The following is a 576,716-nucleotide window of genomic DNA, read 5'->3' on the forward strand; positions in this document are numbered from 1 at the left end:
ATGAAGATGGCAGCTTGCTTGTCTCTAAGCACAATGTCCTGATTATGTATTTATTTAGTTATGTTTCTGGGCTCATTGCCTTTATGGATGGAATACAATTACGGATATGTTGAAGATTAAAATGTTTCTGTGGTGTCATAATTGAACGTAATATTAACCTTGAAGTTAACGCCGATGAATAAGAAAATGAGAAAAAGCCAGTTGATCAGAGAGGTCGGCGACCCCCGTTGCAGAATGAACACGGCTCCCAGAGGAACCTCGGTTCTCCACGTTGCTCTGGTTCCATGCAGTCCGTGTGAACCCCTTTGACACCCACACGCTGAAAGTGGGACGCTGTCCTGTTCCAGTCGGCTGAAGCAAAGCGTACAACGTATTTCTAGTTGTTTAACCCTTTTCATTCCAGCTGAGCCCTCTTTTTTTATTTAGTGTGGCTTACTTTGTGAGCTGCAGGTGACAACAATCCTCAGAGGTAGTTCAAAGTAATCGAGCATTGATTGCGCTCAGAGAGCCAGAGAGGGCCCGGCGTGCCGCGCCCACAGCAAGCGGCCAGCGGGTATGAAAGCCGCGCGCGGCAGGAACCAGTTCATGTTAAGCACAGGCTCACAATGCGGGGATCCATCTCAGGCTCGCAGCTGCGTCCATTACAAGCAGCGTGACTTCCGACTAAAAACTAATTGAATAGGAATTGGAAATATTTGTGTAATAATAATGGAATGGTGTGAATTATAAAACATAATATGATGTGTGTGTGCGAATGAGAGAAAGGCAGATGGTTTCAGCCACTTATCGTTTGACTTCATTTCTACAAAACATATTTTTCTTTTTCACTGATATCTGTTACACCATAATAAAACAGAGATGTAAATGAACTGTATTGATATTTAATGGCATCGTTGACAACAATACAGTTTGGACCATGAACCTCTGGGATGGAGCCATTTTACTATAATGGCTGCTTTGATTTAACTACCACACAAAGCAGCAAATAAAAGCCATGCTTTTATGTTTTTATCTTAAAAACATAAACGCATTGTGTTGACTGGAGGTGATCTATCTATGTATCTATGTATCTATCTCTCTATCACGCACACTATACAGCTAGCTTAGTTTGATTTTAATTATATGTCTACTTTCTTTTGGCAATAGAATGTTTGAGTGATTGTCAGTGATATTTCTGTGGTCACATGACAGTCCTTCTCCCAGCAGGCATTGCGACTTAGGAAAAGCTCAGGCGTTACAATGATGTAATGATGGTTCCGTTTTAGTCAGTTGCTCCAGCAATACCACGTCTGAAACTGAAGCAGCTAAATAGATTGAATAATGAACACCAAAGCTTTTGCTGCTGTCAAGTGTCAGAACATCTTCCATGAAAAAGGGAGATTGATGTTAATGTCAGCTGGTGAAGCCCTTTTTGAAGAACACATCTTATTGAAGGAACTTCAATAACTTTGTAACTTCAGGTCCACTTCTGATAGTTCAAAACATTCTCCGGACATGACATGACTGGCTGCTTCCCCCAGTAACTCTTAAACACATCCACGGCGCCGTAGGCCAGATACAGCTCCCGTGTGATCGGAAAGGCTTCCTTGCTGCAAGCGTTCCGAGCAGCAGCCATTTCGCTGGCTCTCAAAGTGTTTCCAGACCGAGTTGCTAATGTTGTGATCACTGCCTGCTGTGCCTGAAGCTCGCCCCTTTTCCTTTGGAGATATTCACTTGGCCTCCCAACACATCCCAGGAGCTCTGTGCTTAAGTGTCTCTGGAGCTTCGCTGGCTTCAGCGCCTCATTTGATTTCATCACGTTCAACACACTGCGATGTCGGTTTAGAATCTCTGCTGCCATTATGAATCTAAATTGAATGTATTCAGGGTCATATTTCCTCACCACACGCCTTGGAGCTCTACTGGCTCAGGGTTGTCTTGTCTCAAACACGATTAGTTTTGTGTCACTGCATCTGAGAGAACGTTAGCTAGCTATGAGTGTGTGATTGCTACGGGGATTTCAAACTGGTCAGCAGCCACTAGAGGCCATTACAAGGATAATGGTAAAGGCCCTCTTAGAGTAACACGAGTAAAAGAGTCAGAAAACGGACTGCATGCATGGATGGATTACTGAAAGGACGACAAAGAAACACAAATAGACTGCAAAGAGACCAAAACAACCACAAAGAGATGCAAAGTGACATAAATGGACGCAATATGACCATGAAAATGGAAAAAAAAGTCAGAAAGGGACACACAGTAATCGCAAAAAGACTCAAAATGACCACAAAGACCAACAAAACAACCGCAGAGACACAAAGCAATTACAAAGAGATCCAAAGAGACATCAAATTAACACAATATACAACAAAACAATGAAAAAGAGACAAAGTACATACAAATATACACTAAAAAGACACATAAAGTAATTACAAACAAACATAAAACAACTAAAAAGAGACATAACGTCATTACAAATATACACAAAACCACTTTTTGAACCACCGATGTGAAGTCTCGGGACAGAGGATGTCTTACGTGCACATAAAATAAATTGAATTGGATTGAATGGAACTAAAAAAAGACATAAAGTAAATACAAATATATATACACAAAACAACTACAAAGAGACAAAACAACAAATAAAAAAGTATAACGTCTGTGTGTCTTTCTCCTGCACCCAGGGGCCCGTTGACTCATAATCGGTCCATGACTCTGTAACGTCAGTTCACACAAAATGGGCTTTCAGCCTCCAGCAGCTCTCTATACTACATTGTGTGTGTGTGTGTGTGTGTGTGTGTGTGTGTGTGTGTGTGTGCGTGTACATGGACGTGTTCCTCACTAGAGCAGTTGACATGCTTGTTGTTGACATGAGCACCGCAAAATATTCAGATAATCAGCTCTGCAGTTTGAATTGTTCTGAAGCACAACCTTCTGCGTGTGTCTTCTATTGCTTATGAATATACCTTTCATTAAGAGAAGGAACGTGACGGGCCGGCTTTCATGCTGATTGCTTTGCCTGAATTAGTTTGCTTGGAGTTAGTTGTTTTTTTATCCGAGGATCATTCTTTTTATTCGGTTTTATTTGTATTACAAATGTGGACAACGTTATGTCAAATACACAATTAGTTGATCACTGGAATGTAATCAGCTAATATTTTCATGATGTATTTTTATCTTTTAAATCATGAAAAACATTCTGGTTCCAGCTTCTCAAATTAGTATTTTGGCTGGTTTTCTTGGTATTTGTAAATAAAGTCAACTGTGTTCGACGTGTTTCACTATTTTACTTCGTCGCAGCACTATAACAGATGTGTTTAGGTTATTAATTTCAAGAGTAATGTTGAACAATTTCTGGGGAATTTGCATTACAGGAATATAATTGTTATGCGACATGAATAAATGTCAAACAACAACAATAACTCGCACTGTACCAGAGGCTCAGTTACAAACTCCGGAGCAGCAGATATGATTCCTAAAAGTTGTTTTGTTGTCGTTTTCTTTTCATGAGGCTATATTTGATGCAGATGTGAATCATCAGCTGTTTGACGGGCTCTTGATGCAGATGCAAATCGCGTAGTTGCATCCCCCCCCTCCCCCCTCCCCCTCCCTCCTCTCCCCCATAGGACTCTCGTGTCTACCGGGGGTCCGCCGAGCAGTTACACTGCAGCTTAGCGGCTACGATGCCACCGTGAAGCGAGGCGCGCGCTCCTTTGGCTCCTCGTGGTAGAGACTTGGTGAAATAAGACCAGCAGCGGACCAGGACCAGGACCAGGACCAGGACCAGGACCGGGTTCTTGTTTCCTCCTCCCGGTCTTCATAAAGAAGCCCGCAGTAAAACAGCGGATGCGTTCCGGTGCAGTCCGATAGGGACGCGTGTCTCCTCCCCTGCTGCACACCGCGGCTACCCGATCTGGATTAACACTAATGAACTGGGGGGTAAATAATCTCCACGGGACCGTTGCCACTGACTCCGCTGTGGGATCTTTCTTTTTCTTTCCCCCCTCTCGCTCTCGGTGTGAAGACGATGTCTGTCCCGGGATACTTTGTGGCTCTTTCCAAATGCGCCCTGCTTCTCTCTCTGAGGATGCTGCTTCTTGTGCCCGCAGGGTTGCCGGTCCGCAGCCAGGGGGATTCTCACTCCGACAACAAAGTGATGGACAACATCACCGTGCGGCAAGGAGAGACGGTCTTTCTCAGGTGAGTCGCTGCTGCTTTGACTGTTTATGGTATTCACATTATTATATTATGCAGCCCCTTGAAGTTGGACGTTACAGTGTTTGGTGGCTGAAGTGTGTCTGCTTCATCATGCACCCGCTGTTGGGAAACAAGTGTGTGCGTGTGTGTGTGCGTGTGTGTGTGTGTGTGTGTGTGAGGGGGTGGGGGTGGGGGGGGGGGGTGGGGGGGATTATCTGTGGAAAACAGTCCAAAAGCGATACTTTAGCAGCTGTTCACGAGGGACTTGGCGGTTTGAGTTGTTGTGTGTGTGTGTGTGTGTGTGTGTGTGTGTGGGGGGGGGGGGGGGGGGGGAATCACACATACAATAAATACTGCAGGCCTAGAGACGGATTGACTATTCCTCGGGACGGGAGATTGTCTGCGGTGACCTTTCCCCTCCTCCGCGCCCTCAGAGGCTTACTGGACACAGAAGGATTTATGCTGCTTTCAAGTGCTGTCGGGAAATGTACAGCAATAATCACAACGTCCAAAAAGCAGGTTGTGTTTGTTGTACGTGTTGGTGAGATGTGACGTGTGGGAGGCAGGAGGCCTCTTCTGCCCTCACACTGTGGCCACGGGTGAGCCTGAAGGAACGAGTTTAAAGGAAGTGACAGGAAGTGTGTTGGAGGCTGCCTCCACGTGCTTCCGTTTTCAACAGGCTTTTCCTGGTGACAGTCTTTTCACTTTAGGTTGGACTCAAATGATGCAGGCTAAGGGTACTATGGCACTGTGATGCCACAAAATAACATAATTAGTACATTTACAACAACTAGATTACACAATCAGAAAGGTGCATTCAGTAGTGCAGATCTCCGCCAGGTGTGCCTGCAACCACTGCTGTGTGTGTGTGTGTGTGTGTGCGTGTATGTGTGTGTGTGAATGAACACAAGCCACAGTTGGCTAACCCCGCTTTTATACCCAAAGTGTATTAGACGTGGTTTTCACTCGTACAACTCTATTTTAATTCATGCAGAGGCCTGCACCGTGTACATGAATCTGCTCCGTCTCGGGGGCGTAACCACGGTTTCAAGTTTATTCAGGCTTCAAAAAAATAATACATGTATTTTTATAGAGCGCTTTTCAAAATTCTCAAAGACACTTTACAAACAATAAAATCATGATAAAAGAGCTATACACTAAAAACATAAAACACACATTAGTCACTTATTAAAAGCAGTTCTGAAAAGGTGGGTTTTGATTTGTAATTTGAATACAGAAAGGTCAGTGCAGTCTCGGATGTGTTTGGATACACCTGTAAATGTGAGGTTGGTGATAACTGTGTGTGTGCACTCAGCTGTGTGCGTTCTGTGAGCTGTTAGCCAAACAGACCCCACATTATAAGAGGAGGTACACTTTTTCCCCCATAGGAATACAGTGTGGTCTTCCACTACTCTGTCTCTGGACAGCAGGGGGTCTGAGACTCACTTGGCCGTGTTATCAGTGGGGGACAGTGTGCGGTCAATGGCAGCATAAAACAGGCAGTAAACAGTGTTTTGAGGACGTGTGACCCACGAGAGGTCCTTGAGCATGCAGCCATGAGTGGACAACCGACATATTACGCAGTTTGCTGCAGCAGAATGGCAGATTAGCAGTGGACAGACACAGGCGCACACATACTCACTCACGAATGCGCGCACACATGCGAGTAATCTCGTAATTCTCCTGGCGGGGATATCATTTTATTTATGATCATTTCTTTATAATAATAATAAAAAAAGGTGAATCAAGTATTAGCTAGTGAACCAAATTGATGATCAATTACATTTCTGCTTGCAAAAATAGAAATGTTGAAAGCTACTCTTGATTCCAGTTCTTATTTTACATAATTTCCCCCTGTTCGATGATAATATAATGTTGTATGTTGAAGGTAGGCATTTGGACTTGCTGTGTCGTGGCATTGCTTTGTCATCAGGGTTCTTTGTTCTCCAGCGTTGCCATCAGCAAGGTGAGGAGGAGCTCAAGTGGCTGTAGCTTCATTCACTGTGAGCTCACTCGGTGAGGAGAGGAGACAGGAGACAGGGGAGGAGACAGGAGACATCTTAGGATTCCAACAACAGGACAGCAGTAAACCACACGGCGGTCAATATTGTGCTCATCTGGGTTCTTTTATATATAATATATGTGTCAGTTTTACAAGTGCCATTAATTGCAGCACTTTTCACTGGAAACATTGTTATGGGCCCACTGGTAAGAAAACTCATTTATAGGACGTTTGGTGGCTAATAATTTCACATGTCCTCCTAAAAGAAAACATAGAATTTTTCAACCAGTCCCTATTTTATCAGTTGTTTGTGTCTAACTGACTAATGTTTTTTTAAAATTGGTCCAGCATTGAGCCAACGGGCTGCAACAATATCCTCTGGGGTAATTCTGCATCGTTAATGTACATCCACTGAAAGTGCTTTATTTCCACTGATAGGCTCAGATTGTCATTATAAGTGTTGAACAGCATTATGGAAAGAACCCATTCGTGGAAAAATAATGGTTTCTCTTGATCTAGTCTGTTTATTATTATTGTGTTCAACGAAGTCTCGCTCGGGGCGACGTCACAATCTCAAATCTCACAAGAGGTGACTTGTTGCTGGACAACAAAGGAGGAAACGTGAGTGAGAGCTGCAGAGAGGAGTGTTGTTTTGGAGGACAGAAAGCGTAGCTTATCCATCCATCCATTATCACCTCTTATCCGGGGTCGGGTCGCGGTGGCAGCAGGTTCAGCAGGCCGACCCAGGCCTCCCTCTCACCCGCAACACTTTCCAGCTCATTCTGGGGGATCCCGAGGCGTTCCAAGGCCAGCCGGGAGATATAATCCCTCCAGCTTGTCCTCGGTCTTCCCCGGGGCCTCCTACCAGTTGGACGTGCCCGGAAAACCTCTAATGGGAGGCGTCCAGGAGGCATCCTGACTAGATGAACCACCTCAGCTGACTCCTTTGGACACGAAGGAGCAGCGACTCGACTCCAAGCTCCCCCCTGATGTCCGAGCTCCTTACCCTATCTCTAAGGCTGAGCCCGGCCACCCTACGGAGGAAGCGTAGCTTAGGGTTACCTTAATATTGTCAATGGCATGGCTGAATATGTAGCTGATGTGGATGAGTCCTAACCCTCTTAAGAGATTTCAGAATGAGACTTAAATACTAGAAAACTGTTCAATTTCATTCAGTTTATTTTGTATAGCCCAAAATAACAAATTACAATTATCCTCAGAGGGCTTTACAATCTGTACACATACAACATCCCTGACCTCTGACCTCACATCGGATCAGGAAAAACTCCCCCAAAAATGTAAGAAACCTTCAGGAGAGCAACAGAGGAGGATCCCTCTCCCCGGATGGACAGATGCAATAGATGTCATGTGTACAGAAGGAACAGCGTTACAGAGTCACAACACATTCAATGAATATTACAGAAATGTATGAATAATTAGTAGTAGGCATGGACCACGATCCAGACCTCCACAATCCATGAAACAGAAGGAGAAAGAGAGAGGGAGGCCGGCCGGCCGGCCCACCAGGCAGGAGGCATCACGAAAGAGGCGGGGTCAATGAGGCATGAGGCCAGGCCCTTGAGGCAGGAGGCACCTGATTCAGCCCTAACTATAAGCACTATTAAAGAGGAAAGTCTTAAGTCTACTCTTAAATGAGGTGACTGTCTGCCTCCAGGACTGAAAGTGGAAGCTGGTTCCATAAAAGAGGAGCTTGATAACTGAAGGCTCTGGCTCCCATCCTACTTTTTAGGACTCTAGGAACCACAAGTAGCCCCGCATTTAGTGAGCACAGCTCTCTAGTGGGGCAATATGGTACTACAAGCTCCTTAAGATATGATGGTGCATCACCAATCAAGGCTTTGTAGGTGAGGAGAAGAATTTTAAATGTGATTCTTGATTTTACAGGGAGCCAGTGCAGAGCAGCTAATACAGGAGTCATGTGATCTCTTTTCTTAGTTTTTGTGAACTGCAGCATTCTGGATCAACTGGAGGGTCTTAAGAGACTTATTGTTCTCGTTAGTCACTTAGACTGATGAACGTGGAGAAATAGGGATCAGATTGCATAACACAGAATGTATCCTCTAAGATTCATCCTTTTGGATGAGTATGTGTGTAATCTACACGCATCTATCATCTCAAGCAAGACTTTACATTTCTTATGAACTCATAATGAATAGAAATACGCACATGTTGTATTCTAAGCACACTAGGAACCATAGCAGCAGACTCCTGTTGAAGTAATTGACAGCTCCAGTCAAGTACTGTGCTGTCCTATCTTTCATACTTTACTGCTGTTATGGAGAGCATACTGCCGTCCTCCTTCAGGACCATGGAGAGCATACTGCTGTCCTCCTTCAGGACCATGGAGAGCATACTGCTGTCCTCCTTCAGGACAATGGAGAACATACTGCCGTCCTCCTTCAGGACAATGGAGAGCATACTGCTGTCCTCCTTCAGAACAATGGAGAGCATACTGCTGTCCTCCTTTAGGGCCATGGAGAGCATACTGCCGTCCTCCTTCAGGACCATGGAGAGCATACTGCTGTCCTCCTTCAGGACAATGGAGAGCATACTGCCGTCCTCCTTCAGGACCATGGAGAGCATACTGCTGTGCTCCTTCAGGACCATGGAGAGCATACTGCTGTCCTCCTTCAGAACAATGGAGAGCATACTGCTGTCCTCCTTCAGAACAATGGAGAGCATACTGCTGTGCTCCTTCAGGACCATGGAGAGCATACTGCTGTGCTCCTTCAGGACCATGGAGAGCATACTGCTGTCCTCCTTCAGGACAATGGAGAGCATACTGCTGTCCTCCTTCAGAACAATGGAGAGCATACTGCTGTGCTCCTTCAGAACAATGGAGAGCATACTGCTGTCCTCCTTTAGGGCCATGGAGAGCATACTGCTGTCCTCCTTCAGAACAATGGAGAGCATACTGCCGTCCTCCTTCAGGACAATGGAGAGCATACTGCTGTCCTCCTTCAGAACAATGGAGAGCATACTGCCGTCCTCCTTCAGGACAATGGAGAGCATACTGCTGTCCTCCTTCAGAACAATGGAGAGCATACTGCTGTCTTCCTTCAGGCCCATGGAGAGCATACTGCTGTCCTCCTTCAGGACAATGGAGAGCATACTGCCGTCCTCCTTCAGGACAATGGAGAGCATACTGCTGTCCTCCTTCAGAACAATGGAGAGCATACTGCTGTCCTCCTTCAGAACAATGGAGAGCATACTGCCGTCCTCCTTCAGGCCCATGGAGAGCATACTGCCATCCTCCTTCAGGACAATGGAGAGCATACTGCCATCCTCCTTCAGGACAATGGAGAGCATACTGCTGTCTTCCTTCAGGCCCATGGAGAGCATACTGCCGTCCTCCTTCAGGACAATGGAGAGCATACTGCTGTCTTCCTTCAGGCCCATGGAGAGCATACTGCCGTCCTCCTTCAGGCCCATGGAGAGCATACTGCCGTCCTCCTTCAGGACAATGGAGAGCATACTGCTGTCCTCCTTCAGAACAATGGAGAGCATACTGCTGTCCTCCTTCAGAACAATGGAGAGCATACTGCCGTCCTCCTTCAGGCCCATGGAGAGCATACTGCCATCCTCCTTCAGGACAATGGAGAGCATACTGCCATCCTCCTTCAGGACAATGGAGAGCATACTGCCATCCTCCTTCAGGACCATGGAGAGCATACTGCTGTCCTCCTTCAGGCCCATGGAGAGCATACTGCTGTCCTCCTTCAGGCCCATGGAGAGCATACTGCCATCCTCCTTCAGAACAATGGAGAGCATACTGCCGTCCTCCTTCAGGACCATGGAGAGCATACTGCCATCCTCCTTCAGAACAATGGAGAGCATACTGCCGTCCTCCTTTAGGGCCATGGAGAGCATACTGCTGTCCTCCTTCAGAACAATAGAGAGCATACTGCCGTCCTCCTTCAGGACCATGGAGAGCATACTGCTGTCCTCCTTCAGAACAATGGAGAGCATACTGCTGTCCTCCTTCAGAACAATGGAGAACATACTGCCATCCTCCTTCAGAACAATGGAGAGCATACTGCCATCCTCCTTCAGAACAATGGAGAGCATACTGCCGTCCTCCTTCAGGACAATGGAGAGCATACTGCCGTCCTCCTTTAGGACCATGGAGAGCATACTGCTGTGCTCCTTCAGGACAATGGAGAGCATACTGCTGTGCTCCTTCAGGACAATGGAGAGCATACTGCTGTGCTCCTTCAGGACAATGGAGAGCATACTGCCGTCCTCCTTCAGGACAATGGAGAGCATACTGCCGTCCTCCTTCAGGTCCATGGAGAGCATACTGCCGTCCTCCTTCAGGACATTGGAGAGCATACTGCCATCCTCCTTCAGGCCCATGGAGAGCATACTGCCGTCCTCCTTCAGGCCCATGGAGAGCATACTGCCGTCCTCCTTCAGGTCCCTGCTTTAGGACCATGGAGAGCATACTCTTGTCCTCCTTTAGGACCATGGAGAGCATACTCTTGTCCTCCTTTAGGACCATGGAGAGCATACTGCTGTCCCGTCCTCCTTCAGGACCCTTGACAGTCCATAGCAGTGTACTGTAAGCTGTCACATAGAACAAATCAGCAACAGTCCCATGTGTCTGCTGTATATTACACTGCCAAAGCTCATTATTTCCTCTGATCAGTTCCATATTACTGCTGTGCATGTGAGCCGGCCTGCGCCACAGAGCTTGCATTGTTGATGCATTTTTTCATTCCAGTTTTGCTCCTATTACTATTGGCATGCACTGTTCAGCCGTACTCAGGTCAGCGGGACTGGCTGGTCTGCACATCAAGCCTCCAGGCTGAGTAGTAATGGCCGTTTCAGGCCTACATTGATGCTTGTACTTTGCTTTAATCTTTTTGGTGAGCGCCCCACTCATACCATCACAGGGGGTAGAAAAGGCGTTTGAATCTGAAGTGCATGCTGTTATAAGGCTGCATGCTCAACTTGTAATGCCGTCCAGCTGTCGAGTTGCCCATAAAGTCAGTCTTTCACTCATCTTGACAATGGATAACAACTGCAGTTGTTGCGTTAGGAGGAGATTTACTTGTCTGAACTGTCTTTGTCTTCAGTAATCGTATGGATCATGTTTGTATGGTCCACAGGTGATGTTACGGTTGTTTAATCCATGAGACTATCGGCCGGTTGTGGAGGTCCATACATTCTGTCATATTCAGTAAATGTGTTTATGTAACTATGTTCATCTGTACACATGACATCTATTGCTTCTGTCCATCCAGGGAGAGGGATCCTCCTCTGTTGCTCTCCTGAAGGTTTCTTCACTTTTTCAGCTTGAAAGGTTTTTTTTCTATTTCCGATGTGAGGTCAAAGGTCAGGGATGTTGTATGTGTACAGATTGTAAAGCCCTCTGAAGGGAGTTTGTTATTTGTGATTTTGGGCTATACAAAATAAACAGAATTGGAAATAAACAGAATAAAGTCAGCCGACATCCTGAGTGATGTCCACAATGACCTCTAAGTCAGCTGTACTTAGTGCACACACAACTGGGAGTGGCCTTCTCCAGCTCAGTGGGGAGACAGTGCATGACAGTCCAGCAGCACATGTGGAGCACATGGAATACATGGGCCGGGTGAAAAGCCAAACATATTAGCAGCAGCATACATGATGCAGGTACAGTCCACCCTCCCTCATCTGGCTGAGACAATGTGTATTACCTTCATAGTCCCTGGATAATTAGGATGTATTGCCTTCCTCTGTCACACACAGTGTTATCAACGTGAGTGTCAGCCCTCCTGCTGGGCTCTGTGCTAACAAGCTCAGAGTTGCTCCCTTTTTGACAAACTGACAAAACTGAGGGTGGTATCACGTTCTGAGCCAAGGAGAGACAGAGCTCCCTGTTTTTCTTCCTGCGTTGTTTTTCAGGTTCCGTGGCCTAATTTGTGTTGAGTTGATGAATAAATATCACTAATTATCACTTTATCTCGATATGATCTGAGCTCTCACTCCCCAAGCGGATCCCCTGATAAAACCTCCTGTGGAGAGATTATAGCACAACAACATGGGCACATATTGCACATATACAGGGGGCCATATTTGTTGGGGGCTGGGTGTTCCCCGTTGCCCCCCCCCCCCATCTAATCTATATATCCCTGCCTCTGGTGAATTGTTTTCACCCTCCCCTCCACCTCATCGTTATTAATGTTACTTCATCAATAGACCACATACAATTCCTAAAACAAAAGATATTTTTGAAATATATCTAAATAAAGTGCGGCATCGTGAAAAAAGTTGCACACTATATCCATATGAATACAAATAGGAATTGTAGGCATTATAAAGATGGAAGTTTGTTGTGTCATTTTCTGACAACATGTTGTTGATTAGCAGAGCGTGTCTGGAGAAGAGGATTTCTTAACTGCGATGCCATTTGATTGCACCCAGAACGAGACGATGGGAGTGTTTCTGTCCGACTGATTGAGCTGAGCTCGCTTCACAGAGACCACACCGCCATCGCCAAAGCAAATTGTGAACTATTTTTTAAGTAAAGACTGTAAATCTCCATCCGTAATAAATTGTGTACAAAAAAACCACACCGCGCCGTGCTTGATATTAACAGACTCTAACTGGATTCAATGAGAAGCACATTAATTTCCCAAGGATGTGTGTCCATTCAAATGGATTTTTTTTTTTTTAAATGAGACACGCTGCCTCTTTAGACTGTGATTAATGAATGTCGCCACGGTGGCCGAGGTGAGCCGCCAAACCTTCCGAGACGCTTATCTACCTGAGCAGACTGCGGCGGTTTCAGAACCACATCGTGTTCACATTCATTCCTTTCGCTCCTCGTCGCCCGATGAACGCATCAAAGATTCAGGTTAAATGTCTCAGGAGCGAGGCTTTGTTCCAAACGGGGACGCACAAATAGTTTCCTGACGCATGTGTGAATGTGTGTTCTTATACTTATACTTCTAGCTTGTTGCATGAGAATACATGTATCGGTGTTGTGAAGTTTAAGCCGCTCTCTAGGGGACGTTCATTTAATTCTTCGAATGCCACGGGCCAAGATTGGAAAGCTGATAATTTGATTTCACAGAGGGATGCTAACGATTCTCTTTGTAATTCCATTTTCTTTCACCTTGCATCGTCTAGCCAGGCTTTTTTTTCCATCAGCCCCACGTTTTCACTTATTGTTTTCACATTACTATCCCAGAAAGGGCTTTTCACCGTCAAAATAAAAAGCCTCCGATAGCAAGATTAGGACCACTGTACCAAGTCATCAGTTATAAGGTCCTTTCTAATTGAGTTGTAATATAGCTGAAAGCATTTTTCTCATTGGTAGATGTGATTTTTCTTTTTTCTGCTTAGTGTATATCACTTATTCTTTAGTCTGAAAATCATACATTTCTATGTAGCACAATGCATTGTGGTCCTTCTCCGGTTTGTTACAGCATGGGAATTCACTATAATTTAGGTGTGCTACATTATAGACATATTTTGATATCTTTTACCTCTTTTCTTGCTTATGTCATCAGCAAAATGGCACAGATCTATTATGAAATGCAGAATGCACAGATGCAGATGGCTTACATGTCAGTCACAAACATACAGGGCATTCACTAGAATTAATAAGAATATAAGTAAGTAGAACCTTAACTTTAAAATGCATTTTTGCCCACTCGTGAGAAGCAGAAACAAATTGTTAACACAACCATTTTTAAAGGAGCAGTTTGTACTATTAAGTGACAAATAGTTGTGAAGTTGCAACTAACTGACTAAGAAAGTCAACATGAGTTCATTTGTCACGTAAATTATGTACTTTTAAGTAACACCACTGGCAAAGTTATTTTTCATGCCAAACCACGATGTGTTCCCTAAATCTAACCGAGTAATGTTGTCGCCTAAACCGAACCAAGTGGTTTCCTGTGAAGATGGAACTTTTATTTGTAAAGACCGTAATGAGTGTACGTGTACACGTTTGGCTGGACTTTAGCTGTAGTGTATGTTTTAGAGTAAATAGCAGGTGGCTTAATATTGATCCCTGTGGGACACCTGAAACAAACATCTGAGGATTTGATTTGAAAACAGGACGAGATATTGGTTTGTCCTTTAATTATTCTTTATATGCAGTCGTGTAGAAAAGGGTTAGTTGTTCAATGGATGTAAATAGACTGTACTTGTATATCTGTTTTCTAGTCTTCTGACCACTGAAAGCACATTAACACTACACCATTCACCTGTTCACACAGTGATGACGGGGACTACCATGCATCAGGACTAACTAATCATTAATACAGTGATGACGGGGACTACCATGCATCAGGACTAACTAATCATTAATACAGTGATGACGGGGACTACCATGCATCAGGACTAACTAATCATTCACACAGTGATGACGGGGACTACCATGCATCAGGACTAACTAATCATTCACACAGTGATGACGGGGACTACCATGCATCAGGACTAACTAATCATTCATACAGTGATGACGGGGACTACCATGCATCAGGACTAACTAATCATTAATACAGTGATGACGGGGACTACCATGCATCAGGACTAACTAATCATTAATACAGTGATGACGGGGACTACCATGCATCAGGACTAACTAATCATTCACACAGTGATGACGGGGACTACCATGCATCAGGACTAACTAATCATTCACACAGTGATGACGGGGACTACCATGCATCAGGACTAACTAATCATTCACACAGTGATGACGGGGACTACCATGCATCAGGACTAACTAATCATTCACACAGTGATGACGGGGACTACCATGCATCAGGACTAACTAATCATTCACACAGTGATGACAGGGACTACCATGCATCAGGACTAACTAATCATTCACACAGTGATGACGGGGACTACCATGCATCAGGACTAACTAATCATTCACACAGTGATGACAGGGACTACCATGCATCAGGACTAACTAATCATTAATACAGTGATGACGGGGACTACCATGCATCAGGACTAACTAATCATTCATACACATTCATAAGTGATGACGGGGACTACCATGCATCAGGACTAACTAATCATTCATACAGTGATGACGGGGACTACCATGCATCAGGACTAACTAATCATTCATACACATTCATAAGTGATGACGGGGACTACCATGCATCAGGACTAACCCTCACACTTGATGAGGGTTACAGTAAGACTGCCATAGTGTACATTTTATACATATTTAGAGATGGTTTATAACTGCACCATATTTCAAGATACAGTTTTATTACTTAAGCAGGTTAAATGAGTGTGAAACCCGTTAAAAAGGCCAATCATTACAATGAGATTTGAAGTACCAAATAAGACTCGGATAATTAATCCGCTATCTAAAAGGCAGTTATGTCATATGCTGCAATCGCACGTTTCATCTACAAATCTTAATCAGAAAGACCGTGGAGTTGTCTGGTGTTGTATTTCGTGACAGATACTCTGGGAAAGAGCTTGGCCTACATGTTCCAGCTCTGCATATTGTTGAGGAGAATAATCCCATATCTCCAGTGGATTACAGTGTGAGGACTTTCTGAACTGTGGAACAGTGGCGGTTCATTTTTAGTCATTTCTGGAAGATATTTTTCTCATTTTTCTCTCTGTGTCCCCTCTCACACTTGTCTTGCTTTGATGTGATTTATTCTGCCTTGAATACTGTCCAGGAAATTACAAAGCGTCTGTAATGAAGTGTGTCTGATTGGACAAGTGCCCTTGTGTGAACATTCATTTTTTCGGCTATCCAGGAAGTTTGAAATGAGTGCTGGGAAGGTTGGATTGCGCAGATTGATTTTCATAGCCTAAATGCCCAGCAATTTGAAGCTTTCTGGTACCCATTCTGGTAAGTTGATAATCCTCTGATAGGGCTGTTGCTCAAATAACCAAGACGTTCCAGTCTTTTCAAACAGCTCGCGCTTAATGGTGCCACAAATACACTGCTCAGTCGAGTTAGAGCTGTCATCTCCAGTGTTATCAGCCATTGTGGATGGAGCCCCAAAGTATGTACTATTAAATGTAGGGAGAGTGAGAATATACATCATAAAAGAATATCAAAAAAGAATCATTGTAGTACTTTTTTTACAATGTTTAAAAAATGTCATTATTAAAAAATAAATTAAAAAATAACTCATTTTCATTTCACCAGATTATTATTTCTTTCACTTCAAAATATCCTTTTTCAAAAAACAAAATGTTTTTTTCAATTAAACTTTCATTTCATGTATTCCAATTTATAAAATAATGAATATCCCCTATTACGTAATTATGTTGTTTTTCATGACAGTGGAGTGGTCATCAGTGTCCGCCCCCTCAACTATCAGCCAATCACATGCGCTCTCTACCTCACAGCGGGCCAGTAAACCGCCGTTAGCTCCTGTTAGCTGTAAACAAGCCAAAGTGATATTGGATGAACCAGCTGAGGCTGTAATGACTTTCCTCTTTAATTTACTCTACGAGGGTCGGCTACCTTTTTGATGTGAAGGGACATTTTTTAATTCCCTTGTTAGGTAGTGTGCTGCATCCACTTTCCGGTTAACATTAAGTTGAATTATGATACAACATATACAGCCCTTCCGGATCTGTAATTATATTGCATCCACATTGGTAACGCGCACACAGCCTGAATAGAAAAAAAGGTTCTACCATAGTCAGGTTTCTTTATGCAAGATGGCTTCCATCCATATGAAAACATCCACATCTGAGTTGAAATGGTTAACCCGATCGACCATCTTTTTCTTTGGTTGTTGTAGCAAACATTCAATTCAATTATTGTTAACATGAGCTGCTTCACACAGAATCGCACAGCATATTGTTTTTACCAGAGATGTGCTCTACATCTATTGGAGAAAATAGCATGAAAAAAAATATTTTTTTAAAGACTACTCTGCAAAATAAATCTTAGTCTACTAAAACCAAAATGGCTGATAGTCAATTAGTATATGAATGTCAAATATTTGACTGAATAAGATTTCATAATTTTGAACATATTTATATAGATTTGACTTATTCTAGTTATATATCAAAATGATCAATTTGATCTTCTTTTAATATGGAACATATTGGGGCTCCTGCTCGTGGTTAAACTCCTCCTCCTCCTCTTGGTGTGTGATTGTAGTCAACCGACTGACCCGTAGGCAGCATGAGCACAGCTGCTGCAGCATGCCGTCGATTTCAGGTAAAGAGCTCCAGTCCTGTCTGGGTGTTAGAGGAGGAGATGTGTGGAGAGCCCGGGATTATGTGCTTAAGAGCTTCACACACACACACATACACACACACACACACACACACGCACACACACACACACACACACACACACACGCACACACACACACACACACACACACACACACACACGCACACACACACACACACTGTTTACCAGGGGTGTATTAGTTATGGACATACCTCACCATTGCTGAGGCGGATCAGACACAGGCACAGTGCAATATACAGAGCTCCCATAGAGGTCAGACAATCTGCAAAGGTATGAACAAAAAATCAATGTCCTTTTTAAAGTATGAACAGACTAAGTTTGTTAGGGAAAAGGTAGTATAGAGTTCCATCTATAACACAAAATGCACCAGGGACACAACGATAAGTAATGCTATCACTTTCCAACACAAACGACATGTATGACAAACTTTTATAATAAAGTATTCATCTTAAAGTATTTATTTAATGTCAGCTGGTCTGGATTTTCATCTTTTCTTTGTCTTTACAGATAGAACTTAAATAAAAGTAAATACACCTTACTTACTTTAATATGTGAAGAAATCACCTTTAGCTCTAAGAAGTTGTAACTTGCATGTTCACTGTTTTTGGTCAAAGGGGCCAAAAGGTCAATCGACTCAATCAATTGATTGATCAATAACATGATCAGGATATCAACAGAGACAATAAGAGTTTGTTGTTGGCCAAATACAGTTTTTAGGACGTAAACTATGCATGTAAAACACATACGGATCATCAGGCATGATGTCAAATCAGATCCATTCTCACATATTATATTAATTAATCATAATCATATTAATAATTATTATGAGCAAATGTTTGACTTAATTCTATTCACTTTAGGCCACGTTATATTTTACAATTTATTTGGGCAATGATTTGTTTCTCGAATAATTTTGAATTTCTTATAAGTGATATTTATCAGTACTGGAACTCGGGTGTCTGTTTCCTATACCATTAACATACATTAAGGAGCCTTAATTCCAGTCCACCAAACCAGCAAAACAAAGGTCCCGTGGCCCCATGAAGGGGTACCAGACACACACCACTGTATGAATACAGCAGATGCATGGCCCACTGCGTGATATTAAATGTTGCCTTAAATACTAGAGGGAGTGTTTTAAATCAGAATAAAAATGTAATTACATTCATGGTAAAACAAGGAAAGAAAGATGTCCCTTTGGTTCCTCGATGAGGCCCTTTGGAGTGTGACCCATTTTATATCTACATACACATGCAGTCGTACTATGTTAACCTGGCTGACTTTCACGCATGGTTCAGGCTTGCATAAACCAGGGTTTGATGCCAAAAGTAATGTAAGTTCAGAAAATGGAAAGTCTGGCAGACACACTGTAAAGAAAAAAGAAAGAAAGATAAGGTTGCTCTTCCAGATGCATATGTCCTTGCATCTGTGAGGGGTTCCATAAAATGTGTCATTGGATGATATACTCCAGCATCAGCAGTAAACATACACTGTAGCTGCAGGATATGGCATCGCTGTCCCATGAGCGACTGGTAAGAAGAAATGAGCGATCGAATGGGCTCATCCGATCAATGGGAACACCTTACCTTGTTTCCACTCAAAAGCCAGCTGGCGTTTAGGTGGGAAACAAACAGCTTTATTTATTTCCAGCCATAATTGTGCCCAAGAAACTTCTCCTGTGGCTAAAATAAGTTTTTACTGACTTTACACTTCAAAGTGAAGAGACGGCAGAGTGCAGTTAGAACAGGCAGGGCTCCGGGCTACAACTCCAACACACCCTTCATGGCTGATCAGAGACGGCCTTCCTGTCTGTTAGTGTGTGTGTGTGTGAGTGTGCGTGTGTGTGCGTGTGTGTGTGTGCTGATGGTTATTTGTGCTCACACAGAAAAATGTCCCCACAAGGATACACAAGAGAGGAAATTCAGCAGAATGACAACATTTAGCTTGACCTCGCTGCTCGAAGTGGTAGTTACAGTTGGAGATTGAGATGTGTGTGTGTGTGTAACTGTGAATATTAGAGTTAGAAGTCTATTTTAAAGCTATGGTTGGAAGTCGTATGAAGATGAACAGGTACAACTGAAAGTATTCTGGCATGTTGGTTCAAAGCTACGGGGATTATTTACTATGATATTTGGTGATGATAATTCAGGATAGTGTACTGGTGGAGTACGCAGGCAAGCGCATTTGATCTTAAACGGTTAGTATGTAGCATTTTGGGGATCTCTTAGCAGAAATAAAATATATTATTAAAAACTATGTTTTTATAACCACCATAAATTAAGAATTGTTGTGCAAAACCGTGGTATAGCCATAGTCACTGCATATAAGAATTGGACGTAGTCGTGATGACGTCTCCAATTGGTTTGTAGACTGCTGATTGGCTAATGCCATCTGTAAGGTCTATTTGACTCAAACATGTAGAGTTAATTTAGTAAATGATGGACTGTGACAAGCTTGAGTCCTGGGCGGGCACAAAAGAGGGCAACACGCACACGAACTTGAGGGCAATAACAGTTTATATTACAGTGGAGTTACAGTGAGCTAACCTCACTGTAACTCCACTTCATGTTTCTGACCATTTCTTCATCTCTTACTCTCTCCCACTCTTTGGAACTGACAACCCTCCCACAACGGACTCTGCACCTGTCCGTCGCAACATCCGCACCCTCTCACCCTCCTCTCTGGCCTCCTCTGTTCTGTCAGCCCTCCCCTCAACCGATTCTTTCGCACTTATGCAGCCTAACTTCGCCACTGACACTCTTCTCTCTACGCTGTCGTCCTCTCTTGATTCTCTCTGTCCTCTTACGACTCGAAAGGTCCGCAAGTCCTCTCCGGCTCCGTGGCTATCCGAACCGGTGCGCGCCGAGAGAGCCACTATGCGAGCAGCGGAAAGGAAATGGCGAAAATCCAAACACGCCAGCGACCTGCTTGCCTATCAATCTCTTCTCTCCTCCTTCTCTGCGTCCATCACTGCAGCCAAAAGTTTGTTCTATCAATCCAGAATCAAATCCTCTTTATCTAACCCTAAAAAGCTCTTCTCAATTTTTTCCAACCTCCTTGACCCCCCTGTTCCCCCCCCTCCCTCCACCCTTCTACCAAGCCACTTTGTTGACTACTTTACAAAAAAGATAGACGACATTCGCTCTTCATTTACTAATCCATCTTCCTCAACTACACCTCCAGTAACTTCACCTTCTTCCCCCTTGTTTTCCTCTTTTATCCCCCTGTCTCCCAATCAAGTTCTTACCTTGGTAACCTCTGCCCGCCCAACCACCTGCCCCCTTGACCCCATCCCTTCTCACCTTCTCCAGTCCATTGCTCCGGACCTTCTTCCCTTTCTCACCCATCTCATTAACACCTCCCTCTCAACCGGCTGTTTCCCTAACTCTCTGAAGGAGGCAAGAGTCAACCCTCTCCTGAAGAAACCCACTCTCGACCCATCTGAAGTCAACAACTACAGACCTGTCTCTCTCCTTCCCTTCCTCTCCAAAACTCAAGAGCGAGCTATCTTTAACCAAGTCTCCTCCTTTCTTCACAGTAACAACCTTCTAGACCCCCACCAGTCTGGATTCAAGACAGGCCACTCAACAGAGACTGCCCTCCTTGCTGTCTCTGAGCAGCTTCACACTGCTAGAGCAGCCTCTCTCTCCTCTGTCCTCATCCTTCTAGACCTTTCCGCTGCCTTTGACACAGTGAACCACCAGATCCTCTTGTCCTCCCTCCAGGACCTGGGTATCTCAGGCACCGCACTCTCACTCTTCTCATCCTACCTCACCGACCGCTCTTACCAGGTAACCTGGAGAGGATCTGTGTCTGAGCCTTGTCCTCTGACTACTGGGGTCCCTCAGGGCTCAGTCCTTGGTCCTCTTCTCTTCTCTCTGTACACCAACTCTCTCGGCTCTGTCATTCGCTCGCATGGCTTCACCTACCACAGCTACGCTGACGACACCCAACTGATCCTCTCGTTTCCCCAATCTGAAACACGGGTAGCAGCACGAATCTCTGCCTGTGTGACTGACATCTCTCAGTGGATGTCCGCACACCACCTGAAAATTAACCCGGACAAGACTGAACTTCTCCTCCTTCCAGGAAAAGGCTCTCCCACCCACGACCTTACTATTAACTTCAACAACTCAGTGTTGGTTCCAACTCCGACTGCCAGGAACCTCGGAGTGACGCTCGACAGTCAACTCTCCCTGACTGCCAACATTACCACAACAACACGCTCCTGTAGGTACATGCTGTACAACATCAGGAGAATACGACCCCTTCTCACTCAGAAGGCGGGACAGGTTCTGGTCCAGGCTCTGGTCATCTCACGGCTGGACTATTGCAACTCCCTCCTGGCAGGTCTACCTGCTAATGCCATTCGACCTCTACAGCTCATCCAGAATGCAGCTGCTCGACTGGTCTTCAACCGACCGAAATTTACCCACACTACTCCACTCCTCCGCGACCTTCACTGGTTACCGGTGGCCGCCCGCATCCGCTTCAAAACATTGGTACTTGCGTACCGTGCTGCGAACAGATCGGGTCCAGTCTACATCCAGGACATGGTCAAACCGTACACCCCAGCCCGTTCACTTCGCTCGGCTTCTGCCAATCTGCTTGTAGCTCCTTCACTTCGAGCTAAATCACGACTGTTTGCTGTGCTGGCTCCTCATTGGTGGAACGAGCTTCCCATTGACATCAGGACAGCAGAAAGTCTCTACATCTTCCGGCGCAAACTAAAAACACATCTTTTTCGACTATACCTTGAATAGGTAGCACTTAAATGCCGTAGTAGCACTTAAATGTCCCTTACCGATAGCACTTTAGTAGCACTTAAATGGCACTTACGGATAGTACTTTGTAGTTTAACTTTATTGAAGAAATTGTACTTGCTTGATTCTTGTTGTTCTGAGTTTGGACTCACGGTTTAATGCACTTATTGTAAGTCGCTTTGGATAAAAGCGTCAGCTAAATGACATGTAATGTAATGTAATGTAATTTTAGTCCCGTCTCTGCAGTCGAACGCTCCAGGCATCTGCTACCCGCTCTCCTCCCCCGTTCTCCAGCTACTCCTATGTAGCTTCCTATGGAAGACAAACACACACAATTCATCCCAGCTGAAGCTGATTTACACATCACGGCACCGTCATTTCTATAGACTTCTATACAACCAGAGGAGTCGCCCCCTGGTGGTCAGTAGAGAGAAGGCAGCTTCATCACATGAAGCATAGACTTCTATACAACCAGAGGAGTCACCCCCTGGTGGTCAGTAGAGAGAATGCAGCTTTAACACATGAAGCATAGACTTCTATACAACCAGAGGAGTCACACCCTGGTGGTCAGTAGAGAGAATGCAGCGTTAACACATGAAGCATAGACTTCTATACAACCAGAGTAGTCACCTCCTGGTGGTCAGTAGAGATAATGCAGCTTTAACAAATGAAGCATATACTTCTATACAACTAGAGGAGTCGCCCCCTGGTGGTCAGTAGAGAGAATGCAGCATTAACACATGAAGCATAGACTTCTATACAACCAGAGGAGTCGCCCCCTGGTGGTCAGTAGAGAGAATGCAGCTTTAACACATGAAGCATAGACTTCTATACAACCAGAGGAGTCGCCCCCTGGTGGCCAGTAGAGAGGATGCAGCTTAAAGACACTTTTCAGAACTGGAGGTTTCCGCCTGAATACTGCTAGTCGGCGTCTGGCATTCGTTGCTCCGACAGTCCTTTTCACCTCTGAGCGAGGCTCCAAGATGCCACCAAATCCAAGACAAAAGAATATTCATTTATTTATAGTCATCATGTCCACTCATACATATTCTTCCAGGGAGGAACCTCAATGTCTGATGGCCATTTGTAAGAGAAGAAATGTGACACAAAAGTGTCCTTTCTGTGTGAGTGCATCCTGTTTAATTTAACTATAAGGTCAATGGAGAAATTGGATGTGATGAATGCACACTCTGTCGAGGGTTATGGGTGATGGGAAGAGTGGATAGGAGTCTGTGTTGGGGGGCAGGGAAGCAAGGTCAACAACAGGCACCAAGTTGTATTTACATTATAAAACAGCAAGATTTATTTGACAGGCAATTTAACTACGGGATAGATATGTATGTCCTAAATCATACTTATTCAGGTATGGGGTGAAGGCTGGAGGATGTAGTTGTGAGGGTTTTACCCCGTCAGAGGAGTGTTTTTACACTCCTTGTGTTAGGGCGAACAGAGAGCACACAAACACAATGGTTTATCTAGCCTCTTAATGTTGCTTTCAAAGTGCAACAGCCTACAAAATGTAGGGTCAGTATTCCTGCATTTTTTCATATTACAAAAAAATATAAATCTTTCAAACAGCAGTGTGTGCTTATTTTCCGTCTGCATTTTTCTGAATTTAACCGAGGTGAAGATGAGAATGTCATGTTTGTTGAAATCGACTGTTAATGTGTTAGGGAAATGGAAATATATAGTTTCTACCCGTTTCTCAGCTGACATGTGACTGAATGAAAATGACTCTGATTCTGTTGATAGTTGAGACGTGTCTCCTCTACCTGTCTCTTTTATTAGTAATGGGTCACACTGCCTCGCCAAATGATGCGTCTCTCATGCTGCTGCCGATGCTTTCTACATAGTCTTTCCTTTAAAAATGATGTTTAATTAATCTCAATATAAATATAATTTATATTTATTTTAGACAATAAAATAAGCGCATGCTCATTTGTAAATTATTATTACAATCCAAAATGAAAAGCTTATGGAGCCGTGCAACTCACTGCATTTGTCCTGTAAATATTTCAGAATAAAAGACTTTTTGTTTACAAATGAAGGGATTCTGTCCAAAGAAAGATGCTAGAAGCTTTTATTTGGAAAACAGAAACAGGAAGTGTAGAGGTAAACAGAGGCTGAATAGGAGACATGTAATGTCATGAAAAAAAACAAAAAATAAACACATATGAAGGTTGTTAATGTTTGCCCGTTTCCTTTTCAGTGTCCATGTTAATCTTCATCAATTTACGAAGCATATTTCTTTTTTTGCTCTTGTATCACGTATGCTTTCCAGCTGGAGTCTAGAATTCCACATGAATAGCTTGTGTTATTTGTGTTGGTATACAGCTGTGGTGTTGTAGCTGCAGCAGAGACACATCAGCTGTAGCTTCTAACAACCAGATCTCCTGTAAAGCTTCATGTCTTTCTGCTCGTGTGTCTCCGCTCCTCAAAGATGCCTCCTCCATCCTTGCTCCTCGGAGCAGGATTAGGAGCCTTCATTATGGTGTGCAAGATACCCAATTTCCAGGTCAAGCGAGGAGCCGGGGGCTGATCAAACAGGGGAGTGGGCATGTAACCATGGATACTCATGGTCACCTTTCCTCTCAGGCCATCTTCGGACCGTACAAGAAGGCACATAATGAGCACAACAGTCCACATGCTTTCCTCTTGCTCTGAGGAATATCCCATACACAAGATTATGATTGTGCCATTACAGTTGCTGATTGAGCTTGTAACGTATCTATTTACATATTTGCTGTAGTGCAAAACATTTGTCTTTGCTTTGTTTTGTTGATTCAACACAGTTACTGTGGTCTAATGCACATTACACAAACAGTATGCACGCTTTTTCATTATATGTAAAGTGTGCCTTGTCTATGATTAGACAATATTATTATAATGTCCCTGAAAGGTCAAACATGTTTTGTAGTTTTCAACATTTTGACAAAACCCTTTTTTACCGTGTGTTTTTTAGTCATTTGCTCCTCTCATATTAGTTGTATTTGTTCCTGTTTTGCTTCAAATATGAGTAGTATATTCCATAAATACCAGATGACGTTGTAGTAGGAAGAGAAGGAGCGTGAGTGCAGTATTACTCAATGCTAAGTGAAAAATGGCCGTCCTTTTTTAAAAATGAATGGTTCCCGAATGCCAATCTTGTTGCAGATGTATCCATGCACACACACATCCTTCTATTAACAATGCCCTGGTGCCTTATTACATTTAGGGCAGTTCATAAGTTGATGATTTGTTTCCAAGCTGCGAGTCGCTCTGCAACTAGAATACCTTCTATTGCTCCTGGGCATCGCTGCTCCATTAACCACTGAGAGAGGACCTGCTAGGTCTCTTCCTGAGGATAATGGGAAATCAGGTGGTATTCAAAGCAGATTATCACCCCTCGAGCAGCTGTTCACCTCACGTACCTAAAGCGCTCATGTCTGATTCCATAGTGGGTGGAATCTACTGTACCAGAGATTAGGGAATTCTTTGGCCTCAATGCACCGGGGAGCCTTAAAGAGGAGGAAAGGCAGGGATGCTCCTGCCCTCCACAGCATCTCTTCACAGACTACACAATACAGAGCTGCAGCAGCTTTGGATTCCATCCTGGTGTCTCCATTCAGCCCTGTAATACAGGATGAAATGAAATACAGGGAGTGTAGAGGGCAGCATTTAGTTCAGCTTGCTTCCTTAAAAAGTATCTTCCTTCCTTTTTTTGTTGAAAAAGCAATGAACAAGAGTATAGTTCCCTGAACATAATCTAAAATGGGTTATGGGTCAACATGACTTCAAACACTACTGGTTTGTTATCAAATCAGTTAAATACAATTAAATGAAATAGTTCAATAACAGCTAAGACATAGAAGGACTTACGACTACTATTAATTCTACAACTAACAATAAAAATGATAATACATTTTCTTTTCATAGTACTCACTTTACATAAATTCTCAGATGTCGGCCATGTTTATTTTGTATAGCCCTTGAATTCTCCTCAGAGGGCTTTACAATCTGTACACATACGACGTCCCTGACCTTTGACCTCACATCGGATCAGGAAAACTTCCAAGAAATAGAAAAAAAAACCTTTCACAGGGAAAAAAGGGAAGAAACCTTCAGGAGATCAAGAGAGGAGGATCCCTCTCCCCGGATGGACAGATGAATAGATGTCATGTGTACACAATGAACAGAGTTAAAGAGTTACATAAACACATTATATGAATATGACAGAATGTGATTTCCAGAGGGAGGGGGCAGCTATGGAGAAGGCTCCGGTGCTTGCTCCTGACTGGTGGAGAATGGAGGTGGGCCTCAGAGGAGAGGAGGAGGAGTGTGGTGGAGCGGGTCGGTGAGGCATAGGGGGCCTGGTTATAGGGGCCTTTGTGAGTGAGGGGAAGGACTTTGAATTGGATATGTTGTGGGACAGGAAACCAGTGGCTCAGGGGTGATGTGATCACAGGAGGGCGGGCGGGGTGGAGCAGACCAGCAGCACAGTTCTTAATGCACTGGAGTCTATTTTAGGTCTTTGGAGGATGTGCCATAAAGAATGCTGTGGCTGCAGAAGTCGTCCTGGGTGTGATGAAGGCATGGATCAAGCTGCAGAGAGGTGGGCGGAGGCGAGCAATGTTTTAAAGAAGGAGAAAGGCGGTCCTGGAGATTTGATTGATGAGGTGTTTGAAGGAGCGGTTGCTGATTAAAATGACTCAGAGGTTGTGAGGAGGGAGACAGAGTGGAGCATCCATGGGGAGGTTGAAGTTGTGAGTGGTTTTGGTGAGGGATACTACTTTTATCTATACTACTATTGCTTCCCATTGTGTTCATGTTTCACGGTGGCTGTGTCCCGTTTAATGTGTAGCCTACAGCGAGGGCTGCAAAATAACTATTATTTTCATTATATATTTCTCAGATGATTATTCTCTGCTTTAATCAATGCATATTTGTGTCTAGACTCCCGGCCTCCTTATATGTCTTGTTTTGTGCAGCCAACAATCCAAAACTCAAAGATATTCAGTTTGCAAAGCCATACATCGATGAAGGATTCATCTAATTTCCATCTATTGTTTAAGCTATCTGCTGTATCTGTCAGTGTGTCCTAGCACCTTCATATTCTCACAATGCCATCTGTCTGTTGCTGTAGAACAAAAAAGAAACTCTTGCACCGGGCTCTCATTAGAGTTGGGAACACCGTCTTTGGCTCATCAGTTTTCTATCTGTCAAGCCACCAAGGCCCCAGACTTCAGTATCTGAGTGGATGGAGCGAGTCGTCCAGGTTTCACAAGGTTGGCAGTACGATCCCCAGCTCCTCCTGTGACGTGTACTTGAGCAAGACACTGAAGCACCTTGCAAGGTGCTGGCCTAACCATTGGGCTCACTGACATCAATGTGTGTTAATGCGCTTTGGATGAAGTCAGATCAAGAGGTGAAGATGCATCTGGTCGGTCCTGATGCTGCCACAGCAACCTGTCTTTAGTTGTCAGTGCTTCAACAACTAAGTTGAGGGAACAAATTAAGTAATGTGTGTTCATGAGCTGTGGATTATACCCAAACACCCCCGATTACTTCTCAGCTCTGTAGCTTTGATAGATCTTCTGGCACAAAAGGTGCCTGTAATTCAGATCTTCGTGCGGGAAACAGACGTGAAATGCAAAGTCAAGGAATGATGCATGTTGGTAGAGGCACTGGGGCATGCACTTCTTCCTTTTTCTAATTAATATTAATAATTGATAACGTCCACAGAGTAGATCAGGGACCAGCTGAGTGTCTCAGTCAGTGTTGTCTCCCATAATGCATTCTGATTCACCACTTTTGCATGCTGGGCCAGCAAAGTGTGTCCTCTCAGACCCAGTCCTCAGTTTGACAAGCTGTCAATGTCAATGGAGTGGAGGCATGTCTCCGATGCTTGGGATGGCTGTGCCTGTCAGAGAGTGTGTGTGTGTGTGTGTGTGTGTGTGTGTGTGTGTGTGTGTGTGTGTGTGTGATGGAGAGACATTAAAAGCCTAAGAAAAGCTGACTTTGAAATGTTGTTTCTTGTGTTTTTCCCCGTGCTCCTATTTGAATGCCACTCGTATTTTTACATTTTAAGACAGGATTTTTTTTCCAGTCAGGTTTGCACTTGTTTTGCAAATGCTTTGTAATCAGCCAGAATAGCAGGGTTTTTTATTTTAGGATTCTAGATCAAGTCAACACTTTCTTTTTTTGAGAGGGTGATTTTCATTGTCTCATGGAAACAGTCACTTTAGAGGAAGGAGAACAAAAGTGTTAAATGTTCTATGAATATATTTCCAATAACTTTCCAATGTAAAGAAGGCATACATATTTTAAATATAACATTTTAAGTGACTTTGCTTTCTTGATCAAACCTAAACATGGCATACAACCTGTTATATTACTGACAATCTTGGGGAGTAAAGGTGTTGCCGGAAGTACTGCAGTCCAGCAACTGGACCATTTGACTGCATCATCCGCAGACCAGTTTGCCCAGCAGTCAAACAGGAAGGGGTCCTGGGATGTGTTTCAGGTTGTCAGTCCAGCTCTCTGACTTTCCTCTCCAGCCACATCTTCTATTCCAGGCCCCTTCATTGCCATTTTTCACCCATGGACCAGGTGACTTTCTCCATCATCTGATGCACCACCCATCTATCTACACACCTGTTCCCACACCCCACTTCACATTACCTTGACTGGTGGTGCCGGCTATTATTAAGATTCCTCCTCACCTTTACCCGATAGCTCCGGTACGGATTAGAACCCTGGAAGATAGAGTGAAGCTTCTGGGATGTGCTCACCGAACCAGGTTTCAGTGAAGCACGCAGATCTGGAAAAAGTGTTTTTATTTGCCTGAGAGGAAACATTGGACAGATTTTGCAGTTTTATATCTCTCATATGTTTACACAGCACTTTGGTGCATTTCCCCCACCATCTCATGCAAATCTCATAGAGAACTTCTCTAACTGAAATCGCTGCAACACGTTCTGGTCGTCTGAAAAGCAATGTCCCCAAAAGCAATGTCCCCAAAAGCAATGTCACCAATGTCGAAAGTGTAATGTAATCGGACAGCTGAAAACTGAACAAATAAAAACAATCTAATTAATGTTCCATAGAGGCTGCCCACCGAGACAATCAAACATGGTGTCAGTAGGCCAGGCTCCTATTGGCTGGTCAGAGCTGGGGGCGGGATAGGGAGGCAGCAATTCATGGTGCTTCAGAAACGCTGTACCTAACGAAACTGCAGTTACTGCTAGCGGTTGCTCTGTGTGGTTGGCCCACATTTAGCCAATCTGGGCAATTGTCTAGATTGCCTTTATGGACACATATTTGCAGTACAATCGAAGAATGTGTGGACGTTAAACTGACATACGTTGATTGTAAATTAGTGTCAGATAGCTTTACTGTATATCTTTCATTTATATCACTCTGATTAATGCAACACCTCGTGCTTGTGGAATATTTGATTGAATGTCAAGCGCTGTACAGTTTCACGAAAGTCTGCAAAGTTGGTGAAGAGCGAGGACACTTCAGATTGACTCAATGATCTCCAACACAATTGGTTAAGAACATCTTTATCACACTCAGCTCTCAGCGCTGTGCACGTCTTGTGTTGAGTCAAGCATCTCTCAAGAAGGCACCAGAGAACAGGGAGAGTTGACAAGTGAAAACTAATTGAAATAAATGGAAATCTAGGCATTTCCAAATCACAGAAGCTCTCGAGACAGGAACTTAACATGATGAAGCTGATGATGATGGCCCCAGCAGAATGCCTCTCATCATGGAGAAGCATTCTGTCCTGTTCCTCATTACCTTGTGATAAAAGGCCGTCTTTGTTCATCGGTGTCAGGATATCTCACTTCTCTTTCTCATGCGCTGCATTAACTATTAATTACTCAAGTGGTCCAACATACACACTTTTTCTGAGGAAATGCATCAAAAGCAATCTGTTGGCCCTCCAGTATGTTACTTTTGAGTTTGATATCACTGATGTTTTAATGGAGTTAAGGGGTCGGCGCACGAGAGTGGTCCCAGCCAGAGGGGCCAGCCACAATGTACACTCACCTACATCATGTTCAGTTTCTGTTGATATTGTCAGAAATATGTAAATTGACCTCTATGTTTATTAACAAGGTCATAGTTAAAGGTGGCGTTGTACTGTACTACATCATATTGAAGAGTTTCTATAATTTTGTCCTCCCTGTTTACCAACATGAAGGGTTCAGAAGATGAGAAACACCTCTCAATATAATGTAGTCCAATAAAACACCATAGGGCTGTCAAAAATAAAGATTTTACAATACACACTGTATATAGATTCTGAATCTTTGTATTCTGTTGAGGAAGGCCAGCCATGGGGGTCGTTGTTGTTCTGTAACTACTCCTCCGTTCTCTGCATGTTCCATTATCTAAATATGCTCCTTATATTATTTGGTACAACCAGAGGGGCTTAGCGCTCACCTCTGCGTTCTACCCCTATTTAAATGAGAGAATATTTGTTTCTCCCTCTGCTTCACCGAGGTTCAGCTTGCAGTTCCTCCAACCACTCATCCTCTGTGGAGGAGCGGAGGATCCCCGGCTCCGCTGGTGTCTGCTGGGTATGAATAGTATGTTGGATAGTCCCGATGAGCAGGTAGCCCCTGCCATCACTGGATGAATGGGTGTGAATGGGTGAATGATGATGACATTAACCATTGAGAGACACCAGCTGTAAAAACTGGTTCAAACCTCTCTGGATGTCCATACGCTCTGGAGCTTCCACAGAGTTAGTTATAGCTGTGGAAGCTAATACGCCTGATTAATACATAGAACATGAATGAATTTAATGAACAATAATTTTAAAAATAACACAAACTAATTATTTCATCCGTGACATAAATATATCAGTGAGGATGTACAGACCCTACGGTGGTCAACCTAACACTGAGGAATACAGAAGCCTGTGATAATTTAGTCTCACACATTTACACTGACAAGGTGTCTTTACCTTTGAAAGGCCCATGATATATGGTTTCTCCTCTCCGGGTTCCCTGAGATGAATTCATTAATAGATCCATCAGTGTCCACTGACGCTGGGTCTCAATGGGTTTGTAACAGCTACTTTGAGCGGCTACTTCCAGATGTCAGATTCCAGAAGAGACCACTCACCAGTGAAGGTGACCACAGATGAAAATATCATTTATCATATATCTGGAGAAGCTGGGAAACATGAAAGAACACTGAACAGGTCGTCATTTCTTAAGGCTGCCAGAATGACCAGTGGGTTGCTCATTGTGACATGTGGAGCCTGCAGCTCATCCCGCGTGGTGTTAGGCTGACCTGTCAGCCGCCCAGCAGCTCTACCACCAATGTTCCAAAAGCTTTATCTTCCCTCCTGGGAAATGTTTCGAGTGGTACGTCGTTATGCTACTTCCACTTTCTGGATCTGTGGGTAGAAGGCTGCATTTACTCCTAATCATTTGAATGTGGGTGGTGGTTTTAACCTGCGATGATTGGGTCCACTTTTTTCTGCTGATGCTTTAAGTTCAATTTTTTGTAGGTTTGACATTTTAAAATATTTCACTCATGCAATTGCTATAATTTATTTTACTTTGTCTTTATTTTGCTTTAGTCCGCCATATAGTATTCATTCATTTTTTGATTTTTTTACATGCAATATTACATTTCAATTTCATAGCAATATTGTTTTTTTATTAATGTATGTGCACACGACCACACGCGACAAGCAGTTCTGAAGAGGTGGGTTTTGATTTGTGATTTGAACATGGAAAGGTCAGTAGAGTCTCATATGAGTTTGGGGAGAGTCATGTCCCGTCATGTGATGATCAATCATCCAACTGAACGCTGCTCCTGCTTTCACACACTGACGTATTTTTATCAAGCACATTAACACATTTATGACATCATCATGTTTTTTGCAACATGTATTATACTCTGTTCTCTTTTCTATCTTGTGTGTACATATTTGCTGATGTCTTTTATATTCTGTGCTGCTGTATTAATGCATATTGACGTAATTAAAAAACGTTTCTATTCGGTGTTGCATTTAATAAGGGCATGGGCAATATGGCCAAAATACAAAATGTAAAAGTTGTTGAACCTCATAGATTATGCGATATGTCACATGTGTACCGTCTGTGAGTGAATGTGCGCTTCTCTGTCTGTCCGTGGTTCATCCCATATTCTGGTGCAGAAAACTGCATAATATTGTGGGTGTCCAGTTATGGCTGCAAGGAGCTCAAGTCCTCCTGCATTAAAATATCTTCGAAAATCAAAAAGTGACCCTCAAAAGTATTTCTCCTACATAATTCCCTCTTTTTTTGTATTTCTTCATTAAAGCTTAAATGTTGAAGGGGTTACACAAATCAGGGGTTCATTTATTTTTACTTAAGAAAAGTGAGGAACAAAGTCCATTTTATTCACATAGCACCAAATCATAACAGAGGTTATCTCATGACACTAACAGAGCAGGTCCAGAAGGTACTGTCCAATTCACAGAGAACCAATATTGCCCCCGAACAACCACTAGTACGACAGAGCGTGTCGCATGCTGTGATATTGTCCTAGAGAAATCAAATTGACTTGACTTGAAAGATTCCTCTGAGCAACAGTTCAATAGGAATAATAACTTGTCATTGGTAAAAGAAAAACCTGAATATTCTTTGAATCTATTCTGAACATCCTTATCTGTCTCCAAGAGATCCAACATATGCAGTGCTCTTGTACATCACAGACTTGAATGTGTGCACAGATTATAAGTTGCACAATGACATCCAGATGCATTTATTTGTTGCCTCCTGTGTATCCGTGAGCCAGGGGCCTTGGTAGCTACTGATAATGATAATGTGTCTTTGATGGCTTCTATTCATCTGCTGTGTCACCTTTTTGTTGCTGATGGAAATCTCATCATTGCCGTGGCTATCGAGTATTGAGCTCCCGGTAGAATGGATGGCGTGGCCGTTCCACATTGCAGTAGCGTTCCACTGGGGCCACAACTGTAATGAAAGGGAAGCTTCAGTTCTGAAGACAACCGTTGGAAATGATCACCATTGTTTTGTAAAGCCAAATTGAACACATTCGAAATGCTCTAAATCTTCACCCCTCCAATTTGTGTTTGCCAAACACGTATTGTCATATTCTCAGAATGCTGTACACTCCCACGACCACGTGTGAATTTGATTCGCCATGAGGCGTGGACGTGACAAAAAGAGACCCCATTCATGGATGATTATCTTTGAATAAGAGCGCTGAGTCTGACTCATCAGTTCTCCTCTCTTCGTTTGGGAAGTCATTTCAGTTGACATGTTGGAATAGAGAATGCTTTATTGCTCGGGTTGTCTCGTAGGAGCCGTCGTTAGCTGGAGCAGGCATCGACTAAATGAGGAATTAACTTAGCGTTATTCCGTGATGTGTTTGTCTTCCCTTTGAAGTTATTTAGGGCCTCTGCATGTGTGTATTCAAAGCTGTAAGCTGACATCAGGTTCAGGGATTCTCCTGTCATCCTATTGTCGCCTCGGTAGCATTCTTCTTGAATTACCTTAAAGATTACTCATTTTCCTAAGCTTTGTCTACTTGTAAGTAACGCTGTAACAATTATTGAAAATTCTTATTTACAAATGTCAAGTTTAAAAATGGTCTGATGAAATGTTTAATAATCTAATTTAGCCTGGAGGCAGAAGTCCTAATTAGTTCTTCAAGTTAGATGAGACACTTTGTCAAAGAATTAGCTTTATAAATATGAGCATCATGAACAGTATTCAAAGGTCCCTTGTGCCTCACTGAGTAATAACGTGCTTAGTTGGTTCTTGTGGATGTGTTAAGATAAGTCTAAATCTTAAACCACATAATGGTTTCCATCGCTGTCCTCATGAGAGGACAAAGGGATTCATTTTGAGACATTACGATTGAGATGGTGGAGCAGTGTGCGCACATGAAAAGAAAAGGTGTGAGAATAAAGACGATGGAGCAGCAAACCAACGTTTATCATATTTAGTAACAGGTAAATCAGTAATCAAATAAATTATGATAAATGATGTGGAATAGAAAACCATTGAATTACTACATTATTATAAGATATGTTCAATCACAACCCACTGTACTGTATTGCTATTTTGGTACTAAACATTTGTGAATGACAGAATATTGGTAAAAAAAACGGGCAGAGCACAGTAGTTTTTTCAATAAGCAGGATTGGCTTTTGATGATCACTGTTGTTGAACTATACCTATGATGACCTCATGGTTTAGTGGTAGAGCCGGTTCTCCAGCAGATCATCTGTTCCGTCCACCCGGTTCCTCCAGTCTGCACGTCCTTGAGCAAGATAGCAAACCTCAAACTGCCTCCTGAATTGTGCCATTTGTGTGTGAATGTGCGAGACGGAGCAGTTTAGTTTAGATGTGTGAATGAGCGTTTTAATTCACATCCTGGTCCTGGGCAGGCAGCAGCTTGTGTCTAAATGTGGATGTGAATTGGTGAAACTTTTTGTAATCGAAAGACCAGAATAATATATAAATATATGTGCTATTTATAAATGTGATATAAATGCAGGCTATTTACCATTGACCGTGCATGACTACCTTCATCATGTTGTGCCACTGTAGAACAAGCAAGCTAAACTAATAAACCAGTAAACCAATGGAGACACTCCGATGTAAGGGCTGAAGGACGGAGGGAGTGTATGCTCTACAGATTGTGAAGCCCCCTGACACATAGTTAGTGATATTGGGTTATATAAGTGATGTCACATTTCATGCTCACAGAAAACTGGCATATGGACCTACCTCCATCTGTGTGTCACTCTCACATCTGCTCTGGGGTCAGGTGAACTGTGAATCAAATGTGTTGACTAAGTTGCCTAGATTCTCCTTCCTCTTCCTCCTTCCTCTTTTTTTATGAAAGAGAAAAACGAGAAATGCAACACCTTTTAGTAAGACAATCAATTTTATTATGCGAGTCATGTAAATCTATCACACCCACTGTCAAGATAATATAGTGCACCTAATCGTGCACTCATTACACAAAACCATGCCGTTGTCACCTTTTAGAAAGACTGCAATATTGAACGGGTCAAACAGTAGCTTGCCCTTCCTGATGCGCTCACATCTGGACTACAGCAGTGCTCTTTTAACTTTACTACCATGAAACTCTGGACAGGCCTCAGTTGATACAAAACACAGCTCAGTTTAACACAAGCAAGTAAAAGAGCAACATCTCTTTTAGAATTACACGGTTCTGTGTATAGCACCTCCAAACCAGGTATGTATGGAGAGGCTGCCTTCTCTTATTATGGATCAAACGTGTGGAACAGTCTGTCCATAAATATCTGCAATGCAACTTGTGTCAATTACTCAAAAAAGGTCTTCAAACTTACCTGTTTTATTTTGCAGTGTAATTACATGTAATTGTATTCTTCTCTATTTTATGTATTGCAATGTTTTATTACCTTCCCCATTCAACACCCTAGCTGTCATAAAGCACCTACATCAATCAATATTAAGTAAATCAAGTTGCCAGAGCAACTGTGGCTCAGAAAGTAGAGCGGGTCGTCCCTCAATCAGAACATCAGCAGTTCGATCCCCCGGTTCCTCTAGTCCATGTCGATGTGTCCTTGGGCAAGACACTTAACCCCAAATTGCTTCCGTGGGTTGTGTCATCGCTGTGTGAATGATGGGCAGGTGGCACCTTGCATGGTAGCCCCTGTCATCAGTGTATGAATGATGGGGAGGTGGCACCTTGCATGGTAGCCCCTGTCATCAGTGTATGAATGATGGGGAGGTGGCACCTTGCATGGTAGCCCCTGTCATCAGTGTATGAATGATGGGGAGGTGGCACCTTGCATGGTAGCCCCTGTCATCAGTGTATGAATGATGGGGAGGTGGCACCTTGCATGGTAGCCCCTGTCATCAGTGTATGAATGATGGGGAGGTGGCACCTTGCATGGTAGCCCCTGTCATCAGTGTATGAATGATGGGGAGGTGGCACCTTGCATGGTAGCCCCTGTCATCAGTGTATGAATGATGGGCAGGTGGCACCTTGCATGGTAGCCCCTTTCATCAGTGTATGAATGGGTGAATGATGACAAATGGTGTCAAAGAGCTTTGAGTGGTTGGAAGACTAGAAAAGATCTATACAGTCAAATGTTTTTTTTTACAGTACACACAGTGTCTTTTATTTTAACAGCATATTACTCGATATTGGACCACAGGGAGTGCTTTTTTAGTTTATTTCAGCATGTTACTGTTTATTGCAAGTTTAAAAAAAAGTAGAAAACACTAGAACACACAACAATACAATATTGCTGTTGTTTATTTCAAGTCCTTAATAATGTGTGCAGCTGAAATGGAAAACATAATATTTCGAACATTTCTATTACAAAACTGACAAGGTACAGCAAGTTTGCATCAAAATTATTGACAGGCTTTACTGAATTCATTACATTAACCTCAGACGCAAGAACAGTGTCACAGTCTGAAACAGAACTACATCCCATTTAATAAAATATATTAACTCCTTAATTATTAATACAGCTGAATTCATTCACATTCACAAGCATTCATTTTTATTACAAAACTGACAAGGTACCGCATTACCGTGTTTAAAAGGCTTAGCTGAACTCATAACTCATAACCTCAGATTCTGAATCAAGAACTGCTCCACAGTCTAGTGTGAAAACAAGTAGATGTGGACACCATGAACTTTATGACATTACAAGTGAAAAGGGAGACAAAATAAAACAATTGTGCAACACAACGTCGATGGTAAAATATGAAACCAGAGCAATAAAGTGAGTTCAGGGATAAAAAGTACCACAAAAAGAACAGTAAGGAAAGGAGAGAAGGTGGCTAGTTGTTAGCTAACGTTTAGGGAGTGGGCTAAATCAGTTGGTTGGTGGCATGAGGAGTCTGTTGGAAGCTCAGCAGAGCTCGTGGGAGGAACAGTATCAACGTGTGTGTTAGCTTCACCTTGAAAAGTAGATTGTTTATGTATTTCAAGCACTACTTCAGGCAGTTGAAGTAGTTGAACTAGCTGAAGCAGTACTTCATGTATTTTAGGAAGTTTTAGAAGCAATGCTCTGATAAAATAAAGTGAAATCAGAAGCAGTGTATCCTAATGCAGAAGATTTGGAGCGCTTTTTATTTTTAATTCTCCTCCGTTTGAAGAGCACAGTGATGTAGCCCGTACCAGTTTGAGCCTTATTTGATCAACAATTTAAATATGTATTGAACCGTTTTCAAGCCACTGACTATGATCGTACCAGTTTGTATTTCTTAACCTATTGTTTTAGAGTGGCTGTTCTTCATTCTCTGCAGCTGATTACATCAAGATATCGGAAACGGGTGCAGATAATTTCATCCGGTTCTAAACATTGATCAGAGTAACTGTTCATTATAATTGATAAGGGTATCATTCAAGCTGCTCTCTATCAGTTGTTTAAGGAATTTAAGCCGTAGTTGAAATCTGTGAGGGAGTTGCTTAAATAGATAGAAAGCAGTACTTAAAGTAGCTGAATCAACAGCTGGAGGTATTTGAAGCAATATGAACAGTAGTTCAATTCAATATATTTTGTATAGCCCAAAATAACAAATTAGCCTCAGAGGGCTATAGTTTAAGCCTACTTTCCTTTAGTAATTAAACAATAGACAAGACTGTGGAAATGTCGTTCTAAAATAGTACTTGTACAAGTAAAATTATCAGTAGGTGGTAGCAGGATATTTAAATATTAGTACTGCAATTAATTCAAGCGTACTTGAGTGAAAACTTCAAATACTACTATCACGGTGGATGCTAGGTGTGCTAGGTGGTTGGCTTGAGTGTTTATGATGGTTCCCCATGTGGTCCCTATGTGTTGCTATGGTGTTCTCAGATGGTGCTTTGGCAAGCACACTATTGGAACATTTATTTGCATAAAAGAGTGTTACGCCTGCTGTTTTACTGGAGCTGAAGCAAGCGCAGAACAGTGCCAAGACAGCTGTGACCTAGCGAGAGAAATTCCCACTCCAAGTCAAGGACGGTCTTCAATAGTGAGGGAACCTGTTTGTTGGCACTCTTCCGAACCACCTTCACAGACCCTCTTGAAAATAACGTTTCCATGGGTGGTATTGCAAACGCTTTTAAAATGTATACAGAGTAAACATCTTGACAATGACAGAAAAAGAAAGAATATGATAAAAGGCACAAAATACAGAACTTTTCTAGATCTGCAAACGATCGAGAGGACTCTGTTGCTCAACATGAGCATAGCTGCACAGAAGCAAAAAGGTGTGGCCATTTTATTCTATGTTCCTCAATGGAGGATGATGGCAGTTGATTTATGTGGGTATATGGAAGACTGTATGTAGTCTCCACGAGATGTATCACCTCTGTCCCCCATTCAAGCTCTGCTGCTTGTAAATGTTTCCCCTTCCGTACCTTTTCTCTTCCAACGTGTCAGCAGCCTCTTCTGATATCTGGTACAGGCTGATATCTGGTGCAGCCAGAAGTATCATTGAGCCCACACTGCAGTCCAGCTCCCCTGCTGCATCACACCGAGTCCCGCCGATATAGTTCCAGTTGATGTCCTCAATCCAAGTTTTTACTTGCTGAAGAAGTGCAGTCTACAGCAATAAGGACTCCTTATATGGTCCTGTCGGCAGGACCTTTTAAATTCTGCATAACGATGCTCTGACAAACTGTGCTGCAGTGGGAGTGACTTTGGTTTGCGTCACATATTCTAATTTAATCTATCAGCACTTGTGACACCTGGGTCCGATTTGTAATGGATGAAACTATTTCCTGGGGCATTTTGTCCCATGGCACCTTGAAGCAATACTTTTTTGTGGAGAAACACCGCTGGCCCCTCTTGGTAGTAGCTGTGGTGATGAGCTGAAGGAGGTGGTGGAGCTGGTGAGGGAGGACAAAGTGGATTGGACTCAGGAGCTATGGAGTGATGGTCTTTTTTCTAAAAAAACAAAAACATAAATGAATGTTAAAGATGAAAATCACCATTCTCAATAGTTATTATTATGGATCTTAAACAGAAAATTATTTCACTTTGCTGAATGAAAATACATGCGTATGGCTGGAGTATTAATGACCTAATAACTTTATAACAGACAACAGGCTCTTGATGTCCTCCTGTTGGGCACATTTCATTGTGGGGAAAATCTGTAAGTGATAGAGAATGGGCAAAGTGCATGGTTTTCAGTAAAGAGATTATTCTACGAGGTTGGAATGGCATGATGCAGAATTAAGAGAGACATTCCCCAAACAGTGTATTCTGTCAATGGATAATGTAATAAACACCACATGTAGGCAGACGCACAGATTGGTACTGTTCATTAATGGCAAAAACACATAGACCCTTATGAATAAGAGCTTGTTTAATTCCCCCAACAATAAAGCCATCATTGTTATGAGCTATCACAACATTTTTTTTCTGTATTCAGTCTCTTTTCCTGACACATCATGAGGTTTTAGAGGATCAACATTGTAAAAAATGTTTGTCTATTCAATTCAATCCAATTTATTTCGTAAAGCCTAACATCTCATATTACATATTTGCTTCAGAGGGTTTTACAATCTGTACACATACGACATCCTCTGTCCCGGGACCTCACATCGGATCAGGAACCCCTCCACCAAAAACCTTTTAACAGGGAAAAAAAGAAAGAAGGAAGATCCCTCTATCAGGATGGACAGAAGTACAATAGATGTCATGTGTACAGAATGAACAACATAACAACACATTCAATGAATATTCATAATATGTAGTAGCATGAAGAAAAATAACAGCAGCAGTCGATATACTAGAATAACAATGATAATAAAAGCAGTAATGGTATTGGCAATACTAATAGGCGGTTTGGATAATGGAAACCAGGAGTTTGCATTTCGTGACTATTTCACAAACTGTAGTGAGACTGTCGGAACATCAGTAACACCCGCAGCCGCTTTTCATACTATAAGTAAATAAGAGGTTAAAAATCAGCAGAATATTTTACATTCATTTAAATTCATTCAATAATGTTAAATAGTGACTGTATTTCAAGTAAAACATAGAACTAGAGGAGTCAAAGTTAACTGTTGTGCGTGTTGCAGAAATGGCCGACCGACTAACACATGCCAAAGCAATTTTCACACGAGCAAACACGCCTCCAATAACATTCTGAGGATTCTTTTCCAACTGGTATAAACAGGACCTCATTACAGGCACCTGATAGATACCCACTAAACTCCCAGGCACAGTGTTTATTTTGGAATATTTATTTTTTGGTAGCGCTGTGCTGGTAACTCAACTTGTGTGCTTCTGGAGTAATGCTCACACGCCGATGCGTTTTCACACGACATGTCATGTCATGTCATGTCGTGTCATTTAGCTGACGCTTTTATCCAAAGCGACTTACAATCATGTTACATTCATACACTGTAGAACAGCTACAGGGAACAATTCAGGGTTAAGTGTCTTGCTCAAGGACACATCGACTAGGGCGGGGATTGAACCGCCAACCCCCTGATTGAAAGACGGACCTGCGGACATGGAAATAATCATCTGTAAATTAAAATAATAAAAATGGATTAATTGCCATTTGCACTTATCCTTATTAAAACATCAAAGACAACTCAATAACCACAATCAAACTTGATAGCGCTTCTAGTTTAATGCATCTTTGACTGACACTTTACATTTCTAAACAGGAAATTAGTATCTCATGTTTTTTTCAGTAGGTTACATGACATCATCTATTCTGGGAGAAAATGGCCCACCCGAAGGCCTTATATTGGTCAAGGATTTACATTAGTGGCTCCTATTACATTTTCTATTAGGTTAATGCAAATTGAATTACGTTATCAGGCACTAATAGGAAATCGTGACATTGTTTGGTGCTTTTCTCCATGTTTCTTCTCAATGCATTTGAAGTGTGTTGCAGACTTTTCAAGTTCATCGTTCTCAAGTGGAGTCTGACAGCAGCAGCTCTTCAATGACTCGCCGCAGAGACAATTCTTGAACTACATTCCCGAGTCACATTGAAGACACTAAAGGCCATTCGAGTATATCGGCTCAAATGCACTGCTATTCAAACGTTAAATCGGAAGGACTCTTGAATCACAATATTTTTAGAGCAATATCATTATTGCACATTGCTTTGCTGTCCTATCTGAATTCCAGCATGTTCTGCTGTAGCAGCTGTGTAAAAGCCCAGTGGTGCATAACAGAGATGAAGCAGCCAGAGAGATAATCAAATAATTATAAATGAGAGACGTTATGCTTCGTTATGCTTCCCTTTGAAAAATGCACTGATTCATTTTTTCCATGACAAATGTAGATTAGATTTTATCCAAGGCTACAGGTTGTTTCATGTATATTTAGCCTTGATTAATACTGTGCTGGGTACGGTACATGAGTTTACAATTCAATTCCCTGCACAGTCATAAGCCTGCCTTTTGATGTGTATTCACACTCTTATTGTACATATTTAACATTTACCCCTGAAACAGAAAAGAACAAGACAAATATCTCAGAATTTTAATTTCCAACTGAGGATTTGTGTATATTTTAGTGTATAATTTAAGTAGCATAGCCTGCTCTGGAAATAATGTCACTCCTTACTGCACATTATTTCTATTTAACGTAATTCTTATCTGACTCATAGTAAGAATTGTAATACCCCTTTCAATAATAGATATTTACAAAGTGCTTAAAGGAGTAAGCACAAATGATAGCTGTTGACAGGTGAAACACAGGAAAGAAACAAAGCAGTAGGACAACCTCAACAAATCCAATAAAAAAAGATGGAATGAAATATCAAGAAACTACTTTTGTTTCACCAGAGCTATACTTTTTTTGAGGCAGTATTTAGCCTTAAATCAACTTTAAAAAAACGTAAAAACACACGTGTGTGAAATGAATCTGTAGCTCTCAAAAACACCCTGTTGACAATGCACTTTGACCAGGCTAATGCAGCGCTCCCTTGGAGGCGTGGCCGTGCAGAGTGGGCTGATTGCTCGGCCCCTGCAGTGCTGCTTGCAACCTTCTTCAGAGCTTTGCCTCCAGGGATGTGGAGAAGGGCCCTTGAGTCAATGAGCCGTGGCCTTTAATTCCTGCTGCGCAAGGCATGCTCAACTCAACACCCTGTTGCAGCACAGAGCCATATCTCTTGTTTATTTAAAGTGTATTAATAATGAGCGTTTTGCAAGCCCACTTTGCTACTGCACGTCCTTTTGGTCACCAACAATAAATCTGCCAAGAGTGAAGTAGATCGGATGAACCCTTCTGGAGATAAGTGAAGAACCTGTTCTAGTTAGATAACAAGCCAAAAGTGTAATTTTGTATTTTGGCTAAGTCACACAATAAACATTGATGACCTTATAAAATGTGGAAGCAGGAAGCCAGCTAACAGCCTTGATCCTGCGCTTGATTTTATATGGAACAGTGGGTGTGCAGTGAGGTCACAGTGATGGAACATTTGATGTTTTCAGGGCGTCGTGGTAAACTCTGGATCAGACTCCGACAATGATATACAAGTGCACAGTAAATACAGATTATGACCAGAGTCCTGCTGTAAAAATGAGTCTGAAAACTACGATTGAAGAATTTCTTTTCAAATAATATGGTGGTTGACATTTTCCTCAGCCAGAGACAGTGTGCTGCTGGCAGGCTGTGCTGAAAGGCCAATCACAGGGCAGGGTCGAGCTGCTCCTCCTGGTGCACCACTGTGGTAACCTTAGCCACGGTGCAAAGTGATAAAAGCAGAGTGGTGAGAAGGTCACCTGGGACTCAGCTGCATGTCCGGGTCTCCATTATCATACTTTATTAGAAGTGATACCTTCTGCTCTTTCAATTATACAGGGACAAGATTAAGACTTTTTCATTAACCTTCTGTCTCTCTTACATAGAGAAGATGTTTTGGGGCGGTCACACAGAATCACAAAAATTATCCCCGATAGCCGTCTTATTATAGGGCTCAATTGCCTCCGCCAATCATTCCTTCAGGATTCAGAAAAGTGATTAATCCTGATTTAAAGAAACCACTCTCAACACATTCTCACTCCCATCTCATCAAATATGGCAGGTTGGTCAGTGGTCCTGTGACACTCTAAGTACCACTCTAGTGTCAGTTTTGGACGTTCATTACATGCTCATTACTACATGCATAGTGTCTTTTCAGGAAGTTAGGTTTCGGCAACCCAACCTCTTCATTAGGGTTAGGACAGCATCGTGGTACTATTCCAACATATATTAAAATGTTGACTATTTGTTGCCCTAAGTTTAAACTAGGTCAGTTTCTTTGAGCGTCTAATTGTGATGTGGATGTGTTTACATTGGAGTTAGTTGGAAAGCCGGTGGGTGTAGACACTAAAGGGTGCATAGCACTGACCAAGCATCGCCACTTGATAATTGGGAGTGAGCCTTATCTTTGTTTTTTAATGAATGCTTGTCACTGCCACATGCAGGAAATGCACACCCACGCATTACAAAAGATGTTGTCCTTGTTTGCCCTTTTTGTCCCTTTTGTATTTTTCATGCAACACAGCTGTCAGGGTGGAGGCAAAATCCTTACTCTACTTTCATTCAGAAAGGAGTTGGTATAATTGGCTCAAGCTCAGGTATATTGCTGCTACAGAACACTTAAAATAAATGTCACAACTCTAAGACATTGATTTTTCATGCCTGGAATCATTGATTGAAGTAGCTAATATGCCTTTTGGTGGTGTCGATAAGTCTTTTCACGACTCGTCTTTAACATGGCACATGTATATCCACTGAAAATACGCTGACAGCAGCATCCATTATCATCTCATTGTATGGTATGGTGGGTCATTATCACTGGACGACAACATTGTGATAAGGGTGGAAACAACATCACGGTAATCAGATTATTTGATCACCCTTATCTTAATTGGCAGAGTTCTGTGGTCAAACTTCTTTTTTTTTTTACCTGAATCAACTCGTTCTCAGTAATGAGTTGAGAAGAATGGACAAAGAAAAACTTTAAGAAAACTTCTAGCACAGCACAAAAAGTCAAAATAGCCTCAGGAAACGAGGCCATCAAGTAACGATGAAGCATTATCACCATTTAGACAGAACGCACAACTCAGACAAAGTTATCGGTTTTTATAATGTCAAGCTACACAAAATGATAAACATAATGGGAAACAAATTAGCTACATTTTAAACTAAATGATAAGAATACAGAACAAACGTCCCTGCTTAGAGCTTTGCAAAGAATTTAGTGATGTTTAGTGTGAAGTTGGACAATTAACTTCCACAATGCTTACAGTGTATATTTTCAGCTATCAGTCTGGGTATTCTGTACAGTGAGGGGCCATTTAAATGTAATACAGCATAACTGTCTTAACTGTATGTTCCCGTTGTAGTGAAGTTATTTAACCCAAATTCCTTGATTCAGATTTAGTAATATGCTAGTGTTTGCTCTGTTCACAATACTTGTACACTGAGAGCATAATTGAGCTGATACAGTCTGTGTTATACATTCAGTGTGTACTTTTGCTCATGTGGACTTGACTTGGGCCCCTCAGTATGAAACATTGCTGTTGTTATTTGTCGAGCTTGGTGCTTGAAGCTTTGGCTCCAGCTATAGAAGACGGCTACATTTACTTAACAGCTGAATAAAGACACTTTAGAAGATACTTCTCAAAGTCTATTTGTCTCTTTGTAGTCAGAGCACAAGGATCCTCTTGGAAACTAAACAAACCCAATACTTTCATTTCAATTTCAATTTAATTCATTTTAATTCAAACATATATAGTTTATATAAATACCTAATCTGTATTCATTACCAGTATTTGTGAACATAACTACTAAATACTATCTTAATAATAAGTATTACTCTGCTTAATGCTGAAGGGCCTATTTTTTCTATGATTTTTGTATCAATGCAAATATGCAATAATGCATATTAAAAGTAGTAACAGCCGTCAGTTTAACTAGTGTGCCATCTTGGTATTGACCTCTCCTGTTATGTCGTGTTGTGACCATCTGCTGAGCTGGAGTAGAGGAGCTGGAAATGACTATATTGTGATAGGAGGGTCCTGTGAGGCCGCATCACAGCTAGATGTGAAAAGGAGGGACTTGAGAAAAGTTGGGCTCAAACTACCACAGTGCTTTGTACCAATAAAAGAAATGTTAGACCAAATATAACCGTTATTTCTTGTTTGAGGGCCCTTTTCATATACATTTACGTGACTCCTTAACCGGGGTGCATGTAAACTGAACCGTGACCCCTAAACCGGGGTGTGAACTGAACCGTGACCCCTAAACCAGGGTGTGAACTGAACCGTGACCCCTAAACCAGGGTGTGAACTGAACCGTGACCCCTAAACCAGGGTGTGAACTGAACCGTGACCTCTAAACCAGGGTGTGAACTGAACCGTGACCTCTAAACCAGGGTGTGAACTGAACCGTGACCCCTAAACTGTGGTGTGAACTGAACCGTGACCCCTAAACCGGGGTGTGAACTGAACCGTGACCCCTAAACCGTGGTGTGAACTGAACCGTGACCTCTAAACCAGGGTGTGAACTGAACCGTGACCCCTAAACCAGGGTGTGAACTGAACCGTGACCTCTAAACCAGGGTGTGAACTGAACCGTGACCTCTAAACCAGGGTGTGAACTGAACCGTGACCCCTAAACCGTGGTGTGAACTGAACCGTGACCCCTAAACCGTGGTGTGAACTGAACCGTGACCCCTAAACCGGGGTGTGAACTGAACCGTGACCCCTAAACCGTGGTGTGAACTGAACCGTGACCTCTAAACCAGGGTGTGAACTGAACCGTGACCCCTAAACCGTGGTGTGAACTGAACCGTGACCCCTAAACCGGGGTGTGAACTGAACCGTGACCTCTAAACCAGGGTGTGAACTGAACCGTGACCCCTAAACCAGGGTGTGAACTGAACCGTGACCCCTAAACTGGGGTGTGAACTGAACCGTGACCCCTAAACCGGGGTGTGAACTGAACCGTGACCCCTAAACCAGGGTGTGAACAAACTGGGACCCTTAAACCAGGGTGTGAACTGAACCGTGACCCCTAAACCAGGGTGTGAACTGAACCGTGACCCCTAAACCAGGGTGTGAACAAACTGTGACCCTTAAACCAGGGTATGAACTGAACCGTGACCCCTAAACCAGGGTGTGAACAAACTGGGACCCCTAATCTACGGTGTGAACCGAATAGTAATTCCTAAACCAGGGTACAATCCAAATCGTGATTTTTAATCTTGTCTGTGAACGAACAGTGACTCCTAAAACTGGATATGATCCAAACCGTGACTCCTTAACTGGAATGTGACCCAAATTGTGACTCCTAAACAGGGATATGAAGCGAACCGGCACTCCTAAACCAGGGTATGAAAGGGACCAGCTCTCCTGAACTGGGCTGTGAACCGAACTTTGATTCCCAAAACGAAGTGAACTGAACTCTTAAAACAGAGTATAAACCAAACCGTGGCTCCTATTTGTGTTATGAACTGAACCGTGCCTGGTGACAGTGAAACCCCCGTTTAAAAATTAATATGGAATAGAAAATGTGGTGGTATACTGTACAAGGGCAGATGCAGAACCTCTAGTTTGGTTCTCAAATCCACACTATGTGCCTTTATTCCTTCAGCTTTGATACGGCTGTTGTTTGATGTCACACCCTGACTCTTTTTTCTTCACACTGTTGGGCCTTATCATTTCTCCTGTAAAAAGGGGCCAGCATGTGCTGCCGCTTTAATTTCAAGCTTATTAAAAAAGAGTGATGAAACTGAGGGAGAAGTATTAAAGGGTAGAATTAGCATGTGGAGACAATCCACTGTGAAATTACTGCAGACGAGGGCAGCTGAAGTTACCTTCCAACGTGCACGGTGTCAAACAGATTCGCTGTGTTTACCTGTTTCCCCAGAGCCTTAATTAACCCATCACTCACTTCTCACCCCCTTGTAATCATCGCAAAATCAGACAATCCATCAATTTGCATGTGTAATTGTGAAAAAAATCATTTAATTTTTTGGCTTGCTGATTATTCTGCAAATAATTCTCAGGGCAACGTGAGCACTACATCTACCTTATCATATTTCTAAAAAAAGTGATTTTTATAATTTTGAAATACAGAGAAATCTATTCCTCTTCCAAGCTCACACGCATCAAACATCACGCTACCAGCTGTGCTTGCTAATGCACTTGGCAAACTGCTCCCAGAGGAGCTGTGCTTTAGTGTATGCGCTCTACTTTCAGGATGGTGAATGGTAGCCTGGGGGCATGTTGTACACTCACAGTTTTTATTATTCTCGCCCATGTTTGATGCTTTAATGACTCTTCAAATTTCACTTTGCTCAAGTGACTCATTCAGTGATCGTCATTTCAAATTCCAAAGCTTTGCAATCTTTATTGGATATGATATGTTAACGTTTTACACTTGTGACGGACTGTTCCAACAGAGAACCTTGAGTATGAGATGAGGTAAAGTGTAAAGGTGGACTGGCTGCTTAATTTTGGGCAGTCTTGGACCAGCTTGAAGTGATAACTTGAGTATGTTTCCAGACCTGCATACTTGTCTACATTATGACAAGGTCTGATTATTCTGGTATAGGGCACATTGATAACCATAAGAACTTATTCAGCCTTAAAAATTGATTATTAATCTCACGCCAATGTGTGAGGTTCTTAATTTATACCAGCAATGAATTTTATGTATGAAATTAAGGACCACGGCAGGACTTTAAATCATGTATTTAAAATAATACAAATTTCACAGAATAAAAAACAAAACAATGATCTGAAGCTAAAATAAATGAAAGTGGCCGTTTTTGACTTTCGGATCCTCTGCGTCTCGTCTTCACTTCTCAGACCTTATTTCCGTTGGTTTCGGTTGGTTAGCTACTGGAGGCTCTTGTTGTTCTGCTGGTTGTTGTCCTGTAACACAATTAAAGGGCACAGTCAGAGATTATTGCTGAAATCAACAGCGCTCTGGGGAAGATGTTACATCTCCTACTCTAACAGTGGTCTCAAAAGTCCTGAGTTGACATTCAAGATACAATTGCTACTGGTAAGTCTTGTTGAATTTTATATGCGGGAAATACATTATGTTTTAAGTTAAAGTAATGTTATAACTATATATTAATATTGATTAATCTATCTCTCTTTAAACATGAATACATACTTTATATATACTGTGTATATATATATATATATATATATATATATATATATATATATATTTAGATTTTACTGCCTATAAATAACACAGTAGAAACAGATGGAGAGCATTTAGAATGTTCAATCTGTTGCATGTATTATTGTTCTGTTGTTAGTGAATTACAAAAAAATACAAAATAATATATATATATATATCTCATTAGAAATATTTTGTAGATTTTATGTTGGCCTACGCTACAATGTATCCATTCCGATTCATTAGTGTTTTAATCATCTTCATATTTGGATTATAATATATTTTAATAACATTGGATCCTTGCATGTTGAATATGTTGTTATTAAAATTCAAAACATTGCTTCAAATCTCTGAATCAGCTTGTACATTCCAAATCATAAAGTACTGTAAGGCACTCTTTTTATGACTTACTTTTATTGGTTGTCAAATGTAATAACAATACATTTAATACAACTTCGAAGCAGGGTATTTACAGTACAGCGCTCTGATCTTTTTTTGTCAATAATAGAAGAGTTTATTCATATGCTTAAAATATCTTGATCTTGAGCTTGAGCTTAGAGAAAGCCTAGTATTATTGACAAGGAACATCCTGTTGGATTCCATACTACGTCTCAATCCCTTAATTCACATGAGTAGATATCAACCAAGGGGACTTTTATGAGTTTGGACCGTGAAGTATGTGTTGCTGTTTAACTGTATGACTACTTGATTGAATATGATGTTAATCTCATAAAATGCTTTGAAAAATCCCTGAGGGACAATGAGAAAAGCGCTCTGTAGTTCTGTTCATGCTTTGTGCCATTAGAGGACATCAGAAGCTGACAGCCTTGCACTGCCCTCCTCACTTTGACTGTCATTCCACTTTCATCGTTGTCTTATATCTCGTGGAAGCAGAATATCACACTCCTGATAGTTATGGCCATGCATTGTAGATATAAAGTGGGGTTAAGGGCTTATGTGGCCCCACACTAAAGGGTTTTTGGGCAGATTTGGGGTCAGATTTGCCCCTCCCCATCGTTGTCCCTAACTAACCATTCATATGATTCAGACACAGCTTGTAGGAGCAATTTGGGGTTAAGTGTCTTGCCCAAGGACACATTAACATGGACTAGTGGAGTTGGGGATCGAACCGCCGATCCTCTGACTGAATGATGAAGACCCTGCTCTATCACCGATCCACAGTCACCCATATAATGAACAGTCAGCATTACAGCTGAGAAAAAACTACTTCAGGTATTAATTACTTGTATTCTAATGTAATTATCTGCTTCAGGATTGTGCTGGAATGCTTTGAATATATTGGAACAAATTACCCCACAACATTTGTAATCAAATATTGATTGGTTATACATGGTATCGCTATTTCTGTAGTTAAAATATGACTAACAAGAATACAATAAAAAGCATTTACTTTGCAACACAAGTGTCATTTCCAAATGTGATAATTCTCATTTTAATATCTTGCCGCGATACAACTGCCATATTTCCATCAACGTAATTGTATATGCATTTAGAAAAAAAACGGTATGGAAATGGCAAAATCTGATAAAACTTCTTCTTACACATGGTTAATTGTGCAAAAAAGTGTTTACGCTCACTTGAGTGGGTTTTTCACTTTTTGAGAGTCATTAAATGGAATATGGAAAGGCCTACCCAGAATACATTCTGTTGTAGGGAACATTTAACTCACATGACTGATCAGCTATTTCTGCTCTCAGTTGTCCTTAGCATTAGAATCATTGCATTAAATTGGAGCAAATTCCTGAGAACCTTTCATTTTTCATCATACATGGGTTAGATGGGCAAAGAACCTTGTTTGGGTTGGCGGTTCACAACCTCTACTTCTTGTTTACTGACAGTTAGCATATGGCCAACTTCTGAAGAAGCTATGCTTTGCATTTGGTTGGCTGTAGTTCATTGGGATGAGTGGCCGTCCCATAACCACAAGGTACCCGGTTCGATCCCCGCTCTCCCCATAGTTCATGTTGAAGTGTCCTTGAGCAAGGCACTGAACCCCCAGTTGCCACCCCGGGTGCTTCACTTCAGCCCACTGCTCCTTAATAACCAAGATGGTTCAAATGCATAGAAGAATTTACCCACGGGGGTAAATACAGTGTACATTTATTTCAAAGAGTTTATTTGCTCCAACGCTTTTTAGGGCCCGAGACCCGACGTAGTCGGTCGAGGACCTATTGTTTTCGCTATGTTTATTATTATTATTCTTATGCTGGCACTTTGCAAGGGGAAAAGAGGGTCTAGGCCTAAAGTTGAATACTTCAAAATTCCCACACATATCAGGATCGGTGAAAATACTTATCTGATTGGGGTTTCGGAAAAAACACGAAAAAATTAGCTCGGTGGCGCCCCCTTGTGTTGGAAAAGCTAATACTTTTTTCCAGCAATGGCCGATTGACTTGAAATTTTTTACACGTTCACTTGGACCTGCTCTACAAATATGTTCAGGGGGTCCATAAAATGCGCCTAATTAGATTTTCCGCCATTTTGAATTTTGCAAAAAACACGTTTTTTCCATTTTTTTGGTCCGATTTTCACGAAAAGTTCGGAGCTTCATTATAGGTTCAATGTCATCTGAGGTTATGAAAAGATTGTTGATATGACGTTGCGTTCAGAAGATATAGGCCAATTAACATCTAGGGGGCGTGGCCTAATATTTAAAGACCCATAACTTCCAAATAACTTTGTCCATCCTCACCAAATTACTAGCATATGTTCACATTGTATCCCTTAACCTACCCTGATTTTTTCGTAACATTTGAACATTAGGGGGCGCTGCAGTGAATTTCTCAATATCGCCATTTCTAGCCTTTTTTCGCGTTTTTTCACTTTTTTGGACGTCGCAAAACTGCGAGCTCCTCCTAGAGCTTAAACCCGATTCATTCCAAAATCTGGCTATGTGTACAAGAGACCTCGGCAATGAAAAGTTATCAAAGGATTTAAAAAATATAAAACTTTGTGCGTTCGGACATCTTTCAAAGTTACGCCATTTTCCATAAAAATGTAAGTTGTTATAACTCGGCCATACATAATCTAATCTGCTCCATATGTTTTATATGGCATGACATACTGGCCCTGAAGACATCTATATGATAATTTTGAATTCAAGTCATTAAGCGTTTTGACTAAATATGTGCATGATAGTGCCATGTTGATGTAGTTGGACTTGAATGAAAGTTAACAAAACAGTATTGTCATTTGCTTTGACTTTAATTTAGAGTTTGATAGTGCCCTCTACAAATATTAATTTGTAAAAATCAGGAAAAAAAAACTGTAACTCGTGGACGCTTGGTCCGACAGTCAAAGACACTCTGCCGCACGAACCGGCGTCCAGCAAGTACCCTCGACGTGCGTGAATTGTCGAGGGCCCGATCAATGCTGCTCGCAGCTTTAATTTTCATTATTATTTCAAAAGTTTGCTCAAAATGTTAGGGTTTAACAACTCCAACAGCGAGTGATTTTCATCATGGATCATTTATAAAACCTAATTTTTGTCATACTTGAACACTGCTCAAAATGTCTACTAGTAGTTGTCTAAGCACAAATCAAAATCGTGTCTGAAAAGACAACTCGTCTTCTCTCAATCAAAATGTAATTTGAAGTCTGCCCCTGACATCGGGGACAAAGCTCTGGAAACTTTGTGACTGTCAGTTAAGAGTAAGTGCTCATGTGAGCTCTGTTCATAAATCAGTGAGACAGTGAGCATTATGAAACGTGAGCGTTGGATCAGTGAGCCACTCCACAGTGCAGCATCCTGTGAGCCAGAGCTTCTGGCTCACAGGATGCTGCACTGTGGAGTAGTACCATATCACTGGGGGTCACATGGTTGAAATGACAACATATTTAAAGGATTTTACAGCATGAAAAAGCAATTTTCAAATACTTTTTTGGAAAATAAAGACCAACGTGGTAAAATCCCTCAACAGTGTTTGGTTCCTGTGTGTTTTTGCAGAGGTTTGTGAGTTCAGGACACCGGCAAGCATGGCCTAATTATGTCTTGATTGAACCCTACAACGAGGCAATGACAAGTGGGATGTAGCAAAATGGATGCCAGAGCTGCGTTTCTCCACCGGCAAATAAACCATGCACACGACTAGAGGGTAGCGATTCAATTATGACCGTAGTGGGGGAGCCTCTGGATGGGGAAAGCCATTCAGCAGCTCGTAAATGGGACAATTTACAAGCATCAGTTCCATCTTCCTTAATCTTCAACAATTGCCAGGGAAACAGAAAACTCCTCACCTCACACGTCTGTTCATCACCCTTTGCCTGAAATTCAGTATTTGCCAATAGCTCCATTAGCTGAGGAACAGGAGCTGATGATATTTAGTAACAGAGTGTGGTGATGGTTCAGAGAGATAGATATGAGGCTGGCAGTGCTTGGAAGTTAGCACACTCTGTGCATCAAACCCCCTATAATGTACCCAGCTCAGCATTACACATCAATAAGGGCATCAGTAATGCAATATTTTAAGTGCAGGTTGTAAAATATCTTTCTCTGATTGTCTCTACCCTCGAGTTCTCCTCTCCCTCTCTTCATCTTACTTTACAGCTACTGTCAGCTGTCATCTTGTAGTTGCACTAGCACCTCATAAAAAGTAAAGCAGGCTTTTTCTCATATAACCACACTAGCATAGAAATATCAGTAACATTGGCATCCAAGCTGCACACTATTTTCTCTACAGTGAGAGACTGCAGTTTACCTGACATCACACTAAATCAGATGGAATCATCTTGTACTGAGCATTGAGCAGTGCATCACACTTCAATTCTATATTTTAGTTATAATTTCCTACCAGCATATGTTTGCTATGACAATACAGTATTGGACATTAGAAGCTATGATAAAGAAGATGGTTTTGAATTGAAATATGACGGTGGAATCAGGTTGTATATGAGAACCACTAGTTGTAGAATCCCAAAGCTTTGCTTTTAAGGGTAAATGTTGTTCCTTTCCACATTCCACATTCAGACATGTCCACATTCATAAGGAGTTATATGACCTTACACCACCACATTCAATGTTTGTCCTTCATACTACATAACATTTAGGCAGAAGGCAACTCCTCTGGTTGTATAGAAGTCTATGCTTCATGTGTCAAAGCTGCATTCTCTCTACTGACCACCAGGGGGCGACTTCTCTGGTTGTATAGAAGTCTATATAAATGACTCTACTTCTCTCTTGATTTATTCCCTCAGTAAACATTGTAAACATGAGTTTATGGTCTCAATCTCTAGCTTCAAGTCTTCTTCAATACAGCGTGATGTTCATAGGAGTCTAGGAGTTATCTGTGTTTTCGTCTTATAACTTTCACAGTGTGTTTTCACTCCATGAAAGTTAAATACACAAACCAATAGGCGACTTCATGGGGACTACGTCCACTACATTCTACGGTTTAGGCATGCGCATTACTCAGTTAAGATGGTTTAAGATGTGGAATGAGTGCGTCCCGCAGTGAGCTCTGTAACTTTCCCCAGCATTGTCAAATCTTTCTTCAAAGTCCTCATGGTGTTTGTAATGCAACAAAATACAAACAGCACAGTTTCAGAACTCTTTATTTTTGCTGCTGGCAGATATCATGAGTCCTCACACCCCATGTTTATTTTAAATAAGACAGTGGATTGACTGAAAAATGAATGGTTGTCAAGTTGTCAATGCTGCTTATTGCTTATTCTTGAAGAAATGTCATCTGTGGACATACGAGGAGTCCCTCCTGCAGCCGTGAATGTAAATTCACCCTGGCCTTAGAGGATTTAATAACATAATGTAATTCACAGGGGCAGTTGTTTATTATGTTGACATTCAGGATTTTTTAAAGAGCCTCCTCCAGACACAATAAATACTTTGATCAGTGTGGATTGATATCAAATCATAAAAATAAAAAAACACATCACCCCCGTGTGTTTCGACCTTCATTAATTTGTTGTTGTTGTGAACAGCCACTCATTGCACATGGGAGTCCTGGGGAAGACATCTTTATCTTTGTTTCTGTTCATGCTGCTGCTTCACATTTCTTTCCTTCTAAAACAAAAGTTATTCCTAATATTGTCAACTGTCCATTGTTTTCTCTGCTTCAACATAAATCAATGTAAATCTCCTTCAGGGTCTAAGCCCAATCATCCCAAATAAATAGTGATGAAAAGGATCCGTAATGAATGATTCCTCTCCACCAAATGGATGAATCACATTTCTTTACAATGTGGAGACATTTACTTTACTCTCTTGTCTCGCTGTCATACGTTCAACAAGAAGTTACAGTCTGAGGGAGCTGGAAGATGGGAGAATATAGCTGAAAGCAGCAGCTGAAACAAAACAAATCATATCCCGGTGGAATATTCCACGTCGTGAGTTACCTGTAAGTAAGTGAGCCGCATGCTGGTGTGTTTCTGGAAGTGATTGACTGCGATGTGTCAAAAATGCACAGCTTCCTCCTCCACCGTAACAAATGCGTTGTCATTTCTGAGGTGTCGTCGGCCTTTCTGAGAGTCATTTCTCCACTTGCTTTGCATTTAGCAAAGTTAGCTGTCACATGAAGCCGAAGCTGAAGGCGCTTCCTGTCAGCTGCTCCACAGTCAGCCGTCACTGTCTGGGTGGAGCGGAGTGAAGTGAGGAGCCCTTCATCACTCGCTGCAGGATGCAACACAACTACAGCTCAGGAAAACTATTCTGGAGTGACGACTTGGGATGAGCATATGTATTATGAGCATGTCTGAATTATGCTCTTGGCTTCAACAAAATGTTTTTTATTGATTCTGAAACACATGTTTGCGTTGTTCAACGGGGCTCACTGAAACCCCCTCGTGGCTGTAGCCAAAAATACATTTAAGGGATTTAACACATTAATCATTTAATGTAATTATGAATTATATTCAATTTGTTTAGTCTTCTTACTGATATAACTGATATAATGTGTTGTGTTCTTTTCACTTATTTCGAATAACATTGGATGATCTCTGTCCACATAAGAAAAACACGTACCTATCAGACTGGAGACGTAAACAAATGTAGGATGATACCTCCCATCTTCCTACATTTGTACTTTTTAAATAGTATTATTATGTTGTTGTTGTTGTATTCACTATAAATGACATACAATCAGCAGGAAGTAACCTTTTAGACGATCTCTTCAGAATCAGAACTGTTTATTGCTGAATAGTTACACATACAAGGAATTTGACTTGGTGGATGGTGCTTAACACAAACAAAAACATGAGACATCATTTAAAAAATAGAAAAAATATTAAAATGTCAAATCAAAATATGGTAAACAAACAAAAAAATGATATTACTTAGCGATCTCCCTCCAGCCAGCTGCTGCCTTATTTAAGTGTTGTTGGAAAGAGGATATCCATATGATCCCTGCTGGTCAGTGTGCCGTAATCGGGAGGTCCCGTCCAACGCTTTCAACGTGGGCTGCAGGAATGAATTAAAACCTTGCATCCAATAATAGTTGAGATTCAAGCGCTGTGGTGCTGTGCAGCGTTGCATTGCTTGTGGCGAGTTATGACATCCTTGAAGGAAACGATGCAATCAAACAGATGTTATCACGGACGCTCGATGGCGAAGCATTTAGGTCCTAACTTCTGACCAGTGGTGCCTGTTTGCCTCAGACCCTCTGCCAGACCCCCGTACCGGATTCTAGTTTTAGATCTTGTAACCTTTGGAGATCTTGAAGCTCAATGGAAATATTAATAAGAGTAGCTCAACTCCTGTGCATGTGTGAGTGTGGCGAGTCAGCCATTAATATAACAGTGAATGTTCAGCGTGAGATACTTCTTGTTTACCAGCAGTAGAGGGCAGTGACGGGGTTAACCCCAAAGTCACAGGAGTCAGAGTCCTCAGACAGAAGCAGGACCAGTGAGCAGCACGTCGTCATGGCAGCAGTCCAGCTGATGGAATTAACAGAAGCCATGCAGTGTTCTTCTGGTCTATTTGCTGTGTGACTTATTTCAATGGCCAAGAGATGGGAGACGAAGACTAGAAGGCTAAACGTCATAATCCTAAAAAAGATGTAATGAGTCTCACTGCAAGGACTGACAATCGTGTGTTCAGGTGTATTTAGTCACAATGTGTCCTTGATTGTTACCGAGGTAAACGTGACAATAAATAGTGGTACGGATAATGTGACAATCCCTTTTTCATTATACAATTCTGTTATATTCTCTTACTTTAGTTTGAATACTTCTTTAATAAGCATGGGGAAAGGAAACATATGCAGACTGTGATAAGGTTACAGAGAGTAATACATCATTGTCACATCATTTTGAGATATGTCTGTAATTACCATAAACAAACAGGGCCATATCTCAGAGGAGTGGCAGGCTTCATGTGTATTTTATATTGTCTTCCACAAAGTCTGATTTGGCTGGTCCAGGATCAGCGGGATCGGTTTACAGCACAGAATCAATAGCAGGGAGCTGGTTCTTTAGCACAAACAGAGATAAATACGCTAAAGCTTCATCTAATGGGAGATGTTCGTGATAGGAATCACAAAGGTTTATGGGAAATGTCATATTTTGAGAGGCATTGTATATAATAGTTTGCGACAACAATTTTCAACTCTATCATTTGTTTAAAAATGTGCATATTTTTTATAAAAAATCTCTATTTTGTGAAAAATATATAATACAAAAAACAACAACGACATGTAGAATCGATTCTGGACCGTGCATAATATTTAGTCCAGTTATGACATCCTTTTGTCTTTCGACTCCTCACTCTGGTGCACGCTATCATCCGTCTGCACGCGTTGGCCCTCTGGACCGTCCCCGTCTCAATCTCAGTGGCCAGAACAACAGATTTCTCTTCATGGCTGGATCCAATGACCCTGAGGCACCGAGTGTAACCTGCCTCCATATCATAATCTATCCTTCACGGTGAGAGCAGTGCCCCGGGACACGTAGGATATGTTCAGATAAATGTTGGCTTTTACTTAGCAGGGGGACAAAAAACACAATAACAGGCCTCAGTTTCCCACTGACCGGAGTCACTTCTAACTTCTTGTGAATGACGAAGTGTTGATGAAGAAACAGGTAACACGTGAACAGAGAACGTACGGCTCAAAGCCAAACGCCAAATGAGCATCTGGAGTGGCAGATGTGGGAGTAGAATTACATTTTCAATTCAATTCAGTATATTTTATATTGCCCAAAATCACAAATGAGAGAGCTTTACAATCTGTACACATACAACATCCCTGACCTTTGACCTCACATCGGATCAAGAAAAACTCCCAAATAATAGAAAAAACCCTTTCACAAGGGAAAAAAGTGAAGAAACCTTCAGGAGAGCAACAGAGGAGGATCTCTCTATCTATGTCATGTGTAAGGATGAACAGCGTTACGGAGTTACAACACATTCAATGAATATTACAGATATGTATGAATAATTAGTAGTAGGCATGGATCACGACCCAGACCTCCACAATCCATGAAACAGAAGGAGGAAGAGAGGAGGTGATCTCTGAGGTGTTCAGGGCCCAGTAAAATAACTTTGTCTGAGTTTAACATCAGGAAGTTGCAGGTCATCCATGTTTTTATGTCTTTAAGACATTCTTGAATTTTAGCGAGCTGGTTGGTCTCCTCTGGTTTGATCGATAGATATAATTGAGTATCATCTGCATAGCAATGAAAGTTTATGCAGTGTTTCCTGATAATGTTGCCCAAAGGAAGCATATATAAGGTAAATTAAATTGGTCCAATCACAGAACCTTGTGGAACTCCGTGATTAACGTTGGTGGTCATTGAGGCTTCATCGTTTACAAATACAAATTGAGATCGATCTGATAAGAATGTATGCTAACTTGATACAAAAAGGAGAGACACCCAGCCTAAAGGGTAGCTCTTTCTTTTTGTACACGTGTGCACGTCCCACATCAACGGCCGTAGATGAAATGAAGCGACCGTATATGGAAGGGGGACCTGAGCCCTGCTGATGGGACAGTATGGGCGTGTTTAACAGCTTCTCTCGGGGTGTGGAGCCATTTACATATTCTCGGCTGTACTTCAGATGCCTGCCATAAAAAAATTTATGTAATGCTTTAATGGCACTCACAGCATTGAAAGAAGACATTTAGGGAATTGAACAGCAACGGCATCCCTGTTGTTCTCAGCGATCCAAAGAATACACTTTGAACAGCTTTCATAGGGACTATTTAAATGAGATGGTTCAACGCTCTGAGCACCACCTCCTTTGTAATAGGTGTGGAGGCAGAAATATCATATTAAATGTCTTGATAGCAGACGATATTTCTCTGGGGTGATTTGGGCGAATCAATCTTTAATTAAAAAGGCCCAGATTGTTGGTAGTATCAGCCCGCTCCTCCTCATCATTAATTTGGAATGTGGCACATGGATGATGAGGCATCTAAAGCCCGGGCATGATGGCATTACTTACTATTGCGTGCCGCTCGGTTCATTCTGCCATTGCCACAGACGACATGCCTGTATCAATATTTGCCAGATAAAGTAACCGATATACTGAAGTTCTTAAACCACTCGACAGAGCCACCCACTTCTTTTGTGTCCCTGCTTCTGTGGGCTTTCTTTTGATTCTCGTAATAATGAAACTCGCTGACAGATAAACACACACACTCTCTTCCCCAACCTGACATGTTTATTCTTCGGGAGTTTTGTTTACCTGCCCCAGATACCACTGCTCCTCTTCCTCGGCTTTTAGGTCCACTTAACTCTGAATCGATGTTCATCAGCTGGGGCCATGGGTGACTGTAAAGGCCCGACAATTGTGCTTTATTGATTAGCACCCACCCAGACTCATTTAAAATGCATATGGCATTATCAATAGCTGGTACTGACCCAGATTGTGTATTACTATTTAGAGAGCGTCCGTCGGGGGAAGTGGGTTGGTGGAGCAGTGTGTGAGACAGCTGAATGCTGGGTAATTACAACAGAGAGTTTTGGAATCCCTGACGATACCGTTTGCCAACAGCCCTTTTGTTTGTGTGTTTGCTTGTTTGTTTGTCTCTCCCTCCATGGTGGACTTCGGGGTAATGAGGTTGTGATGTAAAACACAAGGATGAATGTGGATCAGCACCATTTTATTATCCTTTCTGTGTTTATAATTAAGTCACCCTCGGGCTTGTCATGAGGTGGTCAATATATGACAAATCATATATAGATTTTGTTGGTTAACCAAACTAGCAATAGGCAGAGCTATTCCTAGTTTGCTGTTATACCATCTATGGTTAATTGAATTGTTGGGAAGGTTGTTTATTGAGATAGTGAAACACCACCCCTGTGTAGGTAGGAAGGTAGGTCGATAGATGAAGGAATGGATGGTCTTTATTGTCCCCAAAGGAAAATATGTTCTGCTCTGGTGAGTAGCGTACTAACATTGATGACATAAAAATACACACTGCAGTAAAAAAAACTGATTATTAAAAGAAAAGCAATGCCTTCTATACTATGTGAGTGTGTGTTTGTGTGTGTGTGTGTGTGTGTGTGTCTGTGTGTGTGTGTACCTGCATGGGGAATGTTAGCACAGTATGTTTACTTCTTCCAGGCAACCGGGTTCCAGGGGCCATGTTTGACTGGGGAAATCATGTGGCCGAGATAGGAGAGGCGGTCTTACATGTTGGTATTTTCACTCTGTATTACACGCTGAGGGGAACGTTGGACTTTGCTGTGTTGTGTTTCTCTGACTTGCTGCTATTTCAAGGCGTGGGGGAGCAGTTTCAGCTCCTTTGCAGGGGCTGTCTGGCTGTTCACTTCAATATTGTGTTTTGTCAGACTTGGACTGTGTTCACCTTGTTGGTTGGCTACCAACAGTGTTTGAGGATATAAGAATGCTCTCACAATATTGTCTGTATGAATGAGTGTCCGAGGGACCGCTCCAGTTTGAACACATGCCAGTCTGTGCAGAACCAGGCCTGCAGGCTCTGGAAGGCCTCTGTGGACCTCAGGTGACCAGTCTGTCTTCCCTGGTTTCAGGTTGTGTGTCGGCAGCAGCTGAGCAGCACAACGGTCTGAGGTGCTTACAGGTTGTTTCTGGAGGGATCTAAATATGAAGTGTGAGTCAGAGCAGAATGCTAGATGGAAATTATCACAGTGAATTCTTAGATCCAAAGGCTCCACATTGCTCATAATCCTCTTTATACGTTCCACTACCACTCATACGGTGGGCCCATTGTGCTTACTTTAATGCCTTTTTTAGTTATCTTTTCTTTCTCGTCTTTCTCAAGTCTTTTAAAGTTGGACATGAATTAGAACAAGGTCACAGAAGTGATATTGACTTCTCCAACCTATAATAACACCTCCTACTATATCAATACCTTTTATGCTACTGTGCCTCTCCATAAATGATATTTTGGCATTAAGAGATGTTTGCATGTATTAAAGGCGAGTGTATAATTCTTCAGCGTTTAATTAAATTGTATGAATGCTTCACATCCACCTTTACACCAGTTCAGTTTGCAGATAATCTAAGCAATACATAACTGAAGAAGTTAGGTCATGAACATTGTATTCTTTTATTCACACATTGTGTTCGATAATTCCAAGAGAGGACAGAAGATCTGAATGTGAATTGTGATTTGTCCAAATAAATCACAGACGGGTGACTGAAAGTTCATATTCCATAGTGTATTTGTGAGAAGAACAGACCTGCACAATCTTACAGTTTTTCTCGATTGCTAAGACACATTTCTTGAAATGGTCTCCCGTATTCTCAATACTGTAAACACAAAACTCATCTTCAAGCACTATTTACAAAACCTCTGAACCCTCTTTTGCCTCAAAACAGATTTACCTGTGCTCAAAATCAAACACTGCTCTCAAATCGTAAACAAAGTGATCAAAATAATATACACTATCAAGCAGTCAGTAAACAATACACCAATAAATAGAAAACACATTGTTCAAAACATATAGTTCTCATATTTCATATGAACGAAAACATGTTCTATTACAGTAGCTCAAAATTGATCAGAAATTACTACTGTGCTTTGCTCTTTGCAATTTCTTTTGTTCTTCCTCCTCCTTGTAGCCCTGATATGAACCTGCAACCAGTCAACATCTATTGAGCAGTCAGTACTGTTACTGTAACAAATAGAAAGCACGATGTTCAAGGCCATACAATGTGTTTATTGTACATTATACAGCCTACAATGCACTGTAGGCCTACTACAGTATACAATACTACAGTAAAAGGGACAAAGGACTCAGCATGTCATCAATGTGCTTCTTCTTGTTAAATCAAGTTATAGTAAATCAATTTTGAGTGATTGTGTTTAATCAATGACATGTTTTCTCTATTTGTATTTGACTGTTGCCACTTGTGTTTACCGGTATGGATGACATGTGCATTAGAGTGCAGAATGTGTTTTGACACTGAGAATGTGTTTAGAGTTTTCCTGAAAAGTCTAAGATCTGCAAATGGTGTTTTACCGTGTGAAATAGTTTACGGTATTGACAACAGACTGCACAAGTAGCTCAATGAGTTCAGGCAACTGAGAACTATGTTCAGCCAATGGGTTTTAGTGTTTTAGCAATTGAGAGAAACTGTAATGAACTCTTGTCAGATTATATCTCTGCTGTCGTTTGAATCCGTTAACATTCTGCTTTCCTCTTTGATTTCCCTTTAAGTTGTTAAACTCATCTTATTCTGCTGCATCTGACAGGATCACATGTACTGCGTTTCTGGTATCATATTACTCCAGCTCTTCATTAAAGCTATATGATGCTATATGACTAGGCAGCATTTTCAAACCAAATAATCCCTTTTTTTTATGGAAACACTCATTAATATTATATCTTTTCCTCAATCTAACTAAGTACTTTTTGCCTAAACCTAACCGAGGTGGTTGCATATGACGCAGACATTGACACGTGTTACTGGACTTGCATTGGAGAGCACACGAAAAATGAGGGAACATTTTTTGGAAAGATATCCTACAAATCGTTGAAGATACGGTGCAGAATTAGTATCCATGGAAACATATTTGAAAATGACTTCATTGGCTGCACCGTTTGTGGCTTAAATGTGTTTACGAAATGTTTGTTTGTTGCGGGGCGACTATGGGTCAGTGGTTAGCATGCCCGTCTTTCAATCAAGAGGTTGGCAGTTCAATCCCCGCCCTAGTCGATGTGTCCTTGAGCAAGACACTTAACCCTGCATTGCTCCCCGTAGCTGTGTCTACGGTGTATAATGTAAAGTGTCTTTGAGTATCTAGAAAAGCACTATATAAATTAAATGGATTATTTCTCCCCTCCCACAGTGCATCAGGAGGTGTACCTTATGCCACTAACTGGACATTGCATAACTTACCGAGTACATGTCAGAGAGAGAGAGAGAGAGAGAGAGAGAGAGAGAGAGAGAGAGAGACCATGTGTCCTTGACAGAACCTTCATATATGAATCTCTTGTGAATCAGACTTTACTCATTACCTCATATCAAATATATCTGGTAGTATGAAGCCACGCTGTAGACATGGTATGAAAATAGAAATGGTAAACCATCGGTCTTAATATCTTTTAATATCACACACACAAATGACTGCCTGCAACAAATGCAGCATGTGACATTATTTAATAAGAAGAATAATGATTTGGCATCAGAAGCCGCTTGAAAGCAGTTATTCATCAAAACAGGCGTCCGCTCTCATATATTGTGTTAGAGCTGCATAATGGAGACGCACTCGTCTCAGAATGCCTTGTGGAGGGGAAAAAATGTAACAGAGAGTTGCATATTTGGTGAAACATTTAGTTTCCTTACAAACACATGTACTAAAAGTGAAAGCAACACCTTGACATATTGATGTGAGAGCAGCACTGTTTCTTCATTATGGACATGACTCTGTACACAACAGGCACCTTTTCTCTATAACTCTAAACCTTGGTTTATACTCGTTGGCTCCGGAGCGGGAGCTCCCGCCGATGGCATGAACAGAGGCGTTTATACTCTATGCGATGGATGCTGCATTATTCCCAGAAGCGCCAGAGGGCAAACACACACAATTAACTGTGAGGAATCAAAGAGACAACGAGTGTAACTCATGGATATGCCCACAGACTGTAGGTGGAACTGGCAAAAAGCCATAAATCAAGCTCCACGATGCCGAGGAGAAATTGTAATTATCTGTAAGCTCATATCTCATATTCATGGGCTACTTTATTACCTTTGTACAAGCCCTGTAAAGAAAGTAGTATAGTATGTCATGCATTATAAAGAAACAAAGGTTGAATATCCTGTCAACTTTTGGATTTGGCTGTGGATTTGTAAGACCTCCTGTTTCTAAAACATTCAAAAATGAATTGCACTTATTCTAAATATGCAACTCTTAAATAAACCAATACGACACAATCGTTGACTTCCATGAATGATATTGTACATGCCTGAATCGAGATTGCAGCCCTATCTAGTCTGAATGGCTGTGGGATATTATGAGCCTCGGTATACACAACTAAATCAACATGAAAGATGTTCATTTGAGCATATTGTTTGTAATTTCTTTGTGGGATAATCATGCTCATAAAGTTCATGCAGTTTTGGAAATGAAGTAGTCAACTTCCTTTTAAATTCTAATTTAAAGTCGTCGTCTCGTCCCCCCCCCAGACAGGGTTCTTGGTACCCTCCAGCGCTACATACTAGACTAGCTCAGTTATGTACAGTCGGTGTCCAGCGGCCAGTTCAGGATGTCAGGTGTGAAAAAGCAATTTAAAGTTTTGCTATGAAAACTGTTTATTGGACTCCATCCATCCATCCATTTTCATCCTCTTATCCGGGGGCCAGGTCGCGGGGGGGTGGGGTGGGGTGAGCAGCCCCAGCTGCATTGTCCGGCCCTTCCAAGGGAACCCCGAGGTGTTCCCAGGCCAGACGAGATATATAACCTCGCACCCAGAACACGTTGATTTTTATTGGACTGAATCCGGTAATTCATAAATACCCCCCCCCCCACACACACACACACTTTTTCCGTAAGTGGATAGCATGTAGTAGGTTATGATTGAGGAACGTAGCAGGCTGCGCTGGAGGAGCACACAGAGAGAGATAGTTACTTAGAGATTGTCTTTTTCATTTCTGACAAAGTTCACACTGAACTCATCTTCAATCCGCCATTGTGTAGCGATGCTTCATCTCTCTGTTATCAGTTTACCAATATGTGCTGGGTTATCGTTACGCCTTTAATTAATATTTGGTTTCATATTTTGCTTCCATTAGCAGACTCGTGGTTACTTGTATTGCTTTTCAAATAATTAATTGCTTCTAACACAATGACAGCAATGAGAGGGTTAAAGGAAACACACTCTGTCCTGCTAAGTATTTTGTGGCATCTTTGATGACCAAGCGTGAACAACAATGATATTTTGTAATATTTATTTGACGTTAAATATTTAATTGAAGTCGTTTCTTTCATCCTCTGTGATGTCTGACACAGATAAGTAGATAAATCATTAATATTCCACTTTCTTTCAGTGTGAAATCTTCCCCGCAGTCACGCCCCGCTGCGCTCGCTCCCCCCACTGTGAAGGACACACACTGTGGTACTTGAGATGAGTACGCAGCCTTTGCCCTTCTGTCTCCTCAACCCCGCTGATTTTCAAATGGAAATCAGCAGACCAGGGATAGATTAGTGAAGGGCCTCTGACCCTGACATCCGACCTGGTTGGACCAAATTAAGATGTCAGATCGGCAAAAAAATCAGTTGAATGAACCGGTTCGATGAAAGTCTGCCGTGAAGGGATTCTTTCCGTGTACCGGGGGCCTGAAACTCTCACGTCAAATGCTTCGCTATGAAAGATGCCAGATTCACGCGGTTGTGAAGTTGAGAAACTTTTCAGCGATTTAGCAGTGGAGTTAGTTAACCTTGTCCAGAGTCAGTCCTTTTTCCCCACTTCCACGCCCGCCTTAAGTGATGGGCCTCTCATAGCAGCCAATTAGGCTGTGTCGTTCCTCGAGGTGCACGGGCCCCGTTTGATAGATCATGCACCACAAGCATGTAGAGGGAGAGGCAGTCGAGCATGCTCTTAGGTCAGCTCCATCCAACATACACCAACCCCCACTATCAGTGAGCCAAGGCTGTGTGATCAATGGGGAGGAAAGTGTGTAGCTATTATTTATAGGATCACCACACCATTAGACCCAACTATCCACTTAGCCTTTGCCACTGACTGTTTCTGTGTGCCAGACTAGAGAGAATTGGAGATTGAGGACGGCTAGCCAGCCCATATTGTTGGAATCCTTCTTTCCATTTATCTCCATCCACACTAAATTTACTCTGGGCTCCGGTGCTCATGATACAGCCAGCACACCTGGATGTGGAGGCAGGCAGGTGCACACCATTTACAACCACACTTTGCACACCCAACATGTTGAGTGCTTTATTTCTTTTAATTTTTTGCAATGCTGTTTGTAAATTGCATCATAATAAGTAAGGTTGGCAAACTTAAGAAATGTGGACTGAAATATACACTGATTACAGCACACTATCTGTTTGTTATACTGTAATACTACAACAGAATAAATACTCTATTCTACTCTACAATAGCAAATTAAATGCGCCAGTCCATTTCTAGAGCATTTGTGAAAAAGCAAAAGGAAAAACAGACAAGCATTCAAATTAAATGTCATCATTAGTACATTGCTGAAGGCTTTTATGAATGAACTTCTACTGACCTACTGAAGCTCTCCTCTCATTTAGGATTTCCACTTGGATTTGGCAAACACAGCGGTCATTTTGTCTTTCATAACATAAAAGAGGAGATTTGATTCCTTTTTCCTATATAATTTCTAAGAATAGGAGAGCTATATCCTTGAGGAGTGAACGCGTTTAAATTGTGACGAAACTGTTAACCCTGAAACCTGATAAATATAGTGTTTCAGAGGTGCAGGTACATTTCTCATCTTATTTCCTTATTACAAATAGAGATGGAGTGCACTTTACTATCTCCTGGAGGGAAGATGAGAGCAATCGAATGTACATAAGCTCTCATGCAGTACATCTAGGTTCTCCAGAGAACAGTATTGCTTGTTGTTAGCAGATGCATTGTCTCCTTTCTTTCTATGTTTCTAAGGGCTCTCTTTTAATTATTTAGGATGATTAAATCTGAGCTGGGGTCTCGACCAGCTCAGACCACCAGAAAGAACCAAATATGTCTTTTGAGTGCAACATGATATTGCATACTGGAATACAGATTGGTTTGGTTTCCTGCTACATCTGTGGAGCCCTGATGATGTGAAGTGAGAGCTGAACAGAACTACCCAACAAATGAGTTGGTGTCAAAGTGCATGTGATGTCAAACCCTGCCTGGACAACACATGCTCTAGATGTCTCGCGTGTCTAGTCGAGTGTACAACTTGTCTTTTTGAAGTGACTTGTGTGATCCAGATCAGACCTCAGCTGTGTCTACGTATGAGCTTACACTCCACGCACTTCAATGTGACCTATCTGATCAGGTAGTGATATATTCTGTGGTCAAAGAAGCGACAGTAAAACGGTGGATGAACACATTCTTCAACATAAAATCCCCCCTGTTCATTTGGATTCTTACTCTTCCTCCATGCTGCATAAGCAGACTTGTACTATTGAAGAATGTCCGCTAACAAAGTTCATTTTATCTACAAATTCTTCGCCATGAAAAAAAAAAACTCCCATTACATTGTTTTATTTTGAAAATGAGGAAATGTTGCGTCTTCATTAGGAGCAAGGTAACATGAGTCAAACATTAAACTCGCTGTCTTCCTCTCTTCTCTTTGATCTCCCGTGTGTGTGAGACGGAGGGGGGTGGGGGGGGGGGGGGGGGTGGGGGGGGATGGAGAGTCCCCATGCTGTCCACACCTCCCTGAGATCTGAACTCAACGGGAGCCAGAGACAACCTCAGCATGTGGTCTGGCTGATGGGATCATGAAGCAAGCAGCATCCGACCTCCCTGCGTACACACTTGTTAGTGTGTCCCGGCATGATGGGACCACGTCTCGTGAAATCACAACTACTGGAGTCAGATAGTCGTAGTCTTTGCATCTCCTGCCCATCAACCTAATGTTGAACATGTGGTCATTCAGTTCCCATGTCATACTGATTAATTTCCATACCATCCGTACATGTTTCCCAATGATAATCTGATGCTGTTGCTGTTCTGTTGTGAGTCATCAGAAGCCGTCACAGTCGAGCTCGACAAATGAGCCGGGCCATGAGGAAGCTTTGGAGGTCTAAAATGCCCCAGCATGACAAGTGAGCTGCACTGTGCTTCATTTTCTTTTTTTCCCAGCCTCACGAGCCTCCTTGAACTGTGTGACTTAAGTTGATGAGAGGCCAGTGGGTATTATTTGCCAAAGGCACCTTCATTTGTATGTGTCTGTGCAGCTGTCCAGAGTCAGGTGATTTAGAGCTAAAGCATTCATCTATTTGGATTCAGACCAGGGCAATTTAGATATGTTTCAATTGACCAGTTTAGTTCTTTCAAGGTTTTAAAGCTGTACATTACATGTACATGTAAAAGTACTTTACATGTTCATGTGTGGCTGCTGTCAACTAGCCCAGTAAAAGAGAGAGAGAGACAGCAGTTTATTTCAACATGTGATTGTAGAAAGCAAGCGTCCTGCTGCCTGGGATAGTTTTAGTGGAAGGGATATTATCTCAGAGAAACAAAAGCTGTGGAACAAACTGTGTATCCTCTGTGTCATTAGTTGTCAATATGGGATGCTGCTCATGTGGCTAGATAAATCAAGAGAAATGGATCATGGCTTCAGTTGCGCCCAGATTATTTGTAGCAACCGTAAACTCAATTGTGGGTATTGGTACAGGACACTCAATGGGTGTTCATTTAGTTTTGTCATCACATCTCCAATTGCTCCTGTGTTGTTCCTTTCCTGAAATCTCATTCTCTTCACTTCCTGGATGGTTTTGGGGCTCTGTGTTTGACAACAGTTTGGCACTGTTTTGTCATATAAAAAAAGGCCTGAATATGGAAAAGTGTCTCCTGTGAAATGTGACTGACAGTCAGTGACCTCATTAGTGATGACAGAAGGCGATGTCCAGACTCCTGGGACGTGTTGGACGGTGCCGGGCTATTACGTGACCAAGCCACGTGCGTGTGGATACAAAACAAACTGGTATTGCATTAAATGCACATTTACATGCACTTAAGTAGCTGTGTTACCGTTGTTTTTCTCCAGTTTGCTGATTTTCTTAAAAGTGATGTAAATAAGAAATCTGGTTAGCATAATCAGGGAAGGGGATTTCTCTGCCATGCACACAGTTTACTGGCTAACTAATCAACTGTTTACAAGTACGCATGTGCAAGACCTCCAACCAAGAAAGTAACCTGGGTCTTCTGAGCCGTGGGCCGTACATTTGTTTGGGTGTTGGGGAAACATCTGTATAATTCAATTACATTTTTTCAATTGCATTTTATTACTTCTGACCAGCATCACACATTTGCATCAGAGGGCTTTACAATCAGTCCGACTTACGACGTCCTCTGTCCCTGCTGCATTCATCCAAAGTCAACATGTCCTCACAACTCAATGAAGCCTGGTGAGTGGCTCTACGCTTCTAGGTTCACTTTGAGCGTCAGCTGTGGACGTGCAATATTCTTATTATAGTGTCAAATAAACTTCCGTCTTCATAGGAAGTCAGAATAATTCAACTAATTCACTCAGTTAGGTTGCGTGGCAAGAGCATTGTCGACGTTAACTTTGACTGACACGACTAGCCAGACTCACGCCAGCCCCCAGGAAGAGCGCCAGGCTTACATTGTGGCCAAAACATGGAATTACAACTGGGTCCGTCATGTGACGCCATGGGGCCCGAAGAGACTTACATTAGGAAAGTGACAACTCTAACTCAACATGTATTTATTTTATAGTAAACACATGAACAGCTCAGGAAATACCCATCCACCATTGTGTCTCATAATGATGCAAGTGGGTTGAAAGCCTGGTGCGTCTCATTCAGACTCCAAAGGATGCCTGGCGAGGGACACTGATTCACATACACCAAGTATTACGATAGCAACCTCTGCCATGTGGTTATGTTGTTTATGTGGTTGTCATGGATTGTATTTCATTATAACACTAATTACAATCCCCAAGTCCCGCAAGAAAAGTGTAAATACACTTCTAGACGTAATGTGCTTCTAAATCTACAGGTTTTCTATAACTTTGGGTTATAATTGATTAATCCTACTATACACACTATAGAAGAGCAAACAAGCAGAAGACAACTGTTGTGTATTCTTCCTCTGATCATAGGCATAGTCAGTACGTATTAGAGAACATGACTTTGTCCCTAAGAACAAAGTCCTCTGATATTATGAAAAGACACAAGTTCCTCCATTGAACGGTTTATTAGAAGTTATAAAATCCTATTGGTCATTGTCGACTGTCCATATATTATGCCTTTCAGCATGTTTTGTTCCGCGATGACATTGTGACTGTTTGCCTCCCGCCTCCATTTGAACGTTGTGTTCCCGTTCACCAGACGAGGCCGAGCTACCCCAGAGATAAGCATCGCGCCCTTTAATGACATTCGGGCCAGAGCGGGCTGATAAATGAACTGAGTGATTTCTGCACATGAGCCCGAGACTGAAAAATGTCTTTGACGTTCCAGCCATTACCGAACTTAATACTTTAAATGAGCCCCTTTAATTTGCTGTAGTTTTGTTACAGAGGGGGGGGGGAGCAGGAGTCTTCCGCTCCGTGGCATCTGATTTATTGCCTTTACTGTACGCTGTGCGAAAGCGTTTATATAAGACGGGAGGAAGTGCTCCGGCAATTTTGGCCTGATGCGTGTTAATATTATTCACAGGGGTGCTTTTATCCCCGGCTTAGCTTTGTGTCCAGCTCAATTAAGCAAAGCTCACACACGGAGCCTCAGCGATGATCACAGGAGCCGCTGGCCACGTCCCACCAGATGGTATCCTCGCTCTCTTTTAGGTTTGTGGAGGTGGTGGTGGTGGTGTGGGGATGGTGTGTGTGTGTGTGTGTGTGTGGGGGGGGGGATATTGGACATTAAATTTGCTCTGTGGCCGCTGAATCTCTTTCTGGGAAAAACATTTTTTTTTCAACAAAAGACATGTCAACAACATCTTACACAACATTAACAAAAGGTAAAAAATAAAAAAAGACCATTTAGAGACCATGTACAGTAATTGCCCACTTACTTTCCTGTAACTGTGACTCCGTTGTTATTATGCTGTCGTCTCCCTCTCTTCTTTTTATATTGACCTTTTTTTCTGTGTAATTGTGAATATGATCTTGTTATGAAAGAGCGTGGGCACTGAGCCGACTCACTCGGTATATAAAAAGGCTTTAAAGTGGAAATTAGCTAAATCTGTATCTGTCAAGAATATGATAACAGACTTGTTCAGCAGCATCATCTGCAATTTAAATAGCATGTCTTTATTTGTTTAAAGGGTAATACCAGAATGTATTTGAGCTCAGGCTCTGCACCAACACTACATGACACTACCAAACAAAGCAGCTTATTTTCTCACGTGCATGCAATATTTGAATATGCAAACAAAAAAAGGAGTGTCAGCAATATGGTGTGACAATCAAAGGCATTTTGTATTATAATCCATTGCATAATGTAGTGATATATAAAAAAAAACAAGATTAATAGTTGGTGGGCCACAGGAAGATGATATTCAGTTGCACTATGAGAGCTTCTGGAGCTTGACCCATAAAAGTTAGACTGCTTATTTATTTATTTCTAAATGTCTTACAAATCCTTCAGCTTCAAGTAAGTCCAACACTTAATTGATAGAGTATTCCTTTAAGGAGTTTTGAAAAATGTGAACTTTTTTCCAAGTGCATACTTACATTATTCAACTTAAAATAGATGCAATCTCCTGACAGACCTGCTAGTTTGACAGCTCAGCTGAATAATGATCTATCACATCGGTCTGCAGATGCAGACGGTGTCCTCACTTCCTTCACTGCTCATAGTTGAACTTGCAAGCTTTTTCATCAGAATATCGATGATCATATCTTTGTGCAAAATGATCCAGGAAAAGTGGGGGGAAACCTCCTATCTGCACTTTGTGTATTTCTTTTGTTATGTTGTTCTTTTGTATTAGGTATCCTTAACAAATATCAAAACGCATTAGCATTATCTCACTCGCTAAGAGCACGCTAGCTCATCCGAGGGTGGACATGAATTTCCAAACCCAAAGTCATGTCAATCCAGCAGAACGTGGTTCTCTCAAAGTTTAAAGAGTCGAGATAATCCATCAGAGTAATACTAATACATATAGTGTGCATCACTAACACCATTACTAACAATTCAATCAGTTTTTAGTGGAATGGAGTTATTCACCCCTCCATAGAGTTCAATTAGGATAACTGACTTGTTTCAATGAAAAATACATTTTAAAACTATTTTTAGGTACATTGGAAACAATATGGATATACATTGCATTAGTCTACCATAACATGTATTTTCTCCTAAATTTTATTTGCATTTTGACTTTTTTTTTGTCATGGGGTCAGCGAGATAAATAGAGATGAGACACCTGTGCTGTTCAGGGTCATATTGACCCGCTCACTCAACATCAAGCCAAATGAGTCATAAGCATTTGTATTGAAAGTAAACTTTATTTATGTTTATTTATAGTGTTAAGATACATTTAATTATATTATAAAAGATGACCAAAGGCCAGCGCTCAGTCGTTCTCTTGGTGCAGTCGTATGTTGCAGAGTGTTGTTGGGAGGACTGCTCAGCAACCCTTTGGGATGTTTCGCCCCTCCTCTGCTAAGTGTGGGCCCAGTTTTTCCCGCGGGGAAAAATAAAGGTTCCCGACAAAATAGTATCTGTATTTCTCGCACAGGTGGGGTCGTTAGAAAGAGAGTGTGTGTGCGTCTGAGATTGTGATGAAAAAGGTTGTGTGTCACTCTCTATTAGTCTATTAGAAATCCTATAGCACCATATTCATTAGGAGAGACATGAAAGAAACCCATACTTTAGTGTTGCATGTCCAATAAAGGTGTTATAGGGGGAGATAAGAAATTGTTTAGTCTGTATAGTGTGGTTCACGTGGGCTGATGGGCACATAGCAGGATAGAGATGGGTTCCCATAACAACCACCTGATTTCTTTGTTTGAAGTTTGAAATGTACAACTTTATATATGGCGCTGTGAACAGGTGTGTGTTGGCGTTTTGGTGTGTTTGTGTGTGTGTGTGCGTGTGTGTGTGTGTGTATGTGTGTGTGTGTGTGTGTGTGTGTGTGTGTGTGTGAGAAATGTGGTGAAACATGGTGGGAGGAAGTAAGAAAGACTGACTCACATTTACAAAGAAAGAAATGGTCTAAACTTGACACTTCTGACCTCTTTTAGCCTCCACTTTCACTGCGGGGTCAAATTGACCCGAACACCATCTCTGTAATATAAACCAGCAGGGGGGGTTGCAAATACATTATATATATATATGTATATATATATATATATATATATATATATATATATATATATATATATATATATATATATATTTTTTTAACCTTTTAAACCCCAACCTATTTTTAGGTTTCTGCTCGAAATATCAAACTAAAAAGGGTGTATCTCTACAAACACAAAGGCTATTTGAATAATGTTGGTGTTATAATAAAGGCAACCCATGTGAGCTTTTGTTAAGATATGTAAATATTATTATATTTGTTACTGGTTAAGAGTAAATAAAGATGAAAGACAGCAAAAGTTGAATTTCCAGGTTCGCCACAAAAACCACAGAGATCATAGCACATTATGTGACCAGTTCTCTGTAAAGTTTGACTTTGAAAAAGTGAAGCAGAACAAAGTTAGAGAGGTTTTAGTACAGATTAATTAGGCAAAATGAGCACTTGAGCAATTTGAATTTTCTCATGTACCAAACCATATATTTAACTTGTTCAATACATCCAAATATAGCAGTCTTTGTTGATTAGAAGAAGAACATTTTTTTATTTTTTTTTAAAAGCCAAAGATAAGCACCGTAAAGCAATAAAGCGATTCATGTGTCTGTGTTCTTTGGCTCATATCTCGGTGATGCTTTGGTGCAGAAGGATTTTGAAAAGACATTTAGAATCTGTGTGGAGTCCTCTTGCTTTTTTTCCTGATAGCACCGGGCTACGGGTTGCTAGTTCCGAAAACGTGCTGAGTGGGCTGACTCCTGACAAAATGATGATTATGATATTTTCATAATTCTTTCAGTTGGTGTTTGGGTTGTGTGGAAATGGCTTACTGATTCTTGTAGCCCAAGTTCTCTTGTTTAATTTGATGTACAACATCAATATATTTGCCCATATTTATTGGGGGCCATGGGGTTTAAAAGGTTAAGTTGATTACACTAAATAAGTTAAGCAGAAGGAGTTTCATACAGAAAAAGTACTTAGAATATTTTTCCTAGATTCTCAAACTTTGAAACGGGTCAATTTGACCTGCAACATAACAGGAGGGTTAAGAGTTTGCACACGTCTCACACTAAGACTAAAATGTTTGGTACAACACAGAAATTCAATAAAGGTTTGTGTTACTTTTTTTAAAAATATATTTTAATAATTTTGCATTGTGAGAAGGGTAAGCCTCTATATTTTCAGCCATGCTATAATCTCTTCTGACACTGATTTATTCTCTACCAGTTTGGGGCTGCTGTTGCTTGTTTGTTTCTTAATTCATCTAAATAAACTCAGACTGAGATCAATAAGACAGAGGAAAGGTTCACCTGATTGTCATTCATCATCCCCTCCATCTTTCTTTCTTTATGAATGTTTCTGGAAGGTGGATCCGATGCCCTCAGTGGGAAACAAAGTGGTCCTCCTTCATTCCCTGAGCTAAAGAGACGGGCGATAAGCCAGCGGAGCTAAAGCAATCTCCTTAATGTATCTCACACTGCGTGTCCTTCACACTGGGTTATGACATAATGCACTGAGGCTGCTTCCTGCTCTACAGTATGTAGGACGTTATCTTATCACAAGGATTCAAGGATCATTTATTGTCATAATGCGGGACAAGCATGCATATAGAAATGAAGCTGGAACCCATCTGCAATACAATAAATACACAACATTAAACAAGCACACACTCACTTCATTGACATGCTCTATTGATTAAATATTGATTTTAAAATGTTGATTAGGTGGTCATACTGGGTCATATGAATTCACACCTCTCAGTACATAATAACCAGCACAGGCAAGGTGAAATAATATTGTATATTTGATAATGTATTTAAATGAGCCCGATGCAGCTGATAACATTTTTAATGACATTGTTATCTATAATGTGCAGGTGCTATGCAGCCATAGACTTATATTCACATTGCATAACCAGAGGCTCATGTAGGGTATTGTGAGGACTAATCACCAGACAGCAGAATGTTATATTTGATTATTTTTTACAATTTATAATGAAATATTAATATTCACTTATCTAAAGATTCTATAGAAACACTTAGACTGACCGATGGAGCCAACTGGTTTCAAGGAGGAGGATCGTAGTGGGAGCACTGGGGGTGTCAGGTGTGACTGTGTGGCAACGGTAATGGTTTACAGGGGTCAGGGGTCAGGACCAACTCACTACACAAGTCTCTGTCCGTCTACATGTTCAGTAGGAGAAAGAGAGCGTGTGCACGTGTCGATAGGTGTCAAGCTGATTCGGGGAGGACCCATTCACCTTTTCAGGGGCTCAGTCCTTCCTGTGAGCCCGTCTCCTGTACCTCTAATAGCCCGCAGGCGATCATTCGTCAGTGTTTCGTGTGATTTGTGGCGTTAACTTTTGCTCCGTGACTTTTAGCCTCTAAGGCACGGCCTCCTTCCAGGAAACACAAGCACCTCCTCAAAATGGCAGCAGGCCTGGAGAGCACCGCTGCTTCAGCAGGGAGCCTGGAGAACATACGCCGTTCAGGTATCATTAGTCCAAAGCCATTCCAGCTGAATACTAAGGAGTTGTGTTCAGCGATTTCTCTTCCCTCCAACTGGTTCCACTAATGACGTTCTCCCATTCACCATCTCACGGCCCGTGATGCATGTCACGGCTCTGTCATAATGTGACGAGCACGTCCCGGTGCTCCGAGATGTAGCGAGCAGATTAATTCCTCCCACATGTTACACGGAGACAAGTATGTTGACACAGAAATGTTTCTCTAATGAATGCATGGATTGGGTTAATTAATGGCCCCATCAGTGTAACTGGCGAGGCCTAATATATCACTGTGATTATGGGGAGACATTAGGCAGCTCAAGTGGCTCTTTTTCCATCGGGTCACGGCGTGCTTGTTTATCCGCTTTGCTCGACACGGAGATGGGGAACATGAATACGTCCTCGTAGCACGCACTTATTAATCTCTGGTGTAAACGTTCATCTGCCGTGTGCAGATTTTTGATCTTCAGATGATCATGAAATGAGTGGATTTGAGTGAGAGCTAACGTTTGCCTATGAGCTATGGAATACTTTTTTTTTTTAAAAAGCGTGAATAGTTTTTTTCGACACCATTATTGCAAAGTGCTTGATGTGACTTGGTGTCAGTTTCTGCTCCACAAAACCTGCTGTGGCATGAACAGAACATGTAGTCATTATCTCGAGAGCTGTGTTGCAGTCACATTTAATTGCACTTCTATTTTTACTGAGCTCCTCCCTTTAAATGCAGACATGAGACTGTGCATTAAACATAATAAGAGGTTTGTTTTAGAGGTAATGTCGACCATTATTTAGGATTTATAGTGCACTGGTTGGTAACCTTTCTCAATTTATGAAGCTTGACTCAAAGCTTTTATAGCTGCATGAATCACAGCAGAACATCAGTCATGTCGAAGGGGATGGATTCATAAACTGAATCCACTCAGATGCTCATTCGTGATATGGAATGTTTGAATTCATGTGTGTCCTCGACCCAGTCTGGACCTTCTCATTCAATTCAGGCTAGCATAGAGGTAAACGTTGCACCTTCCACATTTATGAAATATTCAGACTGGAGCAGTTGCAGTGGTGTAACCCCCATCGATTAATGTCAGCTTTTCTTTCTTTTTGTTTACACTTTCGGAAATAAATGGCTGCCAGAGAATAACCCTGACACGCCGTGTAAAATATGGCAAAACTGCAGCATGGCAACATTTAATACACAGCATACAAAGCAACTCGCATGCAATGGAGTTAAATCCTTTCCGGCTGCTGCAACAATAATTCAGACTATTGTTTCCTATATTCAAATCTGCATTCTATCTTTACATTACATCTTGGGTAAAGTTCAATCATAAAACAGTCAAGAACAAAAACATATATCATCCCTTCACATGTCATTCTCCAATGCTCTAAAACTTCAGCGCGATCTGATGTGCACTGGCGGCTCATTGGAATGGAAACAGCTCTGAGACATCTGACATGTTTCTGGCATCGAGCCCGACGTTTGGGCTTGAGTTGGAGCAGAACCCGTCACTAGATCTGTCCTGGTCCTGGGGACCCAGAGTGGCCCGTGACACTGCGTATTAACAACACGTACACATATTTAGACATCTGATATATACAACATGTGGCTCAGGGTCATCCTTCAATCAGACGATTGGCAGTTCAATTCCCGGCTCCACTAGTCCATGTTGATATAACCTCAAATGTCATCTATCTATCTCTGCATCCATCCATCCATATCTCTATCTCTCCATAAATCTCTCTCTCTCTCTATCTCTCTCTATCCATCTATATCACATGTTGGTGGTGTCAGTTAAAGCACTAAAACATGCAGTTATTGCATAAAGGATAGAGACATTATAGCTGCAAAGTCATTTCTCACCAATTGGAGCTTGAATTCTCACAATTTGTTCTCCAGTGTGTTCTTTGTACATGTCAGTTGTTTCAACGGTGCAGCACATGGGCTTACAGCTTCCTCTACATGTCAATCCTCACTCACTTGAAGCCCGTTTGACAACACGTTGCTATGACAGCGGGCTATATGCATCATCAAATGATGCCATGTGGTCAGTGAGTGTTAAAAGGATGGAGTGTCGCCGCCGGCAACAATCAGGTGCAGAGAAGTGACGCAGAAATCAAGTGTCGAGACATGACGAGCTGTTGACAGCGAGCTCTTTAGATCTCGGTACAGGCCAACATTACATTACATTACATTACATTACATGTCATTTAGCTGACGCTTTTATCCAAAGCGACTTACAATAAGTGCATTAAACCATGAGTCCAAACTCAGAACAACAAGAATCAAGCAAGTACAATTTCTTTAATAACGTTAAACTACAAATTGCTATCAGTAAGGGACATTTAAGTGTTACTAAAGTGCTACTATGGCTCTACCTTCCCTATTCAAGGTATAGTCAAAAAAGATGTGTTTTTAGTTTGCGACGGAAGATGTAGAGACTTTCTGCTGTCCTGATGTCAATGGGGAGCTCGTTCCACCAATGAGGAGCCAGCACAGCAAACAGTCGTGATTTTGTTGAGTGTTTAGCTCGAAGTGAAGGAGCTACAAGCCGATTGGCAGAAGCCGAGCGAAGTGAACGAGGTGGGGTGTACGGTTAGACCATGTCCTGGGTGTGAGGTTAGACCGTGTCCTGGGTGTGAGGTTAGACCATGTCCTGGGTGTGAGGTTTGACCATGTCCTGGATGTAGACCAGACCCGATCTGTTCGCAGCACGGTACGCAAGTACCAATGTTTTGAAGCGGATGCGGGCGGCCACCGGTAACCAGTGAAGGTCGCGGAGGAGCGGAGTAGTGTGGGTAAATTTCGGGAGGTTGAAGACCAGCCGAGCAGCTGCATTCTGGATGAGCTGTAGAGGTCGAATGGCATTAGCAGGTAGACCTGCCAGGAGGGAGTTGCAATAGTCTAGGTGTGAGATGACCAGAGCCTGGACCAGAACCTGTGCCGCCTTCTGAGTGAGAAGGGGTCGTATTCTCCTGATGTTGTACAGCATGGACCTACAGGAGCGTGTTATTGCGGTTGACTGTCGAGTGTCACACCGAGGTTCCTGGCAGTCGGAGTCGGAGCCAACACTGAGTTGTTGAAGTTAATAGTTAGGTCGTGGGTCGGAGAGCATTTTCCTGGAAGGAGGAGAAGTTCAGTCTTGTCCGGGTTAATTTTCAGGTGGTGTGCGGACATCCACTGAGAGATGTCGGTCAGACAGGCAGAGATTCGTGCTGCTACCTGTGTTTCAGATTGGGGAAACGAGAGGATCAGTTGGGTGTCGTCAGCGTAGCTGTGGTAGGTGAAGCCATGCGAGCGAATGACAGAGCTGAGAGAGTTGGTGTACAGAGAGAAGAGAAGAGGACCAAGGACTGAACCCTGAGGGACCCCAGTAGTCAGAGGACAAGGCTCAGACACAGATCCTCTCCAGGTTACCCGGTAAGAGCGGTCGGTGAGGTAGGATGAGAAGAGTGAGAGCGCGGTGCCTGAGATACCCAGGTCCTGGAGGGAGGACAAGAGGATCTGGTGGTTCACTGTGTCAAAGGCAGCGGAAAGGTCTAGAAGGATGAGGACAGAGGAGAGAGAGGCTGCTCTAGCAGTGTGAAGTTGCTCAGAGACAGCAAGGAGGGCAGTCTCTGTTGAGTGGCCTGCCTTGAATCCAGACTGGTGGGGGTCTAGAAGGTTGTTGCCAACAGACTGCAGAACATCAGCCAAGACAGGTGGGATGAAAAGACCCCCTTTGTGTCCCATATATAAAAAAGGTGACATTATGTTTTATCTTCTGCAATTCTCAAAACAGTTTTCATCCCCTTCTTTGTATTTTTTTCAACAGAGTGTAAGATTCGTGTTCAAAGCTCCGGGTCCCGTGGCCGCAGGAAATTCAGGATTCGAGTTAAAGTTTAACAATATTTAATGGCAAAGATAATACTCATGTAGCGTTCACGATCGTGGGGCCAGAAAGGAGGAACTCTCCACAGACGGAGTGCAGCTCCCAGGGAGCCACAGACCGGGGCTGTCTCGAGTCTCCAGACCAGTAGAACCATGTCCCCAGAACAAAAGCTCGGCTATTAGTATGGTCATGCAAATGAATTCACACCTAAAGGTTAGTTCCATTGGTCAGTTCAAAGGATGCCGCCATTCTGTTCGCTACGCCAATTAGTAAACAGGCAAGGTCAAAGCTCACTCTTCCGGTCAAGGACAGGAAGTTCCCCTTCACAATAAAACCCTATTATCCTGCCTTCCGAATAAAAGCAACACATTAGGTTTCAATCGGCATCCATTTTAACTATTGTCTAAACAATAAAACATTCATTCATTCTCATGCATCATACAGTTAATCATTACATTTGTCATTAAAACAGAATAATAAAACAGTGATCCTCTCTTATGTTTCATAATACATTCCTCCAGAATATTCCTCATAATATCCCAAATTAATTATCATATCTTTCTTTATGTATTAATTTAAAACATAAACTTCTCTTATCTACATGTGCAAATATATATAAAATCCACTACAACCTAACAGTCCCTCCTTTTATACTATTCCATAGTATAAACAACTTGTATTGGATTTTATTTCACCGCACTGTAAACATCACTGTAATACAATCTTTATTATCAATACCTGTGGAAGAAAAAACAATATCACTCCCTCCTTTTGACCCTGCTCTGCAAAGTAACTAAAGTCTAGGAGTGTTGTGATCAGATATGTGTCTATCTGTGCATATGTCTATGTGCATCTTCTTCCTCTGCACTCTCATCTTCTTGATGGTCTCCTCTCTCTGCATTCCTCCATTCCTCGATTTCCTCGAGTAAAAGGAAAACAGCAAGTTCAAACACTATATTTATTTTATTATCATCATACTTCTGTGATTTTTTTATAATTTGAATCAATGTGTTAAAGGTGCACGATACTCCTCTGTTGGCAGCACATCTGTTGGTGAGGTCCATCACAGCAGGCAGCCAGGTACACAATGAAGGTCGACGATGGAGAGACGAGTGTAGCTGTGGGAGAGAATTAAAACACACAGAGCGGCTTTCTGCGCTGGCTCTAACTAAAGTTGGATATCTGAAATATACTTGGAAATAATTTCATATTTCCCGAACCAATTCTCCAACATGTCTGAGAAGTAGTCATTCTATTTCTATGTTTTCTTTTAATCTTCTCAAAAATTATTTCTTAAAGAACTGAATTATCCAGGTTCGGACTAGCAATCTCAAACTAAATTATCAAGGATCAGATTAGCAATATCAAACTCAATTATCAAGGATCAGATTAGCAATCTCGAACTCTGTGTGAGGAACAGCTTCTCACCCGTGGGAGGAATCAACTATTAAATGCGCTTCTGTTGTCCAACGGAGTCTTAATTACTCGTCCAATCCCATCTATCTTAAATTATTTATCTCTTAATTTATTTATCTCTGCGGATTATATTAAATGTAATTGATCAACTCTATGTTCTTTTAACTATTTCAAATCCTGCTAGGATCTGATTGCGAGCTGGTATTAGTCTGGCTCTCCTCTCTTGCTCGAACACCTACTGAAAGAGAAAATGAAATCTCTCATTTCTTCTCAAAAATATTTGCAGCTAGGTATTTTGTGCCATGACATATTTCAGCTATCTTTGACTTAATCGTCCGATTAGCCCTCTCGACTATACCCTGTGATTGTGGGTGATAGACTGCTCCGTGTGCATGTGTAATTCCTAGGTGTCTTTCCACCTCTTTTAAGTGTTTGTGTGCAAAGTGTGTGCCGTGGTCAGACCCTATTCTCCTTGGAACTTCATATCTCGGGATGAGTTCCTTCTTCGGCCATTTTAAGACTGTCTTTGAGTCTTCTTTCTTGCGGGGGATCGCTTCCACCCATCTGGTGTATCTGTCGATCATCACAAGTAGGTATCTGAAACCTCTCTTCCTGTTTTCTGCACCCATATCGGTGTAGTCGATGCATATTTCTTTGAATGGAGCATCTGGCACTGGGAACTCTCCTTGTGGACATTTGTATGGTCTTTTCATACTAAAATCATTGCAGGTGGGACATTCATGGTGATGAGTTTCACCATCTCAGTCATATGATGCCACCAGAGGATGGAAACTTCCTCCTCTGTTCTTTTGGGATTCACGTGAGAGGGACCATGTGCCTGTCTGATGAGTCCTTGACACATCCTTGCAGGTGCCACTATGCGTCCATCGTGTGATCTCCAGAGTCCTTTCTTTTGGACGGCTCCATTGTGTCCCACTGATTCTGCTCTGCTCTGCTTCTTTCTGCATGAGCTTGATGTCTTCTATTCCGAGTTTTGGGAGTTCCGGTGCGGCTATGTCTGTCCTTTGTTTCACATAGCCTGCTTCCTTCTTTGCTGCGAGGTCAGCGGCTTCGTTGCCTTCTGCCACTTTTGTCTTTGTGGTCTGGTGTCCTTTACACTTCATCACTGCTACGTGTCGTGGTAGCAGGATGGCTCTCAATAATTGCTTCAATTGACTTTTGTACTTTTGTCAATGCCACTACTTCTGCTAGCTGTGCAGATGCTGGCTGTGCGATGATTTCCGCAGAAATGGTTGAATGTCTTTTCTCTTGTTGCTGCACGACTGAGTATGCGGCAATATTTCCATCTTCACATTAAGTCCATCGGCCATGTCGATTGGCTCGTATGAGACTGTGATATTTAGCTGTTGTAAGACTTTTGAAATCTTATCTTGTCATCGAGAATGCACTTGAGGTCAACTAGGCAAGAACTCCATGTTCTGTGTTGACCTTGAGCTCGAGACACATCACAACATGAGCAGTTTTCTCAATTGCTCTTTTCAGGACTGCCAAGTGTCTTGTGCAACCTGTTTTGACCTTTTTCGATGTGGTCTAACTTCGAGCTGTCGTACATCAGGTCTCTCTCCTCCCTCCTTTTTCTGAAACAAAACAGCGGACACTATCCCGCTTGATTCAGAAACATCAAGATGGAAGGGCCTGTTGTGGTCAGGTGTAGACAGCTTTGAGGCTTAGCCAACTTCTTGTTTGGTCTTTGCGAATGCCTCTTCTGCATCATTTGTCCATGTGAGCAGGGCTTCCATGTTTCGGCTTCCTGCTTCAGTTATGTCTCTGAATGGCTGTGTGAGAGACGTGAAGTCAGGAACGTAGTGTCGACTGTAGCCTGTTAGGCCCAGGAATGACAGCATCTCTTGTACTGTCTTTGGTTTAGCTGCACTCAAAATGGCCGACCTCTGTCCCGCAGACAGAGCGCACGAGTCTCCTGAGATCAGTTGTCCCAGGAATGACACTGCATTTTTGCAATCTGAGTCTTTGAGCGCTTCACCTCATAACCTGCTTTGGTTAACAGCATTAGAAGGTCTTTCGTCACTCTAAGACAAATTGCTGCAGTTGGTGCAGCTAACAGCAGATCATCCATGTACTGTACAAGTACTGTGTCTTCCGGTAATATGAAGTCTTTGAGGTCTTGCTTCAGGGCTGCATTAAACAAACCCGGGCTATCTCTGTAGCATTGTGGCATTACGGGTTTGGCACTTGAATGTTCTGTGCAATTGTGGCTTTGTTGATGGTTCTTAGGTCATGAACCATTCTCCAGCCTCTGTTACCGGATTTTTGGACTGGTAATATCTGTGTATTCCAGTTGGACTCTGCGTCGATGAGTATGCCTGCTTCATACAATCCTTGAATTGTCTTTTGAATGCCATCTCTTTGTTCTAGCTGAAGCGGATATTGATAGCGCCAGACCGTGTCTTGATCTGGTTTCAAAGTCATTACCACATTATGTTGAGTGGTGTGGCCAACATCATAGTCTCCTCTCGACCATATTTGTGGTGGCACTTCCAACATTTCATCAGTGGAGGGATGATTTGAGTGTTCCCTTCCATGATTTCTGTCAAGGTCAAGTTGTCGGAGTTGTCCCTTGGAATACGAGTGTTGCTGTATCCTCCAATAATCACCATTGGGGGTGTGGGACAGATATGGGGATTTGGTTGGAATCCACCTTTCTTTTGAGACTCTCCATCATTGGGCCAAGGTTTCTTGCTTCATGACCTGCTCTGATCAGTAGTGTGATGTGAGGGGCAGAGTCAGGTTGCAGTGCATACCAGTCTCGTTGGTCTGCAGACAGTAAACATTCAGCTGCAACTCCTTCTTTTCCTACAATTATGGCTTCTGTTCTGATGACTTCAGTTTCACCCTCCTTTTCTTCTTAGGCGACGGCGTAGTTGTAGGTGCAACGGTAGGGATCTTCTGGCATGACATATGGATGTTGTGTCATAATCCATGGCATCTATGGCACAGGTGATGATAGGTTCTTGCCCATTTGGAACCATTATTCACTGCGCCGGGCCCTCTGGGCCTCTTCATAGAAGATCCACATAATCTTCATCCTGCACTATTCTTGCAGGCATCTGGTTCTGGTTTGGAATGTGTCGTCCAAATCCTCCTCTTTGTGAGCTTCCTCTGCCTATAGCTGCATCAGAGCGACTGTAACATTCCTCAGCCCTGTGCCCAAGTCTGTCACAGATACGACAAGGTTCTCGCCACCTGTCTCTTCTGGATCCTCTGGACTTGTCTCTGTCTTTTCTCCTCTTCTTTATATTGGTCCAGGGCTTTGCCCACTGCTTCCTGGATCTGGACGACGAGGTTGCTAACAGCAGCCATCTGCTTTCGCGCTTGTGGGCCGTGCTTGGCAGCCTCTGTGTCCTCTTTTGCTATCTGTAGCTTCAGGAGTCTCATTGACAGCTCATCTTTGGTTGCCTTTTCTTCTTCATCATCCTCGTGGTGCTGAGTGATGTGGTGTGTGATGTGTTTCTTCCACACTTCAAAGGTGGCATCTTTATGCCCATCGTATGTTGCTCACGACTCAACTTGGCCGGGAGACCTGCTATTACAGCAGCCTTCCACATGTTCAGGTATGTCAGGTTCCTGTCATGTCTGGTGCCTGTAGCTGATTCCCAGGCGTCAGCTGCTTCCTTCAGGTACACCATGGCTTCTTCATCTGACTTTAGCTTGATGCTGGCTAGGTTGGCCATGTCGGGAGTATCTCTGGGATTATATGGCTTGTATTGAGGTGTGCCATTGCTCAATGTCATGATAGGTGCCTGAATCTGGCATTTCCCTCTTCTTCTTCACAGCACACTGGGCTTGTTGCTGCCACTGACATCTGACTGTCGTGGTGGAGGCTTGTAGCTTATGCCTTCCTTTGCTCTCCTCGGGAGGTGTTGTCGTGATCCCTGGAGGCTGTCTCCTCCTCTGCTGTCTTGGAGGCTGTCTCCTCATCTGCGCCAGTTGCATAGCACAGTTAATTGACCGGAAAGGTCAAGCAGGGCTCCTCTTCTTGTGAGATGGGGGTGGAGGGGGGTGGGGTCTTGATTTGGCTCCTCTTCTCGCTGAGGTGTCGCAGTTAGCCATGCGATTAGAATGGAGGCTCAGAGCTGGAGGTGGGGGCTCTGAGCTGGAGGTGGGGTGCCACCAGGACGCAGTCCATATGCGTCCATCGCCTGTTGTTTGGTTAGGGATGGCGTTAATGAGCGAGGGAGTGGTATCTGGGTGGGACCTATCTCCTATTTGTATCTATTGGGACGCTCTGAATTGGGGAGGTCATGACTTGGCGCCTCTCCTGGGCTTCCTCCTCTGCCTTTCTTAATGGTAATGTGATGGACTGACGTTGTCTTTACCCTGTTCTGACAGCTCTGCTTGTGACAGTTCACCTTCCTCTGCCTTTCTTTCCCTCTCTTTCTTCCACCATAATTCTCGTCTCATTAGGTCCCTGTCTTCCTCCTCTCTTTGCTGACTTTGTCTAGCATCCCTTACTCTGCCCTTTTCTCGGCCAGCTAATGCCCTCTGCAGCTGTGCGACCTTGTTCATCAGGTCTGCGACTGTTCTGCTTTCTGTGGAGTCAAACTCTACACTGCCTCCTAATAGTCTCTCTACTGGGGCCATGGTGTGTGGAGCTTCTCTTTTAAGTGGGCTGTGGGCGTACGGGGGAGGGTATTAACATATGATGGGATAGATGGAAGGGGTGGGAACTGGGGCTGATGGCAGAAGTACAGGGGCTGTCTCCATCGACAGCTCTTTATTCCTGTTTGTTTCTTCTTTGGGGTCTTTCGGGGTGTTGCTTCTTCCTGGCACCTCCGAGCAGTGTTGTCTTCATTCACTGCTATGCCATGTCGTGGCAGTCTTGCCTACACAATGGCTTCATTGGTTCTGGTGACGTCTGCTGATCAGGACGTGAACCAATTTTCCTTTCTGTTTGTCTTTCAGCTTGAGCACTCTAATCAGAGTAACTTCTGGTCCTCTGTGGGCCCCTCCAAGGTTGTTACGTCAAGTAAACCCTCGGCATGACATTGCTGAACATATTTCCTCAGCTTCTTATTCAGTCTTTTGGCTTGAACTATCAGGTTCATAGCAGCATAGAGGATGTCTTCAATCCAAGCGACCTGAGTCTTGATTGAAGTTGGCTCGACATTTTCCGAGAATGGGTACTGACTGGCTTTATATAAGGAAATGTAAATGTAGAAGGAAAAATAAAATTTCAGATTAAAATTTATCCAAAAAATTAAAAATTAATTTTTTTGAATAAATTTAAAAATAAAATATTTTCACACTATGTGTCTAACGTGCAAGTGTGATGCGATTGGGAAAAGACTTCAAGTTAGGAAGGGAAAAAAGTTATACACTGCAATTGGACAATATTCCTTAGACAAAAATGGGAAAAATGTGTTACTTTATGCAAATGGAACAACGATTACGTACAGTCCACACAGCCAAGCACAAAGCAAATGATACAGCCTTCAGCTGTCAAAAATGGGAAAAACTTGTTATTTTATGCTAATGAATCACTAGGGGCCCAATCGGTATAAGTGGGACTCTGTCCAACACTTTATACAGGCTTCTCCTGTGTACTTTTAATAAGCAAATTATTTAACAGGGGCCCATTGGTATAAACGGAACTCTGTTCTACGCTTATACAGGCTTCTCCTGCGTTTCAACCAAATCAATGGGAAAAAACGTTATTTTAAGCAAATTTTTAACAATTACTTTTAACCGCCCAGCATAAACAAGCAAATGATATGATCACAAAAACTGCCAATTATGAGAAAAGCAAACGATAAAACAATTACCTTTAATCAAAGAATCGTCAATAATGAAAAACAAATGGCATGAGAACCAAAACCGCCAATTATGAGAAAAGCAAACGATAAAACAATTACTTTTAATCAAAACCGGTAATAATGAGAAATCAAACAATAAGTCTTAATCAAAATCCGACAATCATGAGTAAAGCAAATAATAAATCAATTACTTTTATTCAAAAAACTGGCAATAACGAGAAAATCAATTGCTGTAATAAACTGGCAATACTTAAATCAAAAAGAATAATGCATCAGTGGTTTACCACTGTCCTTTCACTATTCAACACGATGGTGCCAATAAGGTTAATCCCTAGGGCACTCCATGGGGGGTGGGGGGGGTTCAACCACTAGGTGTCAAACCTGATGGTGAATGGCTTTCACTGGCAAAGACGTGTATTCTAAACACTTGTGACCCACATGTGGTCTTGCAGGGGGAAAAAAAATGGTTATTTTATAACCCTTTGTCTGTGTCCTCTGATCTCCTTTTTCCTCTCTTCTCTCAAAAAGGTTTAACTACTTATTCATCAGGGGCTCAAAATGGTATAAGTGGGATTCTATTCTACCCTTATCCTGTCTTCCCTATGCTTGTCTCTTCTAATTATGGAATATATATATATATTTACAGTATTTACAACAATAGCACGCTGTACTGCATAGAAAACTGTCCCAAACGGTCCCAAGGTAGGTGGGGCTCTTGCTCTCTTCACTCTACAGACCTGTTTGTAACAACTGGTTTATCACGGTAACTTATTTATCTTATTTCTTACAATAATCCATATCAATTCTTGCGCCGGTCTTCGCCGGGGGAATTGAACCCTCCACGCTGCTAATCAGTCGCGTCGCGGAACGATTTATCTATTGTGGACTACTGGACGTTAAATTCAATGTGCGTCCCTAAAGAGTCTAAGGGGAAAATGTTCTTAGCGGACAATAGATTATGGCGAATAGCTTCTACGTAACGCTCACTAACTCCTCACTGTGGGGAGTTTAAATAAATAAACTCCGGCAGGCCGTTCTCACGGACTTCAACTCTTTAGGAACAATGCGGCACTATCTTCGCGTAACCAGTCTCGTTCAATATGCTCGTGCGACTCACAACAGAAATACACACATTTAACAGTACAAAACAAAACAAACATAAAAACACTAAATGAGCATCATCTTCACCACGGACCTAGCTTAGTCCTTATTCTATGTCGTGTTTTCACGCTAAATGTTTTAGCCTGGTCCAACAAGCTCCGCACCAATCCACACGCTAAAGTGTCTATATTAAGCTATGCAGGATTCGATGAAACAGGTTCCAAGCTTACCGATAATGAGTTGGCCATGATGTGGAATGGCGTGGATCTAGCGGGCCCAGTTCCTCAGCCACGAGGCCACAGCAGCTCACGTCGGTGGTCACCAAATTGTAAGATTCGTGTTCAAAGCTCCGGGTCCCGTGGCCGCAGGAAATTCAGGATTCGAGTTAAAGTTTAACAATATTTAATGGCAAAGATAATACTCATGTAGCGTTCACGATCGTGGGGCCAGAAAGGAGGAACTCTCCACAGACGGAGTGCAGCTCCCAGGGAGCCACAGACCGGGGCTGTCTCGAGTCTCCAGACCAGTAGAACCATGTCCCCAGAACAAAAGCTCGGCTATTAGTATGGTCATGCAAATGAATTCACACCTAAAGGTTAGTTCCATTGGTCAGTTCAAAGGATGCCGCCATTCTGTTCGCTACGCCAATTAGTAAACAGGCAAGGTCAAAGCTCACTCTTCCGGTCAAGGACAGGAAGTTCCCCTTCACAATAAAACCCTATTATCCTGCCTTCCGAATAAAAGCAACACATTAGGTTTCAATCGGCATCCATTTTAACTATTGTCTAAACAATAAAACATTCATTCATTCTCATGCATCATACAGTTAATCATTACATTTGTCATTAAAACAGAATAATAAAACAGTGATCCTCTCTTATGTTTCATAATACATTCCTCCAGAATATTCCTCATAATATCCCAAATTAATTATCATATCTTTCTTTATGTATTAATTTAAAACATAAACTTCTCTTATCTACATGTGCAAATATATATAAAATCCACTACAACCTAACAAGAGCCATTAAGGTGTGCATTACATTCCATGTCTTTCAGTGCAGTGTTCAAAAAGCACCTTTTGATGAGCATCTCCAGCTCATGAGTGGCTGATGGTGACGTATCCAGTGACTACAAGAGATGAGGGTTGTACCCCTGGAAGCCAAGCTACCGATGACACAGCTTTACACCTGAACCCAATGGATCCACAGTGTAAACAAAGTCTAATTGTGGAGCAACAGGTGTCATGTTTTTGTAATGGTCCACACATTACTGTCAGGAGGACTGTTTGCTTACGGTTACAGTTCCACCTCCCAATCTCACATCTCCCCTTTCCCTTCCTCCTTTCATGCTTTTGAGAGGGATGACAATTTTATTTGGGATTAAATTTGTGTTTGCCATCTGTGCAGAAGCGATAAGGAGAGAAAATATGGAATGTAAAATAGTTATCCGTTCCTTTTTCTTCTTGCTGCTCTCTAGGGGGATTAAGCTGCTGAGGCATATAGTTTTCATAACAATAAGAGCCAACGTCACAGCGGATATTCTTTTTTGTGAAGTTCTTCAAAAATATATTCAAGAGGATCATTCCAGTTAGACTTCTAGAGATGACCAATCAATTTAAAGGACCAGTGTGTATCATTCGGAGGATTATATGGAAGAAGTGAGATATCATTTGTACAACAATATTTGTATTAGTGTACAATCACCTAAAGGAATAATTATTTTTAGCTGAGAATGAAGGTAACACCTACATAGGAAGCAGATCCTCATCACTGAGTCTACCGCGTTGCACCGCCATGTTTCTACAGAAGCCCAGAATGGACAAACCAAACACTGGCTCTTGAGTGTTTTCATGTTTCCAGGCATCTGGTTTTCAGTCTCACTGCTCACTTCATCCTCATTGATGACTATCAAAGAATAAGCAATTTCAATCTCATAACTTGCAACATACTTTTTCATTGAGCTCAAAATGGCAGCACTCCCACTCACATACCATGACTCATGCGGCATAAACACTGCCAGGAAACCGTCCTCCGTGTCACTGACCCTCTTAAACTGAACACAAACCAATGAAGACTGTTTCCAGAGGAGACACTGACCGTAGCCTCGACCTTGAAGACAGATAAGTGAGCAGGAGGATTACTGAGTTCTCTTAAAGCGACATGATCCGGATGTTGTGTTAGATATTTTTTCATTTAATTCATTCCTAGTTTGTGTTGCACTTTACTGAGTAAAGTCAAACTCTCTCTTTATAACGATGCTTCAGAACACATTTCCACACCTCATGTTTCTCCCATTTTTTATGTTTAAACAAAAAAACACGCTCTCCCCATAGTTTGCATGTCGAAGTGTCCTTGAGCAAGACACTGATAACTAAGGATGGGTCAAAGGCAGAGAAGAATTGTGATGAATAGGTTGGAAAAATTAGCAAGAAAATTAGTTGTGCTCATATAATCTATGAAAAATGAGAATAAACATGCACAAGTATGTGTTCTCAAGAATTAGTCCATTTTCATTTCGTTTAAATTACATTTTTCCCAACTGTACTTTATAAACATTGAGTTTTCCTATTTGATCCTTTTTGTTTTTTCTTCAACAACTTTGTTTTCTTATATAAAACATTGACACATGAATTAGCTGTGCACTTACCACTTAGCTGTGGAGCACTTAGTAACTAACAATAAAATTATCATTACATATAAAGTTGTTGCAACTTACAGTATAGTAGTTACTCCCTTAAAGCTGTTACCATTGAAGAAGACTTGTAGGGGTTAAATCACTCTTTAAAGTCCTATATCCTGATGCTATCAGGCAAACCACAGGTACGTTCATTGTAAATTAATGTTACAAGGAAAGCAGAGTTAGTTGTTAGTCTGTTGTTATTCATAAAGATTACCATTTAACAGTGGGAAATACATGTGCTGTAGCCAGTAGAAATGAAAACCCTACTTTGAATCCCCTTTGTCATATAAATTGATCCTTCGCCATCTCACATACACCGTGATCCATTATTGATTACACACTAGCCATTTTTTTCGTTCTTCTTTTCTCCACCATAACGCCACAAATGCCCCAAGGATGCCACTGACCCTACCGCTCCACTGAAGTGGAAGTGACTGATGCCGTAACGAAAGCTGTGACAGCGTTAATGGAGCCGAGAGTCTCTCGGCTGCAAAGTGTTCTGCTTCCCTAACATTGCGGCCATTTAAACCGTTTCTGTTTGAACGCCCTGCCCTTCTGTAAGGTCGGGAAATTAGGCCACAGAAATCTAAATGAGCCCTGATGATGAACGGGCATTTGGCTGCCAAAAAGCACAGATTGTACAAAGTATGAATTTCGTCTTCCTTTGGCACGCGCCCTATGAGTGAGACTTTTTGTTTTTCCTGCAGCTTTTGTTACGTGTGTGTGTGTGTGTGTGTGTGTGTCTCGTGGCCGTGGCTTCCGGCAACTGCCAATCATCTCCACACCTGCACCTCAACTCCGACACCTGTCTCCAATCACATCATCAAGTCCTCCCTGTTAAAACACCCTGGCTTCCCTCTCTCCAGTTGCCAGATTATTGCACCATTTCCAGTGGTACCTGGACTCTCGGCTTCACTAAGAAACGTACTTTTCTTGTTGCTTGTGATTTCCTGCTAACCCCTGTTCCCTGTGCCCAGGAATCCCGTACCTGCACTTCCGCTCAGCCGCCGCCGCTCACGCCACCTCACCACTCCGTCTACGCTCTCCCGGTTCTATACAATAAACTATTTACCTCCACCCAACCTTGCCTCCCCGTGTCTGCGCTTGGGTCCAGCACAACCGAACCCTCACAGCTTTGTCGTAGATTTCCGGAGGTTTGTCGTAACAGATGTGTTGCTCTGTGGAAACAGTCAAAGATCATGGACCCAGATCTTTGTGACTGCTGAACCCAATCTGTTGTGAGTCTTCCGCTCATTGTCTCGATCACTTGTGAATGTCACAAACCAAGTGGGTGGCAGATTAACAACAGAAACCTGGAGACATTTTGCATTTATGTACAACGGGTTGTTACAAAGCTTTGACAAACAATATCAGAATTCCAAGCAGGCTGTTAAGATAGCTGACATGCTATTAATATTTCCACTTATGTATTTCATTATTCAATATATTTTAATTATATTTGAACTAACTTCAACTAACCAATGTTGTGTTCCTAATCCTAATGAAGACAATTTGGTTCTTGGAAGTAAAAGACAAAAGGCGGTGTGACGCATAAGAAAAGGATTTCAAAAAGAGTTATTGGGAATGTGTCTATATCTACTTATTGCACCTGTTTTATGCAGAGGATCCTCATTCAGAGTAAAGGCTTTTACAGACTGTTGAAGGGACAGATAAATGAGATGGAAAGACGTAATACTTGACTGCTAATATTATATGTCTAGGGCTTTTATTGTGACGGGTCGAAACCGAAGCAGTAGATCTGGTGCCTTTGCCAAGATTAAAAAGGAGTAATATAATGTTCTTCCACAATGTGGTTGGCAGATGCAACCTTGCTAAATCAGAAATTAAGTTTATATTCACGTTCTGTGTAAATTAATTGCGCGACAAAAACAAGATGGTCATTGTGTGTGCAGATTGAGCTGATCCATGCCCTCCTCACTATGATGTCCAGCACGGCGGTTTTAGCCTCGGAGGTTGAAGAGTTGAGAGTTTCAGGTGGAGGACATCTCACCTCAGGAATAGCACACATCCTGAGGCTGTTTGATACTTGAACTCTGACGCACAGGCGCTTGTGGTTGCAGTGGGGGGGGTCACAGCACTAAGCAACGAGCAGCAGAAAGCACTTACGGACTGTGTTTGGTTGAATGTATTAATGCGATGCTTTTATTTTACATATTCTATTAAGAGCTGCCCCTGAGGCACATTTCCATCAACTGTGTTGACATGGCGATCAAGTATTGAATTTAATTGAGCTTTTTGAATATTTTTTTTTAAACCTTTATTTAACCAGGTCAAATCAATTGAGAACCAATTGTCATTTACAATGATGACCTGGCCAAGAGGCAGCAGCACAGCCCAGACAAGTGACACAGACAGCACAGATAAATACAGTGTGACAAACACATGAGAAAATGGCTAAAAACAACATAGATAAATTAATAAACACTACTGGATGTAATTAATGTCTGTTTGATTTTTTTACTTGGCTTGATCGTCAAGTGGGAATACCGGATGTTCATTTCACTTGTTGGTGGATTCAATGAGCACTTCATCCCAAATGAACCGCGCTGCGTGAGATCCTTATTGGTTTCCCATCTCTTCACAGGTGTGCACAGGGGGACGTGGTCACGCACACGGCGTGGCTAAACCGCTCCAGTATCCTGTATGCCGGAGAAGACAAATGGTCGGTGGATCCCAGAGTGAGTCTGGTGACCCTTAATCAAGAGGAGTTTACCATCAAGATTGAAAACGTGGACATGACAGATGAGGGGCAGTATGTGTGTGCAGTCCAGACCAGCAGTCGGCCCAGAACCACCTCAGTGCACATCCTCGTCCAAGGTAACACGTATACACTACTTCTGCAGCTATGCTACTACTAGTATATGACTAAATGATAGTAGCATTAGTAATTCATCAGTGTAACTGAACATATTTCTATAAGAAATATATATATTTTTTTATATATTCAGCAATGAATCTGTATCTTGTTTTAGTTCGGCAGGTGTCTAATGTAAAAAACACATCCCTCTATTGAACGTGTGCATATACACACACGTTTGTTTTTATTTTCCTACACTGTATGATTGATGGTCGTGTTATTCCTGAGCTTCAGCACGTGAGGGCATAAGTGAACAAACCACAGAGTGAAAACAGACGTGTTCTTTTGAATCTCACTTCCTCATTCATTGCTCCACTGGAGCGATTAGGGGCTAAATGCCTTGCTCGAGGAGAGGGAGGGGAGTGTGTTCCTCTTTCACTACGCAAGGTGAGGTTAATGGGGAAGTACCAGATGTTAAGATCCTTCGCCTAAGATGATGTGTGGAGTGTCCACAGTGAGCTGCACACGCAGCATCCTGGTAATGCGGTTGCTATGCAGAGCATCCGCGTGGCAGAGCATGCTGCACGTGAAACTGTCCTCAACTTTACAAGAGAGAACACGGAGCTGAACAAAAGAAATGCCACAATGAGGTCGCGGTTCAACCAACACCACCTGCATTTCTAAACCGCAACGCTAATTGTATTCAGCTGTCTTTTGTTTACAACGTTGTATTGCCTACGGGATGTAGAAAGGACAGAATAACACTCCCTTATGATTTAAGTTTTCTTCAAAGTCTTTCTTCTCATTTAATTTAATTAAATGTGAGCCTGTTAAAAGCATGCTCATTGGCAGTGGCACCCTGTCAGCATCCGGGTGTTTGAAGATTCTTTGCATGGCAACAGCACCTCCTAAGATGTGAGACAACAGAGAAGGTTGTGTTTGTGGTTATCATAGGGCCCACCTAAACTACTCCATATCTGATGACACAATGTTATGTTTCATAGCTCCTTAACAAACAAAATCAAAGCTCGTAAATACAACTGCTGTCAGGAGCATGCGTTTATCACATTCTGTTGCACTGTGCATGATTCACCACATTTGTGACTCATCTGAGCTGTCATCGTGACATAATGCAAAACCAAAACAAGTGACAAACTGTTATTGTCCTTTAAAAAGCTTAAGCAATCTGTGCCTCTGCGATATACAGAAATACAACGACCAACACACACACTGCAATCCAGGTAATGAGGGAAAGGAACTTAGTTTTGGTTCTAGGGCCATGTTAGCCTCCTCCAGTGTTACGCCCATGAAATATGGGGATACATAATCACCATAGTGATGTTTCCTCAGCAAGAACTTGAGTTTATACAACACACAATAATTGGCATGAGGAGAGATCCACAGGAGAGTAGAGATGCATACTTTATTTACATTAAAACAGATATTTCTCACTTTCTGTCATTATACTATGAGGCACAAAATAACTTGTATATCTCAGTACTTTCACAAAAAACTCTTCAAACCTCACTTAAAATACATAAAACATATTATACAGAAACTAAATTAAATATTACTATCCGTGTGCTGGCGGCTACGCTCGACACAGCCACACCGTTGCCATGCAGGAACTCAGCTTAACACTAATATATCTTACATTACACAATAAAGAACAAAGTAAACAATGCAAGAAAGCCATCTTAGTCTTTTAACCACTTATGAACATGTGATGAATTTGAACTATTTCATAAATTCAGTAAATCCTAATTGTTATTTATGGCTGATCTTTTGAACCACTTCACCTATTTTAACATAACAGACCATGCATTTACCATTTTCTCTGACATGTTCCAACATGTCACACCATCAGTGTGTGAATGCGTGAATGACGACATGCTGTTAATGCACTTGCAGGGGTCAGAAGACAATCTCAAGGTCATTTACCGCGCTGTGTTGGTTTAATTGAATCTGAGGACAGATTGAAGTGAAGCAGTAATCAATTGTAAGCACTGACATGACCCTTACCCCACATCAGAGCTTTGTAGTTCTGTTGCACAGCGGGGGTCTGGAGACTGGCCTAAAGAGACCAGCTGGTACTTAGTGGGGTTACCCGTTATCTCCGCTTCTCATTTGATTATTGGTAGTATTTGAACTACCTGCCCTGTCTGTCATTTTCAATAGGATGGAGATTAGAAGTTGCTGTATCTTCAATATGAACACACTGACTGACTGAGAGTCATTCTTAATTCTACTGAAGTCAGTTCAATCAGTTTTCCATGTGTACTCCTTAAAGATTTAATCCATTCACTTGAAATCAGGTTTGAACAGAATCTTTTATTATTGGTATTATTTGTATTTGTCATTGTGTATAAAATGTGACGGTGGGAGGAGAAACGCAAGTTCTGAGGAGCAGGCGACAGGTGACAAGGCGACAGGCGACAGGCGACAGGCGACAGGCGACAGGCGACAGGTGACAAGGCGACAGGCGACAGGCGACAGGTGACAAGGCGACAGGCGGCGTTTAGTGGATTCAGAACGGCGTTTTATTCCACATCCGGGTAAACCGGGTGGATTACAAGCAGAAGACTGCGCTGGAATACGGCACTCTGGGCTTTGGGGGTTTATTTGTCACTGGACTTCGGGACTGTCGGGAGCCGGGGATGGAATTATACTTCGGGAGGGCTTAATTGTTTGTTTGGCATGTTCTGTTAGTGAGGTGCAGTGTATGCCACATTGAATTTGATTTAATGATAACATTTGGTGTTCCCAAATGACGGTTTGGTTTGGTTTATGACTGTTACGCAGTCCGGTGGCAGACTCAATACTCAATATCCATTCCCTCGAAAGAGCGCATGTACTTCTCCCCTTAGGTTTGATGTTACTCAATGAAACCTTCCTGACAGCTGTAAGCTCTGTCAGCCAAGACTGTCCTGTCCACCGGCTGCTAACAGCTAACGGTAACTAGCTCTCCTGCTGCCCATTTCAACACAGATTTGTTGTTCACAATGTAGCGAAACATAAATATTGAGCACTGTTTAACCACATGAAGAAGTAGTTTGCACATGTGCAGTAGCAATCGGGCAGGATGTATGGATCTGGTGTAGTCTGATAAATGAAGTGAAATCAGATCGGTGGACAGACTCACCTGGTCCAGCATCATATGCTGTATGCCTCACATACAGCATATGATGCTGGACCAGGTGAGTCTGTCCACCGATCTCTGGTACTGGTGTCAGTATGGGGACAACTCTCTTTTAGTCATGTCCTCATATATGCACATACATATGCGATGTAGCCGGCAGGTCAGGGCTTTGTGTGTCTTGCCGTTGGAGCATGTTGACTGGTGCAGACACAGGGGTCAATAGTTCAACTGAGGTATCTTGTGACATAGTCTAGCCTTTTCTTTCTTCTTCTGAAAAAACTTTTTCCCATCTTTAGACGTATTAGAAAATGTAACCCGGAAACTGGAGAACCGAAATCTCCATCACAATTGGCACACTCTGAAGCCTCTGCTAAATATGAATGGGAGTCTATATGAAAATGAGTTGCCATGAGTCTCAACGATCAATCTCAGCTTGTGTTCGGACATCGTTTGTGTGACATTAATCAATCAGTAATACAACAACACCCTTGTAATATCCTTTGTGGGGTTGTTTTCATGTGCACCTGAGAAGTTGAGAACAATGTCACGTTCTGACACCTTTCTGTTATCACATGGTAATCAATTCAAAGAATTCACAAGAACAAAACAGTAAAGGTTATTTGTATTTCTTTTGTCGTGTAGGCCAATATGGAATATGATTTGATGGAACTAGATCCCTGTGCGTATGTGTTCGTCTAAAGCCGTGAGCTCACTGTGCTCGATGCTAGTCCTTCTGTTCCTGCACCAGAATGAACATTACACAGCACCTCTAATGGGGTGATCAGTGGAACCGGCTTCATGGGCACACTGGTGTCAAGTTGTCTGAAGGAGATGAGCACTTGTTTGTGGTTTTAAAAGACAGCTCATAATATAGAGCTGGCTCTCCCCCTCCTTTGGCATATTTGATCAGAGGGTCTCGATGGCGGTCACAATAACTGATGGCAAACGGCCGTGTCGGATTCAGATGGCTTCATTGATTATTTACAACACGTATGATCTCAGCAAAGAGTTTTAGCCACAGTAGTTTAGAGAACCTTCAGGTGGAGTGTTTAAAGTCGGGTCACAGATTAGTCCTTAACCTGAGATTCTGGACGATGGAACAATAAACAGAAATCAACGTATTCTAGGACAGTCCTTCTGTTTTGCTCTTATGGGCCTTATTATTTCTGCTGGGCGCCACTTGTGATCGGCCATGTTTGGTGTGTGTGTGTGTGTGTGTGTGCATAATATTTTAAGGGGATAACAGTTTGTGATGGACTGAACTACAAGTACACACACTTGAGTTGTTTCTGTGTTTGGCTGCAATACCTCACATTATGTTGGGATTAATTTAGTATTTGCCAGGATTGTATGTGAGTGTATTGTATAACGACTTCCAGCTGATTGTGTGCATACATCTCTTGTTTTAGAGTTTTATTTGCATACATCACTGGTTGTTAGTTGGCTCACTTGTATTGTTTCGTAGGACTACATGCTACTACCAGTGCCCACAATGCTAGCCATTGCTACCTCTGTGATTTAAATTTTTAATTTTGCAAGATTTTATATCACCTTACTGCTCATTTGTGTCTAGACATTAGGTTAGCCAATTGTAGGTTATATTCAATCACACAATACAGCAGTGGTGGTTGTAGATTATCATTGTGAGTGCACCTTTCTAGTTTATGAATGTGTTTTTTTTCTTTTTTATTGTTTTATTAAAACTGATCAAATAAGATGACAAACCTCTGATTTGTTCATTCCCATGTGCAAACCTGTCAGGGTTGTTCTTATGGAATTCAGTCTTTAGCATAAAGCCCAAATAAGTAAGTAACTAAAGTTTTCTTTTATATCTCACCCTCCCAGATCAGAAGTGAGCATGCGTCACAACATAAGACTAATTAAATAGAACACAACATAGGGACACTATATAAAAGTCATCTATGAAAGTAAATTAATACATTATATGTAATACAAGCACGTTTTAGCTATCAAGGTGTCCATGATGCAACTACACTTGATCTGGTCTAACGCTTTGCAGAAGCATTATGAACCACTTGTAAATAATCCAGTGATGTTTACGCAGTCAGGACAAATTAAAAAAAATTATAGATGAGATGAAATAAAAGCTTAAATAATCGCATTAAACTTGTGTTTTGTAAGATTCGTGTTCAAAGCTCCGGGTCCCGTGGCCGCAGGAAATTCAGGATTCGAGTTAAAGTTTAACAATATTTAATGGCAAAGATAATACTCATGTAGCGTTCACGATCGTGGGGCCAGAAAGGAGGAACTCTCCACAGACGGAGTGCAGCTCCCAAGGAGCCACAGACCGGGGCTGTCTCGAGTCTCCAGACCAGTAGAACCATGTCCCCAGAACAAATGCTCGGCTATTAGTATGGTCATGCAAATGAATTCACACCTAAAGGTTAGTTCCATTGGTCAGTTCAAAGGATGCCGCAGTTCTACTCGCTACGCCAATTAGTAAACAGGCGAGGTCAAAGCTCACTCTTCCGGTCAAGGACAGGAAGTTCCCCTTCACAATAAAACCCTATTATCCTGCCTTCCGAATAAAAGCAACACATTAGGTTTCAATCGGCATCCATTTTAACTATTGTCTAAACAATAAAACATTCATTCATTCTCATGCATCATACAGTTAATCATTACATTTGTCATTAAAACAGAATAATAAAACAGTGATCCTCTCTTATGTTTCATAATACATTCCTCCAGAATATTCCTCATAATATCCCAAATTAATTATCATATCTTTCTTTATGTATTAATTTAAAACATAAACTTCTCTTATCTACATGTGCAAATATATATAAAATCCACTACAACCTAACAGTTTAAAAAATACAAAGTAAAAGACGTTTCTAAAGCATTCTCGTCACATACGGACTCGTGATCAGGACCCCCACGGCATCACTTTTTAACGCACGGGTACCCCTTTGATTTGATTTTTAATTTGGATAAATACAATTAATTTTTTTAAACACGTGAGTTTGATAGGCATAAACATCTGGTTAATGTTTCATTAGGTCATTATTGACTTGCGGCACACAGTGGTCTCCTTGGTGAAAGTCTGTTTGTTTGGCCCAGTCATCCACCCCCCCCCCCCCCCTCCTTCCTCTCTGGGGATTTGTCCCATTTAATACTGTGTCACCTGACCTCCCGCCATCTTAAATACTACGGCCACTAGAGGCAGCCTTCATGACTAAATCGGACACTAGAGGGGTACTTGGAGAGCATCATAGCTTGACGCAGAGGACCACTGCAGCTTTGAGGATGGTTACAGTTTGGTTTCAGGTACGACCCAAGAGCAGACACGCAGGCGGAAGGGTAGGTGAAGGAATGGCTTTTATTTAGAAGACAGCTGGTGATTTGGAGGGCAGGAATCGAACGCAGGCGGGGAGATGTGGTGGCTGAGGGGCGGTGGCTGAGGGGGCGGTGGCTGAGGGGGCGGTGGCTGAGGGGCGGTGGCTGAGGGGGCGGTGGCTGAGGGGGCGGTGGCTGAGCGGCGGTGGCTGAGGGGGCGGTGGCTGAGGGGCGGTGGCTGAGCGGCCCGGTGGCTGAGCGGCGGTGGCTGAGGGGGCGGTGGCTGAGGGGCGGTGGCTGAGGGGCGGTGGCTGAGGGGCGGTGGCTGAGGGGGCGGTGGCTGAGCGGCGGTGGCTGAGGGGGCGGTGGCTGAGCGGCGGTGGCTGAGCGGCGGTGGCTGAGCGGCGGTGGCTGAGGGGGCGGTGGCTGAGGGGCGGTGGCTGAGCGGCGGTGGCTGAGCGGCGGTGGCTGAGCGGCGGTGGCTGAGCGGCGGTGGCTGAGGGGCGGTGGCTGAGCGGCGGTGGCTGAGGGGCGGTGGCTGAGGGGCGGTGGCTGAGGGGCGGTGGCTGAGGGGCGGTGGCTGAGCGGCGGTGGCTGAGCGGCGGTGGCTGAGGGGCGGTGGCTGAGGGGCGGTGGCTGAGGGGCGGTGGCTGAGGCGGCTGCGCCCATGCCACACACACACACACACACACACACGTATACACAGAGGACGGACAGGGGACACTAGAGACACAGGAAGTGGCAGACCCGTGACACTTATTAGAAGAACAACACATTTTGTTGTTCTTCGTCTCACTTTTTTTTAATCTTGCTTTCTGTTTCTCGGCCTCGATGTTGCACAAACCCGAAGAATTTTACCTTCAAACATTTTGGAAACAAGAAACACATTGATTGCAGAATAAGATACGTGTAGCGAGGGTGGATTTGAAAATGTTGTACCTTTTTTTTTTTGTGGTGGCACCAAACCAGCGTGGAGCGCTCTGGCAGTTTGGTGTGTTCTTTAAATAATTTGTGTGGTGTTTAGTTCACAGTGCACAGCTGCTTTTTACTGTAACAAAAGCTTATTCTTTAGTTAACTGTGTTTACCTCGATTGAATCACTGACTGATACAAAACAAGCCCACACTACTCTACAGCCCTCACACTATAACTCAGACTACTAACTCGGAGACGCCCACAGTCTGTGCTTCAGCATTTTTGTGCCATATTTTCAAATTGCATGAAAATGCAGATTTTTTTTTTAATGCACAACAACATATGCGTTGTGGTATTGGGTACATTACCCACCGGAACTATGTGAAGAGGGTCAAAGCTGTTTTTCTTCTCATAAGCATCAGAGGCTTTCGGAGCCAGAGACGGCACATTACTTGTTCGGTTGAATGCTCAGAGAAGTTCGAGGACCCCCGAGTAAACATTTTGCCTCTATGAAGCTTAAAGTTTGAGGGAAACCAAAACTTCAATATCGTCTGAGGTCACTGTTGCCTTGGTGACGGCAAAAGCAGGATAAAAGCAGGTTCATTGAGACAGCCAAGAAATACTCATACATTAAAGGTCAGAATATAATTTGTGGGCTTACTGTATATGTTGCTGCTGCTGCTGCCACTCTCTAGCAAACAACACAGGGGATGAACCTATTTGCCACCTGACTGAAGCCCATCTTCCACTTCTCCAGGAATAGTCTACTACAAGGTTCCTTCTTTATTGTTTTAGAAGCCCACACAGGAAGCTTGTCTATCAAAACCCTCAGTGTATTGTTAGAGTATGGTCTTCAAATAGAGTTTGCCAACAAAAAGTTATGGTGGCAGAGCTTAAGAATAATGATGTTGGTTTAGTTGTTGACAACCAACAAAAGCAGGTTGCCATGTTGCTCAGTCGTTCTACTGGTCTGGTCCACACTGAAATATCAAATATAATATTCCCATACCCTTTGATACAGATAACCACAGGGTCCAGAGAAACAAAGACTGGTTCATTTAGCAAGCCCCCCGATGTTTCCATGTAACGCCACCAGCTGGTCGGAGTTGTTACTTATCCTTTGAAACATATCAACATCTACTCAATAGATTGACATTAATGGTTAAAATGATAAAGGGAAAAGGCTAATGTAATATGGCATTTTGATCTCCAGCTCCGCTAGTCCATGCTTATGTTTCCTTGGACAAGACACGTAACCCCCAAATTCCTCCTGCTGTGCCTACAGAGTGTGAATGGGGATGAATGTTTGTTAGTGCTGATAGAAAGGTGGCAAAAAACCCACTTTGAGCGCTCGGAAGATGAGAAAAGCTCTGTACACAAGTGCAGTCCATGAGCAAAAAACTGATCTCTTGACATTGCCTCATTTGTGTTCTTTGTAAAATGTATTGAAAATTGTCTGATATGCGATATAAATCCTTCACAACAGACTCTCCCCAATTAGACGGTCAGAGAAACTGAGTGAGAGGCGGGCAGGAGGGGCGGATAGATGGGTCAAATAGACACAGGACTTTCACATAGTAAACCACTGTTTGTGTCCCATGTCTTTTACATTACTTTTAAGTAACTTCCGTACTTTACACAACAGTCACGGAACACAATTACTCATTAAATTACTCACACAAATATTTATTATTTTAAACTACAATCTTCTCTGAAGCCTGTTCAAATGGTTTCGAGGCCTGGACATTTCTGCATAGTTTTGTTGCGTAAGTAAACCGAAAATATTATAGATTAAGAGACTGTATGCAACACGGCAATCCCCAACACATCCAACTCTGACACTAGAGGGTAGCCAGAGTGTTATGGTGTTAAGCTTAGGGCCACTGACGGTCTGACCATTTGGGAGTGAGAATGTGTTATTTCCGAGCCATAATCATGGCAAATGTGTCCAATATTTTGGTTTATGACAAAGTTCCACCATCCATCCATGCTGAAACACAAATGACCCTATAGTCAATGACTAAAATGTCCGTTCTGGGCTACTGTAGAAACATGGTGACCGGCTGTGTGATAAGGACCCGCTCTGTATAGGTGATTATTTTCAGGTGATAATACGCTAAAGAAAGCTTTTTGCCAATAGAGCCCCTACATGTTACACACTATCTTGTGCTCAGTACAACTGTATTCAAACAAAATCATTGTTTACATGTTTTCCTTGAGGGCGGCTTTTCTGACCTTGTGAAATGTTGGCGAGTCTCATAAATCCTGTGCATTAATTATACACATTCTAGAAATAAATATCACAGTAAATTACCATCACCCACTCTACATTTCTCGCAGGATCTGCTCTAATTCCAAGTTAAGCAAAACCCACAATATTCTTTACTTTTACTGAATTTCCAATATCCTTGCAGGTTTTAATGTAATTGCCTGATGGCTTCATTAAAATAAAAAGTGTCATGACTGTCTTTACGGTTTGATTTTAGAAGAGCCGGCTTTGTTGATGGTGACACAACACAAACAAATAGTCTCCCTGTGTTCCTTTAGAAAAGTCTGCATTGGATGCACTGTGAAATAATGAGAGGGATATTTGTCCAGTGCATTGATAAATTCTCCTTTCAACCCAGCTACTGTATTCTCATTACTCCTGACGCCAAACATTTTACAGCAGGGTACCACCCGGGCTGTTTGGTTAAACTCTGATCCATGTGGACAGGAGGCATCATTCCCACATTTTAGCTCACCCCGCTGTAGGTCAAAGGTCAGAGTCAACTACAGAGCTGAGTCAGCTCAGCAGGGATTTGAACTCTGGTTATCCAGCTTATCCAGTGACTCGTGTTTAGAGTGGGTGGGCGAAGCTTTCTTCAGGAGCATATGTTGTGTCCTCTGCTTGCAGCATGGCGCTGCAGTGGTCAGCACGGCCTCCCACGCTCCAAAGACATGCACGTTAGGTTAATTGGAGACTCTAAATTGCCTGCAGGTGGTAATGTGAGGGAGAAGGGTCAGACATGGTTGAAGGTGTCCACTCGGATCAAATTTAAATGTGCAATGTACTCAGAGGAAAAAGCTCCCATGGGCATGATGTGAAAGGGGCAGGTGCATGCTGGGAAGTTAGTTATTGTAGTTAGGTCAGCTAATGTGGCCCACTCACCAACACGGTCAGCTGCTGCAGCAGCAGAGGCTGTGACACATCGCTCGTGAGCTACTTTAACACCATTAGAGCCTGATTGCCGTGATATGCGTCACAATTCATATTCCTTCTCAAAAAAATGGACATCGTACACACATTTTTAAATTCAGTGTGACACACACACACACACATGTCATTATCTCATATCAGAAATAGTGTTTTTAAATTTTAACAGGGCAGTCTCAATTGGGTCTGAAGGGTGCCACAGTGTCAGATTTGAAAGACCCCGAAACATACAACACATTAAACCTAAAATCAAAATGACATATTGACTGGCGAAAAACAAAACAGCAACAAAGAAAACTGCTTTTAATTACTGCAAGAAATGTGTTCATCAGAGGCGCTTTACAGCAATTGTGCATGTATTACTGCTCAGCATATTTGTTTTCATCACGCCAACTGATTGCATTACTGCATTATTATTCCAGATATTGCTTCTGATGGATGAAATATGGTAACAATAACCTAGTTATTTGACTTGAAGCTCTGCAATGCTCTCTCAGAGATGATGTGTGATCACACTTTTCTATTAATGTTGTATATGAAACAAGGGCCAGAGAATACTAATATGGCTCACACACACACACACACACTTTTACTCTATTCTATATGCACACAGACATTTTATTGGCAGGTAAAAAGGCCCGACAAAGAAAATGTAAGTTCAAAAGTTCAGTTGTTGTTCTAATTGTGTTGATTGCAGCCGCCCCGCTGAAGCTAATGAAGCACTCACGCGTTATGATGCTCGGCACACTCGTCTTGGTTTTCAATAGCCTCGTTTGACTTAAAACCACCACGCTGTCAGCGCAAACCAGGAGAACACTTCATTCAGAGTGTATTATTATTATTATTATTATTATGAGCAACATCAACCCAAAGAATGTTGAAGAATTTCACAACCTGACAGCTTGTGCTGAATAGATCTGAAACGCCACCTTTTGTTTGGATTCCACAAACTGTGTTTCAGCCTTGGCCTCTCGCTGCAGCGCTAAACAGAAGCAACACTGACACACTCGCTGTGTGCGTTTGTCTTTCACGAAGGGTAAATGGGGATTAAGCTGACATCCAATAAATTATTCATCCAGATTTTGTGTTACAAACAAGTGTGATGTGCCTGAAACCAGTTAAAGCACAAGTGGCGCTCTATTCAAGGGATTGTAGTTGATGATCCTCAAATGTCAAAACAGAGATGTGTCCTTGTTGCTTTGAAATGGAAATGACAAAAAGAGAGCTCGGACTGATCTGGAATACACATGCAAAAAAAAAAGGATGAAACTAAATGTATTCAGGAGAACCAGAATAAGTGTGAGGCATCCAGAAGAAATCATCGCAGTCATATGCAGTCAACTACGTCTTCAGATGTCCTGAGGCGTGTTATTTATCTTTTGAGGCATCATAGATGTCTTCAAATGTGTTTTTATGTTAAGAAAAGTGTCAGTCCACACACAAACAGTCGGATATTGAACATCTATTGTACTAGGACATATTAAATACAGGTTTTGATTAATGGAAGTTTATCAAGAAATTAATAAAATACACAAATATTTGAGATACAAGACTTTTCCCTAAAGATGGGTTCCTTCAGTGACGTGCGGTGAGATTCGTGGCTGGTGAGGCACTGACTCTTTCAGATGTACAAATATATGAACTTAATAGAGGAACTTTTCATATAGATTTTCATATCAGTATTCTTTACACACACACATAGGTAAGGTACATATTTGGTTCCACCAATGTATAGCGGCTCAGAGAAAGAGTGCATGTCCTCTGCACTCTCCGTGTGAAATTCCACAATTCATACTCATTCAATACAAATATAAATATACTATATAGCCTACTGCATGGTCTTACTTTCCCTTGTAAATGAAGTCCATTCGTCCACCCTTCTGGACCTTATCTTCAAGCATGAACCCGACCCGCAGGCTCTCGCACGCCCCCTCCCTTGAGGCAGAGGTACTGTTGGCATCCCCTCTGCTTTTTGTCTGCGGTCTTATGTCAATGAGCAAGAATAAAATAGGTTTACACATATGTTTACACATTTTCTCTAGTCTTAGTTTTAAAAACGTCTTCAACATTGAAAACAAAATCCAAACAAAAAATGTACAAAACTACTTGTCAGGGTTGAGTAAAACCTCACGGTTCTGAAGTATGGTCCTGCGTTTATTTGACCCGATCATCTTCCACGACCTCCTTCATGCACAGACTTCGGCAGATCCATGAAAAACGTATTGTGATACGTCAAAAACGTTTTTTTCGTGAGAAAATGCTTTCCCTCAAAACAAATTGACATCCTCCTTTTGTTGTTTGTGGAAACAATATTTTCAGAAACCAAGCTGGAATGACACATGGCCAAACCTCTGTAAATATTGGAGGGTTCTCCACCTCATGGCAGTGAACATCCAACAGGATCTTTTCCATTGTGTTGCCTAACTTTAAAAGACTTGGATTGCCATAACATGGAACCTTTACCACACTCTAGTTGCCATGCATTGCAGTAATAGAGACTTAAAACTTGGCAAGATAAGATAATTCTTTATTAGTCTCGCGGTGGGGACATTTACAGGATTACAGCAGCAAAGGCATTTGACGGCCAAAAAACCATTACATGTTGAATGTTTACTAAATATAGACACAGGTGAGCGGGGGGGGGGGGGGGAGATGGTGGGAGGGGGGGCAGGAGGGAGGGAGTGACTTGGGGAGGCTGGATGTAGGAGTGATGTGACCGGGACAGGAGAAACAGGACATCTGGTGGACAGGTAGAGGATAGTCCTTAGTGTTTTAGGGAAGTGGATGGAGGCAGAATCATTAATCATCATCATCATTAATATATTCAATGTGGAAAGTTCCGTCATTCACGTAATGCAGGGCTGATTTTTGTTTCTTTTTCTTCAACAACAATCCACATTAAATCAACAGTGTGAATATATGTATAAAAACAATATTTAAAATACCACTGGCAGCATAAACACACTGTGATTGAACAATTTATGTTGTTACCCTGAGGACCTCTGGCGGTACTAAGCAGCTCATTGGTGGGAGGATTTGTTTTCTATATATATATATATATATTTTCATATTCTATTATGTTAAGTGTATTCTGAGCTGTGCACAAGACAACCTTGTTTGTTTTAAACTGCTATGTAACGTCTCCTAACAGCAGAAATCACAATAACTGTTGTATCAGTGGGGACATCATATTCAAAAACATTTTTTTCTGCGAAATGGGGTTGTCTAATTCAGGAGAGCTGTAGGCTGCTGTGTATCCTCATGCCTCAAACCTGTCTAGGTAGTTAGGAGTATTGCAACTTTTAAATATTTCATTATTGCAACTAACGATTGTTCTGCACTACGTCCTCAGTCTTCCATCGTCATGGTTCTTTCTTGATGGACATATAAGTGCCATCTGTGTGGATACTTCTGACTCGAAAAGATAGCTTTTCATCTCTCCATTAGAGCATTTCAATGGTTCTTTTGAGTCATCTTAAAGGTCATAACGAAGGCCGGGCTCCATAACATGCAGGTCTACCCTCCAGATTGTAGAAAAACCTCAGTCTTCACCTTGGGGCAGCTCTCAATGGGGTTGGTCATCTCTTTTCTGAACAGTGCTGTGTATTATAGATGTATGCGGCAATTTGCTCTGTAATCCTTCTAAAATCATCGTGTAAAGTTGAGCATTGAGCTGTTGACGTCATCTACAGTAGCTACTGGAAGTCACTGAGTCCTGTTTCCTCCATTTTTATATATGTCAAATGCTTTCAAAAATGCTTTTCCTTTGGCTCTCTTAGTGCTGCAGGTCAACAACTCTTTTTCTCACTCTCTTCCAAAATACGTCTTACAGATTGGTGAAAGACATCTGCTGTACAGAAGCTCTCTCATGTATACTGTGGGTAGTTGAGAGGATCTGTCCATTAGCTCATTCAGAAGACAGCTTGATGAAGCATCCTGCAGTGTGAGAAAGACTAGTCAACATCACATTATGTACCTGCGGAGAGATCAATACATTGTTGCAGCAGGTAAAATTACAAGGAAAGAAACATTGCTGTTGTTGCTGTATTCCTTGTGTGGTTCTGGATGATAGTTCTCAGAGTCGAATGTTAGCCCTGTGCAGGGTGACATTAAATCTGGGCAAAAGGAAAAGAGCCAGCAGTGCCGTCCATCATGCTCATTCAAGCGAATGAGATATTGTAACCATAAACAAAAGATTTAAAAAGAAGAAGCTTTATCATCACAACCTCTTTTTCTGCTCAAGAATCCCCATTTTTCAAAACTGCTGAGGCAGAATGAGAAATAGCAAGTTCAAGAGGTGCTAGCCCTCAGCAGCATTCAGAAACCAGCTCCTAACTTGAATCCTCCAGCTCGCCCTGTACTTCACACCCAATTTATGTATATATATATATATATATATATATATATATATATATATATATATATATATATATATATATATATATGCACATACATATATATGTGTATGCAGATACATATATATATATATATATATATATATATATATATATATACTTTATGTGTATATTTATATATATATATATATATATATATATATATATATATGTGTATGTGCATATATATATATATATATATATATATGTGTATGTGCATATATATATATATGTATATATATATATATATATGAACGCTGCTGCTCCAGTCCTGACTAGAACCAGGAAATACCACCATATTAGTCCAGTGCTCAGGTCTCTGCACTGGCTTCCTGTTGCTCCGAGAATAGACTTTAAAACAGCTCTGCTTGTGTACAAATGTCTTCATGGTCTAGCACCAAAGTACATGTGTGACATGTTAGAGCCATAGGAACCATCACGGGCTCTGAGAAGCTCAGGGAGTGGTCCACATGTTAGAGCCATAGGAACCATCTCGGGCTCTGAGAAGCTCAGGGAGTGGTCCACATGTTAGAGCCATAGGAACCATCTCGGGCTCTGAGAAGCTCAGGGAGTGGCTCACATGTTAGAGCCATAGGAACCATCTCGGGCTCTGAGAAGCTCAGGGAGTGGTCCACATGTTAGAGCCATAGGAACCATCTCGGGCTCTGAGAAGCTCAGGGAGTGGTCCACATGTTAGAGCCATAGGAACCATCTCGGGCTCTGAGAAGCTCAGGGAGTGGTCCACATGTTAGAGCCATAGGAACCATCTCGGGCTCTGAGAAGATCAGGGAGTGGTTCACATGTTAGAGCCATAGGAACCATCTCGGGCTCTGAGAAGATCAGGGAGTGGTTCACATGTTAGAGCCATAGGAACCATCTCGGGCTCTGAGAAGATCAGGGAGTGGTCCACATGTTAGAGCCATAGGAACCATCTCGGGCTCTGAGAAGATCAGGGAGTGGTCCACATGTTAGAGCCATAGGAACCATCTCGGGCTCTGAGAAGATCAGGGAGTGGTTCACATGTTAGAGCCATAGGAACCATCTCGGGCTCTGAGAAGATCAGGGAGTGGTCCACATGTTAGAGCCATAGGAACCATCTCGGGCTCTGAGGAGCTCAGGGAGTGGTTCACATGTTAGAGCCATATGAACCATCTCGGGCTCTGAGGAGCTCAGGGAGTGGTTCACATGTTAGAGCCATAGGAACCATCTCGGGCTCTGAGAAGCTCAGGGAGTGGTCCACATGTTAGAGCCATATGAACCATCTTGGCTCTGAGAAGCTCAGGGAGTGGTCTCCTGCTGGTCCAGAGTCAGGACTCAACACGGTGAGGCTGCGTTTCACTTTTATGCTAAAATCTGAAACGTTCTTCCAGAAGATGTGAGACAGGCCTCAACTCTGACAATGTTTAAATCCAGGCTGAAAACGGTTCTATTTGACAACTGAAAGTATTTTATATGCACTCTTCGCTTTTAATATAATTAATATATTATTATTTTTTGTGTTTTTATGGAATGATTTTATTTGCCTTTTTGTAATTTTATGTAGCTGTAAAGCACTTTGAATTGCCTTGTGTACGAATTGTGCTCTATAAATAAACTTGCCTTGCCTTGCCTATATTCAATTCAATTCAATTCAGTTTATTTTGTATAGCCCAATATCACAAATTACAAATTTGCCTCAGAGGGCTTTACAATCTGTACATATATATATATATATATATATATATATATATATATATATATATATATATATATATATATGTGTGTGTATATATATATATATATATATATATATGTACATATATACACATATATATGTATATATATGTGTGTATATATGTACATCTCCTCATCATTATCTTTACTGAACGTACACATTAAGCTCCTCCTCATCAGTATCTTTACTGAACGTACACATTAAGCTCCTCCTCATCAGTATCTTTACTGAACGTACACATTAAGCTCCTCCTACATTAAGCTCCTCCTCATCAGTATCTTTACTGAACGTACTCATTAAGCTCCTCCTCATCAGTATCTTTACTGAACGTACACATTAAGCTCCTCCTACATTAAGCTCCTCCTCATCAGTATCTTTACTGAACGTACACATTAAGCTCCTCCTACATTAAGCTCCTCCTCATCAGTATCTTTACTGAACGTACTCATTAAGCTCCTCCTCATCAGTATCTTTACTGAACGTACACATTAAGCTCCTCCTACATTAAGCTCCTCCTCATCAGTATCTTTACTGAACGTACACATTAAGCTCCTCCTACATTAAGCTCTTCCTCATCAGTATCTTTACTGAACGTACACATTAAGCTCCTCCTCATCAGTATCTTTACTGAACGTACACATTAAGCTCCTCCTACATTAAGCTCTTCCTCATCAGTATCTTTACTGAACGTACACATTAAGCTCCTCCTCATCAGTATCTTTACTGAACGTACACATTAAGCTCCTCCTCATCTGTAGACCTTGCCATCATAAATCTACATGTGGTCCATGTTTGTTGTTCACATACGGTGCATGAATTGTACTCACTTATCCATGTTGTATTCATGCTGATGATTTAATCATTTTTACCAGTGATCTTGTGATTGATGAAATTAAATGATTATCGGATGTAATGTCTATGATGAGAAGAAACTTTGGGCCATTCCTAACATGCAGTGCCCCCGCACACAGACACACACACACACACCTCTCCTTCCTTTTGAAGTACCCTATGATGTTTTTTTGTATTGTATCGTCTTATCTGAGTCATGCTGCAAAAGCCAATTGCCCTTTAGGGACAAATAAAAGTTGAAAGTTAAAGAAAGTGTGTGCAAGCCCCTGAGCTTTGAGGAGGCAGTCGGGAATGACGAACTGCCAGCGAACCAGTTTCACGGACTTCCAGTGGAGTCGAGCAGGAAGGAACATATCTCACCCCCTCTGCTTGTTTCCAGCTCAGAAACAAAAAGCTTTACTTGTCCAAGGGGAATAAAACACGTCTGAGACAAAGCACAGGCATTAAACGTGACAATGATTCCATTTGCACATAAACATAATTTCCTTTTATTGATTTGTGTGCCACAAAAGAGGATATTGACTTCAAATAAATCTGTTTTGTCGCAGGGTATGATTCATATCTTTATGTTCAAAAACAACTGCTCTGGTGAAGTGCTTGCATTATTCATCAGAAGCTGTTTTATCAGTTGGAAAAGGAATGGGAGATGTCTCATAAATGAATGTGACTGATGCTTCTTCCTCGTTGTATCAAATGTTAACCGCACAACTAAAATGTGAATCATTCCACCTCTACGCACCACATGCACTCATCAATGATTCTTCATATTTAAACAAACGTTTAGCATATGCAGCAGAATGCAGATTTGAGCTTGTGCTGCATTATCTTTCCCTGAGAAACCAGTCCCTGGATCCTTCAAACTATCCCTCCCCCACCTCTAAAGTACGGTCTAGACCAGCTCGACATCCTCCTCTCGACCCACTAGTAGAGGACTGCATTACATCTGAAGAAAGCATCAACACATGAGATCAAAAATGTAATGTTTAAACTTCTCTAGTTATAAAACAATTTGACATTGAACGATCTGGAATAGAAATAAAGTAATTGGTGCTTTTTGTAATTGCTTAAACATAGCTTGACATAGTCAGACCATATGCAACTGTGAATTAATCTGGAGCCTCTCACTTCATTTTCCATTCCCATGGGGCTCTATCAACAGGTGTAGAACAAAATGCCTCTGGATGCAATCAATAGACCTCCAAACTATGAGCAACAAAACATGTGACATTGCTCTGAGAGGCGGAGAAATGTATCCAGCTGAGATGATCTGTGATGGTGTAGAATCCATATGTCTGTGAACATGTATTACCACCAACGGTAGCTTTCATATCTACCAGGAGCACCTAAGCTAGGCAGCTGGTTCATGACACGATAGCCAACCTGTGCCTCCACTTGCTGTCAGCAGCCGGGACTCCGGACTGCGTCCCCTTAAGAGATGTGCTATCCTGCAGCACAGTTAAGAAATAACCAAATACAACATTTCTTGGATGAGAAAATAATTAAACTTTCATACATGGGATTGTTTTGTTATGTTTCCTTTAACATTCTTCCACTAAAATGTTTTCGATGCATTAAAACAATTTGTATGAAATGTCATAATGAAAAACAGTGACAGCGCATTTAAAGTATTTCATAATATTGGTGAACACCTCTAATACAGAGGAGACAAATACAATAATAATGATTACATTTTTTAGAAGAACAAAACATAAACATAAAATGTTCTCATCTATTCGCTTTTAACCTTCAACATTTGTCATTTGCTTCCACAGTACCACCGAAAATCATCAACCTGTCAAGAGATATTGTGGTAAACGAAGGCTCCAACGTCACCCTGATGTGCCAGGCCAGCGGTAAACCCGAGCCTTCTGTCAGCTGGAAACTCATCTACTCATCAGGTAATGTGTTTGTCCTGTAAATATGTACACTGGCTACACACCGAAGTTCTGCTTCATTCCAACCTTCCTCTCATCTATCGCATTCTCTGTGCTTCCTCTCTGTCCTCCTCTCTTCCCCCCCATCCCTCTCTGTTTATCGCCCAATCTTTGACTTTGTTTGACCCCTGGTGGATTTCTCGCCTCACTTATTACCCATCATTACCTGTTTCCAGATCATCATTACAACGTAATTGTTCGCAGGAAAGTAAACCGACTCGGTTGTTATTGGACTAATTAATTAGGATAATAGGAGGGATGTAAATGTTCTAGAGGCACTTGACGTTATTAATGCCGAGGACATTCCACCGTGTGGGGCATTATTCATTCACAAGCATGCCACGGCAAGTATGTCCAGAATCGTGATAACTGCATTGTGCAGGCTCAATAGCATTTATGCCATAATGCCTCACTGAATAATGAAGGGACCCAACTCTTATTTCTGTATCGCAGTGGGTCACCTAATCAGGCAAGATGTTTGCATTAATAATCAGTTACTTTTGTGCTTTTGTCTGTGCGGTCCTTTGTGTTGATGCTGGGATCTGGGAATTGAAATATAAATATGACACAAGTGTGACTGACCTGTCTGTGAGGAGATAAGCAGGGAGAGGGAACACTGATTGGCATACATTATTGTGCAGGCTGTGTAGAACAGACTGCTGTTGGAATGTTTGGGTCAAATGGTGAAACGCCTGGGGACTTTGATATCTACAACAACTGTGACACCTTTGAACGAGATGTTGCACCGATTGGAGTATCTTCTTGTTGACTGATGTTGACATTGTGTCATTTGAGGCCCATGAGCTCCTCCGTAATCTGTTCAGAATGTATCAGCAACAGAACCTCACTGCCTCGGTATGGAGGCTGAGTCAGTCTCCCATCCACCACAGGAGCATCGGATTTGTATCACACATGTTGTTGTTCATTGTAAATTGACATTGCACACTTTGGTTTGAGCTACCAATAAGCCTGTATGTTTAATGAGTGAATGTTGGAGCACATTGTTCAGCTTGGTCTCTGGGTTCTGGACTTCTGCTGTATTCCGAGTATACTAAGAGAACACAGTACACTTCCTCTGGTATATTACCTTAGGATGGACCTAGTGGGAAGATTTAGCAGAGAGTTCTTGCAGGCCCCAAAGATCCAGCAGCAGAATACATTTTGAAGTGCATCAACTGCTGAGGAAGAAGAACACGTTACATTTGGCCCTCTGTTATATGTAAATGAATCAAGCTTGTTAAATATATTTAATAAATGGCTGGTTGCAAATATATTTTCCTACAACCCAAACACAATTCAATTCAATTCAGTTTATTTTGTATAGCCCAATATCACAAATTACAAATTTGCCTCAGAGGGCTTCTGTACACATATGACATCCCTGACCTTTGACCTCACATCGGATCAGGAAAAACTCCCCAAAAATAACCTTTCACAGGGAAAAAAGGGAAGAACCCTTCAGTAGAGCAACAGAGGAGGATCCCTCTCCCCGGATAGACAGATGAATAGATGTCATGTGTACAGAATGAACAGCATTACAAAGTTACATAAACACATTACATGAATATGGCAATGTATGAATGGAACTCCAATCCATGAAACAGAAGGAGGTAGAGAGGAGGGGGGGCGGGGCATCAGCAGGGCCAACGCGGGAGGCCGGTTCACCAGCATCAGACACCTCCAGGTCCAATGGACCCTATGAGACGTGAAGTCACAACGACTCCGGGGAGGAAGCAGAGTTAATAAGGTGCAATGGAGAGATGTAAATTCATCCATAAGGAGAGAGAGAAGAGGAGATAGGTGCTCAGTGTATCCTAAAACATCCCCCAGCAGCCTATAAGCCTATAGCAGCATATCAAGGGGCTGGACCAGGGCAAACCTGATTCAGCCCTAACTATAAGCACTATTAAAGAGGAAAGTCTTAAGTCTATTCTTGAATGAGGTGACTGTGTCTGCCTCCAGGACTGAAAGTGGAAGCTGGTTCCATAAAAGACGAGCTTGATAACTGAAGGCTCTGGCTCCCATCCTAATTTTTGAACTACTCTCATTTCATCGTGCAAACTAAAGACCACTGTAATGTTTGAGTCACACTAAATGTATTGTTGTCTATCTTCAGTTAGGCCTTCGAACCAATAGATCATTCCAGTTTTTGCCATCACCAAAAGGTGTTTTCCACAGCACCAAATACTGTTTGTTCCTGTTGTTGTTTGTTTTCCCTTCTAGCCAATTGTACTGGAGTCAACACGTCTGTTGGAGCTAGAACCTATAAAGTCAAGGCAGTCCCACTTTAACTTAATTTTTTGGAGGGATCCGGGGCAGCTCAACCCTACTGTCACAACTCACACTGGGAGTGTGGCAGCTTAATGGTTGTGGTGGCAATGCCAACCGGACCTTCGAGTGTGAGTCACTATGTGTATGTGAGCCTGAAAAGTCGAGTCCAGATGAACTCATTATGACATTCTGTCATGTACTCAGCTTTAAGAATGTCTTGATGAAGAGAAGTTTGTGATGTGATGTTTGATGAGTGTTTCCTAGCAAAAGAGTGAGGACTGCTGACTCATTGATAAACGATGATGCGTTAAGTCAACATTAGCTTGTGCATTAGAAACCATTGTTGGAGCCGAGGTGGTCCACATTGCCCCTTTATTATTTGCTTTCAACCTTTTAGAACATCAGTACTTTAAAATGGCATGATAGCCTACTCACCATTGTTAGTGTGCTTGAATGGCATAGCTCACATTTGTACATTGGCCATGTTGTAGCTGATATTATATTTGATGTGGTGTGGTTGTTGTTGTGCATTCTTGATGTTTGTTTCCTGACATTTTGGAGGCTTTTCAAAGGTTTGATTTGGGGGGGAAAAAGCTCAACATTTCAATAAGCTGCTGTCGACCACATAATGCCACTGTGCACCAGGCCGACCAAGGATCTCTCTGTCGTTCAGTTATGGTGTTGGGATCTAATCATGGTCTCCGGTATTGTTTGGAGCATACTGAATAAACAGCTTCACCAAGTCCCCATCCTTTTGTGCAGGAGGCAGCAATCTGTGGTGTCCCAGCTGGTCCTCTGTAATTTTGGATAAGCCTGGCTGTCATCTCTAGGGAGTGCTGCAAGGCCCTAAAGGCATCATTACGCTTCAAAAGAGGTGCTTGTCGGATGGTCGAATAGCATTTGAACCCCCTTTACTACCACACCTCTACAGCGTTGAAATTGAGGGGAACTGCAAACATCAATTTCTCTAACTTTCCGAAACCCACCATCAGACATTCACACCCACTTCATGCAGCAGCCAGGTGTCCGTAGCTGAGAAAGGAGCCAGGGTTTAAACTCTATTTTTATTTCTGTCACTTTCCGCGTGTACAAAGGAGTGCAACACTGTGAATGCCTTTCAGCAAACGCTGAACATGAATTACTTAGAAATGTAATGACTGTCAAACAATGGGAGCCAAGTGGGAGTGGTCCATACCGTTGCCACGGGAGACATCTGACAATACAACAGAACAACCAATTTCTATCTATTTGTATCTATTTGATGGCATGATGTCAAATGGAAATGACACTTAAATGGTTTGACTGATGTTCAATCTCAGTGCTCAGGTAGGTGCTCTAGCTGAGAGTATAAGAAGAGTAAAAAAAGTGCCTGATGAGGAACAGCTGCTCACTTGTTTGTTTAGTCTTACTCTTGAGCAGCCAATCGATAACCTCATTTCAATATGATCATGAACCAAATTGGACGAGCGCACCTGAACAGTCGTTACAGAAGAGTGAGCAGTCTCCTCACCCTTTTGAAACGTTCACTTTAATTAGGCCAATAGTGAATTAGTGAGTCAAGCAGAGGGGAGAGCGGTCTGACAGTGGACGCAGGGTGAGAGGAGCCCACACGTGTTGCCGAGGTGTGGGACTCAACTACTCAGCTATCTCTGGGAACTATGGCTGTGAAATGTCATTAACTGGATCCAACAGCTGGTTTCTTTGCTGCTTTAACTTCTTGGCTCTGATGTGAACAACAGAGCTGTTTTCTCTTTAGACCTCCTCAAGGTGCAATCTATTATAATTGTCTATAAATACATTTTCATGTGGGAGGAGATTGAGGAAGCTGAGTCATCCGTTGGCCATATTACTTTGATTTCACGATGCTGGGCTGGAAACTTTTTGTGTATATATATCTTCATGTTCTGCGTGGGGTTTGTGCACGTTCTCCCTGCGCATGTGTGGGTTCTCTCCAGGTGCTCCAGTTCTCTCCCACGGTCCGAAGTCACGCCGTTTAGCTCAACTAACACTGACTCCACACGGAGGGGTGCATGTGAAGGATCATCCAAGGGGCACCTATCGAAAAAGAGAAAACATAACAACGTCCCTCTTTTGTTAATATGTTTCATAAATGTGGACTACAAGCTGTAATCATAAAGCGCCTGGGCGGCCTACTCACCATTTATTTGTGACATCAGTGGTTTGAAATGAGGTTTCTTTGCATCTTTCATGTTTTTTTTTATGTTGGGTTTTATTACAAAGCCTTAAAACTAATCTTTGACAGAGATCGTTCAGATCTCAAACTCTGATCTCTGCTGTGTATGTGTATGCTGCAAGACAGCTGTGTGTGTGTGTGTGTGTGTGTGTGTGTGTGTGTGTGTGTGTGTGTGTGTGTGTGTGTGTGTGTGTGTGTGTGTGTGTGTGTGTGTGTGTGTGTGTGTGTGTGTGTGTGTGAGAGCGCCATATTGCTGAGCAGCAGGCCCATTTAAAGGTATTCTTTATTTTCTGCTCATCTCAGCACTCTTTATGATCTGAAATGTATGCAGGGACTGGTTGCTTATTTTTAAAATTCATATCTGAGATAGAACATTGATATTCAGATTGAAGAATTCTTTATTGTTTTGCAGGGACCAACAAAACTACAATTCAGGGATGTCTTTTGGCTTTTAGTTTAGTGTGGGATGAAAATGTAAATAGACTTGCGTTAGCTGGAGAAACTGTCGTTTTGATTTTCCTCATGCAAGATAAAAGACAACAGTGATTCAGTCTTTCTTTCATTTTTGTGTTTTGGGTTCTCTCAGATTGTTCACTTCCAATGTGCTGAATTCTAGTTTATTTTTTTCAGCAGCCTTTTTCATATCAATTCCATCTCCAGTATTCGACTGAGGGCCTGATATGCAAGCGTGGCAAAAATACACAGTCGACCCCGCCTCACGCAGACAGCTGCAGAGCAGGAACATGTCTCGGTACTTGCTGAAGTCCAAACTTGTGTTGCAGTATCTCCAAACTGCCCCGGGGCATTCAATGTGAGCCCCGCTACTGCAAGCACTCAAGGGGTTAAAAAGAGTGAATTAAATAAATAAAGATCGTGTGTGTGTGTGTGTGTGTGTGTGTGTGTGTGTGTGTGTAAAGATTGATGATTTCAGGCTGGGTCCGGGTCTCTCACAGCCGTGACCCAGCTCCCCCTCACCTTTGATAGATAGATGGCTTTAGGGGCTTGTGGCGGATCAGAAGTGATCCTCGATATCTCCACCAGACCACACAACCTGACTGCAAAGTGTGTCAGCCAGGCGGCCAGCCGACACCCCGGTGCATTAAGGCGGCCGGAATGAACATGCACACTGAATTTGAATTTGGCCCAGGAGCAGTAAAGGTTTTCTACATTTGCACAGGTCCGGATGCTCGGAAAGATTCATTTGAAGTTGATGGAGTTGGGATTCATAGTAGATTGGTCCCTTTGATGTTATACCATATACAAACCATTTGAGATGTTCATGGCAGCGTTAATTCTAGCACCTTCTTCTTAGCTTTAGTCCTACTTTTTTGATGCAAATGCATTTTTTGTCATTTGATATTTGTAAGGTTTTGTTGTACAGTCTTCCCCGGGAACTTTCATTGAACTTCAGGATTCTGAGGCTGCAGGTAACATATTAACAGAAAAGACAATTCAATTCAATTCAGTTTATTTTGTATAGCCCAATATCACAAATTACAAATTTGCCTCAGAGGGCTTTACAATCTGTACACATACGACATCCCTGACCTTTGACCTCACATCGGATCAGGAAAAACTCCCCAAAAATAACCTTTGACAGGGAAAAAAGGGAAGAAACCTTCAGTAGAGCAACAGAGGAGGATCCCTCTCCCCGGATGGACAGAAGAATAGATGTCATGTGTACAGAATGAACAGCATTTACAAAGTTACATAAACACATCACATGAATATGACAATGTATGAATGGAACTCCAATCCATGAAACAGAAGGAGGTAGAGAGGAGGGGGGGCGGGGCATCAGCAGGGCCAACGCGGAAGGCCGGCTCACCAGCATCAGACACCTCCAGGTCCAATGGACCCTATGAGACGTGAAGTCACAACGACTCCGGGAGGAAGCAGAGTTAATAAGGTGCAATGGAGATATGTAAATTCATCCATAAGGAGAGAGAGAAGAGGAGATAGGTGCTCAGTGTATCCTAAAACATCCCCCAGCAGCCTATAAGCCTATAGCAGCATATCAAGGGGCTGGACCAGGGCAAACCTGATTCAGCCCTAACTATAAGCACTATTAAAGAGGAAAGTCTTAAGTCTATTCTTAAATGAGGTGACTGTGTCTGCCTCCCGGACTGAAAGTGGAAGCTGGTTCCATAAAAGAGGAGCTTTTTACACTGTTTACTTGTTTGTGGACGGCTGGAATGACTCACACATGAGTCAATACAGCCGTCCACAAACAAGTACATTATAAGTACACTAAAACACTCCTTTCTGGTTGTTATTCCTAAACTCTGCAGTTTGAACAATCTGACGTGTCTTTATTGCATCCAAGATTAATTTAGAATATGTCTACTAGACAGTTAGCTTAAGCTTAGCCAATATAACTGTCAGAAAGTAGCTTAAATAACATCTGAAGAAAGATGGTAGTGTGTTACTGGAATTTACTGGTATTTGCACATTGTCAGACATTTTGAGTTATATCAATGTATTTCTAGTATAGAGCTACACTACCTTTTCAGACCATCTACATCAGACAGCTTGTACATCTGAACTTATCCTTTAATTCCTGGGTTGCCAGGTCGGTGTGACAATACCAACAACAACCAATAATAACAACCAATAACACCAGTCTAAAATCAGCCCAATGGCCAATCAAAACTAAGACAAAACCCACCCAATGGCCACTCAAAACCAGCCCCAACAGACAATACAACCAGCCTAAATATCTGAACCATATACACTGCTTTAAGAAGTCCAACAGCATATCTACAAAGTAACATCATAAATGTTTAGTGTGCCAATATTTAAAGCAGTTTTCCTGAAATAGTTATTTCACTGAGGTCCTAAAATGGTCTTGTGTAATTGGATACAGAATATTATCATAAATATGATATAGCTCTATGAACGTGCAGAGCAATTGATCTGTTAACTAAGCTGTTTTGTCTTTTCACTTTTCTTTTTCCTTTTCTCTCTTTCTCTGTCTGGACACCATGCATGTACTGTTTTTACATCAGAAGTGGTTAATGCTTATTTTAACTGAAACATCTTATCATCTTGCTTCACAATATTTAAATCATATACTTAGAACAAATTAAAGTGTAAATAGGGTATGAATTTGCAGTTAGTATTTTTGTTCATTATATTTCAACTAATACAATTTATACATATATCGCTGACAGAATTGAGAGCTGTGGGGGCTGAGAGCATCGTGTGTGTGTGTGTGTGTGTGTATTTGACGCGGCCCATAATGTCCATGTGTATATGTGCTGATATGGAGTCCGTTTGGAAGGATCAGGGTACAAATACATCATTTCATTTAAAAGTTGATTATTATTTATAGATAGTATTCATGTCATTTGCATGCAAAATAGGTCGAGTCAATCAGAGGACAAAATTCAACCCATGGCAACACTTCAAAAGTAGCCACATTCTGCGGCAATACTGCCGACATCTATTGCACGCTTTTACACAGATTTAATGGGAAAAATCATAATGTATAATTTCTCATAGAACATGCTGGAGGATGGCAATACTGCTAATATTAAGGATAACTCCACCATTAAGATTGGTCATTTTATGTAACCTGGTAAATTGTTTCGGGAATAGTTTTTTTTAATATATATATATATATATACATTTCTGTTCAAATTCTCATTTAAAATACTGTGACCCCTTTTAGATGTAGGTTTATAGGATTTAGAAAGGTACTTTCAATCTGCTGACATACACTACCACTTCAAAATAAGTTTCCATATGATCTCGGAATCAACTAATTGTCAACAGTTCTTCTTATTGAACTTATTTCGATTAGTTATCTAGAATATATTTATTGAACTCCACATGGATTAACTTTGCTCAGTTGGTGGTTATTTTTCCCTTTAATGTCGCGTGTGGAAGCAGAAACAGAAGTGTGATTCATCTTTTCACATTCACTTACATATTCTTCATATTTTTAACTCACATGCCTTACACAGCTGCTTCTCCTATACACTAAGTGAGATACAAAAGGACTTGTGGCCTGAGAGATTAAGAGCAGCCACGGTTTTCATTTTTCTTTGTATACTCAAAAATATGTATGCTATTGACGGGTCAAATCTAAACCGTACTGTCACAACAGATTATCTCCGCTGGCAAACCTCTTCAATAGAAGTAAAGCTGCCTTATGGCATTTCAGTAATACATGGAACCCCGCGCTACGATATTTCTATGATTCTTTTTTTGCGCACCCCTTTTATGTTTGTTTCCTTCAAAGGGGATGATGCATCAAAGGCACATTAAGAAATGCCATATGCCAAAGGCTGATAATCAGTGGCAAAATAACTATCTATATATTCACCTCGCTCAGCGGCGGCAACAACAACAACAGTTTTAAGACTGGAGCTGCAGTCAGTCGCTCTCTTCCTTTGTCTTCTCGGACATCTTTTAAATGAACGTTCTGTCTCACTGTTGAGTAACAAAAGCTTTTTTGTTCCTTCTCCGTGAACACATTTCACTCCGACTTCCTTTCCCTCAAGACAACACTGATAACGCATCTAGACTCCCACTCTCTCTTTGGTTTTCCTGTGCTCTTCTGCCTGCCATTCTGCTTCCATTTCCTTTCCTCCCATTGCTTGGATTCATCCATTTAAATCCTGCCTCACCATTTCCCCTTGTCCCCTCTCCTTAAATGCCTATAACCCTTAGGCATCTGCTCTCCTGGTCTTCCCCCTCCCTTCCAAGTTGTTCCCCTTGCCCTGCACACAAATGTCTCTCTTTCCATTTTCTACCCCATTTTCTTCTTTGCCCTTGAGTTTGAGGTTGGCATTTCAGGGACACAGAAAGGGTACATTATCTTCCGCGAGCCTCTCCAGAGACTTCCCGGCTCTTTTTTTCACTTTCTTCTTCCCAACGCCTTCTCCTGCCCAGACTCCCAGATGTCCTGCCATGTCACCTTGATGGCAGTTCCATCTCACTAATGACTTGGTCACAAACCCAGCAGTCCTTTTTGACACGGACTGCGGCATTAGAAAAGGCAGCTCACTTCTAGAGTTCAGGTGGACACTTGAAGAAGCAGTCAAATACCACTTGTCACGCTGTTGTAAATCACATGGCTCTCTGGCGACACATACCCAATGAAATGAAATATAATCACGGTCTGTATGTGTATTTTCAGAGCTTGGGTAGTGCTGTGTAGTGGGGACTGAAGTGTCCAGTGAACAAAGAGTTCCCGGCACTTATTTGTTCTCCGTCATAAAGAGAACCATCATGGTGCCGGTGGTTTTCAATGCCTTCATCCGCACAGTCTGGTGACTGGCGGTCGGACTGAAGAGGCTCACTATGGTGCTACAGGACCCTCATGCTAATAATCACTCGGTATATTGCAGGATCATTTGGCAAACACGTAACATATAAATGAGAGAAGGTGCAGGTGAGATTATGTGAATGAGCTGATGGATTTGGATGCTTAGCCTGGAGGCTGGTGGAGGTGTAGGAGCATTGTGTGGAATGAAAGACAACAGTATGATAATGAGATGTTTGACCACGGGCATGATTTACTACAGATTGGCCTCAGGGAAGAAATATAAGTGAAGGGACTGGTTAAATGATTTTGGAGTGATATTTACTCGTTTGAAAATACATGCGAGATGAGTGCTGAGTATATTGAGTGGATAATGATAAGGCACTGTATAATTGTGAATAGTGATCTTTATATACTATCTTACCATTAATTTGTTTGAAGATTGATTTAAAACATGAATGTTGGGTTGTAGAGTAGGACATTGAAGCATCACATCAATCCTAATTCCCTAATTGAATCAAGTTAAGTAAGACTTTCTATATGTGTAAGTAACCAAAGGTACACACTAATCAATGCTTTAAAGATTGAAGGTCTGGGCACAACTCTTGAGACCGATACAACCTGGAAATGAGATGAGCTGCCGAAGGTTTGAACAGTTCAAATCAAAGAAACACATTGCTATGGTATGCATTATGTTTAACTGAGAGATAGAACTGAAATATTGTGACGTGATTAGCTCGCTCATTTCACAAGAGGAAACTCACCACATCCTACAGCAAGTGAACAGTGGTATTTCTAACAAACAGTCTTTGGATGTTTTGTGGAGTTTAATGTGGCCCTCCTGGGAAGTGTCTCGCCGAGTCAGCGTTAATTAACCATATCTAATCGTTATCGTTTCTGCTGGCAAAATCAACAGACTGTTCCAGATAAAATAAGAAGCCTTTTTATCTGAATGTTTTCCACATTGTTCGTTGCTAATAAAATGGATTAAGGATAGATATCAACATTTTGTATTTGTGAGATATGCGTTTGCCTCAGATCCTAGCTTATGAGCAGGTAATTTTCTACCCTGAAACCAGATCCAGAATGAACGTCGCATCCCACCTGAATATGATTGCTGAAGCTGTTTGTCTACTTTTTAAAGCTTTTACAAACTCACAGGTTTTTATTCTTTGTTGCCCAACTGTGCGAAATGCTGCTCTTATGAGTTACTGCAAAGCTAATGTACAAAAATAATGCCTGCTTGGCAATGAAATCCTGACACATCGCATCTCTTTATCAATTCAGTTATTAGATGACTGAACACTTTAAAGTAGGAACTTTAAAGTGATCAGTCATATATTCTTTAGTTCAAGGACACACTCTGTTTCATGTGAGGAGCTGTTCTTCTATTACAATAAACTGGTATAAAATAGGGTTTTGAACATCAGCAATGATTATTGCAAAGCAGCCGCACACACACGCACAACATTACTATTCATACTAGTAGTATTTATATTCCACACAATACAATAAGTGTAGTCTGTATACAATCTAGTATACAATATGACTGAAAAGACAAGCATAATGCCTATCTTACAATTTAAGCTACCCTTAAGACAAATGAATATAAAAAAGAACTCAAATGTATCTCATTCATAATAGTAACACCCAAAATAGATAATAGAATATAAGCAATTCTTTTGAAAAGTGAAGTACACATTCTAACATTTATTCTTCCATAATTTAACCTCAACAAATCATTTTGTGGCTTTTTGTACGGTAAACTTACAAAAATCATTTCAATCATATTGAAAAAAACCTTTGTAAATAGTCTGACAGTGAGATTGTTTTAGCTCTGAATATTGTTTGTATTATTATTTTATGAGGAATGGATTTGGGTAATTATAGGAATCAGCCTCATTCATAAAAATCGTTGCTCGTTTTTGTAACAAAACAGTTTTCACATATAATCGTTTCATAGGTTGAACAATAAGATATGTACGAAAGAATAAGTAAGCAATACATTATATGCAAGGCCTTATAATTTAGTATATCCCCTAGATTTTTACAGGATCGCAATTGCCTTGTAAATTTGACCATTCATTTATTCAAAATGTAGTCTCAATGTTAATTTATGATCGAAAAAACAAACCCTATGACTTAAAAGCTTTTTTTAATCACAGAATTTTAAATCAATATCCACATCTATTTCTTTTGGATTCTTTTTTCTTTAAATTAAGAGACAATTCCTGAACATCACACTTATAGGCGGCATGTGGGAAGAAAGGCATAGCGTTGTTACGGCTGTGATTGCCCGTTGTTTCTGCGAATGTATTTCTCTGAGAAACATTGATTTCACGTGCCAGTCTGGAGGACAGCTGCTGATGTGAAACCACCTTTTACATGTCATTTATTTTGACATGTGGACTTGGAGAGCGTGCGTCAGCCGGCAGCCTCGTCTTGATTAACTCTCCTCAGAGGATTTTACAGTGTGGCTTTAAGTGACAGTGCGGTCTCCGTTGGCCCATTGTAGCAGGAAAGGAACAGAGTGGAGTGAACACGAGTCCTCCCGGTGCTCCACGTCAGGCGGTCGGCGTGCCGGTGAGAACTTCTCTCCATAACAACCTCCCCAGGTGCAATTCAGTAATGTGCCTCAAGCCAGCAAAGTGAATCTGTGTGTAATGTATTACATCCTGGGAGGAGGCTTGAAGAACATTACGTCTTTTCTTCTCTACGTTAAGCGCTGTATTAAGTGTCTCTGTCAAGCGTGTCAAATTGATACAGGACACATTCCCTCACATCTCATAAGCAGTCCTGGTGTGCTTGCAGGCGTGAGAGACACACAAAAAGGAGTCGAATGTGAAAGTTCTGACAGACAATTGATAATGAGATGGGGCTGAACAAAGCGCTAATCACCAAGTGCTGTAGTCTCCTCAGAAACATGTCAGTGAGGCTCAAGATGTGTTGAAAGAAACAGTGGCGAAGTGGCAGAGACAGAATTGGGCACGTCATCATATGTACTGGTGTAAGTTTGACACACATGTAGCTGTGTGAATGTTGCTGTCATGGAAGATCAGGGAGCTACAAGAATTAACAGGACATGTCGGCGCCCCTGCTGCCGCCTCCGCACTGAGATCTTTGATTTCTGCGTTGGAGTTAGAACTGAACTGTTCTAATACCAAAATAGAATAAAACATTTTTAAACCAGAATAATTCTTAATGCGCTGCGTCTCATTATAAATCCACAATTATCAACAGCTTCCTCCTTCCTGTGTGGAAATCGAGGTCCCAGCGGTTGGCTTGTCACATTAACCGATCTCTAACCTTACCTTCCTCTCTAAGATCCTTGAGAAAGTAGTCACAAATCAGTTGTGTGACTTTCTACATCAGAATAGTTTATTTGAGGAGTTTCAGTCAGGATTTAGAAAACACCACAGCACAGAGACAGCACTGGTGAAAATTACAAATGACCTCCTAATTGCATCAGATAAAGGACTCATCTCCGTACTGGTATTATTAGACCTTAGTGCTGATAAAGGACTCATCTCAGTACTGGTATTATTAGACCTTAGTGCTGCGTTCGACACCATTGATCATGACATCCTATTACAGAGATTGGATCAGTCGATTGGCATTTCAGGTACCACACTAAGTTGGTTTAAATCCTATTTATCAGATCGATATCAATTTGTATTTGTAAACGATGAAGCCTCAATGACCACCAATGTTAATCATGGAGTTCCACAAGGTTCTGTGCTTGGACCAATTTTATTTACCTTATATATGCTTCCTTTGGGCAACATTATCAGGAAACACTCCATAAACTTTCATTGCTATGCAGACGATACTCAATTATATCTATCGATCAAACCAGAGGAGACCAACCAGCTCGCTAAAATTCAAGAATGTCTTAAAGACATAACAACATAGATGACCTGCAACTTCCTGATGTTAAACTCAGACAAAGTTATTTTACTGGGCCCTGAACACCTCAGAGATCACCTCCTCTCTTCCTCCTTCTGTTTCATGGATTGTGGAGGTCTGGGTCGTGATCCATGCCTACTACTAATTATTCATACATATCTGTAATATTCATTGAATGTGTTGTAACTCCGTAACGCTGTTCATCCTTACACATGACATAGATAGAGAGATCCTCCTCTGTTGCTCTCCTGAAACTTTCATTGTTATGCAGATGATACTCAATTATATATATTGATCAAACCATAAGAGACTAAAATTCAAGCATGTCTTAAAGACATAAAAAGTTATTCTACTCGGCCCTGAACACCTTAGAGATCAATTATCTGGTGATGTGGTTTCTGTAGATGGCATTGCCCTGGCATACAACACCACTGTAAAGAATCTAGGCGTTATCTTTGACCGGGACTTGTCCTTTAACTCCCACGTCAAGCAAATCTCAAGGATTGCATTTTTTCACCTACATAATATTTCAAAAATCTGGTTCACGTGTTTCTTTCTCCTAAACTAGATTACTGCAACTCCTTATTATCAGGCTGCTCTAATAAGTCTCTTAAGTCCCTCCAGTTAATCCAGAATGCTGCAGCTCGTGTACTCACAAAAACTAAGAAAAGAGATCACATGACTCCTGTATTAGCTGCTCTGCACTGGCTCCCTGTAAAATCAAGAATCACATTTAAAATTCTTCTCCTCACCTACAAAGCCTTGATTGGTGATGCACCATCATATCTTAAGGAGCTTGTAGTACCATATTGCCCCACTAGAGAGCTAAATGCGGGGCTACTCGTGGTTCCTCCTTCTGTTTCATAGATTGTGGAGGTCTGGATCGTTGTCCATGCCTACTACTAATTATTCATACCTTTCTGTCATATTCATTAAGTGTGTTGTAACTTTGTAATGCTGTTCATTCCGTACACATGACATCTATCTGTCCATATGGGGAGAGGGATCCTCCTCTGTTGCTCTCCTGAAGGTTTCTTCCCTTTTTTCCCTGTGAAAGGTTATTTTTGGAGAGTTTTTACTCATCCGATGTGAGGTCAAAGGTCAGGGATGTTGTATGTGTACAGATTGTAAATACAGATTGTACAATCTGTATTTACAATTTTGGGCTAAACTAAATGAACTGAATTTAATTGAATTTAATTGAAATTAACTCTAAATCTCAATCTCCACTTCCTTCCTCTTTTATAGGAGACCTGGCATCAGAGGATGAGTACCTGGAAATCCCATCTATCTCCAGACAGAGAGCGGGGACGTATGAATGCACAGCCATCAACGATATTGACACAGACGTCCAGACCGTTGACATCACTGTCAACTGTGAGTCCATTGCTCTGGCTTAAGAGTGCTGAAACGATTGGTCAATTTATCAATGAGTCTTTTGGCAGAAAAATAATATTCAATCAATTGGATAATTTATGAAGAAAAAAAGGGATGAATATTTTCAGGTTTCTGCTTCTCCAATATGAACCGTTGCTGCTTTTGTCTGTCTCATATCACTGGTATGATCATTCTCTGCTGATTTTGGTTTCAGCAATTAAATATTGCTGATTTGAACAAAAGGTCTTATCATTGATCAGTGAGAAGGCTCAATTCAGTTTGGCATTGTCTGTATTACCATTCGTGTTGGAAGTTTTGCCACTCAAAAATATTAAATCAAATATACTTTCTGTTGTCAAGAAGAAGTGTGAAGTGCTGCTGATGTTAAAGATTTGTATGTAATAAATAATATTAAGCAGGGATACAACTATTACTTGATTAATCAATTAAACATTTATTTACAAGGATGTTGATATTCAATGTATCATTTGACATATTTTCAAGCAAAAAGGTCTACTATATTAACCCATAAGAACCCGGATCCATTTCTCCTTCAAGGAAAATTATGGGGGACATAAGACCACATAGAACACATTTCTGACATTGATTTCAAAATAGTGTCAAATATCTGAAATATGTTACATACAGTATATGTCACATTGGGCTTTAATGGTAGACTTTTTGTATTAATAATGTAATTAAAATAGCAGGTTTTTTTGGTTAACATTTGTTTTAATGCTTTACATTCAACAATTTAAAATATATTAGCTAAATATCATTGAATCAGCCAAATTAACTGAGCAGATCATAATTCTGTTTCTTATTGTCACATTAGGTTTTTCGTGAAACCTTGTGTGATGTATGTGTCACAACAATATTTATCTGATTTGTTTTATATCAGATTGTTCAAGAAATGAGTTCACAGCATGTTCAATATAATATTCATTATAATTCTTAAATGTGTGAATCTGACCTTTAGCAACAAAAAGCAATCTGTCACATGACCCACCAGGATGTTCCTTGGTGTCACTCAGGGACTTCATGAGTTAAAATCAAGAATTACGTTGTATAAGGAACTTTCCAGAATATGTAAACGACGTGTGACACCTTTGTCACCGTGGGTCCTTATTTTGCAATTAATACAATATAATAATGTGCTACTTATTGAATTTGATAGAAAACTAAATCACTTCGGGCCCAAGCAAAGTAACCATTTAATTGCAACTATGTTCTGACATTTTATAGATGAAACCATTAATTATTAAATCAAGAAAACAATCAGCAGAATAATTGACAGTCGAGACATGACTGCACAGTCACCATTGTTTTGACTCATAGACCATTTACCAAGGCACACAGAGCCCAGAACAAAAAGGTGAGTATTTGGGTTCCGTGAGCTTTAACTGGACCTAAGACCACATTTTGCTCCAACAGTACAATAAAATCGATTTGATAATGTTAAGCTTCTCTGCTGCAGATTAAAACCTGAACAGTTCATTCCATCTCATCATACCCGACACCAAACACCAGAGTAAGAAACGCTGCACATGATTGTGCTCCTACTTCATGCTGCAGGCCATCAACCCGTCTCCCGGTACCCTTGACTCGCCCTGATCGCGGTGCTCTCTTGTTGCTTGCAGATGCTCCAGCTGTGTCGGAGGGCAGAGATGTCGGAGTGACTCTGGGCCAGAGGGGAGAGCTGGAGTGTGAGGCTGATGCCGTGCCCGAGGCCGACTTTGAGTGGTACAAAGATGACAGAAGGTGATTAGTTTGACATTTGAATTGTACGTGTTTTCAGTTATTATTATTTCACAGTTATTGATGGTCATCCATCAGTCAGTCATACAGCCATTAAGATTACCACAAATTAGTTCTAGTCATGAATTACATTACTGTTATTATTGCACTCAGGCCCATTGGTAATTGGCGGAGTGACTAAAAAATAAAAATAAAAGACATATTAGTTGCTCTTACTGTGTACTTTCTCACATGTAGGATCCTCAATGGCTTTGATGGCATGGAGATTATGAATTCTGGATCTCTGTCAAAGCTGACATTTTTTAATGTGACCGACGGAGATTACGGGAACTACACTTGTGTCGCACTCAACAAACTTGGGACCTCGAACACAAGCTTCCTTATGTATGGTGAGTACAGGAATATGCTACATTTATAGTATGAAAGAGAGGCAAGCATGGCTAAAATGCTGTAGTTTATCTGCAAAATCTATGTTTCAATAAAAGTAATAATAATAATAGTATGAATCTGCAATTTTCTGTGCTGCCCTTTTAGCTTCTATCAGTTTGATTCAACCTTTACCCATTTACTGAAAGCTTTTACAATTACTGCTATATGAACATACAAAGAAAGTGATGCATTCATCTGCAGCCAACCACAGGTTGTATAATGATGGAAGATGAAATATAAGTCTACTTCATTTGTTTCAGACCATTAATTAAGATAACTTGATACTGTTCCACATTAATTCTGCTACAACGTTGTCAGATCTCCATGTCTCTGGCCCTGTAGAGTCCTTCTCTGGCTCAGCCAGCTGACTTCCTGCTCTCACTAACCAATGAAAGACATCCACTGCCTGAAGCTGCTGATTAGTCAGTGACAATATTAATCTCTCTGCAAATACAGTGAGGAGCATTACAGTACAACACATCTCGTCAGAAAAGGGCTTCCCTTATGTGTGTACAGTGGATCAGCAAACAATCAGCAGTCTCTATCAACATTAAAATACTGTAGTGTTTCAGCTTTGACATTTTATTCTGCAACCACGTGAACTGATGAATGTCCGTTGGCACTATAACCAGTATGAGCACTGGTTTGCCGCTGTGCAGCCTCCATGCTAAAAGTCCATTCGTGCTTCTCACAAGCGCTGTCGATGATTTGTTGCTGCCCTGTTTCCAATATGTTGCTCTGTTCCATTTGTTTCCCCGGTGTAGTGGTAATTGAACCCACTAGCTCAACCCTATTGCAAGGTTAGTATTCTGCACCAGCATGCACTTCAACTGTTGTGGACGGAAAGTACTAACTGCATGACCAACCGCCATTTTCACAAACTGGAAGTCGCTTTGAGTTGTACACAGTGTCTGACATGAAGAGACAAATGGATTCTGGGCTCTTTGATCTGTTCTCTTCATGAATCGACAGGTTGAAGTACATGTGTGGCGGGCAGCAGGAAAGACAAAGCCAACCGCCACACGAACGCCACATGAATATTTGTGAAAATGGCCATCGCAGCCTGTTTTGCTAACCATGTTTCATCTTCTCCTTTGCAACCCTAACCGCCTCACTTTGTGACACGGCTTCATTTTGATTTGTGCATGCTCTTCTTTCCAATGTAAGTATTCGTCATTTTTCATTATCGTCATTTTGTGCTCGTGCGATTGTTTTCGCCTCCAGTTATGGCATTTCCACTGTACGTCCCACACAGAAAATTGTGCACACCCAGAAATCTGCACAACCTTACGTTAGCTGACATGTTCCTTGTGTCTGCCGAGCAGTGCTTGCAGATTGTAGATATCTGGTGTAGGTGAGCCGTGTGTGCTTTTAGAACCAGCGTGCCTCAGCCATCATGTCATCTAAAGTGTCCTTGTGACTGCTGGTGCAGCATCTTGTAACCAGACCCACTCCATTAACACAACATAATTGTATTAATGGCTTTGATTTTGACGACGAGTGAACGTCATTATTGTAATTAGTCATATGCAGGATTACGGATAATCCACTGTGGCAGGGTAATTGGATAGATGCCCCAAAGGAAGCGGTGGTGAACTCGTGGAAATCCAAGGGAAATGAGTAGTCATTGTGTTCCAAGCTTCAAAGTAAAAAGTTAAAGTGTGTCCTCAATCCTCATACAATGCCTCCATTTAGATGGAACTTGCCTCATCCCTGAAAACAGTATGATGAAAGTATTATGCATTTCAGCTTTTCATCCTGAAATTGTGTTGCTTTTTAACTGTAATACTATAATAATAATAATAATAATACTATAATAATAATAATAATAATAATAATAATAATAATAATAATAATACAGGTGCATTGGATAGTGAAGAATAAAAGTTTACATTTCAATATACGTTAATCAAAAGATTACCTTTTCATTAAATCCAAGGCCAATAGGATGAATAATGTCTCTCCATTCAATTGTTTGATGTTGTAGCCTGGTGAATAAGAATCAGATGGAGATGTTTTATTAGAAATGAGGAGCCCATAATGATCTACTGGTCTTTCTAGTTTCATTTATCTTTCTAAGTGCTGGCACACTCTATGTTCTCCACTTAGTTTACACTATATAATGTATTGAAAATAGTGTACCATAGTAAGAATTAATGCTAATCCAAACCAACTCATGTTGAGATAAGCATCACATCTGCTGACAGACTCCCAGGTACAACTGACCACAGCAAACCTGGAAGTGAAAGCATCATTTGAAATGAATCCTGTGTTTTAAGGAGCTGTTCTCAGAACTAAGAAGTCCCTTGTCAAAGATAGAATGACCTTCTTTAAGCAATAGAAGCTGAGCAGTGGTCAGTGGTAATCCTCATATATATGATATGATCAGCCCACTCAAACACAGGTGCTACCAGCAGCACTAAATGAAGCCTCACTAATGGAAGCTTCACTGTGTCATTGTCATTTATGCTTCCGAACAATAACTGATTTCCGTCTCTGGTTTCCTGCTTCTATCCTCCATTATCATCCAAAGAATTAAAAAATCCATATTCAGACATTTCGGTATTCACAACATAATACTTGTTGAGTATATTCTGACTGTATCACACATGTCTTTAGTTCAGAAAGAGAAAACAGACCAATAAAAGACTGTATGGTTGATATGCTTAAATACAGATCTCTTCAAATTTGGCACAAAAGTCCACTTGGACTGAAAGATGAACTGATTTTGATGGTCAAAGATCAAAGGTCACTATGACCTCTCAAAACACATCCATGGCTATGACTCTAGATTTGGTTACGATGACAATTTCACATGAAGGTTTATGAAAATAGATCAATAAAATTATAAAGTGAGGACATTTTAGACTGACGTGGATTTAAACTGCTCGGTGAAGTCATGTGACCATGATGTAGTTTGATTACAGACTCACGTTAGCTTTTTTCTTCTGCTGAATGCATTTACTCAAAAATCATAAGAAAATATGCAAAGTTTCGGACATTTCTGTTGGCCAGAGAGCTTATTTTCAGCAATAATGTAAAAACCTCCTCAGCTTTTGTCGAGGGAATCAGTGTGATGCTAACTTCTGGGTTTGCCATCTGCGCATTGCCTTTGGTTGAATATTAATAACATTAGGTCGTCTCATGGTTCAGTAATTAGGAATCCAATATTCTCCTAACCTTAACCGTTGGGCCTGCAGTGAGTGTTAAACATTTTGCAACTTCCAGGTATATTAATTAAGAAAAATGTTCTATATATACTGTTATAATGAGGCCTGGATTATTATAAATATACATGTTTTTGCTGTGGCAAATTGTATGTGAATCCAATGTCTAAGAGACAGAGGTAGTTCATCCAGAGAGCTTTCATAGGTTATAGACGAGATTCTCTCAAAGTCTCCACGTTAATATGTCATGTGACTAATAAAACCTTGTAGTCCATACCTCCAATTCCACAATAATTGTAGACAATAGACAGCAATCGCTGTGATAACTAGAATCACTAATGATGTACACTGGTTTTCATAATAACAGGCAAACGTTCACAAACAGAACTAGAGATGTGCACTGTACTCAGCTGGAGGAAAGGACCATCTTTAGTGAAAGAAGAGGAAAAAAGAAAAAGCTTCACTGGTGAAACTTACCCGAGTGTTGTGTTCCCCGTCAGGACCGAGAGCAGTTCAGGACGGCAGCGGCGGCGCGATGGGGGTGCACTCACACGCCGGGCTCCTCTTCTTAGTGCTTCTGCCCTTCCTGCTCAGAATTTGAAGAGGAGTGGATTTGAACACAAGTATTGTGTGTGTGTGTGTGTGTGTGTGTGTGTGTGTGTGTGTGAGTGCGAGTGTATGTTTGTGTGTGTTCTTTTCTTTTTTCTTGTTCAACCAGAACCATAAACTGGTGCACAGTGAGTGCATGAAGTATCCTGCTACATAATGATGTTGACCCACTAAATAAGTACTTAATAAAAAAGTTAATGTTGTTGTTTTTTTTTGTTTGGTTTTTAGATTTCACGGATGTAACAAATGCTTCACATTACATTGAATAATGTTGGAAATGTTCCCTCTAAATTATATTAGTCTGGATTATCTCTTTTTTTACTTCTAGTATGTCTCAGAAAAAAAAATAGATTTTTTAATTGTGGTTTCTCTTATTCAAATGGATTTTTGTCTTCAGTTTTTAACAGCATTGCATATTCATCTCAACTCCAGGAAAAGGAGAGTTCTCAGCAAGTATGACAGGTGAATTTGAAATACCTCAAAGTCAAACTAAGACAGTGAAGCAGGAGAAATGTAGGTTACCCTGAGGCTGAAACCCTGCTATTGTCATATTTTAATGTGTAATGATTATCATTCCGTCTGGTTGTTGGAACAAATTCGTTTTTTGACCTTCAAGTGTTTTTCGTTCTCAGCATTATATAGTCACATACTTTCAGTTGTGTTATGCTAATATTTTAATTATATTTTTTCAGTTATGTTTAGTTTTAAATATTTTTGAGAAGGGAAAATATGAAGTTGTAATTATTTAGGACAAATATCCTTGTTTTATGTCTTTTTTTTCTTCTTTCTTTACCAGTACAGTTGTACACAAAAATGGTGTCAAGAATACGTATGTTATAATTATGGAGTTAAAAATGGAGTTAAAAATGGAGGGAGAGTTTGAGTCGATGTTTGACTCGCGTAATGCAAATGTATTAACGCTGTCGCTACTTGTTTGAACATTATGCCATTTCTACACGACACAGACGATGTTCCACTGGCGGGTCAGAGGCCACTCAGCTCCTCATGTTAATAGGAATTAAATAACATGTGCATGTATTTAGACACCAATAACCCAAAGACTAGCAGCTGACACAGCACCATGCTTCATTGGATTTCTGTTTTCTAATCTCAGCACCAAACGAAACACATTGTCTTTTCACAAAGGAGAGGTTAACACAAGGCTATTGGGAACTCTAAAATGACACACACCTGTGAACCAAAATGTACAGTTTGTGGTATATGACTGTGGAATGCTGACATTCCCAGCTCTCCTGAAAACAAAAGAGATTGCAAGCTTACTGTACAGAAGAAAAAAAAAATAAGACTGCAACTGCTCTTATCGCATCATATGTGGCTGGCGTTGTCAGAGAGGAGAGGATGTGTTCAAAAACAAAGAAATCATATCTGTGTTTTATCATGGAGGAGGATCAGCGAGTATCAGTGGCTTTTTGACAGGCAGCAAACAAAGGAAGAACCTCCGTTACCATATTTAGTTGTGAGGATGTTATGCAACAATCAGAAACCTCTTACAATCAGTAAGAACTAAAAGCTAAAAGGTGATTTGTCTTTTTCAAGTCTCTTGAGTTGGAAAACAACTGTGACAAAAACACGAGATTTTTCTGTAAACGCTAATGTTTTTTGGGGGTTTTTTTGCAACGTGGACGTTTTTTTAGACGCATGTCTCTCTTGCGAAACGCATCGCCGTGTGTGGACGTACAAACACAAGCGTCTACCGACTGCACCGCACGTCACTGGACCGCGTGCAGCACGAGAAGCATCCGCGGGATCCCATTAACACAGCGTCAAACAGGAACAGTGAATTACATCACAATAGTGTGTGTCTGTTTAGTGGCCGGGGCAAATGATGCGCTTCTTATTATCCCTCGGCTCCGATTGAGTGTTTTCACATGTGGTTATTTGTAAATGAACACAGAGTAGAACCAATGATCTCTGCTCACGCTCACCTGTTCCTCCCCCTTTTCCCCCCTGGCTCACCTCAGCTCTGGTGGGGTTGTCGGCCTTCATCCATGTGCGCACACTTCAATGTGTCTTTTTCTACTCATTTAGCCCCATTGTGGCTCTCGGGGACATCAAAGTGTTGTGCTCCTCGACGTGAAAACAGAGCCGAATCAAAACGTCATGAAACAGATAGGAGCATTATTGAAATTGATCGGGGTGATAATCAGCGGAATCTGACGGGCTAATCACGCTTTGTTTTCACACACAAGACAAAGAGAGGGAGAGCGAGAGGGAGACAGACGCCGACGACTATTATTCATCTCCGGCACAGTGATGTTTGGAAATGACATGGTAATTATTCCTCCCGGCTGGAAGGATGGCACCACTGATCCCGCGTCTGTGTTGCCACAAGATTAACCACATTTAAGACAAACTGAAGTCAGATCACCTCCCAAGGAGGTCGGCATTGGGTTTCCTTCAGAGGAGTTGGCATGAAGTGGTTGCTGTCAATATGCACAAACAATCACAGGCTGGCTGCTTGGAGTTGCCTTCGATGGTTGGAAATGGAACCAAATGTGCTCAACAGCTCGCTTAATAGTCTGCCACTCAACACACACACACACACACACACACACACACCTCACTTCTTCTCTCTCTCTCACACACACACACACATGCAACAGATTTGACTGAAGTAAGACAGCTTCTTGTTTATTTCTTTTGTTGGACAGCCCAGCACACGTTGTACAAACTGGTCATCGATTTTTATATTTGTACTACCTCTGAGCAGTTGCTCAGCAAGTTGCCCAAGTATTTAACGACGCAGCAATCGCCACCTTAAAGTAATATTTACACGTGGTCCGTCCTGTTCACGCCACACTGCTGTGCTGTCAGGATCATCACAGGTTTCTGAAAGGACATTCCATTGCTTTGTCCTTAATAGCTGTCATATTGTTTTTTTATCTCATATCAAATACAATTTCTCGAGCCAAGCACATTATCACTGAGGATAAACCCATGTAGGCGCGTACCTTTTAGAGCAGATTTGTATAAACCAGCAGGACTGCTGTCAAAATATATATATTTTTTAATTCAGGTTAATTATCATCATCTAATAATCCACCTAATTATATAAATGCCATATGGTTACTATGGCAGCGATTCAGAGTTTGGGCTACACTGAGAATCACGGACTACCAACTCAAACTGCGCATGTTAATATTCTGATTTAAGATGATCATTAGGAGGAACCCCGGCAGTTTTCAATGTCAAACAAGCATATTGTTTATGAGCTCTGATGAGATACGCGGTCACAGTGAAGCACTGAGCCGAAGAAGCCACATCGAGCCTTAGAGCGGTCTGATCTCTGATCTGAGGATGAGGCGTTCTGCCTTTTCAGAGATGAGAAACAGTCAGCACCTGTCAGATCGCGGCTGGAAACCCCACTAGATCCTATTCCTGAAGTTTTGGCCTTGGCCACATGCGGTACCATCTTCATTTCCTTGTTCTCAAATCCCTGCTGTTCCAAAACGTGTAACAACAGAAGGCGTGTGGAGAAAACCTTCTTTAAAGGCTTCATTTGGATGCTTTTCTGACCCGAGGCCTTTTGCATTACTTTGCACCAGTGTGCTCGTTGCTTTACGGGCACCGGCAGCCTCAAGGTTAGAAGAGCCGGCTTGCAGAGCAGCTACACAAACACAATCACGTTTCAGCGAGTGAGACAGTGGGAAGTTTTGTGTTGCGTAACACAGCTATTTGCTACGTTATGGCTCATATTGTTGAGAAAACACTAATAAGCTCCCCGTTGGCCTTCCTGTTGTCCTGTTAGCTGGACTCATCCTCCATTCTATAAGTCTCACTCAGTGTGAAAACAGTGAAATACAGTTCAAACTACCATTGCTTGTTCCTCCCCGTGCTGTATGCTTCCCACAACTGCATATGACATGCATCAGTCAGGCAAACCGAACGCAGCAGGTGTCGACATACCTGTTTGACAAATGTGCAACATAATTGGGAATCATTTACCATCCCTCTCTTTTGACTGACTGCAGTTTCTTTCTGCATGGCATTAAAACAAAGTCAGCTTTCCTATTAGAGCAAACGCTTCAAACTCCCACCAAGCATGACTTTAAAAAAATGATAAGTCCCGTTTAAGCCAAACTTATAATGATAAAATCGAGCAAAGTTTGCGGATCTTGGACATATTTCTGATCCAACCCCAAAGTTCAGCTCGGAAACTGCACTAAGAAGGCCTGAATACACTTAACTTCTCCTGTTCTGACTCCACTCAGCCAATACTGAATCACAGCCCATGAAGGCTTATATTTTGGCAGTAGCGCTGCATACTAATGGTGATATGACCAATTCCATTGTCTGTTTGAAGACTGCAGGATTCTCCCATGCTCTACCGGCCCATGTTTGCTTGGGCTCAGATGGGGAGGGGGAGGGGGGAGGGGGTATAGGTGTAGATCTTTTCTTTATATCCATATGTGCAAGGCAAGAGAGCAGTCTCTGGAGAACATTTGATACCAGTTAAGAAAAATGACTTGTATTGCACCCATCAGATAGTACTATTCATTGTAGGTGTTTTGTGACATTTGTGTGGTTTGCGTTGGAGTCTGGAAGAGATCACTTTTGGATGTGAACTTTGGTTAGACATGAGAAATCCAACCTTTGCTTCCGCTGCCAAGGGGGATTATCATAGCAGACGCATGAAGTAGTCTCATGATCTGTTGGGGTTTATTTTGAATGATTCACACACAAAAGATTCTGCCCTTTGCCTGGTTACAAGTTCACAGGGCTCTCTTCAGATTGGATGTTTCCAAGTGGTGGGGGACCTCATGCTATTTGACTCCCTGCATTGTAAAGGATTGTTGGTTCATATGTATTTTCTTGATGAAAAGTGTGTGCTCATATTTAAGACTGACAATAATAAAATGTTGTATCTTAAGATCCTGTGTTTTGCATACATTATTCTTGTTTATTTAGCTTTGTAATGCCGACAGTGGCATAAATCCAGAAACGAGACAAACCTATTGATCTTTTGATCCCTCGGCATTCCTGACCTTGGACTGAGCTCATTATGGTCTGTCCGCTATATTACCAACAACTGTTAACTGCAGTTCTCTAAATCACACTAGTGAGTCTTTGAGCCTGAACACAGTGTATTTTTTAAGGGTTCCGGTACATTAATTATGAACATCCGCAGCAGGAGATCTGCCAACTCTGTGACGTTGCCTCTCTTCCTCCACTGTAGCTGCATGCAGAAGCCATTTCCTATTCTAATTCATTCACTGTATAGATGATACATGCAACAAGAATATGGAGGTTTCCACTGTTAATTTTCGATGGTGGGGTTGCTTTTGAAAAATAATTTAAACCATGTCTATTGTATGTAGAGTATTTCAGGTTTTGGACTTTTTATTGCACTTTTTTCCAAGCAGTGACAAAGAAATGTCTTTGCAGTTGGTACCACACTGTTGTACTTCAGCCTCGACTAATATTTAATTCATGCAAACATCTGCTGTCTGCAGCTGAGAGTTGCTCCATACACCAGAGAATGAATACAGTGTTGGAAAGATAAAAGAATGCCTTATGTTAAAGGCCAGTGTCCCTCAAATCAAAGTTAATACTGAAATGCACAATGTCAAGATGATTAATTGTATTTTTGAGGCGGTATTGCTCTGTTCTAATACGAATACTACTAAACACGTTTTGACTTTTTGTTACTAAAGAACAATAAAACTGAGCATTCAATGGAGACAGCTGACCATAAAACGCTGAAACCACCACCATCTGGTAAGAATTGAAGAAAAGAAAGGGTGTGTAATATCTCAAATATGGATGCTGCAAACTAACTAAATGGTAAATGGCCTGTACTTGTATAGCCCTTTTCTAGTCTTCTGACCACTCAAAGCGCTTTAAACACAACTTGTCATCATTCACCCATTCACACCCTTAACAACATTCACACACTGTAGGCACAGCTACTGGAGCGATTTGGGGTTAAGTGTCTTGCCCAAGGACACATCGACATGGGCTAGCAGAGCTGGGGATCGAACCGCCGGTCCCCTGATTGAAGGACGACCCTGATTAACACTGAGCCCGTGCTTGCTCAAACCAGAAAGAGGCACAGCAAAATCTAGTCTTCTCTGAAAAGAAAAATGGAACTTCAAGCTTGGTAACCTATAGCCTCTTGAAGAGGCTTCCGTTGATTGGTGCTACTTTTGTTCAGTCGGGTTACATTAAATGGGATGGTGCAAAACAACTATTCAATTCAATTCAATTCAGTTTATTTTGTATAGCCCAATATCACAAATTACAAATTTGCCTCAGAGGGCTTTACAATCTGTACACATACGACATCCCTGACCTTTGACCTCACATCGGATCAGAAAAAACTCCCCAAAAATAACCTTTGACAGGGAAAAAAGGGAAGAAACCTTCAGGAGAGCAACAGAGGAGGATCCCTCTCCCCGGATGGACAGAAGAATAGATGTCATGTGTACAGAATGAACAGAGTTACAGAATTACATAAACACATTACATGAATATGACAATGTATGAATGGAACTCCAATCCATGAAACAGAAGGAGGTCGAGAGGATGCGCATCAGCAGGGCCAACACGGGAGGCCGGTTCACCAGGCATCAGACACCTCCAGGTCCAATGGACCCTATGAGACGTGAAGTCACAACGTCTCTGGGGAGGAAGCAGAGTTAATTAGGTGCAATAGAGAGATGTAAATTCATCCATAAGGAGAGAGAGAAGATGAGATAGGTACTCAGTGTATCCAAAAACATCCCCCAGCAGCCTATAAGCCTATAGCAGCATATCAAGGGGCTGGACCAGGGCAAACCTGATTCAGCCCTAACTATAAGCACTATTAAAGAGGAAAGTCTTAAGTCTATTCTTGAATGAGGTGACTGTGTCTGCCTCCAGGACTGAAAGTGGAAGCTGGTTCCATAAAAGAGGAGCTTGATAACTGAAGGCTCTTGCTCCCATCCTACTTTTTAGGACTCTATGAACCACAAGTAGCCCCACATTTAGTGAGCAGCTCTCTAGTGGGGCAATATGGTACTACAAGCTCCTTAAGATATGATGGTGCATCACCAATCAAGGCTTTGTAGGTGAGGAGAAGAATTTGAAATGTGATTCTTGATTTTACAGGGAGCCAGTGCAGAGCAGCTAATACAGGAGTCATGTGATCTCTTTTCTTAGTTTTTGTGAGTACACGAGCTGCAGCATTCTGGATCAACTGGAGGGATTTAAGAGACTTATTAGAGCAGCCTGATAATAAGGAGTTGTAGTAATCTAGTGTGGAAGTAACAAACGCGTGAACCAGCTTTTCTGCATCTTTTTGAGACAAGATGTGCCTGATTTTTGAAATGTTACGTAGATGAAAAAATGCAATCCTTGAGATTTGCTTAACGTGGGAGTTAAAGGACAAGTCTCGGTCAAAGATAACGCCTAGATTCTTTACAGTGGTGTTGGATGCCAGGGAAATGCCATCTACAGAAACCACATCACCAGATAATTGATCTCTGAGGTGTTCAGGGCCCAGTAAAATAACTTCAGTTTTGTCTGAGTTTAACATCAGGAAGTTGCAGGTCATGCATGTTTTTATGTCTTTAAGACATTCTTGAATTTTAGCGAGCTGGTTTGGTCTCCTCTGGTTTGATCGACAGATATAATTGAGTATCGTCTGCATAGCAATGAAAGTTTTCCCCACATAGTATGTTAGAGCACTGTCAAAATGTAACTTTGTGAAAGATAAATGCTCTCAGCGAATACACTAATTGGGCAACATCATCGAAATCCGTTGTCTAAAATCTCACAGGACAGAGCCTTGACTTGAGCCTGATTTACAGGTGGCAGGTAAAGTAAACCGAAATTATAATAACAGCAGTGGTGCAGACATTACTTTCATGGAAGCGATGAAGAAACATTTAGAAAATCTATTTGGAGATAGAAACACAAAAGCGTGCATCTCTACCTGTGAGACCTGAGACTTCTGGACCACTTTGATTCTGGCTGAGTACCTTCTTTAAAGAGGTTTCTCTGATATATGACTATTGTAACTGCTGCATTAGATTCTACTGGATTGTTAGTCTGTACTGTCTTTTCCTTATCTAAATTGTTGGAGCTGGGCCCTTGCTTCACTCAAGTGACTGAATGCAAAAGGAAACTAGCTAGGGTAAGAGTGTCTGTTCTCTATTCCAATTTGACTGGGGACTAAGCTCTACTTTAATGTATACCTTTGAGGTAAATAGACCTTTGTCCCTAATCAGTTTTGGCAAGAACAGGAGACTTGTGTTGAACTTCACTGATTAAAGGGAAGACCTGCTATTGTCCTGAGACAGATAGTTTCTATTGGTGGCCATTCCACTGACGAGCTGGGGGCGTGGTCGACACAGCTGTAGCTAATTATCGTCAACTCTGGTGTAAAACCAGGTAGGGGTTTTAACCCTCTGGGGTCAAAGGTCTTTTTCTCGATTTTACATTATTTCTTAAAAGGTACTTGCATTTGATACATACCCATGTTAATACATCAAACAGTGGAGAACAATCTCAGCTATCAATATAATGAAGCACCATTGTCTTTAGGCACAGTGTAAAGAGGTAATGTGGCTATAAAGCTGAAACGTTTATCACATTTCTTCAAATCTCTTGTGAAAACACACCTGTACTCATGGGACGAACTGTTATGGTGATGGAAATTGGTTTAACAGTCTTAGGTTCTCAAAAATGGTGGAATATATTAATAAAATAGTAGATACCTGTAATAAATGTCTAAAACCACATTTTGTAATATCGTTTTTTGTAAAAGTGTTGTCTGGCACTATTTTCACCAAATGTGAGAGAGACTGAGATGAAATGGGAGAAATTACTTCATACTACAGATCAAGCATCATGGGATGTATGCAAATGAAGAATGAACATTACAACCATTTTTGTTTTCAAACTAAATATTTACTATATATTCTAGTCTAATTAGATTGAAGGGCGGAGCTCGACACAAACGTCACTCAGCTCTTGGCTCGCTGTGTGAATCACGTCCGATCTCGTAAGAAGAAGGTCACGGAAGTAGAACGTCCAGATTACGGCAACATCCAAACCATATTCCTGTGCCGTTTTATCACAGAGATATAAATATAACGGTCGCGTAAACACCGTAGGACGCGCCGGTGCGTCCATGGACTCCAGAGGGTTAAGCGTCAGTGAAAACTGGTCTGGAGTACGAAGATTCTGAGGATAAAGAGATAAGAGTCTTTGGTTGGAGTCTTTCGGGGGTGGCTGAGTATAATATTGTTCCGTGAAAAAATGTGTTTACCTTCCATACCTGTGCGCATATCTACTCGTAGATACTATAGGCCTCGGACTCGTTCACACATTTACCGAAATCCCTCCTCTGTTATCTATGCCACCCGTTCCACAAATACCTCATCACAGGGGGCCTCTAGCTTACCGCAAGGCAGACTTCATTTCAGGCTTTGCTACCAAACAAGTCGCTTGACTTCCTGGCTCTCACTGAGACTTGATCACACCAGTCAACACATCTACCCTTGCTCTGTCCTCTGCTTTCTCCTTCAGCCATACATGCAGGCCCTCTGGTCGGGATGGTGGTACAGGTTTACTCATCTCCCCCAAATGGAGCTTTACTCTACCTCCTTCCGCTTCTCCACTGTCTTTTGAGTTTCATGCTGTGACAATAACTCATCCGGGTCAACTAAACATTGTCGCTCTCTACCGTCCTCCTGGTTCTTTGTTGAGATTTCTTGGAAGAATTAAAAGTCCTCCTGTCAAACTTCTCAGAAAATGTCCCCCTACTCATCTTTCTGGGTGACTTGAGCATCCACACAGAGAAGTCATCTGACCTGTTTCTCTTACTGTCTTCCTTTGCTCTCTCGCTCAGCCCATCCCCTCCTACTCACAAAGCTGGCAACCACCGTGACTATATTTTCACCAGAAATTGCTCTACATCTAACCTCACTGTAACTCCACTTCATGTCTCTGACCTCTTCTTCATCTCGTACTTTCTCTCACTCTCTGGAATGACAACCCTCCCACATCAACAGACTCTGTAGCGGTCAGTCGCAACATTACATTAGCTCTCTCTCTCCTCTCTGGCCTCCTCTGTTTTATCTGCCCTCCCTTCAACTGACTCTCTCTCACTCATGCATCCTAACACTGCCACATATACCCTCCTCTCTACCCTGTCTTCCTCTCTTGATTCTCTCTGTCCTCTTACGACACGACAAGTCTGGAATTCCTCCCCGGCTCCGGTGTTGTCTGACTCGGTGCCCGCCGAGAGAGCCACCATGCAAGCATCAGAAACGAAATAATGAAAATCGAAACATGCCGATGACCTGCTCTCCTATCTCTTCTCTCCTCATTCTCTGCCATTATCTCTTCAACCAAAAGCTTGTTCTACCAATCCAGAATGCAATCCTCTTTCTCTAACCCCAAAAAACTATTGTCTATCTTCTCCAACCTCCTTGACCCCCCCTTGTCCCCCTCCTCCTTCCACCCTTCTACCAAGCCACTTCGTTGGCTATTTTACTAAAAAGATGACATACGCTCCTCATTTATTAATCCATCTTCTATAACTACACTTCAGTTAACTTTGTGTTCTTCCCCGTTGCTTTCCTCTTTCACCTCTTGAGCGAGCTATCTTTAACCAAGTCTCCTCTTATCTCCGCTATAACAACCTTCTTGACCCCCACCAGTCTGACTTCAAGACAGGCCACTCAACAGAGACTGCCCTCCTTGCTGTCTCTGAGCAACTTTACACTGCTAGAGCAGCCTTTCTCTCCTCTGTTCTTATCCTTCTAGACCTTTCTGCTTCATTTGACACAGTGAACGACCAGATCCTTATTTCCTCCCTCCAGGACCTGGGTATCTCAGGCTCTGCTCTCTCTCTCTTCTTATCCTACCATAACGACCACATTTACCGGGTACCTTGGAGAGGATCTGTGTCTGAACCTTGTCCTTTCACTACTGGGGTCCCTCAAGGCTCCGTTCTTGGTCCCCTCCTCTTCTCTCTGTACACCAAGACTCTCGGCTCTGTCATTCGCTTGCATGGCTTTTCCTACCATAGATATGCTGATGACACCCAACTGATCCTCTCGTTTCCCCAATCTGAAACACAGGTAGCAGCACAAATCTCTGACTGACATCTCTCAGTGGATAGCCGCACACCACCTGAAAAAAACAAGACTACTTTTCCTTCTAGGAAAAGGCTCTCCAACCCACGACCTGACTATTACCTTCAACAACTCTCTGTTGGCTCCGACCTCGACTGCCAGGAACCTCGGTGTGACAGTCGACAGTCAGGTCTCCCTGCCTGCCAACATTACTGCAACAACATGTTCCTGTAGGTACATGCAGCACAACATCAGGAGAATACGTCCTCTTCTTACTCAGAAGACGGGACAGGTTCTGGTCCAGGCTCTGGTCATCTCAGCTCCCCATTGACATCAGGACCGTAGAAAGTCTCTACATCTTCTACCGCAAACTAAAAACACATCTTTTCCGACGATACCTTGAATACAGAAAGGAGCACTTTAGTAGCCCCTAGACGGCACTTACTTATAGCACTTTGTAGTTTGGCTTTCTTGAAGAAATTGTTCTTTCTTGATTTTTGTTGTTCTGAGTTTGTACTCATGGTTGATCAAGAATCACATATAAAATCTCCTCACGTTCAAAGCGTGATGCACCATCATATCTGAAGGAGCTCATAGTGATAGTGATATTGGGCTATACAAAATAAACTGAATTGAAATTGAATTGAAGTGAATAGTACCATATTACCCCTCTAGAGAGCTGCGCTCACTAAATGCGGGGCTACTTGTGGTTCCTTGAGTAGGATGGGAGCCAGAGCCTTCAGCTATCGAGCTCCTCTTTTATCGAACCAGCTTCCACTTTCAGTCCGGGGGGGAGACAGTCACCACATTTAAGAGTAGACTTAAGACTTTTCTCTTTAATAGCACTTATAGTTAGGGCTGGCTCAGGTTTGCCCTGGTCCAGCCCCTAGATATGCTTCTATAGGCCTATAGGCTGCTGGGGGACATCTTAGGATACACTGAGCTCTTCCTTCTCTCTCCTTCTGGATGAATTCAAGTCTCTTCATTAAACATTACTAGTTCTACTTCTTTCCCGGAGTCTTTGTGCCCTTTCACCTCACAGGGTCCATTGGACCTGGCTGTGTCTGGAATTGGTCCCGGCTCCTGCTCCCTGCTTCCTTGCCTTGGCCTGGCTTCCTGCCTCATTGGCCCTGGCTCCTTTGCCAGGCCCTTGAGGGAGGACCTCTAGGGCCTGGCCTCCTGCCCCATTGGCCCTGCATCCTTCTTGTGGCCTCCTGCCTCATGGGCTGTCCTCCTGCCTCCGTGGCCCTGCGTCCTGCCATGACCCTGCTGATGCCACTCCTCTCCACCTCCTTCTATTTACATGGATTTTGGTAGTCTGGACTACTCATTATTCAGAATTTCTGTCATATTCATTGCATTGCACATTACATCTATTGCTTCTGTCCATCCGGGGAGAGGGATCCTCCTCTGTTGCTCTCCTGGAGGTTTCTTCCCTTTTTTCCCTGTGAAAGGGTTTTTTCTATTTCTTGGGAGTTTTTCCTGATCTGATGTGAGGTCAAAGGTCAGGGATGTCGTATGTGTACAGATTGTAAAGCCCTCTGAGGCAAATTTGTAATTTGTGATTCTGGGCTATACAAAATAAACTGAATTTAAGTTAATTGAAATTGAATGCACTTATTGTAAGTCACTTTGGATAAAAGTGTCAGCTAAATGAAATGAAATGAAATATAATGTAATTTACCTACTGACATCGTCATCCCAAGAGCCGTGCTGCTGGCATTAAAAACAGACCAATGAAGATATTTGTTATCTCACCCTCCTCTCTGGCCTCCTCTGTTCTGTCAGCCCTCCCTTCAACCGATTCTTTCGCACTTATGCAGCCTAACTTCGCCACTGACACTCTTCTCTCTACGCTGTCGTCCTCTCTTGATTCTCTCTGTCCTCTTACGACTCGAAAGGTCCGCAAGTCCTCTCCGGCTCCGTGGCTATCCGAACCGGTGCGCGCCGAGAGAGCCACTATGCGAGCAGCGGAAAGGAAATGGCGAAAATCCAAACACGCCAGCGACCTGCTTGCCTATCAATCTCTTCTCTCCTCCTTCTCTGCGTCCATCTCTGCAGCCAAAAGTCTGTTCTATCAATCCAGAATCGAATCCTCTCTATCTAACCCTAAAAAGCTCTTCTCAATTTTTTCCAACCTCCTTGACCCCCCTGGTCCCCCCCCTCCCTCCACCCTTCTACCAAGCCACTTTGTTGACTACTTTACAAAAAAGATAGACGACATACGCTCTTCATTTACTAATCCATCTTCCATAACTACACCTCCAGTAACTTCACCTTCTTCCCCCTTGTTTTCCTCTTTTATCCCCCTGTCTCCCAATCAAGTTCTTACCTTGGTAACCTCTGCCCGCCCAACCACCTGCCCCCTTGACCCCATCCCTTCTCACATTCTCCAGTCCATTGCTCTGGACCTTCTTCCCTTTCTCACCCATCTTATTAACACCTCCCTCTCAAGCGGCTGTTTCCCTAACTCTCTGAAGGAGGCAAGAGTCAACCCTATCCTGAAGAAACCCACTCTCGACCCATCTGAAGTCAATAACTACAGACCTGTCTCTCTCCTCCCCTTCCTTTCCAAAACTCTAGAGCGAGCTATCTTTAACCAAGTCTCCTCCTTTCTCCACAGTAACAACCTTCTAGACCCCCACCAGTCTGGATTCAAGACAGGCCACTCAACAGAGACTGCCCTCTTTGCTGTCTCTGAGCAGCTTCACACTGCTAGAGCAGCCTCTCTCTCCTCTGTCCTCATCCTTCTAGACCTTTCCGCTGCCTTTGACACAGTGAACCACCAGATCCTCTTGTCCTCCCTCCAGGACCTGGGTATCTCAGGCACCGCGCTCTCACTCTTCTCATCCTACCTCACCGACCGCTCTTACCGGGTAACCTGGAGAGGATCTGTGTCTGAGCCTTGTCCTCTGACTACTGGGGTCCCTCGGGGCTCAGTCCTTGGTCCTCTTCTCTTCTCTCTGTACACCAACTCTCTCGGCTCTGTCATTCGCTCGCATGGCTTCTCCTACCACAGCTACGCTGACGACACCCAACTGATCCTCTCGTTTCCCCAATCCGAAACACAGGTAGCAGCACGAATCTCTGCCTGTCTGACTGACATCTCTCAGTGGATGTCCGCTCACCACCTGAAAATTAACCCGGACAAGACTGAACTTCTCCTTCTTCCAGGAAAAGGCTCTCCCACCCACGACCTAACTATTAACTTCAACAACTCAGTGCTGGTTCCGACTCCGACTGCCAGGAGCCTCGGTGTGACACTCGACAGTCAACTCTCCCTGACTGCCAACATTACCGCAATAACACGCTCCTGTAGGTCCATGCTGTACAACATCAGGAGAATACGACCCCTTCTCACTCAGAAGGCGGCACAGGTTCTGGTCCAGGCTCTGGTCATCTCACGGCTGGACTATTGCAACTCCCTCCTGGCAGGTCTACCTGCTAATGCCATTTGGCCTCTACAGGTCATCCAGAATGCAGCTGCTCGGCTGGTCTTCAACCTCCCGAAATGTACCCACACTACTCCGCTCCTCCGCGACCTTCACTGGTTACCGGTGGCCGCCCGCATCCGCTTCAAAACATTGGTACTTGCGTACCGTGCTGCGAACAGATCGGGTCCGGTCTACATCCAGGACATGGTCTAACCTCACACCCAGGACATGGTCTAACCTCACACCCAGGACATGGTCAAACCTCACACCCCAGCTCGTTCACTTCGCTCGGCTTCTGCCAATCGGCTTGTAGCTCCTTCACTTCGAGCTAAACACTCAACAAAATCACGACTGTTTGCTGTGCTGGCTCCTCATTGGTGGAACGAGCTCCCCATTGACATCAGGACAGCAGAAAGTCTCTACATCTTCCGTCGCAAACTAAAAACACATCTTTTTCGACTATACCTTGAATAGGTAGCACTTAAATGCCGTAGTAGCACTTAAATGTCCCTTACCGATAGCACTTTGTTGTTTAGCACTTTAGTAGCACTTAAATGGCACTTATGGATAGTACTCTGTAGTTTAACGTTATTGAAGAAATTGTACTTGCTTGATTCTTGTTGTTCTGAGTTTGGACTCATGGTTTAATGCACTTATTGTAAGTCGCTTTGGATAAAAGCGTCAGCTAAATGACATGTAATGTAATGTAATCTCATCTGAACTTTTATTAAAAACTAAAGACTGTGCATAAACATCCGTAATGCTGAAGTGAAGTTAAAGAACTAGAGACTAGCGATTCAACTTTTAACTCTCTTTTCAAAACTCTGTCCAACAAATGAGCTACTTGTGAGTTAAGAAAAATTAACTTTTTTTAACCATAGTTCAGATCAAAGTCAACAATCCTGTAGGCTACTCAGTTTCCAACAGCACCATGTATAAACCCTCCTCAGTTAACAATCTAGGGTCAGCTGGGGGTGAAAGGACGTGTGCCAGCTAGAGGTCATCCTGATTAGGTGGCCCATCTCAAGTTTAAGAGAACATTTCTTTCTTTATTTTTTCACCCATTTTTCCTTGGTTAAAGTTGTTCACAGCTTCTTTTTACTGTATAATTCAAAAATATTTTACAAAGCTATATCCTCCTGAGGCCCAACAGAGGGCACATCTCTTGTACATGGGTCTTTTGGGAGAATAATAAACCTAAGATCAATAGTTGTGTTGCTTGTGCTCCATGGTCAGAAATATTGCCAGTCCAGACAGTTCACTCATAAGTATTTCATTACTTTCATTCAACTCTAAGGGCCGACAGTTGACCGAATAGATTGTCTGCTCACAGTTGGTGGTGGTCTGGACCAAAGCCTGAGGTTGTGGATCTGAGAAATGTGAGTCTTAGTATCTATAGGGCGGCACAGTTAATCAAATATTTATCGCAATCAAAATTTTGCCCTACAACAATTGAACTAACATGATCGACTACAATATTACCATTTAAAATGCGCGTTCCGCTCATATAAACTCTGCTGCATATCACATATAAGCACGTCCTAAACAGTCAACTACCAGGGGGCGAGTGAGGTTTGTTTCGGCTTCACTTTTAGGGAGCTGTCATGCAGGTGCATGTGCACTTGACTGCGACAGAGCATGGAAAAACGTTCCTGAATGTTGAGGCTGCATTGCAGAATTGAATAATAACATACAGTATATTCCTTGTTATTCTGTCTGCTTGTATTCAACACAGAGCAAACAAACACGCAGTGAATTCAGGTAAAGAAGAACCTTATTTAAGCCTTATTGTTGTATGCACTGGAGCACAGCACAGAAGTGGTAGCAGTGCTCTATTGATTTAAATGTGAAAGTGCAGTGAAAATAGGTTGTCTCCTTAACTAACTAATGACTAATAATGATAAATATTTGTGATCTTGATATTGATAATAATCGTGATTATTATATGTTGCTGGGCATGCTACTGATGTCAACATATTGTTGAGCCACTGCAGAGGAAAACATGAATCTGTCACAAAATATCACCAGGACTTAACCAGTAGTGGACTTATAATAAAGCTATAACGGTAATCAAAATATAGAATACATCACAATATTTTAGTTCATGGCAGTCTCAGTTGGCCAGCTGTGGGGGAAAGGTCCCAATAATTGCTAGGACTCATCCAGTGGTGATCCATAACAGACTATCCCTCTATCCAGTTGTTGTTAAGATATATCTGATGTTGAAATTTAATAGCAGAAATACCCTTTGTAACAAAAGTAAAGCCACCCTGACTACAATATGTATCAATCCTGCAAAAGTCAAAAGTATCAACCAAAGCCCATGGTTAATATGGGAAAAATCATAGCTCATGTATTAAAGTAACCTCGACATGAACCTAATCACAGGCAGGATGCAGCAGATGAACTCCGATCTCTGGTGTCAATGTCTTGTCCTGTGTTGCCTCGATCATCCATCTTCCATGAATCACTCATCCAAGGTAACTTCTAATAAATCCTGGATTGAAAAACCAATCTGCCTGTAATCCAGACAGCATCTATGTGTTTGTAGATGGACAATACACAAATGTATTTAGTTGGATTCATTATATGCGTAGATGAACCCACCATGCTGGTCCTGTTAATGCCAACTGTCAGACCGTTGGTACAGTATTCGTGTTGTCTGCAACACCCACTTGAGCCCTTGATGGACATTTAAACACTGGAGAAAAGTCTCGCTGTCTACCTTCTAACTCCCAGTTGAAGCCATATCTTCCCTCTCATGTGGCCCCCCCACATTATATTTCAACCTAATTAATGTCAATTTGTGTGTGTGGGGTGGGGGGGGGGCGGGACGGGACGGGACAATTAAGGATCTGTCTCCTAAAGTTGTTGGATACTCTCTCCACTCCACTCCACTCATCGAGGCGAGCACAAACTCTTAAGGGCTGGTAAACATCCTGTGATTGGCCGGATCGTCTCACAGGACTGTGTGTGTGCTGTAGCTGAGTGGAACGGAGAAGAACTGAGGAGGAAAAGAGCTTCTCCAAACCAAAGACAATAACATCTGTGCTGACAGGAAACCAGACTTCCTCCACTCAAATGCAGATGAAACGGCATTTTCCAGATACACAATTAGATGCATTTATATTTCCACATGTCACTCACCGAGAAAGTGAGCCCTTGTTACCGCGCTGTCAAGCACCAACAACGTTAATGCGGCAGTTAAGCCTGCAATCCGCTCAAGCTAAAATATGAAATGAAGTAAAGGATTGAATGAACTTTGGGGTCATTCAATCAAAGACATTTATGTGTCATTACTTTAGAGAAGTAATTTTCACTTTCAGAAATGTTATTAAAAAGCATACTTTATCCCATTACTCATTTTGAATGAAAAAGAGTAATGAGCTTGTGTATGATTTCAGTGTCTGAGGGAATATTAACGAATTATCTTTTTATATCAAATCATCTACATCATCAAATAATCTACATTGTTGTTAATGTTATGGTTTATTGTTGCACCACCCGCCATGACACATTCCTTGTATGTGAAAACATATTTGGCAATAAAAAGTTCTGACTCATTCTGATCTTTAGCTATGTGAAAGTTTATATTACTAGCTTTCAAGAGAAACCATGGGTGTCTAATTAGGAAGGCATAATTAATGTCATCGATTAGAAATGTTATGTTATGACACCTTGTTATGACACCTTCCCCATAAATTGAAAGCGAGAGTCGTAGCTGTCTGAATCAAGTTTTTAAGTGGGAGAACTTACAACTCATAATGAGATAACATGGTTGTAGGAGTATAATTGCTGCCTGAGAGCCTTTAGCAATTTTAGGAGTTATTGAAGAAAGAAAAATGTCTGCTGCAGGCTGTATGTAACTAAAGTTGATATATATACATCAGTATTATTGTTCTTGGCATGCTGCATGATTACATCATTGCAGGTTTTGGTGTCAGGGAACAGAAGAAAAACTGCAGTGAGAATATAACAGATTTTTACTGTATTTCTTATTGATTTGTATATTCCCTTGGTTATATTGCTGAATACCAGTTATTGGAACATACATGTTGACATATGTGACACAATGAAAAAATATTGAATTTCTAACACTAAAATTATTGATAAAATCGGGGAGAATACTGTGTTTTTGGTTTGCAAATACTATTGCAAAGGTACATCATTTACATGACCTCTTATGAATTTCTATGACTGAATCTTTAAAAATACTAAAATGAGGACATATTCTGTTCTCATTTTAGTATTTCTTTCAACAGAATAAAAACAAAACCACCTAAAACTATACTCATATGATTGTTGCATTTTATTTCATTTATGAATATGACCGTCACAATTGAATAATGTGTCATCAATTTAAATTTAGATAGAAAAACATGACAAGTTTGAAGTTACAAGGACAATATTTTCATATTCTATTGAGTGTTTTTGATCATTCATTGAAGTCGAGTTTTGAATACTAATGTTAACTGGTATTCAAAAAGGCATCATCACACACTGTTGTTGTTGTTGTTGTTGTTGTTGTTGTTGATACGTACATACAAAACATTGGATGTGTGATCCGCATCCTAAAACTACACATTTCTATATTGTATAGGGCAGACAGCCTTACACTTGGAATGTTGGGTATTGGCAGCATCACCTGTTGAATAAATAAAATAAAATAAATTATGAATGAAATGGAAATATTTTTGATATGCATTGTAGTCCATGTGCAGTTCATACGTTGGGCTAGACAGCAGGCACAGTTCTTGCATAGCACCACTGCCTTCCAAGATGTTCAGGTTGTGGGACACATCTTCCTGCTGGCAGACGACTCCAACAGGACATGAAATATCCTGCAGAATGTGAGACGAGAAAGTCAATAACCAAACCAGTTTCACTGGTGAATGTGAAGATGTAAGGCAGGAAGTGGCTCACTGAGCTCCACCTGAGGGAGTCAGAAGCACATTACCCAATGACTGGAAGCCCCTCTGAGACAACAACACAAACGTTCTGTCGCAGGAAGGAGGCAACCGTTGACCAGTGAAACCTTCCTTCTTCAAGATGTTTTTTTTCTTAAAAACATTTGGAACATGCCACAAAAAAGGGTTAATGTGGCTAAAGTTAATAACTACATACATGACCATCATTGTGGTTTGTCATTTAGTCACATTAAATCCATATCAATGTGTATTTCTTTTACTTAATCTTAATTTATTGTCCAACTATTCACAAGTTAAACCAGATCTTACATATCGTACCCTTGGTGCTTGTGCTGACGAGTGTTAGCTAAAGCAAGTTTACAAAGTAAGCTTTTTTCCCTCATCAATAAACCTTGATTGAATATGATGTAACAAAATGCCCAAACTGATCCAACTCTCTGAACCAGCTCTTCACAAGACTGCCACAACCAAAATGTCCAAAGTGACTTTTTAAATTGTAATTGTAATACTGTGATGTAGAGTAATTGCAGTAACTATTCGTTACTGAAGAAAAATAACCACATTAATGTAGCCGTGAGTTACACAGTCTGAGTAGAAGCCCTTTGTCACACAACAGAGGGAAGCAGCTCGATTGCCAAACGCAGGTTTCAGGTTTCAGGTTTCACAAAGCCCAGCAAAGTCCCTTCAGCTGGTTTCATTCCGTCAAGAAGGAGTAAAAAAAATCACACACTGCATCCATCATGACAATGTATGCAGCCGTTCACCACGTGCACACTCAAAGTCATTCTTCTTGGCATTTGGGGACATCTTTTAACAAGTTTGGTGATGTTTGGACGAACACTCATTGACCTTAGTTCCCTATTCAATTCAATTCAGTTTATTTTGTATAGCCCAATATCACAAATTACAAATTTGCCTCAGAGGGCTTTACAATCTGTACACATACGACATCCCTGACCTTTGACCTCACATCGGATGTATCCTAAAACGTCCCCCAGCAGCCTATAAGCCTATAGCAGCATATCTAGGGGCTGGACCAGGGCAAACCTGATTCAGTCATCAACCTCCTGCCGCTGGTTTTTCCTGGGTATTCCTGCGACTGGACATCAGGAGCAGGCGGTGGAGTAGCCCTAAATATAGGTGTCATTCTGTAATAGTGTGGAACCCTGATGGACCTTGAATCTGTGTCGCATCTGGTTTTGGACACCTTTGGTTGCATTGCTGTACCAACCTAGACTACCCAGCTGCTGTGGCAGTGCTACAAAAAAAGATTTATTCACACTGGTTTACTCTGCACACGTGTACATTCATGGCGAGACATGGCGGAACATTGACGCATCTTCCAAGATGACTCTCCGACTGAAAATATGATTAATAAGCTGACAGCCATCAACCTTCACAGTGCTCACTGCTTTCATCCGAGGCCAACAAATGTGCTTTGAGCAACACAATTCAAAGTCTTAGAAACGATGACACTCTAGCAGTGTAACTCTGAAAAGAAATTACAACAGCCAATATTCTGTGCGCTCATGTATTTTTATGATATCAAAGGGAAGAACCGTCTGGCCCAAATATGGTGTAGTTAATTAATTACAAAGCAAAGTACATGTATACAGGAATCAACAAATGCGAAGAAAGCGGTTTGAGGGCTTTTAATTATATATGGTTGAGATTATTTTCTGGGCTTCGTGTGATAAGAAAGTATTACATACAGAATAATTCTGTAAATAATTACTATTTACCATCTGAATTCATGGAACTGTAGGTTCATGGAACTATAGGTTGAATTTTATCCTATGAGTAATTGCATTACATGAGTCTTGGAGGCGAGCTGTATTCCATCCTTCACTGGCTTTTACATTCTGAGAGAGGAGCCTTGAAAATTCAACCTAAAAGAAAATATGAATTTGCTAGACAATATACAAGGTTACCCACTGATTTAAAGAATTAATTAAACCCGCAAACACACTTTATTTAACTGGAATCACGTTCTATTCATCATGTTATAAAAATGCAGATAAAATTCACACCACACCGGCTGTCTTTTATCAGTCCATAATTTAAACACATGCTCACATAAAATGCAAGAGGACTCCATCTCCAGAGAGCGGTGAGTACACTCAGCTATCGGTGTCATGGCTGACAGTGTACCTGACAGAAACCCTTCACTCTGAGACCAGATGTATGCCGTATAGTTAGACTCTTCATTACACACGTTAAACCCAATAAGCTGACATAAGGACACACACCCTACCAGGCCTGCAGTGCATGTTGACCAGTAAGCCATCTAATGGGTGCTGAGTGGGAGCAGACAGAGGGATGGAGGGAGGACAACGCCTCTGCACTGGGCACCGTGTTAGCTTTAGTGAGCACATTCAGATTTGTGAGGAATCACAGTATGCATGCATCAAACTGAGTCTGCCACAGACATTGTGCTCCAACGTCACGTACTTTTGGATGCAAATACAGCCCACCATACTCATCGCATAAAAAGAGACTTACCGAGTGAATATATTTATGAGGGTGAAGATGGGAAACAAAACTGATAATTTGAAGCACTTCATATCATCAGATCATTTATGTTTTATTTGTCCAGATTTTGAGATGTCTTTTTCTGGGATTTCTGCATCCGCCTCGATACTTCTGAGGTGAATGGAAAGGGCCACAGCACTGTGTTAAATGCCCTGCTGTTGTATGTTTGGAAATGATAACAATATTTGTCAAGTCAACCATTTTCCACCCTTTGATTTCATCTGTATTTAATTTGCTGCTGATTTTACTAATTTGTAAAAATGTCAGTTTAATTCAGTTTATTTTGTATAGCCCAATATCACAAATAAAGAATTTGCCTCAGAGGGCTTTACAATCTGTACACATACGACATCCCTGACCTTTGACCTCACATCGGATCAGGAAAAACTCCCCAAAAATATGAAAAAAATTACAAAATATAGTCCAAAGCTTTGACTTTACACCAAACAAGGACATCTTTTGTATTGTGTATATGTTTGGTGTAAATTAGGTCTAACTCTAACGACTTAATACAATCACATGTATAAGCTATTCTCATGAAAAGGTAATAATATCATTATTTGATTTCTTTAAATAAAAGCTATGATTTAGTAAGTTTTCAGTTTGTTGAAGAAATGATCATCTTTGGTGCCACTCACACACACACACCGACAAAGGCTCAGACACACACGCACGCACACACAAACACACACCGAGACACACCTACATGCACGCACACATAGGCACACACACACCGACACACAGGCACACACACACACACACACACAGGCACACACACACACAGGCACACACGCAGATACACACACACCTACACAGACACGCACACACCTACAGACGCACCTACACACACATGCACGCACACACAGGCACACACACAAACACACGCAGACACACACAGGCACACATCGACACGCACACACCGACACACCTACACGTACACACGCATCTACACACGCGTGCACACACACACACACAGACACACCGACACACACCTACATGCACGCACACATAGGCACACACACACCGACACACAGGCACGCACGCAGACATACACGGGCACACACACCCACATGCACGCACTTACACACAGACCTCCCACCGGCCTTGGCGTCACAGAAGGCTCTCCTATGTCTTTGTGGCTCTTTCTCTCTCCTCCTCTGTCTGTTCTTCACAGCCTGTTTATTCAAGCAGCTCCTTGGCGACACCTTCACACCTTCACACCTTCACACCTCCACGGCTCCACGGCTCCACGGCTCCACGGCTCCACGGCTCCACGGCTTCACGGCTCCCTTCTCTACCTCCACTGTTGGACAAGCAGCCCATCCGTGCTGCCCACGCCTGCATGGGACAAGTTTCACATGCACACAGACTCACCAATCAAACCTCCTTTTGCCATCTTAACTTCTCTGCACATGTAACCCTCTGTCGCTCTGTTTGGTACTCGGGCAAACATTATTCATATTCAGATAAAAAGCCTTACATGTAGGATGCAAAAGCTACTTGATCAGTGTTGAGGAAAAAAAAACAATGTTTCGCTTTTTTTTTTTTTAAACCAAAGCAGGACCACGCCATATTGTCAGAGAACATATTCCTGGTTCACAGGACATGCGCCTCTCCTTCTCACCCGGTACATCTGTTGAACAGGAACAGGCTGTTTCTGCTTGCTCAGTGGGAAAAACAAAATATTTAATTAATTAAGAAACATTGGGGAACACTGACAATAAATTGTGGTGAATGTTAACTTCATATAAAAGAAGATCATCATTCTGCTGCAGGAACATTTGGGCTGGTCATGATGAACAATGGGGATCAGGACGGCTCTCGTCATGGCGGTGCAGCCCACAAACCTGCTACTTTTTGTTTTGATTCGTTTCTCTTCAAATACTGTAACAAGTAGGGACACACAGACCTTGAGGCAATGACCCAGCCACACCAGCTGGACCCAGCTGTGGCTCTGTGGTGAGCAGGGTCGTCCTGCAATCCCCTGCTCCGCTAGCCCACGTCGATGTGTCCTTGGGCAAGACACTTAACCCCAGAATGTCTCCCGTAGCTGATCTACTGTGTGTGAATGTTAGTTAGTCCTGATGTGCAGGTGGAACCTTAGCCCCTCCCATCACGTGTGAATGGGTGAATGATGTCATATAGTGTTAAAGCGCTTCGCGTGGTTGGAAGACTAGAAAAGAGATATACAAGTACAGGTCCATTCACTAAATGTCATCTAGAGCGGAGTCCCCCCTGGAGAGCTGAGGTGGGTGCTTAGCTAACCCAATGGAGACCCAGCTATTCCACTACCCGGCTGATGTCCAGCGGTTGGAAAACAAGATGAATGAAAAGGCTTCCGGCCATCCATCGTGGCATCCCAGTCCAAGGTACTGCATTTGACGGCCACAGGACTTTAGTGGGATGAGAAGAGGTTGACATCAATGATGCTCGGTGCTAAAACATAATCAAAGTTGATGAACAATGTTTCTCTGATGTCAACGACGCAATACGTGTCCACCATACCTCGCACCCATCATAGCAGAATTTATACTTGTTCACATACACCATAGCTTCACTGACTCTTGCCCGTTATACTACATCACTTGCTCTGACCAAAAGCAGAAACGTTGTCATTGAATACATTACATTGGTGCTGCTTTTTACATCCCTTCTGATGCCAGTTAAAACATAAACAACAGAATGACACTACAGCTTTGTTTAACTTTATTGTTATCATGGTGCAAATGGGCTACGACTGCGTTTCATTGTGCTACCCTGGAATCCTGTATTTGAATTATCTTTGAGTCTATTTAAGATAAATTACAGCATCAGTCATTTTTTGCAAATGCCTTAAATCAGGCTTAGAAGTTTCTCTCTGAAGTCCAATTAGAACTTTGTTTATTTTGGATGATTTGATGCTATTTTTACAGAGTGACTTTTCTAAGAAACTAACCATTTTATAAATACTCTACTCTTCATCGCTCTCTTACATGTGTTTTATTCTTTTATGATGATTTTACTTTGTATTATTACTATTAAGTTGTATCAAGGCTTGTCGGGTGGTTTCTTACATCACAATCCATATCTATCAGCAACAATAAATAGCAGGCTTCTGGTTGATGACACCCTCTGATGTCTGGTCACTGTTTTTCCTTAAGCCTCTGGAAAGCACTTACTGCATCTGGCTTTAAACACGCTCTATAAATACAACTAGTATCATTACTATGATGTTCAAAGGCATGCTGCAGATTCCCAGGTGTATTTCTCCTGCTTCTCAAAGCAATTATTGTTTTCCATATGGTTTGGAAGTCATTTTTGAAGGCTCATCAGACTCATAGTTACAGTACTGCGGGATATGCATGCACTAACGATTTTCAAATCCATCTGCAATTAAACTGTATTTGGCTTCAAGAGTCTGCTAATATACAGCAGATTAGTAGCTAGTTAGTTCTGTTAAGTATTGTCATGCACGTACAATTGTTCAGCCCTCAATTTGTAACCATAAATACTGTTGCAGGGACACAACAGCAACATATTTTATTAGCCTCCATAGAAACCACAGAGAACTGTTTGACAGATTAAATCTATCAAAATAAAATCATCCGCACGTAGCTTGTCCTTGTCTTTTCATGAGAAGAAGGTATCAGAAAAGGTAAAGCGTAGTCATATAATGACAAATATAATATGCAATAGACTTCATGTTCAATGTTACCTAGATCACATACAATGTCTTTTCTCTGCAGTGCCTGTGCACTGCTCACACAGATCTGTAACTTTAATTCTGCTTCACATATCATTTGGTCTTAAGACGATGTGTTTGTCATTTAGATTTTTACTACAGACCACCTTTCTTTATACATTATGTTCAGTGAAAAGAAGTGTTGTTCCCTAAAGCCTTGATTGATGTGTGACACAGTGTAATCATAGTAACGTCATGCAACAGTTGCCAATAAAGGTTACCAGAGGAAGCAGCTATTGTAGAGACTTGTCAACACATCAAGGTACAGAACACGTCTACTTTGACCAAAGAGCATAAACATATGTATTATTATACATGTTAGGGTGATCATTTTAAATTTAAAACCAACTGAAGTTGAGACAAAGGGTCTGAAATTCAACCACTTCCTGTATTTGTTTCTGCATGTTGCCCCGTCATAGTGGGAAGTCAAAACAGACCGGATTGGTTACAGATCTGCAGTTCACATTTTCCTTCCAGAAGTGAACTAGAAACGAAAAATCAACGTGTGTCGGTCAGCGAGTACTCAGCTTCTCTGCAGTGTCACTCCTAATTGCCTCCAAATTCTTTCGAATGTCCTTGAGATGGCTGACTTACATTCAAAATAATAGACACGAATGAGATGGAAACATATACAGTTAGGGATAGAATTGTGGCGACACACGCCCTCACACACATCTGGGTGTCACTGAGCCAAATTAAAACTGGGAAGGTTTCAGACAAGCGTGTGGAGGTCTTTGGGAGACCCTGGTCTAAGTCTAGACATGAGGATTTATGGAACAGCTCACAAACGCCCCCCACTCCAACTCAATGGAGCTGTGAGGGAAGAATTGGAGAAAATCCCAAATAAGTTTGTGCTATGTTGTTGCACACAAGAAGCCTTGTAGCTGAACTAGCTGCCAGAAATATGTCTTCAAATATCTGTGGTTTTGAAGCCATCTTGTTTTTTGCAATCAGTGAAGTGACCATTTGGACTATGGAGGAGTGACGCTATGTTAGAGGCAGCAAGCTGTCAATCACAGGGTAGCCCTAAAGCATACCCTGTTTTATGGTCTATTTATGGGAACATCATTTACTAAATGAACGCCACGCTGTATTGAAAAAGATCCTAATCTCATGTTGACAATTTTTCCTGAGGTAATTTTCTCATAGTCGCCCCCTGATGGCAATAAGAAAGAATGCAAGTTTTAGGGACTTGTGCATTGGCTTCACTTGTCAGAACCGGAGGTTGCTGCCTTTTTTTTATATCTTTACATTTGTTATTTTTTTCAGCATTTGCCACTTTTAAACTTGCAAAAAGAACAAACAAATGTGAAATGTGCTGTGGAACCAAAAATGTGGAGTGAGTCAGAAACTTTCTGGAGCTGTAACTGAACACTCTGCGGGCGATGGATACCCACAACTCCCCAGAGACACGCCAGATAAATCTACCCAGAGGCATAAATCAATGATCAATCAACAGCAGAGAACAGTGTCACATGGGGACATGATTATTACACTGATGCTGGGGAAGATTCTGCCATTTCAAGCATTTCACATTTATAATAGAGGAAAAGTCTAGATTAACAATGACATCAGCCGAAATCACCATGGATAACTTCTCCTGTCAGGTTGAATATTGACATAGATAATTGTTCATTTAATGTATACAAATTCAAATAAGAACTGATAAAAACTGGTTGGAATGTCTTTGTTTAACCAGTCCGATGGTTAGCTTTAAAAAATATGTATGTATGTATGAATGTATGAATATATATATATATATATATATATATATATATATATATATATATATATATATATATATATATATATATATATATTCATACATACATGTTCTTTCTTTGATAGCTGATGCTGTTCTCTGTGTTGTTGTCACATTGAACGTGTGCAAAACGTCAGCTTGTACCCAACTTTAAATGTTTTAATTGAGTCAAGCAGGTTGAGAGCTGGAAATGTGACTTCATATATACTCGCCTTCAAAATGATATCATTTATATTATCATATTTCTGCCACTTTTCCACAACTGATTGTGAATAAATTGCAGATTGGCGCAAACAACTGTATGGAAAGATCCTTATATAATCAAATAATTTATTTAATTAAGGCTTCTTAAGCTATTTGGGTGAATGTTACAGGCAGTAACATGGATTTCAGGCCTGCCAATCAGCTCCTTCCCCTCTTCAAAACGTCATATTATTCGGTCAGGTAATACAGGTTGTTCATTGGTTGCAGTTACGGACCTATTGGGACATCTGCCTGCCATCGAGTCCAAACACCGAGAGGCTGGTAAAACCTTTAGAGTCGACTCAGAACTCTTTACTAAGGTACCACATTTTAGTTGTATTGCTCTTTGAGTGAAGCAGACAACTCGTTTGGACTTTTACGCTCTCAAGTGTCACATCGGGCATGCAACAAAGGTTTTTATTTATGTGTGTGTGGGTGTGGGGGGGAGGTTTATCCGATTTTGAGTTATATCATAGTAATTCTAACTGAAGGGAGTTATTGTTGCAACTCATGTTATTGTAACAAAAGGAGACTAAATGTGTTTGTGCATATTTTGTAAAAAGGTTGGGTCAAAATCTTTGTTTAGTAATAACAATAATAAAGTTAAACTCTTCAACAATCATTTTCTTTTGTGTAACTTTTTTCCCAAGAACTGCATTAAGATGTCTACGATTCCTCCTTCTTTTTTCCAGTTTCTGAACCTGCTGCTCAGATCACAGCCTGCAGGGCGGAGGCGATCGCTCCGTCCCTGCAGGTAAGGAGGGACACTCAGACAAAGGAATGTGCCGCTGAGCTGCTGGCATTGACTGATGTTGTTGTTCCACCTGAAGACGAGACACCAGTCAAGGGCAGGGATCCGAGAGCATTCATATGACATGTGTGAGCGGATGGTACCTCCGAGGATGAAGGAGGCACTGACCGAGAATGACATCTGTTTTTCACCAGACAGCCCATTTCTGTTGGGCAACATGCTCATTTAAGCATGTTTTTATATATATATACATATATATATATGTATATATATATATATATACATATATATATTAGTGCTGAGCAAAGATGAACAAAATTAATCGATTAATCGCATGATTTTTCTGTGATTAACAGCGATTAACCACATTCTGCACAAAATTCAATAATTAATTAAAAACTAGTGTATTACACGCTTTAATTTTAAAGTAATGTTATCAGAACAATATAACAGGCATTCCAGAACCCAGTTCCTCCTCACCTTTCTATGGTTCTGGTTAGATTCCAAAAGTGACCAACCTCATTCCCACAGCCACACCCAGACTGGGTAACAACTTCACTGTCAGATCTTTCCCAGGTAATCCCATCTGGAAACACATCTCTTTACAACTGTGTCTCTTTCATTTTGTAATATTAATGACGCAATTGCTTTAATTAAGTGTGTTAAATGAACTTTTAAAAGTTTAAATGACCACATGACTTTTATAGTGTTAACAATAATGCGTCATAATTAGTCTTTCACCAGGGAACAGCATGAACAGTCTATGTTCAGTCGTTATGGTCCCTGTTAGAGTGAAGTGGTCTAGCACATGAACAGTCCATGTTCAGTAGTTAGGGTCCCTGTTAGAGTGAAGTGGTCTAGCACATGAACAGTCTATGTTCAGTAGTTAGGGTCCCTGTTAGAGTGAAGTGGTCTAGCACATGAACAGTCTATGTTCAGTAGTTATGGTCCCTGTTAGAGTGAAGTGGTCTAGCACATGAACAGTGTATGTTCAGTAGTTATGGTCCCTGTTAGAGTGAAGTGGTCTAGCACATGAACAGTCTATGTTCAGTAGTTATGGTCCCTGTTAGAGTGAGGTGGTCTAGCACATGAACAGTCTATGTCAGTAGTTAGGGTCCCTGTTAGAGTGAAGTGGTCTAGCACATGAACAGTCTATGTTCAGTAGTTATGGTCCCTGTTAGAGTGAAGTGGTCTAGCACATGAACAGTGTATGTTCAGTAGTTATGGTCCCTGTTAGAGTGAAGTGGTCTAGCACATGAACAGTCTATGTTCAGTAGTTATGGTCCCTGTTAGAGTGAGGTGGTCTAGCACATGAACAGTCTATGTTCAGTAGTTAGGGTCCCTGTTAGAGTGAAGTGGTCTAGCACATGAACAGTCTATGTTCAGTAGTTAGGGTCCCTGTTAGAGTGAAGTGGTCTAGCACATGAACAGTCTATGTTCAGTAGTTAGGGTCCCTGTTAGAGTGAAGTGGTCTAGCACATGAACAGTCTATGTTCAGTAGTTATGGTCCCTGTTAGAGTGAGGTGGTCTAGCACATGAACAGTCTATGTCAGTAGTTAGGGTCCCTGTTAGAGTGAAGTGGTCTAGCACATGAACAGTCTATGTTCAGTAGTTATGGTCCCTGTTAGAGTGAAGTGGTCTAGCACATGAACAGTGTATGTTCAGTAGTTATGGTCCCTGTTAGAGTGAAGTGGTCTAGCACATGAACAGTCTATGTTCAGTAGTTATGGTCCCTGTTAGAGTGAGGTGGTCTAGCACATGAACAGTCTATGTTCAGTAGTTAGGGTCCCTGTTAGAGTGAAGTGGTCTAGCACATGAACAGTCTATGTTCAGTAGTTAGGGTCCCTGTTAGAGTGAAGTGGTCTAGCACATGAACAGTCTATGTTCAGTAGTTAGGGTCCCTGTTAGAGTGAAGTGGTCTAGCACATGAACAGTCTATGTTCAGTAGTTAGGGTCCCTGTTAGAGTGAAGTGGTCTAGCACATGAACAGTCTATGTTCAGTAGTTAGGGTCCCTGTTAGAGTGAAGTGGTCTAGCACATGAACAGTCTATGTTCAGTAGTTATGGTCCCTGTTAGAGTGAAGTGGTCTAGCACATGAACAGTGTATGTTCAGTAGTTATGGTCCCTGTTAGAGTGAAGTGGTCTAGCACATGAACAGTCTATGTTCAGTAGTTATGGTCCCTGTTAGAGTGAGGTGGTCTAGCACATGAACAGTCTATGTCAGTAGTTAGGGTCCCTGTTAGAGTGAAGTGGTCTAGCACATGAACAGTCTATGTTCAGTAGTTATGGTCCCTGTTAGAGTGAAGTGGTCTAGCACATGAACAGTGTATGTTCAGTAGTTATGGTCCCTGTTAGAGTGAAGTGGTCTAGCACATGAACAGTCTATGTTCAGTAGTTATGGTCCCTGTTAGAGTGAGGTGGTCTAGCACATGAACAGTCTATGTTCAGTAGTTAGGGTCCCTGTTAGAGTGAAGTGGTCTAGCACATGAACAGTCTATGTTCAGTAGTTAGGGTCCCTGTTAGAGTGAAGTGGTCTAGCACATGAACAGTCTATGTTCAGTAGTTAGGGTCCCTGTTAGAGTGAAGTGGTCTAGCACATGAACAGTCTATGTTCAGTAGTTAGGGTCCCTGTTAGAGTGAGGTGGTCTAGCACATGAACAGTCTATGTTCAGTAGTTAGGGTCCCTGTTAGAGTGAAGTGGTCTAGCACATGAACAGTCTATGTTCAGTAGTTATGGTCCCTGTTAGAGTGAAGTGGTCTAGCACATGAACAGTCTATGTTCAGTAGTTATGGTCCCTGTTAGAGTGAAGTGGTCTAGCACATGAACAGTCTATGTTCAGTAGTTATGGTCCCTGTTAGAGTGAAGTGGTCTAGCACATGAACAGTCTATGTTCAGTAGTTAGGGTACCTGTTAGAGTGAAGTGGTCTAGCACATGAACAGTGTATGTTCAGCAGTTAGGGTCCCTGTTAGAGTGAGGTGGTCTAGCACATGAACAGTCTATGTTCAGTAGTTATGGTTCCTCTTAGAGTGAGTTTAGGTGGTCTAGCACATGAACAGTCTATGTTCAGTAGTTAGGGTCCCTGTTAGAGTGAGGTGGTCTAGCACATGAACAGTCTATGTTCAGTCGTTATGGTCCCTGTTAGAGTGAAGTGGTCTAGCACATGAACAGTCTATGTTCAGTAGTTAGGGTCCCTGTTAGAGTGAGGTGGTCTAGCACATGAACAGTCTATGTTCAGTAGTTAGGGTCCCTGTTAGAGTGAGGTGGTCTAGCACATGAACCATCTATGTTCAGTCGTTAGGGTCCCTGTTAGATTGAGTTTAGGTGGTATAGCACATGAAAAGTCTATGTTCAGTAGTTAGGGTCCCTGTTAGATTGAGTTTAGGTGGTATAGCACATGAACAGTCTATGTTTAGTTGTTAGGGTCCCTGTTAGAGTGAAGTGGTCTAGCACATAAACAGTGCATGTTCAGTAGTTAGGGTCCCTGTTAGATTGAGTTTAGGTGGTCTAGCACAAAAAAAAGTATACAGCTGGAATTTACTGTGCAGGGACTTTTTAGTCTGTAAAGCCTGTGGATTTCCTTTGGAGAATCTCAGTCAAAGAAAGAAAAATGCAGGATGAGCAGTTACCCAGGGAGTTGAAGTGGCCCACAACCTTTCTGCATTTGTTCAGGAATTTGTTAAACGCACTGCAATCATATTTCATGCACCACTAAGTGTGCTGACTTTATTGTAAACGTTCCACTGCTGTGCAACATGAATAAAATGTTCCGCCAACGTTTCTGCTCCATGTCTGTTTTCTGTTTTCTTGGCAGTCAAAGCACATGAATGCAGCTCCCAGTTCATCAATACAATGAACTGTAACTCTGAGATACCAGTCGTCGCCAGTGAGAGCAACAGTTGGTGCACGTTGTAACCGTCACATGTGTAGTCCGCTCCGTTTCATACAAGTTGTGTATTCTTCTGACGACGGTGCGTCTTGATACGTCTCATACGCGCCGTGCCGTCATTCGTTGCAATTCTAAGGACGCTCCTCAGACCAACATCTTCCACGACAGGAATCGACCTGCAGTCCGTTGCTCTCCACTTGGCCAAGGCATTTGTTTATTTGTCTTATTTATGGACAGTTCTCCCACACACCATCCAAAGTAGTCTGCCAAGGTTTGGGTAGCTCTTGGCTGGCATCAATGCTATGTAACGCCTTTAAGTCATACTTCATGGTCGTAGTACTTCATGGTCGTGGTACTTCATGGTCGTGGTACTTCATGGTCGTGGTACTTCATGGTCGTGGTACTTCATGGTCGTGGTACTTCATGCTCGTAGTACTTCATGCTTGTGGTACTTCATGGTCCTGGTACTTCATGCTCGTAGTACTTCATGCTTGTGGTACTTCATGGTCGTGGTACTTCATGCTCGTAGTACTTCATGCTTGTGGTACTTCATGGTCGTGGTACTTCATGCTCGTAGTACTTCATGCTTGTGGTACTTCATACTCGTAGTCCTCCGGTGATGAGATAACTCCAGTTTGAGTGGTTACAAATAGCTTTGATTTGATCAACTACGCCGTTTGGTAGAGATTTAAAATGAAAATGTCCATTTCAAAGTACCTTTCTCCATGTTCTCGGTTAATGTGTACACCAGCATTAAGGCCCTCGCAGTGCAAAAAAACGCATGATAATATCATTGTCAGCGTTAACGTGCCCAGCCCTAATATGTATAAATCATTTTTATATATATATATATATATATATATATATATATATATATATATATATATATATATATATAAATAATATATATATTTCTTTTTTTAAATTATTTTTCTAATATATATTCTTCAACTTTAGCTTTTAGACAATTCTTATATGTATTTTTAATTGTTGAGAACAATTCGACCACTATCAGACATACACGCCTCCAAAGTAGTACATTTTTTTTACTTTTTCATCAGCAATATTTTCATAAAGAAGCAGAAGATCACAGGGATACATTTTCTACTTGAAATGTCTGAACGTGATCTTTCACTTTAAATTACTAGTTAACCTGACATCATCATGTACGTAATAATTGCATTTATTGGAAAGCACTTCCACCTTTTCCATACAGGGAAGATAAATCTACAGACAGTAGGTGACATTAAAATCTAAATTGGTTACAGCCGCAATGATTGTAGTCATGCTAGGAGAAATATGAAATGATTAACGTTTGTTGGCACTGCACTGTATCTCTTTAAGCCTTCTTAATGGGTTTTGAATACAATAGGGGCCGGTGTCTCTGGAGAGAACAGGAGGAGGAGTATGTTATGAGGATTCGATGTCTTCATGATAAATACGCTCTTAATAAGTTTCAAAGCAGGATGAGGCAGGTTTTAAAGATGGACACCTAGATGCTGGTCACATCGTCATGTCAGCGACAGCAACACCTGAAGCCAAAGTTGGGAGAAAAGTAGAACATAATATTAGAGTGAGTAAAAGCACATTATGGACTGAATGTCTTTGTCCTCGGGCCGTAGTGAAAGACTCTTGGATGGATTCGGGTATGAAGGCAAATCAAAATCCGAGAGCGCAAATGAGAGCCACGCGCAAATCAAACAGCCGCGCGTGGAATTTACATTGACGAGCGTGCAAGCAAAAGTCGGTCGCATATTTTTAACCTGCTCGCTCGTGAATCTGTTAGCTGCTCACTCGCGAGTAGTTTTTCTTTTTGACAGTAAGTGGGCGGAGCTAGTCACCATTATATCTCTACATCTAATTGGTTACAATCCTCGTCTTTGGATTGGCTGGACACCCGACAGCCGTTTCACGGTCTTCTGATGGCGTGGAGTAACCCAAAGAGAGAGATTAAAATGACTTAGTTAACTGTAAAGCAAAGAACATGATACACTGTAGTAACCCAAAGAGAGATATTAAAATGAATTAGTTAACTGTAAAGCAAAGAACATGATAAACTATGTTACGCCAATCACTTACTAAATAGAAGATATACGTTACCTCCTTGCGGTCAGCCATGCCATGGCCGATCGCAAAATAGCTTTATCCCGCCTACTAGCAACTTTAGTCCAATTAGATGTAGGGATACACTGGTGCCTAGCTCCGCCCACTTACTGATAAGCGAGCAGGTTAAAGTTTCGCGAGCGACTAATGCTCGCGCGAGAGTGACTTTTGCTCGCGGAGTGATGTAAAAGCGCTCGTCAAAGTAAATTACATTGATTTGCGCGTGTGGCTCTCATTTGCGCTCTCATTGCCTTCATATTCGGGCCTGCGTGACTTCAACTACTTTCTTGCTCATTTGAGTGGAAAGAGATGGCACAAACCAGATCACAGGCCATCGGTATGTTGGTGTTTCTCTCCTGAAGGTTTCTTCCTTTTTTTTGCCGTGAAAGTTTCTTTTTAAACATTTTTTGGGGAGTTTTTCCTGATCCGATGTGAGGTCAAAGGTCAGGGATGTCGTATGTGTACAGATTGTAAATGTGTGATTCTGGGCTATAAAAAATAAACTGAATTGAATTGATGGAGCAGGATGTATAGCAGTGCAGCTGGGTGCACGCTTCCCTGATATGGAGACGATTTTGTCTCAAACAGGTGGAGCTTAGCCACATGCTTAACTGGGGACCTCAGCACTTGTACCGGCCTCTGATCCAGCTATGGCCTTGACCCGTCTTTGCATTTAAGCCAGCTGCGCCCACACACTTAAAATGATGCACATAAGTCCTTCATCAGAAATCATATTATTGCTCTCTTCACAAATACACTCCTACCTTCATTGGCTCATCTTAGGCATTCAAACATGGATTATTCTGATTAGAAGGCAGCACTGTGATGACGGATAATAAATGTGCCAAAAATATGTGCATTCATAAAGTGTTGACGTGGTAGCTGACGTATGAATGAATGCATATGTTGGGAAAAAAAACAATGACTGTGCAGTGTATTTAAATGAATGTGGCTTATGATGATAATCACCCTTATGTTTGCAGGAAGTCTGGTTGAGCTCATGCTCTCTTTAAGGGGTCTGCGAGTGAAGTTCAGGGTATGTTTTTGGTTATGAAATACAGAAGATATTGTAAATGATGGTGAGGCAAAGGGGCTGCCAACTATTTCCACTTCTTAAAGGCAGATATGTGGGGCGGAACTCAATGACTCAGATGGCTGAAAGATGCTCTTCACTTTTGTCAGCGCTGGCAGAGAGTCAGGATTCTCAGAACAGCTGGCTTCTAATCATGTGGTTGTGGCGCTTGCACAAAGAAAGACCAGAGAGAGGGCCCTGCCGTCCACCAGCCTTCCGCCCTTTCATCACAGGCTGGAGCGGATGTCTTTATTCTTACGATATATTATATTTCTTTCTGCAGTATTCCGTTGACACAATTGTAAAAACCTCTGGTGAATGAAAGCAAAAATCAGACTTTTGAGGGTACTCAAGGGTTATTTTCCTGTGCATAAAGTTTGTGGCTTAAGTTGAACTCTGGTACTTCATGATAATCAGAATAGAATTGTTACACTTGTTTGACAGGAGAACTTTATGTTTGGTATGATAGGAAGACAGAATGGTGGTTATTTTTACTGATGATATATTTTCATAGATGGAATAAGAATGTCAAGAATGCCAAGAATAATGTTGCATGTGCAACATGATCATTACGTCTGCGTCTCAATCAGCTTACAGGGAGGCAGGCCGCTGATACTTTCATAGCTGTTAGCCCTAATTACATCCGTTTACAGCTCCCCTCTTCTCTTTAACTTAAAGACCAAAAGGAATATATGTCTCTGAATGGGTGCTCAGAGAGCGCTTGCATCAATCATTAAGGCCATTTTTAAATAAGTGCGTGAAGTCGTTTTTTTCCCAGCTGGTTAAGCTGATGAGGACGTTTGAAGACGAAGCAGAAAAAGAAAATACATTTGCCCGTGCAAACCATGTCAAATGAAACCCGTCTGCACACAGGAACAGACATTGGATTTGTTATACCTGAAATATTTCCATAACTTTCACATTTGTGACGAAGGAGAATGAAGATTGTGAGAGCGAAAGAATCCAGTTATTTTTTAAACAAGGTTAAGTATTACTGCAAGCTGTAGAAAACACACTAGTTATCATTAACCCTCATGAGAACATTTGTACATGCCTTTGATTGAATATGAGGAGTACTCTGGGTATTATTTTATTATAGGGGTTATATAGGCTGTTACTGATCACCCTCAAAAAAAAAAGAAACAAAATGTCATGGTAGTGTGGGGCTGGACCCAAAAGCAAGGAGCAGGAGTAATACACAATTATATTTAGTACAAAGCCAGCGATGGAAGAGGTGTGGGATCCGTGAGGGCGTCCTCTGCAGGCTGGTGGCCGTTGGGGTGGCCTGGCTTCTCCAGGAGAGTTCAGAGAGGCTGTGGCTGAGAAAGCACAAGTTTACAGACAAGAATATACTGAAACTCTAAGAGACCATAGTAGTCATTCCGGGAGTGTGAACTGACGATCTGGGGAGGAGTTGATGGAGAACTGAGGTAGACATGCTGTGGGGCTTGATAAGGGAACGGGTTCCATGTGTGTGGGTTGATTGGCAGCAGAAGGAGGAAAGGAAGGCCACGCCCGGGCAGACACACACACACAGGACAAACAGGGGAACATGACACAAAATCCCATTTGTTCTATGTTCCCTGCTGACTTTGGTCTGAGATAAAACAAAAAGAACGTTGAGTCTTTCTTCAGAGAAACAAGAGTTATATCTTGTGATTGGAACACTGCTGGTGTTCATCACGCTGAAAGGCCACTGGCAGCTTCGTATATCGGGCTCATCAAGCTGTCAGTTTAAATCAAGAACCTTTACAGAAGACAGAAAACCAAATAAGTTTATTTGACTTCACCTGGATGGAATGAGCTGTCTTGAAACTATCCGGCTGCTGACCTCTTTTAGTATGGACAGAAAACCAAAAGTCCTTCTTACCTTGGAAAGAAGCAGCAGTCATTTAATCACAATAGGTTGTGGAGGTTGTAAGAAAAGTGCTCATGCACACACAACCTCGAGGTAAGGGTTGGTCGTTAGAGTCTCACAGATATGTCAGCGCAGTGCATCTCCTGCCATTCATTCAAAGACACAAAGAGGTAACAGGCAGCTTGACTGACACCACAGGTACCAGACGTGCCCCATTTCTTTGCTCATTTTACAGCTTTGCTCTGATAACAAGGTCCCACTGGAAGGGGCCCATGATCTATCACATGCAGATATTGATGTCATTGTGCTGAGGCTGTTTGAATCCCTATCAGTCCTGACAGTAGTGACATTGAATGTTCCTGTTTATTAAGAAAAGGGAAAAATAGGACACAAATGGTGTGTCACCAGAGTGCAGAGATAGTTTTGACAGAAATTCAGAGCACACAAGTAGTTTTCTTTTTATGGTAAGATTTAATGCAGATTGTAATATATTAGACTAGTTAGGCTAATACAGTTTGATGCAGGTTTGAAAGCGTATGTCTGTTAGCATGTTATATCTCTCTTCCTTATGGATCATCTCAACCATGTAGTATGCATTCAAGGTAAGGTCTTCTAAAGACCTTACCTTGAATGCATACTTGAATATTTTATTATTTTTCATGCACTATACAAAGTACGTTTCCACTGTAGTCTGTTTTCAGAAAATGCAACATCGTTTATCAATATTATGCTGATGACACCACACTCTTCCCCCCTTTTATTGATTTTTATTAATTTTAGGCACCAATTTACATTCCCAATCTCTCCAATCCTTATTTCCAGAACCCAGTTCCTCCTCACCTTTCTATGGTTCTGGTTAGATTCCAAAAGTGACCAACCTCATTCCCACAGCCACACCCAGACTGGGTAACAACTTCACTGTCAGATCTTTCCCAGGTAATCCCATCTGGAAACACATCTCTTTACAACTGTGTCTCTTTCATTTTGTAATATTAATGATGCAATTGCTTTAATTAAGTGTGTTAAATGAACTTTTAAAAGTTTAAATGACCACATGACTTTTATAGTGTTAACAATAATGCGTCGTAATGCGTAAGACCTACGTAAAGACGTAACAGGAAAATATATTATGAGAGTACTTTTTCAATACTCCAGTTGTTTAGACATCTAAGCCAGCTTTATACATGACGTCTGAACATTTTGTAAATGCTAGATCAATAAATATAAAATGTCAGGCAAACAAGGCAAGTGCATTGATGCCTTCCGTCTGTTAAATTCAGCAACATATTTGGTCTTTTCAAAGTGGTCACAAGTATATATATATATATATATATATATATATATATATATATATATATATATATATATATAAATAAACAAATATTGACTACTGCACCTTTAAATAAAAAACAGAAACTAAACAAATGACTTGCAACTTCAATTCACATTAAACCAGTTTATGGAAATTTTTGCAATCTCTCAAATAAATGATACGATGACTATATACCACAATAGTGACTACCTATGTTGAACTTCCAGTAAGGTCAGAAAACAAATCAAACAATGCAGCAGTCAGTGAGATCATACATCGTAAAATCAACTGTTTGAAAAAAGAAAAACACAAAAAGCTAATATCCAAAGTCAAATGAATGACAAGTGAATTTGAATACTGCAAACTTTAAAATGCCCAGAGAATTATGCATTCAGAATAATTATAGATAATTTGAAATGCATAAATCTACAATCTTTAAAACATAAAAAAGGGAAAATAAAGAAAATAAAACACAAATTATATTTTTGTTTATAGCGATATATATGCAAAAATACACCTTAAGTAAATTCCAGTATCAGTTCTCTTTTAATGGGGATTTTAAACAAATTTATTTAAGCTCATTGACATCAATACGTATCAAAGGTAATCTATATGTGATGGAAAGGGTTACAATAACCCTAAACTTTAGTTTTGCAAGCCTTCCTCTGTGTGTGTTTTTGACGCTGCCTAAAGAGTGAAATCCCGTCCCTGTGACATCGTCTGCAGCCTACTGGTTCACCATCATTACAAGCACAGAACTTAACATGTGAGTACAACAAAAGCATTCCCACAAACATCGACCTTGTCCCCGTTTTGTCTTCAACACACTTCTTATTCATATGTATGCACAGGAGTGAACTGGACAATAGCATAACATCACATTATCAATCACTTGTGCTTTAAGTATATTCTCATCACTGGACATTTCTGTCCCAGGCAGACTTAGAAAATGTCCCTTGAAAATGCATCTACTGACAACAGAGCACAACAATCACTTCTGCATTCTTGAGACCAGCGTCTGCTGTTTACCTCGGGGCAAACCAGGTTAAAAGCACACATTCATAACACCTGGAAAAAAGCTTCATAGCAGCTCCACGGGACATTCGCCATCATTCAAGTTGACTCCACTATCTCGTCACTCGTGAAAAAGTCGAGCTTGTGTCTCTTTGTGGCGTGGCTCGCTGTTTAAATTGAAAGAGCTTCTCCATCACATCACGTTGAATTAACTGAGTGATAAACAGAATAACACAGTTGTTTTTGTTGACTGACAGAGCACGTTTGAGTATAAACCTTGATTTGACTGGTTTTAAATATGTGAAGCAGCTGATTAAAGGAATGTACCACTGTTTTTGTTCATCCTAATCCATACAATTTGATGCTTGAGATGCAATCCCAATGCACACTGTTTTTTATTGTTGTCGAGTGGTAACATAAGGCATGCTTTTGATGTGTGTTACCACACATTGATAACTTAACCATAACAATAGAAAAATACTGGTCTTTTAGTGAATAAGACAAAATGCCATGTCATTCTGATTCTTTACTTTAAAGGTACAGTCTAACTCGTCACAACTCAGTGATTATTGCCTCATATTCTGCTACCTGTGTGTTATGTGTGTGAGCGGAAAGATTGGTTTGTTTGAGTGTTGAGTTCAAATACCAGCATTCTTTCTCCAAAACCAGGACTCTAAAGGGGCTCTATGCAGACTTCCGAGCTCTATGTAGACTACCGCGCATATCTATTGCCTCCACACAGCTCTCAACATGGCTGACTGAGATGAGCGGCTAGCAGCTAGCTTTTGCTAACAGCAAGAAGAGTGCTAACAGTAGTGCTAACGCAGCTGACAGAGTGGGGGGGAACCGGAGGTCGACGCTGTGGTTCATGACAGCGTTATCAGCTGTAACCGCCGTATGAGAGCAGAGCGCCGGCCGTGGGCTAACCAGTGGGGCTCGCTCACGTGCACTAACATGGATTAAAAGCCACGCGGCCAACGAAGCAAGGAGATCTGATAACATCACACACCAGGGAGAGCGACTTCATTCTCTGCTCAGGTAGACATTACTCCCCCATATATAGCTTTACATTGCTGCTTTATAAGTGATCTGGATATTATAAAGAGAGCCTTTACGTGAAAGTACTAATTTCACACTGTGAAGAAAAAGTCCTGCATTCAAAACCTTACTTGAGTAAAGGTATGTAAGTGTTATCAGCAGAATGCACTTGAATTTCTTAAAATAAAAGATTAGTCAAATTATTTACTGTCATATATGATGTTTCTGGATACATATTGTATTACTGCTGCATTCATTTGTACGTTGCATTGGAACTCCTGTATATCCTGTTGGCCAGTTTGAACTACATCAATGAATCATATTCTATAAGATGATCATATGTATGTAGCTTCGCTGCCTGGTGAGAACCACGTATCTCTAAAGAAAAACAGCCTGTTTTCATCTTTGTGAAGGTGCATTTTCCAGATGACTCAAAGAGGCTGAAGACGGAGGAGACATAAAGGAACACTTCATCCTTCAGTTAACACATCTGGAGATACGTGGTGTTGACTGGACAGGAAGGGGGTCACACACTGTTATCTGAAAAGCAGCTACAGTAAAGTATAATATTTACCACTGACATGTGGAAGAGGATAATTAATGTGTTGCAGAAAATGGAAATGTTCAAGTAAAGTACAAATACCCCAAATCTGTATTTAGGTACATTACTTGAGTAGATGTACTTAGTTACATTACACCATTGCGAGTCACTGTTTAGACTTTTAATATCGTTCACATATGAGTGAAAAGAGTTAAAAATCTAACAAAAACAGTGGCACGTCTTTCAAGTAGCTCTCCACTCTCACTTATTGACGGTGAGCTCTTACTGACTATTCATTTTCAGAGATATTTGAGAAATATTTTAAAGAGGATTATAAGGTATTAAGTATAAGTATGTCGAAGAAAAAGAGAAGAAAAACTTATGATTTGTGATGATCTGCAACCTGTTGGATCCAAAAGAAAAAAGCCTCAATTGCATAAAAGCCCACTGGGAGCCCACAGGGAACCTTGAGAACCACTGTGGCTGCCTGAGAAACTTAAAGGCTATTTATCAAACATGTTTGTACTTTAGCACATTGTTCAACTCGATAACTCTCCATTAGCATGCATCATGCTAGTTGCAACTTAAAAACAAGACTGTAAAAGCCCCAAAAAAAACATCAGTTGGATGACAATACTTAATTTCAAGAATAAAATGTAGCAGCAGCTGAGAAGTCAGTCGAGTGCCATGCTGCTAATCAGACCACCCGCCGACCTGACAGTTACGATGACGTCATCAGTTTGTCACTAGCGAACGAAGCAACACGCCGACCGACACTTCGGTCCTGAATGACTCTTGGTGTGAATGTCGGACATCTGGGTTCAGTAGAATACGGTGATGGGAATGTGCCGTGAAGCTGCTATGAAGACCACGATTAGGTGTTTCAAAAATGACATCTGATGCCGTGTGTGCCTTTTTAGAAAAAAACAACAGTGCAGGAATATCTGTACACATTTGTACATTTTCTACACACACTACCGTAGGATGGAAATCAAAATGTGGATGCACTATGCTGTAGGACTTTGCCTGAGAAATCATGGTGTAATAATTTTATTCTGAACTGTTTATCATGGAGGATCTGTTACTCTGTTTTGCATACAACTGTAAAAATACAGTAAAATTCAACAATCACGTTGCATTTTTTTTCATTTTTTTGTTGTTTACTTAAAAAAAGCTTAATGGTATTGTACAGATATTGAACAGGACATGACACTATAATAATAATCTGAGTGTACACTTCAATATTGGGCAATAAACAGTCAACTATCAACATTTACATGTATTTTTCTTTTTTTTTTCTCTTCACATACAAAAAAAAGGTGATTTTTTTGGGGGGGGAGGGGGGGCAGGGGTCACAAACGCAGTAGTTCTACCATCATCAAATTAGTGCATGATTTTAATTTTTCCCTTGCTCAGATTGACCCCTCTCTATCTCTCTTGGCGAGCCAACAGAGAACAGACTCTGATGCAAAGCCAGAAAGAAAACTAAGGGTGAGCCACTGGCACTCTTAAATTTCCATTCTCCTCATACAGGACTAATAGTCTGTTCTTGCTGCTCAAAACGAGAAGAAAATGAGAGAAGCTTGAAGGTCGTCACATTTCACATCAGAACTTCAGCAGGTAGAGTGAGGTCACGGTCAGCAGCAGGCATACGGAGGGACGGGGCAACACGGCGGCCCCGTTCACATCGTGCATCGCACCGGGACCTGAAGGGGAAAGACACAATCCAGCCTTAGCGCGTCTTAAATCACTGTGATTAACTGGAATTGCAATCTTCTTGTGGATGTGTCCGCCAAGTGAGAGCTTTGCATCGGTGCTGCCATTGCCATGGAAACTAGTGGTATGATATGCAGCGGGTGACCATGTCCGGATTGCTTGGTTTTGTATACGCGCAGCTGCTTTAGCACGCCAAGAACCAGACACCAAAATCGAAGCTTTGGCCATGATTAACACGTTTGCTCACCTCGGTGTGTTACTTTTACACTCATTGCTGTTCTTACCATAAAGGATTATGCTGGCGTTGGTGATCCCCATGGTGTTCACGGCGACACAGGTGTAGTTTCCGTAGTCTTCTTCCGAGACGTTGAAAAAGACGAGCATCGACTGTTTACCTTGATTCTCGATTTTAACCCCGTTGAGTCCGTTGAAGAGCCTGCAAGAAAGATGGGGAGCGGCGTTCAATGCTTCTGCCGGTGAGCAGTGAAGAAAAGTGCTTTGCAACAGTGCCAATCTCGAGTCGACGTACTTAACATTTAGATCTATGTGAAATTAGAAATACCTTTTACCCCTAAAGGCTGTAAAAGACGTTCATGATTCACAATAGAGCTAAATGTCTGAATGCCTTGCCTTATGGGTGAGCCTTTCCTCGGTTTCACTCCTTGCATTTCCTGTTTCATTGCCCTAATCCATGTGCGCGGACGCCAGTCATTTATTTAATCAGCGACCACCATCTTTTTGTTCTTGAGGACAGATGTTGCCTTTTGGGGACTGACGAGCGATGCTGCTGTCACTGTCAGGGACCATTTAACAGAGTAACATAGCCTGCGTTCGCATCAGCTTACGAGCTCTGGGGCTGCTCATAAACATCTTTCCAGTCTCCAGCCGTCAGTTGGAAAATATGTTATGCTATAATATCCTCTAAACCTTCGAGCCACACACCACACTGACATTACAATGCAGACATAATAATAGTTGCCTTTGGTGTCCATGCCTGCTGTGCAAATGATTTGACTTACAATTTCACATTTTCATTATGTGATTTTTTGGATATAATGCCCATTGAAATAATGATTTCATTCAATCAAAAGCAGTCTTATTTTAACCAACATATGTGTACAGATCTATCAAATATATCTTTTTCTTAGGCCAAAACAAAGATGATGCAGTCTTATTTCAAATAAACAACAGGTGTGTCTGTGTTTTTGCTAATATGGACAATTCCAAGCCCGTAGAAATCACAGAGATCAGAGGATTAACTTGCCTGCGGTCTTCTTTGTACCACTCAAAATCTGCCCTGGGGACGGCGGAGGCTTCGCATTGCAGGATTCCTTTTTGTCCAACCGGAGTACCCGTACTCCTCGCTTTAGAAATGAAGGGAGGATCTACAAAATACAAAGAAAAGATGTGTTCACAATTAGAGAACAGAACTCCATTGATTTGTGTTTTGGCACCTTATTATTTCGAACCTTTTAAAGTTTCTTTAAAAGTGAACTGAAACAACGATGACAAGTGGCGCCCAGAATACAGTAAGTGAGTTTGTTACAATATTGGGGATTATCCAGTTGAACTGTCACTCAAGCTTGATGAACTACATATCTTCTGAAGCCATGTTAGGTTATGACTCTTCGTACCAGGAGTGTATGTGAGACAAACGGTACATTTAAAAGAAAAGAAAATGTAATCCAGCTTTCCTAGAGGATAAATCTGTCCTGACCAATACGTCCATTCTGTTTTCCCCATGACTGAGATCGTTTGGGTCCTTACAGTTGACTGTGACTTGAACCGTCCTGACATCAGGGCTTGAAATGTCATTGGAAGCGATGCATTCATAGGATCCTGACTGCTCTTTGGTGATGGCTGTCAGCGCCAGATGTTCCCCCTCCGTCACAAACTTATGAGTGCCTGTGGAGAAGCAAAGACACAGAGGGAGGAATGCATTAGTGGATGGATGAGTCCTCGCATCGGCAGAGAAGTGACTGGCACTGACCTTGAAATAATTGTATTGAATTACAGCAGCCTCTAAATGACACAAGTTATACAAATGCTTGTCAGATATGGACAGCATGGCTCGAGCTATGGCGGTGTCGGCCACATTGGTCCTGACACAAAAATCCTTCTTTTGGATGGATTGGTATAGAATTTGGTACAGACTTCCATGGACCCCAGAGGGGATACTTTTGATTACAGATAAGTTAGATATGCCTTCTTTTTACATGAATATCTGCAAACGTGCTACACTCTTATCTATATTTACAAAGAAAAATAAATTCAAATCATCAGACCGCAGTTGCAGTCTGCGTTTCCAAATGTCTCCAGACAGCCGATGCCTCGGGGCCATGCACTCATTACACAAAGAAAATAAACTAATTGCATGGAAACAAGCCCACTCGACACCAGCGATGTTAAAAGCATGTTCTAGTGGAAGAGAGACCTTAAGCTATTGCTGCGTGGGTGGATAAATGGATAGGAGCACTAATCCCAATCAGTAGAAATGTCAATCCAGCAATATCTTGACATTAGCATAATACCATTATGTTTTCCAAATCCTCCACTGCAGACACTGTTGCAGCTGGCTGGGGATTCAGTGGAAAGGTTGTGGCTATAGGTGTCATCAGCGTGTTGCATGTAACCAGGGGAACTGCTAGCCCAGGTAATTGAACATTCTCATCACGGATAACTATATTAGGCAGACTGTGGGTGACAACATGCTGAGACTACTTTAACGATGGCCAAGGTTGGAACCACATTAACTGTCATATTTAAAATGTAATTACTTTCTAGTTTGCATGTATTGCATTATTGTTTCTTTCGTACACTATGCCTCAAAAACCTAAAAATGTGATTCTCTCTAAGTTGATGGAATAAAAACTAGTTAATGTCTTAAATTCAGACTCCTTAAACTATTTTGTGGATTCATCATATTCATATATTTTGGAATGTGTCCAGCCAAAAAAAGGTAAAGTGATAACATTTTAATAATCTTTCCAGTACTCCAGTTGGTGTTCTTCCTTAAGCAGCTTGGTGTAAAGTGTTATCTTCTGATATTCTCATTAAATATTTGTCTTTTAATTCATATTAAACACTTTTAAAAACTGATTCAGTCTGCCAAAAGCCTGAGACTGCTATGTTCTGTTACAACAAATGAAGGCATGAACAAGCGTGTGTGTTTTTTTAACAACTTTCTGATTCATACTCAACCCACTGCTGACACTAGATATGTCTTTGTGTGTGTGTGTGTGTGTTCTCATTACGACATTGTTAACAATAACATGTACGTTATTCACACAACAATTTGAGAACTGAGCAGGAGTGAACTGAGTCCAATCAACACACTATTGATTCCTCTTGAGAACAACCAAAACACACAGCAGCGTTGACAAAAAGTGGACATTTACCCAAAAGAAAGTGTAGGATAATAACCAGACATGGTTACAATCCAAATATCACAGCATAAATGTCAATCTAAATTACCCAGATGAATGAATATGAAAAAGTAATAATCATCACATATTACTCTGGATGAATGAATATAAAAACAATCACCATCATCATCAACACCCACATCAGTGGTCTGCAGCGATGGCCATAATTCCAGCGCAACATCAGTGTCAGTACAGCATGACTGGATGACTAATAAGAGAGCCATTAAAGTACCGGCTGGCAGCCGGCACAAATGAGCGTCTAAAAGCACTCGGCGGAGCACCTCGGCAACATCAGCCATTAGCTTAAGGAGCTCTGCTGCTTCGACAACACCATGTGAAGCCTTTGGAGAAAGATTACTTGCAGGCCAATTACAAGTCTTGCAATAGAAAAGTCCAATGATTGCAGAAAGAAAACCCAGACTTGGTACCATGGCAGAAAACAAGCAACAGGTCCTGTTTAGAACAGGTTGTAAAAAAAAGAATTCTATTATAGAAGATAAAGGGCAATTTGTAGGAAAAAAAAGGTGACCTCAAACTGACAAAAGCTGCACCAATTTGAACTTCACAAAGGAAGTCAAGTTAAGGCATTTCATTTTAGTGTTTTAGCATTAAAGTAAAGTATTGGCATACATGGAATATCATATTAGTTAGTTTGTATAATTACCTGTATGTAAGAGCTGTGGTGTTTTTGTTTGATTAGAATGAGCAGTTCATATGTATATGGGGAATGACGTTCCACAGACAAGGCACTAAATTAAAGCACAGCAGTTCGTGCTGGGACTGACATCGTTCTGAGGGCCCATTATTGCGAAACCCCAGAAGTTGTAAAAATGTCTCAATGGACCACAAATAAACAGCTTCTAAAATGTAGCAAACCAAAGCACATGGCTCATTATTATGCAGAAGTACATCATCTAACCTTCCCAACTTGTTTTCCTCCTGGCAAAGGCATGACCAAGCACTCTGCCTCTCATTAGGTTCCTACTTGCTTTTGTTAGTTGGGTTAGTCAGGTTTAGGCATGAGGCGTGAAATTGGTGAAGTGGAGGGTAAGAAAGAGTATCACGTAAACCAATCAGAGACCACATTGACGTCATTTTGCAGAACAATTAACCACAGGCACTGCACTCATCTGCTGTATCATCAGACAGAGAGCAGCCGACACAACCCACATCAACATGGCACACTGACACCTGGTTTTCTTTGACACAAAAACAGAAATAATTCCATTAATATGATGAATTTATCAGAAGTCACAAATAACCAAGAATTATACATAGACAGCATTCTGAAAGTTTCACCGAACTCAACATCTCTACTTTTTAAGGGAGTCTGGGGACTGGCCGAGCCAGAAATATCCAGAAACCCTCCAGTACACAAATCTTGAGGAAAATAATCAAAGTTATGACTGCAGCAGTCAGGCATAATGTTGGTTTAATTTCACATATCTGTAATTATTGTCAGGCCATGTGTATTGCACTGCTATCACACCATCCACTTCCACTTGATGGGAGGGTGTAGCCATGAAAACAATGGAGTATGTGGTTTGAATGTTTCACTCAGTGTTAACAACAAAAAGAGCAGCTGACAGTGACGAGCTGGGACAATGTGAGACATATTTAATATGAACGTCTAGGTCACTGATGTGAGGGTAAAGTCAGCGTTTGTGCTGTTACAAATATCTAGCTTGGTAATAGCTGAAAAACAAAAAGCCTCCAGCTGTGAGGTACCATATTAGAGACTACTACTGTATAACATTTCATCTGCTAACTAATCAAACCCACATTAGCACGTTGGCATGTGAAGGCCTATTTATCCAGAAGGCAAAGACAGAAAAGCAACCCTTGATTACCGTTAATGTCCCTGTGTTTTTGCAGCGGCCTCTAGGTTCCCACTGTTTAGGTCTTTTATGCAAATGATGTGATGACGACAACTGCCGTTTGTGATTGAAGAGTTGGGTCAAATATTGCGCTTAAACAACAGTAAAAAAAACCAAAGAGCTCTCCTTATTGCAAGCAATTGTTATATGGAGCAAAACGATAACAGAATAGTTACTTTGAGAAAGTACTTCAAACTTGGAGTGAAAATCCAGTCCGAGTCATTTACTTCTCAGCGAGGCATTCAGTATTCAGCCAAGGGCATTTAATAACATGCTGCAGCTTAAATTAGTATACTAGTCACCAACAGATGTACAGTAAGAAGGAGTCTGTACATTTTATATCATTACCATTAAAACGTTCATTCAGTGCTCGGTTCTTCATGGCGAGGGAGATAAAGCTTAGACAAGCTGTGGCCAGTAAAGGAACTCCCCCTCACCAGAGTCCATTAATCACACCCTGTTATTGTCAGCATCAATATGGAGCAAACACAGGGAGAAATACAACTAATAAATCTAAAGTGTCAGTTCTGCATACTGTAACTGGTGCCAGAAGAGCTGAATGCAGGGTATGTGTGTGGTTGGGGCCTTTTCATAGAGCATGGATGTGTTACAGGAGGTCACCTCCCCGGAGAACCCTTGATGTGAAGCAGTGTGTCTGTGCTGACAGCAGCCAGCAGGTAATTCTTGAGCGCCATGCTTCCTAAAGCGGTTCAGCGCCCTGTGGTCATTCTCTAAGCTGAATTCTGTACCCAGCACAGACGCTACTTGAAACAGTGCATGGTCCATTTGATGGCTAGACACTCCAGCTGCCCCGTGGAGCACGCCGTCTCCCTCAGGGCCGGTGTCCTGCTGACACCGGCTACTGGCCCTTTTCTCTTCTCCCTCACCTTTGCCGTCACGTCCCACCAACACCTCTGCCTGAGGCGTCGGTCTGGGTGTTGAAGGGCACACTAAAGTTTAGTTGCATCCACCGTCATCTTTATCTTTTTTTGATGACCTTCTCGGGCCACCTTCACACTCCTTCCATTGCTCCCCCTCCCCCGGGAGTGAAAACACTGCTGCAATATGGAAGCCATATCCTGTGGCACTGTTTGGTCTCAAAGGAGGCCGGCAATCCTCTTACAGCCCCTCTCCGCCTGCACAGGAAGCACTTTCCCCCAGATTACACACTAGTTATGTCGCTATTTTTGTCCACCCGTCTTTCCATTCTTTGCTCCAATGGTGTTTGGAGCATTTCTCACACCGAATGTCCAGATAAAGCATACGAATTGGTCATCACAGTCGCAGATGTGACGGTGTCGGGAGGGAAAAAGGCTTTTCAGAGCTTTTCTGGGGCTGAAGACGTTTGGTCAGGAACAAAACTGTTAGAACATTTGAAAATAACTTGAATGTAAAGCTTTATCTCAAAGGAGATAACAACTCGTTTTTTTCCCCCTGGCAGAGCCACATAATTGGCAGCATTGATGTAGAACAGCGGCTTTTGTGGACACGGTGGACGGGATCAGTCCAGGAGGAGGCACAAGATGGCTTCAGGTATACAGATGCTTTATGAAGCCTGTACACTAACTGGAAGCCATTGCTGCTCTGGTATCAGAGGAGTCGCTCCTCTCCCATCGTCCTCTCCGCTGTTTGCAGCACCACAACGTGACTAATGCATCAACAACAGGACTTTCTGAACATCGATGTCCCACCGGGCTCTGACAAATACCACACTGCTGCAGCGCTGCTGTGATAGCACCGTAGGGTGGAGTGCATTACTGCTGTGGACACTTTTACCGTTTACGGTTAATTGTTTCATGTTGCAGCTGAACATTTCTGCAAGTCCGCATTCTTGTGTAAATTCAACTTTAAATCAAACTCACAAAAAGTAAAACTACTTTTCTATGCTTCATCAGGGGCTTAAACACCGCAGCATTTTTAATGCTTTGTGTGAATTCTGGGAACGATATTGGATTAGAGCTTTTGGTAAATAAGAGGATTCCTTGAAACCAACCATTGCTATGGTTTTAATGAACTGCGCTTTGGGGAATTCCATTCTGTTCCAGCCCTGACCTTTATTAGCTGAGCTCAAGATCATTGGAAATAAATCCATGTTGGAAGATTCTGCCCCTCACTATGTATGTCCAGTGCCAGCATTTCGTACACATGCAGGAAGTCGGTGGAGAGGTTGGGGTGGTGGAAGAGTCTGCAGCACAAAGAGAGACTTAAACATCCGTTGCATGAAGCTGTCTACTTTTTAAATGTCTTAAAGAGTAGAGAAACAAAACCCTGACATCTGGAAACACGTATTACCGTGCTGCAGGACACAGTTCGTTCATTACGTTACAGGAAACAGGACATTTTCAACCACAATGCAGTTTTTCAGTCTACTCTTAAAGAGTGACTGATTTCAACACGAGGACCTGATCTGGAAACCAAAAATACTGTAACACTATATTTACTAATGCTTTTTAATCAACAGCAGCATGAAATGCTAAAACATATATTCTTTTACAAAAGATGCGCTCTCTTCTCTCTTATGCTGCTGCTATATTTGTGCCAATGTGCTCTAATTACGCCCAACAGCCTGTCATTTGGGAACAAAACCACTTGGAGTAAAATGTCTAAACAAGAAATGTATTTAATATTAGTTACTCAACCTGTCTGCTTAATTTTAAATTAAACCTGTAATCCATCGTTTTCTTATTTAGGAGCGTTTGCTTAGTTGAATGGTATAACGTGGAAACGTGCCCAAATATCGTTATGATGAGTTTTTAACAAGCTAGCTTCTAGAGAAGAGAGATGCCGCTTGGTAGCAATTACAACAGTACGGTTTGGATGCACATCGATCCATAATGCTCATTTGCATAAGCCATTCAAAGAGCCTTTGACCTGATGCTATCAGGAAATCAATGATTCATTCAGGACTGATGCTTCCACAATCAAATTACGCCTGCACGTTACTGACATGTTGTATTCTGAAAGGACATATCTTTAGAAAGAGCAATATAGTGATTTTCCCCATGGGACAACGTAGAGCATTAACCTGTGTTTCCATCTTTGCTGCTCAACAGATATTTCCTATGATAAACATGTCCTTGATTGATCCTCTTATGCAGCCATAATTACTGACATGGTCTCTTGATCCACAAAGGAGGAGGGTTATTGTTCAAACACACACATGAAACAAATGCATAATCACTTAATTGTCTGAAGCCTAATTGAGGACATTCACACATAATACTACCATATACACATATTTATGTATTTTGTACCCTGACGGTATGAGCATAATGTGCAGAAGGTACATTTCATCTTGAGACCCTTGGTTGTTGTCTGAATGTACAGACTGCAGGACAAAAGTAGGGCATCACATAAAGTAGAGCAGCGTTTAGGTTTTCTCTTATGACTTAAATGATATTTCTATATTGCTGATACCAAGCGAATGCAGTCAAACCATTTGATCTAAATAACATTTTCATGCCAAATTATGTTCTACCAAATTCTGCTCAATGTAAATGTAGCCCTGCACACATATGAATTTGTGTTAATATCTTGCTCCCATGGGTAGACAACATGTTGTGTATTTCAGAGATATCAGACTGCAAGCACGTTATGTAAATATGTAATGTGTACCAGTAACACGTTGTGTGTCAATGAAAGGCAAACTGAGCCAATGTTTCTGTGCGTTTGTGAGGAAGAATTGGGGCCTTTAAATATCAGTATACTCTGATTTAATAGATGCAATACATTTAGATCTTTATCTAATCAACATGTACATATGCAGCCTGCGTAGAGATTGAAGGGAAACACGGGATTAACATTAATATATGAGCCAGTTTTGATGAAATGCTGAAAAAGCACATATACTGACAGTACATGACTCAAATTGTATGTCCCAAGATGTTTACAGTCTAAACATACTATCCACATGTATAACATCGCTCATTAGAAGGAAGCAGGTTAACGAAACGTTGTCTTAAATATTGACGTTTTGTTGAAAGAAATAATTTTTAAGCTGCTATAATTGTAACTCTTCTCGCCATGAGTTGGACATATACTTATAAGTGGCACCCACAGTGACTTGGGACTCATGAGCAATCTTTATTAAATCATTTACTTGTTTGTTTACTTGCCGCAGGTGACAGCTTTATTGTTGAAGGTGTTAGTCGTCACACTGGGTTTGAGAGGCCAGAGGGACGAGTTAAGTGTCATCATTTGTGATGACACAACACACGCTACACTTATGATGCCATGCATTATAATAGAGAAGGGAGTGATGTTTACTCTAAGCAGACCGCTGACAATATGCACACTACAACCATGAGAGACTTGAGACTGGCCCTTCAAAGGCATTGATCACAAGTAACCTAAATCACACGGAGGAGGAGAACACAACGGAGGCTGCTGAGTGGGATCTGTTGAGGAGAGACTTCGGAGGAGCGTACCTGTCCGGGGATACAATTCCAGCTGTGCATCTACAAAACAAATCAATATTGCTGTGCTGAACACTGTTTCCAAAAATCAGCTGGAAGAATAGGCCACTTGGACCAAAAGGGGTGAAGCTCGTTCACAAAGCAATCAAAGTATTGTAGGTCCTATTTCACATCGTTCTACTCCTTTTAAATATATAATCATGCCAAATATGGAATTATAAGTATGGTTGTTGTGTTTTTCCTAACTGCAGATGTACAGCTGCTAGTTGGATAGCAATGAGGCTGGCCTGGTTGGATGGCTGGTTACCCTGGGGTCTTCTTTGTGTTTATTATGTTGGTGATTTATTTAAGACTGTAAGTTATATGGAAAGATTTCATCATTTGCCCTGATATTCTTTATTCTGCCTGATTTTTTATTTTATTCCTGATACCTCCACCACTAAGATGGCAGGTGCAGCCATCATGGCCCCGGGGGGAGAATTCTGAGAAGAAAAAAAAAACAAAAACAGATTTGTCCTTTTGCAAACACGGACAGTGAACTTAATATCGCTGCGACTGCTCTTCAAAGACATCAGCCCCGAGGCATGTTTTGTCTATTTGATCCTGCTTTCTGAGCCACAGATTAAATCTTTGCTTTCTAATCTTTTGTCATATCCTGAACTCTTTATTATATTACATCACACACTTATCTTTTATTTGTTTCACGCCGAGCAAACAGGTGGCATCATGATATTTATATGTGGTATTTAGCGGGCAGATGCAGCATGTACCGGCTGATTTTAAAAAAAAACACACAATCCCCTTCGACATCCATCATAATTACTACATTGAAATGTGTAACTGCAGGCAATAACTTCCCCCTGTACCAGCGTGACAGGCCCCCACTTGATAAACTAATAGTCAGAAAAGTTGCTGCCTTCCCACCAGAACAACGTGCACTGGAATATATTATGCAGAGGCTGTTTAGTCAGCTGGAAGGTAAAGAAGATGTCTGCCTTCTGTTCCTGCTAGCCATTTAATTCCTGTATGACTTGTGCCATATGCCCTTCAAAGCCCGAGTGGTCGTTAAGCATGCACCTAAATATTAACCATCACTCAATTACCATCTGTCTGAGCGTAACGGGACGGCCTCAGTTCTACCTGACTTTGAAAAGTAAAAGTTACGTGATGGAGAGTCGAGGTTGTTATTATAAAAATAAATGAATAGTCAACATTTGTATGACAGGAGGATCCCGCCCATGAATTGATGCAAATGAGTATTAATGTGTAGTGATCTATATTCTACTGTTCTTTCATTTAGGGTAATTTTAAGAAGTGAAATACAGGCAGAGAAACACTAACGAATAACTAATTATGACACTAAATTAAATGAGTGAACCAAAATTAAGAGTAAAAATAACGACTCGCTGAAAGTGTCTTTCTTAATTGCATGTTTAAGGCACTTCATTTACTTGAAATCAACTTTTGTTCGTCCTCGTTCCGTTGAGAGCTCCAGAGTGCTGCACTCGGAGACACAGACGACTCATTTAGGCTTTATTGCTGCTGTTGAATTGTTTTTTTAAAGAAAGAAAGAAGATTACTTGAGAGCAGAACAACAAATCTAAGTGTTCCCCTCTCTGCAGTCACCGACAATAATGAGCTCATAGGAGCACAATCTGTGGAGAACATTAAAACCAGAAGCTGTAGATGTGGAGAAGACTGTTGCTGCACATCATGGGACACCCGGACTCTCGTCTGTCACTCACTGCCGACCCAAACTGCTGTTTTGTGCTCGTCTCAGAGGGAATCCAGTGCGACCTCGCCTGACCTCTCCTGACCTCGCTCACTGAGTAAATTGGTGCTGAAACAAAGCCGTGGCACTTGACTCTCTTTCAGCTCCTCCGTCGGTGTGTGTCCGTGTGTCTCCGTGTCCTCTGCTGAGTGAACAGTGCTGCTCCCCACTGAAGGCTCTTCCTTTTGGGCTGTGAGGGCTCTAATATACAGGTACTAACTTGATTACTTTATTATATACATTCATCTCTGTCTGTCCTGTAAAACGTCACGAGTTTTCCTATAAAGACACAGCACAAGTATGATTCATTCCTTCCTCTGGAAATCATCAGACCCTTCCACGTGTACTACGGATGGTTATATGTCTGCTGAACTCCTCTCCAGGAGTGTGAAGTGAAGCATTTGCTGTGTGCAGCAGGCTGGATTTGAGAGAGAGTTCAGTGAAGAAGACTCATTGTTTGTTGGGAAGTCGCTGTGGGGTCACGGCCTTGTCACTGAACTCGATACCCCTTCACTGTGCATGTTACACCGGGTTAAAGGTCACTGGCAGGGGAAAGGAAAGGAAAGGAAGCCACGGCGGTGAGCGCCAACTTAGATATGACCACCCAAATCAGTTCCACACCGAGTTGTGAACATTACTGCGGGGCAAGACATATTTGGACGCACCTCCATTCCAGCAGATTTCTGCCTGAGGACGATATCTGTTTGAACAATCAAATCCTTTGTTCCAAGTGATGTCACAACTCTGCACTGTTCCAGGTAGCTCGCGGACAAAATGGGGAAACGTCTTATGAATTTGATTTTGCAACAACGAAGAGAAAAGAAACACGACTGCAAGGACAAATATATAGCGTGAGAAGGCCCATGTCTGATTAGTTTATGTATTCTGGAGTTAACATAAGCCCCTTAGAAGGGTTTTGTTGTGTGGAGGACACAGACACTTCATAAAAATAAGGGTAAAGGTGTTGGAGGATAATTCACAACAGACCTGGAGTGTTGTTATGCAAAAAATTGGCATGCAGATTTTCCCTATTGTGGCGTCACGTTTTCACTTTGCACTGGTGAGAAAACGGCTTTTATCAAGATCCCCAGCTGATCTCCAATTGGTTATTAGTGAGGTTTTATTGTGAATTATTCTTCAGGGTTGACCTGAATATGAATATATGTGTTGAACGTGGAGCGACGGCTGAACTCTTCAAATCAGCCGCGTCTTCCCTGTCGCCCGGACAAGTCTATCTTCCAGTTCCTCACAGATCTAACCGGATCGATGAGGAACGCGTGCTATTCCTGTGCGGATGGCATGAGTATAATTCATAAGAGAAAGTTTTCAGGCCTGTGATCTGAAGTCATATCTGTGTGTGAATGTGACATCGAGTCGGATCTTCTCTCTCACACTTCATTGTTAATTAATGCAGACGTGCTACAGGCTAACATTCGAGCAATTATTACATTCCCCGGTGCAAATGATTTCATAACAAACCACTGACCATCATTGCTGGCAACACCTCTAATTGCGATATGAAATGGTCCCTGGACGAGACGCCGGAATAGGAATAGGCTTCCCAATTGTGACTTCTCTGTAAGCAGACTAATTAAGAGACCGCTGACATTTGATAAGAAGGCAGCTACAGTGAAAATAATGGGATGTTTACGGCCCTCATGAGCAGCCGAGGACCTAAACCTCCACGTCGCTGGGTAAAAGCAGACAAATGAGCCTCATCTCTCTGAACGCTTGTGTGACACCTCCACTCCTTTTAGGTGACATCGTGTCATAGAACCTTCACTGGTGATACACACACACACCTTTGCTGTATCATTTGTCAGAAAACAATCGTTTGTTGTCAAACATTATGGAGGCGATATGATTCTCAAAGTGAATTCATTATAAAAAAATCCCTTTTGCCCAAACTGTTCATGTTGAATTATTCCAACATGAAGAGTTGTGTACTGCAATGAAACAACTTCCTGCTGTTCCCTCCATGTTATTATCTATTATGGGCACTGGTAGTGATATGATCCTCCCGCTATCCGTATAAGGTTACTGTAAACCAGCTTTTGTATATTAATATAAATATCTTCTTGAATATCTAATGATATTATTTACTTTGCAGGTTGGTCAAAACATATTTAATTTACATATTCAGCATACAGCATATACACTTAGTTATTCAATAAATAGAAAGTGATGATTTTGAATAATTCTAACCATGTGTGTGAAATATTGACTAATGGGCGTTGCCCCTGGAAAACAAACAAATAAACAAAGGACATCCCACTTTCCCAACGTAAAGAGCTGTTTGCACATCGTTATTTGAAAGCACCAGCGAGCCGGCACCAGGAGCACTGCACATCAAACGCAACATTAAAGAGCAGTTTTGCAATGGATTCTCTTAACAACCAGGGGACAAGATTCATTACTAGTGCCATCAGTAAAACCTCTAAAGAGAGCCGACTTCATTTGGCTCATCCACGCCGGAACCACAGCCCCACCAGCTTAGTGTGTGTGTGTGTTTGTGTGTGTGTGTGTGTGTGTGTTTGTGTGTGTGTGTGTGTGTGTGTGTGTGTGTGTGTGAGAGAGCGCTCTGCTTTGTGACTCACCATCGGCTACTTTTAAAAAAGGTGCCATTATACTACTTCACCTGCTAGTTAGTCATCAACTAAACCATTACTAAGCAGAACGTTCAGCAAATGGCAAATCTTTACTGAGATACCGCTAACAATGTTTTGTAATTTATCATATATTCTTTTTTATTCAGTGTCACAGGATGTCATTTTAGGACAGAATAGCGTAGCATTAGCGCTGCATACAGCAAAGCAAAAGCCAACACTAATCCATCGACACATCGATCAATGTTTACTGAGCAAATAGATATTAATATATCCAATCGTTATCATACTAGGAACACATAAGCATTTGGATTTCACAATGTTCTCATTGTTCACTTGATTCAGTGTGGGATGAACATAAAGGATCGGTAACCTTCATCAGCAGCTTCTCTTCCTCTTTCATCTCCAGCAAATACTCAGATCCACGAGAACAATACGATAACAGAACCATCTTATCACAGACATGAAAAGACTTCACAGAGTATTAAAATACCATCTGCAGTGCAAACATCCACTCATTATTTTATTTATTTTTTAAAGACATCAAGTGTCCATTTTCTCCTTTTCATCTATACAAAACCCTGTGTCCTATGAATAACGTTGCACTGTATATCATAAACATCACGATACAAGATAATGTAAAGGACACACGTGTTTTTTAACACAAGTACTTTCACATAGAACCCATAGAATATTATGTAGAGAATATTATTCAGAACGAGGTCGATCTTTTGTAGCTTTCCCACCGTGGTGCGAACCAAGACGGCAAACTTCACTACTTCTTTCAACCCTGACAAAGACAGAGCAGATCCACTGTGTACCAGAGGGAATTTAAATCACAAAGAGCATTTCATTCCAAATAATCTCAATAACATATCTCACTTATTAGTTTATACAACAGATTATCTCCTACAGACTGACGGACGCTGCTTTCGATCAATAGAATCCTGCTAGCTGGTCCTCTGCCTGCACAAATCTATTCAAACTTGTTATTGGAAAAGTGTTGCAGCTGTTGCAAATTTGCATTGCTGCCCGTATGAATAGTGTTGATGAAAAATAGTCAGCAGAGTCTTTAGCCTTTGAGAAGTGTGCAGGAGGCGCTCGTTAATCTACAATTATTTTAAAGTGAGAGCTATTGGGAAACATTTCTTAATCTTAAGAAAGGTTGTAAAATGGATTCCATAATCACCCTAGACTAAATATGTAGAACTCTATACAAAGAAACAATTTCCTCCTTTATCTCCGAAAACAAATCAGTAAAAATCTATTAATTTATCTCAATCTTTGTTGTACCAAAATGCAGCAGGAGTAAATCCCTTCATTTCCTTCTACCCTGAGGTTTATAAATTCAACACCGCTCTAGAAAAGAAGGGAGGGATTTTGACGCACTATGGACAGTAAACAATTGTATTTATTAATTTTGCTCCAACATCGTTTACATTTTTCTATTTAACACGTTTACTCCGTTTTCCTCATTCCCGCGAATAGGCCAGACGTAATGTGTTTAAAACCTTTTGCCTGTCCCTGACTGCTCACCTCAGTGACAAGCTTCAGCTCCTGAAGCCCGTGGCGCCATGCAAACAAGCTGTGCATTGTACCCGACAAAGAACAACCTGCATAGGATGTGACGCAGGACGCGTCAGCCTCAACTGTTGCATCCATCGAGTGACAGAATCAGGAGAAACTGTGGAAAAAAAGGCCCCCGTCAAGAGAATCACACAGATTTTTTTTTTCCGAGGCCCTTTGGAGCTGACCTGCTACATTTAGGGTCGGCACGCCGTCACTTTGTCACATGCCTTACTGCGTCACTGTCAAAAGACCCGCCTGCCCTTATCACCAGCTGGCACGGAGCGCTAAAAATCTCAAGAAATTCAGTGTGACGCTGGAGTGTGAAATCCCCAAGCCCGTGTTGCATCAGCCCAATAATTCCACCTGATGATAATTAATAACGATCCACCGGCGAAGGCGTTCGTGCACGCCGTCTCAGCTGCACCCCTGTGGCACTTGACACAGCCGGCGAAGGAGACGGCGGTAACACGTGCGTGAGATGAAAGGAAACATGACATGGGAATGGGAATACGCGTTGCAGTCAAGCTTCATCAGGTGTGCGACTGGCTTTATAATATGTCAAAGAATAAAGACTCCATAATGATCTGATAGAGGAGCTTTAGTTGAGAAGGTTTTCGGCGAACTCTCGGGAGAGATCACAAGCCATTAGCCGTCGCTTCAGGGACCAAAGAGCCTGAGTCTACTGAACAGTTCATTAATGTTTTTGCTCCTTGGAAGCCTACAGGAAGAGTAGCTGAAACATGCCCAGGGGCATTACTGAGTGGGTGGGTTGGATCAGGACAAAGGACCTTCAGGCTGAGGTCCAGCAAGACAAGTGACGAGTCTGCAGGTTACGGAAGCGGGCGCCCACTACTTTGGATATCTCTGCACACCGCTGCATTCTGGGTGATGAATTGCTGTCGGGGACTTTGCACCATTACCATCACTCTGAACTAAGGATGGGATGTCACCCGGCGTTAATGATGACGGGCAACTCTCGGCTTCACTCGCCCCAATTTCAATGATGTTTACCTGGACGTAGACTGTTTGCTCTGTGATCACCATTACGGCTTAATTAAACACTGCCTAATTAAAACAGAAATCATTGGGATGAAAAGTGGTGCCAGAAGGCAGCAGGTTTCCACTCCAAACAACGTGGCCTGTGAGCTGAACCTCAGGCGGCCTCCTCCACCTACGTGGATGAGCGACTGTCATCCGGCCTCTTGCAGCCGCTTAGCGTGTAGCGTTCCTCAGCACTCGACGGATGACCTGTCAACCCCGGAAGGTTCCAACAGCAATACCTGTCAGAGGATCTGTCATCAAATCTTCAGCCGAGCAGTGACAGAAAGCACAGAATGATCCACTTTATCAGGGAATAGGGGACCCACTAACAGTGCTAGCTCGTAAGTGAGCTACACAAGCTAAAGCCTCTCTGTGGAAAATTGCTAATGGCTCTTAAGACACATTTTATGCCTTTTAATTTAATTTTATTCAAGTACATTCAGATGCAAAAAAAGAGGCATGGACTCTCATTTATCCATTGACTCACAGCTGACCTCTGAGTTGCTATGGCAATGCCATCCACTGTTAAGCAGGCTCTGTGAGCGATAATGTACTTTTGATACAACTGATACAAAAAACATGTTGTGCAAATTATGTTCATGTTCTACAAATGAGTTTTGCCAATTGCTGCCCAGATTATGTGGAGTGGATTTGTGTTTTCCAGTGAAGGAGATGCGTCAAATCAGGGTGACAGCTCGGGACGCCGTGGACCGGGTTCCTTTGGGTCCCACATGTGATTGGGTTCAGGCAAAATACATCAGGCCGTCTCATACATAATCGGGGCCGCATTAGCTTTCTCTGAAACATATCTGCGAATGAAAACCAACAGTCGTGTTTTGTGACAGGGTTGTATTTAATAAATAAATGAATCACAGTGGAGGTTGATAATGCATCCACTTATGAATTGAATTAGTATGTACCATAATCCAGGTTCAATATCAGTTATGATCTGTCTAACCCGGATGTAGGAGAGAGAAATGCCTTTAGTAGTTATGACTTAATAGTAAGTCATAATTTACATGTAATATATCCAGCTAACTGGAATTTAATCTCCAATAATAACATCAATAGATGTGTGCGGCATGCCTCTCTGACTCCTGGCCTTACTTTACCACAGATAGGCGAGTCGTGCACCGTTACCAGAGTATTGATTCCCGGCTAACCACCACGACGTTTCTTCTCCCCTCGGCCGATTCGTTTTGTTGCCTGTGTAATCGTCGCCTGTGTTTCTGCTCTCAGACGTTATCAGTGCTTAGTAGATTCGGACTGTGTCGTGAGAACCCCCATAGCGCCGTAGTGGGGGTGGGGTGGGGGGGGGCTTCACGGTCAGTGTTTCTGGCTGTACCTGGCTCAGATAAGACCTGCAGGGAAGACGCTCTGAGGCGGCTGAGAATTGCTTCTGTTGGTGTCGTGGAGCCCTGTAGTGAATGTGTGTCTGTTTGCTCCTGGCCTTCTTGTCCATCTCCCTTTATTGTAATGCTGTGTACAAACTGCGATACAAATAAAGTGTAACATGGTATTTATTCTGACCATTATCCAAACCGCTTATCCTGTTCAGGGTCGTGGGGCGCTGGAGCCGATCCCAGCTGACATTGGGGGAAGACGGGGTTCACCTGGACGGGTCACCAGTTTATCTCAGAGCTCAGATAGAGACAGACAACCATCCAGGCTCACATCACACCTACGGTCAGTTAGAGTCTCCAGTTAACCTGCATGTCTTTGGACTGTGGGAGGAAGCCGGAGAACCCGGAGGGAACCCACGCTGCCACGAGGAGAACGTGCAAACTCCACACAGGAGGACCAACTGGCATCGGGGATCGAACCCGGGTCCCTTTTGCTGTGAGCTGATTGATTATAATGCATGGCCTGTACGGTGGGGTAGTGGCTAGCACTAGCCACTACCCCACCATGCAGGCCATGCATTATAATATTTATATATATTATTTTATTATAATTTCCGTTTTTTTTCAATTAAAAGTATTAAACTCGCACCGTTTCACAACGTGTTACAACGTTACCACACACGGACCTTCAGCATGACGTTACCACACAAGAGGTCATCAGCGACGCCGAGACTGAGCAAAGTGACGAGTAGCGACGACATCATGTAGCACTGCAGGCGCTGACCTTAAACGACAGCGTGACAGCCATTTTGTCAGGAAATTCATAACTGCATATATTCAGGTATCACTTACCAGAGGCCCAAAACACCATTAAGCTGGCTTCATTTGGAATGTATCAAAAACCGCTAGAACAAATGAGAGAGATTAATCATCCGGTATCAATTCCGTCCGAGGCTTCCAATTTAAAGTCATGTGGACGGGCTCTCGTTTGCTCGTGACCCACATTCTTCCTGTGCAAAAGGAAAGAAGAAGAAGAAAAAAAATCCATTCACAGCCAAGGAAGTACTTCCACTTTCTTGGTTCGGTTTCTCACGTCTTGACAGAATGGGGACAGTCTAATTTGATATATGGCGATAAAAATTTAGCTTTCTCAGCAGAGCATAGCAAATTATATATTGAAAAATGGTTACACTTTATTTCACAATGCCCTAATTGTGGTGAGATGACGGCTTAATTATGAAAAAAAAAACCCGACTCACTTTGCCAGTATGTAGGCTGTTTAAACATGTGACAAGTAATGAACAAAGAAACACAAGTTGTGTGGAAGGTGAGGAACCCCGAGCACATGAATACACTTTAAAGCTTATGGATACGAAATGTTTTGCCATCGAGCAGTGCTGAGTGTGATATTATTGAACATATGGAGCAAACGTATTGCATATGACTCAGCAACCCACAGGATTATACATGTCTTAAAATACATGTGAAAATGAAGTTCCCACAGTGTCAGTCTTGGTCTCACAGATATTCCATATGTAATAAATGTGGGCCAGGATACGTGGACTATTGGAAACTCCCAAACAGAGAAGAACGATTTGTAAATTCTGGCTCTTATTGCTTGAATGATTTACTTGTATCTGACCGACATCAGCAGCCTAATGAGTGCCATCATGTAGCATATTCACGAGTGAATCACACATTTTAAAAGCACAAAATCTTGACCCTCCCATAACAAAACTATGTTTTATTATAAAGGAAGTGGTGTTGGAGCTATTTATTTTATATTAATATTTAGTTATTTTAGTAATCAATCAGTAGTTAGTAATCAATCAGGTTGTTTGCTTATTTAGGTTAGATGTTTTCATATATTAGAATATATTAGAATAGCTTTTTCTTTTGATAGTTTTTAGTTTATTTTAATTATTTGTTGTTGTCGTCTAGATATATTTAGTCTTTTGTTTGTTCATGTGTTCGTTAATTGGGCACCTGTGGTTACCGTATTTTCCGCACTATAAGGCGCACTGGATTATAAGGCGCACTGTCAATGAATGGTCTATTTTCGATCTTTTTTCATATATAAAGCGCACCTGACTATAAGGCGCATTAAGCGAAACAAAACAGTCAGTCAGTCAAACTTTATTAAACGTGTTCACAATAACTCTCAACATTGTTCAAACATTAATGAGAGTATTCACAATAACTCCCAACCTTGTTCAGTTGTAACACGTAAAAAAAACAGTCTGATACCGTTAAATCAAACGTTAGCGTAACTCTGTGTGGTCTTCTTTACTTTACAGGTCATCTTCTTGCTTCCTCCACTTCCGTACCATTGATTCATTAATGTTGAATTCTCTCTCAGCTGCTCTATTCCCATGTTCTACTGCGTGACTGACAGCCTTGAGTTTGAAGTCCGCGTCGTAAGCGTGTCTCTTGACAGGAGCCATTTTGGGGTCCTTATATACACACACACTGTAATATTATGGCGAAGCACAGTATGTATTACTCCGCTACGCTCCTGACTACGGTAGCCCTAAAGGGGCGTTCACACCAAACGCGTCTGGATTCCATGTAAAGTCAACGCACAGAAGCGTTTGGTTGAAATTCGCCGGACGTTGCGATAGACACGTTTCGCGCGTTGCGAAATTTCGCCAGAGATGAAATATTTCAACTTCCAACGCGAGTTGCAAAAGTTTCGCAACTCGCCAGCCAATCAGCGTTGAGATGCTCCGCCCGTTGGGCTGCTGCTGCTCTCGTAGCGCTGGAAGCGGAAGTTATCGAGACGGAGTCGGTGAAGCTCCCCGAGCTGTGTGAGCTTAGGGATGATGTTATGAACCCAAACACAAGGGCGTTAGATGCTCCCACGTTTATGGGATGTCCACAACAAGTATAAAGCAGAACTAGTGGTTATTTCGACCGTGGTGGATGGAGGAAATTATAACTGTTTTTACCGAGACAAGCCACGGAAATAAGCCACGCCCCCTTTTCGCAACTGGTTGCGAAAGACACAAATGAACACAACTTGACTGGTGAATAAACTGACGCGAGTAAAGCGTTGTGAATATTCGCAACGCGTTTGGTGTGAACGCACCATAATGCTACAAGCGGTGCGGCTTTGTAGTTTACCAAAGTCGTACTATAACATTTTGACAGAGCGCCGTGTACCACACAAAATCGCTTCGAGGTCAGTAAGCACAACCAGAATTAATCCATATACAAGGCGCTCCGGATTATAAAGCGCACTGTCGTTTTTTGAGAAAATTAAAGGCTTTTAAGTGCGCCTTATAGTGCGGACAATACGGTATATGTAAGAGTAGGCAGTTACAGGACCAGCATGCACCTGGGTAGGCCTATGGTTTTTTACCAGCGCAGGAGAGGCAGCGTTAGGAGTTTCTTTGTTCTTTTGTTTGTTTGCTTGTTTTGTTTAGTTAAATAAATTATCAGAAATTCAGAAAGGATTCCTGAATGGACAATGCTTTCTTTTGGCTGTGCAAACCACAAACCCATGGTGCGTCAGTGGCAATTTGATTTATGTTTGTTTTTGATTTATTGGACAAATGGCCACTACAGAAGGTATTATTGAAAATAAAAAAAATACAATAAAAAAAGCTGGCCCTCTCCCTATCATTATGTTGGACAGTGAATCTTGAGTCTGAGACCGCATCCTTCTGACTTCCACTTCCCTTATCGGGGAAAAAGCCCTCACTGTGTCCTCTCCGATTACTCTGCAAGAGTTACCTGTTAAGTAAAATAATGCAAACACATGACAGCCACCATTCAACCTCAAGACCAAGGAAAGTTCATCACACACACACAGACACACACACACACTACAGCAGAGCGTGCACGACAGCAACATCATCAGCATATTGACAAACCTTGCAGCAGTGGCCTGAACAACATCAGTTGTTGTAAGAATATAATTACTTTTTAAATATAATCTTGTGTGCGCATGTTCAAGAGATAAGCGCTAAACGTGGACTCTCCTTTCGGGATTGAAGACTTTGAGACACGTGAGTATCATGGCTGTCCAAGTTTTTCTTTAAAAAATGAAATCAAAAACATATTCAAAATAAATAAAAAATTGAATATAACTGTTTCAAGTTGTATGTTCCTCCTATATTGCCAAAATTAAATTTAAAAAACATAAATGCCACAAATAAGCAGTCCCTGAGGCCCAGTGTGCCTCTTTGTGTCTTTGCAGGCAGGCTTTTCTTTGTTCTATGTGCTCCGTGTGCGTTTGTCTCTTTTCTCCGTGCCATTAGGCGAGGCACAACAGCAGCCTGCAGCCATGATGCCCCCCCCCCCCCACATCCTCCTCCTCCTCCACCTCCACACCACTCGGGCTCCTTTGACAGCAGAATCTTTTTTTTCCTTCTCTTCCTCACACCTTTGATGATGGGTCATGTTATCTCCCCCGGTATGTGCTGTTTATTTCCACTCGAAACCTCCCCAACCTGCCTCCTGCCGCAACATCATATAATTGCTCAGCACCCCACCCCCACCCCCTCCTCGTTTACCTCATTCATTTCAAATGCATGACCTTTCCTGAGCACAATGATCAATCAATAGGTGTTTTCCCTCATCAGGCCCTTTTCAAATTAAAACCACTGACTGAATTAAAAAGGCTTTTGAAACCGAAGTTATGAAGTACACGTGCTGTAACTCAGGCCAGGAAAAGGCCAGTCATCAGAGGTCTTTACAGGAGAGTGATTGGTGGGTGAGCTGCTGTATGGATTGTGTGCTGAGGGTATCAAAAGAAAGACCCCCCCTCCTCTCTACCTCCTTCTGTTTCATGGATTGTAGAGGTCTGGATTGTGGTCCATGCCTACTACTAATTATTCATACATTCGTCAAATTCTGTGTTGTAACTCTGTAACTCTGTTCATTCTGTACACATGACATCTATTGCTTCTGTCCATCCTGATAGAGGGATCCTCCTCTGTTGCTCTCCTGAAGGTTTCTTCACTTTTTTTCCCTGTGAAAGTTTTTTTTCTATTTTTTTGGGAGTTTTTCCTGATCCGATGTGAGGTCAAAGGTCAGGGATGTCGTATGTGTACAGAATGTAAAGCCCTCTGAGGATAATTAGAAATTTGTGATATTGGGCAATATAAAATAAACTGAATTGAATAAAAAAGATCTCTACAAGTATAAGGTCCATTTACCATTTCCCCTTAAAGTCATTGTTGCGAAACAGAAGTCAATGTCGAGGTAGTTTCCATCATTTCCACCAAATTTACAGTACATTTACTAACAAACACTGAGAGACATCTTCCAGCTGGGCTTGAAGAGCATCCTCTGAGGAGCGGCTGCATTATTGATTAGCTCTGTTAAAAACACCTGCTTCTGCATCTGGGACCAGCTGAAGTTCCTACAAAGTGTGGTTAAAGTCTACTGTCTGTTCAACCTCGCCTTCTGCAACCAGGTAGGCAATCTGTCGCCAGTATGTGCTGGCGTGTGTCCTGCCAAATGAGCCAGTTTCACAACTTTGCAACGCCACTTAATGTGTGTAAGCCAGGATTTTCTAGTTTGCAATAAAAAACATGTTTTACTGAGACTGCTGGATTTAAGATTCTCCACATGTGGGGTTTCATTCTTGTAAAAAGTACAAGAGTAAAGAGTTTGACCAAATGAGTAGGCCAGTAAACTCTGAGCATATTGAGCAGGGACTGATCTATTAGCATAACCGAATACTTTGGACTAGTGTATCATAATTATATGTTTGTAAGAAGGTTTCTTAGTGGTTCTATTGTATCTTCTGATGAAGAAGAGGAACTGTCTGCCTTTGTACATTTATGAATGACTAAAAAGTTAATTACTAAGATTTACATTCAAAGATGTCATAGTCAAGGTTAAAAGCTGTCAATGTCAATGATGTAAGAAGATGAAATTATGATCTATTTGATTCTATCTATTTGGCTTTTATTCTTCCATCAATGGTTTGAGCATCTAATGTATCGGCTGAATTACGGCCTTGGTGTCAGAAAGACAGCATTAGCGGATCTGTCCTGGGATTAAAGACACTGTTTTAAAAAAAAATCATTGATGCATTTTGTGGTGGAATATCAACTGTGATTCGTGCATGCCTCACCAAAGAAATTCAAAGCACTGTTGAAGTGAAACTGTAGAGGTGCGCGCAGGCCACCAAAGGCATGGTCTCCTCTGAATTCGAAAGCAGTAGATAACTCTTGATAGTATATGCAGAGCAATAACTCTTGATTAAAAACATATACTGTAACTGTCTTGGTTTCATAAAGAATATTCTGTCCTTCATACCTAAAGGACTTGTTATAAATTCCTGGGTTTTCTTACTTTTCCGATGTTTACAGTTTCCTGAGCAGGAGAGGAACACCTCCAGGGATCATTGGTGGGGAGGTTTCCTAGTGGAAGATTAACATATTGTCCGGGCACTACTGTGAAAGCAAATATAGAAGGAGTCCCATACTTAGTCATGAGGTGCAGAATGGCTAGCGTTTTTTGTTAAATTCACGTTGAAAATGATTGCACGTTTAAAATGTTCAAACGAGTATCCATGTGTCCTTTTTACCTCCTTGAAAGTCTAAGTGGGGCAGGGTCTGTATGAGAGAACCGAAATGCAATGTGATCTTTAATCAGCAAAGCTACCGTTGATGAGCATCTCATTGAAAAGGTCTTCAAACAACCAGAACACTCATTCAAATGAATGACAGCGGATTCCCCCTCCCTCCAGATAAAAGCCCTCTAAAACAAAGGTATTCCACAACTCATTATGATGATGTATGGCAATTAATTAGGAAACAGCATTCCTCCAAACCCTCAGTCACAAGATAAGACGGTGCAAACCGATCCCTCCCCTCTACCACTCTAGGTAAGGGAAACAGGTGTGAGTGGCAATATTCACCGACTATGTGTTATTAATGATTTAGATTCGAGGGGAAATGACTGCCGTTGGTTTTGTGATTAATGATTGAAGACAGGTGAGCAGAAGCCATTCACTTGGAACAGTCTGCACCTGTCTGAGGCGCTCTGACGGCTGCTTGCAAAACGCTGGAGATAAGACACCGCTAAGAGCAAATTGGGAGCTCCTTGGTGCACTAATCTTCCCTTTAGCCGTCTGTGTCCCTCTGTTCCTCAACTCTGTTATTTTCCCTCGCCATCTCTGTTTCACGGACTGGGTGCACTCAGAGCCTCTTCCTTTCTTCTGACCCTCGCCCATTCTCCTCATGAATGCCTCGCGATTCTTTCTCACAGCCTTTTGCTCCTCGTGTGGGCGGCGGGTTGAAACTGAAAGTTGGAGCGAGCCCTACAGGCCCCGCCGCAAAGCCAACACAAACATAAACGCACACCTGCATCAGCATTGCAGTGTGCGAACACAACTAGCGTACTACTTTCACCCACCTCGAACAGCCAAACACAGTCCCACGCTGGGATTTTAGAAGTGCATCTGGCAAATACATTTCAAAAAGGAAGCTCGCTTTGAGATTTCCTAAAGTACAGAGGCCATAGAAAGGGTTATTGGGAATGCTTTCTTCAAATTCTATACGCTATATTTGCACTAGCCAACGCTGTGTTTTGCCTGGCTCACTAACAATCAGCATCTCAAGACGTACACTCAAAGCTAGAGCCTGTCAGATTTATAGTAATTGGCTTACAGTACCAACAGGATATGGTATCCTTCTGTTTCGCAACAATGACTTTAAGGGGAAATGGTAAATGGACCTATACATGTAGAGATCTTTTCTATTCAATTCAATTCAATTCAGTTTATTTTGTATAGCCCAATATCACAAATTGCCTCAGAGGGCTTTACAATCTGTACACATACGACATCCCTGACCTTTGACCTCACATCGGATCAGGAAAAACTCCCCAAAAATAACCTTTGACAGGGAAAAAAGTCACAACGACTCCGGGGAGGAAGCAGAGTTAATAAGGTGCAATGGAGAGATGTAAATTCATCCATAAGGAGAGAGAGAAGAGGAGATAGGTGCTCAGTGTATCCTAAAACATCCCCCAGCAGCCTATAAGCCTATAGCAGCATATCAAGGGGCTGGACCAGGGCAAACTTGATTCAGCCCTAACTATAAGCACTATCAAAGAGGAAAGTCTTAAGTCTACTCTTGAATGAGGTGACTGTGTCTGCCTCCAGGACTGAAAGTGGAAGCTGGTTCCATAAAAGAGGAGCTTGATAACTGAAGGCTCTGGCTCCCATCCTACTTTTTAGGACTCTAGGAACCACGAGTAGCCCCACATTTAGTGAGCAGCTCTCTAGTGGGGCAATATGGTACTACAAGCTCCTTAAGATATGATGGTGCATTACCAATCAAGGCTTTGTAGGTGAGGAGAAGAATTTTAAATGTGATTTTTGATTTTACAGGGAGCCAGTGCAGAGCAGCTAATACAGGAGTAATGTGATCTCTTTTCTTAGTTTTTGTGAGTACACGAGCTGCAGCATTCTGGATCAACTGGAGGGACTTAAGAGACTTATTAGAGCAGCCTGATAATAAGGAGTTGTAGTAATCTAGTCTGGAAGTAACAAACGCGTGAACCAGCTTTTCTGCATCTTTTTGAGACAAGATGTGATCTCTGAGGTGTTCAGGGCCCAGTAAAATAACTTCAGTTTTGTCTGAGTTTAACATCAGGAAGTTGCAGGTCATCCATGTTTTTATGTCTTTAAGACATTCTTGAATTTTAGCGAGCTGGTTGGTCTCCTCTGGTTTGATCGATAGATATAATTGAGTATCATCTGCATAGCAATGAAAGTTTATGGAGTGTTTCCTGATAATATTGCCCAAAGGAAGCATGTATAAAGGTAAATAAAATTGGTCCAAGCACAGAACCTTGTGGAACTCCGTGATTAACGTTGGTGGTCATTGAGGCTTCATCGTTTACAAATACAAATTGAGATCGATCTGATAAATAGGATTTAAACCAACTTAGTGCGGTACCTGAAATGCCAATCGACTGATCCAGTCTCTGTAATAGGATGTCATGATCAATGGTGTCGAACGCAGCACTAAGGTCTAATAATACCAGTACGCAGATGAGTCCTTTATCTGATGCAATTAGGAGGTCATTTGTAATTTTCTAGTCTTCCGATCACTCAAAGCTCTTTCACACTACCTGTCATCATTCACCCATTCACACCCATTCACACACTTATGGGAGGGGCTAAGGTTCCACCTGTCCATCAGGAGTAACTAACTTTCACATACAAATTCATCACGGAACTTCACTTCCACCAGGCAAGAGCTTGGTTTCCACACAGGCGATATAAATATTAATGCCTGGGATGCTCTCTGCCAGAGACACTGCTGTCTAAACCAAAGGCTGGATTTGAAAAAAAAGAAACACCCTCCCTCAGCACTTAAAATGGGTCACACAAAGCGTATTGTATTTTTCCTTGTTTTTGACGATTTAATCCCTGTTGCTGAGGAATAGTAATGCACAATGTGATCCCACACAACAGTGAAAACCTAAAAAAAAGATTTCACTCTGGTCACATACTTTCTCTTGAGATTAAAGTGTCCATCAAAAGTGTGATACATTATGCATTTGTGTCCTCTTGTGTTTATTTTTGGGAGTGTTGTTGAGCTGAGAAGAAGGACATTTCTTCAAACCTGATTTTAAATCCACATACAGGCTCCAGGGAGGCCGGACTGTGGGAGTGAGGGGTGAGAGGGGGGGGTCTGTATTGAAAGCAATGCAGATCCTAACAAGCCACTCAAATCTCATATGCAGAAATACACCAGTGTAAAAAAGAACTCAAATCAACTAATTGTATTTACCATTTTGCTATATACTGTATACCATCCATGATTTACTTTTTATTTTTGTAAAAGTGTCAGTAGAGAAAAACTAAATGATCTGCTTATTCTGCATTAACTATAGAAACAAAAAAAATCAGTTAAAAGAAAAAAAATCAATTAAATGAATAGTTTTGTATTTTCTTTGTTATTTTTTTCATATAGACATGCAATGATGATTGCTGAGTGTTATGTATGTTGAAGTCCAACATCAAATATTTAATGTGACGAGACCACACAATGATGGGTGTGTGCTTTAGTGTGCGCTAGGGCCCGTCATAAATACCTCACGCCACCAGTCGTAGGCCATCATATTACCTATTTGTATCAAAATAATTATCTATAACCTTTAATGTTGCTAAAATGTGACAAGAAAGACGCTATGGAACTGGTGTTAAGGATTCATCTCAAAGGATAAATGATGCGTGAAATGAGGTACCCTTGATGGCCTTAATTCAGTTAAATCAGTAATCGGTGTTTCTGCCATTGCCATCAGTCACAGCTTGACAGAGATGACTGCTCCTCACTCAGACCTGTACATGTTGGATGGCATTACATTCCAAGTTCAGCGAGGTCATGTGGCAGTGGAGATGGGGGGGGGGGGGGCTTGGTCCAGGCATCGTTTTATTTGGTCCTAGAGGTGTTCAATCGGATTAATATCCATGGAAAGGGTGGGCCAATCAGTAAATGGCACCCTGACTTCCTGGACCTAGGGTGTAGTGACGTGTAGTGACTTCAGCCAATAGGGTTTGAGCGTTGGGGTCCATGAAGATGAAGTTGGGGGAGTATTGCTGGTAGTGAGGAATGATGATGGCGGTCTATGATGTCGCTGAGGAATGTTTGGCCTCCACCAACCACCAGTGCGGTGTAAAGTGATGCGGGACTCATCATGAACATGACCGAAGCCCATTGTGGTTGGGTCAAGTTCACATGGTTGCGTGTCCAATGGTGTCTGGCACCTGTATTGGTCGCCTTCCGTTTAACCTGTAGTGGCGGAGGCGATTTCTGGGTGCTCTGCCTGGATAATCTGGTACCCCTGGTGACCCTCAGCTGTGTTGTACTTGTCTGAGGTACCGGTCATCGGCTGGTTGCCTGTTGTTACGAATTAACACATGGAGCCCCAGTAAGTCAGCACCGTCAGGTCATTTCATCCCTCTGCTCCATTGTACTTCTTCAGATATCAATAAATGGATGCCTCTGAATTGTGTACTGTCAAAGGACAAAACAGAGATCATCAGCGAACAGTCTGAAAGACGGATCTTAATGTCATACCTTACTGCCTAGATGGGGATTTAACTTTGGAGGCAATAATAAATATGACCTCTTCACTGGCTGCCTGTGAGCTGTAGAATTGATCTTAAGTTGATCACTCCATGTGGACTTGAAAGGTGGCTGTGAGATGTAGACGTTTAGTCTTTCCCAGAGCACTGGGTAATTGAGAAGTTTATCTTTTGAGCCCACCTAGCTAACTCTCCACAGGCAGCTAGCTAACTATCTTCCTGCAATGTTCTCTGCGTGCCCACAATCTAATAGAACTGTGCCAAGGACAAAGTTTAAATCTATAAAAGTAAGACCAGAAAGACTGCTGAGGTTAAATAAACAAACATTTTATCGTGATTTAATGACAGCTATTGGGCCCATAAATTGTTAACGCTTAAGCTAATGCTAATCATTTACTGCTCCATTAAATACACATATTGCAGCTTTGCATGGAAACTCAAATTAATTTTTTCAAAAAATCCCTAATTATTTTGTCTCATCACATACATACACAATAACATCATTTTTTTGTGTTGTGATGTTGGATTTAATGCATATGCACATAGACTTGAAATACCTCCTCCTAAGACAGCTCTTAAACACCGTGCCTATTTATTGCTTTTTTTTATTGAAGAAAAGCAAATGAAAGCAATAAAAAGTGCCATAAAATGAAAGTTATAGTTTATATTGTCGTCTTAAACATCATCTAGTTATAAGCATGAGGGGAGTTTAAAATGCAACAGAGGTATCTCCAAATCCTCATTTTCAAAGTATGAGATTTCATGTCATGGGGAAGAGGATTTTTTAAAATCATTCCAAGATTGATGTAGCTCTGTTGTGTGAAGCACAGTTGAGTCTGTGCCAATGAATTCTTTATTTGGTGGCAATCAGGTGCCAATTAGTTTGACCCAGTTTTATAAGAGAGAAGCCTCAGTAACCTCATTTTATTTTTTACTTGCTTGCACTGACGCAATGAATTGTGGTAAACAGATTCATGGTGTTAAACTCAGTCCTCTGACACGGTACCCTTTGTCATGATAAAGACCACACTTGCATTGCAAGCAAGCCACAGTGCTCAGTGTTCTCACCGGCTTGTTGATAACCAAAGGGCTTGGAATTAGAAACTGCTAGCATGTACGACACCTGAATGAATCCGGTGCAGTGAATGCTGAAAAATAAGAGGCGCTCTAAAGATCAGTCTTAATCAGATGAGATGGCCTCGGGAGGAAGGAACCTGATCCTTGACACACCAGACACTTCCAGGTGGCTCCAATCAAGAATTGTATTTTGTAAATTAATTGTAAATACTGAAAATGACTAATCAATGGTTAAACAAATGTAGTTATTGTACTTACATAAACGCCGCACAACACTAACATACTGTTCCAGGACTGTCCTCACTTTGTCTCGTTCCAGCACTAACTAAATTAATCTGTCTGTTGTTCTTTCCGTTTGTCTCTCACCACCGATACAAACTGGCTGTAGAGTTTGTGAACAACTCCACGGAGGCTGTCGTTGGGAAAGCATTCTTCGGCGAAGTCAGCTATCATGAGAGTGTATGCCCCACAGGGAACGTGAAGGTTTTCCTCCAGCACTCGGCCTGGCATACTTTATTTTTGCATTTCATCTTTGTTCTCTTATTCTCTGATATGATTGTCCAGAGAGGGTTGGCCTACATCAAGCTCCCCCGGCCTCTTGTGGATAACGGTGGGCAACTGGAATCCTATTGATCGAGGGACTAACACAGCCCAGAATGTGCTCCCTGAGAATGGAGGGTTGGTCCTTGGTGCCATTTCAAATGATAGCTGGCATTTATAGCTGCTGACATCTTGGTTGATGTGCAAAAGTACAGCAACATGCTTGGCTCTGTTTTGTGAGGAATTGCCTCATGAGATACTATGTTGTTCCATAAGTTTTGTCCAAATCATATTTAGTGGCAGTTGTTTAGCTTTATTCCCTTGAAAACAATGTCCTTTCCTCTGCACAGTTTGTGGTAAGCCCAGTAATTCAATTTCTCTCAATATGCTTACAGCTTATTGTGTTCCCCAGCGTCTTGGTAACAGGGAATAAGCTCCACCAAAGCACTGCTAATAAAATCACGTCCTCCTCACTTTTCACAATATGTCTGTTTGTTTGTAGGATTACGGAAAAACTACGGGCCTGATTTTCATGAAACTTTGTGTACCGGTGAAGCCTGAGTCACAGAAGAGGCCATTTGGATTAGGAACGGATCAGAATCACAGGTCAGATACGCATATTAGTATTCACTGTCAATGACATACTGTAGCTACATAAGGCATAGCCTTTGTTTTCAAACATGTCCTCGTACTCTCCAGACTAAGTAGTCCCTTTCCATTCATCTAGTCCATCTGAGTTTCATTCAACTACCACTGTGCTCACAACACGGAGTTCGAATTGTAGATTTGACTGTTGAATAATTCATCTCTAAGAGCTTTCATGGACAGAATAAAAAGGTAAGCTCGCCTCTAATCAAGGACGTAGGATTGCATAGTCCCCCCCCCCCCCCCCCCCCCCCCCCCCCGCATTCACACTGGACACACACGCCACACACACCCAGCAGCAGTGTCACTGGTGTGCTCAGGCCGTAGCCTTCTTTGAGGTCACCGAGTTCCAGATCTCTGTAATTATTTTGTAAAAAGCCTGCCGTCTCTCTGCATCTGAATGACGTGAAACTGACAGCTGTCAATACACCAGCTATCTGTGGCAGTGAGGTGACGGGAGAGGGCAGAGTGTGTGGGGCAACGTAGCGTACAATGATGAGATATATATATATATATATATATATAAAAAATATATATATATATATATATATATATATATATATATATATAGTATATGGACAATACACCAAAATAATGGTGACATTTATGCCTGATCAGAAGTGTTTTCTGTTAGTGTCCGTTTTATTTGGCAGGTAGATTTTTTTATCAAAATATTATGACTTCATTACCGACATCTAGAGACGCATATGTCGGAAATTATTTGTATGTGCAGAAAGTTTTGAACATGAGACGACATCTTGCTGAAAAATATATGAGCTATTTAAGTCCATGGGTTTATAAATTAATTTCTAGGAATCGCTGACATGCATAGGAGCCACATGAACATTTAGCTCAGAGCGACAAGATACAAGAGAATGAATACATATTTGAAAGCAAAACAGAATGTGAGAGCATTACAATATTAGATTCCTTTATGTTGTATATACATAAATAAAGACAATCCACCATATATTGATGGACAAAATATTGCTCAGAATATAGTGAATTCAGGGGTTTTACACTCAAAATCTTCTGAGGGAACTGAGGGTGTGGGGTCCACCTCTAGGGTCGGGTTTAGACTGTTTAAAGTCGTAACATGCATTGTGTCTTCTAAAAATAAACTTCTGTGTTCACAGGAAATTAGGCTTAAGCAACAAAACCACTTAGTTCGGTTTAGGAAGAGAGCGGTTGACCTTAATGGCTCACGTGACTAACAACGGTCAAAATATCAACGTTTACTTTTAGGTTTTCACGGAACAAGAATGGCGTGTCTTGGACAAACGTACTGTGTTTGTTTGACCCGTCCCCATCAGCTGCTCTGAGGGTCTAATAAGGATGAGGTAAGTTTAAGTCAGTTGAAAAGTGTGAACGGTATCAGACGCTCCGGTACACTGACCAAGCGCCGGTATTTGACGAGTTGGAGTTGCCCACTCTTAATGACAACAAGGTCCCAAAACATATCTACGTTATAAAAAATCATTATGCTGATAGTGATTGCTCAATCGAGGTCTGCATTTATATCTATTGAAAAACCAAAATGCTCAAAATAAAACCAGGGAATTCAGTTCATACTATGACGAATGGGACCATTGCTACATCATTTTAAAGGACGCCTGTCGCTCTTCCCCCATGCAGCCTTGAGACTGTCTGATCACTATCTGCTGAAACTCAAGTCTTCTGATCCTGTGGCCAAGACTGAGGACATGGACCAATGGTGGCAAGCTGGAGTTACAGGCATGCTGAGAATGCATTGATTGGAGTGTTTTTGAGGCTGAAGCTACAGATCTATGCAGCTGCAATTTTTGTGAGCCGACTAAAACTGTTTGCACATACAAAAACAAAAACCCCTTATTTACAGCAAAGCTCAGGCAGCATCTCCCAAGACCTAAAGTGGACATCCAACAATCCCAAGGCCGAGCAGAAGATGTACTTCCTGTGTCAATCCTGCCAAAGGAGCTGCTGATCACCCACTCTGTTCTGTGCACGTCCATCACGGCCATCGAACAGGACAGGAACATACTACAATGGACAGTCAGGACTGCAGAGAATATCATTGATGCCAGCCTACCTTCCATTTAGAGTGTATAGACCTCCGGACTCAGGAACCATGACTCCAGACACATCACAACCTGTTACATCCAGAACACTGTACACCAAAACGACTAGACACGAGAATAGTTTCACGCTGAACAGTAAATATCAGTGACACTACACTATATATATATACACATATATATATATATATATATATATATATATATATATATATATATATATATATGTTTTGTGAACAGGACAGGATACATGACAACAAAAACAAACCAGCCAGGAAGGTTTATCCTTCAATGGTTACCTTTTCCCTGCGTGTCAGTACTCATGCTGCTGCCAGGACTGTCCTCTGCCTTCGATTGATGAGTATCAGACTAACTGTCTCGGGACTGTCAATGTGCTTGGAGGAATCTGTGGATTGCTGCATCCAATTGAGCAAAACCGGTTGAAAATAGCTTGTTTTCCACCCAGCCTCCACTGTTAATGTCAGCACGTAACTGAGCTGTTGCAATGTTATCATTGTGGACAGAGTGCAGGAACCCTCCACTGCTTGAATGTCCTTGAAAGTTCTTCTCTGTTAATGTCTTTGGACAAACCTGCCTCCAACACAATGACCTTCTAATCCAATTTATCTATATTATCAATAACGTTTGGAGGAAAACATATTTTCTCCCTGATAATGGTCGCAGTTTAAAACATGCGTTTTAAATATAAACAGAACAAAAAGGCAACAAAACAATAATTAAAATAAGTCAACGCTGACTTTTAGCTTCACGCTGGACACAAACAGCCTGGCTGTCCTATGTTTGACCCAATAATCCACCCCAACCTCCTCCAAACCCAAGCTTCAGCAGACTTTTTAGAAATATAATTTTAATATGTGAAAAACCCACGCAATCTGGGAGAAAATACATTACGTTCGGTATATACTTGAGAATGCAGCTTCGTTGTATGATAACCTAATCTGCAGGAGACCATGCTGCCGTAAGGCGCTACACTAGTATGTTTATGTCCGACTGCTAGAATGAGCAAGGCGTAATAGCATGAGAGGGTCTGCAGAAAAGGTTAAAGTTGATGCACATGAAGGTTCGGAGTTGCCGAGCAAGAGAGGCATTGGAATAGTTGCAAAAACTCACTGGAAATCCCTGCATACATGGAGTTGTCAAGATATTAATATAAGAAGAGAATAACATTCACTTGAAAAAGTGCTTGCACCCTTCTTACAAGCCATGCCATGTTATTCTTCAATTCAATTCAATTCAGTTTATTTTGTATAGCCCAATATCACAAATTACAAATTTGCCTCAGAGGGCTTTACAATCTGTACACATACGACATCCCTGACCTTTGACCTCACATCGGATCAGGAAAAACTCCCCAAAAATAACCTTTGACAGGGAAAAAAGGGAAGAAACCTTCAGGAGAGCAACAGAGGAGGATCCCTCTCCCCGGATGGACAGAAGAATAGATGTCATGTGTACAGATGAACAGAGTTACAGAGTTACATAAACACATTACATGAATATGATAATGTATGAATGGAACTCCAATCCATGAAACAGAAGGAGGTAGAGAGGAGGGGGGGCGGGGCGCATCAGCAGGGCCAACGCGGGAGGCCGGCTCACCAGGCATCAGACACCTCCAGGTCCAATGGACCCTATAAGACGTGAAGTCACAAAGACTCAGGGGAGGAAGCAGAGTTAATAAGGTGCAATGGAGAGATGTAAATTCATCCATAAGGAGAGAGAGAAGATGAGATAGGTGCTCAGTGTATCCTAAAACATCCCCCAGCAGCCTATAAGCCTATAGCAGCATATCAAGGGGCTCAACCAGGGCAAACCTGATTCAGCCATAACTATAAGCACTATTAAAGAGGAAAGTCTTAAGTCTATTCTTGAATGAGGTGACTGTGTCTGCCTCCAGGACTGAAAGTGGAAGCTGGTTCCATAAAAGAGGAGCTTGATAACTGAAGGCTCTTGCTCCCATCCTACTTTTTAGGACTCTAGGAACCACAAGTAGCCCCGCATTTAGTGAGCGCAGCTCTCTAGTGGGGCAATATGGTACTACAAGCTCCTTAAGATATGATGGTGCATTACCAATCAAGGCTTTGTAGGTGAGGAGAAGAATTTTAAATGTGATTCTTGATTTTACAGGGAGCCAGTGCAGAGCAGCTAATACAGGAGTCATGTGATCTCTTTTCTTAGTTTTTGTGAGTACACGAGCTGCAGCATTCTGGATCAACTGGAGGGATTTTATTATTCTTCATTTGGATATTTGCATGAGCTGACTCTGAGGCCCATTAGAGAGGTCAGGTCATGCAAAAGCAAAGGTATATCATCCTGCGTGTCATCGGTCAGCCTCACAAGCTAATCAGCTGTAACTAGCAGGGGAACTGAGAACAAGGGGCTACTGTTTGAAAGATGTTACTTCTCTAAAATATTTTGATCACAAGAAAGAATGTCTCCCAAATGCTAAACCCAATTAAACTAGAAGGGTGCACTCAGTGTACAGATCCCTGCCAGGTGTGTCTGTAGCAACCACGGCTGCTTTGTGTGATTGAATGAATACAACCTACAATTAACCCGTCCGCCATCTAGACACAGACGGGCTGTCAGCCATTGTAAAACACACTTAAACTGAAAAACAAATGGTGATGTAGCCTACGCAGGGAATCGGCTACAAGTTGTCACAGAATACACCTCATACACCCGTGCCAACAAAAAAAATGAAACCCATCAAGCTGTCTTCTCGTTCAGCAGCGATGAGGTTTCAGCAGTGTTTGTACTGGTATTTCTATTCGCAAAACATTAAAAGTGAACTGCTGAGCAACAGCCTAGGGTTAGGGGGTATACAGCTGAGTATGTACTGCTAGTTCTTCTAAATATTAGCTGTTAGCGGTTAGCCTAACATACAGTCCAAAACAATACTATTGAGCTGCTGAGCAGAGTGTGTACTGCTAGTTCTTCTCAATATTAGCTGTTAGCAGTTAGCCTAACATACAGTCCAAAACAATACTATTGAGCTGCTGAGCAGAGTGTGTACTGCTAGTTCTTCTCAATATTAGCTGTTAGCAGTTAGCCTAACATACAGTCCAAAACAATACTATTGAGCTGCTGAGCAGAGTGTGTACTGGTAGTTCCAGTAGTTCTTCCAAAACCCTCTGGGCACCGAGTCACGGTTGGGGTTCGGAGATGCACCCAGCTGTGTTACTAGTGGCCCCTACTTGCCAGGGGTCGGTTAAGAGTAGTGAGTGGAATTAGCGGCCACCCAATGTCAGTATAAAACAAGGTCTATAACCACGCACCAAACATACCTCATTTCCCCGCACAAAGTATCTAACTGTTTTAATCAATACTAAATACAATATTTGATTTCCTAATCATTTCAATTGTGCATGTGTGAAAAAAACACCATATATGACGATAATAAAGCAAAAGGGTGATATCAAAAAAATGTCAGCAATGAGTAAGTCAGCCAGAGACTTTCATTATTTCCTGTGCAAACAAAACACTTTAGGCTATGGCGGTTATTACATCCAGCTCTTTGTTTCTATGTAATGGGGCATGTCATTGTAATGAACAGTTTTGTCAGTAAACCATGCAGAGATGCACCTATTTTCTTGTAAAGGAAGTTATTGCCAGCTCAAATCCAAGATCAGTGGCTTGTATTTATGGATTGATGTTGGGATATTGAAGCTGTCGGTTTGAAACAGACTAGAAATCACTACTCCACCAATTTTGATGAATATTGGAACTTGCAATCAAACGGGCGCCTGTCTTCTATTCCCTATCTAAAGACAGACATCCAATGACAGAATACATGTGAGGTTTTTATTTTTCCAGTGTGGGCGGTGCGTTGTGAAGTCTTGAAATGTTTTTATTTCTAAGGATCATTTCTTCTGCATTTTTCAGTGAGTAACCTGCACTCATGTGTTTTCTTCTCCCAGTAATAACTGCTTCACCAGTGTCAGCAGGCGAGTATTGTGTTCTCAATGGAAGACGACATCGCTGTGAATAGCATGCCATTCATTTCTGCTGTAAAACACTGTGAATGACACTCATCAGGAGACTAATGACACGTCGCTGACAACATCTGTCTGTGCTGCTGTGGTTCTGTCAATCACGCGCGACACTGACAATTTTTCAAACGATTAGCCTTCAGATCTCACAATTTACTTGTCAAGACTCCAAACTGAAAAAAACAATTTTATCCGTGGAAAAAATAGAAATGAAGCCAGTTCTGTAGGAAAAAAACATATTCTGACTTGAAAACATGAACTCTCATCTTGCCAACACAGGTCCCTGCAGACCCCACAGGTATAGGCCTTTTTTTTGTTCTTTAAATTTATCAGTCCATTTTCATGACTTCAATTTGTAATGACTTCATATCATTACTGTAATTAGTGCTTTTTAAATGATCATTTAAAATATCTATGTATTGGGGTCCCAGTCAAAAGCACCCACTTGCAGCCTATGAAGTTTCAATAGATGGATAAGAACAGATAGATGAACATTTAACTTTGGTCCTAATTAAAAGTATGACACATTATGAAACAACGTCAGTCATTCTGAAGGAAAGCATCAGACACACGTTTCCTTGTGTGCTCTTTATATTTTAGTTTGAGATATGTCAATTAATTGTAACTTTCCTAAAATAATATCAATTGCTTCCCCCCCCCCACATCCATCCATCCATCCATCCATCCATTTTCAATACCGCTTATCCTCATTAGGGTCGCGGGGGGCGCTGGAGCCTATCCCAGCTGACATAGGGCGAAGGCAGGGGACACCCTGGACAGGCCGCCAGTCCATCGAGGGCACATGTAGGGACATACAACCATTCACTCTCACATTCACACCTATGGGACATTTAGAGATCAATTAACCTGCAGCATGTCTTTGGACTGTGGGAGGAAGCCGGAGAGCCCGGAGAGAACCCACGCTGCCACGGGGAGAACATGCAAACTCCACACAGAAGGACCGCTCCGACCGGGAATCGAACCCTCGGCCCTCTTGCTGTGAGGCGACAGTGCTAGCCACTACACCACCGTGCAGCCCCCCCCACAGATTACATTAATTATATATTTAATAACGTTTTAGGATTTATTTTTTTTACATTTTGTTATGGTGGTCGTCTCTTACAGGAGTGTCTTCTTCAGTCCTTGTATGTTAAAAGAGTTGGTAGGATGAGGTTTAACAAATGAAATATGTTGTGTTCACATCCTTACACAGTGTGTTGCTAAGGCTAACATGCTAACATGTTTATGCCTATCAGGTTTACCATGCTAACCATCTCAGTTTAGCTCGTCAGCAAATCACAGCTCAGGCTCATGGGAATCTCAATAGTTTTGTAGGATGTTGGTCATAAGATACAATTGAAATGTTGACCTGATAATGGGGCGATTGAAATGTTAGTGGATCATGTTATTACAACATAATTCTGGCAACATTATGCTATCATTATTATTACGCTATTGTGCTATACACAAACATCTTATGTATAAGATACATGATTGATAGAAGAGCATGTATCCCAATAACGTTGAGATCATAGTTGTCACGTAACAGTGTTTGTTGCTTCTGTTTCTAGGCAACTTCACACTGGAACTGAGAGAGCACTCAGTCACAGCACGTCCGAAAGGCGGCACACATTACAGCCATTTATCAAAGTCGCTTGAGAAGGAGAGCCACGAAGTGACATCTGAGAGTGTACGTTCATAACCTATTGACTTTAATGAGTCTTAATGGGTCGAAGGGATCCATATCGCATTGTCCCCAGCATAAACTGTTGTCCCCCAACCATATATCTTCTAATCCTTCTAGTGGCCAGCGGCCAGACATTCGGTGCACACTGCTGAATAATGCATATCTACCCACTGAGTTGAAATGGGGACTGAGTCTCTCAGTGCACACAATAAAGGTGAGCCCTAAACTGACATTAAGTAAACGACCACACAGCTCTCACTTATGTCACCATCTGTGTTGGAGGATGTCTCGGCATCCTTCATTAAACAGTGCAGACACAAGAATCATATTGAACGGTGACGAGGAATATGACAATAACTCAGTTTAGGTTGTGTTAACAAACTTCAGGCTCATATTAGGCTGTGCAATTGTTTCAGGATTTCCATATTTCTTTCATGTTTGCCAATTTTCTCCCGTCACTTGTCATTCTCTCTGTGAAAGGTGAGGCATGTCTGCATCATCAGCTGCCACAGTGCATTTGCTCGTGTTCCCGACGCCATGCCGGTGTGAACATGTTCAGTGATATGCCACGGAAAAAAACACAATTACATCGGGAAGGCAGTTATATTGCAGATTTGAGACTTCCTAGAAATGCGGTTTAGCTCGGGGAGAAGACGGCTCTCTTTTGTGCTGTACTACTAACAGACACAAACACTATCCTCTGAGGGAACAGTCCATTATCGCCAGTGACAAACATGAAAAGCAAACGCTGAGGAGCAAGTCAAGAAAATGCCCCTCTGCAAGAAAAAAATATATTTAAGATTCTGACTGCCAGCGAGAATTTCTTTGGTTCTTATATACAAAGAATCTTCCAACAAAGTTGCTCTTTTTATTAGTGTAACTCAGACAAATGTCAGGGAAGATAAGCCATTATCTTTCCTGCTGACAATAACACTTATATACAAACATAAACGCATCATACCGGGATGCCTATGTATCACTTGATGATTGGTGCTTCTATTGCTTCATGTGCCACCATTCCTGCTTTGCATCAGCTCAGGGTCGGGAGTGAGGAGTGACTTCTTTTCTTTCTGCTACTGGGGGCAATTTCAAACTGCATGAGAACCTATTAACAGATTTCCTATGATTCTCATCTTGTAAAACCAAAACAAAACACTGACCATGTCTATAGTTCCACTTCTTCTTCCTTACTTTGTGAACAAAATCTGAGCTTGTAGGGTTCCAGCATTAAAGGGGCATTGTATTAAGTAGCCTTTACCACCCTTTATTGGCAGCACGTTGATTGCTCGCAGCAGCTTGTATTAGACAGAAATATGATAATATTTTAGGGGGTAATGTTAGCTTTTAAGTGCTAAACTGGTGTCAAATTCTATGTATATCAAAAAACATAACTTGAACTCAGACCTCAAAGGGGTGTTACGAAGTACAAATCAGTGTAAATGGCACCATCTGGCTGAGTTATTAAAGTTGTCCCTTTCCTTTTGAATGCAATTACAATCCCCACTTCAAATAAACGGATATTCAGTAAATATTGGGGAACCAATACATGCTGTGGATGGCTGAGGTGGTGGAGAGCCACTGGGCTGTGCGAAGCAGATTCTGCCAGCTCTAGATTACAGGGTGTAGGAGAGGAAAAGCTGGGCTGTAAGCATTCATGTCATGTTGGAGGCTGAACATCTGATCCTATAGAGAAGCGGCCCATGACTCACAGTGCTGAATGCCCGAGCTGACACAATTAGAACACAGAACACACATGCATGCGCTCACACACTGAGCAGCTTGGCAGCTGCCAGCACCACAGAACAGACCCAAGCAGCTGTGGCTTCCAGCCAAATCATGGTTGATTGGAGCCGGGTCCTGTCAGGCCACAGGTTGAGCAGTTTCAACCTCTGCAATCCACCGAGTTGAAAAGAAAACAAGGCCTCAGACAATAGATTAAAGCCGGGAATTATTCATCGTAAATCCCCTCGTGGCTAGGTTAACACAAAAGCTACAGATTCATATCCCACTGTAGGTAAATGTCTGCTCTGCACGTGGGCGAATATTCATGTGAAGCAAGTGTTTGATGTGTGTAACGTGAGGGAATGTCGACATCAGGCCGTGTGCGTAGGAGTCACCTCAACACCCAGGTAATGCTGTTGCAGCTTTGCCCGACACATGTTGTTTTCATGAAATGTCTGAATTACCTCTGACAGTTTCAAAAGAAATGATTTCTGTAAGAAATGTGCATTACAGGGGTGAGGTATGGATTGTATAGATAGATCAAATAATAATGCTGAAAAAATAACAAATTAGGATCAGTGAAGACTCGTCCTAACAGTGGTTCTGTATCTTCCCATTAAAGCTGCACTCATATTTCTAGCTCGAAATAGTAACCAAAGACTGTTTTTCCTATGCTCAGTAATCCTGTTTCCTGTAACTGCTCACAGATATCTACATTTTACAACGTAATGTTTGGCTCATCTTCATTTTCTACCTGTGTAGACACCTTCTCCATTCAATACATTTGAATAAAACACTGCATCAAGAGCAAGAAAGGTCCAATAGAAATAAATAGCTTTGTGGTTTACCTCTTGGCGAATGATGCTTCCATATGACGTTGGCCTCAGGTCGACCGACCGCCAGGCACATGAGATTGACGTTGCTGCCCTCATTCACTGTGACGTCCTTCGATAGGTTAGTGATCCTGGCGGGTACTGAGGGGAGAAAGAAAATCATGATTGATGCCTTTAGCTTAATTAATGACACGTGAGCAAAGTGCTCGCTGCTCCACGTGATCAGAACAGCGATGAGGGTAAAAATAACCTACGGGTTGGGGACTCAATTAGCATGAAATTAGCTGACAAACCTGACAATTCTCTGGCTTGCCGTGGTGTTATACGTGATTGATTTTCTTCATCGTGTATTTCTGCCACACTGCTCATTAGACAGGCATCAGATTGATTTGGAGTAAGACAGAATTCCATCTCTCTGACTGGACCAGAACGTGTGTGAGTGTGTTTGTCTAGGTTCTTGATTAAAACCTTATGAGCGCCACGTCGCCGTAAAATGGGGGGGTTCAAGTGTTCACATAGTGTTCATGAAGATATACATTTTTATGAATCAATAACGAATATATTGATGCCACATATCATATTAAACAGCAAAGCCTGGGCTAAAACATAACATAATCCATGTATACAAGATCCAAATACACAACTCAACAACCAAAGCCAAATAAAACCAAATGTATACATGAAAAGGACAGAATTAGTCCAGAAATTAAAACTTGTGCCATGTTAGCATAAGGCATTTACGCTAGCTTCATGTTACATGACAACGGCGAACACCAGCGTAAACCTCACAACCTACGGGTTCAGACGTTACCTTCCAATCTCTTCTCAGACAAAGCATCAGCACAAAGACGTCCAGCTAAACAATTCTTTTCCATTGAATGTACAGAAAATAGCATACCTTTCTGTCTAAGTGTGAGTCTAATTTCCTGTTGACCCCTGAACTGTCTTGTGGCCGTTTTTGTCTCAGAGAAACAAAGTTAGGTTGGTTTTGGTCTCAGCCGATCTAATATTACGTGCCACCAAATGTTGAGGCTTGATGATTTTGTGTGGCTAAAAGGGCTGTCAATCTCATATGGAACACTGTCGAAAGCTTATTAGACAGAAAGTTATGGAAGATTATGGGACATGCGCAAATATTTATGATGATTTGAGAGTACAAAAGCATTATTTTGGTTTATGTTACTGCTGTATGTGAATGTATGAACACCATTAGTGACTTAAAATTGAAATAAATAGTGTGTTACATGAGAAAATGGAAATATCACACACAAATCTAAAACGCTCGATTTGGAGATGTCTGTACAAAAGAAATTCTCACAATGTTCTACTTCACTTTATCAAAGTCAAACTGCAAAGAGACTGTTAACATATTGTGCTATGATATGGCAGAGTGAAAGATGACAAATGCTTCATTCTGGAAGTTTTTTTTCTTATTTTTTTCAGTCTTCAATAACACATATACTGCTATATACACACATCTTAACTAATCTCTTTTTTTATTTATTCAAACACTGAAATTATTCAAATAGCACTTGTCCTTGAGGAGATAAACTGGTTTTAGTATGGGTACGAAAAGCTTTGCAATTTTTGCGAAAAAAAAGGGCTTGCCTTAAAGAGGATTATGTACCCTGTGAGATTGTAGCATCCAATCAAGGGTCAGAAACTATCCTTCTTCACTGAGATTTAACTTCAACTCTCAGATATTAGTGCAACAGACAAGACAGGCTGAGGGAAATGCATATATCCTCTTGTGTGTAGTGTGGTGTGTGTAGTGTAGAGTTACACTTCAAAATGATTGATCCTGAGACATGGTAGGGGTGTTACATGAGAAGCAACCAGCCATAATGTTTATGGATTAATGTACATGTTTAGAAAATCAAGGACTCCAACACTGACCATATAAGTTCCTTTTTTTACCACATAGAGAGCTGCAGGGATGACATATGTATGTAGTCCAACAGGAAGTTAGCACCACACCGGTTCCCCCCACAAACAGCCAATGAGATTGTTCTATTGGTTTTGGGATTATTGCGGAAAAAATAAATTCTGTGGCAAATATACCAACACGTTTTGTGCAGAAAGAAAATATTCACAGATGAACACAAGGGTGAATTAGATGGCTAGAAGTAAAAAGCTAACGTTAGGCTATAAGCAAATTACAATCACGATCACAGGACGTCACGTCACCACCACGAGTGTTCTAGTGATGACGTTTAGTCGTCTCATTTAGACACGTGTTGGCAAACGACTCTTTTAAGACATGTACAAGCTTCTAAATGTACCAAAGGGATATTACCTGACGTATTTCATATCGTCGAATAAAACGATAAAAAGCCCACTGACTTTGACTCAAGGGAGCCGGAAGCACAACATGCTAACTCATTTCCAGGTTGTAGGACTCATTCCTGCAGCACTCTATTCGGATGCAGAAGGTAAGATATTGGTCTCCACATGCACAAAATCAGTGAGCACTGCTCTGGCAGGAGCTGAACAGAAAATAAAAGCTCATTATTACATTTGTATATTTGTGGTATGTTTTTTTTTTTACATGGTATGATATTTACCAATATTTAAGGTTAGGCTGTAAGTAACTACCGCTTATACTAAATAATACCAACATCAATGGGACAATACTGCGTGAGAAGGACAATTACAAGCGACACTTATTCCATAAAATGACAAAGCGCAGTGCCGAGTCCAGTCATTGATATTACTGTAATGCCTTTAATGCTGGTTGACTATATTCAGCCTTCATCCCCACAATTAATATCCATGTACTCATAACATGCACACAAATATTGTGTACAGTGTAGGTAGTAGTTTGAATTTATACAAAACCTTTTATTTTGAGCCTGTTGGGAATTGGTTTCTTGTCAAATATGGGTAAAGTTAAAATAAAGAATACATATGTAACATCCTGTGTGCTTCCCATGTGTCTTCCCTGTCCCCTGATTGCCTTCAGCCACTCCTCTGCCTCCCGTGTGTGTGTGTGTGTGTGTGTGTGTGTGTGTGTGTGTGTGTGTGTGTGTGTGTGTGTGTGTGTGTGTGTGTGTGTATGTGTGTGTGTGTGTGTGTGTGTGTGTCTCCTGATTGGTCATTCCCTTCACCTGGCCTCAGCCACTCCTCTGCCTCCCGTGTGTGTGTGTGTGTGTGTGTGTGTGTGTGTGTGTGTGTGTGTGTATGTGTGTGTGTGTGTGTGTGTGTGTGTGTGTGTGTGTCTCCTGATTGGTCATTCCCTTCACCTGGCCTCAGCCACTCCTCTGCCTCCCGTGTGTGTGTGTGTGTGTGTGTGTGTGTGTGTGTGTGTGTGTGTGTATGTCTCCTGATTGGTCATTCCCTTCACCTGTGTTTCCCCCCTGCCAGATTGCCTTTGTCACCCTAATGTGTGCGTCGTGGTTCCCAGTGTCGGGTTTCCCTTGTATTGTGGCGTTGCCTGAGTAAAGGACTTTGCTTTCGCCTCACCTCGACTCTTGTGTATTCCTCTGCTCCCGAGTCTCTGCTACTGCTCTCAGAAACGTGACAACATACAGAAAATGTATAAAATAAAATATTGTCCTCACATTTCTGTGGGCGAGGCCACTTCCCAAACCCATGAAGAGCTACATGAGGTTGCCCTTGATTTTATTTTCAGTAGCTTTAATTTGTATTGAATAAAGCTGAAGGAATACATTCAATACTTCTCATTCTTCAGAAGGGAAGACCAATAATTAATATGTGCTGTAAATAACTGCTTTATACATTTCAATAATACACATAACCCATGTGTGTGTGCTCTCTTCTCCTACTGAACACAGCATGTACACTGAGAGAGACTTACTGTAATGGGGACTACATACAATAATTAGTATAGATCAGTGCAGTCCTCAAGTCATGTGGCCAGCCACCAGTGTTTTATTAATTAATTAATTTATATTTAGGTTGCGTACCTTTTGAACCAGTTTGCTCCATCTGTCAGTCTGAGAATAAGTAGACCTATACAGAACAAAATTAGGTGTACACAAACTTTTTCTTGTATACAATATTGTCTATAGGATCTTCAAAAAAGTGAATATTAACAATGACATTGAATTAGAAATAGGAGAAAATAATCAAAATATAACACTGAGCTGTGGCTCTGCTGTCTGGTAATTAATCTTTACAATATGATACAATGAGGTCTGGCTATACAATATGAACATAAGCCTATAGTTATGGCTGCATAGCTTCTGAATATTACAATGCCATTATTCATGTTATCAGCTGCATCAGGCCCATTCAAACTAGCTCCCGCTCATTTCCTTTTATACATTTTAAAATATGAATATGTTTCGCTACATCCTTTCATTGAAGTTGTAAACACTGACAGGCGTGGGCTTTGCCTAATTTGCCGGCCCCTACATAACTTGCCCAGTGAGCATATGGTGTCACCCTACATATAAGAAAAGACTCATAACAGTTTTTCATAATGTTTTAGGAAAGCAAGAAGAAATGCTTATTTTAGTGATTTTAATAAGTTATGGTGAATATTTTGCTTCAAAATTAAATGTTAAACACAAATCTTTGCTTGTATTTAGGATAAGCATGATTATTGTTGCAGGAAGGCAGCATGCTCTAAACGTCTCAAAGTAGACACCTTTTTCTACATGAACATATATATATATATATATATATATATATATATATATATATATATATTAATTCTTTGGAAAAGAGCAGGGCATTGCTGCTTTTAAGGCAAAATGGTGAAGGTTGACAAAAGTTCAACTATTTGTCGTGTGGAAAAAGAATACACTGAATCCAAAATAATGGGTTAATTCACCGAGCACAGAGGTGTTTATCTGTATATTAAACCTGAACATGTTTCTCATGGTGTATGGCACATTATCTGTCCAGCATTTAGAATATAATCAGATGAGTCTGGACCAGTATAAAGGCTGTCATTATACAAATATTCAGATTTAAAGACAATCATGGCCAGCTCTCGTGATCATTCCGCAAAAGAAAAATAGGAAATGAAGTTTGTTGTGGATACAAAAGCTAAATGCTGAGAGAACAATGCAAAAAGGAAATATGTGTCTTGTCCAAGTTTATTTGAACTGTGTCATTTTCATTTTTTGTGTCATCCACAATCAACAAAGTCCAATCAGTATGTCGGAAAAAATGTTTTTTCAACTTGTTCCTGATAACTACAACACCTAGACCAAAGAGATGTCTTAATCTGCAATCCTCAGTTATTATAAGGCAATTTATCTTCATATTGTTCTTTCAACAAGTAGTCCTTAATAATAGTTGTTGTTTCTTGAACAAGAACATTATTGTTCTCTGAACAAATTATAGTCTGAAGACCAGTTTATTTCTGCAAATATGAAAATATATTGAACCACAAAAGGGTTTCTAAAGCTCTTACAATGCTATCTATATTATATCATAATTTAATGCAACCAACTGGAAACTGAGAGCAGCTGATTTCTGCGGCTATATGTTGAATTGAAGTTACTAATGTAAAGTTAGTGGCTAACAGCTGTTGTGTGAGCAGGGGATTCCAACAGCAATGTTGTATCACATACAAGTATTATGTCCATATGCTGTTGAATATCAGACATCGCCCTCCAGCTATGTGGGTTTGCACCACTAAGATCGAGGACATCAGAGCCGTCTGGGCCCTGACTTGGATGAGGGTTTTTACAATAAGAGGAATTGCAGGTTGCAAGATCTCTAGCGACAGCAGAGAGGTGGTGAGATACATACAGACGTCCATCTTTCAGGACCATGACAGCCAAAAGGTCCACGAATGCCAATTACAAACCACTTTAAACACGATAACAGGAGTAGTGTTGAGTATGTACAAAGTCAAAGCATTCTCTCATATGTTCCACGAACAGGGGGGGGGGCTGTGAAGAGTTCCAATAGATTTCCTGCCAAAGCTGGTGGCAAAATGTAATGAAGAGGCTTCAGCAACCGTCTACTGTTTACAGCAATTAGGCCAACGCCACAGAGCTAATGTGGTAATGATTCATCGAGGGAAAGATGCTACACGTGGCGCCTTTTAAGAGGCTCTAAATGGGTAAAGGGGGGAAGCGCAGCGGTTGGAGGGCGCAGCAGGCAGCGCCTTTTCAGACACACTGACCTCCGGCAGAGACGAATGAACCAGCGTCTGTGTGCAGAGTGGGGGACGGGTCCTCTGGCTTGATAATGCCGTTGGCCAGGTGATTAAAAACACAGCTCCCCTGCCACCGGGGGCTGCTGGTGGATGTGACCAGGCGCCCGGGGACACGTCACTCTTCATGTCGGCACCGCCAAGGTGTTGCTGCCGGTAATTAATAAAAAAATGGAATCAAGAGGCTTCCCAAAGAAGAAAAGGACGCCTTCTCTGGCTGTTTATTTAACCTCAGCTTGACGGATGTGATTGTATTTCTTTTGAAATAATATTTAGATTTGTATCTATTTCCTAATGTCAGCTGGTAAATATGCTCCATTCACAGGTATTGGAGCAGTTGCATTGTCACTGCACACACACTGTTGTATGTTTGAATATGAATTATACATGTATGGCAATTCTCCATTCAGACAGTGAGCAATGGTGACGTGTGTGTGTAGGGGGGGGGGGGGGGGGGGGGGGGGGGGGTCAAGTCAAACCACACAGCCACAGGTGATGGCGCTGTCTGTTAAGCTAAGGTTGCATCACCACTTCAATACAGGTCGTGCCTTTCAAGAACAGGAATTAAAAGTACACGTCGAAAAGATTTTCTTAAGCATAAAAACACAAATGTGATCTACCTTAATGGCCCCTTTCAGAGGGTTATATCAGTATGCATCTACAATGTCAGGTATGTGGTTACTTGCCAATGAAAAAACATTAATATAAATATGTAAAAACTTTTTCACAGGCCGTAACTCTGTTTCCCTGGTAACTCTAAGGCTTTGCTAAGACCTGGAACCACCATTATACCAATATGCAATGGAAATGGTGTTCATTGCTACAGTTTTTAGGATAAGACCAACCTTGTAACAAGATATTTCTAGTTCGCTCAGCTCATAGAACACTTTGGTTCAGCTACGAGACAGAACAAAAAATAACATTGCAAATATAATTTGACAGTATGTTTAACCACACAACTAGACATGGCTTTGTCTCCAAATCTATACATCTTCTGAAACAAATGTGCAGAAGAGGAGTTTGGGCGCGATGAGTAACTGACTTCCTGCTGCTTGTGTGTTAATGTCACCAACTAGGTATTCAGGGAGGACTACACCCATTTTTATAAACAAGATATTCAAAGTATCGTTATCATTTAATCTAGCCAGTGCATACATTTAGAACACTGAACAATGTCACTGGAACTACTTGCTGAGGAAATAATGGACACTATGCAGCCAATCAGAATTGAGTATCCACCCAGACCATGGCAGCCCCGTATTCATTTGACAGCATGTGCTGTTATATACGGCATAAATAGCTTTGGGATGATGGGTGCTATTTTCTATCATGGTATCTCCTAATTGTAGGTGGGAAAGTTGCCTGGTTGATTTTCTGGAAGCTTACAATATTCAGTTGGCTGACTGCTCCCCTTTTTTTCTTCACGCTCCCATTGTTCCCATTGTTCCCATTGTCACCCGGTGGTGTACTCACAAAACAAAACATTTTCATATACACCTCTTTTCTATTCATTCAAGGTAAACAAACGCACAACAATGTGTTTTCCGAGTGCTTTTACAACAACGTTAACAGTATTCAGCAGAACAGTGTGCATCATCGTGGTCAAAATATATCTACCAAATAAAACGTGATTTTAGATATGAATATGCATGTTGAGCTGAAGGAAGAAAAGCAGCTTTGCTCAGGATTGTAGGATGAGCCTGAACCTTTGACACCTCCCATCATCAAAGCCTCAGCAGCATTCACCAGATCTATAATAGATTCTAACTCTTCTTTCATAACTAATTACTATGCGACTCCAACATCAAAGGAATCACTGTCAGCGAGTTCTCCAATGTGCCATCTCATCTCGGAAACAACAGACACCCGTGACAGATATCTCGGTAACCTTCAGTGTTCTTGTCAGTGGTTATAGTTAATTCAGAGGCACAGCCACCTCCAAGAGAAGGAAACAAGAAAGGAATCCAAATGTTACCGTTTGGAAAGGTGTGATGAAGCGCATGGCGGAGGGGTTGTTTTGTGGAGGTGAAAGTAAACTAGGTTAGTTCTCCCTCTGGCTCGTAGAAGGCACACGTGGTGACACCTGCCTTCAAACTTCCAAGTGTTCTCGGTTCAAAGGCAGCTTTTCATATGGGACGCGTCGCATGTTGTGTTCCAGGATGCGGTCCAAAGTAATGACGGCAGCACTGAAGTGAAACCAAGTGGAGGAGCGTAGATGTGTTGCCTTGTGATCAGCAGAGTGGCAGGCTGAGGTAGCTGGGTCTTTAGTTCCTTGTATCTACAACTCCAGACTTTCAGCCATGTGTTAATTGTATTGGTGAACTGACTAATGGTTATTAGCAGTGCTGGCCTCTTGCACCTTTTGTTTCAGTGTTTTATGGCTAATGCATTTTAAAGCTTCGATTGTATATATTGTGTAGATCTATATTTTCTCTTCAACAACCAGCTGATTTAAAACTGACCATTAAAAGACCATCGATTTCACATTTCAGTTACATAGTAGAAAGAATTGAGTCCTGAAACACAGACGCGAGTCAACATTGTTACATTAAAAAAGGCGACAAGTGTCTAATTAGTCTAGTATGTGTACAGATTGTGAAGCCCTCTGAGGCAAATTCATAATTTGTGATATTGGGCTATATAAAATAAACTGAATTGAATTGAATTAATTGAGCACTAGTCCTCCTTTAGCTCAGTGGTGTTGACATGAAGTCATGTCACCGCTTACTTTTGCCGATTTGAATTTAAGCATCAAAAATCATAAAGTAGATTTGTGAAGATTATCTTACTGAAGAAAACCTGTTAGTATCGTAAACGTGTGAGAACGTGACATAATTACATATCCCTCTGCTGTCTATATATATATATATATATATATATATATAAGATAGATGTGCTGACAACATCTCAGTAGTGGAGACATGCATATTGTTCCTTTCTCTATCTTCCTGCACATTCAGCCTTCATACTCGTCCAAGCATGTGAAATCATTTCAACATGTGTCTTTGTGTGAGCCAGACAAATGTATTTGCTGAAAACACCCTTCAGGCAAGAAGAAGTTGAACATTAGAATCTGCCATATAGTGGAGGTCAAGAATCCTGACCTCCATGGACGAACAGCAGTGGTGTAGCTGACCACATGTCCATCCGGGATTCGTGCGGATTAATTACACGACATTAACCTTCACATTGTGAAGTACAGTTTTACTGACGATCGATTCCCGCCCATATTCAGTAAAATATGTGTCATTTTAATTGCGTGTTTTTTATGAAGAAAATATTATACTATAGCTAATAATATAATATAATATAATATTATTCTATATTATAATATTTAGAATTGTTGATGGTTTACTGACTTCAGAGCGATTAAATGATTTTTGGCAAATAGAATGACCTGATCTGTGATACTTGAGTTTTATGATCCGTTGCACCACAGAGAGATTAATGTTGCCTAGTCTTGCTCTAATTGTTCTAGTCTATTTAGATGTCCGATTATTGCTCATTTATATTTGTAGCATTTCTAGGTAAATATCCTAATTCAAAACAGCAAACTTCTGAAGTGATACGAGACTTCTTTCAGAGTCCCACAGAGCGACGGCCCCATGTATGCTTGTGGGCTGAATGAACTGACAGCAGCCATTATTCATTTGGATACCTGTCACATCACAACTTTGTACACGTCAATAATTCCTCCCACAGATCAAATCAGTGCAGAGCAGAGCTCTTTGGACCAGACCGACTCTGTGTTGTGCCTCTGTGTTGTGCTCTGTGTTGGACCATTTCTAAAAGTCGTATCAGAACATTTGAAGCAGCTCTCTTGCTAGCTGGTGCACACTTGTCAGGGCTACTGAACAATTTAACGTTCCTATCACTGTGAATGGATCGGCTGGTAATCACAAACCTTGTTCTGACATTAAACTATTCACAAGAAGGACAACTAGGCAACTCGCCAAAACACTCTAGTTTGATAAATATCAGTACAGTAAAGAAGAAACACGTGTATGTTTGATTTAGGACTGAACTGTCATGTTGCTTGTTTATCCCAAAAGACTCCCTCCATCAGGAGATACATGTGTTGTTGGAAGTCAAAGTCAGAATAGATGCATGTCAGGTGATCAAAAAGGTCAGAGTGACACAAGTATTGGTGTTGTCTTGTTGTTTGACAAACTGAAAGCTTTGATGCCACATGAATCTGATTAAAGGTGCTATACGGGACAACGGGGACAAATGTGTTTGATGGGAAATGCACTACAGTGGGTTCCTGGACGCATCAAAATAAATGTGTATATTCCAATATGGTATTTTTGTCAATCTGTGATCTAATATTATACTTTAAAATGCCATCCAGAAACAATCTGATCTTATCACCGGTGACAGGTGACATCAGGTTGATTCCACATGAAGAGTGAATCTCACGCACCAGCCTACACATTAAATGAGGAGCGATGTAATATGAATGTGCACTTTAGAAATGGAAAGAGGTAACCGCTCTCAAGATATCATTTACTCATCCCTTCCATCCCATAGTCTCCTCCACTCTACATCCTTGTCTGCTGCCTTTTCATGCACACAGTCATTTAACAGATTCTAAAATTTGGGCCAAATTAAAATGCAATGCATCGTACAGTGCATCAATAGGCTATCTTGCAGAGCATTTCAAATATATTCTGCAGTTTCTTCAGGCAAGAGGAGGCATGGTGCAGCAATAGCAATTCAATCAAAACCTTTGATCGGTCTTAAGCACACCCTTTACCTTTGGCATCTGCAGTCTGTGCCACAAACTGAAGTTTAAGTCGGTCGGAAAGGTGTATTCCTGATCCGACCTTGTGCACCTTCAATGTACAATATCTGCCCTCTGTAGGACGGCTGTATCTGAAATGCCTTGGGCAACCGCCTCATGCAAGTCAGTGCAGCAGGTACAATAATTGCACTGCATGGCAGATCTATTGTCCATTACATGTACTATAATGGCCAATTAAAGGAGGACCAGTTTATTGAGTATACCATAAAAACACTAAACTTGTTGGTATTGTTATCTTAACTTTCTCTTTAATTTTAATTGCAGGGTAAAACTGGATAATGCCCACATAATTATGTAGTGTAATTAATGTAGGTTTTTCAGACTAAAAATTGCTTTGAGGTGATGAAATGTACAATCCATTAGTGAAAAACGTTGGTTTGGATGACAGAACACTAATGTCACATGACTCCTTCGACAGGTCTGGACAACACAATGTGTTCGTACACAAGAGAAAAATCAAAATCCAAGAACGCTTCAGTTTTTCCCAAATCACACGTACAAGACACTCAACAACAAATGTGTTTGGACCAGTGTTTCTTAAAGGAGGTCCTTAATTATGGTCATGTTTTCCAAGCTGATGATGATGCTTAACAGCGATTCCTGAATATTGCCTTTCTATCCTTCCCAACAGCAAACACAACTTTAGTAAACCAAATGGAGATACCCACCTCCCTCCCAACTTTAAAGAACTAGAGGTTTTTCTGAAAAAGAAAAAAAGGTCCACAGGCCATTCCCCTTGTTAGGTGTTTGATATCATCAGAGTGTAAGGTGATGCCCTTGTTTTGTTCACTTCCTGTTAGTCTGAGCCTCCGAGCAAAAAGGGCACCAGAAAGACCTGCTCATAATCCCCCATGAGGAGGATGTCACTGACAGGTCACAGACTAAGGGAGACCGGGATCATACAAACATCCAACCCAACAAGACTTTAAAAGAACCTCGGTGTATTCCCAAGATGTATCAGGTTTAAGCCCCATACACGGGATGAGTTTGGATTCACTGATGAGTTTGCTCTTCACAAAGGTCATGCAAATGATCCTTCATGTAATCCAGGCCGCCAATATTAAAAATGCATTTGTTTCAGGCTGTAATAGGAGCTTTACTCTTGGCATGCTAAGTACAACTCAGGGCTCAAACATGGGATAAATCAATGGGATGGGAATAGGACATATCATATAATAATATGTTTGCATTCTGAGCTTGCGAGACAGGCTGTACAACCACATATTTACAGTCAGTGTAATTTATATAATGGATCAACATCCCAAGCAGCCAGAAATAAGAAGTTGTAAATGCCAGGGTCTTAATGCTAAGCCCTTCATGGATAGAAAGTGTCAGATCTGGCCTAAGCAAGCATTCTCCTTGATGGCCCAAGGCAGACTTGAGGCAATAATGTGTGATGTGTCAAAACAGGCTAATGTGGCTCCCAGCTTCAGCTTATGACTCCATTCAATTTCAAAATCACAGCCTGTAAATAAAACTGAAGAATATGTGGGATGTGGAGCCACTTGTGCTGCAATACAATCACGACTCTTCCGAACTGTGTAGGTCTTTAGTGAATTGCTGTGAATAATCTTCGGTTTTTACAGTAACTTTAGACAAAAGAAGAAGAAAAAAAGAAATCTTTTGATATATTTGAATGATGACAGGAAGTCTCAAGACCATTTTAATCTGGTAGATGTTTCAAGTTTCAAGTTTGTATTTGTTCGAGAGGGACAATGTACATTAATGAACACTTTAAATTAAAATGTAAATGTACCCAATTACAGCCGCAAGGCTGATTTCCATTGCCTGTCGCCCTGCCAGAATGTACAGGCTGAGTGTCCTAGAGGAAAGCTGCCAATACACAACAGTAATAGTAATAACAGTAATAAAAAGTTAACATTGGATAAAAAAAGAAGCTCATATATATATATATACATATATATATAAATATATACATACATACACATATAATGTATACACATATACATACATATACACATACAGTACATACTGTATATACACACATATATACATATATACTGTACATACAAACATAAAAGAAGCAAGAGAAGAAAAAAAATCACATTGTAAGGAAGCCATTTCACATTCATCATATTGCACACAGATACATTTCAAGGGCATTAATTAATTTGCACATTTACGGTTTCATTCATTCATATAACATTAATACATCACATATCCTTGACAGTATGAATACTGCTAACCCAGGTTAAACTATCCATGTGGACAAGTTTGGGTGGACAACAGCCATCCCTTCATGTGCTTTTTAAAAGTGCTGAAGGTTGGGCACTCCCTAAAATAGGTTGGTAATGTGTTCCAGAGGATGGTAATGTGTTCCAGAGGGTGGTAATGGTTCCAGAGGTTGGTAATGGTTCCAGAGGTTGGTAATGTGTTCAAGAGGTTGGTAATGGTTCCAGAGATTGGTAATGGTTCCAGAGGTTGGTAATGTGTTCCAGAGGGTGGTAATGGTTCCAGAGATTGGTAATGGTTCCAGAGGTTGGTAATGTGTTCAAGAGGTTGGTAATGGTTCCAGAGATTGGTAATGGTTCCAGAGGTTGGTAATGTGTTCCAGAGGGTGGTAATGGTTCCAGAGGTTGGTAATGGTTCCAGAGGTTGGTAATGTGTTCAAGAGGTTGGTAATGGTTCCAGAGATTGGTAATGGTTCCAGAGGTTGGTAATGTGTTCCAGAGGGTGGTAATGGTTCCAGAGGTTGGTAATGGTTCCAGAGGTTGGTAATGTGTTCAAGAGGTTGGTAATGGTTCCAGAGATTGGTAATGGTTCCAGAGGTTGGTAATGTGTTCCAGAGGGTGGTAATGGTTCCAGAGATTGGTAATGGTTCCAGAGGTTGGTAATGTGTTCAAGAGGTTGGTAATGGTTCCAGAGATTGGTAATGGTTCCAGAGGTTGGTAATGTGTTCCAGAGGGTGGTAATGGTTCCAGAGGTTGGTAATGGTTCCAGAGGGTGGTAATGTGTTCCAGAGGGTGGTAATGGTTCAAGAGGTTGGTAATGGTTCCAGAGGGTGGTAATGGTTCCAGAGGTTGGTAATGGTTCCAGAGGTTGGTAATGTGTTCAAGAGGGTGGTAATGGTTCCAGAGATTGGTAATGGTTCCAGAGGTTGGTAATGTGTTCCAGAGGGTGGTAATGGTTCCAGAGGGTGGTAATGTGTTCCAGAGGGTGGTAATGGTTCCAGAGGTTGGTAATGGTTCCAGAGGTTGGTAATGTGTTCCAGAGGGTATTAATGGTTCCAGAGGGTGGTAATGTGTTCCAGAGGGTGGTAATGGTTTCCAGAGGGTGGTAATGTGTTCCAGAGGGTAAGAATGGTTCCAGAGGTTGGTAATGTGTTCCAGGGGGTGGTAATGTGTTCCAGAGCGGGTAATGGTTCCAGAGGGTGGTAATGTGTTCCAGAGGGTGGTAATGGTTCCAGAGGTTGGTAATGTGTTCCAGGGGGTGGTAATGTGTTCCAGAGGGTGGTAATGTGTTCCAGAGGTTGGTCATGGTTCCAGAGGTTGGTAATGTGTTCCAGAGAGTGGTAATGTGTTCCAGAGGGTGGTAATGTGTTCCAGAGGTTGGTCATGGTTCCAGAGGTTGGTAATGTGTTCCAGAGGGTAGTAATGTGTTCCAGAGGATGGTAATGGTTCCAGAGGTTGGTAATGTGTTCCAGAGGGTGGTAATGTGTTCCAGAGGTTGGTCATGGTTCCAGAGGTTGGTAATGTGTTCCAGAGGGTAGTAATGTGTTCCAGAGGTTGGTAATGTGTTCAAGAGGGTGGTCATGGTTCCAGAGGGTGGTAATGTGTTCCAGAGGGTGGTAATGTGTTCCAGAGGTTGGTCATGGTTCCAGAGGTTGGTAATGTGTTCCAGAGGGTAGTAATGTGTTCCAGAGGGTAGTAATGTGTTCCAGAGGGTGGTAATGGTTCCAGACGGTTGTAATGTGTTCCAGAGGGTGGTAATGGTTCCAGAGGGTGGTAATGTGTTCCAGAGGGTGGTAATGGTTCCAGAGGGTGGTAATGTGTTCCAGAGGATGGTAATGGTTCCAGAGGTTGGTAATGTGTTCCAGAGGGTGGTAATGTGTTCCAGAGGGTGGTAATGGTTCCAGAGGTTGGTAATGTGTTCCAGAGGGTAAGAATGGTTCCAGAGGTTGGTAATGTGTTCCAGGGGGTGGTAATGTGTTCCAGAGCGGGTAATGGTTCCAGAGGGTGGTAATGTGTTCCAGAGGGTGGTAATGGTTCCAGAGGTTGGTAATGTGTTCCAGGGGGTGGTAATGTGTTCCAGAGCGGGTAATGGTTCCAGAGGGTGGTAATGTGTTCCAGAGGGTGGTAATGGTTCCAGAGGTTGGTAATGTGTTCCAGGGGGTGGTAATGTGTTCCAGAGTGGGTAATGGTTCCAGAGGGTAGTAATGTGTTCCAGAGGGTGGCAATGGTTCCAGAGGTTGGTAATGTGTTCCAGAGGGTGGTAATGGTTCCAGAGGTTGGTAATGTGTTCCAGAGGGTGGTAATGGTTCCAGAGGTTGGTAATGTGTTCCAGAGGGTGGTAATGGTTCCAGAGGTTGGTAATGTGTTCCAGAGGGTGGTAATGTGTTCCAGAGGGTGGTAATGGTTCCAGAGGTTGGTAATGTGTTCCAGGGGGTGGTAATGTGTTCCAGAGTGGGTAATGGTTCCAGAGGGTAGTAATGTGTTCCAGAGGGTGGTAATGGTTCCAGAGGTTGGTAATGTGTTCCAGAGGGTGGTAATGGTTCCAGAGGTTGGTAATGTGTTCCAGAGGGTAGTATTGTGTTCCAGAGGGTGGTAATGTGTTCCAGAGGGTAGTAATGTGTTCCAGAGGTTGGTAATGGTTCCAGAGGTTGGTAATGTGTTCCAGAGGGTAGTAATGTGTTCCAGAGCGGGTAATGGTTCCAGAGGGTGGTAATGTGTTCCAGAGGTTGGTAATGTGTTCCAGAGGGTGGTAATGGTTCCAGAGGTTGGTAATGTGTTCCAGAGGGTGGTAATGTGTTCCAGAGCGTGGTAATGTTCCAGAGGTTGGTAATGTGTTCCAGAGGGTGGTAATGGTTCCAGAGGTTGGTAATGTGTTCCAGAGGGTAGTAATGTGTTCCAGAGGGTGGTAATGGTTCCAGACGGTGGTAATGTGTTCCAGAGGGTGGTAATGGTTCCTGAGGTTGGTAATGGTTCCAGAGGTTGGTAATGTGTTCCAGAGGGTGGTAATGTGTTCCAGAGGGTGGTAATGGTTCCAGAGGGTGGTAATGTGTTCCAGAGAGTGGTAATTTGTTCCAGTGGGTGGCAATGGTTCCAGAGCGTGCCGCCTTTGACAGACAGAACAGTCTGACCAAAGGTGGTGCGCCTCTCTGGGATGACACAGTCGCCTCTGTGGAGGCTCTGGTGACTCTAGTCGCTGGGCCGCTGACAGGTCTCTGTTTGATGGACTCGTTCAGTGGAGGAGGTGCCAGACCATTTAGGGCTTTGTAAATGATGCTGGCTTCTTTAAGACTGATAAGGTTGTTAACACTTAAAAATGTATGTTTGTTCAGGATGTGGCCTTGATGATGGGTTTGCGGTTTCTTGTCAAAGACTTTGAGTGCTCTCTTATACAGAGATTCTATGGGTTTGAGTGTTGTTGTGCACGTGAGTGACCAGCTGGACTAAATGTGCGAAGATCATCGAATGTAGGAATGTCCTGGCTGTGTTCTCTGTCAAACTGTTTCTGATGTGCCTGAAGTATAGTAGGTTGAATTTGATGAAGGTCACTACCTTTTTGACATGGCTCTTAAAGGTCAGGGTGGAGTCTAGAATTACCCCGAGGTACTTAAACTTGGTTACTAAGTCTAGACTTGTTCCCTTTACAAATATGTTTGAGTGTGTTATTTTTTGGGCACGTTTGGAGAAAATCATACATACAGTTTTTTTAGCATTTAACAGGAGGCAGGATTTAGTGAGCCAAGCCTGGACATCAGACATAGCGGATGATAGGATGCATAAAGCTTCTTGGTTGTTTTTAGCTGATGTAAAGATTACAGCATCATCCGCGTATATCTGTGTATGTATATTCGGACAGGAGTTGGGTAGTGTGTTAATAAATAGGGGAAAAAAGCGGCCCAAGGACCGGCCCTTGAGGAACACCTATAGGACATTCAAGACAGGGAGACCTAGCACAATCTACAGTAACAGATTGTTTTCTGTTGAAAAAGTATGATTTGAACCAGTTAAGAGCATGGGTCGAAAAGTTGAAATGGGTTCACCTGGACAGTAGGATTTGGTGATCTACAGTGTCGAAAGCTCTTTTTTGAGATCTATAAAGATAACACCGACACATGCATTCCTGTCCAACAGACCCTTGATCTTTTCAATGAGGACACACAGGGCCGTCTCAGTCGAGTGGTGGGCATTAAAACCAAACTGCATGGGATGCAACAGGGGATGGTCTTTGCTGAGATGCTCCACAAGAAGTTGGGCAACACATTTCTCTGCTATTTTTGATATTATCGGTAAGATGCAAATTGGTCTGTAGTTAGACAAGTCAGATTTTTTTCCAGACTTGAAGATTGGGGTTACCACCACCACCTTCCAGGCTGAGGGGACCACTGTATGTTTGAGGGATAGGTTGACCAGATGAGTTACGGGTTGGACCAAAGAGTCCTTATGTTCTTTATAAAAGCTGGCGTTAAAGCCAAATGCATCCTTGGCTTTGGAGCTACCTCTGAGTCAGTTATTTCAGTGATCTTAAAAACAGGTTGGATAGAGTTGACCGGGCTCTCACTGCATTCAGGAGAGGAGAAGAGCTTAGCTAGCTCATCCACGGACTCCAAAAAAAAGTGGTTTAGACTTGTAGCCAGAGTGATGGGATCCCTCACTAGAGAGTTATTTATAGAGAGCTCTAGTTCCTTTTCCTGTTTGCATTTACGGCCAAACAATTTGTTAATGTTTTGCCAGATAATGTTTCTGTTACCTTGTCCATTTGCGATGATTTCCAGGAAAAAGTTGGATTTAGTCTTCGTAACGTCTGAGTAACTTGATTTCTGCTCGTTGTAAATTTCTGTCGGTACCCAGGCCGGTCTTCAGCGACTGTTTCAACAATGTGTCTCTAGCAGACATGAGCACTCTACATTCCTCATTGACCCATGGTAGAGAGTTACCCTTCTTCACCTTATGTCTCCCTCTACTGATGAAAGGGTCCATAATCTCTTTGACTGACCTGTGAAACAGATCACCACCACTCTCAGGTGAGCGACACCCTGCCACAGTATCTGGCCAAGTGTGACTCCTGTGTGAGAAGGGTTAGGGTTATGTATATAAACATATTGTAGTGTCACGGGCTGTCGCTAGGACAGGCTAGCCTGGGGCAGTGCAAAAAGAGAGCTGGACACAGGCACGTCCGAGGGTATTTAACAAAAAGTAAGGTTTATTTCCCATCCCACCAGCAAGGTAACGTCCAAAAACAACAAAGTATCAACAAAGGGTCCAGTTAGATAACACAAAACATCCCGGAGGAGAAAGTGGTTAATTAACCAAACAAAACTCCACACTGGTGAATCCAGGCTACGAGGTCCTCTTCCTTGTCGTCCTCTTCCAGGTGCTTGTGGGTTCACCTTCCGCTTGTGTGTTTTCTCCTTCCCAGGTGCTCTCTCTTAAGTCTCCCAGCCCTGCCTCAATCAGGTGCCTTAAGCAGCTGCAGCTGGGTGAGCGGTGAGGCAGGCTGGGAGATGCAGTTCTTGCACTGGTGGCCATTTTGTAGCACCCCTCCACTACCTGTCCCCTTGTGATGCCACAATATATATATAGAAACAACATTTTGATCTGTGTCCACATGCACAGAGGGATATGCTTGATCAATGTTGTTTCAATATATTTATACATTTTTTAAGGACAATACACATGAATCAACGTTTCTATAACGTTTCTGTTAGTCAACAGGCTAGATGTTCATCATGCATTATAATCTGCTGATAGCAATACATAATTATAGTTAAAAGCACTCAGACATTTAGAATAATGCTTTGTAATAATCATAACACATTATAAAGCATCTTATCATGTGAAAATACATAATTGCTGGATCATGGTGTATTATAATTACCACAGTTGTAATAGATTAATATATTGTTTGTAATGTATGATAATCAGTTAATAATGTATAATGTGATAAATTACTCCATTGTTTGCTTTAGGTAAAACAAAATATGCAAGATGAACACATCATTATCACTTTACATAAGGTAACCAATGACCATTGAGAGTAACTTATAATCACATTGTAATGCATTGCAAATGGAAATGCATTTGCAATGCATTATGTGTGTATAATAAAAGTGGTTCTAACTATGATTATATAGTACTCGAAGCAAATTGTCACACATTGTGTATGTTTATGATGCATTATAGATGTGTGTCATAGAACGTGTTACCCTGCAGTCCTTTGGTAAGATGTTACATTTGATTTTAAATATACATGAACATATGTTCTGTACTTTGCCTTGAATCTGGCTCACATCCTGTCTGCTGCAGTAAGAGCATGCCTGACTAGTTCCACTCTGTTTGGTCTGATGATCTGTACCGTGGTGCTGCCTTTACTCTGAAACCACAGACACCTCTGGACTCGCCTTTGAGGATTTTAGTCCAACAGAACTTTCTGTCTGATGTAATATTTAATTGAGGAGAAAGTACGCCCCCCACTGGACGTGTTGGCAGTCCAGACCTACAGTATGCTAATGCTACAAAAGGTTGCTCAATCCATGTGTACTTGGCTTGGATGGGTCATCGGTTCGAGTCCCCCTATTGAACCAATACAAAATGATGACTGGTAGCTGGAAAGGTGCCAGTTTGGGAGTTGCCTTTGAGCAAGGCTCCAAACGATAGGGGCGCCTCACCATGGGCTCTGACAGACAGCCTCACCATGGGCTCTGACAGACACCTATCTATGAATGCATGAAGGCATTCATAGATAGGTGTATGTGTGTATGTCCAATAAAATTATAATTTCCCTTGGCGAACAATTAAGCACATCTTCTTCTTAAAAAAGTGATCACAATTGCATTTAATGCGATTTTGAATGCAAGATACAGTTGTAGTTAACAAGCAACTAAGTTGGGGCCAATAATCCCCATAGGAGAGCAGAATCTCAGTAATATGGACTTTTAGTAAGAAAGGCTTATTTCCACATCGAACACACAAGGTTTACTGAAGTTACCCACACAAGGCAAAATAAACATGCTTTAGAAGTGATGTTGCTTCTTTGATGGAAAGAGACACAATCACAAAATGTCTGCCGAGTTGAGACAGCAGCTCCTGCGCCTGGAGACTCGCTTTTTGATCGGCACAAACATGACAATGAGGTTTTAAATAAATGATTGATCCCACTTCTTCAGCTGAACATTCTCAAACACCCTCTTGACGTCGTAAAGTTCCACTCTGGTCAGCCGGTAAAGGAGGTTTTAGATTTGTCTCAAATGGGGCTGCAACTGATGGAAGGGCAACTGTGGCTCAAAATCGGCTTTTCAATCAGAGGATCGCGGGTTCAATCCCCGGCTCCGCTAGTCCATGTTGTTGTGTCCTCGGGCAAGACACTTAACCACAAATTGCTCCCACAGGCTGTTCCTGTGGTGTATGAATGTATATGAATGTGTATGAATGGTTAGTTAGTCCTGATGGGCAGGTGGCACCTTGCATGGTAGCTCCTCCCATCAGTGTATGAATGGGTGTGAATGATGACAGGTAGCGTTAAAGAGCTTTGAGTGGTCGGAAGACTAGAAAGGATTGAAACTTACAATAATTTTACAGTTAATCTGACAATTATTTTCTTAATGAATCCATTACAGTAGTCCATACTGTGTCAGAAATTTGTAAACAAAATTCCCATCACAATTTCCCAAAGTTGACATTATTCAAGGTGTTTTAACACATAACTATATGTAAGTCTTATGGAAAAAGCAAGTATTCACATTTGTGAAGCTGGAACCAGAGAATGTTGAAAGAAACTCTATTTCGTACAAAACTCTTATTCAGCAAAGATGGGAATTACCAAGTGTTCCTTTGAACTAGTACGAACATTACTTGTGTAAAAATATGCCTATGGAATAACATATCAATAACAAATCATCCATTTAATCTAGCTCTGAGACAGTTAACAAAGCTTGTTTTATGGCAACCAGTCCTCTTAAAAGTCACCTGCTCGTCAGCAACGATCCTATTTGGCATTCTTTTAGGTAACGAAAAGTATCATACCCAGATTGTGAGGAAGCAATGGTCTTGACAATGACAATATTATTTGGATTCCTTTGATCGGTGGACCCTTTCAGACTGAAGGAATATAAATAATCGATAATAATAATGGTCACATATTTAGATTTCATGACCGCTTCATAGGTAGGGAGTCACCACTTGTTTTGCTTATCATTAGGATTGCATGGAATAGTTTGAAGCTTCAAATTTTCATTCATAACGTTGACACAAAAATGATTATTATTGATATTATTGTTATTATTATTATTATTATTATTATTATTTACTTACCAAAATATTGAGTCCACCTTCTTTCTCGCACATGTAGCGAGCTTCGCAGCGCTTAGTTTTGTTCAGTCCAAAAGTCGAAATTAATTGAAAATAGATGGATGTAATCACTTCTGAAATACATAAATTGTAATTCCTTATTTCTGGCTTTTTGATTTTAAAAGAAATCAATGTCACTGGTCAACAAAATGTTTGCTCTGCAACTTGTGGCACACAAAGTGAGACCAGCAATCTAACAGCACCATCATTTACATCTATATAATTACAATAACACATAATCCCATTTTCCATTTTTCTTTAGGGTGACGACATAATAAAATATATTAAAAAAACCTAAATAGAAGCTTTGAATGTAAAACATGACAATTGGTACTTTCTTATTTAACATGCCGGTAAATCTGAATTTAGTTTATTGGGGGAAATCTAACCAGTCTAATTGTCTCTCAGCTGTTAATTGAGTTTTACGGTAATTCATTATCAAAATAGTTGGAGATTCATTTCAACTAATTGATTAATTAAGTGATGGTTTGAGCACTAGTCTGAAATATTGCAGTGGCAGCTATGTAACAAAAATAATTAGTGAAGTTGTATTACTGTATAATGTATAATGTGTTTCTAAACAGGAACACATATTTTAATCGATTGTCACACTATCTCCAACATAATAACAGCTTATGGCACATAACTGCAGCCCAAAGTGTCTTTTTAGGGTTAAGTCAGTTTTACATGTGGAATACAGCGATGTGACTATGAGAACTTGAGCACTACTAAAACACTTTACAGCTACTTTTCATAACCACAACCTTGAAATGTACATCCACGGACAGCATGGGTGAATAAGTTGACAGTTGTGTACAACATTCGATACTGCATGAGCTCACTATTCGAAAGTTTGTTTTCAATAAGTGCAGTATGTGCTGACGGTTGTATATTTTTCAAATAAACAAGTATTCTGGAAGTCATGTTGTGCACATTTTTGTTGCTCAATGTCTGCTGTTATCTGCAGGATTGCTGCATCTGTAATAACTCGGCAAACCACTTCTTTGAAGTCAGTACAAAATGAACAATAATCACTGTACACTGCATGGTACAGTGGCCAAGGGATGAAAGGACATGTTAAAGCTCTGCAATAGTACATGAATTGCAAATACTGTTTCTTCAATATGCCAAGATTCCAAGATTATTCAAACCTAAGAATGAAATTCAAGAGTATAACAACCTTCAGCCAAATATCTTTCTTGTCTCTCTCTCATGACTGGATGTCAGTGTCCTGAATTTACACCCACCTTATTTCCAACTCACAGTTTTACATTTTGGGAAATGCATGTATTTTCCTTGTTGCAAGGATTGTTTCTAGAAACTAATATTCCTGCCTATCTAATAACAGAATAATCAGTTTGGTACATGCTTTGGAAGATATTCATTATCATAGCATTAAAGAAGCTCCCCAAAATGAAGTTTGTAAAGGAAGTTTCACGCCACAAACGAAAGCTTTGCCAGCTGGTCCGGTGTACCAAATTGGAACAGATGACTTCTGTAAACAACAAAACCTCATCAGTGCATGTCCTTATACTTGGGGTTCAGTTAAATAAGGGAGCTTCACTGCTTGCCACATTCTCTTCAAAAGATTGGATGTGGGTTGAGCCCTTGCGATGGACTGGCTTCCTGTCCAGAGGGGTGTATTGTTAAGCCGCTTCACGCCTAAAACACAGTAGATAATCTCCTTAGCGATGGGTCGCATCAGCTCAAACAGAGCTTACTTTTAAGACCGAAGTCACTGACTACCCGAAAGACGAGTGTCTCATTGTGCAGCTCTGACACTCTTTCATCTAATAAAACTCTCCGTAAAATCAGGTGGAGTGATTTGAAAGCTTACATATCCCAAGATTAGGCCTCAAGGTAACACAAACCGCATGATGGGATGTAAAAGTGTCTCCGAGCAAATCGTTAATAATACAAACGGTGCATATATAACATAATGTATCTGAATGAAAGCCGGTGTAACATCTCTGCATGCGCTCATCATGTGCACAAATGAAAACAGTGCAAATGGCCATCCAGCTCGGTAGGTGAGAAATCGAAAGTGAAATCCGAACCCGCCTCAGGAAAGAAGGAGCACTTTTTAAATGTATTACACAAGCAAGGCTTACAGGCCTTACTCTCCAATTTCAGTTATCCTAATGTTGTGGAATATTTCAAATGCCTCATTACTTGCATTTTGCACTAAAGGGAGAAGCCTCTCTCTACTCTGTAATGAGCTCTGAAGCTTATTAGAACAGCGTGCATTGAACTGAACGGACCGATGCTTTCTCTTCTTCTTCCTTTTATGGCAGAGAAAAACACAGCACCACATCATTACACTTGATGAAACTAAAGAGGATAATCCTGCAGTCTGTCTCGGGTATTTTATAATTTAATTGAATTACTCTTCCAACGCATCACGGTGCACTGGCATTCCGTTCAGGAGATGCCATATATTGTCAAAATCTCAAATGGGTGTCCTAGAACGGACATATGATTAAAAAAGGTTTCCCACTGGTGTGCTGTCCACGCAGAGGCTGCCCACGGCCTGGACCCATGTAGGCAATGTGTTGCAGCACTGTTGATGAGGCTGAACCCAATAACACAGTGTCCATTCAGCTCCTTCATCCTAACTTGAAGTGCAAGCCATATACAGTATTAGTTTGGTCAAAAGTACCAGAACTCTTTGGACCTTTAGAATCATAACTGTCGAACATCTAGAAAAAGAAATCTTAATAATTAGTATTCTTTATTCAAAACGATGACGCAATCCTCAAGCAGTTTCTTTGAGCTCTCTATCCAGCTGCATCAACAGTTCATCATGCGCATTACGACACTAAAAATACAATAAACTGTACAAACACTATACTGTACGTGGCATGCATCATACTTTATATTGCAAGGCCTCAATTTGTAGATGTGTGTGTGTGTGTGTGTGTGTGTGTGCGGTATAGAGGTCTTTCTTCGTTTTTCTTTTGGTACATGAAACACATCTCCAACTCAAGCTGCTCGTGTGGCCAACTGGTTCAAGAAGGACAAAGGGTTGGTAATAGACCCCGCTCCATTCATCTGGATTCCCACTCTTATCTTATTTATTGCAAAGAAACTGCACGACAATGTTCACAATCTGTCAAAATGGACCTAGGTTACAGTGACTCTCAGAACCTTTTCTAGCCTGTATTGTACCGCCAATGGCTGCCTGCGTAGTACCCATTCACTACTTGTAACCGGCCCCGATCAGTAGGGGCCGTTAGTGACAATGCAGCTGAGTGCATCTACGACCCCGAGCCGCTACTCGTCAGGGGGTGGAAACCGTTGGCACAATGCTCACGTAACTACCGTACACACACATATTTTATTTTGCTTGTTTGTACATATGTAATCTTATGTTTTTAGGTTTGTTTCATAACATCTGCCTCTTGGCTAACTCTGGCACATTTACAGAAATGTTTATATTAATGTGCACTGTCCCTTATCAAATACATTTTTTAAAACACTACGGCCGCACGAAAATGATCCGCGCTCGAAATCGGCTTAGCTTTGCGTTTGGTGTGAACACAGCAGAGACAGTGCCAGACTTTAATTTATTGTTCAGCTTGTGGGAAACATGTTCTTCCATTTGATTTTCACATTTTAAATTGGTCTCTTCAATATTTTAGAATCCACTGAGGCATATCCCTGAAGTTTTGACTGTTTGAGGTATGTATGTTAGACCACCAGGTCTCATGGACTCAGTACAAGATCTGTAGCAGCAGTGCACGTCAGACCACAAACACAAAGATAACTTTGCACCGCATTACGAAACATGTGTTTATTGTCACCTGTTGGGCTTTTCTTTTCACTGTATATGCAGTTTATTTCTGATTCCTGCATATCATTACATATGCACGGTTATTTGGCACAGAGAAGAGAGGTACTGTTCACTCTCTGTTCCATTCTGTCAACCCGCGGCTGATGGGGCCCTTCCATGAATGTCATGAATAAATTACATGTACACCAATCAATAACCAATATTAACACCACTTATTCCATAATTGTCTGTCCTACAGCGCATAGAAAGTTTGTCCAGGTATTGCTTTTTAATGACGTACATCCTAAACTTTCCTGTTTGTTGTAACAAGTCAGGAGCTGGCACCAAAACCTTCGGGTTAATGTCATGGCGAGCTTCAGGTCACAAGCCATCTATAGACATTCATCAGCTTCTCCATGAAATCATCAATGCACAGCATGTATCTGCATTGTTTTTACCCGTTAAAACCAAGCGGCATGTTATTACTGGGAATTCCGTCTCAGGAAATGTGGTGGAGCCATGCAGAGATGGACACAAAGGAAGCCTTCCTGGTGTGTCCGTGTGCTAAATGACACACATTTCCCTACAACTAAAGCATCAAAAGGTTCTCAGCCCAACAAAGTCCACCTTCCACCAAAGGGATTCTTCCCTGTAAGCTGCTGAAACCCAGACCAGTCCAGTCTTCCTTCAAAGGGGATTCCATAGAACTATCATGCGTGATATGAGCATGAGCCCAAGGAGCTTACTGGACATAGAGGGGCCGCTACAGTCAGTGAGTAGGCCTACTGTATAGCGTCAGTCCCACCTTTAACCTAATGGAATGATCTGGACTGGTAGGATCAGACCATGTGGATTATGAGCCCAGTCCGGTCCTGTTCAGAACAACAATGGGCATACGAGACATGAAGTGGAGTTCCAAACATGAAGAAATGTCAGAAAATGTTTGAATACTTTTTTCACAAAAAGAAAAGCATATTGGGTGCATATGCACTTCTTCTATTAAGCTAATGGTGAGGCTGATTTGTATCAAGATGTGCAAGTATCAACAAGATGAGATGTGAGATAAGTGTGTGTGAAAAAAATGCATTCCATAAATTCTATGGAGTGAAGCCACGATTGAGTAAATTAATATTTTAATTTCATCAGCATTAAAGTGATTCTGCTGATATTGCTGTAGTATTTTACAGTCAGGCAATGGAAATGCTTTTAGAAATAAATACACATACAGTGATTTAGTTACCATTTTTCTTTTTTTTTTACATTTTATATCTGAAGAAGCTTGCATTAGTTATAATCCATGACTAAGGCATTCCAGTAAACTGTATGAATAGTATCGTATTGTTTATGCCTTTTGGTTTTAATTGTAAATATTAATTGTGGGCAGAGACGAGCAAATTCAGCAGAGTTATTGTTGTGAGAGCTTCATAAATATTTCTTGCTGTCGAGTTGATGTTACTCTGGTTTGAGTGAAATGCGCTTGATTTATCTCTGTTAGAAGGAACACTAATCCCCTATATAACATATATATATATATATATATATAATCTCATTTGTACAAGGGATGCTAGCTAAAATGGTAAATGGACCTGTAATTCTAGAAATCTTTTCTAGTCTTCCAAAAACTCAAACCACTTTAACACTACATTACATCATTCACACATTCATACACTGATGGGAGGAGCTAAGGTTCCACCTGCCAATCAGGAGTAACTAACATTCATACACTAATGGGAGGAGCTATGGTTCCACCTGCCAATCAGGAGTAACTAACATGCATACACTTATGGGAGGAGCTAAGGTTCCACCTGCCAATCAGGAGTAACTAACATTCATACACATGCATACACTGATGGGAGGAGCTAAGGTTCCACCTGCCAATCAGGAGTAACTAACATTCATACACATGCATACACTGATGGGAGGAGCTAAGTAACTAACATTTAGACACAGCTACGGGAGACATTTGGGGTTGAGTGTCTTGCCCAAGGACACATCGACATGGACTAGTGGAGCGATATATTTCATCATTTATCAGCACGGTGTTAGAATGGTAAAAAGCGTGCACTAACGTCTGACCTATAGGAAGTATCTGCCATTCAGCACTGCCCAGTTCTACATGCTGGTAATCCTCACACCTATACTGCATTACTACCTGGTCACAAACCTCACAATCAACTATAATACCCATCATAACACGGTATAATCAGACCATAACAAATATAGACAGACAACCAATGAGGTTGTACCATTGTCAGATATTGGAAGAACACAATATGTTCCGCTTTCCAAGTGGTATAAGTTATCCCATCTTAAAGTTTATTTTGAAATGCATACAGAGTCATGCTCCTTCCCTGCTTGATTCATTTGTTTCAAGACACCAGTACAGTCAACACACAGGCCTCAATAAACAGTAACTGTTGCAGAGCATTGCAGGAAAGTCAAAATACACATTGTAAATATGAGTTTATGGTTCCAATCGTTAGTTTCAAGTCTTCAATACAGTATGGTGTTCATTTAGTAAATTCCAAGTCAAATAGACCATAAAACAGGGTATGCTTTAGGGTGGGACTACAAGGTGATTGACAGGTTGCAACCACAGCGTTGTCTAGACATCCCAGTGGAGAATTCCACAGGTCAGTACAACTAAAGGATAGATGATTAAAGTGGACACTTGCCTTCGCCTTTTTTCTAGAGCCTGTACAATTAAACAATTGATTCCATGACAAAGTACTGACACCCTTGAAAAAAACAACAGCAGCATACTGAACAGTTAGTTATCCAGTTCATTAATGGAAGTCCCAAACTGGGAGCCCCCATGACCAGTGGCATGCTGAGGCGACGCCCAGGTGATTCCCCAGTCTGTGTCGAGGAGCGAAGGCTCAAGAACTCCGTTCAACTGTCTCCACTGATCGCTGTCGACTGAGGCCGAAAGATCACGACTGGCACCAGTGACCTGTGAGTTTTCCCAAAGCAGCTACAAGTGTTCCTTGTAACCATGGTGCAAAAATCAAGCTGTTGCACCGAAAGGATTTTAATTCAACAAATCCATAACTTCATTATCATCACTAATTATAGTATTGTATATCTTGAATTATCTGACTGTGAGTTATTATCGGCAATAAAAATCTCATCATCTCGACTAAAAGTGCAGTGATGCTCTGCTGTTACAACTGAGACAAAGTTTGGGATATTTACTGTTTCTTAACAATGATGATCCATCTTCTAATCAAAAAACGACTTCACTTTCCACTTGTGCTGAAGACAAGACCCCAAACTAAAGGCAGCATGGCGATGCACTGAGCTCAGTGCAAATAATGATCTTCTTTCTGCGCTGACTACTCCATATACTTTGTGTATTTATTACAAATTCCAAAGCATGACTTCCTGTGGAAGCGTGCTGTTTTTTCTGCACAAGGCCCACGTATCCCAGTGGCCCTGCTGTTCTGGTTCTTGTAGACGCACCACACGACTTGCACCATGCGGAATACTGATCGGAGACAATTCATTGCATTCCTCTCAGCAACTCTCAGACCCTGATGTATCTGATTTACCTTTTTAAAAAGATGTGCATCATAGACGGTAGCAGCCAGATCCGCCACTCTCAGCAGGAACATGTTATTGTGCATTAAGCATGACTAATCTGCAGCCGCACTTATAATAACTCCAACATGGCACTTTTATTTAGCGAGACATTGATCCATTTAATAACTGTTGCAATGCAGTTTAGTGAGGTATTCCTTTTAAATGACAGGCACATGATGCCTGCACTTGACATGTGCTGCTACAAATAGAGAGCTGGATTCTGAGAGTAAACAGGAGGGACCACTGAGCCCAAGGGAGGCTGAAACAATACACAAAGACATGAATGCTCCTCTTCAGTAATGAATCTATGGATGCAGTCTGTTGTGTAGATTTACTTTATGTCAAATGAGTGCACTCATCAAATGTTGACTTCTATTCATACATCTATTTATTCAACTGAATTGTTGATATTTGATGGATTATCTGCTATTATCTTTTAGTTGCTGCTGTTTTTTCTTCTAAAAATGAACTACAGAAATGCATGTGCAATGTGCTACAACTGCATTTTGTTATGCAACACTGTGTTGCATAATGACGTCAGATTAATCTTGTATCCTTAAATACGTTTAGAAGTATATTTAGACTCGACTGGTGCAAAAATGTTGGGAGGGTTGAACAATAACGGACACATCGACATCACATATGACATGTATGTTTTGAAGCTAACTGAGGGCGTACACATTTTCCACAGCAGCTTGTATGACTATGTAAAATAGTATTGCGTTTACCACAACACAGCCTGCAGTTGTCTGTGTGTAGACACACAAGTGATTGCTGGGCCAGGCTGCGGGCACGGCACCGCTATGGCCTCAGGGTTGAACACATTGGGACCATAGCATTTTGAAGCGTGCGTGCCTGGAGCCACAATGCACAGACATCTCTGGTACATCCTGGAAACACACAACAACATACCTGGAAATGAAGCAAAACCTCCATTTTGTCCTTTAGTCAAACACCTTTTCGCAGTATTTGATGAGAACCTAAACATCTCCACGCTACCTGACCTGCATGTGAGTAAACTGTCAGATATCACACACGGGTACAGACCTTCTTTTTGCTACAATGCTACGATTGCAAAGCCCTGAGCGAGTCCATCTGTCTCCAACAGTATCAGCTGCTTTCATACTTCCAGATCTACAACTGAAGGGGAAATGCCGGCTCCTTCTCTAGCGGCCGGCTCTGCTTCTCGTCATGAAAAGCTTGACAGCCCGACACAGAGCAGACAGCACTGGGGTCCGCCGTGAAGATGAACGCTCGTTTAGGCTTCAGAATCGGACAAAAACTGAATGCGACATTTACTTACTGCAGTTCAGCCTTTGCTAATATTTTAATGTTCTATATGTAATATTCAGAGCATTAATATAGCAACAAACACCTATTATCTATGTAAATTTATAAAGCAGTAAGGTCTACTTGAGCATGAGTATGAAGTCACTTTCTCCCTTTGTGTGTTGGAATTAGAGCTCCGTGCTTTGTTTTCATAGCACGGACATGCATGCGAGTCCTCGTGTATTGCCGCATTCACATGGAATCATACAGATGGCAAACCGGATATTCAGTTAGTATGGACAGAAAAATTAGGAGAGGTTGATAGAAAATGCCGACAACAGTAACGGTAGATAGCATTGTCGTCCTGAGTTCAAATGTATGACTTATTGTCATCCTCAACGATGGAATTCAAAACCCGATGTTATGAAGCTTGTGTCAGTTTGCAGTGGAATATTAAAAGAAAGCTAAATGTTATAGTTTAATGTTTTACTAGAATAATTACATACAATAGTAGATAACAAATCCTTTCTAATACTTTTTCATCACATGTTCACCATTGCAACATATCATCATGTGGGTTATGTCTTTCATTCTGTTGGACCGTTCGCTGTCCAGAAGGTGTTGTCCGTCTACCGTCTGCCGGATTCCATGTGACTGCCATTGGTAGCCCCCAATGTATCACTTTGGATAGCATGTGATGTTTACTGAACGGCGATCATTGTGGCTAAATGTGGCAGTATAATGACACAATGAAGTAGCCACCATGAGCTAGCGGCCTCACCAGAACATGAACAGGAAGCTGCAGTGGCGAGACCTGTGTGAGTGGCGTGGACTTTTCATTTGTTAGCGGAAGACTACGAAAAAACGTTAGTTGCTTTACGTCAAAAGCTACAGAGAGCAAAGCAGGACCAGCTTCTTCTAAGTGTCCAAGCTCAAGATGCAGTTGCACTGAACAACAAGCTGTTGCTGTGGTGATTCTGGAGGAGTCAATAGGAGGAAAACAGCCAGGCTCTTAAGCTCATTTTAGAAACAGGACCAAAGTCCTTAAAGTTGTTATTAGAGTGTAACTTGATAACTTGACGTCGATGCAAAGTCCTTGGCGGCTTCTCTGCCACTTTCAGTCCTTGGGATACATACACGATGCATTAAGGAGCACTCCAAGATAATATCCGTTCTTGTAGTTGGGCTTAACTGCAGTCAGTCCACTCCCTGTGTGCAGTCACTATGGAGGCAGATGCCCTATTCCTGAGGGTATCAGCTGACAAGGTCACCGGGCTGATTGATGTTACTCCGGAGTCCTTCTCTGTGTGCAGGTTCAACACTAAAGGCCCCACTAGCATCCCCCAGGGACTGTCTGATCTGTCTTTGCCAAAAAGGTGGCAGTATGTATTCTATTCATTCATTTGTACCTCCAGGGTTTGACATGAATCAGAGCCCCCCCCCCCCCACACACACACACAAAACGGGTTCACAACGCAGAACTAAATAAAGTTTAACAAGTGGCAGCAATTGTATGCTGACTGTGTATTCATGTTGTGTACTGGCATGTGTGTAATCAAGCCAAAGCAGCATTGCACCGCTGTGTGGTCCTAAACCAGTGCCAGAGTAGGAGAAACACTGCACCATGCCTGTCTCTCTAGCCAAATAAACAGCAGGGCTGCCTACATAAATATATCAAAGTCTCCATGGCAACTATAATTATGTATTACAGTTGTATACAGAGGCCATACAGAAACACAACAGGCAGTATGAAAGAATTATTAAACAAGGCCTCTCCGTCTTCACCCGTCCGCCCCTCTCCACCATGAAATGTCAGAAAAGCAAAGTAACAAGAACGTGTCGGCAGATCAGTGACAACGTGTTCTTGTGTTGTGCAGAAATCCTATTTCTTTCTGCCCGAGAAGACTCAATCTCAAACCCCATCCAGAGGAGATTCTAATCATGAAAGAGATTTTACATATTACGGATTTGCTTTTGTATTAACAACATCTATATGTACATGATATATATATGAATATGTTATTATTATATAAATATATTATATATATATATATTATATATATGTATACAATATGTATATTATAATATATCATATATATATATATATATATATATATATGTATTATAATATTAATATAAATATATGCTATTCACATTTACGTAGGGCAAACTCCTTGACATGTTGATGTTTCTTGGGTCAACAAGGCAACACTACATGGCCTCTGTAATTACGGACTTCAATGGATCGGTTAATCTTAGTTGATGTTTTTTTCTATTAAATATAAAGTGTCAGGCCTTCCATGTGTCAGAAGACTGAGAACAAGCATTATGGACTTCCTAACGACTGTTATTAATTCTTCTTCATGCTTTGGATATCAATACACGTTTCCTCTGAAAGTGGAATGTAGAAACATTGCAGTGGCCTGGCAAAGTTTCCACAGCAGTAATATACGGTTAGGGGTCCCTGGAACTCACTTGCAATTGTTATTTCTGCTTCATTATCACTTAGTTAAGTACATACTCAGTATGCATGAAGTCTGGGAGCCTATTGCACGGCCATGGTCCATTCTCTCTGAAGGTAGATATGATTATTATTTGAGTTGCAAGACATAGTTGTTGCGTGGTGGTGCAAGTGGTTGTTATTATTAACACTATTAGCCTTGTTGATTGACTTTGCTTCCATGAAATCTTAACCCCTGAATGCTTGAAACAGATATGTCATAGTTAAAATGTTCTGTCATTTGTTGAATATTGACAAAAGGCAAAGTGAATGCATTATTTAGCTATTATAATCTGCAACTATAATGTGTCATTAATTTAGATTACGTGGCCACAGCAGAAGTTTGAGGAATAAAGGTATTAATCAAGAATGAACTGTTAACACAGGTGATAATTAATTAACATGTCCAGCAGGGAGGCACATTTAATGAAATGTGCCTCCCTGCTGGACACGGAGAGCTGTGGCAGAAGTGGGTTTGTGGTTGACAGCTGCCAGCCTCCTTAGCTGTGACATAAAGAGCACCACCATCAGTGTTCTGTTGGCGTCGGACCCTGTGGCTGCTCTTTAGTTTCTAGGAGGAGCTCTCAGAATCCAGGCGGTTGGGTCGTTCAAGGTCGGGGAAAAGGGACAGATAGAAATCCATGGGAATGTATAATTGGAGACGCGTCTGTGCGAGAATATGCTTTGTCTATTGTCTGATTAAAAGCATGGCCTGATGTTAATGAGATACCATCGTGAATTATACAGTGTGAAAAATACTCAATGTTAATTATGACTGCATGAAAGAGAGTTTTTTTTGTCTATTTTCTGAAGATCATATAAACAAGATAAAGATAAGATAAAATGTGCCAGTTCTCAATGTCAAAAGAAAAATGTGAAACATGAAATATCCCCAAAGAAAGTCTTTCCTTGATGCATCATATTGTCTTTGTGATTCTACAAGACGACGACTTCATAGGTTTTGATTATATGTCACTCTAATGGCGTCGGTGCTAATTGTTTGTGGAACCTGATTTGGAGGAAATTGATTTAATCATTAAAGAAAACCAAAGTCTCAACGCCGATAGTTGGTTCAGATGAACTTTGTAATGAAACTTAGCCAGGACACATTTCAACATACTGTGCCCTTAATCAATATCTATCAGCAATCTAAAATTAAATCGAGATTGAATCCAGTTTCATCACCAGCTCTATTGCTCACTGAAATCTACCTAATCACCATCCTAAAACAGGAGGGAGGATTTCTGAGTTCATTTGACTGAAGACTGGAGCTGGTCAAACCCAGACGAGGACAGCTGTCTGGGTTTCAGAGGTGGGGGACATCCACATGGCATTGGATCGCCATATTTGTAACACAAGAACGACAAATATCCATCTCTTGTTATATAAACTATTAATATTGTACAAATACAAATTCAACTTTTTGGTAACAATTGCTTTTATAGTGCACTAGACGGTGCTGAGTTTTCTTCTGGGGCCGTATGGTGGAAGGATTGGCAGGAAGTTAGTCAAAACAAAGATGAAGTTATCGAAGAAGAAAATCTGCAATGCGCCGTCCAAAAGGGAAGACGGGGCAGAAGGACATGGATGTGACAGCTGCAATGAGTGTCGTATGAAAATACAATACGATAGGAATGCTACAAACAGAAGGGTTACCTCACAGGCCACCAGCCAAAGATGGTTCACCTCACAGGCCACACATCAGGAACCCGGGTTCTCAGAGGAGAAGAACACCTCCACACATCAGGAACCCGGGTTCTCAGAGGAGAAGAACACCTCCACACATCAGGAACCCGGGTTCTCAGAGGAGAAGAACACCTCCACACATCAGGAACCCGGGTTCTCAGAGGAGAAGAACACCTCCACACATCAGGAACCCGGGTTCTCAGAGGAGAAGAACACCTCCACACATCAGGAACCCGGGTTCTCAGAGGAGAAGAACACCTCCACACATCAGGAACCCGGGTTCTCAGAGGAGAAGAACACCTCCACACATCAGGAACCCGGGTTGAGAGACAAGGGGCTGCTGAGGCTGTGACCCTTCAGGTAAACAAGCATATTCATATAAATGGTCTAATGTATTCTGACCCACTGAAACAAAATGCTCTGCTCTACCAATAGTCAAGTCATTGTTGAGGTACTTGTAGTGTACTTTACTTGAATATTTCCATTATATTCTCCTCTACGATATTTCAGAGGGAAGTATTGTACTTGTTCTACTCTTTTACATTCTACATTTATTTCACAACTTGTCTTACTGTAGTTTGCAAATTGAGATTATCAAGACAACATACAAATCAACTGATGACTGATGATGTACAATTACAGATTGCACTACACAGCAGTATGCAAAGTGGTTGAAATGAGCTCCACCTCTACCAGCTGCAACATCAAAGTGATGAACACATTAATGCATCACTTTGAATCCAGATGACTCTAAATAATGGCTTATTCTGCATGATGAATACTTTTACCTTGGGGACTTTATTTTAATTTCCGCGAGTAAAGTTTTGAATGCAGGACTTTTACTTGAAGGAAGGAAGGAGTATTTCTGGACTGTGATATCGGTACTTTTATTTAGGTACAAGATCTGACTACCTCTTCCACCACTGTCCTGCTTCACCAAAGAGTGCTTGGCCAGACTTACAGTGACGTTGAAGGTGCTGAAAAGATGGCAGGAGGCCACACCACTGGCTCTCAGAGAAGACTCCCTGAGCTGGTGGAAAACACATGAGACTCCTTTCTACCTTCTGTTTCATGGATCGTGGAGGTCTGGATCGTGGTCCATGCTACGCTCATTATATGAATAATTTCTGTCATATTCATTGAATGTGTTGTAACTTTGTAACTCTGTTCATTCTGTACACATGACATATATTCTTCTGTCCATCCGGGGAGAGGGATCCTCCTCTGTTGCTCTACAGAAGGTTTCTTCACTTTTTTCCCTTTGAAGGTTTTTTTCTATTATTTGGGAGTTATTCCTGATCCGATGTGAGGTCAAAGGTCAGGGATGTCGTATGTTGACTTAAATGAGAAAGTCTGTCCTTTCCTGGCCACGCTGCCCAAAGACACCTCTGCAGTGCAGGTACCATTCATCATTCCTTCACTGTGCAAACCATTTCATTTACTGTTAAATTCCCCAGTTGGTACAAGTAGCATTGTTAAAATATCTGTTATAGTCCAGTAGTCCACACAGGCTTGCATCCAGTTAAGTTGGTTAAGTTCAGTTCGTCAGGTGCATGATGCAACATTCGGTAGGTTTTTATGTTTGTGTTTTATCTGTTTGTATAATAATCCCATTCTACTGCAATAAAAATGACTGAAGTCAGATTACCACATTAAAAAAAACGTTAACTAATTAGACAAAATAGATGTTGATTGAAATGTGCAGTTGAATACATTAAATCCATTGAATATGTCGCAAATGGATAATATAGCAATACTCGGCATATCGCATAATGTGTCAAATCACGATGAGATGAATCATTTACAATTAGCCATCTGTAAGAAAAGAAAAGGAAAACCAGCATCCTGATCCGGACCCCGTTTGATACCTTTGGTTATTAATGCCGACTGGATCTTACCTTGAACGATGAGATGCACTTTAGTGGACTTTGGCTTCTTGTTGGTGAGGATGGAGCAGACGTAGGGCCCTTCGTCGTGGACGTCAACATTCTGGATCTTGATGCTGTACTCTGTGACTGCTGTGTTTTCCATCAGGATGACGCGGGGGTCCAGAGACCACTTCTCACTTCCTGCGAAGAGGATGGTGGTGCGATTGAGCCACGCCACTCGTGAGACTTTGCTGTCCACGTTGCATCTGGGAGGACACAAAAGCACGTCAGAGATTTAGGCTTCCAGAACGATGCTTTTGTCGATGTCAAAAATAAGCCGAGCATTGAGAAAGAACCAAAGCAGTGAATTATGCAGCCGGACAGCTGAACAGTGAGCTCATGCTAAAGCTCAGTAAAGCCAAGAAGAGCTGCAGATTCGGCAGATCGTTCTCACCAGAGACCACTTTCACGTTCTCCGTTCACACATTAGTATCATACAAATATTGGTTATAGCTCCTTTTAAAAAATTGCCAGATATTATTTTAAATATTGCACACGTAAAAGTGGGTTTTAGAAGCAAGACTTTTAATTTAAATGGAATAATCTCGAAGAATAGAAAGGTCATGTCTCAATTTCAAAATAAAACCAAATGGTGATGAGGAAGAAAGCTTTGAGAAGTTGTAATCATCAGACAATTGCATCGGTGACTTGTTTATGACACATCCCTCGTCCTTTAGATCACATCCGACATGAGAGGTCTCTTTCATGATGCACACATGTGACTCCACATCAGAATGTGACACGCAGTACCAGGGATCCAGCTGACAAAAAGATCTCAGACCCCAAAAAGATTAAACGGGCAACAAGTTAACAAATCAACAAAACAAATACAAACTGCACCGTGTCGTGCTCCTCCTGTGTTTCCTGTTCCATCAAAGGGACACACAGCGTGCATGGCACCAACTCATCATGCTGTACACCTTACACCTGCTGAATTAGCAAAGTGTGTTTTAACATGTACCATCTGACATGATGTTCTATTTCACACGTTCCACACAGCTGAGCACATAGCCTCCCTGTACCCTCTGCAGTTAAGACATTTTCCCTGGAGAACCTTGCCATGTTAATTTTGGGATCAGTTCATAACAATATCTCGAGGCTGGTGGGCAGTACGGTGTTTTATCTCACATTCTGTGTCCACAGTTACTAGTGTCTTTAAAATAAATCCTCACCTTTTGCCAACTACGAGCAAAGGACAACAACAGGAATTGTCAAAGTCAAATTGCAATCTGCCCCATTTGGCATCCCGTTTGCTATCCGTTTTCAAGGCCTTGGACATCCTGGTTGTGTTATGCTGCGTTCACACCAAACGTGTTACGAATATTCGCAAAACGTTACTTGCGTCAGTTTACTCGCGTCAGTTTACTCGCAGACAAGTTGTGTTCATTCGCGTCTTTCGCAACCATTCACAAATAGGGGGCGTGGCTTATCTCCGTGGCTTGTCTCCGTTATAATTTCCGCCATCCACCACAGAATAAATAACCAATAGTTCTGCTTTATACTTGTTGTGGACATCCCATAAACGTGGGAACATCTAACGCCCTCGTGTCTGGGTTCATAACATCACCCGTAGGCTCACACAGCTCGGTGACTTTCACCGACTACGTCTCGATAACTTCCCCTTCAGCGCTAATAGAGCTGCAGCAGCCAGGGGGGCGGAGCATCTCAACGCTGATTGGCTTTCGCAACTTTGAGAGTTGCGAGAGTTTCGCCAAAGTTTAAATATATCAACTATTGCGAAAATTTCGCAACACACCATTCGAGTCCTTCGCGCCGCCCAGCGATATTTACAACCATTCGTGTCTGTGCATTGACTTTGCATGGGAGCTACTCGTGCGAAAAATTCACAACGCGTTTGGTGTGACCGCCCCATAAATCCACTCAGGGCTGTGAGCGTGGGGCTATCCCGCATTTCAAACCCTATTTTAAAACTATTCAACTAACAAATACATGAAATTGTAGAATGATGATAATAACGGCAACTCTACACATTATGATCCAAACAATACCTTCTATCACCTAAACTACATCCAGAGGAGTTATGGTGAAAAGATTTCTGACCATGTTATGTCACGCTTGGCTTTTTATTGCATTTTATAACTAAAACGAATTAATTCAAATAAAACAGCAGTATGAATATAGATAAACAATATTGGATATGAGGGTCTTTGCAATAATAGTAGATCATTGGTCGCATTTCTATTCAATAGTCAAGCAAATTTGAAGCAGATTTTTGGAGAAAGAAATACAACTGGGTTGGAGCAAATAAACTCTGCGGCACAAAGCGTAGTTTCGTCAGAAATTGGCGGTAAAGACGACGGATGGCTGGAACCCAGCAGTGAAGTAGAGCTGGGACCAGACGTCTAACCATCTACGAGAGTCAAGGTCAGAGGGGTCATCAGGGTTGAGTTTCAGTTGGGCAACACCTAATGCTTCTTAATGTTAGTGTGGCCATGTTTTATTAGTCAAAGATCAAACAAATAGATGTCAGGGAAGACAGCTGACCAGTCATGTGAGTTAAATGTTTGCAACATCAGAATTATATTTGTACCTTTTATTCACCTTTTGGACACACTGTGTTACTCAAATAGCACTACATGATCCCACAAACATATTTGTTTGCACATTTTGAAGCTAGTTGCTGCATGGCCACTGTACACCTCTATTACCACATTAAAACGTCAGATTTGATTCATTCAGCTGGATTGAATCAGTAACATCAACATTACCTGTATTAGTCCAAATACAACACACACACACACACGCACACACACACACACACACACACACACACACGCACACACACGCACACACACACAGTAAATAGAGCTAAACAAGACATTTCTGGTTCACAGTGTGCAGTCTGTGTGTGGTGCTGCATGCGGGGACAATGAGGGTGAGATTTGCAGGAATGGAAGAAGACTCTCTATCAGTAACCAGAGTGACAGTAAAGAAAGATACAGGGAGCTCGTGAAAGGAGGAGGCCACCAGACTGGAAATGTTAGGAACCAGACTCTACCATGAAGATGAAGAGAATACAAATAATAACACATGTTCAAGCTTGTGAGGTAATTAACTCGTTCCCCTTTTCCCTTATTAGGAAACGTCATCGGGTTATCTTTCAGATAGCATTCACACACTTTGAGAATAACAACACCTTCTTTAGAACGCTGTTTGTTGATGTCAATGCATTTAACACAACCTCCCCCAGGAACCTGATTGGCGAATCTGGGCTTGAGTACCTCACTCTGCAGCTGGTATTTGGACTTCCTCACAAGCAGACCCCAGACGGGCATCAGGCTGTGAGTCATCAACTCCACCTCTTCCTCTGCACTCCGTCGTACAACAAATGACATGGAACCTCCTAATATGTTGCTTTTAAATATTAACTCACTTTTTCTTTTTCTATATACACTATTATTTAAAATGTTTATATTATAATACATGGCCCGTACCCTTTTGTCATGGTATTTGCGTGTGTATATATATTTATTTATTTATATATATATTTATAGAGTATTTATATATATGCTGTATTGTATAATGACAATAATAGATCCTTAACTTTAGATAAAGAAGTAGACATGGAAGAGAAAAAGCATACACACCTGAACATTTCTTCATATATATTCACAGATCAAGTCTCCAATTATTATCGTCAACTAATAGCTGATGTTTGGATGCTCAACAGTAATGGAAAAGCCAACAGCTGTGAACGTGCCCAAAATGTCAGCACCTGTGAAAATGTCCTTTGACCACAAAGCAGCCCAAATGGTAAATAGACTGCACTTGTGGCTCCCCTAGCCCGTCAGGACCCTAGCTAACCATTCATACCCATTCAGTGTTTCCTGATCCGATGTGAGGTCAAAGGTCAGGGATGTCGTATGTGTACAGATTGTAAAGCCCTCTGAGGGGAGTTTGTAATTTGTGATTTTGGGCTATACAAAATAAACTGAATTGAATTGAATTCATACCCCGCAGAAACAGCCTGTGAAGCAATTTGGCAAAGTGTCTTGCCCAAGGACACATCGACATGGGCTGGCGGAGCCGGGGATCGAACGGCCCATCCCCTGATTGAAGGACGACCCGCTCACCACTGAGCCACAGTCTAAATGGTCTCAAAGGGGGAATAACATATTAAAGCTCTAAAAGGTCAGCTTTTGACTTCAGCCTGGAAACAATGCACATTTTAAATAGAATAAATAAATCCTTATTTAGAAAACACACAAGACTAATCACAATTCAAGTTGTTAAACGTGCCTATTGTTGTTGTATTACATAGCTTACAGCTAAAGGTATTAGCATATTATTTACTGGTATTTAAAAATATATATTATAGCAATTTAGGTCAAATAAATCTATTCATGTAAATGTTAAATATGAATGGACACTAAATATAAATTCCATTATAAATCCATTTGATACAATGTGTGTGTTTGTGTGCGTGAGTGTGTGTGTGTGTGTGATACTACAAGAGATTGATGGTGAGTCCACGCCAATGTGGATACTGGTCATTCAAGAAAAAGAAGTCCCTTTGTTAAAATCAAACATATGACTTAGTACAGGATATTACTACCGTATATTATTTATGACTATCTACAGGAACCAATTTTTTTCATAGGGTTTATTCATCTTGGAGAGAAATGTTGCAGTAGCACATCCAGGAAAAACAGAGATAAAGAATATGAAGTTAGCACAACATACTTGAAAAGCCCTGCACACACTGAAAAAGGCTCTCGCTAAGGATTGCCTTCGTACATAAATATATTAGGTGATAAAATATAAATATAAAAAGGTTATCTGCCTCTCCTTGTATTTCCCTGGCAGCTTCTGCCGTGGTGCTGTAGATTTAGCTGAATGCATGCCAAGTGGCTGCAGGTGAAGGTTCAACAGGAGGAAACTTTTTGTATTCATTTTATTCGACTTCCTCTGTAGTTGCTCCGTGAAGACGCTGAGGGATGTTTTGTTGAGAGTCCGTGGTGTGTTCTCCATCATCCTGCTTCATATTCATAATGGTGCACATGTTTAGTTGAGCCAACCCTCTGCTCGTACCGGAGCTACCAGAGGTGAAGTACACAAGAGCACCTTGTCAGCTGCTCTGGAAAGGAAGAGCGTTAATAATCCTTTTTGTGTTTTTCATCCCTTCTGTGAAAAACTGTCATTCCCAGCTGGTGCTGGGATTCAAACCGCTGACCTTTGTGTGTGTCTATGGCCTCCTCATGGCACATTGCTACACATCTCTTCATCCACAAAGCTTTAGTGGGATTTGCCAAAGTGTGGGGATGTCTCCAGGCGACCGGAACAATGGGACTCCTTTTTGATGCTCACAAGCGACAAAAATAACCAGCACCATGATATCCCTACAGATTGCCGTATGGTTGTGTGACTGCTTGTCTCCTGTGCAGAGGCAGAAGCAGTTTGTGGATGCCTTTGGTTAGAAAAAAATAGCAAAATTGTTCACAACGAGGTGTGCAGATCACAGTGAGTAACCATGTGAAGACTTCTGAAACCGGTGGAGCAATGCACGGGGGCGGAGGCAAACATTTCTATAGCAGGCATCTCCAGACCTCAGTAAATCACAGGGGGGGTTCTGGATGGATATACTGTTTATGTGCTTATGATAAAGTGCCCTACATACACATATGGTGTCCTAAACACTTCACACTCCTGGGTCTGCTTAGTTGTTTGTTTGGCTGTGTGGATAAAACAAACACGGACAATGTCTCATCCAGAACATCCCTGCTCAGCTGCATTAGCAGCACTGTTCTACAGGGATACAGGGATACACCAATCACAGAAAAGGAAGAGATCGAATGTGTATGCTCCATGCCTTCCATCATAATCATGATCATAATCCACCGGGGGTTTATGTGTATCTATTGTAGCTGAGTTGTTTTAAGGAAAGCATCACAGAGAATGCTTTGTGTGAGGTATTTAGTTCATAGGTGTGACGGTGTTTTACCCAACCAAGACACCTTGATGACAAGATGGCGCATCGGCTCTCAACCCTTAACATCAGACAGCTTTCAGCTTACTGTGAGCTCCAGTACTTTGGAGTGAGGCCAACAGTGGGCGAGCTGTCAAAAAGTGTCCTTCTGTAACACTCAGCTGACAGTCAGCACACTTTTCTCAATTGTACTTCATGCCCAAAATGGTGAGAGTACAAGTTGTGTCATTGCTCTCTTTGACTGCATCAGTGTGGCAAGGTAGCGTTGTTATTTATTGGCCCTGTGTGGTAACGGTAACAAAAATGATACAACAGATGAGGATAGCCTCGGGTACTGCAGAGCCAACAATATGAAGATTTTTAGAATAAAACACACAACAATATCGACCACACAATTACCCGTCATTTATGTACACCATGTCAATCTAACAATGGCAATATCCCATCTACCAGGATAAGATTATATCTTTATCCAGATTAATGTTAAAACAGTGGGGACACAAAGAGCCACTGCGTAAACATAGATGAAAGTGCAACTTTGCATCATTAACAACCTCATAAATTGTGTTGAAAATTCAAAACACGAGAAATAGGCTGAATGAAGCAAGTTCTCCTCAATCACTCTCACAAGCCCCTTCGGAACAAATCTGTTCCTACGAGGGGTTCTCGAGAGAGGCCCAATCATCTTGACTGTAAGCCATTCCAACTAACTAGCTAACGTAGACGGTTTACCTTCTGATTCAAGAATTTCAACACATAGCATATCAGCATATGCTGTTGAACAATAAAGGTTTTCCTGCACATGTGGTAGGCTGTTTCTTAGCCTTAGGCCCAGGCCCAATGTCCCCCTAAAGCCTCGGACCCTGACCCCTCAGGGACTCACATCAGCTGGTAAATGGTGTGAGAGGCTGTGAGGCTTGAAATGGTGTGAATACAAATAAGAGACAAACATGTACTGCGACGATCACCTTACCATGACAACGTCATCAAATATTATGTACATTTGTGGTTATTTATTTTTAATTGAATGTCGTCCAGGCTCCAGCTCATTTAAAATAATCTATTACTCGTTTTTGTCAAAACGGCTTCAATGGCAAAAACAAATGTTTGATGAATAAATCTGTGACTTAAAATCTCTGCTTGCATTCCTATGATTTCTGTGTTTTTATGTTCCATCTTTAACGCTTAATGTTTTACGAGTAAATGTACCAGGCTAACACACATGTGACGTCCTCATTGTTTACCTTTGTTTAGGTCTCCGTGCTTCCGCTGGTAACCGTGTGTTTAACGTCACATTGCTATGAATTGTGGGTAATTCCCTTGGGCAAAGTCTGCAGAAATACAGACTGTACGGACTTAAAGGGCTCAACATCTCTGCGAGAGACTCAAACACTCGATGATTTGACAGAGGGACAGAACTTCCCGTGGTTTCATAACTGTCTGAGACTAATAAGTTTAGTGCTTTTATTGAACTGAAGCTTTCACAAGCCAACATTAGAGAGCCCACATTTCTGGAGGGTTTTGAAAAAAAATCAGTAGGCTAGGGTTTTTTTGTTTTCTTTATTATTATATTATTAATATTTTTTAAGCTGATGTATATCTTTTGTGGACATTGCACATTAGTTTCTTATATATTGACATTGTCATTTTGAGCATGTTACCATGCTGAAAGAGCCGTATTGACAATTTAAAATGTATTTTTTTGTTTTCTGTGTGCATTCTCAAAAACACTAGAGGGGTATTTTTATTTCACTCTTTCTGCTTGTAGACACTCACACTACTTCAACATCCATATATTATATTTCAGATGCCCACATTTCTCTCTGCAAAAACATGTTCAACTCACCAGCTGATGTTCTCTATCTTCTGATTTCAATGTACACATTGAACACATTTAAACTAGACGTACACAAGTCTCTACTCGTATGCCAAAGATCTATTATTATACCAATTCTCATGCATTGTCATTTATCCAGTTTGTCCAAATTTACTACACAGCCGACTCTAAACCATCAGGTCCTCTTCTGTCCTCCTAAACAGTTGACTTGTTGGGTAAATTGATTCTTATTCTGTTGCACACAAACATAACATGAGTCCAAACACATTCACTCAAATATGTTTGGACTCTACAGAACAGTGGCAGCATTTGCAGGTGGCTTTAAAATCCGGTTTTGTCAGGTAAAAGGAGCCGCGACTGGTGAGAGATTGGTGGATTGTGTCTTGACCAGTCCAACACTGCAACCCGGACCATAGTGCACATTTGGAACTGGAAATGACTACTGGAAAGAAACACACAAACGGCACAGAAGACAGAAACATATAGAACTCACAGGATGTGACGGTGTTCAGAAAAGCTGATTTCCTCAGCTAAACTTTGGGAGCATGGAAGGTAAGTATCAACTGTGAGCTCCAATGACAAAACCCCCACAATGACAATCACATTGCAGGCACTGTGCTTTCTACTATTATTGTTTAAATCTAGAATATTCTTGTTATGTGATATGCCGCAAAGCGCATTAATATTTCAGGTGCCAGACTCAAAAAAAATAGTAACTAGAAGGAACAGGAAGCAGCTGCTTTCTCAGCAGCATTCAATAAATAATGAAATAATACATGTTTACAATATATGCCCAATGCGCTATGAGGACTGTTCTAAAAAATACATTGAAAACAGATACATATGTGAGTCAGCTCCCTCCTGGGCCTACAAGTATAGACTCCCTGCATAAGAAAGGGATAAAAAATACTCAATATGGCTGCTATGGAACTTGGGACTTGTGGCCCCTGCAAACCTAAAAAGTAGAGAAAGTGAAGTGTATTGTCTTATGACGTGTTTTTAAGATATGAGGATTTAATCAAACATTTCAATCCGCAGCGTTCAAAATGATGCTGACCACCAATCAAAAAGCCAACAGCTGCCAAACTCTAAGTGAACGTGCGCCATAAGCGGTCATCACGCAACACATGCCCCAAATGTCAGCACCTGTGAAAATGTCCTTTTACCACAAATCTACACCCGGGCCCAGATTTGCATGTCTTTAGTATTCTCTGCAAAGCAGTTTGGAAAATGTGTCTTAAAAGAAGAAGAGAAAGGTTACGGCGCCGCGAGCTCTCGCCCTGCAGAGTCCCCGAGACAGAGTGGGTGACACGGGATTCATATTAAAGACATATTATTGTTTTCTCACCACACAATGCAATGGACCACACTGGATGAATAGCATTACTCATACTGTCATTTCCTACTGCCACTGCAGGGTCAGAGGAGACAGCCGTATGGGAATCCAGTTTTATCACAGCGCTCCATCAAAGTCGAGACGTGAATCAGAAATGGTGCAGAAACACTCCCCACAGGACACACAAGTGTGACAGACATTTTAAGTAGAGAATATGTTACTGAACCACTGTTGACCTGGAGGATGCTTTTATCTAAGTGTAAAGAAATAGGCTTCCACATTAGTGATAACTGTCTTTTTGTTTACATTCAAAGCTTTTATTGAGATTTTTGAATGAAGCCTCGATTGTTTTGTCATATTTCGTTTCGTTTTTTTTGAGATGCTAAACACCAACAAATATGGATTAAAGCAGAATATTATACAACATTTTTTTGAATGACCTGTTTTTATTCAATACGCTTGACATTTGGGCTGAGGACCAGCTGAGATAATAACAGTCGAGGACCTGAGTGTTTTAGAGAGAGCTAAAGGTAAGAGAAGATAAACTATTGCACAAAATGATTCTGTAAGTAATTAATATTATTTGGAATGTCAACATTATGAATGAAGCTTCAGAACTTCAAACTATTCTGCAAGCAGCACTACACTTTTTAGAATTTGAACATGCCTTTTATTGTATTAGACTGCTTCTTCAATTTAGTTAATTTCCAAGTTATGTCAAATATAAAACGTATGTCAGTTAGTAACATTAACAACCACATTGGCTGTAAAAAACAACAACAAGTCTATTGTAAACTTTAATGCAAAATAAGTTCAGTACATTTCTGGTACAGAACTCTGCTGAGGAGTGTTTCATAGCAGTGCTTCCAACTGTAGAGGAGAAAGATGGTCTGTGTTATTAGTGTTGCACAATCTGTGGAAAATATCAAAATTGTTTTGACCAAATACCTCTTCATTGATTTGACTATTGGTGCTTTTCACTAAATATTAACAATGAGATTTGTGATGAATAATCATCCTTTATATCGATATAATTACAAAGTGGCAAATTATAGAACAGCTCCGACATTCTAGTCAGTTCAGAAAAGGACATCACTTTACTGTAAACCAGCAAAAGACAACACTAATGCCATATTAAGATGTCCAACATCTAAGTTGATATCTAATCTCATATCAATATAATATATATATATATATATATATATATATATATATATATATATATATATATAAATGTATATATATATATATATCGCCCAGCCTTAAGAATCAATGTATAACCTCTACAAGATGCAACATGACATTGAATAGCTTTAAAGGATCAAATAGAACCCCCGTCATTTTATTCTGTAACTAGAATACAAGACATTTAAATATATATGTGTTGGATATTGCTTCTTTGTAACTGTTTGTTAGGTGACATCTACAAGAGTGAAAAGTTACTCAGTACATTTCAGTGTCAGTGTTAGCCCCCGTTTTACTTTTGTTTAACACTTCATTTGGCATGCTTCATGCAACAATAACCTCCATGAGAAAAAATCAACATGATTCCAAAAGCCGCCAATCAGCTCATGAGAAAGTGAACGATTAGCATCTGTCACATTTTATGGAAATTCCATCCAGTTTTAAAGAATGTTCCAGCCACTCTAAGCTAATTATTAGCTGCCACTGAAAGAACATACTGGGTCTGTATGGAGGCACACCTGCAGGTTCTGTCATCTGGTGACACTCATTGTTGTTTGGGATCCAGGTGCGTGTCGGGCACGCTGCCGGTTGGACTCCAATCATGCAGGAGAACTATGCACACTGGGTTAATATATATATATATATATATATATATATATATATATATATATATATATATATATATATATATATATATTCATATTCTTTACTTCCTTTACTTGAACTGGATGTTACTTCGTCACAATGGTACCTGTGACTGACTGCTGTTTGGTGCGCAGCAGGAAGTGTTCAGCTTTCTTTCAGCCAAGTTGCAGCCGGACAGCTAATCAATGAGCTGAAATTCACCATGAAGCTCCGTAAAGCTGAGATAAGCTGCGGATTCTCTGGAGGTTCATCAGCCTCTTTAACATTACACATTGTTTTCACTCTGTCTTTGATACAATGTGATTCTCAAAATACTCCCTGCAGACTCTTTAAAGGGCCAGTGTGCAGGGTTTGGTGGCATCGAGCGGTGAGGTTGCAGATTTCAACTGAAACTTTTGCAGTTCGCCAAGCGTGTAAGAGAACTACAATTCAATTCAGTTTGTATACCCCAAAATGATGAACTCCCCTCAGAGAGCTTTACATTCTGTACACACACAACATCCCTGACCTTTGACCTCACATCGGATCAGGAAAAACTCCCAAAAAATAGAAAAAACCCTTTCAGGGGAAAAAAGTGAAGAAACCTTCAGGAGAGCAACAGAGGAGGATCCCTCTCCCAGGATGGACAGAAGCAATAGATGTCATGTGACCAGAATGAACAGAGTCACAGAGTTACAACACATTCAATGAATAGGACAGAAATTATTCATATAATAAGTAGTAGGCATGATGAAAAAGTTACAGCTACCAAAAATAGCACAAAGGCTCCGGGAAATGGACTCATTCTAAACATTTTTTTTTTTTTTGTTGAGGTGATTATACACAAAAGAAAACATAGTTATTATAGTACTTCCTCCACTACTGTGCTCTGAGTTGATAAGACATGAGAAAAGTCCTTAAAGTGGGAAACATTGCATTTACTTGTGTGATGACAGCCATCTGTTTATTAAGTGCAATAAGCTATTTGCTTCGAGCGTGTGTCCTACACACTTATCGAACAATAAAGCGGTGGCTCTGCAGCACACTGTATGACACTGCACATTAGTTCAAACAACTGAACCACTACACTGCTGTCGTGTCATGCATATTAGCATAGATCACAGCTGACCTTGTTGGTCTTCCTTCCTCTTCCTGGAAAACTTTATCCGATTAAACTCCTCACCAGAACCATGAGGACGGCCACATATGGCGGAAACACTTAAAGTGCTAATGCTCTATGAGCACTAAAGCATTCAACAATACAACAAATGATTACCATACATTATTCATAATTATTCACGCAGTATTCACAGACTCAAGGTCACGGGCACTGTGCTGCTATATTCACCAAATGGATACGACCGCCCTGTCACAATTAATCATGAGAAAGTGATAACTGGTGGGCAGCCTCCGAGCTCATGTCAAGGATTCTTCATTGTTACAATGGTGGGTGTTAGCACAGACAGCTTTAAGTGCATAGTGGCAGTCTGATAATGGCCACTGCATGCAATCATTACACCATTAGAGTCATTTCTGCTGAAAAACAGCTTGAAGCAATGAAAACCAGAAAGATAGAGAACTTGAATGGTTTAAAAAAAACACATTCAACACATACGAAGAGCAGTCAAATGTCACAGACACTCGCGGTCTTACACTAACAAGGAGCTTCTATCTCTGCTTCCTCGAACGCAATACAAGCCGATTCATGAGCAAGCCACTCAGAGGGTGGAATGGCATGAATTTAAGTGGGAGATGAATGACTGTCATTGACCTGTTGTAACATCAGCTGGTGCAGAAGTGAACAGGAACAAAAAGTCTTACATCAGCCACTCAGGGAGGAGGCCAACGTGATAATCTGAATCATCGGTGGTTAGCAGCAGCAAATTGAGATATTTTGTATTAGTAGCGTTAACAATGAGCCAAAACAGGCCATCGCTGCACTGGTGGGTAAAAAAGCTCATCTGAGTGCCAAACTCATCAATTATGCAACATGGATGTGCACAACACAAACAGAACAGCCAGATGCCATGTGCCTTTGGATGGACTGGGTGAAAACAACTACTTCTGCATGTACCACTAGAGAACTGGTTCTCACTGATCCTGGCTCAGGGACTCGACTCGTCTTATGAAGCTTGGCGAGTCCGCGAACGCTCTGCGCGTTGTCCTTTCAAAATAAATTTGACTTTTGGGTTTGGGCAACAAGGGTTAAAAAAAGATCTTGGCTTGAGTTAAATAACTGTTTCTTATGTGAAATATGTCATTGTTTTTATTTAAGTGTTAACAACAACAAAGGGACATGGCTGCCTTAATGATGCTGTCCCTCATAGGGGAAACCACGAGCTAAAGGATTTTTCCCTTCCAGTGGACAGCACATGCATAAACTATAACTACTATTAGATGAAATAAGTCAGAAAGATATGACACAGTTCCCCTGTGCTATTGTTTATTAACATGCAATAGATTCAGAGACAGCATGTTTATGTATATTGCAAATGCTGTTGAAGTTCAACACACCTGGCCACCTCGTGGTTTTCAGGCATATTCTTTTATTTTCTACGATGTCATGTTGAGGTATTTACTTTGCATCAATAACGGAGCTTTAGAAGAGAAATATATCACCTAGAACAACACTCAGACAGACAGATCGAGGCGCATTCTCTGTTGCTCTATGTCACCAATATGTATCTCCACATGTCATACGGGATCACATCTCAATCAGTCATTCAGATAATGTTGCTGAAAGACACTCGGAGGAATATAGAACTAAAAGACGAGGAGGGTTGAAGGCAAATAAAAAGGTAAAACTACATCAAACATTAAATAAAGATGAGCATCTTGGCGGCCAAAGAAGACACTTCCTGTCTGTTCCTCAGAAATACCTGAGGAGATGTAGCTTGTGTGGACGCTGCTGCACTACGTGATCAATAAAAGAGCAACGCTACTGAAAAGCCAATTCACTGAGCAACACTACCGTCACAATACTGAGACGCGTAGTTCTAGTAGTGGCGTTACTAGCTCATCTACATACTACCTTCACTGCCGGCTTAGCACACCGTACTGCAACCAACTACCAACAATCACCTTTTTCATTCCTACGAGTCAAATGACCAAGACAAACAGTTCAATGGCCGTTCTCATTCAATTGTATGGAGGCAGACAAACAACAGATGTTAAATGAATGTTGGAAACTGAACAGTGACTGTTGGCAACGTTCAATGTAAAGAGTGAGATCTCAGCTTCCAGTATGTTGTACGTTGGCTGTAGAAGGATTGCTGCTTCTGGTTCACTCGTCTTGTCTGACTTGCTCTCACAAGTCCTCTCTGATCATCTGGTGGCACTCTGCTAACTGAATTAAAACTAAACCGGGTTAAGTTTAATGCTTCATGTGTCTTTGAGAGAACCTTCCAGAGAATCTGAGACTCATCCCAACTCTGACACCTTTTACATTAGTCTAAAAGCCTTTATGTTCTTCTGTGGGCGTTATCAACATTTCAGGCTACTTAAGATTGCACTTTGCCCATTTCTTTCCTTTTTCGGGATTTTTGATTTCTTCATCTTTTATCTTGTTTTTCTTTATTGCTTTTTTAAACCTTTGAAGCACTTTGAATCAAATGGAATGCATGAATGTTCTGTGTCTTTACTTCCAGCAAGCTGCATTAAATGTGTAATTCGCAGAGGCGGTGGCCCTGTCTTTGTGAGATGGATTCATAGTCCATGCGACAAGTTGTATTTCTGATGGTTGTTAATGGGATATGCTGCTGAATGTTGTCACTGCAGCATTTAGATGGAGATTCTACATAAAAACATGTTCAACGACAAATACCTTTCCGTTATACAGGAACTCTTGTAGCTCTTCCAAAGCCTTTACATCAAATACATACGCAGTATATGTTCACTTACTTATTATTCATATAATTAATATGTATATAATAATAAAGTTAATTAATAAATGTGTCCAAAGCTAATCACTCCCTGAGAGCTCCTTGCATCCATACTTTGGATATTCTTCAAACATCATTCAAACTGTTTTTGTACTCAATATGAGGGAAATGGATTGGATGTCACTCAATCAATTTACAAAAATGGAATAGTCTCATACTTTGGGAAAAAGTGTCTAAGAACAACAGGTCAGACATTAGTTGATTCCAATACTTTACAATCCTTATTAATGCCTTACACTCTGATGCTGCTGAGGGTCACAGGCTAAGAGCAGTGAGACAAATATACTACTTGCTGGATGCGGGATTAGATCACTCTGGATTTCAGCAGGAACTGAACCAGGTGTAAGAAAGGTCTTCACGTCAAGCCAAGAACGGAGTGCTGAAGGTGTTGCAGCAACATACATTAATCAGGGGGAAACCTTTCATTTAATGTAGATGTAGTCCTTAGTAACTACAATAGTAACTAATTAACAGCAGGGCAAGAATACATCAAATTGGGGGTTTGATCCCGGGGGACTAACTCGACCCGGGGGACTAACTCGACCCGGGGACTAACTCGACCCGGGGGACTAACTCAACCCGGGGACTAACTCGACCGGGGGACTAACTCGACCCGGGGGACTAACTCGACCCGGGGACTAACTCGACCCGGGGACTAACTCGACCCGGGGGACTAACTCGACCCGGGGACTAACTCGACCCGGGGATTAACTCGACCCGGGGATTAACTCGACCCGGGGGACTAACTCGACCCGGGGACTAACTCGACCCGGGGACTAACTCGACCCGGGGATTAACTCGACCCGGGGATTAACTCGACCCGGGGGACTAACTCGACCCGGGGGACTAACTCGACCCGGGGACTAACTCGACCCGGGGACTAACTCGACCCGGGGATTAACTCGACCCGGGGGACTAACTCGACCCGGGGATTAACTCGACAGCTCTTTAGACCCAGCGCTCCATCACCCTGCTGTCTAAATGCCGGTTGCCTGCCCTCCTCCCATGGAAGTATTCACCTTGTGGTAGGGAGGTTGTTTTCTTGTTTCTGCCACTTTTAAATCTTTCCACTAAAGAGGTGTTTTAGAGGAGGGCTTCAAGTGCTCTACTCAATCAAAACAACCAAAGAAGCCAGGACACCAATCATCCACAGAGAGTCCAATCCAGCTGGCTATTAGCGAGAGTAATGTAATGTTAATTGATGTCGCTGTGCAGAGGTAGGCCATTTGTACTTCACTCAAATATATTTCCTGTAGCTCTTGATTATAAAGCAGATTTGGTAAGTAGACATTGCTGGGTTGTTAGAGCATACCGTTTTATTTTCAGTGATTTTATTTATCAATTATTTTCACATTTGTAGCTTTATTTCACCAATTGATAGCCATCTAACCAACTCCCTGAAGAGTGAGGGAAATAAATACAGTCTGCATATGTGGGGCAGTGAAAGACAGGGGTCATGTATGCACAGGAGTGGAGCTATGAATTACAAATGAATGTGATCATGTCATGTCATTGAGTGTAATTCTGTGTCAGTCTACACTGCAGATAGGGATCCTCCCTAATGATACCAACCACAGCAGGGGTCTTCACAGGTACACTTGGTTCTGAGGTCCACATTGTACCCAGTCTAATCAGGTCAGGTAGAGTAACTGTGACAACCTGGTCTTGTGCCATCAGTCTCCCACTCTCTCTGTCTCATTCTCCTTTTCTCCTTACACTGTTCATGTTTAAGGTCAGTATTCCTGCCTGAGGAACCTTTGAGAAAACATCACGTTTGTTCCATAATAAGGTTTGTTATTAATGGTTTAATATTTAATATTATCGTGGCCATTCAAATTAAGACAAACTAGAATTCCCACCTCTCAGTTGTATGCCACCAACCGGTTGCAGTTTGCATCCATGTCTGTCCAGCATTCCATAATATATGCAGTGCAGACTTTGAAGGAACTTAATTTTGGGAATAATTTCCAGTTAGAAACGTGGTGTCTTCATCACCGGGTACAACAACAATTACCTCAAGCTCAACATCCGCTCAACCAATGAGCTGGTGGAAGACTCCCAGAGGAACAGGACGCCCTCTGTACCGGTTGTCGTCCAGGGAGAGGAAGTGAAGAGGGTGGCCTCATACAGGTATCTTGGGGTCCAAATGAAACACCCTGCATGGTTGTCTTTAGTGTGCTGTCTCTAGCATAGAATGTATAAAACATGACCGTAGTCTCCTTGATGCCCCTTATAGGTTCAAAAGCCAACATAGATTTTAACATGGGCGGAGGCCATTGCCATCTTGGCCGTGACGACACAACATAACCCCCGGCAAACCAAAAATAGGCAAAGAGGTAGAACGTGGATGCCCCTCCAGTATTTAAGTATGCATAACTTTAAGCCTTAATATAATGCAATTTATAATGAGGCCGTCTTGTCACCCTGGCTTTGATGTAGCCATGACAAAAGTCAATGTTTCAAATATGGATGTTGTTGCAAATAAGCTAGGAATTCTAAAACATGGATGCTTCACACACATGTTCAACCAGCCAGCACAGTAGATCGATGCAATCACTTCACATCCAAGATGGACAACCGAGATTAGTGTCGGCAATTCAGTATCTATTGTGAAATATAGTCGCAATCTAGAGTCATGCCGTTGAATAATGAGCAGAAAAGTGTCCTTGCAGATTCATTATGATGTCACAGTGAAGTTGACCTTTTGGATATAAAATGTCATCACTTCATCATTTGGTCATAATTAGTGTATAAATTGAGTTACGGACAAAAACGTGCATTGAGAGGTCACAGTGATCTTGACCTTTTGACCTTTTACCAACCAATTCTAATCAGTTCATCCTCCAGTTTAGGTGGACAGTTGGACCAGATTTAAAGTTATTCCCTTCATGCATCCTGAGATGTCGTGCTCACGAGAATCGGACTGACGGACGGACAGATGTGGCATGAAATCATGAACGCTGTGCAGCATTTTCATTTAGTGTGACGTATATACTGTTTATTATTACCAAGTAATGCATGCACACTTCTTATGACACACCCCTGCATGACTTGAGGAATTCATGGGCTTATCTAAGAACCGCACCAATGTTGTCTAATAATTAAAAAACACGTTTCATGCGTCTCATTTCCCTCAGTGCATCTGCTTTCTACTTGAGTAAAACGCTGCGGGGCATTCAGAACGTTTCCTCTGTAGCTGTAATCATCCCGCTCGCCGTGCTGCTTGAATGTGAAAAGATTGCGAGTGTTGAGCGTATGCAGCTCTGTAGTGGTGAACACACTGGTGGCGCTGGTAATGGCTGGCTGCCATGTAAACAGTTCCACTTCAATTGCATTGTGGCCAGTGAAGGCTGATTCACGATGTAATTGCTTGTATCCAATGTTGCAGTGCGCCTTCTTTTCACATTTTTCAATTTTTTTTTAAACAACTTGTGTATTTGAAACCACTTTGATAGTATGATAAAAATAAACATAGATAGGGTTGCCAACTTCTGGCTGGTATGGTGTTGTGTGAATAAATACATGTATATTCTTATTCAATTAAAAAGGCTAGAATGTGTTTATGCCATTTAGGATATAGCTAAATCTCCCAATAAACGATCAAAGAAATCACTATTTGGACCCAAGAACAAAGAAACGCTTCAAACATATTCGAGGACAAGAAGACTCAATCATGACTCGGTCTACGTTTTCCACGGTCATGTGTTTGCTGCTCTCGACTCATTCAAACTGTCCTTTGTCCTCTTGCACAGCCGGAGAGAAGTTCTTACATGACAAGTCACAGTTCACAGATATTCTTAGTTCATGCTTTTCCAGTTTCATCATCGTCTTAATAAAACCAGACTCGGACACAGAGATACATCTCACGCACTCTGAAGACATTTCTATTTCCGTTGCAACAGAGAAATACTCAGACTCGGCTTCAGTCTGGGACAGACCATCCAAAATGTCCTGCACAGTCTTTGGTCCTAAAAACATTCATTATAAATTCCAACGTTTCATTGTTCCAAAGTAAATCTTCTGCACAGCATTTGAGTGATGAACCAAGGGTTTCACACAACTGATGCACATGAGGGGCCTGTGATCAAGGGGTCAGGGGTCAATATGGAACAAAGGAGATCCCGTATGGGACAAACCAATTTACATCCTGGCTAATACTGCACAGTTGTCAACCCTCCCTGTAGAGAATATTGAATTAATGATTATGTATTGTGTGTTGCAGCATTGCTAATGTCCCTGCAACACGCGTCCCTAACTTCCTACTCTCCAAAAATACAGATTATGAAATACATCTATTTCACGATGTACATCCCAGACTGTCACCACATTTAACTTGCTAACATGGAACGTACGACATTCTAAAACTCAGTGGCGTTCCCATTCCAGCATCATTACGGTATCTGTGTTCCAATGCTAAGCAGGAGCGACAGAGGCATCAATTTGTGTTGGTGTGCATCAGCCTTAGTCACCAGAAAGAGACTCGTCGTCTATAAATTGATCACACCGTGGCACTTTTAGACGTGTTCCCGGAGCCCCTGTAACCTTTACAAATGTTGTGCGCCTGCAGTGGTTTATTACTCTGGAGGGAAAAATAACACAACACAGATCGGAACAAAATGCGCAAATAGAATGGTAATTTGTCCGTATCAATTTGTGGTATTAGACTATAAATCAAATAAGGCAACGCTGAAGCAGCAGCACTGCTCGTGTTATGAAAGGTAGATAATGCAATCAGCATTGTTTAAGCTCAAACTGACATCCCAGATGGAACAAAGTGAAACGGGTCACACCTCGTGTCCCTGAAGCAGAAAGGGAAAAAGAGTTGCTCATAAGCAACCTTTATTTATCACTATGTGGGTCTCTCTGCTTCCTCTAATGATGCGTTCTTATTTGGGATACAGAAGCACAGATACATTTTTTAAATTCTTAAGTCTTAAAACAATTACAAAATGATGCTTCGTCATAATAAACTTTTCTGGTTTTTAAATGATCACTTATATGACAACCTGGTGAATCAATATCCTGTTTGTTTGTTGTTGAGTCAAGTGGAACTTACAGTCCTTTGTATATTTAGAGGTTGAAGAATACAATAATTATAAACCCACAACATATACAATGAATACAATATTGCATCCTACACATCACATATATGTCACGGTCAAACAACATAGTTTTTGGAAAACAGTAAGAATAATTCCCTTTGAATATAATCAGAGAAATTCACAATAATAATGATTTGCTGGCACAGCATATTGCAATTCCTTAAATGTTAAAATGATATACTTTGCAAGGGCTGTTGGCCCATATTCATTATGCAGAATTGATAATCGATTCATAACTGAGTCCTTAATTTTAATACAATAAGGAAATAAATAATGCATCTGATGAAAGTTTAAAATTTAAATCTGATAGGATTAAACAGATGAACTCCTGACAGTACGGTAAAATACTGATAACTGAAATGGTTGTAGCCACTAGTCCAGTGTTTATGCTTTCTTCATAAGAAACTAAAGCTCTATGTTTTTAACGTTAGACTTTCAACGACTCCAAAAAGTCTTTTCATGACAATCTGCCAACGAGGCATTTTGTTCCGACTGTAGAATCCCCAAAGGTGTTTCATGTTTGCGTTAAGCATCATTTTGTATTTTGTGATATTGTCATGCTCTTTATGTATTTTGGACCAACCAGGATCCTAGTGATCCAGAGCAGAGTCAGCCTGTCCGTCTGAGCTAAACTGTCGTATAGTCCAATGCTCAGTGTGAAGTGGAGTTTTCTCTGGTTAACAGTTATGCAGTTTGTAAAAGGGCTTTTATTGTGAAAGGCCAAAACAGAAGTAGTGGATCTGTGCTGCCTTAGTGAAGGTTGAAAGGAGTAATAAAGTATGGTTCTTCCTACGGCTGCTCTATGTTGTTGTGTCTAATCCAAACAATGTGATTGGTTTATGAAACAATTATGTTGATTTTCTGCTGCGTAATATCCGTGTTCTGTTTGAAAGTGTGCATGTAAAGGTTTTTACAAATGACATAAGTGGTATGTTATGAAGTAATCACAGAAAGAAAAAAAAAAAAAGATGACAGCAACTATGCTATCATCTGCCCTCATTAACCACCAGAATGTCTATGCCCCAATAAAATCACTTCATCAAATATTTTTTTTTATCCTCAGCACATTTAATATTGGGCGAACAACGTAACTAATCTAAACCCTTCCATCACAACCCAGAGCAGCGAAATCAAAATGAGGCATTGTTTTCCATTAGCCTGGAACATAAAACCACGGTGCACTGTTGCAATATTAAGCAGCCACTTTCCTTTAAGTGTGCTCCAGTCATGTGTTACAGGGCAGCTGGCCCATCAAGGTGAGAGTAAACTGGGATGTCACTTGTTGGAAAACACACACTTTTCAAACCACAAGCACACATTATGGCGTTTGTATCACTGTCATATTATTACTGTTTACACCCTCTTGTACCTTAAAACGTTCCCTCATCAACTAATTACTTCTGACATGGACAAAATGCTACACGCAGTGTAAACTACATTCCCACACTAGTAGGTGCTTCAGCTAGTAGGTGGTGTATTTACCACTACACCACCGGGGCAGCCATTCTAAATACACCCAAAGTCTATTTGGTAAATGAACTGTACTTTTTTTTTCTGACCACTCAAAGCGCTTAACTTTTAAAAACCGACCTATTTTCTAGGTTTCTGCTCGAAATATCATACCCAAACTAAAATAATCTAATAAATAAAGATCAAACACACCAAAAATTGAATTTTCAGGTTTGCCTAGGAATAAATAGCACTCTACCATAGCATATTATGTGACCAGTTCTCTGCAAAGTCTGAGTTTGAAAAAGTGAAGCAGAACAAAGTTAGAGATGTTTTAGTACAGATTACTTAGGCAAAATTGGCATTTGGGCACAATATGTGCAATTTGAATTTTCTCATGTACCAAACCATATATTTCACTTGTATATTACTTATGTTGTTCAATACGTCCAAATACAGCAGTCTTTGTTCATTAGAAGAAGAAAAATGATTTTTTTTTAAAAAAGCCAAAGATAAGCACTGTAAAGCAATAAAGCGATTCATGTGTCTGTGTTCTTTGGCTCATATCTCGGTGATGCTTTTGGTGCAGAAAAGACATTTAGAATCTGTGTGGAGTCCTCTTGCTTTTTGCTATCTGGCTTCTCCTGATAGCACCGAGCTACGGGTTGCTAGTTCCGAAAACGTGCTGAGTGGGCTGACTCCTGACAAAATGATGATTATGATATTTTAATCATTCTTTTAGTTGGTGTTTGAGTTGTGTTGAAATGGCTTACTAATTCTTGTAGCCCAAGTTCTGTTGTTTAATGTGATGTATAACATCAATATATTTGCTCATGTTTATTGTAATGTTTTACACAATTTAAACATGTACATTTCACCTCAATTGGGGGACACGGTTTTTTAAAGGTTTAACACTACATGACATCATTCATACACTGATGGGAGGAGCTAAAGTTCCACCTGCCCATCAGCAGTAACTAACATTCACACCTATTCATATACTGATGGGAGGAGCTAAAGTTCCACCTGCCCATCATTATTAACTAACATTCACACCCATTTCATACACTGATGGGAGGAGCTAAGGTTCCACCTGCCCATCAGCAGTAATTAACATTCACACATTCATACACTGATGGGAGGAGCTAAGGTTCCACCTGTCCATCAGCAGTAACTAACATTCACACATTCATACACTGATGGGAGGAGCTAAGGTTCCACCTGCCCATCGGCAGTAACTAACATTCAACAATCATACACCGTAGAACAGCTACAGGAGACATTTAAAATTAAAATAACAGGGCCAAGTCTGTGTAGGACGACGGGACGTCGAGGTGGATAACTGACCCAAAGCGTCACCATGTGTTTGAGTTGTCAAACTTTCATGATCAGCCAATTCAAACTTTTGAAAGGTGAACAACAATCTCTATGAACCCTCTGCATTGCATACTCCTCTAGAACAGATCACCTGTCAAATGCAATCACTTCCAGTTGCATGTACAGTACTTTTGCACTGCATTGTGGGTTATGCTGTCCTCAACCTGTCTCCAGGAGGTTCAACACTGTGCTGTACAACATGCACACCCACATACATAATAACCCTTTAAAGCATTCTTGATACTTGAAGCCATAAAAGTATCAAATAGCACATCAAATAAATTACTAATAGTCTTCATAATAACTTCTGAATCATGTTATTAGAAGAACTAAGTTTAGATGAGATGTCCCGCAAAATATTTCAACAATAAAAACAATCCTTGTAAAATGCAGTTTGTCTCAGGACTGGAACGTGTCGCTACACGTGCTACAAATAAATGGTCCATGAGATGTGTGACACGAGCAGACAGATTGCACCAGCTCCTCTCTGGCAAACGCTGAAAACTGTTTATGTACTGCTGTTTTGAATAACTTACTCTAAATGAAGCTTAAGTCAGGAAGACTCTTCACGCTCCTTTTCATTCATAACCTCTCAGTCTCCATTTCTCCCTGTGATTACTCCATCAGCTGATTGTGATCGTTCACTTTAAATTAACCCATTTCTGCACAGTTTCCTGAAGCCAATCCCACTTTAAAAATGTTCTCCTCTCTGCTGCCGTCAGTTGTCATTTCAGCTCAATTGGGATGTGACCCTCCTCCACCCCAGTCACCTCCAGTCAGCATCACAGTCATGCTCCTCATTCATCATTAGATTGCAGCAACTCTCTTCTTCATCACCACCACCAGTGTGTGGACTCCAGGGGGATTCTGCCTCATCAGACCTCAGCACCACCACCCTTCTATCATCCTACTTTAGGAGGGAGTCCAAAATCCAGGCGGCAGTAGCTGAAGATACCAAATTGCTGAGGCAGTTTCACAAAATAACGATTTCAGTGACAGACAGGTTCATGTTAAAATGTTCACGTTATTAATGAGTTGCGGGCAAGAAGTTTTGTTTTGTTCCGTTTACTTTTGAGAAATGGACCAAACAACTTGATGTAGTTGACCGAATGGAATACAAGACAAGTTTAAAAAGGACAGATTGGTAATATTCTATATATTTTTGAAGAACATTTTTCTTTATTAATTCCCGGGGTGAAATTTCACGCCATGTTATATACAAACACAAACAAAGGCCCAAAATACACACACACAGTACTAAGAGACATGCAGTTTGGAGAGTTGTTACTAAGATATGAGATTAGGAGCATTTCGATAGCTACTCAGAGGCTCTCGACATGTGAACCGTGAGCTGTAGGCTTATGGCTAACAGTGCTAGCAGCACACACACCGGCAACAGTGCTAACAGTGCTAAAGGCACTAGCAGCGCAAACACCGGCAACAGTGCTAACGGCATTAGCAGCGCAAACACCGGCAACAGTGCTGACAGAGCTAACAGTGTTTACCTGAGGGGGAAACAGAGGGCGCTACAGCTCCCCGATGGCGCTGGTCAGGACAACAATATGAGCTGTATCCGCCCGTGAGAGTGAACCATGTGTGTCAGTCCGTCTCTAAATCCTAGCTGACCTCTCTACTCTCTCTCCACTGTTGCTATAAGACAAATCAGACATTTCTATTGGGACAACGAGTATGCATTTTATAACAGAGTGTGACGATATCTTCTCCAAGGCAAAGCCAATGTTGACCTCCATTATAGCCTCAGCTGTTGCTGGAGGTAAACTATAAGACCGTAACAGGCGGAGCTCCGTTGCACAAGGACATCTCGTGACGCATGGGAGACGTGCATTTAAATGCCCACTGGGGTTTTGGAGAAGTAATATACTTTCAAATTTTGTACACAAAGTCTAAGGTTTAATCACCTGCTTCTTCTCTCTTAATACATACAGTGGTAAACACAGATGCTGCAGTCAAAAAATGTGAAGTGTTAATCAGCTCAAGACCGGGGCTACAATTAAACCTACTGTCGGATAAACACTTCCCTCTCCAGCGATCCATGAGCATTTGATTATGCATCTATATATACAAATATGATACCTGCAAGTGAGAGTTGTTGCTCCGTGTGCTTGTTCACCAACGTACAGAGCAGCGAGTGGGAAGCGTGTTTAATTTACGTTGTGCGACAGATACGTTCTGGTGAAGCAGTGGATCAAAAGGAATCGACGACTCACAAAACTCATCTGTGAGTCGGCAGAAAGTTTTTTTTCCGGTTCCATATCTGGGCCTGGAACCTCGTGTCCGTCATGTGACCCCGAAACCAAAAAAGCCTCGCCACATCAAGAGTTCAATTTAGCCCGACATCATTGCGAAAGATTGTGTCATCTCTCCCAGGCTCTAGCATCACAGTAGTGTCCCGCCAGCAATCAGAGTCGAGCCTCCCTGGAGAAGTGGAGTGTTCCTGGCAAGGTTCCTGAAAACAGCCCGGGACCATCCTGTTATCTGTGGGATTCCTGCGCTTTGAGCTAGTCTGAACCCACTTCACCACATATGCTGGGAGGGTTATATCTTCTACAAAGTCAGCTTCCATTCCTGAATGTCACACCACACAAATCGCTTCGAAAGGTCGTTGATACACACTTCAGCTGGAACATTCTGGTTCCTGTCAGTGACCTTTTTCACTGGAGTGAAATAGTTCACCAAATTGTTCCATCCCATTGATCTCACCAGAACGTTATGGATTGGCAAAAGCTGCCCTTTTTCATGCTCATAAAATAAGCTCTTAAATAAAAGCTGATTACCTTAAAGTAGCATTACGACGTGCTCATTGTTGCAATCAATAACAATAAAGAGAAGACACCACAGGTAGAATAGGGTCAACATGTTGAACTAATACATCACCATGAAACATATTAGTTGATAACCTACATTAGGGGCTACATTTTTTGGGAGATTTTCTGATTTAATGAGATTAGGCATTACCTAATGAATTTAGGAGACATCTACAGATGTAAATAGACAGAGTAGTAAAATACTTCTTACCACTTGTCTGAAAGAAGACATGTTATGGAAGAGAAATGGGCCAAAATCTCTAAATTGTACATGAACAATTAAGTTTTTGGCTGGGGTTAGATAACAGCACACACAGAGGGAGATAAATAATAGTCATTTTCAGTTATCAAACCATTCACTTCATTGACCCTGATTGCAGCATTAACATCTTTAGCCAGATGTCCTTTATCAATTAAACATTGTAAATATTCTTCAAAACAGTCCATGTCATGAGGGTCAAGGCCACATTTCTACTCAAATTAGCTCTTAAAACAAATGTTATTTTAGGTACACAGGTAACAGCTGGAACACTCACTCTTCTTACACAGATGTAAAGTGTTCATACAGCTTGTGTAGCATAAACGAAACATGTGTAGAAAATGTGTTTCCCCCTGCGGAATCATATTTCTGCCTCTTTGTACCAAATATAACAGATTTGCTTTTACACTTTGGGGCTGCCATCTTTGGATAGTTGCTTTTGTTAAATGCCATAAGTGATGTCTCATAATGTGTTTCGCTTTACCTTGATGTTTGTTTAGCAGGCAATTTAGAAAAGGTGTCAGTGGTGTATTAACAACCCACACACACACACACACATTCAATAGATTCTGCTGAACCTTCTCGGCCGGTATGACAGCACACAAGTGGATGATTGACTGGCGGGGGCGGGTGTTGGGTGGAGATAAACTTCTGCATCTTCCTTTCACTCATCTTGTTGATGATTGAGAACAAGAAAGAACCTTTCACTGAGAGAACGAGTCGACAAATGATCATAATGCTTCCTTTGTGAAACGGGATGATTTGCCACATCATAGAACATCTCCAATTTTGAAAGAGACCTCGGCGAGATATTTGATTTGTCTGTCTGTGCAAATACCTGCCACTCAAAAACAGCTCGGGGGGGGGGGGGGGGGGGGGGGGGGATCGCAGGTGGGTAGAATGTGAAACAGTTGGTCCCTTCTTCTGCAACACATGGAGGTATGAGCACTATGTCAGCTTCTGGATTATGATGTGATCTGAAGAAAAAGAAATCCATGTCCTTTACAGCACCTCGGCACAGCCGTTTGAAATGCAGATGACGATGGCAAATGAAAAATTCTGGTCTGCTGGGCGTCAGAGGAGCTCCATCCATGTTTTATTCCAAGAAACCTTCGCATAATGCACTCAAAAATGTGAAAATATCCTTATCCGTCAACCAGTTTCTGGCAGTCTTGTACACTGCACACGCCCTGCACAGTTTTTCTATTTCCCCTTTCACATTTTGGAGGTCACTGTCACTTTCACAGCCACAGCCTGCAGTGATGATCCTGCCGTGATTCTTGCTGTTCTCACCCTGAGATATCCGTGTGTGTTTGAACCAATTTCACTGAGAAGACGGAAGGAAGCCTTTTGTTTTCCATCCTGATCACATGTGCAGTGACTGAAGTCAGTTTTAATATTGGTTTTAGGTTATTATCTGGTTTGTCGGTTCGGTGACGGAAGGTTGTTAATAATTCAGAAGCATTCTGTATCTATTCTCGAGAGGCAGGGGAACACTTAACGCCTGTCTTGTCCAGTCTGCAGGGGGAAACATGTTATATCCACAGACATGCGTCTCAGATTAAAGAGAATACGCCATCTGCTGCATTCATCAGCCACGTTAAGCACGCCGGTTTCTCTTACAGCCGTAAGCGGGCAATATAGACGACCAATCAGGTCATCATTTGTGAGACGTTAAGTGAAATCGTTTATGTCCATGAAGTATCCCCATACAGTCCAGCAGCATGCATGTTGATGTATTACTTGTGGCAAAGTATAAAACATCAAACTGCTTCAGTTCAAAGTTTTGAATTGAACCGGCTCTAAAGCAAGCTGCTGATAGTTTGGCCTTGGTGCATTATGAACAATATGGTGGCAAAAATACATTCCTCAGGGGGTACGAGAAGATGAGATGGGAGAGCAGAGATACAACTGCACAATATAATCTGCCACATACATGAAGCTGCTATCTGATTCCACCTGGAGGCCAAGGTTTCATTCTAACCTCGAGCCTGGCGGGGGAAACCGAGGGCAAAAGAGGTCCGACAGCACCGCCGTTCATCATTGCAGTTTACCCAAACAGGAGAAAACATTGCTCCGAAGATTGAAAGAAGAAAGCAATGATGATAAAGATATGATGGATGTTATGGCTGGAAAAAGCCTCATGATCCTTTCTGCCCCATAAGAAAAAAAGTGGAACATTATCTTTCCAAGCTGTCCGTGGTGTAAACTCACACACACACCCCACCAATGACTACCAATATTATGACCCATGGTTGCCCCAACATGACTTGATGTTGTTGTATCTACAGTATATAGAGCAAAGAATGTGTCTGTCCAGCTGTCTGTTGGTATGTGCTTTGCTTGTCTCAAGAACGGTTCACCCAATCTACTTCACACTTGGTGTGCATATTGCTGGGCACCCAAAGGGAGTGCCGACACATTGTTATTGAATTTGAATAAAAAAGCAAAATGCGCTCTGTGCAGCGGTGGGGGGGTTCAGGGCTCTGCAGCAGGGAAAGGCTCATTGACTGCTGTTCACTTCTAACGCTTGATGCTGGATCTACTAACGTTACAACATAACTGTTCTTCACTTCCCCGGCGCCGATGAGTGATAGCAATGGCTTCGCTCTGGACGGCCATGCGTGGCCCGGACGGCCATGCCTCTGATTTTCCCTACCAACCATTCATCTGATCAACTTCCATCTTGAAGGGTGTATTGCCGAAGACCCTAGCAAGCGAGCTCCTGTGAACTGTTGGTGACATATTTATTAGTAGATCATTATGTACACAGTGTATAGGTATTGAGAAAGGATCCCTTCTATAAACCTTTGCACCTTCAAATACCATGCTGGACACACTACAATATGACCACCGCCCGTTAAAATGCTCTTAGGAACAGCTGAAGACAGACAGAGCGGACATCTATGGGACATATTTATTAGTCATTTTCTCTAAAACATTTTAATCGGATTGACTTTACAGGTTGCGGGTGTATTGCTGCGAAGCCAAGGAAGCACAGTGCCATTGTGTGTTGAGTGTGAAATTGTTTGTAATAGCAATTCTCAAGAAAGCTGCAAACAGCAATACTGGAGTTCAAACCCATTCCAAACAGGCACGTTTCCACATTAACAGCCATTGGCAGCAAGTGGCTCATCCACACATGAGTGCCAGATACTTATTATTCATGACCCGTTTCAGCCGATGAGTTCAGATTCGCTTGAATAGACATATACTGTGCAAGCGAGGGTTTAGTAAACAACAATTTATCACAGAGTAAAACACATACGGTGTATGTATGTACACTGAAATCACAGTGATGCATGATACAATAGACGCTATTGTCTGTCAAGTCTTTGTAACGCCCAAATCAACGCTGTCATTCATAGTGTTCCAATAAAAGAAAGATTGAAAAAAAAAGAGAAAAGAAATATTAGGTTGTGAGGATATTGATCGAAGATATTCAGTTGTTAAGTTAAGTCCATTATGACTAAATAACTGCATGACACACATCCACAACCTTGTACTTAGTACACAAATTGGTCCTCACAAAGAGAGCTGTCACTTCAAAACGGTATCGGCTTAATCCTCACCCTGCGGCTGTAAAGAAATACCAAATAATTATGCTTGTGCTGGCATTGAGATGCCAGGGCTGCTTTAAGAAATGGGAACTTGGAATAAAAACTAATAATTCTAATTTCGACCAAAGACAAGAAAAGTGTCTGGAGTCATGCTTGTATCACCTTTGATCGGTTTTAGCATCAGCATCTTACAAAACTAGTGCAGTGGTTTTGCAGGCATATTCATAAGAAGCAGCAGATATTTTTGTTGTTCAGACTTATATCAATTTTGTCGTTTGGTTTGAAATTTCCACATCATTTCACACATATCTCGGCTCGGACGTCGGAGCACTGGGAGTTTCAGGTCTCATTTGACATCTCACTAACATGCGTGACGGAGGCGGAATAACTACCAGAGTCAGAAATAGAAGTCGCTCAGCGCTCACAATTGTCAATTTGGCTGGGTCGGAGATAGACAGATTTATCCGTGATACAGCTGTCCATCATCCCGCACAATCAGTTTCCCTTATCTTTCATCAATCTGGATTGCTACGGACAGCGTCTGGTATCTTTTCAGTAAATCCTAGCCCCGGGGCGTCTGAGGCCCGGGGCCAGACTTTGTGCTACCGTTTTCATTTCCACAATCACTGGGAGAAAGAGAGTGACGGCAGGCGTGATATGTTCTGCAGGTAGATCCATTGCAGGACAGCCACGATCCATCATGTTGGCCAGCACATCTTGTATCTTGGACTGTATACAAGCATGCGGGCGCCGCTATCTGCATACTGCAGAGGCCTTGAACGTTCATCAGACGAGTTATCCTAGATGACTCACCTTAACAGTGGCAAGTGCATCTTTGAACCTTTTTAGACTGGTGACGGGAGATTAAAGATACACTTTTTTTTCTATATGGAGAAAAGCTATTTTTTATTCTCTCGACTGTGCATCAAGCAGCGACATTTGTGCTTTGGTGTAATGAGGGGAGAAGGCAAGATATTTCAGACATACACATGCAGACACAACAACACACCAGGGGATCGGAGGCAGACATCTAATAACCCATCAAAAGAATAACTGCGGCTGCCAAAGCATATGAATTCAAGCAGAGACGACGGACACCAGAAGACCACCGGCTCCAGGCTCCGGGTCGAGACGTCCCGACGCCTCACAACATGACCTCCATTTTGCAGACAAATCAATCTATGAACGACAGGCTAATTGCCAGGAAACTCGCAGCGTGACCCATTAGGCTCCCCGTTCCACCCACACACACACACAGTGACATGACAAGCCAGCGAATGATGTAGAAGAGCTTGCGCTTTGCAGAAATGAGATGAAATGAAAATGACTTGTATTTTTAATTGGCGCTGCTACCAAATTGCACGCAGATTTTCTTCCATTTCACTCATTTTTCCGGCAAAATATCACACCATGATTGAAAACTTCAGACAGAAGAGTATGTTTTTAAGTTTTTATATTAGTCACGTCTCCGAGCCTCAGTATCTGAAGTGTTGTGTTTACAATCTTCGTTAAAGTCAGCAGAGGCTGTGTCCAAATGACTGGGTGAACAAACTGCAATTGACTGACTATAATGGTCTTCTGGGCAAGAGGGGTTCCATTAATGTCTTTACTCTCATAATACTGGACTGGAATTGCTTGATCTAGTTTTAGTTGAGATGACTGTGATAGCAGGGGAAGCATGAAATTCTCTGGCGCCACTAAATGCCGCCCTCCTCCAGCTCTGACCAGAGTCCGACAACTAATCGTCTCTGCTCCGTAGACTCTCATGCAGCGTTTCATTTTTTATTTCTTTTTGTCTGGTGTAAACGTGGTGTAATGGTGATACTCGTTACCTGGAGAGGTTGGAAGGAGATAAACATTTCTAAGACACTATGTTTCTATGTAGAAACCTGTGGAGCTAACATGAGCAGAGTAGGTTAGCGCATCATTAACTAGCGTTAGTACTTCTAAGCTACGTTAGCTAGTGAAGCTATTGTATAAAGTTTACATCTGGAAGAAAATGGCAGCTTTATGCAGGTATCACGAGTAGTTGTCCTGGAGATGAAATTATCAACTAACTAAATTTCTGCAATATATTAAGTTAATAGTACATTGAATAGCCTAATATTGTGTGACAGGATATGTTGCCAATACAATTTATATATAAACTTGATTTATAAAAAGTTTGGTTTTGTCTCCGCTGTCTAATTAGATACACTTTTGCTGAAATTCATGTTGTTGTCCTGGTCCGTTCTGTTAATAATGTCAAGCAACCTAAAAGGGTAGGAATTATTTACATATTTATAGTTCAAATACATATTGTAGTTTCTGCTCATTTATCAAGTCTGAACATCAAGCATAAACACTAACCATATGTTTCATTACATTTCAAATGCTTTTCAAGAATTGGGCAGTAAGCTCACAGGCTGCCAGCTCGTATCTCATGTTGTGTTCTGTAAAGGAAGGCAACATCTTGACAATGCTCGGTTTTACAGTGTAAGACAAATAAGCACAAGTCAGCCGCATTGAGCGAGCTGGCTGTCAAAGCACTCCTCTCCTTTCCCCTCCCCTTATCTCGCCTCCTCTGCACACATACAGACTTTTATCGTAAACGAGTACATGCCACCCCCTCCGACTGCAGCGAGGCACTTTTTAAACACTTGCTGAGAGTCTATCAAACACCTCCTTGATGAAGGACGGCACATTGCATACCTCCAGCTGTGGATGTGCAATGTAAATGCACTCAGCGGGCAAAACAATACGAGTACGGGCATAGCAATCAAATAAAGCCTTCCCTTTTTCACTTTAACCACACAGCTGCACGATGACCTGACTACAGAACACACTTAACATATGTGTGCTTTCTTATGAGAACATAAGACATTGGTTTCAAGGGTAGAATTAGTGAGGGGTTGATTAAACAAAGCAAATCCAGCGTTGTGTCTTGGCTTCCTGTAGATTTCCTTACTAGCTAACACGGAGAGCTCGGAGCTCAATTAAACATGCTGTTATACATTATATATCATGCTATCAGGCATTTGGGTCTGTAGGTAGTACAGTGGTACAGAGCAGACCTGTAGATATTGGTCATGGTGTTATGCCGTTAAAATTATACTTGTGAAGATGTATGACAGAAGAGAACACAAAGGCCCCAAAAACTGAGATCCCATAATTCCATGCTATTCATCCGAAAGAACTTCTGGGGTATTAAAAGTGAAAAGAAATCCTAACTGGAAAGGAAGGTATTTCCCCAAACTGCAGCCTAATGATGACAAAATGTATTGCAAAAATATGCTTTTCACAATCGATCATCAACAAAGACAGAACTACATGACCCGCGGGCTAATTCAAATCCAAACAGTTGGCTGCTCAAAAAACAAACAAAAAACAAGTGCTGCGTTAATATTGATTTGAACAATAAGATTATCATGTAAAAAAGAAGTCCCATCTGCAGCGGGAAATGACTGGACTCAGAACCCAAGAGACACTAAGAGAGCTCCGTTTGCAAACGTGCTCGGAAAGTCGCAGTCGCTCGGCAATGTGACGAATCCCCGACGTGTGCGATCCGTGACGAAGACGCGAGGCCACCCAGCTGTCGGTCTTTCTGCCGGCGCAGGTTGCATGAAGACGGCTCGGTGTCGGCCTCCAAAGGGCAGAGCAGTGACTGAACCAAATGACATTAAGGGAGGGTGTGAAACACTGATGACTGAGAGGTGACCTTTAAAATGTGATGCAAAGCAATGAGTCAACCACAGCGTGAATCGTGAAGATCAGTATCACAGATGCTTCGCCAGCATGAAGCTCACATGACACATGTTTGGGCTTTCAACAATGTTGCTGCTGAAGACCGAAGCTTTGTTCTAAATATTAACGTGCCGAACAAAGTTGGTGTTTTTACGGAGAGTAAGTCATATCTTGTTAAAACTTTAATCTATATTACTCCGTGACTTTTCCTTTCATATGTTACAGTACAAGCACATAGAAAACCAGCCTCTAGTCTAGTCCATCCTTTTATCAGGAAATATTTTTTATAACAATGATCACGAACTAGCTGCAACACTCTCTGCCCCGTCACTTCAAACTCAGGAGTTATGAAACATATTTGGACATCTATTGGCTTCAGATTGGTGTTTGTAATGGGTCTCGAATTGTGTACTTCTGAACTCACATTTGGGAGCTTGAGTGCATAAGTGTGTTCACACTGACAACTATGGCAAAACGCAGTGCACCCGGACCAGATGGTGCACTCCCAATGGCCGACGCCGGACACTTCTCACTCTCAATGGTCGCCATCTCGACCACGATGCATTGGTCAACTGTATTTTACACAAGCATGCTGCGATCAATCAATCATCTGGTAGTCAGTGCTTTCGTAGTCTCTCCAGCACTTGCTGTTATATTTATTTACAAAAGCTCAGGGTTGATTGATTATTGTGGGAGGGGTTTCGGCTTTGTGGGCGGAGTCGTGGCAGATGTTTTCTAATGCCTGGAGAGTTCTTTTAAGATGAGAGGGAAGACTTGTGTTTCCATCTTTAGTCCCGACTTATTTTATGTTCTCTGGCTCTCCGTTCTACTAACAAGAGCGGACATCTTAAGGGCTACACAAGTAATTACCAGGACTGTACCAAATAGTTTAATTCATAATGTGAAATTCAAACTATTATGATGAATAACTTATAGAAACATTGCATGCAGTAGTCCACCAGCATCTACCTTCTCTCCCCTCCTCTCTCTCAAACACACACACGCAGCGCTGTGTCCTCATCTCTATTTATCTCAGTTAAAATGCATTGAAAAAGATTGGTGTAAACTTTACAAAATTCACATGTTTTTTTCATCTAAAGGAAAATTATGCTTCAATCCATTTTGTTGTGTTTTCACTGCAGTCAAGAAGGGCTCTCCTGCCCGGTACTGTAAAACAGCTATGAAGTATGTGTCATTGTGTTTTCATTTCTTTTTCCTCCCCTCGTCTAATTATCTTATTGTTTCTCGTTGGGATATTGCTTCTTTTTTTTTAGATATAAATGTATATATATATGTTTTTTGAATTGTGGCAAGCATATGAAGCTGTCTTTAATTTCAATGTTTGGTGGATTCCCTTCACAAACCCACTGAATGTTATTGAATATGTCTATCCCCTTTGTGTTATTTAATTATGTGCACACATCAAGAACTAAGAAGACTTTGGCAGCCGTCATATGCAAGATGAAGTTAATTTCACATTTGGTTTGGAGCTAAATGTTTTCATATCATTGTGGCTGATTTCAGCTGTTTTGACTTGGAAAGTCCCATCGTCCCTTTTGTTCCAGCGTTGTTGTTTATGAAACCGTTTGATGGTGACAACTTGAAACTCCACGGACATCAACTGAGGCTAAAATGCTCAGTGCTGCTGTCTTGGGGAAAAATGTTGTGAAAAGATATGCACAATGGAGGACGCATTCATAATGGCTTTTTTTTGTGAGCGCCTGTCTGTATTTCATGTCTCTGCACACACACACACACACACACACACACACACACACACAAACATGCAACTCAGTAAAAGCCTTTTTCTCCCGTCTGGCTATTGGAGGAAACCTGGCAGATTCTCTGCACAGCGGATGTGAACACATTGGCTTTCTAGTAGAATTTTCTCCAAAGCAGAACGACTTTGTAATTGTCAGCAGTATTGAGCCAAAAACATAATCAACTTTTGAATACACACTGGCACGGGCTAGCTCTCCCGGTACAACTGGTTTCCTCCCCACAGACTGGACGTAAACATGTGCACAGAAATCCTCTAAACCGCAGGTATGAACACACACACACACACACACGCCGACAATGACTGCACCTGTAAAAGTGCATTTAGGAGGATTTCAGGCAGCCTGACTCTGCAACCCAGTATCGGGTTGGCCTTTAATTACAAGCCAGGCTGTAATAGAGGGATGGAGCAACTATTTCATGTTCCCCGTGGGCAATCTAGGAGGCTACAAATTGAAGATGATTCGTACGTATGGCCTAGATTCTGCCTGCAGTCAAATTCCCCCTCTGCCATGTGTAACAGCTTATCATTGTGCAATAACAATGTCAGAGAAAATAGTGCACCTGACACCTCCTCTCCTCCACAGATTCTTGTCATCATGTTGTGCTCTCTCTCTATCTCTCAAAGCCAAACACCTGATCGGTGGGGTGTGATTTAAAATTCCGTATTGGAAAGAAAATGTTACTCACAGTCTAGAGTTCTACACTTGCATGTACAATGGAGGCTTGATAAAAGGATATGCTTAACCCGCCTTTCAACGACACAATAAGAACTCTGCAGCAAACGTTCACTTCTCAGTAAAAGTCTATTGAGCTGTGCTGTGGGACTTTGGGAGCGCTCCTCTGGGCTCGGTTAAGGTTTGGATTAGGGGGGCTGCTGCTGACTTCGCTATGTGTGAGGCTCAGTCTGTTGAGCATCTGGCTGGAGACTTTCAGCCGCGTTCATTTATATACCAATTCCCTTTTGTTGAGAAAGGAAAAAAAGGAAAAAATATTTATGTCTAATGCTGCATGTACTGCGCTGTGTTGCTGTCTTTTGAGTGATGTACAGTTTACCACAATATGTCAGTTTCCTTGCATGACACGCGCCCTAGTAGTATTCCTTTGGTATGTTGAATACATAGACTGTATATATGAAGTGGACATAGTCACTGTGACGTGTTTGTGGACAAACTTGAGGTTTGCATTTTGGTTTCTGGTCGTCAGAAGTGAGGGTGGAGCTAAGTAGAAATGTACACTGGATAGCAAAATGACCAAAATGTTAGTTAACTTTCATGGACTCAAAACACACTGTGAAAGGGTTAAAGTTTGAAGACAAAAATTGAACAACTCCCAGACCAGACAACACCATGGTAGCAACCTGTCAATCACAATGTAACCCCCTAAAGCATAACCTGCTTTATTTTCTATTTGACCATAATTTACTAAATGAACATCACGCTGTATTGAAGAAGACTTGAAACTAGAGATTGAGACCATAAACTAATGTTTACAATGTTTACTGAGGGAATACATCAAGAGAAGTAGAGTCATTTATATAGACTTCTATACAACCAGAGGAGTCGCCCCCTGGTGGTCAGGAGAGAGAATGCAGCTTTAACACATGAAGCATAGACTTCTATACAACCAGAGGAGTCGCCCCCTGGTGGTCAGTAGAGAGAATGCAGCTTTAACACATGAAGCATAGACTTCTATACAACCAGAGGAGTCACGCCCTGGTGGTCAGGAGAGAGAATGCAGCTTTAACACATGAAGCATAGACTTCTATACAACCAGAGGAGTCGCCCCCTGGTGGTCAGGAGAGATGCAATGTTAAAGCACTTTTCAGAACAGATGTTGCCGCTTGGTATCATAAATCATCCACACGTCTACACCATAAAAGCTTCTTACTGCACAAAGCATGAGCCCACTCTTGGTCTCAGACGCAGTGTCAAGGCAGAATGAAACCGCTCTTAGCCACAGACTTGTAAGCTGTCAACACATTCAAAGCAAAACAACATCAAAGAGGAGCGACAAACCGCAAAATCTGGCGAGGCGGTGAAGCCGAAGCCGAGAAGGGCCATCATCCCCCCTCGCCTGTGTGACCTGCCAGTCTGCATCCGCCGCCTCGCTGACCTCTGGCCAATCAAAGAGCCATCTAACCTCGGAGTATACTGTATGTCCCAGCCCGGGTTCTTAAATCACGCAGGTAGGATTGAGACAGAAAACGTTGTTTATTCTGTCGCTGAGTGGACATCATGCCCGCTGTTCTATTTAAGGTGTCAAGCATCACAGCCTCGAAGCGGGCCCAGCTGGCTCCCCGTGAGCCCTCCACAGTAAGATTGATGAGGGGAAGCCTGGCAGAGTGAGGGCAACACAGGCGAGCCTTTGTGTCCTTCTGTACGTACACATCGTTTTCTCTCATTCCACCCGGAGGATCGGCAGCAGCAGATTAAACGACAGAATGAATTTCCGTCAGAGCGTGCACATTTGTTCAAGTGAATTTGTGTAACCATTCAATGAAACCTGGAATTAATTATGCACGCTTGCGTTCCATCGCTGTAATGCCTTCCTGCTATTGTAGGCGAAAACGTAATTGATATCTCCGTACATTAAAATCATATTTTGTCATATTGTCAGATAGCAAGCATGTTATGTTTTCTATTGTGATTTTGAATATAGCGCAAATTCAATTTGATACGTAAAGGGCAGAAATGCAGCGGAATTAAACAAAAAAAGGCGAAGCAGATTCATTTATTTCTTGCGTTCCCAGCGCAGGAACGTACAACCTCTTCAGAACCTTTATTTTAAAACTTTCATTTCCAAGTTGTTGCAGTTTTCTGCTCATAATCAGAAGAGGTTTTAAATAATTCAACAGCCTGTCTACTACACCTGGCGTGTGTCGGACGGGTTTTTCAGTTGTTTCATGCGCGTCTGACAGAACAGATCGCTTTAACGTTTTAATCAATACAGATGTCTACATGGGCTGTGCAACACTTCACGATGTCTTTTAGGGTGTGACTGCATCTCAGTGTCTTTTCATGCTTTGAATTCTCTGAGTCGCCAACGTCACCAGATCAATAGTTTATTTGGCTGTGGGTGCTGTCTCAAATGTTGTCTGTCTAAAATGTTTGTTGAAGAGGAATTACACTCTCCGCCCAACAATATTCTACTTGATAATGAGTTTATTCTTCTGGTGGCGCTGTGACAAGACTGTGTGTGTCTTTCACAGTCAGCAGCCTATTTCATCTGCTTTATCACTCCGTGATGAAAATGGCTGAGTATGGCGTTAAATTCAACACAGAATTGGGACATCGGACCCAATTATATTGTCCTCATCCACGCGTCCACTCGGTCTGATGCTGACGCCTCCTCGTATTGTGGTGCAGGGTAAACAGAGCTGCATGCATGTCTATTTTTGGATGTAATTTGGCCTTTTACTTTTTACTTATCAAGACCCTGAGCCCGCTGGCCAACACTAACACATTTACAGAGATGTTGAGTAATGTGCAAAGTCCTTCAAAATAAAGACATGAAATGGTTTTATATGTTGGCTGACGTACTGCCTACAAACAAACATCTGGTATGAGATAAATATACATAAGTCTATACATTCTTTTTTTGTTTTTTATACTGGTAAGACTGACAAGAAATACTTGATGACTGTTGTGTCAGACACCATATTAAATTAGTATTTTAATGCCTTGGGCCAGTGTGTAACATTTTGTAGAATCTCTGAGCGGAAATTAAATAGAATAACGTGACTATGTTTTCATCCGTGTATATCCTCTGAAACTATGAATTTGTTTTGTTCTTCGTGACTTCCGTTGCACCTACTGTGGTGTTATTATGGTATGGACAAACAGCGTTACCATGGTTTTGTACTTGGCAGCTCACGTTACCACCGAAAGGAGGGAACAGAGGAGTATTCAGGTGACGGCAATCTGCAAACACAGCGCTAACCGCACTAAATCCTACAATCTAAACTTTGTTTTCCATCCTATTGGACAAGCCACCAGTTGAGTGCTTGTGGTTCATTACATCATTCTGCTGAATCAAGCCTCATCTGTGGCACCAGGCGAGTGCTATTAGACACATTGATGTCTTGTCTTCATGCTGAACACCAGTGAGCTCAGAATCAGAAACACTGTTTTACAATAACAAGATATTCCCCTTGGAGTAATTAGCAGACTCCTGGACTTTGGTGTCATGAGTGATCTCTTTTCCAAATTAAGGAATCATCACTTTGAGTGTCAGCAGACCGTTAATTGAGCTGAAAACAATATTGAAGGAGTTAGCTCACAGAGGAGGGGAATAAATGGTCCCCGACATATTGTATTGTTCTGACAAGCAATAAAAAGCTTTCGGAACAAGATCATACGACATTGATATTGAGCTGAGGCTTCCTGAACTCTTTATTGTAATGAAATTTACAGACACAAAATAATAATAATAATGGAGCAATGGTAATAAAAAAGAAACCTTAACCCTGAAGACATTTATTGCTGACACTGAAGGTAAGTGCATATAGTACATCAACAACAACAGAACATTTTTTCTCTATAAGTTCATTCATGAAATGTTTTGTGCTTTATTGTCATACTGTGCATTGTTCTAACCGTCAATGTCTGGGCAGATTTGTGTTATGTTTTCTGGTTGTTTGGAATAAAGAGAAAAATGGCATCGTCAGCATGAGCAGTGACAGCCACCATAATTGAACATGAAGACTCCCTATAGAGATGTCATTAACTGAAGATCAACTGGAAAAATAAAGCAAAAGCAAAAAAATGTTTGTGTTCTGAGATACTTTCTTGAAGAAAATTAGCAAACTTTGTATTCTTTAGGAAAATTCATTTTTGGCCTGTTCAAAATACAGAATCATAATCAACCCCTTCAAATGGGATTTTTTAACTTTCATGTAAAATAATGCCAGAGTATCTAAGTGTATATAAAGTCCACATACATCACAGCAACAGATGATGTTATGTAGGTGTCACAGATATTACTCAGATGGGTAAGAAGCACATTATGAAACACTGGTCCTGATGGATGAATGTTCTGTATATTTCCACACAGGATCGAAGTCGGAAAAGATCAGTTGACTGACTAATTAGTCACTCACGTCACTCCCAATACCAACGTGTCACGTGACTTGAAACAACTCACACGGCTAGCAACTCACTTGACTCCCAATACCAATTTGGATTCTCTCTCTCCTGCTCACGCTAACGTGCCAACATCTTAGTTATTTCATTTGGCCTCTACATCTCTACAGCCTACATATTCCTTCGGGGCCACTCGTAGGTAAGAAATAATCGCCCCCTCGTTCCATTAACCTGCCGAGAAAAAGAATCTTTCCCTGCCCTCTATGCCTCTACAGTAGGAGGCTTGGGAACCAGTAAAAGCCTTTGATACTGGTGGAAGATGTGGGGGATATACTGTACTTGAGTGCTCATGGAGATGTGTTGAACGCTGGCTGGCTAAGAAAGGGAAGTTATGTAATGCAGAAAGCTGGAGAGTAAATTAGGACTGGCTAAAAGCCATATAGACTAAGTGTCATTGCGGGAAAAAAAATTTCAGTTCAAGGTGCGTTGCTTTAAGGCTGCGTGCCAGCACTGGTATTTTGACCTTGCATCCAATACTGTGTCGTCCCGTCTTCCATCATCCATTCATCTTAGATGCCTCCACATTACAGCCTGTGTATCTCTAGTCAGTGTGTATCTCTAGTCAGTGTGTATCTCTAGTCACTGTAGTCACTGTGTATCTCTAGTCACTGTGTATCTCTAGTCACTGTGTATCTCTAGTCACTGTGTATCTCTAGTCAGTGTGTATCTCTAGTCACTGTGTATCTCTAGTCACTGTGTATCTCTAGTCAGTGTGTATCTCTAGTCACTGTGTATCTCTAGTCACTGTGTATCTCTAGTCAGTGTGAATCTCTAGTCACTGTAGTCACTGTGTATCTCTAGTCACTGTGTATCTCTAGTCAGTGTGTATCTCTAGTCACTGTGTATCTCTAGTCAGTGTGTATCTATAGTCACTGTGTATCTCTAGTCACTGTGTATCTCTAGTCACTGTAGTCACTGTGTATCTCTAGTCACTGTAGTCACTGTGTATCTCTAGTCAGTGTGTATCTCTAGTCAGTGTGTATCTCTAGTCAGTGTGTATCTCTAGTCACTGTAGTCAGTGTGTATCTCTAGTCACTGTGTATTTTTAGTCAGTGTGTATCTCTAGTCACTGTGTATCTATAGTCAGTGTGTATCTCTTTGTCACTGTGTATCTCTAGTCAGTGTGTATCTCTAGTCACTGTGTATCTCTAGTCAGTGTGTATCTCTAGTCAGTGTGTATCTATAGTCACTGTGTATCTCTAGTCACTGTGTATCTCTAGTCACTGTAGTCACTGTGTATCTCTAGTCAGTGTGTATCTCTAGTCAGTGTGTATCTCTAGTCACTGTGTATCTCTAGTCACTGTAGTCACTGTGTATCTCTAGTCACTGTAGTCACTGTGTATCTCTAGTCAGTGTGTATCTCTAGTCAGTGTGTATCTCTAGTCAGTGTGTATCTCTAGTCACTGTAGTCACTGTGTATCTCTAGTCACTGTGTATCTCTAGTCACTGTGTATCTCTAGTCACTGTGTATCTCTAGTCACTGTGTATCTCTTTGTCAGTGTGTATCTCTAGTCAGTGTGTATCTCTAGTCACTGTAGTCACTGTGTATCTCTTTGTCAGTGTGTATCTCTAGTCAGTGTGTATCTCTAGTCACTGTGTATCTCTAGTCACTGTGTATCTCTAGTCACTGTGTATCTCTAGTCAGTGTGTATCTCTAGTCACTGTGTATCTCTTTGTCAGTGTGTATCTCTAGTCACTGTGTATCTCTTTGTCAGTGTGTATCTCTAGTCAGTGTGTATCTCTAGTCAGTGTGTATCTCTAGTCACTGTGTATCTCTAGTCAGTGTGTATCTCTAGTCACTGTGTATCTCTAGTCAGTGTGTATCTCTAGTCACTGTATATCTCTAGTCACTGTGTATCTCTAGTCAGTGTGTATCTCTAGTCAGTGTGTATCTCTAGTCACTGTATATCTCTAGTCACTGTGTATCTCTAGTCACTGTGTATCTCTAGTCACTGTGTATCTCTTTGTCAGTGTGTATCTCTAGTCAGTGTGTATCTCTAGTCAGTGTGTATCTCTTTGTCAGTGTGTATCTCTAGTCACTGTGTATCTCTAGTCAGTGTGTATCTCTAGTCAGTGTGTATCTCTAGTCACTGTGTATCTCTAGTCACTGTGTATCTCTAGTCACTGTGTATCTCTAGTCACTGTGTATCTCTAGTCACTGTGTATCTCTAGTCACTGTGTATCTCTAGTCACTGTGTATCTCTTTGTCAGTGTGTATCTCTAGTCACTGTGTATCTCTAGTCACTGTGTATCTCTAGTCAGTGTGTATCTCTAGTCACTGTGTATCTCTAGTCACTGTGTATCTCTTTGTCAGTGTGTATCTCTAGTCACTGTGTATCTCTTTGTCAGTGTGTATCTCTAGTCACTGTGTATCTCTAGTCAGTGTGTATCTCTAGTCACTGTGTATCTCTAGTCAGTGTGTATCTCTAGTCAGTGTGTATCTCTAGTCACTGTGTATCTCTAGTCACTGTGTATCTCTAGTCAGTGTGTATCTCTAGTCACTGTGTATCTCTAGTCAGTGTGTATCTCTATTCACTGTGTATCTCTAGTCACTGTGTATCTCTAGTCACTGTGTATCTCTAGTTAGTGTGTATCTCTAGTCACTGTGTATCTCTAGTCACTGTGTATCTCTTTGTCAGTGTGTATCTCTAGTCACTGTGTATCTCTTTGTCACTGTGTATCTCTAGTCACTGTGTATCTCTTTGTCAGTGTGTATCTCTAGTCACTGTGTATCTCTAGTCAGTGTGTATCTCTAGTCACTGTGTATCTCTAGTCACTGTGTATCTCTAGTCACTGTGTATCTCTTTGTCAGTGTGTATCTCTAGTCACTGTGTATCTCTAGTCAGTGTGTATCTCTAGTCAGTGTGTATCTCTAGTCACTGTAGTCACTGTGTATCTCTAGTCACTGTGTATCTCTAGTCACTGTGTATCTCTTTGTCAGTGTGTATCTCTAGTCACTGTGTATCTCTTTGTCAGTGTGTATCTCTAGTCACTGTGTATCTCTAGTCACTGTGTATCTCTAGTCAGTGTGTATCTCTAGTCACTGTAGTCACTGTGTATCTCTAGTCACTGTGTATCTCTAGTCACTGTGTATCTCTTTGTCAGTGTGTATCTCTAGTCACTGTGTATCTCTTTGTCAGTGTGTATCTCTAGTCACTGTGTATCTCTAGTCACTGTGTATCTCTTTGTCAGTGTGTATCTCTAGTCAGTGTGTATCTCTTTGTCACTGTGTATCTCTTTGTCAGTGTGTATCTCTAGTCAGTGTGTATCTCTAGTCAGTGTGTATCTCTAGTCAGTGTGTATCTCTGCTTCAGACAAATTGGCCGTATACTGGGGTTCCTCTAATGAGGAGATTTTAACTGAAAGCTGACTGCTTCCCAGTAAATGGCTTCTTAAATAATTCTAGAGCTTGTTAATCTGGAGGATCTACTGTGTGCTCTCAGAGCTCTACATTCTCCACCAAGTGGCATGTATACTAAACATTTCTGCCCAAGGGAAAGAAATCTTTGAGAAAACCTTTTGTTGGATTCCGACGTCATCAATACATAAAAATATAGATACGTCTGCAACAGTAACTGAAAACGATTATTCAATATTTTACTTTGCACTGTGAAATTAATCTTGGTTTCATGTCTCACTCTTTGGTTCTAAAGTTTTAGCCTCAGTTAACCTTCTGAAAGGGCTCCTTTTAAGACATGATTGGGACATTTGAAGTTGTCCCCATATATGTATGTGATCAGAGTATCATTAAAGGAAAACCTTTTTGAGTTTAAAGACCCAGAACAAGATATAAAAGACCCCTCAGGGCATCTGAACGTGGACTCCTATTTGAGCTCTTGTCTATAACATCCTACCTGAAGATCTGAACTACAATATAAAAACTCCACTGTTTTATTATGGTTCATAAGTCATCTTAGCTGTGCAGTGCATAAAGTACAATATAAATAAATGTACATGTTAATTGATCCCTTCTTCTCTGCATTTGACCCATCCTTAGTTATTAAGGAGCAGTGGACTGCAGTGAATCAACTGGGGGTTCAGTGCCTTGCTCAAGGACACTTCGACATGCAACTATGGGGAGAGCGGGGATCGAACCGGGTACCTTGTGGTTACGAGACGACCACTCCCCGATGAGCTACAGCCAACGGTTTTTATTTACACATCATGTACTATTACATTACTGTTCAGCTACTGTAACCCATTCATGCTTTATTAATCTAATATTGGTTTATTAATAAAACGTTGTCTCGATTATGTAGCACTGTCGTGGAATCTTAAGAACATGATACAAGCAAAACATTGACTCATCAACACATTTCAGAGGCCGTTCAGGAGAAAGCACACAAGCACCATGTAATATAAGTCACCTGATTCATCATCAGGCATCATATCAAAACATTTAGCAGAGAAAGATTAAAGGTCTTGAATCAGTTATCTTATTGACTCGTCTCAATAACACTAGTCCTTGCATCCAGTCAAACTAGGGGTGGGCTAATATGGAAAAACAATATATCAAAACAATACCTGTCTGTATCTCCGACTGTAACTTATCTTTAGCTTAACTTTTCTATTCTTTTAGACCATCTTTATCTGGAATCCTCTAATCTAATAACCAAACATCCAATACTCATGTGTAAGCATAGAATATTGTAACATTTTGGCTGTAAACAATAGATTATTCTGTTGGCAATGAGACAAATCACAAACATTCCTGTCAATGTTTCCTTTTGACAAATGGCTGTACTCATAGAACTGAGTTTTATATGATAATATTGGGGTCATACAAATCGAAAGCCTGTGGGAGGAAGAATTCAGCCGAACGACTTCTCTCGTTCTGGTAGATTTATTTGTCTGGTCATCAGTAAAGCACACGCACTGCAAATGCAAAAGCAGGATGGGGTCGAAGCACACCACAAAAACAGGTTTTATCTCCTTGAACTTGGCGTCATTGTCATGGATTTCAATTGGCCCTCTCTGTCAAAAGGGAGTTAACCTCTGCAACACAGTGAGTACAACACCAGCTGTGTCCTTCTATCTAAGTGTTTAACAGAAACATGCATGTGTGTTGAAAAGTGTTGAATGTGTTCCGACTTGACATTCGGATTGAACACAACTTCTGCATCTTATACTTTTGTTCTGACTCTTAACTTTGTCCTTTTGTTGACCCTCGGCTATCCTGACACAGAATATATAGAACAATACACAATCCAAAAAAGAGAATAGATTATCAATAAGCAATAGCATTTTGAGATCAATCGTCATATATTTCAGAACCCCATTCAACTCTGCTGATAACCACTGAACAAATTATGCAAACTGCCTTATAATTTAATTTCATGAATAGAAACATTTTTTAAACTAGCCGGTGCACGAAATTGACTTTAATAGCATGAACCCACACAGTGGGTCAAAGTAGCATAAGCACTATTACATGTGCTATATTGGACCGTTGAAACCCAATAGATTAAAAGGCTATGAGCCATCTGCCACCTTCTGAAGGCTGTACAAAGAGATTGATGATGTTTATCATGTTTCTCTAAAATTCCATAGGTGGCTTCAGAGCCAGCTCATAGCTGGCCTGTGAATCGATATCTGTATGACAGACAAGGCGAAACTGATGGAGGCATGATTTCAGTCCAAATGGGTGGTGTGTTGTACTCTGTGTGTGTGTGTGTGTGTGTGCGTGTGTGTACTTCTGGTATGGTCTGTAAATTGAAGCATCTGCTACCAAGCGCACCATTCCAAGTGTGGAAATGGGATTCAAACAAACCAATAAGTTAGCTGAAAATGTACACGGCAACTGCAGGAACTTTCAAAATAAATTAAGGATGAATCCACATCTTCGCACACTCGGCAGCATAATTCCAGTCACAGCAGGTATTCAAAATATGTATATTATGAGAAACAATGTTGGAGATACTTCTACGAGGTAAAAATCAACACAAACTTTTATTGCATGCATATTGACTCGTCTTGATTGCTTTCATCCTGAATATACTTAGACTCATTCTAATCACTTACAGAACGGTTCTCCCATCATCAGCACACCATTTATCCACATTAAATCTGCACCATATCATGCAGATAAAGGCCTTTAATTGGACTCGCGGTGTATCATTGTTGATTACCTTAAAACCCTGTGTTGCTTCGATAAGAACCACGCTCACCCTCCCAAAATATACATACTATAAATCTTGTCCTTATCCGTTGCTCTTATCTGTCTTATTTATCAAATCTTTATTGATCTTTATCTCCCTTATCCTTTCTTTTTATAAGCTAACACTAATGCACTAATTAATTACATTTTCTCAGCAGCTGCTACAAGACGTATTAGAAGCTGACTACAGACAGAGGACAAACCAAAGCAGTCCAGGATGCTCTTGCTACGTCGCCAATGCTATCTTCAAACATCTGAGCCAATGCTGTGATTGAAAATTGTTTTGTACATGTACCAAATTGTTTTTAATTAAAGATTGGATGATACCAAACAGAAATCAATTTGGAATTGCCAGTTGGTGTACACATGGAAAACAACCTTCAACCTCATCTGAAAATGGAGAAGTAGAACACTGCGTTCCAACCTCATTCCAAGGTAACGTTTTTTTTGTAAGAAAGCAAGAGGTGACTTTGTGTAAATTTGTGTTACTTGTTCGAGCTGCCTAGAACAAGTAACACAAACAGCAGAATGTCATTTTGATTATTCATGTGAACATGCAGAATATCTGTATTAGTTGGAGTGGAATGATCTAATGCTCTTTGATTGAACAAGTTTGGTTCCCTGCATCTTTTGATGGAGAAACAAGAGTAAATCGATGAATAGAAATCGTTGTGGAAGAGAGTGTTCAAGCTCTATTCCGTCAAATTACTATTGAGCATGGTCAATTATGACGTTATTATGATGTGTTCAGACGTAATCTTGTAGAATTAAGTTTCAACAGCAATGGAAAATAGATAGCGGTTAGCAGGTCAGTCTTTCAATCAGAGGATCGGCGGTTCGATCCCACGGCCCGCCCTAGCCGATGTGTCCTTAAGCAAGACACTTGACCCTGAATTACTCCCTGAAGCTGACTACGGTGTATGAGATTGTAAATTGCTTTGGATAAAAGGGTCACCTAAATGAAATGTAATGTAGATATTACTGAGGGAATCAGGACCTGTTTAACTTTCTAACAGTGTTATTTTGTATATTTACTATTGCTCCTTTATGAAGCAAAAGTATTTATTATCCAAGTCCTCGATTAATAAATGGAATAATCAGTAGAGAAGCTGACTATCCAAATAACTGGCATCTGCAGCTTCAATATGTTGTTGAGTACATGAGTTAATGGATTGGATTTAATCTCAGTCTGCTCCACTGTGAGATATCCAGACCAATCAAAAGATATCCAGAAACTGGCCCTCCTCTAAAGGATGAAATACATCCGTTTGATACAGAGATTATGTATATAACATCAGAATGTTCCTCCTCTCAAAGCCCTTGAAGCGACTACTCCAACACTTGTTGAGAGCAAATATCTCGTGCACCCATCAGCCAGACCATGCAGTGATTAGGATTATGCATTACTCTCTTGGGACTTCTGAGGCCTCATGCTTTAAACAAATAGATCTACCTTTTTCAATCTGCAAAGAGCAGTCTGAAGTTAACATGTTCAAAGAATATCAATATACGGTTTCTTTCTAGAGCACATTTCTTTTTATTAAAAAAAATATTATTTTCATGATCTGTTGTTTAAAGAAATGATTACTCGTCATCCAATGACCCTGTCGAGCAAAATGCCTCTTATCACCTTTTTTTTTTAAATGTATACAGAGCAGCATGATCAGACATTAGTCTCATGTCTAAAAATAAAACTAAACCAACATAACTCTCTGTCCTTATAGTCCTCAGATGTAACATCCCAGTAGTTGTGAGGCTGTTTCTGCACCAATCCAAAGCAACACGGCTCATTTCACTTAAGACAGGCGGATGTATTTAGGGCGACGGGTGTCCCACAAAGTGTCACAGTGCACCCAGAGAGACGGACCGCTGTCAAGGCTCACAAAGGTGCCGTTGCCCTTGTTCCGGAGCTAATTTTATCAGATGCACTTCCATGGTCAGGAAGTGTTCTATTTTATTTGCTGGGCCAATGTGCCACCGTGAGGCAGACAAATGAGTGCAATGCACTTTGTGGAGAACAACATCATTGACCCTGCTCCCTCACAGCTATAGATTTTCCTCCAATACGAGCTCTATAGCTACGAGGGCACAAGCAAGACCTTGCCAATGATTAATTCAAGCACTTTTGTACCTGTTTAGCTATTAATCTATTGGGGCACCTTGCCAGAGTGTTTCATGTCAGAAAATGACACGTCTTATTTGTGCCTGCTTTCAAAATTGAGACATTATCTATTATTTATATCATCTTCCAGTTTTATTCCTGTGCGGTTACTGTGTGCAAGAGAACAATATTTCAGAGCAAAATCTGCCTTCTCCCCATTATGTGTGTTCTTCCACTATGTCTTTGGGATTTATTTCTCCAAGATGGGGACACCGTCATGTGACCAAATAAAGCTGAGACGCGACACACAGCCTACGTGGGAGGGGCTGGCTCTGGAAATGGTTCATGCTGACACACACAAGCAGGGGATGGTCACGTTAAACTTCAGCCCCGTGGCAGTTTACTGAATGATGGGGGTCTGCTCGGTTCTGAAAGCTGCTCATTGCTGCTCTCGGGTTCAATAATGCTTCAAACTGCCAGAGAGAAACACAGGAGATTTCCCCCACACTCATGCAAGCTAAGCATGTTTAGTAGAAGCTATATTATATCTAGCTGATGAAAATGTTCTGAATATATGTGCAAAAGGCCGTGACTATTATTCAAAGCTTTGTAGGTCAAACTAAATCAGGTCAAGTTTACACAAATTGACACAAAAACAAAGTCTATGGATTGTGTGTCGGCATGTTCTGAGTGAGAGACAAAAATGAAAGCATTGAAACTCGTCTAATGTGATCCTACCATAAACACCGGTGTTGTCTCTTTTCATTTGACCATGTTTGACCAATATCATTCCAAGATCTGGTCCTATTCGACCCAGATCTGGTCAAATACCAATTAAAGAATTTAAAAAGTAATTTTATTAAGAAACACATAACACGTAACATAACTGTGATTGTAACTATTTAAATAATTATTGTCATTAGGACTGGCGGTGGCATTTTCGAGTTTTTCTGGATTCCAGGATATTCCCTTCAGGTTATTTGTTGTTGTTGGTTTATTATTGTTTGTCAAAAATGATATATTTAGGGGTGTGATGCTCTTAAAATAGCTTTTGTTGCAATTTGCATCAGGTCAATTTACATTCTCACATGGCCATATGTCAACCCCCAAAAAAAGAAGAAAAAAAAATGTTAAAATGTATGTTCTGGAAATTTTTTGAAACTAGCACACTTTCAATTTGATATTTCATAATTTGCACATTCAAACATAAAATTCCAGAACACTTATAATGTCATAAAATATATCTATTAGCTATTCTTATTACCCTTTTCATTTGTATTGTATCGACTATTTTAATAATTAATTAATAAATTCATTTTAATAATTTTTTTGAAGAATTGGGACAAGCAGTCCATACTTCTAGCTTCTCCAATGTGATCCTTTACCATTGTTGAGTGATCGCAGAAAAATGTGAAAGTCTAAAAGTATACTTGCTGAAATATAACCAGTATAGACACTATACATTGCTATATGTTGTATAATCCTTCCTGTATAATGGTTATTATGTAACCTAATAGGATCCTTCAACTCATATTACCGTATAAGGCAAGACAACTCCTGTAATCGACTATAGAAGACAGGATGAATTACAACTGTGCAGATGAGAGGAGGAGTAAGCTATACGTCTGTGGACCGTGTAAGCAGCAGCACAGAGAAGAAGCCCAAAGCTCCCTGAGAGGAGACTGAAAATCCACATTTCTTTCACAAAACTGGATTTAACGGACCTTTACCAGAAGATGAGAAACATCTGATTTCCCCAGCCCTTAGACGTTGGGACAGAGCCCCCGGCTGTAGATTCAGGAAGGAACTTCTGCTATCAGAAGACTTTTTAAATGCGACACTGAGACGGTTTCATTAACTTGAAATTGTTGTATGTGATTGTTGTGTGAACAACTTGAATAAAAACCAGTCAGTAAGGAACTGGGACGACTCTGGTTCTCCATCATAGTCTAACCTTCTTCCCCTGTGCTTAAACAAGTGTAATTCTGAGGTGACCACCGACGCTACCAGAGGAACTTAAGGTAAGGCCCTGGGTGAAGGCTTTGCAGTGTGTCTAAAATGTGAGTGTGTAAAATAGCTAATAGTAACGTATAGACGATGTACATAACTATTCATACTGGGAGTAAGGAGTTACAACCCTAGTGAATGCACCTAGGGCTTATAGCCGTAAAAGACTTTCAGAGAGAAATTAATTCCAAAATCCCAACGATCAAACTACAGGGTGAGATAAAAGGCCGAAGGCTTACACTGATATATGTGAGGGACACTAATCCCTCCGGGATCACTCGGAGACGCCTAAGGAGTGACCACTGTGTTGGGTGTGGATCCTGTGCCCCCTACTCTTACCCCCTTTCTCCCCGGAGCAGGACAACAATATATGTTACACCACGCATTCATTTTACTTTTGTATTTCAATGCTTTTAGTGTCTAGGTTGGTGAACTCTAACTTCATAAGTACACTCTTCTATTGATGCAAAGGCTCTCCTGTTGGACTACACCTTGTAGATTGGCTGGACTAACATTCATTCAGTTTATAAAATGTCTCACAGCAATGAGGCACATTATGTGGGACATACACCAAGGTAACCTTGCTTTGAACCCATATCACTCACTTCTATGCAAGGAGATGTCTACTAAAAGCCCAACAAGGGTCTATATGTATTCCACTCTAACACTCACTCAGTGTTTTTTCAGGGCCTCATTTATCCTGAACATGTTTGTGCTCATTATTCCCAGATACTTCTTAGTAAATAATAATAAATGCATACATATATTAGGAGCTAAATCCATCCAGGATACAGAAAAGTGTTTGGACCCGGCAGATAAACTCACAGTAGCTGGGGAAATGTTTTAAATGATCATTTTACTTCCGGCAGTAAAACACTTGAAGAGGTGAATATCTATGAGATGTTGAGCCTGACCTGCAACCCAGCCATATTTTGCAATATTTTCAAGAGTCAAATTAGCAAGGATAACTAGGGAAATTGCCAGTTTTATGTAACCCATGTGGTGAAGCTGTATACCTTTCAGCATTCCTTCTAACTGAGGATATGATTTAGCTAATAGAGAGGGAGATGAGCTAAACTCAGTGCCTTTAAAAAGCCCAAAAGGTAGGCAGGCCATGTAAGACTTGAAGCTAAATTCTAAGGAAATATGACCTTGTTTAAACACGTCAACAGTAATGTATTAAAGACCTTTGGAAAGTCAAATCATCTGTCAGCGACCTTTTCGACCATTTGTTTTATTTATTTTCAAGAGGCTAGATCTATCAATAACGTTGTGCTCTAGTATTCAATTTAAACATGAACATACTGGTTGTATAGATATGACCGGTGATGACACGGCAGACGGGGTCCTAGTTTAAAGACGTTGTCGACATCGCCGCAGACACACACATGCCCCCAAGAGGGGTCTTAGGTCAGGCACTGGGCTGGGAACCCTGGAAAGTTCTTTCCTTTCACTTCCACCCCGACCTGAGTCAAACACAATGTTAGTGAGCATGCACCTCGATGAAGACAAGCTTTCATATGGATGCAGACGACACCGTTATGAATAGTTCTGCTATTGAGGAATTGTTTTTGCTTTCAATGTTGCTCAGAGAAATCTGAGACTGTTACAGTAAATAATTAAGTAATTGAATGAAGATAGATGTATACATATCTGGCTTTAAACAGCAAATGTTGTGTTTTACAAAGAAAATTAAGGTGAAGTTAGTTTTCTAATATAGAAACAAATGTGTCTTTTCTTTTGGTGCTAGGATGAAATTTAGCAATTGATAATGGTGATATTGTATATATGCATGCAAGTTTGTCTTCTTCAAAAACGTTGCATTCAGTATATCATGCTCCATTACCATTTATCTCTTATTTGCTTGTTGTTTTTAGTCTATCGGTTTTTCAGTTAATTTATTCAAATTAGTTTTGTATTCACTTAAAACAAAAATGTAGGTGTGTTTTTTTGTTAAAATATATGCCATCATCTTGGCCAGGACCCCTTAAAAATGAGATTCAAAATGTCAATGGGATTATACTGACTAAATATAGGTTGAAGAAAAATCAATAAAAATGAAAGTAAAAGTCACTGCATCTTGTATTATTTTCCATTAAACAGTAAATACATATCCTGTATGTCAATTATCACAAAAGTCACTCGATTGCATACCTCCGCGTTGTGGAGATGGACCATTCCCCTTCCAAAACATCACACACTGCACCAGCATGCATGATAGTGTGAACTGGCCAGGTCCCAAGCCCCGTACTTAAATGGCCGTGATAGCGTTGACCCCACAGCAGCGGAGAGTGTCGTCTCCACTTGACAACTTTAAATTTAGTGCAGAGTCAAAGGGGTCACTGTCAACAGTCTGCTTTTCATGGTTCTCATTAATCTCAATGCCGAGTAAGGGACATTGGACAGCCAGTAGAAGGTTAAATGTGCACAGCCTCACTATTCATACCGTGAAGCCCCCATAATGCATTTGGACTCATCCTGTACCAGCCGTGACGCTATATTTGTGCAAGATTGTGGAGAGTGCCGTTCAGACGCTATGACAGACATCTCCTGCCGTTTCATTTTGAACGTTTAACCACGCTGTCTGGGATAAGTGGGCCATGTGTCATCATTAGCCCCTCCTGGTGACTGCACTATTAGTAAGTGTTGCTCTTTACCAAAAAATACATGTTGGAATAATCATTTTGAAGTTTAATTTGATTCTGTCTTCCAATATGTAGTGCTGGGCGGATCGCTTGTTTCTTCAGATGAAAAGCTATGTTAAAAGCGTGGTTTTCCTTAAACATTTGCATCGTGGCCAAGATGTTGGTTTGATTCGCCCTCGCTCTGTACACATGTACACAGGGGCGGCTTTCCTCAGGTGACTCGACAGATGGAAGTCGCTAATTACTGCGTATTCATCTCTTTACCTCTGCATGAAAAAAATCACACGCTGCATACATTACGCTTATATGGTACACTTCAACAAAATGGATGACTATAAACTGCATGATGTGAATAAGATTAAGATAATAATCTAATAATAAGATTATAAAATGTCACAGCACAAGGTGTCACTAGTCATTACTTGTTGATTTGCATATGCATGTACTATTTATTTACTATGCATAGAAAGCATCAAATACCAACACTTGGTCAGTGGGCCTTGATGCCGACACACTAGACACCCTTTAGTGTCTGTCAGAGACACACTGGGTTCACGCCAATGGAAACCTAGTCATGTCATTATTAGACCATTATGGAGAATAAAGGGCGAGTAATGTCAGCTAAGGGCAGGCCGGAGGGCTGGATGGGTCAAACATACACAACCGTTTCATTTAGGAGACTGGTGTTGGTGTTAAACCAAACGCCAACATAACCCATGTAGCTTAAGTTACGCAACAAACCAACATATCCTCATACAACGTAAGATATCTTACCAAAAGTCAACCCTCATTTTTCGTGCATTTTCCTATGAAAGCCAGCAACACATGTCAATTTCTGCTCGTTATATGCCTACAGTCTTTTTCAAAATAAACTTCTGTCTTCACAGGAAACAACTACTTGGTTAAGTGTTGGAATACATTGTGTAATACATAGTAACAACATTACTTTGTTAGCTTTTTTTTTTGTGCTTTAGTTTTGTTTATTTGTAAAGAAGTCTGAACTGCTTGTGTATGATATGGTGCTGTGAAAATAAATAAATAAATAAATCCACACCCACCTCCTCTCCTGCATCTCATTGTCTCATCAGTCACTCACGACAGACGAATATCGGTTCATAGGGATGAGATCACGTTGAAATGTATTGAACCCCATGCCACAATAAAGAAAGATGTATTTACTCATTTGTTTTTTATGGCTGTCATAGTGAAAAAACCTCTGTTTTTATCCATTAGTTGATCTGTTTTAATTTTAATAGCTCTTGCATTTCCTGGTTTTAAATGCAAAATATTTCTTCAAAGAATCACAATTAAATTAATAAAGAACAAAGTGCATACAGGGTTTACAGACGTTTTTTAAGTCCCTGAAACTGAAAGGAACCACACAACAGTGAATAATATTGATTGGCCAATTACTAAAAATTGGCTCAGTAGTTACCATGGATACCGAAGTTGGTGCGCATCTGATAAACAAGCAAAGATGTTTTTCAAGGAGAAACATTGGTGATCACATTGATTGCTTCTGGTGTGTTCAAGTGCTCGGAAAGAAAAATGCTCCACAGCCTTATTGAAAAAGCTCCGATCAGCTGTAAGACCAGCGATGCTGTCACACTGGACTCAAATGTGTGTGTTCTGGACATGTGCCGTGGCCGCTCCAAGGGTCATCTTGTACTCTAATCCAGGAGAATAAAACTAAATGACTCTGGATGACATACGATTTAAATCAACACTTTTGCATGGATTGATGCAGATATTTAACCAGCACTCAAACTTGAACCAAATGTTTTAATTTGGACACGTCAAGTCGAACACGAGTCGAATCTGGAAGGTGGGAAAAGGTGTGCCTTGACATGAAATGACACCCATGGAATGCTCTCGCTGTTCAACAAGCCTGCAAAGTGAAGACACCCAGAATCAGTGTTGTGTGAGGAATTCTAGAATTATAATGCAAATTGAATTTACTCTAGTTATACTCTGGGGTAGCTGTTAATCTCTGGCTGGGAGCCACATGGCAACAGTAAGTCACTTCAGGAGCCGCCCATTATAGTCAGTCCACAGTGTGATACATTTCCATATCCAATACTATTCGCCCCGCTTTCACACCTGTCAATTACAGTTAAAAAGAACATTTGCTGCAAATTGTGCTCAGATTTGTGTCACTGAATATCAACTGTCACCTGCCGCTGTACAGAATCCTTTCTTCCTATTTATCAAGTCAATGAAAAAGTCATTTGGAATAAACTGAAACATTGACATGGCTCAGTTGGTGCATTTAATGGGGCAAAAATAGTCCTGATAGATGTGCTCATATACTCGTACGTACACACACACACACGTCAGTGATTCTGACAGTGGCCCCGGTTCACCTCCTTCAAGCTGCTCTCAAATTAAGTTTGAACTTTTACATCACGGACTTGAAGGTTGTCAGGTGAGTAAAACAAGCCGTGTTCTCCTCGGTGTGAGCCCGCAGGATGTTTCTGTAGTCGTGAGCGAATCAGTGAGCTCCCGTCTTCTCGGTGAGGCTATCTCATGGCCTTCTGCTGGTTCTGGGGGAAGAATCTGGAATCTGTTTTTTCTCTATGTGTTTGGATTTGAGGGAGTTTTTTTTTTTGTCGCTTACCATCAGTATCAGAGATCAGCTCTGGGGAGAAGTCGCCTGAAAGGACCTCTAAAAAGCTGCCACTGTCCGTGTACAGGGCTCTGTTAAAGAACCCTGCTGGGAGGGTGAGCAGGATAAAGTTACATCAGTATAGAATCCAGGAGATGTGTACCTGACTGAAACAAGCAATTAAAAACAGCAGCGTGTCTGTCAATAGAGAAAGGGTTCCCTCCTGAGTAACCTTATGTTCTCTCCCGGTCCTGAGATGAGTAGGTTTTAGGATCCAACGTGAGCCTCGTTGCAAAACGTGGAACTGAACCTTCCGATCAACAACGAAGAACAGAGAAACGGTAATTAAGGGGATGTTTTCTTGAACAGAAAACAAGGCTCTTGAAAAGGCAGAACATCTCGTAGGAAGTTTCATTTCATTAAAAGAGATCAGGCTTTAGATGTGTCCCCTGGAGGTCTCAGCGAGAGGCTAATAAGATGAAAGGTACACGCACATCAGAAAGCCATTTGTTGCTTTGTCTGCATGATTTCATGTTAAACAAGGTGATTCATAGACTTCATGGAGTTTTAGCTGCATGTTCAGTGGCTTTTGTAAACATGGGCGAGATGTGTGCAAGCAGAACAAATTATATTGCATATGTAAAAGAGGTGGATTTATTTGTTCTGTTTACGAGACACTGCTTTAAATACACTGAAACCAACTCTATTATCATAAGGATTTACTTTGGAGATTTTTAAATGAAGGCCTGACAGCCACATGCTGCAACCATAAACTGTAGTCACAGTCACCCATCGGTTTGTGAACCACTGTTTTGAAACCTTGAGTTCAACATTTTTGCCGTTTCTTTGCAACCAAAAAAAGAGTGGGTGTGGCTATGCTGAATAAGACATTTTTTGTAGACCAAAATATTACATTCAACTTCCATGCATGGAAAAACACTGTGAAAGAGTGTAAAACACAAACTGATCAACGTCCAGACTGGACAACGACGTGGCAGCAACCTGTCAATCACAAGGTAGTCCCGCCCTAATGCATAATTCAATTCAATTCAATTTAGTTTATTTTGTATAGCCCAATATCACAAATTACAAATTTGCCTCAGAGGGCTTTACAATCTGTACACATACGACATCCCTGACCTTTGACCTCACATCGGATCAGGAAAAACTCCCCAAAAATAACCTTTGACAGGGAAAAAAGGGAAGAAACCTTCAGGAGAGCAACAGAGGAGGATCCCTCTCCCCGGATGGACAGATGAATAGATGTCATGTGACCAGATGAACAGAGTTACAGAGTTACATAAACACTTTACATGAATATGACAATGTATGAATGGAACTCCAATCCATGAAACAGAAGGAGGTAGAGAGGAGGGGGCGGGGCATCAGCAGGGCCAACACGAGGCCGGCTCACCAGCATCAGACACCTCCAGGTCCAATGGACCCTATGAGACGTGAAGTCACAACGACTCCGGGGAGGAAGCAGAGTTAATAAGGTGCAATGGAGAGATGTAAATTCATCCATAAGGAGAGAGAGAAGAGGAGATAGGTGCTCAGTGTATCCTAAAACATCCCCCAGCAGCCTATATACCCTGCTTTATGGTCTGTTTGACTCTAAATGACCATAATTTATTAAATGAACAACACGCTGTATTAAAGAAGCCTTTAAACTAGACATCGAGACTATAAACTCATGTTTACAATGTTTACTGAGGGAATAAATCAAGAGAAGTAGAGTCATTTATATAGACTTCTATACAACCAGAGGAGTCGCCCCCTGGTGGACAGTAGAGAGAATGCAAGATTAAAGCACTTCAGCAGAGCTTGCTCCAGAAAAGTAATTGCAACAGGGGGCTAAAGTAACTATAATCTCATAATGTACTTTTCGACATTTCAAAGGTGTATAAAGACAACAAAGTCTTAATTTTTATAATTTCTTTCATATGTCTTTCCTTCTGAGATCTAGACATTAAATACCTTCTTTATTCAAAGAATGATCAATGTAACCTTTATGCTTTTTATCACATTGGGGTGACTTAATCTCAATTTCATATCTTCTAGCACTTTTTTACCAAGTAATCATTAAGGTTTACATCTTCCTTACGGCTCGCTGCACTTCAAGCCAACCATTAGGCTTTGGTCTGACTACAGAGACAGCAGGAGTGTGAATGGCAAAGGTTATGAGGTAGCCTACACAGAGAAGTGAATTAGGTCCTGTCAGGTTTATGGGCATATTATTTAGACTTGGTTACCGTTCGCCTCACGCTGAATCTACAAAGGTTAATCACATTGAGATGCAGCCGTACGTGTTGTTTGGCAGAGGGAAATAACAGCAAGCAGGAGAAGAACCGGAGGTATCAGCATCCTGGTGAAAAGTGTCTCGATGTAAAGGCTAATATCCTCAGGTTTTATTTCTTGAAATGGTAGTTGCACTATACTTCATGCATCCTCTAAACATTACATTTCAGAAAGCCTTGAATAAATCCACCAGGAGTCCAATTCCACTTATAACAAACGATGCTTTGGTAATCAGCAATCTGTACAATCTGTACAAACGTATGTTCACCCTTTCAGAGATGTTGATAGTAATACTAACACAGCCCCTCCTGCCAGTTTCTTTAATATGAATAAATATTTTTAAAAATAACACATCTAGCTTTGTAAAGGATCGGTCTGTGCTGCTTTTGTCAACGTTGAAAGCTGTAATTAAGTTTGCCGTCTTGGTTGTTTCTTTAAAAAATATGCAGAACTTAAGCCGCTCCGTGCAGCATGATTGGTTGGTGCCTTTATTCGCAGTTTGAAAGCTCAGAAATCGACTTTGTATCTGAAATAAGGGTGTGGCTTTTTTTGTAGCGCAATATTTAAGTTTTGTTTGAAAATACCCATAACAAAAATAAAAGTTGTAAAAAATATATTGAAGTGCACATGAACCTCACAACCAGGAGAAACCTCCCTGGTATCAGATCAGTCCATGGTATCTGCAGCTACACCGTGTTCAGGTATCTTTGTCATACCATGGTCATACAAGATCTGGGAGTTTAATATTCAATATGATCGTTTAGTTATTATATTAACACTGACTATGATTATTACAGCAATGAAAATGTAACAGTTTTGTAATATATGATGTTACTGCTTCATCTGCATATCAATGCAGTACATTAACGTATTTCATTGGGAACCCATTTGAAAAGACATTTGATGAGATTTCATCCCGTTATCCAGCAGTTAGAAATGATTAGCTGCTTTATGCTTTATGCTTGATGGTACTTCTGATACAACAGCCCGAGCTGCTGATTGGCCAGTGTCAATAGTTAAAGTTACAATTTTCCAAGACTATAAACAACTTCCAACTGTGCCAGTCAAAGAAAGTTGTTTATCTGGACACAGATGGTGGTGAATACCAAAGACAAAAGGCCATAGCTTTTGCTATTATGGGATCATTTTCTTCCAAAAAGGGGGAGACAGAGAGAGAATGGAAAAAAGATGGTTCAGGTAGACCATTTCAGATAAACAAGAGAAGCTTTCTGTTAAATTGGCTTTATTGATTTTGCAAAGTTAAATAGTGTGTGTCAGAAATGTTTTACAACAGCTCCTTGGTTTTCTCTCCTGTCGCACTTCCATTTATTATCCAGGCAACAGCGCCACAGAAATTCTCCCGGTGACAAGGTGGCGATAATCTCAGAAAAGTGTCCGTATGACTAGGCGGTCGCACACGGAGCGGAACAACAGTCCGGAGCTGTTCCTGTGGATCATTTAGCAGCCGTCACCCCAACGCAGTGGACTTTGGGACACACTAAAGAGATGTGTTACTGGTTGGTGACGGTTACTCTGCCAGAAGAGGGACTACTTTACACTTTTCTGAGTGTTTTCTTTGCAGTGCATTCCAACAATGGATGTTATCTTTCCACAATTATTGTATGTGATTTTTATGAACCAAGAAAGCTGGTATAAAAAGCTGCCAGCATTCTCCTCTCCCCAGCACTCACTGTCAATGTGCCCTTGACACGGCTCAGGGGCCGGGGCAGAAGAGGCTCCCAAGTGCCAACCGTGGAACAGTGTGAATGTGAAGCAGGGATGCTCTGGGTGAAACGTTAAAGTGTTTCCCTTTGGATGAAGATAATAACATACACGCTACTTTGGTATCCAACTTTTGAGAACTTAAAATATTCATATGTATTGATTCTGCTGCCCCAGAATACATTATCATTTCACATTAAGCAAAATGGTGAGATATTCCATTTTTGCTAGATCTGTTTTAATGTGAAACAAATACAGTGACTGATGCAAAAGTAAAACTTGGAATTAAGTCCCACTCACTTGATGAGATTATTTAATATTTCACAACTTCAGAAATTCAGAACATGAACATCACTCCCAAATGTGATTAACGGTGGAGAACGAGAGGGGGGGGATCAATGTGAAGCAAATCAATTCATTACAGCCAGTGGTTTCAGCCACTTATTTGTCTAATGTGGTATGACATTCTTCCCAGCTGACTCCATGTCAGTTTTATCCATATTAATGAGCACCATCAGCTGGCAGACTGAGACGAATTCCCTCCTTGCTTCCTGGCCCTCAGACAGTGAAATCTGGTTGCAATAATAAATCAAGGACACTTATTGATTTCAACGAGCCTCAAACAGAAGCACCAAAACTATGTGCATTAAAACCAAATATCAATCAGAAAGGAAAAGTTACATGAAGGCACATTTAGGCTTTAACATATGATAGACATCTGACTGTCTCTTGTCTGTATCTGAAGGCCGATCCAAATGTCTTTTGGCCTCACTTCAATATATCTAAAGAAGAAAGAGTCTGTTTTCATTGATTGATACTGAAGGCAATTGGGGGCTCCACCAATGGTGTTAGAGCAATAAACAAGTTGCTAATCTGAAAATAATCACTGTAATGCACTGCCTGGTACATGATAGACATGTTCAAGGCTCTCACACTGTGATCAGCCCGTAAGCTAAGGCTGGCAGACATATTTACTGCATTCTTCTGCCAATAGTCGACTGTAGCTGATTGGTTCAGTTGAAATGGCTCCGTCAAGATTAGTTAAGTCTCGTCATCGCGTCGCCCTTACAGAGCATTTAAAACACAATATGAGAACAAAGATATTATGTCCACCCAACCCTTGATTCTAAGTATAGCTCATCTGCACTATCCTTGAGGCGGCATTGGCCGGGGAACAGAATCAATGGGAGGCGCTTTTCTCTGCCATATTCCTTCATTAAAGGGATCTGTTTCGTTAGAGGGCCGGCGGCTGGGATCCAGGTCCCAAGGAGAGGCAGGAGAATTAGGGAATGATTTGTCTGGTCGCGGGAGGCCAGTACTTTGTGTTGACAGATGGTTGGAGACGTCTCATTTCTGAAATGAGATCTCGAGTGGAACGGACGATGAGCGCGGCATACGGGATCTCAAGAGCCGTTTTAATGCCCACGAGCAGTACATCAACTCAGATGGCAGGATTTCAATGTGAAAAGCCGGCAGTGATGAAACGTGTTAGCCCCTCGTGGCATAAGGTCCAGCAACAAGGTCCTGAAACGTGGGGAGCTGCAATACTCTCGTGACTCCCGTTTATATGTCTGTGTCCACATTCTACCAGCCGTATTCTGACCTGGAGGTTTCTAGTTGTGCTGCAGGCTGATCCCTGAAACGTAAAGCTCATGCCCCAGGACCTCCATCACCTCTGGACACAATGCCCTACTCTGTTCAGCATATGATTCTGGAAACAAATAACAGCCATTACAACAGGAAACAAGCTCCCTAATGTCTCCCCATAATTACCATGATATATTAAACTGTTTATGCTAGGGAGGTCAGTACTCAGCTAACTTACTCTGCTACACTGTTGAGATGTCAACATACTTATCTTCACATAACACATGGAGAATATTCAAATGAACTTTCAGTCTCAGCCTTAAGGAAGTAGAAATGGAAGAAAATCACTTTTCACTCATTATCTTTCAAATGTATTCAGCTCAGTGCTCCAACATCTAACCAAACTGTCTGCCTCATAACCGAGAACCAATTCAAATCAATATGCTTTATTGGCATGCTTGTAACAAAGGCAATATTGCCAAAGTGTTCATTCATAATGAGATTATAAAGAGAAAGAGAAATTCACTTAATACAGAAAATAGCAGAAAACAATTATGCCTTGCTGGTGGGTGGGTGTGTATGTGTGTGTGTGTGTGTGTGTGTGTGTGTGTGTGTGTGTGTGTGTTCCTCTGACACTTCCTCCTGCCACGTAAGGTGTGTTATGCTTTTAGTGTGTTCTAGTCTGTAAATAGCTAATAGTATGTAAAACCCCACCGACTTTTTAATTATGTGTTATTTATATATACAACTTCAACTTGAGCTTTATCAAGATACACCACCATGTGGGTTACTGTATTTCTTTACTAGAACAATTAATGCAACAATTATTTTAGAGGGGAACATTTTTTGAATGATTTTAAATAAATGTGTAATACAATAAACCAAAAATAACTAAACGTGGGAATTTCCTGAATCAACTCACTTGAGCCTGTCTCATGAGGACTTCCCTTGTCCTTCCAATCAATCCAATTTCTTATACCAAAAACTCTTGCAGTGCTTGTGCATATACATTTGAGTATCTGGCCAACATCAGGAAACATGTGATTCAATTAGCCATTCATATTTGGCTTGCCTTCACGTGCCCTCGTTGAACATTGAAGCATGTAAACATGTTCTAGTAGAAACACAGAATACAAGTATGAACCTCTAAGACGCTCTCATTACAGTACTGATATCAACTCTGCATGGTTTCAGAAGGCCAGGCTCTTTCAGAGAATTGGGGTGGTTGGATGCCAGAGATGTTTGAGGTATGTCTTCGGTTGCAATCTTCAAAAAAACAAGCACATGTAAAAAACGTGACCTTTTTAACTCAATAGATGGAACGAGAGACAGAAACGGTTCACTGTTTGAGTCCACTCTTCTTTTCAACACATGTGCAGTGGATGGGAGTCATGAGTACGATGGGTTAACGTTAGCTGTAATGTTTGCATAAATCATCCATGTTTATTTAGGCATTTAGAATCTTGAAACCTCAAATATCTATCCCAGGAAGAAGACACTGAACTTCCAGACACTAATTTCAGTTCATGTTCAGGGACACACAACACCACACGTGGTCTCTCTATTCTTCTGTTAAGGTCATTGATTCACCAATTGAAGATGAATCAAATGCCTGAAACAGAGCGCTGTGAACAGCAGAATAACGTTGATCTCACACCTCTACTTCCTGAGGAGCACCCGCTGACACACGATGCAAACAGCTCGGCATGTTGCAGTTTTCACGCCTAGCTGACAATAGGAAACGTGGCTCTTGTGACCTATCGCCATGTAGGAAGTGACATCATAGGGTGTGACTGACGTTTTGTTCATAGATCGTATCCTCATTTAAGTTGTATTCCCTTTGACAGGTTACGATCTATTTCCTTTTTACTGAGTTAAGAGCGTTTTGATCTCGGATATTAATATATTCTTACCTGTAGACTCATATTGTCAATTTGATGATGATAGCCTCAATGTGTTTTCCTTTCAATTATCAATAAGCAATAACATGTGCTTCTATGTAGATTGAATGATAGGGAGAAGTAATAATAAAAAGGTCATAAAGACAGAAACAGCCTCTATAGTTGTTAGACCAGGAATCTTCAAAGGGAGATGTGTTAAATTAAAGAACAAGTCTGTCTGAAAATGTAAGACTGCTTAAACTGCTTTATCCAATGATTTGACCAGCAGGTTAAAGAAGTGCAAAGAAAGAGGTATTTATAGAGAACAAGGAATCGGGGTCCTTCGGGCTTCTTCATCCTTTGTACTCTTTTAATTGTTGACATTTTGTCTATTCTTTTACTTATTTTTACTTTATCCATTTTTTGTAACCTTTTATCTTCTTTTTATTGCAAAAAAACAATCTAACTGCTTTGTATTGTGTACAAGTCCAGTCTCTGGGGCTGCCTTTGTAATCTCCTAAAGGCTAGTGATCTATTCCCCTGAGGATAGGCTGACAGGAGTAAATAATTGGACATACATTTTTAATGACATACCTGCTGCAAGCTAAAGTTAAAATGCTGTTGTTCAGTATTATGTGATTTACTAACTTGGTTGGCTCAGATGGTTCTCGATGCTCTGCTTGTGTATCCAGTATGATGTTGCAGTGTGATTGTAGGGCTCAGACATTAGCTACTGTGTTGTTAGTCAAGCAATAGGGTTTAGTTTGGCATCTAAGTTGAGGGTGTTAGGGTCAGGGTCCTGAAGGTTCCTAACCACACGGGGTTCCTCCAGTGGAGGCCCTTTAGAGCGTGTCCATCCTGGAGTACTTCCTGTCATCCTACACCTATTGCTCACATACATAAATACATTGTTATCCAGCTGTTAAGGAGGCCCAATTCTGAGCCAGAAATAAGCGATACGGTCGTGGCTTTACTGTAGTAAGTTATCCTGGCTCTGCTCCCCGAGGAGGCAGGCTCAGGCGTTCCTGCATGTAGATGTTGGGGGTTCATTACCTAGGTCACAGGGTCACTGAACAAGCCGTCTTCCAGTGCCTCACTCACAGGGAGTACGCAGCCAGGCTGCACACCTTTTCACATGATAATAATGTTCATTATGACTCGGAGCTCGAGCATGCAAGCGAAACGGAATTGTAAGGAAAAATGAACGTTGTGTCACGAGGCCACCACTAAAATTCTGCACACATAGTTGCTTGTTCTTGTACAAACCTGGATCAGACACCCTCTCAAACTGTTTGACTTAATTATTTATGCTGCACTTTGTACAAAGAAATTGAGCAAAAGCTTTGCAACAAGGACTTTTAAATCCTGCAGCACTGTCTGGAGGTGATGGAACTTAATTTCTCTCTCCCACTACGCTCACAATCCTGATTGCAAAGAACGTCGGGCAGCTGCTTCACCGGACTGAAACACACTCTTCTTGGTCTGATCCATCATAACGAGATCAGAATGTGTGGCCTGGCTTCATGGCTCTTTTTTGTCCATGTACAGGAGGTGCAGAGGAGGATGAGCTAGAGGGATGAGAATGTGCTCAAGAGAGGAAGAAGAAAGGTAGGTAGGAGAGTGAAGTAGTAGAGCATGAATTGTCTGGCAGAATGTGGCATGAATGGAAGCTGTTGCTGATGAGTATTAATGATTTCAGAAAGGTGCACCCCAATATGCACAGGGAGGGGACAGCGAAGACAGGCAGTAATGGATGTGGCTGGCTCTCATAAGTGGAGGATCTAGTTGGACTGCAGCACGGCGCCCCGGTTCCTGGATATTAAACATTAATGACTATCTCGGTGATTTACGACAACAGAAAGATGCTGAAACCCAACCTGTGTAAGATGGATGTCTAGGGAATGCTAAGAAGACTGATGGTGGACTGCTGGAGAACCCGACCCCCCGTCCTCCGGTAGTTCCTGTGGGTCAACATGGCGGAGCTTCATCACTGCCTCAGTATTGTTGAGAGTCGTACGTCATTTGAACATCGGGCGATTGTCAGTCTGGACAGAAGTGAAGGGCTCTTTTCAGAAAGTCTGAACTCCACAGCCTCCCTGTGATGATTACCCTCACTTCAATGTTCCATTACATTTAACCACGGCACTCAATGCTGGCGCGCTATAAGGCGAGATAGCCTTACAATTGCTCTCCACTTTTGAATACAATGGTGTGTGTATATATATATATATATATATATTTGCCTATTGGGCAATATTTTGGGCATATGTACTGTATAATATATGTATATATTAGCTTACAGTAATTAAAGTTAATTCAGCGATGACGACCAAGCATTAAACTTGACTTTGGTTCGACACACCCTTGACCCCCTTTCTGTTCTCTCTCTCTTTGAAATGCTTTGTAGAATAAGAATAAGAACACCATTTATCATATAAAATGTATGTGATATCATTTCTGACATCCAACAACACAATGCGTTTCAATGTGTAACGTTCGCCCACGTTCTTGCCTTCCCCTGACAGGCTCCTGGTATCTATTGTATCTAACTATCCCACAGGCACATTTAGCTCTGTCAGCACATTTTCTCTAGTTTGTACTGCTATGTGCAGCCAGCTCAGGCATCGCCATGTTGAGAGGCAGTGCACCTCTGAGATTTTATTCACAGTCATGATAATGACAAGTTGGAATCTTTCACCAAATTTCACCATTTTAACCACGGATTTCCACCTTCCAGTCACTTTTTTATTCTTGGGTTCCTTTATATTGTATTAGGCTGTAAATCACTGCGTTGTCTCGAGAGGAAACATCTGGGCTTCTTTTGTTTGTCTGAAAAGTATTGGTTCAAATGATACATCTAGAGCATGAACAAAGAACCACGCTCGGTGTCCATTCCCATCATCGTCCCCTGAGGCTGCCCATGTCTGCAGTCTGGGTGCACTGCCCTGTTTCCCTTCAACAAGTGAAGCACAGGAGCTAACTGGCTGCAACTCCCAGTCATTATCCCAGAAACTTTTCTCAAAATAATGAGTTTTATATATTTGATTCTGCACAATGTCTATCTTTTGGTTGTTGCAGACGATATGCAACTCTCCAGTTGAGATATACAGACTGCGGAAGCCGAGTCAGTGAAAGCAGCAGCTTGCTTTGTGCCTGAATTATTTAATGTGGCTCATCGACTCTAAAACCTTCATCTTCTCAACCCAAAGCTGTAGTGGTAGCGCTGGTCTGGGAGGGGAACCGTACATGAGAGCATCGTGTGTCACCCTGCATGCGTGAGCCAGACGCGTGCATGGATCAATATCTTGACCTTTTTCTTTTCCGTCTGCATGTCAGCTGGGTCTCTTCTGGGTCTTCTGTATTCAAAGTCTCGCCTATTGTTCCGTACGCAAAAATAGAAACGTAAAAATGATCTTTTAACAGTATATTGACATCATACCAGCAACATTACTACGGGTTGGTTGTCTATATCTGGAGAACATTTTGCTGCCATAAAAATATATTTATTTGTAGCTCCATATCAGCAACAAAAGTCCTCCAGCGTCTTTCTGTGGACAGAATCCGTTAATGGGCTTTTTTTCGGAAATATTTGCAGGACATGCGGTGACTTGCACGGCTCCACAAATGAACATAGTAGCAGCTTTTGTTTGTGGCTTGTTATGATTTACAAATGAGCACACGCTTCTATACTTTTTTTTGTCTAAAATAAATACAAATGACAATCATAATGAAATGAAACGTCCTGGCCCTTCTGAAAGGCAAACTCCATGTAGAAAGGTCTGGTGGACCGCACACGCATGAGAGCACTTGAGAAAAAGGCCACAGTAACGGTAGGTCCTTGTTCCCTTGTGTCCTCGTGTCCTTCTGCCTTTGTGTCCTTGTGTCCTTTTGTCCTTATGCCCTCATGTCCTCGTGCCCTTGTGTCCTTGTTCCCTTGTGTCCTCGTGTCCTTGTGCCTTTGTGTCCTTGTGTCCTTATGCCCTCGTGCCCTTGTGTCCTCGTGCCTTTGTGTCCTTGTGTCCTTATGTCCTTATGCCCTTGTGTCCTTGTGTCCTCCTGCCCTCGTGTCCTTGTGCCCTTGTGTCCTCGCGTCCTCATGTCCTTGTGTCCTTGTGTCCTTGTGTCCTTGTGTCCTTGTGCCCTCGTTCCGGTTTCACTGGCCTCATATAAATATATGATATAGCTAGCGTATACAATATTGAAAAGGTCTCACATTTAAAGCAGGACTTCCACTTAACGTCACGTGTTTGTTAGTGAAAGTGAATTATTTCAGCGTGGACCGGCGGAGACTTTCAAATATCACGACATGTTTGATGGGTGCTAAATTATGATAAGCTCCAATGTTACTGGTCTACAAACACACAACACATCAAGAAGAGTCCGACAGCAGAGCGGCCGCAAGGAGAAACAGAAGTGAACCACGAAAGAATAAAACATTTGCTCATAAAAAGCCAATACTTCCTCAATAAACCTGTTCAACAAGCACGCACATGTATACAAAAGCATTGCCTAATTATATAAGTTAACATATTGATAAAATATATCGAGCTACACTTCCCGGTAAACATCTACTCCTTCTTAAAGATCATGTATGACTCATAAACAGACACAAACTCATACCGCTAACATGATTTAACATAATTCAGTAATACCATTATGACCAGTGGTCAGACTTATGGGATATGGCGTGTGAAAGGGGCCCTGATCTGGAACAGAAATCAGAATTCTGTGTCCACATTCAATCAGATTTGTGTCACATTTGTTTGCAGTGTGAACAAAAGATCCCCCAACATGTGCACCTCCATTCAGTGTGAAGCTGACAATACTAGAAGGTTCTCCCCCTGAATGTGCTGCATCAGCGTGTCCTGAGACATGTCACTCAACCCAGAGCTGCATGATCACGTCATAAGAAAAGAAGTGCAGCCACTTCCCACTGCAGAGGAAGCATTTCCACTGGCACCCTCCTTCACCAACGGGGGTGTCACTTCTAGTGGGACTGCACCTTCACTGGCAGCGGCCCGTCATCAGCTGGCGCTCCACACTCTTACAAGGCTAAGTGAGGGTCAGCAGCACATTACCTCAACCACCTCTGGTGCTAATCTGTCCACCTGGGAGAGGATCCACAGGGAGGAGAGTTACAAAGGGCCTGTCAGTGCAGCCGCTGACACTGAGGGGAGGCAGTGGGCTTCGGTCCATGTTTCCAGACCAGCAGTGACTGCTTCTCTTTGGGAGTGTTGGGGGGAGGGGGGGCTAACAGGCAGCCATGCTGTCATTAAGTTTGAGTGGTGGATCTTAAAAGGACAATGGTCATAGAGCAAAGAGATTCGCCACTTGCTCCCTAAAAAAAATGATCGCTGAGGCTGACCCGAATGTTCCGGAGCTTCGCCCGTCGCCATGGTTATCGCCATCCAACAGCCGACATTTTAGCTTTTTTTTTAGTCCATATGCATCACCCAAAAAAATCCCAAATAACCCATTAAATAAAGAATAGTAATCCCACAGTATTCATGATGCATCATCATTCATTATTATGAGTTATAATAAATATATATATTAATATGGCCTACATATGAACACATCTCTCGCTGTAATTTACTGATGTGATGTTGCACACTTTGTGGACGTCTCAGTGTTGTCCTATCCTTCACGAGACGCTAACAGCAGAAGGGAGGAGGAGGAATACAGTTACATTCACAGGGCGTAAAAAGTAATATACAGTATATCACTGCTCTACGCTGAACTGCAGCCGTATCATTGAGGGAGGTTCAATCGGCGGTGGCTGTTAGTTTGGGAAGCGCTTGATATCATATTGGGTCGCAGTTTTCCACGAGCGCCTTTTTGAACGCCAACATCGCGCTCAGTTAATTGTGGGAGGCCAAAACCGTGATTGTGATTAATCATTGTTTAGTTGTGAAGCCCTACTTTCCAACCAATGACACACTGACACAAATACTGGCAACATTCCAGCCAATTAAAAATCAGTTGTTCACCAAGAATCATGGATGTTCAGGTTATGAATTACATCCCAAAATAAAGACAAGCTCAGATCTGGCATCACCTTTGTGTCCCTCTGACTGTTAATCCAGGTTTTTTTCCTTCTTTTTCTAGTGGTCTGCATTTCTGTAAAAATAAAAAAATTAATCAACGTTTTTGCTTTTGAAGCCCTGATGATGATAATTATTCTCCTGCTCACATCTGCTCGAGTTCCTGTTGGCGGTGGCTTTTCTGTATGTGGGAATGATTCTGCTTCGTGTTGCCCTTGACTGTGTTAATAAAACAGCCCCGTAGAAATGAAGTAGCACCTTCAGAACGTTGCCAGCGACCGGAAAACACGGCGATGCAACACATCTTTCATTAAAGCATATTGTCGGGATCGTTGTAGTTTCCCTGGGCCTAAACGCATTGAACCCTCCACGAGCTCTCAGATCATTGTTGGACTCCTGATCTGAGAGAAAAGAGAGAGAAAAGGGAACTGCGCCAAGCTGGAATGAACCCTCTGTTTTGCTCTTTAAATCTCTTTTATTCTGACAGTTTTTAATGTCACAAACCATGTGACATACTAACTTCCGAACCGCATTAATGGCAACACGACATTCATCAGAGCTATGTGTGCATGGCAAATGCAAGTTCCGAACATTCTAACATATTTGGAAATGAGTTGTTTCAGACTGATACAGCGTCTTCCAATTCCGAGCCTGTACCTGTGTACCGGAGGTTAACACCACAGCCCCCACCTCTCAGAGTGCCCACCTAACCAGCTTCCAGGCCTCTGCATCCCTTGTCTCTTCTGGAGATGGGGGAGTGAGAGAGGCTTCCCACAGGCGAGGCAGTGGGGCCCTCACAGCATCCGCCCAGGGGGTGCTCCAGCACCAGCTAGCTGTCAAATGTGCGGACAATGCTAACACATACCAGCTCCACGCCCCCCCCCCCCCCCCCCCCCCCACCCACCCTCCAACCTGCAGAAGCCGGGAAGCCGAATGAGAATGGCGTCCTTTCATTTCTCTGCTGCTTTCAACCGCGTCCAGCCCCTCCTGCTTGGGGAGAAGCTCAAAGCCGGGCATGGTTTCCTTGATTACGGCCCGACTGGCTGCACTGACAGGCAGCGGTTCATCTTCCTCCGGGGCAGTCTATTGGACACACTGAGGAGCAGCACGCCTGTATTGTCGGCCTTTGAGTTCACTCTCCTAACACCTCTCCTTTTAAGATTCAGCTCGGGGTCACGGCAGCTCAGCGAGTTATTTGAAGGCTCCTCTATTGTGCGGTGCATAGGTTAGAGCGAGTCAAGGAGACCGGCCGCTCCAGCTGCAGCGTGACGAAGGAGCAAGAGGTGGAGTTCTCCCCGTCACCGTCCGAGATGTGGCGAGTGAAAGGTCGGCTTCCAGTGGATCCGACCGACTACTGAACAAGTTCCACTAATGAGTGGAGGCCGGCGCACAATTCTAACTGGAGACATGATCACAACACTGTGGCTCTGAGGCTGCACAAGGACATCAACTCCCCCCCCCCCCCCCCCCCCCATCCGTGGCGAGCCGGTGCGGCTATGTTGCATGATCGCCTTCCACCCCGTGGTGCAGAGGCAAGCTGTTCGGCTGCCCCTCCGTGTCAGCAGTCATTAAACTGTGCAATTATTCTTGTCTAAATACCTCATATCTCAGCCGGCTCGGAGCCAGCTGAACTGCACTGACCCGCGCTGACAGCTTGAGGATAATGTGGAACTACATTACCGAGGAGTCATATTCATATCCGTACAAATGTCCGTCTTTTATAGCGCGCGCTTTGTAAATCATACTTAAGTTCGCAGTCAATTAGCATCTGTAGCACCGTACAGATGTGTGCTACTGGTAAGCATATGTTAAAAATCAAGGCGTCACATCGCTTGGGCCTCAGCACCATGCACACGCCTCCATTCTTTACACTGTTAACCTTTCCTGGGTGGGATGCTCATTCTATCTTTTCTTCATACTCTCTACCTGTTGACCTACAGTCTCCTCTTCCCAGCACTCAAAAACAAGCAGGTGAAGCGAGTGGATGTAACAGGTGTTACAGTATATGATGGTTTCTGTCTGTTCTTGATAACTCTTTGTACGTGTGTGTGTGTGTGTGTGTGTGTGTGTGTGTGTGTGTGTGTGTGTGTGTGTGTGTGAGTGTGTGTGTGTGTGAGTGTGTGTGTGGGTGGAGCCCTATCTCGCATCTTTTCAAAGTGATTGTGAAGTTGCAGCACCACACCTGGTCTATTTTTATACAAGGAACTACAGCAAACCTACAGCATGGGTCACAGGCCAAAGCATATCACAGTGAGCAGAGAGAAGACAACACAATCACATGGGATAAAGACACACAGATAAAGACTGTTCAGGAATATATATTTAGATAAATATATATATATATATATATATATATATATATATATATATATGTGTGTGTATATATATGTGTATATATATACATATATGTATATTATATATATATATATATATATATATATATATATATATAGTATATACATATTATATATACAAATGATATTATATATATTCTCATAGGACTTTCATAGAAATAATATAATAATATAGTGATTAGTGATTTTCCATTTATGCTACAAACTGCCAGAAAGAGAGTCTCACCACTTCAGTGTGACTAAAACAAACCAGCCCCGCCATTTAAATCATAATTGCATTTGTATCACACACTTCAATCAATAGTACATAACCCCTCCCAGTGATGAATTATAGCTCGGCTCCGCATCCAACACACCTTAGAGCAACCGGATCAATAACATTCAAGGGCAACGAGGAGAGGCTGCACACCGACTTCTGTACGTTATGCAACTTCCACATGCACGCGCGTGCGGTGCACGCACTTCTATCAGTAGTAACTCATATTAAGAAAGCCCAAACAAAGATGAGCGTTGTTCCGTCGGCTCCGGTGACCTTTAGTAACTCCGGCAGCAGCCCGAGAGGAGAGGAGGAGAGCGGGCACACTTACTTCAAGACGGCGCTGTCCCCCTGTCTCACGGTGATGTTGTCCTTTAATGCAGAGTCCCCGCTCCGGGCTGGAACTCCTGCAGGTACAAGGAATAACAATTTAAGTCCGAGGAGCAGGAGGCATTTCCCCGGCACCGCCAAGCAGCCACAAATCCCCATCATCTGCTGTCACTGCGCAACTTCCAGGACAACTTGAAACCCCCGCTGGTGATATTCCGTGTTTGCGTGTCCGACTCCACACAACGAGATGCGGGGTCGCCTTCTGGAGCCGCTCCAAGTGGACGGACTGTGGCGGAGAAAGCCGGAACACAACGGCGTCTCTCCAGGAAACTGACTTCGGAGGAGAGAAATGGAGAAATGCGCACCGTCTCCTCCGCTTCAAAGTGCCGTGAAATGGATGCTCTCCGAGAGATGCTTCACGGAGACTTGGATGTGCGCGCGCTCTCTCCCTCTCTCTCTCTCTCTCTCTCTCTGTATCTCCCTCTCTGTCTCTCTGTCTCTCTCTCTCTCTCCCTCTCTGTCTCTCTGTCTCTCTCTCTCTCCCTCTCTGTCTCTGTCTCTCTCTCTCTCTCTCTCTGTCTCTGTCTCTCTCTCTCTCTCTCTCTCCTCTCTGTATCTCCCTCTCTGTCTCTCTGTCTCTCTCTCTCTCTCCCTCTCTGTCTCTCTCTCTCTCTCTCTCTCTCTCTCTCTGTCTCTGTCTCTCTCTCCCCCCCTCTGTCTCTCTCTCTCTCTCCCTCTCTGTCTCTCTCTCTCTCTCTCTCTCCTCTCTGTATCTCCCTCTCTGTCTCTCTGTCTCTCTCCCTCTCTCCCTCTCTGTCTCTCTGTCTCTCTCTCTCTCCCTCTCTCCCTCTCTCTCTCTCTCTCTCTCTCTCTCTCTCTCTCTGTCTCTGTCTCTCTCTCCCCCCCCCTCTGTCTCTCTCTCTCTCTCTGTCTCTCTGTCTCTCTCCTCTCTGTCTCTCCCTCTCCCTCTCTGTATTTCCCTCTCTCTCTCTCTCTCTCCTCTCTGTCGCTCCCTCTCTGTCTCTCTCTCTCTCCCTCTCTCTCTCTCCCTCTCTCTCCCTCTCCCTCTCTGTATTTCCCTCTCTCTCTCTCTCTCCCTCTCTGTCTCTGTCTCTCTCTCCCTCTGTATTTCCCTCTCTCTCTCTCTCTCCCTCTCTCTCTCTGTCTCTCTCTCCCTCTCCCTCTCTGTATTTCCCTCTCTCTTTCTCTCTCTCTCCCCCCCTCTCTCTTTCTCTCTCTCCCCCCCCCCCCCCTCTCTCCCTCTCTGTCTCTGTCTCTCTCTCCCTCTCTGTATTTCCCTCTCTCTCTCTCTCTCCCTCTCTGTCTCTGTCTCTCTCTCCCTCTCTGTATTTCCCTCTCTCTCTCTCTCTCCCTCTCTGTCTCTGTCTCTCTCTCCCTCTCTGTATTTCCCTCTCTCTCTCTCTCCCTCTCTGTCTCTGTCTCTCCCTCCCTCTCTGTATTTCCCTCTCTCTCTCTCTCCCTCTCTGTCTCTGTCTCTCTCTCCCTCTCTGTATTTCCCTCTCTCTCTCTCTCTCCCTCTCTGTCTCTGTCTCTCTCTCCCTCTCTGTATTTCCCTCTCTCTCTCTCTCCCTCTCTGTCTCTGTCTCTCTCTCCCTCTCTGTATTTCCCTCTCTCTCTCTCTCTCCCTCTCTGTCTCTCTCTCTCCCCCCCTCTCGCTCTCTCTCTGCGTGTCTCTCTGTCTGTCTCTCTCTCTCCCTCTCTCTCTCTTTGTGTATCTCTATGTCTCTCTCTCTCTCTTCTTTCTGTATGTACACATACAATGCAAAAGGCTCATTTCATCGCTTCAGTATCTTTTTTTATTCGTTAAATAGGCTACATTCTCTCTCTCTCTCTCTCTTTCTCTCTCTCATCACTACCTCCTCCATCCTGAGGACCATATTGTCTGCAGCAGTGTTCTCACATGGGGGGTTAGGGTAGGTGGACCCCGTGGCTGGGGGTCCAGGGACCTCCAGCAGGTCCTTAAGGGTAGTGCTTGATTGACACTTGGATCCCTGTAAGTCGGAACAGGGGGAACAAATGTGGGTGACTTAATAAAAAATGATACACTTGCAATTGTGTTTTTAAAGCTCACTAAGTCCAGCAGTATTAGTTATCATGACTAAGAGTACAGTGAAATATTCCTCTGTTAGTTTAGTAAGGGCAACACTTAGTGAGTGATGCTTAGCCAACAAAACCACATAACTAGGTTAAGGAACAATGTGCGTCTCTGTACACGAACCAATTGCATTGTGTGACGATGTCACGACCGCCATGATACAGGGCGCCGTACTACTGGAAGACCAGATGGCTTTGTTCTGCTTGGACATCATGGCAACACTCGGTAAAAACACAGACTGTGTGCTGGGATAGACATCAGGGGAAAGGCTGTGCATCGACACACACCTCTTATATGATGTAGTGTGAGTCTGGGTGCTTTACATGGAGATGGAGAGACGTCATGTGAGCAGTTAAAAGTGTTCACGTAAGGGATGTAACAGTGACAGTGAGTGCTTATTGTTTATTTGAGAAAGATTCTAATTTGATCAAATTATATTAGTATACAAATTAGAGATATGCGGTATGAAAACCGGAAGATACAGGAATGTGATTAAAGATGAGAGGAAGAAGGTAATTCATGTTATTCTTTATTAAAAAAGATTTAAAGATTTATAGATTTGATCGGTATAGGACATGGAATTGGTTTGCATTTTCTAAATATCTTTTTGAAAGTATGGGAACTGAGGAGAAAAGTAACTTATGATATGTTGTTATATCAATATTTGTTGTTGGTTTTCTCCCAGAGGCTTATTTGTGGGAGATTTGTTGTTGATCTTAATGTGCTTTCTGTTAGATGATGGTGGGTTTACTTGCTGCAATGTTTGGCTTGTTTTTGGATAATAGTTCGGAATAATTCAATGAGGTACTGGTCATGTAATGATCATTCATTCAATCTTTCATTGATATAACAATGACATTACTTCAAATGTGAGTCCAGAATGTATTTATCTGGTTATTATGACATTATAAGGACTTATCATGCTGAATTAGCCTCCATCCTCCTTTAGAATTGTAATTGTTGAATGACACAGACCTAGAATGAACACACCTTGCGTTGGGTCTTTATAATACTAAACAAAAAGGATAAGTGCTGTGGCCTCATAGGGATCTTTTCAGATGTCCTTAAATCCATGGAGGAACACAGCCAAAGCTCGGTTAGCTAGCAGGCAAAGCATGTGCCCGCCCGAGGTCCCTGGAAGCTGGGTTGAGACTGGAATATGTCAACATGTTTCAGGACCTTCTTAAATGGTGTTTTGTGCGAACATGTTTAAGTCTTTGTGTTTGATCGAGTCATAACGCATCAAACCTGGAGCCAGGTTGGATGCCCGAGCTCCCCGAGCCATGCGGGTGCAACTCTGTGCTGTCACTCCAAGCAAAGAAAACCTGATCCTGACCTGACCTCCGAGTAAACAATGACAGGTGTTCTGGCGACGTCCACATCCATGAGGCCCACAGAACGAGCCCACGGATGTTTTTCTTTAAGCCGTCCTCCCAGCTCTCGATCCAGCACCATTCTCTTTCACATGAACAGAGGAAGAAAATAACTCTGCACTCTGGTCCTAACCTTAAGGAAATAGGGGCTCAGATTGTCAAGTTGATTTACTTAAAAAAGAACAAATAGCCGCTGAGTTACTGATGTCTCCTTCCCAATGTTAATCTATGGCAACAAGTCATTTTGGGATCAATGGTATCACCCGATAGGCCCAGAAGTTGTAATTCCACCATTTGGCCACTATGTGAAATTGCAAAGCCCGGTTCTCTTGCTGGGGGCTTTTTATAGATCCCTTTGTCCATCTATGGTTTTCTGAGCCCTAACAAGTTACAGAAAAGTGTTGATGTTAAGAGTTCTAATATGTTGTCCCATTGCTCTCTGGAAACATCTACAGCACCACCTTGTAGACCTGGGAGGTGTTATGTTAGACTAACTCAATAACTCAAAAAGAGATCACCAAACCACATTGACTTTGTTTACTGATGTGTTCCTGCACTGGTTCTCCATATCTGTATGCATGGAAGGGATGCGGGCCACTGAGGAAGCGAGTGGCAATTGGAGCACATCTGACAACAGCACTCAGAACCCCCGATGACATGAGAAGACTGAACAAGATCATTTCTTTACCGTAACATCAATTTGGCACGCTGTTAAGCTATTGGATGGGAGGCAACACATGGAAATCCACGAGGGCTGTGGAGGCCGTCACTGGGAAAGATCCGAGTGGCACACGGCATTGTCCTCGTCGGGTATCAAATGTTTGTGCAACTGTGAAAGCAACTGTTGTGTATATCATCAATCTTGTCCCATGACAATTTACTTCACAATAAAATCATTTATTTTAAAGATGAGCGTACTAAGTGCACTGCACGGTATAGTACCCCCAAGACAATTACATCTGTTTAGCAGGTGTGAGTAAATGTTATTGCCCACTCTCTGGTAGTAGAACACAAAAAAAGTGCTTCACAATGGACTTCCGGGTGTTAATAACAATAAAACATATTATTCTATTGCTTTGGTCCCACCATTCCAATGCAGCAGCTACAAACCATAATTACCCTGACTAAACCCATTCCCAATCCCAACTCGCCAAAAACTCCCACAGGGCATTGCCCCTCGACATCGGATACCAACTCCCTTCGATGTAAACCCACCCACTTCATTATTAGAGCGTCAGAGCAACAGACTTAGTAGTTAAGTAGTAGATAAAGGCTGAGAAGGCGAACGGGTCAAACCAACACAGGACTTTCACCCAGAGGACCTCCGTTTGTTTCCCATGTGAAACTAAAAGTCAACGTTGACTGAATTCGTCATTTCCGTAGCAATTCCTGTTTGAGTCATTAGTCAGTTACGTTAAATTAAACCTAAGTTGTGTTGTTGCCCAAACCAAACTACCTGTGAAGACAGAAGTTTATTTTGAAAATATAGTACGCTCCTAACAATTGGAAACCGACCCTGGCTCCTGTAATATCCAACGCGGATGCTAGGTCACAAAGCGTCATAGTCTGAAGGACCACCGACCAATTGTCAGCATTTGTCGAGTTGGGAGAATGAATTCAATTCAATTCAGTTTATTTTGTATAGCCCAAAATGGCAAATGACAAATTTGCCTCGGAGAAGCTTTACAATCTGTACACATACGACATCCCTGTCCCAGGACCTCACATCGGATCAGGGAAAACTACAAAAAAACTATAAAAAAATGAACATGAGTAGGCATTATGTTAGGCAAAAGCCTGAGGTGCACAGGGTCAATACTTGTAACGTAATGAGCAGCCCATCACATTCACCGAACCAGTTTACTCTCAGGTTGTTATTGAGGAATTATGATGATGTCTCGTGCCAGAGAAATTGAGCTAAGATAAGACTTAATTAAAATGATATCTACCTGGGATGCAACACAAGTCCTGACTATGTGCTCGTCTTAATGGTTTTTAAATTAAAATCCGTCCCTGACCTCAGCAAAATCTAAGATACGTGGTCTTAATTAGAGTCAAGGGTACAAGGAGAGGGGGGGGGGGGGCTGAGCCCTCGTTCACAGAACCCCCCCTCAGTTGATTAAGGCTGCACCGTTTGGTCATGCGATTTCCTGTTAACACCTTGGTGCTATCAATCCACTGTGAGGATAAAGACGGTAATAACACCATCAAGAGAGAGAAGGAAGAGTTGCAGGAATGTGCGGTATTTTCAGCAATCACTTCTGCACAGAGGATAAACTGAGACGGCGAAGCACTTCTCACCATGTCCTGTGCCTTGAGTTTTAAACCCCCATTGTTCTGCCTAACAGCGGGTCAGGTACATCCGGTGACCTTGTGAAGGCTCCACCACGCGCGAGGGTGCCACGCATGCAGAAATGACAAATTAGAATGGCATTGTTTTTTGCACGGCCCACATGAATCACTCCTGATGGAGCGAGGCTCGGGGCAGAGCAAAAAGAAGAAAGCTAAACTATGTGGCTTAGATCAACTACCCATGCTCCAAAATAGGAGGTGGACATATTGATTTTAACATGCCCAAATGAACAAAGCCATTTCACTTAAATCATCGTCGTTTTGATCAGTCGCAGCCGTATGCAGCCCAGCTCCTCCCAGCAGATTGTGTCTCTCATTTATTTCACTTATATATGCAGTGACATTCACATAATTTCCTGCCACGGCGCATTAACACCAGGCCCTGCGTGGTTTATGCAAACAATCCATGCTAATCTTTATTCACATCATGCAAGGATGGGCAGAGCACGCAGACAATAGACCGGCCTCTGACCAAAGCAAGCTAATACCCATGCAAAAACATGGGCCGACTGAATAAAGAGCACTCACTCAATGGATTCAGTCATCTGCAGAAGCTCAGAATCCACTGGCACAAGAACACTAATGTTATGCAACTTATTCATGAGGGCCTGGCATTCAGAGGTCAGTCCAAGTTTTGGGAAATGTTTTGAAATGAGAAAGAGCTTGTTTGCAGCAAGAGCAGGAACCTGACACAAGTTCTTCTGTGTTGGCTGAATGTATTCAGGTAAATGAGCTGGAGTGAGTCACGTTTGGGGTAGGTACACCTACAATGTTGAGTTACAGAATCTAAACCCAATTAGGACAATTTTAACTATATAAAAAAGCACCTTGAATCAGGAGAATCATATAATCTAACAAAAATAAATCAGTTTTTACAATATATTCAACTGCCAATATGTGTTTGATGGCTCAAGAGACATGTCAGGATATCTCATTCAGATGTCGGCATCATCATTAAACTTCCCAGAATATATATTATCTCCTGCTGCAGGAATAAATCTCATGCAACCATTCAAGAACTATATTATTAAATGAAGATCCAGCGGAAGTTCAGACAGGAAGACATTCTTTACACTCTTGTTCATTCATAAGCAGTCTCTTAGTCTTACTCCATCAGCTGATTGGGGGCGTGTACGATGAATGAACCAATCGGAGGCGGAGCAGTTCTGTAAGCCAATCAAAGCATTGTTGGCAAACCTTTAAAACATGTTCTCCTCTCTGCTGCTGTCAGTAGTCATTTCAGCTCAAGCCGATGGACCCTCCTCCTCACCAGGCTCCTCCAATCAGCATCAGTCCTGCGCCTCATTCATCATCATGTTACAGCAACTCTTCTTCTACACCACCACCAGTGTCTGGGCTCCAGGGGGGTTCTGCCTTCACAGATATCAGCATCACTACCCCGTCCAATCGCCAAAGACTTTGCACTATTCAAATATATGCAATTGTAATAAATGATTGTTAAACTCTAAAAACAATTCTCTCCTGATTGAACTGGTTTAGTCCATTTAGACATGTGTAAGTACTGCAGGTCAGTCACAGCAAGGCCAGATGCTCTGGAAGAAGAAGAAGATCTTCTGGATTTTGGTACAATTTTGGTCAATATTCACCAGTTAAATAGAATAATGAAGATGAAACACAAGACCTTTAAGGATATGTTGACATGTCTTTTAAAGGGTATCTTAATACAATACTCAATACAATACAACACAACCCAATACTATTGTATTGGCTTACGACTCACTTTTGGAACCAGGTCTTTTTCTCTAGAGCACCTTCTTAGTTTTAGGCAGGACACTAACTGAATCAGCAAACCAACAGAGAAACTTCACTTTGTACGGCATAGTGTACGCAGTGGGTCCCAGGACGTGTACGGCATAGTGTACGCAGTGGGTCCCAGGACGTGTACGGCATAGTGTACGCAGTTGGTCCCAGGACGTGTACGGCATAGTGTACGCAGTGGGTCCCAGGACGTGTACGGCATAGTGTACGCAGTTGGTCCCAGGACGTGTACGGCATAGTGGGTCCCAGGAAGTGTACGGCATAGTGTACGCAGTTGGTCCCAGGACGTGTACGGCATAGTGTACGCAGTGGGTCCCAGGACGTGTACGGCATAGTGGGTCCCAGGAAGTGTACGGCATAGCGTACGCAGTGGGTCCCAGGACGTGTACGGCATAGTGTACGCAGTTGGTCCCAGGACGTGTATGGCATAGTGTACGCAGTTGGTCCCAGGACGTGTACGGCATAGTGGGTCCCAGGACGTGTACGGCATAGTGTACGCAGTTGGTCCCAGGACGTGTACGGCACGGCATAGTGTACGCAGTGGGTCCCAGGACGTGTACGGCATAGTGGGTCCCAGGAAGTGTACGGCATAGCGTACGCAGTGGGTCCCAGGACGTGTACGGCATAGTGTACGCAGTTGGTCCCAGGACGTGTATGGCATAGTGTACGCAGTTGGTCCCAGGACGTGTACGGCATAGTGGGTCCCAGGACGTGTACGGCATAGTGTACGCAGTTGGTCCCAGGACGGGTACGGCATAGTGTACGCAGTGGGTCCCAGGACGTGTACGGCATAGTGTACGCAGTTGGTCCCAGGATGTGTACGGCATAGTGTACGCAGTTGGTCCCAGGACGTGTACGGCATAGTGGGTCCCAGGACGTGTACGGCATAGTGTACGCAGTTGGTCCCAGGACGTGTACGGCATAGTGTACGCAGTTGGTCCCAGGATGTGTACGGCATAGTGTACGCAGTTGGTCCCAGGACGTGTACGGCATAGTGGGTCCCAGGACGTGTACGGCATAGTGTACGCAGTTGGTCCCAGGACGTGTACGGCATAGTGTACGCAGTTGGTCCCAGGACGTGTATGGCATAGTGTACGCAGTTGGTCCCAGGACGTGTACGGCATAGTTTTGAAGGCAGACATTTTTTAAAATCGGGTTCGAGCAAATAAAAAAATCTGACACTATTGATCTTAGTTTTGCGATCTAAAAACAGTGACTTTGCACTGGATGTGCTGTGTCCTCTTGTGACGATTCTCTCTGACCAATCAGTGGTCTGCAGTGTTTTAACTCCACCCTCTAGCATCAGATCAGCTCCACTGGAGCCTCGACAGACGTGGTACCAAGAATGGAGTGGTTCTATTGGTACCATCCAAACATTTGCTCATGGGAAATGAGCAAATGTAACTTTACTACTTTTGGAATAAAGTAGTAAAGTTAATTCCTTTATATCCTGACAATCCGTATTTGAGCTTCAACAGACAGTGTCAGGGGCGGACTGGGGGAAAAAAGTGGCCCGGGAGTTCCTGCACAGGAAGAAAAATCGAAAAAAATCGAGAGAAAAAATCAAGAACGGAAAAACATTTTATTTTGAAAAGGAAATATGTTTTATTTTGAAAAATTACCGGATACATCCGTCTGTGTGTCTGATTCTCTTAGTCTTGATACATGTCAAGAGGCTACATGATACTCTAACGTCCACAGGAACGACCCGCAGACGTTGGTTTCTTTTATTTGCCGGTTTATTCACACTTCGCTAACAGTAGCTAACCTGAATGCTAACTAGCTCACGTTGCTTCGCTCACATTCGTCATAACAACAACACAGTCACTTCGTCGGTACACCTCCCGCCTACCACCCTACTCCCCCAATCACAGGGCTCAACCCTCCCTACCAGCACGCTGCTTCCCTGTGATTGGCCAGCTAACCTGAACATTTCAAGCAACATCCAAACCGTGAGTGTGAATACAGGTCACCAGGAGCAGTATACATGTCAGTCAGTGATTACTGACTTTAGGTATTAGACTAAATTTAACGTCATCGGGGATACCGGCCCACCTCCCCGGTATCCCCGATGGCCAGTCCGCCCCTGGACAGTGTGTCCTTTCAAACCACCAGCTCTCATAGCCTAGGTGTCAAATGCAGACTTTTTGACTCGTCCCTTAAGAGTCTGGTACCGCCAAGGAGTCTTGACCACGCCTCCTTATGTGTCGGGAAGAACAGGTTGGAGCCACTGCAGAGGCATTGTAAGACTCTTACTTGGAATGCACCATTCCACAGACAAATTTAATTGCCTGAAGTTCAGGACTGACAATGTTTTTTCTTTGAGAACAGACTAATTGCTTCTGTTTTTCAATCAAATTGAAACTTGATCCAGGTCTGCTTTATACTGTGTAGGAGCTTTAGTGCTCCTGGCATGGATACCTGCACATGATTCCCACTTTGATCTCAGATAACTACATCAGTCGCCAGGTATCAGACAGCTTTAATCAGACGCGTCAGCTGCAGTCTCAGCGTGTGGAACAAAAGGTTGTTTACGTCTGTCGCCAGCCTTTAAAATGCACCGTTGGTCTTTTTGTGCTCTCAGCGAGCCGTGCTGGTCTTTGTCACATCTGATCCCGATCCCAGCCCGCCTCCAGTTCTCTCTTTACTAATGCTGGGGGACGTGTCGCAAAGCCCGTCAATGTATACTTGGCGAGAAGGCATGAATTATTTAAGAAGACGGTTTCCTATAACTGATTTGAATGTTCAGACATCCTGTGTTATCAATAGTTGTAATTCTCCCAGCAGGCGCCGTGCTCAGCAGATATGCTGATACACTATCACCGGCTCGCTGACCTCTGCACGACTTTCTGTTGTGCATGTGACAGAATTAAAAGTGTGGGCACAAAGATGAGGCATTGATTTGAAACGCTTTAGTAAAAGTGCGTTTCATTTATGAAACGTCTTTTTTTCCAACCAACATTTATCCCATTTTTAGCAGCTCTATTGACGACAAGCAACGGACGTAAAAGATGGCTGAAAGTCAAAGCTAAATCCTCCTGCATTAGGCATCCATCCTTTATGAGAGCCTTGGAAATATGAAAGGTGCCAGCAAGGTGAGTGTGTGTGTGTGTGTGTGTGTGTGTGTGTGTGTGTGTGTGTGTGTGTTTCCACATGCTAGCATATTTAGCCTCTGAGTTTGAAAGAGAAGAAATTGGATCTTTATTTCTTTGCACCATTACATTGAAACCTGATTTCTATTCCGGTAAAAGAAGGCAGTTGTCGTAGTTTATGTAGCACACATCCGTCTGGATATAATTGAATCCAGGATTGTGGCTCTGTGAATGGTTTGGATAATGATGGCTTTGTGATGGCATTTCAACAGATACCTTGGGGGGGAAAGCCTAATACGTTTTTGGATGCAGAGATAAGACTAATGGAGAGTGGAATGATCCGTCAGTATTTCCTTATTTTTACAACAAAAATACTTTGACAGCTTCTTCAGTAAACAATCACTACTTCTTCCCTTAACAAACAATATTAAAATGCCAACATGATGGGTTATTAAGACAAACGTTCATTAGTAACATTTTCAGCTTCATAATCGGTGGTCCTCCAGAACACGGTTGCCATCTCAACCCGAATGCCAGTCCTATCAGCATTAAATTGTCTTTAACCTAAAAGGTTATAAACAATTTAGACGGTGACAATAACAGTGTCCAATCTGAAGTCAGAGGAGCGGCTCCCAGTAATGCTCATACCAGAGATGGATCCTGCTCACTTCAAGGTGAATGCATCTGAATGAGCAATTTCCATTCAGATATTAGTCAAATGGAACTAATACCTTTGGATAGAACGAATTCAACCACTCGGATCATATTTGACACTGACATATGGTTGGCAGTTTTGGGAAAGTTGGAAAGAAATATCTAAATAATGAGGGAATATTCAAAGAGAAGTTACGCTCAATTTCATCGTCGGGAGTCAATCAGAAAGTGATATCAGTGATGAATTATTTGTCAGTGTCGCTTTAGTGTCCCTAATGGTGGAGAGGGAGGGGTGCAAACAGAGTATATGTATCCCCATGACAATTGGTGTAGTTCTGTTTTCACTGCAGGATTTGGAGGCGTATGAACAATCTGTGATCTTGCAGAAACAAGAGTTTTCTTTGTGTGTTCATTGTAGCCACAGGCAACTAAACCTGCTTATTACATGTTAATGACGGCCCTTATTTGCAATGCACACTGGCCTGAGACACATTCATCTAAAAGTGTGTGAATATTGCTTTACATCTAGCATATATGAGAGTTTTGCTCCAAAATAATACAATATTCTGGATTTGTATAGACTTCCGGTCGAAGATGTACATTAGCTAAATGTTTGTCCACAAAGTATTATCTCAACCCCACCAACCAACTTCTCCCCTGTGTTGACCACATCCTTTAGTATGTCTGGATTATATAATAGCACTTCTCAAACACAGAGTTTTGCTTTTGCATAGCTCAAACATACTTTAGATGGTAGCTTAGTTAGTTTTTTGTATTGGAAAACGCAACAAAATCAAAATGCAGGCACAAACATACGGAGGCTCGCACACTAAAAATAATGCTCAGTTGAACTTAATTATAATTCTATAAAAATTTGAATGCTCATCCATTTAAAGCTATTGTGCATCTCTGTTAGAATCTACATTTTGTCCGTTTCTTTGCTACAATGCTCAGTTATGGTCATCCGTCTTAATTGTCTTTATGCCATAACTCAACCGATTGTTCAAGCTTGAAAAGGATGAAGACTAAAATGAAGAAGACTGTGTAATACGCTTCTGACTGTCTCAGAGGCTGTGTGGGTGAATGCAACTTTCTAAAGCGGAAAGTAATTAAAAGCTATTTGCACACATCAATGCTTCACATGTGGATTTGGGATCTCTTCCAATAGGAATAAAGAACCTGCATCTAGTATATGGATGACACAGATTGTACTATTGAGTTTGCTGACGTTCCAGTCATATATTTAATTCTGTGTCCGATGTTCCTCTCGTTAGTTTGTTACAACCCTTCTTTTAAAGTAGATGTGCTGTCGAGTGTTCATGATGCTGTGGCAGGTGTGTTACTGTTCTTTCAGAGCCCACGCAGTGCAGATCTATTAGCACATTTGACCGGAGACATGCTTTCTTACTTTTTACTCATATTTACAGCTTTTCTTTTCATGTGAGAGCGTTTCAAAGGGCTTTTGTACTAACGTGTGCCATGTGATTTAACCTTGGGCTACAAACAGCTGCGGGCATTCACACAAATGCATGTTAATGATCAGGGCCCCGCACACCAACTTCTTTCTGGACCTTGGATCAACTCTGTGGTGTGTGTGTGGGAGTGTAATACTCATGTTGTGGGGACATACATCTGTGTACACAGTACATGGTGGGGTCTTTCTCTTGGGGGCAAAATGCATATCCCCATAACATAACTTCAATGTGAGACTTACACCTAAGTCTCACAGACAGTGACTTGAGATGTTTACATGTTACATACAATTTGAGAACATCTCTGGGTTTGGGAGGCTAAAGGGATGTGTTGAGTTACAGTAGCTGTCAGTAGTTGGAGAGCAGGTTATCCACTAAGCGTGAGATCGGCGGGTCGATCACGGCTCCTCCTGTCCACATGTCGAACCCCAATTTGCTACTTAATTGTGCCATCGGTGTGTTTGTGTGTGAATGTTCACACGCAGAGTAAAGTGCTTTCATTTGAATGCAAGTACACCAAGTCAAAGACTTGAGACTTGAATTGGACGTGCAACAAATGATCTCTGGTTAAGGTTCAAGTCATGGTTGATGAGGCAAGTGGCAGTTATGGTTAGGACAAGTCCCCAGAATATGAACGTCAATGTAATGTATTTTAAAATGGTGCAAAACGACTGTATGTGTGCATGTGTGATCATAATGACAAAAAGATTGGCCCTGATGATCTGTTGGACGGCCCCTAAAACCAAAACTGTAATACAAAATCTATGTAAAACGTAATGATGCTTTAAACTGATCAAACCAAACTTTAGTCATTCTTTTTTTTTTGGTACTATCTTGATTGTTTGCAAACAACAAGAACGACAGCACAATATTGCACTCACACACAGACAATAGAATTCATTTGTGTGAAGTTAGTGAACGATGTCCACTTTCACTAACTGTTGGTTGACCCTCCCTGAAGTGGCGTTGGGGAGTCACACACATGTGACATTATGAAAGGCAGCAGACGTGCTGACTCATCGCTTGTGATCTCACACAAACTCTTTATCGTACATAACATCCAGTGGAAGAGGACTGTGCAGAGTTGCAATATTAACTTCCTACACGAATAACTGACTTTTACAAAGCTGGCAAATGATGAATTACCACTTACAACGATTAAACAGAGTAAGTCATTTTTTAGAAATGTAGTCTTCCTCTCTCGAGAACTAAGAGATCAGATTCCTGTATTTACTCATTTCCATATTTAATGAACACGCTACTGAGTGAAGGTGATTGCCTCCCTGCGTGCGTCACAACAACACCAGCGAATGGTTCACTGGGGCATTTTGATCTCGACAGTTTCCTTCGGCCAAACTAATTTCTGCGCTCACAGTATAAAAGTCTGGAGGGCACAATTACAACTGGCAATGGAAAAGAAAATGTTGGCTTTGAGAAGAAAAACGAGGGGTAATCTCCCTCATTTTTCTTATCCGCAGAAGTCCAAGAAGCCGGAGAGGGTACAGTATTTCCCCGGATAAAACGACATTCCACCCACACAAACAAGTACACACAAGTACACACAAGTACACACACGTCTTTACTATCTCCACTTGGTTTCCCTGTTGGTTTGTTTTTCGAATCGAGGAGGACCAAAGCATTTCCCTGCCCGAGTCAGGCGCTTTCGGCCTCATTGTTATCGTGATTATCTCCAATATTATGGCATCATCTTCAGCCCTCGTCTCGCAGCAGTAAAAGTACCCACAGATAAGACAGTGCAGGTCCAATGACGGAGGACATTTGCAATGGCATGACTCGATTAATTCCAAACACTAGGTCTTAATTAACTGGCATAACCACACGGATGATTTGTGTGCCGATGGGATTTGGTCAACAGGGATGATTGCATGAAGTAGATATGCTCATTCAATATTGATTATCTCCCTGTTCCATTTTCTCGTGGGGCAGACAGGTCCTTCCCGAGATCAAGATATTTCCCTCAGGTCTTGGGATGCATAAAGACTTGGAGCTTCTTTGTTCAAATTAATTCCACAACAAGGTTGAACTATTAAAAGAATGACAATTACGTTCATGAAATATTTTCTCCCCAGTTGATTTAGCTTAATTTAACCTTCCCTGTGAATCTTACATGCACATTGAGTCGTGCATTTAATACGATGTGTTGTGGTGTTACACAGCGAAGAATGCACTTTCAGTATGTCTGTATGAAAGATGAGTGAAACGGCTCAGAGGGTGGATTCACTATTCTTATCAAAAGCCAAAGAGAAGACAAATATAAACCATTCTTCTGCTTCTGGCTTCGTGGTCCTCACAAAGCCTCGGGGAGCGGCGTAAAGACAGCTGAAATGTGGTGTTTAAAAGAGTGCAGAGGGGAAACACAAAAGCCTAGAATAATATGATCAGGAGCCCAGGACAATAGGCTCTTCTCCAAAACCTGCTATTGTTTCCATTGTATAACTCTCTGGCCCTGAACACCATCACCTCCACTAATCCGCTCTGAACACACAGTTATTCTACTTGTTTGCAGGGTTGAATGGTTGAAAGCAGGCATTCTTAAAAAACATAGAAACAGAGACATATTTGAGTTTGTATATACTCTACACAGCAGTTATGGCAGATTCTTCAAATGAATAAATAATCCCACGACATCACAGTAAAATGCACTTGACCCAACGGACTGTTCGAAAATACGCAAATATTTGGTACCTTTTACTATTACAATAAATTAACTTATCATCTGATCAGTATAAGGCTCCCCAACAGCTCAGAAGTATTACATTTAAATACAATTGATTTAAACAACAAATGAATGAATCACAGATTTGTCTAAAATCCTTTAAACAACGTTTAAGTGATTACAGGTGAACTGTAACCTGCAAACAAGCCTGCACAGTTGAGTAATGGTCAGAATACATATATATATATATATATATATATATATATATGGCTACTAGTATTCTAATTAACAAGATGAGGAATACACAGGCTGTGAACCGTGGACCTTATTATTATTATTATTAATATTATTATTATGCGTATGAAAAGCTGTACCACAGTGTGTGCACATTTTCACTCAGTGGCTGTCGATCTATTTTAGTGGTGCTGGATTCAAAAATAATTAAGATCAATCCTTATGGGACAATGTATGCCCATTTCACATTTCATAACAATCTATACAATAGTTATCAAGATATATCACTGTGTACTAAATGGTGGACGGACCAATCGAAATTGCCTTCACTTGTGTCACACTGCTGGCGTGGCTAAAAATGCATTTTCCAAATTTATTATAAATGGTAGCAAACTAGATTGTTCTAACAATCCCCGTCCTGGACACATTCTCTCCTCCAATTACAAGCATGCATGCAGAAATAAGCATACTATAACAATAGTGATTTTCCTTCTGGCGCGATACACCTGCATATCCTTGTGGTCCTTGACGAACAGAGGGATGTGGTGTTCTGGGTGTTGACTGTCTTTTGGATCCTTGTGGGTAGGCCATGAAACTACCAAGTCCAGTTACGTACTATGGGTTGGCTGGGGCCCCTTACTTCATCATAACGAAGTATGTGAGCTGCGGCCACTAACCGTTAGCTAGTCAGTATCAGTGTGTTGGGTCCATGTTATGTCGTGGCAGGGTGTGCAAACCTGGGACTCCGCCCACATACCCATAGAGTGCAAAGAAGGCGTCTGTCTCAGTTATAATGATCGCTACAATATTGTAACTCGAGAGAACCCTGATAGAACTACGGTTCCAATTGTGTAATGTATGGTAGCTTTCAATAAATATTAGGCTTGCACGTTATGGTAAAGTGGAGAGAATGATCTGATTACTTAATGTGTTAATATCAAAAGATATGCCTCGTGGAGTGTCGAGTCGAGGGAGCTTAGTTACATGTGTTCCAGGATGAGTTGTGCGTCAACCCAAAGAATCTGTGGAGCTTCATCATTCTCTCCTCTGAGCAATGACCGTACGTATCACTTTGTTACAGGAATGTCAGTAAAATATTGAGGCAGTTTGGATGAACTGATTACAGAGGTTGTGTGGACTCATCCAGGCATCTTTGAAAGGGTTACATGGCTCTCCAAATACAACTTGATGGATGACCACAGAGTTGGCTGTCAGTGCTATTTGCTGTAACAGCCAGTGTGCAGTGATTTGAGGTTATAACACTGACTTCATATGATTTAAAAATGTCTGCGGCTCTAAAAATAACTTGGCTGTATCTTAAGACTACTAAGAAACACATCCAGAGAATTTAAGAAGGGAGAGCTAAGATGTGACTCACATTATCACACCTTTAATTACACGTCTATAAAGGCCTCCATCTGGAAGGAGGCTCACTCTTAACACTATTTTGACTAGGCCCTAAACAATCACAAAAGAAATGTGGTATACCTGGTGTGTCCTTGCATATGCTATGTGAAAGATGAAGACAATTTTCTTAAGAATAGCTAGTAGGCTGAGGTTGCAGTAGTCACCTGCACTTCATTTTATTGGCAAGGTGAACTTTAAGAGAGACGACAGCCTGTGAAATTAACTGAAAAGTCAAAATAAATTGTCTCGATCCACCAAGACGACGCTGCCAGAGATCACAGGTCTTTGAAAGTGACATCCAAATTAAATGATGACTTATGATCAAAACAAAAGTGACTTTGCGAAGTGACTTTCTTTCTCTTTCTTTCCCTCTCGACTAAAATCCCAGTAACATCTCACTTTTATATTCATTGGGAAAGGTTGCAATCGACATTCATTCCCTAGACTAAGGACTCACAGGTATTTATGGGCATCAGTACTGATCTCTACCTATGGAAACATGACACCCGAGTTGACTCCTCCCCTTTTCAGGCGCTTGTTTTGCCATCTGGTCCACAAATTCTGTCCATCTCAGGCGCTCAAACATTGTTGCAAATTAGTCAGCACCAAGAGAGACAGATCCAAATGTACCGTAACGTTTTCACTGTTTATTAAAACCAGTTTTCTGGTGGATTTGTGATTTTGAAAACGATACACCCGGAAACAAAAAAGGAAAGGCATTCTCTCCAGCTTTGGGAAGGGAGTCTGCCTTTTTTTAAAGCAGCTGTCCACACTAATTCTGGTGTAAAAAAGATAACACTAATGTCATTGTTGCCGTCTTTCAAACAAACCCAGGCGGCCGCTGTTCATGTCCTCTGTGAAACTTGTTAGTTAACGTTGACTGATATTGTCACATCGGTCGTTGGACACATTGTTAGTCATTCAATCATCACGTGGCTCCTTCAGCACATGGTAGTCACGTAAGTCGTTAGTCAAGTTCAAGTCGATCTTTTACTCACCTAACTTCCTGTGAAGATGGATATTCATTTTGAAAATACACTATGGGTGTAATTAATTTATTTTGGCCTTCCCCGACACATCCAAAACTGACGCTTGAGGGGTACCTGGAGCATCAGAAGCTCAGGGCCACTAACCAAGCCTCGGTATTTGCTAACATGTTGGAATTGGATGATACGGTACAATAAGTTGACAGCTAAATTACAACTTCTCCGACTAATTATTCACTAATCAAACATTTTATGTAATGCAAAAGAGGGTTCCTGTAACAGGCTTTGCATGTTCAGCACCAATGTCTGCAGAATGCCACAAGTTACATTTCAAAAAGGTCAAAATAATTGTCTATTGTATCGTTGACATGTTCTCTGCAAGCTGATGTCAGCACTCTTCAGTTCAGCAGACCACCAGTGTGCTCAGTCTTCTCTTGTGTTAATATCTGCTCAATTGTGTCATGTCAGTTTCAGCAGTCAGAATATATCTGACTTAACACCAGGCTGAAAAGCAATGGCCTCTCTGGTACACAGTTTATGTGTGTAAGTGTTTCACTTCTCACTTGTGCCTCTCCAACAGAGCCCACTACCAACAGGGTCCACTACCAACAGTGTCCACTACCAACCAACAGGGTCCACTACCAACAGGGTCCACTACCAACAGTGTCCACTACCAACCAACAGGGTCCACTATCAACAGGGTCCACTACCAACCAACAGAGTCCTTTACCAACAGGGTCCACTACCAACAGAGTCCTCTACCAACAGGGTCCACTACCAACAGGGTCCACAACTAACAGGGTCCACTACCAACAGAGTCCACTACCAACAGGGTCCACTACCAACAGGGTCCACTACCAACCAACAGGGCCCACTACCAACAGGGTCCACTACTAACAGGTTCCACTACCAACCAACAGGGTCCACTGCCAACCAACAGGGTCCACTACTAACAGGCTCCACTACCAACCAACAGGGTCCACTACCAACCAACAGGGTCCACTACCAACCAACAGGGTCCAATACTAACAGGCTCCACTACCAACCAACAGGGTCCACTACTAACAGGGTCCACTACCAACCAACAGGGTCCACTACTAACAGGCTCCACTACCAACCAACAGGGTCCACTACTAACAGGGTCCACTACCAACCAACAGGGTCCACTACTAACAGGCTCCACTACCAACCAACAGGGTCCACTACCAACCAACAGGTTCCACTACCAACCAACAGGGTCCACTACGGTAGTCCTGGCAACGGGGACGTTGGGGAAACTTAACGCTGCTCCGTCTAGGACTGTTTTTATTTGGGTTTTTGCTACCTTTTTTACAATTTAACATTCATTTGAATTATTTTTAATTTTATTTAACAGTGTAGCTATTCTTCTGACTTAATTATTTTGCAAATCTTGGATTATTTTTTATTTTGTGATTGCCGTTGGCTCCGGCTCTCCACCACTGCGATCTGGTCAACTGGCGTTGGCTGGCTAGCCGACAGTCTCTTGCTGGCCGGCGGCTGCCAACGGGCCAGCCGACTCCCTGCTGGATGCTCTCCACCGCTGCCACCTGGACAATCCTGGACAACTACCGTTGGCTGGCTAGCCAACAGTCTCTTGCTGGCTGGCCGACGGTCTCTTGCTCGCCGGCGGCTGATGGTGGCACGAAATTAGGAACTGTTACAGCTCCCCCACCACCCTCTACTCTTCCTGCTGACTCCACTCCCCAAAACTGGACGGGTACACCTTTTATTACCTCCAAGATGTCGTCCTTTCATGCAGTTCTTTGGTTCCCCTATTTTAGTTTGTCTGTTTTGCTTTATTTTGTATTTGTATTTTTCTATTCCTCTATTGTGTTCATTGCCTATATGGCATTGTCTCCTTTGCCTCATGTATTTTCTGAAATGTTTACTTGTATTGATGTTATGTTTTTACCTTGCTTCTATGTAGAGCACTTTGTAAACCCTGTTTTTAAAGGTGCTATATAAATAAATGTATTATTATTATTATTATTATTATTATTATTATTACTACCAACAGGGTCCACCACCAACAGGGTTGGGGAACATTTTTCACAAGTGGCAACCTGCAGTTCTTAAAAGTGAAGCCAATGCAGAAAATCCACAATGACAAAGGCCAACATGCTGAACTTGAGGCATTAAAAATAAAAGTCCAAAAACCAACGGCTGATGTTATGGTAACTTTGTCCACTTCTTATATACTGTTGATGGTCCTTCAACACGTTGCCTCTCTGTCATAGTATACCTCATATGGCCTCTCATATCAACATATCATGCATATCATTTTCTGTATGTAAAAGCTGTAAACATTAGCCTGTCACTCAAAACTCTCCTCTCTTTGGCTTTTCAGCCAAGCAATAAATGATGAAAGCATCTCAACATAATCCGAGTATCAGTTATTGGGATTTGATAAGATCCGACAGGAATCAGATTCAATAAGCAGCTTTGATATTGGCTTGAGATTTGATCAAATGCTTTAAAACTCCAACCATAAATACTCCAACCATAAATATATTTCCCTTCCCTATCTGTGAGATTAATTTGACATATAGCTATTGTCAAGCCACTATAGCCGAGGACGGAGCTGTATCTCTCACTGCAGCACCAAATTTAGAGTCATGATCATCATAAAGCCTCCTGCTTTAGTCTTGTGATTTATGACAACTTCAGATATAATTTCTTAAACATATATTTCTCTGTCAGCTGAGAGACAGAGTCCTTGACAGTATGTCTGTTGACATGAGTGCAAGAATCCACCAGTCATAAAAAAGTAAGGTCACCAGGATCTAACTCAGCGCTGGTGCTTCCACACACACACACACACACACACTAGCTGCTGGGATGTTTGCTTCCTTAGTCCATAAATATCCCAATCCTCCCTCATTCAACGAGAGTCTCTCAAGTCAGCTGATGATGAATATCCAGTCCAACCCTGAAACGACTGAGCCGGCAATGATGACTAATGTCACAGCAGGAAGGAGTTGTAGACCCACAATCCCTCACTGTCAGGAAGAGGTCCTCCCCTGAATTCTACTACAGTGGTCAGTTTGACTTTTGGTCAGCTTCTTTGTCATTCAACGTTTACAGATTTAAAGAAATATTGTAAATGTTGCTCTTTTTACTTCCATATTGCTTGTCAACTTGGTGGTGAATTAGCAAGAAAGCCCTCTGAGCATCATCCTCTGAACAACACCATTCACAAAGTACTTTCTGCGCCTTTCTAATCTTATATTATTAGTATTTTTCTTTTTCTTTGGGCTTTCTCATTCCTTATTCCAGCCTTGACATATCCAGGCCATACTGTGCCGTACATTAAATTAGTACACGATTTCCGTCCGCTCAAAACAGCTCCAGGACAAGTGGTAAGGTGCTCAACAAGAGATAAGAAACAAAAGATGTGATTTTTTGTTATCATTGCCACATTATTAATAATGCCCGGCATTAATTAGGCGCTGCTGCATATCAATTGGAAGGAATAAACATTTGTGATTTAAATTACAATCTGAGTCACCTGTAATTAGTTCTTCATGTTTCAGATGAGTAAGTACAGAGAGCGGGCTGTCAGGAATAGTTGTCAAATTAGCCCTCATTGACATTAATTGGATGCACTACACCCAGTAGTAATTATTTTCTCTTTTTTCTATCCCCCCGGTGTTTTGCAGAGGTATCTTAAGATGCTTGCTAATCCATTTACATAGATGAGCCATTGATATCAACGGTCCAGTGGAACATTGCAATTGATTTAGAAACAGTGTCGCTTCATAGGACAGAGAGATAAAAGAAAACATTGTTAGCAATTAAAATGCATTGTAAAGCTCGTCACACCTCTTTCAATATGTTTGATCTTCAAACCGCATCTTTTCCTATCAGTGACGGATACTTGTTTTAGTAATGCTTATGAACTGTGGGACCAAATCAAAGGGCAAACACGTCTGGACTGAAAGGAGCCTGAAGACTGAGTAAAAGGTGCTAAACCTCCAACAGTAATGCGGTTGGTGTATCACCAATTCCTCCCTCGGCAAATGCATCGGAGCTTGCTCCGATAAGCGGCTGTCATTTGAAACGCCGCTATCTGCTGACATTTCGTGGGGCTCAGCGAATACAGGGAGCCATGCAGAGGGCGGATTTCCAGTCTCTTATCAACAACCGGACACACTGACGAGTTCCCATGTAAAAAGGTTCGGGGTCAGAGTCAATCAAGCTCAGGCGTCTGCGACCAGCCACTCAAGCATGTTGTCGTTTCATGTAACGTAATAGGTGCTTATGGATCAACACCCATTCCTCTGCAAGGAAATGAGTTGTTAGGCTTTTAATCTGGCAAACACATTTCCAGAACAACATGTCTCTAATGCAGATTTATGTGTCGGAGGATTTTGAAACGGCACTGTTTAGAATCTGTCAACATTAAAATGTGTGTGTATGGTACAATCCCTCTCAACCCACTTTAACAGCCCTGTAGGAACAAAACGGTGACTTTTTATTTGCAGCACTCTCTCGTAGAAACAATATAGAAACTGCTTGTAAACAATTCTCGTTCTTCGAGCGGAGCATATTTGTAAAGCCTGTTATCATTCACCATGTCTGTTATTTCCTCCTCCTAAAGCCAGCCAAAGGGGCCGAGGACTAAGAAGCATATCCTGGGCTCGGTTATGTGGACTGCATAACCAGTGGCAGCGCAGATGGAGTGGGACACAGTGTGATGCCCTGCTAAGCTTCACATTTGACCTCTGTCTTTAGGGAGGCCACAGAGGTCACGCAGATCATGCAGCTCCCTGTTCAGTGAGGCTTTTTTTCTGATAACCTACACAGCATAAGAATGACGATATCTAGACAACCACTGTCATATCTGGACACACTCTAAGATACTGACTACGGTTTTTTACTGTTGAATGTGACATAAAACAACACTTGGAAGAGCATGTCCACTTTGCCCGCTGTATGATTATATTACGATATGATTAGCAGAGAGAACATTGACATGATCCTCTATCATTTTTAAATTGAGCTAATCAGAAATATTTGTTTGTAGTTTTTGTTTCAACTGATGCAGCCTTAGTGACTTTTACAGTTTTAGGACTCCTCCAAAGTAATAACACATTATGATCATACTTTTGAGTTTTTGCTACAAAGATGAACAATGATATCATTTATTATCCCGAGCCAGAAGCAACACTCTGGTTGTTTTGATAAATCATCATCGTAAATTGGTAGTCAGCATGATCTCACGCTTCTTTGAGACATATTTCAAATGTCATGTCAAACGAGTTAAGCTTTTGTGTCATTTAACGTACAAACGCACGGTATTTAAAAAATAAATGACATTGTTTTTATGATGAGGCAACCACTTGGTTATGCTTTGGAAAAGATTATGGTTTCGCAGGAAAAATAGGAATGTTGGTTACGTAAACTGAGTTATGCATATGAGTTAAGTCGTCAACATAAACCGTCTGTTAGTTGCACTTTTAAACATGTGATTGATGTTGTGAATTCAAACAATCATGGATCACGGTTTGGGTTAAAATAAGTCTGTTTTTTATGTAAGATACTACTGTAGGTAAATTAAGTAGTCAACGTAAATAATATTTGATTTCACACAGGACACGACAGCGGTCTCCTGGGTGAAAGTCCAGTGTAGTCCGCCCCATCCGGACCGCCTCCCAACACACACGTTGTCACTTCTCATACTTGATCCCCGGACCTACATCTAATATTACTGCAGCATCAAATAACAAGCAAAAAGCAACAATGGTGTCACGATACTATTATTACTATTACTATTATTAATACCTGATATAGTGAGATATTGGAAGTGCTAGTATTCAAATGTATTCTGAGCAAAAAAGTATTTCATCTTTTAATGTGAGGTGGTCAACTATTACTTAATCTAAACTTGCATGCATAGAAGCAAAACATCCATACTATATGTGATGCAACTGGTTTTAAATGTCGTCAGAGTGTCAAACGCACCTGTGTACATTATGTATAGCTGCATATCATCAGCATACATCGTCAAACATATAAAGAGCTCTGATGAGAGAGATCACTAAACCAGATGATTTACACTTTGGACTACTATGTGATGCATAATATATATTTTACTGATAATAATATTTGGAGTAATTAGCTGGCCACAATAATATGTCCCATCGTGAGTCTGTATACATATTATATTAACACTCGACAGCATATTGTTATAAAGACAAATAGACAGTGAGACCTACAGATGGCCAGCTGATCCTGGTGCTGTGCAGGAGAACAGATCTAATCAGCTGTGCTGTGTCAACAGCGGCAGGAAGTCTCTCTTTCTCTTCCAGCTCTCCTTCACATCGTACGTTCTATCATAAAGATGCTGAGATATTTGCTCAAATGTATGCACAAGGTGACACATTCCAGCTGTGACAGAGAGATCTCAGATATCCAATGTACCTTTAAAAGTCTGTCAAACTGACGTCCAATGTGCACATTGCATTGTTAAATACGCCGCCGGTCACACGGCACTGAACACCTGATGCTGAGGAGAGTCTGCAAGCTCGCTGTCATATTAGTAATTAAAACTGCTGGCTGCTGCTTATTGACCCTGAAGTTCATCCACACACCACGCTCATACATACGAATGTATACAGAGATATGAAATCCCATCTTATTCATGTTCCATGCAAACACAATATAATATGATATTAAGACTCATGACTGGCCTTTGTGTGCACAAATTGAGTCATGAAACTGAGCAAACTCAGTATAGAAATGACATAAATGTTTTGATTAAGGTGTCCAATGTTTCACATGTCATATCTCAGATTCCAGACCTGCCCAGGTTGGCAACCAGGCATCAGAAACTGAATTTATGGTTGTCACTTTATATTTTTTCCATCAATTCAGCTTACCTTGACATCCAAGAATAAAACCTTTTATTACAGTACTGTTTGTAGACTTCATAAAATGTCCTTTTAGTTTCTTGTTCAGGTTCATCTCGTTCTTTGTCGGTTTAATACGTTTTCACATTTGCTTGTGATGTCAACGGGTTAGTTGATGAGTCGTGGGTTTGTGTTGTTTGCCCGTGTCCTTGCCTGCTGTTTCCTGTCTATTCTCTTGGACTCGAGCTTGTAAGCATTTTTTTATAAAATCTATACTATTGTTTCTGCTACGTCCTCATCTTGGTCTGCTAAAAGCAATATTTCAATGTCTCTAATGCAACTAAACACATTTATTTTGGGTTACACGTTTGCCTATTAAAGGGGTTTCCATGGATGGTAACAAAAAGCCAAGACATGATTGCCAATTTCCCTAAATGGTTGCCGATGGTAGATCATGTGTTGTCCATGACACGTTCCAGAACAAAGGTTGAGGGAAGTTGAACTACAACAACTGATGCAAACATGATGCAATCATAAAATCGAATGCAGAGATCAGTCGCATCACTTAATACCTGGCCGATGACACATCAGACCTGTCCCTGCTTATTTCCATTCACACAAGCTGGTAGAAATCCAGGATGCATACACCATGCCCTGGTTCATTATTTTTTATAAAATTATAAAAGGGAATTATAAAAGTAAGGCACATTGTAACTGCACATCCCGCTGTATCTGAACACTGGCGTTAAGCAGAGAACTCGAAAAATGTCATAACATTCATCATACTGATATTACACTAATTGCATGGTACTGGAGAAGGAAATTAAACCCTACACCGACTTCTATGCCCCATTTGTCAGGAAGTGAATGGCACTTAGAGGTTTAGCCAATGCTGATGAATCGTTGCAGTTCGGGTGTGAGACTGACATGCTCTGTCATTTCAATGAAGTCCAAGACAAGCGAAGTAGGTTGCAGATGCAGAGGCGACAAAGCATTTACAACAGAAACAAACACATGAAAGGACAGGCCAGTCCTTAGATGGAGACTGGGGCGTCTCTGGTGGAATGACCTTGGCCAACACAGCCAAGGCCAAAGAATCTGTCTGATCCAATCAGCATCTTGTTCAAAATCAAGGACGTGTGTTTTTCCCTCTCTCCCGGTTATGGCCAAGGTATTGCCACTCCCCGCCTGAGCTACAGTACCGCCTGAGAACTCACACTCATCTCGGGTGAATCCCTCATGAGAGCAATATGAGTGTCCTTGAGAGTAGAAATGAAAAGATTCAATATAGATCTGTTTATTCCAATCCTATAATATATATGATCTTCCACATGCACCCCAACACAGGCGGCACTGCGAGATGCAACAAAAAACAGATTCAAGCGTAATTCTTATGAAGTGGATGGCTCCTTTGGGAATATTAATGTGGTCAAACAAACTGAAATCTTATAGATTACTGACTCCAGGAGACAATAGGGAAAAAACCTATATATATCTAATATATATATATATATATATATATATATATATATATATAGAGAGAGAGAGAGAGAGAGAGAGAGAGAGAGAGAGATATTCTATTCATACATGTATATATATATATATATATATATATATATATTATATATATACTGTATATATAATATATATATACATACATACATACATGCATTAATAACGCGTTAATGTGCCCATCGCTAATATATATATATATATATATATATATATATATATATATATATATATAAAACGTTTGCGGAACATTTTATTCATGTTGCACAGCAGTGGAACGTTTACAATAAAGTCAGCACACTTAGTGGTGCATGAAATATGATTGCAGTGCGTTTGACAAATTCCTGAACAAATGCAGAAAGGTTGTGGGCCACTTCAACTCCCTGGGTAACTGCTCATCCTGCATTTGTCTTTCTTTGACTGAGATTCTCCAAAGGAAATCCACAGGCTTTACAGACTAAAAAGTCCCTGCACAGTAAATTCCAGCTGTATACTTCTTTTTGTGCTAGACCACCTAAACTCAATCTAACAGGGACCCTAACGACTAAACATAGACTGTTCATGTACTAGACCACCTAAACTCAATCTAACAGGGACCCTAACTACTGAACATAGACTGTTTATGTGCTAGACCACTTCACTCTAACAGGGACCATAACTACTGAACATAGACTGTTCATGTGCTAGACCACTTCACTCTAACAGGGACCCTAACTACTGAACATAGACTGTCCATGTGCTAGACCACCTAAACTCAATCTAACAGGGACCATAACTACTGAACATAGACTGTTCATGTGCTAGACCACCTCACTCTAACAGGGACCGTAACTACTGAACATAGACTGTTCATGTGCTAGACCACCTAAACTCACTCTAACAGGGACCCTAACTACTGAACATAGACTGTTCATGTGCTAGACCACCTCACTCTAACAGGGACCGTAACTACTGAACATAGACTGTTCATGTGCTAGACCACCTCACTCTAACAGGGACCATAACTACTGTACATAGACTGTTCATGTGCTAGACCACTTCACTCTAACAGGGACCATAACTACTGAACATAGACTGTTCATGTGCTAGACCACTTCACTCTAACAGTGACCATAACTACTGAACATAGACTGTTCATGTGCTAGACCACTTCACTCTAACAGGGACCATAACTACTGAACATAGACTGTTCATGTGCTAGACCACTTCACTCTAACAGGGACCCTAACTACTGAACATAGACTGTTCATGTGCTAGACCACCTCACTCTAACAGGGACCATAACTACTGAACATAGACTGTTCATGTGCTAGACCACCTCACTCTAACAGGGACCATAACTACTGAACATAGACTGTTCATGTGCTAGACCACTTCACTCTAACAGGGACCATAACTACTGAACATAGACTGTTCATGTGCTAGACCACTTCACTCTAACAGGGACCATAACTACTGAACATAGACTGTTCATGTGCTAGACCACCTCACTCTAACAGGGACCATAACTACTGAACATAGACTGTTCATGTGCTAGACCACTTCACTCTAACAGGGACCCTAACTACTGAACATAGACTGTTCATGTGCTAGACCACTTCACTCTAACAGGGACCCTAACTACTGAACATAGACTGTTCATGTGCTAGACCACCTCACTCTAACAGGGACCATAACTACTGAACATAGACTGTTCATGTGCTAGACCACTTCACTCTAACAGGGACCATAACTACTGAACATAGACTGTTCATGTGCTAGACCACTTCACTCTAACAGGGACCATAACTACTGAACATAGACTGTTCATGTGCTAGACCACTTCACTCTAACAGGGACCATAACTACTGAACATAGACTGTTCATGTGCTAGACCACTTCACTCTAACAGGGACCCTAACTACTGAACATAGACTGTTCATGTGCTAGACCACTTCACTCTAACAGGGACCCTAACTACTGAACATAGACTGTTCATGTGCTAGACCACTTCACTCTAACAGGGACCATAACGACTGAACATAGACTGTTCATGCTGTTCCCTGGTGAAAGACTAATGTTTCTTCTGGTACCTGTTCAGAAAAAAAAGCAAAAAAAATGTATATACTGTGTGTTAACTTGCTGCTGCTCCGAGAGTGCCTGTTATATTTTTCTGATAACATTACTTATAAAATAAAAGCGTGTAATACACTAGTTTTTAATTCATTATTGAACTTTGCGCAGAATGCGGTTAATCGCTGTTAATCACAGAAAAATCATGCGATTAATCGATTAAATGTGTTCATCTTTTCCCAGCACTAATATACATATATACAGTTATTTTTTAAACTTTTTTACTTTACTACTTTTTGATATCAGAACAGACACACAATACAAATCTTTATATAAAAGCAGATGGTGCTGGTTACTGACAAGGAAAGGTTTAGTGGTTCAGTGGTATTTCTTTATTGGCTGTCTTTCCTCAGTGGAGTTGTGAGTATTTTGATGAGTGTAAAGTGAATCATAGCAGAACAACACCTGCAGTCCTATTTAGGCTATTACATAAATAAACTGTGTCCCAGGAAACCGTATTAGAGGTGTCAGTTCTTGAATGTCATTCGACCTGCGATGAACAAAAAATCAATCGGTTTTGCAACCGGGCATAGCATCGCTGCATAGGTTGATAAGGGGGCGGCAGTAACCTAGAGGTAAGAGAAGGAGGCGTGAGAAGGAAAGGTCAATACACTACAGACGGCACTGCAGCTGCTGGTTGCTTCCACCATTCTTGTTCTATATTTAGTGTGCTGAATGTCATAAAATAATGATGAACATATGTTAGAAAAGGTTAAAGGGATGTGCTTATTTCACCTGAAAAACTGCTACAATATATTGGTTTTCAATTCAATTCAATTCAGTTTATTTTGTATAGCCCAATATCACAAATTACAAACTCCCCTTTACAATCTGTACACATACGACATCCCTGACCTTTGACCTCACATCGGATCAGGAAAAACTCCCAAGAAATAGAAAAAAACCTTTCAGAGAGAAAAAAGTGAAGAAACCTTCAGGAGAGGATCCCTCTCCCCGGATGGACAGAAGCAATAGATGTCATGTGTATCTTTGCTGGTTGAATTGTGTTTGAAGCATGTCAAATTGGCTTGGATCCTCTTGTAGACCAGGCTTTGTTGTTTAATTTGTTATGTGCCATCATTATTTTCGTTATTGATTCATGAACACATGAATGTGACCACAGGAACAATATTTGCCCCCTAAATTGAGGGCCTGTAAGCCATTTTTTCTGCCGACCAGGTTGTTAAATTCTTGCCACCTTTATGTATTTCACCCGGTCACTGAGACGAGGAACTGCCCCTCTTCCTATTGTACATTTGTCATAGCAAATTAATCTGATGCACAACTTGATTTCATGAACACAACCTCTTCGCCATTAAGCAATGTGCATCTTCTCCATGTGCAGGATTCTGTATCTGCACAGGTTAAACACATCCACCGTCTTTTAAAGAGGCTGAGAATATGAGACCATCCATCACACTCCTCTCAGCTTTCAGTGTTAATCAGAGAAGGAAACCAAGCATGAACCAAGACGAGACAGCGTGCCTCTCAGCTTTTTGGATTACCCTAATAGTTGATTAACTACTGCATTTCATCGGCCATAATCGGTTTGCTGTTATAGATCCATCGGATATCGTTTGATGCAATTTGCAAGTTTGATTTTTCAAAAGGTGATGATAGGACTTTACTATGACGTGTAGTCTCAGATTGATTTGCTTTGTTTACTCTCCCAGTGGCACCTGCTGCCTTCGTTTCTCCTTTTGCTGATTGGCGTACAGCAGAGAGAACTTATTTATATATTTATATTTATATATATTTTATTTAAATATCCGAAACTTCAAAGTTTGCATTTGATTTTGTCAGGATCTGTAGTGTTGTGTCGTGTTTCCTGTTTTATTTTGAAGTCCTTGTCTCTCGTGTCCTCTGTTTCTCTGTACTTCCTGTCCCTGTGATTGTCTGCTCTGTCCCTGATTGTTTCCTCCTGTGTCCAATCACCTGCACCAGCCCTCTGTATTTAAGTCCTGTTTGTGTCATTCCCCTTTGTCGGTTCGTCTTGTCTAGATCTTGTGTGTAAGACTGTTCTGTATCCTGTTTTGGAATCCTGTTTTTTGAGCAATAAAGTTGCTTTTCCATCGTTGACGGCGTTTGGGTCCAGTGTTTCGAGCTGCACACATAACAGATTTAGCTAAACACACTTTGCTCTTGATCTTTGCCCAATACAAAATGGGAATGTGTCGGTCATACATCTTGTCATACAATACAAAGCATGCACCCATAAAAAGGAAGGAACAGTAAGTGTGTCACCTATTCTCTGAATGTTCCCATCCATGTCAGAACATCTGATTGTCTGCTACAAATATTGTGTTTTTTTCAAGGACCAATATCTACTTGAAGAAACTTCAGGCATTTCTCACGAAGGCCGGAGCAGAAGTGTACTTCTTATTTGCATAAATAAATAAATCCGTCTGCTTCGAAAGCCGCTCCCTCAACAAGAGGAGTGTCTTCTCATTCGCTCATGCATCTTTTATAGCATTATTCAGGGACACATTTGCATGCTTTTATACCTTTTACGACATAAGTCAGGGACAGTGTGCTCAGTCTTGGTGTGATTGTGAACTCTGTGATAAAATCTGTATTTTATGCCGTGTTTGGAAGAAGAACGTGGCGACAGGAGAGGCCCGCTCACTTTAATTAGTCAGACTCATTTTTACTTGGTTCCATGAAGCAAATTCAACATAATTAAAGTTCAGAAACTAAATTGGTTTGGGGCAGACTGACTGAAAGGCTATAATCCAGAGTTCCACTAACACTGACCTGATGGGAAAGCAATCATTTTACCACTGACTCTCAAGTGCTGCCATATTATCTGGTTTTGATTTGCCACTGTCAGTCAACTAAAAGTGTATATGAAATCAACGTAAATAAATGATCAATTAAATGAATTATACAACTAGCAAGGTGCACTCAGTAGAATGCAGACCTCCGCCAGGTGTGCCTGTAACAACCACTTCCTGTAGTGTGTGGTTGAATGAATGCAAGCCACCATTGGCTGACCCCTCTTCTCAGGTACCAGACACATGTTTCACTCATGGTCTCGTGGTCCACACCTCACACAACACATACTTGTTTTTCATTCAGTCAGATGTCCGGCTCTGTGCAGTCTCTGGTCCATCTCACGGGTGTTACCACAACGAACATTTATTCAGTATTCAAGTATATTTCTTCCAACAAAAAGGGAATATATTTAATTTGAGGTTGATGCAACGCCGACCTTTTGTAGGAAATATAATGCTTCAATATCACAAATGAGAGGGAAATGTTTACATTGAACACACTTCAAACTGCTCCTCGCCAGCTGATCCCCCTGAGAGGCTTTCCTCCACATCCTCATCCGTAGACAGCTAAAAGCACACGATTCCTGAAGTGGGCAGAACTCTGCAACGGCAACGTTTTACATCTCAGAGATCTCGGTGACTTCACGCCGTGTCTTCAGAGAAGCAAACGGGGTAAATGGTGAACACAGTGCTGTCAAGGCTTTATGGAATGCTGCTGTATCTACAGAGGACACATAGGGAAGACAGGCTATCTGTATATGAATGTTAATAAGCACAAAGGTCAACGCAATATATTTATTTGTAATTGAAAATGCTTTGAGGAAGAGAGCGATGGCAATATAGCTCACCTCTATGCACGTTTAAGGGTAGACCTGGCAGTCCGCCAGCCATCAGCAGCACTAATTGGGTTTGTAATAACGCTTCATGAGATCGAGTCACACAGAAAATTCTAATTGGTGCTCACATGGTAGTAGTTTTCTTAATATTGCCTAATGTTGACCTAAAACACTTAGTTGTTTGTGTCTTAGTTGACATTGTGTTAAAGTCCAGCAGACTGAATGAAAAAGGTAACAGAAAACAAATAGCATATAGTGATTATCTGTCCGGGTCAAATTGATGATTTCAAGCAGATAATGAACTATTTATCTTGTCCTTATTTCTACTGCAGATGACCATCATATTGCCATTTGTATATTTAATATAAAGTAATGAAACGGACAGTTTAGCTATTTACTGAATGTTTATTAATTCAGCACAATTGTTTCAAAAGCATTTTAAATTACTGTGCAAATTAATTACTGCAATATGTTTAATTCAAATACACTATTACTGTACTATTATATATTTTATAAAACCTAAAACAATGTTGCGCTGACAAATATAGTAATACTAGAAGTGTGAATGGTTGGCATGAAAATAAACTGTAGGTCAGTGTTAGGCTATCATACATATTTTTGTTATATTTTCATATACATAATAACTGCTTGCCCATTGGTGGTGGTGCATATTCCTGCTACGGTCTTTTGGAGTTGACTTTTCGCTAATGAAGGAGTTAGTTAGATGTGACTCTGCTCTGTGAACTCCAGCAGCACAAGCTCCTTGTCACTGTGAAGGCAGCGAAGAGAAAGGCCAAGAAGGCGCACCTGCTGCCTGCTGTCTTTGTATTTCACTTGAATCTACCATTGGAATATGAAGATCAGGCCTGGTAACACTTTAGCTTTGATCATAGTGGCGGCTTATTACAATTACAAGCTCTTTCTTTCTCCCGACAGCTATGTTTGCAGGAAGCCCTCACAGATGTTGACCAGAACACATGCTTGAACAATATGTTTTTATTGATTATAAACCTTATTTTATTCTTTACAGGCTAGATCTATAAAGAATGTTGTGTGCTTGTAAGCTATTTTCTACTTAAGAAAACAATTTCATTACAAAGACTATGGGTATTAAGATATGACAGGTGATGACACTGCAAAGTCACACCCAAAAGCATGGTTATGAAGCCATTTCATCCAAAGCCCTTGACAATAACCCTGTGGTTCACAAACACAGATTGGAACCATGCAGACTGGCCGAACCACCGGGAGTGTTTTGGGTTTCAGTATGTACCTGAACCCTGTGATAAATGGACGATCTGCTCTACCTGCTGAGTCACAGCTGTCTCCATCTCCATAAGCAATCTGTTTAATGGACGGAACATTTCAACGTCACAAATTTGTAACCCTGGTACCGTGTTTGTAAAAGACAACTTTGATGTCCTGTTTAGCCTGTCTGGGCTAATATCCACAATGAGATATCTCCTTGTGAGATCTTTGTGACACCAGAGAAGATCAGAAAATACATCTGGTTTAGTCCACTCCCCTTGATTTGATATTTAACAACAAGCAGTGAGTAATCCATTATGCTACGAGAGGCCACTGTGGCAACGCGATGCAGGATTACTCATGGTTACCATCCCCCGCCTCCCAAGAGGGAGCTCAGCTGTCACACACAATGTTGGCAGTCATAAACTGTCATGACACTTAATTTTGTTCCGTGAGCAATTCCTTGGCACGTTATTGACATGAAAGTCATGGGATGGGGCCTTTTATGAAGAGCTGCCAAAGCTGTGTGTGGATGCGCTGATTACCTCCGAACTGGAATTCTACCCAAAGGAGAAACTGGAATGGGGCAAAGGCAAAACCCCCGCCATATGGCAGATATATGTGCTGTTGATGTGGAACTGTTATAGATGAACTTGGAGAATAAAATACCACGAGAGGGCTCCTTTGAAGGATGGCTCTCTGTTATATTAGGTTGGGAGAATTGGAAAGCACTTGATAGATCCCCTTGATCTCCAGTGACTTTCATCAAAGGTTCTGGACTGCATAGGAAGATAGCCGGATTACTTTGGAGTGTTTGTAGGCTTCGGCGCTGAATTAGTCATGGCTTAAGAACACAGATCGTCTTCTTGCCATTTAAAACTACACCTGTCCAGAATTTACAAAACTGTTGGAGAGGTGCTAATGGATTAAGATGGAGTCAGATCTCTATGTGACCTTCTGATGCAAACTGCATTGGGTTGGTTGGGCCCAGACTTTTGAATCCGACCACTCCACCGAGTTCTAGTTGACGGATATACGTCTGGCACGTGAAACACGGTTTAAAAAGTGATTGAACAACGCCGTGGGTGGGGCATGTATTACCGTTGTCAAGCTGTTGTCTAGCATTGTCAAGCTGTGCACCATGGAGGCCAATATGAATCACCACTTCTAGAATTAAATTCAGTCACTGGATGTAGATTGATTAAAGTTCTCACTTTGAGTCATAATCATGGACTTGTCCTCATACAAATCCAGTTTTCACAACAATCTCCAGCATTAAGCTCATGAATATTTGTTTGGAAGCAGAGAATCAAGCAGGGGCAATCAAGGGTCCTGTTAAGAGAACGGAAATACAGTTGTACGCAGGGTGACACTTTGTTGGTTCTATCTTTTTCTTATTAATCAAGCCACTGATTTGCCCTACAACTGTAATCATCATTAATTAGTAGTTATCTGCAGATACATTCTGCAGAAAGCATTTTGTGTCCAAATGCCAGCTTCCTAAAAAAGTAAGTCACTATTTTATTACACTGAATAAAACCTCTGACTCTTTGTCATGGTGTTTGATGTTCTTTACATGAACACAGATAACGGAGTTGTACACATCTAGTAGTTCCTAATGTCATTCTGGTGTAACGTTACACGCTAGGTAACTAATGAGGTGATTCAAATGTTACCCTGTTTTGTCAAGCATTCATTGACTGTTTAAATAGCAGTTATGAGTTCTTCTTCAAAAGGGTTATGGCTAATGTCTGCTTCCAGTTGGATTAGATTGTGTTATAAACCATTTTCAAAAGTACTCCTTCAGCAAATGTGCTCATGCAAACTGTCAAGATGGTTTCAAAACACAGAGAGTAGCTGTGGGCCGTCGGACCTATTTGAATCACTTTGTCAAAGCGAGAGTGCTGTGAATGAGGCCTTTAAGAGAGTGAGTTCTGACACCTGCATAGTCTGACACCTCATTCTGATAGTAACTGTACCTATGATAACAATAAACACTGGCCCACACGCATCACTTAAGGAGCTCAGAAATATAGCCATCACATGGGGGCTGAATGGAGATTGAATGGAGTAACAGGATATGAGTATATGACAAATATATACTTAAATCTTGAATTTAAGGGTATTGATTTAATTTAAGATCATGTAGTTATTTTGGTTTTACTGCCCATAGACTAAACAAAGGAACCAGGTTTTTCATCCGAGAGTGGATGGAGACCAAAATAGAAAAGATAAGAGCTGAAATTAGATTTAAAAACTTTATTATTCCCGAGTGGGGAAACTCATTTGCTACCAACATCTCATACAGACAACAATAGAGTCATACAGAAGACAATAGACAAAGTCCACAGTGCACAAAATAAAAAATGTACTTATTATATTAACATTTGACTTTGGCTCCCCCATGGCAACATCATAACCCACCACGGTCTCCACTTTCACTGCTACGCCGACGACACACAGCTTTACTTCTCCACCAAATCCATCACACCCACTACCTACTCCACCATCAGCAACTGCCTCACAGATATAAAGACCTGAATGCAAGCCAACTTCCTCAAACTCAACAGAAACAAATCTTCATCCTCATCTTCATCATCGGCCCCAAATCACGAAACAAATCCCACCACAACATCTCCCTCTCCATCGATGGTACCTCTGTTCCTGCTTCCACACACATCTGTAACCTCGGTGTCATCTTTGATCCAACGCTCTTCTTTCAATGGCAAGCACAACACAACAAACTGCCCCCTCATTCTGGAACTCTCTCCCCCATTACCTCAGACATTCTCCACCACTCCCCCTTTTCAAAACAGTAATTAAAACTCATTTTGTGATGATGCGAGTTCAGTTTGTTTTGGTTTTGTTTCTTACTGTTATGTCATCTCTTTTGTGTACATTGTTATTGCTTGTCATGTTCTTTTCGCCATGTAACATTTTTAAAGCGCTATACAAATAAAAAGTGTATTATATATATATGGAATCTTTTTTGTTTGATAATTGAAAATGATTGAAATGTGTACTTCTCAGTTTAGTTTATCTGCTCTGCTTTGGTGTCTCTGCATAACACCGAGGTGAAAGGAAGAGGTGCAAGGCATCTCTGCCCACCCTGCACACCAGGAAACCAACGCACCCTCAACAGTACCAGTCCATCATGTCTGGAGCCATCTGCCAACTCATCAGCTTCTTCCCAAGAGATGTCACAACGCTTAAACAACCTTCTTCTAACCTTCCACAAAACCTGGACATGTTATGTTGTTCTTCAAGGCCCCCACCGATTCTACAGGAGCACTTATTTTAAAATGAGTGGTAAAACGAGTGGTATTTTTGGTATAATAATAATAAAGTATTATTATATTACTTTGTCTACACATAACAAGTTTGCAAACTGCTACCATCCTCTAACTCAATTATTTTCCTGTGATAAGATTGTTCAACGTAGAGCAAACGTGACAATTTGATTTCCGATCCAGTGCACAGTTGAAGGGGTCATGGTAATAACTGCTGTGTTATGTCCTCAATATAACTGAATACATTCTCTGCTGTCTTTGTGAGCATAAAGATGTCACAATGCCTCTTCACTACAGATTCCTGAGAGAGCAGGATTACTTGAGGGACTGCATTATGTGCAAACCATCACCTCAGCACCCATGCAGGGTCCACATAAAGCGGAGAGCCGGCAACTCAAAAGCCACGGATGTGGTGTTACAAAGTTTGATTAAGATATATACTTATTTATTAAATCAATCAGATTAAGGTATATCAAATTCAGGTATATACTTTTTTTTAACACAGGGTCCCGTGTGACAACCAAGCATCCACATCATCTCCAATCGAAGCCGCCCAACATTCGCTGGCTCCTGCAGTCCCGGTTCCTTCACAGGGTAGGCCATATATTCCTCAAATGACAAATATCACTACACAACTCAAACATCTTGCAAGGGAAAAACATAAATCTGATCAGCATAATTTTGACTACCGCAAAGCCGCCTTGGACATATTACAATACAACAGTCGGCTGGATTGGGCCACTCTGGACACAGAGTTACTGATTATGGTTGTCGGTGGCACACAAACACTGGAAAGCGTCAACAGCCTCATTGCCATTAACCATTACCTAATTATCTCTCTGTGAACATCCAATGTTGTGGCTCACTTAAAGATTAAGATGTCGATGCCTTCTAACATGATGCGGTGACTAACAGACTGGCTCATCTTACGACGTCTTTTAGTCACCACGTCTGTTCATACTGTGTTTTAGTCAAATAAACATTTCCGGTTCATGATCTGATCCAAAATATAATAAGACAAAATTCAGTCATGAAAGTGGTGCTCATATTCACACGGCAATGTACCAAGAGACAAAGGACTTGAAGAGACAGACGGTCGATGGACAAAGTTTGTTTTGGTCAAGAGGCACTTTGAAGCAGAGGGAGTAGCACTACACAGAATGTCTGAAAGGCGATAATTATTTAAAAGCACATTTCACGAAACCGAGTTCTCCACCATAACTATCGACTGCTCTGTTTTGGTTCCTCTAAATAAAGAAGGGTTCATTATCTTCCCTGTGAAATCCACTGGGATGTATCGATGGAAGCTCTGTTGTGTTGGCAAGTGAGCAATGCTGTCTCCTCACTGGGCATAAATACAGTATTGATTAGCCATTCTACACGACTTTCACTGTCATTTTTCTACGCCGCTCGCCAAGAAGGATTAGTGGGCAGTAATCACTCTGCATCCTGCAGGCGGGAGCATCCACCATTAGAGACGGGCAAGTAAGGAACCTAATAAATCACACTCACACCAGATCCACCTGTCAGCATGAAGGATTCAGCAAGTAGAGCGTGGAACTATTGCCTTTGTTATTTGTTGCTCTAAAAATCAGGTCAGTTTTTTCTTCCCCAAACTTTTTTCTTTTGATAAAGTGTGATTTTAGGCACTATGGTTCCGCAAGATCTCTCCAACAATGTGTTGTATGATATGATTTTTTTTAATGGATTTCTAATGAGGGCTATAGTTTGCTGTACAGCTCGTAAATGGGGTCTGCATCACAGCTGAAACCAACAGGGACAAGAGACCTCAGCCTGTTCGTACCAACACAGGGACGATAGAACTCACATGAATAAGTTATACAGCAAAGGGCCGTGAAATTGTCTGTTAGGCAATTGTGAGAAGTAGAATCCAAAGCTTTTTTTTCTCATGAATATTGAGAAACATTTAATTATTAAACATATCTGAATACAGATAAATAGTTGATAAATACCTACATGATGAGAGTTTGGAGCAGGCAGCAACCTCCGGGTCTGTCAAGTGAAGCCCTACACTTGCATTCTCTCTACTCGCCAGCCTTTCTTGTATAGAAGTCTATGAGAAAATGTCTTGATTTATTCCCTCAGTAAACATTGTAAACATAAGTTTATGGTCTCAATCTCTAGTTTGAAGTCTTTTTCAATACAGCGTGATGTTCATTTGGTAAATTCTGGTCCAATTAGAGTCAAATAGACCATAAAGTAGGGGATGCTTTAGTGCAGGACTACCTTGTTATTGATAGATGTGTCCAGTCTGGAAGTTCTCTGTGTCTTGATCTTCCAACTTTGACCCTTTCACAATGTGTTTTCACTTCATGAAAGTTAAAAACCTTTTGGTTGCCAAAAAAATATCTTGGCTTTGCTTTTGAATGGAAACATGTTTTTGGCATTTGCTGGAACTGATGCTGTCATTGTTCTCCAGGGAGGACAGTCCTGTTTTTATTGTCTATACCCTGATGAAGACCCCAATCAGTTGAAATATGTCTACTTTTGACACATAAACATACATGACTAAATAAAGGCTGTTATCCCCAGCACATATGTTCACATTTTTAGAAGTACACATGTGGTTGGTTTCAGGTTCTACTCTTTTCATTTTCAAGAGCACGTTGAGGTTCAAGAGCACTTTGAAGTTGCGCTATATAATATATATATATATATATATATATATATATATATATATATATATATATATATATATATATATATATATAAATGCATCACAATGCCAGTCGTGTGTCACACTCACCACCTGATTCATGTATCTGAGTTTTGACATTGTTTTGTTAAATCTGATGTGAGACTTAAACCGTCTTGAAGATGTAAAAAAAAGAAAAATTAAATAATAAGTTAATTTATTTCATAAATTTAAAATGTATCGGTTACTGTGTACTGAATAAAGATATGTTGTTAAGATATACATGGTTAATTACTTATATTTATGTGCTATGTCTTTTGCAAAAACATATGCATTGCCGTAAATATTAGTTAAGGATAGAAATTGTGGTTTATAAAGTTAGGTTGTGGAAATGGCTTAAGAGATATTTCATTTTGTTACACTCGAGCTGTAACCTCAAACTCCCAACCCCGCTCCTCCTTTCATCCTCTGCCACCTCATTTTCTCTGTTGCACTGACAGTAATCTTCATGTCGTCATGTTAGCTGCTGTCCTGGTCAGGCAGGAGATGAGAGGAACACGGGTAACTCCTCTACCTCTCTGATGTGCCACTTCCAACAGCTTGAATCGCCTCACTTGGGATCACCTGAACATATTTGTATTGACTATACATACAGGTTGCTGTTGTGTCATTATTTATTCCAAAACAATAGTTCACTCTTTGGCCAGTTCAGGAGAGCTTTATCCCCAAGCCTTTCTTCAGAAGGGAATACATTGTATTCTTGTTGTTTATCCTCTGACCAGTTGGGACTGGCGATGAAAAGGGTCCCATCAATAACATATTCTTCTTTACTTATTCTGAGTTCCAATGACGTGATGGAGTGTCAACCAATCATGTGTCAACCAATCATGTGTTTCATCAGTTTTGCCTTGTTCTGTTATAATATAAAATTAATTATCAAACAAATGCCTATAATTTCTACTCCGCTGCCAGGAGTCCGATGTATAAAAACATGTGAATGCACAGAAATGTGACGTGGGAGGTTGTGCACATCTGGCTTCAGACCAGCGTACATCGGGTCTGGAGCCAATCGTAACTGGCTTCAGACCAGCATACATCGGGTCTGGAGCCAGTTATAACTGGTGTGATCAAACTAATGAGAGACGGAATGTAAATTGTTTTTTACTGACCTCATGAGGTTTGCCTAGTGATGAGTGGTTGGTCGGTCCACTACTGTTGTCCACACTGAAATAACTCAAAAGCTATTGGATGGATTGCCATAAAATAGATAGACATTCATGGTCCACAGAGCATGAATCCTAATGACCATATTGATTCTGACCTGTTATCCAATACTTTGGTTTATGACTGCAAAACTATTGTCATTGCCATCAGTCTCATCTGTACTTGTTGTTTATTGCTAATGAGCAAATATTAACATCCTAACATTCAAAGTGGTGAACTTGGTACAACCATATACACACATGACTCTGCAGTGGTCGTGTGTATTAAGGATGGACAGGAGGAGGAGTACAGGGCAGTAGTGGAGGACTTTGTGGAGTGGGCCGGCAGAAATCACCTGCTTCTGAACGTGGGCAAGACCAGAGAGATGGTGGTGGACTTCAGGAGGAAGACGACGGCTCCACAACCGCTGAGAGTTCTGGGAGAGGATGTGAACATGGTGGAGGAGGATGTGGACATGGTGGAGGAGGATGTGGACATGGTGGAGGAGGACATGGAGGAGGATGTGGACATGGTGGAGGAGGACATGGAGGAGGATGTGGACATGGTGGAGGAGGACATGGAGGACATGGTGGAGGAGGACATGGAGGAGGATGTGGACATGGTGGAGGAGGATGTGGACATGGTGGAGGAGGACATGGAGGAGGATGTGTACATGGTGGAGGAGGACATGGTGGAGGAGTAGGTGGACATGGTGGAGGAGTAGGTGGACATGGAGGAGGATGACATGGAGGAGGATGTGGACATGGTGGAGGAGGACATGGAGGAGGATGTGGACATGGTGGAGGAGGACATGGAGAAGGATGTGGACATGGTGGAGGAGGACATGGTGGAGGAGTAGGTGGACATGGTGGAGGAGTAGGTGGACATGGAGGAGGAGGACATGGAGGAGGATGTGGACATGGTGGAGGAGGACATGGAGGAGGATGTGGACATGGTGGAGGAGGATGTGGACATGGTGGAGGAGGACATGGAGGAGGATGTGGACATGGTGGAGGAGGACATGGAGGACATGGTGGAGGAGGACATGGAGGAGGATGTGGACATGGTGGAGGAGGATGTGGACATGGTGGAGGAGGACATGGAGGAGGATGTGGACATGGTGGAGGAGGATGTGGACATGGTGGAGGAGGACGTGGACATGGTGGAGGAGTAGGTGGACATGGTGGAGGAGTACAGGTTCCTGGGTGTATCCATCGACAGACTGAACTGGAAGGCCAACATCAACGCTGTGTACAAGAAGGGGAGGAGTCGACTCTTTTTCTTGAGGAAACTTGGATCCTTCAATGTGTGCAGCAAGATGTTTCCTGATCTGATGTGAGGTCAAAGGTCAGGGGTGTTGTATGTGTACAGATTGTAAAGCCCTCTGAGGGGAGTTTGTTATTTGTGATTCTGGCCTATACAAAATAAACTGAATTGAATTAGCTCAGAGCAACTGATGTAGTGTAGGGAGCAAAACCCTGGTTAAAAGGGGGTGGGATGGATAGGTCAAACAACAAGACTCAGGTAACCATCATTAGTGCCACATGTGAAACCTAAAGTTGGCTGATCTTTACTGACGACGTTATGTCGGAACACATTCACTCTCCCAACTCGTCAAATACCTTCGCTTTGTCAGTTCCCCTTGACATGAGAGATTGACAGACTAGGTTATCCTTCTGGGGTTAGTTTGCTATCCTTCTGGGGTTAGTTTGCTATCCTCCTGGGGTTAGTTTGCTATCCTTCTGGGGTTAGTTTGCTATCCTTCTGTGGTTAGTTTGCTATCCTTCTGGGGTTAGTTTGCACGTGCCAGGATGCTGTGTCAATATATACGCTTGTTGCATGCATACTGTTCTTTCATTTCCGTTTTGTTGCCCTAACTAGGGGGTTCATGACGTTGACCATGTGCAAACCCTTCACCATCAAGACACTCAGCAAAAAGCCTCCCCCCCCCCCCCCCCCCCAGCTGCTTCTGCCCAAGCAGCAAAATATGATATGATTGCATAGTGATATGTAAACAGCTGATTTAAGGTTTACATACATTTATGCCCAACTGTGGGAATGAAAATTAGACTTGTGCATGTGCACCCAGTTTCACAATGATTGAGTTAAAACACTGAATAATGCCAAAAATGCCTATACCCATTTCTGTCTTAAGTTTTTTAAATCTTGCGTTTGTAGTAAAGTTCTTGTTATTCTTCTAAATGTATATAAATATATACATACAGCCGTTATGTTAATGTGCCAGCCTAGCTACCATTCATTCACAACATCATTTATTAATTTTTCAGTCGGGTTTGTGAAGGTAAAAATATAAAGTGTGATGCAATACACCTTGTTGTATATTTTTCCTTTCTATGTATGCATTTCCTGTCGTATCTAAATGAAAAACATGTTAAATTGAATTGTTTGCTTTTGATTTCATTATTATTTCATTATATATATACACAGTATATATAATGTATAATAATATATCATGTTTATTATAAAATATAATATACATTTCATATAATATATATTCTTTTAGACATTTTTACTATTATCTAACAAACTGACGTGCTCTAACATACAGTTTGAAGTCATTTTGTCTAAAGATATTAGGTTAAAATCCCATTTTACGGGATAATAATGTGATGCGGTTGTATAACAACTAAATGTGCAGAAAAAGAAGGTTTGGTTGGTTGAATGGGTCAATAAAATGTTGCACTTTGACCCGGGAGACCTGTGGATGCATTTTAGAAACTTAAGACTGGACTAAAAGATGCCTCCCAGTCACTTGAAAATTAAAGATAAGTTTTTTTATCTTCAGGGTTCGTCGTGCTCATTATTGTTTCTCCTGCCCGCACATTTTCTCTTTGTCGATAGACTTTTCATTGGGATGATGTCACACACTTTAATATTGCTTGTCTTGGCTCTGGGAAGTTGTAATATGATAAAACCTTCATGGATTGAAAAGAGGGCTGCATAGGGGTGTAGTGTTTAGTCTCACAGCAAGAGGGACCAGGGTTTGTTTCAGGATGTACAGCCTTCTGTCTGACTTCATGCGATAGTCTGGCACATTTGTAGTGCTGGGCAATATGGTCATTATTATTATTATTATTAACACATAGATATCAAGTATAAATATAAGTTCAATAGACAATATGAAATAATAAGCTCATACGGTCATAATACGCCAATTAATTTGTTATTTGACAAATGAAAAGTGCTGAATATTTTCAGATTTGATTAAGAACTTAAGTTCAAAATAACCATAACAATTCAAGTGAAATTACTGAGAAAAAATAAATAAATAGTTCCAGCTATACACTAATGCATGCCGACAAATACAGAGTTATCTGATTATAACACTAGTTTGATCATATTTTCTGGAAAAAATGTGTATCATGATATCTCAAATTATGATCTCACTACGATATGAATCTTTTCAAAGATTATCATATTGAATCATCGCTCAACTCTACACACATGCTCGGAAGGAGTCTTGACGAGCCTCTGTAGGATCGAACTTGGAAGTATCCGTCCTAACAAGGAAGCATCCTTCACTCTGAGAAACACCCAACTGTCCTCTCTGCTGTTGGTTCTGTTACTGCCCCCGGTTACTGTTCACCATTTGAATGAAGGAGTTACTGATTGTAACACAAACTCACATGAAAACTCATCGCTACCATCTTTCCATCCTGTTCAGGGTCGTGGGGCGCTGGAGCCGATCCCAGCTGACATTGGGGGAAGACGGGGTTCACCTGGACGGGTCACCAGTTTATCTCAGAGCTCAGATAGAGACAGACAACCATCCAGGCTCACATCACACCTACGGTCAGTTAGAGTCTCCAGTTAACATGCATGTCTTTGGACTGTGGGAGGAAGCCGGAGAACCCGGAGGGAACCCACGCTGCCACGAGGAGAACGTGCAAACTCCACACAGGAGGACCAACCGGGATTCGGTCCCTTTTGCTGTGAGGTGGACCACTGAGCAGCCCATCATAACCATCTTGGTAAACTCTTTTCACTGCTCCAACAATCCCCAACTTGAAATAAATCCTTAATTCATTTCAGACTCCATTGAAAAGCAGTTATTTTACCTTGCCAATTGTAACTTCATTAAGAATCGAGAAAAACTAAATAGAACTCATCATAAAACCCACGAATTCCCCTTCATATTAGTTGTTTTCACCCTGTCTGCCTGGTTAATTAACTCTCATGTCATTTCAAAACCTGCCCTTCACACCTGATCATCCCTAATTCCTTCACCTGGTTCTCATGCGCATTTCACCTGTTGCCCATTTCCTCATTAGTCCCTCACTACTTAGGTCCCCTCACTTGCCTTGTGTGTTAGTGCCAAACTCTCCAGCGTACCTTTGACCCATCTACCTGTTCTGACTGTCCCGTCGGCCCTGGATTTGGGTCCTTCTCAGACTTCAACAACTCAGTGCTGGCTCCGACTCCGACTACCAGGAACCTCGGTGTGACACTCGACAGTCAACTCTCCCTGACTGCCAACATTACCGCAATAACACGCTCCTGTAGGTACATGCTGTACAACATCAGGAGAATACGACCCCTTCTCACTCAGAAGGCGGCACAGGTTCTGGTCCAGGTTCTGGTCATCTCACACCTAGACTATTGCAACTCCCTCCTTCAGGTCTACCTGCTAATGCCATTCGGCCTCTACAGCTCATCCAGAATGCAGCTGCTCGGCTGGTCTTCAACCTCCCGAAATTTACCCACAATCCTCCGCTCCTCCGCGACCTTCACTGGTTACCGGTGGCCGCCCGCATCCGCTTCAAAACATTGGTACTTGGGTACCGTGCTGTGAACAGATCGGGTCCGGTCTACATCCAGGACATGGTCTAACCTCACATCCAGGACATGGTCTAACCTCACACCCAGGACATGGTCTAACCTCACACCCAGGACATGGTCAAACCTCACACCCCAGCTCGTTCACTTCGCTCGGCTTCTGCCAATCGGCTTGTAGCTCCTTCACTTCGAGCTAAACACTCAACAAAATCACGACTGTTTGCTGTGCTGGCTCCTCATTGGTGGAACGAGCTCCCCATTGACATCAGGACAGCAGAAAGTCTCTACATCTTCCGTCGCAAACTAAAAACACATCTTTTTCGACTATACCTTGAATAGGGAAGGTAGAGCCGTAGTAGCACTTTAGTAGCACTTAAATGTCCCTTACCAATAGCACTTTGTTGTTTAGCACGTTAGTAGCACTTAAATGTCTCTTACTGATAGTACTCTGTAGTTTAACTTTATTGAACAAATTGTACTTGCTTGATTCTTGTTGTTCTGAGTTTGGACTCATGGTTTAATGCACTTATTGTAAGTCGCTTTGGATAAAAGCGTCAGCTAAATGACATGTAATGTAATGTGTTTGCCTCCCTGTTTTGACCCTGCCTGAAACTGCAGTAAAAGTATTTTCCTTGTCCATCTGCCTCTGAGTCATGCTTGTGAGTTCCAGTACCTGTAACCATAACAATAACTGTCTTGCATTGCCTAGTCTTTGCAGTTTCAACCATCATAAACTCTGATTTGGTCGACATAAAGCCTTAATTCACAGAGTTTTATGTGAAAATATGCTGGCTCCACCCTGCAGTTCTCTCTGCCATTGTCGGCCTCAGTGCTAATAAACCTTGCTGAACAAGTTTGTCGCTGTTCGATGAAAGTCAGAACAAACTTTTAAATTAGTACTTCTAGATATAATATAGGTGAAGTTGTAGCTAATTAATTGGTAATTTCTCACCTCAAATCTATTCAGAAACATTCTGGTGCACTGCAGAGCTGTAATAATTGAACGTTTACTAGCATATTTCCCTTGTTACGAAATCGGGGGGCAGGAAATGCATTGTGGGTGTTGTAGGAGCGTTGTAGGAGGATACACACATGGCATCCTTGAAAATCCTTAGAACAAAGGACTCAGTCTTCAGTAGCGTTTCTAGTCTTCCGACCACTCATCATTCATACACTGATGGCAGGGGCTCCCATGCAAGGTGCCACCATCAGGACTGACTAACATGCACACATCGTAGGCACAGCTACACAAGCAATTTGGGGTTAGGTGTCTTGACCAAGGACACATCGACATGGGCTAGCGGAGCTGGGGATCGAACTGCCGATCCTCACCATTGAGCCACAATTGCAAACAAAGGATTCTTGATAGTCCTTTGGCAAGCATCCACGGTGATGTAGCATTCTTTAAATTGAGTTTCCTTGACCTTGAGAAAAACCTGTGTCTGCAGTCAGAGGTGTCCTGTCAAAAGTCTTGTCTTTCATAATGATCTTTTGAGTTCTTTTTGGGGGATTTGTTTTGTGACAGTACTGTGCTTCCTTACTGGGACGGGTTGGAAACAAGGCTGGGTAGCGGCACCATATCCAGTTCTCTTAATACATCTATGAGGAGATGTCAGTTTGCTTCCTGTTTTGTAATGACACTTAACATCGATTATTGAACCATGCTCTATCCCTGAACCTGACCAAGTCATTATGGGGCCAAAGCTTAACAAACCATAGCTGTGTCCGGTCAAAAAACATTGAAAGGTGTAGTCAAAGACAAACATAATATCTTGTCGTTGATTAATATGAAGGACGGTGGTGGTAAACAAACCAACAGATTAGCCAGATTATCGAAACCGCTTTGTTTTACTGGTAGAGAACTCACCCGAGATGTTAATAATAGGAACGCTTTTCCATGATTTCCTCTTCCAAGTAAGTGTATCTAAGCTGGGAGGTTGTTCCTAACCTGACAGACTGCTTTGTTTCTTGGTCCCGACTTTTGTTTGGGTAATTTTTAGCGATGTCGTTAGCTGCACTTAAATAAAAAAAGAAACAATTACGAAAAGTACTGGACCTTGCACCGTGAACTGAGCTATCTGTGTGTATTTGAACACACTGAAAGGAAACCTTGATTATACAGACTCTGTGAGAATGTTGGAGGCACAATGAAATGGATGATATAAAGTAGCTCAAAGGACCGTGGAATGCAAGCTTTAACCTCGACTGAGTGAATATGTTTCCTTCAACTAGGTGGGCATGCACCTATTTTCATGAAAAGTCTTTTTCATGGCTATTCATTTAACATACCAAGGTACTCTAATGGCCACTGTTGATGAAATGGTTCACATAGAACAAACTTTTAAATTAGTACTTCTAGATATAATATGGGTGAAGTTGTAGCTAATTAATTGGTAATTTCTCACCTCAAATCTATTCAGAAACATTCTGGTGCACTGCAGAGCTGTAATAATTGTTGATGAAATGGTTCACATAGAGCGAAGGACATGTTGGTGGTAGGTATTAACTTTGCATATTTGGAAACTTTCTAACTGATCCGAGACACGTACAGATCTGGAGTGTCAACTGAGCTAAGGTCTGCTTTTATTTAGTGCCTTGGAAAATGACACAGTGGCTATGTCCTTCTTATATACAGTCTATGTGCTGAACACACTTTAGTGCGACAGTGGGAAGATGCAGGGAGTCTTTGTGACATTCCTTGAGTTTCTCCACTGGAAATCTTTTTAAAGTTGTGACCTGGGAGTTTTACAATCCGTATGAGCACACATGCATATGTCTGAGACGTGATGCATGAGAGCAGAAAAGCTTTGCATAACACTGTCCTGTCGCAGTTGCAAGTAAAGGTCAGTTTCACTCAAGTGTGCACAGGTAATTCAAACATAAGCCACTTAACATCCTGAAGCTACAATAAAAGATATAATTAGATGTATTTGTGTCATGCCAGCTCCCAAGCACTGCCTGCTCTTGCATCAAGAGCTTATTCATAACCTTTTGCTTGAGAAAATGCAAATGTTTTCGTATTTGTATGGTGGATTGTACTCTGACAAGGAGGGGCAGAGAGGAGGGCAAACCTCCGCCTGCTGAAATCACACATCTGCAGCTCAGTGCTGCCTGTAAGCCCCAGGTTTGCTGGCATATCCTTGCTCGCTGCCTGGCTGGGAACACAAGCGTTTGCACAAGATAAGTCACGGTTCTCTGTGATTATGTTTCAAACGTCATCATCTCGCATTGCCTTTGACTTCTCGTGGTTCTCAATGCAGTGGACGGCATCCCTCATCCATCTTCTTCATGTAACTTCATAATGATTTCAGTGGATGTGGATAAGACCCTGCCTGGGGTGAGCCAAAAAAAGACTCCTAGAGGTCAAACCTGCCCCCTGAGCACTCACGGCAGGCTGCTGATCTTTATTCAAAGCTACAATAACTGGCCAAAATAAAAACCAGGGCAGTCTATTTAAATATTCACCCTGGATCTTTTACAAATCCTGCTTCATCATGCAGCCAAAACCGAAGCAGAACTATGTGATAGTGGAAAAAAACATTGACTTAAAATGAACCCAAATATGTGCCACCTTGTATTCCTATTCTTTGAGAGTGGAGCCAACGAGTTATCAATCAGGACTGGGACAACATAGTTGATTAATGGCGCTTTTAAGTCACCTAATTACAGCTTTCAAGATAATGAAGGTCATTGCTTGTTGCGTAGGAAACAGAGCATGTCATGTGTGAGTTGGAGAGGAGTTAATTTAACTTGAGACATGCATGAAAGTCTTCCACTTAAGCCCGGTCCCAATAGCTCCCCACTGGTGACCCCAGTGCTGCGCCTAAAGGGCTACAGCTGATCAGGTGGGGAGTATTACAAGCTCTGTTGTCTGTTTGAACACAGCCTTTAACTGGATTCATACTGGACGCAATGGTTTACAGGAGTCTCGCCACAGATACATACAGTTTGAAATGTAGTTCTAATTTCTCCGTTTGAATGTACAGCTGTATTGTGCTTTAATTGTATTCCCAACAATAACTGTTTACATGGTCTCATGCACTGTGAGGTGGGGCATTTCCCCTTTGTGAATATGTCACTGCTGTGTGTGCAGCACATGCTTTCATTCATTGTTGACGTGGCACCAAGCACAAGGTTAGCAGTGGCTCCGGCCTCGCGACAGTAGATGTGGTCCTTTGAAAAGGAGAAGACAAGGTTTTTAATGCTGCTTCTTGTTGTCTTCACTCTGAACCGGGCTCCGAGGCTCGGTGAATATTTAACATACAAGTAATACAGTACTGTAAATGTTCACTTATTACTAAAAACATTATTAGTTATGTAATGTCAGCTGAAGAACAAGATATTATTATTTAAAAATTAGTTAGTCCCATTTTGTGTAATTGTGTAAATTTAAATTAGGACCCATAGCAAACACGTGATCGACCTGTTCGGTTTCATCTATTTAAACTACACATGATGCAGTTGGTGATGACTGGTGTCCCCAATACATTGGAATTAAAAATTAGCATTGAAAAACCATTAATTAAAACACTAATATGAAGTTATTGGGAACAAATTGATTGACAAAGTCATTGAAGAATTGCTATGACAGATACATTAAATCACCTTTACACCTCTGGGGTTGGTGGGATGAGTGGTGAGATCATTCATACATCCAGTAGCTTTGGGGAATGTCTTCTGAGAAACTAATGAACGCCTCAGAAACGACCTTTTCATGTTGTTGGTGTAGTCTGAAGTTATGTCAATATCGGGCAATCGTGGCTCAATCGTGTTGAGTGTCGGTGGGATCACAAAACATAATCGTGACCCATATACATCCAGGGATGAAGCTGAACTAAGCAAGTAAACTAAGTGCGTTGTTTCATATCTTAGTCTGCGAGGCCCACAGTGTCAGACATATACAACCCCTGCTCTCCCACTCTGAACACAAGCAGCCTGTGCTGACCAATCAGAGTTCCTGCTGCCGCCATGGGGTATCTCCATACCCGGTATAGCCCCGGCCTATTGATACATCTTTGAGGAGTTGCACGTCCGCTGCATCAAAGCTTCGGACCATATGCACGGTCAGGTGAAACCCCTTAATACAGAAGAATAAATTCAGCTTAAGGCACAGCCGGGCTTTGATATGAATTAAGCTTAAACAGAGGTTCAGTGAGGGACTCTCTACTCAGTTTCATTGATAATCTCTCCGTCTATCAGCTGATTGTGGGCGTTCATTAAATTAACCAACCAGGTTCTGCACAGTTTCCTGAAGCCAATCCCACTTTAAAAATGTTCTCCTCTCTGCTGCCGTCAGTTGTCATTTCAGCTCAATTGGGATGTGACCCTCCTCCACCCCAGTCACCTCCAGTCAGCATCACAGTCATGCTCCTCATTCATCATTAGATTGCAGCAACTCTCTTCTTCACCTCCACCACCAGTGTGTGGACTCCAGGGGGATTCTGCCTCATCAGACCTCAGCACCACCACCCTTCTATCATCCTACTTTAGGAGGGCGTCTCCAATGTTTATGTATGTGTCATACATTAATGTTCAATTCTAATGAAGTCTCTCCTGATTGAAATGATAACATCAGCATGCTCAAATGCTTACAAAGATGATGCCGACCTGTTGATGTTTATTAGATATAATGTTAACTACATTCACCATCTTAGTTTGCATACTAATATTTGCGAAACAGCGCTAAACACAAACTGCCTGATGGGAATGCCGTCGCTTTGGACAAGAAGTGAAGTACTGGACATTTTGACCTGATGGTGTTAAGTTAAATGTTGACCACAGAAGTCCCAATGCATCATGTGTAGAACATCAACCAAATTCCATCCAATAGTTGTTGAGAGCTTTCAGTTTTGGACTGAAGTTGTGTGCTGACTGAACAGATCAACCACTCCACGTGGCAAAACATGCAGTAAGTAGTACATGATGCAACATAAATGACCCTCTTGCTTCTTATGGTTTGTTTTAGCCCACCTGGATGGCAGATGGCTGTGTTGCACTGCATACAGTTAAAAACAAAAGAAAAAAGCTGTATAGCAACTTTAAGTTTGTATCTTTCTGCGGCGCCTAAATGAATGCTTTATTACAGTAAACCCATCGGGTTTAGTGTTATTCATAGCTTCCCCTGGAGACAAAAGACATATTGGCCGACACCATGACGATACAATTTGCATTGATAGGTTAATAAGTTAATTTGTTTGGAAAAACATGATGGACCTGGTTGTCTAAAAAAGCTACAGAGTGAATTATTTCCATTGGAGCAGTCTGGCTCAAGGCCAGAGTGATGTTTATTGCAGTGCAGCTAAAGAGATGGCTAATAATAAGTATGGCTTTGGCTTTGAACGACGAGGCCCCCGGATGTCTCTTTCTGTTGGACGTTTATATTGGTAACTCAGGCATAATTGCTTGGTTGTTTATAGATATTTATGTTGGTCAAGGAACAACACAGCTTAATTTGCTGCCACAATTATTCTCTGTGATCATGCAGCACTGAGTGCCATGAAAGGATTTGGACAATGAAACAGCCCTCCATGTGTTCCCGTTTCAAGAGGACGGTACAGTATTTAAATAGCCATCACGGTGTTTGCCGTGCCTAACAACGTAATTGCTCGTTAAACAAAAGTGATTGAAAAGCATTCCACTCAAATCTGAAAACACTTTTGTGTCACTTTAAAATTTAAAATAACATTTTTAGAAAGACTTAGCTGGCAGCTGAAGCTTTTATCTGGCCTTTCTTTTTTTTAAATTAGATAGTAATTAACTAGTAATTAACTAGGAGTGAAGACAAAGGCAAGGGGGGAGAAAGAAAAGCAAAGCGAGGAATTATTTTCACGGTGGTGAGTGCAAATATAGCCTCCTTGGTTTAATCATCGGAATATGACAATGCTTATGAGCTTCATTGTTATGGAGGCACCAGTCTTCCATTAGTAAGCTCTTTAAACATCTGCCAGGAGCCAGATGAAGAGTCTATATTGTCTCGGCCTGCTATATATCCAACACTGTCTCTAGCAATTTCCCTCCCCCCTGCTATTCATCTCTTTCTCGCACTATCTTTGCACATTGAATCTCCTACACAACAACCCCCCCCCCACTGTCTCCATCTCCCCCCCGCCACCCCCCTTCTCTCCCTCCATCCATCTCCATCTCAGGCTCTCACTCCTCAGATTAGCTTTAGCTCGGTCCCTCTGCCTCCCGTCTAATTGCCCGGCGGTGGTTGATTGGCATGTGAATCGCAGCAAATTGATCGCTGCCGAAATATTAATTGTGTGTAGGTGTGGGGCCCATATGCGTCTCCTCATACCATGCTGGACTTTCCTTCCTTCTTCTCTTTAGTAAACAGTCTGCCCTGTTTAACACAACAACATATATCCATTTGAGTTTGCATTTACCCACCAGCGTAAGATGGTTCCAGAGGAGGAAAGTGGAGTAAAACGTGCACGGCGTTCAATGCATAGCATGTGTTTCCATTTAGTCTGTCAGCGTACATCAACTGAATTTGTATAGATGATGTCGTCCTCCTCCTCCGATAGCAGACGTCTGGCTGAGCGCTGCATGGACTGCTGGTGGTAAATGAAGTGAATACCAGAGTGGCTGTTGGGCGGCAAAATATTATAAACAAAAAGCCATGATTGAGTGATTCTGATGATTTCTTAATCTTGCCTTACAGTACTGTAGATGCCTCACAGACAGCTCAGGATACAGGCGCAGCATGCCATGGTAGCTGTAGGTCAACTGAGATTTTACTTGAGGGAGCATTCTGGCTTATTGCCTGCACACATACACACACACACATATACACATACGCACACACACACATACGCACACACACACACACACACCTACACACACTTCTATACACATTAGACTTCAGACCACTGTAGCTGCTGCCTCTGTATCAATAGAGGAAGGAGGAAGGAGCTGGTGTTTACTGCTTTGTTTACTGCCTCAGCAGCTCCCAACAATAAGAGTGTGAATTAGGCAACTGGGCGAATGGAATACAATTAATTACATCAGCGGTCATACTTGTGTTTTTTATTAGTTTTTCTTCGATGTAGTCGGCTATGAGGAAATCCACATGTTCCCGAACAACCATGTTTCACCAGCATCATCATTGGTCCATGTTAAAATGTGTAAAGCGTTTTGTGTCATCAAGCGAGCAACACCTGATTACAGACAGACGGGCAGGCTCTGCTTTCATTGGTTTAGAGGTGCGGAGTGAGCTTGGTTAGAGTAAGAGCCCATCAGAGAAAGAGTAGCGTGGGTCATGCCTTCACTATAGTAGGAAGTCAAATATTCCAACCTGGAAAGTCCTGCATCTTCATTCTGCATAATGAGTAACTATTATGTGCTTCTGTCAGTTGCAATTTTGGAGCAAAGGGCGTTTGTTTTAAAAGATAACACACTGTAACAATGGCTTTGCACCGGGTGGGATAGTGACGGGTGGAACATAGGACAGAAGGAACATAGGTGTGAGGGAACACATGACTAAGAGAAAATAGGACTGAGGGAACATAGGGCTAAGGGTAGATACGACTGAGGGGACATAGGACTGAGGGAACATAGGGCTAAGGGTAGATACGACTGAGGGGACATAGGACTGAGGGAACATAGGGCTAAGGGTAGATACGACTGAGGGGACATAGGACTGAGGGAACATAGGGCTAAGGGTAGATACGACTGAGGGGACATAGGACTGAGGGAACATAGGGCTAAGGGTAGATACGACTGAGGGGACATAGGACTGAGGGAACATAGGGCTAAGGGTAGATACGACTGAGGGGACATAGGACTAAGGGTATATACAAATGAGGGGACATAGGACTGAGGGTACATAGGGCTAAGGGTAGATACGACTGAGAGGACATAGGACTGAGGGAACATAGGGCTAAGGGTAGATACGACTGAGGGGACATAGGACTGAGGGAACATAGGGCTAAGGGTAGATACGACTGAGGGGACATAGGACTGAGGGAACATAGGGCTAAGGGTAGATACGACTGAGGGGACATAGGGCTAAGGGAACATAGGGCTAAGGGTAGATACGACAGAGGGGACATAGGACTGAGGGAACATAGGGCTAAGGGTAGATACAACTGAGGGTACATAGGGCTAAGGGTAGATACGACTGAGGGGACATAGGACTGAGGGAACATAGGGCTAAGGGTAGATACGACAGAGGGGACATAGGACTGAGGGAACATAGGGCTAAGGGTAGATACGACTGAGGGGACATAGGACTGAGGGAACATAGGGCTAAGGGTAGATACGACTGAGAGGACATAGGGCTAAGGGAACATAGGGCTAAGGGTAGATACGACAGAGGGGACATAGGACTGAGGGAACATAGGGCTAAGGGTAGATACGACTGAGGGGACATAGGACTGAGGGAACATAGGGCTAAGGGTAGATACGACTGAGGGGACATAGGACTGAGGGAACATAGGGCTAAGGGTAGATACAACTGAGGGGACATAGGACTAAGGGTATATACAACTGAGGGGACATAGGACTGAGGGTACATAGGGCTAAGGGTAGATACGAATGAGGGGACATAGGACTGAGGGAACATAGGGCTAAGGGTAGATACGACTGAGGGGACATAGGACTGAGGGAACATAGGGCTAAGGGTAGATACGACTGAGGGGACATAGGACTGAGGGAACATAGGGCTAAGGGTATATACAACTGAGGGGACATAGGACTGAGGGAACATAGGGCTAAGGGTAGATACGACTGAGGGGACATAGGACTGAGGGAACATAGGGCTAAGGGTATATACAACTGAGGGGACATAGGACTGAGGGGACATAGGGCTAAGGGTAGATACGACTGAGGGGACATAGGACTGAGGGGACATAGGGCTAAGGGTAGATACTAATGAGGGGACATAGGACTGAGGGGACATAGGGCTAAGGGTATATACGACTGAGGGGACATAGGACTGAGGGAACATAGGGCTAAGGGTATATACAACTGAGGGGACATAGGACTGAGGGGACATAGGGCTAAGGGTAGATACGACTGAGGGGACATAGGACTGAGGGGACATAGGGCTAAGGGTAGATACTAATGAGGGGACATAGGACTGAGGGGACATAGGGCTAAGGGTAGATACGACTGAGGGGACATAGGACTGAGGGGACATAGGGCTAAGGGTAGATACGAATGAGGGGACATAGGACTGAGGGAACATAGGTACGCTCCACTCTTTCAAAGTCAGAGGTTGCTGTTGGTCCGGGAAGTCAGCTTGCCTGTGAAATGTCAGGCTGAGCAAGGCAAAGATGACAGTTGGGAAGCTAATCCTCTGAAATTATTTGGTCGGCAGTCTCTGAACTTCCACATTATCTTCCTCTGCATACGGCTGATGATTTAAATGCCTCAGCCCACTTTTGACATGCGAAAATATCCTGAACCCTGCTTTTCTAATGGCAACGCATTATGGACTGCCTCCATGTTTTGGCCTCCAGTTCAAATGTCTTGTATACAGAGGCTGCGTGGGACCTATATTTTGAGGTAAGGAGGCTGAGGGGCCGAGCAGCCAAAGCCACTGAGCTGAAATATGCTTACACACTGGTTTAAGGCCGTGAGTGATGCTGGATGGCATTATTTGCTGGTTCCTTCTTGTTACACAGTGGTACACAGCCCACAACAGATATCTTCATTTAATATGGTCCCTCAAGTATGCTGTTGCTACACCTGCTTGGCACCAGAGAGGAATTGTTTATTGAGTCAAACAAATAAATAAACATGTCACAAAAGCAAACAAGTGAGAATTCATTCCCAAAAGTAATAACACTGCACTCTAAATATGAAAATATTTTTTAAAGTGCTAATATTCCTTAAACTCAATGATAGAATAAACAAGGTTATCTACGGAGTAATACTGTTTAGTCTACAACTTTTACCCTTTCACAGTGTGTTTTCACTTCATGAAAATGAATTTAAAAACATTTTGTTGAACTGAAAAATGTCTTATTCAGCCTTCGGCTGTTCTTAGCTCCAACCTCAGGTGCCACATCTAGTTACAGACGGACAGAAACCAAGATGGCCGCTTCAAAACAGTACTCAACAAACCAATGGGTGAGGTCAAGGTCACTAGCTCCACTTCTTATATACAGTCTGTTGTTAATGATGGGTATGTAGCGACCTGCAGAGGTGGGTTATGTGGGTTCATATAGAAGCAACACCTTTCACACACTGATAGATTGGGATTCATTGTTAATACAGAACATAATGATTACAGCCAGTTTAATGATGTCAGCAGCAGCACGTTAGTTAATCCATTCACACTCTGCCCTTGCTGATATTTCCCTTGCTTTGCCTGTGTGTAATTACTTACACACTCAATGTAAATTGATATGTTTAAGGGTGCCCGTTAAATGCATTAATTGTAAAATGGATTATATTATTTTCTGGTGTCAGGCTTCAAGCCCCCCAGTTGAGGTCCTTTACTCACTTTATACTGGGGCAAATGTACAGTATACATAGGCAGGCTTCTGACTGGGATGGGAGCCAGATAACACTCAATATTCCCCAAGCCGTTGGAGATGCAAGCATCAAATGGCAGACCATCCTTCTTCTTATCACTGATGTGGTCGTGGCAGGATGAACCATTCAGACCGAGAACACATCTGTACCTCAGAAGCTCTCTCATCCTAGCCAGGCATTCTGCACATGTAAGCCAGCAGTACTGACTCTTTTAGTATCTGTACGATTTAAATAAGTTGGTGCAGGTATTTCCGACAGACTGTCTGCAAAGAACATTGTTTGACTCCCAGATATGTTGGTGCGTTGCCATGTGTCATTACAGCAGACACAAGCTCAAACATCAAGGCTGAAAGATTGCAGACCTTTAAAAGCCCCCAAACATCAGGAGCTTTGTGTAGCAAGCAAAGATGCTGTTGCCTGAATCAGACACCACCTCATGCCGTCTGCTTGGCAGCTGCTGTTGCTTTTCTTCTTCTCCTCCTCCTCCTCCTCCTCCCTCCTTCACCCGGACTTGAGCAAAGTAGGCCGAGGCCTTGGGAAGTCCCTCAAGTTACTTATCTCAGCAGTATGGAGAGACACAAGCCTCCCACTTTCCCCCAAATGACTCCAGCTTTATAGCGTTGGGTTCTCTGTAACGTGCTGTGAGTGTGAAAAGTTAAACAGGTTTGGTTTTTTGGCAGAGGCACTATCTACCACACAGCTGAATTATGAATCGCTTACTGATGTTTGGAAATGTATTATTAAAAGGCTCAACACCTCCAGAGTACTTTTTTGGCAGTGTGTTTGTACTGTTCAAACTGCTGGCGTACTCATTTTGTAAATGATCTTTGTTTACACTGTTGGTGTTTGTATTAACATTCAATTTTGCATTAATGAATATGAATGCGGTCGTCCAAGTGTTGCTTGACTCTCACAGTCTTTTCATTAGCGCCTGTGCTGTCAGAGCAGCGAGGAAAGGCCGCTCTCGGCTCATATCTGCACAGTGGAAACGGAGCTTTTAATACAGATTGCACACTTCATCAATTGATTTAGTTCACTTTCTATTTTAATGTGCAATATTAAACTGAACAAAAACAGAACACGTATAATGCAAATTGGATACAGGAAATTATAAGAGAACAAAACATGCATCCTCTGTGTGTTGTTCAGTTTCAGATATGGGCTGAAAAGGTTATTAGTATTATCAATCCTCATATGCAACTATTCTGACTACTATGCATTCCAGTGAAACTTGTATCAAACCTTATGTTAGGGGTTTGGATTCTGGCACCGTGACACGGAGATCCCACTCTGAACCTGGTCCAAGAACAGTTGAACTTTCATATCCTTTCCATATGTTTAAAGTCTTCCCCCGAGTCGATGTCAGCTCATCCCAACTGACATCGCAGAACATGGAGAGCTCTTCATGTCTCTGAACTGTGGGGGGAAGCCAGAGGAACCATAGAGAACCCACACTGCCACATGGTGATGGCCGTAGAGCAAAACCTCCTATCGGAAGAATTCACGTTTTTGAGGATACAAAAAAAAACGTGTTTTCTTTCTGAATGCTATTTATTAAGGATACCCAACACATAATGCAACACACACAAAATATGGTGCAGTTGTCCCCCACCTTTCCTGGATCATTTTGCAGATAGGAGATTTTGCACTTTGGCCATCGATGTAAGAATTTGCAAACTCCACACAGGCCGTCCAGCCCGGGATGGAACCCTGCCCCCCCTTGCTGTGAGGCGGGACTACCAGCCACTACACCAATCTTGTACTAGTGGGGAGTACTTGTGCATCTTTTCCTGATCCTAAATAAAAGCTTCAAGACCCAGTGAAACAGAAGTTGGAGCATCTTTGGCTCATGAACTGTGACGTATTTCATAGTGAAAATGAATATTTGCACAGTGTGAGAGGGATTTAAATAAAATGTGAGGGGGTTAGACGGCTAAAAAGTGGGCTCCTTCACCTGTTGTGAGACCTGTTGTTGGACCAAGAGGAGATGAAAGTGAAACTTTGACGCGCTGCCTTCGCTTTAGTGACAGAGAGATCAGCAAAGTTTCTAAATTAGACCTCGGCCACGTTGTTTTGGACCTGAGAAACGTGGTTCCGCCCACTGATATGCAAACACACAGCGCCTCCTGTCTCTGCGCGTTGCTTTGTTAGTTCAATCCACAAACAGCAGTTTTATATCATCGGTGTGGCTTGCTGGTCGTCTCATCTGATTGGATGATTTTAATTAAAGTGAAGGATGAGTCATGAAACATTTGAAACCGTTTTTACAAAAAGAGAAACTACAGGGATGTAAAAAATAATCTGATACAGATTGTTTAACACGTGTTTGTTTTATTTTGTGGTTTTATTTCCTTTCATACCTAAATTACACATTTTACTTGTAAACCTAATGGCAGAAATGCATGTGCCCTATGAGCATACCTAATGTTTATGTAATGTCTAGTTATTAAATCTGCACAGCAACACTTTCAGATACACCCACCTGATATTCTAGTCAGCCGTAAACACAGCGAGTGAGACCCCAATACATTCCTTATTGAAATCCATATAGAGCCCCTTTAAAGAATCCACACCAATTAGTCACATGTTATATCTATTAGGGGACTATAACATTAAATGTAATCTGTATATTTAATGTGTGCATAGAGTTAGTGGTACTGAGTCTATATATTTTTGTTTATCCACTTTCAGGCTTCCCTCTCTCCAGACTAATATTGTGAGCTATCTTTAAACCAAATGCTGCATAGTGATCACTGAGAGGAAAACATCCCAGTGAGAGGAATACAAAGGTTGGATGTCCTCTACAAAGGGGAGGAAGAAGAAGTAGTGGGAGACAAAGAAGGGCAAGTCTTAATATAGTCCAATCTTTGTATTATTATTTTTTCTGATCCTACCATGGGAAAGCACTTAAGTAAGTAAGTACGTAACCATAGTCACTAATCAGCTTAGTGTTATGACCACATAATGTGTCAGGCTACAAAGACAGTGTAACTTCCAGTAAGCTTTTTAGTCCACACAATATAATATCTACGGTGTATATATAAGGTGTATATATAAAATTAAATGTATTCTTCTAATGTTTTTCTTTTGTGCGGCGGTCTGGTTTTGTGCCTATTTTTATTTTTTTTATTCTCATGAAAATATTTCTTTCATACATATTTCGAGTCGAATTGGTACGCTTTTCTAATGCTGCCACTCAATACAAACAAAAGACAGCCTTGAGTGGTGAGAAAACGGTGATAAGCAGAACAATCGGCCGGTCGGGGAGCGCTAACACGGTGACCACTATTGCAGGTAATAGAGAAAGGATTCACAAAATACTAAATGTTTTTCGTGGGATCAAATTGAGGAGAAAACACATTCTTGTATCTGTCAATAAAAGTAAAGTTCATTCCAATTTTCTCTCACAGAAACGTGTTCAAACTAATACGTGTTTCTTTCTACCCTGGGTTTGATTTCCCCTCGATTGCAGCACTGGATCCCATTTGAATGAACCTCCCCGGGGCTTCACCAGCAGTTACTGGGCACACAGTCAATCGACAGCAGACTGGGAGGGGATGCTCAGCCATCCTCCTGATGCGAACACCCAGACAAGAACAACCGCATCCCCCCCAAAAAACCAAAGGATACATTTCCCCTAGAACACAACTATTTTTAGCCGTTTCCCCCCCACAGTGGGAGCAAAATGCTAATCTTCAGCCGGCATCTCTTTGAAGTATAAGAGGATGTTTGAGGTGGATTATTTATGGCCACGTAGCTGTAGTCTTAAATCTTGTTCAGAAGCCCTGACTGTAAATGTTGGAGGGCTGCTAAATAACTAAGAGTGTGATGCAGTGTGAACACATGACAGTTTACCGAGGCCGATAATCATGAGCTCCGGTCGTCGTGCCTCCCACCGCTCTCCATCTCTCCCTCTCTCCCTCTCTCCCTCTGTCTCTCTCTCTCTCTCTCTCTCTCTCTCTCTCCCTCTGTCTCTGTCTCTCTCCCTCTCTCCCTCTCTCTCTCTCTCTCTCTCTCTCCCTCTCTCCCTCTCCCTCTCTCCCTCTCTCCCTCTCTCTCTCCCTCTCTCCCTCTCTCCCTCTCTCCCTCTCCCTCTCTCTCCCTCTCTCCCTCTCCCTCTCTCCCTCTCTCTCTCCCTCTCTCCCTCTCTCTCTCTGCTAATGACGAGAGAGGCAAATAAATGAGAGTCGTCGCTGCTTGATGTCCACGACTCGTTAATGATATGCCTGGCCTTTGCCGCAGTGACACGGCATCCGGCGTCGCCGATTGATATGCTGATGCTTCATATGTTTATGCTAACATACATCGTTTCCTTTCAAAAGGAGGGGGGAAAACAACAAATGCACAAGACGAGGACAACATTTTTTGAAAAATAGGTCAGTGCTGCACGGTGTTGATAGTGCTACTTTGCCCCCCAGTGGCAGACGAGGAGCGTTTCATTACCACGAGCTTCAGGCTGTGGACTTTCTTCCAGCGAGGAGCAGGGATGTGGATGGGCTGCATGTATGCTCTCCTAAAATATATGGCTATCGTTACTAATAAAAATAAGCATCTGTATTTGACTGCAGTGAACTCAACTTTATACACAGACATTAATTTCTAATGAGCAGACCGATGCATGTTGTGGATAGTGTGGACTAAGTCATGGAACCTTACGACTATATATAAATGTCAATCATACCCTGCACTGCAGAACATAAAGGTGTCTCTTCCCCAGATTAATTTGCGGTTTCACAGGAAACAACAAAAATACTGGTTAGGTTTTTAAAAAAGATCGTAATTTGAGTTAAAAGAACTACAGAAGTGACAAATAAATCAATGTGGACCTCCTTTCACGTGGGGCACTAACGACGGTCTCACGGGTGAAAGATCCGTTTCAGTTTGAACCATGTGGTTCTTTGTGTGTTTATACTTCCTGGTTCATGATTCATGGATTACATACAAATTAAATTGCATATGTATATGTATATATATATATATATATATATATATATATATATATATATATATATATATATATATATACACTTGGGTGTAGTTACCAACACTGTATGAGCCTGATTCCCTTTGTTTGTTCTATTCTATCATATTCATGCCCCACTCTCCAACTAGCATCTTCATTATGAGGTGAATGGAAAGAAGTGACCTTGGAGATCTGCACAGCCTTGTGTTCCTGTGATGAATGCATGAAAGGAGAATCATTTGAAGGATCTCGTGTTCTCGTGTTCAAACACACGCCGATGTTTTATGGAAGTCAGCAGCCGCGCTCATTGATACATTGTGACAAGCAACTTTTGCCTCGGTGCCGGTGTGAAAGCTCAGCGGATTCCTCCGTATCCGGCCCCCTATTGTGCCGACTGTCACGCCGATCCTCTGTGTGATCTACAAAGGGGATGAATGAGGAGGAAGGATACGAGTCGCATACACACACATGCATGCAATGTGTCCATCTCATTACCTCCCACACTGAGTTCTATCTGTCCACACACCAACATGTCAAAGCTGCCTGAGACTCGTCTGGGGACGCTCAGCCTGGAGCCTCAGGGACATCTGCACTTCATGTGGGGGTCGCCATTGACTTCTTACTCGCACTGTATCCACAATGGTACGTCAATACTATTCATAGACCAGATAGAAAGTATCCATACGGCTGCCGAGAGACTTTATCATTCGTCATTTATGAATATATGTATATGATATTGTCTGTGTTCTACCACAGAAATGTATCTTGCTGGAAAGTCTTGTATCAAAATGTTTCAACCGACACATTCAGCAGACAGCAAGTAGCTATTATTGTTAGCATTTACTCCTAAAAGGTTTTTGCACCTAACATTATGGGCAATAATTGGGCCCATAGACGTCTGACATTCTTTGTTACTTATCGGCCAACATTTGTCAATACTAACAGATCTGCAATTGGCTAATGTCGAATGATTTATCTGCCTGAGCGATTTGTCCATCTAACTCAACTAAAAACGCTGTGTGCTCCATCGTGATCTCATGGGGCGGCGTACACATGCACCACGTTAAGTCACGTGTATTGTGTCTTGTACACATTTTAAGCCGTAGCTTTCTCATTACCAAGTCGTTGCATAGCGGTAGTTTTCAACACAATTTAATTTACGTACTTAAAGCAAGTAGTCGACATGAATAACTCACAGGGGACACGGACAGCGGCCTCCTGGGTGAAAGTCGTGGCTCTGTTTGACCCATGCCAGTGACTTGCACAGCTCCATAAAGTTGAAGCTCATAATTATCTATTTTGAATACTTAAACCTACAAAGAATATGGATGATGTTTATAACATTACAAAAGTAAACATTATGGCCACTAAAGCCAAACTCCATGTAAAGGAGCCACAGTCTTTGTAGAGGAACACCTGTCTGCAGCCTTTGCTATATGATGGTAGAGAGTGGCTGTCCACCAACATCAGACCACGATGCTACACCTTAAAAGTACCAACATGGGACCAATAACAGCAGCTGGAGATGACACCCAGGAAAGAGCACCCCCCGCCCCACCCCCCCAAACAGCTTCCGTAAACATTGACCGTCTGTCAGAGTATCTATTCAGCGGACTGCACTCGATGCGCTGAGTGAGGCAAGCAAGCTCGTAGGTGAGATGGTTTGGAGGTGTTGGGCATTGGCTAGTTGTCTCCTTCCAGCTTGGAAAGTATTGCTTTATTTCTTGTAATCAGCCCCCCCCCCCATCTTTACAGACTGTCATGCATATCAAGTGGGAAGTATTTTCATTAAGTGATTCCAATTGTGTCATTCTGAAAAGCCTTTTGCTGAAGGCTTAGAAAACGTAATCCTGCATCTCAATGAGGATGGTTACACCTATCTTAAAAGAATTCCATTCAGAGAATGAATCACTCCAAACACATTTGTACAATGATTTTATTTGGCTTTTCACTTTTCCACAAACTAAACTAAGCTGCCAGCCTGTTTTCATTGGACTATTACAGTCTTCACAGGCAGACGTAAACAGAAAGAAATACAACAATATGACTGAGCACCTCATTAGAAGCAGGAGGAAGGAATCTGGGTCATCCTGATCACAATATCTCAAAGCTGACAAGTCACAATCCCATTTAAGTATCTACAGTCTGGGAGGGTTGCATAGGGAAAAGCCATTACTATGCAATTACGAGGCAGTCTATTGGAATGGATTAGGAGTATATTCAACCAAATAAATATTTCTTGGCATCTATCGTTTCATCTGGGTGCCCAAATTGTAAACAGCGACTGGGATAATTTTGTTTTTGCTGAACCACAAACAAGCAGGGGATTAGTAATCCCTGTTGGAGATTTGTGTCCCCCCCTCCCAAGAGAAGACAGATAGTGGCTGGCACCCGGGGCGAGGGCTTGATTTCTGAACAGTAAACATTGATGTTTTCCTTGCTGGAAGAGCTGTAGTCTGTCTGGACAATATTTCATATTGATAATAGCATTTCAGGGCGCTTGAGTAAATGGAGTTGGATACAGCAGGTGACAGCGTGAGGTGACCTTATCAAACTGTGATAAACTGGAAATGGGAAACTGAAATCAAAATACCATCACGAGAGGGAGGCAGGATTCGTCTGCTGTTCGTTTTCAGGGGCCCGGTGAGACGGGGGGGGGGGGGGGGGGGGGGGGCGGGGGGGCTTGTTCGAAAGGAGATTATACGACATGGTCTCTGGCGACTTGACAGTGCAAGCAGCATGATTCAGTCAGCGGCTCGCGCTCGCTGACTGAATTCATTCTCCACACGGCGGCCAAAAGATCTGAGATGATTCCAGCTGATGTCGATCTAATGGAGCCGCGGTCGCGCCCCCTGAGCAGCCGTTGTTTTAGAGGAGGGGGCTCATCATTATTCAGAGGAGCAACAAACAGCAATTTGGACCTAATTAGGTCCAAATGGCACTTGATTTCTCACATACACAAACATGCAAAAAGCACATGTGCACAAACACACACACACACACACACACACACTCACACACACACAGAAGGGTACGTCTTCTTCTGAGAGCCATGAATATAAACTCAGTCCATCGAAGTCTCTGGGCAACAACTAAGGTCCGGACAAATTGAGAGTCTTTGCAGGAGTGAGTGAATTGTAAATTAGCAAGATGAATATCAACAGAGACAGACTGAGATGGAGGGTGCACCTTCCACCCCCCCCACACACACACACACACACACACACACACACACACAATATGGATTGATTTCCATGAACCTTCGCCTCTGAAAACAGAGAGTTTATTGTACATACCCTTCAGTGATGAAGACACAGAAAAATATCTTACCTAAAAAGAAAGAAAGAGTGCAATTAGTTGGGAGGAAAACAAGAATGCATGATGAGCACAGACTGTGTGGCTGTTTCTTTTGTGTGTCTTTCATTGTCATAAGGCAGTTGCAGCTACTGCAAGTGTAGTGATGTACATCCGTGTCTATGCTGATTGACGGGGCGTCAACATGCTGAGACACATCATACACAAGCGGCTCAGTGGTTCAGATCAACAGCATATTTAGCTGTGTGTGAGTGTCTGATATTTTTTCATCCATTTTAAATAACGTCTCAAGGACAAAAGAGAGGTCATTTCCACATGAGATGGTCAGTATTTGCCCACAGCTTCAACTGTGTTCTTCTCTCACCAGTTACAACATACGGTCCCAGCAGATGTCAGTGTTACTCAGGCTATTCAGAAGGCCTCACGGAGCTGGAAGTGCAGCGAGGCTTCCTGTGCTCAGCTGCCAAAGTTCATTTCCATTGCAAGACGATATTTAAAATGCAGACACATTTGCCGAAAAAGTCAAAATGCTAAGTGTGTACACAGATGTGAATGTACACATTATGGGCAATCATTGTAAAGATGCAAGAGAGAGAGCGATGAGGAACAAGCTGCAGCATGAGAGGCGTTCGCCTGTAGCTCGCTCCACATTCCATCCCTCACAAAGCACAGCAAGCCAATTATGTGAGGTTTGATTTCATAAGTCTAATCAGCTATTTCAGTGAGTGCGTTTGTCTGCTCGTTGAACACTTGAGTGGAATTGGGATTAAATGCTATCCATAATCAACAATGTCATACATTATGAAAGGGATTGTGATTGGAAATCAAAAGCCACAGTGCTTTTCTTTTATGTATCGACATGTGACATTGGCCTCCATGACATGTAGGATATCATGCTTTAAAATAAGCTTCATGGAATGTTGATGAAGAGAGGGAGAGGAAGAGCAGAGCGCTTTCTCAAAGACACCAACAATATATTGCCATTTTATTCATTTCAACGTCACATTATTTCAAATGTATCTGGTTTCATCATCATAAAAATGAACTGATGTCCTGAGTTTAAATACATCTTGAAGCGGTTTGAAGGATCACATCACAAAAGTCAGTCACGCCAAAAGGACATGACGAGACTTTCTTTAGCAGTTAGCTCAAATCCAGCGAGAGCAGACACCTGCACGTCAGGGTCTGATCACTATTACTAATAAGACATCAACAACTGGAATTACAGGAAGGTCATATGAGGTATGTCATTGCAGGAATCATTCACCATAGTTCTAACAAATGGATTTAAAGTGAAACAGCATTTTGTTTGTAATGAGGTCCACGAAGGCAGACGGGTGTTGCAACTCATTCCACTCGCCTGCAGCAGCAAACCAGGCGCCCGTCTCCCTTCTGAGCGACGGGACGTTTTGTCTTTGATGTATGTCGAGGCTCAGTGCAGAGAAAAAGGCATCTGCTCGCTGTGGCGACTGTCCTGAAGAGACTCCAGGGAGACTCTAAATGAATTTTATCTGGAAATAAATGGATGGATGATGTTACAACAGCACGGACATGGATTCTGATGTGAAGGGTTACGCTTTATGGAGCAGAGCTGAGGCCATTAGCAGCAGATGTTTGGTTTCACTCCAATATGACTTTCTGTGACAACCATGAACTTGAAGTGATACCATAGAAATGCAGGGACACAACCGTACGCAACAGTGTATTCACAATGAGGCTATATCTATCACCAAAACTTACTGATTTAAATATTGCCAAATCAGAACTACATTACGTCACTTATTCTTCAACTGAGCCAAGCTCACTGTAAGCAAGTGAGAACAACAACTCAATCATTTCCCAAATGAAATAACCAAAACTATTTTAAAGGACTACTTACCCCTCAAAACTTTGTATTTCCTCAAATTCTTTAGCATTGTTTTTCTGTTTATAAAATCTCACAAAACTTGCGATTTAAAACTCTTCTGCATAAACTGTACTCGGCATCAATGAGTAGCGCACCTGTGCAAGCGTATCAGTGTTATGTGGAAGGGTTTTAAATAGTATGGTTTTAGCATAAATGTACGTTTGGTGAACAAATGCTTGGTTAAGAAAAGATGTTGTTCTTTATAATTGGAGGCATGCAAGAAAAAACAAACGTTTCCTTCACAAATTCAAGGTAACACATGTTTGAAATGCAATAATCATTATGGGTGTGAAGAAATCCTTTGGCTTTGAAAGAAAATACTGTATTCATGTAAAACCACATCACTCAGAGTGGGAAGCAGATTGGAAGGACAACTGGACCTGACAGTTTGCCAGTTATCCTGTAGCCAAAACACTCTAACCAGCTGTTGGGTAAATGATGATATAGAATAGCTTCTTACAGAATGCATTTCAAAAGAACACTGAATCCAGAAAATAGATCGCTGCTGTCTCTGGACTCAAAACTGGAGTGATGCCTGAAAGATTGTGCTTACCACACTAGTGGTACGATAGGACGACACAGTTCTGCCTAACAATGTACTTTCCTCCAGAGAGGAGGACAGTAAGACAACACTATCGCCCACTGTTTATAGTTCTATAATCCATTTTACAGTGGTTGCTATTCAATTGTGCATGCTAAGAGTCATTTTGTGATTCAACCCAAACAGACTTTGTCTGGCGTCAAAGTAGAGCCATTGTTGAGCCACTTTGATACTTTTTTGTGTGTCTTCCTATTCAAGTGCATTTTCCTAAAATCTTTTGAAACCAACTCGGTCCCAATTGGTCGGTGGTGTAATTCAATGGGGTACATTGAGAGCAGTGATGTAGGCCTGTAGCAACACAAAAGGGTTCCAACCAGCCATTAAAAACAACATGGAGCAATCACTCAGTCTTTTAGTATCCATCCTTCCTCTTGCTACAAGATCCACACAGAGCGATGACATCCGTCTGGACCTCTATTCTCTGAATAAAAGTAACTTGACTTTGGTAAAGATTTCGTACAACGCCGAGATTCCCGACTTGCTCATCTGGTCGCCATCATTGCTTGGGTGTGTGTTTGTGTGTGAGGTGACGCGGTGAAGTGCACATCTTTAATCAACTAGGTGGTTCTTTGATTACGTTCACAACTTGAGGAAAACGGACCAGCTACTGGATCCACGTTCAGCATGAATCAGGTAACTTGATGGTTTTTATTCAACTGGTTGTAGTTCATTCCATTAATCCCTGAACAGATATCATCTCAGACATCGTCTGCCAGTAGTTTCCTTGTGTTGACACTAGCAGGGATGACTGCTGGTTAGCCTCTATGTGTTTACTTTCTCTTTACAGATAAACGACTGTCAGTCAAAGCTCAGCTTTAGGACCAGGGTATTTTTTACACCCTGCCATGTTTCCAGATGGCAGCAATTGATGTTATCATGTAGTCCGATTTACAGTTCACCAACACGGTGAGCATTAAATCATCTTGTTAACTTGCGTATGTTGATCATTTTGGTATATTCTCATCACAAAAATGACATTTTAGACGTTAACATTATTCATTTATTGTTTCTGCTCAAGGATAGTCAAACATTAAGTCTTCAATGAGTCTAATTCGGAAAATAAAATCACAGCTTGGTTCTGAGAACACTGAGCCATGAAACTGCACAAGGAAGAATGTTAAAACACCTGCACAGCATTTTAGGGAGAAAGTGAATGATGTCGTCAAGAATAATTTCCTGGATCAGTGAAGTGCTTAACATCTGTTGTACACTTGTCATGTTAGTGGAATGAAAACCTCAAGACAATAAAAACATGAAAGTGTAACTTCAACTCTTCAGTATAGTATTTACACTTAGTTAGGAGACGAGCGTCACTACACACCTCTGACCTGACGCAACATATTAACAACCAAGGTGCATCGGAAGTGAGGACAGCTGTCACACGATGTCTTTCCAATTGTCAGGTCCAGAAGGATGACACAGGTGTAATTGTTTCCATGCAGTGTTTGTTTCCCTGAATCATCCAACCAAGTGAGAACAGATTGCAGGTTTTGGGAAAACACCTGAGACCAACAAGCAGTGACCAAAAGATGCTGCATTGTGCTGACAGCCAGGAGGCTGCCTGACCTTCAGGGAAATGGACAGAGTTTGGCAGACGCTCGAGGTACAATCCATCTTTGGATGGGGAATCATACCGTAGCGGGCGTAAGCATTGCCTCAGTGGATAAATTGCCAATTCATGGGGATGTAATTAATTTTTTGTTTGAGATGAAAGTAATTACCACCCAGGCGTGAAAGTGATACGTATGTAGGAGGTGTTCCTTCAGACAGCTTGCTTCAAGGGAACAGAGTGGCCCCCGGTTTTACATTCATAGACACAACACCATCGCCTGCTATGAAGTAGCTGTGGCTAACATGCTAGCAAATTGAGCGACAATAGCATATATATTTTCAGTCATGTTAAGGTCCCAATATTGATTTTCCTTTAAAAGGGAAATGTGTTAGATCTGGCCAGAATATTAGTTAAAAATATATTTTTTTAATGAATTAACGTTATTAATAGAATGTGAAGAGGTTACATTGAGGAAAATACTTGTGTTGCAAAGATATCTCTTGAAAGGAGCATGCTATCCCCAGCTCTTTCTGTATTTTAATACCCACGGTACCTGGAGAGGTGTTATTAAGTCACTAGGGCGGCCAGTCGGTCCTCAGTCCAACATGAGAGGACGAAGAAGTAGAGCCGCCCCGAGTGGGTGGTCAACAATACACCCATCGTCCGTGAGCATCGGAAAGGCATATAAATAACATTTTAAAGACATTCTGCATATGCATTTTTAGGCTTTTCATGTGTCATTTTATGCCAGGTTTATACCGTCAAACAGCTGCAGTAAGTACGTATATTAAGTAAATGTAAACAACGTAACATAATTATGTAAAACACATCACAAACATCACTTTTGTAACTTATAAATAACTCTGCAATACTTTGGGACACAAAGTTCATTCTGGAACATTCGTCTGCTGGTTGAAAGTTCAGTTGTTATTTCACCCATCAGCCTTGCAGCAACCAAAAGCATCTTTCTCACTTGTCACACCACATTACGTGATCCGAGCGGAGAATATTGCGTTGTTATCACACACTAAATGATCCACCAAATGTCGTGTCATTCTTACACAATTTGGTGAGCTTGGCTGGTTTGATGGTCTCTAAAAAATACACTAATAACTCTTGCTAGTTTGAATGAAATGATAGGTTTGACTAAACAACTGAATTGTGTTGATTCTGAAAACAATTCTTTCAATATGTTCTTCAAAGAGTCTGAACTCATTAGTTGACTATTGTCCAGGCGTCTGATACCAGATGACACCGTGCCCTTCGTCTGAGGGCCACTCGGGGACAAATCACCCCCGCTCTGTTTCTACAAGAAATCACAAGGGATCACAAAGTGACTCAAATGCACCCCAAAGGAAGTGTGTGATGCGTGTCATGACATGGTTGTCATGGTGACAGACATAACAGAAAAGAAGTGGTGAAAATGGGATAATGGAAAGTAATGGTTGTGCAGGTTTGTGGACTGACCGAAGGTTAAACTAGAGTCACTTTCACTCCCCGACATTTTCAGCTCCTCTACTATTCTCATTATCATCATTATATATATATATATATATACCCAGTATACATATGAGATAAACAATAACTAATATTATTTTTGTCCACAAAACAGATGATTAGAAATATGTGTCGAATAGCTTTTTTTCCCATGATTAAAATGAGACAATGACTTCATTAATTATATTGTTGATAATAGTTGAAATAAATCAACACATTAGTACCAATTATTTTAGCCTAAAATCAATTGGCAATTGTATTTGAAAGAAGTTTTATATATTTTTTATTAAATGGTCATTATTTGGGGCCGTGGGTTCAATTCCCGGTCGGAGCGGTCCTTCTGTGTGGAGTTTGCATGTTCTCCCCGTGGCAGCGTGGGTTCTCTCCGGGCTCTCCGGCTTCCTCCCACAGTCCAAAGACATGCTGCAGGTTAATTGATCTCTAAAATGTCCCATAGGTGTGAATGTGAGAGTGAATGGTTGTATGTCCCTACATGTGCCCTCGATGGACTGGCGGCCTGTCCAGGGTGTCCCCTGCCTTCGCCCTATGTCAGCTGGGATAGGCTCCAGCGCCCCCGCGACCCTAATGAGGATAAGCGGTATTGAAAATGGATGGATGGATGGATGGGTCATTATTTGTGTTGACTAAAACTAGATGTAAATGGTTTTCTAGTTCTTGTCAACTTGAAACTGACTAAAAATAGGACAGACAAAATTATTGATTTTTTTAATGTAAAACAAAAGTCAAATGGTGCACATCTTCATCAACTGCTAGTGGCTACACATGGCTGTAATCCACCAACAACTTAAAATGTAAAAACCAACTGATGATTCAGCTGTGTCAAATAAGATTTCTACTTGTATGTGTATGTGTATACTTTTGTTTTATAGTTCTTATTACTTCCGATCGCTTTGTAGGGATCTGCTTTTACTCTCACATTAAAGGATATTTTTCTGATCTGAAATCTACTTTTTGTTCAGTGTAATAATGTCTGTAAACCCAGGGGGTAAGACTTTTTATAGAGGCACTGTACAGTAATAACTCTTCAATTGATATACGGCTTTGATCAATTTCATTGTTTTAAAGTGAACTGTTTCGAGCACTTTCAACCACAGCCTCAACGGAAAATGTAGCAGAAGGATAAGCCTCTGTCCACTGATTGGTCAGGGCAAAACATCATAAACTAGCTCTCCCTCCCAAATAGAAATCAGCAAAAGTCTCCTCTCTACCGGTTAATACTGGAACAACACAAGGCCGCTGTGTCTGTGTCTGGCGTTGTCGTAACTAATCTTCAGAGAGAGGGATGTGTGTGCGCTCTAGGTCATCTGTGCAGTTTTAATTTAAGCCTAACACTGAAAACAAGTTTTAACACACGTTACTATATATGTTGTGGACGCACACAATTAGAAACATTTTATCCACCACATTGGACAAATGATAGTTCAGTGTGATTATCAAGCCAAGCTGAAAGGAGAAATTACACATGGATCACTGTTTTGACATGTTGTATGCATAGTGATAATTTGTCATGCGATGTCACGGGGTGTGGTGAGGCAAGAGCTTATTAATTAAGGAGGCAGAGGAGTGGCTGAGGGCAGTGAAGGGAATGAGTAATTAACAGACACTGGGGAGACAGACACAGAACTAACGGGGTGTCACACAATTGGCCAGCTAAAATTATATATTGTGTTTTAGCTACAGATAAAAGGCAAAAGATGAAACTTATTTAGTTAACGATGGCTGAGTTCCATCAAATGTCACGATAAGCCGTGACCACGAGCCTACATGCGCTACCACGACCCTGGAACAAGCTCCGCCCACAGGAACGCAGTAATAAGTTTCCATTCCATAGCATGCAATGACAATATCAATATTAGGAACACAAATAATGGTAAAGACTATTTAATGGCTAAACCCTGCACTGCTTTGGCCAGTCATCACACAATAACATATTGCTAATGCTTTGCCATAATGCAAACTAAATCTATTCACCTGACACAGCTGTTTCTGTGAAACACTGATTAAAGGTGAGGTTTCAATCCAGGTAGAATTAGGGTAAATATCCAGAGATGCCTCTTCTCCGACATTGTGAGAAGCACTGCAGCAAGAGGAAACTAGCGGTCTATACAGAAATTATTGCCAATTGCTTATGGACTCTTCATTTGCCTTATAATTAGAAAAGCGGAGAGCACCACTTGTCAGTGTTAATATTGACTAAAAAGCTGATACTCCCAATGCTTCAATATGTGCTGCTGATTTGACAGTTTAATTAAAAGGTGGTGATAAAATGATGCAAATGTACAGCACTTTACTCCAACGGGCATCGCTCTTAAATAAAGTGTTTTCTATCCTGACGAGTCGGCAGTGATATTTGTAAATGACATTTTTAACCCCCTGGTGTTTTCAATTGCAAGTAACCCTATTAAAATAAAACCCAAACATCTCTCAGTACACAATCTTCCTAAAATAACTTGATTAAACATATAGTAAATGTGAGGGTGTTCTACATTCCTTTAGTGTGAGAGGAATGAATCCTCACCACCAAAGACAAATGGTGCTGGACTAGATGTTGGGCCGACGCTCTGCTGGACCGCCAACAGTCATTTTGGTTGTGATTGAAATACAAAATATAAAAGGCCTTCAGTGTGGGAGAGAGAGAGAGGAAATGAGTAAAGTAAAAGAAACATTCATCCGGGGCAAGAAATGAGTGAATGAGGAATGTTAGTTCATACCAAAGATTCAGGCCAGAGGGAGAAACTTCCTTTGTGAACACTGGAGTGACTCCCTGCTCACGAGCTTACAGTGTTCAACTTGAACCAAACTAAATGAACACTAAACTACTTTAATAAAGCCAATCTAAATGATGGCTGTGGTTGCTGATACCTTGAGCGTGTTTTCAAGCCTCGAGGCATACCGTACTGTATAAATATACCCGAAAACGCACACTTTCCCAATGCAAACTTTCTTATGCACTGATGAATTGCTGCTATTAGACATGCTACTTCTTTTTTATACCGTTGGGGAAATAACAGGAGATGCTTCAGTCTGATACACAGACTAAACATCCTGTATAAATGCAAACATCGCTGCTGCTTTGTAAAGCGCTGTGCATCTTGCACAGTACGAGTTACATGCCTGGCAGATGGACATCTCAGACATACCTATCTCTAAAATATAGGACATGACAGCACAGCTGTGTCTGTTTCTGCAGGAGGCCGACATAATGTCTGGATGTCAAATTGGGTCAGACAAAATTGGTGATACCTGCTATCAAAACTGCTAACACATTTGCTATAAGCCATTTCCCCAGGGCTGAATGTTTAGACCTCGAGTCGGGGTGCAGCCAGAGAAATGGAAGAAATGAGCCGTTGAAATGGAGCTTTTATGCTTCTGCCGACACGCTTGGAGAAGTTTGAGAGGGGATATGTGTTAGCTTTAGGAAGATCTCTGTGACTCTTCTGACGGAGGCTGGCGACAGAGCTGTGCATGTCAGTGTTTTCTCTGACAAAGACGATGCTCAAGGGGTGGACACCGTCTGTCAATACGATCCAAAGCACTGGATTGAAAGATAGACAGAGCCACACAGCAAAAGGCAAGACCACGTCTTCATGAAAGGAAACCAGTGTGTTCTTCAGTATCTAATAATCACAGAACCCTGATTCCTATACTGTATTGTAATTTACTGAGAGCTATTTTCTATCATTTTGTCCACCCTATTTACACTAGTGAGGGTGTGCTGAATAAGCAAAGCAACTCTGTGTATATTATAAATGTGGATGCTAATGAACTGATGCTCAGTTCAACTCATTTGCCGCTAGAGATGTCCCATTTTTATGGATCTGTAACAGCTGAAATAAACCTGATCACTTTGCTGTCGTCCAGAGGCGCCTGAGCAATGCAGACGACGTTTTCTCATGAACTTCGGACAACGGATAGACAGACAGTGCTGCAGGAATCGTCTATTTTTGTAGGTCAACCCTCGATAAAAAGCTAATGGAATTGTTCTAATGGATTTGAAATGACTGCAGTAAATAAGGTTATCAACAAACGTTTATGGTGTTTCACAGATGAACATTACTTTTAGGATTTTCGAAGTGTGAATGCAATTGCTGGAAGTAAAAAGCTAACATTAGGCTATACATTACTTTACTATTAAACATGACTTCATGTCACCACCACTATTCTAGTGAGGACTGTTAGTCGACTTGATAGTGCAAATTAACTTGAGCTTTATAGTGTAAAAGCAGCTTTATTGGTCATGACTAAAGGCTCTCCTGCAGGAAAAGTGCATCCTAATGTAACCGAACAGAACCTTCTATTTTCTCCTGTCAAGTAAAACACAGATTGGTTGTTTACAATGTAACATCAGAGATCGGCATACATTATATCCTGATGGCATATTTGGCTAAATATCATCAAATAACAAACAGTCAGTAAAACTATATTTCATGCTGTGAAGGGTAAACTGTAATTAATCTGCAGTTCATGCGTGAGCCGGGATCCTACAGATCACCGATCGACAGTGGTCCACCACTGGACCACTACTAATCAGTGCTTGAGGTCTGCAACCCCTCGTAGCCATGACATCTCCTGCTGTTGCATTTTTAAAGAAGTGCATGATAGCTGTAGTGGTTTCTGTGGAGCCTCTCGATTCAAAAAGGGTGAAACCAGCCCCAAGGCTAAAGCAGCCTTCAATTCATGTTCATGTCAAAGAATAAACAAGGGTTGTACTTACACTTTCATGACAGTGATCAGCAAACTAATCAATAACTCATATTCCAGGAGAGGCCACACGTTCCGAACATATTTCTGATGGCTGAGGCCCCATAGGACATGATGTTACAGCACAGTTTCATGCTACATGCACAACTCTTAATAATTATGATATGTTACTTGAATAGTATTAGAATGTATTACTCCAATGCTGCAATCACACCAAAAACTTTACGTGCGTGAGTTTACTCGCTCGACTATTTGTGGTTAATTCGCTTCATTCGTGCCGGGAAGGGGGCGTGGCTTATCTCTGCGGTTTTACTCCGTGAAAACGGTTATAATTTCCGCCATCCTCCATGGAAGGAATAACCACTAGTTCTGCTTTATACTTGTTGTGGACATCCCACAAACATTGGAACATCTAACGCCCTGGTGTTTGGGTTCATAACATTAATATCATATATTTATATTTCTGCATAACATCACCCGTGGGCTCACACAGCTCGGTGACTTTCACCAACTACATCTGAATGACTGCCGCTTCCAGCGCTACTAGAGCAGTAGCAGCCAGTTAGATCCACCAATGGCACGACGTCAGTGATGACGGGCGGAGCATCTCAATGCTGATTGGCGTCGGGCGAATGAGGCAAATCTTTTGCTTTGCCTCATTTGCGCCATAGCCATTTACTTCACGCAGGGGGCGACTCCTCTGGTTGTATAGAAGTCTATGCTTCATGTCTTAAAACTTGAATTATCTCTACTGACGAGCAGGGGGCGACTCCTCTGGTTGTATAGAAGTCAATGCTTCATGTCTTAAAACTTAAATTCTCTCTACTGACCACCAGGGGGCGACTCTTGGTTGTATAGAAGTCTATGCTTCATGTGTTAAAACATGCACTCTCTACTGACCACCAGGGGGCGACTCCTCTGGTTGTATAGAAGTCTATGCTTCATGTGTTAAAACATGCATTCTCTCTACTGACCACCAGGGGGCGACTCCTCTGGTTGTATAGAAGTCTATGCTTCATGTGTTAAAACATGCATTCTCTCTACTGACCACCAGGGGGCGACTCCTCTGGTTGTATAGAAGTCTATGCTTCATCTGAGGCGGGGCCGGCCAAAACATTTTTCATAACATCAGTTCCTAAATGAGTGACATCATGATGACTTCTTATCTACAGTCTCTGGTCTGCACTGAACTGCAGGAGGCTTTCCACGGAGCACCAACCAGTACTTAATAGGGCTGTAGGTCTTTTTTACCCTACATTTAAAGTTTGTATTGAGGATTTTAATTGTAGCTTTGGAGTCTGTCTTCATATTTTATGGACGTGGTCCAAAAAACTAATTCAGCAATTTGAATAGATAATTTGATGAATAATTCATAATAATATTAATGACTTAATATTTTAATATGTTTGAGTTTCCTGTGCTTGCTCTGCGTGTTCCTTTTGCCACGTCTTCCATTGTCCACCTGTCTAGTGTCTCGCCTCGTCAACCCGGCCTTTGTGCTGCCAGTCCTCATTGTCTTGTTACCCAATCATAGTCATTCCCTCTTCATTCAAGTTCCCTGCCGACTCCAGCTGTGCCTCGTCTTGTGGTTGGCTGTGTTCATACCTGTCGTTTCTTTGTCAGTTCATTTGTCACCATTCCCAGTGGGGAGGCCAAATTGTCTTTTTATTTGTATTAAGACACATATAACCTGCTTTCAGCAGGGGTGGTAGGGAAGGGGGGGGGGGCTGCATGGGCAAATGTATTTATTAATTCATTAATTATTACAGATGTTATGTTGTACATTTTCTGAAGTTAACTCAAACTTGCATATTAATGAAATACAACACTTCAGCATAGTGGCTCTAAATTTGTACTCAGCATCATTGCAACAAGAGGTCGCTAGACTGGCGTGGCTGCATGGAACAGAATGCCTTCTAACTCATTCAAACTTTATTACCATGTTTTATTCACACCGACACTACTGAATAATCTGTGGTAAACATTTGAAGCTCCATTAGCAGCCTGTCACAAACCATATCACGGTAACAATAAAAAATAGCTTTGGCACCTGGAATGAAAAGTGAAGCCAATGTGTCTTAAAACTTGAATTCTCTCTAGTGACCACCAGGGACGGACTCTTGGTTGTATAGAAGTCTATGCTTCATGTCTTAAAACTTGAATTCTCTCTACTGACCAACAGGGGCCGACTCCTCTGGTTGTATAGAAATATATGCTTCATGTGTTAAAGCTGCATTCTCTCTCCTGACCACCAGGGCAACTTTCGTTCACCTGTTGCAAAAAGTAGAGATAGGGATGGCGATAATCTGAGACGGGGCGGTCATAAAAATGTTCATAACATCAGTTCCTAAATCAATGAGTGACATCATGATGACTTCTTATCTACAGTCTCTGGTCTGCACTGAACTGCAGGAGGTTTTCCTTTCCACGGAGCACCAACCAGTACTTACTAGGGCCAGGCCTGGACTGGGACAAAAAAATGTTGGTCCAGACTGGCCCACTACAATCCGGGCGCAGATACTGTGCCAACTCGGTCCGTTGATGTACTGTACATATAATCACACAAGCCCTTAATAACAGCACACACACCTGCTATCACCTCCACCGATCTCCTCCTCCCCCTCCTGTACCACCATGGCAGCGGGAGCCTCACTTTCACTGTCCGACGACACCTCCTGAGAGGGACCCGCCGCGCCCGGCGCAGCCAAAGCCCCGGAGCCGGAGGCTACGCCCCCACCGCCGGCCCCCGCAGCAGCAAACATGTTTATTATATTTCTGCATCAGTTGCGAGAGCTTTTTTTTTCTTTTCCCTCGTTTTTTCTCCATTTTTGTTTTCTCTTATCTCTCACAGATTGCTAATGATTAGCTCATCATTAAAGGTGATTAGACGAGGGGGGTCTGTAAAATGCGTGGGCGGGACTAGTCTGGGCCTATCATAGGGCCACTGGGCCTCTTATGCGTCTTTACATGCAAAAAAAAAAAAAGGTCAGCCACTGCCGGCCCATTACTGACTGGCCCACCGGGAAAACTCCCGGTACTCCATATGGCCAATCCACCCCTGACTAGGGCTGTAGGTCTTTCTTACCCTACATTTAAAGTTTGTATTGAGGATTTTAATTGTAGCTTTGGAGTCTGTCTTCATATTTTATGGCCGTTGTCCAAAAAACTAATTCAGCAATTTGATGAATTAATTCATAATAATATAAATTTGATTCAATGAGTTAGTCTATTCTTTTCATGAACATAAATCTATAACAGCAAATATGCAATAAAGCAGAATATTGTGTTAGATATAAACATGTTTTTGAATTAAGAAAAATCTTTACTTTTTTCAATCCATTTTTAGAGTTGTTGGAAATGTGTGCACCACACTAGTTGGACACAATCCTATAAATATAAAATACTAATAATGAGCTGTATCTGCATCTGTGAAAGAATACAGAGTTTAATGAAAAAGCTGCGCTGCATTCAAATGTTGATTTAGAATTTGAATGTTGTAGTTTTGAACTATTCAATATGGAAACAAATGCTCACGGTACAAAAGGACCCCAGTAACAGTGAGAAATTCAGTCATTGGTGGCAAGTTAATTGCATTCTACCCACAATAAGAAGTTTGTTTTCTAATTCCTCTTATTCATTGTTACAGTTGAACGTCATTGAACAGTGAAGGTGCCGATGCAGAGCAAAGAACTTATTTCAAAAGCAAAAGTGTAATTAATAAGAAACTTGTGAGTGTGTAATGAGTTTTTAAATGGGGAAGTCTTCAACTAGAAATGTATTAATATGATGTACAGTAAACAATATTAACGAGAAGATGTTCATCAGATGAAGGGTTTTCTTCTCATACAGACACCAGCTGTCCTCCACTACTCTCTTTGCTATTTCTGATGCTTCTCTTCTGTCTAATATTCAATCAAAACGCTCCCAATTTTCTTTTACTCAACTTTGTGCCTTTCAGTCTGCCTGGTGACATTTAGAAAATGGAAAATTAAATTTAGAAAGAGGAAAAGGGGAGGAAGAAAATTACAACGCTGACAGTAATTCTCTGCTTTGGCTGTTGGCACTAATGCAATAATGAAAAAAGACCAAAAGATCACCAATAGTCATGAATGCAAAGACATGAAAATAAACGTTGTGTAGCAAGCATGCTGGTTATTAAAACAGGCCTGTAATCAGATTAGAATATACACACATTTTGAACCGCTTTAGAAACATACACATGTGCATACTGATCGCACATTTCCCGAGCCTCCCTCCCGTGCTCCATTCTTCCTTGCTTGCCACAAGCTGTTATTCCCAGACAACCCTTTGCCAGAATTATAATGATAAAGTAGCAGAAGTGCAGAAACTGCTGCTCCACAATCACTCTGAGGTATTAGTACCACCAGTGAGCAAGCGCTGTCACCTGCAAATTCCTCCCACAACTGACATCCCATTCCTTCTTGAGACGTTAAAAGGCACTTTAACCAAATCTGCTGAACTGTAAAGGAATATAAATGAAAGTACAACCACAACTCAGGCCTGCTCTTATTTATTTCATCTCCTATTTGGTTTTTTTCTCTGCGTGAATTAATATGCGGGTGAAGAAGCCATTTTCAATTACTGAGAGGGGTTTCTTCTGTAACTGAGTCCAGCCAAATGTAATCAATGTATGCCTCGAGTCCACAATGATGCAGATTGAATATTGTGGTCAGGGAGCTGCAACTGACTCCACAAGGGACGGCCTCATACCACACGTTTGCAAGGGACGGCGTCCATCCCTTACAAACGTGTGGTATGAGGTACAAGGAAGCAATCATTTCTGCTCACACATGTTGGCATTGTTGACTGTTTAAAACAATAAGCATCTGTCAAACTGAAGATTGCAGGACTCAATGTGTCCCTTAAGTCATTAAAGGACAACATTAACTACGTTACTCTCCTCTTGGATTCAGTCCCACTGGCGTCTGCCACTGTATTAAGAGATATTTATAGTAATAGAGCTTCCTCCTCTCCCGGCAGGAGAGTGCTTGGAGCTGCTTCTCTTGGAGATGGAATTGTAGAATTCCGGTGTTATAAGAACATGTACAAACATTAGGATACTGATATTAGTACTCAATATTATCATTACAGTTCTAACAATGACTGAAGAAATGTTTTCATCTTCAACTGATTTTCTTCACTTTCTGAGTGCAACAAATTCAATTTACAACATGACATTCTGACATTTGCTGACATTTTAACATTCAATTCAGTTTATGTAGCCCAAAATTACAAACTCCCCTCAGAGGGCTTTACAATCTGTATACATACGACATCCCTGACCTTTGACCTCACATCGGATCAGGAAAAACTCCCAAAAACTGAAGTGAAATTCCACTTTGTTTTTCCTGATAGAAATAGGGCATAGTTTGCAGCAGGTATGTTAAGAATTAACCAACAATAGTAACGTTGACGAACTCATGCTATCAGTTAAACAGTTAAAATATTCAAAGTAAAAAAAAATGAAAAAGCTGAAAGCTAAACTTGAACCCGAGTTTCAATGAGCATGCAAGACCCAATATCGTTAGGCTTCAGGAGTCGAGTTCACTGGCAAACACAAGCACTGCTACGCAACATTATAAAGATATCATATGAAGTTAACACTTCATATGATATCTTAAGAAAAGATTTCATACAAAGAAAGCCTGTCGTCAATTTCTGCTCCTTACGTGCGTCTTGCCAAAATAAACTTGAGTCTTCACAGGAAATAACTTTTTTAGGTTTAGGAAAAGATCTTGGTTTGGGTTTAAATAAGTACGGTTGGATGACCAATAGATCAACATTGACTTCTTGTTTCACACGGGGAACAAGCAGCAGCCTCTTGGCTCACATGGGTTGTAGGTACAGCTAAGAATGCTGGATGAAAGCAGCCTGAATGAGCACATATGAACATATTCACCGCCACACACACGCTCTCTCTCTCTTGGCAGGACACTCCATAACAGTAGTTTTAGGAGTACGAGCATGTGAGCACAGCATCAGAACACTGCCCATGTTCTGTGGCTTTACTACAGTGCACTCTGCTGACACACAAGCCAAAAGGCATGTTAACCTCTGAAGACAGACTGGACTCGTCACTGTTCCAGAAGCTCTGCGCTCCTCACCTCGTTGAACCTGCTGCCGCATGTGACACCGTCCATCACTACCTCCTCTTGCCTGCCACTCAAGCAGAACCTGAGAAGGTGAAGCAGTTAATGTCCTACTTTGCCAAATGTCCACAGCAGGATTCTTTAGCATGCGGTCTTTCAGTTTTCTTCAGTGTGTGTACAGTTTAGACCGAGCCACTTCTGTTGTACCTTCACACGCAGCGGCCTGGTCCATCTAGGTTCAGTTGCCTTGTTCACAGTACCCACAATCGTCCATAATTAGGTTGAAAAGCACACCTCACACTTGGTTGCCATTGAATGAATGTGTCCTACCATGTGATGCTGAGCTGGAAATGTCTAAATAAACATTATTTGTTTGAATTTTGAATTTCTTTTAGTTTATGCTACATTTTGTAGCAATATCTAACATTATAGACGTCATTTTGCTCTTAGACTCTGAAAACCTGAATAGTGTTGCCTCTGAAGTCAACGTTCAATAGGAAATCCACTCTGTCACTGTGTCTCTCCGTGGGGCTGAAACATTCAAACATCTCAATCCCATCCCAGACAGCACATCATCACCATCATTGGGATCATATTGATAACAATACATTAATTAATTCTATTATTTGGCTTTTTGAAACGCAAAGTGACGGAAGAAAAAGAGCCTCATAGCTCTGAATAAATAATAAGGGCCTTCTGTGAGGATCTGTATACACTAAATGCAGTCCAAGCAGGTGAAGCGGTCTTTATTACATTTGTAATTTTACATACAGACATGCATACAGACATACATACATGAAATTTGGCATTTTAGGATCAGTGGGTGGCTGTGAAGCAAGGTTCAGTGTCTTGCTCAAGGACCCTTCGACATCCTATTGTCTCTAAACAGCTCTCATCATGGCAGTTATGCTGCGTTCACACCAAAAGCGTTGCGGAGTAGATTCTATGCAAAGTCAACGCAGAGGTGAATGGATGCGAATAAAGTTGAAATATTTCAACTTTCAAAGCTTTTGGTGTGAACGCTGCATTACAGGTAGGCCTAATATTGATGGATTCACAGAAACAAATCTCTTCTCTTTAACATGTTACAGAATACAAAGTTTACAGTATTCAAGTGTATATATCAGATCATCTGCATTCACCGTGTGTTTTCTGTGTGAATGACACCAGCCGATTGACAGGGAGTTATCGGCGGTCATCACTTCTAATGCTTCTGATGGACCAAACTGCACCGACCATATTGACAAAGTGAAACGAAACGTTGTGAATTCAAACAAAACATCTTCAGGTTTTGGAAGATATCCTCGTTTGGGTAATGTAAGTAGGATTAGTACATGGCTTGTGTAAATTGTACCTTTCTAGACCATAACTATGGGGCTGATATCCGGGGAGAGGGATCCTCCTCTGTTGCTCTCCTGAAGGTTTCTTCACTTTTTTCCCTGTCAAAGGTTATTTTTGGGGAGTTTTTCCTGATCCGATGTGAGGTCAAAGGTCAGGGATGTCGTATGTGTACAGATTGTAAAGCCCTCTGAGGCAAATTTGTAATTTGTGATTTTGGGCTATACAAAATAAACTGAATTGAATTGAATTGAATAACCGGTGATAACACCAAATCACTTGATATCATTGGAAGCAGGTGGAGAAAAAACACCAAAGCTATTTACCTGAAAACTGCTTGAGGCTGTTTATTTAATCCAAACTTAATTAAAATCAAATGTTCGAAATCTGTGAAACACATTAGCCAATGCTAAGCAAATAAAAGCATGAATCTTTTCCAATGAATTTGGACAGGAAGTCATATAAGTGTCTCCCTTAACAGGAAATATGACCAGGCTCTTAGTCTTTATTATAATTAGGTACCACGGTTGGAGTCCAAGTAAAATTAATTAGTGACTGACTCTGGCTCATGCGGCTTTTGTCTCAGTTATATAAAGCGTTGAGCTGTGACTCCAAGGAGCAATGACATCATTGTCATCATCTTCATCAACACACATACTGAGCTGTAACATTCTGCTTTATGGTGAATATTTGCACTGAAACTCCATCACACTCCTAACATACAATTTGAAATGCAAGATATATATATTTAATTGAATTAGATATGTCAGTATTTGAGTGAAAGAATAACTGCATTACTGCTATTAAAATTGTACCTAATTTTAGTACCACATAAAACTATGGGATATATTTATTGGTGTAAGGCAATCGGTGTAGTGAGCCCAAGAAATATATTCATCATGTCAACTGAATATGTATTAATGGTCCCTTTCTACATGACTGAAAGATATCTAATTGATTGGACGGTTTTGTGATGTCATCTTGTTTTATGAGCATGGACATCATAATTCTGCGAGCATGTCATGCCGCACTTCACCAAACCTGATGTGCTTATTGATGTTCTCTGGTGTCACAAAGAGCTCATGGTTTTGAGAATTATTAGTCGAGACTGCAACTGGACCTTGTGGATGCTGCCTGAGGAAGACTTGAAAGGTGTCTCAACCCGAGGAGCTGCTGATCCTTTTCTGTGCACACAGTACTGTGAATGTGAATCCTTAGAGGGAATACCTTCATCATTACTCATATGCTTACATGAATAAGGCTACGTTCAGGCTGCAGGCCAATATGATGTGTTTCTCAAATCGGAGCTTTCAGACCGACCGTCCACACTGTTATTTGAAGTGATCAGATCAAATGTGTGTGTCCAGACATCGGCAACCTATCGGCGAGGGTTGCTGTGGTAACGGCGGAGGCGGCAGTAACTCGGTAGCTACGGTGGTGGCTTTTCAATGCAGAAGCATTCGCCCTCCTGACAATCCAGCTGTCAAGCTGGGGGGGGGGGGACCGGAGCAGGCTTTGTCTACATTGCGATGTGAAAGAGCCAGCAGACCATTTATTTCTACGTCAGTCCGCAGACTTCCGTTCTCCTCCAAGTAGCAGCATGTATTCTGCTCAGCGCTTCCACACTTTGAAAATCAGATTGGAGCGGCCCGACTGCTTCTGATTGGAAGCCCACTTCAAAGCACCTCCAGCCCTCCAATCGGTTTGGATCTGATTTGCAAAAATTGCTTTTCTCGAATCAATCTGAATACAATTGCGCCTGTCCATGAACAGATTTGTGCTGATAGTCTGAACAAGGCAGAATTATTCTTTTGCATTAACACATATTGTGTAACTGCCAAACAGCAGCAGTGGTGCAACTTAGTCCAGAAATTGTACAAAATAAATAAACAATTCCCCGTCTTACACAGACATCTCATAATGTGATCAAGCACACCTCTATCCATAACAATTTATTGTTAGCAGCTATAGGATACATATAATACAAATAAATCTCACTTATACTGACGTTGACTAGCTGAAAAACCTCTGAGTGGGCGGGTGATTCTGAAAGAAGCATCCTCACACATCTTTGTCTTCTCTACAAAGAAAAGGTCAATGTAGGAGAGGGTGAACCAGCCTCAGACGCTACTCGTCTTCTCCTAGTTCATCGTCTCCGTCGGCCTCTCACATGCCACACTCACACGCTTATGAAATAAGTCTTGTGGAGGAAAGGTGGTCCTGGGATTTGTATTCACAGCATGTGTTCTTTAACCATAAAGCATTTGATCGACATAAATAGAGAAACTAATATCTATGCAGCTTTGGAAACTGTTTTCAGCTGATATTGGAAGAATTAGTTTATTTTTTTCTTTTTACAAAATGATAAAAGTTGCAGTGATGGATGACATCTCAACTTGGTTCAATGTTCAGGCTATTGTATCCACATTTATTAAAGCCCAGAATGTTTGCTGGATTTGTTTTAAAATGAAGACATTTATCTTCAGAGCAATTACAATCAACTATATTAATATTAAACCCCCTGTGTTGGCCCGGTGTCGTGGAAACAGTGAGGCTGTGTATTCTGCTAGTGGGAGGCTGCTGCTTTAACCAGTGATGTGGTGGCAGATTAAAGGGTGGACAGTTATTCTTTGGAGTTAATTTATTGAACTTTCAAAAAAGCATTACTCTGGCCCCTTTTTCCTAAAACGAATAGTCCTCATTCCAACAGGTTATGTTGACTTTGCATTTCATGAAATACAATCCAGATAGTTCGCTTGAATTAAGAGATGCTGAAGGAGTTATCAGATGATAAAACAGTTTGTAATCGCCACAGACAGGATTTAAGAACTATGGAAAGTCATTGCAGTAGCAATTATTTAATATGTTGACCGAAAGGTAAAGTGTGGTATGGAAATGTTTGTGTGTAGCGAAGGTTATGGAGAAATATTTAAAACGAAAACATTAATTTTTGGGGAGTTTTTCCTGATTCGATGTGAGGTCCTGGGACAGGGGTGTCGTATGTGTACAGATTGTAAAGCCCTCTGAGGCAAATTTGTAATTTGTGATATTGGGCTATACAAAATAAACTGAATTGAAGACGAAAGTGGTGATAAAACCCCAAAAGTCTAAATGTTTGCACAAGTACAATCAAGACTTCACTAAGTAGGGCTATGTTAACGGAGGTCACGAGCCAGAGCCCTGTGTGTGTGTGTGTGTGTGTGTGTGTGTGTGTGTAGTTATTGAAAACAAATCAAACTAAGAGTGGATTCAATTAGTTAAACCAATATTCATATTTAATATTTAATGGGCTCTGGGCCACTTTGGCCCCGAGGTCAAAAAGATTAAGAACCCCTGTTTTAAATCACTGGTAAATAAAAAGTTCTCTCTGTGCATGAGGAACAGGAGGTAAGGAAAAGGGAGCTGTCACCACAACACGTGGAGTCTCAACTGATGTCGGCTTTAGAGGGGCTGGGAAACAGAGTATAGGGTGCTTTGATAGATGGCAAAGTATGGATCATTTAGAAGACAGGAACTCGAGGTGTGTAGCCTGCTCTGAGTTGTGCATGCACAACTCATCAGAAATGTCAGTAATGTGTGTTTTTCTCGCTGCTGTTCACTTGGGATTATGCTGGTAAGCACAGGGTGCGCAGTGGCCTGGGTGTTATCAGCACGGGGATACTCAAAGGAAAAGGTAGAGGGCCAGGAGCAGATGTGTGAGTGTAGGATTTCTAACGGATAAGAAAGGTAAGCAGGTCACTGTGACTTAGAGGAAGACGGTTGGCTGGAGGCTGGTGATTAATCAGACACCCAGAGCTGCGTGCCTAATGCAGGAGCCTCGAGGCAGCATGCAGGAACCTTGGTGGATCCAGGGACTGTTAAATCACCCAGACTCAGAGCAAAGGTATAAAGTGTATAAAATGAGTTGATCCCCATGAATTATGATGCAGAAGAACACTTACAAGAAAATGGTAGAAAGTACAAATATAGTAAAGTATGGAAACACTTTGCGATGAACATAAAGAGAGGAACAGCATCATGTTTATATCTGTATGCAGACTCTAGACACGCAGCGTTACCAATTGTTTTAATGTGAGGTCCAGCCAGACCTCACTGGCAACTCCCTGGTCACATCAACTGGAATGCACCATATACTGACATATATATATATATATATATATATATATACATACGCTTATACACTCTTTGAGCGGACCATAGATGTATAAGGGTTGCTGAAATAATCCTGACAATGACTGGGATATTTTAGTTTAAGGCATCCCTCAAATTAAAGATTGTTCAAAGAAAATCACAATATATAATATTGAATCACAATACTCAAAATTGCAATACTTATAGAATAGGCACACAAGTGTCGTGATAATATAGAATCAGGAAATATTCATACATTATTGTCACAGGCCTATAAGCACATATAAAGGACATAAACCAAAATGGTGCTCCCATTGGTCCAGTTGAGGTTGCTTTGCTTGCGTGCTGCAATCACTGGCTGCTTTAATACAGCTGAGGTCCTTAGAGGACGAAATGCTACAAAATATTCATTTGATTGGGAAACGTATCCCATTTATGGCTCCATGTTCTTTAAAAAAACGTCATATTCAACAAAACTCTATTCGACACCTCTGGCAATACCAACTACTGGCATGCATGCTGCCACTGCATTATTTTTCTCCTCTCTTTTGAAAATGTATTCGCTATGATATCTTTTCCATAAACACTGTGTGACAGTGCTGATTTCCCCAGAGTCATATTACATAAGGAGAAATTGGTTCAAAGTCTCCCTGTATTTTGAGCCAATAACTCCTTGGGTGTGCACACAAACACACACATCACCACATTTACACACAAATACACACAATAAACATTACAATGCACACCAAGTAAGGGAGCTTAGTGTGTCTCATTTTCTGCTTTAATTCTCCTAAATAGAAATTTAAAAACACTTAAATCAACTCATGCCTTTTTTGTAAACCATTTTCATAGTCTTTTAAAACAAACTAGCAACATCACATATATATTGTATTCAACCATCAGTTCTTAATATATAAATAAATATACATATATATACACGTGTGTATATGTATATATATATATATATATATATATATATATATATATATCATGCGTTTGTTACTTCCAGACTAGATTACTGCAACTCCTTATTATCAGGCTGCTCTAATAAGTCTCTTAAATCCCTCCAGTTGATCCAGAATGCTGCAGCTCGTGTACTCACAAAAACTAAGAAAAGAGATCACATGACTCCTGTATTAGCTGCTCTGCACTGGCTCCCTGTAAAATCAAGAATGAGTCTTCAAAAGTAGGATGGGAACAAGAGCCTTCAGTTATCAAGCTCCTCTTTTATGGAACCAGCTTCCACTTTCAGTCCTGGAGGCAGACACAGTCACCTCATTTAAGAGTAGACTTAAGACTTTCCTCTTTGATAGTGCTTATAGTTAGGGCTGAATCAGGTTTGCCCTGGTCCAGCCCCTTGATATGCTGCTATAGGCTTATAGGCTGCTGGGGGATGTTTTAGGATACACTGAGCACCTCTCTCCTCTTCTCTCTCTCCTTATGGATACATTTACATCTCTCCATTGCACCTTATTAACTCTGCTTCCTCCCCGGAGTCTTTGTGACTTCACGTCTCATAGGGTCCATTGGACCTGGAGGTGTCTGATGCTGGTGAACCGGCCTCCCGCGTTGGCCCTGCTGATGCGCCCCGCCCCCCCTCTTCTCTACCTCCTTCTGTTTCATGGATTGGAGTTCCATTCATACATTGTCATATTCATGTAATGTGTTTATGTAACTTTGTAAATGCTGTTCATTCTGTACACATGACATCTATTCATCTGTCCATCCGGGGAGAGGGATCCTCCTCTGTTGCTCTCCTGAAGGTTTCTTCCCTTTTTTCCCTGTCAAAGGTTATTTTTGGGGAGTTTTTCCTGATCCGATGTGAGGTCAAAGGTCAGGGATGTCGTATGTGTACAGATTGTAAAGCCCTCTGAGGCAAATTTGTAATTTGTGATATTGGGCTATACAAAATAAACTGAATTGAATTGAATATATATATATATATATATATATATATATATATATATATATATAGCTTCTACAGCAATTAGCAATGCTCCAAACGTTCACATTTTAAACCACTTTAATATATTAAACTACAACAAAGAAATGTTAAATCTCATTCACAGGATGAGAGCCAATCGCTATCGTTTTGATTCTCAAAGAAACAGATTGTTCACCACTCTGCTCCACTTACAGAGTCGGGAGCATTTCCGAGGAGATTGAGGGCTGCAGGAGTTTGCGTGAGAATCGGGGATCACATATCACACTCCATCTTGTCAGGCTTCAAGTCAAATGCGTTTGTGTTCGGTAAACTAAAGCGTGGACCAATCAGCGTCTTGTGAGGAGCTACTGGCAGCTGTGGGCGTGGCTTAGGTGTTTCTGGTACAACGCGAAGAGGCAGCTGTTTTTTCAAAACAACGAAGGAGGTTAGCATGGATGCTGCAATAGCAGTTATAGGATAATTGGAGTGTGTTTTTTTTCATTTAATAAAGAGCAAAACAGGGCTTTGTAAGTTTTCAATGGAAAATGTGTTGTTGCTCTCTTCCTGAAATGCTTCGTTAAGATTTTCAGATTTTCTGAAACTGCCCGCCCTTTTCCAACAGTTTCTAATGACGTCTTTTCAGTGTAACAAACCATCTGGAGGGTCAGGGGAATAGCTTGGGGCGGTAGCAGTGGGTTCAGAGCTTTGTATCAGCACTCGTGGCATGTGTTCAGTTTGTCAGTCCAACACTTTGGTGCAGACTGAAATACAAACAGTTCTATTAAATGGATTATCATGACATGTTGTACACACATTCATGGTGCAAGAGGATCCTACTGACATGGACGCCTTCCTGACCTTATTAGTTATTAGTTATTTCGAGTGAAACATCTCTACAACTATTTGGGTGGATTGCCAATGAACTTGGTAATGGCATTCCTGACATGCTCATAAATTGCAATGACTTTGGATGATTCCCAAACTTTTCATCAAGTGCAGTCCAATACTTGAGTTTATGGTCAAATACCTGCAAAACTACTGGCATTCCGATTAGCCTCAGCTGCAGCGATAAGCAAACAGTAGCATGCTAAACTAGGATTCTGCACACGGTAAACACTAAACCTTCCATCAGCACGTTGGTCTTGTAAGCTCATTAGCATGATGCTGTTAGCATTCAGCTCAGCCTCACAGAGCCGCTAGCATGGCTTAGGACTCATTCATGTGTTTGTCTGTTGATGAGAGCAGCTGTGACTCAGACCTGCAGGACAATAGGACCATAACAAGGAACCCAATGAGGCTGATTAGCTTTTGGTGTCCCCTGTCAACCAACTACTTGAAGGCCTCACTTTACAGTTGACTAAACACCCACTGTAATGTGAATAACCTCTAAACAACATAGTTTTTAGTGTTTGCCCATTAAAACTCTTAATGTGACGATGCTGTTCGTTCTTGTGGTATGGTCGCTGGGTCCCAAATCTATTGAGCCTTCTCACTCACTGATAAGATATCTCACCTTTCACAGCACAGCGAGGCACACATCCAGACTCTGCAGTGTGTTTTTTGACCCTGTCTTTTCTTCAGGCACATACTCTTAAACTAAGCACTCTCAGCTCTCTCTTGGGAACCAGACTGTCAGGAAACCTTTTTTTTATTTTGTGACAAGGCCGCATGGACTGTGTTATAGAGAGACTACTTCCCAGTCCTACATCTCACAAATCAAACTGTCCTGTTTGGAAGCATGTTGCATAATCAAATGTTGGTTAGTCTATTTCTGCTGAACACTTTTGGCCAAAAGTTGACTCATTCTGATTGTGTGATGGAGTATCGTGATCACAACTAATGGTAAATGAACTGTATTTGTGTAGCGCTTTTCTAGTCTTCCAGTCACTCAGAGCTCTTTAACACTACATTACATCATTCCATTCATACACTGATGACCGGCTAATATGGTAAGAAGGTGCCATCTGCCCATCAGGACTATCTAAACATCTATACCCATCACACACCACAGAAACAGCCTGCGGGGGAAATCTGGGTTAGGTATCATTCAGAAACGACACATCAACATGGACTAGCCGGGGATCAAACCGCCGATCCTTTGATTGAAAGATGACCGCGCTCTACCACTAAGTCATAGTTGCTGTCTTTGGTAATGTGTCCGAACAGATTTTGTTGTTGTTGTTGTAATTCCCATCCCAACTGTAGTCAATAAATCAAATGCTCTTCCAAAAAAAGCCTCAGGGCTATCTGACTATCTATCAACCTAGGGGGTTAAGGGTTAACCATTACCCCTAACCTTTTGTTAATAGAGCTGGCCTGATCTTTCCAAATGGATTTATTTTCATTGATTGATTAGATATCTTAAATATGTCTCACTTACATATTCTCATGCTCAATTGTTGATCTATTAATGTATCTATTGTTTGTTTGAGCTGTTTATTGATAGTTGTATTGTTATAAGACGACTCTGTTACCTGTGAGTTGGATCCTTTAGCCAAACTAAACTAATTACTTTAGTAGACTACACATGCACCAGGGCTGTGCTTCATCATGATAACAGGCAATGTTCTCCCACCCTTCTCCAATGCACACATATTCATTTCTACCTGCTCCATCATATGCCTTCAAAGAGAATATGAAAAGTGAACTCAGATCAGTCCAGCCCTCCTCACCCAGAAGCTGAATCATCTTAAGGCTTAATAATGGCCAACAACAAAGACATTATAGGGTTTTGATTGACATGTCAAAAGACAAAACCATTGTTTTCAGCCACAGAGGTAAGAAAAGGAGAAATGAAGATGGCTGACGTTAGTTAAAACATGAAACTGAAAATATAGGTGTGCTTTGAGAAAGGGGGGCGATTGGGGTCATTGCCAGATTTGGCATTGCAGTTGGTTTGATCGAAAGATTTCCATTTTTTTTTTTTTTTTCTATTTCCGGTGAAATGTCTTAACACTGTAAACAAAGACATATGTGCATACATTCACCGTTTCTCATTAAAAAAAACCTTCTGAGTTAGAAACTCACATCTAAGCACAGACACATGATGCACATCGTTTTAGATTCAGGACTTACACTTCACAGATATTACTATTGTGATGTCCGCCACAAATACACTTAAAAAAAGATGACAAAATCCTTTAATGTTAACTTCAACCAAGTTTAAATTGCAGTTACCTGGATTATGTCCGTTTCTAAAGGCCTCACAGCATTAGAATTTTAAAACCCCTCTCTTAGATGATTTGAATCATGAAATTACTTTAAACTTATTTATACTATTGTCATTGGACTAATGACACCACATCCATTGTCCAGAAGCATTCATATCAGAAGGCTTACTTTCCTCCGATGTTGGGAAGTCGTTACCTCAGTAGAGATTCATCGTTAGCTGTAAAATCACAGCAGCTGATGGCTGGTCTCAATCATCACTGTCCATCACCTGTCGTTCAGATGTCCTCAACATCCTTTCCCAACCTCTCTATCCTCAGCAATATTTTCTCTGCAAATGCCTTTTCATACCTGGCAAAAGTTTCCTCTCATCAAACATTAAAGAAAGATAATGGACATTAATCCTCTCTAATGTGCTCCCTTCAAAGCATGGTCTTGATGTTCCAGATGTGATTCCAGCTCACAGCGGAGCGCCATCGGGGTTTTAGACCTCAGGCAAACGGAGGCTTCTCTCCCATGTGGAGTCAAACATGATAAATGGAGCGACTTCCTGACAAGTGTGAGCGTCCAGGTTGACGGCTGATGTCTCCCTTATGATACATCACGTCACTTAAAAGACTTCTGGGCACAAGACAAGGGCATCAGCCTCCCAGGAGGAGACTGTTGCATGTGGTCTAAATATAGGCCCGCTAATCGGCCTGCATTCATTAATTGGGTTTTTGTCTGTAGCTGAGAGGTAGTTATGAACTTGATTGTTGTTATGCAGACAAAGTATGATTACTGTGTCTGTATATCATCAAGTCCATTTTAAGTAAAAAACTAAATAAATAAACTAAATGTAACTAGTCAATATCACCACGAAAATGTTTTCATGTTTATGTACATTTATTTGTGTGAATTTAGGAGAAATCTGGAGACACAAATACACATAAAATATACCCCTAAAGGTCTTCTTGGAATGTTTTATTTCTACTAGTCGGAGAGACGACATGTTATGGAAGCAAAATATCCCCAAATATTAAAATGTGTTCAGTGCAAGGCACCACATGATGGAATGATGGAATAATAGAATAATCAAAGAAGTAATTGACGGATTAATCGATAGAGAAAATCAACAGTTGCAGCATCAAGAAGTAAAATGTTCCCCTCAAAATATATAGTTTTATTTCCAATGAAATTGGTTCACCCAAGAGAATTATGATATTTGAGTAAATTGACCCACTGACTATCCATCCATCCATCCATTTTCAATACCGCTTATCCTCATTAGGGTCGCGGGGGCGCTGGAGCCTATCCCAGCTGACATAGGGCGAAGGCAGGGGACACCCTGGACAGGCCGCCAGTCCATCGAGGGCACATGTAGGGACATACAACCATTCACTCTCACATTCACACCTATGGGACATTTAGAGATCAATTAACCTGCAGCATGTCTTTGGACTGTGGGAGGAAGCCGGAGAGCCCGGAGAGAACCCACGCTGCCACGGGGAGAACATGCAAACTCCACACAGAAGGACCGCTCCGACCGGGAATCGAACCTGCGGCCCTCTTGCTGTGAGGCGACAGTGCTAGCCACTACACCACCGTGCAGCCCCCCCACTGACTAATCATTAGTTATTGAAGAATATTACCATAAAACTATGCTTATGCGCATTATACTATCATTGTGTACGTTTTCACAGTTTATCTTTAGTTTCAAAAATAGCTCTGAAGTTCTGCTACATTCCCTCCACTGATAGTGTGAAATTGAGGATTTTGTAGCAAAAAAAGTTTATTCCATCCAAGTCAGAAGAGAAGATTTTTCATCCCTTCTCAGATTTTTCTAGCAACAGTGTTTCTTATCTTTTCATCCGCACAAAAACTTAAACATACACAAAAATACTAAATATATTACATATCTTGAAAACCTATATCAATTAAAAATGTTCAAGTACCAGTTTTAATATTGCGTGTCCATTCATTTTTAAATCAATCCACTAATTTTAATACTAATTATTTGCTTAAGTCTTTGTCTAAATGCGTGTTGATGCTTCACATGATACTGCAGCTTTGCTTTTTTCAAAATGGGGCAATTCCCTTTGTAAAGAATAATTTAAAAAACGATAGTCACAACATCATATGAACTCTTAAATACATTTTAACACTTTTTTTCTGAGGGAAGTCATTGTTTATTTTTATTTTTAATTGCAACACATATTCTAAAAGGACATTGTTGTTTCTGAGGAGCCCGCAAGCCACTACATGAAAGCAAATGAACAAAATATCTAATACAATGGTCTAATTAGTCAAGAAGGAGCAATCCATGAGCGATGAAAAAGGCATTAACTATGTAAATATGAGTATACACAGTTTAATAACATTGTAAATTGAACATTGTAATTTGGACAAAAACCAGCAATCTGAAGATGTAATTTTGATCTATGCTTTGTGATGAGCATGTGCCACTCGTTTAAGACTAAATGATTAATGTAGTAATTAAAAGATGTAACTGACATATGAATCTGTTGTGAACTAGTGATTGGAGGACATTTTACTGTATTTCGCAGACGAAAGGTGATACAAGGCATTTCTCGTGTTTGCCTTTTAAACATTCAACATTTGCAGAAGTCATTGTGCTGTGAATCATTTTTGACAGATACAAAAATATTGGACTAAATTTGAATCAAAGTAAATATAATAGTTTGATAAAGTGAAAGACATCTCTTTTTATGTAACGATTGTACTTGTTTTTTTTCTAAAATGTTAACAAGAAAAAAATGGTTTATACACTTGTCAAAGAAATTATGTCTGGAAAAGACAACTAGAACTAATACTCGCAGAATTCGTAAATTTGCTTCCGTAGGGCAAAAAGGCAAGAAATCATTTTGAGCGCACCTCATATTTCTACTTTCAAGCAGCGCCTCAAGAAGCACGGCTGTCTCAAGGCTGGAAAAATGCATGCAGATGTCCACAGTCATATTTCACAGCTGTTCAGACATAATGGTATTTAAGCTCCTCAAAGCGCTCAGTGTTTGGGTGTCTGCGCATTAGGAGAACCGACAGCAGAGAAGAAGTTTCCTGCGACGCTCTCGGTCACGAGCATCACTTCCTGTTGGAAGGTCACGACGTAAAGAAGCTGCAGCTGCTGCGAAATGTTTCAGTGTACACACGAGGAACACACGGGAGGTCTCAGCACGGGTCTATGCTGAGTTCACCACCATCAGTCATCGACGTTATCATGGTGACATTGTTTTCACTACTTATTTTACAATATCTCTCATATAAAAATCCCATAATCCTCACATAATGAATATTTCAAATAAATTTGCCATTTTCACAAGGAAAAACAGGAACAAACAAGAGCAATTGCTTTTGGATGTCACCATGAAGCATACTTCAATGCTTGTACCATTATTATTTATATTACAGTTATTTTGCAACCGCTAAAACAACATTTCTGAAACTAGGGCCCTCTTTGTCGAAACAAAAAATATAAAATCTCTCATCTCTTGCAAAAGCTGACGCTTCAAGCAAAACTATATCACTCTTATTAAAAAGCTATTTTTGCAACACAACTTTACACCAAATAAACAGCTCTCTCCACATGCTGACTGCTCACTGATGTGCTGAGTGTAAATCTCTGTTAGTCATCACTATGGTTACGGGTGTTGAGCAAACAACACACAGGCTGTTAGTTTTGAATGATGAGTCTCATGTAGATAACTGTGTGTAGTTATTTTCAAAAAGTGTGTTTTAGGATTTAAAGCTCAGTGTAAAACAGACAAAGTGCGGATGGTTCAGCTGGTCAATAGATGGACTGCATGAGTTATTGCTTTCTATAACACACGTTTTACCAAACAAACAATATGAGGCTATGAAGGGCATTCATATTCCTATCAGCACACAATCTGCAGCACATTTAAATATATATTAAGATGTTGGGACACCTCATGGAACATCTTCCAAACAGGAAATGATTGGCCTGTCAGATGAACACATAATTGCCAAACATATAATATGAAAATAGTCCATTCATACTCATAATTTTACAAGTATGATTGCCACTGTTGGCAGTTAAGAAATTCAACATGATTACAAGTCTGTATTCATAGCACTAGCTCCCTGAAATGAGACATACAGACCAATTATTGAGACTGACACTTAGCTCAAAGTCGCAAACATATAAACACATTTTCTGCTTTGCACCCAATTTGCAAATCACTCTTTGTAACACACTCCACTCATATGACTCAATATGACATAGAGCCACATTTCAAAACACTGCCATTCAAAATGCAACACCCAATTGGCCTCGATTGTCGACTCATCAATCAGGATGTGAGAACTATGAAAAGACCACAGGTGAGTCAGAAAGGCTCCTCACTGAAGGAAATTACCCAGAAGCAGGGTCGCCTCCAATCAGAGGATCAGCAGTTTGATTCCTCGCAATAACCCCAAATTGCTCCTGCGTTGTATGGATGGGTATGAATGATTAGATAGTCTTGATGGAAGGTGGCACCTTGCATGTTAGCTCCTCCCATCAGTGTATGAATGAGTGAATGATGACAGGAAGTGTTAAAGAGCTTTGAGTGGTCAGAAGACTAGAAAAGATCTCTACAGGTCGTCTATTTACCATCTACCATGTTGAATCTACATTATTGCATAGTTGGAAATATTGATAGTTTCATTGATATTGCCAGTTTCTACTGAAGCAGTGTTGATTAAGTGTGACATCAGCAGGAAGGAAGGACCTCCGGTTTCCCTCCCACGAGTGAAGCAGCCCCTCACAGAAGGAGCATTTCATAAAGCCTGCATGTTGTAATATGATAGATTTATTTGGGACACGCTTTAGTTGCACTTTTTGTAGTCCTTCTTTGTTGTAGTTTCGCCATGGCGGAGCTCCTCATGAATTCTCCTTCACATCTTTCCTTGACCTCATGACGTTTTCCATAGGGATCCAGGAAAAGTGCTAAGGAATAGACGTAAGGGGGTCCTTTTTTCAAAATCATGCTTTTGCCATTGTGGAGAACTATACAGTATCTGGGCAAAAAAGAAAGAACTTACATCGTTATTTGTTGCAGTGCAGCATGTTTGGATGACAAAACAGAGTTGCAACTTGGGAAAGAAGTACAATAAATAATATATCCGTATATATATTTTTTAATGTAATAAAATAATTGTATATCAATATTTTGTGTCAAATCACTACCCAGAAGCAGGGTTGTCCTTCAATCAGAGCATCAGCTGTTTGATTCCCCGCACTAACCCCACATTGCTCAGTAAGCTCTGAACATCATCCCTTGCACTAGAACAACATTAACAAAGCTTTAAACTATTACATTTTTAAAGAGAAGAGTCAATGAATAAATGAGGAAACGTTCCTTATCTGGTAATGTCGCCCCTCCTAAAATAAGCCTGAGCGTGTACGTGCACCAAGACCAGTGCCACTTGTCCCAAAGCCTTCAAATCCACGGGTCATCCTGTGTGACTTTGCCTTTGGAAGATGTTCCTCTTTAACGAATATGACCTCACCATCGCCCACAGGAAGTCCGAGCAGCACCAATAGCAGTGGCAGAGCGTTGAGGGGCCGGTGCCTGCGTTGCTAAAGGCGAGATAACACCAAATGAGATGTGACAGCTGAAAGAGGAAACAGGCCCAGCTGATGGGGCTCAGATGAGAACAGAAGGTCCTTCGTGTCATTCGCTTCACTATTTTCACAATTGGAGTACAGAATGACAATAGTGGGTGAATATTTACAAATGATGTAGAATTACTATGAGGTTCATGTAAATCAATAGCATTGAAGTTTGAATTAAAACCATAACTAATGACTCTCTTGCTTGTATAGAAAACTGTATGTGTCCTATTTTCAGTCATTACTGCCCTTCAATGACCTTGTTATTGTGAAGCATGAGAAATAAGCAGACTTCACATTCAGCTCAAGGCTCGTCTGTTAGTAAAAGATCTGAGCTGTCCTGCTGATGAAGGGGGGCTGTGTGTGTGTGTGTGTGTGTGTGTGTGTGTGTGAAATTGTTGTTTCATCAATAAATAATGACAGAACTCTGACGGCCACACAGCGTCTCTGATCTATGATCAAACAGAAAGCACTGTCCTGCTCTCAGACTACAAATACAGCCACACGCCATGTATCAAACACACACACACACACACACACACACACATCCACGGACGCAATGACACACACATTAAGGAATGAGTCAAACACTTCTTGTGATCTTAGCCGTTCGAAAACTTAACAAAAGATCTGAAATGGGGTCATTTCTCCATCACACTGCAAATAGTTCCCATGAGTCCGGTTTGAGCTTTCTCGAATGCTTTGCAGCTTTCTTTGCATCTGCCACTCCGAGCGTCCCATAGACTCAGGTACTCACAAAGCCACTTGTTTCCAGTGGGTAGATTTGAGGGCTCTAGCCAGTTTCCCTGCACTCAGACGCCAAGTGAGTGCTTGAACCTTTTCTTGTCCTGGCTTTACGCCGCACACCCTCTGCTCAGTCAGGAGAACCGGAATATTTTTCACCTTCTTTTCTGATGTGCGGCATTGCTGCTGATCTATTTGCTGCCTCTTTTCATCTTCACTTTTCCTCCCTCATGGATTTGTCAGGCAGATGGCCTTCCAGGTTTTTACCTCAAGAAATGTGGTTTCTAGCATTACTGCCAGTTCTGTTGGTTCCAGCTTGTGTAACCATCTGTATTAGTCCCATACTAAAAAAATAGCATTGACTTATAGTATACAAAGGAGTTATACTGTAGGTTGGTGGTGGTGCACAGACTAAAGGTTTGCTTTTAGGAAAATGGATGATTGATTTCAACCTGGTCTCATTCCCAACTCGTCACATAGGGACTCTTTCAGACTCCATCGGCATGACTTATTAACGCACTGGGTACGCCGTGAGCGTCACTTAGGGTCAGCCAACAACACTGCTTAATTAGGTTCAGTAAAAGGTCGAGGTTTGGGTTGAAACTGAGTAACTTCAATATATCACATAGCCCACATAGTGTCACATGATCTAAATTTAAGAAGATTACATAACACACCCTACTAACGCAACTTGATTCAAATAAGTCAACATCGACTTTTGATTTGACAAGAACATGTACATTTGGGTTCTACAGCCATAGATGCATGGCATATAAAGTACATGACTTTGAAACCAAAGACGGGTTAATTTCCTGTATAAATCAATTAAAATCATAATCTGTCTGCATTCATAACTAAACTCAATGAATCATAGAAACGCTCTCCTAATTGGCTGTGCCTTTCAAACATCAGACTCTTCTCTGATTTGACACTGATGTGGTTGAGGTTCAGTTTAGACCTTGATTAAGCTAAATGGACTGTTGGAAATGGGAAGAGACAGTATCCCGTGTCAAAGAGTCCGAGTTATGCTAACATATACAGGACTTTCACCCAGGAGACCAACACTAAAAGTGTGTATTGACATTTCGTCACGTGAGTCAAGTGAGCTACGAGTATCATTAGTCACAAGAGCCACATGAGTTGCTAGTCATATGACTAGTTTGTGAATCACGAGTCAATAAAGTCATTAATGATGTGTTATTGGTCACAAGCTAATGTCAACCACCCTCTTTTCCTAAACCTAGCTAGGTGGTTTTGTTGCCTGTGAAGACAGAATTGTATTTGAAAAGACACAATGCTAGATGCTAAACTGATGCTAGAGTTGCATCATAGTTTAGAAGAGTCAGAGTGAGAGTGTGTCGCAATCCGGCTGCCATCTTTGAACTTTTCTCACTGCCTCCTGCTGATGGCACTGACTTTTTACATCTCTCTTCCTCTTGCTTGTGCATCTGAATATCAGCATGTAGTGGTACATACGTTAAAAGGCATTGTTTGCTTCTTAGCAAAGCCCAACCAGCTGGCAGAGGAAAATGTTTGCAGTTTCTGAATCAAAAATACATTTCATGAATACGATTCCGATCAGCCTTGCATCACACTTGCGGAAACCCAAATGTTGCTTTCCTTTCTTAATAATCGGTTGCTCAGTACAGTATGTCACTTGCTCTGTGATCTCTGATTGTGTGCAAAAATATTGTCATTCAATTTGCAGAAATGTAAAATAATGACATTATTCCCTTTGCAAAGTACATGACTCTAGAGATGAAGGTGACAGCCTTGTAACGAGCTCATTTCATAAAGACTTAGTTATGTGAACGATATCAGGCCAAGGCCGTTTTTCATCTGCTACTCTAAAGGACTGTGTGGCACCAACCATATGCGACTGAATTCCAGCTCGCATCTGCTCCTCTTTGCTTAACTTATTTTGTTGTTCTCTTTTCTCAAAACTGTGGTCACAACCAGAAGCAAGTTTTTTCAAATTTCTGTTCTGCTCTGGAAAGGTTGATGTTCTTGACCTTTTGGATTCTCACACTCACACAGTCTGCACATGAAGACTAGTCATGCACGTCTTCGGCTGTGTCGCTTCACTGTATCAGTGTGTCTGCTTCAAAGAGAAATCTGAATGTACAGGTACAACTGGGGTTTGGATATAATGTGTATAGAAGGTTTACAAACATTTTCTCCTTTGGTTATAATTAATAAATACTTAAAGTATAGAACTCTTAGAATGAAACAACCATTTCCTTAATAAAAAGAATATAATATATTACATTCATTCTAATAATAAGCACATCTGTTTAACAATCATGTTATTGTTTGTTAACAGACAGTAACGTCCTATTAACCAAAGTTTAAGAAACTATCAATTTCCTATTCATTAATGATGATTAAAAGAAAGTATCACCAACAAGGTTTTATTCCATTCTTATTTATATATTTGAGCTGAGTACTGAGAGCAGAACAAAGCCACACCCTCATTAATACTTAATTAAAACTTATGGTCAACCTCTGGACCTGAACCGGAGATATTGAGGTTCATGATAGGTACTTATCAACCCCACCAACAGACCAGATGATAACCAGGAATTTCAGATCAAATGTGATTATGTTGTTATAAATAAAGTCTATATTTAGAAAAGGTTTGAGATTTAAGTTGAGTGTCCCCTGAGTCATCAATGTTAAAAGCCTCTCATCACAACACGGGTAGTGTACCCTGAGGGAAGCGCAGACAACGGTCACACACACCAATGGTACAGTGCTGAGTTTTACAACTGAATGCAACCTTTGCAGAAAACAAATCAAATATCATTTTAACATTAACTTATTCATTAAAAATAATGATTGCTTTTTCTTATCAGTATACAGTCATTTTGTTCCTGCCGTTTAGGGGACTAGCTTCCAGTACTTTTGTAAACAGTACCATGACCTCGCCGTGACTCCATTCAGAAACACTCTCCTGGAACTTAACTGAAGTGAGTTTCTTTTGAAGGTTGCACAGAGTTCCTTTTGTAGAATGCAGTAGCAGTAGTCAAGTGAGTAGCCCTGTGTTGTTAGGCAAGTCCAACACTCACTGGCCTAGATTCAGTACCAGGCTTTGGACCTGGCAGATTAGTGAGGTCGAATGGCAGGGGGTTGACTTTGTGTTCTACAACTCAGAGAGCTCGATCTTTACAAGCGCGCACGGCCACATACAGACTAATTTATGATTTGCTGCTGGGACAAACTTAAATAGCCTTGCTTTTGATTCAAATGACTATTTTCTGATGATTATGAGATATATTGTAGAGGCATGCTAATGGTTTAAACTGATTAATTCCAAAATGACCAAAACAGTGTGCCAATCTGTTCATAAATCATATGCAATTAAATGAATGCATGTCCTTTAATGGAACATCTCCCTGAACTGGTTCAAAGCTAATCTCCAGACAGCAGAATTGTCCATAGAATCCAGACATGCTAGCAGCCCTCTGAAGCTGTACTCAGGCACAGCAGGGCTTTGGGCTAATTGCTTACATCAGTGCACTAACACGGTCACACTGAAGATACTTAGCAGGCGCTGTTAACCACCACCTTTCACTGTTCTCCATCTTAGTTTAATGTGTTAGCATACAAAGCCTATGTAAAACTGCCCGTTAAAAATAGAAAAATCCAGAAGCAGATAACTAATAATTATGCAGAATGAGGTCATCTGACCTTGCCAGGGGCAATTCTTTTTTCTAGATGGAAAAAGCATGACCCACCTTACTCTGCCTCTGATTGGCTGCCCTGATAATACCCTAAGCCCATGCATATGTCTCGTGGCAATCAATCCATAATGTTGTTGAGATGTCCCTTTGAAACCAAACTTGTAAACCTCATGGTGGCATTAGAGGAAAAGTCAGTAGGATTCATCATCTGGGCTGCATATGCTTTCATGGTAAACCATCCAATAATTGTAAAGACATTTCATTCTGGACTGCCATTGCAATCCATTACAGCTTTCTTCTCACTCGTCTTCCTCCTTACACAGGCGATTGCATTCAAATGTAAGTAGATTTCTCCAGCATAGCACACACTTGATACATTCATAATAATATATTGTAATTTATTAACATTTGGCGTCATGGCTGTGTTTTGTATCGCTCTAACTGTATCTGTTCCATGCCGAACACACCTTAGCTTACCTTACATTAACACTTCTTGTTGCACTAAGGCCTTCATCAGACTGACAAACACAATCAGATTCATAGCATATCAAGATTATGTCCAGATTTATTGTAGAAGTTTGCATCACATCTATAGCTTCATAATACTCTTAGATAAATGTTTCTCTTTGGCTGCCATGTTTTTGAAAATATATATGTGTCACTGGGGACAGTGATCAAAAGAGCTAGTGTAATTTGAGCTTCAATCAGCTATGTGATCTCTTGCAAATAACAGTGTGGATGGTCTGTCTTCAAGATCGGATTTGCAGTCTGAACTTAGCCTCAATCTAAAAGACATACAGTTTAGAGGGGCTTACCCCTGATAACCTGATCTCCATTCTATCCACCAGCTAGTTGCTAACTGCAGTTTGGTGCTGCTGGACCGGAAGTGCACATTGGATATTAAGAGTAATACTATTTTTTTTTACTGAAGACTGCTGCAGTAAGAAACACCCCAGATGAGAACCAAAACAGTAAAGTTGGCTAAAAGAGGCTAAGGAGCTCTGTCGGGCTGATGGAAACTGCAGAGATGGAGATTATACTTTGGGGATTCATCACAATAAACGACCTTGTCATTTGACCCATTCTTCATGTGAACATATTGACTAGTGCAGCTACAGAGACTTAATCAGGTGTATCTCTACTTTAATACACTGACGCCCCTGTGGCTCTTTATAATGCTGTGCAACTGACTGGATCAGTGAACACAAGTACTCCATCAGGCAGACTATTGGAACTAGCCAAAGGCCAAACATTTAAGTAGTTTATTATAGCAATGGATGCTATTTTCAAGCATGGAGTACATAACTGAATCAATAGCAGGAGACAAGAGACTTTGAGTTTGATCTGATGGCCTGCTCAACATCACTGATCTGGGTTCATTCCAACAAAAAGCCACTGCTTTATTATATTAAAACTAAAAGGTATCCCCGTCCAATAATTTAATTTGTCGAATCTGATTGTTTTAATAATTGATTGATCAGAGTGTTGCCATCATATTGTTTTGGTTTCTAGCTCACTGATGCCCTTCTGTTTGAGCTTTATGTATCAATAGAAATGTAGTAAAAACCACAACATCATTGGTCGAGATGCTATTGCTTTGCTGAATTCTGTTTAACAAAAGTGATCTTTCATTTTGAACCAGTAGCCTTATGTTGCTGGTATTCAGCCTCGACGCTGATCCAATGGTCCCTAAAATGGTGATAGTGCAACTTGATCCAAATGGTGACTTAATCATGCACACTATAGAGATTTATTGAAAGCAGTTATTTTTTTTTTAAAATTCTAATAACAGTATTAATAATAGGTTGATATTTATACCAAAATAGTCTATACACCATTTTTTTTCATTTGGATAAACCAAGCGAAGCAGACATTCAGCACCCAATATAGCTTGAATGCTATGATTGTTTGTTTTATAACCACATTCTTATGCGTGTGTTGCGATTAGAACGTGAGAACAAATTGGGTCCACATTTGATTATTTCACTTTTCACTGTCATTCCACATTTCATGACGTCAAATTCCTTGTACGTGTACTTGGCAATAAACAGTTCTGATTGTGGTATTGGCAGACAAATATGGCTCCTTAGCTTGAGTCGTCAATAGACGATTATTTGGGTTTGACCCTGCATTAAACTAAAAAACATTAATGAAATCCCTGACTGACCTGATGGTATTCCTCCTAATAAGAAGGCATTCACATTACAATATTGTGACCACTATCCCACCGCAGCACTGAAACATAGTATTAATGTTCATGTTAAATTAAAAGTATAAATAACGACCATCTTTAAAGTCAAATTAACAAATGTCTACTTCAATTCAGTAAATCCATGGAGTTTGCTGCAGCAGAAAGGAGCCATTGGCCCACTGATTTCCCTGTGCTATGACCATTTGTTTCAGTACATAATGGATAAATGAGTCAATGAAGGTTTGTTCTATATGAAAACAGCCAAAGATTAAACTGAGCACATTTGTATGCAACAGGAATACTGCCACACTGTAGAACCAATACCTTTTAAACCAATTGGATTCTGGCACTATACCCCTGCAGCCTCCTTACACTTGAATGCCTGTTCTTGCTTGTGCCATCCGTCGCCTATTCCTCTATTACTTCCATTCAAAGACTGTGATGCTCTCATTTAGCCACCACCGTTCAGTGAATGCTCGCTGGGGATTGTTCACTGATACCAAGTCACAAATGTATCCACTCCCATGAATGTTAGCCTGCGTTCACGATTATTACAATGCCCTGGCTGTGTGTAAGTAGTGACTCACTCTCAATGGTTGTTTCATTCTAAAGCTTTCGAGACAATACCCCAATGTCCCACATCCCAAGACAATTATGTGTTATCGGACCTAGTTATAGTTTTTAACATTTTGAAAAACTCTCTTGATTTTACATTACATGTCATTGAGCTGACGCTTTTATCCAAAGCGACTTACAATAAGTGCATTAAACCATGAGTCCAAACTCAGAACAACAAGAATCAAGCAAGTACAATTTCTTCAATAAAGTTAAACTACAAAGTGCTATCCGTAAGAGACATTTAAGTGCTACTAAAGTGCTACTACAGCGCTACCTTCCTTTGGTTTGTATTTGTTGATTTGCATTTCAGGTAACCATTATCTGAAGTCCGGGAACAGAAACTACATATAGATTAGGATTTATGATGTAAATTCACATTGTATGTGAGTTTATAAAGTGAAATACTATTTAGGGGCATACTGTCTATCTTGGAACAGGTGCTGGTGCGGTTCGCTGCATCTCAAGAACAAACACTGGCATAAGAAATAGTGCAGGCAGCTTTGCCTTTCATTGGGGTTAACAGCTAAAACGGTTTAACGTTTGATATATTTCTGGAGTTTGAAGAGCTTGGCTCCCTCATACCGACAAAATGTGTTGATGCATAACTGATGTGATCCCTCGGAAGGGAATTAAGGTGATAAATTGTCACACTTGCCATCTCCTTTTCAGACATAAGTTGTGTCAACTGTGAGTATTATGAGGCCATAAAATTTGACATTTCATACATTTCAGTGAAAACAACAGCAGAAAAACTAACTTTGACTGTGCTGCGATTCGAACTGTTTTCAGACAGAGCTCCCTAGAGTTCTTCAGTGTGACGAAGGGCACTACGGTTAGCGTGATTTACAATCCCAATTTAGGATAAGTGAAATTTGATGGCATAAATATTAAGTAGAAGCGGATGCATACACCGATCATCAACAGCTACTAAACTGAAGATTCATTTTCACAACCAATTTGACTTGCATATAATTACAATCCATCATTTTGAGTCTTTGGGATCAATGGGCAGAACCGAGCAGTGATATCGCCTAGTCGGCTGTAGGCGTGTCATTATGATAAATGGCTCAATCAGCTGAAGCTGGGGAGGCTATACCTTACGAGTCACACAGAGATCAGAAAAGTTGAGGGAGTTTTGGCCAGAACTTCACCCATTATCGTGATGCCTCGAGGGAATCATCATGTATTGAGGAGGAATTAAGAGCGAGGAAAAGAGTCTGCCCCAGGCAGCAGATTGTATAAAGGATAAAACTGATGCAAGTATTTAGTTATAAAGCTAAAAGAAGGGTTGAATCACACCAGCATGTTACTGCTAGTGGCGTGCATGTTTTTGGTGAACTAAGGACCGTGATCACGTTTTTCACGGCAACCGAGGATTTAAGGCAACTGGACCCAACATGTCGGCAAGCTGAGTGCAATCAAAGGAGCCACGGTCTAATCCAGTGGTCACCAACCTTTTTAAGCCCAAGATCCCTGACCTCTGCCTTGGTGACAGGCAAGATCTACCTATTGAGGGGTTGAGAGAAAAACACTGTCCAGACTGCACTTACAACTTGAGGCTTTTTATTTGGCCTCATTGTGATTGAATGAAATCAAACACTTTGGTCCAGCTTTCAAATGGATGTGACCAACAACACACTAAAGGACTTCATTTCAGTGTAACATAAAAAGGAAATTATTTGTTACACAATATGAACAAAAACAAACACATTTGCAATGAGTAGGCTGGATGAACTACCAATATTACCTGTTGTATTTATCAACTGAAGCTACAACACAGCCAGTTTGTGAGCTGTCTGTCAGTAAGCCAGCTCCTGGACTTTTCTGAACTCCACTTTTCGGGACAAATTTGGCATTCATGAAAATGTTCTCATATGGGATTTGTTCTGAACTTAGACTTTTGGTGATTACGTTCACATCAACTCTACAGACATTTTCAGATTTAAATAATTATAATAATAATAAATACAAGAATATTTGTATCATTAACAATTACGTTTCACATTCAGTCATGATTCTACGAGGTATCGTGATATCATAAAAACAATAAAAGCACTGCGGATACAGTTCTGTGCACTCGAATCATGTGCATGCACCATTCTTTTTTTCTTTTTTTGTGTAAGACTAATTAACAAATGAATGTGAACTAGCTCATTGTTGGGCTCTATGTGAACTTGACTTTGAGCTGGCTCTTGTGAAGTGCTACACTGATCACACTCTGTTTCATACAGATTTGCCTCAACTCTGGGGGGTGAGAAGCATCTATGTCTCCAAAAACCTTCTTCACCTTCAGTCACTTACAGGGACACAGTGAAACCCTCACTAATGTAATACATCACATTAAAGAGCATAGGCGCATGATGTTCTGTGTAATACCACGGACATGTAATTAATCCTGCTGAACTTAAGAGTAAGGAAAATTTCACCATTATTACTGAACAGGAAATTAAAATGGGGTATTATCCATGTCATAATGGTTACAATATAGCAACCATAGTTTGTTTATTTTTAACACATCCACATCATGTTTACCTTTGGCAAAAATAATGAATATGGAAATCTTCACTAAAACCAACCCAGTCGGCAGAAAACACTTTTGCATTGGGGTTAATGTGCACAATAACACAGGGTTAACGTTGGGAAACAAAACTACTTGGTTAAGATTAGAAAATAGATCATTGTTTGTGTTAAAATAAAAAAAACATAACATGGCGAAACCAACCTAACTACCGCAAATAAATAACAACCGCCTTTTAACATCACATAACAACATAAAGTAATAAAATGATGTAGCGTTGGTTTTTACTTTTGGTTTCATTGGGACACAAACAGCAGTCTTCTAGGTGAAGGTCCTGTGTTTGTTTGACACACCCATACTTAATGGACTTTACTGCTTAATATAATAGTTATTATACCACGTAACTCCCAACAATGGTCGCTCAATATACTACATCACTTACCCTGCACCTTGCTTATTTTACTAGGTCACTTCATCTGACTGAATGCAAAAACATTCAAAATATCCATAGTTTGTAGAAACATATGATGCCACTATTTTGTATTCGCAGTTTGTCTCAGAGTTGTTTTTCATGAATTTTCTAAAACCAGTGAAATATTTGGTAGTTATGATCAGAGTAAGGGATAATCATTCATTCAACCTCAGTTCAGTTAACTGAACTCCATGATGGTAACATAATATGTCCTTTTATATATATATATATATGTATTTTTTTTTTTTCAATTCAATTCAGTTTATTTTGTATAGCCCAATATCACAAATTACAAATTTGCCTCAGGGGGCTTTACAATCTGTACACATACGACATCCCTAACCTTTGACCTCACATCGGATCAGGAAAAACTCCCCAAAAATAACCTTTGTCAGGGAAAAAAGGGAAGAAACCTTCAGGAGAGCAACAGAGGAGGATCCCTCTCCCCGGATGGACAGAAGAATAGATGTCATGTGACCAGATGAACAGAGTTACAGAGTTACATAAACACATTACATGAATATGACAATGTATGAATGGAACTCCAATCCATGAAACAGAAGGAGGTAGAGAGGAGGGGGGGGCGGGGCATCAGCAGGGCCAACGCGGGAGGCCGGCTCACCAGGCATCAGACACCTCCAGGTCCAATGGACCCTATGAGATGTGAAGTCACAAAGACTCAGGGGAGGAAGCAGAGTTAATAAGGTGCAATGGAGAGATGTAAATTCATCCATAAGGAGAGAGAGAAGAGGAGATAGGTGCTCAGTGTATCCTAAAACATCCCCCAGCAGCCTATAAGCCTATAGCAGCATATCAAGGGGCTGGACCAGGGCAAACCTGATTCAGCCCTAACTATAAGCACTATCAAACAGGAAAGTCTTAAGTCTATTCTTGAATGAGGTGACTGTGTCTGCCTCCAGGACTGAAAGTGGAAGCTGGTTCCATAAAAGAGGAGCTTGATAACTGAAGGCTCTGGCTCCCATCCTACTTTTTAGGACTCTAGGAACCACAAGTAGCCCCGCATTTAGTGAGTGCAGCTCTCTAGTGGGGCAATATGGTACTACAAGCTCCTTAAGATATGATGGTGCTGGAGGGACTTAAGAGACTTATTAGAGCAGCCTGATAATAAGGAGTTGCAGTAATCTAGTCTGGAAGTAACAAACGCGTGAACCACTTTTTCTGCATTCAATGCCATCTACAGAAACCACATCACCAGATAATTGATCCCTGAGGTGTTCAGGGCCCAGTAAAATAACTTCAGTTTTGTCTGAGTTTAACATCAGGAAGTTGCATCCATGTTTTTATGTCTTCAACACATTCTTGAATTTTAGCGAGCTGGTTGCACATACACATATATACATATACACATATATATATATACATATATATATATACACACACATATATATATATACACACATATATACTGTATATATATGTGTGTGTACAATATATATATATATATATGTATACACACACACACACATATATACTGTATATATATATATGTGTGTGTACATATATACTGTATATATATATGTGTGTGTACAATATATATATATATATATATATATATATATATATATATATATATACACACACAACAAGGACATATTACGTTACCATCATGGAGTTACATTGAAAATAACTGAATAAAATAAGCCAGCTGATGTTCTTTCTGTTACTCTAGGTGTTATAAAACTACCATATACTGTAAACATACACAATAATGATGAGTGTGTAGGTGTGAATGTCCATTGTGTGCGTATGTGTGGCCTTTAATTGTGCATAATTAAATGCACAGGCATTCAAAACAGGCTTCATTGTTAAAGCTGCTGAGAGGCAAAAAGCTATAGTGAACCTTAATGGTACAAATTATAGGAACATTAGCTGATAAGGCTATTTCATGTGACATTCTTTAGAAATGTGCAGTTCTTTCAAGGTATTTTGTATCAATGGGTGTCAAAACAGACACAATACTCAATAAGTGGACCGACATTAGTGAGCTACTGCTCAGGAATCATCAAGCATCCTCATCATTACACTTTTCTCAGACTAATGAAAAAGATAATTTCTAGTGCTTTTATTTGGATACGCTCACTTAAGAACAATTCATTTGAGAGATTCATTTATTCTTGTGCAAGCCAGAATATGGAATTCATTTTAACATCTAAACGTGCATTTTTTGATTTGCTGATGCAAATGCATATTGTGTAACTTCTACAACCTGCCTGTACTCACACCACATCAGGGTCAGGCACTGCAGACACTGAGCCTGTATAAGCTTTGCTTTCATTTTCAAACTACAAACAGAGTGACAGTCCAATTAATCCCAATAAACAGAAGATAAACAAAACCAACAGCAAGGTGTATGATTCAGAAAGCCATGTCATTCAGCAAATACATCCCGTTTCTGCATTTGTCAACTCACTGCCGGAGGAAAACACACACACACGCACAACCTCATGACTAGATGAATACCGCTTCAAACCTTCAAAGTATTTCTCCTTGCTATCAATGGCTACCGACAAGATGCCCTTGAGCAAGGCAGGTGAGCAGCAGCTGTTCCGTCAGTGGGTGAGATAAACTGCAGTGGTGCCTGGCAGCTCCCAGGTGGGAAGGCATGTACAGAATGTGTATGACTGAAGCTGGGCAGCACTGCAAAAAAAGAACATGCACACTCAGCAAACCCCTCCTTGGAGGAAGAAAAGAGGGGAAAAACATTATAGATAAGGCTTGATATTTGTTGTGCACTATATGTAAAAATTTTCCATTTTACACGAGAACATGTGGAAAACTAATATTGGTTCAACTACCTGACAAGAGCAATACTGCTATAATTATAAAGAAATAGGTTGTTTTTTTTCTGTTGGAATGATGCTTCTTACTAAGAATCACTACCTGACCACTTTCTGCCATCATACATTAGGCGGAAGGAAGAAAGACCGGCAGACAAAAGGAGAGCAGCGTGACTGAGATGAATCCATAAGTTGTGGTGTGAAAATAATATATTTTTTGTGAGCAGAGCAGCACATCACAAATGGCAATGGTCCGTACACAAAGTATAATGTATCTGCCATTGTTCACGTTGTATAAAGAACAATGCCAGTGTTGGGATATTACCTAATCTCATTGGTTGACTTGTGTCAATGCAAATGTATTCTGCTGCATATGAGTTCATAGTTTGATAGTTTCATTTGGAAGACTTATGCTGCATTCACACCGGGCCGGGCGGTGTGAATGGCGCGACGACGCGAATGCCCGATGCTGAGTTAAGAAAGCTGGCAAACTGGCTGCTGCTGCTCTAGTCATCCAGACGTAGTCGGTGAAAGTCACCGAGCTGTGTGAGCCTACGGGTGATGTTATGAACCCAGAACACAACAAGTATAAAGCAGAACTAGTGGTTATTTATTCCGTGGTGGATGGCAACTGTTTCCACGGAGTAAAGCCAGAGATAAGCCACGCCCCCTCTCCGACACAAATGAAACGAATGACGCGAATAAACCACAAATAGTCGGGCGAGTAAACTCACGCGAGTAAATATGCAAATATTTGCATAGCTTTTGGTGTGAACGCAGTATTATTATACAATTATACATATTTCCCAAAATGTCAAACTCTCCCTTCAAGGTTTGCGAAACACTTTGGATGCTGGGAAATGTGTGTCAATCACACCACAAACAGACTCTTTCTAGTTAGGTGATTATTTCTTGTTTTCAGGTGACAACATGGACATACAATGGACACATTTTCTAAGATGTTAATGCTGTAGATGTTGGACTTCTGTGTCTGATAAAGAATCAAACAGGCATCTTTAAGCTTATTGGTGGTAATGACTTCCGTACAGCAGCACCACAAAAGGTCCTGATAGCAACCGATAGCAACTAAAACTAGCATGTGCATGTTCAAAGAACACTGAATAAACGTATTCCCATCACAGTTGGTAAATCACACATATATTACTCACATGCGTGTGCAGTTTGAGGTAAATCCGCAGAGGTCCACATTGGGCAACACATGAACAGGGAGAACTGACAGCAAAACATGCAATATCAAGACATTTCATTCCCCGCTGAACCGCTCCAGATTGTCATTTTCTTATTTTTTTATCTTTGTTTGTCTTCATAATTCGTTCCATACGATTCCCTTTGAGTTCCAGCCAACGTACAGCACATTTGCAATCAGTCTTATGTTCAATTAAATTAAACTCTGGTTTGCCTTGCAGGGCCTATGATCTGCCAAATGACTTTTGCTCATGCCATCTGTTGGGGATTTGATGAGGGTTTCACATTAAATGATGTGGGCTTTTGTGATGTGCGTTTGTTGTCAGGCATTAATAACAAGGCAACAAGATAACCAAAGAGTTTGAGCTTTGCGCAATTATTATGGCTTACAATGCAAAGCCAAGACGAGTAGTGTTACTAATTACTTTTCTCAAGAAGTGATAAGGAAGGTAATTCCAAACTTTTGTTTGGGGAAAAGTTACTTTGTTTCCCAGTCAGAACCCCAACACAGTGCAGGCTCAGTAATGACCGCAACCTGATGAAGACAAGGCCCTTCTGAACACCTTTTCTCAGGTTGATAGACAGGGTGAGGAAAGCCTTTGATCTTTGCCTGATTTAAGGAGGAACTACACTCATTTTCAAAAGCCATGCTTGTTATTCCTGTGGTCTAAAAGACAGTCCAAAAACATTTCGTGAACAACTCTTTTCCAATTCCAAAAAATCATTAGGTATACAATCTGGAACCTCTCCAATTGCAATGAATTGGTGAAGATGTTTTAGACCGTTTCAACAGAATTGGGTCTGTTTACTTCCTGTCGTTCCCATTCCCTGCAACAGGAAATAAAGTGGGACACATTTGCATGTACAACTGTGGTCCATAAATGGCACTGAGAGCACCCAGGGGAATGTGCAGCCACATGTTCTGTTTCACAACTGAGAAGAAGTCAATACAATACAGCTCATTTGGGTATACAAGAACAAGAAAAGAACATTCTGTGTGTCCACAAACTCAGTCTCCCTTTCAGTGTCTATGAAGACCCAGGTGAAAAAATATATACTTTTTTGTATTTAAAATATACGGACATTTTCAATAGTATATTGCAAATATACTATCAAAGAATTGTACTTATATAAGCATATATAAGTATACAAAAGTCACGCTTTCCCCTGTAATGTAACTTTTAACACACTTTAAAATAATTGTACTGTTGTATACTTTCAAGAAATATATTATAAGAAAAATATACTTTAGTGAAAGTTCTGTGCAATTACTTAAATGTACTTTGAACTGACGTTTCAAAATGTATGCTCTGAATTACCATTGAAACAATGTATTTAAAGCACATTTGATGAATACAGATTTTAAACATACCAGATTCTTTGTATATATTAAGTCATATTTGAGTGTAATTAGTAAGTACATTTATTCATGCTGTTTTAATATATTAATGGTATTTTGGAATGTGTTAAAAGGTAGTATTTTGAAAATGCACCAAAAGCACATTTTTTAAATATATATTTTTTAATATCTTGCCATTTTAGTATATCTTATTCATGCTTATATTTCAATACATTGTGTACATTTCTTGAGATTTTGTAAAAATTATTATTGATTATGTGAATTAGAATGATGCACTGACAGCCTCTTTATAACCATTCCAATTGTTTAAATCATCAAAATTGTATAAAGTACACCAAAAGCTACATTATAAAATGTAATTAATGACCTTACTTAAGAAAAAATAGTGAGCTTAACTCATTTCTGCTTACTTTATTGACCATACTTAAAGAGACTTGGAAAAGAACACTTTCTGGTGAGTGAAGTTATTAAACTTATCATCTCAAGTAACCTTTATTTAAAAGAATGGGTGAGGAGAAACTCGTCCGCGCTCGACTGGAATACGCATGCCCAGTTGACCAGTGAAAACGTCCTTTGCGTGAGGCGGAATGGTGAATGTTAAAGCGGGAAGAAAGCGCTCCTCTGTTAAGTTTTTTAAGGTAAGTTTCAGCTTCATAATAACATTTTACCGTTCATCTATTTGGAAAACTTCGTTGTCTTTGTCATATTCTTCATCTGTTAATTATTAGTTGGATGTTACATTTACATCTTTGATTTCGAATGCTAACGTTAGCTAGCGTTTAAGCTAGCTAGACCGTCAAGTTCACCGTGTGAAACCCCTCTAGAAGAGCTTCAGTGTAAATATAACCACAACTTGAGTTTCAGCAAATGCAGTGTGCTTATTAGCGGGTGCAATGATAATTATGTCAATCTTTCAGGGCCACTCTTGAATTCGGTAAGCGTGTCTTCTTTTATTGTTGGTGAACATGGTTTCTCCAATCGTTAACGGTGCAGTAACATGGGAGTCAGGGAAGGGACTTCATTGGGAAACAAGTCAAAATTAGAAATGAGTTTATCCATTTACCAATTTAAAAGTAACGTACAGTGCACTTAATATATAACGGCATGTTTAACTTATTACTTTTGATGAAACCGAAGCATTGTTTTAATGTCATATTGATATAGTTCCTCAATGTTAATACTGATTTACTGTTCAAAAAAATAGTATTGGTTCAACAGGATTTCCTGTGTAGTCAAAATATAAGAACTGCTGTGTGACATCATCTCTTGTCTCTTAACAGATACTGTTATTAATGAATTTCCGCAGACGAGTGCCTCGGACGTGGGAGCAATAATAAGGCGAAAGTCTAACAATGAGCAGTTAAGCCACAACAAAAAAATAACTACATAATATGGATCCTGTTTGATAGTTCATTGTTGTGTTCTGTTTAGTTATACATGTAAACTCAAATTCAATAAAGTGATTTTGATACTATCTGGGAAGCTCATTCAGCCTTTAGAATACAGGTAACACATTTATAATATTGTTATGGACAATAGTATGTAGTGTACAAAGTATATATCATAGTAAGAAAGTGTTCTTTCTTCGTATTTGGAATAAGCCAAAAGTATAATTTTATAATAATCACATATAATCACAATATTAATATATTTATATTGTGGTAATAATATGCCAAAAGTAGAACTATTGGTATAGTTTGACCACAATACTATATTCATAATGTGGTACCATGCTATTAGCACAATATTATTATATTTATAATTTAGTAATAGTATACCAGAAGTATTACCTTTGGTATGATATTACCACAATACAAATATATTAATATTGTGATGTTTACATATTTGTAAAATACTACAGTCATATACTTAAATTGACTAAGTATACTCTAAGTTGTTCCAATTTAGCACAGAAATATAAATACACTTCAAATTGTGCTTAACTACTATTTAATCACAACTCAAATATATTAAATACAAAATAAGTTATTCCAAAATAGCACTCTTTAAGTATACTTATGATTAGTAGGGCTTCAAGTTTCCTAAGATTAAATATGCTTAGCATATTTATTTTTCACCTGGGGAAGCTTCAAACTTAACACCTGACATCACACGTCTGAAACTCTGGTTTCTGGCTTTGAGAGAAAGTAGCTCCCCTGAATGCAACCTGCCAAATTCATCAGCACTGCAACCACTCCGAGGCACCAGAGCCAGTCTGTCATACTCCATCCAGCCCGATGTGAGACTGCTCAGCCATTTGTGTGTGATGCAAGGCCGCCATGGACGTAATGTAGCCAACCCTGTGATGTAAAATCACTAAATGTGTGGCCGACTTTCTCTAATGCAAACTAAATTATATGATGACTAATTGGACATACCATCTTTAAACACTTGATCACATGACATGTATTTAAGTTTTTGAAGGTTAAAGAGAGGCTTACAGGTCCCTCACATAATTGTTTGCAGCACTGCAGAACACAAGGTAAGGTAAATGCATACTCTCATGCCTCACATCCTCCTTCACATAATCTCCTTCACATACTCCCTGTGAGGGGAGACATCTTATTTCTCTCACTTCAGGTGCTTTGGGCACATATTTGCATTTTCAGACGTCGGGCTCATATGAAATTATCTCAGGATATCAGTCTCTGATGTTACATCCTGCCCAGGTCCAGTTGTCCCTGTCAGGAGTGTCTTCCCCTCTGTGTGAGGACGAGCAGCCTAAAGGTTAAAGGGCAACGCTCGCTGTATACATACGCCTCAATACACAATGCTAACACGTCTTGTTTGCTGATACTACTTCATCACGGCCATTCCATTTTATTGATATCTGCTTCACTGTGGCAGCTAGTAAAAACAGATTTTTACATTAATGCCTCATAAATATTGGTTTTATTGACAATACTGAGATTTAGAAAAAGAGAAGATGCTTTAGCTGTGCATGCATTTTTAATCCACTCAAACTAAAGATTGATTTAGTTTTTTCTACAGTTTAATAATACCTTAAAAACTGACAAGGTGTGGTGGAGGGAACTTTTTTCTTTTTTTCTCATTCCTTGTTGGAGACTCCTTGGCAGGACTGAACCAGCACAACAAAGCTTCTCCATGAACTTAAAACACAACTTGTCCTCTTTTACATTTCCCAACCAGCCTCAGAGTCACGCTGACAGATGAATTGTAGACACAGAGCGCAAGAAAGAAAGAAAGAGAGTATATGTCTCAACAGTGCACCACTCTGTGCTAACAGCAGCTGAGGAGCCACAGACAAGATAGAAGAATGTAAACACAGACTCACAAAGAACAGACAGGGGAAAAGAAGAAGTCTTACCTGGGAACACAAGCGCAGCAAACACCCAAGACAGGATGATGAAACATACCGAGTTATACATGCTTCCTAAACACAGCTGATTCTGATCTGCTCGACTGTTTTATACACTGTCTTTTTTTCTATCTTCCTACAACAGGGAGCTTCAGTGAGCTGTCCACTTTGTTGTTTTCTCTCTCTCTCTGCGTTTTTCCTGAATGTCAGTTTGGATTCATCCACCACTTTCTGCGTTGAAGTGAAGATGCTTTAAATCCAGCGCAAGTAATAGTAGCAGCACGCACACACAGAGGCTGACTCCTCACGCAGTATTCGATCTCCCTCTCCTCCACGTACTACAGCACACAGAGGGACCAGCACGCTGCAAGGTTGGGGGGGGGGCAACCAATGCTCTGCCGGCATTGGCTGAAGCTTCCGTCGATCACCCCTGAACAGTCCTAGCTCTGTTTTTTCTCAGGTTTTCTCTTTTTTTCTTTTTGGGCTGCTCTGAATCCACAACCCAGCTTCTCTTTCTCTGCCCTCTGACAGAACTAGAGCAGGATTAACAAAGATGAGGCAGGATTGCTATCCAATGAAGGCTAAACAAATAGAAGCCTCCTAATTAATGCAGAGGGTGATCTGGGATTGGGGCAATTTTCTGAAAATCATTCCTTGATGTGATTTCTTGGTGTCGTCTGACATGTCTCGATTGTGCTTTAATGAGTAATTTTGATGCAGTGTTATGACAGCTGGAAGTGCACTACAGCACATAGATGTGTTCGTTTGTGAAGAACAGAAACACCGCTGGACAGAAAGAAACATAATGAGGTGACACTCAATGTGTGATGAGACTCGCCCTCAAATTCTCACTGCTGCTATTTTGAGTATAGTCAATGGATTTGAGTTGTGATTCATTTTAAAAACCTGGGAGAAATTCACTGCCACAGAAGTGTTATATATGTTTGTGCTCAAAAGTACCACACACTGTGGAGGCTGTAGTTAGAATTCATGCAACATGATCTTTAATTAAAAGAACACATATGAAAAGAAAGTGTTCAGCATTCTGCTCCATATTCATAAGTTTCCAGAACCATCCCAATATTTGCTTGGGAGACAGTCCCAAATGCTCCCCATAGAGTTGTAATAGAATTGTGTTTTCTGCCCTTCATCCACAGGGGGCAGTAATGAGCCAACATTGGATTGGTGCGTCCAAGCTGGGACGCAACGTATATATATTTGAGGCTTTTTTGTGAAAAATGTTAAGTGTGAAGCGGTAATTTGCCGTTGACAATGTGGGAGCAATAAAGAGTTTTCCGTCTTGGTTCAGACTACGGAGCCTCTGTTATTTCATTACATTCATAACCCTGTACGACCCCGTTGGGACGCATACTAAAGTCATGTGATCGAATGCGTCCCTGGCCACATTGTTAATCTACCTGAGTGATGGGCTCATATTCGCTTACTGTTGTATTTAGAGCTGTTGACTTGTGATCCGGTCGTCCCAGAAGCAAATTTATGCCAGGCGTAAACAGGATCATAGTGAGGCTAAGAAGACAACGCACCAAAAGATGCACCAAATCAAAGACTCTGAGACTTCTGTCGATCAGATGTGTTAGTTGTCTTACTGAATGTTTGGAGAAAAGGCTTAAAGAATGAGAACTGGTTGGTTGGCAAATGTACATCTTTAGTCCCTCAATCTCAGAGCACAGCTGCTTCGCTAGCCTTTTCAATGCTAAGCATCTCCCACGCAGCGGATGAGACGGTCCTCGATTGCACTGCAGGATTTGTAACATATTGTATAGGATTTACCTTTTAGGTTATAGTAAAACAGTTGGATCTTTCTTCAATACATTTCTAACTAAGTCAAAAGGTCAGATTGAAAAGCACTGGAACATGTTTCAAACCTCTTAGGAGTGCTGTATTTTCTAGAACAGCACATTTCCTTGACTAGAACTGGACACGCTATCATTAAAGGACTCTCATGCAGGAACTGTTGGATGGGCATTGATGTGGCACAGGAGGAAAAGCACTGCTGAGCCCAAGTATTAATCCTTGATAGTGTCGGTTCCAGCTTGGATGGTGCTTCAGTAAAGACAACTGGACATGTTGGCAGTGGAAGCCAGTCAAGGGTCACGTTTGTGTTGCTGCAATACCGACTTCTACTGGCTGGAGTTGGTTCACATCTCTGGTGAAGCTCCTTGACAGTAGAACAAGTTATTCCATGTGTATTAAATGAAGCATGTGGCTATTGGCTGAATAGATACACTCTATATATATATATATATATATATATATATACAGGGAGAGACAGAGAGAAATGTTCTATTTCATTGGCTTCCCCTCAAGGACTCCTGGAGCTTTCAGAGCAGCCTGGGAACCCCCACCCTAAACACAGCAGCAGAGCACTTCACTCTGTGCACTTTCATTATTGGTAAACTTTAATCTCATCAAACCACAGTGAGAAGGTTTGGCAATAATCAAATGTAAATTTGTTCTGTGACAGGCCCTCAAAAAAAAGTCTCATTATTGCAAAAGATAGTTGTGTAGCGGCTGTGGCTCAGTGGTAGCGCAGGATTGTCCTTCAAGGGTCGGCAGTTCGATCCCCCGGCTCCGCTAGTCAACAGCCCCTAGTACTAAAATCCTACAAATAACTCCTGGTACCTGAAGGCCACCATAGTTTTGCACCTTTCAGTCACTTAATATCAGGATTACTATGGAGTTCTTGACATGGTGTACAGTAAGTTATTATTTAATAAACACACATATCAAATGAAGTTATTTATAAAATATTTTTTGTTGGACTAATTATACAACTAAACTATGTAACATGCTAAATTAATGAATAAATGATAAAAATTAACAAAAAGAATGAATATAATAAATAACAATAAACCAAGTATGAATGAAAAGGAAGACATGTGATGAGGAAGATTTAGTGACTAATATTAATGTTCAATCAGAGTTAGTTTTATTAGATTAAGGCAACTTTTATCACTAGAGTTGAAGGAGCACCAGGGAAGATTGTGAGGCAATTTAGTTCAAATTTAAGGGTGATCATACTTTAGGTTGGTCATAAATTAGTCTAGCATCTAGCAGCCTTTCTGAAGTTAACTTATTACAAACCTTACTTAATCAACTAATGTTTCTTGTTAAAGGAAGTCAAATGTATTTAGGTCTAGTAACATCAAACTCATTCACAATTAAAAATGCATTGTTTTCACTTAACACTTAATTTTGATGGATGGATGGAAATCCGTCGGATAACCAAACAAATACACAGCAAGAATGTAATAAACTCCCTTTGAAGGATTTGTAAAAAAGTTACAAAGAGAATGAAAATGTGTCACACTAAGGAGAGATTAAGAAATGTATATTCAAACAAGGATTAACTGACATGGCAGGGCACAAGGATGTAGAACAAATCTTCATAACTGCGAAATAGAATACATTTCTCTACATTGCAGCAGTAGCATAAGTGCCTCTGTGTATATCAAGTTATGGGTTGTAAAAGCAACAGATAAATGTGAGCAAGTGAAAATCTATCTGGATCTCCCAGTGAAGACGTTCACCTGTCTGAGTGCACAGGAAGGTTGGCAGAGATAACGTCAATATGAGTGGGTTATGTCAGGCATTAATGTGAAAAATACTGTGTTGGGTCGGTCTGCACTGTAAACATTAATATGTAGCATCTACCCCGAGGGGTTATTTCGGCTCACATTCATCACCAGTAAACACAACTAAGATGATTTCAGATTCAAATACTATAGAGATTTACAAAACATTACTTTAAAAAAAAACTTCAGAAACTCTTGCAAAAACCACGTACGTTTTAGTTTGATTACTATCCATATTGTGAAGGTATATCATTCACATCCCAATATATTTTATATTCTATTCCTAAAATCATGGAAGACATTGATTTGTTGTGGCTGTACTACCGACAGTATTTCTTAATTTATTTATGGAGTGGTATAGATTCCTGGACTGACAATATCTGCAACTTAGAACTTATATAATACAATAATACCTTATTTGCACATTTAAATACAACATTTCTGAAAACTTTCAATACAAAAAAATATTCAATTCAATTCAATTCCATTCCATGGTGGTCATTGAGGCTTCATCGTTTACAAATACAAATTGATATCGATCTGATAAATAGGATTTAAACCAACTTAGTGCGGTACCTGAAATGCCAATCGACTGATCCAATCTCTGTAATAGGATGTCATGATCAATGGTGTCGAACGCAGCACTAAGGTCTAATAATACCAGTACGGAGATGAGTCCTTTATCTGATGCAATTAGGAGGTCATTTGTAATTTTCACCAGTGCTGTCTCTGTGCTGTGGTGTTTTCTAAATCCTGACTGAAACTCCTCAAATAAACTATTCTGATGTAGGAAGTCACACAACTGATTTGCGACTACTTTCTCAAGGATCTTAGAGAGGAAGGTAAGGTTAGAGATTGGTCTGTAGTTAGCCAACACCTCTGGATTAAGAGTGGGCTTTTTCAGGAGAGGTTTAATTACAGCTACATTGAAGGAATGTGGTACATGGCCTGTTAGCAAAGACACATTAACAATATCCAGCAGAGAGGTGCCAATTAAAGGCAACACGTCTTTAAGCAGCCTCGTTGGGATGGGGTCTAAGAGACAGGTAGACGGTTTAGAAGTAGAAACCGTTGAAGACAATTGGTCTAGGTTAATGGGAGAAAAGCTATCCAAATATACACCAGGGCATACAGCCGTTTCCAAGGCCACTCCTCTTGATGACAAATCGGCAGTAGTTAAGGGCAAGAGAGCATCAATCTTGCCTCTAATAGTTAAAATCTTTTCATTGAAGGAGTTCATGAAGTCATTACTACTGAGGTCTATAGGAATACACGGCTCCACAGAGCTGTGACTCTCTGTCAGCCTGGCTACAGTGCTAAAGAGAACCCTGGGGTTGTTCTTATTTTTCTCTGTTACTGATGAGTAATAGGCTGCTCTAGCATTACGGAGAGCCTTTTTATATGTTTTAAGGCTGTCTCGCCAAACTAAGCGTGATTCTTCCAGATTGGTGGAACGCCATATACTTTCGAGCTTTCGTGAAGTTTGCTTTAGGTCGCGGGTCTGAGGGTTCTACCAGGGAGCAAACCTCCTTTGCCTCACTGTCTTTTTCTTCAGTGGGGCTATCGAGTCTAGTGTCATTCTCAGTGAGCCTGTAGCACTATCGACAATATTGTGTCAATAATCCACTGGGGAAGTTTCATTGAGATATGTATTAGTTCAATTGTTTTCCCTATTGTGTGTGCTCTCAAACCTTCTTTAATGAGACAGGGAGACATTAAGGGAGTCAATGAGTGCTCACTGATCACCTTATGAAGACCAAATCCTTCAAAGTAGGTGGATTGTTCATTTATGAAATAAAATGAAGGAACTGATCTGATGTCTCAAGCAACATGTCGAGACTTCTGTTTCTTGTTAATAATATCAATAATCATAATTCCAATACGAAAGATCATAGAGACCATGTTGAACCCGATTGATGCGATATATTTAGCAGGTTTTGGCTTCAATTTTTATGTTGTTGTGAGGGAGCAGAGCAAAAGAAAAAGAAAGATGACCTCCTCTGCCCAAAGACTTTGAGTGTCAGAGAGTCATGTCACTGAGAGAAGGCCGAGACAGAGGACGATGATACAGAGTCAAATACATTTAATGGGAAACGGAAGCTTCTCGTCTCTCCACAACCTCCACAGCTGCTGCTTCATCATCATCTCTTTTCCAATGACTTATCCAATTGAAATACCTGTGTTTTTATCCATAACTTATATCCATTAACTCAAAATGTACAGTCGGCCCAGAATGGATGAATGCATTTACATTTTTATTATTGTATGACTGTTCTTATCGCCAATAAAAGATAAAGTAAAGATAGATCCAGTATTGGCAAAGAAAGTGCTCTGTTTAGGTTGAGATTGCTTCCAACTGATTCTCAACATGTATATATATTTATTCTTTTCCAACGCTGCCAACATCCTTAAACCATGACCCCCCCGAACAGTCACACGCCTCCGGAGAACACATTTCTTTGGCACGCTAACTGCAGATATCTGTGAGAAGCAGAAACATTGCATACAACTGTGAAACCAAGTGCTCTCTTTTTAATCTGACAGCAGTGAGTGGCATGAAACATAAGGAGACAAGGGGATGATGTGATTTAAAAAAAAAACTAGAGTTAGTCATTGATGTTATTAAAATGGTGTTTTCACGGCAATCTTTGATCGAGGAGAGTCATGTTTCTGCGTTGGCCTGCGAGATGTTTTGTTTACTCCGGGCTCATAATGCATGCAAATGCACAATTGATCTGCAGCAGAATAGTTGCAGAGCAGTTAGCTATTCCTGTCTAATTTGCCATTAATAGCCTCATTACCATACAATGAAAAATTGCTCTTGATGGCTGGAAAGCAAGATGAATCAGACACAGATGACGCATCACATCCAGATATTAAGAAATGCATTTGATATAAAATTAAGGATTAATTAATGATTGAAATCTTGAAAATCTCTTTTCATTAATGCCTTCCATTGAGGCACTGAATCTCTGATGGACTGTAATGGCCACAGCTTCTTATTTTTACTCATGAATGATTAAGAACATGCTGCTACATAGTCATATTACCATCTGTGAGACTTTGTACACTGGGAGGACAGGAAAGAGGAAGGAAAGAGGGATAGATGGATTATACATCAATCCAAGGAGTAAAATGTACGTAAAAAAGCTGCGCAAAAATGCCAACATCTACATGTAAAACACCAGACATATCATTACAAAACTAATAGTGATACACACAATCTAGTATTGTGCAAATGTTTGCAATTTACAAAAATTAGCAATATACAATAATTAGTAATCCTGTGAGGTTGGCATGATGTTAAATTAAATGAGTGCAGTCAGATAATTTAAAGGGGATGAAAAGGTTGGAATGCTTGATTTAGGGAGAAGCATGAGGCTCCACCTACTGACTCAACGAGTGGTTGTAGGATGAGACGGCAGCTGGCAGGAAGGACTTCCTGGAGAGGTCCTTGGAGCAGGATCTGTCTCTTCCTAAATAAGTGCTCCACTGTTGAGGGGTTTTACATAATGCAGTTTGTCCTTGATGTTGGTTTAAGATGTCCAAGAGGAGTTTCATTTAACAATGATTAGATAAATCAAGTAAATGAATAATTCAGAAATAATAGTACAAATAAAAGCTAGCATGTTTCAAGCAGTCCCTGGATAACAGCCATTTATTGCTATTGATGTGAATTTAAAAACAAAGCATTATTGAATAAGATAAATGTATAAAGCAAAATACTATAGTTCAGATTAGGAAGTGACACGCTTGTTTGGTAAATTAATTTGATCCTCAGTGTCACATCGTCCTTATGTAACAGATTTGTGATGAGTAATTGTCATTAAAAAATGTCTTTGTTGCGGGCTCTGCTGTCTCATGTCCTTTCATCCACCAACACTGAAAGCAAGAGTGCTTCCCACAGAGAATAAACATGCATTTCCCAAGGTGCACTGCTTCCTGTTCTTGCCCTTGGCATAAAACTGATCTAAAAAAACAATCTTTGTTTTTTACAGCATCATTACTAACAAAGAAGTCTAGTGCTCGTGTTCCACTGAAGGTTTAACTGTGGCACGTTTCAGAATGGCACAGTCCAGTTGATCTGTCCACTTTGAGACTCCTGTGGTTTACATTTGTCTTGAGTTCTTTACAGTAACAAATCCTGACAGACAAAAAGCACCTTGTTACTATCAATGTATTTATTTATTTATAATGTGATCATATCAATAATCAATAACTGCAAGTTTTCTGCTTTTCTCCGTCAATTGATTTTATTATTGTGATAAAAACTACATGTCTATATAAAGGTACCACAGTTGACAGTGCATATCAGAGCATAAACCAAGCCATGAAGTTCAAGGAATTATCTGTAGACCTCCGAGACAGAATTGTATCGAGGAACAGAACCATTTCTGTGAAGTTTGGAACCACCAGGACTCTTCCTAGAGTTGGACGCCCAGCCAGACTGAGCGATCGGGGGAGAAGGGCCTTAGTCAGGGAGGTGACCAGGAACCCGATGGTCACTCTGACAGAGCTCCAGTGTTGTTCTATGAAGAGAGGAGAACCTTCCAGAAGGACAACCATCTCTGCAGCACTCCACAAATCAGGCCTGTTTGGTAGAGTGGCCAGACGGAAGCCACTCCTCAGTAAAAAGCACATGACAGCTCACCTGGAGTTTGCAAAAAGGCACCTGAAGGACTCTCAGACCATGAGAAACAACATTCTCTGGTCTGATGAAACAAAGATTGAACTCTTTGGCCTGAATACCAAGTTTCATGTCTGGAGGAAACCAGGCACTGCTCATCACCTGGCCAATACCATCCCTACAGTGAAGCATGGTGGTGGCAGCATCATGCTGTGGGGATGTTTTTCAGCAGGAGGAACTGGGAGACTAGTCAGGATTGAGGGAAAGATGAATGCAGCAATGTACAGAGACATCCTGGATGAAAACATGCTCCAGAGCACTCTGGACCTCAGACTGGGGAGACGGTTCATCTTCCAACAGGACAACGACCTGAAGCACACAGCCAAGATAACAAAGGAGTGGCTTCGGGACAACTCTGTGAATGTCCTTGAGTGGCCCAGCCAGAGCCCTGACTTGAACCCGATTGAACATCTCTGGAGAGATCTCAAAATGGCTGCGCACCGACGCTGCCCATCCAACCTGATGGAACTTGAGAGGTTCTGCAAAGAAGAATGGGAGAAACTGCTCAGAAATAGGTGTGCAAAGCTTGTGGACTCATACCCAAGAAGACTTGAGGCTTGGTATCAAGTCAAACATTGATTTTAGAGAAAAATATATAAAAAATAAGAAAAAGAAATAAAAATAATTGTAGATTAATAAAACAATTAGGGACATGGAGGAACAATCGCAAATCAACCAATAAACAAAGTAATTGTTGAGACACTTAGTGCAAGCTATCCAACAGAGGAAACGGGGCGGAGCTATAAAGACCGGAAGTAACAGCGGGGCGCTTGTAAAAAAGTCAGATCAGATAGAGCGTCAGGTCGGAATGAAAAAGAGACGTCTACCAGCCCGGAGAGGCAGCCGGTAAGAGCGGCTCTACTCACACTGAAAGACTACGTCACTGGTTAGCGCGAGCGCTAGACCCGTCACGGGGCTCCACAGCCTGCTCACGTGTGACGACAGGGAGTTAATTGTTGGTCATGTCGTTGGTGTGGGGGTATCTGGCTTGTTTATGGTGGATTGTGCGGTGTCTTTTATGTTTGCTGGTCGCATGTTGGTGGAGGCACAGCTGGGATGGCTGTATGTGGTGAAATGTATAGTGTGGATGCACTGGTGCATTATCACAGTTTGAGATGGGTGCTTTTGCTTTGTGCAGTTGCATTGAAATGTGTTTTTTCTGTTTAAGGTTTTTCACCTTTCAACTAATGGAGCTTTGCTTCATTTGTCTGGAGAACTAAAATAACTTGGAGACTGAACCTAACAAAATAAAAGGAGGAAAAAAGTACAAGTTGTTGTGTCGTGAGTGAAATCCAGTTTTAAATCTGTGGTAGACGACTCAATCCCTATCAAGTGGGGAAACTGCAAAGGTCCAAAAAGCGGAAACTTGACACTTGGAATAAGGCTGTAACATAACAAAATGTGGAAAAAGTGAAGCGCTGTGAATACTTTCCGGATGCACTGTACATGCAATTGGCAACACACTAATTGAACATGAATTAGTTTGAGCCTAAGCACTACGAACAGACCTCAGGTAAACTCACCTTTTGTAAGAATGTGGCAAACGTGGAGGCAGTCAGAGCGATACGAAGAGGAATAGGTAGAGAGGACAATGATGAGGACATGAAGCAAGGGGACATGACTTGTGATTTAGATGGGCTGATGTGGCAGGAACCGGACAAAAGGTTGAAACCAAACTATCCACCATTCTACCGACTCAGTGGTAGAGCAGGGTCTTTGTGTCCGGTGTGGTTAGGCTCGGCTGCAGAGGGGGTGGAGCGGGGGTGGTTTAGGGAACGGTGCCGGGGTGGCCCTACACCGAATGGATGCTGGGGACGACGCGCAGTACTTCCTCAACTCGTTCGAGGCAACGGCGGAGGCGTGTGGTTGGCCTGCTGCCGAGTGGGCGGTCCGGCTCCTGCCTCTGCTGGCCGGAGAGGCACAGACAGCAGCCCTCGGGCTTCCCCCGGCAGTCAGGCAGAGATACATGAACGTGCCCAAGACCGTGATCGACCGGCTGGGGCTGTCTCCGGAGGACCACCAACGGAGGTTCCGTGAAGCCAGGATTGGGTCTGAGGACCGGCCATTCGCGTTCGCACAGCGACGGAGGGACACCACCAACAGGTGGCTGCAAACGGGGATTCAGGAGCGGCTCAGGCAGTGGTGGAGAAAATGGTCATAGAGCAGTTTGTGGGTGGATTGCCAGCCCGAACGTCAGCGTGTGTCCGCTGCCACCAGCCCTAGAGACCGCTGTCACCTTGGCAGAGGACCACTTTGCTGGGCAGGGGGACAGCGGTCATTTGCCGGCTTCGGCCTGGTCGACATCCCCCCCTCTCACATGGCCAGCTCTACTCCTGGCCATGTGGCAAGGGCCCTTTGTGGTCACACGGCGAGTAGGGGATGTCGACTATGAGGTGGTGCGTTCTGACAGGGGCGGAGCTACACAGATTTACTCAACCTCCTAAAAGCATGGAGGGAGGCGGAGTCTGTTTCTCTGGTGTCTGCTGTATCTGAGAGAGAGGAGCTGGGGTCTGAGGTCCCAAAATCTGTCACAACCGTCACTAGACGGTAGTGCTTTTATTTTTGTTGTCTTGTCACTTCCTGTTTTACTTTGATATCATCCTCCTGTGTCATGTCTGCTGTCTTTACTTCCTCATATGTGATTACCTCTCCCTGCCCTGATGTGTTTCACCTGTGTCTCGTTAACTCCCCTCCCAGTGTGTATATATACTCTGTGCTTCACTTGTCTCGTTGCCAGTTCGTTTTTCTTCACCTGTGAGTCAACTTACCAGCGTTTTTCCTGCCTGATATCCTGTTCTGATTCCGACGTCCCTTCGTTTCCGAGTAAGCCCGATCCCTGCCTGTACCTCTGCCGAGTTTGACTGCCTTCCTGTGAATGACCCTGGACTGTTTACGTTGACGATTCTACTCTCCCCTGAGTGAGACAGCTGCTCTCACCACAGCGGGTCAGAGCCTTGCCGACCGGCCTCAGTCCCTCCCCAGTTACATCGGGAGAACCTTCGGCGGTCCTTCTCCAGAGACTCTATCCTGTTGCAATATTACCTTTATCAATAAAGGAATCCTTGTGAACTTTACTCTCTGCCTCGGGTCGTGCATTTGGGTTCTTTCATTAGTGCTCCGGCGTGACAAAATCCACCAATCCGGTCTCGCTCCTTTCTGAAGACCATCTCTCCGGGACCCAGAGAACAGACATTGCCCAGTTGCAAGAGCGGTTTGCTGACGTGTTCTCTCTCCTGCCATGACACGCAAACCTCATAGCGCACCAGATCGAGACTCCTCCGGGCGTGACGGTGCGGTTACGGCCCTACAGGTTACCTGAAAACAAAAGAAAATTGGTTCAAAGGGAATGGCTTCTATGCTGGATATGGGGGTAATAGAAGAGTCCCACAGTGCCTGGTGTAGCCCCATCGTTCTTGTCTATACGGTTCTGCGTGGACTATATCACAGGGTGAATGACGTGTCATGATTCAATGCTTACCCAATGCCCCGGGTCGACAAACTCCTGGACCGACTGGGCACTGCGCGTTTCTTTACGACCCTGGATTTAACCAAGGGCTACTGGCAGATTCCTCTGTCGCCAGAGTCCAAGGAAAAGATGGCCTTCTCCACTCCGTTTGGTTTATACCAATTTGCCACGCTTCCCTTTGGGTTGTTTGGGGCCCCAGACACTTTTTAACGCCTCATGGACCGGGTGCTGCGTCCACACGCTGCATATGCTGCCGCCTACTTGGATGATGTGATCATCCACAGCACCACCTGGGTGGAGCATGTGCAGCCGGTGGGCGCGGTGCTGGAGTCCCTGAGGCAGGTGGGGCTCACCGCCAACCCAAGTGTGTGGTTGGACGGAGGGAGGTACGGTATCTGGAGTACCACTTGGGAGCTGGGCAGTGCGTCCTCAGGTGGACAAGACTCCGGCCCTAGACAAAAAGAGGTGAGGCAGTTTTTGGGGCTGGCGGGTTACTACAGGCGGTTCATTCCAAATTTTGCAGATTTGTCCAGCCCCTTGACTGACCTGACCCGGAAAAGGTGCCTCAAATCCGGTCCAGTGGACGGAGCAGTGCCAGTTGGTGTTCGAGAAGGTAAAACAGGCTCTCTGTGGGGAACCACTCCTTCACACACCTAACTTTTCTCTTCCTTTTACTCTGCAGACTGATGCGTCGAACAGAGGGCTGGGGGCCGTTTTGTCCCAGCAGGTAGAGGGGGTGACCGCACGGTCCTGTACATCAGCCGGATGGCACCCTGGCCTAAGACGGGCGGTGGAGGTATGTGGCAGCGGAGTGTGGTTCAGTGAACGGTGCCGGGACAGGTCTAATCTAATCTCAGCTGGGGTGAGGGTTAATCGGCCCCAGCTGGGGTTAATCAGTATGTGTGTGTGTGTGTCCGTCTTCCCTCAAAAGGAGCAGTAGCGACAGGGAAGAGAAGGGCGCCGCGGCAAGAGTTCGCAGATACAGCTGTCGTGTGAGACTATGCGAATAAAAAGTTTTGGAAACTACAACCAGCCGTGTCATTGCCTCTATTCTGTCCGAGACTCACGAGACAACTTGTTACAGTCTTCCTTTAATCAGATGATCGGCGGTTTGATCCCCGGCTCTGCTAGTCCATGTTGATGTGTCCTTGGGCAAGACACTGAACCCCACACTGCTCCTGTAGGCTGTTCCTGTGGTGTATGAATGGGTGTGAATGATTACAAGTTGTGTTAAAGTGCTTTGAGTAGTTGGAAGACTAGAAAAGATCCATACAAGTACACCAACATATTGTATTGATTACTGGACTGTAATTCTACTTTTATTTGTGTTTTGTAGGGGACTAAAAGAACCAAATTCACGGGGCCCCTTTAAGAGAAGGGGCGTAACCCTGGTGACAAGGGGGGTTAAAGGGCACCAGGAAGGGAATGTTGGCAATGGTTTTGTGGATGGAAATTAACGGCCACAAGTTGCAGTCAAAGGGAATATATTAACTCTTCGTTATTTCCGTGCTCTTACAGTTTGTTTTAAAAGTATGTAACAAAAATATTGATTGATACACTGATCGAGTAATCAATGAACATGCCACCTAGTCTGGGTTCCATGGTGAGCTTTTTAGACTACTGCTCATTGTAACTGTAGCAATGCCTGTTGGCGTCTGTCTAGCGAGAGTATTCAACGCTGATGGAAAACAGCTGGACCACCATGCACTCCTGATGGCTGAGCTCCGGACAAATGCGGGCTTACGGCCAGCTGACGCCCCAGTAACTTTACATCGCCATTACTGATGATTACTGCTGTACCAGAGATATTGTCTTATTCTATCAGTTTTTTGTTGAATCATTGTAGTCTTTTTGACAGTATGCTGTCTTTCGTCAGGTGTTAAGCTCCACGAGCCTGGTCGGGGCCTATGGGGTCATGGACATAGAGGGGACTCCAGGAGAGCTGTGGAGGCCGATAGTGGCAAAAATGACAACTCCACCAATTAAAAATGATTTGATTTCCATAATTGGAATTAGAATAGAGACGGTAGAGGTTGAGGAGTAAAATCAATGAATATTTTGTTAAACTGTGTACCATTACATTTAAATGCATTTTTTTTTTCCAATAAAGTTTATATAATAACGGTGCATGGTTTGTTTACTGTATTTTTATTTTATCAGATTCTAGTGTTTGTGTTATGTTCCTTAATTTATGAATAAATATTCAAAATTGTCGGCTTTGTTTCAAACGCCTGTTGAAACCCATTAACAACGAATAAGGCTATTATTAGATTGCTATAGATGTTTATTATTGATATGGCTTTTTATTTACATTTAGAGAGTATTTTAATATTAACTTGGATGAAATCATTTACCCCAAAAAAAGTCTATTTTGTGGGTTATATTCAAATTTATACAAACTATAAGTTTAATGATAAACCAAAATGACCAGCTGGTGGCGATGCTAGAGAGGGAACTATTCCCTTTTACGCTCAATTAGCTGCATTTTAATTAAAAAACAAAAAGTGCATCTTCAGGACACAAGGTAATACAACATGCATAACAATTCAGAATCTTCAGCCTTTTTTAAACAGACTCAACAGTGCTTTCATGCACAAACATGACATAAAAACTACTAAGTAGTTTCAAAAGACTCAAATGACCTAACTTTACTGAGAATACTCACTCACTATGACAAAAGTCAGTGTCTTGAGGAGCAGCTTTTCCACAAATTAAAAATAAATTAAAACAAAAAGTGCAATTCAAAATTAACTTTTCTTGTGATTACCTTATCAGTAGATAAATACTGAAAAACAATGTGCTTTACAGAAAGTTTGCAATGGTGTGGGCTTTCTTTCATTTAGCAATGTGATGTGCCATCTGGTAAGATGAGGTCCTCTCAATGGTGTGGGCCTCTTTAATTTTGCAATGTGATGTGCCATCTGGTAAGATGAGGTCCTCTCAATGGTGTGGGCCTCTTGAATTTAGCAATGCGCTGTGCCACCTGGTAAGATGCACGGAGTGCCTGTTCTTGCTTCGAGCACGAAGAAGTAAGACACTTTTGTGATGTCCTCTGGTCTTGAAGTCTTCTTTGAAAGTACTCCACAGCTATATTTGAGAGAAGAGTGCTTCTTTTCCAAATGCTGCTTTAGTTTGGACGGCTTCATGCTTTCTTGTGCCAGAACCTCACTGCACAAAACAGAGTTTTTTGACCTCTTTTGTCCTCAATATAAGACAACTCATCTTGTGAAGTATTAGAAAACTAATTTTGCAGGTCACGGTGTTCTTCTATGCTGTAAAATGGCGGGAGTACGTGAAGATTTAAAAATATATATATTTACAATTAGCATTGATTATTAAAAAAATGGAATATTTATTTAATACATTTTCAATAAAATAAGTGTAAGTTGATAAGCTGAAATTTATATTCAGTAGGCTATTAAATTGCAATATCCTAAAAACCCAGTCTTCCCCCATATCAGGATGGTTTGACCAAACCTGGCACATGCCACCTGTAATCACCTGTCAATCACCGCCGCTTTTAAAATAAAGTGTGAATAGACGACATTCCGCTGCATAAAAAAAAATCCCTTTTAAAATGAAATCACATTAATTTATAGACAAAGGCTTGTGTCCCACTAAAAACGGGTCCGTGACCGACCCACCAGTTGAGAATCACTGCTCTAGACAAATGTGTGAATCTGTGTACAACAAGCACAATAATGCCTAAAGAGTGAGAATTGCATCTATAGTGACGACATACAAATCTTTTTTTCACAAGATCCTGATGCTGCTCTTCACTCTGGCGATGACATCTCAGGTCTAGCCTCCCCCCCTAAAACTAAAACGGTGACAATTTAAAATGTATAAAAGCTATCAAAAAGAGCTGAATTATAAAAAGGTATAGCTAGTCAACATCTTAAAGGTTAAACGGTGTCTTTAGCTGAAAGTATGAACAAGTTTAGATTTCAAATGTACTTCATAAGATCCCATTCATGTTTTATTTCATACTGGTACACCAGCATGCACTTGGACACCAAAATATATTTAGATTGGGCTTTTAGTGAATTCGACAAGTTTTAAGAGCTTATGATTTAGGTAAGGGCTGTTCCAAGTGTTGGATTCGACAAGTTACTTAACAGACATAAGTCAAATTAAAGTCTTCAAGAGTATTGCTTTAAATAAGGTAAATACTATAAATTCCGGCATATAAGCCGCTACTTTTTCCACACGCTTTGAGACTGCGGCTTTTACAATGATGCTGCTAATCTGACCAATTAAATTACTGAACAGGTCACGGTGGAGCAATGAAACTGTTTTTCGGCAAACTACCGGTAACTCATGGGGCGTATTTTTCGCACGAGTAGATCCCATGTAAAGTCAATGCACAGACGCAAATGGTTGCCAATTTCGCTGGGTGTTGCGATAGACGCGAATGGCGCGTTGCGAAAGTTTCCGCCAGAGTTGAAATATTTCTGCTCCCAGCAGAATCCAGTGGTAAGAAGTTCAATTTTCAATTCAATTCAGTTTATTTTGTATAGCCCAATATCACAAATTACAAATTTGCCTCAGAGGGCTTTACAATCTGTACACATACGACATCCCTGACCTTTGACCTCACATCGAATCAGGAAAAACTCCCCAAAAATAACCTTTCACAGGGAAAAAAGGGAAGAAACCTTCAGGAGAGCAACAGAGGAGGATCCCTCTCCCCGGATGGACAGAAGCAATAGATGTCATGTGTACAGAATGAACAGCATTTACAAAGTTACATAAACACATTACATGAATATGACAATGTATGAATGGAACTCCAATCCATGAAACAGAAGGAGGTAGAGAGGAGGGGGCGGGGCATCAGCAGGGCCAAGGTGGGAGGCCGGCTCACCAGGCATCAGACACCTCCAGGTCCAATGGACCCTATGAGACGTGAAGTCACAACGACTCCGGGGAGGAAGCAGAGTTAATAAGGTGCAATGGAGAGATGTAAATGTATCCATAAGGAGAGATAGAAGAGGAGAGAGGTGCTCAGTGTATCCTAAAACATCCCCCAGCAGCCTATAAGCCTATAGCAGCATATCAAGGGGCTGGACCAGGGCAAACCTGATTCAGCCCTAACTATAAGCACTATCAAACAGGAAAGTCTTAAGTCTATTCTTGAATGAGGTGACTGTGTCTGCCTCCAGGACTGAAAGTGGAAGCTGGTTCCATAAAAGAGGAGCTTGATAACTGAAGGCTCTTGCTCCCATCCTACTTTTTAGGACTCTAGGAACCACAAGTAGCCCCGCATTTAGTGAGCGCAGCTCTCTAGTGGGGCAATATGGTACTACAAGCTCCTTAAGATATGATGGTGCATCACCAATCAAGGCTTTGTAGGTGAGGAGAAGAATTTTAAATGTGATTCTTGATTTTACAGGGAGCCAGTGCAGCGCAGCTAATACAGGAGTCATGTGATCTCTTTTCTTAGTTTTTGTGAGTACACGAGTTGCAGCATTCTGGATCAACTGGAGGGATTTAAGAGACTTATTAGGGCAGCCTGATAATAAGGAGTTGCAGTAATCTAGTCTGGAAGTAACAAACGCGTGAACCAGCTTTTCTGCATCTTTTTGAGACAAGATGTGCCTGATTTTTGAAATGTTACGTAGATGAAAAAATGCAATCCTTGAGATTTGCTTAACGTGGGAGTTAAAGGACAAGTCTCGGTCAAAGATAACGCCTAGATTCTTTACAGTGGTGTTGGATGCCAGGGAAATGCCATCTACAGAAACCACATCACCAGATAATTGATCTCTGAGGTGTTCAGGGCCCAGTAAAATAACTTCAGTTTTGTCTGAGTTTAACATCAGGAAGTTGCAGGTCATCCATGTTTTTATGTCTTTAAGACATTCTTGAATTTTAGCGAGCTGGTTGGTCTCCTCTGGTTTGATCGATAGATATAATTGAGTATCGTCTGCATAGCAATGAAAGTTTATGCAGTGTTTCCTGATAATATTGCCCAAAGGAAGCATATATAAGGTAAATAAAATTGGTCCAAGCACAGAACCTTGTGGAACTCCGTGATTAACGTTGGTGGTCATTGAGGCTTCATCGTTTACAAATACAAATTGAGATCGATCTGATAAATAGGATTTAAACCAACTTAGTGCGGTACCTGAAATGCCAATCGACTGATCCAGTCTCTGTAATAGGATGTCATGATCAATGGTGTCGAACGCAGCACTAAGGTCTAATAATACCAGTACGGAGATGAGTCCTTTATCTGATGCAATTAGGAGGTCATTTGTAATTTTCACCAGTGCTGTCTCTGTGCTGTGGTGTTTTCTAAATCCTGACTGAAACTCCTCAAATAAACTATTCTGATGTAGGAAGTCGCACAACTGATTTGCGACTACTTTCTCAAGGATCTTAGAGAGGAAGGGAAGGTTAGAGATTGGTCTGTAGTTAGCCAACACCTCTGGATTAAGAGTGGGCTTTTTCAGGAGAGGTTTAATTACAGCTACTTTGAAGGAATGTGTTACATGGCCTGTTAGCAAAGACGTCCACATTTACTTCCAAAGGAAAAAGGGTGAACAAACTGCCAGTTAAAACCTAAATATAAATGATACTGTGTCTTTTCCAAGACTCTGTAACGACACTTATAATGGACTTGGTGCTAAGCCGAACAAAGTAAAAATGTTGGTATCAATGGAGGATACGTAACATCACCCGGAATAAAGTTGACGAACAGATTTTTACCACCGTCAGAGCCAAATGTGACTGAGTATAACAAACAGAGAGGAAACTATAAAACCATTGTGAACCATGAAGCCAGTGCAAAGCAGCAGATGGATAGAATAACTGTGCCGAATGTCAAGGTCAAAGATACTCTTGTGCTTGGAGACGGAGCCATATCTAATATATAAACAGAACAGCTACTTGCAGCTATCCAAGTGCCACTGTCTCTGATATCACAAAAATACTTACTGAGGAACTGGCAAAACACCAAGGGGTGAAACAGTTGGTTGTGCACGTGGGTTCTGTGGATACCAGAAAGGATCAGTCTGAAATTTAAAAAAAAGACTTTAATAAACTATTTGAGAGTCTTGATGAAGTGGCAATACCCACGTTCATTAGTGGAACTCTCCCAAACGTCGACAACAGGATTAACAAATTCAGCCGGCTGCTTCAGTTGAACACATGGCTGTCCAAAGTATGCGAGTCCAGAGGACTGCACTTCATTGACAACTTCAATTCTTTCTGGCAAAGAGGCAATCTGTTTAAAGGAAAAGGCCAACACCTGAACAGAGGTGGAGTGAGACGACTGACGGATGACCTCCTCCATGCTCTGAGGCATCAGAAAAGTCCTAGACCGGATCCTGTGCTGCCATCGAGAGAAGGGCTCCTGTCTCGCCACCCAAGGCCCCAGTGAGGGATTCGATCTCAGCAACCACAGCGGCTCCTACAGCATCGCCAACCAAGGCCCCAGTGAGGGATTTGATCTCAGCAACTACAGCAGCTCCTGCAGCATCCCAAACACAGGATTCAGATGCAGCAGCTCCTCCATCACCTTCACCACGGCCCTCACCACAGGCCTGGAACCCACCGACTGCATCTACACCCTCCAGAGACTCTTCACTTTTGTTCTTGTCTCCACCGTCACCCATGAAGCTTCCTGATTATCTTGAAAGCTTGGTGAAATCAGGGATTAAAATGGTTCCCCTCACTCCAGACATGGCAAGATCAAGGATTCGTTCCCCAAAAAGGAATCACGCCCCTCTCCCTCCTCAGCCTCCTCCAACAGCCAAGTCCACCCCAGCTCGGCCCCCACCACCGGTGCCCACAGCTGCTATCAACGGCGTCAATGCTGTTGTCTAGGACGCTGAGGGCCTCTGCGTTGCTAAACCCCATATCAACCGGAGGTCCAGGGAGAGAGTGTCTAAAACATTACATTACATTACATGTCATTTAGCTGACGCTTTTATCCAAAGCGACTTACAATAAGTGCATTAAACCATGAGTCCAAACTCAGAACAACAAGAATCAAGCAAGTACAATTTCTTTAATAACGTTAAACTACAGAGTGCTATCGGTAAGAGACATTTAAGTGCTACTAAAGAACCTGTGCCGCCTTCTTAGTGAGAAGGGGTCGTATTCTCCTGATGTTGTACAGCATGTACCTACAGGAGCGTGTTATTGCGGTTGACTGTCGAGTGTCACTCCGAGGTTCCTGGCAGTCAGAGTCGGAGCCAGCACTGAGTTGTTGAAGTTAATAGTTAGGTCGTGGGTGGGAGAGCCTTTTCCTGGAAGGAGGAGAAGTTCAGTCTTGTCCGGGTTAATTTTCAGGTGGTGAGCGGACATCCACTGAGAGATGTCAGTCAGACAGGCAGAGATTCGTGCTGCTACCTGTGTTTCGGATTGGGGAATGTGACCACGAAGTGACATTTGGCAGGAGGGAGATGAGGAGAGACCAGTCTGAGTTTCCCTGTTCATATTGAGATGGGCAATCTAACAAACAAAAGAATTCTTCTTTTTTTTTTAATTGAGCTGTCATTATCATTACGATGCTTGGCCTGCTGTTGCCTATACCTCCATATATTTCTGGTCTAATAATACCTGTATAATTATTAACAATAGCAGGCTGCAGGGAATCTAGAAATTAGATTATTTTTTGGTTTGAGTTTTCTATTTTATTTGATCATCCACTTGATATATTTATTGGAAGATATATGTTTTTGTTTTCTGGATTGACAAAAGATAATGAGTCATACGGCTAGACCATAATTGTAGCTAAAATAACTTTTATGTCTAAAGCTTGGATAATGTGAAAATAATCAAAGATAAATAGGAATGAAACACTTAAATAACTGTTTTGGTGAAACTACATACGATTTAAAAATAATCAGTTTCTTTGATATGTGGTAAACAGGACAACATTCAACCCGATCAGCTTCTAGCCAACTCCAGCATCACTGATCACCAACTCCATACACATGACTCAGATGAAGGGCAAATGGGCATTGACCAAGGTGGAGCTGTCACAGTTCAACAAGTAAGATACTCAATTGGCGACAATCTACTGAAATTGACCATCAGGGATGGACAATAAACCAAATGCTCTACAAAAGTTAAAGTATATTTGCAAAGTTTTCTGATGAACCTTACTAGAAAACTAAAGGCATGCTCAGACTTCGGGGCAGATCTTACCCTGATTCACCCCTCCTGAAAATCGGCACAGAAATTGGGTGTGGGCCCGTACTGATGTTTAGTCTAGATTGTCTGGTAATGTGTGTTTACATATCCAATCTTAAACCTCCCATCTGAGCCTTTCTTACCCTCAGGTTTACATAAACAGATTATATGAACTTATATTAAAAATACAAAAAAGTGAAATTATCGGTATTGGCAATGAGCAAGTGATGATCTGTTATCGTAGCGGCTGGAAAAAATTAATACTGTGCATCCCTATTGACCAAATACTTATAAGTGCTTAGCTATACTTATAGCATTCATTGTTGGTCTTTAAAACCATTTCTTCTGTCACAAACATTATGTTTGTAATGAACTAGTAATGAACCTGCACATTTTAGGATGCTACATTAAATTTCCACTTTTTTTAGGATTTGACAACACATGCCACTGCCTTCGTGATAAATGCCCGAGCCAAGCATCGTCTCTCACAGGTAAGATGTGTTTTTCAGAGCACATAATTTGGTTAGTTACACAGTAATGCACAGCATTTTCAAGAGTTCAATCTTAGTGCTATGTTATCCACATTACCGTTGCAGATCCCTTAAACAAAACTACAAGTACCATGATGGTGTGTTCCATCCTCCAGGTTAGATGACATTTTCTCTCTCTCTCTCATATTTTCGGAAAGGCATGAATGACATTGTTGCTGGGGTACAGCAGTATCAGTCATCACTATTGGACAACCTCAGGAAGCAGATGGAGGGAGTGATAAAGAAGCATTCAGGGAGCACATCAGGTCAATTCGAAAAAGAAACAATGGATATATTTGTCAATTTCATTGACCCTTTTGCTAGCGTTGCAACAACATTTCGGCAGAACAGTGTTATCAAGAAGCAGTTTAGCTGTTTGGACGCAGAGGAAATTCCAATTGCTCGAACCATATGCAGGAAGAAACATGGAGGATCAAAAGACTTTTTCATTAAAGACAAACTGTTTCATTATGTACCATTAGTTAAAAGTCTAGAACAGTTATTATCACAGCAAAGGATTTTGTCTATGATTGAAACGGGACCCCAGAGGTGCAGGGATGGTTTTTTTCATGACATTGTTGATGGTGCTTTTATAAAATCACATCCCTTATTTTCAGAGAAACCAAATGCATTGCAGATTGTTCTGTACACGGATGAAATAGAGATCTGTAATCTACTAGGATCCTTTGCATCAAAAAACAAGTTGTTAATGGTATACTACACCCTAGGAAATATTAATCCAAAATACAGGTCTAAACTGGCTGCTATTAGGCTACTTGCCATGGCTAGATCAGCAGACCTCCGTCAATCTGGTGTAGATGTAATATTGAATAGAATCAAGGAAGACATGGATGCATTGTACAGTGGGGTTAAAATGAAAACTATTAACGGAGAGAAAACCATATATGGTGCTATGGTCTCTCTGGCCATACCCTGGCACAGCATGAACTAGCGGGGTTCAAAGAGGGTGTGGGCTTTGCCTACAGTAAGTGCAGACATTGTGAGTGTTCTTTTGAGGACATGCAGTCACACTTCAATGAGGATGCATATACTAAAAGGACATTGGAGAAACATATCAGACAGTGTGATGAAATAGAAAATGCAAACACAGACTTGGTTCGCAACAGCCTGAGAACAACATACGGGATCAATCGAAGGGGCAAGTTAGTTGAATTCCAAGCCTTTGATATTATACAACAAACTCCACAAGACATTATGCACGTAATTCTGGAGGGCATAGCCCCATTGGAAATTAAATGTGTTTTGAATCATCTTGTTCAATCAGGACAGATAGATCTTGACTCAGTGAATTCTGCCATTCTCGGATTCCCTTATTCCCCTCTAGATGTTAGAGATCGGCCATCCCCAATTGCTGGTACTACATTAATGTCAAGTGACGGTAAACTAAAGCAGTCATCTGGGCAAATGCTTGTCCTGTTGAGGGTATTGCCATTTGTTTTGGAGAGTTTGAAAGTCAACGCATATGTGCAATTGATAATTAAGCTAATAGAGATTGTGCAGATAGTGTTTGCACCTGTTATTTCCATAGCAACTGTGTGTAGATTGAAGTTACTAATTGAAAATCATTTGAAGCTTTGGAAGGAGCTTTTTCCAGACCGCAATGTTACACCTAAACAGCATTATATGATACATTTGCCATCACAGATAAAATCATTGGGTCCAATGGTCAGACATATGTGTATGCGGTTCGAGTCTAAACATTGTTTATTTAAACAATGGGCTACTAAGCTCAATTTTAAAAATATTTGCAAGTCTCTGATTAATCAGAACCAAATATATGAAAGCTGCCAAAATGTTGACCCTTTAATACACCCAATTATTTCAAATGAAAGGGAAATGGGACCTGTATCTGAGGTTAAAGATATCCAGTATTTACGGGGAAAATTGAGAGACTTCCTGGGTGTTAATGAAGTAAACCATGCTGTTTCAGTCAAATGGCTTGTGATGAATGGTAATAAATACATAACTCAGAAGTCCATGATCTTTGCCAAAGTACTGAATGGTAATATGCCAGAATTTGGACTGGTGAAAAACATATTTCTTGTTGATTTTCAGCTTTATTGTTTGGAATATCAACCATTCCAAACTTATGTACAAGTAAAATACCATCTTGGGGATATAATAGAATTGCACAACAGTTCAAATGACTCGTAGTGTGTTCCCCAGATATATTGTGCTCTGTATTTTGTCTATTAAAAACAAAAGGTTGTGCTGTGCTGTGTTTTAAGATTGAGAATAAAACAATAAATTCCATTGAGTCGTTACCTGTTTTTAATTTGTAAAAAGATGGAAAGGAAGCTTGAAATAAGAAATTCTGACTTTGACAAAGCAGTTCTGTACTTGTCAGTGTTGATCAAACTGCCTTATAATTATGCCAATTCTTGTTTCAAGCATTAACTTGCTTAGAACAAGTAATAAAATCTCATTAACAAGTTTTAATACCGTATTAAGATATTTAAGGACTAAAATGCTTGAAACAAGTGAAATGCTCCAAACTAAAAACTGCCTGGTAAGAAGAAATATCTTGTCAGTCAAAAAACAAGCATATATTGTCTTGATTTAAGATATTTCATCTTACTTAGATTTAAATTTTTGCAGTGTGAGAGGGTGTTTTCAGTTGTGGGACTAAATAAAACAAAGACCAGAAATAGCCTGGCATTGGATGGCACCCTGTCCTCCATCATGGCCATAAAGATGGCCGACCTGGAGCCCTGCTTCAGATGGGAGCCCCCCTCAGCGGTCATCAAGGCCTCCAAGAAAGTACAACCTTGCTCTTATCTCTAATACCTCATTTTTTGTTATTTTATTTCTGTGTTGAACCATTGTTTTGGTTAAAAAGGCTACTGTTTAAGCACTTTATTTGTTGCACTTTTTTGTTTCATAATGAATATTTCTCCCTAACTAATCTTGTGTAATGTTTTGCTTTTTTGCTCTTAAGAATACAATTATTAACAATATAGGTTAGGTTTCAGTTAATAATTAGTTGAATACCATTGTAATCAAAATGTCAATCAACCTACCTTGGTCAAATCTTAAACACAGTTCTATTAATTAGGCTATATTGTGGTACATAGACAGTCATTGAGGCACAACAATAGTTTTCTGGTTGAATGTTCAGCTCAAGTCTAGAAGGCCCTGCAAGTCATGAGCAGATGAACATGAATCAGAATAAGTTCAGGTATTGCACATTTTTAGTATACCACCCAAAAATCCACTAGAATGCATGAAATAACATCTACTCAAACCAAAATTTTCTGGAGGCGGACCACCATGTCTTTGCTTCACAGAATGTAACCAATGTTGTCCATCTCCAGTAGGCCGGCCCTATCAACGACTATGGGCCCCACAAACCACCAGAATGCAGGGCACAACGCCAAATTAATTCCAATTTCCTGATATTTGAGCCACCAACGTGTGTGGCTGCGTGCGCGGCAACATTTTGGTCACCCCCGACAAAATCTCACTCCAAGGTTTTTTGAAAAGTTGGCAGCTCTGTGGTCATGTCAACTAATATAGAAGTAATGTCACAGCGTAATGTGAAAATGTATTGGTAGTTAGCTAGCAATGCAAGCTAGCCAACACTAGCTAGTTAGTTAGCAAGCTGAATGTTGGCTAGCAAGATTGCTCTGCATGTGCTTGCTAACCATCATTAATGAATCCAAATTCCAAACAAACTCCCCTAAATGTGGTGAATAACATGGTTTTGGGAAAAGTCTATGAGTGAATATTGGGGGATCAAACATAGTTCTAGTATTTTAAAAGCAAGGTAAAAATGACCTCAACAATTTTAGTGTAAGCTGCTAGCTAGCAAGTTGCTAGCTAGTTAGCAAGATTGCAGTGCTTACTAACTAACGTTGATAAACCCAGGTTTACCACACAGCTACTTACATTTGAGGATAAACTTGCATAAGAAGTTTCACTGTAGATGTCAAGGCTCCCGTGTTGGCTGGGAAATGCATGTATTTGACCCTTCTATTAAGATCGCGAGTAACTTTTCTCGGTTATTATTCCCGAAGTCCACCAATCCGAAACTATACTTTTAAAGTCCATATCACCAGGTTGCCTGCATCAAATTCCAACATCCAATATACCAGCTAGGATGCAAAGCGCATGCTCTACAACATGGGATCATCCATTTCTATCTACAGTAAAAGCTATTCACATGTAAAGGGTTTTTATAAACTCATCTTAATTCTGTGCTCAATAGTTTCATTTTATTACTATTCTACACATCATCCAATAACATTATCCAGGACAACTGTTTCAATTTCCATGTAAGTGTTCACTTTTGCTCAGTTTCCATGACTTTTCCAAACCTGGAAAATGAAAAAATAAATTCCATGTTTTCCAGGTACCGTGGGAACCCTGATAAATAATGTTAAATATTTTTACACGCAGCAGAAGCATCACTGCACATGCCATCTCTAGTTTCATTAACATTACACTGACTTTCTATGATGGTCGGCAGGTAACCTACCGTTAGCTCGCACTAGCTTAAACATGGTTATAATGCCTAATTTATCAGTTTTGTTATTAGGCCTACTTTTATAAATGCAAGACAATCAACGTTACATTACTAACCTGAGCTGCTCTTGTCATCATTCACCACTGTTTTGATACATTTTGTAAAAAGAAAAAAATATGTTTAATAAAATCTTAAGTAAAGAAGTACAAATTAAACACTAAAGTATGGTTTACATGTTGTACTATCTTGTCAATTACAAGTGTCTTTGTCATTTCAAGTGTTGAATGTAAAAATAAATGTTTTATTATTATAGTGTATCAACCTTTTCAGTGTCGCATGGGGGTCGGGAACAGTGCCCATGGACTGGCAGACCGGGGTGGTGGTTCCCATCTTCAAGAAGGGGGACCGGAGAGTGTGCTCGAACTATCGTGGTATCACACTGCTCAGCCTCCCGGGAAAAGCTTATGCCAGGGTGCTGGAGAGGAGGCTCCGACCGCTTGTCGAACCTCAGATTCAGGACGAACAGTGCGGATTCCGTCCCGGTCGTGGAACAGTGGACCAGCTCTTTACCCTCGCAAGATTACTGGAGGGGTCCTGGGAGTTTGCCCAACCAGTTTACATGTGCTTTGTAGACCTGGAGAAGGCTTTTGACCGGGTCCCTAGGGGGTTTTTGTGGGGGGTGCTGCGGGAGTATGGGGTGCCGGACCCGTTGGCACGGGCCATCCGGTCTCTGTATGCCTGCAGTAGGAGCTGTGTTCGTCTCCTCGGTAGTAAGTCAGACACGTTCCCGGTGGGTGTTGGCCTCCGCCAGGGCTGCCCTTTATCACCGGTCCTGTTCGTGACCTTCATGGACAGGATATCTAGGCGCAGCCAGGGGGCGGAGAGGATCCGGTTCGGGAGTCTCGGGATCGCCTCTCTGCTGTTTGCGGATGATGTGGTCCTGTTTGCCTCCTCGGACCGTGACCTCCAGCATTCACTGGGGCGTTTTGCAGCCGAGTGCGAAACGGCAGGGATGAGAGTTAGCACCTCCAAATCTGAGGCCATGGTGCTCTGCCGGAAACCGGCGGATTGCTCCCTCCAGGTGGGGGCAAACTGCCTACCCCAAGCGAAGGAGTTCAAGTATCTCGGGGTCTTGTTCACGAGTGAGGGTAAGGTGGAGCGGGAGATCGATAGGCGGATCGGTGCGGCTGCAGCAGTAAAACAGGCGCTGTACCGGTCCGTCTTAGTGAAGAGGGAGCTGAGCCGGAAGGCAAAGCTCTCCATTTACTGGTCGGTCTACGTTCCAACCCTCACCTATGGTCACGAACTCTGGGTCGTGACCGAAAGAACGAGATCTCGGATACAAGCGGCCGAAATGAGCTTCCTCCGTAGGGTGGCCGGGCTCAGCCTTAGAGATAGGGTAAGGAGCTCGGACATCAGGGGGGAGCTTGGAGTCGAGTCGCTGCTCCTTCGTGTCGAAAGGAGTCAGCTGAGGTGGTTCGGGCATCTAGTTAGGATGCCTCCTGGACGCCTCCCATTAGAGGTTTTCCGGGCACGTCCAACTGGTAGGAGGCCCCGGGGAAGACCGAGGACACGCTGGAGGGATTATATCTCCCGGCTGGCCTTGGAACGCCTCGGGATCCCCCAGAATGAGCTGGAAAGTGCTGCGGGTGAGAGGGAAGCCTGGGTCGGCCTGCTGAACCTGCTGCCACCGCGACCCGACCCCGGATAAGCGGGTGATAATGGATGGATGGATGGATGTATCAACGTTTATATGAGCCGTGAACTCGTGATGTTTGAGAAATGCTCGTTAACTTGTGTTTGGTCTTTTTGCTAACTCTAATTCCCTGACCTGCCTGTCCCTTTAAGAAGAAGGGGTGCACTTTAAAATGTCTCTGGGTGTTTGTTCCTGCTGCATTTACTGTTAGTCAGGTCTAAAGAAGTGAACAGGACTTGTTTCTCTACCTACTGTTCAGACCCGCAATCGCCGCCTGGTTAACCCGCTGAACTCACCTTGTCATACGGCTCCAATGTTGAGGTTTGTTTGGGGGACCGTGTTTAGTGTTGTCGTCAGTTTTGTTCCATCGTTTTAGTTTCAAAATGTTGAAAGTTACTACTGCAATCTTAATGAGAGACAAGTACATGTCTTATCTGACAATTTGAACACCCATGCACCTTTTTATAGAATACGCATTTTCATTTCAACATAAAAGCCCCTCCATGACAACTGCACCGCTCCCACACATAAGTAAAGCAACAGATTTCCACATTTCATCTTAAGTTCAAGGCAAAGCTCCATTGCACATTACTAACTCAACTTCCTCCCCGGAGTCTTTGTGACTTCACGTCTCATAGGGTCCATTGGACCTGGCTGTCTGAAGCTGGTCTTGGGTCCTGACTCCTTGCCCCTGCATCTGCTTTGGCCTCCTTTCCAATGGCCCTGCCTCCTCCTCTGTGCCTCCTGGCACAAAGGCCGAGCTGATTGGTCTGGCCTCTTTCGCGATGCCTCCTGCTTGGTGGGCCGCCCCCTCATCTCTACCTCCTTCTGTTTCATGGATTGTGGACGTCTGGATCATTGTCCATGCCTACTAATTATTCATACATTTCTGTCATACCCAGATAGCAAACTGAGATATTATAAGCTCCGGAACGGATCCACAAAACGGGTCCGGATCTGAGGCTAGATGCACAGCGGGACGGATCAGGAACGGATGCGCATCAAAGAACCAGACCAGATCCGCCCATATTCAATTTGGACCCGTTGATAAAGCGGCTCATTTGGCTCGGATCCTCCATTACTCAAAATAACTACAGAAAAATCTCAGAGCTGACCAACATATATTTAAAAAGCATCAATGGAAAAAAGAAATTATATCAAAAACTGTTTTTTATCAAAGGACAAACAATTATTTTTAGACGTGTACAGATTATGTATCACTCTTGTCAACTGATAATGATTATGAAACAACTAGTACTTGTTTTATGTGAATGTGTTGTAACTCTGTACTTCTGGTCACATGACATCTATTGCTTCTGTCCATCCTGATAGAGGGATCCTCCTCTGTTGCTCTCCTGAAGGTTTCTTCACTTTTTTCTCCCTGAAAGGGTTTTTTTCTATTTTTTGGAGAGTTTTTCCTGATCCGATGTGAGGTCAAAGGTCAGGGATGTTGTATGTGTACAGAATGTAAAGCCCTCTGAGGGGAGTTTGTTATTTGTGATTTTGGGGTATACGACATAAACTGAATTTAATTGAATGAAATATGTTCCTTGAAGTTGATCTTCAGCAGCTTTGCTCATGTTATTTTGCCTTGGGTGAGGTTTCCTGCTGTATCATGTCAACATAATAGTAGATTCTTTCTTAAGTGAGCAGGATTGTTACAGTAGATATATGCAGGGGTATTAATGAAAGTGGGAGATTCAGAGAAGAGAGTCGGTCCCCCTAGGTTGACTGTCAAGCCTATGAGATCATTTAAGAGCCAAATTTCAAATTGAACCCTTTGAACTGTCAATAACAGCTGAACGGAGCCCCTTAGCCGCCTCTCTCCCTGTGACAAGGACACACACAAACCAGCTTCCAATTTTAGACTTGCACTCTCAAAATGGCTTATTTCCTATTGGATGCTGGCGTGAGAAAAATGTGTCTACACACACACACACACACACAGACCCTGGCACAAACAATAATCATTACAAATAAACAGACTTTTTTGCTTTAAGAAAATGGTTGAAAAAGCATCTCAGCAGGAAGCCATATACAGTTGATCTGCAGTTGAATGTTTTTTTCTGTCTGGTCTTTGATTTGTTACACAATAGGTGGGTTTTTTCACTCGATTTGATCAAGTAAATACATGGGAATTATTGTCCCTGTGAGGAGAAAAATTGTGAAACTTCATTTCTATTGTCACACACATACATTGTGACCTCTGTTGTGAGGGTTCGGTTGTGCTGGACCCAAGCGCAGACACGGGGAGGCAAGGTTGGGTGGAGGTAAATAGTTTATTGTATAGAACCGGGAGAGCGTAGACGGAGTGGTGAGGTGGCGTGAGCGGCGGCGGCTGAGCGGAAGTGCAGGTACGGGATTCCTGGGCACAGGGAACAGGGGTTAGCAGGAAATCACAAGCAACAAGAAAAGTACGTTTCTTAGTGAAGCCGAGAGTCCAGGTACCACTGGAAATGGTGCAATAATCTGGCAACTGGAGAGAGGGAAGCCAGGGTGTTTTAACAGGGAGGACTTGATGATGTGATTGGAGACAGGTGTCGGAGTTGAGGTGCAGGTGTGGAGATGATTGGCAGTTGCCGGAAGCCACGCCCACGAGACACACACGTAACAGGGGACAAACAAGGAAAAGAGAGAAAGGGACGAGCCCACCATCATTAGCAGCAGTGGGCTGTTGAAGTGCCCCGCAGAGCAGTCAAGAGCACTTGGCCATGCAGACAGTAGGAGCCAGGGATGAATATGGTATGACCCCCCCCCCCTCAGTAGAGAGCACATTTCTCTCTACTGAGTTCACTTTTTCAGTTTTTTCCCTGACAGCTCAACCCAACAATTAACTAATGCAACTGAAACACTTCACGCTGTTAGGGACGAACGGCCTTCTCCAAGGCGAGTTTCCTCAGCCATGAGGTCCACAACATTGAGCTGAATCGATGGTTACAGTTACAATAAAAAATGATTTATATAAGAAGTACATTGAACACAATTACAAATTGAATCACACTAATAACTACACAAAATATATCCCATGGGACAAAGATCCAGTGCCGCGACCGGCGTAGATCGGTTACCTGCCCGGCAGTCGGCACAAAGAGATCTCCTGATTTTCAGCAAGACCCCCTTCATCCTCTTCCAGTGTCCTTGTTTTACTCACATCACCTAATACATCCCATAATTCTAATTGAAACATTTACATAATAAATACAGTTTCATTCATTTGCATAATCCATACAAAGTTATTTCTTTGTCTTGACCCTCCCAACATGTAAACTCATTATAATACACAACTGCAATCGCTTGCAGCGCTTTTGTCATTGTGGGTACAGCGTGCTTCAAAAGCCTTTTATATTTGGAAAGTGCATTAAATTAAACTTACTTTATTCCAGTAATGCAATACAAAACTATAAACACTTTATATATTTCCGCTCATGGCTGACGCTGGAAAGCGAAAATTGTAAGCCGGTACTTTCCTCCAATAGTCATCTTTTGCGGGGCACTTTACCAGTCCAAAGGATGACGGACAAAAGTGTGAAAAACTCCTCCTTTGTTACGGGTCTCCATCTGAATTTTGTTCCTGCCGCCTTCAGTTTCTGTGCCATCTTATCTTGTTGTTTGTGATCATAGTACGTACCACAGTGATGTTGAAAAAAAAGCTTGAAAAGTTGGAAGGGCGACCAACTCGAATCTCGGGTGATTGTCGGGCCACTTGGATGATGTGGGTGAAAGTTGTGTGGGAGAAGCTGCGTGTCACGGTTTTCCTTCTCAAGCCATTTTACAGTCACCTCTCCTTTGTGTAGTGGGGGTCTGTGCAGGCTTTGCGGATGTTGACTTGAATGGTCATTGGCACTCTTCTCTGACCTGTGCTGTCAGTGGCTTTCCTCTTTGTTTGGAATGTGTGAGTTTGAGTGTTTTCTTTTTAGTGCTGAAGGTGCTGGTCTTCTCTTTGTCCCGGGTGATGGTCGTTGACTGAGCCCAGGTGGTTCATCTGCGTCCTCCTCATCCAGACTGTTAGAAAAGTTTTAGAATGAGTCGGTATCACTACTGTAATAATAATTCTATTCACAAATATATAGCTCCATGCTAATATGAAACGGGACAATTTTATGCAACTACCAATATAAATAATTGTGTCAGCCAGACAGCTAGAAGAGAATTGATAACAAAGCTAAATTTGCATATGCAAACGTACCGCTAACTGTTATTAATACAATGCAGTCAAATTAAAAACTAAGCAAATTGTAAAGTATTCTCAACATATCTTATACCTCAGCTCATTAAAGAAATGCATTCGGTGCAATACCTTGTTGTACCGCCATGATTGTGAATTATGTAATGGATCTCTGTTACTGGATGTATATGAGAGTGGGATAATAGTGAGATGTTGACTGCAGATGCTCATCGGACCAACACAAAGTTTCATGTAGAGAGAATGGAATGTTCTATTCAAATGTTAATCGATGCGACACCTTGAGGGGAAGACAAAGAGACAGGGGTTTCACCTGCCACGAAGTATGGACATGCTGTGCACCAATCAGAAGACACCACTTGAAGAACAACTCCTCCTAAAGTTGTGCTTAACAAAATGGCGCCTGTGACTGGCTGTGCCATGGCTCGTCTCCTGCTGTATAGTTTTTTAATGGTCATCTTTACAACATATGTGATCATATCAGCCCGTATTTCAAATGGATGCGTCTCTGCTTTACGGATCTACGATAGGGACTCTCTGTTTCGTATCAAAGAGTCGATGGAGGGCTTGTTTGATACACGGGGCAGGTACAAACAGGCGTCCCACTTCCCTTTATCGTCGACCCCGACTCACCTGAGTACTTGCTGCTTTGTCGGACCCCGGGCAAAGTCCGCAAGAAATCGAGGAAAAGAGGCTCGCGTTCCGGAGTCCAGGTCAAGCGAAGACGCGCTGCAGCACGCCTGGGCTCTGCCTTCCTCGGCCATGGAGAACGCGCAAGGTCTCTGCACCGGATCCCTCTCCTCAATGTGTGTGACAGCACATCCACGCTGCCGCCTGCTTGGACCACAACGAAAGCCCTGGAGCCTACACAGCGTTGGAGTAGTGGCCAGTGGCCTTCAGCGCCTCCATGCTCTTCCATATTTACACCGGTTTTGCCCACACGGTCCAGCTGGAGCCCACGTGACCGCTGGACATGCCTTCGACAAATCCCGCTCCGCGGACAGTGCCCCCGTGACGTCATCAACTTTGCATATCGGCCTGTTGAATGCCCGGTCCATTGCAAATAAATCCTTCTCTCTGAATGATCTTTTCACAAGAGAAAAGTTGGATTTAATGTGTCTTTCGGAGACATGGCAGAGAGAGGAAGAGTTTATTCATCTAAATGAACTTTGTCTTGCTGGCTGCTCTGCTGTCGGGAAGCCCCGCCCCCTGTCGTCGTGGGGGGGGGGGGTCTGGCTATTGTATACAGGGACAGTTGCACATGCAAAGTGACCCAGACCCAGGAATTCACTTCATTTGAGTCCCAGATGGTCAAGGTGGGTTCTTCAAATCCATTCTACTGTGTGTTAATCTATCGTCCTCCTGGTTCTGCTGCTGTGTTTTTGAAGGATTTTATTGACTTTTTATCCTCCATAATAAAGTTGGATTCTGTTCTAATCCTTGGAGATTTTAACCTTCATGTTGATGACAGCTCATCTTCCTCTGCAAAGGAACTTTTAACTTTGACTGAAGTTTTTAATTTTGAGCAACATGTTTCTGAGCCCACACACCAAAAAGGCCATATTTTAGACTTGGTTTTTACGCTTGGCCTAGACATCTCAAATGTGTCTGTAAAGGACGTCCATTTGAGTGATCATTGTCTTGTTTTGTTTGACCTACACTTCAGCCCTGAGCCTAAGCCCTTAGAAGTTAGGTCTCAGAGGCGTGTTATCTCTGCTAATACTGGAGACAGTTTTTCTGCTATGTTTGACCCTCTTCTGTTCATGGATTGCCTCAATGTGGACAATCTCATTCACTGTTTCACCAATCACTGTGTTAATATTCTGGATCAGGTGGCACCTGTTAAATCGAACTTGTCAATACAGAAAAAAGGGTGCTCTTGGGCAAATGAAGATACCCTGAGTCTGAAGAGTTTATGCCGAAAGACTGAGCGTCTGTGGAAATCCACTAACCTTGAGGTGCACAGACTTTATCTCAGGGATCTTGTGTCCTCATACAATGAGATGGTGGAAAATGCCAGATCTGACTATATTCGTCAACTGGTAGCAGTAAATAAGAAAAACCCTAAAGTGTTGTTTGACACGATCAATTTGCTTGTATGTCCTGCTGCTCCAATTACCCCTGTCTTTTGTGAAGCTGACAGCAATGCATTGTTGAGATTTTTCACTGACAAAATTAGGATGATCAAGGAGAAAATCCCTCCTCTTTTGTGTGGAACCCCTTCTGTCATTGAGCCTGTCTCCAGCTTGTGGTCCTCATTTAAGTCTGTGACTCTTGCTGATATCTCGGCACTGGTGTCCAAGATGAAACCCTCCTCCTGCTCATCCGACGTCCTTCCGTGTAGGCTCTTTGTGAAAGTGTTTGATGTAATTGGCCCCTGGGTTACCAAAATGGTTAACTTCTCTCTTTCTACAGGTGTCTTTCCCAATACATTTAAGCATGCCATAGTGGAGCCGATACTTAAAAAGACAGGATTAGACCCGACTGACCTCAGTAATTTCAGGCCTATTTCAAAGCTTCCACTCTTGTCCAAGATCCTAGAGAAGGTGGTCGCTGAACAGCTGTCATTATTCCTGGATCAAAGTAACATCCATGAGACGTTTCAGTCTGGTTTCCGTAAACATCACTTACTGAAAGTGTCCAGTGACATGATGTCTGCTGATTCGGGAAAGTGCACTGTTCTAGTTCTCTTAGATCTGTCCTCAGCTTTTGACACCATCGACCACCAGATCCTGCTGAGTAGACTGAGGGATGAAGTAGGGCTGTCAGGGTCAGTTTTACATTGGTTCTCGTCATACCTATCTGGGCGTAGCTTTAGTGTCACAGCTAACCAAATAAGGTCTGAGTCAGCAGATCTGTTGTGTGGAGTCCCTCAAGGTTCTGTTTTGGGGCCTGTATTATTCTTGTTATATTTGATCCCCTTGGGAAAAATCATCCAGAGATTTTCTGATGTTTCGTACCACATGTTTGCTGATGATATTCAGCTTTACTGCTCTTTCAAGCCGACTGAGCTTCAGAGGCTAAATTCCTTAGTTCATTGCTTGATGGAGATAAAACAATGGCTAAGTGTTAACACCTTGCAGCTAAATGTGGAAAAAACAGAAACACTGGTTATTGCCCCTGATGACTTAATTCCAGGGATTAACCAGTACCTAGGTGACTTGGGCCAGTCTGTTAAACCGAGCCGAAGAAACCTGGGTGTTATATTGGACAAAGACATGTCATTAGTGCAACACTGCAAACAGCTGACCAAAAATTGTTTTTTCCAGCTGAGGAATAGCTCCAAACTTAGGAAAATGGTGTCACAAAATGATTTGGAGCTGATCATTCATGCATTTGTGTCTTCACGTTTAGACTACTGTAATAGTTTATTTTTATGTCTAAACAAGAAGGAGCTGTCTCGTCTGCAGTCAGTGCAAAACACTGCAGCGAGAATTCTGACCCGCTCAAATAGGAGGACACACATCTCCCCTATTCTTCATTGGCTGCCAGTTTCCTTTAGGATAAATTTTAAAATTCTGGTTTTAACTTTTAGAGCTTTACATGGTCAGGCTCCACCGTATATCAATGATCTGATCCAGCCTTACACCCCAGCTCGGGCTCTGAGGTCTGTGGGTCAGAATCTGCTGATGGCTCCGCGCACCCATTTCCGGACCAGAGGAGACCGATCTTTCCAAGCTGTTGCTCCCAGGCTTTGGAACGATCTTCCGCTCTCCCTGCGCTCAATGGAGTCTGTTGACTCCTTCAAAAAGAAACTTAAGACCCTTTTATTTGTCAAGGCTTTTGTTTAATTGCCTTGGGGCTGCTATGATCGTCATTGAGTTGTCTTGGCCTTTTTTTAAGTTAAATGTGTATGTACTTCTTAATCTGTGTATTGTTTTATTGTAATTATGAAGCGCCTTGTGACCCTGGTCTGCGAAAGGCGCTGTACAAATAAATTTTACTTACTATGCATCAATGTATTGCTGTTTGCTGTACTGCATGTTTGTCTTCTCCTCTCCATGTGTGCTCCCCTCTGCCTTTTATGAGGCTTCCCAGCCCGGCCTCAATTAGGTGCCTTAAGCACCTGCAGCTGGGTGAGTGATGAGGCAGTCTGGGAGATGGAATGGCAGCCATTTTGTGGGGTGGCCGCTGATCCTGGGTGGGAATGTAGCACCCCTCCACTACCTGTCCCCTTGTGATGTCACACTGTCCAGAAGGTCCATATGGTTATTGTAAAAATTCTGGGCTATGACACACCTGAATGTTTCTCTACTTTGGTGACAACAGATACCGTGTTAGGGGAAGACGGGTATCTGCTGAACATTCTGCTAGCAGCTAGTAAAAAGGCTATTATGAAGAGATGACACACGATGGAACCACCATCACAAGATGGTTGAAAATCATGACTGATATATATGTGTGGTGGCTGGGGCGTAGTTAGGCTCAGCTGAGTGGGGGAGTGGCTCAGGGAAGAGGCCTAATTGGCCTCAGCTGCAGCGGGTGTCTCTTCCCTATATGATCGATAGGGATGGAGGCACGAGAGGAGAGCATAGGCATAGTCTGCTGCATAATAAAGGACATTACAAAATATACCCGAGTGTGCTCATCCTTTGGTGCTGTGGGGGATCTTGTTACAATATGATATGGAAGTATTAACTCACAGAATAAGATTTCAATAGGAGCAATGCCGTGAGAAGTTGGAGAAATAGACGATGTTTATGCGTCCACGATAACACAAGATAAGAACACTTGAGTGTCTTTTGAAAGGAGTGGGCGAACCAGACCCCCTTTTTTTCTGCTGTTATTTTCACTTTCTGTATATATGTGTTCTATCTGTGGTGAAAAGACAAAAATTAAAGTGTAAAAAAGTAAATAGAAATAAGTAGTAGGAAGGTCTCACTTGTGGTTAGGTTCGAGCAGTGAGAGGACAAGATCAAAACCACTCTCAGACCATGATGTCTGTTAGCTTAGCATAAAGACTGGAAAAGGGGACACAGCAAACCATGCTCTGTCCAAAGATAACTAAATCCACCTTACTAGAGCTTAAACCAAAAGGTTCAAGGAAGTATTAAAACAGGAAATAAACCAAGAACTACAAGTCCATTTAGACCAGGGGTATTCAACTAATGTTCAACAAGGTCCAATTCGAGAAAATGTCCTCATGCAAAGGTCGGAAGATCACGGTAATGTCTACGTAATGATTTAGGCCCATATGTATTGAAGTAGCCTAGCCGTTCTTTCAACATCTGTATGTGGTCAACAACTGACTGTCAAATCAAATATATAATATAATATATCATATAAAATAAACTGAATTGAATTGGTGACAACCAAAAAAGCCACGATATTATATTATTCTCTTATAAAATGTGTATGCAGGGACTAAATCTGTTATTGAAACCACTTGGTTCAGCTGTATTGTCTATGTTGACATTATTATTGAACAGTGAATGAATGTGTTAGGATTCGGATCATATTGGGCTCTTACATCGTTTATGTTTCTGTTCCTTAATTTCGGATGTGAGTCCGTACCTTTGCTCCAAAGAGTTGTGCTTGGTCTCATAGAAAAGCTATTTTCTCCTTTCTGGGCTTAATCCCTTTATCTGTTACCTTCTTTCCCTCACTCTTTCTTTTCCAGGTAGTCAGGAAGCAGACACCAAAGCCTAAATTTGTTGTGAACGCCCTACTAATACATATTAGAGTACTTCCTTGTTTTGAAACTAAAGTGGTACACAAGTTGAAGAATTAGTGCCTTTGTTTGACCAATCGGTGATGGCCAACCCTACAAAGCCCATTCCTAAAGTTCTTGGACCTTAAGGATGCTGGAACCTACAGGACCTTCATGTAGACCCTGGTGCCTCCGGTTAAAAGACAACTTTAGTTCACCAGGAAAAGTTCCTCCATACTTAACGCTTAACATCTTCTACGTTTAATCCGTACAGAAACTGAACAGTAATGGAGGAGGAACCCTTTTTTTCTCCACCGATTATCTGTTTCATGAACTACTGTCAGTATATGGGGAGTTTGAGCAAATAGGACAAAAAGTAATTTTTATATAGTTATCAATTGTAGTTTTAAGCATGTGAATAATTTGCATTGGCTCATACAATAATCACTCAAATGATCATCTCAGTAAACCTGAACAACCAAATATCTACTCAACCTTTGCACTTAAAATGAGTGCAGTTCCCATTTAATGTACATGTTTTTAAATTGTTTAAATGTGCTATGTTTATATTTTTCAAATGTAATTATGAATGTGAATGTGTTTTTAATTCCCATCCTCAAAAAGTTAAGACTGTAATGCTAAATGTTTTATTTTCATAAATGCTGTTCCCCATGAACTTTTTAAAGGATTGCTGCGATCTTTATTTCTATAAATTGTCCATTTATATCAGGACCATTTTTTATCTCATTCAAGTTTAAAAATGAATATGGAGCCTTTCAAATAATGTGTACAGATTTTTCTCTCCTTCCACATACCCAGCTAGTTTCTGAGGCTCTGTGTGAGATCGGTGAGGAGAAGCACATCCTCACATATGGTGACTTATGTATGAGGTTTTCTTATGGAGGAAGGCTCTGTCCTGACTCCCCATCAGTTAAGTGACCACAGAGAAAGACAGACAGACTTGACCACAATCCTACCATGACTACGAAAAGGCCTTCTGAGATGCATTTGTATGTGGTGGCCGAAGCCACATGCTCTTGATGGCTTCAACACTGGTAACTAACACATTTAAGAGTACTGGTCACTACTACAGACTGATGGCAGCTTTCCTGTAATTGGCCATACAATATTTCTTCCTCAGGCACAAGGCTACTTCAGTAAGAGCACAGATACAATTTGAACCTTTTCAAAATGATTTTGCTTTCTCTGGGGATTTCCTGTCGGATGGCAGGGCTTCGTCCAGCCCTTCCCTGCATTCCTCTTAACTTGCCAGCAACCCATTAGAAGCAAACGGTTTGTCCAAATGAGAAGACCGTTTAAGACTTGGCTTTCCTCACAGGGTTAAGAGTGATGGGTTTTTGATCCCTTGTGTGGAACTATTAGCTCGCCTCTAACCGCATTGCACAGATGGCAGTGCACACTTCACTCTCCATTTGGCCACAAAAGGGGAGGCTGGAGGACAACCAGATAAAGAGGGGAAATTGCAGGCGTGAGAGAAGGAGGCATAAAGAGACTACTTGCCTTCCCCAATCACCTTTGACATGAAATTCCTCCACACTGATACAAACTCCTCCAAGGGAGGACGTTGATTAGTGGGAGCAGAAGCAAAAATATAGGCTGTTGTTAAGAATGGATCCATCATGTCACGGTGCTCTGAGCTTCCCTGCTAGCTTTCCCATCTGTGTGGGATATTCCACTCAAAACGGCAAAGCCACTGCCAGGACTTTAATCAAAACCAAAACCCTGGCTAATTTATGGCATTTAAATATGGTAATTAAGATATATTTGCAACTAACCCAAGCTGCTTAATAGCTGCAGGAAAATGCATAGCAAAAGAAGTGATGGTAAAAAGTAAGTATGTGGAGAGCACAACATAATTTGAAGAAAAAAGAATCCACAATTCAAATCTGTGTCAGATGTTTCTTGTAAATTTGTTCCTATCATTATAGCCAGAAGATTAAAAAAGACCATTATTTTTGCAACATAGGACTTTAATTTCACTGACTAGTATTATTGAAAAGCGATTGCTTTATTCTATATTTTCTCCCCAGACCAGCAACAAGTCTGCAGGCAGCTGGTTGACAGCTGACCGGACTGGATTTTTCGAACCTATCACTAGAGACCAACATATCCTCCTGAATCTGACGACATGTGGAAATGACCATGATGCACTGCCACTATCTTTGCTGGGGTTTTAAGGAGAGTGGAGCGAAGTAAAATCACACTATGCAATGACCGTGACCGCTTAACAGCCAATTACGTGGTGGTGGCACGACATGTATTAACATTACATGTTGGCAGTACGGAAACAATGTAACATTAGGTTCAGACAACAAAACCACTAAGCTCGGAAAAAGGTCATAAATGTAACTTCACAATAACACTTTGGGACACGAACACGGTCTTGTGGTTGAAAGTCCTGTGTTGTGTGACACATCCTCCTTGCCTCGCCCACCGTTAGCATTGCATCTGTGAGGGTTCGGTTGTGCTGGACCCAAGCGCAGACACGGGGAGGCAAGGTTGGGTGGAGGTAAATAGTTTATTGTAGAGAACCGGGAGAGTGTAGATGGGGTGGTGAGGTGGAGTGAGCGGTGGCGGCGGCGGCGGCTGAGCGGAAGTGCAGGTACGGGATTCCTGCCGGAGATGACGTGCACTTTTTTCAGGGTTTATCCGCTAAACCCTGAAAAAAACTTATGCGTGACTCATCTGGGTCGTAGGTGACTGGCTGCTGTTTGAACACCAGAGAGCATTGCAGGAGGAATCGCGTTCCGGAGACCGTTGTAGGGCTCCCGGGCAAGCGGGGCTGGAGCAACAGGCGCAAAGTGGCGCTAGCGGTGCCGCAGAAGACACGCCGGTGTCCGTGGCAGAAAGGGCAGCGAGGCGAGCCTCGACTTGGTCCATTCGGGCAGTGAGGTGAGCCACACTGGAGTTGAGATTCCGTAACTCGGCCCATATTTCTTGGAGTTTTGTCATGATTATTGCACAAAATTGTTTCAGAAGCAGCCTGAGTGCAAGTGCAGGGCAGAAGCTCTACAAGCAACTGAGTACAAGCAAAAAGTTAGAGCAGAAAAAGCAAATTCAAACTCAAGCAGGGGCTATTTGAGCATTACAACATCTCAACGTGAAATCAAAGAGTCATGTTCTCAAATTGACAAACTTGCTTTTGAATGAAGATAAGAAAAAAGCTCCATGGATGCTCAGCTCATTGAAGAGTAAAGACCTGAACTAGTATGAACAGGAATGACAGACAGGGAGACCAATCCACAAGTCTTGGTTAAAATTCCATCTCTGAGACACCATTACAAAAGCTTTTGGAATGTATATGAGCTACAATGAGTCGAGAACACCCTTCTGAAATAACTGATATTTAGATTTATTACATTAGCTTGAAATCATATTGCTTTTGTGCCACTTGAAGTTAGGCACAAGTAATATTTCTCCTCAAGACGAGAATAAAATCCTTGCTCTTCTTACATTAAAAAGTTACACTCAATGACACTCTTACATGATGACGGCAACATCTGAATCAATTCAGTTTATTTTGTATAGCCCAAAATCACAAATTAGCCACATACAACATCCCTGTCCCAGGACCTCACATTGGATCAGGAAAAACTCCCAAAAAAACCTGAAAAACCACTGCACCATGTAATTGACCTTGCCAGCTCAATGAAGTTGGGGACCAATCTCTATGTTGAATGTGGGCAGAAAGAAATGCGTTTGTTGAAGCGCATTTGAGGGGATCCTTACATAATTACATTAGGTTATGTAACCAGTGAAAAGCTATACAAAATCCCAAACTAGAGGTTATTAATTTGGATACGGAACACAGGGCAGATGGAGCGGGTAATTGTACAGAGTCGCTGAGCATACACCAGAGTGTTTAATGGAATTAAAATGAGATTTTACCCTGTAGGCAATACATATTTTGTGTTTTTTACAATATCCCCTTCTAGCAGTTGTGACGCTGCATGTCATGTGTGTACAACTCAGCAACATGTAATGGAACAGTATGCCTTGCCTACGCTAGTAAGAGCTCAGTGGTGTTAACTTATTGAAGCATGTGATGGAGGTATTCTCACTCCCAACTAAAATACCAAGGCTGGTTCAGTGGACTATGAGGGTCTAGGTGAGGGATCGCTTTGTAGCGCACTGCAGTCTGTTTCTGGACCCAGACGCCGTTGTATCCAGACCTAAAACCGCATATATAATTGAGAATTATAACATTTTAACTGACCACTTCTATTTTAACTTGCACAGTTTTTATCACCTTTTGCGGCACTTGTTCAGTGGTCCAGGAAACACAGCGTTCAATTACATGCATTGTAAATCACATCATGTAATGGTACTCATTCAGCCAATCAAATGTGTAGATTCCAATAAGTGTTGACACTTCTTTGGAGTTAGATTTGTGTCTTTATTACGCAAACATTTCTTGTTTGTAAGTTCATTAATTGTTAGTTTTGCTTATGAAACTATAATTTGCTGCTGCAAATCAAAAATCTTTGCTCTCAAAAAAAAACCTTCGCTCTTAAAACAAAAAGCTACGAGTTGAGTTTGGATGTAGTGGGTGGGGCATATGCTACTGAATGAGGAGGTGTTTCTATTGGTGGATTTGGCTCGCTACGCTAACGGTAGGTTATGGTGAAGAGGACATGGAGCCAAGTTGACATATTGCTCTGTTTTGTCAAAAGTATTTTAAATGTAGCAGGACTTCAATTTGTTTCATGTTGTTAGTGCTGTGGAGTCTCTTTTTTTAAAGAACGACATGGAGAGCTGCTGGGTTGACATGCAGCCCCACTTTCTGCATGCATGTTACGTTAGCCCACGTTACATGCAACCTAAGGTTAGATACGCATGTATGACACCATTTAAAATAAACCCTATGAATTGCCACCCCTTAAGTGTCCCCTAATCATCTTTGGATTTGCCTTATCACTCTAACGTAAATTAATGAATATTAACATTACATCGTCTACAGTATGTGAAAAACCGAGGCAATGGATATAATTTTAATTAATGGATGTGTTTGATCCATCTCAGATCGTGCAAGAAGAACACTGGTTGTGGTGATCCAGAGCATGGGATCATTGGAGCAGAGGGGCCCCATGTCAGCTGAAGGTCCAGCTGCAGTAAACCCGAAACCCGAAAGATTGAACCCTAAAAAACCAGCAGGGTCCGATGAGCTGGACCCCTTCCTTTTAAAAACTGCAGCTCCCATCATTGCAGCTCCAATCACAGCTATTTTCAACCTGTCCTTAAACACGGCTGAAATACCTGTTGCCTGGAAATCAGCTGTAGTGCGTCCTCTTTTTAAGGGGGGAGATCAGGCTGATCCAAATTGCTATAGGCCCATTTCTATTCTGCCATGTCTGTCTAAGGTGTTGGAAAGGCTTGTGGGTAGTCAGTTAACAGACTACCTGGAAGCCCACAATATTCTGTCTAGTGCTCAATCAGGCTTCAGAACTGGCTATGGGTGTGTAACAGCAACCCTTAAGATCCTTAATGACATCATTTCTGCCTTGGACTCAAAGATGTGTTGTGCTGCAATTTTTATAGATCTAACCAAAGCCTTTGATTCAGACCCCGTTTACACGATGGGAAAACGCATATATTTTCATGCGTTTTGGCCTTTCATTTACACAAAAACTGAGGTTTTATCACGGAAAACGATCATTTCTAAAAACTCCGGCCAAAGTGGAGATTTCTGAAAACTCTGTTTTTGTGTTTGCGTGTGAACTAGGTCAAACAGAGTTTTAGGTTGTCAAACGTCACAGTATGCGACTAAAAATGCTTCACGTCTTTATCCTTCTCGTTACACTGCCGACTACAGGTTTTGGCATAGTTATGATGGCGCCCGGGGGCGTATTTATGCGGGTTCATATAAACAGAAACTTTTTTGAAAATGACCTTGTGTGTACAACGTTATTTTTGAAAACGGAGGGGCAGAAATATTCGTTTCTGTAAATACCCGGCTATGTGTAAATGTGGCCTCAGTAGATCACTCTGTTCTCATTGACAGGCTTAGTCGTATTGGAGTCACAGGGACCTCCTTGTCTTGGTTCTCTAACTACCTTACAGACAGAGTGCAATGTGTGAGAGCAGAGCAACTTCTCTCGCAGCCTCTCCCGGTCACCAAAGGTGTCCCTCAGGGATCAATTTTTGGCCCTACTCTTTTCTCCATCTATATCAATAATATAGCAAGTTCTGTAGTGGATTCATCCATCCATCTGTACGCAGATGACACAATCCTCTACTCTATTGGCCGCTCTCCAGACGTAGTCCATCAAAAGCTTCAGCAGTTTTAATAAAATCCAACAGGCTATCTCTAGTCTGCACCTACAATTAAATGCCTCTAAGACCAAAGTAATGTGGTTTGGTAAGAAGGGACGTGCACCCTTAATTACCCCTAGCATTTCTACCCTTGATGGGGCTCCTCTAGACCAGGTTACTGAATATAAATATTTAGGAATCTGGCTAGACAATACTCTTTCCTTCTCCATCCACATTGATAAACTGCTGTCCAAAATCAAATCAAAAATTGAGTTCCTCTACAGAATGTGCTCTGCTTTCACCGCCTCTGCTAAAAAAACACTTGTACAAATTACCATCCTTCCCATGTTTGATTATGGGGATGTCGTCTACAGATCAGCATGCAAGGGTTCGCTACAAAAGCTTGACGTTCTCTACAACTCTGCAATCCGGTTTGTAACAAATGCTCCCTTCAGAACACACTCTATATTCATCACTAAACTGGCCATCTTTGTACACGTCGAAAAATTCACTGGTTCTTGTTAATCTATAAAACTCTCCTTGGTTTATCTCCGCCCTACCTGTGTCAGCTGCTGCACATCTCATCCCCTGTTTACAACACTCGCTCTGCTAACCGTATTTTGTTGGATGTCCCTAAGAGTTTCTCTGGACTTGGTTTGTCTTCGTTTAATGTTGCCGCAGCTACAACCTGGAATGAACTACAGAAATACTTGCAACTTCACTCCTACGTCTCCAAGTCGGCCTTTAAAGCCAAGATCACGGACTTGCTGAAAGAAGAATGCAGCTGTTTCTCAGGCTGTTAGCATGTTGCTTTCTCCACTCCTTGGCACTTTTTAAAACTTTTATTTATTTATTTTCCTCTCTTTTCCCTCAAGAGGTTTTCGCCTCTTGTCAGGCCACAGTTGAAAATAAGAATTTGTTCTTAATCTGTTTCGCCTGGCTAAATAAAGGTTTAAAATTTTTTTTTTTTAAAAATCCCACCGTCGATTCCTCTTCTTTTGGAAGGGACATCTATATGCATGTTCTTCAACTGGCATCATTTATTGGATGAAGTTTCTCATTCATATACTTGATGCACATCTCATGTGCACTTTTAACTAATCACAAATAAAGTATGCTAAATAAACATTTGTGTGTTTATTTGGTTCTCACATTATAAGACGGTGGCATACATAATTGTAGTATAAAATGAGTCTCTAGATTGATGAAGCAGATATTGAAACAAGTCCAGATGTCACTTCCTCAACAAACACCAAATCTTCATCCTGAATGTGAAATAGTGCAGGCACGTTTATAACTCTAGTTGTATTAATAAGTCTGTTCAAAAGTTTTCACAACAACTTTTATCAAGGACTAAAGTTCTACTGCTATTTAGTCTTGTGGGTCAATCAGATGGTTAGATATCATTAAAATGCACAGTTCATGTTTGGCAACATATTCATATGATATCCAATAATTTGATGACTGCTTTTAAAGATGATATATTAACCAGAAAAGGTAACTTTTTCCTAAAATTGCAATTTATTTTGATCATCCTGCACTTGCAGGAAGAGGTGTTAGCTCTAGTTCATCTTCATCTTGGAGAGGAACAATATAGAGCATGTTTTTTCCTGCACTTGAAGAACCTCTCAGTATGGACCCACTGTAGCCCTCAGCCTCCAGAGGAACAGCAGAGAGTTTTCTCCTTCCACTTCCACCTGTGAAAACACAAAAAAATAAACATAAAAGATGTTTCAATTTAAGTACAGTAATTATGAACCTGCTGCTTTGTAAAGTAGCCATCTGTCCTTGAGATGTGCCATCTTCGGAAAGTTGTTTTGTAGTAGACTGGACAACTACATTAAAAAAAGTTTTGTCATGTGACAAAATTCCTACTCTTGACAACACATTAGGCATTGTGTCAGGTCAAAAGACTTCCAAATTTTCAAAACCTTTTGCAGGCATTTAAAATACTTTTGACAAAACAGAGTAATATAATGTCAACTTACCTCCATGTCCTCCTCACCGTATCCTCCCGTTAGCATAGCGTGCCAAGAGCCGAATCCACCAATAGAAACTCCTCGCTCATTCAGCAGCATATGCTCCGCCCACTACGTCCAAACTCAACTTGTAGCTTTTAATTTTGAGAGCGAAGATTTTTTTTTTGCAGCAGTCATTTTTTTTTTTAGAGCAAAGTTTTTTGATTTGCAGCAACAAATTATAGTTTCATAAGCAAAACTAACAATGAATTCATTTACAAACAAGAAATGTGCTCTCAAAACCTTTATTTTGTTTGCGTAATAAAGACACAAATCTACCTTCATACACTTCAATGAAATTTACACACAGGAGAGAGACTGATTAGTCGAAGAAGTATAAGTAAGTTAGGGAAGTTATTTCACATGGTGTTCTCCAAGAACAGGAATGTGGACAGTGACTCCAGAGGCTCTAACTAAGAACGGACAGTTCCCTTATAGGTTTATTCTTCCTACTGACAGTTCTAAACCAGTCTCTTATAGGTTCATTCTTCCTACAGACAGTTCTAAACCAGTCTCTTATAGGTTCATTCTTCCTACAGACAGTTCTAAACCAGTCCCTTATAGGTTCATTCTTCCTACAGACAGTTCTAAACCAGTCTCTTATAGGTTCATTCTTCCTACAGACAGTTCTAAACCAGTCTCTTATAGGTTAATTCTTCTTACAGGCAGTTCTAAACCAGTCTCTTATAGGTTCATTCTTCCTACTGGGCAGTTCTAAACCAGTCTCTATAGGTTCATTATTCCCACAGACAGTTCTAAACCAGTCTCTTATAGGTTCATTCTTCCTACAGACAGTTCTAAATCAGTCTATAGGTTCATTCTTTCTACAGACAGTTCTAAACCAGTCTCTTATAGGTTCATTCTTCCTACAGACAGTTCTGAACCAGTCCCTTATAGGTTCATTCTTCCTACAGACAGTTCTAAACAAGTCTCTTATAGGTTCATTCTTCCTACAGACAGTTCTAAACCAGTCCCTTATAGGTTCATTCTTCCTACTGGGCAGTTCTCAACCAGTCTCTTATAGGTTCATTCTTCTTACAGACAGTTCTAAACCAGTTTCTTATAGGTTCATTCTTCCTACTGGGCAGTTCTAAACCAGTCCCTTATAGGTTCATTCTTGCTACAGACAGTTCTTCTTACAGACAGTTCTAAACAAGTCTCTTATAGGTTAATTATTCCTACAGACAGTTCTAAACCAGTCTCTATAGGTTCATTCTTCCCACAGACAGTTCTAAACCAGTCTCTTATAGGTTCATTCTTCCTACAGACAGTTCTAAATCAGTCTATAGGTTCATTCTTCCTACAGACAGTTCTAAACCAGTCTCTTATAGGTTCATTCTTCCTACAGACAGTTCTAAACCAGTCTCTTATAGGTTCATTCTTCCTACAGACAGTTCTCAACCAGTCTCTTATAGGTTCATTCTTCTTACAGACAGTTCTAAACCAGTCTCTTATAGGTTCATTCTTCCTACTGGGCAGTTCTAAACCAGTCCCTTATAGGTTCATTCTTCTTACAGACAGTTCTAAACAAGTCTCTTATAGGTTCATTCTTCCTACAGACATTTCTAAACAAGTCTCTTATAGGTTAATTATTCCTACAGACAGTTCTAAACCAGTCTCTATATGTTCATTCTTCCCACAGACAGTTCTAAACCAGTCTCTTATAGGTTCATTCTTCCTACAGACAGTTCTAAACCAGTCCCTTATAGGTTCATTCTTACTACAGACAGTTCTAAACCAGTCTCTATAGGTTCATTCTTCCTACAGACAGTTCTAAACCAGTCTCTATAGGTTCATTCTTCCTACAGACAGTTCTAAACCAGTCTCTTATAGGTTCATTCTGTCTACTGGACAGTTCTAAACCAGTCTCTTTAGGTTAATTCTTCCTACAGACAGTTCTAAACCAGTCCCTTATAGGTTCATTCTTCCTACTGGGCATTTCTAAACCAGTCTCTTATAGGTTAATTCTTCCTACAGACAGTTCTAAATCAGTCTATAGGTTCATTCTTCCTACAGACAGTTCTAAACCAGTCCCTTATAGGTTCATTCTTACTACAGACAGTTCTAAACCAGTCTCTATAGGTTCATTCTTCCTACAGACAGTTCTAAACCAGTCTCTTATAGGTTCATTCTGTCTACTGGACAGTTCTAAACCAGTCTCTTTAGGTTAATTCTTCCTACAGACAGTTCTAAACCAGTCCCTTATAGGTTCATTCTTCCTACTGGGCATTTCTAAACCAGTCTCTTATAGGTTAATTCTTCCTACAGACAGTTCTAAACCAGTCCCTTATAGGTTTATTCTTCCTACAGACAGTTCTAAACCAGTCCCTTATAGGTTCATTCTTCCTACAGACAGTTCTAAACCAGTCTCTTAAAGATTCATTCTTCCTACAGACAGTTCTAAACCAGTCTCTTATATGTTCATTCTTCCTACAGACAGTTCTAAATCAGTCTATAGGTTCATTCTTCCTACAGACAGTTCTAAACCAGTCCCTTATAGGTTCATTCTTCCTACAGACAGTTCTAAACCAGTCCCTTATAGGTTCATTCTTCCTACTGGGCAGTTCTAAACCAGTCTCTATAGGTTCATTATTCCCACAGACAGTTCTAAACCAGTCTCTTATAGGTTCATTCTTCCTACAGACAGTTCTAAACCAGTCTCTTATAGGTTCATTCTTCCTACAGACAGTTCTAAATCAGTCTATAGGTTCATTCTTCCTACAGACAGTTCTAAACCAGTCTCTTAAAGATTCATTCTTCCTACAGACAGTTCTAAACCAGTCTCTATAGGTTCATTCTTCCTACAGACAGTTCTAAACCAGTCTCTTATAGGTTCATTCTGTCTACTGGACAGTTCTAAACCAGTCTCTATAGGTTAATTCTTCCTACATACAGTTCTAAACCAGTCCCTTATAGGTTCATTCTTCCTACTGGGCATTTCTAAACCAGTCTCTTATAGGTTAATTCTTCCTACAGACAGTTCTAAACCAGTCCCTTATAGGTTCATTCTTCCTACAGACAGTTCTAAACCAGTCTCTTATAGGTTCATTCTTCCTACAGACAGTTCTAAACCAGTCCCTTATAGGTTCATTCTTCCTACAGACCGTTCTAAACCAGTCTCTTATAGGTTCATTCTTCCTACAGACAGTTCTAAATCAGTTTATAGGTTCATTCTTCCTACAGACAGTTCTAAACCAGTCTCTTAAAGATTCATTCTTCCTACAGACAGTTCTAAACCAGTCTCTATAGGTTCATTCTTCCTACAGACGGTTCTAAACCAGTCTCTTATAGGTTCATTCTTCCTACAGACAGTTCTAAACCAGTCTCTATAGGTTCATTCTTCCTACAGACAGTTCTAAACCAGTCTCTTATAGGTTCATTCTTCCCACAGACAGTTCTAAACCAGTCTCTTATAGGTTCATTCTTCCTACAGACAGTTGATGGTAATCCTGAGACATGAATTCACTGATGTGAATAGACAGGAGAATGGAACTGAAACAAGAGCTTTAATAACCAGATATAGTCCCTGCATACAAGTTTATCTTATTAGAAGATGAGAATAATATGGATATCGTGGCTTTTTTGTTTGATAACTTCACACCTGCATTAATTGAATGTAAAGCTGCAGAACAGACAATTCAGTTCAATTCATTATTAAAGTAATTTATTTTAGTACTCGTAGATACTATAGACTGCGGACTCGGTCACACATGCACCAAAATCCTTCCTCTCTTATTTATCCCACCTGCTCCACACAGACCCAGCGCCTCGTCACAGGGGGCCTCTGGAACTGCCAGTCAGCTAACCGCAAGGCGGACTTCATCTCTGGCTTCACTATCAAGCAATCGCTGGACTTCCTGGCTCTCACTAAGACTTGGATGACACCAGACAACACATCGACCCCTGCTGCTCTCTCCTCGGCCTTCTCCTTCAGCCACACACCCAGACCCTCTGGTCGGGGTGGGGGCACAGGTCTACTCATCTCACCCAAATGGAGTTTTGCTCTCTACCCACTTCCATTTACCCCACTGTCTTTTGAATTTCATACAGTGACGGTTACTCATCCGGTTCAACTAACCATTGTTGTTCTCTACTGTCCACCTGGCTCCTTGGAAGAACTAGACGTCCTCCTATCAAACTTCCCAGAAAACGGCCCCCCGCTCATCCTTCTGGGTGACTTTAACATCCAGACAGAGAAGTCATCGGACCTGCTACTCTTACTGTCTTCCTTTGCTCTCTCGCTCAGCCCATCCCCTCCTACTCACAAAGCTGGCAACCACCTTGACTATATTTTCACCAGAAACTGCTCTACATCTAACCTCACTGTAACTCCACTTCATGTCTCTGACCACTTCTTCATCTCTTACTCTCTCCCACTCTTTGGAACTGACAACCCTCCCACAACGGACTCTGCACCTGTCCATCGCAACATCCGCACCCTCTCACCCTCCTCTCTGGCCTTGTCTGTTCTGTCAGCCCTCCCTTCAACTGACTCCTTCTCATTCATGCATCCTAACTCTGCCACTGACAATCTCCTGTGTCAGTGGCAAAAGACAAGACGCTGTCTTCCTCTCTTGATTCTCTCTGTCCTCTTATGACTCGAAAGGTCCGCAAGTCCTCTCCGGCTCTGTGGCTGTCCGAACCAGTGCGCGCCAACACGCCAGCGACCTGCTCGCCTATCAATCTCTTCTCTCCTCCTTCTCTGCGTCTATCTCTGCAGCCAAAAGTCTGTTCTACCAATCCAGAATTGAATCCTCTTTGTATAACCCCAAAAAGCTCTTCTCTATTTTTTCCAACCTCCTTGACCCCCCCTGGCCCCCCCCCCCCTCCCTCCACCCTTCTACCAAGCCACATTGTTGACTACTTTACAAAAAAGATAGACGACATACGCTCCTCATTTACTAATCCATCTTCTATAACTACACCTCCAGTAACTTCATCTTCTTCCCCCTCGTTTTCCTCTTTTATCCCCCTGTCTCCCAATCAAGTTCTTACCTTGGTAACCTCTGCCCGCCCAACCACCTGCCCCCTTGACCCCATCCCGTCTCACATTCTCCAGTCTATTGCTCCAGACCTTCCGTTTCTCACCCATCTTATTAACACCTCCCTCTCAACCGGCTGTTTCCCTAACTCTCTGAAAGGGGCAAGAGTCAACCCTCTCCTGAAGAAACCCACTCTCGACCCATCTGAAGTCAATAACTACAGACCTGTCTCTCTCCTCCCCTTCCTTTCCAAAACTCTAGAGCGAGCTATCTCTAACCAAGTCTCCTCCTATCTCCACAGCAACAACCTTCTAGACCCCCACCAGTCTGGATTCAAGGCAGGCCACTCAACAGAGACTGCCCTCCTTGCTGTCTCTGAGCAGCTTCACACTGCTAGAGCAGCCTCTCTCTCCTCTGTCCTTATCCTTCTAGACCTTTCCGCTGCCTTTGACACGGTGAACCACCAGATCCTTATTTCCTCCCTCCAGGACCTGGGTATCTCAGGCACCGCACTCTCACTCTTCTCATCCTACCTAACCGACCGCACTTACCGGGTAACCTGGAGAGGATCTGTGTCTGAGCCTTGTCCTCTGACTACTGGGGTCCCTCAGGGCTCAGTCCTTGGTCCTCTTCTCTTCTCTCTGTTCACCAACTCTCTCGGCTCTGTCATTCGCTCGCATGGCTTCACCTACCACAGCTATGCTGACGACACCCAACTGATCCTCTCGTTTCCCCAATCTGAAACACAGGTAGCAGCACAAATCTCAGCCTGTCTGACTGACATCTCTCAGTGGATTTCCGCTCACCACCTGAAAATTCAACCTCCCAAAATTTACCCACACTACTCCGCGACCTTCACTGGTTACCGGTGGCCGCCCGCATCCGCTTCAAAACATTGGTACTTGCGTACCGTGCTGCGAACAGATCGGGTCCGGTCTACATCCAGGACATGGTCAAACCGTACACCCAGGACATGGTCTAACCTCACACCCCAGCTTGTTCACTTCGCTGGGCTTCTGCCAATCGGCTTGTAACTCCTTCACTTCGAGCTAAACACTCAACAAAGTCACGACTGTTTGCTGTGCTGGCTCCTCATTGGTGGAACGAGCTCCCCATTGACATCAGGACAGCAGAAAGTCTCTACATCTTCCGTCGCAAACTAAAAACACATCTTTTTCGACTATACCTTGAATAGGGAAGGTAGAGCCGTAGTAGCACTTTAGTAGCACTTAAATGTCTCTTACCGATAGCACTTTGTAGTTCAACACTTTAGTAGCACTTAAATGTCTCTTACTTATAGCACTTTGGAGTTTAACGTTATTGAAGAAATTGTACTTGCTTGAGTTTGGACTTATCAACTTGACTGGCAATGCACTTAGTCGCTTTGGATAAAAGTGTCAGCTAAATGACATGTAATGTAATGTAGTAGATTTAGTCAGATTTTGAAAAACTTTCTATTATGTAATGTATTCTTAAATGCATCCCTTATTTTACTTATTATTAGATCTATTATATATATATATATATATATATATATATATATATATTACTTATTATTAGACTATATCAACTTCTGTGTTTAGAACACCGTACCCACCAGGACTCAAGGAGAAGAAGAGGGTCTTTAGATCTGGCAACAAGGAGGAGCTGAGGACTGTGCAGAGGGAGCTGAGGATGAAGATCAGGGAGGGTAAAGATGTCTACAGGACCAGGATGGAGGACCAGCTGCAGCAGAACAACACCATCAGGGTCTTGAAGGGCCTCAAGGCGATTTCTGGGTTCAAGGGGCTCAACCAACAACCTGAGGGGGACCATAAGTGGGTGAATGATCTGAACTAATTTTTTAACAGATTTGACCAGCTATCCACCCCTCCCCCCACCCATACCTCCCTGCTGCTGCAGGCCCCATCATCTGCACCCCCTGTGGATTACCCTCCCCCTGCACCTCCCCCCTTTCTACAGCACTCAGCTCCCCTTCACACCTCTCATACTCAGCACTCTACGACCGGCAACCCACCCCTACTCCAACACCTCACAGCACCACACCCCCCAGCGTGTCCTGTCACCAGGTGAGGAAGGAACTGAGGAGGATCAAGGTGAGGAAGGCCACGGGTCCAGATGGCATCAGCTCAAGGCTCCTCAAATCCTGCGCAGACCAACTGTGCGGGATAGCGGAGCACATCTTCAACTTGAGCTTGAGGCTGGTGAAAGTACCACAGCTATGGAAGACATCCTGCGTGGTACCGGTACCAAAGACCCTGCGGCCCAAGGACCTCAACAGCTATAGGCCGGTGGCGTTGACATCCCACCTGATGAAGACCCTGGAGAGGCTGGTCCTTGTCCATCTCCGCCCCCTGGTGAGCTCATTACTGGACCCACTTCAGTTCGCCTACCAATCTGGCATCGGGGTGGATGACGCCGTCATCTTCCTGCTGCAGAGATGCCTCTCTCACCTGGAAAAGGCTGGAAGCACTGTGAGAGTCATGTTATATTACTTCTCCAGTGCCTTCAACACCATTCAGCCTTTGCTCCTGAGGGACAAGCTGGAGCAGACCGGGGTGGAACACCACCTCACTGCATGGATCCTGGACTACCTCACCAACCGTCCACAGTATGTGCGGATACGGGAGTGTGAGTCAGATCGGGTGTCCTGCAGCACAGGGGCTCCACAGGGAACCGTTCTGACTCCATTCCTCTTCTCCATCTACATATCGGACTTCAAACACAACTCTGCCACCTGCAAAAGTTCTCTGACGACTCTGCGATCGTCGGCCTCATCTCGGCCGATGATGACAGGGAGTACAGGGAACTGAACCAGGACTTCTTAGGATGGTGCCAGCAAAACCGCCTCCAGATCAACTCCAGCAAGACCAAGGAGCTGGTGGTGGACTTCCGCCTGGGTAAACGCTCTCCTCCAACACCAGTGAGCATCCAGGGACTGGACATTGAGATTGTGAAGTCTTATAAGTACCTGGGTGTTCACTTGAACAATAAACTGGACTGGTCTGACCATGCGCATGCACTCTACAAGAAGGGACAGAGCAGACTCTTTCTGCTGAGGAGACTGAGGTCCTTTGGGGTGCAGGGAGCACTCCTGAAGACCTTCTTCGACTCGGTGGTGGCATCAGCCATCTTTTATGGAGTGGTCTTCTGGTGCAGCGGCATCACAGCAGCTGACAGGAGGAGACTAGACAAACTGGTGGGGAAGGCCAGCAGCGTGCTGGGGTGTCCTCTGGATACTGTGGAGGTGGTGGGGGACAGGATGATGATGGCCAAGCTATTGTCCCTGATGGACCACCCCTCCCACCACATGCAGGGCACTCTGGCAGCGCTGCACAGCTCCTTCAGCCACCGGCTGATTCATCCCAGGTGTCTGCGGGAGAGGTACCGCAGGTCCTTTCTCCCCGCTGCTGTCAGGCTGCACAACAAGCTGAGCTGAGCTCCCAGTAGGCCACAAACACTTCCAACACTTTGGACTTCGCACTGAACAGCACTTTAGCCCACCCACTGGTGCAATACTAATACGTTTAAGTACTTTTTATATTTTATACACTTTTTTCTATTTCTACTCCGTCTGTATATATAATATTCTTCTTGTTTTTACTCTTTTATCTTATTTCTGTTTACTGTTTATTATACTACTTGTTTTTTACTTATTACTGTGAGCAATGCTGCCGTAATCCTGTAATTTCCCCACTGAGGGACTAATAAAGGATTATTGTATCTTATTATTTATAATCCATCCAGTTAAATCTGATAATATATTGTTGAATTATTATTTAATACTCAAGGAGACTTCGACATCGAACTGGGTACCTTGTGGTTACCGGACAACCACTCTCCCCATGTGCCGACCCAGTTTGAGAACAGAGAGGGGTGGACCTCAACTTGACTGACAGTCATGTGACCAGCGACTCACATGAGTCACATGACTAACGCCCCCCAAAATGTCAATATTTTTTTGACATGAACAGCAGTCTCCTGAAGGAAATCCCATCCACCCCGTGTGTGGACTGTGTCACTCTTTATGCTCTAACTGCCTCATAGTGACTCTGGTGGGGTACATTAGTTAGTTGTAAAGCGTCTATAGTTTATGTACAGTGGCGCATTCCTCAGTGAAACTGAATATTTTAGCGATGCAGTTACAAGAGGGATTTAAATCAAATCCTTCACACTTGATTACACCATGAAAAAGTGGGCGGGCACGAGCACGATACAGAGCTATGGAGGACTGGATCCACACACACCTTTCAGTAAAAACTGCAGATTGATGGATATATGTCATAATCTTATTGTTTGAAATAGTTTTTTACTAGTTTATTTGAGCTAGTCACGTTTGCTTTTCAGAATGAAAAGAGTATTGTATTTTCATATATAACATCAAATAAATGTATCCTTTATGACCAGGGATGTGATTTTCAAGGGTTTTAAAAGTATTTTTTTTCTTCTTGACTTTATGTAAAGACAAGTCGTGCTTTGAAGATTGAAATATATCCACTGTGGAACTCATTGAAACACACTTTTTAAAAACATTTTGTATTTTCAATAGCATAACATAATGGATGCTTTTCAGTTTTATAGCTTATTGTGACATTGTCCGTTTTGCAAAACTGTTTGTTTAGTTTCCTGACAGTGTAATACACAAGTGTTTGGAATGTACCTTATTTTTATGATAAAAATACTTCACCAGAGTTACCAGTGGGCGAAATGTTACCTCATCCCTAAAAGGAGTCATTAACACTTTCAGTTTTACTGTTTGTAAAAAATAATTAGCAAGAACCTTATGTTTGTAAAAAATAATTAGCAAGAACCTTATCCTTACATGTTCTTTAACAAGGGTATCAACCGACCTGTGGCTTTTGTGTAAGGTTGCACCCCAACTGTGTACTTCACTTGATATTTCCCAGCAGACTGTCTTCACTGTCTTCAAGAGGATGGCGTCTCCTCTCAGAAAGATGAAATGGGCATCAAGCAGCTCAGAGCGGCACAGCTTCCTTCATCAATATGCGGGGGCCAGCCACCTTAATGTTCTGTATGCTAAACGTTTTCCCGCATAGCTCCGAGGAGTCTTCAGTAGTCAGTGTCTGAGGGAAGAGCTCACTGTAGAATGTATATGAAGACTTAAAGAGTTATGAAAGCAATGCAAGTTTCTGGGCTGTTTTTATACAATCAGCTTTTTTCCACTAACTTTAAGCGCAAAGTGAACTCACTGAACCACAACAAGGAGATTATTCCCAATATAATAATACACAAGTATCATGGCTGTAGACTACAGACTAAAATAACCAAATATGAACATTTCACCACAATTTAACTTTATAATTGAAGGAATAAGTTGTTATTTTTCCAACGGGACTATATTTCCCATGTTTTGGTGCCTAATTGACCAATGGGGACAACTATTTTTTTAATTGGTACATTATTGAGAGGAAAGGCTGCAGCTGCTAAACGCGCTGCGGCATACTCCATCCTGGTAACTCCTCTACGTTGATGTGCGGCCTCAAAAAGTGCTGTTCTTGCCACCGATCAATGCCACAATGGGCTCAGATTGTTATTATAAGTGTTTATAACCATATCATAGAAAGGACCAACAGAGAAATAAAACCTTTGTCTTCATCTTTTACGTGATCCACTGTTTGTGATTGTGTCATGTGACTTTTTGCCGGACGCCATTGGTTAAACGTGAGTGAGAGTTGGAGCGCCGGTGTTGTCAGATTTCGTAGCTTTTTTCAAATTGTGTATATTTAGCTGATTTCTACAATGTGGATACAGAGCAGAATTTGGTGAGAAAGAAAAAAAGGTTTTATTTCTCTGTAGGTTTTCTCTCCATTATTTTGTTATAATAACAATCTGAGCCTGTTAAGTGCAAAAACTAGCACTATTAGTGGGCGTACATTGAGGGTGAGGAGTTGCCCCGAGGGGTTACGTTGCCACCCGTTTACTGGCTGCTGTCTATTGCGTTCCCCCTCATACTGGACCATTTAAAGAAATATTGCTCACTTAGGCACAAAAACATGGTAAAAAAGTCCCCTTTGAGTTGGAGTTCATCAATGCATTCCTGACGGGACCACTAAACTTAAGAGAGAGATCCCATTATGTTCTAGAACTGCTCTAAATAACTGAACGCTGCATGCATACTGTATTAAACTGCCTGAAATGAATTTACATTTGAGTTGAAGATGGAACTCATCAGTTAAAAAAAGGCCATATTCTTTTTATTGGAAGTCTTTTAAGCTGACAGCCACGGGCTCAGCATAATGCATCGGTAACGTGTCCTGCATGAGCACTTTTGGGACAGGACTCAACGCTGAGGAATGCAGCAGCCCGGTGAATATGCTGGAAGAATGAACTGCACACAGCCATCTGCAGTACCTTCATACAAAAAAGAAAACTCACTGAAGATATGTCAACCCACAGGTGCCTCAACTGAAAGATGTTCTAAATGGAGACATCTCAGCCTCGCAATCAGGAAGGACACTGGGGTATATCCAAATGAACACAGCAGCATGTTGACAAAATGCTAATCAGATCTATTTGCTTTGAGGAGGAAAAATAATGATCATCCTCCCCCATCAGATAAATAGAGGCCTACAAATCCAATTAGAGCTGCCTTTTATGATGGATGAAATGCACTCACTGTAATGGTTTGTTAATAATGCGTGCAACTGCCCGTTTGCACAACAATGGTCTAATTAGGGGAGACTGTTGGGAGGTGACCCAATTGTATAACACATCTGCAGCTGCTCACCATCACTGGGATTCACTGGTGTTTGAATTGCCCAAATTGTGACACATCAGTGGAAATTAGTAGCAGAGCCGCCCCAGTACTGAGTGTTCGGCATTGTGGGTAGGAAGTCATGCACGTCCTGTGGGCGTACAAAGTGCCAATATGCCAGTGGTACAATCAAAAGTATGGAGAGAGCTTTGAACTTTCTTTTGCCATCTATCAGCTGCTTTTCAAAACTAAAGTTGGCATGTGGAGTAACAGTGCTGTGGTCTGATTGTGATGCATGGACTTACAGCAGCAATGACAGCAGTGCAAAGAAACCTTTGTAATTTGTTTGAAATTAAGATATTAAAAGTCCCATCACTATTGTAGATATGAATTGATTTACAAATAATTTGGCTCAATGTGACATGCAGTGGCTCAGCAGCTCTCAGTGCTTCTGACCATATCCACTTGTTGATGTTAGCACAAGCACAAGTATGAATATATTCCAGCAACATTCATCATCAAATAATATTTGAGTCCTTTCATACCTCTTTATGTCTGCACTGGTTTCATAAACTGTAGGTAGAATGTAATATTGACACATTTTTGATTCAGCCTAATCTCACAAATACGTATATGTGAAATTCCTCCTGACAGCGGATCCTTTATTAACTTTGGTGTTTCTTTGACTTTTCCTCTGGTGACGCCTTGAAGTTGACATTTGCGATTCAGACTGAAATATCAGTGCTAATGGAAAGCCTGGACTTTAGAACTCTTGAAAAGAGTGCAGGAGGTCAGAAAGGTATGAAGGAGTTCAGGGTTGTGAAGGGCTTTGTATGTGATGAGGAGAATTGAACTGGATTATTTTCTGTATGGGGTGATGTGATCTCTGGTGCAGAAGTGGGAGAGGAGATGGGCAGCTGAATTCTGGATGTATTGTAATTTGTTGATTTTGGTGCATGTGCCGTACAATTCAGTTTATTTTATATAGCCCTATATCACAAATTACGAATTTGCCACATACGACATCCCTGTCCCCATCGGATCAGGAAAAACCCTTTTCACGGGGAAAAAAATGAAGAAACCATCAGGAGAGCAAGGTGAGGATCCCTCTCCCCGGATGAACAGAAGCAATAGATGTCATGTGTACAGAATGAACAGCATTACAAAGTTACATAAACACATTATATGAATATGACAATGTATGAATAATGAGTAGTAGGCATGGACCACGATCCAGACCTCCACAAACCATAAGGATTGCTGTTGCAGTAGTCCAGTCGAGAGGTGATGAAGGTGTGGATGGAGGTTTCTGCGGCTGAAGAGGAGGGGCGTAGACGGGCAATGTTTTTAAGATGAAAGAAAGCATTTTTTGTGATGTCCTTGTTCAAAGGAGAGCGTTGGATCAAAGATGACACCGAGTTTACAGATGTGGAAGCAGGAACAGAGGTGCCAGATAGAGAGGGAGGTGGTGGGATTTGTTTCGTGATTTGGGGCCGATGATGAAGATGAGGATGAAGATTTGTTTCTGTTGAGTTTGAGGAAGTTGGCTTGCATCCAGGTCTTTATATCTGTGAGGCAGTTGCTGATGGTGGAGTAGGTAGTGGGTGTGTTGGATTTGGTGGAGAAGTAAAGCTGTGTGTCGTCGGCGTAGCAGTGAAAGTGGAGACCGTGGTGGCGTATGATGTTGCCAAGTCGAGTACTGAACCTTGGGGCACACCTTGAGGGACTGGGGCTGTCATACTTCGATTTATTGATGATGATGAATTGATGGCGGTCGGAGAGGTCTGACTTGAACCAGGAGAGGGCTGTGCCAGTAATGTGGAAGGAGGACTCAAGACGGGAGAGGAGGATGGAGTAGTTAAAGGTGTCAAAGGCTGCACTGAGGTCCAGTATGATGAGGATGTTGAGGGAGTAGTCATCAGAGGAGAGGAGGTCATTGGTAACTTTGATTAGGACGGTTTCTGTGCTGTGGTGAGATCTGAATCCAGATTGAAATGGTTCATATTGGTTGGATTCCAGGTGGGTTTTGAGTTGGTTGGCAACGGTGCGTTCAAGTATTTTTTGGAGATGGGTCGGTAGTTGTTCAGGATGTCAGGATCCAGGCTGTGAGGATCGGTGTGACTGAGACGAGTTTGAGAGTGCGAGGGGCGGAGGGATGTGGTCCAGATTGAAGGTTGGAGTCTTAATGCTAGATATGGATTTATTACGATCTGAGAAGGAGATTAGTGAGAAGTGATACGGTCAGTTTGTGGGGGATTTGCAGATCCAGGGTCAGGGGTGGCCAGTTGATTGTAGAAGGTGTCAATTTAGTTTTTGTAGAAAGATAGAAAGGAGTGGAGTGTGAGCGGTGGAGTGTGAGCGGTGCAGTGTGAGCGATTGTCCATAGGTTTGAGAAGTTTATTTATCGTGGAGAAGAGAAATTTGGGGTTGGTTTAACCGGAGTGGATGATGATGGATGATGAAGTCGTAGGTGGAACGTGCAGTATTGAGAGCCAGCTTGTTTTGCTATCGTTCTAGTCTGCATTTCTGGGATTTCATGAGGCGGAGTTCAGGTGTGAAGCAGGGAGCAGTGTTGGTGAAAGAGGCAGTTCTGGTTTTGAGAGGGGCAAGCTGATGAAGGCAGGAGGACAGTGTGTTATTGTAGAGGTTGACCAGGTCTGTGGGGGAGGGGCTAAACAAGGGCTGGAAGGTGGAGAGTTATTCAGTGAGACAAGCTGACACAATTCAAATCAGTTTATTTTGTATAGCCCAAAATCACAAATTAAAAATTTGCCTCAGAGGGCTTTACAATTTACAATCTGTACACATACGACATCCCTGACCTTTGACCTCACATCGGATCAGGAAAAACTCCCCAAAAAACCCTTTTACGGGGGAAAAAAGGGAAGAAATCTTGAGGATCCCTCTCCCCTGATGGACAGAAGCAATATATGTCATGTGTACAGAATGAACAGCATTACAAAGTTACATAAACACATTAAATGAATATGACAGAAATGATGAATAATGACCAGTAGGCATGGACCACGATCCAGTTTTCCAAAATCCATGTAAACAGAAGGAGGAAGAGAGGAGAGGGGGGGATCAGCAGGACCATGGCAAGAAGCAGGGCTTCACGAAGGAGGCGGGGCCAATGAGGCATGAGGCTAGGCCCAGATTAGGGTGTAGGGCATACCTGATTCAGCCCTAACTATAAGCACTATCAAACAGGAAAGTCTTAAGTCTATTCTTAAATGAGGTGACTGTGTCTGCCTCCCGGACAGAAAGTGGAAGCTGGTTCCATAAAAGAGGAGCTTGATAACTGAAGGCTCTGGCTCCCATCCTACTTTTTAGGACTCTAGGAACCACAAGTAGCCCCGCATTTAGTGAGCGCAGCTCTCTAGTGGGGCAATATGGTACTACAAGCTCCTTAAGATATGATGGTGCATCACCAATCAAGGCTGTGTAGGTGAGAATGATTTTACAGGGAGCCAGTGCAGAGCAGCTAATACAGGAGTAATGTGATCTTAGTTGTTGTTAGTACACAAGCTGGGGAGATTTAAGGGATGAGGGACAGATGGACTTGATATTACGGAGGGTCATGGTGCGCGTCTGTTTGGGTTCTGAGATGGGGATATCAATGTCCATGATGATGGCTAGGTGGTCAGAGATGGTAAGGTCAGAGTGATTGTTGGTGAGTCCTGTGGAGCAGACCAGGTCCAGGGTGTGGCCGTGGTTGTGGAAATTGATGTGCTGAGTGAAGTTGAAGCATCCAAGCATATGCAGCAATTTTAATTTGGTACAGTTGCAACAAAGGTTTGAATAGATTTGTGCAGGCATAATAGTACTGATAGGGGTGTGTAGCAACGCTTAATTTGGTTTTGATCAGATACTAACTAATACAGAGCCAGAAACAACGATACCTTTTATTGATATTAAATGTGCCTTTTTTACTTTCATGTGCACGACAGCAGTGTTTTGGAATATATGAAATGAATACATCATCAATTGACTCAATCTGAAATAGCTCAACTAACACTGCAATAATGTGTTGGATTAATCTAGCCAGTGTGTGTATAGATCTGCCAACGTCTACCTATTGACCCAGATCAACCTGTCTGAGGTAAACGGTTGTATAGCCTAATGCTGCGTTCACACCAAAAGCGTTGCGAATTTTTCATGCATGTAGATCCCATGTCAAATCAATGCACAAACCCAAATGGTTGCGAATCCCGCGAAATTTGCCGGGCGGCGCAAAATACTTGCCCGACGGTGAGTTGTGAAAGCCAATCAGCGGGTGATGCTATGAACCAAACACGAGGGCGTTAGATGTTACGACGTTTGTAGGAAGTATAAAGCAGTGGTTATTTCTTCCATGGTGGATGGCGGGAATTATAACTGTTTCCACGGAGTAAAGCCACAGAGATAAGCCACGCCCCCTCTTAGGCGCGAATGACGCGAATAAACCACAACTTGTCGGGCGAGTATTCGCAACGCTTTTGGTGTGAACACAGCATAAGGTACTGTAAGATAGCTAATTTAATTTATATTCGTGAATTTGAGTTCCCTCTGGTAAACAGTTACGCATATGTCTTAGGCTTTTATTTTGAAAGTTAAGAATGAAAGGTAATCTGCTATGCGCTGTGAGGCCATAAGCGAAAAGATTGTCTATTTCTATTTAGTTATCCTTAAAGCTCGTCACCGGGTCAGATCTCGCACAAAATCAGATGAAGATTTAGCATATTTACTAGAAACTCCCCCGACAGCGACCAGCCCACCGTGGACAGGCCCAGATCTGGCTTCGCTGCCACCTCTGACTAGTCTATTTTTAGTCAGAGCAACATAGTCTCTGGTGTAATATTTACTTCAACAGAAGTAACAAGCTATACAATGCACCACAACCCAACACACACACACTGAAATACTAAAATTGTTTCCAGCAAAGTTCTTACACTCCCTTGTGCATATGCTGCTGTCATGTTCACTGATCCTGGAATTTAAACATCTGCTGCTTTTAAACTACACGGGGAGATCTGAGTTTGTATATCACACTGGTTGACATGCACCATGTAATGAGGCCTATACTTTGAAAAACTTCCCTGCACAATGGTATGTAAGTCGTGCTTGTTGCTCAAACTGCTCTGAAATGGTGGGTAGGTTTCACCGCAATGTCCTTCACATTAAATATTGAACTTAATAGAGAATATGGGCACAAGTTTGAGCGGCTGCACTTATCTGGCATTGGGTAACTTCAATGTGTTAATTCCCAATTGTATACTCTACTACCGTGTTACTCTACTCCCCTCAGTAAGACGGTCCATCAGAAGTATAACACATGATCATAGGCACCAGGACATAGCATTAAAATAATGAAGTAAAATACATATATCCACAAAGAAATGCCAAGTGAAAACATTTAAGTATATTAATGGCTGCAGATTATGAAACAAAGCTGCTTGTCCTTTGTATTACCTGTCACAAAACATCATCATGCTGTAACAGAGGCATTATTCATAGTCAGCAGAGGGGTAAATGACATGAAAGGACACTGGAGGACAAGTATATCTCCAAGAGAAAGCAATTTCTGCCATTTGGCGTTTTGGTGACATTGTCATCAGCTATGTGTGCACTCCCACCATTCATCTAACTCCTGCCCATATTTCTATCAGGAACTGATTTCTGTCTCATTCACTCTCCATTATAAGCCTCCAGCTGTGCCCGAACGAGATCGCCATGTTTAAAACTGAACAATCTAATGGCTTTAGCAAATAGCAAACAAGCAGCCTGATCTCACAAATACGTATATGTGAAATTCCTCCTGACAGCGGATCCTTTATTAACTTTGGTGTTTCTTTGACTTTTCCTCTGGTGACGCCTTGAAGTTGACATTTGCGATTCAGACTGAAATATCAACGATTGGATCGCTGTGAAATGTGGTGCTGACATTCATGGTCCCTGAAAATGAATAGAAGTAACTCTGATCTTCTTTTTTCCAGTGCCATTGTCAGGTCAAAATTGGTTTATTACCGACTATCTGCACAGCTAACAGCATTCCAATGAGCCTCAGTGGTACTTTGTGTTAAATGGCTGTAGAATGTTACAAAGTAATTTACAGACTCACACGCTGGGACAGCGACAGGCTGCTGAAACATGTTCACCACATGGGGAACAACTTCCTCCTGTGAAGTACGGAAGCTGCATTAGAAAACAACAAAAACAACAACTGCCCAGGCAGAGTATGTTAATTACAGGCTGATCACAACACACCCACCGAGCTACAGGTTTCTGAGGCGGAACACAAATTGTCAGGTTTCAGCATAAAAACAACTTGAATGGAAAGTCAATTTAGGATCCTTCTTCATGGTGGACAGACAAAGTAAATGCATCCAACCGACTATGGAACATGTGACGTACCAAATATTGAGAAACATCACTCACGGTGGGTTGGCCCAACAAACGCAGGATTTCCCACCACCACCACACCGATGTTGGAGTCTGTGGGTCCCAAAGTGCTGTTGTGAGGGATTTGTTTGTGACGGTTTTCAAAAACTCCTGTGGTTTTGTTTCCTCAACCCTAACTGTGTGTAGTTAGTTTGGGCTCCTTTTCTCCACCTAAGTGGTTTATGATGCCAAAAGAAGTCAAGCAGAGCGGCATGAAAAAGAAATGGACAATTCGTGTCGCTCAGCACGAAACCAACAGATTGCACTTCATGACTATTTCAAATGAACACCCCCATCTTACAATGAAATGTGCAGCAACATCAACAGCTGTAAGCACCTTGGTTTGCTGACTAAGACACACAGACCTGTTGATGGATACGACTGCTCAAAGCTGTGTGTGGGGTTTGCCTGACAATGATGTTCCTCTTTACTGGATACATATTGAGAATTTATTTACCCTTGTTGTTTGGAGCAGAGAACGCGGGGATTATTCAAGGTGAACTTCGATAAAGGAGTTCCATTCACGACCAAAATGAATAAGCCTGAAGATGATCAAGATTCCCTTCAGGTACGCAGCTTCAACAAGGAGACTGCTCGCATGTCTAGTGCACGCACTCTACTTCATTTACTTCATCTGTATTGTTCTCCTGTCCAGGCAATTTGAATTCAAGATGCAATTTTGCTTCAGGGAAATAATCTACTCTGGTCCACTCTGCCATCTTATGCCATGCTAATGAGGAATTGTGCTAACAAATACAGATTCACCTGGGTAAGCTGAGATTGGAAGCATGAATAAATAAAAGTGCTGATCCCAAATGACTCTGACCTTTGCCTGTGTGACATGAAATCCTGCTGGGTGATAGCTCACTTGAACTTCAATTTAAAGTACAAGGAGAACCAGCTGAACATGAGCTTCAGCTTCAGCAACAAGGCACATATCTGAATATGTTTGATGTATTTCCATTTAAATTCGTTGGATCTATGTATATACATACAGGTCAAGGAGTGAACTTGCCTCCAGATGATGCCCCTGTTGGGACTAGCTAATGAGTCCTGTACAGCATAGATTAGGTTTAAACGTCAGTCAGGTATTTTACCAGAGTGCTCAGGGGGGAAATAAGACCTAACGTGAGTGGAAAGGCAAATGTTAATTACACACACATAGAGCAGGGTCAACAAGTCATTTAAATCTCATCAAGAAGTTGAATAAGATTATTATACATGATGATATGATTACTGTGTTTTTGCAGATTTAACGCACTTGAGAGTGACTTTGAGGATTCAACACATTCATATGCACAAGGCATAACAATCCATGACATCGACTACATAAAAGGGTCTGTTATTATTATTAATCTTGGCTGAGGCTGAGACCAGGGCTAACACAAATGAAAGTAGAGCTAAACCAATGAACTGGAAAGGCTAATATATCGTCCAATTATTGCAGACATACTGGTTTTGGTGTTAATTTCAGCCAACTGGTCACAATAAATTAATCCAATTTCAGGGATCCATATGAAGACTGTTAGCAAAACTGCTACAGAAGTAACACACACATCAAAAGCTTTATTTGAATTATCACAATATGAACTACTATCAATACCAATCACATATCAAAGGTGATTTCATTGGCATTATTTGAAAACAGTTTTTTTTATTTTAAAGAGAAACCCTTTCAGACTTTATAACAGGAATATTTATAAAAAAAAACAGCATGCACTCTTTGTAAGACAGCTTTCAAAGAGGCTGAGAAGCCACCAATTAAAAAGACAAAGGATGATGTGAGTGCTGTCTGGAAATCAAAGTGTTCAGTCATACGTTTGCTTTCTGCCTGGTGTGAGATGCTAATAATTGCACTTTTACATGTATCAAGCAATACTAAAAACTGCAGTTCCAAAGTGCTTCACAGTAAATAATATAAATGCATAATACAATACAATATTACACAGCATGAAACCATACTATTTATAAAACAAAGACAGATAGTCAACAATAAAAGCAATATAAGAAGCAAAACAGAGTTAAAAGACAAATAAAACCAGAACACATTGCGAGCAACAAAAAACAAAAAATGCCAGATTTTATAAGTTAAAGGTTTTGTTCATATGTAGTCCAGACACAGGCACTCATCTTACCGGATAGTGACGGGGAGGCAATTCCATAGTGTTGGAGCTAAAATGGGATATTTAAGAGCAATTGTTCAGAATATCTATATTGTTTATCAGATCAGAAATATAAGAGGTTGTCATGCCATGAAAGGTTTAGAATGTGTTCAGGGGGATCTTTTGTCCTGTATGAAACAACTGTGTCCTCACTGTTTGGAATTATCATAACCTGATATACTAACTTTGTAGTTGCTGGATTTCTCCCAGCATCCCCAACTCTGACTGACTTCCATCGTCCATCGTCATCACACCTTCTGTGTACAATAGCACAAAGTCTGACAGAGAAAAGCTCTTATTTGCTCCCTCCGAATTTCCCAAATGACGAATCAGCATTGTGGACAGATTGTTCACCTCTCGATTCAAGGCAACCTCTTGCTGAGCCTAACGTACCGTGGTCAACACCCCCGCAGCCGGCCCAGCACACTCCCTCCTGAGATTAGCAAATTGCCTTGGACAGCATTACACCGGAGTCTCCTGAGAGAAAGATTCTCCTATTTCCTTCTCTTTTTAAATCAGGGGCTTGATACACACACACACACACACACACACACACACACGCACACACACGCACACACAGTAATCCTTCAAAACAGACAAACAAGGTTGAACCAAATAATGCACTGGCTTCTGGCTTGCAAGGAGACTAATTCAATTAAACCAAGTAGAGGTGTTGTTTCTTCCTGCGACGTGAACATTATATGATTATAAGAACCTGCCACCTTACATTGTTTATTGTTGCTATCTTCTTTTGATAGCATAACAATGCACGCTTAACCCAATTGAAGAAAGCCTGTGATGCTACAAATGCTCCGTTGTTTTCCATGGCAACAATCTTTGACTTTAACCAACCATTCGCACTAATAAACAATGTTGTCTTGTCCACATGGTTGTCGGATTGAAAACACTCAAACGGGTCATTTTGGAAGGCATTGACAAATGAGCTACTTTGTCATTTAGGTTGAGACACTTGTTAGGATTCTGGACACAGCTGCAGAGTCTGGTAGCGGCTTTTCTAGGAAAAATCGAACGTCAAACACAAAGTGGTTTTTTGATGTTTCCTGTGGGAGAAACCTTTGTTTGTGTATAACATATAAGGGGAAAAAGGTAGAGAGCACAATTGTTGTCACCTTGGCTGAGGAGACAAAGAATTGAACAACACACAAGAGACAACAATAAAGACAGATTTATGAAGTACAAAAGGGACCACATCTGTGCCAAATATGTAAACACTTGTTTTGTTGTCCCAAAGATGTAAAAAACGCTCTAAGATGAGAAGACGTTGCTTCTTTTTTTCTTAATATATAAAATGTCTCTTATCCAGTCCATTTTTTATGTCTTTATTATTACTTATTAATTTGGGCTCCATGTATCTCAATAATTAAATTGTCTTTTCAACCAAATTCAGCAAATTGCATTGGTATGTATCCATACACAACATTCAATTGAGTTTATTTTTTTATAGGCCAAAATTACAAATCACAAACTCCCCTCAGGGGGCTTTACAATCTGTACACAAACGACATCCCTGACCTTCAACCTCACATCAGATAAAAACTCCCAAAAAAAAAAAACTTTCACAGGGAAAAAAGTGAAGAAACCTCCAGGAAAGCAACAGAGGAGGATCCCTCTCCCCGGATGGACAGAAGAATAGATGTCATCTGTACAGAATGAACAGCATTACAGAAATTATGAATAATTAGTAGGCATGGACCACGCTCCAGATTTCCACAAACATGTGAATATGGTTATGAATCCCATTTGTTCATACTTTACTATGACAGACGTTGTTCATTTCTGCAAACCACAGTTCAATGTTGATGTTTTTTGCATTCAGTAAGAGCAAGCGGACGTTATTCAACCTTACGTGCTCTGATAGAATATGGATGAGGACGTGTCAAACGAGTTCAGGGATTTCTCCCAGTAGACTGCTGGTAAAACTAAAAGTATAAGTTGATGTTACGCTTGTTCAGTCCTCTCAGAGCTTTTGTTATGAATATACAATACTTACATTGATACATTACTATTTTAACACAAACCATGTTCCTTTTTCTTGCCTGAACCAACCCAGACGTTGCACAGCGCTGAGCACGTGGCATTGTGTGACACAAGGTTGATAAGATGAGATAAGATGATATTTATGAGACGTGATTTTGGTGCATGAACGTTGACAGCCAGCGTATATCCCCTGGTTTGCCAAAATGTACAATGGCAACATTTCTTCTAGCGACTTGCGTTGAGGATTCAACACATTCATATGCACAATGCATAACAATCCATGACATCGACTACATAAAAGCGTCTGTCAGCTGCTGTGGATTTACAAAGTCCACACAAAGGCAAACAGTCATTTAGCTTTCTGCTGAATTAATATGTGCAATCATCCTGGCTTACATTGTGTTTATCTTTGTCTTTCGTGATATGCCACTGAGCACAATATTTACAAGAGAACACTGATTGTGCGGCCCCGCACAGGCTCACATGTGTGAGGGTTGAGGACTGCAATCTCTTTGTCTGTGTACGGTTTGAGTAGGCAGTCATCTTGGATGCAAATTCAAATATTTGAAAAGAGGAACAGCCTGGAAATGACAACGCCAAGTGATTCTGCCTTCTATAATATTCATATTATGAATGAAACTGCCTTCACCCGTCTGGAGATATTAGCAAATAAAAATGTGCACATTCTTTTGTTAAAAAAAGCACAAAAGTTCTGTAAATCATGCTTATGGTCTATTGATTGAGATTAATGCCTCGGCTTATGGGAATGAGCTCTAAAACAATAAGCCATTATATTGGCTAATTGATGATTTGACAAATATATGGCAATTCTTTCCACATGCAAGAATTATTGTCTCTGTAGTCCATAATTCATTAACTGCAAGGCATACTCGTTGGCATTTTTTCAACTTAAAATGCAAAACCTAGACAATCTTCTGCTGACTTGTTCCATAAAGTCACTGGACATTCCCTGATGTCCCACAAGGCCATTGTGCATATCCATTGCCTCATGGATTGTAATGGCAGTCAATGTCCACTTATGTCAATGTCCAATTTACATCCATAACGGACAAACCTACTTATTTCAAGCAAAACCATAATGTTTACCAAACCGTATCAGGTAGTTCTGTTGCATTCTTGTTTTGCTTTGTTTCAATTTACAACGTTAACGTTAATTAGGGGAGAACATATATTTCTTTTGAAACATAATAGAGAATGCATTTTAATTGTAGGAGAATATAATATTGGTTGGTGAGGGACAATGGTATCCGGGTAAAAGGTAAAACACTTGTGCACAATGTCTTTCAGTATTTCAGAACATATTGAAGTGTAGTTATGAATTGCAGGATCCAAATGACAGAAAGGGTACCTTCTTGATTAAGCTCGACATAAAACACAGGTAATGTCCCTTCCAACCCGAGCCAAGGTCCCTATAATTACAGTATGAGGATGGCGTGCATGATTTGAATCAGTGCCACAGTGGAGGGAACCTATAATCATGTCTCGTCAAAGGTCCTGTACGAACCACTTCGTCATGGACTCGGATGACCTCTCAAGTGTCTGGCAGTTCAGGCAAATGGAACCGCCCAGATTTCTCATTCTCAAGGCAGCAAAACAACTTTCTATTCACTTCCAAAAGGATCAGCACAGTCCAGGAGGATTGAAGGGAGGGAAGCTGGGCTTTCACAGACTCCTGCACATTGGTATATCCAGGATGTCCACACACCATGAGAGCTTCTGAAAATCTGCAAGCACACAACACACTTTAATCATCAGAGGGATATGAAGAAATGCTCCGTATCGACAGTCCCATAACGAGCTGTCAAAGGTTGGATAAGTAAGAATATTAATTATGATTAGAATGCATCTTGCTGGGTTGATGGATAGCTAAAGTTTCTGATGGAGGGGGTTGTTGGATATTGCTATCTTATCCTTGTTGCTGTGTGTGTGTGTGTGTGTGTGTGTGTGTGTGTGTGTGTGTGTGTGTGTGTGTGTGTGTGTGTGTGTGTGTGTGTGTGTGTGGACAAGGGGGCTCTGTCAGTCTCCCTCTGAGAGCTGAGACTGATGTGAAGGACTGCGCAGCAGAGGAACACTAGTCTTGCCAACAGTTCTTGACAACAGCACCAGCAGCCTGCGGGGCTTTGGGGGAACCGGGTGCTGGTACTTGATGTAGCGCCCCAGCAACTGACATCCAAACTGATGGCTCGATTCGGAGGCGCTGAAGTCCAGCAATCCATTTACGAAAAAGACAACTTCTCGGCCGAGTTGACCAGAATGAGAGAGCAGAAGAGAAATCTAACCTTCAAAATAAGTCATTTGCCCTTTCGAAATTGTTTTGTGTATTATTTATATAAATTGGTAACAATGTTCATGTATGTTTTTTACTTATCTTACTTTATATTGTACAAATCAAGCAATGTACTCTCACACCCTCATGGGGCGTTCACACCAAACACATTGCGAACTTTTCGCGTGAGTAGATCCCATGTAATGTCAATGCACAGACGCGAATTGTTGGGAATTTCGACAGGCAGCGCGCCATTGAAATATTCCAATCAGCATTGAGATGCTCTGCCCCCCTGGCTGCTGCTGCTCTAGTAGCGCTGGAAGTGGAAGTTATCGAGACGCAGTGGCGGGCCGTCAGGGCCGTCAAAGCCTTCTCTGAAGGCCTAAACAGAATCACACAATTATAGCTTTTTTATTAATTTTTAATTTTTTTATATATATATAATTAAAAGTTATATCTATTTTATAATGTAATTGTTTTTCACAAATACACTACATTTATTATAATTATTTTTCCCTATTAGATTATTTTCTCATTGCACAGACAGGAGTCTCATGAGGCCTCTGGTATTCCTCTGGCTTGGTAGCTGCTTAACAGCATCGTTATCCAATCACATCGCATGTTAATGGTCACGCGGGCCGTGTGACACGAACAAAGTGTTTACCGGGACATCGGGCAAAATACAAAACGACCTGATCAGTGCTGTAGCTGAAGCGATTGGAGAGGAGATCCGCCGTGAGGTAAATCAAGCGCCCCTTGTCGCTGTTATGGTGGACGAAACAACAGACGTCAATAACACAGCGCAGCTGTCACTGGTGCTCCGCTATGTGACGTTAATTAATACTTCTGATGTTAATAATATTTGAATGCCTCGTTATTTTCAGTGTAAAGTGTTTCAGTCTCCCGTTTTTTTTGTTTTTTTTCGTCATGTTTTGTTATAAATAAATGTGACTGGTTCTTTTAAGAATTTGTTCTTGCCCTTGTGTTAATTACGTTGATGTGACTATGCGTTGTCCGTTAATGACGCAGCGGCCCGTCATGCGCGTATTTATGGGTCTGCACTCTGCAGTTAATGTATTTGTGTTGCGCTTCATGTAACATTTTATTTCACTTGTCAAATATGAGGTGTTCACACAAAACAAATAATAACCTGTTGGTGATTAGGGTGTTTAGCTATAGTCGAGACAGCACAGAAGGCCTGGGTCCGAAATGCACGGCCCGTCACTGTCGAGACGGAGTCGGTGAAAGTCACCGAGCTGTGTGAGCCTACGGGTGATGTTATGAACCCAAACACGAGGGCGTTAGATGTTCCCACGTTTATGGGATGTCCACAACAAGTATAAAGCAGAACTAGAACTAGTGGTGAATGGCGGAAATTATAACTGTTTTTACGGAGACAAGCCACGCCCCCTTTTCGCGAATGGTTGCGAAAGACGCGAATGAACACAACTTGTCTGGTGAATATTCACAACGCGTTTGGTGTGAACGCAGCATCAGCCCTCTGTTACCTCATTCTTTTGATTGATTTAGATTCGTACCTCCCAGATGCCAATCTCACTCCCCAAGCATGGTCACCTAACTGACCCAACCGAGTACTCGTCAGCCTATAAAGTCTTGAATAGTTTAATGAAGTAATATAAAGTCATATTTCTTCATTAAAAACGCGCAGGTCCTTTGAAATAGCCCTAGTGTTAGACTGCAAATAGAATCTTGCAATGCAAATATTATTCATGGTTTTTAATCACAAACCTGCCTGGCTCTTCAATTTGGCTTTAATCTAATGTAATTTAGCGTAAGGGACATCAAGCACCACACAGAGCAGGGGTCCTCTCACAACATATTGTGTCATTATTCTTCAGCATATCTTTACTTTGTAACATCTTAAATTGTACAATAAATATTTAAAATATGTCTTGACTGCCCTGGGCCTTTGTAGCTTCATTATATTCTGTTTATGTTGTACCGTAATCAGCATTTTACTACTATAATTGATGTCATTATGTCACCATTATATGTGACCTTAGTTTTGAATGAATCACTCATCTGAATTTAACAACCAGTGGTCACTAGTTCAGCCACACACAAATTACATTTTCAGTGGCATTGCTATTAAGATTATTGGTTTTCTACTGATCCAAACTAGATGACACACATTGTTAAATCTATTTACTTCAACATTTCTCCAATCAGCTGTCTATCCTGTCAAGAAAGGAACTCAAAGTGCACACAACCTCTGCATAAGTGTCTCTCTGCAACAGAGTGTATTTTGGAAACCACCGTTGTGAGCATCATCGTCCACATTGGGGCTTTAAGAAACAGCTTTGTGTGTCATAACTGGCTCCACATCTAATCCTATCTCTTGTAAGAGTTCAGAGAGTCTCGAGCTACCTTGTGCTTGGAAGAAGAAGCTCCGAAGCCAGAGATATATAATAATCATTATTTAATCATAACAAACAAGAGTCATCTGTATACATACATGGTCCAGGCCCGGACGCGCTCACATGGCTTCGCTTCCACAGTCTCCTGACTTAGCCAACAGTTTCTGTCTGGCGTCACCACGTAAGAGACCAAATTCACGTCTCACAATTAGTTTTATTCGCAGTCCATTCGCTGAGCTAAGCTCCCATTGGTTAGTGGAGGTATTCATGCAAATACCTTTCAGAGACACAGCATGCTACGCTGACCAGCGAATAAGACATAAGGTTCACACCTGAGGGTTAGTTCCATTGGCCACTTCAAAGAATGCCTCAAATCGATAAACTAGCGGGGGTCAAAGCTCACACTTCCGGTCAAGGACAGGAAGTTCCCCTTCAGAATAAAACCCTATTATCCTGCCTACAGAATAAAAGCAACATCACAGGTTTCAATCGGCATCCCTTTAACTACTGTCTAAACAATAAAACGTCCATTCATTCTCATGCATCATACAATGAATCATTACATTTGTTATTAACAAACAGAATAATAAAACAGTGATCCTCTTATGCTTCATAATACATTCCTCAGAATATTCCTCAAATTAATGATCATATCTTTCTTTATGTATTAATTTAAAACATAACCTCTCTTATCTACATGTGCAAGTGTATATAAAATCCACTACAACTCAACAGTCCCTCCTTTTATACTATTCCATAGTATAAACAACTTGTATTGGATTTTATTTCACCGCACTGTAAACATCACTGTAATACAATCTCTATTATCAATACCTGTGGAAGAAAAAACAATATCACTCCCTCCTTTTGACCCTGCTCTGCAAAGTAACTAAAGTCTAGGAGTGTTGTGATCAGATATGTGTCTATCTGTGCATATGTCTATGTGCATCTTCTTTCTCTGCACTCTCATCTTCTTGATGGTCTCCTTTCTCTGCATTCCTCCAATCCTCATGGTGCAGAGCGATGTGGTGTGTGATGTGTTCCTTCCACACCTCATAGGTGGCAGCATTTGTTTACGTGGACCTGTAGTCCTGTAGTTGATGTTGGATCTTACTTGGCTCCTGAGTCTACTTGGCGTGAGGTCAAGGCGGGGGAAGGGTTCCGCTACGGGTAAAGCGGGAGGTGACACAGGATGCTGGGTCTGTGGTGTGACTCCACCACATGGTGATGGAGGTGGGGGTGAGGGGCTGCTATGGCTCTGTCTATATGCACCCATCCCCCGTTCTTCGGTTGGTGTTTCTTCCTCCAGCAGGGTCTTCACCTCTATGCATTTCCGGGCATCGATGGCTTTACTCTGTGAAATTCCATATAGCAGCAGTCTTGCCGACACAATGGCTTTACCAGTTCTGGTGATGTCCGCTGAGCGGGACGTGAACCATCCTTTCCCCTTCTGTTTCTCCCTTGCCACGTCATGCCTCAGCTTGAGCACTGTCATCAGCTGCAACTTCTGGTCTTCTGTGGGCCCCTCCAGGGTTGTTACATCCAGTAAACCCTCGGCATTCCATTTCTGGATATTTCCCATCAGCTTCCTGTGTGTCTTCTCCCTCCTTTCTGGATTCATCATGTCCATGGCGGCATAGCATGCTGCTTCAACCCATGTGAGTGGGGTCGTGGTTGGAGAAGGCTCTGACATTGTTAAAGGAATCAGGTCCTGACTCTGGCGCTATATAAGAAAATGTAAATGTAGGAAAAAAATCCTAAAAGTAAAATAAGTGTCTAGACGTGCAAGTGTGGTGCAATTGGAATAAATTGTTAGTTAGGGGAAAACAGAAAAAGTTACACACTTCACAGACAGTAACTGCACTGCAGTTCCATTGGCATTTATCATACAAATCAATATATTGACAATAAAACTGGAAAAAAAAGTTATGTCATTACTATCATCAACATACTAATGAATACATCAACAACAGTAATGCTCTGGCCAAATGTTCCAGCAGGTCAATGAGTTAGTTGGTTAAAGGCTGCAGCACTCTGGCTGGGGGATTTTCACACCTGGTGGCTATTCAGCACTCCCCACCCCTATTCAAATGAGTGAGTTTTAATGGCTGCAGCACCCTTTGTCTGAAAACTCATTTTCCTCTATTTTAACAAACATTTCTAACGTAGTATTTACAAGACATTAGCACACTGTACTCTATTTACAACGCGTTTGCAGTAATACAGAATGGCAGTTCAGCGACTCCATCTGGCTCTTACTGTGTTATATCAACTGGTTATCCAATATTTAATTGTCCGCAAATTTCGTTGTCTAGCCCGGAGCTTTGGGCCCTCAACCGCAGGCGTCGTCATAAGCAATTTAAATTTCGGTTTCTAGCCATGAATTCCTTGCCTAGTAATTCATGCGTCGTCTTTTCCAGACCATAATTTATCCGTGCATCCAAACAGAACCTGAGAATTAGTATATAGACACAACAGAGCACCCGTCGGTATAACTCAGCGAACTTCCAACCGTTTCCCACTGCAGACCGCTAACATCTTAGCTCCTACAGGCATATCAGACTTCAGTTCTGTTGGAACTCAAAACGCACAAGTGTATGGAAAACCAGTATCTAACATATGGAATATTTTCGCTTCCCAGCGAGGACAACCGGCATGCACAAAACTTCCAGTCAACATATATTCATCCATTCAACAAACAAATATACTGATGACCCCTTCACCTCTTAGGTAATAGTTTAGAATCTATGTCGTGTTTCACGCTAAATTTAAAACCTCGCACAACCAGCTCTGACATCCCCACACCTAAATGTTTCCTGTATAATCTACACAGACTTCGGTCAAACGGGCTCTGCAGACCGTGATTAATCAGCGCTGTGTGTGGGAAAGTTCAGAGAGGCCGTCCGAGAGGCCCAAACAAAGTTCAGCCTTCTCTAAATCATGCTACTCTGTAGCCTCGAGCCACTCCTCAAAACACAAGGCTCACTCGAGCCCCACGTTGGGCTCCAAATTGTAAGAGTTCAGAGAGTCTCGAGCTACCTTGTGCTTGGAAGAAGAAGCTCCGAAGCCAGAGATATATAATAATCATTATTTAATCATAACAAACAAGAGTCATCTGTATACATACATGGTCCAGGCCCGGACGCGCTCACATGGCTTCGCTTCCACAGTCTCCTGACTTAGCCAACAGTTTCTGTCTGGCGTCACCACGTAAGAGACCAAATTCACGTCTCACAATTAGTTTTATTCGCAGTCCATTCGCTGAGCTAAGCTCCCATTGGTTAGTGGAGGTATTCATGCAAATACCTTTCAGAGACACAGCATGCTACGCTGACCAGCGAATAAGACATAAGGTTCACACCTGAGGGTTAGTTCCATTGGCCACTTCAAAGAATGCCTCAAATCGATAAACTAGCGGGGGTCAAAGCTCACACTTCCGGTCAAGGACAGGAAGTTCCCCTTCAGAATAAAACCCTATTATCCTGCCTACAGAATAAAAGCAACATCACAGGTTTCAATCGGCATCCCTTTAACTACTGTCTAAACAATAAAACGTCCATTCATTCTCATGCATCATACAATGAATCATTACATTTGTTATTAACAAACAGAATAATAAAACAGTGATCCTCTTATGCTTCATAATACATTCCTCAGAATATTCCTCAAATTAATGATCATATCTTTCTTTATGTATTAATTTAAAACATAACCTCTCTTATCTACATGTGCAAGTGTATATAAAATCCACTACAACTCAACACTCTGAACTCCAGAACACAATCTGTAAATGCAGCGCACTATTGTCAGTATCATATGGTATTGCACTTCCTATCATGCATAGTGAGAAATGTTTTTAAGTTCATTTATTTTCTTGCAGAAATTAGATGTATGCACTTTCATTACTATGCATTCAGTCGTAGTACTAGTACTTCCATTTACATCTCTGGCAGTTAGTGTAGAAGGCGAGAGCTTTGGTCAGTGTCTCATCAATTAGTGGAAGCAGTTCGTATCCGTCAGTCCTTTTTTCTGAAGAATCTGTCTGTCGTCTCTCACAAGTGGAACGTTCAGTTGGTGGAAAGCAAACACTGAGTAAATCATTCTGGACATCTATAATCCAACAATGACATACTTCTGATGCACTCCAGGCCACTTCAGAGGTTGAAGATGTCTGACCTCCGACTAGAAAAAGGCCGCTCAGAGTTCCTACTTGTGAACTGAAAGTAAATTGCTGCACCCGGACTTTACAAAGGCACAGTTGTTACAGACAACACAACAATGTAAATGGTAAACCATCAACTAAAAGGCAACATGACGTATACTTGCCTGTATTTCATTTAAAATAATACATATTGGGGCGACTGCGTTTCAGTGGTGAGCGGGGTCGTCCTTCAATCAAAGGATCGGCGGTTCGATCCCCGGCTCCACTAGTCCATGTCGATGTGTCCTTGGGCAAGACACTGAACCATAAATGTCTCCTGTAGCTGTTCTACGGTGTATGAATGTTAGTTACTGCTGATGGACAGGTGGAACCTTAGCTCCTCCCATCAGTGTATGAATAGGTGTGAATGTTAGTTACTGCTGATGGACAGGTGGAACCTTAGCCCCTCCCATCAGTGTATGAAAGTGTATAAATGTTAGTTACTCCTGATGGACAGGTGGAACCTTAGCTCCTCCCATCAGTGTATGAATGTTAGTTACTCCTGATGGACAGGTGGAACCTTAGCCCCTCCCATCAGTGTATGAAAGTGTATGAATGTTAGTTACTCCTGATGTGCAGGTGGAACCTTAGCCCCTCCCATCAGTGTATGAATGGGTGTGAATGGGTGAATGATGTCATGCGCTTTAAGTGGTCGGAAGACTAGAAAAGATCTCTACAAGTACAGATCCTTTTACCATATTATTATATAATAAAACTGTTCTGTATGTAAATTGATGTGGCAATATGTCGCCATGTAATTACTCGCTGGTTACGGTAAACCATCTCTAAATGGTATCTTCTCTGCACAAAGGTTGTTCAGTATAACCTGGAAGGCAGCCTTCATCTTGGAGTGCATTCTCTTCATATTTCTTTTCTCAGTGAACACATCCATGATTCAGAAAAAGAGCAAGAAACAGGCGACAGATAGTTGGTAGAGGAGACAGAATGTGGAAAACAGCGCAGGACGAGCAAGATGTTTATCTACGAAACCAGAAGCTGTGTTTGAGAAAGTGCCACACACGGTGTCACTTTGAGGTTTCAGTCAGAGACACCAGGCCTGCCGTTTGCTGTTCAGAGCCACTCCATGAATACTGCTATCAGTAGAACAAGAGAACCACATGACGGAGGCAGGAAGCATCACCTGGAACGCCAACACAAGCATGCTTAATTCCCCAAACCTAACCACTGCCTGACGTGGAAGACTTGCAATGAACATGAGCAGCAATGACACCAAAGACCATGCAGGGTTTGAGGTGTTCTACCTGCCTTGTTGGCAGGAACAGACTTAATCCCCCGGGCCTCAAATAACATCACCTAATCAGTAAAAGTCTGAGAGCAGGTGCGCAAACTGGATGAGCTCCTCAGTTATTTTGGACAGGCAGTGTTCAAGAGGTAAAATGCAGGTTCACCTTGAGCGCCGAGATATAGTGAAACCTTTTATGTAGAGGATATATTGTCCTTTAAAAAGGCGTCCGTTTGACGTCAGCCTTGGTAAAAAAAAAAGAAAGAAAGACAAACTGTGAGTCATATTGATTTTTTAAATATTTTTTTTAAAACAACCATAACCATTACCGTCACCTTCAAAACCATACTAACATTCCAAAGGGCGCTTGAACATCTTTCACAGGCTTAACGTGCAGCATCACTGTAGCCTTTGATGGCTAATCATCCCATTGATGTCCTGAGATAGAGAATACAAGGACATCAATCAGAGCACATCAATACACAGAGCAGCTGCCTGTCCACCACCTCTCTCTCACACACACACACACACACACACACACACAGCTGCATGAATTCTCTAGCTGTGATGCATTTGGACTGTTGACAGATGAAATAGATGCAGATGGGACCACACTGCATATTTATATCAGTCCAGCCTCTCTCACTCCAAACATTTCTCTCTCTCTTAAACAAGTCATCAGTCAACATGGAGCTTTCACTCAGCCACATCAGGTGATAGCATATCTATTGTATTGAGGCGATGTGCAACGAGCTCACATCCTACCCGAGCCACGGTCACGAGCAACCAAACTGATTTAAACCACGACGGCGGAACCTGTGGTGCCAATAAAATCTGCACCGTATCACCTGCACCCGCAAGAGAAAATGAACAGGTCAGAGAGCTTTTCATACAAGCCTCCCTCCTGAGTGGTAAGTGAGGAATAAAATACCACAACAGGAAATGAAAATCCAAATTGGTAAATGCCTTATCTTTTTGTGCAAAAAGCAGAACAGCAACCCGCCCTCCAAGGCGTTCTTATTCTTGTAGCAATTTTCAGTCACAAAGAATACAACACTCACTTTCAGCACAACAAAACCCACAAAGCGATATCGAGCAGGCAGCCATTGGGTGTGTGTTCTGTAGACAATGGGCCAATGGGGTTGGCCGTTGTGTGTTGGACACACTGAAACAAAAGCATCGTCGGGAGAATTCTACACATCGAGAATCAGGGAAACAACAAAGCTTGCTTCAATGAGAATAATAAATATGTATTAGCAACGCCAAGCTGTTTCAAGGTGAAGGCCTTCATCAGGGTTTCTGGAAGAATTAATTGAAAACAGAGTTATATATTCAAACTCAAACATAGGTTCTGCCCCTGACATTGGCACTGTGCTGCATTTTATTGCTGGGAAAATTACCAATGTACGAGATCAAGTCTGCAGAAAATAAATGTTCGGTTTATTTTGTATAGCCCAAAATCACAAATTACAAACTCCCCTCAATCTGTACACTGACATTTGACCTCCCATCAGATCAGGAAAAACTCCCCAAAAATAACCTTTCACAGGGAAAAAAGGGAAGAAACCTTCAGGAGAGACAGAGGAGGATCCCTCTCCCCGGATGGACAGATGAATAGATGTCATGTGACCAGATGAACAGAGTTACATAAACACATTACATGAATATGACAATGTATATGCACATGTCCTTATCTAACAAAATGTCCAATTAATAACGTTTTTTTTAATAGCGCATTTGTCAGCTTCCTACTGGCTGATCGGAAGTCTGCCAATCGCCCTGAAATGGAAGGAGAAAGGGGAATAAAATGTGTATTTGATGTCAAACACAGGGAATCAGTGGCACACACACACTGCTGTGTTTCAGCAGGTTTACTGTGCAACGTGAGTTCTCTGATAAATTGGTTTTGCTCTTTCAGTAACACCACTGGACAACACAACTAATTGAATTTGCCGCTGCAAGGCAGAGGTCAAACTGTTTACGACTGTTCCACTCATGCAAATGAGTTCGGGCCTTTGAAAATCGTCCGACGTCATACTGAACGGAGCTGACACGTTCTCAGGCTCCTGAAGAGCTGCATAACGATGGACCTCATTCAATGAGCACACCGCCGCCATGGACTCGTTTACAAATGAAGCGGGCTCTCTCCGTTGCTCTGACGCCTGGTACAGTCTTGTTCTGTACGTGAGATATATTCGATTCTTGAGAATATAAGTGATGTGAAATGTGGCACATATACATATATACCTTCTTGCACTACAAATCTGTCTCAAGGTCCATCATCGTACACCAAACTGGATATTTTGAATGTTTTGAACAGCTTTTCCCCAGAGGCATTCGTACATAGCGCTAGAGGACCACACACACCATGTCCTGACCTCCTCGTAAAGGCAGTTAAGGAGGAGGTGGTGACCCAGGATGTTTATGCTTGATTACAATTACTACAGACAGGCATAAAGGACTGAGCAATGTGTGTGGTGAATGAAATGCGAATTACTAGCATGTACAAGTAGGATCAAATCACTTGTATCACTGCTGGGTTATGTTTACCCATCAGTTAGTGTGTTCGTTGGCAGGAAATGTCAAGAGCCTGAGAACAGATTTCCAATGAAATCTGGTGGACAGATTGGACCTATTGATTGGATTTTGGTCATCTGGGCGTGGGATTACTGCCATTTAGAGAATTATCATTTTCTGGCCACCATTATGAAACTAACAGAAATAGACTTGATTCCAAATCCCTAAAATATGTTCGGAAAGTCCAAAAAGAAAAATGTCAATGAAGGGTTTGAGTGCGACGGCTGGTTGGAGAACGGTTCAGTGTTGGCAGCTTTGAGCATCTTTAACAGTGTTTGAACTTAAACTCTGTTTTGTACAGATATATTAATCATGTAGAAAACCACAAAGAAATGAACGCATGAAGCAAGATTGGTGTAGTAATACCATTCCACCACCAAAAGTAGGCCTATAAAAGAAAGAAGCACCACCAAAGATCATTCTCACAGTCCCAGCACTTGTTCTCACTAATGTGATGTCAGTTCTGTTCTCAGACAACCAGCTTATTATTTTGGAGTAAGTGGTGTAAATGAATAAATGAGCTGAAATGATACTATCACGCTCACTCAACACTCAGCATTGGTGGAGCAGAGAAGTGATGAAGTCACCTGTCAGGACATGATCCCTGTCAGCAGTTGACAGTACTGACTGAAATACAATGTCAGTCAGCCCCCCCCCAGTCCCATCTCACATCCTTACCTGCTGACAGCTGTTCTTGACTTTGGCACCAGAGGTGGGCAGCTTGCCAGCACGATGAGTCAGCAGTGAAGGGTGGACTGGGGTCACACTGGAGGTCAGACTCGGCCTTATGTTCCGTGAATGCAGTTTCAATCGCATAAAAGGGTCATGTAAGGAAGCATGCTGCAGCTTTTTCACATACATACTTTGTTTTTGTTATGTTAGTTGTAGATGTGAGCCAGATCTATTGAGTAGTACTAAAATGGCATCATTACAATAACAATGTTTAGTTATTCGAAAAGAAAAAGAGAGCTGCCATGTGTAGAAATGGGATCATATATTTTTTAAGGTAAAAAGAGCTGATGAGAGTAGTTTACCAAAACATTGTGTTTAAGTAATAATACTGTTACTTGAAATACATTTTACTCAAGTAAAAGTACTTAAAAATGTAAAAACGTGATCTGATACTCACCTCGTGGTATTTGCATGTTTAAAAGAATCACTGAGTCGAGGTTTCAAATGGGTGAAAGCGGTCTTCTCTGCTGGGGGCGGGTCTACTCTTCAGGCTCTGCATTTGATTAGACATTTTCATGTTTTGGATGTTTTCATCACGCTGTCTGTCGGTGATGGGTTTGTGTTTTTGTTCCGGTGTTCTGATTCCTGCCCGTCCAGCTGCTCTCATCCACGTCTCTTTGAAGCCAGGGCCACAGAGGTTCACTGATCAGCTGGTCTGAGGAGGTCTCTTGGTAAAATCACGTTAGGGGGTTGCAACTCCTCCAGAGGCGTATGTAGACTACTTCCTGTCACTCTAAAACGAACACAGAAGGTAATTTAGACCTGTGGGGAATATACTCATAACTCATGAACCAACAGTCTGATGATGCCGATTTAACTGATATAGCGGCGATGACATTATTCCACCATTTTAGATTCCTTCGGAAACACTTCCTTTTTTTCTCCTTTAGTTTGTTTAGTTTTGTATTTCACCAAACGTGGTACATACCATGTACTTTTGTTGTTTTTGGGGTATCGCACACATCATTTGTACGTACTTAGTTCACCAAACATTTGGAGGCCCGGTCTGATGCACTTTCGGGGGCCGTGACTCTTCATTGCATCGAAAAGCAACCAAATTGAGATTGTTATTAATACAGTCACATTTGTAACGTCTCATACGATTCTACTTGCACAACAGTAATATTAAACTATGCTATTTCTGCAATTGAAACCTGGTAAATTACCCATGAGCATGTAGTACTCACAGCTAACGATAACGACGTATAAAGCACGTGTTTATTTGTGTCCTGAGAAATGTAATAAAGAATAGATCAAAAACTGTCGCAACGTGTATGATTTCTTCTTTTCTACTGTTGGTCAAGATGTTTTACCAAAGAAGTCCTCCAAGAGCCCAGAGGTGCATGAGGCGACGTGGGGCCCCCTGACCCAGACCTGCTGGAGGTCCATCGGTCCTCCGTCTGTGATCCTTCCTGTCGAAGAGAACAGGTTCATGTCATTTGTTCAGACTCACTCGGTTTGAAGGGCAACAGTTCTTGTTTGATAAAAATCATAAAATGTGGGTCCCACCTGCTTTTGCTTCCAAGACTAATTGAGCCTTGTGCACATATATGTTAGTAAGGAACCCCTGTGTTATTATATCATCAGCTCAATATTTGTAGATATTCAAATAATATTCCCTCTCAATGTAATGGGAGAGAGAATATGCAGTGTGTTTTAAATAACATGGTTATTGGATTTCCTGCAGCAGCTACGGTGCTTTGCGTGATAATAAATGACGGAGTACTCAGCATTGTAAATGTTAGCCAACATGGCTGAGCAAAGAAAGAAGGGCCACTCAATTTGAAAAGACACAAAGATGAGTCACTCAGAGGAAGGGAAGCATGCTTCAAAGAAGCCCAAGTCAAATGTGGAGTGAACATTTATTCCTGCTCTCCATGCTGAGAGTGTTCAAGGAGTGCTGCATCAGATTTGGCTCTTTTTTTTCTTTACTCGTTCCTCTAATAAGCCACAGCCTATTATTCAACTAGAACATTTTGCAAGAAATTTAGATGGTATGGCTACTACCGAGAGGTGTTTATATACAAAATGTAACTGTAACTTTAAATGTAACTCGTAATGTAACTTTAATCGTAACTTTAAATGTAACTCATGCGTGGGAACCGTCACGTGCACGCGTGGGAACCGTCACGTGCACGCGTGGGAACCGCCACGTGCACGCGTGGGAACCGTCACGTGCACGCGTGGGAACCGTCACGTGCACGCGCACGTGTGTTTGTGTCTTTATAGAGAGATCAGAGGAGAAACAGCGTCAGAGTTGCTCAGGTCACATTTACATTGATAACAAATATATCAGTGCGTTTGGCTCAGTCTTTCCTCTCTATTGATAATACTATTTTAGTGATTTGATCATGTTTTTTTATACAGGGTTATATATATATATGTATATATATATACATATATATATATATATATATATATATATATATACGTATAATTTATATATATGTATATAAACACCTCTCGGTAGTAGCCACACCATCTAAATTTCTTGCGAAATTTTCTAGTTGAGTATACTGTGTAAAAGCGCTGTGGGCTGCTTCAATTATTCAACATCTTGCTAAAATATATAATAGAATTTGGAACTTCTGGTAAAATATTGGGTAATATCTATTTCTCGTCTTAAAAAAAGATGTCCTATTGTTAAATTGTATGTCCCATTCTAATAATCCCACCCTTCCCTGACAGGCAGCCATGGCCTTTCAAGGCTCCTCTAATCACTTCGACAACAACACAAAAACTGCCTGTGTGTGTTTTTCCTCTCGGCGTGGCCATCACTTGTGATTTAGGGTTATGTCTCCATTTAGTGGCCTTGTGAGCAAGCAGGTGAGCTACTGTAGATCAATTGTGTCATGAACTGGAGGTCACCTCAGCTGTGCTTACTGGTTTACTATCATCTCCTGTCTTGGATGCTGTCACCACTTAAAACTCACTTTAAATTCCTCAAGAATCTGATCTGTGGGCGTCTGACCTTGACTCCTTTACAGCCGGCAATCTAAATGGCAAAACAGGCTATTTGTAAAACCACAACACGGAATAATGTAGCTGTATTTCATCTTAGCTATTACTTGACATGAACTTGGCATCCGTCGTCACTTAAAATGTTCCGTTTCCTCACACATCTGTACTAATTAGATGGTAGTGTGGAGAGCCGCACAGCAACCCAATCCCCTCCACCCACGGCCCTCTTCTCTCAGCAGCCTCTAACACGGAGGTTCAAGGTTCAGCGCTATGTTCATTATGCAATACAATGTGCAATATAGCGTTGCACAATGAAACACAGTTGTAGCCACATCCATACGCACAGATTAGAATAATGTCAGTGCAAACTTATCGGATGTTTTATCCATTCCCAGCAGCTGATTTCTCATGCAGAGTCGAGGGGGAAGTTTAGGGCAGATAGAGTTGTCAAACTGCATCCACTCTGATCCTGCACAGAGAGCGGCATGACTCATGTAAACCCTGCGATGGTATCGGTCTCAGCATTGTTTGGATGTAACAACTCCGTCGCCGTGAGCCGTCCAGGCTGGAATGACGCCGTGGAGCGATCCGAGGGCGCATTTTTGATTTCTCATTTCATTCAATCAAATCCCGTTTCTAAGCATGAGCATTTCTGCCCAACATGTTGGAAAGACGGAGTGCAAACAGTAGACGTTGGTGTCCGGCCTGCTGACGTAGCGGGAACCTGATGAAGATTGCCAGCAGCATGCTCCATTCCAAAAAGGCAGCGCTCCAATCGCAGCAACACCAGCCTCCTCACACTTACTGACTCTGGGAAATTGGCTGCGGCACAGAAGCTTCTCCGGACTCTGGCAGAGGAGTCTGGACCTGCTGAACGCCTGATAAGGCCGATTTGAATGAGACTGCATTCCCTTTTGTTTTGATTACAGGAATTATAAATATCAACACTGACCCCACTTGTGATGCGGCTGTAAATTAATATTTTGCAGCTATCAAATCATTGTGGGCAGTCTGGTTTTCAGCATGACTCAATGATGCCCTCAAGTGGCCAGAGCCAACCAGCTGCTGCACGGCCAACAGCAACGCCATCAGTCAGGAGACAGCTACTCGTCTGTCTTCCTGTTAAGCTCTGCATGAAGTTTACTCTTCAAATTTTACATTTGAAAATATTCATCATCGCCATCTGTCCGCCTTTTTTCTAGCCCTGTGCCAGATGGACGATGGAGGATGGGATCTGACATGCGAGACAGACTTCCTTTAGTTTGAGAGCGGAGCAGCGTGGAAGCCAAACAGTTATTATGACGTCGAGGAACTCTGAGGTTAAAAATGCCTTGGCTCTAAAGTGGCCCATGGATTGTGACTACCAGTTTTAATGATAAAACACAGTACATACTTTTTTAAATTTGCATTGAGCTGAAATTCTGAAAAGAAGACCACACTCCCCATTTGTAATTGGACTTCCAAAGGAGGCACTTGTTCATTACAAGTCTCAGATCTGCATTGCGTTCCTGCTGTCCACCAATGGCCCCAATTACCCACCAGGCAGCTCGCCTGCCTTTGTGTCCCTGACTACATCTAAATATTGCACGCTTTCTCCGTGGATAATTCACTGTTACACATTAGTCATTGGGTTGAACCGTCACACATGGTGGCACAGTTTGCTGCATACACTTCTTTCCCATGGCTGGTTCTTGTAAGAGGCAGCGGTCTCTAAGACCTCTCCTCAGATGACGTTTGATTGCCATGGAGCACACAGCTAAAGGTGGATGCCACACGTTTACTACCTGGTGGTTGCTGTATCATCTGTTTAATTATTAGTTAACATGAATAACAAGCACTTTGATTAATTCCCATCCATCCATTTTCAATACCGCTTATCCTCATTAGGGTCGCGGGGGCGCTGGAGCCTATCCCAGCTGACATAGGGCGAAGGCAGGGGACACCCTGGACAGGCCGCCAGTCCATCGAGGGCACATGTAGGGACATACAACCATTCACTCTCACATTCACACCTATGGGACATTTAGAGATCAATTAACCTGCAGCATGTCTTTGGACTGTGGGAGGAAGCCGGAGAGCCCGGAGAGAACCCACGCTGCCACGGGGAGAACATGCAAACTCCACACAGAAGGACCGCTCCGACTGGGAATCGAACCCGCGGCCCTCTTGCTGTGAGGCGACAGTGCTAGCCACTACACCACCGTGCAGCCCACTTTGATTAAAAACACCTATAATAATATGTGGAAATGCAGACACATAAAACCCACGGCGAATTCAAATGATAAAAATAAAAGCACTACAAAAGGTGAGTGGCTCTTAAATGGATGGTTCAGTTTGACTTGCTGGAGTATGTCATTGGTGGACTGTTCCTACCTTACACATACATTTGACACTTTGCTAATTCACAGACGGATACAACTTTATTTGTTCATGACGTAAATAACAGTAGACAGAAGCAAAAAGGAAAGTGAGTACAACAATGTTCTAAGTTTATGAAGAGCATATTACTGACAGTGGAATCTATCGTTGCTACTGAAAATGTTGTTCTGGCTCTCAGTTACATACATATGTAAACCCTCATAACTTCTCACATTATGATAAATATATTTGGTACATAGTAATACTATGCTCATACTGTGTTCTCTCACCATATTAACCGCCATTTTCATTTACATGCTCCCCTTTGACTTCTCGCTGTCACTGCCCCCCTAAAAAATACCCAAAAGTAAGAGACAGAAAGTCTGTGGCAGCTTCATGCTAGAAAGTAACACATCCAAATCCATTTCTAGCCAGAACAATTTGCCCTGTAATTCTAAAAGAGTTTTTTTGGTTGTTGGTCTTCAGACCACAGAAGCTTCATTGATGTCCACAGCCTTTGTGGATACAGTACTCTATGGTAGAGAGTGTCCCAACCCCCCATTGTTATCACATTGATTGGGTCCATAGGAGGCCTAGTAATGACTAAATGGTGCAGTCTCCTTCAACTCATGGTACCCCTGGTGGTTTGGCTCTGTGAACAGACAGAGAGGGCAGTTAGGGCTAGGAAGTAGCACAGATCTATCTCCTCTACATTAGCCAGTGCTTTTCAAAGACTCTTTTAGAAATATAGGCAGTTCAGTCTGGCATCAAAAACAAGGAAGAGCAGAAGCAACACAATGAAGAGAGAAAGAATACTTAACAATGTTTGTATTTACTTGAATGTGCTTACAGTTGCAAATGTTTCTCAAAGTGCGTTCTCTGGTTCACATGGATACAACCTCATTATGTATTCAGTGTATGTTCACTGAGAACTGCTTGTGCTATCTTGAAATTAAAGCACTTGTTATTCATTTTCAGTAGTCTGGAGGTCACTTAATAATTTTCTGTACATCCCAGATTATGAAGACAAAAATAGCCACTAGCAGAATGCGTTTGAGTGAGTAGATAAGTGTTACGGTACCGAGACTCATATTCTCCTCCACCAGAGGCCTCTTCTCGCTACAGTTCACAACTCGTCCTTGCGCCGCTCCCAGAATAGTCATGATGTCCACTAGGTTGAGCTTCCCTTCCTCCTTGGCCTCCTCCACCTCCTCTGCCAGCTCCATCGCAGCCTCTTCACGCTCTTCCATCTCCTCTTGGTTGAGCATTGCGCTCAATCCCTGCTCTGCGGTGGTGTTGCCCACCTGTGGTGGCGCCAGCGAGCACAGGGCCCTCACCTTCCCATAGGACATCAGGTGAGCTACGTTGGCGCGCAAAAAGAGCAGGAGGACGTTGAGGTCGTTCAACGGGCAGCCGAGTCTACGGCGGTTTAGGAGGTCGAGGGCGGGGAGGACCTCGTAGACGGAGAAGAAGGTGGTGTCCCAGATGAAGAGCCGGATCAGGCTGAAGAGGACGATAGGCGCCAGCAGGACGTAGATGGCACCGTTTGCCACGCTTATCACCTGAAAAACCAACTGGCCAATCATTTTGCACTGAACCAGTTCAGGAACCCAGTTCTGATCACGCAGCATGCCCGTGCGGACAAAGCAGCTGAACTCGTCCTGCAGGAAGGCAGACAGGTGGAAGTAGGCCAGGTAGAGACAGGCGGCTGTCATGAAGGTCAGGAGGAGGAAGCCCCGCAGGAAAAGCATGCTGACAAGGAAATAGGAGTTCTGCTTGCACTGCATGTATCTTTCCAGAAGAGGGTACTCAAAGTATCGCTTCTTCTTGGCCCTGCAAGTAACAAGGAGAAAGAAAGTCAGCACCATGTTCTCCTCCATGTTCATCAATCCCAGCTGGGAGCGTCCCAACCCCCATCCTCTACTTTTGGCAAATAGGAGCTGCCAACAAGATCACTTCTGAATACCCTTTGAGCATTATCTCTCACTAGCAGATATTTTTTATTTGCTACTGCAATGACCCAATTCCTCTACTGGAATCAAGTTTCATTTACTTAAGTTACTGAAAACATGGATGTGGAAAAAAAGATATAAATAGCAATGAATATTCATGCTACAAGACAGCAGTCGCCAGTCTCTTACCTTTGCAGTTCGGCCTGAAATGTGAGGGGGTTCCTGGTGTTCTGGCGCATGTCCAGAATGCTCTGGGCCATTCGGATCGAGCGGTTGTACGACTTGTCCAGTTCGTCAATTATGAAGAGCAGGTCTGAGCCCAGCGTGGGCATGACAAGCTGGCGCCAGATGAGAGCCGGCAGGTACATCAACACTGCCATGGCCAGAAGAGAGTAGGGGAACATCTGGATGGACAATGAGAGTAAAGAGTTGACTCAAGCAGATGAGTCAAATCAACATCCACAACCCCAAAATGTCTGAATACTTTGTAAACGGTTTGAGCAACAAACAAACAAATCTACTTCTCATTAGATGCGGCACACTGACATCTTTTAACTGAGTTACAGCAAAGAGAACAAAGGTTTCAGCAGTTTAACTTCGTCAGCCACTCTCGGTGGGAATGACAAATGGAGTAAGCTGGATCCGAGTCTCTCAACTTACTTTGTGTACCCAGAGTGAGCGCTCCTCAAAGTTCCCATTGCTGTCAAACTCGTGGTGCATGAGAGAGTCCCAGCAGTATGTGTCGACATAGCTGGCCTGCTTCATGGTGAAATTGCTGGGAGGGAAACAGCTGATCTGAGGACCTGCAGAATAAACAAATGTTGATTTGTAACATTATCTTCTAATATGGGGAATTATTTTCTGCTTTATCAAATTGCCACACACACACACACACACACACAATCTAGTACTTATATCCTTGTGAGGACATGTATTGTTGTTCCCCATTCCCTTACACTAACCTGAACCATCACCTCCAAATGCCTGACCCCTAACTTACCTAAAACTAATTCTAACCTGAATCTAAAAAAACATGTCTCAAACAAGCCTTTGAAGGTCCATCCTAAAGTTAGCTGTACAAGTACACACACACACACTGGTCCACTACCAGAAATGTCCATGTGAGCATGCCCTTTTCTTCTCAGTGGAACATCATTTCACTGGAGAAATCATATGTTTCCAAATTGCAACCTGGCATTTAAAACCCTGGGCGACTCCCTTCCCAGTTTGGCGTCCTCCACCTTATATTTAGTTCACCTTGATATAACCACATGTAGTCCAACGACTTGCTCCATGCACCCATCTGTCATTTCCCAAGGGTGCTCCACCCAAAAGCAGAGGGCTAGGGAGGGAACATACCGAGGGTGTGCCCCACCAAATGCAGAGCCATAGAAGAGAAACATGGAGCTTCTATTTGTTCTACAACACCACATCTGCCCAGCGTTCTGAAAGTAGAAACATACGGCAACTCATTTATTATCCCAATGTGATTTATCCTGCCGGTACACCTCATTACAGGCAACCGTTACACAGTCCAGATACACTACGGCGTGTGTATATGCATGTGTGCAATTAAACATATTGATGGGAACACCTACAATATAATTCTGCCAGCTGAGCTTTTAATGGAGGATATTCATTTTGGCCTGAGATAAAGAAGGTGGCAGTTTGTATTTTTAGACTGACACTGAACTCAAACTATTGTGTTTGTTGGTTTTTCATATCGTTAGTCATGTCCCATTTATATTCTTTCACATATTTCAGGTGAAAGCAATATGCTACAGGTCATAAAATACCTCACATTTCACCTTTACTCATCACATGTTTCAAGGCAATGCATTTGCATTCTGGGCCAGCTCGTACGAAAGTGTATTATATCGAAGGCCAGCATAGTGAGGCTGATAGTGGGGACAGAGGGTTGAAGTAGTGAGCACCGTCCATTATTGGCAGCCACATAATGAAATGATGTTCCAGCTTGTAAAGTGGTCCGTCACGTTCTCTTTCCTCAGAGCTTCACAAACCCCTGAAGGCATCATGGCGGAGCAATTCATGTAATGTGTGTGTGTATGTGTGTATGTGTCTATGTGTGTGTATGTGGGCGCATGCATTGACAACTCACCCGAAATAAAAACACAACGACAGCAGATGCCTTCTCATGAAATCTTGTTGAATATCCCGCTCACCCCGAACCCCTCTGAGCCATTTGGCAAAGTGAGGCAACCTACATTTCTCCTATCGCCCACTCCCACTCCCACTCCCCAATTAACACGGGCAGCTCGTGCCCACTTTTGTGCTTTGTGCGCGCACTTAGCTGAGAGTCCAGGTGCAAGTAAACCAGACTCCAGACAGCAGCGCAATCAAGCACTGTAACAAAAGGGAAGAGCCAGCAGATAGACAGCCCGGATCCATCAGTAGAGCACCCCCGCCACCACGCCATGTTCTACGACCCCCCCACTCCCTAATCAACATATCCTCTCATTTGACTCAAATAGCTGCCACGGAAGAAGTTTGCCTTGTAATTACAGCGTGCCAGCGTTAGTGAACGCTGCTCTCAGTCATCGCCATGGCAATTAGCATCAGGAGCATCCGGCTGATTGCAGACCGGCTCTGGAGAGACAACGTTTAGTTCAAAGTCAAGGGAGTCATTCTCCTCGACGATAGTCGTGTACGTATTGCCACGTATACTTTGGATTGTCGGCGGTGCTTTTTGTGTTCCTTGAATGACTGAGACGGACAGCTTGTTGGCGTGTTTCATGTGAACAACCTGTCCAGAACACGTTTTCCCTCTGGTCTGAAGCTCTTTGGGCAGCAGCAGAACATCGATGGACTAGATGAATGGAGTCCGAGGCCATTGAGATTTTGTGTTTTCAGTAATATTGTGTCACATCATTAATGCTGCCATGGTCTATGCGCTGTATGATGCTGAGAAGCTCTTAAAGGGTGACATGGTGTTTTTCAACCTGGACAAAATCTCCCATGTTTTCGTGTCCAAGTGACTAATGAGGACAACAGTTTCTGAAAGCGGTCCAGTATTGAGCGAGAGCGCCGCTTCAGGGGCTGCACATATAATCCTTCTAGGCAGTTGCCCAGCGTCAATGTGCATCCACTAAGAGTGCCTGTTTTTGTTTCCCTTTCATTGAGTTGACTTCCTTTAATGTGAAGTAGTTGTTTTAGTGTATTCTGTGAAGGAAAGTGCCGTCCTTGTTCTTGCTTTTAATATCCGCCAGAAGGAAAGGGGAGGCGCTAGGATTGAGAAGATGTACCTGAGTGAAAAGATGAAAGCCTGCAGGAAGACGTGCTCGCTTGTCATGTTCCAGGACTTTTAACTCAGCTTTGGAATTATAGCACGTTTGGATCACTTCTTCAGTGTTTATGTTGAATTAAATACCATGGGCAACAGAACATGCAAGGATGATATTCCTCCCTCTCAGGAACCAAATGCAGTAAATATAATAAACTCAAGGACAAACGGTACACGATTAGTTAACGGAGGACGGAACACAGAAAATGCAGTAGAGACAGGGAGCGGCTCACCCAGGGAGATCTCCCGGGCGAAGGCCATGGTCACCAGCAACAGAGGAAGGCCGACGGACACAAACTTGATGACCTTGTCCAGAGGAAGCTCCAGCTCCAGGTGGCCGATCCGGTTTAACCCAGGGCTGTCCTGCAGCAGGGCATCAGATAGCATGGCCTTGGCCGCCGCCTGGGCAATGGACATGTTGAACTCCTGCCCAGTGATAAGAAAACGCTTTATTTCCTGACACAGTCGAGTAGGAAGGAAGATGTGGTGTGATCTCAGTAGAAATCAGACTCATGACCTTTGTCACATGCCACTCTAAATACCTATAAATCTGAAGCTAAACATCGAGAGTACTTTTCAAATTCAATTAGAAATGCAATTAACATTATTCCGAGGAAACGTCCTTCACATGATGGAAGCTAAAGCCATCTTACCGTAAGTCTTCCAGCTTTCTTTGGTGATTCAGAAAATGTGTTTGCAGAGCCAAAGCGTTCGTCTAAAGGCCAGCACGGTGTTGGAAAGCGTCTTAAGTATTCAGGGAGGGCCTCTCTAAATGAGAGGTTGGATCTGGGCTGGACCGGGCCAAGCCCGGTTCTGGCTCTAATGACAGGGTAGGACATCTGGGAGCATGGAGGCGCACAGATGGCCTTGACTCTAGCAGACCTCCAGCACTGCAGTCACATTGGGCAATGCAGTCGTGTGTGTGCGTGTGTGTGTGTGTGTGTGTGTGTGTCTGGTCTAGCCCTGCTGTGGCTGTGGCCCACTTCAAACAAGTGAACCATCGCCTGTGGCTTTTTCAGCCTCTGTCATTCTGAGACTATTTTTACTGCTTTACAGCCTCGGGGCGACTGCTGGCTGAGATACTGTAGCATACAACAGGAACGGCCATGTTGCTGTTCACTGCAGTGTATGTGTGAGAGGAAACAGTGTCAGTGTGTACAACATGCATTTGATTAAATGGATCTGACAGGACTGGAGAACTGTAACAAACAAGCGTTTGCATGGGAGCTGTGTTGTAGTTTTTCTGTAAGATCATCTGTGCTGTAAATTGAGGAGAGCCACAGTGCAGTTCAGGGCTACACACGGTTTGTTGAGAGTTTAAAAGAAGAGCAGCTTTTTTTAAATGCTAAAAGTAAGTCTCAGGCTCTATGGACAAAAACAGAGTTTGATTGTTGAAATCACACCTTTTTTATATCTGATTAAGATGTAAGTCATGGGGGACAAAATCTACAGTCATCAGGGGGCGATTCTCTTGGTTGTATAGAAGTCTATGCTTCATGTGTTAAAGCTGCATTCTCTCTACTGACCACCAGGGGGCATCTCTTCTGGTTGTATAGAAGTGTATGCTTCATGTGTTAAAGCTGCATTCTCTCTACTGACCACCAGGGGGCGACTCTTCTGGTTGTATAGAAGTGTATGCTTCATGTGTTAAAGCTGCATTCTCTCTCCTGACCACCAGGGGGGCGACTCCTCTGGTTGTATAGAAGTCTATGCTTCATGTGTTGAAGCTGCTTTCTCTCTACTGACCACCAGGGGGCGATTTGTCTGGTTGTATAGAAGTCTATGCTTCATGTGTTAAAGCTGCATTCTCTCTACTGACCACAAGGGGGCGACTCCTCTGGTTGTATAGAAGTTTCACCGCTAACATTTAAGATCTCGGTCAGATTATATATAATCTTATATATTTACTTTTTAATTCAATTCACAACATGGCATTATGTGCAAAGATTGTTTGGATATCATTTTTATAGTCTTTATATATTTAATTGTGTGAAGCACAATCTGTTTGTCTGAAAAGTTCTATACAAATGAAGTGATTGAGTGATAGATATTATCTATATATCTACAGTATATCTATAGATCTACGTCTATGGCAACATGAAATACAGCAAACGAGTGCTGAATTCAAGAGAATGTTCTGGTTGAGAGAATAATTTAACGACAGCAGGCCGTGGCACTTTTAAACAAAATGTCACCGTTATAGCAGTTGAATTCAAGAGGAAAACATAAGAAATATCAAGGTGAAATGTCAACAGCAGAGGGCACAAGGTTTGCTCATCTTCAATAACTATTAAGATAACGCATGAACCCAAAGGGAACAGTTTCATGAGTAGAGTCCTGCTCCTGGTTAGAACGTAAGCTTCTCTGACATGTCCAGGATGACCCTTCATGACACGCTTCACCCCGCCCCCTATGAAATACCAGTCCCATACGACTCAATTTTCTTTTCTCACGGATTATGGTGGCAGTTTTAATGTTGTAAATTGAAACAAAACAAAAACACAACACTACTTGGTTAGGTTGACTAAAACACCCGTAAAGTAGGTACAGTTGTCATTATTATTTAATATTATCCTGGTTTCACGCAGGACACGATCAGCGGTCTCCTGGGTGAAAGTTCTGTGTGTATTGGGCCAAAGAAAATCCTTTTTTCACATATTCTTATGAAATGTTTGCTGACCATTCCTGCATTATTTAACATTGTATTAATTGAACCTTGAACCCTGCTGGTCCCCCAACTCCATGACTAACGGAAAGAAATGCTAGTAAATGATTCATGAGCAGTTGTGCTGCTGTATGTAAATGAAAACACCTACCTTGTACTGCTGTATGGGATACATAAATATACATTACATTTACATTCTATCCTCCTTTTATCCACCTACTTTCCTCCTGCTGTGCAGGAAGTCATGTGTGGAACAATTCTAATGAGCCCAAACTCTCAAACAAGCGATGTATTAAAATACGATGGTTTCCTCCCACACATCCCTCATGGAGATGTCAAGCCTCCGTTGCTTGTAGCCCCTCGTATATTATGTGGAGCCCAACATGGCCACTGTAATTCAAGTTCCTTTTGCCCCCAAAACATGTCTGAAGGAGGAGAAAAGCAGCAGAGGTAGACAATAACAGATATTTAATAAGTGATGCTGCAATTAAAGAATGACCTTTTTGTAGTGGGGGCAGAAAACAAAGCGAGGATGCCATCATACGCAAGCGTTACAAGCCGTGTGAACAACAATACAACGGGGCTCGCTCAGCAAACACCCACGGGAGTGATGGCCATTTTGGGATCCACATTTCAGAAGCTGGAACCCTGCGGTGGAGAGAGCTCTGTTGGGCTCTGGGAGGAGGGGGGACATTTGGGCGGGCGTCTTCCAGCAAGCTAAAACCACAGTGGGAGGGAGACGACACATGTGACAGGAAAATGAGGGAAGATAAACCAATGTTTAGACTAACTCTATAATCTGGGGATAGGTCATGAGCCTGGCTCTGGTAGGACATGTGCAGCAGGGAGCAATGCTCCTGGTTATGATCTCGGTTTTGTTCTTTGTGTTTTGGTCTGAATACTCTCACCAATCAAACTGGGAATCTATGGCCCTGGATGCGTTTGCTCAGCCTAAAAATATGCAGAACTTCAATATCACAAGTCAACATCAGTACCTTTACATGTTTTAATTATTAAAATTGGTCTATTGAACATACAATAGATTATGACAACCAAGTGTATAACTGAAATAGAAATATTCCCTATTGTCTGTCACTTGCTCTAGAAGATCCATTTTCTTTTAAAAAGCAATTGAGAAAAAGAATATTAATGAGCAACATACTTCACAATGAACAATCATAACATTCAATATAACATGTTTTTTTTTCCTTTTCCATCTTCACATTAGAAACGAGCGTCTCCATCTGTGTGTTTTAGTACAAAACAGAGAGCTGAAATAGTTTCACAGTTTCAAAATCCTTCACATAAAACTGAGTTTTCATTCTCTTCCTCTTTTTCCTCCAAATTGACTTCAGTGAACGACTCCAACGCCCCGGCCTTGTGGAGATGTGGGTGGGACAGTCTGTGGAGTCCTATTGTGTGACAGATTCACCAAAGATCACAACAAAAAATACACAAGCAATTGTCTAAGACTGACTTGAGGGCTGAAGTCAAGTGTGTGCATGGCCGCCTGCTGATACAACAGTCTTGTTCAGAAGGTTTGCAGGGGGCCTGCCACCTACTGGACTCTATCGGTACTACCCCCTTCCAACCACGAGTGTGCCGTTGCCCACTGAGGCCAATCAGGATGTGCCGACTACACCTGCATGTCTTTGAGCTCCTTGATGGGCCGGTGTTCTTTTTAACCGTTGCAGGATTAGGCCACGCCTCTACCCAGTTCAGGTTGACTGGGGCCCACTACTTGCTGTGGCGGCCTTAAAGAACCTTCTAGCCGGTCAGGATCAGAGTGGTTAGTAACCACTCTGCTTGTGATTGGAGGAGAGTATTACCCATAGAGTCCAGCAGAGGGACCCTCCCCCCATTGCTTATAGACCTCCGGTTACAATAACGTAACCCTCGTCTCTGCAGAAGCAACTGCCGTTGCCTCGTTGTTCCTTGAGCTACCATCTGAGGCCACGCAAAAGAAAAACGTAATATGCAAACCTTCAACACCAGAATGCAAACATATGAAAAATCCGATATACATACTATAAGTGTAGTCAGTATACACTAGTTTACTACATTTTTTTTTTTTTTTTATATTTGCACATGAGAGAAGAAAAAAATGAACTAAGATTGTTTAAAAAATCATGCTCTAAAAAGGTTTGCTGGAGCGAGGAGTCAAATGTTTCGCTCATGAGGAAGAAACCCGGCGACCTGAGAACCTCTGGACCGTTAAAAAGGTGTGAAACACATTCAGTCACGACTGAGGATATTTGGACAGCATTACTGCTTTTTAAAATTTCTCTTCACTCTTATTTTAAGAAGAAAAATGACACATGAACTGCAAAGTTGCATGTAGACCGTACTTGTAATTTTACGGTTTTTGGACAAATGATATTCAATTTTAAAAGTAGTTGTTTTTCACATACATACACATACAAATCTCACTGTGCAAAGTATTTTTTGTGTTTTTATGCATATACAACTACTCCAGACTCCTCGTTCTACTGTTCCCTTTTTTTAAAGTTCACAGTAAACTGCATTCAAAACTGCCTTAAAACGTTGTGTTTTTCTGAAAGCTTCTGCAAAGTTATTAAAATGTCTCCATTTAAAACGGACGGCGATATCTTCTGAGTTCCTGTGCCATTTCTGTCCATAAATAACAGGAGCTATAGAGTAAAAAAATGTGCTACTATCCAAATATTTCGGGGAGCTCACTGCATTAGAACATTCATTAGTAAAATGAAACGACGCATATTCATCATCAAAGTCCCGTCCGTCCTCTGTGGTCGTGATGCTCATTGTGTCTGATTAGAGTCGCTCTGCATCAGAGTCTCTGGTGAATTTGAAGAAAACCTAATATGTCCTCACATGCTCTCAAGAGTCACTTAGCATTAGAGCTGTCCTGGTTCAGTGTGAGTGAGGCTGTGCTAAGGGGACACGTGAGGTCAAAGTTCATATGGTCTGTTCCTCCAGTCAACTACTCTAGTTCCTCCCTGTGCTCCATGCGCAGATCTCTCCTTCCTCCTCCTCCTCCTCCTCCTCCTCCCCCGCTGGACATTAGCCTCCCCCTGTCAATTTCCTCCTCGGCATCCTCCTCCTCCTCCTCCTCTTCCTCCTCCATCCCTTCCTCCTCCTCTTCTTCCTCTTCCTCTTCATCCTCCTCCTCGGTGCCGTCCATGGAGTCGTCGGCTCCCAGCATGGCTTGCTGCATGGCCAGGGTGGCCGAGTCCGAGGACAGCGACTGGAGGCTGTCCATACTCAGCGGGTCTGGGGGGAAGCAGGGAAACAGGGAGGGGGGGTCATAAACCCAGTGACAGAACAAATCCACACTCACCCTTCTGTACTCCAGTTGCTTTCAAGCAGCTGAGGAACGGTGGCCTTAGAGGTCTGTGAACATTTGAGTTGTGTACAGATTCTAGAGGTTAAATTAAATCCTTCTCATTTGATTGGACAGCCAAAAGGTGGCCACAATGACACGGAGCTACAGGGGACTGCAGATTGAGGTCTTCCAGGCTCTTCACCAGATCACTGCCTCATCCACTGTGATGGCTACACCTATAAGCCAAGCTTATAAGTCAAGTTCCTTGTAGACCTGTTCCCTCTGCTCCCCCACCCCCCATCCACCTGTGCAACCTCAGCCACATCCCCCTGGTCCATCGTGGTCTCTCAGTGAACCTTCTAAACTCCAGCAGCCTCTTTATTGTCTTACTATCCGGTTCTTCCCCTGCCTGAATGAAACCTCCACTGGAGGAAATCCTCCCTTCCTGCCGCTTCAGTGAAGTGTGCTGCTCTTTGCTTCACTCTTTGCCTCCTACAGCTGCAGTGCAGAGATAGCAGATGATAAATGATGCCCGATGACTCAAATCTATAACCTAAAATGGGCCTTTGATGACTGAAAACTATTTCTTTACCAAACTATTCTCTTGAGGGAGTTGAACACACACTCAGATCTAATTTAAGATTCCCGTAGAACAAATGCGGTTGAATATTGTACTCTTTGTTCTTGACTTTTGCCTTCAGTCTTCTCACGTAAATAAAATAAAAGTCAACAGTGACATCTGGTGGACATTTCAAACACACAGTTTACATTTGAAACGTAAGGGATTTGAAATGTCGGTGTTATCTTACTGTCCGAGTTGTTTCCTGACCGGTGCGACTGCAGAACTCCGGCCACGATGGAGTCGGGCCAGAAGCGCTGAGTGGGGCGGTGCTGGGACTTCATCTTCTTGGCTTTAGGAGCCGGGTCCGGGTTACTGGCGTCCAGCATGGGCTGCAGGATACGCCGCCGAGCATTGATGAACCTGAACAAGAACAGGACGAGGACTTTCCTCATAAACACTTTGCTATGGAACCAGATATATCAATTCTATAACATTACCGTCATCATTTCAAAATATATATTTTTATGAAATACAATATTTACTCCTAGTGGGTACAAGAGAACTGTAAATGATTGGAACGTCAAGATATTTGAACTAGAAAATATCATTTACAAGTAGCATCTTTCATCTCAACCAATCAATGGATGAAAAAGATTTCAAGCACAAATTAGCAAATTATGCACCTCTTTTTTTTCAAATATCTTCCATATCTAAAAAACTAAAAACAATCCTCTTCCATAAGAACATAAATATATCAAAGAGTGACTGACACAAGGAGGGAGGCACAGTTTGGGTAGGAGGTGTACTGGCTATATACGACCAGCAGATGCACTACAGCGCCAACAATGTGCAGTGGAGCTACAGTACGTTCAGGTCCCAGTAAATCCTCCACACATGCTTCTCCTCCAACAACAGGAGGCAGTGCCTTCCAGTCCATGAGGACTTCATGGCAGTGTTCCCGTAGGAGTACAGCAGCTTACCAGTTGTTCACTTGTAAAAGCGTGAGATTAGTTTGTCCCGCGATCTGCCTTTTCTCGTCTTCTGTCGGGTACGGGTGCTGCAAGAAGGAACACACGGCATCTCAGTGGTCAGAGCACTTGTTCTTTAGTTAATAGCATTCGTGTGACGCCCTCTGATTGGCTGTGACTTCTCAGGTGAGAACCCTGCAATGCTCCATCCTCAATCAACCTCCCCCTTCAAGCGGTTTACTGTCCGCATACGTCCCTCACATGCTCCTACGCTGCTCTGCTTCTCACAACCTTTCCCCTCCGACAGGCCCACGTGTACGGCCGTCTCCGACTCTCCGGCCTCACCATGAGATGCTGAAAGAGCCAGGAGCGCATGATGTTGGTGGCGTGTTTGGGCAGGACCCCCCTCTTATTCTTGGACTTCTTGTCTTCGCTGTCCAACAGGGACGACAGGTCCAGGTTTACCTTCACAATGAACACAGGAGGGGAAGCGAAGGGAAGGGAAGAAAAGAAAAGGAGAAAAAAGAAGCGGATGGAAGGTCTTACTTATTGTTGCCACGGAAACAAAGGGAGACTACTAATTACCTATCTTTTTTCTTTTTCTTTTTCAGTGGCAAGGGCAGAAACACCTCCTCAAGAGTCACCATGGAAACTGAATTTGAGTAATGACACTTAAAATATAAAAAAGCAGCGCCCTTGACTGTGGAAACACAAGAGCGTCATTCGTCCTTTTGGAGCCTCGACAAGGTGCATAAAGAGTGGAGGGCCAGGCTTCGATCAGAAGTTTGGGATCTCCCATTGGTGAAGGGCTGGTACCAAGCGTGTGTTGGTCTTTTCTTGGTGTTGACCTAAGTCTGTGTTCAGTGACAAATCATTATTCAGATGTTATTATTTGGAGTGCGAGTGCTGAAGGACGAGATGCTCTCAGAGTATTGACAGTGTTTGACAGCCTGCCGTGCTCATACGGACGTGTGTGAGTCCACGTGTGTGTGGTCTGGCTGAGCCGTACTTGTGAGGACCGGTTTCGAAGTCCACTGTCCTTGTGAGGACATTTAGGGCTGTGATGGTCACACGTAAAGGCTCAGTGAGTTAGTGAATGGTGTGGAGGTTCCAGTTCAGCGTAGATATTAGGTTAGGGTTGGGCAGAGAAGAAAGAAATAATGATCAACAAATCCCATAAAAGAACCAAACCAGCAGTGAATGTATCGACTAAGTATTCATCAAAGCCTGATATCGCTTCTTCCCTCTGTGCCATAGAGCTCCATTAGAGACACATCAATGCCATAGGTGACATGTTCCTTCATCACCATCAACACACACACACACACACACTGCTGAAAATAGTCCGCAAAACATTACATATTTTCTACTATTCGAGAACCTTTTGATTCCATCTACAGTTGGCCAGTTGTTTCCGAAAATTACTGAGTCTCTTTTCAAAATATTAAACAATATATTTCTGAGCCATTAAAAGTGTATGTATTCAATAAGAATCAATGGAATTGGGGCTAAAGTTCAAGAAGCAGGGTAGGAAATTATTATTATTAAGTCATTGTTGGTTTAGGTGTTCTGGTGGGATTTGTTTAAGATTAACAATCCTAAAGGTCCCCAGACTATGTGTGGGGACAACATGCTGCTCCCCCCTGGTTGCGCACTAAAGGGTGAGACACGTCTTAGTTACGGTTAACGGTGAGCCAGAGAAAGAACCAAGATGATGCAATATCCTCCTACGTGACAAAAACAAATGCATGTGTGCGTCTGGATGAAATAACTATTATGTATGCATTTGTTCATTTAATCGTGGGATAAATGTGTGTGTGTGTGTGTGTGTGTGTGTGTGTGAGAGTGTGTGCTCTGAGACAGATAATATGAAAGACAATGGGCCCTCATTCTTCTTTGACACCATTTCTCTCTATACACATGCATCGAGTCACATCGCACACTGTCTTTTTGTACAACTGCATAGTTGTACAAATGTAATATTATAATATGTGACATAACTTTTGAATCCAACATTATAATTGTACCGTGCAGCACCAGTGACTGCGTTTATTTTGATGATTTCTTTAAATGAGGTACCCATTTGTGGAGGCTAAAACACTTCAGAGGGGAGCATACTGTATGGAAAATTTCATATGCATGAGCATAGAGGACAAAAAGCATGAATACATAAAAAATGCAGGTCTTCTAAAGAATATAAAATTGATTAATTTAATGCAGAGCGTAGTTATGGAAAGAATCCCTGCTGTCTTGGAGATAAATAACAGACAAACCTACATAAGGCCCATAAACACACACACACACACACACACACACTCACTCACTCACTCTAACATCCCTGCTTATACTCCCCACACGAAACAACAGTCATTACAGTTGCAGCTGTGTGTCACGTGGATAGCCCTCCTCTCTTACCCCGACCCCCCCAGCCTTGGGAGTGCGTGTGTTGCGGGGAAAAGCGAGGTTGAATTAATTGGCGGCACCGAGCTCGATAGTGTGATTACTCGAGGCTTGTCGGTAAAGTAGCAACGGGGCTGTGTTCAATTCCCAGCCCGCATGTAGCCCTCTGCCTCAGCTGGGTCGGGACTATTCACAGAGGCCTCCTCTGACTGTCAAGCACAGGATTACCTGCCTGAGACCGAGCCGCTCTTCAGGCCCACGGATCCCCGTGTGAACCCTAGTTTTTAGTTCCATCTAGAAGGGAGTGTTGAGGCCGCCGAGTCCAGTCAGAGACCGGCCGCACCGCTGAGCCTTCAATTCACTTAGCATGGGGCTCTTCTGTCAACTCAAAACTCAAAAAGTGCCGTCATTATAAAATCGCATTCTTTAATTCCAACTAAATCTTATCTGTAGTTCTGAATTCTGATGATCTTTTTCATATCTTAGAGTGTCTCATTCAAACTCTCAAACCAGAGTCGGTGATTGTTGAAACAGTGGAAAGACGTGTGGGTTTTATTTAGTTTAAATTAAGTAAAATGACCTTTTCTTTCGATGGACTCTGTTAGCTCTGAGGAGCACATCCTGCTTAACAACTGTTTCTTTCACATCTAATTCTGTAAACAGAGTTTATTCCGACCAAACAGGAGTTGGTAATTGGAACAATGTATTTCGTCAGCGTGGAGTTTGAAAGGAGCGTGTTTCAATGATCAGCGAGTTAAAACGACTGCTGTCTGGTGGCTTTGAGGAGAGCATATGAATTGCCAGTTTTGTACGTTAATAAATTATATTAATTGTCCAAACCCCAGTCGATTCTATTTATTATACATTCACTTCAACGCTGGTCACATTCTGAAAGGGGCATGGATAAATACAAATGTGGTTCCTTATATTAAAACCAGGGTTGAGCCTTGCGGTTGTTTGCCTTTGCCAACCAGCCAAGTTGCAGTTTACATCCATGTCTGTCCAAAATGTCATCACTTCTGAAATTAGAAATTTGTGTGAAATTGTCACAATTAGCATGCAATGTCTCGAGTTATAGCGATCATGTGGTGGGTGACCTTTGACATTTGACCACCAAAATCGAAAGTGATCCACAACACCTGGAGATCCAGGCAGAAGACAAAGACATTGAGGAACAAACTGTTCCTGTGGTCATTCAGTAGCTAGCGTAGCATAGAATGGCTAACACTAGTTAATAATGTGCTAACCTAAGCTGCTAATGTTAGCTACACAGGTATTTATGTAGTCACGTAACCTTTTAGGAGCCTTCCAACCTCCCCGGGTAACGAGTATCACCGTTCCACAACGTTTCAACATGAAGAACATCTGAAACAATCACATGAGCGCCTACGGAGCTGTTGGTCCCTGGAGGAAGTTGGTCGGTGCTACGCTGTGATTGGTTAGCCAGCATTCGATAGCGGGACTTATTAAGAGCCAGTTGATTACTAGGAACAGGTAACAACCAAACACTCACAGAAATGATGTTCTGTATCCTAAAATATCTGCGGAAGCCTTTAGAGTTGGAAATATTAAAACCAAAAATAACATGTTTTAATCCAGGCATTCATATCGATGTGACAGTTCTCAAGTATTTCATAGAGAGGAGATAAAACAGTTGTGGTCATAATATTATTATTCATAATGTCATAATGTATAAAAGGTTGATGGAGTATGAGTGAAACTTTTGTGTTTTTACATCCTGTATCCCGTCATGAAATATATTTAATCTACGGTATGAATAGTCTTGCATGTCCTTACATGACTTTCAACCTGACCGGATCATTTAAGTGCCCTAAACATCGTGGGTTTGAACTATTTCCCTTTTGTGTGGCAGCGGGGGCGCAGCGGGGGGGGCAGTGTTCAGACCGAGACCATGGAAAGGCGCCCAGGGGCTTTGTGAGCGATGTAAAGAGCTCCTTTTGATAATAACACATGGAGAGGTGCTGGCGAGGGCACAGAATATGTCGGCCAGAGCATCATCGCTCAGGCGGCTTTACCTGTGAGTTCTGGATCTGGATGGTTCCCGGCGGCAGCGCCTGCGTTAACACCTGCCCTTGTGATGTCACCATGGCAACCGGCTGGTACAGGGTCCCACCTGAGGGGATAATTTACCATCGTGAGTATCAAGTGGCTTCAGCCGCTATCGGCAGCCACATCTCGCTCTGCCACCAGAGCCGCGTTAGCTCTCGTCAGCCGCGCAGACAACAAGGCAAACAAGGTGCGTTAATGTCTGAAAGAAGAAAGGAGTGAGCTTTTGCTCCAGGCTTAATTAGTCTTGATCAAGAGACTCTTATCAAAGTCTGTTTGAGCTCTTCAGTGTGTAGTGATCAAAGGCAGATATTGATTTATTTTGGGTTAAAAGGGATTTCCGGAGGGCAGGATTAACATTTCACTGCACAGGCTTGACATTATAAGATCGTATCAGCAGAGCACCATGTAAAGGATACTATTATGACTGTCTGATACACACAGTGTACAGTATACATACTGTACACACACAGCTCTGTCACTACAGATGCACATCAACAGAGAATGTTACAATTGTAGCATTTAAATGTTAAAATTCAGTGATAAATTATTTTTTACCTGAAATCAAAAACATGCTAACCAAACTGATTTAGTTGATGCTCATATATATTTGACAATAACAATTATTAATGCAAAATGATGTTGATGTTGCATCGTAGTGAACTACTTGTATTCCATACCTCAAGTTTGTTTTGCATATCACGATAATGTCACCATGCATACAGACAGTAATGGCAAATGCAATTATAAAATCTTGACCATTGGAAAAAGGAAGGGTTTAGATTATAGACAAAATCAAACCAAATTTCATTGTGAGGCTGTTGCAGCACATCCAATAAAAAAAAGAAAGGCTGCGTGAAAGAAGAGATGTGCCAACAAATGGAGCATTTCCTCCACTGACACATAAGCTTTTTGCATTTGTTATATGAAAAAAAAAATGTCATATTATGTCTGTGGAATTTATGTGGAAGCTTCTGTCAAAAAGAAACTGCTGGTCTCGCCAGAACAGCCTAAACCAATCCAGGTCACATGGATCTTCAATATGCAGATTTAAAAATACTCCCCCCTCCCTCAACACTTAAATGTGACATTGCAGAAGGAACACTCCCCTAATACTAATACAAGCCATGAAAGTCGCATGTGAATGTGTCAGTCCTGGTGTTTACCTGTGTGATCACATGCTTACCCGAGACCACTTGAGAGTTGATGGTAGTCATGGCGACATTGCCCTGATGCAGACCCCCGGCGGGCACCAATATCCCTGAAGGGTTAACAGAGCTGGAGATAGAGGTCATGGATGGAGAGGAGGTCTGAATTAGTTCCTGGGGGATCACAGAGAGATATTAGTGAGCAAATGCAAAGACGCAGCTCTATTGTTTGAGACTGAAGAAAATCCCAGAAGCCAAATCTACCTGGTGATAAATGACCAGGTGTATCTTGGGAAGTGCTACTCAGAGAGAGACACCATCAAGGAAGTGTAAGATCCACAGAGAGTCCATGACTGACCTGCTGCACGTTGAGACTGGTGTGTGACGGGGAATAAGGTCCTCCGAGGTCGTTACGGAGGAGGTTGTCGCTATGCATCTTGGTCTTGAGGCAGGTGATGTAACGATTGCAGAAATCTTTACAGAGCTCATTGACCTTCTCTAATTCTAATAGGTGGATTCGCAACACCTGAATGGCCTTTACCATCTGAGGGAAACAGAGACAGACCATAACCAGATCACCTCCACAACATGCTACAAAGCTGATCACTTAAATGAAACACAAACACTTCAAATGTACCAGTTTTTTTTTTTTAAACATTCAGGAATATGTATGCACAGGTGAGGGCGTTAAAAGGGGAACAGCTGTATAATGGCTGTGAGCCATGCTACCAGCTCTGTGGGGCTCTACGGGCTCAATGGGCTCAATGCTACCTTAAATGACATGTAATGTAATGTAATGTAATGTAATGTAATGTAATGTAATGTAAAAATGCTCACAATCACAGCGGTGATGATTACAGTAGCAACAATGTTTCAATGTTAGCCACTTAGTTTAGAGCTGCAGCATGTAGAAGCATTTACTAATGAGCACTGAAGACAAAGCTCAGCTCAGGCTAATGGGAATTAGCTTTCAGGGCATTTGGTCATAAATCTATGAAGTATTGGCTCAAGTGGATTTTTAACCAGTGTGTTTTTTAAACCATTCATTTATCAATTATTTGACAACATTTCAGAGGAATCCTTCACAATGTACAACACACAGACTGTATAGAAGGTCAACTTCCTCCCACTGTACCCAAGTGAAGCCAACACAGTTGGCACAGTCGTGTGTCATGTCGTTTATGTCGTTTATGGCACAAATGAACAAAGCCACCTATGAATTTGCAACTAAATTGAAACATTTTCAGTTGGCGGACAGATTTATTTATATTGAAATGGTCGAAAGATATCCTGCCTTTTATTGTCGAGCATGAGTCAAGCTCCTGGCTCCATTTCCTATCATTTTACCAGATACTGTCTCACTGGTGGCAATTTACGTGTCTATAAAGTCATTGTGGAAGTACCCTCAACATTCTTTCTAATAGCCCATAGGGGTGACCCCTCTGGTTGATAGTCCAATTTACTGTAGAAGTCTATATAAATGACTCTACTTCTCTTGATGTATTCCCTCAGTAAACATTGTAAACATTACTTTTTGGTCTCAATCTCTGGTTTCAAGTCTTCTTCAATACAGCGTGATGTTCATTTAGTAAATTATGGACCATGTAGAGTCAAACAGACCATAAAGCAGGGGAGGCTTTAGAGTCACAAGGTGATTGACAGGTGGTTTCAGTTCATGATAGTTCATTGTAATAGTGTAGATGTCTTAAAATGTCTTCTTCAGCGTTCAGTTGTACTTAGCTCCACCCTCTCGTATCTCTTCTGGTTGCAAAAAGTGAAACCTCAAAGCCGTAGCCCACAAAGCAATAGGTGAGTCCACGTTGACTACGTCCACTTCCTATAAACCGTGTGTGGCCCAGTCCTTTCAAACACAACACCTCCAGTTTGTCCAAACAGCAGCAAGCTCCTCCTCCGCCACAGAAGAGTTATGATGTGAACCTCCTGCCTCCAGCTGCTGGACTGGTCCTTTCAGATACACATTCTGTGATTCCTTTCATTTGGTTCATTTCAAGGTTTAATTCCCTTTATGCAGGAAACCCATTAAAAGCCCTTAACACTGGCTGGTAGACATGGTAAGTCCATGAATTAAACTCTAAGACACTAGATGTGGAACAAGTGAGATGGGGCGATTCCAACCGGCTTCTAAAGGGTGAAATGTGATGACAGGAAGTGACATGCAGCGGCTTCTTTTATTGATGAGCAGAGAGTGACATCCCCTTTTATTATTTATTCCAGAAATGCATATAGATTGCAAGTATGCAGTGGGGGCGGGGAGTCTGTAATCCTTTCATCCTTCACTCTCCTCTAATGTAATGATGACAGGTCAAAGGTGAAGCAGCGCCTCCACTGCCTGCCTGTAGGGCTGCCCTGTGGGCCACAACAAATAGCAACCTCTTGAAGTTGATTTAACATTATTTCTAATGTAAGGTTTGGTCTGATCAATACATTCCTTTTAATTAGCTTCACCAGGACAATCTTTGTCCACTATGTTCTGAATCTAATCTAAATAGTTTTCTCTCCTGTGTTTAGGGTTTAAGAACAGGTCAATGGCTTGTTGCTGTAATACTCATGTTGGCCACAGCATGCTCAGGTGCACTCTGTTCTAAACAGGAATAAAAGTATTTCTTCAAGCACTCTAAACACACGCTAAATATATTGTGTGTTAACAATTGTGTCTTTAAAACTCACCTCACCATTTAGCCCTATTTAGTGGCCAACATTATTGATCCTGAAGAAAAGACACTTTCTTCCACTTCCATCTCTGGACATTTATTTGCAATTAGCCTGGAAAAAGTGAAAGAAAAGCCGAAATAGCGAACAAACAGAGGACAGCATTCAGGCCATCGTGAGCATTCAGCATCTCCACTGAAACACGGACTGAAGCTTCCAGTGCAGCTTTCACACAGCAACGTCCCCGAAGATGTCGAGGAAAAAGATGTCTCCCCACGCCAAACCGGAATTATTGGCCTGCCCGCATAAAACAATTTAAATGATTGCAATAGCGGGGGGTCAGAGAGGAACTTCTGGCATATTAGATACTGATGGACAGATGTCTGATATTTAACAGCCCGTATTATTGGAGTGTTGCTAGGAAACTGCTTGGGCCCACGTTTATTTCCTCACAATGGCCAAGAACATATTGAGAAACTATAAACAGAGATAAGATATGGAGGGTTTGTTTGTAGGGAAGTGGTTGTTTTGAAACAGGAATATTAATGAGCTGACCATCAACAGGGTGGCCTTCCTCCCCTCTGTGCAGCACTCTGTGGTGCACTCCCTCAAAGCCACCACCCAAGGTCAACACGGTGGACAGAAAAGTGCTTGGCAAGGAGGAGATAAATCAGCTAATTAAAGCTCACTTAACGAAGGGACCAGTAACTCTGTGCCCATCGCAGCACGTCAGGCCCAGTGTACCGCTACTGTCCTGTGGAAGAGTTAGTGCCCTCTGGGAGGGATGCCCGTACCCCGTGCCTCATAAAACACACAGATGCAGAGTTAATTGACTGTTCAGCACTTGTCGGCCTGTACACCCGAGTACTGTGATGGCAAGAGTGCACTTTTTTTCTCCTACTCGGGGTCTGTCTTTGTCTCTCTGTCTGCCGTCAACTCCTCCCCCTCTTTTCTCAGGGAACATGATCAGCATCCTCCTTCTCTTAATTAGTAATTACTGCTAGCTGTTGTGCAAGGGGAAGTGCAGGGGGAGGATGAGGAAGATTACATGAAAAAGGGAGGGAATGATTAGGAGTGGTAATGATGGGATATGCTGGAAACAGGCCTTTCTACAGCTTCAATATTATTATTATTTCATCTTCTTTATTTAAGTGGAGCATGCGCCCATAGATGCAATGTGTTCCTGTGTGGCGCTGACTGCAGGTGTCTTACCAAGTTGTCCAGCTCTGGATCCTCACTGAAGAAGGGCTTGTGTTCTCGCTCCTGCTGATGCACAAAGTTCTCAATGTCCACATCGAAGCTGGCTGACGTGATGCATTCAGATCCCTGCGTGGCCTGCTCGCATTTCTCAAACAACAACGCCAGCAGGGGGAACAACGGGTGTCTGGGGAGAAAGAGAGGGAGGGGCACAGTGGGCGTCAGTTTCTATAGGAGGCGCCTATCATTCAGGACATGTTGGTCGTCATCAAGCCGGAACTGTAGCTTTGCAAATCTTCACTTCACTGCATTTAAAGTTCTACTTAGACGGTAATTCATGTATTTTAGGAGGTTCTTGTGTGCGTTGCAGTCAATGACATCCTTTCAGCCACTAGTTCTATCTCAGTTGGAGGTGTCCCACATTTCCCAGAAAGCCTTTCCACAGGCCGAGAGAAGTGGTGCGAGCTCGCAATCAAAGTTGTGCTGACAATAACTGGCCAGCTGTGTGACTGTGCAAAGAAAACAACACAAAACAATCTGCCATTTGCCATTATTGTTTTCCATGCAGCAGATTGTTTTTCCTGCTTAGAAACTCCTTCGGATTAACTTGACGTAGTGTGACATCATCCTGTTTCCATGCCATCCACACACACACACACACACACACTGTGAAAGATGGCATATTGATGCATCTCTACACAAGGCCACTGTTGTGAAAACAGAGACTCCAACCACCAAATCAAATTTTTTTCTGCATATTAAATGCTGGGGGGATTTTTTTTTCAGACTCTGATATGTCAATGATTAGCAACAACATTGATTTTTCTGCATTTTCTTTTTTTTTCTGCAGAAAACCAGGAAGATAGCATGAATTTGCCCCATAGGGCAAACAAGAGAAGATGGCTCAATCTGGTGGAAAATAATAAAAACTACAATTTTGAAGCCAGGGCTCAAGATTTAAAAGCCTGATATAATAGAATGCATGATTTATGTTTTCACTAATATTCTTGCACTTGATTCCTGCTTATATTATATATTCGTGAATGTTGTTTACTTCTGACTTCCAGTTGTTAAATGAAGGAGTAGATTTTAACCACCATGTTCTGTCAGCTGATAGTCTCAATATATCTGGATATCTGGATATGTTCATGTGAGTTCCGATGACTTTACATTTACATTACAAATGACTATAATGATATCACATTTGTATTGACATGTACGCTTTTATGTAAAGCGATTCCTTTGACACATATTTCTTCCCAACCCAAGGGCCCTGAGTGTCTGCTCCACACATACTGATAGAAAACTCCAGGAGAAGCGATATAGACATATGAGGAGCTCTGTACTGGTATTAGTGTGGCAGCTCCATGACATTCCCTAAAGGACATACGGACAAGGTTCGGCTGGAGATAAAAAGAGATCTTTAAGTGGATAGGATATGGTCCAGTGACAGCGAGAGGCTTCCCAGTGTCACCTCCATTGTTACCATCTGCCTTTATAGGGAATGTCACTCACATGAGACCCCCAGAAACACGGTGCAATGGTCCATACTGTGCTGCTAAAGGTAGTACAAGTCAAATTATTGAGCATCTCCACTTGGAGGAGAGCTGCTGCCCTAATGGCCATGGTGACAGAGCACAAGCTTAGACTGAGTGGGAATATATCAATATGTTTTCATAGTGGTGATCTCGGTTCTCTCCATGTTTTCATCCCATCCCTCTTTTTCTGCTCGCCTTCTCTTCCGTCCTCTCACACGCTGTCCTTTGTGTTACCTTTGACTTAAAAGAAACCCCAAAATATCCATCCATCCATCCATTATCACCTCTTATCCGAGGTCGGGTCGCAGTGGCAGCAGGTTCAGCAGGCCGACCCAGGCCTCCCTCTCACCCGCAACACTTTCCAGCTCATTCTGGGGGATCCCGAGGCGTTCCAAGGCCAGCCGGGAGATATAATCCCTCCAGCGTGTCCTCGGTCTTCCCCGGGGCCTCCTACCAGTTGGACGTGCCCGGAAAACCTCTAATGGGAGGCGTCCAGGAGGCATCCTGACTAGATGAACCACCTCAGCTGACTCCTTTGGACACGAAGGAGCAGCGACTCGACTCCAAGCTCCCCCCTGATGTCCGAGCTCCTTACCCTATGTCTAAGGCTGAGCCCGGCCACCCTACGGAGGAAGCTCATTTCGGCCGCTTGTATCCCAGATCTCGTTCTTTCGGTCACGACCCAGAGTTCGTGACCATAGGTGAGGGTTGGAACGTAGACCGACCAGTAAATGGAGAGCTTTGCCTTCCGGCTCAGCTCCCTCTTCACCAAGACGGACCGGTACAGCGCCTGTTTTACTGCTGCAGCCGCAAAGATCCGCCTATCGATCTCCCGCTCCACCTTACCCTCACTCGTGAACAAGACCCCGAGATACTTGAACTCCTTCGCTTGGGGTAGGCAGTTTGCCCCCACCTGGAGGGAGCACTCCGCCGGTTTCCGGCAGAGCACCATGGCCTCAGATTTGGAGGTGCTAACTCTCATCCCTGCCGCTTCGCACTCGGCTGCAAAACGCCCCAGTGAATGCTGGAGGTCACGGTCCGATGAGGCAAACAGGACCACATCATCCGCAAACAGCAGAGAGGCGATCCCGAGACTCCTGAACCGGATCCTCTCCGCCCCCTGGCTGCGCCTAGATATCCTGTCCATGAAGGTCACAAACAGGACCGGTGATAAAGGGCAGCCCTGGCGGAGGCCAACACCCACCGGGAACGTGTCTGACTTACTACCGAGGAGACGAACACAGCTCCTACTGCAGGCGTACAGAGACCGGATGGCCCGTGCCAACGGGTCCGGCACCCCATACTCCCGCAGCACCCCCCACAAAGAACCCAGAGGGACCCGGTCGAAAGCCTTCTCCAGGTCTACAAAGCACATGTAAACTGGTTGGGTAAACTCCCAGGACCCCTCCAGTAATCTTGCGAGGGTAAAGAGCTGGTCCACTGTTCCACGACCAGGACGGAATCCGCACTGTTCGTCTTGAATCTGAGGTTCGACAAACCCCAAAATATGTCCCTGCCAAATTAATTATGATAATTTTGACTCTTTGCAGTATATTATATAACCCCTATAGCTGCTTACTAGTGGCATATTCTATTATTTATTGAGTCTCATATGGCCTACAGGGCGGCAACGTTGATGAGCGATGTTCCCATTTAAAACAGCATAAACAGTGACGGGAGAACTAAATATTCTCATACAGATGGTCATTTCTGGATTTACAATACAAGGCATCCAAACACAGCTCGGTGCTCAAAGGCATATCCCCGACTGCTTCTTCATATTATTTAAAGTATCAAACAATATGCTCTATCGTGATAACCGATATAAGAGTGCTCTCGTTTAGGCCAGCGTGAAAGCTGCCAATCAAACTCTGGTCCAGACAAAACAACCAGACGGAGACTGCCAAAAGGGCAATCTCAGACCACTACCCACACCAAGCAGACTCCACTCACCCCCATTCTGATGAAGTGCTTTGGGAAAGTGGTTCTCCAGCACATCAGAACCCTCAGCAGTTTGCATACAGAGCCAACAGACCCTCAGAGGATGCCGTCTTCACTGTTTTCCACTCATCACATATCTTTAAAGAGCATTCAACACAATGTCCCCATGAAAATGATTGGTAAACTTAGCAGTCCGGACTTCCCAAGGAACCTGACGTGGTCCTCACTGACGTGGTCCTCACTGATCTCCATCCTGGTGAAGAAAGTGCATTAACGGCTGTATTTCTTAAAGAAACTTAAGAAGGCCAAAGTCCCGAGCCGAGTGCTTGTCAACTTTAACAGAGGAGCAATAGAAAGCATCCTGACTGCAAATACACAAATGGGCATGTGCACGACCTGGGACGGGAGGGCTCTACAGCGGGTGATTAGAACCACCCAGAACATCATCGGGAACATCAGAGATGTTGGTGAGAAGGAGCACAAAGGACAACCACAACCCAACCACAGCCTGTTCACCTGCTGCTGTCTGGAAGGAGATACAGAAGTATCTTTAGAGAGTCTTTAGAGCAGCTTCCCTCCTCTGGCTCTGGGGTCGTTTGCTTTTTTAGTGTTTTCCTTTGTAGCAAAAAGCAAACGGCATCTTGTTAAGCAATGACAAAAAGTGCACCTTGTGACCTTGTTTGATGTCGGTCCGTGTGTAGTGAGTGTGACCACAAGCTTCAAAAACTGAATATAATGTATCTACCGCTTGAAACCAAATGAACCAAACTACAAGGGCATCAGGTCTGGTGCATTTCCCACTAGATCTGTCTTTTTGTCTTTGGTTCCAATCAGCACTTGTTCCCGGGACAAATGACTGCAATATTGACAGCTATGGATCTGTTTAATGGTTGGTGATGGAAACATGACCCAGGTAGACGCGCTAACTTTAGCTCCTTTTCCGACCCTTTCTTTGTCATCTCAAGTCTGTCCGTCTCCATCCAAGCAGCGCCATCGAGTTTTAAGAGGGACTAGAAGAGAAGTATGAGATATAAAAACGTAATAACAGCCATAACGTTTTCATATCTATATTGTGGTGAAACAAGGCTTTGTGTGAATGTAGAGGAGGGTATCACTAGAATGAGCAATAAATCTAGACCAATCCATAAAGGTTAAATAAACTGAACACAATGCACATATATAGATTCTATTCTTTCCACATATTGGTGGCCGTTTGCTTAATGATGATTGCCATATTTTTTCACATTTTTTATGTGTGACTGCTGTGGACGTGATGTGAGGTGTTGGTGTGTATGCATGTGTGTTGCAGGGGGCTACACTGACATGGAGGCAGACGGGGCCCCTGCTCAGGCTCTAACCCGTGGCTCTCATTTGCAGCCTTTAATAGTCGTCTATATTATACTCTAATCTGCCTGATCCCAATTTAATGCCGCTCCCTCAGCCAGACGTGGCAGGAATACTAAACAGGAGGGTCACGTGCTGAGCGGAGAGCCTCCGCCTCATCTGTTTAATGTCTGCTGGTGGAGAAGGATCCAGGTGGGGGAGAAACATAGAAGAACGCATCTCAGATATATGCTGTCAAGGAGATGTGGTACTGCAGGGCCTCAGGGCCAAGGGGCATTGTGGGTAGAGCTGCAGAGTACACAACACCTTTATATATAGACTTACTGCCTGTGCATGCAGAATAAAAACACCAATAGCCAAGAATAAAAGTAAACAGATACAACAATTAAAGCTGCATGATAGCAGAATATGGTTCAAACACACACAGATAAAGATATAAAGACAGATATTATTTTGCTACGGATTTCTAGCTTAGAATAAAACAATTAGCTGTGTTTCTCATTATGAGAAGAGTTTCTTTTTTTAATAAAAATATCCGTTGTGTTATTATGGCAAATAGTTGTCATTATTAATATCCAGAGCGCAAAAGAAAGGCCTCTCGACAAGTTATCATTCTGCTATTGGGGAAAGGAAAAATGACTAAATAGTAAATGTACTTCTCTTTTCTAGTTTAACACTTCTTCATCATCAACCCATTCACACCCATTGTGTTTTGTCAGTTGATTTATTTTCTTTTTGGTCAGGATGATTTTTCCTAGTGTTTGTTGTTTAGCCACATTGGGCTCCAGTGCACCATCACCCTATCTTCTCACTCTCTCTCTCTCTCTCTCTCTCTCTCTCTCTCTATATATATATATATATAGGCAATAGGATATATATTATATATATACATTTCTCCCTGCACTTTAAACACAAGGTACATATAGTGATGGGGAGCTCGTTCCACCAATGAGGAGCCAGCACAGCAAACAGTCGTGACTTTGTTGAGTGTTTAGCTCGAAGTGAAGGAGCTACAAGCCGATTGGCAGAAGCCGAGCAAAGTGAGCGAGGTGGGGTGTGAGGTTAGACCATGTCCTGGGTGTGAGGTTAGACCATGTCCTGGGTGTGAGGTTAGACCATGTCCTGGGTGTACGGTTAGACCATGTCCTGGATGTGAGGTTATACCATGTCCTGGGTGTAGACCGGACCCGATCTGTTCACAGCACGGTACCCAAGTACCAATGTTTTGAAGCGGATGCGGGCGGCCACCGGTAACCAGTGAAGGTCGCAGAGGAGCGGAGGATTGTGGGTAAATTTCGGTCGGTTGAAGACCAGTCGAGCAGCTGCATTCTGGATGAGCTGTAGAGGTCGAATGGCATTAGCAGGTAGACCTGCCAGGAGGGAGTTGCAATAGTCCAGCTGTGAGATGACCAGAGCCTGGACCAGAACCTGTGCCGCCTTCTGAGTGAGAAGAGGTCGTATTCTCCTGATGTTGTACAGCATGTACCTACAGGAACATGTTGTTGTGGTAATGTTGGCAGTCAGGGAGAGTTGACTGTCAAGCGTCACTCCGAGGTTCCTGGCAGTCGGAGTCGGAGCCAACACTGAGTTGTTGAAGTTAATAGTAAGGTCGTGGGTGGGAGAGCCTTTTCCTGGAAGGAGGAGAAGTTCAGTCTTGTCCGGGTTAATTTTCAGGTGGTGAGCGGACATCCACTGAGAGATGTCAGTCAGACAGGCAGAGATTCGTGCTGCTAACCGTGTTTCAGATTGGGGAAACGAGAGGATCAGTTGGGTGTCGTCAGCGTAGCTGTGGTAGGTGAAGCCATGCGAGCGAATGACAGAGCCGAGAGAGTTGGTGTACAGAGAGAAGAGAAGAGGACCAAGGACTGAGCCCTGAGGGACCCCAGTAGTCAGAGGACAAGGCTCAGACACAGATCCTCTCCAGGTTACCCGGTAAGTGCGGTCGGTGAGGTAGGATGAGAAGAGTGAGAGCGCGGTGCCTGAGATACCCAGGTCCTGGAGGGAGGACAAGAGGATCTGGTGGTTCACTGTGTCAAAGGCAGCGGAAAGGTCTAGAAGGATGAGGACAGAGGAGAGAGGCTGCTCTAGCAGTGTGAAGCTGCTCAAAAACTCTGTTGAGTGGCCTGCCTTGAATCCAGACTGGTGGGGGTCTAGAAGGTTGTTACTGTGAAGAAAGGAGGAGACTTGGTTAAAGATAGCTCGCTCTAGAGTTTTGGAAAGGAAGGGGAGGAGAGAGACAGGTCTGTAGTTGTTGACTTCAGATGGGTTGAGAGTGGGTTTCTTCAGGAGAGGGTTGACTCCGCCTCCTTCAGAGTTAGGGAAACAGACGGTTGAGAGGGAGGTGTTATAAGATGGGTGAGAAAGGGAAGAAGGTCCGGAGCAATGGACTGGAGAATGTGAGAAGGGATGGGGTCAAGGGGGCAGGTGGTTGGGCGGGCAGAGGTTACCAAGGTAAGAACTTCATTAGGAGACAGGGGGATAAAAGAGGAAAACAAGGGGGAAGAAGGTGGAGTTACTGGAGGTGTAGTTATGGAAGATGGATTAGTAAATGAAGAGCGTATGTCGTCTATCTTTTTTGTGAAGTAGTCAACAAAGTGGCTTGGTAGAAGGGTGGAGGGAGGGGGGGGACCAGGGGGGTCAAGGAGGTTGGAAAATATAGAGAAGAGTTTTTTGGGGTTAGACAAATGACCCCCCCCCCACACCTACTATAAAGAATGATTAATTATTCTACTGATTGTTTTCTATTGTAATTGAATGTGACATTTCTGTGATCTGAGATCTTAGAAGTGATACTTGAATCTATATTTCATCCTAATTGCAGATTGGTACATTCACAACCCTCTCCACCAAACCCAAACGGTTGAATGTGTAGTTTGAAAGAAAGGGAGCCTTCTCATTCCAGCTATGTTCGTACTGTTGCTCCCATTCTTAAACAGAAACCATAAAGCATGTCTTGTTTATTGGCACAGAGTCTAATTAACATTCAGAATCAGTAGAGGACATTAAACCCAGAGTGCATTTGTTCAGCAGACTTTGTTGAGCAGAAATCTGTAAACAACGCGGTAACATACATGGTGAGAGTTTTATCTTGACAACAACAGCTTTGTAAAGGCTTGATGTGGACTCATTTGCATTGAATATTTTATGTTGACAATTTTTCTCTCTCTTGCTGCTGCAATCCAGTTCCTTTCGTTCCTCATTTATAAACTGTCAACAAACATTTCTTAAACATGTTATGTGGAGCCAAAAGTGCTACGAATAAAAGATATTATAAGAAATGGTGACATTTCACTGTTTAACTGTTGCAAAAGAATAATATATATATTTATATATACACGTATAAATATATATATTTATATATATATATATATATATATATATATATATATATATATGTGTAAACAGTATATATGTGTTAAACAGTGAAATGTCACCATTTCGTATAATACGTATATATATATATATATATATATATATACGTATATATATATATGATATATATATATATATATATATTGAAATACTTCCAGCAATAAAGTAAGGAAGAAAGATCTTGATTTGAATGCTGTTCCTTCTTTTCTTGAGGAAATTCGACATATGTTTATGATCATTATTTTTTTTTATAAATGAGATTCATACCTTGGTGTCTTCTACTCTTCCTTGTCATTTGAGCTTTGCGGCTAGCGGCTAAAGCTAGAAATCGGGGTTTGCATGAGGAGACGTGTATCCTTGACAACGCACCATTGTGCACAGTTGGACCCGGCCAACTCGGAGCGAGGTACAAACACTACCTTTCGGCACTTTCTATGACCTTTACACAGATTAAGGTAAATGGGGTGTGAAAAGGCATGCATTTTTATGAACGTGAACGTAGCCGCATGTGTCCGCCCGTGGGTGTGTGGGCGAGTGCACGGTCACGCCATGCGTACCTCCCAGTCTCCCACTACCTCCCGCAACCATCCCGAGCCCCCCATGTCGGCTGCCAGAAGCGGCTGGTTCTATCTGCAGTGCGGCGGAGTGGAGATTGCCGGCTGGGGGATCATTATGAGGGCCATAAAAGAGCGATTTACAGGACGGCCTGTGAGTGGAGTCAGCGCGGTCCACACCCTCCAGCGCTGCACCGTGCTGGGTCACCAATGAAAAAAAAGTCCAAAACGGAGAATCAGAGGCCAGCGGGGGGATGTGATGACTTAAACATGAAGGTGAGAGACGTGGAGGCTCTGGTGGCATCTGCTTGATGGGCGGTGAGTCAGCGGCTGAAGGAGGAAATAAGGCCCCACTCGATTTTCCTTTTCATGTCTGATTAGAGGGGAGTGCACTTTTAAAAGCATGACTCATAGGTAGAAAGGTATTAAAATATTAAAAAGCACACTGTCCAAATTGTATAACGGTTCTGGGGCTGAATAAACCTTTTGGTGAGAATTCTGTATTTGTATACAAGGTCAAGAATCAAATTGCAGCAGTTAGTTGTTTTCCATTTCTATGAATGAAAAAGAAGCTAAAGAGATGATTGCATTATTTATTGGTTATTCACAGGTGATGACTCTTGACCCCCGTGAAAACAGACAGTTTTTAGGATATGATTTGACTGGCCTCTTCATAATTGTACTGTAGCTCTCTTTTCGCGCTCGCTAAGTGCTCCTGTGTGCTGATTGGTGCGGAGCAGGCAGCGAAGACGACGCGATGAGAGCAGTGAGAATCAACCAAGTCAGAGTTTCAGCTCAACAATGAGCTGAAACTCACTATAGAACTCCGTGAAGGTGAGGGGACTCTCTGCAGGTATCAATGATGGTTTAATATCACTCATTGTTTTCACATTGTGGTTTGGTTCTTTGTTATTATAAATATATTGATTATAGCCGTTTAAAGGGCCAGTGTGTAGGATGTGGCGGCATCTAGCGGTGAGTTTGCCGATGGCACCAACTGTGCCAAGCATTCTGAGCCTAGAAAACACAATCATTCTCATTTCAGGTGATTATACACAAAAGAAAACTTACATAACAAATGAAACATTTAAACATCTATTGTACAATCCCATCACATGTCCAACTTCATTGTGCTACACAATCAATAGCTGCTGAATGGCCCATGTTCTGCTAACTACTGTGTAAAAGGTCAATGAACTTCCAATGTCAGCAGGTTTTCTCCTGCCAATGAACAATGTTAAACCTGCAGATGCAGAGCTGTGCATAAAAAACCTGCTCAAATCAAAGCAGCGTAGACGTCATGTTTATCTGCTTCCGTAATAATCTGGCAGGCCACCAAGGCGGTACAGAAAGAGGTGGGGGAGGGGTTTAAAGGTATGTGTTTATGTGGACTGTGTGTGTGTGTTGGAGAGAGAGAGAGACATGGAGGTCTCTCTCTCTCTCTCTCTCTCTCTCTGCTCCCCACTGTTTGCCAGCCTAATCAGGCCTGCTGGAGCCCCGTATATTAGTGGAGGAGTCCTGCTGCGTTTGCTCCCTATAAGGGCCCCGTTTCCCCAGGCCACATGTCTGAAGCACCCCCTGTGTGACACACACACACACACACACACACACACACACACATAAAGAACCCCTGGCATTACCTGAATAAATCTTGTCTCCTTTTTTTGACTTTTAAACTCCCTTTTCATTCTCATGTTTGGTCCTGGACGGTTCTGTTTCTCTGAGGCTTCCTTCCAGTCGGTGTTCTGATGTTAGTACAACACCACCATGACCACAGCAGATGTATTCAGATGTACAGGCACACACACCTGTCACAGAGCCTTTCTTTACCGGCATCCATTGTACTGTACTATGCATTATTGCCATTGCTACAACGTTTCTCTTTTTTTTCTTTCCATATATTAACATATTTTCAAAAAGAAAACATGTCACCGTCCTAAATGTCTGGGGGCGTGGCATGACGACTACAGACAGAGCACAGTGAAGGTGCTGGCCCCCTGGCCCCCCTCCTCCATGGGGGGCTGCACTGAACCTTTGCAAAAGCCATGTTGCCATTATTATTCCATTTGACTACACTGATTCTCCTCTTACGTTTCTCTCTTTTTTCATTTATTCTTTTCCGCTTCCTCTCTGCACCTCCGCACGGTTACATGAATATGCAACACACTTTCATACAGGTGCAGAAAGACATATCGCACTAATCTTGAAATATGTATATGTAGTTCCCCCACTATAAAAAACTAAGAAGAAATCTGTAACAAATTCAAATATTAGTTTGTATGCATTGCTGTGTCGTACTGTTTTGTATTATTGTATGCATATTTTCTTTCATCAATGTTTAATTTGTCACCCTTTTGTACTATTTCACATTGCACTAATACAAACATTCATGTATAGAAAACATAAACCCAGGGGCAGAATCGGGGCTATATACAGACACCATTGCATCAGGTAACCTGTTAGATTATGTTATTGTGCATCTTGCCAACGTTCAAAGGAACAAAGAAATGAAGATAAACTGTTCCTACTTGAAGTCCAAATGGCGTTCCATTCTCTTCTGTGTTTGCTGTGGGACACTCTAGTGCACACTATTGTGGAAGATACCACATGTTACTACTAAGTAAAAAAGAAAAGAAAAAAGAAAATTGTGGACTTCCTTTCTCACCCAAACTCAAGCGGTGAGGAAACTCATAAAAACGTGTATCTGACAGAAACAGCCAATAAAACCACTTGAGCTCTGACACAGTTTCCTGCGTTCGCCAGCACACGCTGACCTGCTAAATGGAGGAGGCACAGCCTGTTTCACGCCAGTCGGGCGGCGAGTCTCCGCGCCGCTGGAAAGAACTCAGCGCGGCGGTCGAGGGTGCATTGAAGCATCGTGGAGGCGAGGATAAACAGACTTTATGGTGCATTACTGAGGCAGGCAAACACACGGGCGGCCACAAATGTGGCCGACGGCATCCTTTGGACGTGGCAAATTAAAACGCACTCCCTCCTGTCGTGTACTACAGGAGAGGTCTTCAAATGTTCACGCCGTTAATGACGAGCGCACATACGAGCATAAACACACCCGAGGCTGGATAAAGTCCCGCTCTGCGACTGTCAGCGTGACGGCATGTTAACCTTCCCTCAAATACACACACAGACCCTTAAATCCAGTCTCAATGCAAAACACCCAGGCTGACCAGCACGAGAGAGGCTTTCAGCAAAGACCCACTATGGAGGGAGTGAATGGTAATATGCACCATACGGGGCTTTGAAACAGTCAACACACGGAATAAATCACATTTCTGATGTGTTACAATGTCTTTAAAGAAGTGTTCAATATGTTTGATAAATAATGCATCCGAAGAACAGATGCTGTCTATGATTGGAGAGTTCAGGTAAAAGACCTACAGTATATAGCTTACTGTTGCGATATTCTTTTAATGATAGTGTATCAATATGTCTGCAACTACTGTCATACATCAAATAAAACCCTGTGTGTGTCAAACAACCTCCTCCGTCGCTCCTGTAACGCTCAATGTCGCTGCCTATTTCCCTCTAAGCTGAGGCCAGTGACCTCCCGGCCTGTCACATGATCCAAAGTCCCAACATGGCGTCTCACCACATGATGGATGGAGCAGTGTAGTGCCCAGGATTCATGAAGAGGTGAAGAAACATGTGTAACATCAATCCCCCTGCAAAGAGAGTATTGTATCATATCATATGGCGATACATCGTGGCCAATGCACAGCCCGAGTGTGTAGACCGTAGTAATGTGCTGAATGTGGCTCTTTCTGGGTCAAATATAAAGGCCTTTGGCCACTGGGGCGTGGATTCATTTGCACGTCATTATATTTGTTCAAACTGTTGTCTTCAGTACTTTCACACAAAACACAGATATTACAGGGCGAAGAAGCTACATGATTTGTTTTGGTCACAAGGATAATTAGTCTTCTGCAACAGGAATAAAAGCATCAGCCAATCGCCTGTGACCGAACAAGTCCAGTTATGCCTATATTCATAAAAACTACAACACGGTGGCTCTGTAGTCCGAACCAAGACGCCGCATCGTGTTCCTCCTTTCAAAGACAAAGATCCTCTCCTTTCCAGTCACCTTCACACCTCAAGCTGCAGGCGTATTCACAGGTGAGTGCTTTGGGTTTCAGTGTGGTTTATTCGTCATGGCGACCACTGGGAAGCACACTGGTCTTACTGGTGAACACGGATCCTGTAAGTTCTCCACATGCAAAGCAAGCGAACAGTTAACTCGAACGGCACAATTCAAAGCGTGACCTTAAAACAGCTCATTCTGTTTCCAAGCATCACAAGGACATTTCTAATAAAAAAAGGACTATTATGACGTCTCTTTCAATTAAGTGCACGTTTCCATCAGCTGAGAACGCCACATTTGCAACCTACAAAAACAAAAATCTCTACCGGCTTTTTAATAAGATGCACAGAATCCAGAAGGATCTTTATTGTAAATGCCACAACTCATTAGGCTAATTACCCCCATCACACATTTACTCCGCTGCTAATAACAAAGTAGGCAGAGAGACGAGAGAGGGAGAGAGGGGAAACCACACATCTCCTCATAAATTTGGCATTCTAGCAATTAGTGAGGAGAAACATTAAAGCCCACACAGACTTCCTGAGCAAAATAATTAAAGAGAAGTGGCAGAGGAGCTGATTCTCCCTGCTTTCCTCTTTTCAAAGTCTCCAGCCCCCATACGAGCCCTATGTAGAGGAACAGATCAGACTTCTATTTAATACAAAAAAAGAGCATTTGTGTGTTTTTGTTGTCGTATTTTGCATAATTTGACTCACTGTGGGAGACGGTGGCTTGTGAAGTCAAATTTAATTGCGATTATAATAAGGTAACAAGGTGCGTTTAGTCATTAGCTCCTTGCATGGGCAAAAAAAAAAACATTCCAAAAGTTCTAACATGCTCGTCCTCCTCCGGGAACGGAACAGCAAGGATTTTCACTTAAGAGCTACAAATAATCATATTTTAACAGCACACGCTGGTGAATCCTCACTGTTGATCACAACATTTTAATTGGCCATCCTACACATTTACAGACTCAGCAGGTTCTCCACGGCGCCATTTAACCGCCAAGCAACTTATTTCATTCGCACCCTATTGTGTCACATAAAGACGCTGATAATAAACAGCTAGATTTGCCTGTAAAAGGAAAGATGACTGTTCAAAGGGATTTGTCCAAGTGCTTATGCTAAATTACTGGTGTAGTATGATAATTAATCGTTTAACTAACTGATCAAAGGGTTCGCTTGAGATCTGACCCACAGCAACCTGCACCTGGATGTATAAATATATATGTAAAGGTTCTAAATGTTATGTATGGGAAAGGTAAACATGTTGTACATGGAGTATATATGTTTATTGTATATATGTATTTATCCAAGAGCTCTTTTAGCACTGTGGGTTTATTTTTTTTACAGAAATAATACAGGAATAATAATGAAATAAGGAATAGTTCAGCACTTTGTGAGTGAGGTGAGAAGATATCAATTGCATGATTGTGTGTTACGTACAGACCTGGAATCAGGATGTGGTTAGCTTAGCTTAGCATTAAGACTGGAAGCAGGGGCAATAGCTAGCCTGGCTCTTTCCAGCACACAGCTTGGTTGGGTCTTGTTTGTTTGGACTGCAGACGAACAGAAATGAAAAAACTATCTGACAGCCTCAATGTGATGAAAAGACGTCCCACAGTGATGTAAACACATAACGCTAATAGAGTTATGGGGCTTTGACTTCATTGGGAAAGAAAGGTGTTGCACTTCAATACCGGATATTCAACTGACAGGGTGTCCACACACACTGCCATAAACCTCAAGGTCACACTACATGACTACATGAAACATCTGGAGCTCCAGCCAATGAGAGCAACAGGAATGTCTTTACTGGATGTGTTGCTTGTTGTTGCACCTTGGAGGACAAAACACAATGACTGATCTACCTAAAGGGAACAGTAAAGACGGGGGAACGAGGCTATTAGGTGGACACGTGAGGCTTCCACAACATCAACATGCCTGGATACCCACGGACATTTCTGCCCTGTGTTTCCATGGAAACACCTTGTTTGGAGGCAAATGGCAGCTTTGTAGTGTGCGACCCCCCTCCCAGTCAGACATGTAGTACCACACGCACAACAACTTCAAACTTTACACGACAGCAAGTTGTGTAGTGTGAAGAGTACAGTGGTCTGACCATGTCTAGTCAAATTAGGCTGTGCCTAAACATTAGTTACTGCTGATGGACAGGTGGAACCTTAGCTCCTCCCATCAGTGTATGAATAGGTGAATGATGTCATGTAGTGTTAAAGAGCTTTGAGTGGTAGAAAAGATCTATATCTAACCCACTTACCATTTCTCTTGAGGGAATATCAAACTCACTGAATGACTGAAATGAATGAGGACATCGGTTTACATTCCTCACCTCACATGGGCGCATTGATTATTATTAGATGATAGGTCATGTTTACTGCCAGAACATGTGTATTAATATGTTTACCCATAAGTGATTTACTTTTGAAATTCACGTCAAAGGTTTTAATGTAAAACCTGGTCATTTCGCCTAACGCTGCCATGCAATCTTATTTTGCATTTCTGCATACGCTAAGTTACACACGTGTGATACATGATCCTCTATTGGGGCCATTTTCCTCCCACTATGCTACGCTAGCTGTGTTGCCCATGCTGTCAGTCTTCATGCTAAGCTAACCGCATCCTGACACACAGACATGAGGTTGATCTCCATCTCACTCTGAAGAAAGAAAGTTCCAGCCCTTTGAACCCACTATATAGACTATATATACTATAAATACTATAAATACACCGCGCTGCAGGCCCATTACTGAGCATGTTTCAAACTGTTTTACATTAATCAACACACCCAAGAAAGGATGCACAGACCCCGGCTCTTATAGAGGCCAATCAAGATGCGAATAAAGCACATGAGCATTATTAACGTTAATGAATTCCCTCTAGAAGACAACAAGAGAAATCATATTTAAATTAACTTATAAATAATAAGGTCTATATCGCCTGAGCACGGGCCCCTGCACCTCCTCTAACAGCAGCGGTGGATACCCGCAGGTGGGGCAGATGGAGCCAACACAGTGTCACCGTCTCAGGACGGGCTGCGCCTCGCGTCTCAGGACGGGCTGCGCCTCGCGTCTCAGGACGGGCTGCGCCAGGCGTCTCAGGACGGGCTGCGCCAGGCGTCTCAGGACGGGCTGCGCCAGGCGTCTCAGGACGGGCTGCGCCAGGCGTCTCAGGACGGGCTGCGCCAGGCGTCTCAGGACGGGCTGCGCCAGGCGTCTCAGGACGGACTGCGCCAGGCGTCTCAGGACGGGCTGCGCCAGGCGTCTCAGGACGGGCTGCGCCAGGCGTCTCAGGACGGGCTGCGCCAGGCGTCTCAGGACGGGCTGCGCCAGGCGTCTCAGGACGGGCTGCGCCAGGCGTCTCAGGACGGGCTGCGCCTCGCGTCTCAGGACGGGCTGCGCCAGGCGTCTCAGGACGGACTGCGCCAGGCGTCTCAGGACGGGCTGCGCCAGGCGTCTCAGGACGGGCTGCGCCAGGCGTCTCAGGACGGGCTGCGCCAGGCGTCTCAGGACGGGCTGCGCCAGGCGTCTCAGGACCGGCTGCGCCTCGCGTCTCAGGACGGGCTGCGCCAGGCGTCTCAGGACCGGCTGCGCCAGGCGTCTCAGGACGGGCTGCGCCAGGCGTCTCAGGACGGGCTGCGCCTCGCGTCTCAGGACGGGCTGCGCCTCGCGTCTCAGGACGGGCTGCGCCAGGCGTCTCAGGACCGGCTGCGCCAGGCGTCTCAGGACCGGCTGCGCCTCGCGTCTCATTCCACTTAACAAATCCGATAAGTTGTTGGTTTGCTGCCGACACCAGCTCGATTAAAAAAAGTCTGTATTTTGAATAATTTGCTTCATAAATAGATAATACATGCTCATTATAGAGGTGCATCAATATTCTAGTGATACGCTGAGAGAGTGATTTTTTCTTTTTGTACTAGAGTTTTGGGTTTCACCCAGCAGTGATGTTCCCCTCCCAACAAGGTGGTGCCTTCCAGGGCTTCTGCATGCTGAATAAAAGAATACAGTTTGGAACTCATGTCTGTGGGCTGATCTGTAAACAACCTAAAATAAGTGTGACAAAAAAGAAGGGAAAAAAAGAGCCAAAAAGCCTATCTACACCTCAGCGTGAAAATTGTCAGATAATATTTCACAATGCTTTTTTACTCAGAGCTGAAAGTTTACACAAAGGAACAGTGTGGTGCACTTCAAGGGGTCTATTAGCAGAAATTGAATTTAGTATTCAAAACTATGTTTTCACAAGTGTATAATGGCCTGAAACTAAGAACATTAACTTGGAACGAGTCAAGAGAGCCTTTAACGTTTTAAAGGCCACCGTAGTACCGACTTCCTTTCCCCTAAAATAGTGTTTCTATGGAGTTATTATGGTGATGCATGACCTCATATTACACCTGGACAGTGAGTGAGAGATGTTCAGTTGTTTGGAATCTGCAACCACACCACTACATGTTCATAAATCATACACACTGTCCCTTGACAAAATAGTTTTCAGAATGAAAATGCATTATTTTCAAATTCCACACTGCCTCCACACAAAGATGGTTCACATGTATTGATTTGACACATGAAATCTTTTTTTCACAAAAGTGCATTGGCCCCACTCCCTATGGTTCATATCTATATTTGGACTTAGACCAAAAAGTCTTAGCAAACTAGGAGTTTACTTCCAAAATCAAGTCTTTACCACTTGGAGATTGATGCTTACCTTTGAAAATGACTGTTGGCGTGAAAGAGAAATAAATTGTGTTTTACAATTTAAGTACATTAAACATTAAACAACGCTGCCTGCCAGATGAACATTTCTTGGTTTGAATGTGTTTCTTTTTGGTTCCCTTGGGCCTTCTTGAGAATAGCTCGATACAGACCTCACCCCCACGTAGCTTGGACCCTCCCCTTCAAACTGTGACACTCTGCATGGCCGTGGTTATAGGATTATATAGGATATATATGTATAAATATAGATATGAAGTCAGGTTTGGAGGAGGTCCAGGTGGACACAGGATGGCTGTTCATGTCCTGGGACTTATTTTACTGTATGCACATTTAATGTATGCAGCGTAGCTTATGTTCATGTAGGTTACGCAACATAATAAACATCCTTATTTGAACCCAAATCACAATCTTTTCCTAAATCCATGAAAGCAGTTTCCTGTGAAGATGGACTTTTATTTTGAAAAGCAGTATGCGTGTAACAAGAGGAAATAGACACAGAGCGTCACAGTTTGAAGGGTCAGGCCCCTGACCTGACCTGCATTGGACGTGTTGCCCAATACAACGACTGGAAAGCATTAGAGAGCATTCATTCATGTGTGCGCTCTTCTATTGTCTCATCCCAATAATCAGTCATAAGTGCACACGAAGCAGGAGCAGGAGGAACAGCTCGACTACTGCCAACATTTCAAACGCTTACTTCAAAGTCAATTCATTAAATTCAAAGAAAGTAAATTGCGAGTGCTTCTGCTCTCCTTTGATGAGTGAACGCCTTTACTGAAGGTGCTCTTTGGTTTATGAACTGCACTAAGGGAAAATTGAAGGAGGCACTTCAAGTACAGTTGTTTTTTTTAAGCGTTTAAGTCATGGCTTGTTTAAGGGAACATATTAATTAAAGACAACAGCAGTGGTCGTGGCCTTCATGAGCAAGTAGCACATCAAGTCAATTTAGTATCGTCTTTTGTAGGAGGCGACAGAGAAAATGCAATAATCATTTCAAAGAGAAGAAGAAGAAGAAGAAGAAAAGAAGAAGAAGAAGAAGAGAAGAAGGGAAATTCAAAGGCAGTCACATGTATTCACCAAAAGGCAAAGTGAATATCCTCATTCACACAGGACAGAAGGATCATGACACATGAACCTCTCAGGGGAGACTGAACCAACCTGTAAACGGCCCTCTTGTCAGACTCGAGCTGGGCCTGGGGGTCAAGGGTCACGCTGACGGAGGTATTTCCTGCTGCAGAGGCTGCTGGGATGTGGACCTGTGGGGTCTTGGCGTTCTGCTGAGTGGTGCCCGTCATCTGCGGACGCAGAAAAACGACGACAACATGAACGTTGCATTCAAACCACTGTGCACTTTGTTACTGTTCAGGTAGGTTCTTTAGCTTGAAAGGCCAACAAAAACATGAACATGCACAATACTTGTCTGGGATTATTTCACATTAAAACAGGTGCAGCACTTTTTCAATTCAAGGTTTGAATAGATGTGCGCAGGCAGAGGACCAACTCCCAGCATCCTCTTGGCCTGTCAGATATGTCATCTCCTTGGAGTCAATCGTTCCAGCTGAATTAAACAGTTATGCGGTGTACTGCATCCGTCTAGGGCTTTTATTGAGAAAAATACAAACGGAAGGAGTGGATCTGTTCTTCGCTGCCTTTGTCAAGGTTGAGGGGGATAAAGTTTGACATCTGTGAACATTTTTTAATCGAGCACAGCGTTGAGGCATGTATTTACGGTGCGAAAGCTCAGAAGTCACAATATTAAATATACAATCTAATGACATGGGAATTCATTGCACACCATTAAATAGATACTTTGGTTTTCCTGCTACTAATATAAGGCCGGACCTTCTCCCCCTGTCAATCAAGCCCAAACGGAAAACCACATGATGGAAATAACAGTAATTTCGTAATCACTCTTCCAAAGCAATAAGGTGCTACGTGCTTCTGACGCCGACGGACTAGGAATGAGGAGCCGGAGTGAATCAGTGTTGCCTGACAGATCAGCCGCCTCGTAATGAAGCTGTTAAGCAACATGAACGACAGGAGATCCAGTAATTGAACAAGGCATGCTCAGGTCTTCTATAGATTCCTGTTAGATGATGAATATTCAATTAGCAATATGTTCACAACTGGCCCGCCTGCCAAACCACACACACTGTACTTCTTTACAGCGTCCGTCATCTATCGCTGGAGAATCTGCTCTTTTGGTGATATTTGTTGGGGTGACATGCTTTATGAACACAATCCATTGTCTTCTTCATCCCTCTCCACCCCACTTTCTTCTCTCGGTCGTTGTCTCTGAGGAAATGAGTCTGACAACCCCCCCAGCCCCGCTTTCTTTTCTTTTTTTTTCTGGGGTGGGAGGAAGCTTCAAGTCTTAATCCCAGCACCAAATGGGAAATAAATTAGCTTCTTCACACTTAACTAGCTCTCATTTGCATCTGCCGAGCGTGCAGACTGCAGCTCGGGAGCTCTCCCACGGCACTAATCCTCCGGGCGGAAGCAGGCCGAAGAGGAGGGTTTAGGCGGTCGGGTGACCCCCCCCCTACAGCCAGTTAGGGCTCGGGTAATTAAAATGACCTGTTGGTGGTATCACGTGTTGTGTTGAACACCCGCTCACCCTCACACTTTGACATACAGTGTGCATCGCTCTTGTCTTGATTATGAAATGCAATTCAACCTGATGAAAAATCATTTTAATATTCCTGCAGTGATGCCCGATTGGGATCTCAAGCTGTATTAGATTGTTACATCACTATTTCAGATGACATACTGGATTTTGATTTGTCAGCAGATGACTTTTTGGCAAGAAAAAGGGAAGACATAGTTTATTATTATTATTATTATTATTATTATCAATATTACACATAAAAGCATTTGTGTCTGTGAGAAAGTAATGCACATGTGTCTATAACAAATTACAAACATGCTGTGTTAATGTGTAAGGTGTTATAATGTGTAAGGTATTATAATGTGTAAGGTGTTATAATGTGTAAGGTGTTATAATGTGTAAGGTATTATAATGTGTAAGGTATTATAATGTGTAAGGTATTATAATGTGTAAGGTGTTATAATGTGTAAGGTGTTATAATGTGTAAGGTATTATAATGTGTAAGGTGTTATAATGTGTAAGGTGTTATAATGTGTAAGGTGTTATAATGTGTAAGGTATTATAATGTGTAAGGTGTTATAATGTGTAAGGTCTTATAATGTGTAAGGTGTTATAATGTGTAAGGTATTATAATGTGTAAGGTGTTATAATGTGTAAGGTGTTATAATGTGTAAGGTATTATAATGTGTAAGGTGTTATAATGTGTAAGGTGTTATAATGTCTAAGGTGTTATAATGTGTAAGGTATTATAATGTGTAAGGTGTTATAATGTGTAAGGTCTTATAATGTGTAAGGTATTATAATGTGTAAGGTGTTATAATGTGTAAGGTATTATAATGTGTACGGTGTTATAATGTGTAAGGTGTTATAATGTGTAAGGTGTTATAATGTGTAAGGTATTATAATGTGTAAGGTATTATAATGTGTAAGGTATTATAATGTGTAAGGTGTTATAATGTGTAAGGTGTTATAATGTGTAAGGTATTATAATGTGTAAGGTATTATAATGTGTAAGGTATTATAATGTGTAAGGTGTTATAATGTGTAAGGTCTTATAATGTGTAAGGTGTTATAATGTGTAAGGTATTATAATGTGTAAGGTGTTATAATGTGTAAGGTGTTATAATGTGTAAGGTATTATAATGTGTAAGGTGTTATAATGTGTAAGGTATTATAATGTGTAAGGTGTTATAATGTGTAAGGTATTATAATGTGTAAGGTGTTATAATGTGTAAGGTGTTATAATGTGTAAGGTATTATAATGTGTAAGGTATTATAATGTGTAAGGTGTTATAATGTGTAAGGTATTATAATGTGTAAGGTGTTATAATGTGTAAGGTGTTATAATGTGTAAGGTATTATAATGTGTAAGGTGTTATAATGTGTAAGGTATTATAATGTAAGGTATTATAATGTGTAAGGTGTTATAATGTGTAAGGTATTATAATGTGTAAGGTGTTATAATGTGTAAGGTCTTATAATGTGTAAGGTGTTATAATGTGTAAGGTGTTATAATGTGTAAGGTATTATAATGTGTAAGGTGTTATAATGTGTAAGGTATTATAATGTGTACGGTGTTATAATGTGTAAGGTATTATAATGTGTAAGGTATTATAATGTGTAAGGTGTTATAATGTGTAAGGTATTATAATGTGTAAGGTATTATAATGTAAGGTATTATAATGTGTAAGGTATTATAATGTGTAAGGTGTTATAATGTGTAAGGTATTATAATGTAAGGTATTATAATGTGTAAGGTATTATAATGTGTAAGGTATTATAATGTGTAAGGTATTATAATGTAAGGTGTTATAATGTGTAAGGTATTATAATGTGTAAGGTGTTATAATGTGTAAGGTATTATAATGTAAGGTATTATAATGTGTAAGGTATTATAATGTGTAAGGTGTTATAATGTGTAAGGTGTTATAATGTGTAAGGTGTTATAATGTGTAAGGTGTTATAATGTGCTTATAGCACTGTGTAAGTGAAAAGCACATCATTAAAATGAGTTCTTATTTGACTTTAAACAAAACAATGACAACTTAGAGTAACACATTATTACAAGTAATAAATTATGTTATGTTATTAAGAATTGTAATTACAATACACTCTGATTCTGACCAGCAATTGTGAAGTATTATAACACTTGACCTTATTTGTCGTTATAGAATGCTTTATAATGTGTTAATGATATTGTTATAAAGTATTATAAATTAGTGCTTAGAAGTATAATTATATAGCAGATCTTAACACATTATACGTATGTTTATAATGCATTATAGACATGGGAGTCATACAAAGTGTGAGTCTTATTATCATACTTATATATACTGTTGTAAATAGTACTTAAATACTATCACAGACAGTATATATAGAGTATGTATATGCAATGTAATATCTCCCATTAACACATTCCTAGACTTTACAGGGATATTTGTATAATTTACTGATTATCATTTGAGTGTTAGTTGGACAGAGCATTAACTTTAAATCACCTGAAAACGTGTTGTTATTTTTAATTAGCACTGCAAATAAATAATCATGACTAAATGAACAATAATTAATTTTAAAGCTTCGGGGGGAATCTTAATGGTTTGTCAGTAGATCATGATTCTGACTTTTAGCTGAAGTCTGACTCGTGAACAAAATATATTTTCACCTGAGCCCCGCCCACTTCCACCCAGAATAAAGAGCACAAATAACGCATGGAATTCGACCCTAAAGATGAGGATTGTTCTAATTTTGACAGAAAGCCCTATAATTGTGTTGGACCCCCACCCTGAGAACGATAGCCTCTCTGGGCCGTTCACATTCACCATGAGGGAAACATTGTGATGAAGCCTCTGACCTGTTGGCTCTCCTGGTACGATGGTGGAGGAACGCTCTGGGTGGCCATCATTGTCACTGCAGGTGCTGGGGACGCATGTTGCATCATGGGATAGCTTCACATTTAGACTGGGGAGGAGACAAAAAGAAGAACATGAAGCCAGTGAATTCTATTCCAGCAGCGGCCACCAGGTGCTGCTGTGATTAAGTAATAATTGTCACTAATGCATTTCTTTGCTCCGTCTCCTCTGCGTGTGTTGGAGCCGACAGTCAGGATGATGCATTCATACTGAGAGAAAAGAGCAGACTCCATCACGGAGCCCTTCTTTACAGAAATGCTTTACAAAACAGCGGGTTCGTAACGATGCCGCAAACAACCCTGACCACTTGTTTACCAATTACCGACCGCCATGCTTGTTTCCTAATTGCAGTACAGCTGGCTTTAGAGCAAAGCGTCTTGGCGTGGTCACCTTGGTCGGCGCCATTTGTTGGCTGCTGATGTTGTTGTTGCGCCGCAACCGAGCCAATCAAGAGGGCTAATTAGGGCTCTTGTTGGCGGCCTAATTGCTCTTGGCCGAGACCCCACAGGGCTGAGGGCGGTACCCTGTGGAACACCGCTGTAACCATCGTGCCCACCCCCACTGAAGGAGCTAATTGGTTCAGGGGTGTGTTACGCACACACACACACACACACACACACACACACACACACACACACACACACCCTGCCGTCGCCCCAACTTACTAGGCGAGCTCAGCAGGTTCCATCCTGAAGCTACATATAACCTATGTGCACACGCTGCATGGAAATGTGCTGTATATTAACTGTTTGTCCTGAGGGGGGGGGGGGGGGGGGGGGGGGGGGGGGGGGGGGGGGGGGGGGGGTTGATCAATGTTAAGGGGTAAACGTAATAAAAACCTTTTATTCATCAAAATGTACCGTTTGAACCTTTTCTAAAAGATGCATGTAAACCGGGACATCCATGATGGCTGGGTACCTTGAGCTCCTGGGCCCATGGGAGATATCTCTTGTGGTGCCACATTGAGCACACTGGTGCACTCGGACTGCGTGGTATTGACGAGGAGGAGGGACACGCAGTGAAATGCAGCATCTCAGAGACCTCCTGTCCACTGAGACCCCGTCCACTGAGACCCCGTCCACTGAGACCTCCTGTCCACTGAGACCCCGTCCACTGAGACCCCGTCCACTGAGACCTCCTATCCACTGAGACCTCCTGTCCACTGAGACCCGGTCCACTGAGACCTCCTGTCCACTGAGACCCCGTCCACTGAGACCCCGGCCCTGAGACCTCCTGTCCACTGAGACCTCCTGTCCACTGAGACCCCATCCACTGAGACCTCCTGTCCACTGAGACCCCGTCCACTGAGACCCCGGCCCTGAGACCTCCTGTCCACTGAGACCTCCTGTCCACTGAGACCCCATCCACTGAGACCTCCTGTCCACTGAGACCTCCTGTCCACTGAGACCCCGTCCACTGAGACCTCCTGTCCACTGAGACCCCATCCACTGAGACCTCCTGTCCACTGAGACCCCGTCCACTGAGACCTCCTGTCCACTGAGACCTCCTGTCCACTGAGACCACGTCCACTGAGACCCCGTCCACTGAGACCTCCTGTCCACTGAGACCCCGTCCACTGAGACCTCCTGTCCACTGAGACCCCGTCCACTGAGACCTCCTGTCCACTGAGACTCCGTCCACTGAGACCTCCTGTCCACTGAGACCCCGGCCCTGAGACCCCGGCCCTGAGACCTCCTGTCCACTGAGACCTCCTGTCCACTGAGACTCCGTCCACTGAGACCTCCTGTCCAC

The 576,716-nt window shown here is 41.9% G+C and overlaps 4 protein-coding genes across 5 annotated transcripts in view; 1 reads left to right on the forward strand and 3 right to left on the reverse strand.

The window, feature by feature from the left end:
* The first annotated feature begins 4,006 nt into the window (after positions 1-4,006).
* ntm (neurotrimin) lies at positions 4,007-133,246 on the forward strand. The gene is made up of 8 exons (XM_034550568.1): positions 4,007-4,179; positions 92,616-92,848; positions 112,110-112,235; positions 127,163-127,291; positions 128,932-129,052; positions 129,287-129,438; positions 130,243-130,278; positions 133,146-133,246. The coding sequence occupies exons 1-8, from the start codon at positions 4,007-4,009 to the stop codon at positions 133,244-133,246; spliced, it is 1,071 nt and encodes a 356-aa protein (XP_034406459.1).
* Positions 133,247-175,698: 42,452 nt separating this feature from the next.
* Positions 175,699-443,242, reverse strand: opcml (opioid binding protein/cell adhesion molecule-like). 2 transcript variants are annotated; one of them, XM_034550263.1, is made up of 8 exons: positions 442,903-443,242; positions 326,219-326,294; positions 254,114-254,349; positions 217,950-218,075; positions 178,022-178,159; positions 177,519-177,639; positions 176,539-176,690; positions 175,699-176,244 (listed from the first exon to the last, which is right to left on the reverse strand). In XM_034550263.1, exons 1-8 carry the CDS (start codon positions 442,961-442,963, stop codon positions 176,144-176,146), a joined length of 1,011 nt encoding a protein of 336 aa, XP_034406154.1. In that variant the 5' UTR covers positions 442,964-443,242; the 3' UTR covers positions 175,699-176,143. The 2 variants fall into 2 exon arrangements, with proteins under 2 accessions (XP_034406154.1, XP_034406153.1); XM_034550262.1 differs by lacking the exon at positions 442,903-443,242 and having other exon boundaries at positions 175,701-176,244; positions 326,219-327,189.
* Positions 443,243-530,628: 87,386 nt separating this feature from the next.
* panx3 (pannexin 3) lies at positions 530,629-535,309 on the reverse strand. The gene is made up of 4 exons (XM_034550784.1): positions 535,126-535,309; positions 532,252-532,394; positions 531,781-531,995; positions 530,629-531,472 (listed from the first exon to the last, which is right to left on the reverse strand). Exons 1-4 carry the CDS (start codon positions 535,307-535,309, stop codon positions 530,629-530,631), a joined length of 1,386 nt encoding a protein of 461 aa, XP_034406675.1.
* A 5,210-nt stretch (positions 535,310-540,519) lies between these two features.
* The window catches only part of pknox2 (pbx/knotted 1 homeobox 2), an 87,127-nt gene continuing 50,930 nt past the window's right edge, over positions 540,520-576,716 (reverse strand). Inside the window, exons 3-12 of the mRNA XM_034550465.1 lie at positions 574,907-575,013; positions 570,606-570,742; positions 551,889-552,060; positions 548,365-548,550; positions 548,045-548,180; positions 546,828-546,925; positions 542,737-542,856; positions 542,404-542,480; positions 541,671-541,843; positions 540,520-540,809 (exon numbers count right to left, since the gene is read on the reverse strand). Of these exons, the coding sequence (XP_034406356.1) occupies positions 540,520-540,809; positions 541,671-541,843; positions 542,404-542,480; positions 542,737-542,856; positions 546,828-546,925; positions 548,045-548,180; positions 548,365-548,550; positions 551,889-552,060; positions 570,606-570,742; positions 574,907-574,993 (1,476 nt within the window). The 5' untranslated portion in view covers positions 574,994-575,013. The remainder of the gene's footprint in view (positions 540,810-541,670; positions 541,844-542,403; positions 542,481-542,736; positions 542,857-546,827; positions 546,926-548,044; positions 548,181-548,364; positions 548,551-551,888; positions 552,061-570,605; positions 570,743-574,906; positions 575,014-576,716) is intronic.

Source organism: Cyclopterus lumpus, chromosome 14, assembly GCF_009769545.1.
Source record: "Cyclopterus lumpus isolate fCycLum1 chromosome 14, fCycLum1.pri, whole genome shotgun sequence".
In the NCBI taxonomy this organism is placed as follows: Eukaryota; Metazoa; Chordata; class Actinopteri; order Perciformes; family Cyclopteridae; genus Cyclopterus; species Cyclopterus lumpus.

Coding starts and splice junctions, on each gene's coding strand:
- panx3 (XM_034550784.1), bottom strand. CDS start 535,309: ATGTCCATTGCCCAGGCGGCGGCCAAGGCCATGCTATCTGATGCCCTG. Junction 532,395..535,125: donor CGCCCGGGAGATCTCCCTGG/GTGAGCCGCTCC, acceptor TTTATTCTGCAG/GTCCTCAGATCAGCTGTTTC. Junction 531,996..532,251: donor GCTCACTCTGGGTACACAAA/GTAAGTTGAGAG, acceptor TTGTCCATCCAG/ATGTTCCCCTACTCTCTTCT.
- opcml (XM_034550262.1), bottom strand. CDS start 326,379: ATGATGGGGATTTGTGGCTGCTTGGCGGTGCCGGGGAAATGCCTCCTG. Junction 218,076..254,113: donor AGTGCATCTCATCGTTCAAG/GTAAGATCCAGT, acceptor TTCTCCCCTCAG/TACCCGCCAGGATCACTAAC. Junction 177,640..178,021: donor GGTTCAAGTCACAGTCAACT/GTAAGGACCCAA, acceptor TGTATTTTGTAG/ATCCTCCCTTCATTTCTAAA.
- ntm (XM_034550568.1), top strand. CDS start 4,007: ATGTCTGTCCCGGGATACTTTGTGGCTCTTTCCAAATGCGCCCTGCTT. Junction 92,849..112,109: donor AGTGCACATCCTCGTCCAAG/GTAACACGTATA, acceptor TTGCTTCCACAG/TACCACCGAAAATCATCAAC. Junction 129,053..129,286: donor TGGTACAAAGATGACAGAAG/GTGATTAGTTTG, acceptor TCTCACATGTAG/GATCCTCAATGGCTTTGATG.